This window comes from Panthera leo, chromosome D4 (assembly GCF_018350215.1).
Source record: "Panthera leo isolate Ple1 chromosome D4, P.leo_Ple1_pat1.1, whole genome shotgun sequence".
Classification (NCBI taxonomy): domain Eukaryota; kingdom Metazoa; phylum Chordata; class Mammalia; order Carnivora; family Felidae; genus Panthera; species Panthera leo.
The window spans coordinates 63279385-63856100 of NC_056691.1; the positions used below are offsets into that span (position 1 = coordinate 63279385).

A 576716-nucleotide genomic window follows, 5' to 3' on the forward strand; every position below is an offset into this window, starting at 1 on the left:
AGCCAATCTCTTCAGTGAACAGAGATGGAAAAAGTCTAAAGAAAATCTTAGCCAATTGAATACAATAACTTGTACAAGTGACAGTGACATGGGTTTATCTCAGGACTGCAAACTGAGTTTATCATGAGAAAATCAAATAATATAAGTGACTACATTATTAGATTGAAAGGGGAAAATAATGATCTCTTCGTGAATATGTATCAGACAAAACTCCTGATTCAAGACTTATTATCAACTTTTATCTAATAAAATATCTATGAAAAACCAATAGCAAGCATCACAGTTAATGGTGAAATAATGGAAAAATTTTAAGATAAAAGACAAGGGTCTCTGATATCACCGCTTGTCTTCAGTATTGTCCTACCCAGTGAATTAAATCAAGAAAGAGAATAAAAAGCATAAAGTTTAGAAATGAAGAAACAAAGTGTCCATTATTTGTAGATGATAAGATTGTCTGCTTGGAGCCCCCTCAGGCATAAGTTTCCTCTTAAGAATGTAATGGACCCTGCCTACACCCTCTCAGGTTCCCCCTCAGGAATTTGACATAAGATCTAAGTATGGCCATAGACCACCCTTCATACAATGGAAATGAGCCAACCAGGAATGGACAACCCAGCACCTAGAGCTATCCAGCTAATAAGGGTAGAACCTGAAGGAACAAGGGGGACGGGATGGGGGAGGGCTGACCAGAATCTTATAAAACAAGGACCCTTGCCTATAGTCCTGGGCATTCACTTTCGACTGTCCCTCTCTGTAAAGAGAGCTTTCCTACTATTCTTCCTTTCTAATCTTATATTCTAATACTCAAACTTTTGCCTGCTGCTCAAAAAAAAAAAAAAAGATTGCTTAGATGGAATAATTATTAGAATTAATCATAGCTTAGCGAGGTTGCAGAATATAAAATCAGTATCAAAGATCAAGCATCTTTTCAAATACCATCAAAAACCAGAAAATATGTCTTTAGAAAGTAATTTTCAAAAAAAAAAAGTAATTTTCAAGAGCATCAAACAGTATACATTACTTAGGAAAAAACTAACAAATAGGTAAGATCTCTAGGAAGAAAATTAGAAAACTATTTAAATTTAAAATTTAAAACGAAAATAGAATTAAAAATTTCATTCTTTAGTTTGTCTCATTTCAAGTGTTTATCAGCCACCTGTGAACCATACAGGCTTAGAGCCTTATGGTTACAGAAAACGAAGCGAGTTTTTTTAATTCATTGCAGAGAAGTATGACACAGTGATCAATAAAATTTTCAAGCCTAAAAATATATATAATTCTGTTTGGATAGAATCCTGTGAGGGGAATATAAAAGAATAATAAAAATATCCCAAACTTTTACATGTATTTTTCTTTAATGGATGATGGTGGGTATTTAATCACTACAGTATTTAAGATTCCATTATATGTATTTAGAGTGACTAATATTAAAACATACTGGATATTATATCCTTTGGAACTCTTCACACTTATGATGAAAAATTATATGCTAATTTAAAGTGCAAAGGTATACATAGTTTCTCAAGATTATTTTTGGGGACATGTGGCCAGAGTTTGAAAACTGCTATGCTAAGGATGCATATGTATCTCCAATAGATACGTCTATTAAATCTTTTCATCTTTCAAAAAAGAAAAACAAATGTTGAATATTATCAAAATCTGGCCATTTTTTTAAGAACTTTTTTTAAACTGCTGATGTAATGTAGATTTTAAAAATTAATTATTTTTGTATCCCTGGAATATGACTTCAGGGTCCTATGGCATTCAGTCCTGCTGTGGATATATTTGAGGTCACCTAACCAAAAGCAATTAAAAAATAACTTAAATGTATTCATGTTTCTCAAGGGACATTAATGAAGGTCAAACTCATACCTCCAGCAACACTTCATTAAATCCCCTTTTGTTTTTATCTTATACCCCACAAGTCCTGTCAAACTCTCCAGTTCACTCTCCTCCAGAACTCTCCCAGACACTGCTCTACAAAAGACTCTGCTCCAACCTCCTTCCCTTGTGCCACACCGTATTTCTTACCCACAGGAAATGACGTCAAAACCTCAGTTCCTGCTCACTAGCTGTAGGACTCTTGAGAAGGGCTGGACGACATCAGGGCTCTGTGCCTCCATTTTTCAGTAATTCTTTACAGAGAGATGTGTAGAGTCCTCTGAGAAGTGTTGTTGTTTTCTCTGGCTGCTTTTCTCAAAAGATCCTCATGGAGAATGCCTTTAAGAATAAAACCTTCTGCTTTGTTAGTGGACTGAAAGTTCCTTGGCTGTGCTCTGTTGTCCTCTAATATTATGCTGGAATATATATATATGTGTGTGTGTGTGTGTGTGTGTGTGTGTGTGTGTGTATATATATACACACACATACATGTCGCTATTATACCTCATTGTCAATGAGTAAACTTACCTCCTTGCATGTATTTATCTTATGGTTCTGGTTGAAATGTCTCAGAGAGACAAATCTGTTCTGAGTCTGTAAACAAAATCCAGTTTCTGATCCTATAGGGGTATCGTCCGAACATACGCTGTGAGAAATTAACACTGTGAGGTTGATAGTTTTATTCCCTTGATCCCTGCAATAAACCCAGACATAACCTATGTACCTGAAAAGATGCAACTAAAATTGTATTGTATGTAAAGTTTTGCATTCCGCTTTTCTCATGTACCATTACATCCTGAGCATTTTCCTATACCATTGAATATTTTTTGAGAACACAATTGTTAATGGGTCTATAATTTTCCAGAATATAGATAAGCCTTTATTTATTTAACCAATTTCTGTTTTGGAAATCTGGGTTGTTTCTAATTTCTTTGCCATAATTACAAAAGGAGATGTCCTTAAAACTTTTTATACATTTCTGATTATTTCCTTAAGATAAATTCCCACAACTGGAAATATTAGGTCAAATTAATGAATAGTGTGACTAACTGCAAGTTGTTTCCCAATATCCGTTTCTCCTTCTTATATTTGTTTTAATTTTTTATTTTTTTTATAATTTTTACTTTTGGGGGGAAAGTTCCTTTATTTTTTCTGAGAGAGAGCGAGTTAGGGGCAGGGAGAGAGAGAGAGAAAGGAGAGAGAGAGAAGTGGGGCTCACCCAAAGCAGGGCTAGTGCTCACCTAAAGTGGGGCTCAAGCTCCACTTCAGATCATACTGAACAGAGACATGACCCCAGCAGATATGACTCCAAATCCCTGGTGCTTAGCCACTTCTTTCTATTCAAGCTTGATCTATGATGGCAAGATAATTCCCAAAACAATGGCCAGTTGGAGTGATTGGCAAAAGAAATCTTTTCCTTTACATTTTGCAGCAAATCAATGTCTACGATAAATCCAGAATTTTTGTATCCTATCAGATCACTCAGTCCCTTTGATTCCTGCCATTGCCAACAAACACCCTGAAAACTGGTGTCTTCAGCCAGATAGATTTTGCTCAGAGAAGCTGTGGTCTTTTATCCCCTGGTGACCTCTTGTTGGTTTGTGGACTGCCTGCTGGGGATTCCACTTCGGAGTATCCCTGGCTTGCTGCCTCCTGAGTGCTCATCCTTGGGCTACAGAGGAAAGGCCCTAGGGGAACTGCCTGTCTCTGGAAACTTCAGCTACTCACCTCATCAGTATGAATGTCAGTTTTCTCCTCTAGTAAAGGCAGGCACTGATATATGCCCCCAACAGAACTGTGAGAATGAAGTGAAATGAAATGAAATGAAATGAAATGAAATGAAATATTGCACAGGCAAGGGCTGTATAAAGTGCAGGTATAATATGTGACAGAAGAAAAAGAACAGAAAAGAAAGAGAAATTACTGAACATTGCAAGGTAGGAATGTGATCAAAGGGCTTTCGTTTTTTACGGGCGCTTCCATTCCTCCAACAAACACCATTGCCGAGGGCCAGCTGTGTTCCAGGAACTGCTGCAAAGGATGAAGGACACCTCAGCACAGGTGCTTCCCTCATGGGGCTGCAGGGGAGGTGACCCTTGACCTCTCTGCTCATAGGATCTCCAGCTGGGACTGAGAATTGAATCAACATAAAATAGATTAACAGCAGAAAGGCATACAGACTTTTACTTGTTTTTTTTTTTTTGTTATTTTTTTTAAGCATTCAGACTTTTACATGTCCATGAAAATGAAGAACCAAGGAAACAGAGCCAAATGTTCATACACTAAATTGAACAGAAGTAGTAAATTGTGGAAACGTGGAAGACAAAGGGTTAGGGAAGTTAATGGTGGAGAAGTGACTGAGATGTAAGGGTGAGTTTAACAAGGTTGGTTTGTCAAGATTTCTCTCAGCCTAGTCTCCTGTCTCAGGTGGTAAGGATTTTTCTCTCCTCCTGTTGCAGGGAAGGTGTCTTTCACACAAAACTTTCATTTCCTGCTTTGAGGAATAAAAAGTAAGGTCAGGGTGTCCTTTTTCATCTGCTGTTTTTTAGGTGCCTTTGACTCGAAATAATCTTTGTGTCAGAGTGACATTTTTGGAGGTGACATATTCTGGTTTCCTTCAAGGCTCACACCTGAGGGGGAGAGATGGGCTTGTAACAGCCCACATAGTGCTATGTGGTAAGTACCATACCGTAAGAGAGGTATGTTCAAATCAGTAAGGGAGTCTCCAAAGCCTTTTCTTGAGAAGGGAAGTAAAATCCTGGGTAAGCCTGTGGGCAGAACAGAATGGGGAAGTGCGGTCTTCGTGCTCTATCCTCTAGGGGGAGCTCCTGCACTTTCTCTGAGGTCTGAGAAGACCATATTCTAGTAAAGATAGAGCTCCCTTCAGTAGAGCTGGGTTAAGATAAATGCTTCGGTGCCTCTTGGTCTTCTCAGATGTTTCCTATTGAATTGCTTCCCTCTTTGCTCCTCCTCGGAGCTGGTACTGTAGGAGGACTCGGAGTCCTTTTCCAACTCGAAAAATTGGCTTCCTTCCTTGGTAGACCAAACAAGAACCTGAGTGGAGTCTCCCAGGCAGGAGGGTGACTCATCTAGGCACAAGTCATACTTCCTAGCCCAACAGCTCACAAGGATAGAGGACATCAAGATTTGGGGATGATGTTCCCATAATTGTCACTTGTGCACATACTCTAGGGGGTGGCCTTTGTCAAGGTATTGAAAGGAGGTGGCAAGACAGGGTTCCAAAATTTGGGACCCAGACATACTTATCACTCACCACAATTAACAGATAAATTTAGATATTTCCATTTTATTTTTTAATTAATTTTTTCATTATCATTTCATGACTACAGGAATTTTTGATTTAAGATTCTCTTGGGAATTTTGCAAAAACTTGATTCAGAAATTTGCTATAATTTATTTATTGCAGCAACTATATTTAATAGGAAGATACTTCTCTAATTCCTAGATTGAGTCCCTTCTTTTCATCATGTATATTTTTAAAATCCATCAGTGTTTCCATTTGCATACTCTTACATAAGGAAGCCAGAAATAGTCTCTGATTGTCTCACATGGGAAGTTAAGATAGAGTCTCTCCAAGTTTGTATAACATCCAAATGAAGGGAAATATGGACAAATTATTTTTCACCTAATTTAACTTTTATTTTTTGACATAGAAAAGTTGCTTATTTAATGTATATCGCTCGATGAGTTTAGAGATAAGTATACATTCATGAAATCGTCACAATACATACCACATTCATCACCTCCGAAAGTTTCCTCCCACCCTCTTTTATTATTATTACTTTTTGTGCGTGATAACATTTAACATAAGATCTTAGCAAAGGCTTAACAGAAGATTTAACATAAAAGCTTATCAAATTGTAAAGTATACAATCGATATAGGCTCAGTGCTAACTGAAACTTTACCATTTGATTAATACCTTTCAGTTTCCCCCTCCCCCAACCCTCAGACACTGGAAGCCACCATTTTTCTCCCTGTTCTAGGAGTTTGACTATTTTAGATTCCTCATATAAATGGTATCATCTAATATTTGTTTAATGTATTTCACATCCTCTGGGTTCATCCATGCTGTCAAAACTGGCAAGACTTCCTCCTTTTCTGAGGCTAAATAATATTCCATTGTATGTGTACAACACATTATCTTTATCCATTCATCTCTCAATGGACATTTAGATTGCTTCCTTGTCTTGGCTATTGTAAATAATGCTGCAATGACTATGGGAGTGCAGATAATTCTTTTAGATTCTGATTTCAAATCTTTTGGATGTATACCCACATGTGAAATTGCTGCATCCTATGGCAGTTCTATTTTGAATTTTTTGAGGGACCTCCATACTGTTTTTCCACAGTGGCTGTACCAATTTACATTCCCGCCAAGAGTGCACAAGGGTTCCCTTTTCTCTACATCCTTGCCAATATTTATGATCTCTTATTTTTTTGATAATAGCCATTCAATAGGTGTGAGGTGATATCTTATTGTGGTTTTGATCTGCATTTCCCTGATGATTCCTGATCCAATTTACATAAGTGTAACCAAATTTACAATTTTAAAAGATAAGATGGATTCTGGATATAACCCTAGCATCAGGGCTTCTACAGATTCTGGGCAATGAGGAAACCTGTGCTAAGTGTGAAATTTGGGGTTTTGGTATGTTGCTTCTTCTTTAGAGACTGTGCCTGAGACTAGCCACAGTGCTACAGGCCACAACATGAGCACCTTGAACTTATAGAGGCAGGCCCTTGGCATCCCTTTTGGCAGCCTTGGGATTACTTGCTACAGGGACTATTCTCAGTCATACTTTCTAATATTTTTGAAACTGGAGTGAATCTTATAATAAGTGTACTTTTACTGCTTTTTTAAAAGCTAGAGATAGAGTGTATCTTTTATAATTGAGGGCATCTTCAAGTCAAAGGGACAGTATACATAACTGATTTATAGAACTTTAGATTCACAAACTGTTATAGCTAGTAGGCATTAAAGATGAGATGATCCAGCAAATTTTAAAGACTTTTTCCATTTTTTCCTAAATCTGGCCTTTTTTGAAATAAGTCTTTACTGAAACTCTAAAGAAACCGATAGATAAAAGCACAGTGAGGTAATAGGTAACCCAGCACACTCACCCTCCTCTCCACTGACCTACACTCTTGAAAAGAGCTTTTTGGTGTGCCAAGGTCCAACTTCAGCTCAGGTCATGATCTCACGGTTTGTGGGTTCGAGCCCTGCATCTGACAGACAGCTCAGAGCCTGGAGCCTGCTTCAAATTCTGTGTCTCCCTCTCTTTCTCTGCCCCTCCCCTGCTCTCTCATGCTCTCTCTCTCTCTCTCTCAAAAATAAACATTAAACATTTTTTTTAATTAAAAAAAAAAGAAAAGCACTTTTCAAGAGCAGTTTGAAGCAATGAAAAAATGCAAGCCAGTTCTTTCATTTTTGGTACAAAAACCACTATGTGAATCTTTTTCAAATAACAGTTTTATCAAGATATAATTGACATAATAAACTGCACATTTGTAAAGTGTTGATGTTTTGACATATGTATACACCCATGAAACCATCACTGTAATCAAGATACTGAACATAACCACCCCCCCTAAAACTTTCTTCATGTACCTTCCTTTCTACCCTTCCTTTCTACCTCACTCACATCTTCAAACAACGCTGATTATGCTCTTTGTCCCTTTAGGGACTCATTTTTATCTTCTAGAATTTTACATAAATTGCATCATACAATACATACTTCTGTTTGTTTGCTCTCACTTCTTTCACTTAGCATAATTATTTTGAGATTCATCCACATTCAAGTTCTGTTGCTGACTAGTATCCCACGAGATGGATGTCCCTCTGTGTTTACTCACTTGCTGCTGATGGACATTTGAGTGGTTTTCAGCTTTTAACTATTATAAAGCTCTATAAATATCCATGTACAAGTCTTCATGTGGACATTTGTTTTCATTTTTCTTGGGATAAATATCTAGGAGTGGAATGATCAGGGCTGATCAAACAGTAGGTGTATGTTTAACTTTTCAGGAAACTGCCCACTTGTATTTTGAAGTGGCTGTACCATTTTATGTTCCCAACAGCAGTTTTGAGCATCTATTTGCTCCACATCCTCACCAACACTCAGATGGTCATTGAAAAATTTTTTGTGGCCATTTTAATGGGGGCGTGGGGTATCTCATTGTGGTTTTACTTTGCATTTGCCTAATGACTAATAATGTTGAGCATCTTTCCATATGCTTATTGGCCATCTTCTGTGGTGGAGTGTCTGTACATTACTTAGAAGTCTCTTAACTGCTTCCATTTTCTGTTTTTTTTTTCTTGTAAAGTTTCTGCAGTTATGAGAATGCTTTGAGGTGTTTTGCTATTTTTTTATTCTAAAATTTCGTTGACAGAGCTATTAGATAAACAGCACAATTCGTTGGAAACAAGGAAGATGATGTTAACTAACAGCTACCTAAATAGGTACTACCTAAATAGATACTTATGACATAGAGACTCTTCACACTAATTCAGGCTGGCAGAAATGAAGGTGAATGGGGGAAATAATGGCATAAAATTGGGAGACTGGGAGAGGTTGAGAGACTGGAGCTGGCAGGGAAATACTGACTGCCCCATCCAAAGTCTCTCCTCTCACATTGCCCACATCATGGTCAAACTTCCAGTCTTTTTTCCCCCAATTGCTGTTTTTAATTATGATTATGAACTTTTTGTTATTTTACAGCAAACACGTTAAGGCGATGGGGACCCTAGCTGAGCAGCAGAAGCTAACTGCAGGCTATTTCTTATGTAAGTTTCCCAAGAACTTAGAATAGTGCACCACTTGCTCAGAAATCCATATACAGGCAAAAGAAAGTGTATCCATATGCCAGTATTAACATGTAGTGTGTTTTGTATTTTTTTCTTAAAGGACTTTGGGCCTCTTGAGTGGCTGAGTCGGTTAAGAGTCCAACTCTTGGTTTTGGCCCAGGTCATGATCTCACGGTTTGTAAGTTTGAGCCCTACATCAGGTTCTGCACTGATGGTGTGGAGCCTGCTTGGGATTCTGTCTCCCTCTCTCTCTGCCTCTCCCTCTCTCTCTCAAAAATAAATAAACATTTTTAAAGTTGCTTTCAAAAATAATAAAAAAATAAAAAAGGACTTTGTACAAAAATGCATCAATAAGCCTACAGTTTGAACTGGTCTCTCTAACAAACTTGTTTAGTAGAGTGAGGACACTGGCCTAGATTGGTTTTCTGGAGACAGTCTGTCATGGAGTGGAATAGGTGTGACCCCATGTAAAGGACTGAAGGGTTTGGGCAAAGAGGAAAGTGAAGGTAGCATTTAAGATGAGGAAGGGTAAAGAGCTAATTATGGAAGAGGGGAAGATGAGATGGAGAATTTCCAGCCAGCTCTCCTTCCTTTTAGATATTGGGTCTGTAGAGGAGGGGGCATTTTCACTGATCTCACACCCTCAGTCCACCTTTCTTACCAGCTTCTTTCAGAGGGAGGGGGAGTTGTTCAAGCACTCAAAGCACAGGGCTAATACCAATTATATTCTACTAGGCGGTAGAGTCTCTAAGCCGATGTTCCCTCGTTTGTACACAGTCCCCTTACTGCAGTGCACTGGGTCAGGGCCTGGCCATTCTCTCTTTTACCTAAGAGCTTCTGCATCAGTTGCATCTGGTCTGTTCCAGACCTTTCCATCACTCTCGAGTGATAGAAGTATGCAAGCCTTCCTTAGATTCCAGGCCTAAACAGCATAATCTCATGTGGCTTAACAAAGATGTCTACACTGGCAGATAATAGGGTACTTACTGACCAGTTAATAAAAAGGTATTTTATTTTCCATTTGGTTATTGTTTTCATGTGTACATTCCTTAATTAGGAATCACTGAAGTTGAGTGGTAGAATTTCATCCACTAAACTGAAACTCTCACTCTCCCATAGTTAATCTTAAACAAGGTCCCAATCCAAAGGGAGCCCCCCAAAAGAGCCAAAAGTGGTGTCCAAGACAGAAGGACTGAAGCTAGGGTCAAAGTGCCAGAAGTTCAGAGGGTAAATAGAAAATAGTAACAGGCTTCCCTTGAGTTCCTCTCTGGGTAGAGAGAAAACCATCATTCATCAATCCATCCACTCTTCCATCCACCCATCTGTCCATCCACCCATCCATCCATCCATCCATCCATCCATCGACTCATTAACACATTTCTGAGTTCCAGACACTGGGCTGTGACTTTATCCTATTGCAGTGAACAAGTCAGACACCTAGTGAAGGAGTTAGAAAAAAAAGGGGTGTATGTGGATTTGTCATGAAAAAGGAAAAAAGAGAGGGAATGAGAGAGATGATACGGCATTGTCCCCCCATTCTTGGGCTATGTTGAAGCTCCTAACAAAGAGAAATTATGACTAAACAATGGACCCTACTCATGAGAAAGTTTTGGGGATTCTGGGTATAAGCAGTACTGATTTGAGGATCAGGTGACAGAACAGAGCAAAGAACTGGAGAGGTCTTTGTTTCCATTTTTTTTTCCAGAACCCAGCACTGACCTGTAAAGTAGGTCTTACTACTATGCATCAAATACTGTTCCACTATTGTTCTTCTCCTCTTTCATATCTGTGGAAGACTCCTCTGTGCTTTTCAGCCCTCTTGCAGTTGAGTGGGGCCATAGTTCTGGCCATTTGCAGTCTGATATAGAGAAGAGCTGGTGAGTAACCAGTAAGCCCTTTGTTTATCTGGCATCTCTTTAAGCCTGCTTGGTTGACCAGGGAGGTTTCCTGCTCATGATAGGACAGCTACAGGACTGTGAAACCATTCTCAGCCTAAATTGTTGACTTTCTATATGGAAAATAGTTGCCCTAAAGGGTTGTCCAGATCTTTATGTATTAGGTTTTATGACAGTGAGAAATAAACCTTTGTTATGGTAAGCCCCTGAGACAGTAGTATTTGTTCTTGGTGTGGCCAAGTCTCACCTAACTTCTGGGACTGACAGTTGGGTTAGCATTACAAATAGAAAGCCTGGCACAGGCTAGCATAGCAGGGGAAAGAGAAAGGCCCTTTAGAGTTACTTTGCAGGCAGTATGGGGCACTGTGCAGGCAGGAGAGGAAACACAAGATGGATGCTGTGTGATAATTGTGGCTGGCAAATTGCTATGTGACACATATGTGCAAGGTACCTTTTTGGAGATTCTCAAGAAATATCTGAGTGAGACTTTTATGGGGTGGGGAAGGGTCTGTCAACAAAGGAAACTGTGCATTATTTACTATTAACATGACTTCATTTGTACTCACAGGCTGGTGAGACTAGGTGTCTTTAGGTATTTATCGATTGAGTTTTGGGTTATCTTTTGTTGAGGAGAGCTTGCAATTCTAGAACTGATTGTAATTCTTCACCTTTATTCCTTTCTTAAAGAGTACACTGCCAAGCATTGCTCAAATTGCTAGAAATGTCAGGACCTCCCTAGAGTTCATGTCTAACCTCTAAAGTTCATGAGACTTACCTCTAAACTTCTAGGAATGCCATGTTTTCTTGGTGAACGTAATTTGATTTCAACTTCATAGTTGTCTCTTGAAACTGAATACAGACAGGAAAATACTTTCTAATGGAGCCATATTACGATTTGCCAGTTTTAGAAATTCACTGCACAGTTCACACTATGTATCAAAATTCATGTGACCACTTTCCAAAATTATGAACTTGGAAAAAATTCAAAGCTCTTTGTGTGCCCCAAATCAATAATTCAGAACAGTTCAACAATAGGTAGAAAGCATGATCTTCAGTTGCCAAATGGTCAATCTCCCTTGTCCAATTTGAGTTTGACTACCTGTATTTCCTTGAAGCTGGCAACAATGATCTTATTGTTTACGTGGTGCTTCATGGTCAACCACTCAGATGTCCTGACATCATGTTGGAAAGAAAATGCAGTCTTATGGGCCTATAGGAATCTGACAAGCTAAGCCTCTCAAAGCTTTTGACACTCCAAGACAATTAGTCTTGTAGCAGCAACTTTTTTGAAAGGCTCCTATGACATAACTCTGTAACTATACAGTTAAATAAATCTTAATAAAATAAATCTCCATGTTGCTTCAACTTCTAAATATTATATAAAGGGGCAAAAGTAGGAAGAATATTAAAAGTCTTGGCCACTTCCTCCAGAAACAGGACAGTCACTGTTCACATTTTGCCTCTGAGTTATCCATATATGTCTTTCTGGGTAACAAAAGCCCTATTTTGTTTGAGTGATGGGCAGAGAGCACTTGAGGTCAAGAAAGATAAGCCACCACCCAAACTGTGAGGGAGTGAACTGGGATTGGGCTTGGCCCATCTCCCTTTGCCTGGGATTGGTCTAAGAGCAAGCCTGGCCGGTATCTGGCCAATGCAAAAAAAGGAGAGGTCTCAGGGAGATTTCCTGAAATTTTTCTTCCTGGAAAAGAAACAGAACTTCAAAGAAGGAAGTTTTTTTACCCCAGTCCTTTCCACCTTTGAATGTAGCCTCGTGAGGACTTAATATCTGAAGCTGCAGTAGCCATTAGGTGGCAAAAGATGGAGGACCAGAAGGACAGACAAGACTCTGGGTCCTCAATGAGACTATTGCACTGCTAAGCCTGCCTTCTCCAGGCTTCTTTTTAGGTGAGAAAATTAAACATCATTGCGTGAGGCCCTGGGAGACTGGATTCTGTTATTTGCAGCTAAATGCGTCCTTATGCCACAACTGTCTATGCACTGAAACCAACCTGCAAGATTTACAACACGCCTTCATGATGTATGAGATGTAATTCTGAATTTTGATGTGTGTCTGCCTTAGTGTGAGGACTCATGTGTAAGTGTGACAGTAGCAGTTAATTTAGCTGAAACGATTTTCTTCCTCTGGCGTTAACTGGTAAAATGAAAGATAATGAGATTTTAATCTCTTCAAAGCTTTTTCTGTTTCAAATATGGGAGTGTGTTTCTACAGCGTGGGGCACTTCAGCTAATACTTCATCGAGATTAAAAAAAGAAATCATCACAAAGAAAAATGTTTTTTCTTCTTTCTTTTCTTTTTATTGTGCCTATATGACAAGATGGATGTTAGCTGAACCTAATGTGGTTATCATTTCACAATGTATGTAAATCAAACCAGCATGCTGTATGCCTTAAACTTATACAGTGATTATATCAATTATTCTCAGTAAAGCTGGAAAAAAATTTTTAAAGTAAGAAAACAGCTTGAGTCATTTGAATGAATATTGCTAATGTGATTTAGGCATTTATTAAGATGGAGATAAAATGCTATACTTAGATTTACATATGATTACTTTGATGTAGTTCCTTGCAGAATAACACAGGAACTATGATCTTGAATGTGACAGACACACACAATTCCTTTTTTTTTTTTTTTTAAATAACTTTAAAACTTAGATGCTTTTTCACCTCTTCTAGTTCAAATGAGGGGGAAGCACTCCAAATGTACATTCCGGGAATCCTGCCTCCTTAGTCATAAACTTCATTGCAGGGAGAGCTAAATGGAAGCCAACCTTCATTTGATGAACCCCAGATGGCTACGGATACTGGATGTATTAGTGTTGGCAAGGGTATGGTTGAGAAGGACAAAAGGAATTGCCCAAACATGGTGTTAGAAAAAAATCTACACAGATTCGTTGACTTGTGTTTCAAAAGTTTGGGCTCCTGACTGTACAAGCAACCACGGTCTCAAGTCCTCGGGTCACAGCAGTGCCAGAGCTTACATCTTTTTCTGGATAAAAACAAACTGGGGTGGTGTACATTCTTTGTCTAAAATGTTGCCAGTGTATGAGTTTTGCAGAGGACTCAACTTTTACAAAGAACTCACATTTAAACAAAGCTGCACTGATACAATAAAAATACCCCAAAAGTCATGTACCAGAAAAATGATTCCTAAGTAGTCTCTTGTTCCAGACATCTAGTCTCTGGGAAGATTTACCTCTCTATTCTTGGTTTGTGTTAAATTGTGTAATGTTTTGCCAAAAGCCACTCCTATCATCCATAGCCGCTCACCCACAGAACTTGGGTTCATTGGTATAGTGAGGTGATGGTTGTGTCACTCTCTTTCCAGCCTGTTGGCCTAAAAGTCCTAGAAGAGGCTGTGGACCCACGATGGGTGGTTTTCATGTCTAGATGATTCCCAGTGGCAACACCAGGAAGATTCAGCAGTTGCAGCCTGAAGGAAAAATCCCAACCTTTGCCTAAGAGTAACACACAGGACCCCACACCACACTAGAAATAAAACCGTAACAACAACCAAAAAAAAGCAGCTATGTGTTAAAAAGTTCCTGTTCACACTTGCCATTCCCTCTGCTAGAATGCATGCAAAAAAGCTTCTTTTCACAGGGGTCAGAATTGTACATCCTAACCAACCCTCACTACCTGGACCCCTCTTTGTTTCTCTCCTAAATTGTCTTCCCTAGTTCCTTTTCTCTTCAGCCAGTATTCCTCTTTTCCGTGGGCAGTTCCACTGTGGATCCCTCTACTCTTTCTCCCTTTCTTTTTCTTTTCTTCCCTTTCTTCCTGCCTGCCTTTCTTCTCCTCTCTCTCTCTCATTCATTCATTTCCTACTATATGTCAGGTATTGTTCTAGGATCTGGGCCTACAGCAGTAAATGAAGAAGAAGACTCCTGATATTGTGAAGTTTATATCCTATGGGGGGAGGTGGGGGGGAATATCCTAAAATAAAAGGGGAATTTTGGGTCACAAGAGCTTTGAAGAGAATCAAACTGGGTAAGTGATAGATGGGCCTGGGGGCTGGAAAGCAGGGAGACTGCTTTAGATAGGATGGAGAGCCTGCTGGGAGGGATTAAAATTAGATTGAGACCTGAATTATAGGAAAGAATTAGCCAAAGGAAAAGTGTTCCAGACAGAGGATGGCCATGCAAAGGCCTTACAATAAGAACAGTGTAGCAAGTCCAAGCAAGTGAAAGCAAGGTGGTGTGGTTAGAACCTGGAGAACAAGGATGGGAGTGGCACTAAGACATGAAGTCAGACGGTTCCATCTGGCCTGGAAATTAACATAGGAGGTTTGAATTTTATTCTAAATGCAGTAAGAAGTCAGGCCCTAGCAAAGTAATGCATTATATATCCAGAACATTGACCATTCACTGTTTAGTTCCTATGCATTCTCCACAGGCTGTTCCTATGACGATTTCATGATGGTGATGCACGCATGAAGAATTTATTACAGGGGCGCCTGGCTCAGTTGGTGCAGCATGCAACTCTTGATCTCAGGGTTGTGAGTTCGAGCCCCATGTTGGATGTAGTGATTACTTAAATTCTTAAAGGGGTGCCTGGGTGGCTCAGTCAGTTAAGCATCTGACTTCAGCTCAGGTCATGATCTCACAGTTCATGAATTCAAGCTCTACACACAGTATGGAGCCTGCTTGGGACTCTCTCTCTCTCTCCCTCCCTCTCTCTCTGCCCCTCCCCCACTCATTCTCTCTCTCTCTCTCTCTCTCTCTCAAAATAAATAAACTTGAACAGGTGACAAATGCGAGATCCTCTGCTCTACTCTACATCTTTGTCTTCTCCTATCTCTTGAACATCTTAAAGCTACCCCATTCCTACACAGTTACACAATCTGATCCTTGTTTCTTTTTGAGAAATTCATCATTTGGCTTTGGATTTTCATCTGTTTTTGCCCCAAACTATTAACAGAGATGCCTTTTTTTTCTTTAAATCAGTTCACTAATCCACATTTCTGTGTAGATCATATGGGAAAAGATCAAGAAAATCTGTTAAATTCTAAGCCAAAAAATCCCCATTCATTACAGAGTGATGACTCATAACAATCCTGCAACCCAAGGACTGGAGGGACCTGGAAGCCACAGCACATTTCCACTGCAGTTCTAATACATTAAGTACTTTTTAATCACATTTCCAATCATCTTTGACATGGCCCCCAAAGGTTTTCAATATAAAATTCACCCTAAAAAGAAAAGGGCCAGTTAATGAGCATTTCTCAGCAAATTCATTGTAGTTGAGATAAAAATATCCAAATGGTCATGTGACTTAAAACTAGCCAGTTTCATATCATGCGTTACTGTAACTCACAATGCATCATGGAGTATATAAAAATCCCACAGTAATCAACTCCAATTATAATGCCTCTCTACCGAAATTAAGTTGCCAATTAAATAAATTCTACCAAATGAGGGGTGTATCCACGGTAAATTAGATTAATCCTACCATCTTATTAATTCAGTTTGTGTTCTCCAGTTGTACTGTGTATTTTTTATCCTTCTTTCCTTAAACAACAATAAAAAAGAATGCACAGTTCAAATGTTTCCACTCAAGAAATACAACAAAATCAGTTATCAATTTTTAAGCAAATGGCCCATAATTGTGAATGGTTACTTTGGGACTCCAAAATGGCGTGTGTGTGTGTGTGTATTTTCCCTATTATTCACCACATTAGAAAATCCATCCACAGAAATGAGAGGGAATGACAAAAGTCTTCTCAGGATGCCTCAGTGGAACAGCTGCTTTTATTGGAACTGATATGTCTATGCAAATACACTCAGTCGCAATAGGGAGCTTCTTAGGCCTGATCATAATTTAAACCCTGAAAGGTGAGCAGGTTCTGTTAGAGACCTTCATCCTCCCGATGACCTATGTCCTTTGTTATGGGAAGGGGACTTTAGTTCTCCTCTAGCCCCCTTGCTTGGGATTAAATGAGACTTCAGCTTCGGTGTAAAGCTGTCAACTGTCCTAATGAAGGACAACATACAAAAAATGGACTCTAGGTATGAGGGAGAGCTAGATGCGGGTGGGGACAAAATGGCAGAACGGGGCCTGCATCTGCAGAAAACGTCCAAGGACAGTAGACTCTAGTTAAGATCTATGGGGAAGGTGTCTTTGTGTAGGCAGAGAAATGAGACAAGGCAAAAATGGCTTTAGCCATCCAGGAGTCAAGGGAGGGGGTGTCTGCATGCGGTAGACAACTGAATTAGAAAGAGCAGAAATATAAACCAGCAATGATTCCCTATCTTCTGCCTGGCTAGCTTGGATTGGACTCTCCTGTCGTTGGGCACAAAACATTCATGAGGAGATCCATTTGTTAATGGAACAAATGCTAATGAATTGTAGGTTGAAGGCAGTTCTGTTCCTGAACACGGGGATAAACCAGTCACTGAGAGAAGATGAATTTAGCAGTGGAGTCTGAACATCTTGATAAGTCATCTAGTAGCTCTGCTCACTTTGGACGTTCCTGAGGGACATGTAACATCTCACGATAACAACACAACACATACTTATGCCTGTTTGTTCCCCAAGACCAATGGGACAATGAGGGTCTACCATGTTAGCTTACAGAGACATTTTTTCAGTCCAGGTTACAATCAGATTCTACAAAAGAGAATTTGACTACATAGATATTTATAAAGTGAATGTGGTTAAGAAAAAAGTGCAGGAACTCAGAGGAGCTACGTTCCCATCCTGGCTCTGCTGCTGTCCAGCCGTGTGAACCCAGAGAAGTTGTTTCGTATCCCTTGGTCTCGGTTTGTCCACGTGCAAAATGGGGTGTGGAACCCCCATGTACTGCCTCAGTGCTCTTGAGGGGTTCTCCAAATGGAAGCTTACCGGAAATTTAAAAAGGAAAAGAAGGCATGGCACCGAAACAAATGATCCACACAACACACTTGAAATCCAATGTAGACACACATCCTCACAAAGGGACTTGTTGGCCACTGGCTTGATAAATATCGTCCAAGGACATCTATGTGGAACTTTGGAGAAAAGTAATTTTCAGATGCTAGTCTTGGAATAAACTAAAGAGGAGTCTCAGACCATTTCCCATTTAAATGAACAATTATTTTTGGCTTGGTTGGAAGAGGCGCCAGATGAAAGCTGAGCTACACCTTCTTCACAAGTCACAATGCCAAGTCAGCTTTTATTCTAGTAGTTTGGTCCAGAATGACTGCTCCCCAGGTGGAAGCCCTACGCCCTACTGCCCACTTTAAACACTATCACTAATATCTTTATCCAAAATACACTTGAATTTCATATGCTTATTCTAGGAAAAGAACTAGTGTTCGTCAAGTGCCTTCTATGGGATAAGCACTTGCTAGGTGTTTTACATACATTCTGTCATTTAATCCTCAAGGCAACTTTAAAAGGTAGGTATCACCATCCCCGTTTTACAGGTGAAAAAACTAAGACTCAGAGTGGTCATAACTTGCCCAGGTTCACGTCACTAGGGCATGGCAGAGATCTGAAATAAAAATTCAGGCCTTCTGACTTCACAGTCTACATTTTTTCTTTCTCTAACACCATGATATCCAGAAGAAGAAAAAAGTGAGGGTGAATGGTTAGCCAGAAAAATAAGGGAAAAGGATACGCTATTAGTGAGCTCACCCATTTTATATCATTCGGCAATGTCCAATTTTCAAAGAATCAGAATATGACAGAAATATTCAATACTGAATCACTACTGAACATAAGAAATCTGGTTTTGATGATCCAGAAGGTGCCTGTAGATCTTGCTGTGACTTAAAGTTCTCACTAGCGGTGTTGACTAGCAGTACACTACAGATGTGTGGGGAAAAAAACACCAGGAAACAGAAACGTGATCACCTGTCTCCAAGTCGCCAGGCCCTGCAATGGATTTTACTGGCTTTTATTACACCAGGTCAAAGAAACAAATGGAACCTAGCAACATGGTCCTGCCTCTTTGGACACACGTCCATTCTCATGCCTGGAAAGAAAGAAATCAATTCAAAAGGATCTCACCTTTCACCAAATTCTACCCTTAAAATCCTAAAACAGTCCTATCTTTATGCACACTATTTTTGGCAGTCACCAGCTCTATCACAAAGCATTGCTGAAAACAGTTGGAGAATAGAACTGGTATGTAAATGCCCCCTCGGTGGGTGGGTCAGACTGCATGAGGCAGTATGGCTGTGTGGAGGGAGAGGGGTCCCGACTCAGGGCCAACATCTGATCCTGCTGGAGTTACCAAAGCCAAGGTTCTTGATGTGTATGTTCTCAGCTGCCTCAGTGCCTAGATCCCTAGCAACCTTAAACAATGAAATGACTGCAAGCAACCACGTCCAAAGAAAGAGCTCGATATCGGAATCGCCAAGAATGGCCAATTTCAGAAAGGCATTTCTTGGAACACTAGAGCAGACTGGGATGAAAGTTGTACCGGAGGCTGGAGAAGAGCCCAATGTGCTTCACGAGGTTGGGCTCCACCACGTAGGCCCGCTCCCCCTTGGCCCTCAACAGTGAGTAGAGTGCCATATCCTTGCCAAAGCCCTTGTGGCAGTACACCTGAGACAGGTAGGTGAGGGTCCGGCGGGCCGCAGGGGCAGGGAAAAGCATGGCTGGGGTGCAACACTGAGAGGCAGGGACCACGCTATACAGGGAAGGACTCAGCCGTCGCAGTTCCAGGAAATAGTGCCGGCCCACCAGCTCCACGAGACCCATGCTGTATAGGGAGAAGAAGAGCATGACAGGCCAGCTGAACCCCGGACGGCTGGCAAACCGCATGTATATCCAGGTTAGCAGGGGCCCCAGCAACATGCCCACACCGACCCACTCCAGGATCCGCATGGGCTCAGGGTTGATGTAGTGCTGGAGCCTCTCGGGGTGATAGAGCTTCAGATAGAGGGCATCTCTGAGGTGGGACTCGGAGAAGCGAGCCCGCAGAAGGTGCTCCAGGACTGGAAAGATCTGCTCTTCTGGAACAGCATCATCTTCTACCATCAGGACGTAGTCTGGGTTGTAGGTCTGCAGGGAGGACTCCAGGCAATAGACATAGTCCTGCTTCTCCTTCTCAAATGAGTTGGTTGAAGGGTCATCACCATAATCATCCTCGGTGCCCTCATAGCGGTTGGCCACGGGGACGTACTTAGACAGCAGCTTGGCATCGAAATGGCTTACACTACGCTCCACGTTGCACAGGAAGAGTTGGTGGCCCTCGCACTGGGGGCCACACTGTTGAAGAAGCCGGTGGAACTGGGACACCACCTGCAAGACGTAGTGGAAGCCAGGTTGCCTGTCGACGGTGATGATGGTGATGACCAGCCAGGGGCGGGGGTGGCCTGCCAGACGATGGGCACTGAGCCATTGGCAGAGGGCAGCTCCTCAAAATAGTGGAGGGCAGCTTCACCCTCTTTCAAACTTTGCTGCAGGAACTCTTGACTCATTTGGTTCAGATGCCAATGGCGCAGATAGAAATAAGAGTGCAGAAGGCGGTGACAGGCCAGGGGGGCCAGCAAGCCGAACGTCACCACTGTTAAGATCAAGAGCTGGACAGCAGTGCTGCCCCAGGAGAGCCGCCTCAGCCTCCGGAGGAGCATGGCAGCTGGAGGGGCTGACGTGCTCATGAGGTCAACTTCTGGTCAGGTCTGGTCCCAAGAACAAACCATCCTGGAACGCAGGCCCACCTCAGCACAGATGACACCTAAAGAAAGAGGAAGGACAGAATGGTAAAAGAGGCCTTAAAAAGCCCAGGGACAGAACTCAGCACAAATCAAACCAGAAATTCTAATCCTAGGTTGTAGCTACTAGAGACTTAGAAGGATCTTCTCCGGGACAGTATTCTTTGGTTGTACTGGTTCCTGGTCTCTGGGATTTTTTCATTATTTCTATGAGCAAGGAAACCTTGGTGTATCTAACCAAATTGCCATGCCTACAGATGCTTAGTTAGGCTTACAGTGCACCAGAAAATCACCAGGTAGGCTAGTCAGATCATTATTTCAATTCAGCAGCTACAGAGATATGCGTTCTTAAGATGGACAAAAAATCCAGACTTGACAAGAGAAGCAAGAAGAAATACATATTTAAAGCAAATTCTAAAGTAAGTGTGTAGTGAGTACTGGTTGACTGGGCATTGCAATTTTCTGAAAACAGTCTTTTCTGCGCATCCCAAATAAGAAAAGGACTGTTTGGGATTCTCTGAAGTGTCTTTGTCAAGATCTTCCATTCTTATTTCTCTAATCTCATGCAACTATACTTAAAATTGCCTATCAATTTAGTCCTGATAGTCCTCTCATTTTATTTTTTAGAGCACTACCACAGGAACCAGTACCAGTATCTTCCAGATGCAAGCGAACTCGAGGGCCCCAGCCTTTGGGAGGGAAGGAGGTGTCTGAAGGAAGTTCTATGAGCAGCTTTTCAATGAGGGCGAGAGGGGATAGGTGGTGATGCAGATGCAAGTGGCAGGTGCCCCCAGCCTGGTGTGGAAAGGATGTTGTGTGATGTGATGGCTCGGGGCGTAGGCCTGAGGTCAGGCACATGTGTGACTCCCGACTCAGCCACTCAGCCGGTGGAAACTCACATCACCTCTCCACAGCTCGGATTCCTAACCTCTAAAATGGAGATGATAATAATACCTTATCGAGTTACTATGGAAATTAAATGTGTTACAGAGCAAAATAGTGCAGAATATAAATGCCATTAAAATGTATGCATATGTGGGGTGCCCGGCTGGCTGGGTTGGAAGAGACTGTGACTCTTGGTCTCAGACTCATGAGTTTGAGTCCCATGTTGGGTGTAGAGATTCCTTAAATAAATAAAACTTTTAAAAATGTATACATACGTAGAAAGTCGAGTAATACCTTGGGAATAAGTAGGCCTAATGATCTGAGGGAAAACAGACTCATACCAAGAAACAAAATTAAAAGGATAAAGCCAGTATTACAGCATTAAGGGCAATGCAAAACTAAGCAGTGCCTAAAGACTAGACGGTAAACCTAAGCCCCTTATGTCAGAAGCATAATAAAGCGTGCACACATTTGGAAGAAACTCCCCAGCTTGTGAGTTATCTTGTGTGGTACCTGACCAGGTACCACATGAGGCTGTGTTGCAGGGCTCAGTGCTGCCATATCCGTGTTCCTCCCTTCCTGGGCACACAGAAAGACCACATTCCCTAGTCCATCATCTTCCAGGTGAGGTCATGTTGACTAGGACTTGCCAGGAAAATGTGAGCCAATGATAGGTGTGGCTTCTGGGCCAAGGTAGTTGAGAGTGGATGTGCCTTCTTGACTTTCTCATTCTCCATTTGCCAACCTACTGGACAGGTTTGGTGGATCTGGAGGAGGTGGAGCCACCAGACGGCAGGAGCCTGAGCTCCTGAATGACTGCATAGAACAGAGGTCCCTCCCACTGCTCATCTCGGAGCAGCCTCCCAGTCTAAAGGGGGCTATGTGGGAGGTAAGACGTAAACCACTGTGTCTAGTCACTAATAATTTTTGGACTCGTTTATTACAGCAGTTACCTTCCAGCCCACTAGAGTTGTGTAGAATACCACACCTCTCTCTATAGGACCATGACATAGTAATTCAAGGAAGTCCCATGTCAGCATCAGAAGCAGATTATACTGTGGGATCCCAGAGGTGAGACAGACTACCCCAGTACTAGGAAGAGATCCGGATAGTACCTGAAGAGGGAAATGGCAGGGAGAGGTTTGCATTCTATGCAACCCTGCTGGTGTGTGAATGTTCCGAGTACACAAGACTGGTTGCTTCCCCCTGGAACTGCTCAGGCCAATGGAGTTAATAAATGATGTAGGTGCACGTCCATATGGCCTCACCAGTTTCATATCACTCCTAGTAGAAGCCAAGAACTGAAGTTGGATTGGGCTTACACTCCTGCTAGGGAATGGAGTCATTCCAGTGGCTTCCTGCTCACCTTGTCCTCCCTACTCTTGCTATTACCCAAGAGAGCTGTACCCACTTAGAAGAAGGAACAAAATACAAGATAAGGCATGCAGCTTGGAGAATGCCTGGCACATCATGAGTGCAAAGATGAAAATGTGATTATGATGACTGTGCAAGCTCTGTGTTTGGTGTGAAATCACTATCCATACTCCTTCAACACTCTCTTCCAGTGACAGTTTCTGGTAAAGCAAGAATGTGACACTCTAGTCCAGATAAGTCCCAGGGGAGGGATGTTTAAAGATTGTGTGTGTGTGTGTGTGTGTGTGTGTACATGCACACAGTTATCATTTAAATATATAAATCCGGGGATGCCTGGGTGACTCAGGTGGTTAAGCATCCGACTTCGGCTCCGGTCATGATCTCGTGATTGTGAGTTTGAGCCCTGCATTGGGCTCCGTGCTGACAGCACTGGGCCTGCTTCTGACCCTCTGCCCGCCCCTGCCCCTCCCCTGCTCTCTCTCTCTCTCTCTCTCAAAAATAAAATAAACATTAAAATATAAATCTGATCATATCACTCTCCTGCTTAGAACCCTTCTGTAGCTTTCCATTGCTCTGTTAATAAAATGCAAATGTCTTATCATAGTCCACAAGACCCTGTATGATCTGGACTGTGCCCTACTCTGTCTTCTCTGTCATCTCGTTCTACCATCCCTTTCTCAAGTTGCTCAAAACTAGAGGTTGGCAATATTTTTCTGTAAAGGGCTAGACAGTAAATATTGCAGATATTGTGGGCCACATACTATCTCTGTTGCACAGTCTTCTTAGGCTTTTTCGTTTTGAAAACGCTTTAAAAATATAAAAACTATTTTTAGTGCTCCAGCCACATAAAAACAAGCTGTAAGCTAAATCTGGCCAGCAGCTCGTAGTTTACCAATTCTTATTCTAGACTAGCATAGTCCAATAGAAATATAATTCGAGTCACACATGTATTTAAAAATCTTCCTTGGGGCGTCTGGGTGGCTCAGTTGGTTAAGCGTCTGACTTTGACTCAGGTCATGATGGTGGGTTTGTGGGTTCAGGATCAGGTTTGTGGGTTTGAGCCCCACATTGGGCTCTGTGACAGCTCAGAGCCTGGAGCCTGCTTCGGATTCTGTGTCTCCTTCTCTCTCTGCCCCTCCCCCGCTCATGCTCTGTCTCTCTCTGTTTCTCAAAAATGAATAAATGTTAAAAAAAAAATTTTAAAGTACAATAAAATCTTCCAGCAGCCAGAGTAAAAAATTATAAAGAAACAGATGAAATTAATTTTAATAGTATATTTTAAACACAATACATGAAGCCAATATGAACAAATTATTAATGAGGTGTTTTATGTTCTTTTTTTTTTTTTGTACTAAGTCTTTGAAATCCAGTGTATCTTTTACATTTACAGCAGATTTCAATTCAGACTGGTCACATTTCAAGTAATCAATAGCCACATGTCACCAATTAGCAGGAAAGCTCTAGATACACTGATCTTTCAGAACATTGACTATGCTATGTTTTTACCCAACTCCTGGCCTTTGCTCCCACAGCTCCCTCACCCTGGAACATTTTAGTCCACCCCCTTCCCTGCTTCCTCATACAGATTGCTTTTTCTCATCCTTTAGTACAATCTCCTTAGGGGAGCTGTCCCTGGCCCATGCAAAGGACGACCTACCAAATTGGCACTCATATATTTTGCTAATGGGAGTATAAATCAGCACGACCTCTATAGAATTAATCTGGGACTATCTAAGAAAACCACGAATGACTTAGCAATTCCATTTCTGTGTAAGTGCCGTGTGCTAACCAATTGTGGTACCGGGGCACCTTCAGCAATTCCATTTCTAATGTTCCTTCTTAGGTATATATTCTCATATGTGAGAAATGACTTGCAGCATCATCTGTAATAGCAAAATGGTGCCAAGTGCCCATCGGTTGAGAGTGAGTCAAATACATTATGGTACATCCAAAGAATGGAATACAAAGTACCCATTAAAAGTAAGCAAACTTGGAAGAGACCGAGATGGCAACATAGAAGGCTCCTGCACTTCTCTCCTTCCATGGATGCATTAAATGTACAGCTACACCGTGAGAAATTCCCTGTGAGAGAAATCCAGAAACTAGCTGAGCAACTCGTACACATAGGGAAAATGAGATAATACCCACGTTGAATCAGGTAGGAAAGGCTGAAACACACACCAGCGATAAACCCCACCCCCAGTACAGCACCATACAATCTGGAGGGAACTCCCAATTCACAGCTTCTTTCTGAGGAGTAAAGGGTTTGGAGCACACACATATCTAGCACTACAAATTTTAGGACTCCCACCTGAAGGATGGGCGCCCAAAACATCTAGCTCTAAATGCCAACTGGGCTTTCATCCAGGGGACCAACAGGGCCATAGTAAAGAAAGAAGCGGTTCTTAGTGAGTTCATGGGCACTTGCCACTTCTGTCCCCTCCAGGGCTCATCATGGAGGAAGCAGGCAAAAAATGCCTATCCCCCAGTTTTTCCCTGGAAAGGTTTGGAGTGCATACTTTATTAAGCACCTGCCAGAGAGTCCAGCTTCTAACTTAGCACATATCTAGGAGCTGGCTGAGATTCTGTGCAGAGCCCAGGGGAGCTCATAGGCACTTCTCCCACCTTCTTCCATGGGCCCCTCCAATGATAACACCAGATCGCCAGTACCTCTCTGGAAAGCACTTGTACATAGGTCTGGTGCCCCAGCTTTTGTGGCAATAACCTGAGGGATGAGCCTCTGGATCACCTGGCTCTAATAGCCCCCCAACACTAAAAAAACTGTGGGAACCAATAAATGAACTTGGTAAAGTTGCAGGATCTGAGATCAATGTACAAACATCAGTGGCATATCTATACACTAACAAGGAGAAATTAAGAAAACAACCCCATTTACAAGAGCATCAAAGAATAAAATACTTATGAATAAATTTAACCAAAGAGGTGAAAGATCTGTATACTGAAAACTATAAGACATTATTGAAAGAACTGAAAATGACACAAATAAATGGAAAGATATTCTGTGGTCATGGAGTAGAAGAATTAATATTGTTAAAATGTCCATATTACCCAAAATGATCTACAGATTCAATGCAATATCTATTAAAATTCCAATGGCATTTTCCACAGAAATAGAAAAAACAATCCTAAAATTAGTATGGAACTACAAAAGACCTTGAATAGCCAAAGCAATTTAGTGCAAGAAGAATAAAGCTGGAGGCATCACACTTCCTGTTGTCAAACTGTATTACAAAGCTGTATCAAAAAGATATAGTACTGGCATAAACAGACATACAGACCAATGGAACAGGATAGAGATCCCAGAATTAACCTTTGCACATATGGTCAATTAATTTATGACAAACGAGCAAAGAGTATAGAATGGGTAAAGGATAATCTCTTTAATAAATGGTGCTGGGGGACAATTGGGGGTTCAGTCGGTTGAGCACCTGACTCATGTTTTCAGCTCAGGTCATGATCTCACGGTTCATGAGATCAAGCCCCGTGTCTGGTTCTTCACTGCTTGGGATTCTCTCTCCCTCGCTCTCTGCCCTTCCCCTGCGCACGTGCACACACACTCTCTCAGAATAAATAATAATAAACATTAAATAAATAAATAAATAAATGGTGCTGGGAAAAGTGGATAGCCATGCAAAAAGCTGGACCCCTATCTTAGACCACTCACAAAAATCAATTCAAAATATATTAAAGACTTGAACAGAACGCCTGAAACTGTAAACTCCTATAAGAAAACATAGGAAATAAGCTTCTTTTTAAAAAATGTTTATTTATTTTTGAGAGAGAGAGAGAGAGAGAGAGAGAGAGCATGCATGCAAGGAAGGAAGAGAGAGGGGGACAGAGGATCTGAAGCAATCTCTTTGACAGAAGAGAGCCTGATGCAGAGCTTGAACTCACAAACTGTAAGATCATTACCTGAGCCGAAGTTGGACACTTAACCGACTGAGCCAGGCACCCCAGGAATAAGCTTCTTGACACTGGTCTTGGCAATGATTTTGGATTTATCACCAAAAGCACAGGCAACAAAAGCAAAAATAAACAAGTGAGACTACATCAAGCTAAAAAGCCTTCACACAGCAAAGGAAACCATCGATAAAATGAAAAGGCAACTTATAAAATGGAAGAAAATATTTGTAAGCCACATATTAGACAAGGAGTTAGTATTCAAAATACATAAAAATTCATACAACTCAATAGCAACAGTAATAATAATAATAATAACTCACTTATTTAAAATTGAGCAAAGGAGGACCTAAATAGACATTTTTCCAAGGAAGACATATAAACAGTCAACAGGGTGCTCGGAAAGGTGCTCAACATCACCAATCATCATAGAAACAAATCAAAACCACAATAATATATCACCTCACACCTACTGAGATGTCTACCATCAACAAGGCAAGAGATAACAAATGCTAGCATGGATGTAAAGAAAGGGAACCCTTGTATACTGCTGGCTGGAACATTAACTGGTATGGCCACTATGTAAAACAATATGGAGGTTCCTCAAGAAATTAAAAATAAACTACCAAATGATCCAGCAATTCCACATCTGGATATATATCCAGAGGAAAGAAAATCATTATCTTGAAGAGGTATCTGGCATTGCAGTGTTATTCACAATAGCCAAGATATGGAAACAACCCAAATGTCCACTGATGGATTAATGGATAAAGAATATGTGGTATATCTATGAAATGGAATATTATTCAGCCTTTAAAGAAAAAAAGGAAATCCTACCATTTGTGACAACATGGATGAATATGGAGGGCATTATGCTAAGTGAAATAAGACAGAGAAAGACAAGTATTGCATGGTATCATCTAATGTGGAACCTAACACAGAATAGAAAGGTGGTTATCATGGGGTGCCTGGGTGGCTCAGTCAGTTAAGCATCTGACTTCAGCTCAGGTCATGATCTCATAGTTCGTGAGTTTGAGCCCCACATCAGTCTCTTTGCTGACAGCTCAGAGCCTGGAGCCTGCTTCAGATTTGGTGTCTCCCTCTCTCTCTGCCCCTCCCCTGCTTGAGCTCTGTCTCTCCCTCTCTCTCTCTCTCAAAAATAAATAAACATTAAAAAAAAAAGAAAGAAAGAAAGATGGTTATCAGGTGCTAAGGGGTGCGGTGTGGGGATAGGGAGAAGTTGGTCAAAGGGTATAAACTTTTACTTACAAGGTCTTTTTTTTTAAGTTTATTTATTTTGGGGGAGGGGCAGAGAGAGAGAGAGAGAGAATCTCGAGGAGTCCGATGTGGGGTCTGAACTCACGAACAGTGAGATCATGACCTGAGCCAAAATCAAGAGTCATATGCTCGAAAAAAAAAAAAAAAAGAGTCATATGCTCAACCAACTGGGCCACCCAGCGACCCCTAAGGTGAATAAGGTCTTTAAAAAAAGTACGATAAACAAGGTCTGAGGATCTAATGCATAACTTGGTAACTACAGTTGATAATACAGTATTGTATAATTGAAATTTGCTAAAAGAGAAGAACTTAAGTGTTCTCATCAAAAAAAAAAAAGTTACAAAAAGCAAACTCTTTATGCACAGATATGGAAAAACTGTAAGATATTTTTTCAGTTACAGAAGACACAGAAAGTATGTATAGCACACTACCATTTGTGTAGAAAAGGGGGGAAATATACATAAGTGTACTTGCTTGTATATAAGTCCACAAGTATTTACTTAGTGAACAAACTGATTGACAGCACACTCTTAAATCCAAGTCCTTCCAGGCCCGTGGTTTCCTGCTTTATTTTCTAGGATCTTGCTGAGGGTCCTGGTGTGGTTGTGTGGCTGCCTTCAACACTTCTGTACAAAAGAGGCTTGTATGTGGCAGGTGGATAGAAGGGGAGAAGCCTTTCTTGAAGCTGTCTATCAAGCAAGCATGATGATTTCCCTTAGATTTTGTTATTAAAGTGGGGCCAGCGAAATTAAGGAGATGTCTGTTCTATCCAAGCCACCCTGTGCTGCTGCTCTCAGGCCGTATCCTTCCCTTGCCACCCTAGGCTCCTGATTTTCTCTCTCTTCCTTCTGGCAGTTGGGTCAGGAACTGAGGCACCTGGTGCTGACATAAAGACGACCTTTAAACCCAGGCAATTTCCCCTCTAGGGTCAATAAAATCATTAACATCTCAGAAATACCTTGCTTTAAAAATATGGTAGTGAGGAGCACCTGGGTATCTCAGTTGGTTAAGCATCCAACTTTGGCTCAGGTCATGATCCCGCGGGCCGTGAGCTCGAGCCCCACGTCGGGCTCTTTGCTGACAGCTCAGAGCCTGGAGCCTGCTTCAGATTCAGTGTCTCCCTCTCTCTCTGCCCCTCCCCACTCATGCTCTCTCTCTGTCTCTCAAAAATAAATAAACATTAAAAATAAAAAAAAAAATAAATTAAAAAAGTATGGTAGCGAGACTGCTCTTCTCCTGACCTTCAGGGAAGGAATAGGACTCATTTCCGAGGACACATGGTCCCCACATACATTGATAAGCTCTTAGCTGGGGTGAGGAACAGCCCAGACCTTTAGAACTTACGATAAGGACATGCATTTCTTGCTCGCGGATCTGTGCACAGCTGTGGTTCAGCTGGGTTCAGCTCTAGACTGCAGGTCGGAATCAGGTCGTTTCATGTAATTCTTGTTCCAGGTCCAGTGTCAGAAGAAACAGCCATCTGGGCATGCTTTTTTGGTGGATGGCAGATACACAAGAATCAAAACACGAAGGTTCATTTACAGCCTCACTTAAGCATGCCACACGTTAAGTCCACTCACCATGCACTAGCTGAAGCAATGGGCAGGGAAATGTACTCCACCCACAGAGCAGAGGAAGGGAAAATGAAGGTTCAATAGAAAGCAAAAGCAGCAGGCCAATTTCTAAGCCCTCATGAAAAAAGAAAGGTTCTAGCAATTTGTTCAGAGTAGGCGACATTTCTAAAATGCTCATAAGGCATCTGGCTGCCATATCATTATACTCAGTATGAGTCAAAAGAGACTACAGTAATGACCCCTAAATCTCCGGGTTTTATAAGAAAGAGGCTTAATTCTTGCTCATGTTACTTGTCCATTACGGATAAGTTGAGACTCTGCTCCCTGTCATTTGCACTCCAGGCCCCAGGTAGATGGAACTGCCTCTTTTCTGGACATTGGTGGTTTTGTGGCAGAGGAGAAAGAAACAGTGAACCACAAGCTGGCTCTCAAAGCTACGGCTCAAAAATGACACACGTCATGTCCACCTACATTTCACTGACCAGAGCAAGTTACATAACAACTCTTAAGTTCAACACAACAGTTATGTAATTTTCTTGCAAGAAGGGGTACCGAAAGACATATGGCCAAGCCTGAAACCAATGATTAGGGAAAGATATGTCTCTCCAGTAAGGGGCAGAAAATACCTTGAACAGGGGTGCCTGGGTGGCTCAGTTGGTTGAGCATCGGACTCTTGATATCCTAGGGTCGTGGGATCAAGCCCCACATCAGACTCCAACCTGAGTGTACAGCTTGTTTAGAATTCTCTCTCTCCCTCTGTCCCTCCCTCACTTGCGCACATGCACTCTCTCCAAAAAAAAGAAAAGAAAAGAAAAGAAGAAAATATCTTGAACAATAATACAATCTGGTCCACCCATCTTGGACCATGGGAGGTGGGAACAGATCCTTTAATGATCAGATGACTGGTCTGCCTAAAATCCAACCACATGGAGGTAGGCATTCAAGACTACGTTCTGTTTGCTTTTTAAAGCATCTTCTTAAAGGATTTAACCAATTGCTGCACAGTGGGGTCGGGTGTCCAAGGCCACCTATAATTTATTTCACTTTACTGATTTGGTTTTAAGATAACTTACCTTAAAACAAAGGATTTTGAATTGGTAGTTCAAGGGAAGGAGCTCTCTACTCCCAGCCCAATCGTGGGGGTGGGGCAGAAGGAGGACCATGTCTACATTATCACCCCGATTGTCTTCTTCCAGAATTCCATAGTCACCCACAGCATCACCGACTCAGGACCATGCTCCAGTGATGTTGTGGACTGACCTGCATCTGTGAGGTGGCCTGGAAACAATGACACCATTACAGCCCAGATACTATGGCGTAATGATTCCTGAATTCTTATCTAGGCCTTACTAGTGCACTTTGAAACACAACCATTTTGTAAATTGGACTATGCCTGTTACCATGTCTGGGATGGAGGGCTCAGAAAAGATAGTAAAAGACAAAGACACCAAGAAATGAACGTGAAATAGGGCTAGAATGAATAAATGGAGTAACAATGACAAGTTACATTTTATGGCAGCTTCTGAAAATTAAGTTGAAGGGGTCACAGGGATATGTGAAGCAGTACACCAGGCTTAGCCTGAAGAGATAAGCGGTCAAGAGGACTGTTTCCCAAGTCAGCCCTCATGCATGAATGGCACCACCATACCCCCAGGCACCTTGGGTCCAAAAGACCAGTATGTTCTGACTTCTCGCTCCTAGCCAGTCACTTCCAAATCCCAGCAATGCTACCCATATGGCCTCTTGTACACCTCTCTTCTCTCCTCCCCTCCCATAGCCATGCCTTTCTACATTGCCTCACCCTCGCTACTCATCATCACCTCCAGGCTGGCTATCAGCAACAGCCTCCTAACTAGGCCTATGACTTCCAGAAAGACCAACAGATTCAAAGCCATAAGATCTGGGTGCAGGTCTGGTCCCAACACTAGCTAATTAGGTCCATTTGTAAAGAAATCATTTGATCTCTCTGAGACTATTTTGCTGCTGTCAAATAGGAAAATTAAAAATATCTCATGTATGGAGGCACTGTGAAGACAAAATGAGACAATGGCTATGAAAGCCATTTGTCAGAAAGATAGCAGAAATGATGGTAATGTGTTACATCATCAGCATCCATCTGATGCTCTGAAGCATGGGTCTGAACATGGCACTCTTTTCTGTAGAACTGTTCTAGGATTCCCCAATGACTATAGAATGAAGTCCAAATTCTTCACCATGATTCTTCAAAATCCAGCTTCAGCTATCTCTCCAGACTCTATTCTTCTCCTCGCACAGTCTACTCAACCATCAAGAATCAGCTCAGAGGCAGCTCTTGATTTTGGCTCAGGTCATGATCTCACAGTTGTGAGATTGAGCCCCAAGTTGGGGTCCACGTTGGGTGTGGAGCCTGCTTAAGATTCTCTCGCTTTCTCTCTCCCTCTGCCGCTCCCTGGCTCATGCACATGTACAGACTCTCTCTGTCTCTCTCTCTCTCTCAAGAAAAAAAAAAAAAAAAAAAAAGAACCAGCTCCAAAGGAACCTCTTCTGGGCTGCCTGGGTGGCTCAGTCAGTTATGGGTCCAACTCTTGATCTTGGCTCAGGTCATGATCTCACGATTCATGAGTTCAAGCTCCACATCGGGCTCTGTGCTGATGGCATGGAGCCTGCTTGGGATTCTGTCTCTCCTTCTTTCCGCCCCTCCTTGGCTTGTGCTCTTTCTCTCTCTCAAAATAAATAAACTTAACAAAAAAAGGGGGGGGACCTCTTCTGAAAGCCAACCCTCATCTCCCCCAACCAGAAATAATCTCTTGTTTCTCAACTGCTTGGGCCTTTTACATAAACGTTCCCCCCAGAACCTTCATTTGTCACTTTCTACCTTAGACTGTATCTATTTATAGCTACCATTTATTAAGCTCCTGCTATATATCCAAGTCCGGTAGTAGACTCTTACATCTATTTCATTTAACCAAAACAGCAACTCTCAAATAGCAGTGGAACTAATTCCATTTACATGAAAAAAAAAAATGCTACCAAGTTGAAAGCAAGAAATTAAAACAGAAGAAAAATTCCAAAGCCCATATTTTGTCCCCAATGCCTGCTGCCTTCCCATGGCTTTATTTATGGCCCCTGACTTATGCGTCAATTAGACTTATAAATCCTTTGTTAGTGGATTCAGTCTGATTTATCTTTGGTATCCCTTGTAGACTCATCACAGAACTGTATGCATGGAAGAGGCTCAATGTTTTTGAGCTAATAAATGTCCATAGTCAAGTCATTTGACCTCTGTGGGACTCAATTCCTCAGCTATAAAATTGGGAGTATCAAAAAGCCTGGCCACATAATGTGCAGAGATCAACTTATTTGTACGTGTTTGCTGAGCACTTATTACGTGCCAGACACTGTTCTAAGCATCTCAGTGATCCTCATAAGAAGCTTATGAGAGGGGTGCCTGGGTGGCTCAGTGGGTTAAACATTAGACTTCAGCTCAGGTTATGATCTCACGGTCTGTGAGTTTGAGCCCTACATCGGGCTTTGTGCTGACAGCTCAGAGCCTGGAACCTGCTTTGGATTCTGTGTCTCACTCTGTCTCTGCCCTTCCCTCTCTCACACTCTGTCTCTCAAAAATGAATGTTAAAAAAAATTTTTTTTTAAAGAAGCTTAGGAGAAGTACTATTATTCAGCCTGTTTTATACCTCAAAAAACTAAGGCAGAATTAACTTGTACCCACAGTTAACAAAGCTCTTCAGTGGGTGGCAAAACTCAAATAGTCGAACACAGGCAGTCAGGTTCCAGAACCCACATCTTCAACCAATATGCACTACTGTTTCTGCACAGATTGGAAACCCAAGAAAATCAGCTGACAAATAATTAGAAATGGTAAAAGAGTTTCAAACTGCGGTTGATAACAGAATTAATATGTAAAAATATTACACACACACACACTGCTTTCACCTAATCAGATAATAACCAACTTAATCAATGGGATAAAAGATCCCTGTCAAAATGAGGTTAAAAACCCTAAAATACCCAGGACGAAATTTTTTTAAATATGTGGAATATACACACACACTATAAAATTCTACTGAAAGATACTTAGAAAGTCTTTAGTTAAGTGGAGAAAAAAATAACGTTTTCTTAGCTGGAAAGCCTCACTAATGAAAGAGGTGATAGAGTTCTCTTTTTCTGGAACTAGTCTCTACATTTAACATAAGGTCAATTCAATTTACTTCAAGAGGGAGTGGCCTAGTTCAACAAACGGGCACTTGCAAATACATTTGTGCAACCTTTGGAAGGAAAGTTGAGCCGGGTATCTATAAAAATTTTATGTATGCATCCCCCTTGACCTAGAAGTTCTACTTCTAGGAATCTATCCTGCAGAAATCCCAACACATGCTATCAAAGATAGAAAAGGAAGGTTCATGCCAGTTTTGTTTGTAATAGTATGAAAGAGAAAGATAAAGAGGGGGGAAGAAGTGGGAGAGGGGAGGGTAGGAGAAAGCAGGAAAGGAAGAAGGAGGAACTGCAGGGAAAAAAAAGGCCCAGCAACAGGGAACATGTTTCTAGATAATTATACAAAGGGATGATAAGGAGCCATTAAAAAGGAAGAGAAAGTTTTAAACATACTAACATTAAAAAAGTCTTGGCGAGGTCTCTGCTATGGACTGAATGTGTTCTCCCAAAATTCCTGTATTAAAACCCTAATCTTCAAAGTGATGGTATTTGGATATGGGGTCTCTGGGAGGTAATTAGGTCTTTGTGGTGGAACTCTCATGCTGGGATTAGTGCCCTTATAAAAAGAGATGGGGAAGGGTGCCTGGGTGGCTCAGTCATTAAGTCTCTGACTCTTGATTTCAGCTCATCGCATGGTTTGTCAGTTTGAACCCGGAGCTGGGCTCTGAGCTGACAGTGTGGAGCCTGCGGGGATTCTCTCCCTCTCTCTCTGCCCCTCTCCCCTTTGCGTTCTTTCTCTCTCAAGAAAGAAATAAACATTATAAAAATTAAAGAAAAAAAAAAGAAATGGGAGTGTGCTTGCTTCCTCTCTCTGCTCTCTGCCAGTGAGAACAGCGAGAAAGTGGCATCCATACACCAGGAAGAGGGCCCTGAGCAGCACCCAGCTATGCTGGCATCCTGATCTCAGGTTTTCAGGCTCAGAAAGAAATGTTTCTGCTGTTTACACCACCCAGTCTATGATAACTTGTTATACCAAACTGAGCAGATTTTAAGTCTCTAAAGGGAAAAGAATGCAAATTATGTCAATGCAAATTGTAAAAAAAAAAAAAAAAAAAAAAAAATGTACATAGTATGGTCATTCTATTTTTAATATGGAATATAATTTAGTAGGAGATGAATGTATGGAAGACTCCTATTTTGCTTTCAACACTTCTGTAAGAGCACGTGCTACTTTTATGGCAATTATTAAACGTTCATTCAACAAATACTGAGTCTTGTGCACTGACTGGGATGGTGAACATGTCTGCCAGGGCCCTTATACCCTGAGGGCCGCTGTTATCAAAAATCCAAGAGAAATCCAAATAAAATTTTGTTTGCTTCTTTTGGTGGAGCAGGGAAAGGTTAGTTAACTTGATGAAAGTATTCTAAAGATTTTCTGGAATTCGTACTAATAAAAACGGCCAGGAAATGCTTACTTTTCTGGCATATATACAGAAATTGGGGGGATATATCAAAGATTAGCCCTGTGCAGTGATGACATCAATGTCATGTGATGCTTCATAATTTTTATCGTGATGGTGGTTACATTTGACAAAATTCTTCAAAATACACATTTAAATGCTGTGTTTTATTGTATGTAAACTATGCTTCAATTAAATTGATTTTTCTAAGATCCAGGAAAATAATACAGAGTAATAAGAGAGAATCTGTCTAACCAGACCTTAAAGCCTACTATAAAACTTCAGTCATTAAAATAACATGGCACTGGCACCAAAATGTACTGATAAATAAATAGACAGATGCAGAAATCCACACAGATACAAACATGTAATAATTTAATCTGCCATACTTGAAGCAATTTAAATCAGGGGTGAAAAATGGATTTACTAGCTTTGCAGCAACTGGCTAACTATGCAGGAAAAGTAAACTAGTGCTCCACTTTATAACTTAAACTAGAATAAATTTCATATTAATACTGTCAAACAAAAGCTTAAAAGTACCTGAAGAAAAATACAGAAGTATATTTATATAAACTTGGTTTAGGAAAGGACCTTAACAGCAAAGTCCATAAGCAGAACCATTGAAAAAATATATGACTAAGTAAAAAGTTAAACTTGTATATGGTCAAAGATGAAAAGCTGACATTAGGCAGATTAGGAAACACTATGCAACATAAATGACAGATTACTTTAATGTGTAATGTGCAAAGAGTGCTTAAAAGTCAGGAACAGAAAGACGCTCCAATTGAAAAGCAAAAGACTGAAAACTATAGAAAGCTTATGAAAGAAACTGAACAAGACTCAAAAAGTGGAAAAACATTTCATGCTCATGGATTGGAAGAAAAAACATTGTTGAAATGTCGACACTACCGAAAGCAATCTACATATTCAATGCAATCTCTATCAAAATAACACCAGCATTCTTCACAGAGCTAGAACAAACAATCCTAAAATTTGCATGGAACCAGAAAAGACCCCAAATAGCCAAAGTAATCCTGAAAAAGAAAACCAAAGCTGGAGGCATCACAATTCCGGACTTCAAGCTGTATTACAAAGCTGTAATCTGATCAAGACAGTATGGTACTGGCACAAAAACAGACACATAGATCAATGGAACAGAACAGAGAACCCAGAAATGGACCAACTAATCTTTGACAAAGCAGGAAAGAATATCCAATGGAATAAAGACAGTCTCTTCAGCAAGTAGTGCTGGGAAAACTGGACAGTGACATGCAGAAGAATGAACCTGGACCACTTTTTTATACCATACACAAAAATAAACCCCAAATGGATGAAAGACCCAAATAAGACAGGAAGCCATCAAAATCCTCGAGGACAAAACAGGCAAAAACCTCTTCGACGTCAGCCGCAGCAACTTCTTACTTGACATGTCTCCGGAGGCAAGGGAGACAATAGCAAAAATGAACTACTGGGACCTCATCAAGATAAAAATCTTCCGCACAGTAAAGGAAGCAATCAGCAAAACTAAAAGACAACCGACAAAATGGGAGAAGACATTTGCAAATAACATATCAGATAAAGGATTAGTATCCAAAATCTATAAAGAACTTATCAAAATCAACACCCAAAGAACAAATAATCCAGTGAAGAAATGGGCAAAAGACATGAATAGACACTTCTCCCAGGAAGACATCCAGATGGCCAACTGACACATGAAAAAATGTTCAACATCACTCATCATCAGGGAAATACAAATCGAAACCACAATGAGATACCAGCTCACACATGTCAGAAAGGGTAAAATTAACAACTCAGGCAACAAAAGGTGTTGGTGAGGATGCAGAAAAAGAGGAACTCTTTTGCACTGCTGGTGGGAATGCAAACTGGTGCAGCCACTCTGGAAAACAGGATGGAGGTTCCTCAAAAAATTAAAAATAGAACTACCCTACGACCCAGCAATTGCACTACTAGGTATTTATCCAAAGGATACAGGAGTGCTGATGCGAAGGGGCACATGCACCCCAATGCTGATAGCAGTACTATCGACAATAACAAAGTATGGAAAGAGCCTAAATGTCCATCGACTGATGAATGGATAAAGAAGATGTGGGTGTATATATATATACAATGGAATATTATTTGGCGATCAGAAAGGATGAAATCTTGACATTTGCAACATGGATGGTACTAGAGTGTATTATTCTAAGCAAAATAAGTCAAAGACAAATACAATATGATTTCACTCATATGTGGAATTTAAGATACAAAACAGATGAGCATAAGGGAAAGGAAACAAAAATAAGATAAAAACAGAGAGGGAGACAACCCATAAGTGACTCTTAAATACAGGAAATAAACTGAGGGTTGCTGGCAGGGTGTTGGGTGGGGGGATGGGGGTGATGTGCATTAAGGAGGACACTTGTTGGGATGAGCACTGGGTGTTATGTGTAAATGATGAATCACTAAATTTTACTCCTGAAATCATTATTACGTTATACATTAACTAACTTAGATTTAATTTTTTTTAAAAATTAAAAAAAAAGAAAAAGAAAAAGAAAGCAAAAGAGAGGTGTCTAGCTGGCTCAGTCAGTGGAGCCTGTGACTCCTGATCTCAGGGTTGTGAGTTCAAGCCCCACCTTGTGTGTAGAGATTACTTAAAAAACAAGTTGGAAGGGGGCAAAAGAATTAAGACAGTTCACCTACACAGATGCAAAAGGCCAGTACACAGAGGAAAAAGGTATTTACTGCCCCGGTTGGGGGGGGGGGGGGGAGAGGAGGGGGGATTCAGACATGCAAATTAAAACAAGATACTATTTTTGTCCATCTTATTGGTTTAGATGTGTGCATGCAGAGAAACCTTTAAGAAGACATCCAGAAAATCTCAACAATCTAGATGAAGTTTTGTCATCTTTATTTTCTCCTTCACATTTTTCTGTTTCCTGAATGCAATACACTTACCCTTTTTTAAAAGATTCAATATTGGTGTTAGACACACATAGTTTTCTCTTGTCGCCTCCTAAAGTACCTGGTACAGTGCACTCTAGAATGCACCCCTAAAAAAGCTATCCCCTTACCAGGTTCAGTTCTCCTGGCGAAATAAATACACGTGCACGCACACGCACACGCACACACTGAACCTGCAGGTTTTGATAACGGTCTGCATAGTGAGATCACCACTGGAGTCGCTCTGCGGTTCCCCCGGGGACAGCAAGGGACCAGCAGGGGATGCCAGGGTCACACCCACCCTGCAGGAGCTCTCGCCCCTGACTACCAAGGGCGCAGTGCGGAACCGGCAACGCCCGCGCCCAGAGGCCAGGAGGATGATGCGACTACCGGGGGGGGGTGGTCCTCTCTATTCCTCGCCGAAAGAGAATGGGAGCTGGAGACCACAGTCCCGGATCTAGTTCCTGCCGCCGACCTTGGGCAGTCCCCGCCACGTTTGGGCCTCAGTTTCCCTACTCGTCGGTCGAGGCTAACGGTTCCGATCGCGGAGGTGGCTCCCTTCAGCCGGTCTTTCCGGGAGCTGGGAGCGACGCCTTCCTCTGCCGGGTCGCCCTTCCTCGGTCTCCCACTGCGCAGAAACCCCACGCCGCAGCAGCGCGTAATCCGCGAGCCCGATTAGCCCGAGGGGCTGACGCGGGAGGAACCCTCGCCTCAAGCGCGCGGCCATTAGGCGATGCGCTCGCTCCTCGGCTGTGCGGCCCGACTAGGCTCCCAGGACCCGGGTCTTAACCTGGGTTGACACGCGCCCGGCTCGCGCCTTCCTGTCGGCCTCGCGGCGCAGCCGAGGCAGGCGAAGGGTGGAAAGATGCCCTCGCCGCGACACTCATTCATCCCTACCCTGACACCGACCCCGCCCGCGCGGAGGAAGCCCTTCTGGGGTCCCCGCAGTCCCCCGGCAGGAAGCGGCCGGAGCTCCGGGCCGGGCCGCGGCGAAGCTCGCCTGCTCAAAGCGCACGGCCGGGGGCGCAGGCCCTCCCGAGCTGCGCAAGCCCCCGCCGCTGCTCTCCCCGCGCCAGCGGCGGCCCCGGTAATCCTCATCCCCGCGCTCCGGCCGCGATGCCAGAGGGGCTGGGCATATCTAACGCAGTGCAAACCTACCCGGTGGAGGCGGTCAGCTCCGTCCTCCGCGTACGCCGAGGGCCGCCTCCAGTGTCGCCTAGGCTGGCTGGCTCATCGCCACTGAGGAGCCGTCGCCCGACCCTGAGGCCCGAGCGGAGCGGGTGTCGCGCGGTTCGTGTGCGCGCCGGAGCCTCGCCTCCTCCCGCGGCGCAGCTCCCGCGCCGGGTCCCCGCGCTCCGGCAGGCCATGTGACCTGCGAGCTGCGGAGCGACCAGCTTAGGGGGGTGGAAAAGGACGGCAAAAGGCGCCAACTGATGGGCAGAAAGGGAAAAGCAGGCTCATGGCAAAGGAAACTGAAATTCTGGAAAGATTAGGTCTCTGCGCTGTTCGCAGCCCCAGCGGGCTTGCAAGCATTTTCTCCGCTGGAGGGAACTGGTTTCACCCATAATGAAAATAAGAGCGGACACCCCACTTCCGCCCCGAATCCCACTGCACCCAGGCGTTTTAGTGAACGTTCCTCTAGATCTCACTTCACCCTGGACGTTACAGATTATCATCCCCAATTTGCAAATGACGAAAGATTTGAGAAGAATTGCCAAGTACAACCTTTCCTAATTCCAAAAGCCAGACTGTAAACGTTTATTCAAAATCAGAAAGGTTTGGCTAAACTAGATCACCTATCCAGGCATGGGATTTAGGTCTGTGGCTCTTTCCACTTAACCTGTCAGTCTTCCGGGAGTGACTTCGATGGTTCAGTACCCATCCCCAACCTTTAATTTTGGCTGATATTTATTGAAGAGCTCTTCTGACACCGTGCCAACACCGTAGATGAGAAGGAGGTAAGCCTACTTCCAGAACTTCTTTTACATGAGAAGGTTAAAAATTTTGCACAGAACATAAAAGAGAGCTGAGCAAAGGGAGAAGAGCATTATGAAAGAGATGTCTGAAAAGTGGCTATCATTACTAATGAAGGGCTTTCATGCATTGAGAGAGGTCATTTGTGAGCTTCATCTCTCAGAAATCACTTAGTTAACAGGCCACAGAGGTTTAATTAATAAAAGATCCAAAAATAACTAGGTGAGAGCTGAAGGTGATAACTTAGGGTTTACTGTGGAAGAGCCAAGTTTTCACTAAGTATATAATAAATGCCCATTTTTTTTTTCAACGTTTTTTATTTATTTTTGGGATAGAGAGAGAGACAGAGCATGAACGGGGGAGGGGCAGAGAGAGAGGGAGACACAGAATCGGAAACAGGCTCCAGGCTGCGAGCCATCAGCCCAGAGCCCGACGCGGGGCTCGAACTCACCGACCGCGAGATCGTGACCTGGCTGAAGTCGGACGCTTAACCGACTGCGCCACCCAGGCGCCCCAATAAATGCCCATTTAAGTGGTATTTGAAAATGTAATCTGTCATACATTGTAACTTTTATTTTATTCACCTATCATGAATGAAACTACCTAAAGTCTAAGCACTTCTTAAAAACAGCAGTGAGGCCTCAAGCCAACTCAGTCTCCAAACGAGAACTGCAGAATATTCTTTCCCCTCAGATAAGTCATCACTACTTGTTCAAGCAGAGGTATGTAAATCTGTTCCTGCCCTCAGGGCTACCCGAAGTCTTGCAAACAGGAAGCATGTTTCTTTTGGGAGAGGAATAGAAGCCAACATAATATTCCATCACGTGGGCACACAGATTTATTCACATTAAGGAAATGATGTCTCTCAGTGCACGAAAGCCCTTCATTAGAAAGCTATTACTTTGGGTCTCAAATGTTTTTCAGTCTCCCAGTAACCTATTTTAAGCAAAACCATTCTGAATGATGTAACGCTTGTGGTATGAGAAAATGTGCACGTTGGTTGAAGACCAATTCCGAGGAAGAGGACCCGAGGAAAGGCAAGTGGAATGATCCTGGGGAAGAAAAAGGAAAGCCAAAGAAAAGTGAAAGCCAGCTCCCAGGGTTCTCACCTCATTGTTTTATTACCTTTCTTAGTGCTTCTAATTCTGGGTCAGTTTGCCTTTGTAGGCTGAGGGTTAGCAAACTACAACTCACTGCCTGTTTTTGTGCAGTCCACAAACCAAGAATGGTTTTTTATAATACTGAATGGTTAAAAAATAAACAGAAGGACATTTTGAGACATGTGAAAATTATATGAAATCCAAATTTCAGTGTTACTGGCACGTGGTCATTCATTTACATGGGTCTATGGCTGCTATCATGAGTTGAATAGTTGTGGCAGAGACCTTACGATGCAAAAGCCTGAAATACTTAGTCTGGTTTGCAGACACCTACTCTGAAACGTCTATTCAGTGGTCACAAGGTAAGGCAGTAAAGCCAATGAATGCTCATGTGATTTCTTCTTATGTCAGCAGAGTTGGTACTAGATATTAAGTTCCCATGGAATCTTGTATCCATCTATCTGAACGCCCATCTGTCCCCCTGAGCATCCAGTCAGCCTCCATTTTACAAGCAGTATTTACTGAAGTACTGTTCTGACAGTGCCAACACCATGGATGAGAATGAGATAAGAATGAGGTGTATGTCACGCTCTCATGGAGTCTGTCATTAGGAATGCCCAGGGGGTGCCTGGGTGGCTCAGTCGATTAAGTATCCAGACTTTTGGTCTCGGCTCAGGTCTCGATCTCAGGATCGTGAGTTCAAGCCCCAACTTAGGCTCCTCGCTCAGAGTGCAGGCTGACAGTTGCACCTGTCACAGACAGGAGATTGGGAAGCTATTCCCATTTCCTGGACCAGTCGCAGACCTCCTACTTCCAGACTTCTTTTACATGAGAGGTTAACACATTTTTGTTGTTGTTATTTTGGTTTTTAAAAATTATATGTGATTAAACTTCATCCAATATGAAGAGAAACACACAATTGTTTGAAGTTGTTTCATACTCAATTTGTTAAAATCATATAGAAAGACTCTAATTTGCATGTTGAATGGTAGTTTAAAGGGTGTTTATTTTTATTTTATGTGATTATCATTAGGCATAGATAATAATAACTACATACAAGAGTAATAGGGAGCCATTTTTTCAGATTAAAACCCAAAGCGGAACAGCCATGAAGGTATTTTATGAAAGGTAATAAATCAAGAGATTCTAGGGAGAGGCAGGAAGAGTGGTAATCTAGGAAAGACTGGGTTTCTCTTTTCTCTTTAATTTTCTCTTTCATTTTCTTCTTGTTTTTATAAAATTTGGACTTGGGGGTCACAGGGAGAGATTAATCATAGTTCTCATTACGTGTCTATATAAGGACTTCTATCTATTAGCAACAATAATAAGAAATGCCCTTGAAATCACCACCCAACATGGAAACCAGAACCCTGACAACAGCTTCCATCTCTCACAATAGAAGATCCTTCTAAGAGATCCTTTTAAGGTTCACAGCTATGATTCTTACTCATCCATCCCTTTGGGTGTGTTAAAGAAAAAATTATTCAATGGCACTTATTGAAGATGGTAAGGCGTCAAGGGGAGCCATGATGATAGGTACAGGGACCCCCTGACATGGAGTCTTACAGAAGGGAATTAAGCTCAACTCTGAACATAGCATGGACAAATGGGAATTTATAGCCAAGAAACAGGATAGGGAATGGTGGATAGCAAATCACTAAGAGGAAGCATCATGTGCAAAGAGTGACTCTGGCTAAAGGTACTTGACAGGATCCATGCTAAAAATAGGCCACGATGATCAGATATCGAGGGTGGGGTTTCTTGCCAAACTAATTTAGCAAGATTCTTGCTAACACTGGATTTTACAAGGAAGTGTACAGAAGGGCTTAGGAGAAGATTGAGGAGGCTGACTTAAGTTTGGTCAAGCAAAGAATCTTTGAAAAAAAAAAAAAAGCAAAGAATCTTTGTGAGCTGTGGGGTGCCTGGGTAGCTCAGTCGGTTGGGCTTCTGACTGGCTCAGGTCATGATCTCACAGTTCCTGCGTTTGAGCCCTACATCGGGCTCTCTGCTGTCAGCCCAGAGCCTGCTTTGGATCCTCTGCCCTCCTCTCTCTCTGCCCCTCCCCTCCTCTCGTGCTCTCTCTCTCTCTCTCTCTCTCTCTCAAAAAAAAAAAAAGCATTTAAAAAAAGAATCTTTGTGAGTTGTGAGGAAAAACCTTATTGAAACTGTTACTTTACCAAAACACCATAAACATTTCATTAAAGACTCACTGCAGACCATGTCCCAAGAAGTGCCTACAACTTACCTGAACGCTTTTGGCGTCCTTCTTCATCTGCAGCGAGAAGGATCTCCAGTTGCTCACCACCCTTGACACTGGAAATTCTGTCATGGTAACCTCTAACCATCACCTAATCTTGGATTCTTCCCATTTCACAAAAGAGAAAAAGCCCAAAAAGCAGAGACCATCCAGGGTTAAGTCCCAAAGTAGACATTCTAATCTATGTTTATTACAGGTAAACTTTGATTATCCAGAACTAACATTTGGAATCTGAATAGTGAGACCCCTTACTCTGCTCACCTGATTTTGACAGCGGAGCATAGATAAAAGTCAGCATCTCTCACCTGGTAATAGTCTCCTATTCAATCTTAGGCTTTGTAATCTTTGGACTCTAAACAAACCTCCAGAGGGCTAACCCAGTGAATTTTCTAAAAACATTAACCAGATCAGGTTTCTCTCCAGTTTAACACACTCCACCAGACTGAAAGTTCAAGCTCATTTTCATGACAGTTAAAGCCATTTATGACCTAGCCTCGGACAATAGCTCCTGCCCTGGGGAGGATTACCTGTCTGGAAAATGAGTTCCCTGTGGACCTAGAGCAGTCTTGTCATACACCAGTTACTTATAATGGGTGTTTTTGGAATGAATGAATGAGGAAATGAAGGAACCGATTGTAAGTAGGTTTGGATACTACCTGTGTGTATTATCCTTTGAGGTAGCCTTGATCAGGTGGGGACTATAGTTGATCCTTGGTATCTACAAGCAATAGTTGATTAAAGAACTACAGTATGGTATTTTTGCCATGAGTCTGATTTTAAACTGTGCTTATTTTTACTGTCTGATGTCCAGTTTATTTTAGACCCAGAGTTCGTGAGTGATAATTTATTCAAATTTCTAGAGGGATGTCAGGGCGCCTGAGTGGCTCAGTTGGTTGGGTGTCCAGCCCTTGATTTCAGATCAGGTCATGATCTTGGATTCGTGAGTTCGAGCCCCACATCAGACTCTGTGCTGACTGTGTGAAGCCTGCATGGAATTCTCTCTCTCTCCCTCTTTCAGCCCCTACCCTGCTCACTTGTGTGTGTGCTCTCTCTTTCTCAAAATAAACTAAAAAAAAAAAAAAAATTCTAGAGGGATGTCAAACTAAGTTTTTATGTGATTGGCATACATTTTTTAAAATTTCCGATTTAAATATAATATACATGACACCACTTTTTTGAAACCTGAGATTTCATTTTCTTCTATTGTTGCTATAAGAATTTAGTTATGATAATGAGAGTTTGTGTTTTTTTAATGTTGGGGGGGGGGGGCTTTTCTGCCTATTAAGGAATACCTGCAGTTACATGGATTGAAAATAAGGTGAATATATTAATGTGGAAATTCTTAAAACCTATCTTTTTTTAACTCTGTAAATTTAATTTATAAATCTGTTCTGTTTATACATCTGATAGTTTTATATGTAAATAAGCAATTTTTCTTTTTAATTAGTTGATTTTAAATTACATTTGTACATTTAAATATGTTTGATTTTCTTACATGTTTTAGTTACCTGACAGTAAACACAACACTTTCATAAGCAAAAAGCTTACAAAGTATTTAAACAACTTTTGAACATCTAATACCTTCCTGTATAGAATGCCTCTAAAGTCTTGTAACATTCAATGAAGTTTCTACATTGAATCAAATTCTTCTATGTCTTTCAACTTACAATGATGACTGACTGCCAGATTCTCTTAAACATTGTAGACACACACAGATTCTCCTGAGTTAAATGAAAGTATTAATACTATGTGTTTAATTTAATTCATTTTCTCTGTAGTTAATTATAAATCTTCCCAGGACTAAAAAGCCACTCATCTAACTGAGGAGGGTTGTTTTAGCTTCTCAGGGAAGCGGAAGATACTGGGTCAAAAATTCGGGACTAGGAATCAGATGCACATCAGGGTTTGAGGACTCGGAGGTGCTTCCATGAGGATCCACGTCACTTACGTATATGCTAAGCAGTCTGTTACAGTCATGATGCCACTCTGTGTACTGGGGATTTGCTGGTGCACGCCTCTTAGAAACAATTTTCGTTGCCTAATTTGCATTACTAACTTCCATCACCTGATTGTATTAAGACTCTGCGGCAGTGCTGACAATTTATATTCCTCTCATATTTTTGTCAAACTCTTGGCTTGGTAGCAACCCCACCATGGTTCTAAAAATAGCTTGTACCTAATTGATATGTTTTCTGTTATAAAGTTGACTTATTTTATTTTATTTGTTTTTTAAATGTTTATTTATTTTTGAGAGGGAGCATGAGCCGGGGAGGGGCAGAGAGAGAGGGAGACACAGAATCCGAAGCAGGCTCCAGGCTCTGAGCTGTCAGCACAGAGCCTGATGCGAGCTCAAACTCACGAACCATGAGATCATGACCTGAGCCAAAGTCTGACACTTAATCAACTGAGCCACCCACGCACCCCAAAGTTTACTTATTTTACAAATAATTTATGCTCATTGTGAAAAATTTACAAGTACAGTCAAGTAAAAAGAAAATCAAAATTTACTGAAAGTAAAAAGTCTAAGCCAAATTAAACAGTTATGAATATCTTTATGTGTTCCCATCTCTTTCTCTCTCTCTCAATCTGTGGGGAGTGTGTGTGTGTGTGTGTGTGTGTGTGTGTGTGTGTGTAACAGGACGTTTTTGACTGTTTGAAGCCAGCAGTGACCTCACTGCAATTTTCCACCATCGTGTATTTGCATCATTGCAATGCTGAGGCTTTTATTTTGGAACTAGAGGAGAACATTTGGGTCGGAGGCAGGGTGAACAAAGACAAGGGAAAACAAAAGGGAACAGGATGACATGTGTCTCATCCTACCCACTAACCTGGGAAGAGACACTCTGATCAGAGTCAGAAATAGAACAGACTGTAGTGAAGTCAGGTCTCCATCATTTTCCCCATCGCTTTTCACTAAGGGGGCATAGGAACAACCGTAGTTGGGAACTCATTCCCCAAAATAACCAGAGGACACTCAGACTGGGACTGTTTCTGCGTTGGGGAGGGGTGGCTCAGAGATACCGTATTTGGACATACATATAAAGCAATGATATTTTAATGTTTATTTATTTTTGAGACAGAGAGAGAGCATGAGCAGAGGAGGGCAGAGAGAGAGAGGGAGACAGAATCTGAAGCAGGCTCCAGGCTCTGAGCTGTCAGGACAGAGCCCGATGCAGGGCTCGAACTCACAAGCTGTGAGATCATGACCTGAGCTGAAGTCGGACACTCAACTGACTGAGCCACCCAGGTGCCCCTAAAGCAATGATATTTTAAATTCATTCAACCCTCCGACCCATTCTTTCTGCACTATGTTAGTTTCCTATTGCTATTGTAACACATTACCACAAATCTGAAACAAACACAAATGTAATCTCTTACAATTCTGAAGGTCAGAAGTCTGTCTTCTGGACCAAAATCAAGATGTCAGCAGAGCTGGTTCTTTCTGGAGGCTTCAGGGAAGAATCTGCTTCCTGATCTTTTCCAGATTCTACAGGCTGCCCACATTCTTGGCTCATGGCCATGTATCACATCGCCTTTTCTTCCCTTCTTCCATCAGCACATCATTTTCTTCCTCCTTTAATCTTCCTGCCTCCCTCTTATTAAGAGCCCTTGTGCTTACATTCAGAGCTCACCAGGGTATTCCAGGATACTCTCCCTGTTTTAGTCCATTGGGGCTGCTGTAACAAACTGTCATAGACTGGTGGTTTAGGAATAACAAACACATTCCTCACTGTTCTGGAGTCTGGGAAGTCCAAGATCATGGTGTTGGCAAATTTGGTGTCTCGTGAGGACCAGCTTCCTCATTGATAGCCATCTTCTTACTGTAACTTCAGATGGCAGAAGGGCAAGCCAGCTCTCTGGAGTCTCTTTTGTAAGGACACTAATCCCTCTGCCCTCATGACCTAATCACCTCCCAAAGGCCTCACCTCCTAATACCATGACTTTGGGGCATTAGGGTTTCAACATATGAATTTTGGGGGCACAGAAACATTCTTATCTCCTCATCTCAAGGTCCTTAAGTTAATTACATCTGCAAAGTCTCTTTGCCATATAAAGTAACATAGTTACAGGTTCCAGGTATTAGAATGTGGATATCTTTGGGGGCCATTATTCAGCTTACTACAAATATCTACTATTTGTCAGGCACCACCATAAGTTCCAGAGAGATAGCAGTAATTAAAATAGAAAGGTCTGGGGCCCCTTGGGTGGCTCAGTCAGTTAAAAGTCTGACTCTTGATTTTGGCTGAAGTCATGATCCCAGGAGAGGTGAATAACTGACAGCAAGGAGCCTGCTTGGGATTCTCTCTCTTCCTCTCCCTCTGCCCCTCCCCTACTTGTGTTTTCTCTCTCTCTCTCAAAATAAATAAGTAAACTTAAAAAATAAAATAAAATAGAAAGCTCTGAGCCTGGATAGGGTCGGAGCTTAATGAGTATGTGGGGAGAGTAAGCAGGCCATGCAAATCTTATAAGCCATAACCACATGATTCGATTTTACTCCCAAGTGCAATGGGAAGCCAGGAGATAGCATTATTCAATTTGTGCTTTTAGGGGGAGGGTGGGTGATGCGTATGGAGGAGGGCACCTGTTGGGATGAGCACTGGGTGTTGTATGGAAACCAATTTGACAATACATTTCATATTTAAAAAAATGTGCTTTTAAAAGATCACTCTAATCGCTATAAATTGAATGAAAATTACTGGCAGGCTCCCCTTCACTATCTACCTTCTATGGCCAGCTGAGTGCTCAGGGCCATCTGACAGCTGTTAGGTGGTAGTATAGGAAGCAATCAAATGAGCCTGAGAAGAAGAGTCTGTGAGGCAGGAAGAAAAGTTGGATGCCGTGATGGCATCATTGAAACCAAGAGAAGGTTCTTCAAGGAGGGATTAATTAATTGTGTCAATGTGTTAAAGATGAGGACACAACATGGATTAGCAAAAAGGCTGGAGTCTACTATGATGCTGAATACAGCAGTCTCTCAGTAGAGTGTTGGGGGTAGAAGCCAGACTGGAGCAAGTTAAAGAGCAAATAGAATAAAGGCAAAGTCGGTATAAGGGATGAGTGGGTGAGGAGGTAAGACCAACTGAATGTTGGAGAATGGAAAGCAGCTGGAGGCAGGGGACAGTGGAGATGGGCTGGCTATAGGTTCTGCTGTGGTTCCTGACAAGACACTGAACTAGCCCCACAGCTGGCCTGTACCTCTCCCTGCGGGGACTCGGGGCTCTGGCCCAGATGTCAAGATTACACAGTGGGGCCAGAGTCTTCTGTGTGTGAGGAGGAAATAGATGGGATTGACTCCCTCTGAGCAATTACTTTCCCACCCTTCCCCTTCCAAACTCCAGGACCAGTGAGCAACAGTTTTGAAAAGTATCTCTCCCAAATGCTTTTCACCCTGGGAGGAAAAGTTGGAGCTTTGACCTGAGAAATTATTTTGAAAAGGGAATGTGATTAGCTCAGACGTATTTGGTGCCAGGGCTCTCCACTCATTTCACTGTAACCAGGAGCTGACATGAGGACTGTCCTTCTCCCTGGTATGTTGCCTGATACATACACAGGGGAAAATAAGCCCACAGGCCAAAATAACATGAGATTGGAGAAGAATAACTATTTCAATTTTTTTTTAATGTTTTATTTCTTTTTAAGACAGAGAGAGATAGAGCATGAGTGGGGATGGGGCAGAGAGAGAGGGAGACACAGAATCCGAGCCCTGGTGCGGGGTTGAACCCATGAACTGTGAGATCATGACCTGAGCTGAAGTCGGAAGCTTAGCCAACTGAGCCACCCAGGCGCCCCAGAAGAATAACTATTTCAAAAGAAAGACACGGGCTTCTGGGTGGCTCAGTTGGTTAAGTTTCTGACTTCAGCTCAGGTCATGATCTCACGGTTTGTGAGTTCAAGCCCCACGTTGGGCTCTCTGCTGTCAGCGCAGATCCTCTGATCGTCTCTGTCTATTCCTCTTCTACTTGCTCACTCTCTCTAAAAAATAAACATCAAAAAAAAAAAAAAAACAACCAAAAGAAACCACAAGGAATGTGCTGGATTATAAATTCTATCATAAGGTAACAGAGCAAATAGACCAACAATTTTAAAGTAGTAAGCATACTACTTTTAGTAAACATACTAAAAGAGATAAGAGAAGATGTTAATATCAAAGAAGAAGAAAATGTAAACAAAAATGGAATTAAGGAGAAATATTGGGTATGAAAAATAGGTGAAATAGCAGAATGGATAAAGCTGAGGAACAGCAGATTGAAGTTTTTCCAGAAAGAAATAAGAAAGGACAATAGAAAAGAGAGGTATGCTAATAAACTTTTGCCTGCTGCTCATTTTGTGTCCACCACTTCATTCTTCGAAGTGGGAGCAATGAATCCTGGGTATGGTGGTAAAAAATCCTGCAACAACATTGGGTTGGGGATCACATGAGTTCTGGGGGGACACAATTCAGTCCATAGCGCTGGGTTGTTGAAAACTGTTGGTAATAAAAATAAATAAGTAACTAAAAGGGGAGCCTGAGTGGCTCAGTCTGTTGAGCGTCTGAATCTTGATTTCAGTTCAGGTCATGATCTCACGGTTCGTGGGATTGAGCTTCTTGTTGGGCTCTGTGTTGCCTAGAATCCTGTTTGGGATTCTCTCTCTCCCTCTCTCTCTGTACCTTCCCTGCTCGTGCTCTCTTTCTCGTGCTCTCAAAATAAATTAAAAAGAAAAAAAAAAGAAAGTGTTGGGTAATGGACACTTCTTCCATCCTCCCCTCTGCAAGGGTAAAAACAGCCCATAACTTTGGAGTAAAATACAATAATCTCTTAACGAATCACCATCTGAGGGATCAAGGGAGTGCCTGTGTGCTGGGAATAGGACCACCTTTCAGCAAGACTCCACATCCATTTGCAAGAGGCAGGTGGGAGCCCAGACCTCTGTGTCTCTTAGCAAGACTCCAAAGTGACATTCTTTGAAGTCATAGTTTTGGACCTCCAGCACTGCTTATCCCTATCCTTTGGTCATCCAGTGGATGCTGTGGTGTGCTGTCAACATAATAGAGATCAAAATTATAAAAATATTAGTAATGTAAACATAGAATGTCACATGGCATAGAAACGTAGAAGACCAATTATGTGACTATAACAGACACAACGTAGCTTTTTAGGAGAGTATAAAGTGAAGGGTGGCTTCTCTGACAATTTGTGACTATATCAGCTCTCAAGCTTGCTGGCTCCCTGGACTAAAGCCACAAGCATGATCTGAAGAAATCATACAAAGAGGGCATAACATAGTAGGCTCGGAGATCTGGGGAGAAGACAGAAGTGTGGGGAAGAAGAAAGACGTGGCAATGCTGAATGTCTATGAGGGAGGGGAAAGCTGAGGACAAGAGGAAGGAACTCTTTTCTGCAGAACACTCTCAGTCAGACAGGGCTGGATAGCCTCACTCGGGGCAGTGTTCTCAAATGTGTCCCTAAGGGGGGCATAGTTAACAAAAGTAAGAACTTGCATTTCCAGAGAATTTTCCTCTGGAGATTCTGATTCACTAAGCCTAGAGCAGGGGCCATGGAACCTATATGCTTATAGTTGACAAGTGATGTCACACTAGATAAAATACTTGACTAAAAGTAAGGATAAGTAAAGGAATTATGTTTAGCACACAAATAGCCCAATCTAGAGTTCATGGAATATTTGAATGCATAGAGATAAAATAATAATCTTCTAGCGGAGCATTTAAAGGGAGCATAGACAAATGGTAACTAAAAAATCCTAAGCATCTTAATTTTGTCCTTTAGGAGAGCATTAAGCTCACCGTAAGTAGTTGGCCAGGTTTCTGAGAGTGAAATTGAAGATGTGACCAAAGAGTAATACAGTAGGGTACTCAGCAGTGAAGCTTTAGGAGAGAAACTGGGGATGAAAGCATGTCACCTGCTGCCACCTCGTGGCAGAATTGTGTAGTTAACAAAGACAGGCCATAGGACAGGATAGCAAATGCTGGTCTACTGTTCATGAGGGCCAAACTTATTCTTCTAGGACTATTCTTTTCCCTCTCGATTAAGATGTTGATCAGGAGGTTGCTGGTTATAAATAGGGAATATGTTCTTTGAGAGAGGTCTCTGCCATCCTCCACTTTATCTATTGCGTATCCCCAATTCTTTATGGTGAGGCTACCTGTTTGAATCAGGACACCTACTTCAGATGTAAAGTAAAAAGTCTTATTCTCAAGGTGTCATATGGCTGACTGGGACTTTCAGAAAAAATGGAGTTTACCAGTAGCTGGAGGATATGGTTATCTACACGATTAGAATTGAAAGGTTCTACAAAGATGTGCCCTCTTCTCAGTTTTTCTCCGAAGTGTGCGTTGAAGTGAGGAGTGTCCTCACCATTTCCCTGAGATTCTCTTAGATCTTCCCACCTCTGTGTTGGCTTCATTATTAAGCTTGTTGGCAAGAAGGCTCCAGCAGTTTCAGTTCTCACACAAAAAAATTCAGAAATAAACTGCTTTGGTTGTAGTAGTCTAAGCAATTAACCCTGATTAAACTGTCCACTGTTAAGACTAGGACTTTGTTGGGGTGCCTGGGTGGCTCAGTCGGTTAAGTGTCCAACTTTGGCTCAGGTCATGATCTTGTGGTTCACGAGTTCGAGCCCCGCATCGGGCTCTGTGCTGACAGCTCAGAGCCTGGAGCCTGCTTCCGATTCTGTGTCTCCCTCTCTCTCTGACCCTCCCCCCATTCATGCTCTGTCTCTCTCTGTCTCAAAAATAAATAAACATTAAAAAAAATTTTTTTTAATTAAGAAAAAAGACTAGGACTTTGCATGGGGAATGAGACTATTTATATTAAGACAATCTTTGGAGATGAAAGTGAAGTTAGCTTTCTCTAAAACATAGGGAATGAAGGGGGCTAAATGGATACTTGAATAAAATCCTGCTTGTGTTGTTAGGAAAGTGAGGGGGGAGATGGATTCTGGGTAGGCAACCAACAATGTTCATTTACAATCAGCGATTGATTTGTCGTAGTACGACACACAGGTGACGACACCCAAACGAAACTCAATTAGTGTGAGGGAACTGGTATTAGTGGGGATTACAGTAAACAGAACTAAAAGAGGAAGCACAACTCAGCCCTAGTCAACGTGACCACAGAGTATAAGAATGTGAAGATGCTAGAGTTTCAACATTTTCAAGAGAAGTTGATAATCTGCATTTTTATGTCAAATATCCTATTTTAAATGTTGGATTTTGTTTTTAACCACAAAGGACAGCCAATACTGCCCAAAACAAACAAAGCTTATCTGTTGACTAAATACAGCCTGTGAAACTCTAGTTTACAAGCTTTAGGCTAGAAGAACCACTGCTTGTCATTTAGTGGTTCTCTGAATGCAAGGCTTGCCAATAGAAGAGCAGCCAAAGGAGGGAGATGGGAGAATCAGTGTCATTATCTCACACAATACATTTCAGCAGGTGGGTCTGATGCCAGTAGGACCCCAGAGGGGTCCCTCAGGACCAGCCAAGAGGATCCTTGGCTTCTCGAAGGATGGAAATCAAACTCTGAGCTAGCAGGGGGTGAGAGCAGAGTTTATGAGGATATAAAGAGAGCAGAAACAGATGGAGTATCTGCATAGGAGATACCAGCAAACTCAGAAAGGAAAGGAGTATGAATCTTGTCTTTGTTTGGGGTCTGGGGGTTTTACTGGGGATTATTTATGATCTGGTGTATGTGTCCTCTTGTGGTAGAGCCCCTCCCTAAGGGATGTGGTGGAGGCCTCCTCAGAACAAAGTAAGGCAACGTGGCCCGATCAACTCCTATACACATGTACATAGCTGTGACATGACTCTGTAACTTGGACTGTGTCCTATCAGACTATATGTCACCCCATATGGGAGACAAGTAGAAATTGCATAAAAGGCTATACCCCGCTGCGCTTGGGGCTCAGTTTTTCAGGTAAGAACCCACTGAGCTCATGCTGGCATGACAAAGTTGCTTCCCGAACAGAAAAGCCTGTGTCCTGTCTCCCTGTGCGAGAATCTTGCTACACTCTCAGGCATCCAGGAACTGGTTAGAACAAGACAAGGTCCCAGGTGTTATTCCTTGGAGCTAGGGGGTCTTGGTGTTGAGATGTTTAGCTCTGGTGGTCTGGAATACGTATATCATAGCCTCTCCCAGTCATTCTCACTTGGTCCTTCCTTAGTAGTTATCTATACTAGAGAAATGCTTAACTCCTAGTCCCTTCCAAGGAGTACATATGCTATTTGCATTACAAAGCATATGTAAAATGGGATGGGATGCAGGTCCTAACAAGAATAGAAGCAGAAAATAAGCAAAAAGCAGATTTTTATGGAGTCCTTCAGTTTCCTTATCTCAGGCCCCCAAACACAGTCCTTAGGCTTCTGCTTCACCTAGTAAAATCTGAATTCTATTGGAGCCAGTTACTCCTTTCCTGACCAGGCAAACTATTCTAATAACCCGAACCGCAAACGCTTGTTTACTTTCTCATTTCGTGCACAGGTAAGACCCCATGGGTACAGGGACCAAAGTCTTCATACTACTAGAAACCCAGCATGGACTAGGTTTGACCCTTTTTTCAAAGCTGCCTAAATTCCACTGGGTCTTTTTCCCTTCCTTCCTTCCTTCCTTATTTTTTTAAAGATACTGTAAGGATAGGGCTAACCTGTAGCTTTAAGAGATAACATCTTTGTTTTAACACTATAGGTTAAGAGATAACAGCCTTATCCTATCAATCAAGGGATGGATTAGCGCTTGGTTGGATTGGGGCAAGGGCCTGTTTGAACTGTTTCCACCTGGGAACTATTTCTTTGTTTTGTTCCCAGGTGATAATAATACGATGTGGTCGCCTATAAAAACGCTGTACCACCCCCCCCCCCCCACCCCCGCACCCAGCTGTTCGAGACCGCACTCTGGTCAAGAGTGTCGCTCTGGTTTGCCTTGCCTCTCATTGCAATAAACTTTGTTGTGACTGTCACTGGTGCCCGTAGCATGCTGTTTCAGGAGTCCTGTGGATACAACATTTGGTGCATTGGCCAGGAAAGTTAAAGGTCTGAAAGAGGGCCCTTTCCTCGGATTGCTCCACTGACCCCTGGAAGGAGGCTCGGGATTGGGAGAGGTAAGGATTGGGGCGTGCCATTTGAATGACTCAAGAAGGGTCTGCTGGACACGGCTATAGACCCAGAGTCAGGGTTCCTACAGGGATGCCGGTGGATCCCATTTGGCTTGGTTTTTGTTAGAAAAGATCCTATTTTTATGTGGCTGCCGCGGCCCACTGGCCTCGAGATCTTGAACATGTGTTCTGTTCATGCCTTAATTATTTTCTTTCTGTTGATTGTGCATCCTACTTGGTTTTGCCTAATTGTTTTCTTTCTGTTGGTTGTGCATCCTACTTGGTTTTGCCTAATTGTTTTCTTTCTGTTGGTTGTGCATCCTACTTAGTTTTGCCTAATTGTTTTCTTTCTGTTGATTGTCTGGGCATCCTTCTTGGTTCTGCCTATCTTTGTCATGGGTCAAAATCAGAGTACCCCCACCTCTCAGAGTCTCATACTAGCCCATTTCCAGGACTATAGAGAGCTGCCTCAATTCTCAGCTTCCATGTCAAGAAGCCAGTCTTTCGAGCTCTCTGCGAGGTGGAATGGACCAGCTTTCAGGTTAAATGGCCTCCTTAGGGGTCCTTTGACCTTACTCTGGTACATAAGGTTCATGCTATTGTCTATTCTAGGTACAAAGATCAAATCCCATACATTGAGGCATGGAGAACCCTCACCGAAAACCCTCCAGATTGGCTAAAACCTTTCCTTCCCCCTCACCTCCCTAAAGCACAGGTTTTGCCGCTTAAAGGCCGTCCACCTGGTAAGAATATTGACGGGACCAAGCGGCCGCCCCCTTTACCATCTGCACCGGAGGAAGAAGAAGAAATTTGTAAATGGCCCTATAGTTCTTGCCCAGAGAATACGAGGCAAGCCCGAGTCGGGACACTCCCCTGAGCCTGTCTCACACCCAGTCAGGAACCTCCTTCCATCCCCCTCCTGCTACCTTACTCCTTCGGCCAGGGCCACCCCTGCAGGGTGATGTCCGACCCTTTATGATTTATGTATCCTTTTCTACTAGCGGCCTTTATAACTGGAAGCTTCAACCCCCCCCCCCCCCCCCCCCCCGTTCTCAGAAAAACCCCAAGCATTAATTTCTCTCCTTGAAACTATATTTGTGACCCATCAGCCAACTTGGGATGACTGCCAGCTCTTGCAGGCTCTCTTCACTACCGAGGAATGGGATAAGATCCGTCGTGAGGCCTGGAAATTGGTGATGGGGCCAAACGGGCATCCCACCGAGGATCCCGCCTTACTCAAGGAAGTCTTTCTTTCCTCACACCCTGAAGATTGGGATCCAAACACTCCTCACGGTAGGCGATCATTGACCCTATTTCGCCGGACTCTACTGGGAGGTCTCCGAGCGGCCGCCCACCGGCCCACAAACAAGTCTAAGGTAACTGAAGTAGTTCAAGGGACCGAGGAGAGCCCCTCAGCCTTCTTAGAAAGGCTCATGGAAGTGTACCGTACCTTTACCCCTATTGACCCTGAGGCACCTGAAAATAGAAGGGCATTAAACCTGGCCTTTGTCTCACAGGCAGCCCCAGACATTCGGAAGAAATTGCAAAGATTAGATGGGTTTGAAGGGAAAAATTTATCTGAGTTAGTTGAAATAGCCCAAAAAGTTTTTAACAATAGGGATTCTCGGGAAGAGAGACAGACAAAAAAATTGACTAGGGTGGTAGCGGCCATCCTGGATGCCCGTGAGGGAAGGGGACCCCAAACACCCAAAGAATTCTGGTCTGGGAAAAAGAAAAAAGACACAGGGTTAGAGTGCCACTAGGAAGAAACTGATGTGCATATTGCAAGCAAGAGGGACACTGGAAAAAGGATTGCCCCAATAGCCCAGCGTAAAACTCAGCCACCCCAGGTGTCTGTAATGGAAGCTGATTCCGACTGGGGCCGTGGCTCGGTGGCCCCTTCTGAGCCGTTGGTTATTGTTAATATAGGGGACCAGCCTAAGACCTTCTTGGTGGACACAGGGGCAAACTTTTCCCTTCTAAAACAAGATCCTGGCCCCACCAGGCGAGGAGCAATCCTAGTGCAAGGAGCGACTGGGTACCAAACTTGTAAATGGACCACTGAAGGACAAGTAGATTTAGGCAGTAAAACTGTTACACATTCTTTCCCAATCATGCCTGAGTGCCCCTACCCTGGATTACTGGGTAGAGACCTATTATATAAACTAACTGCTTCTTTGAGATTCACTGAAGGGGGTATGCATGTTAAAGTTGGCCAGGATGGCCCAACAATAGTAATGGTGGCTGTGCCACTTGGGGAAGAGGGCCTATTTACCCCGGTGCCCAATGAAAACGTTCACACAGTCGATCCCCTGCATAAAAGTCTCCAGGCAGACTTTCCCCAGGTATGGGCCGAGATCAATCCGCCTGGACTAGCGATTCATCAAGCCCCGATAATTGTGGAACTTAAGGCGAACGCACTTCCGGTAAGACTGAAACAATATCCTACCTCCCGGGAGGCTAGGCGGGGAATCGCTGTTCACATCAAGCGTTTGCACGACTCAGGCATTCTGACCCCATGCAAGTCGCCATGGAATACTTCCTTCTCCCTGTCTAACTCATCCGATTTTCGGCCAGTCCATGACCTGAGAGCAGTAAATTCCAGAGTAGTGGATATTCATCCCACTGTACCCAACCCGTATACTCTCCTTCGTCTGCTTCCCCCTTCTCAGGTGTATTATATAGTCCTGGACTTAAAAGACTCCTTCTTTGCCATCCTGCTGGCCCCACAGAGCCAGCCACTGTTTGCATTTGAATGGACCAATCCTGAAGAGGGAAAAGCCGGACAGCTCACCTGGAGGCGACTTCCCCAGGGATTCAAAAACTCCCCTACTCTTCTTAAGCCCTGCACCAGGATTTAGAACCATTTCGAATCTTCAAACTGCAGGTAACTCTGTTGCAGTATGTTGATGATATCTTGCTGGTGGCTCCCTCTAATTCAGAATGCCTGAGTGCCACCAAAGAACTCTTGAGTCTTCTGCAAGAACTGGGATACTGAGTATCAGCCAAAATGCAGATTTGTCGCACTGCGGTCACTCATTTAGGTTACAACATTAAAAAGGTAAGTGCTGGGGCACCTGGGTGGCTCAGTCGGTTAAGCGTCGGACTTCGGCTCAGGTCACGATCTCCCTGTCCGTGGGTTCGAGCCCCGCGTCGGGCTCTGTGCTGACTGCTCAGAGCCTGGAGCCTGTTTCAGATTCTGTGTCTCCCTCTCTCTCTGACCCTCCCCCGTTCATGCTCTGTCTCTCTCTGTCTCAAAAATAAATAAATGTTAAAAAAAAAAAAAGTAAGTGCGATCTTGGTGACTCTATTTCTCATACTAAAACTTGTAAACAATTTTGCGAGTTCCTGGAGGCAGCAGGCTACTGCAGACTATGGATACCTGGCTTTGCTGAACTGGCAGCCCCTTTGTATGCCACTCTCAAGGGGTCTCTGGAGCCCCTCACATGGGGGGAGACTCAAACTAAAGCCTTCCAAGCTTTACAAGAGGCTCTCATGACCCCACCGGCCTTGGCCTTGCCAGATCCCACTAAGCCATTCCATTTGTTTGTAGCCAAGAAAGGGCGGGTAGCCAAGGGAGTTCTGACTCCGTGCCTGGGACCTTGGCGCCGACCAGTGGCCTATTTATCCAAAAAGCTAGACCCAGTTGCCTCTGGGTGGCCCACGTGCGTTCGACAGATTGCTGCCACCGTGCTACTAGTCAAAGATGCAGATAAACTAACCCTGGGACAGACATTGTCTGTTACGGGGCCCCATGAAGTGGAGGCCTTACTGCGGGCTCCCCCAGAACGGTGGCTATCAAATGCTCGGATTACCCAGTATCAGGCATTGCTGCTTGACCAGTCCCGGATACATTTTTGTGCCCCCGCAGCCTTAAACCCAGCTACTTTGCTGCCCGAAGGACTAGGTCCCCCTCTACATTCTTGCCCAGAGACCTTAGCGACAGTTTCATCCCTCTGCTCCGATCTCACGGACGTTCCCCTACAGGATCCTGATATCAACATGTTTTCAGACGGCAGTAGTTTTGGGTTTCAAGGGCAAAGGCAAGCCGGTGCTGCAGTTACCATGACCGCGAGGTTCTATGGCAACAGACCCTTCCCCTGGGAACCTCAGCCCAGCTCGCAGGGCTCATCGTGCTAACTAAAGCCCTGAAACTTGGGTAAAAACAAGTCAGTTAATGACTTTGCAACTGTGCATGTACACGGTCCATCTATCAAGAGCGCGGCCTCCTCACAGTGGAGGGCAAGGACATCAAAAATAAAGCCGAAATTCTACACCTTCTAACAGCCATCTGGGAACCTGCGAGACTCCTGATCATTCAGGAAGTATGATACTGGGACGAAAGTGGGTTCAGGATCCTGAAGGTAAGATAATCTTACCTGTTGTACTTGGGCGACGCATGGTGTGTCTGCTCTACCAAGAGACTCATCTGGGAAAAACAAAGATGGCAGAATTGGTGCAGAAAAAGTTCAGGGTGCAAGGGCTGGGAAAAGAGATTGAGAAGACGGTTGAAAGATGTGTAAGTTGCGCCCAAGTAAATCAGGGTGCAGATAAGGTTTCAGAAGCTAAAAGAGATAGAGGAACTGAGCCAGGCTGGTTTTGGGAAGTAGATTTTACTGAAATCAAACCAGGGAAATATAGAGACAAATATCTGCTCGTTTTTGTGGACACCTTTTCTGGGTGGGTTGAGGCGTTCTCCACTAAATCAGAGACGGCTCAGGTGACAGTTAAAAAATTATTAAATGAACTAATTCCTAGATTCAGGCTGCCTCTGAGCATAGGATTGGACAATGGCCTGGCCTTCAGGGCACAGGTATCGCAGGGTCTAGCCAGAGCATTGGGAATAAGTTGGAAATTACATTGTGCGTTATAGACCCCAGAGCTTGGGTCAAGTCGAAAGGATGAATCAGACTCTAAAGGAGACCTTAACCAAATTGTCCCTTGAGACTGGCGAAAATTGGCAAAATGTTCTGCCTTTTGTGAGCGCGTAGTACTCCATTTCTCAAGGGATTGTCCCCTTACGAAATCTTATTTGGCAGACCTCCACCTATCTTGCTGAGGCTAGGGGACGACATAAAGGAACAGCTAGAACAGGACCACTTGTTGGCTTCACTCCTGGCCCTGCATCTTGTACAAAAGGAAATAACCAAGGCCTTGAAAGAAGCCTTTGCCCATCCTCCTGTACTTCCCCACCTTTTCAACCAGGAGACTTAGTTTGGGTCAAGAGGCACGAACCTAAAACCCTGGAGCCGCGCTGGAAAGGACCACACACCGTGATCCTGACTACACCAATGGCTGTGAAGATAGACGGTCCGAACCTGGATTCATCACTTTCAGGTTAAGAAAAACTGCAAGGAGGTGGAAACACCCAGGACTGATACGGGACCAGAGAACGAACAGTGATGGAAGGTCAAAAAGCACCCAGAGGATCCTTTAAAGATAAGACTGCTGCAGGAATAATTGTCTGGGTTTGTATAAAAACTTGGGAGACTGTGCAGAACTGCACCCCTTGTCTTATTGGCCATGCCTGTGACACTGTCACAGGGAAGGTGGTAACATCTAAAGCCTCGAGTACTATGCTTTGTTTCTTGTTCGACCTGTGTGACCTGGTAGAAGAAGAATGGGGGCTGCAAACCTGGGCAAGAGCTCTCAGGAACATTGGGGAGAACAATTGTGGATGAGGAAATAGGGCACTAGAGCGAAATTGGGCTAAGATGCAGATAGAAAAAATGTGAACGAGAGGGTCAATACCACGGTGCCAAATGGGGTTGTGAGATGCTAGCCCCCTGGTTAACAGGACGGGACCTTGACACCCTAATTACTCTCCTTAGAACCCCGAACCCCCAATGTGCGGGCCAAGGAACATGTAACCCAACACCAGCTCATCTATTTTCTCATCATTCTGAGATACTGGGCACACTTGGGGCCTCCGAATGTATGATGTCATTGTACCCTTGGGGTTCACGACCAATTTTAACCCTAGGGGGACCTCCAAGGGCAGGGTTGGTGCATAGTGTCTCATGCCAACAATTCCGGAGCAATTCGAGACACTGAGTTTAGTAAGGAACAATCTTAGAGCCAGGGAACATGCCAGGGAAGCCAGCAATAATTAGTATCACTCTTGGTCTGCCTGGCTCACATCGCTGCTCACCACCATAGCTGGGTCACTGCTATTGTTACTTCTCAGGTTAACTATCGGCCCATGCACTATCAATTGGTTAGTACGGTATGTCAAGAGGTGAGTTGGTGAAATAAAAATTATGATTAGGTCCAACTATGTTGGCTTAGTTCCTAATGATGAATCAAGGGATTGATTCACGGACAAGAAAAGGGAAATGTAAGGGTAGGGCTAACCTGTAGCCTTAAGAGATAACATCTTTGTTTTAACACTGTAGGTTAAGAAATAACAGCCTTATCCTATCAAGGGATGGATTAGCACTTGATTGGATTGGGGCTAGGGCCTGTTTGAACTGTTTCCACCTGGGAATTATTCCTTTGTTCTGTTCCCAGGTGATAATAATACGATGTGGTTGGCTATAAAAACAATGTACCCTGGCTGTTGGAGACTGCACTCTGGTCAAGAGTGTTGGTCCTGATCGATCGGTTTGCCTTGCCTCTCCTTGCAATAAACTGAATGTCGCTGGTGCCTGTAGCATTCTGTTTCAGGAGTCGTGTGGATGCAACAGATACAGTAATCGTTCTTGATCTCTGGACCCCTATCTGATGTCATTGGGTAGTTCATAGTTGTGTGAGGCATACAGCTTTTTATTGACAAGTTAGATTGATTACTTTTCCATCATTAAAAAGATAGGCATTTAGTTTAATTGAACGCGAAATAGTTTGTTATTGAATAAAAAAAAATCAATGTCTAATTAGCTTAAACTAGACTAATGTTGAGATCAGAAACTACTTACTGATTTTGTGTTTATCTTTTCTCTGGTCAATGTCTTGTTCCAAAGAAGCAAAAAAGCAGTAGCTGTCAACCCTGTTGCACCTCAGAATCATGGAGGTGGAAGAGGGATAGAGGAACGCTTTAAAAATTGCCCAATGCAGGCCCTAACCTAGAGGGACCAAAGTCCCAAGTAATTCTAATGTGTAGGGAGGGCTGTCTATAATGCCCTGTAAGAAAAACTACAAGCCCCGAAACTCATCAAATAGTTTGGATTTTCTACAGAACGGTTTACTTCTGCATTAATAGGCGCCGAGTAACATTTTCCTGAAGTGCCTGACGCTAATGCTTTCGCGGGGAGATTGACGGGACCGTCAGCCAATCGGCAGTCTGAACGAGTCTCGACGGTGCCAGTAAGAGGCAACAGAGCAACGCACTTTTTTTTTTTTTTTTCAGTAGAAACACTAGATCGTAGTAATAGAGGCCAACAAGCCGAAAAAGTCAGGGACACTCTCGCCAGCGACAGCGCGGAGGGCCGGGGACTGGGGAGAGTGGTGTACACCCGGAGGTCCCAGCCGCTTCGTGTTGCTACAGACGCTATTCTTACTTCCGGGCGCTCGGCGCCCTCGCGGTGCGTCACTTCCGCCCGGCCGGGTCGAAGCGACATCCTCTTTTCTTTCCCTTCTTCCTTTACCTGGCCCCGCCCCCCGGAAGCTTGTATGGGTCCTCGCCTGCGGGTCAGGGGTGAGAAGCGGTGCTGCAGAACGGACCCTGGTGAATAACTTCCCTGAGTTCCACTCCCCGGTGGCGCGAGTTGGAAGAACCTAGGTGAGATCTCGGCTAACGGCGCTGCGGGACTGTGCAGGTCTTTGGGAATCTCCGCCGTCTCTGGCTCTGGGGTTTCCCTCTCCTGGGCCTGCAATTGGGTGCGCGGGAGGCTGGGGTCCTTGTCTTGCTCCTTAGTCTCCTCTCTATCTAGGTGAGGTCCGACTCAGGTTACTGCCACCGATACCCTTTCTCCTGGAGTTTGAATTGGAAGCAGAGTAGTGTGTACTCTTGGTGATGGCAGGGCTGCTTTCTAAAGTAGCGAAGTGTCTTAGCGTTCATTTCTCCTCCGTTGAGCTCTGAAACCCTTGGAAGCAGTTTAGGTAGACAGAATATTTGTTCGCCTCCACTGTACATATGAGGAAACTGAAGCTCTTGGAGAATTCCTTGAGGGCAACGCAAGGCTCCCTAAGAGGTAGAATTGTGATTCACATTCAGATCTAGGTTCTGTAGGGTTGCACAAAATCACGAGGAGAACATTTGGGAATAGGGGAGAAACTAAATATAAAAAAGAGAGCTAGTATTTGAGTGAGTTCTTCGTGTCAGACATTATGGTAAGTTCTTTCTAGACTTATTAATGCCTTGTAAGAGGCACGGTAATTCCTGGTTTAGGAAATTGGGTCTCAGAGATGATACATGACTTATTCAATATTAATGATTTAGCAGATATTTCCCAAGTGTCTTTCAGCTCTGTGATTTTTTTTCCAGCACAATAGAATTAGTTCCTGTCCTGATCAAACTATTTTTCTGATTCTGGCATTTCAGGAAGTGAAATTTCTGGCATTTTCCCCAGTCTCTTCATCCTTTGCCCATTGTCTTATTTGTTAGTATTCTGTTTAGAAATAGGTAGTTGTGTAAATTCAGCCCTGACTCTTACTCTACAATTTACTTTTTTCTTTCCAAGAGGAGTTTGGGGATTGTATTGCTTGGTATGAAATGAATGGATTTAGGTTTAAAAAGGCTGGCTGGAAAATTGCTAGGTTTTACATTATAGATAGTCTCTTTATTGTTATTCTTTTTGTATATCTTACCTAAGTTTCTGTTGGTTTGTTTGTTTTCCCCCTCTCCAGGAAAACTGCTGTCATCTGGTGTCAAGATGTCCGGAATTGGAAATAAAAGAGCAGCTGGAGAGCCTGGCACATCCATGCCTCCGGAGAAGAAGACAGCTGTTGAAGATTCAGGGACCACAGTGGAGACAATTAAGCTCGGGGGTGTCTCTTCAACGGTATGTGGAAACAGGGCTTTGAGAGTGTGCTTCTTTTTTCTGAGTTGCAACCTGAAAGTAAGAATTTATGGAAGCCTTCTGAAAGGCTTTTTATGGAAGAGAAAACTTATGGAAGATAGATTTATGGAAGAGAAATTTATTGGAAAAGAGGGAAATAAAAGAGCCAGAAGTAGGTGACGTGATGTGGTGGTGAGTTCTGAAAAGAGATATATTAACATTCGATGTTTATTTTCAGAGGTGTGCTTCTAGTCTCTGGAGAGTGTGGTGCTTGATACAAATTGATTATATGCATTTATCAGTGGGAAAACTGTACATTCATTCTTCATTCACTGAAAAGTTCGGTGCTAGTTACTAAGAGGCAGTGTAGCAAAATCACTGAAGGGTGGTGAAGGATAGGACTCTGAGGCCAGACTACCTGGAATTGACTCAGCTTCACCACTTCCTAGCTGCATGGCCTTTTGTTATCCTCCCTGTGCCTCTTCTCCATGTCTGTAAATGTAATTCTAGTGCACACCTATTGGGTTGTTGAGAGGATAAAATGAAAGAGTCTCTGTTAAGAGTTAAAACGTTACCTCTACTTTAGTAAGTACTCTATATATGAGCTATTAATAATTATTGAGCTAGATATTATGAATATAACGGTGAATAAAGTAAGACACTGTCCTTGCTCTTAGGGAGTTGACCGTTTCATTAGATTGTTATACATCAGAAGCTTATAGTAATGTTATATGTCCATTAGACATCAGAAGCTCACTATAATAGGTTTGGATCTAGATCAGGAGTCTGTTCCGGAACTCAGCGATGGGGGTATGGTGTTAAAATGCTTTGCATTTGCATAGCTTATAAAACACATCTCTTACTTTTTTGAATTCAGGCTCAGGATAGAGAGAATAATGGGAACGTTCAGAGTAAATTGTTGATGAAGTGTCATTTCTGAGTCTGTCAGCGATTCAGGTACTCCATACTGCTGCCAGGAGGTGATTTTGTCTAAGCACTGTCTCACATCATGCATCCCAAGGACATTTGTTAATTCAATAAATATAAGTATTTGTTGTGCATCTGTGATTTGCCAGACACTACGCGTTACCCTGAGGACAGCTGTCGGACTTCAGTTTGTAAAGTGGCACAGACAAGAGAACAGTGTTCTAGTATCAGTGGGATATGTGCTGTTCATAGGGATAAATAGCCACATGCTCTAAGGGAAGCAGAGAGGATACATCCTAGTTTGGACTTTATCCACAAGGCATTGAGGAGTCATTGGAAGGTCTTAAGTGGGAGAGTAACATGCTCTGACTTAGCTTGGAGAACAGATTGTAGAGGAGCAAGGGCTAGAAGTTCAGTTAGCAGAATTGTTCCCTTGTTGCTTCTCCCTTTTCTTCCCATTTCATCTCTCTAAGTGTGGGGAACTGGGGCTTGTCTCCACTGATTCCTGCCCCAGTTGGTTGAAGGTTGCCCTTAAAGGCAATAACTCTTCCTCTGCACTTCAAGGTTGCTGTAGTGAGCCAGCTGAGATTGTGTGGAACAAAAAATGAAGACTCTAGGTGTGCTTTAAGTCGGAACACTGGTGGTGCTAATGGAGCTGTCCACCAAGGCTGTGCTGAAGTCTGGCAGGCTGACAGGACATGACATGAGACACAAAAGTGTCCACTATAGAAGGCTGTTGCAGTCATTTTGCTGAGGGATCATGGTGCCTTGGGTCACTGTAGTGTAGAGGTAGTGTTGACAGGATTTACCGATGGATTGGATGAAGTTTATGAGATCCCAGAATTTTGGAAGTACAGACTGTTCACATACTGAGCTAGGAAGTAGTATGAGAGGAGCATAGTTTTTGGGAGGCTGCGGAGGATGAATTAGGAGTTTGATTTTGGACATGCAAGTTTGGGATACTTCATAGACCTCTGAGTGGGTAGGTGGTTGGATACAGTCATCTGTAGTCTAGGGAGAGGTCTGGGCTAAAGCATTTGGGAGTCATCATTTTGTAGGAGGTATGTATGTATGTATGTATTTATTTTCATGTTTATGTATTTTTGAGAGAGAGAGACAACATAAGTGGGGAAGGGGCAGAGAGAGAGAGGGAGACACAGAATCCAAAGCAGGCCCCAGACTCCGAGCTGTCAGTACAGAGCCTGATGCGGGGCTCAAACTCACAAGTCATGAGATCATGACCTGAGCCGAAATCAGATGCTTAAGTGACTGAGCCACCCAGGCACCCCATGTAGGAGGTATTTAAATCCGTGAGACTGGAGGCTCTAGGCTCTGAAAGCAGAGCCCTGGAACACTGATATTTTCATGTCAGGGAGATGAGAAGAGACTAACCAAAGAGACAGAAAATGAAGTAGGAGGAGAACAAGAGAGTGAGGGCCCAGAAGCCAAATGAAGAAAAGTATTTCAGGAAGGAGTTACTCAGGTGCTGCTGATGGCTTGAGTAAGGGGAGCACTGGGTAAAGGGAGGACTGAGTCATTAGGTTTAGCAGTAGAAGGTTCTCAGGAGCCTCAGTGAGAATCTTGTTTGTGGAGTGATGGTGCTAGAAGCCTGAATGCAGTGAGCTTAAGAGAATAGGAGAGGAAGGAGAGGAATTAAGGAAAAGGGGACAGAGCCAATGATTTGCAGGAGTATTGATGTAAAGCAAGACAAAGAAATGGGGCATTAGCTAGAAGGAAATGTGGGATTGAGGGAAGCTTGTTTTGATTTTAAAATCGGAGCTATTAGAGCATGTTGATTGAAATGATTTGGTAGAGCGGATTAAGCTGATGGGGTAGCAGAGGAGACTGTTGCTGGTGCGATTTCCACCAATAGGGGAAAGAGCATGTGATATAATGCACAACAGGAGGGCTGGCCTTAACTAGGAGCAGGGGCAGTTGATCCGTAGCAACAAAGAGGAAGGCAGAGAGTTCAGATGTAGGTAGGTTGGTAGCTGCAGTTGTGGGAGATAGATGTGGACATTCTCTTCTGATTGCTTCTATTTTTTTTTCAGTGAAATCAGAAGCGCCTCATCTGAGAGTGAGGATGGGGGAGGAAGTGTTGAAGGTTTGAAGAGACAGGAGAAGGTATGAAGTAGTCATCTTGAAGAGGGAACGGACTAGAAAGATAGAGTATTGTTGCTGGGCAGCACTGAGGACTTACTTGACTCTGTGATCATGAGTTTAAAGTCAGCCCAGGCAGCATGGTGCTTTATGTCTTCTATTCATGTTCAGCTGCATGGTTGTAGGCCTGGAGTAGTGGAGAGTTGGATGTTACCAGGGGTGGGGTTTTTCCTAGGCAAAGATGAGGAAGGAGAAGGTTATGGGAGACATGATATTGACTGATTGTGGAATTTAATGCCAATAAAGAAGGGAGTGAGGAAGTGAGAGGAGTGAAGGACAGGAAAGTTATGGGGCAATGGATTGTAGATCCTGGGGGAGGTGAAGAATTGTGGGAGTCAGGAAACTAGAGAGCATGAGCTGGAAAAGTAGGTGGTAATTGTGGAGAAATTGAGCTTACAGAGAGCATACACATACAGATCAGGCTAAGAATAAGAATAACTGGGAGTTTGGTGGCCAAGGGAGGTAGAAGACAAGATCATTGGAGGAGAGGAGGTCAGTGACTTGATTTGAGATACAGGAAGGATCATCTATATGGGAATTGGAAATCAGTGAGGACTATGATAGGAGTAACATTGGAGAGTGATAATAAGCTAGGTGCTAAATCTTCAGGAAACGTGGGGAAGTGACCTGGGCATTTCTAGACAAGTGCAGCAAGGCAGGGTGGCAGGTGGGGCAGACCAGTGGCACGAGCTGCAGAGCTAGGAGGTTTTAGGGAGGAAGGTGGGATAATGGGCTGAAAGTGGCAGTGGAGAGCAAAGGGGTACCTACCTGCCTCTAGGCCCAGAGTGGTACTGGAGAAACTGCAGGGAAACAGTATTCTCATCCCGCTATCAGAGCAAGAAGGGGAAAGGAGTGCTCAGTGAAGAGATCGAGGATTTCATTTATTAATAGTATTAATGAACTGGTATAGTTGGGAAACTGTTGACTCTTTGGGCATGTCAAGAATATTTTAATCAAAATACAAGAGAAAATAAAAGCAAAACAAGAAATTGGTGTTCTCATAAACAGTTCTTACTTTTTGAAATATTCATTAATTCCTAGGTAAGATAAAAATGTAATCCTCTCCAATCCTGTTTCTTTGCCTGGGGTCCTCCCCCACCCTCCACCACCCCCACCTCCAGACCCCAACTTGTCCTAGGGAAGGAGCTAGGGAGAGAAATTAAAGATCCTGAGAGGGGTGTGGAATTATTGACGGAGTTCTATTTTTGCGGAAACAGAAGAGAATGGGATCCTGAGCGCAAGTTGAGGTCAGGGTGTGGAAGATAGTGGAGATAAGGGACCAACGAGGAAAACGGAGAGAATTTAAAATTCTGGGAGATCCAGATGAAAACTGGTATATGGGGATAAGGATAGGAGGTACCTGGAAAGATAGGGTTTTATTTGAGGAATTTAAGATTTCAGTTGTGGCACAGTTCCGGATAATGACAGAAGTCCAAGATGCGGCTTTTGAAATGGGTGGCTGAAGCACAGGGAGTGAGATAATCACCAGAGTTAAGGCATTCAGAATGCAGCCTGGATGCTGGAGGATTAGATGGTTGGTCCGCATGTTTACATGTCCGTGTGTGTATTGTCACTGGACATAGTGGCAGGGACTGGGACAGAGAACGACCCAGGTGCCAAGGTCTTGGATGAGTGAGGGGGCAGTGCTGAGGAGATAGATGGCAGTGTTGATCCGGGCAGAAGGTGATCTAGCTGGACAGTGGAGCCTCACAGTACTTTGTCGATATCCATGTGAAGAGAACAATGAGGTGGGTGAGGTCCAAGTTCTAGCATATTAGTGTCATTCTTCCTTCCCATCGTCATCATAGACTCTTTATTTCTTCTGTTCCTACTTCTTATCCAATTACTTGTTGTAAGATTTAAGAAATGAATAGCTTTGGTCAGAGCAAATATGACCTGGTAGAGTTTAACAGCTGGTTTGCCTAATTTCTTTGTGGAGACTAATAAGATTGGTTTCGTGGGGCAGGAGGAGCTAGACATTCGAACACTGCAAACCAAAAATCGCAAGCTGGCAGAGATGCTGGATCAACGGCAGGCCATTGAAGATGAACTCCGTGAGCACATTGAAAAACTGGAACGAAGACAGGCCACTGATGATGCCTCACTGCTGATTGTCAACCGGTACTGGAGTCAGGTAGCTACTTGTTTGTTTACTCAGATTTTCTTTTGAGCATTTTAGTTCTCCTTTGCATTCCCTTCACTTCCAAAGTTGTGCTCTTCTGTTTTCTCATGACTGTACCTCCCTTTCTTCAGTTTGATGAAAACATCCGTATCATCCTTAAACGTTACGATCTGGAGCAAGGTTTGGGAGATCTCCTCACAGAAAGAAAAGCCCTTGTTGTGCCGGAACCAGAACCAGACTCTGATAGCAATCAGGAACGGAAAGATGACCGAGAGAGAGGCGAGTGTTTGTGGTGGATTCTACCACTACATGCTCTGGGGTTTTAAAGTAGATCTTGGCTTTCAGGCTTTCCATTTGAGGAAAAAAGGATTTTGATACTTGCACTTTTATAATGCTGACAGCTGCTTTTTTTCCCCCCTGTATCCTCAGGGGAAGGGCAAGAGCCAGCTTTCTCTTTCCTCGCTACCTTGGCCAGCAGTTCCAGTGAAGAAATGGAATCTCAGCTGCAGGAGCGTGTGGAGTCCTCCCGCCGAGCCGTGTCCCAGATTGTGACTGTCTATGATAAATTACAGGAAAAAGTAGAGCTCCTGTCGCGGAAGCTAAACAGCGGAGGTGAGGCAAGAATCACGAGACTGGGAACAGGGTGGGAGGAATAAGAGCTCAACTTTGCATGCTCCTTTGTAGTTTGCAAACTTATGTATTTAATTTTAATTAAATTCCTTGGAATCTAATCTCCAGTTTTACCAGTAATACCAGTAATGCCATTGCTGCAGCAAGTTAGTATTTTACAAGTGTTTCATATTTTGAGCCGTGTGATAGTCCTGTAAGAAGCTGAGGAAAGCTTCATTCTGATACTTTCTATTAATAAAATACTTAAAAGTAGTAGAATTAATTTGATTTTTTAAGGAGTAGCTCTGTTTCTGGCTATTGATTTATTACTGATAGTAATTTAGTTTAAATATTTTAAATATTGGTAATTTAAAAAATTTTTGTTTTAGATATTGAATTAAAAAATTTTTTTTACTGTTTATTTATTTTTGAGAGAGAGAGGGAAAGAGTCAGAGTGCAAATGGGGGAGAGGCAGAGAGAGAGGGAGACACAGAATCTGAAGCAGGCTCCAGGTTCCGATCTGTCAGCACAGAGTCTGATGTGGAGCTCGAAGGCATGAACTGTGAGATCATGACCTGAGCTGAAGTCGGATGCTTAACCAACTGAGTTACCCAGGCGCCCCTAGATAGTGAACTTTCACTTCAAAGAGTCAGTTTTAATACATTCTTTTTATTGTTTTTTTTCTGTTATCTCTAATATTTTCAAAAAGAGTTGGCTTAGGTTTTAGAGTTGTTGGATGATCTCTGTGTTTAAAAAGAAAAAAGAGAATATTATATGGTTGGAAAAGGGTCCATTTGAAATAATTATGTTACTAGTCAGTGTTAATGCAGAGACTTGTACAGTATAGTAAAGTATTTGTGTAGCTAGGTTGCATCTTAAGTGCCCTGATTTTACATTTTCAGTAATAATCTTGGTCTAGTTGTAATACCTTAATTTATCTGATTATTATTTTGCTTTATTTTATTTCCTTTTTTTAATGTTTATTTTTGAGAGAGAGACAGAGCATGCAAGTGGGGGAGGGGAAGAGAGAGAGTGAGAGGGAGAATCCCAAGCATATCCCACACTGACAGTGTGGAGCCCAACATGGGGCTCAAACCCATGAACTGTGAGATCATGACCTGAGCTGAAATTAAGAGCCTGATGCTTAACTGACTGAGACACCGAGGCACTTCTGATTCTCTATTATTAAGGTGTTTATTGTTTCATTTCTGAAAGTAATGTGTTGAATGTAGTGGATGCTGAGCGATTGGGCTGGCAAATAAGAATTTTATTACTTTGTAATTTTTAAGGACACTTGGGCTAAGTTATCAACAGAATTAAAAGAGGAGGCATGTAAAAGACTTGTGAAAATTTGGGAAAGGGTTTCTTTTACTTTCCCATAAGTCTGTATGTATTATGTATTTTATTATTTGGGTAACAGTTTTAGAATACACAAATCAGAAATTATAGAAGTCCTCCTATCTCCCTTCTCAAAGGTAACCATTGTAAACAATGTGGTTCATGTCCTCCCAGACTTTTGTATTCATATATTCCATCTACTTTTGGGTTCCCAGCTAGACTTTGTCTCTTGGTGCAGTGCTTTGGCTTACTCTTCTTTGTTTCTCCAGTGTCTGTCTGGCACTGTATCTGGTAATAGTTACATACCTAATGTAAACTGAGCTGGGTGCTACTTTTTTCTCCCTTGGTTGTGGTTGAGTAGTTGGATGGTACGATTGAATCCTAATAATAGGCCACACCGGTAAACCATATATATATGCATGATGGTGCATACCATATGCGTGTTACACGCAGATAATATGCCATATGGAGAGCTTATGCCAGTGTTAAACTTGACTTTGTGAATGAATGTCAAGTAAAATAATTGCTGTATTTAAAAAGGAACTAAAATGAGTAGTATATTAAGCAGTACTTTAAAATTATTTTTGTTGGCATGCATTTTAAGGTAGAGTTTAAGTTAAAAAATAAAAACATTAATTGTAAGTGGGCTGCCTGGGTGGCTCAGTTGGTTAAGCATCCAACTCCTGGTTTTGGCTCAGGTCATGATCTCACAGTTCTTGAGTTCGAGTCTTGCATCGGGATTCACACTGGTGGTAGAGAGCCTGCTTAGGATTCTCTCTCTGCCCCTCCCTTGCCCATGCTCTGCCTCTCTCAAAATAAATTTTTAAAAAACATTAATTATAAATTACAAATTACTGAGCTATTTATAGTATAAAAAGTAATTGCCATTGATAAGCTGAACTTTCTAAGGATAAAGATCCATAAAGGATGAATTGTAGCATGAACTGTACCTTTTTGTCAGTTCATTTCTCCCCATGTTTATTTTATCCTTGATTCAAAGGAATTGCAATTGTCAGCTTGTTAATTCACTAAGTGTTTATCTAGCTCTTACTGTATTCTAGGCCTTGTTCTAAGTATGTTAGGATATTAAGAGGAGTAAATTTTAGCCTCTAGTTCTTGGGTTATGAATCAGTTCACTTTAAGAGCTTTTGGAGCATACTTTTTTTTTTTTTTTTTTTGGCCCTGCCCATGGGTATTCTTATTTACTATGTGTGGGATGGATGGGCCCTAGTGAAGTATCTAATCTTTAAAGTTCCCAAAATCATTATGGGGTGCCTGGGTGGCTCAGTTGGTTAAGCATCCGACTTCGGCTCAGGTCACGATCTCGCGGTCCGTGAGTTCGAGTCCCGCGTCGGGCTCTGGGCTGATGGCTCAGAGCCTGGAGCCTGCTTCCGATTCTGGGTCTCCCGCTCTCTCTGCCCCTCCCCCGTTCATGCTCTGTCTCTCTCTGTCTCAAAAATAAACGTTAGAAAACAAACAAACAAAAAAATTAAAGTTCCACAGGTGATTCTAGGCCTATTTCAACCAAGGCAGTCTTGGTTGAAAACCACAAAAACCACCACATGACCAGCCTGTTCTGTATGGTGTTTCTGAGTGATGCCAAGGGGTAGGGAGTAGGAGAAAGCACAATTTTTCCTCCTGTTAACTGTCTCCAAACATGTTAATTGGTATAATAAGTTCTATAAATTTATCTACTTTCTTTGTAAATTGTAGTGTACCTTTTGGCTTTTGAGCTTTAGGAGTGCCCCTAGCATAGTATTCCAGAACATGATAAGTAATTCTAGGCTCTTATCTTTATTCTTCATGATTCTATAGGTACCCATTTGAACAAGGAAATTGCTACTTTCTGTCCCCCTTCTTCCTCCCAACAGAGATGCTTCATGTTGGTGTTCACTAATAGGAATTTGTGATAGCCTTATGAGATAGAATTTTATGGCTGTTAAGTCTGACACTGATTACAGATCCCTCTATCTTGTCTACAATTCTAAAATGCAGTTTTTTAGTGATTGTGTCTTATCTGAATAGAGTTACAGAATCCCTCCATTTCTTCTCTCAATACATTTGACTTTACAGAAAGGATGGGAGTTAGGTGATCTTGGCTCTGTGTCATCCTCTACCGAAGCACAGCTTTGGCTCATTTCCTTAAGCAAGTCATCTAACCTCTGGGTTCTTAGTCATATAAAGATAATAAAAACCAGCCTACTTCTTAAAGGTTTTCAGGAAAATAAAGTGAGGGAGCGTGTTCATATTTTGGTGGGATGCACAGTTTTAAAATTGGACACTATAGATGCTAAACTAAAGGGCAGTTCTTTTCCCTCAGATAATCTGATAGTGGAGGAAGCGGTGCAGGAGCTGAATTCCTTCCTTGCTCAAGAGAATATGAGGCTACAGGAATTGACAGACCTCCTTCAGGAGAAGCATCGCACCATGTCTCAGGAGGTACTTGACCAGAAAGGACAGATGATAGTTTCTAGTGGCCTGTGGCACACATTGACTCGGAATTTTGAATGCTTCAAAGGTTCATCTGACTCTAGAAAGCCTATTTTTATATTGAAGAGCACGAAGGCAGGCCAAAGCAACCAGTTCTGAGAAATCAAGAGGAAAGATTAAGGGGAGAAAACAATTGAATACTTCTCGATTGTGCCTCTGTTAAACAGATACTACAGTGTTCGTTTTTCTTTTTTTTTTTTTTTTCCTTTTTTTAATATATGAAATTTATTGTCAAATTGGTTTCCATACAACACCCAGTGCTCATCCCAAAAGGTGCCCTCCTCAATACCCATCACCCACCCTCCCCTCCCTCCCACCCCCCATCAACCCTCAGTTTGTTCTCAGTTTTTAACAGTCTCTTATGCTTTGGCTCTCTCCCACTCTAACCTCTTTTTTTTTTTTTTTTTTTTCCTTCCCCTCCCCCATGGGTTTCTGTTACGTTTCTCAGGATCCACATAAGAGTGAAACCATATGGTATCTGTCTTTCTCTGTATGGCTTATTTCACTTAGCATCACACTCTCCAGTTCCATCCACGTTGCTACAAAGGGCCATATTTCATTCTTTCTCATTGCCATGTAGTACTCCATTGTGTATATAAACCACAATTTCTTTATCCATTCATCAGTTGATGGACGTTTAGGCTCTTTCCATAATTTGGCTATTGTTGAGAGTGCTGCTATAAACATTGGGGTACAAGTGCCCCTATGCATCAGTACTCCTGTATCCCTTGGATAAATTCCTAGCAGTGTACAGTGTTCGTTTTTAAGAAGAAATACCATCATATGAGGTTTTGTGAAACAATGCACCAAATTCCCAAATAACGAATTACCCCAAATAAAAAAGATCATGTGCAATGTTACTGAGGAATGGGTTGGTAGAAATTCATCTGAGAATGGACAGTACGAACTACTATATTGATGGTATCCTGGGAGCTTGAGAAATGTGGATTTCCCAGCCAAACTTGGGTACGCGTAGTGCCACGACCAAACTGTGTCAAGATTTGGGTATTTACTTATTTCTGTGTGCGTGTGCGTACACACACACACAGTGATTGAGGTAAAGTGATAATAGGCCTTAAAAGATTTTTCTGCCAGTCCTGATTATCATTTTGGTTTAGTTCAAAGGATATTCTGCTGAAATTTGACCTACTTTAGTTTGACCACCCAATTCTTTCGCTTATTGGTAGGTTAGTAGTTAACATCTCCCTAGTGACTAGCACTTAAGCACTTGATGAGTATTATCTCTGATGGTCAGACAACTCCTATCTTGCTCTTAAGGAACAAATTCAAGGAGGTTGGTAACTGTTCTGAGCACACAGACAAAGTAATTGAACTGTGTGATTCGGATGTAGGTCTGTTTTACTTCAGAGCCCATGTTCTTTATTATGCCCTTGTTTTGTAAACTCCATTGCCAGGGTCCATGCTGGCTGCTTGTATGAGAATCGTCTGGGAAGTTTATCGATATGTGTAGATCCTCATCAGCCTTCAAAAGGGTTAGAGTATAGCAGTGCTTATAAATTAGATTGGAGTGTAGTGGAGAAATAGAATAACTTTCTGTCATGTTTAAGGTATAAACTAGGTACAACCAAAACGAGAAGGTCCACATCTTCTGGCCCTTTACCAATCTCGTTTAGCATTACTAAGCTGGAGAGAGACAGTGCTTTGCTCAACTGAGTTGATGTCCACAGTGGCTCTTGTGGCTGGCTGCTATTACCTGCCAGTTGGGTGGGAGCCCACCTTAGGCTCTTCACTGGAACATCTGCATGTTGCCTCTCCCACGTGGCAGTTTCAGGGTAGTTGGTCTTCTTACATGCCAGCTGTCGTCTTCCAGAGAATGAATGTCCCAAGAACATAAAGCAGAACCTGCATGGCCTTTCAGATGTAGCCTCTGCATCATTTTCATTGGGTCACTAAAGTTGACCCAGATTCAGGGGGAGGAGACAGTGCCACCACCTCTTGATGGGAGGAATATCAAAGATTTTGGGGGACATGTTTTTCAACCAGTACAAAGGTTATGTGTAGATTAACGCGAGCATGTGATAGCATTGTAATTAAAGTATTAAATAGCGTTAGCTGTGGGAATGCAAGCTGGTGCAGCCACTCTGGAAAACAGTATGAAGATTCCTCAAAAAACTAAAAATAGACCTACCCTATGACCCAGTAATTGCACTGCTAGGTATTTATCCAGGGGATACAGGTGTGCTCTTTCGAAGGGACACATGCACCCCCAATGTTTACAGCAGCACTATCAACAATAGCCAAAGTATGGAAAGAGCCCAAATGTCCATCGATGGGTGAATGGATAAAGATGTGTGTATATATATATACAATACAGTATTGCTCAGCAATCAGAAAGAATGAAATCTTGCCATTTGCAACTACGTGGATGGAACTGGAGGGTATTATGCTAAGTGAAATTAGTGAGAGAAAGACAAATATCATATGACTTCACTCATATGAAGAACTTAAAGAGACAAAACAGATGAACATAAGGGAAGGGAAACAAAAATAATATAAAAACAGGGACGGGGACAAAACATAAGAGACTCATAAATATGGAGAACAAACAGGGTTACTGGAGGGGTTGGGGAGGGGGGATGGGCTAAATGGGTAGGGGCATTAAGGAATCTACTCCTGAAATCATTGTTGCACTATACGCTAACTAATTTGGATGTAAATTAAAAAAATAAAATTAATAAAAATAGCATTAGCTGGTGCAAAGTGCCCAAATAAAGAAAAACAGGTTTTTGTATCTTTAGAGTGTCTGGTTCAAGATTTCCCTGAGGTCAGCTTAAAAAAGAGAATGGACATTTTCCTTTCATTCCCTTTGGTTTATCATTTGTGGGAATGTGGAAAGGGAAAGTTGGGAGCAAAGATAGCTGTCTTCTGAATATATATTTGAATTTTTATCTCTGAAAATATTTGGTAAAATCAAAGAAGTTACTATTTGCTTCTTTAAAGATAACACATTTTCTGATGGTTTGTGGTCTATAGAAGGAACTGGTGCTTCTCAGAAGTAGAAAAATTGTTGCATCCCAAGTGGTCTTTCCCTTATGAGAGTGAGAGTTCTTAGAGACCTTTACAGTTTTCATGATTGTAACTGACCCGGAACGGTTAAAGGAATCTGTGATTTCATTTTTATACTCATGCATTGGAAAGAGGGTAAAGCATCCTCTATTTCAGTTTCGTCTATAATGATACATAAGCAGGGGTTAATTTTGTGAGATTTGGGATGTACAGTAGTGATGTAAGGCATTCCTTTCCTAACTTGGTCTTTTTTTGGCTTTATTTTTCTGAATGCCTGTCTTTGGGATGTAGTTCTCCAAGTTGCAGAGTAAAGTGGAGACAGCTGAGTCACGAGTTTCTGTCCTGGAGTCCATGATCGATGACCTGCAGTGGGATATTGACAAAATCCGAAAGAGGGAACAGCGACTCAACCGACACTTAGCAGAAGTCCTAGAACGGGCAAGTGCTCTTTCAGTCATAGTTTAGAGACTAGAATCATTTTTAAGGAGTCTACTGAGAAAGGACTGACTTCAGGGTACCTGGGTGGCTCAGTTGGCTAAGTGTCCGACTTCAGCTCAGGTCATGATCTCACATCTTGTGGGTCCGAGCCCCGCGTCGGGCTTTGTGCTGACAGCTCAGGTGCTGGAGCCTGCTTTGGCTTCTGTATCTCTGTCTCCCTCTGCCCCTCCCCTGCTTGTACTCTGTCTCTCTCAAAAATGAATGTTAAAAAAAAAAAAAAAAGGGGTTGATGGACTTGGGTAGTAATACCTGGGGACACAATGGACTCTTTTGAAAGTGCTTTGGTTATCAGACTAAAATCTTAGGGTCTCTCACTAAAGAATCTTTGTCCTTCCTATAGGTGAATTCGAAAGGTTATAAGGTCTATGGAGCGGGGAGCAGTCTCTATGGTGGCACAATCACTATCAATGCCCGGAAGGTAAAATCAGTGACTCACTCAGGTCACATTTCCTACCTAGTGTCAGGTGTTGTGCGAGGTACTTAGGGGTTTACGAGAGGCAATGGGGTTTTGCTAGAAGAATGGATCAGTGAAGGTGGAAGCTTAGGAATGGGAATGATTTAAAAATTCTTTCTTTTTTATGCTTATTTTGTGATTTTCCTCTTTTCTCCAGTTTGAGGAAATGAATGCAGAGCTTGAGGAGAACAAAGAGTTGGCTCAGAACCGTCACTGTGAGCTGGAGAAACTTCGGCAAGACTTCGAGGAGGTCACTACACAAAATGAAAAGCTGAAGGTAGGAGATGCGTCTCTGAAAGGCAGTACCATGAAACGTTTTGCTGATCAACTCACATATGTACTGGTGAGCTCTCATAATTTATGAGGGAAGAGGAAGATGTAAGTTTTGTTGGTGGGTCTACTTATTTACTTACTATTTGGACCCCCCCCTCCTTGCTCTGCAAAGGATTTCAAGCAACTTCCAAAGATATATAGACTGAATCAAAGTGCTCTAACTTAGGAATTGTTGAGAAAAATGAGGAGTAGGGTAAACTAAGGTGATGATCCAAAATGGAGTTTACAAAATGGGGCTTGTATACAAGATATATGCAAGGAGCATGTACATACTATAGTAGGGTAGGCTGCTCACGTGTTAGGAATTGCAAAATGTGGGTCACACGGTTTGCCTGTGCAATTTCTAGCCGCCAGAGCAGAGAAACGATCAGTGACCGATTCTGTTGGTTTTTGAACATGCCTGTTAAAATTTTCTCTTCCCGGGTTCTTGAGGAAAGAAAGTGAATTCTAAGAGTCTTCCTACCCCTCTTTCAGTCATAGCCACGTGTCTTTTACAATTTGACTTGTTTCTAGGTAAATATATGAATAAAGATGTTTGAAGTGAAAAAAACAGAAAAAAAACAACCTGACTTAAATTAATTGAAGTGTTTGGGTAATTCAAGCAAACCATTGCTTAAGAGAAGCCTAACTATTTTTGATACAATGTCAAAATATATCTCTCAGACTGTTAATAAAGAGAACAAGTTAATGACAGAAATTCTCAATTATGTGTTAAAAACAAACATCCTGGGTTTTCCGTGTCTCTACATCTGACAGATTTCAGAGAGCTCTTCTAGTGTCCTTGGGTGTAGGCTGACACACAGTGTAAAACACATATCAATTAAAACAATTCTTGGGTGGAGACTAGAGGTCCCTGGTGTTAACCTCCTGGACAGTTTAATTTGATGCAGATTTTACAGAACTAGAAGAGTGGAGATATAATCCAGAATCTTCATAAAGCTTGTCTCAGTCGCACAGGACATCACTATAAGGTTTTGTTTCCTGTCTAGTGTGTGGGGCACAGACGCTAGATTGTGCTTCTGACTTGTCTTCGGGCCCCTCAGGTGGAATTGCGGAGTGCGGTGGAAGAGGCGGTTAAGGAGACTCCGGAATACCGCTGTATGCAGTCACAGTTCTCCGTCCTGTACAACGAGAGCCTACAGTTGAAAGCGCACTTGGACGAGGCCCGGACTCTGCTGCATGGCACCAGGGGGACCCACCAGCGCCAAGTTGAGCTCATCGAGGTAGCAGCCCAGCTTTGTCTTTTGCGCATCAGCTTTCCTGCCTCATAAATTTTATAATTTTTCCCCCTTGCAAGCAATTACTGCTCCTCCAGCAAACATGTATAGACGGGCCATAGGTCTTTACTCTGCTAGATGGTGGGCATCCTGCCGTGAGAGATCATACAGCCTGGTGGGGAGAGTATAGTCCATTAGAATGCAGGTACAACAGAGGCATGGCCAGGAGAGGCAGTGATTAAGGAGACAGAGCATCTCATTTGACTGTGGAGACTTCCTGATTCCACTTGCCAAAGTGAACTGTGAATCTTAAGTTTGCTGATAGAAAAAAATAGGAGAAGGGCATTTCCAGCGGTGAAAAGAGCAGATTTAAAAATAGTGTAGAATGGCTAGAGCCTTATGTGAATGGGAGAGAGAAGTGGGTGGAAGCTGCCTCACTTTACAAGCCTTTCTAGCATGCGAGGGCCAACGTACAAGCCGTTACGACATGCAAGGGCAAATGTGAATGCTTTTTTTTAAGGCAGCTTATTCACGTGTTCGCTTCTGTATCTTCCACAGTCGTTAAGGTAAGGTTTGTAGTAGTTGGTCTTTTACTCTATGTCTGCCAAAAGAATCGAATTTAATATGTCTTGCCTTACATATGTTTATGTACTGTTTTATTGTTTAGTACTCCAAGTAAATGACTACGTTCTCAGAGTGAGGAGGCATGTCCTTTATTTCTTTAATATCCTGCCAGTCTGCAAATCAGTCTTTGTAGCTGCCTGGTGCTCGTTAAATATCGACTGAGTTGGAACTTTTCAGAGTAATCCCTTCTAGTAGATCCTTTTCTTCTTCTTAGATCGGTCAAAATTAAGAAACCTAGTAACAGGATATGATGTCTTCACATTTTGATAAGAATTTTTGATTGGGTCCTTTTTCTGGGTGTAGCGAGATGAGGTTAGTCTTCATAAGAAGCTGAGGACCGAAGTGATCCAGCTGGAAGATACTCTGGCCCAGGTCCGCAAGGAGTATGAAATGCTGAGGATAGAGTTTGAGCAGACCCTTGCTGCCAACGAACAAGCAGGTATAATTATTCTCGCTCCATCCTGCGGTTTGATGCAAGCGCCTTCCTTGAAAAACACAATGTGGTTCCCTGGATTTGTTGGTATGAATGGGGCTCGGGTGTCCCAAAGAACCTTAAATCAAATCACTGTAATTCATTTTGGCTCACAGCCTGGGTGTTTGTTTTTTAAGATTGGCCAGTTTTGTTTTCCTCTTCTGAGAAGGAATCTTGCTTTTGGTAATTTTCCCAGTTTCTCAGAGGTCCCTGATGGGTACTGCGCTTTCTATCCTTGTGCCTTTTTCCTTATCAGAGTTCTTCCTAACATTGCTGTTGCTGTATCTAAGGCCCCATAAACCGGGAGATGCGCCACCTCATCAGTAGCCTCCAGAATCACAATCACCAGCTGAAAGGGGAGGTCCTAAGGTATAAGCGGAAGTTGAGAGAAGCCCAGTCTGACCTGAACAAGGTAACCAGGAAGTGCAGAATGAGTGTGATTTGCTGTTGAGTTTGGAGAGCTGGGTTTTTTTTTTTTTGTTTTTTTTTAAATTTTTTTTAAATTTTTTTTTTTTTTCAACGTTTTTTATTTATTTTTGGGACAGAGAGAGACAGAGCATGAACGGGGGAGGGACAGAGAGAGAGGGAGACACAGAATCGGAAACAGGCTCCAGGCTCCGAGCCATCAGCTCGGAGCCTGACGCGGGGCTCGAACTCACGGACCGAGATCGTGACCTGGCTGAAGTCGGACGCTTAACCGACTGCGCCACCCAGGCGCCCCGGAGAGCTGGTTTTGAGTGAGGAGAGGAGTGTGGCTGCCACAGGTGATGTGCTGCTTTCTGCCTCTGTCCCCCAGACGCGCCTGCGCAGCGGCAGTGCCCTCCTGCAGTCTCAGTCTAGTACTGAGGACCCGAAGGACGAGCCCACGGAGCTGAAGCAAGATCCTGAGGACTTATCTGCCCAGTCCTCTGCATCGAAGGCATCTCAGGAGGAAGTCAACGAAATTAAGTCCAAACGGGATGAGGAAGAGCGAGAACGAGAAAGGAGGGAGAAAGAGAGGGAGCGAGAAAGAGAGCGGGAGAAGGAAAAGGAGAGAGAACGAGAGAAGCAGAAACTGAAGGAGTCAGAAAAAGAAAGAGACTCTGCTAAGGACAAAGAGAAAGGGAAACATGATGATGGAAGGAAAAAGGAAGCAGAAGTTATCAAACAATTGAAGATTGAACTCAAGTAAGAACAGAATTTGAAGTATCGGTTTCTGACTCAGAAGCTAGGGTTAGGACATCATGCATGAAATGTTGGGTTGATGGCCTGGCTTACAGATCATTGTAATATTTTGGGTGTAACTAAATGCACAGTTAATTATGATCTCAGTTCTTGATCAAGTGTACAGCCCAGGTGGCTTGCATGGGCTACCATGTAGTCAGGTTCAGTGGTCGGGTCTCCGTAAACGCTGCAGCTGTAGCCTCATTCTTCACGATTCCAAATTAAGGGGCAGTGTGTCATGACTTAAGTAATACTCATGAGAATTATTGAAACTAATTACTGGCAGCTTGCCGGCATGAATTTTAATTTAAATTATACTGGGTTGAGTTTGTATCACTGTAACTTGAGCAATATTGATCTGTTTGCCTGGCAGTTAGCTGGTTTGTGTATGTATCAGATCATTAAAGAGATTTCTTAGGAGGTTTACTCCTGCAGGCGTTGAAATGGTAAGACGAACCTTGTGGTTAATGAAACACCCAACGTAATGTCACATACCGCCCCTTCTCTTCCTGCATAACCAATACTTTATCTGGTAGATCTGGTTATTCCTTGCCTCCCAATGGTTGTGGTTGTTCCTTTACTGATACTTGGATTTGAAGGACAACTGTGCTCAAAACATTTGAACTTCTTTGGTATATAAAAATATAGGTAAGAGGCCTGATAATTTAGTAAGAGGTGGAAGTTTCAGCCTTCAGCTGATGGCTAATCAGTCCACTATCAGATCTAGTTTTCTCCCCTTTTTTTTTCCTTCCTTCCTCTTAATTGCTTTAAGGCAAATATTTTTTTTTTAAGTGTGGTATCGGAATCACCTGGATGACTTCTTTAAAATATGTTTCTGGACCTTAGAAATCTCAGTTTCTAAGAGTGGGGCACCAGAATTTTGCCTATTTAATTAGGGCCACGGCATGTATTTTATAACTTTATGTTGGAGAACGTGGTGTGAAGGGAGAAATGACTCCATTATCCAGCTTGCTTTTCTGTAGTTTCTGAGTGTATCCACAAGTCTCCTGACGGTCTGTGTGAAAGTTTTATCTTTTAGATCTGTGACGTAAGGTGTACATAGAACTGTTGTAAAATATTTTGCTCAATTCAAAATTCCCTTGCTCTGATGTCCTTTGTTTTCTCATTGCACCATCCCCCTCCCTCTATCACCCTCCTCATAGGAAGGCACAGGAGAGCCAAAAGGAGATGAAACTATTGCTAGATATGTACCGCTCTGCCCCAAAGGAACAGAGAGACAAAGTTCAGCTAATGGCAGCTGAGAAGAAGTCTAAGGCAGAGGTAATCTAGTCTGCCATTACCTGTCATTCTGGTTAAAATCTTCATTTGTGGGATTTTCCTTCACATTTCTGAAGGATATAGTTTTCTTTCTTCATCTTTAAAGTTAGTGTTTAAAACTCAGGATTTTCTTCCCTTTCAGGGACCATCTAAAATAAAATAGATTTCTGTACTCTCCACTAGGTGGTAAGGTATATCAGAATTTCTGGGAATAGGAGTAACCTTTTCAGACTTTTTTAGTACCTCTTTCCCATATAAATCATTGTTACGGTGAGTCTCTTCTCTGGTTATTTTTGGGAAGAGTGTCTTATTCTCTTAAAATTTGGGGGCCTTAAGAACAAATGGTGAGAGCCACCATCCCGAAGGAAGGTGCACGTGTGCTCCTCACCAGCGGTGCGTGTACAAGTGTGTGAAGTGTGATGGGTGCACTAGGATACCCTTTGTCTCTTTTCCCGGTTTGGCCAAGGTTTTCCCGGTTTGGGGCCCTCCATCTGTGCACGGGATTAACTGAACTTTGACATTGTATCATAGCCTCTTCTTTTTGTGTGTGCGATTCCTTACTTTCTCTAGTTGGAAGACCTGAGGCAAAGACTCCGGGATCTAGAGGATAAGGAGAAAAAGGAGAATAAGAAGATGGCTGATGAGGATGCCTTGAGGAAGATCCGGGCAGTGGAGGAGCAGATAGAGTACCTGCAGAAGAAGCTGGCCATGGCCAAGCAGGTGGGTGCACGCTCTTTAGTTAGGTTTTTCAGTAAATGTTGCTTGACGGCTAAGTTATTGACAGTGAAATTTGCGCTTTCATTCTAGTCTTTTCTTTCTGTGAATGTCTTTTACCCTACACATATGTTTGTTTTTACATTGAAGTGTTTCATTCTTCAGTTATTTCGTTTTACATATTTGTGAGGCAGGAAATTTCCTATTATTTTCAAATGGATAGCCAGTTGTTCAGACATGGTTTATTGGGGCATCTGTCCTTCCTCTGCTGATCCGGAATCAGGGATATAGTGAGTATTAATGAAAAAAATAGATATATAAATTTTTATATGCATTATGATTACAAATATCTGAAACTAAGAAAAACATGCCCGCAAATAGGTTATAAATAAGTAACCAGTATGTTAACTGTGGTTGTCCTCTGGGCCCTAGAACTGGAGAGACTTTTCCCCTACTCACCATGAATGTATATTTATTTTTAAGTCTCAAGGAATTATATTAACTTTGAGTAATAAAGATAACCAAAGATGGAAAAACCATGTATGTTCACTGTGAGGAACAGCTTCACTGTTTCTAAGAGATAGCAAAATGACAAAGTGAAGTGGTTTTAGTGGTGACTTGATTATTAAGTACCTTGAGAAGATGAACTTTATTAGAACATATATGCATTACAAAATTTTTGTAGTGTTTATTTTTGAGAGAGAGAGAGTGAATGTGAGTGGGGGAGGGGCAGAGAGAGAGGGACAGAGGATCCAAAGTGGGCTCTGCTCTGACAGCAGAGCCCGACGAGGGGCTCAAACCCACAAACCATGAGATCATGACCTGAGCTGAAGTTGGATGCTCCATTGACTGACCCACCCAGGCGCCCCCCCATATGCATTTCTTCTATGAAAAGTGGGGTTTTGGCTTTTCATAAATCTGTTGATTGCCAATTTGTCTCCATTGCTCTTTTTTAAGAAAAAAACTATCAGGAAATTGTACTGCTATAGGTTCTAGTACAAGTGGAGAGGCATACTGTGTTTTATATAGAATACCTTATCTTAAAAATGTTAATCGTGCCTAAGTTAATGTGTAAATTTAATATCCCAAGAAAAATACTAAATTTTTGGTTTTGTTTCAGTATTTTTGGTTTTATTTTGGTACTAGACAGATTATATATATGTTTATGTTTATTACTATTTTTTAAACAGTGATTTAAAAGTATGGAAAAGTAAACAAGAAAGGTCAGGAAAAGCAGTGGGGTTGATGGGTGGCAGTTCCTATCTCTATCAGATGTAAAAATATGAAGTTTCAGTAGATAAAGTACCTTGAGACTAATAGACTGTTGGAACTGAATAGAAAGTCCAGAAATAGACCAGAGTAACATGGCTATTTCATAAAAATGTGCCAAAGATACAGTTTTACGTCAGTGGGGGAAAAGAAAGACTACTAAATGTGGCAGGGCAGAAAGAAGCAAAATAATACTGGGAAAAAGTTGGATATGTACTTGAACACTGTATACTGCGGTAATTTCCAGATGGATCACAGATAAAATATCAAAGAAATTAATCCATAAGAGTTAAAACAAATTCCTTTATAAATTTGGAATGGAAGAGACCTTTTTAACTATTAATAAAAGTAAAAAATATGAAGAAAATTGATAATTTTGACTTATGAAAACCCATGAAACTTCTACGTGGCAGAAACCACTATTAACAAAGCCAACAGATATATGATAAGCAGAGAAAATATATTTCTGACTCTTAGCACAAAAGAGCTTATCTTTCTACTATATAGAAAAGTCTCCAAAAATGATAGAGAAGAAAACCCAACACCCTAGTGGAAGAATAGGCAAAAGATCTGGCTAGTTCAGAGAAAAGAATACAAATAGTTCTTCAACATCTGAAAAGATGTCCAGTCTCATTTATAATAACAAATGTAGGGGCACCTCGGTGGCTCAGTCGGTTAAGTGTCCGACTTCGGCTCAGGTCACGATCTCATGGGTTGTGAGTTCGAGCCCCGTGTCGGGCTCTGTACTGACAGCTCAGAGCCTGGAGCCTGTTTCAGATTCTGTGTCTCCCTCTCTGCCCCTCCCCCACTCGCACTCTGTCTTCCTCTGTCTCAAAAATAAATAAACATTAAAAAAAAGTTTTATAATAACAAATGTAAGTGAAAAATATTTTTAGAGACTGTTATTCACCTGTCAGATTGTTATGTGGTACTACTGGAAAGTCTCTGTAGTTAAAATCGATACAGTGGTGGAAAACTATGAGAAAATGTGAGGTTTCATCATGAGAGAAGTTCTTGTAACCAACTGCTAATTGATCAGTTTGCTAGATTGTAGTATGTATAGTTTTTGTCTACCTTTTTTTTTAAGTTTATGTATTTTGAGAGAGTGAGTGAGCATAAGCTGGGGGGGAGGGGCAGAGAGAGAGAGAGATGATCCTAAGCAGGCTTCATGTTGTCAACACAGAGCCCGATGCAGGGGTCGATCTCACAAACCATGAGATAAAGACCTGAGCTGAGATCAACAGCTGGTGGCCCAACCACATGAGCCACCCAGGCACCCCTGAAGATTTTAAGTAATCTCTGCACCCGACGTGGGGCTCAGACTCACAACTCACTGAGCCACCCGGGCACCCCTCTTTCTCCATATTTTAGGAGGAAGAGGCTCTCCTCTCTGAGATGGATGTTACAGGCCAGGCCTTTGAAGACATGCAGGAGCAGAATATCCGTTTAATGCAGCAGTTGCGGGAGAAGGATGATGCAAATTTCAAGCTCATGTCAGAACGTATTAAGTCCAATCAGATCCACAAGTTACTTAAAGAAGAGAAGGAGGAGCTGGCTGACCAGGTTTTGACTTTAAAGACTCAGGTAACTCGGCTTTCCTGAATTCTGTTGAAGTAGGGCCCTTTCTTCATGCATTAAAGAATGATTATTGTGGCATTTTTTTAATAAGAAAAAACCCAACTTAATGTACTTTGTTAGCATTCTGGTAAATAAATTATACATCCCTGCAAAGGAGTACAGTATAGCTGTTAAAACAGATGTGGATCTGCTAATATGGAAAATGTTATTATTGATTTATTTTCCTTTCCTTTTGTGTTAAAAATGTGTACATCTTTGTGTGTATGTACTGTGTATTTTATAAATTCTCTGGAAGGCTGTGTGAGGAACTATCACTGGTTACCTGACTACCTCTGGATGTTGGGATGAGGGTTCGCGGGTGTGTGATTTTACTTTTTACCCTTTGGTGTTTATTCTATTTTGTGTGTGAATTTCAAGAGAAAGACTACTTTAGAACTTCTAGCCATTCTGAAAATGATACACCTGGGCTTTTGTTTGAGCTGTAGTTTATGTGGTCTAATGTAAATCGCCAGGCATGGAGAGTTAGTATGGCCGAAGGAGATGAATATCTAGAAATATAATTTCCTTTGTTCTTGGCAATTTGGAGAAGAATATTTTCAGTGGTTTCTTAGACTCTTGCTTGAATCATCAACAGCATTTTTTTTGTTTTTTTGTTTTTTGCATGAAAAGTGAAGCTTTTGATTATTGTAGTCTTGCATGCTTTTTGAAGGGTTCATGGGTAAAGACAGTGATGGCTTGAGATTTCTAACAAACTCTTTTCGTAGGCCTAACGGCACCTAGTCAGTTAATTTTTTTTTTCGTATTTGTTAAAAATCTGATTTTTTTTTTTTTTTCCTTCAAAGGTTGATGCTCAGTTACAGGTAGTAAGGAAATTGGAAGAGAAGGAGCATCTGTTACAAAGCAACATTGGCACAGGGGAGAAGGAACTGGGTCTTAGGACTCAAGCCTTAGAGATGAATAAACGCAAGGTATGATTGCTTTACTCTGTAATCTAAAGTGATGATTGGTCTCAGGAGCAAATAAGTAGGACACTGATGAAATTACAGGTTCACTTTCTTCCTTGGACTGGGTTAATGTTTTGCCTCACTAGCAATGAAGTGATGTGATTTGTACGTCCCGCCTAGGCGATGGAGGCAGCCCAGCTTGCAGATGACCTCAAAACACAACTGGAATTGGCTCAGAAGAAGCTACATGATTTTCAGGATGAGATTGTGGAGAACAGTGTCACCAAAGAAAAGGACATGTTCAATTTCAAACGAGCCCAGGTAAGAGTGATTATACTTTCTTTACATTTCACCTTTTTAGGTGTTTCCTGAGCTCTGAAATGACCCATGTTATGAAGAGTCATTGGTCTAATGTGTGTCGTTTCCTGCTTGATTGTTAAGTTCCTTGAGTGAAGAGACCAAGTCTGCTTTCTTCACTGTCATATCCCCAGAGCCTGTCATGGTGGGATGAAATAAATATTTATTAAATGAATGAATTGGTAAATTTGTAAAGTAGCAGTGTATCAAATTAGAGGATTTTTAAATTCCATAATTTTTCTATATTTGGCATGTCAAATGATTCTAATGATGACTTACTTCCTATCCTTATCCATATATCTGTAATTATTTTAATCCAGTCTACCTTCAGCTTGAAACTAATTACCTTAAAATTGACTTATCAAGTTAGTAATTTTTTAAATTCTTAGACTGTATTTTTATGGAACTGAATTGATAATAGTTAGGTGCAACTCAGGTTTGCTAATAGATTATGGTTTTGGGCTCTGGAACAAAAGATGATGGTTTTGTGTTCTAGGTTCAGTTCTCTGCATACCTATAAGATAATTGGACAGAAAAGGACAGAAAATCCTTTCTTTCCACAGCATAAAGTTCAAGTTGAAGCAATTTTCTCTCAAAATTGGCAGGTCTTGGGGAGTGTGTCTAATGGGTATGCTGTTTTACCACAGGAGGACATCTCTAGACTTCGAAGGAAGCTGGAGACCACAAAGAAACCAGACAATGTACCCAAATGTGATGAGATCCTGATGGAGGAGATTAAGGATTACAAGGTTGGGAAAACTGCCTCAGTGATTTCTTTGTGTTTTGTCCAGGCCTGAAGTGGCCTGCTAATAGAGTGGGAGAATAAATACTGGTCTTTACATGAAGGTAACCAGAGGATGGTTTATTTTATTTATTTATTTTAAAGTTTATTATTTTAAAGTTTATTTATTTTGAGAGAGAGATTGGGGGGGGGGGTGCTGCAGAAAGAGGGAGAGGAAGAATCCCAAGCATGCCCTGTGCTGTAGGCACAGAGCCCAACATGGGGCTCGGTCTCATGAACAATGAGATCATGACCTGAGCTGAAATCAAGGGTTGGACACTCAACCGACTGAGCCACCCAGGCGCTCCAAGGAAGGTTTACTGTACGTGTGTGGGGAAGTGGCACTCTTGGCAGTGGTTAGTGGGTTTCCTGGTTGGTTGTTTGCTTACATATGACAGCCATTTAAACTTTTATAGTTGATCAGATTCTGGCTTTTTTTTTTTTTTTTTTAGGCACGCCTGACCTGTCCATGTTGCAACATGCGTAAAAAGGATGCCGTACTTACCAAGTGTTTTCACGTGTTTTGCTTTGAGTGTGTGAAGACACGCTATGACACCCGTCAGCGCAAATGTCCCAAGTGTAACGCTGCATTTGGTGCCAATGATTTCCATCGCATCTACATTGGTTGAGCCAAGCCAAGAGAAGAAGAGGGAATGGCTAGACAGGCACCTATTCAGTAACCATCAAACCTCTACCTCTTCTCACCTTGACTGTCACCTACGGGCAGTTTATCTGTCAACTACCTTTCCTTTGCAGACTGTACGTCCAGGTTCTCCTCCCTAATAGCTACATGACTTCAGGGAAAAGGACTGGTAAAGGCAAGTCTTGGGTTTTAGATGAATTAGAAACAAACCTCTTATTTGTCTTCCCCACCAGCTTGTTTCTTTCCTGCTTTTAGATTTTTTAGCATTTTCTTCTTCAGGCTTAACTGCATAAATAATCGTGGATTGTGCATTCCTCCTGAAGAAGCAAGTTGGTACTCTTGACATGGAGAAGGGAACAAAGAAGAGTGGAGACACATGGCTATTTTGGGGAGTGAGGGCGATCTTTTAGAAATAAGCTATCCATGGGCACAAACATTTCTTGATTTGGGTAGTAAACTTTTTGTAGACTCGGATTATAAAATGGTATAATTGTGCTTTTTCCTGGATGGTTTGAAGCCTTAATGAAATTATGTCCAGGATGATTTAGTTCATTTCCTATTCACTAACAAAGTAACTTGTTAAGGTCAGCTGGTTTCCATGTTGAAGTTATTTAAGTTTTGAATGTTCTACTCATTGAAAGGTCTTTAAATTTCTTGAGGCCAGAATAATTTCAAATGCAATCGCCCCTTTTATCTTATAATGAAATCAAGATTGGAGAGGATGGGGAACAGGACTGAGATGGTGAAGAGATCTTCTGGGTACTCTGGAACTTGATTACAGGGAGGTCTTGGTGAGCCATGAATTACTCTCATCTGCCTCTCTACAGGGATTCTTGTGATCCCTGTTCCCCAGAAGATTCTCTGTAATGTTTCTGTAGGACTTTATACTCCATAAGCTTCAATTAAAGCAGGATTCAATTTGCTTTAGTGTTTGTGTTTTTCTTGGGCAGTAGGTGGTTTGGGTTTGGATATTGACTGTTTATGACACTTGGCTAGGAAAGCTGGCTGCCCAGGATTGGGGGACTGCAGCCTGTGGAACATTGTGGAGGAAACCACTAGTCCCATGGGAAGCTGGGTTTAGGGGAAGGTCCTTTAGCTGGGAAGAGCAGGGAGTGCCTAGTCCCAACTAGTTTGAAGTCCTGGCAACATGGAGAGCTCTTATAGTCATTTTGAGATAATTATCGAAAATGGTGGTGGTTTTTGGACAGTCTGGCTTCTTTTTACAGACGAGGCCAATGAATGGACTTCAGGGATACCCATAAATTGTATACAAAATTTTGTTTGTGTTGTATATACATTATTCATAGCTTTTTTCAGATTCTCAAAGGAATTTTGAAACTTCACAAATCCCAAAGAAGTTCAGACTTACTGCTGTAGATCCATAAGGAACTTTTTAGACAATTTCTTTAATGCCTAAATAGAATGCCAATTTCAAAGATTATTGGAGAAGTACTGGAGTCTTCTCTTTCTTTTTTCAGGTCTTATGGGGGATGGTCTCTTTTTTTTTCTTGACTTTCCTTTGTTATCTTGGAAATTGTCTTGGTAATTTGGACCAAAGTCTGGGTTGATCTGCTTTAAGGCATGTGTCTTTACATCTTACCCTCTAACTTCTGTAGGGATCTTTTTCAAAGGTGCTCAGCCATTTCTGCTAGTTGTGGCATTCGTACATGAATTTCAGTTGGGATTCCTTATTTTCTTAATCTCAATCCAGATCCAAAGGCATATTTGTCCTTTGAGGGCCGTTCTGTGCACGTAGTACTCTATGCGTGTCACTTGAGTAATGAATGTGATTTGATATTGTGGCGATTCAGGGGGAGCTTCTGGACAATAGAGAAGTGGTCATCGGGCTTCTTTTAGACCTAACTGGGATGGTGATGCTCACTTCTTGAAGGAAGCTGTGTGCTGCTCTCATCAGTTTCATGGTCATTTGCTGGTGTGGAATGCCTTTATGCTTTGGTTTTTAATTTTGTTGAGGACTGTCAATTGATAGATAAAGCCAAGTACCAGTGAGTCTGCAGAAAAATTTCGACTACTTGTTAACCATGAAGCCTGACTTGAGACAATAAGACAGCTACATTGAGAGGATGTAGACACTGGTGGGTGGTGTGCATGTTGGATTGGTTTACACAGTAGGAAACCCCTGGTGTAGAAGTAACCTCAACATTTCCTGGATCTGTAATCGTCCCACCACAAAGAAAAATTGAGCTTTACTTTCTGGAGGTTTCTGTCCAAGTTTGGTCTCTTCCTAATGGTAGATATCAAGGTCTTATTTGTAGCATACTTCACAGATAGTAAAATAAGGACATGGAAAGAACAGTGTCTTAACGTAGTTCCCAGTCCCCAGCAGAGGGCCTGGCACACAGCACTCCAGGAAGGTCCACGTGGTAGGTTAATTCAGCTCCTTGCTTCTGCTAACAGGTCCTCTGAAGTCTGCTGAATTGGACCAATGTGTAATTCAAACCCTACTCACGTTTTTTCACCGTCCAAGTGGAAACAATTTTTCCTCATATATTGAAGTTACTCTTCAAATTTGATTTTCCTAAAATATATTACTATATTTTAAATTTCCTTTTGTAGTGATAACAAAAGGAATTATTATGAATTCTAAAACTACTACCTCTGTTCAAGATAACCCATGATAGCTAGGGTGTCTTTTGTAGGTTTAGTCTTGTTTTGAGGGAAATTATAGATAAAGTTGGAAGCAGTACATTTGCATTAATAAAATAATGCTATGCTCTGAGGATTCCAGGTTACTAAACTCTATGGAGTAGAATGATTGGAAAGATAGGATGTGGGAGCTGAAAGGAACTTTAAATAAACTATGTCCTTATTTTAAAGAGGAGGAAACCGGTCCCAGGGCCACTCAGTTTAGTAGTAATAGCAGAATCAAAATGTGGCAATCAGACCTCTGTTTTCTTTTACCCTAAGTGGAGACCTGTACAAATAAGAGTGCATGTTATCAGGAAGATAATAAATTAAAATACTTTGAGTCTCCTTAGTCTTTTTGAAGACATACACGAACCTAGTATATTTATCTTTTTTTTTTTTTTAAGTTTATTTTGAGAGAGCGAGAGTGCGCATAAGTGGGTAAAGAGCAGAGAGAGAGAGAGAGGGAGAGAGAATCCCACGCTCACAGCACAGAGTCCAGTGTGGGGCTTGATCCCATAAACCATGAGATCATGACCTGAACTGAAATCAAGAGTCGGACGCTTAGCTGACAACCACCCAGGTGCCCCAAGGAAGACAAAGTTTTAAATACGCTAACATTAAAAAAGTCTTAGCTAGGTCTCTGCTGTGGACTGAATGTGTACCCCCAAAATTCATGTATTAAAACCCTAATCCTCAATGTGATGGTATCTGGATATGGGGTTTGGGGGAGGTAATTAGGTCTTAGTGTTGAACTCTCATGCTGGGATTAGTGCCCTAACAAGAAGAGATGGGAGAGTGCTTGCTTCCTCTCTGCTTTACACACACACACACACACACACACACACACACACACACGGTAAGTGTTTTTGTCTCCATGGTACCTGATGTGCATTTATCAGAATATACGCCACATTGTTTTGCCAGTATCTCCCCACTGGACTGAGCTCTGTGGGGTCAGAATCTGCTGTTTATCTTTCTCTTTCCAGCAGCTAGCACAACATCTGGCTCAAAATACGCATCCAATGAATGACTGAATGATGCAAAACAACCTTGGGTAAGCTGGTGGTTGAATTAGATTGCCAAAGATTTGTATTTGTATGATATTCAGCTTGGTTATATTCCCAAAGAATGTGTGTGAAGAATGCATCCTGCTAGCAGGTTCATGATGGCAAGGTTGCCAGCCACGAAAAGTGTGGGGTGTGTCACAAACTGCAGAGTGCCTGAGGCTGTGGGACTGCTGCCTGATTTTCAGCTGTATTTGTACCAGTTCTCGGTTGGGCCAGAAAGCCAGAGATGCCTAAAACAGCTGTTTCTTTGAGCCTCGGGGGCTACAGTGTTGAGTTCAGTGGTGCAGTTAGTGCATCGGCTTCCTTTTCTGTGGAGCTGGGGACCAGGCTGGGGCAGGGGCTGGGGGAGCTGTGGCAGACTGAACGGGGGTTGGAGGAAGGAGAGGAGTTGTAAGGCAATGATCAGAATCCTGGCAATGGACAATGGCTGTTCTGGAATTGTACCACCTGTGTGTCAGTCTCATCCTGCCACTACTCTCACTAGCTGTGTGACCTTGGGCAACTTCCATAATGCCCTGAGTTGTAGTTTTGCCATCTGTAAAATGGAGTTTACTTTAATTTTTTTTGTGTATTTTTGAGACAGAAACAGAGCATGAGTGGGGGAGGGGCAGAGAGCCCGATGCAGGGCTTGAACCCACGCACCATGAGATCATGACCTGAGCTGAAGTCGGGTGCTTAACCAACTGAGCCACCCAGGGGCCCCATGGAGTTTATCTACTTTAGACTAGGTCTAGAGAACCTGTGCCATGGGGTTCTAACGAAGATTAAATAAGTGCTCAGTAAATGTTAGCTATGACAGTATTGTCTGTTTATAGGTAGGGAAAAGGGCAGATTATGAGAAGGTCTTCGAGCTTACAGAGCATGCCCATCTTACTCACTGCTGTGTCTCTAGCACTTGGCTGTTTAACAAGCAGAAGGCTGTTGAATTACCACATGAGGGTGGTCCGGGCAGAATTTTTTAGAGATCTCTCAATGTTGTGGAATTTCCTAGAATGTCTTTCAGACGAAGTCACTTCGATTCTACTTTGTGATGCCCGGGCTCTGAGTTTTCTCAGTATGTTTTGGGACCATGTTATCTCAACTAAGTAAATGTATAAATCACAGCATGATTGGGTCTCCTATGAGGAAGGGGCTGGTACCATGCCCGTATTTGAATCCCCAAAGATAATGCCAGCAGTACATTGGAAAATGAAGTTTCTATCTGAACATTTATTCCACAGTCATAGAAACTGAAGATGGAAAAGACCTGAGGACATCTAGTCCATCCACATGATTGTACAAGAAAAGTGGCTGGAGCAAAACAGCCTGTTCACTTCATGCTCACGAGACAGCATTTCAATTCTTCCTGGAGCGGAGCGATTGCACACACAGTACAATGAAGACACAATGCACTCTTTACAAACCTTAAGAAAATACTTCTAAATACGTTATTTTCATAAAACGATTGGGGACTAAACTGAAAAAGTGAAGGAGTCCTGGATTAGATGGGTGGTGTTGGTGGGTGAAGAAAGGAACAACTCAACAGAGCAGGTCGTGAAGCGGTTCTTTCCGTGACTACAGGATTTTCTGGTTTGCCTATCAAAAATGAGTTGGGAGGAAGAGAGGCTCTAAACTACTTTCTTTCCCCTTCATTCTTTATCCACACCTAGGACGTGCGTGTTAGCTCCAAGACTTTGTTAGACCCAGCACCAACACTGGAAGCCCCCAGCCTGGAAGACATGGCTCAGTTTTACTTGGTGGCTGCTCTGGTTGGCACAGAAGCGGAAGCTCCCAGATAGGGCTTGTGCAACAGCAGGATCCATGAATAATGGAGAGTCCCCTCCAGGCATGTTGAAGAGCTCAACTGGTTGTATCCCTGTGGCTGCCTCACTTGTCTTCCCATTCTTCCAACTCCTCTTTAATGGCTGGAAGGATCCCCTTGCCTCTCCACCTCGAGGCATCCACACTCTGAGGCCCTTATTATTATTGACAGGAACCAAAGTGTAGCCCTATCAGTTCCTGATCACCCCTGATCACCCCGTCGTACTTGACTGTGTGCTTCCTGTGCCAGAGGAATTTCCCCTTGGGACATGGGATGGGGTGTGTAACACAATCAGGCTGTCATGTTCCAGGTTTCACCACACCAGAGCTTGGATTGGAAAAGAACGGGCCTTCCTGATCTCATGAAACAGAAGCCCAGAAGAGGAGGCAAGGTAGCATCCCTGATCTTTTTTCCTTATTAAAATACCACCCTCCACCTGAAGATTTTGATCTTTGTGTTTTCTGAGCCTAAGGGGAGCTGAAAGAACAGAGGTGGAGAACAGAAAGGAGGGTTTTCAAAGGACCCTCCATTTCATGAACTCTATAAAACACAACACACTGTTTCACACATTGCAAAACACTGTTCAATTACTACCGATAAAAAACAATCATTGCTACTTAAGACAGCTTCATCTCACCACAAGCAATTACGCTGTTTCTTTTTATCCAGAAAATGGAAGCATTTTAAGCAATGCTGACAGCAGTAAGCCTGCTTTCAGCCCCTGCTGCTGCTTGCCACATCCTGGCCACCGTTTTGGCCAAGTTCCTCAGAAGATATTCGAGAAGCTGTGCACTGGCCATCTACTTTGTGGATAGGCAGGGCCGTCTGGCATGTTACCACTGCTCAGAACGCCCCAGGAGAGAAGCTTAAGGTAAACCCGTTATACAAAAATCCAAACTTACAAAACAGATACGTTAGGGGGTAATTAATTGCATTACAAAAGGATTTTTTACAAAAGAATTCACCTCTGGGTTCCTTTAAATAGCCAGCTTCTCAAGGACAGTCAGAATATGAGCTGAGTTATAAAAATGTCTATGTACATTAGGAGCATGGCTGTTACGTGAGTTGAGGTACACCTGTACATCAGCCTTCCAGGCCGCGCAGAGGTCTGGGGAGTGCAGAGCATGATGGCAAGAGTCTACAGCATCGTCAGCTGTTGCAGATGGGTGGGGATGGCTACCAGGCATAATTTTCCAAAGACAGTTGCAAACCTATTTCTGGGCCTGGGGCGAGAACATGGGAGGATAGGGCATTTCAAAGCAGAATTGTCCTTTCTGTTTCCAGGGCTCCCCGTTCTGTTTCATCTGTGAGGCTGAAGTCCAACTAGAACCTTCCCACCTCTCTCATCAGTATCTCTGTGCCTACATCCACCCCAGGGCTTTCTCGGACAATTAACTAAAGTGTTATCTAATTACAGCTTAAGGAATTATCTTTCCCTGGGGACTGGGTAGTGCTTGGCGGAAACACAGGAGAAAGTTTGTGATTGAGGAGCCTTTCCAATGATGGGCAGCTGTTACAGAGCACCGTGCTTTGGGACAGTGCTGTGAATTCATTGTGGGCGTTCCATTTGATATGAGGGCGGAGCAAAATAACTGGTAAGTAAAGAAGTCTAGTCCTGAATGGTGCCCTGGGGTGGAAGTGGCTGTATGGAAGGTCAGTCAGCAGCTGTGTGCTGCAACATAAACTCAAAAAGGCTCTTACTTCTCCCCGGGCCTGGAGCAGCCATACTTCTTGAAGTGTTTCTTGAAAAGTAATTGTTGGATCACACCTGTCCATCACCTGGGAGAGTTCGTTAAGAAGTAGGTTTCTGAGCTCACCTCCAGACTCCCCAGCTCACCCCATCTGCTGGGGGAAGGCCCTGGCAATCACGTTCTAATGGGTTCCTAGATGCTTCCTACCTCCACTAGCCCTGGGAACTGATGTTCCGTAGTTGGCCAGGACTTTCCCTTCCTGCACGCATGTCCACATCATGGCAACCAGGACATGGATGCCGGCACAGAGGGGAAGCCAGGGTACTGGTATCACTTTCTCGGGGCATTGGGTGGGGCCTGGGGGAGAAGGGAGGGACCACACCTGGTCACAGCCCCTCAGGGATGAGTGGGTGTGGGGCTGGGAGACGGACTGGGTAGTGACCAATATAGCTCTGGACAACACAGGGGACAGTCCCAAATGTTAAAGCTTGGTGTTTGCAGGGGAGGTTTGATTTTGGGATTCCTAGAGCTGAGACAAGTGCTGATTTGAAAATGGCCTGGAATGTGGTTTGCAGAGCATTTTCACTTCACCCACAGTGCCAGCTCACATGTCCCGTACAGGCAATAAGCAGGGATATTCCAGTATCATCCTAAGGCCACATCCGTGCTTTGCTTTTCTTTATAAAAGGCACACTCTAGTGGGGACGCTTAGATTGGAAGTACAGTCCTATTCATTCCTTAGCCAAAGAGCTTTTCTGGCCTGGAGCTTTTCTTCAGCATGGTGTACATTTTTAATGTACTCACCTCTTCTGTCTGTCCTGTTCCCACTCACTCACCACATCCCTCTCCCCTTTCATAGTCCTACTAAATGTGGGTCAGGATGGTGTCGGAGATCCAGGACCCTCTCAAAAACATGGCTGTTGCCTGATCCAGTCAGTCCTTGGTCTGCTGTGATGCTAATGAGTTCACTTAATGTTTTACATACCCGCCTCACTGCCCTTTCTCTGGCCCTTGTCTGGCTCTACATTCAGAATGTAGGAACAAATGTAGATGGGAGACTTGTATCAAAAGCCCCAACCCTGGATAATCCTGTTCTATACTAAGATTAAAACCAGATATGAGGAACAGTTTTATCTCCTGTTGGTGTTAGGGCAGAGAAAGGGCTAAAACCCAGAACTATGTGTGTGGCACCCGATGAAAAGGTTTTCAGGAGCTGGGGTTGCCCGGTCATTTACAGACCCTTTACCACGCAGTTTACTCTTAATTTACGATCCCTGCTCTTGAAATACCCCTACCCTGGAGAGCTAGAGAGTCAGCTTCTGAAGAGCTGTGGTTGCGTTTTAGGCTATGGGATGAGCAGACTTGACCTCTAAGAAGACTTAGACCTCACCTTCCCCATACTTGTGTCAGTAGTTACAAAAGAGCATTACAAAGTGTCTCAAGGGCTCAGAGGAATGCCAGGAACTGAGAAGGGGAGCAGCACGGTCACCTAGGACTCACAAGTCCGGTTTGTCCTTTGATACTCTTCCAGCTCCGTTTTCCTGCTCACAGCCAGCTGCAGCTCCTGCCGGATCACCTGAATCTGCTTCTCGAGCTCTGAGAGTTCCTGCATCACTGAGTTCCGAGCTCCATTTAGGGAGTCCGCCTTTCCATTGGTGGTCAGTGAGGCAGGGAGCTCTCTTCTTCTCGGAGGGAGTGGGATGTCCTGGTGGGCCTGGATGCCCAGCTGGTTTTGTCCTCCTTCGTCACTAAAGATGTATTTCCGCCGGTTGTCATGACTCAGACTGGAAGTATTCCACACACTGGAATGCTGACGGGGTCCCACATTGGACCTAGGAAACAAAGACACATCAGATTTACCTTCCATTCTGCAGCTCTTAGAGTGCTGTCCCCCGACTGTTGGCCATTTCAAACTGCAGCCGTGGAGCTGGTTATGCATTCAGAGGTGAAGCCACAAAGCCAGGGACAGATTCCTGCTGGAGTGGCACAGGGACAAAAAGAGTCAATACAGTTCTTTTTCAACTGCAGTTCAAGGTCTTAGCAAATCGGAATGGGTGTGTCAGCTGGAGGGCTGATGGACCAGGGTGTGGCATATTTTATGAAGTACCTTGGATGTCTTTCCAGTCCCTTCCTGCTGGTGAGGCTCAGAGAGCAGCAGTGCCTTGAAACATTCTCTGGCCATAAAGATGGTGCTTTAGGAAAAGTGAGAATCTGTTGGACTCGAAGCATCGATACTATCAAACGGCTCATCCTTAGTCCCACAGGACTACTCTGATGTTTACTAGAGTTTGAGGGGAATAAAAACATACAAGCTGCAGGTTTCAGCAAAAAGTTTTCCATTAGAGGGATGACTTTACATGGGCTGAGAATGACAGCTCGGGTCTGAAGCTTAAAAAGAAACCCCAAGAAAGCCTCAAATTCTTGCTGGAATAAAAGTCAATAGGAATAGATTCACAATCCTCCTATAGGCTTCCATCAAACCAACTACCCCATCTCAGAGATGGCTGTAGACAGGAAGAGTTACTGTCGGCCAGGCACAAGAGGAGGAGGATTTGGTGCCTGAAATCCACTGACAGATGCAATGAGAAGAGTTTCTTGCTTCAAGAACAGACTGGAGCCCTAAGCAGGATAGCTTCTAATTTCTTCTAGCCGGGGAGGAGGACGGTGGGGGGGAGGAGGAGGGTTATGACCACTTTTGCAATCTACCACAGGGCAAACCTAAGTAGAAACACTCTATTATAAAGTCCTTGTGTTTTTGTTCCCATCCATGTAACTGAATCAAGACTTTATTTCTGGATTCTTACTTTCCAGAAGAAGGGGAGGACCTCCAGAGGCAGGGGAACAGGGAGGGGTAATAAAGTCTTGATTCAGTTACATGGATGAGTACAGAAACACAAGGGCTTAATAGGATGATTCTGTTTCATCTTGCCCTGTGGTAGACTGCAAAAATGGTCACAATCCTTTGTTCCTCCTTTCCATCCATGTCCCTCTGTAATGTGACTTTGCAGCTCATCTTTATCAAGGGGGATTCAAGGGCAGGGGGGGAAGTCTGGCTTTCCCTCCCCCTTGAATGTAGTCTGGTTTCATGACTTGTTTTGGCAACAGAAAATAGCAGAAATGGCACGTGGCAGTTCCAAGCCTAAACTTTTAAGAAGCCTCGTGCACCTTCACTGAGGGTCCCTCTCAGACCCTGCTGCTACAGTGGGAACCAGTCCAGACTAGTCTGCTGATATAACAGATCATGTGCAGAGAGTCCCCAGTCTTCCCAGTTGACCCAGCCGAGGCCACAGACCAGCCAGCTTAGCTGCTTTTCCCCTCTCCACAAGCTGGCTGCAGACATATGAGCAAATGTAACCAAGCTCAGCCAAGTCTGGCCCAGATCAGGAAACTGCACAGCTGACCCACAGATTACTAAGCAACTTGCTGTTGTTGTAAAAAAGTTAGAGATAATTTTCTTACACAGCAAAAATTAAGAGATACAGGCCCCAAGCCATTAAAATAAATTCCAAACTACCCTGCGGTTCCTTTACATTACTCATCATCTAAGTCTCATATCAATGAGCAGGTGGCACCAGAGCTTAGCTTTCAAGGGTCCTGGGCTGTGAAACAGCTCCACCGGCTTTACACCTAGATCAGACGTGCAGTTACAATTTTACTTCCAGCCCTACGGTTCCCTTGAATTTTTCCTTCAAATCTTTTCCAACTGAATTTGAGAAATTCCAAGACCGTCTCCTCTGGTTTACAGTTTTCGTGTATCTGGGGGTGAGGAGAAAGGGGAAATGGGGGTGTATTGGAGACCCAGTGGGGTGAAGTATAAACCAAAACTTACATGAAATCCCAGGTTCAATAAACCAAAGACTAGGCGTAGTCTCTTGCAATATCTACTTTTTTTCTCTGCTTTAAATAGAAAAGGAACAACATCTACTTTCATATCATGGCCCAGAATTTCTTTAAGCCTTTCCTCAAATCCACATGTTAGTAATTTGTTCACCTATCTTTCTTTTTTAACTCAAATCTTCATTCTCCAGCAGGTAGGCACACAATCCACCATCCCCGGTCCTTGGGGCCATACTCATCTGCATTCACCCACTAATTTATTGTTTTATTCATTCAATAAATATGGGGCACACTGGAGGGACGCCAAGGTGTAGCAGACACAGGCATTTGCATAGATATTCTTCCAAGAAAAGAGGGAAAGCGTTTTCAACCCAACAGACCTAACTCTGGGACCACAGAATGATTCCTAAGGAAAACCTAGGAGAAGTGTGTCTGCAAATGCTCCTGGTATGTCTGGGCAACCACAGAAATCAGGTAAGTAGAGATAGCCCATGTGGTTTTCTCCAGAGCTTTGTATGTATATCTGGGAGTATATATAATACAGAAGAATAAGCAAAAGCTGGCTTCCATGACAAAGTCTGGTTGCCAGCATTTACAAGTGCGCTGGTAATCGACATGTGGCTCTGGGCTCCCTATGAATAGAAGATGACAGATACTGGTGTCTAATTGGAAGCCTCTACAGGGTTTAGGTTATGTTTTGTATTGAACCTTCCTCAGCCTTAGAGTGTAATGTGACCTGTGGGTGAACTGCATCTGACACTAAAAATGAGCAAAACGAGCTTCCACAGACCAATTATGTGACACTGAAGTTCAGTACTCCATGAGACCATTCCGAGGAGACGTGACAGCTGGGGGGACCTCAAACACTCACGGCATCTGAAAGGTTACGTACAGCCGGGTGTCGGGCTGTAGGGAGGCGGCACAGCAAGCGTGGGCCCAGGATAGGCCATGAGGGCGTGTTTTGTCTTAGCTCCTCAAAATAAGGGGATCCAAAAGGGAATCTGCCAAGAAAAATGGATCCATTGAGTGGAAGACACATTTGGTTCTCAACTGAGGTGAGAGAGAGGTGACTAGGGATCACATCACGGTTGGAAATGGGATCACTGGGCTTCCTGTTTCTATTGTGGCTGGTAAACAAATGCTTTGTCATGAGATACTGTCTTTGCTGCTATGCTTCTTGTGTTCCTCTGGTTAAAAAATTTGTGTTAAAAATAATTACAGAAAAAAAAGCCTATGTAACATGACATAGAACAGCTGTGACCTGATTAGTCTACAGCTTGTCGCTGACAGGGCTGCAATATGATCCAGGAATACCACAGACTGAGAGGGTGGGAGGTGCTCACTGACTGGAAAGAGGGGCTCCGAGAGATAACAGAAAGGATTCTGACAAACTAGATGCAAACTGGAGACAATGGGATGGCAGCAGGCCCAGAGGAGGTACAAACGATGAAAAAAAATGCTTTTTTACCCCTTTTTCCTTCTCCACTATTATGAGAAGTGTGAGTGGCAGATTTCAAAATTACCCAGAAAGCTGAACTTTGAGCTGAAGCTCTGCCCCAGAGCATAGAGGGGGTGCCCTGAACTGAGGCCTCTGGGCCTGAGAAAGAAGGAGGTGGGCGGCCCCAGGCAGCACGCAGCAGAGGCCAGCCAGGAGCTGGGCCAAATGCTACCGGCGTCTTCAGCCACAACAGCCATTCCCAGGCTGGATGTGGGGAAGGTGTGAAGCTTCGGTTTTCAGATGTCCTCAATGCATTTAATGCTTTTTACTTCCTATTAACGAGACGCTTTTTCTAGGGAGTTTGTAGGAAGAATGCCAGGAAATGGATTAAGCAGAACATGTCTGTTGCATATTTCAAATATTCCTAGGAGTACTGGAAAGGAGTAGGGAGCAGAAACATGCCAGAAAGGCAATACTGTGTGAAACGAATTGCCTGCAGTACTCATGAATTAAGTCTTATGTGTACTCTGTGCATGATAACAAGAGCTAAAATGGCTTTGTTTTCAGGGCTTTACATGTATTATCTCATTTAATCCTTACAGCATCTCTAGGAAGTAGGTACTGCTTTTATCACAATCACAAATGAGGACACTGAAGCACAAAGAGGTTAAATAAGTAACTTGCTCAAGGCCACATGTATAGCAAGTGTCTGTGACAGGATTTGGATCCAGACGCTTGACTTTAGAGACCACAGCCTCATTGCTAACCATGACATATATTGCCTATACTGTATTTCAGTGTCCATGTACGTACAGATATATTTTTTATTCTCTGTTCTATTTCTGTTTGAAATCACATATACTTTTACTGAGGGTGCTATCATTAACTTGGTCCTGATTTGATCTGAATTATTTATACATTATTTCCCCTTGGAGCAGGGAGTCTCAGTTACACCTCTCCACTTTTATTATCTTTTAGAAATTTTTTTAAATGTTTGAGAGAGAGAGCAAGAGAGCAATCGCACAAGTGGGAGAGGGGCAGAGAGACAGGGAGGGAGATACAGAGTACGAAGCAGACTCCAAGCTCCTCACTGTCAGCACAGAGCCTGACATGGGGCTCAAGCTCACGAACCATGAGATCATGACTTGAGCCAAAGTCGGATGCTTAACCGACTGAGCCACCCAGACACCTCAACATCTCTCCACTTTTATTTTAACCAACATAAAGACACCTGGCGCTGGTCTCTTACCTTTTTTCCACACGTTTAGTCTTGAAACGCTGCTGCTTTTCCTCTACAAATGATGTGTTGAGCGCTCTGTGTAATCTCTGGCAGAAAGAACAGATTCACACATTAGAAACACACAGTCTGGGACAAAGTACCTCCTGAGATTCAACAGTGTATCTCGTTGTTACTAATATTTTAGCCTCTTTATTTTTTAAAAACAATTTTTTTTTTCAACATCTTTTATTTATTTTTGGGACAGAGAGAGACAGAGCATGAACGGGGGAGGGGCAGAGAGAGAGAGGGAGATACAGAATCGGAAACAGGCTCCAGGCTCCGAGCCATCAGCCCAGAGCCTGACGCGGGGCTCAAACTCACAGACCGCGAGATCGTGACCTGGCTGAAGTCGGACGCTTAACCGACTGCGCCACCCAGGCGCCCCTATTTTAGCCTCTTTAAACACATTTCCAGGGATGCCCCAAAACAGATCAACAACCTTCAGCCCTAAATCTCAAAAGAACCAAATTCTAAGTTGTTACTACCTGGAGGGAAAAAAGTAATTTGATAGGTAGCTTAGAAACACTCTGGGTTGGGGGCACCAGGGTGGCTTAGTCGGTTGAGTATCCGACTTCAGCTCAGGTCCTGATCTCGTGGTTCGTGGGTTTGAGCCCCGCAACGGGCCCTGTGCTACCAGCTCAGAGCCTGCCGCCTGCTTCGGATTCTGTGTCTCCCTCTCTCTCTGCCCCTCCCCTGCTCATTCTCTGTCTCTCAAAAATAATAATAAAGATTTAAAAAAATTAAAAAAAAACGCTCTGGGTTGTAAAAAGGTATGTGACAGAAAGAAGAGCTGTCACAACGTGTGTGGCAAAAGGCCTTGTGGAATTGCTAAAGGTGAGTCAGAAACTTAAATCTGAACTGCTTGCCAGCCAAAACAAAGCAGGCAAGCATTCAGAATGAATGAAGCCAGTCACGTTAGCACACAATGAAGGTAACTTGTCTGTGGAGTTCTCCTGAGGAGACCAAATACTTTCCAGGATGAAGCAGGAACCCTGTTCTTCCAAGTGATGAAACCAATGACAGTGACTTATCAAAAAAAAGGGGGGAGGGGAGGGGATGGTGTTAACACAACGGAGAGGTTGGCATCTGGGCAGCCTGACAGCCCAATGAGGCCCAGGAGGCTGGAGGGAGCCCCAAGGGAGCCCTTGGCAGGAGATCAAGATGGCACCGTGGGCCTCTGCCTCACCGGGGTCAGCTGATGCTGCTGCCAGACCTCTCCCCTTCTGATTCTCAGTACCCTTTGGATTCTTCTACTTTGGCCCTCCGTGCCAGCTGCCTTCAGGGGGCACTGTGCAAGGGAATGTGCCTGAAGGGCTTGTTGGCCTGGCGGTTTCAGTCCTTCCGTGAATGAGTGTCCTGGTGTCTGCCTTACCCGGCCGGCCTTCGATCCTGTGTGGCTCTGCCTTGGCACCAGTGGACTTGGCACTTTGGGACCATTGAAAATGGGGACAGAATAGAGCTCAGTGGGTTCATCTAAAGGGAAACAGGGATTCGAAGCTCAGTTAATGAGTTTCAATTTTAGCTAGAATGGAGTCTGTAGGAAATAAATCTTTCACACCATCTCTTCAGATTGTTGCTATTAAGTGGAATTAGGTTAAAAACAATTCTGTTGCGGGGCGCCTGGGTGGCGCAGTCGGTTAAGCGTCCGACTTCAGCCAGGTCACGATCTCGCGGTCCGTGAGTTCGAGCCCCGCGTCAGGCTCTGGGCTGATGGCTCGGAGCCTGGAGCCTGTTTCTGATTCTGTGTCTCCCTCTCTCTCTGCCCCTCCCCCGTTCATGCTGTGTCTCTCTCTGTCCCAAAAATAAATAAAAAATGTTGAAAAAAAAAAATTTAAATAAAAAACAAAACAAAACAATTCTGTTGCTTCCAATGTGAGCAACAGTGGAGGTTTATAGGAAAGGACAGGTTGTTGTGGGATAGGCTAATTCAAGGGGAAAGTGAATTAATGGGATAGAAGAACACCATCTTCTACACTGTCTACACCACCCTAGGTCTCTTGGGAACTTGTCACCTGTCGTTCTGACTCGGGGCTCTGGACTCTCCCACCACTGAGAACTGTGACAGTTAAGAATACTGGAGCAGGACACCCGCGGCACTCACCTGGCTGGTGTGGAGCCAGTACTGCAGCCTAGATTTGTTCTTGATTCGTGGAAGCAGCAGCCTGTACACTATGTGCTCACCAATGGTGGTCAAGATGGACAGACCAAATCCGACGCACAGCAGCACGAAGAGTCCAGAGAAGTGTTTGATGCCCATTTGCAAAGTCTGTGGCAGAGTAGGAAAGGAAAGGCCATGAGTGTGATTCTCCTCCTGGCCCCAGGCTTGTTTAAAAAAACATTTTTTTTAATCTTTATTTACGTATGAGACAGAGACAGACCGTGAGCAGGGGAGGGGCAGAGAGAGAGGGACAGCTGTCAGCACAGAGCCCGACGCGGGGCTCGAACTCACGAACTATGAGATCATGACCTGAGCTGAAGTCGGACGTTCAACTGACTGAGCCACCAGGCACCCCTAGGGTTGTTTTTAGATGCAGATACTTTTTCCTTGGACCCAAGCAGAGTAGGAGAGCATCCCTCCCTGCGAGCTCGGCAGCCTTCACCATACTACACGTTGTGAGAGGAACCCAGCCAGGACCAAGGGCTCCTGAGCAGCACACTTTCCAGGGAGCTGCTCATACATAGTTCTATTTTATGAATGGTTCCTGCGTCTGGAAGGCCCCACAGTCACTACAGAGAGACTGAGAGAGCAGGAGACACCAAGAATTGAGACAATTTAATAAACTAAAGCACCGAACAGTTATCAAGGAAAGAACCTTTCTCAGGGACACAGAATAAGAAGGTTTAAGGGGAAGAGATGATGAATTCGATAATTTTGACATTTAGATCTGGCAGGAACATAGAGATCATCTAGTTCAATGTCCTCATTTTATTTTTTTTTAATTTATTGTTTTTAATGTTTATTTTTGAGAGAGAGAGAGAGAGAGAGAGAGAGAGAGAGCGTGCACACAGGGGAAGGGCAGAGAGAGGGAGACACAGAATCCAAAGCAGGCTCCAGGCTGAGCTGTCAGCACAGAGCCGATGTGGGGCTTGAACTCACAAGCTGTGAGATCATGACCTGAGCCAAAGTGGGTCACTTAAACAACTGAGCCACCCAGGCACCCCTCAATGTCCTCATTTTACAGATGAGGGACCTGGGACCAGGGAAGTGAAGTAAAATCAGGCAGGTCACAAAATTAGACAGCCAGAGAGGAGAAAAAGGAAGGACCTAATATTTACTGATTGCTTACTTTTTTGCACTGAGATAGGCATTAAAACCACAATTGACAGTTGGACTGAAGTCCTTTCAGGTTTTAAGTGGCAGAGCTGGTCTATGATTCCATGTTTGTTTAGCTGCGAAGACTGGGCTCTTTCTGCCGTACAACCAAACAGCAGCAGTTACATAACAATAGTTACAACGACTATATGGGGCAGGCACTTTGCTAAGTGATTTACATATGAGATCTAACAGAATCCTCACAAATTCTCTATGAAATGGGTATTACTTGGTCACAGACATCAATGATGACAGTCAATCCTGCAGAAAGAAAGACTTCTGACACACCGAGTGCCTACTACATGTCAGGCACTCTTGAAGTACCATGGGATGAAGACAGGAGGGTTATGTCCCTGTTTGTCTTTTTTTATTTTATTTTTTTTAATGTTTATTTTTGAGACAGAGAGAGACAGAGCATGAATGGGGGAGGGTCAGGGAGAGAGGGAGACACAGAATCTGAAACAGGTTCCAGGCTCTGAGCTGTCAGCACAGGGCCTGACGCGGGGCTCGAACTCACGGACTGTGAGATCATGACCTGAGCTGAAGTCGGACGCTTAACCGACTGAGCCACCCAGGCGCCCCACGTCCCTGCCTTTAATCAGCTTGAGTCTAGGGAGGAAGCAAATATTTATACCCCATGATACGTACGCTGATCCAGGTCTCCTCAGTTTTGTAGAGGAGGTGGCTTGTGAGATAAGATTTAAAGTAAGAGAGGTAGAACGTGGAGGCTTGGTGGGAAAGTAAGCACTCTGAAGGCGGCAGAAACGGAGAGAAAGAAGTGACCTCTGGTGCAGTGGTGGAAGAGGTTGTGAAACAGACCAATATGGCTGAGGGGGAGAGTGCAGCAGGCGTGTGTCGTGAGGGAGAAACAGGGCCCACTTAGCATGTCAGTGCTAAGGAGCCTGGTGTCATCCCTCTGCTGAGGGCTTTTGACCACCATCATTGTCATCATCAATAATTATTTAGCAGTTAATTGTGGAAGGCGTAGCTCTGAACACTTTATCACTGTAGCAGCTTGCTTACTATTCATAACAACCTATGAGGTAGGTACTTAGGAACAAAATAGCTTAGCAACTTGTCCAAGGTCACATAACTAGCAAAGGTTAGAGCTGGGGTTCAAACCCAGGCAGTCTGGCTCCAGAGCCTATACTCTTAACCATCTCACTTGACTGATGTCAGTGTCCTCCCATTTTCTCTCTCTTTTTTTTTTTTTTTTTGAGACAGAGCATGTGAGTTGGGGAGGGGCAGAGGGAGAGGGAGACAGAGAATCCTAAGTAGGCTCCACGCCCAGCATGGAGCCCAATGCAGGGCTCGATCCCATGACAATGAGATCATGACCTGAGCCCAAATCAAGAGTCAGATGCTTAACTGACTGAGCCACCCAGGCACCCCTTCTTTTTCCTCCCATTCTCTTGAGGGGTTTTCCTTTCATTCTCTCCATTTCTACCTCCAATCCTGAATAAATAGCTAGCCAGATGTGATTCAGGCATGGGTCTGCCTCCTGGGTATACCAGGAAGTCCATCTGAGGGCAGCAGAGGTAGAGCTTGGGGATTTCAGACTCCAGTGGAGTCTTTTTTCTTCCATGACAGCACCTGCAGCAATGGCTCTGTATCAATGACAGCTTCTGGGATCCCTGGAGAAGTAATGGCTCTAGGTGAGCCGGGGCACAGAGCACGCCCCATGTATAGGAGCTTGAGCACAAGGCAGGACTAGGGAGACCACCTGAGATTGAGGCAGATGCCCAGCCCTAGGGAATAAAAGAATGCTGGTCTAGGAAAGGCAAGAGGTGTATCAGGTCCCGAGAGCTACACAGGTCCCATGGATTCTCCTGGGACATCTCTGTACCAGTGGTGACCACCCATATAATGCTGACCCCCAGAAAGTAGATTATGAATGTGTCTGAAAATAGTCCTTGGGCTGGACCTGTTGTAATGTGTATGGTATGTCTATTATATAAGGATTCAATGAGTTGTTACTACTACGGTAGAAGAATAAAATGGTGGAATTCATTTCCAACTTTAACACTAACATCATCAAACATTCAGCAAAACACTCAACATACTGGCACTGCTTTCTTATAAGTTGCTGCCAAGATGAGGGAGACAAATGTAACTTATGGCGAAACATCACATCTTGCCTTTGCACGCGTGGCTTCCCCCTCTTGTGCATGACAAGAACTGGTCTCCTTTTCCTCTTATTGCCTCAATAACAAATAGGCTATATTCAGTTTATTTTACACATTTTTCTTTCAATTTCTGTTGTTTACACCCACATACATTTAATAGACTAACAGATAGTTACCGTCTATTGGGCATCTAATGTGTGTGCCAGACATCATACATGCATATTATGACCTTATGATAACCCTATTAGTATTATTATCCCCATTTCACATTCAAGGAAACTGAGTCTCATAGAGATTAACTACCTTACCCAAGATCTTACAAGCTAATAAATGAAGGAGTCTGGCTATGGATCCAGGACTGTTTGATGCTAAAGCCTGTGCTGCTTTTCAAGCGAACACCATTTACAGGTATCCCTTGTGATCTGAACTCTTAATATTTATTCCCTAGAACAACTTGCAGATATTTTAATTCGAAATCCACCATCTGAATAGAAAATCCACTATAATCTTCCTGTGAGCATCACCGAATGTGTTTAAATTGGGTCTGAGTCTGAGTGATAAGATGTCTCGCGGCAGTTGTGATATTCAGCTGTTCTCCCAGGATCATGTTGAATGAATGTGCTGTGCATTAGCTATGTGCATCTGCTCCACAGATCACGCGAAAAATTTCTTTCTAATAAAGTGGAACTTGCTCAACTTCACATTTAACATTGGCCAGAGGAAGAAGAAGAGAAGCAGTGGATATTCAACGTCAAATCTTGACAATAAATTTAAGCAATGCAGACAAAATGATGGCGGTTGCAAGTGACGGGAGTATGGACATCATTCAGAAGTGCAGTCGGCCCAGGGGTGTGTTGTCAAGAGCCGCATAAGTGACGGCAAGGCAATGCCAACAGACATGAGGTTCGTGTTTTCCTCATCCCATTGCTTCTTCTGAAGCTTCATTTGATAGCTTGCAGCCACACACATCTGGGGGCTCCAGTGCCAAAGAGAGAAGACTGTCCTAGGATTTAGCCATGGGCAAATCTCACGCATTCATGGCTTCACCTAGTCTTTCACATGCTCGGTCTAGGCCATCTGATGTCACTGAGCTACCTCTTTAATCAATAAGTAACCACTCAAAAATTTGCCTTGCTTATTTTATTTTACTAGATATTATTTGTATTTGTTATGTTTTTTTAACATTTTATTTTAGTATTTACGTTAGTATAAATTCATTGCATTGTGGAGGGAAAACATACTCCACATACTGCACCTGTGAATATCCACTAATTATGCTTTCAAGAAGCGGTATTTTAAATGCTTTATATTATGCAGAAATCGGTGATGGATTGTCATTTATAACAATCCATGCATCATGTCTAAGCTATTAAACATTTATACGTGTCTAAGACCGCTTTAGACAATTTAAAGAAATTGACTGGGGTTTTGGGTGAGGTGGGAATGCTTTGTGTCCTTTTTTGTTTTTGTTTTTCATTTTTCATTTAAAACAATGGAAAGGACTCCCACCATCTGGAAATTCACTAGCCAACATACTTCTAGGAATGGACTAGAATCAGATAAAGGGAGATGCCTGTACTGTCAAATGTCCTGAGTGGTCTCTGCCCACACCATCAGTGCTCCCAGTGATACACAGAGGCCAAGACCACCAATTTCGTTGCTGCCTAAACTGTGCTTTGCGTCTTGCTCAGATGTGGACATTTGAAACATCTGACAGCTGGTTAGATAACTGACTAGTTCTGAAACCTCCAGCAGGAAATGCACTGAAAGTATTTCATGCACCATTTGCCTTAGATGTGACTAAGTCCCGAGCCCCCAGTGCACATCTCTCAACACACGACAACTACCACTTTCTGTATCCTCTAAGGAGTTGTCTATACTTGTTTTCAAGTCCTCTGTCCTCATTCTCTTTTGGATTCACTCCAATCAGGCCTTTTGTCCCAACCTATAACCTCGATGACTCCTGTCGAAGCCATCAATAACCTCCACGTTGCCAAAGCCAGATCAGTTTTCACCTTATTCATGTATCAGGTTGGACACCATTGATTATTTCATCCTCTTTGACATATTTTCTTCACTGTTTCAAGGATACCTTTGTTCTACTTCAGTCTTGTTTACTGGTCCCTCCCCACCTTTCTGATCATAAACGTTGGCATGCCTTTGATTCTTTGGCTATGTTCACTTTCCTATCCAGACTCTTGGCTTTAAATACTACCTATATGTCAATGACTTGTACATTTACATCTTCCCCAACTCTCTACTCAGTCTCTCTACTTGGATATCTAATGGACATCTCAAACTTAACACGTTGAAATAAGCTAACTCCCCGCCCCCCCCCCCCCACCACCACACACACACTGGAAACTGCTTCTCATAGTCTTTCTCATCAAAGAATCTCCATCCTTGAAATTGCTCAGGCCAAAATCCTTAGAGTCATCTTTGACTCCTCTCTTTCTTTAGCCTTCCATACCTAGTGTGGCTGAAAATATGGTGGACCCTACCTTCAAAGTTTACCCAGAGTCTGATGGCTTTCCACCACCTCCACCAGCCACTCTGGTCTATGCCACCATCATCTCTTACCTAGCCTAATGAAATAGGCTTCTATTTGATTCCCTGACCCCCTCAATCTGTCTTCTGCACAGGATTCAGCTTAACCTCCTCAAAATACCATGTCATTCAATGACTGGTGACAGTATTCCATCTCATATAGAGTAAACATCAGAGTCCTTACAATGGTCTACACGACCTTTCATGATTTAGGCCCACACTTCCTGACTTCATATCCTTCTCTCACTTGTTCATTCTGCTTAGCTACTTGGGCTTTCTCATGCTTCTTTAAGTCTATGGAGCAGGTGAGGGTCTTCATTTTCTGTTCTCTCTGCCTATAACTCTTTAGCCAGCAATCAATACTGTTCCTTCCCCACATTTTCTGCAAGTCTCTACTCAAATGTCATTTATCAGTAAAGTCTACCCTAACCGTGTGGTTAAAAAGACAAATCTTGGGGCCTCTGGGTGGCTCAGCGGGTTATGCATCTGACTTCGGCTCAGGTAATGATCTCGCGGTTCGTGAATTGGAGCCTTGCGTCGGGCTCTCTGCTGACAGCTCCAAGCCTTGAGCCTGTTGCGGATTCTGTGTCTCTCTCTCCCTCTCTGCCCCTCCCCTGCTCACACTCTGTCTCTCAAAAATGAATAAACATTAAAAAATTTTATTTTTTTAAAAAGACAAATCCTGCCCTTCTCCCCTTTCTTTCCTGGATACAACCTATCCCCCTCGCTGTTCTTTTTCCCTACTGAGATAATATGTATTAGTTTATTGCCTATTTCACTCCTCAAGTAGAATGTAAGCTCTAAGAGGCCAGGGATTTTGCCCATTTTGTTCTGAGCATACACTAATTGCCTAGAGCAGTGCCTAGCATTTGCTAGGTGTTCAATTAATATTTTTTGAATGAATGGATGAAAGTGTATGAAAGCTGGAATCTTTTTTTTTTTTTTTGATAATGTAAATGTACACAAAATTTTACCCCAAATACTTTCGTATATCTCAGGAGATTTTTAGAATAATTCTGTGAAGGGAAAGATAGAGATGGATATTCTCAATTGATAGATAAGAAAACAGGCCCAGAGACCTTGGAAAACTTGCCATCCTGACTTCTAATGCCAGTGTTCATCATTCATCACTCTGGGGACCTCACTGGGGGGAAATATATTTACAATTAAAAAAGTAAAAAATTGGAGACAGAATGTAATAATTTTAGCTGGCTTGTGTATATTGTACTGATTTTATTCCCTTCATGTAGTTTTGGTGGGTCTACCAATCACAGATTCCCTGTTCTTTGGCCCCCTAATGCCAAGCATGTGACCCAAGGTAAAACCAATTTGCATTTGAAGCAGAGACTTTTGGCATCGAAAGTGGGTGAGGCTGAGTCATTTCCAATGTCAGTGCCTCAAAGGCATAGGCCCCTATTTCCTGCCACTAATATCCCTTGAATCCCATGGCTCCAGAGGCATCATCAGTTACTCTCTTTCTTACTCCAAAACATCGAGTTCCCCGCTATTCTTTTGATAATCTCTTCTTTTCCCCTTGCTTTAAATTAATCTGTTGCTTGCAACCAAAGAATCTGAGCTGACAGACTGCTTAAAGGATTAAGCTCCTCTAGCTCTGAGGTACAAATACAACCTCTCTTGATATAGACTTTATTTCTCATGCAGAACCCTGAAATGAATGGGTGAGCCTGTTCTAGGCTGATTTCTCTGACAGGGTGAGGCTTTGCTTTTCTCTGCCTCCAAAAGCTCAGTGTATAGTAGGTGCTCAATAAATAGCTTATTAAATACAGTATATATCTGAAAAGAAACTTAGTGATTACTCTCATGATTTCCAACACCTTGTAAATATGCTTCTTTCAGAGCAAAATAACTGCAAGAACCAGGGGAGATCATTTCATATTTCAGTGATTTAGTGCTTTAAACTTTGCATGGTCTCCTCTTTGAGTCTGCAAAATCCAATCCTGGTATTCACAATAATTTTCGTTGTTCTTAAAAATTTTTTTTTTAATTTATTTTTTGAGAGAGAGACAGAGAGAGCAAGCAGGGGAGGGAGAGCGAGAATCCCAAGCAGGCTCCACACTGTCAGCACAGAGCTAGCCTAGATGTGGGGCTTGAATTCGCAAACCATGAGATCATGACCTAAGCTGCAACCAAGAGTCGGACGCTTAACAGACTGAGCCACTCAAGTGCCCCTTTCGATTTTCTTTCATAAGAACAGCCCCTACTCCTGTTCTTATTAAAGAAAAACAAAAGGGGTGCCTGGGTGGCTCAGTCGGTTGAATGTCTGACTTAAGCTCAGGTTATGATCTCACGGCTCGTGGATTTGAGCCCCGTGTCAGGCTCTGTGCTGACAGTGGAGCCTGCTTCAGATTCTGTGTTTCCCTCTCTCTCTGCCCCTCCCCACTCACACTCTCTCTCAAAAATAAACATTAAAAAAAAAAAAAAAAAGAATAGGAGTAGGTGGGGGGAATAATGGTTTTTAGTGAGAGGTAAAGAAAAGAAAGGCTGTGGAGCTTCTGAAATATGGATGACTCCTAGATACTTGGAAGCAAGATGAGTAGGAAGAAAATGCTGTTTCTAATTTAGAAAACCTGATTTATATATATATTTTTGCCACCCACTCTTTTGACAAGAACAGCAGCTCAATAAATTTGGCAGATTCGTTGTTGCGTCTATACATACTACCCTCTGAGGGTAGTCTGAGCTGTCAGCACAAAGCCTGACACGGGGCTCAAACCCACAGACCGCAAGATCATGACCTGAGCCCAACTGGGCTGCTTAACTGACTGAGCCACCCAGTAGCCCCTACCTCTGTCTTCTTTAACCTGGAATCTGCTTAATGGCTCTGTCACCATGGCACTGCCCATGCTGCTGAAGAAATTCTCTCTCTCTCTGTTGCTTACATTTCCCAAGCCCCTGTTCCTTCTAGGCTTTGACAACCATTTTTTAGCCTTGGACCTGGTGCTCAATTTGCCACATTAGCTCCATTGTGCAGTCTTTTGAAAATCTAAATTTATTATTAAAACAACTCAGAAAAATATTTCTAAAACTTAGAGATGATTAACCATAATCCTTTTCCCACACAAATACTTTCTTGTTTAAAACAATATTTTAGGGGCACCTGGGTGGCCCAGTTGGTTGAGTGTCCGACTTCCAGTCAGGTCATGATCTCTCAGTTAGTGAGTTCAAGCCCCACATCAGGCTCACTGCTATCAGCCTGTCAGTGAAGTGCGCTGCTTTGGACCCTCTGTCCCCCTCTCTCTATCCCTCTGCCTCTAGCACTATCCCAAAAATAAATACAAATTTTTTTTTTTTTATTTTTCAGTAATCTCTACACCCAACATGGGGCTTGTGAGAAATAAGCCACTGACCCAATCAAAGGAGGGACACGGATACTAGCAGCACAGTGAAGTGAGGCTTTAATCAACGTTCTTGCAAGAGTGCATCTGACGGGCAGGCACACTTGGGGCAGTTACAGCAGACAATCTATCTCCTAGCTTGCAAGTCCCTCCCCTGGCTCCTCATTGGCTGAGTACTACAGAGGTTACAGCCTTATGCAGACATCACCTATGTCCTATGCCTACTAAGGCAAAAAGTAGTCTGATTGGAACAAATGTACATTCCCTGAGGTGATGCAGAGACTTTTGGTCCCTCTCCCCTTTGTTCTTTGGTTCATGCTTATCGCAAAGGCCATGAAAATAAGCCTAGTGAAGCAGAGGGGGGAAGAAGAACCAGGAAGTGAAGGGCTCAAGGGTCTGGGACTCCATTATGGGGGAGGGAGAGCTTCATATATATATATTTCCAATAGGTTGTAAACCTACTGTTAATTAGACAGCACAGCTTTTGTTTGCTTTTTCTGAAAATGAATCATCTCCCTTCCTTCTCACAGGGCTCAAACTCACAAACCCAAGGTCAAGAGTCTCATGCTTTACCAACTGAGCCAGCCAGATGACCCTACAAATACTTTCTTTCAATTCTTCATTTTCTCTTCTGAACTGCATATGAACCATACACATATGTATTTTCCAGAGTTATGTAACCATAACATATAACAATCATCCTTTTTAAAAAACAATACAATTTTTAAAAAATGTGAGTTTAGTCATTTTATTAATTTTAATGACTCTATATTATCACCTATTATTTATCATAATTGACTTAACTAATCTCAAACTGTCAAGTGTTTGATTTTCTTTAATATTATTCATTATACATACACGATAAATATTGCTGCAACAAAAAATAATTTGTGTATAGCATTTAAAAATTGTTTTTGCTTCTCTGACATACATATTGCAATGGGTGATGTTAACAGGTTAGAGAGTATAACCATTCTGATGCCTTGTAGTGTGTGAAACAGCCCTCACAAAATGTGAAGAAAATCATTCCCAGGGCTGCCACAATGCACAGATTGCTCACATTCTTGCCAAGCCTGTTTCTTTCTTTTTTTTTTTTTTTAAGTTTATTTATTTTTGAGAGTGAGAGAGAGACAGAGTGTGAGTGGGGGAGGGGCAGAAAAAGGGAGAGCTGTCAGCATAGAGCCTGATGTGGGGCTCGAGCCCACAGACTGTGAGATCAAGAGCTGAGCCAAAATTAGATGCTCAACCGACTGAGCCACCCAGGCACCCCAAGCCTGTTTCATAATTAATCATTTTTTCCTGTTTTAAATGTTCTGATTTGTATTTATTTAGTGAGGCTATTTTTTGATGTTTGTTTTTCCTATCTCCTTTTGTATGAATACTATATTTGTATCCTTTGCCAATTATAGATTTCAGACAAGGTGAGGCTTTTTACTGGAAAAAGCTATTAACCTCTTTCCAAACATGTTATTTATGTTTCTCTAATTTTTAAGTTTTACTGTTAGCTTTGTTAGATTTTATTATACAGAAGTTTGAAATTTTATATGGTACATTTATTTTGACTATTATAAATTCTTCTATTGTTTCTGTTGTTACAAGAGTATCAGTTGGGATAAATGTTTTATGAGCAGTTGCTTTATTTCTGAAAAATAACGGGCACTTTAATCCATCCTGAGCTTTTGTACTAAAGAGTGGAACACGTTATTTTCTCTTTGTTGAGACTTTCCATTTCAGCTCCTTGCTTCAGAGGTGCCTTAGTCAATGAAAGCTCACACTCATCTTGGGGTGGCATGCATTCCTTTATGATATGGGCTTTGATTTAAAATTTTCAGATTTTAAAAATATTGGAAAATAAAAAAATTGTGAGGACGGGGACGCATGGGTGGCTCAGTCAGTTAAGTGTCCAAGTCTTGATTTTGGCTCAGGTCATGATCTCATGGCTCGTGAGATCGAGCCCCACGTCAGCCTCTGCGCTAACAATGTGGAGACTGTTTGGGATTCTCTCTTTCCCTCTTTCTCTGCCTCCCTCCTGCTCGCATGCCTGTGAGCTCTCTCTCTCTCTCTCAAAATAAATAAACAAACATTAAAAATTTGTGAGGACAAACATCATGTAAAGCGAACAACAAAAAAATTCACTGGTGGGTCAGAGTAAGCCTCTGAACTATCAGGTTGTATGCAGCTTTCTGGCTGCTGGTGTCCCTTCAGTGTTCTGTTTTTTCATTGTGAATCAGCTAATGCCTTTAAAGCTGACACATGATTTGCTGCTCTTCACACAGTCATCAGCCTTTGGGATAGCTACAGTAGCAAATATGAAAGGAGAGGGGTCCAGTTCTGATTCTCAGTCTAGTGGCCTGACTTTTATGATGTCACCTTGTCCTTAAAAACACCCAAACCTCTTCCTTTTTGAGGCATGCAAAATAGACAAAACACAGTAGCTGTACCAATGGCCTCCTACATGCTAACAGAGAGAATCAATAGCATAGAGAAGTGAAGAATAGAATTTGTAACTAAACAACACAAAAATTTCCTGAGCATTTTCCCTGAGAATGTGTCTAAAGCATGATAGACTTAAGAGGATAAACCAACAGTGCTAAGGCTGTATTTTCTCCTGTGTTTAAAAAAAAGAGGTGTTTAGTGGTTTGGGATTACAACATATGGTAGAGAGCAGAGACAATTCATTAATATAGGGTTCCTAACAACATATTGTTACTGACCTGTACAGCTGCGGAGTATATTGGTTGCTGTTATCAGTTTAATCTAAATACTGTCACTTATTTTTCAAAATGAGATGAAGGTAGAAGATAACTTAAGACTGTCTTGCTTAAATGACATGTCAGATAAAGGGCTAGTATCCAAAATCTAGAAAGAACTTATCAAACTCAACACCCAAAAAAATGAATAATCCAGTGAAGAAATGGGCAAAAGACATGAATAGACACTTCTCCAAAGAAGACATCTAGATGGCTGACACATGAAAAAATGCTCCACATCACTCATCATCAGGGAAATACAAATTAAAACCACAATGAGATACCACCTCACAGCTGTCAGAATGGCAAACATTAACAACTCAGGCAACAACAGATGTTGGCAAGGATGGGGAGAAAGAGGATCTCTTTTGCATTGCTGGTGGGAATGCAAACTGGTGCAGCCACTCTGGAAAACAGTATGGAGGTTCCTCAAAAGATTAAAAATAGAACTACCCTATGACCCAGCAATTGCACTACTAGGTATATATCCAAGGGATACAGGTGTGCTGTTTTGAAGGGGCACATGCACCCCAATGTTTATAGCAGCGCTACTGACAATAGCCAGAGTATGGAAAGAGCCCATATGTCCATCGGCAGATGAATGGATAAAGAAGATGTGGTATATGTGTATACACACACACACACACACACACACACACACACACACACACACACACACAATGGAGTATTACTTGACAATCAAAAAGAATGAAATCTTGCCATTTGCAACTATATAGATGGAACTGGAGGATATTATGCTAAGCGAAATTAGTCAGAGAAAGACAAATATCATATGACTTCACTCATATGAGGACTTTAAGAGACAAAACAGATGAACATAAGGGAAGGGAAACAAAAATAATATAAAAACAGGGAGATAAAACCTAAAAGACTCCTAAATATAGAGAACAAAGAGGGTTGCTGGAGGGGTTGTGGGAGGGGGGATAGCCTAAATGGGTAAGGGGCATTAAGGAATCTACTCCTGAAATCATTGTTGCACCATGTGCTAACTTAGATGTAAATTAAACAATAAATTAAGACACTTTTTTAATCTTTTCTAAAAAAAAAAAAAAAAAAAAAAGGACTGCCTTGCCTAACTCTCCCCACCCACCACCCGCAATGTGCAGAATGAAAGTGGAGGGGGCTGCTTGCTTCTTGACAGTTCATACCTTTGGTGAAAACTGAGGCTTGATTACATTAATAAGACTATCAGAGGGGCGCCTGGGTGGCTCAGTCGGTTAAGTGTCCGACTTCGGCTCAGGTCATGACCTTGTTGTTCGTGGGTTCGAGCCCTGCATCGGGCTCTGTGTTGACAGCTCAGAGCCTGGAGCCTGCTTCAGACTCTGTTTCTCCCTCTCTCTGTCCCTCCCCCACTTGCTCTCTGTCTGTCTCTCAAAGATAAATAAATGTTAAAAAAAATCAAAAACAAAAAAAGACTATCAGAAATAATCTGAAGTGGGTAAATATAAGAACTATAAAAAATAGGTGGCAATGCGGTGAGGTGGAAAAAGCTCAGTGTTTGGGGTCAGAAAGCCTGGTTTAGGTTCTTGCTTTGCTGTTCACCAGCTGGGAGACCTTGGAGAAGATTCTAGATCTCTCTACAGCATCATCTGTTAAACTGAATGATGGCACCTACTTCACAGTGTTGTTATGACTAAATGATATAATAAATGTAACAATACCTGGGACAGGGGTTCAATAAGTGTTAACTACCATTATCACTCCAAGAAGTTGTACAGAACTAGATTTGTTGGCAACCGACAATTAACAGAAAAATCAGAGTATTCTAACTTGGAAATGAATGTGATCTTTCTTCCCAAATATCCATACAACCAAACACCTATACAGTCAGATCTTTCCAATTGCTGAAGCTAGGAACAGGCTCTTAGTTCAAGGTCATTGCCATAAAGCCCTGACTGATTGAGCAATTAGCTTGTTAATTCTCGCCAGTCCAAAAGCTGAAATATTTTTCCTCTTCTTGTTAAATTTAAACATGTAATCCAACATGTTTCAAACCCTTGGTCATAATTTAAAATTTCTGTATTTTAATGTGCACATTGCAGAGTACATAAATAATGTCTCCGAGAGGCCTTCTTGGCTAACACTACCATGCTCGCTTTCCTCATGCAAAGTTTCCTCCACAAAAATCAAATAGGTTGGGCTTGAATGAGAGTCTTTTATTTTTTAAAAAACATTTTAATAGACTATTTGAAGAACAGGCTTACAGAAATGTGTAGAAAGTATAAAACGTTTGCATATATGCATATATCCCTTCTTGCCTACACAGCTTCAGTTAGTAAGCTCTTCAAGGGGTACATTTCTTTCAAGTGATGGACCAACTTGATAGGTTTATTGTTAACTAAATTGCATCATTTACATTAGGCCCACTCTTTGTGTCGTGCCTTTTATGGACTTTTCCAAAATGGGCAATGTCATATATTCATCATTAGAGTATCATACAGAACAGTTTTGCACTCCTAAATATGCCCTGTGCTCCACCCGTCCATCTTCCTCTCCTTCGGGGCTTCTGGCAACCTCTGACCTGATCTTTTTATCAGAATGAGGGTCTTTCATTTTAACTTTCTCCAGTCAAGAAGTCTTTGTTCCTTCTGCAAATGAGAGGGTGGGAAGGACTATGACATTGCTTCCTTTCTGGATTACACAAATGTTCAGTTAATTTTAGAGTGGTGTGGCTGAGTACTAAGTAAGGGTTCAAAAAGAACCAATAGGCCTCCTGTTTCATATATATATATATATATATATATATATATATATATATATATATACACACACACACATATACATATATATATATGTATGTATGTATACACACACACACACACACACACATATATGAATGGAAGGGAATTAGAATGAACCCATTGTGTTCTAGGCACTTTACATGTTTTATTTATTTTTATTTATTTTTTTAGTAGGCTCTACACCTACTCACAATGCCTAGATCAAGAATCGTATGGTCTACTGACCGAGACAACCATGTTTTATCTTTTCGAATCCTCTAAATAACCATAGGAGGGATCCTTGTTTTAATTAGGAGAAATGACACTGAGAGGTTAAGTAACTTGCTCATGCTCACACAGCTAATAAGTGACTGTCATAAAAACCCAGTTGTAAATGAATCCAAACCCACTTGTGTCTGAACCTTTGAATGATGTTATCCTGCAACAGGGGTATGACTCATAACACTACAGGGTTGGTACCATTTACTAATCATTAATACATTAGGACCGTACAGGAATTAAGGGGACAAAGAGTCCTATCTTTTGTGGTTCCAAGATAATCTACTAAATAAAAAGTAGGAGAGCCTTTGGCAGATGGGTGCCCTGACAGTAAAATTGTGGACTTATTTTTCTTTTGTTTTTTCAAGACGAGCTACTGTCTTCTTCAAAACATAGGAGTAATAATATCTTTCAAATAGATCTTCCTCATCCTGAGCAACATCACCTGAGTTTTGTCCAGTGTAGGGAGAGTATGTCTCATTGTCCTGGTGTTTTGAGACCAGGGGGAGTGTCCACTCTGAGGAAGAGGATTGGTGGGAAGTGGCAGATGCTGGGACCAAGGACAGCATGTTTTCTGAGAACTGACAGTAAGTGGGGCCTTGGAGAGCTGGTAACATCTGGGATACAGGCAGTGGTAGATTTACTGGTACTATGGTTCTCCAAACAGAAAAAAACAAAAACCTTTTGCTCCTTTCTGTGGTATACTAGTTCCACCACAACCAATTTCAAACTATCGACATGACATCACTGAACACAGGGGTAGGAAGAGATGCATACACACTGATCCAGTGTGAACAGGCTCTGGTACACCCTTTTGCTGCAGATTTATTAGGGTGTGAGGAATGAAAAGTCCTCCCTTCTCTCAGTTTCCCTGCCAGGCCCCAGGTCTTATGTTTAAAGCTAAGTTTTAGTCAGTGCAGACAGCATTCCCCCTGCCTGCTGCAGAGATATGTTTGCCCATCTCTTCATCTTTTGAGTACCAGGAGCAACACCACTTCAGCATCCCAGGGGAAGCCCGCTGCAGCTGAGATCTTCACTGACTCTGCCTTGTGGGAAGAACGACTCTGAATCTGTCCCCTTCCCTTTAATTGGGGGTTGGCGGGTGGTGGTGAGTTTTGGAGGTGAGAGCTTTCTAAGAAGGTCCCTGCCCTGTCTGTCTGGAAGCAACCTTAACCAAACTTAATATTGTGGGCGGGTAGCCCATCCTGAAAGACTGACCACCACTGAGGCTGATAGTTGGGCTGGGCATTCAGTCCAGGCTTAGTATTTCTTGCAAGAGCCCTGAGACCAGCCTCTGGGCAGGAGCTGGAACAATGAGACAGGAGGAGCCCTTCAGACATGCTCAGAGATTTCTGGATGAAGATGGGAAGGGGGCTGCAGCCTGGGAAAGGGAAGGATGGGCTTTCCCTGTCCAGAGAGAGCTGCCTAAAAGGCGCTCAGCCAAGAGAAATATATTTATTCCTGTTGCCACAATAGGAAGTTAACAATCTGTCAAAGAATACCTGGATACCACAGATAAATGAAAGCAGTTCACCTAACACCTGACTGAAATTGTGCAGTTTTCTCCCCTATGTACAAGCATGAGAAGTAGAGGCAAAGAAGCGTATATATTCTTATTTTTGAAGTTTTCAACTTCTTCTTGACTCTTTATAGTTTGGTTTCTGGATCAAAGCAAAGAAAAAGACGTTTATAAAAGCCATTTGTTTTTCTTTCCCCACCACGCTCCTCTGGGGTGTTACCCTGAATCACTGAGAGAAGAATTAATAACACTGAGCTGGTCATGAGGTTCACGTTAGACAATGTGGCTTCACAAAGAGAAACACTTCCAAATAAGTCAAGAGAGACAGGTGCTGGGTTGCCTGGAGCTGATCTTGAAAGAGACAGGTTAAGTGAGAGTTGGTGGGTGGTGCTCTTAAAAAAAGGCTCACACAATTACCACCAACTTCTTGTGGACCTCCAGGTTTCCAACCACCGCACTGAATTCCTCGAAGGATATTCTCCCGTCGCCATCCCTGTCCAGGATGATGATGGTTTTGTCCACGATCTGCTGTAACTGCCAGTCTTGCAGGTTGTTCCCCACCATCATCTTCAGCACCTGGAACAGCTCCCCGTTGGAAATGTAGCCGTCTTTATCCATGTCGTAGATGCTGAAGGCAAACCTCAACTTCTGCTCCTCGTCCCCCCTGACGCTGAACTGGGAGGTCCCCACGACGAACTCCTCAAAGTCCACCTCTCCATTGCCGTTGGTGTCGAAGATGTCGATCACTCGCTGCACCAACGGGTTCTGCCGCAGCTCGGGCAGGGACAAGAACTCGTCCACGCTCAGAGAGCCCGAACAGTCCAAGTCCAGCTTCTTAAACCTCTTGCTCAGCCTTTTAATTTCATCGTGGTTGAAGTGGGAGCACATCTCCGTTGGGTAACTAGCTTCATTTCCCATCGTGGATGCAGGCACCCGTTCGCAGGGGCGGTGGGCGCGGGCGGGTTCAGGCTGGACAGTTGCGCGGTGGGAGGGCTCGGCTGGCTTGGAGGGCTCGCGGGACACCCACGACCAGACGGAACAGGGAGGGAGCGGGGAGGGGACACGGAGCAGAGGGGGAGAAGCCAGGAGGATGGGTAGGAGAGAGTGGAGGGTGGAGCAGGGTGGGGATAGGTATGGGGGTTTGGGGGGGGGGTGGTGGATGGATGCCCAGCACAGCAAGGCTGAGAGGATGCCACGCCCTCCTTCCTTCCCTCCACCACTGGTGGTTTTCTCCCTAGCCCCCTTGCTAGTATTTTATCTTCTCACTTTCTCTCTTTTCCTTAGAAAGTAAATTCCAATGGGGCAGTATCCCCAGCACAGGGCCTGACATGCAGTATGTACTTAATAAACATACATATCAAATAAATGAGTGAGCAGCAGTCAAGGGCTCTTTATGCAAGCCTCGTGTAAGGTCTAAATGAGATGATACATCAAAGTCTTGGTGGTTATACATACTTCCTAAATTCTCCAGGGGAGGGGAAGCCACAATTGACATCCTTCCTACGGTGGTCACTGACCTGTTTCAGGACATGGGGTTCAGGGTCTTTGTAAGAGACCACCCAGATGTCACACGTAATTTCTCACATGGATCACTTATAGGCAGTAACATATTCCTGAGGAGTACACACAATGCTGAACTCAGGGCATTTTTCAAGAAGACACAGTTCCCAAGAATACAGCCTTGGTCGTTCTATTACTTGGAATCCGTCATCTTGGCCTTCATCTTTGTTGAACTGGTGCCTGGTGGCTCTCCTGCTTTGGGAATGGTTGTAATGTGCCCAGAGAAGCCTTTTGCAGGTTTTGAGAGTGACAGTGGCCCTTACACTGTCTCTTTTCCTTTTGCTTAAACTGGATTTGTCCTTTCTGTTAAAGATTAATCTCACACGCTGCCTCTCCCTCCCCACATTCCTTTTTCCTTTAGGAGCACATCAGTTATCCCCAATGCATAAGAAATAAACATGATTCCAGAGCAAATTTGATTCAAAGGGACTAGGGGGAACCCCAGGCCACTAAATCAAACTGAAGGGGGCAAACATTCACTTAAAAAATGTTAGCATCTCCTTTGTGCTTTAAGTAAAGCCAAAATAACACTCTAGAGGCAAGCATGCTTAAACTGGCACAAACAAAGCCATGGGATGGATACCTCACCACAATATCTAGACAGCTTAAGGAAAAGAAAGAAAAGGTCTGTAGGCTAAAATATTTAACTTACTAAATTATTATCCCAACTGATTGAATTAACTACATCTGAAAGAAACATGATAGGGTGGAAAAAAAAAAAATCTAAGACAGAACAACCCAGCATCAGATCTGAAAACTGCCCACTTAGTAGCAATAAATCCTTACACCCTGAAAAACATCAGTTTTCCCATCTGTAAAATGGGGCTAATAATACATTTTGTACAGCTGGATGAGGATTAAAGCTGATATTACCCAAAATGATAAAACATTATCGTTATTATTATTATTATTATTATTATTATTACTAATTTCAGTACTATTTAGCCTGCAGGTAGAGATGAGGTCTTAAAGAACAGCGGCGGCCTGGGCACTCATGTGTATGGATGTCATTTGATGAGCACCCTTGTGCGCCTTTTACAGTATGCTACTCACTGCTCTCACACTTTATCAGCAGCAACTTTGGCTTCTCTGGTTCAGCACACTCCTTGAGGACTGCCTGCAGACCTCCTATCGCAGGCTAGAGGAACACAGCGACCGACCTCACTGGCCCATCAAGCACCCTTACAGAGCCCTCACCAACTTTCCCCTGGTGGGCATCACTTGGAAAGGAGTTATTCGTGTGGGAAACTTTTAGTAAGCATATTCCTCTATTTCTCTATGTGTCTTATTAGGAAGTAGTGAGGGGTCGTGGAGAGAGCATAAGAATTCAATAGACCAAGTTCCAGTCTTTGTTCTGCCCCGATTAGCTGTAAGCCCTTAGAGGAGCCATTACTGTCCCAGCCTCCGTGTCCTAAACTGTACAACGGTAATTGTAACTGCCTTCTCCATTGCATGTGGTTATTCTGAGAGGAAGATGATGGAGTGCATGTAGAAACGTTACATAAGAGAAGTATTGTCACAAGAGTTACCTGACGGTCAAACAGACGGTATCAGGAAGATGGTACCACTTCACTAAAATAATTCAGTGTGCACCCAAGAAGTGCCCTACCTGCCTTGCAGAGGATGTAACCTCATGCTGGATCTTAGGTTTTAGTCAATGCGCAGTTGAGTTCCCCACTGCTCCACTGTCCTCGAGCATTATTATGGGGCTCAGTGCCATGGTTTCAATTTTCTCTGGCTGTTATCCTCAGTCATTTTCACTGTTACTCTTTCTGTTTATTACTGTGGAGGGATCTGGACTGTCAGACATTCATTGCAGTAAGTAAATTAAAAGGGTTGACTGATTGTTTTGGAAGAAATCAGGAGCCTGATGGCACTTCCATTTCAGCAAGCCATTTTTTTCCCCCCTCAAACGTTCAGGTAAAGAACTATGAGATGGTTGTGTGCAAAAATAACTGACATTGGGAAATAAAACCAACAGAAATGGAAGTGAGGAGTCCTGTGGCTCACTTAAACCTTCATCTTCCAAGTTAGTCAGGAGAATGGGTTTCTGAGCAGTATCACACAGCCATTCTGGGAGCTTCACAGGTGGTTGTTGACCTTGACCTAGAAGCCTTCACCTATCTGTGATGTTGCCAGTCACCATACTGGCCCATCCTTACAGACTGTGGAACCACTCAGCCCTGAGGTTAAAACCTTTTCTGAGCATCAGATTTCTCATCTGCAAAAAGCAGGAATAATATAATGGTGTCACGGTGTTATTTTAGGTTTAGGTGAGAGAACATCTACAATAATAAAGCCATCTAAATTAGCACACCAAAACACAGTAGGTACTCAATACCTTTTGTACCCTATCTCCTTTCTTTTCCCTTTCTTCCTTCTTTATTTGCTTTTTCCAAAGCAGATGTTTGGCCCTGGCTATAGGTGTTTATTTTTCACAAAGATGTGACAAACCTTTTTTCAAGTATATATCAAACACCTACTGTGTGCCAGGCCCTGTGCCAGCTAATGGGTCTTTAGTTGGTAAACAAGATACAGTCCCTTGGGAAATATACAGCTTTGCTATTGAGAAATCTACACTTTAATAAATAATGTGACTGCAAGGATGTAGCACTATCTGGTCAGTCTTTTATGTTTATCATGTGTATTCAAAAGGATCAAGGGTACTGTTTGATTTTCTTTGGTAATTCTGGCATGGTGTTTAATATGGGCAATGGTTTTCAATCACCATTTTGCTATTTAACAACTCTGTGATCTTGGGCAGAATTACTTATTTGAATCACTGCCCATCTCTAAAACAAGGACAATGATTGCTAACTCATAGCGTCATTTTCAGGATTAAATGAGATAGAACACATAAGGAATTAGGCTCAAGGTCTAGCATATAGTAGGCACAAAAATTATAGGTGCTATAATTATTGCCTGCATTAGGTTTGCCTGGAAAATTTTTTTTTTTTTTTTTTTTAATTTTTTATTTTTGGGACAGAGAGAGACAGAGCATGAACGGGGGAGGGTCAGAGAGAGAGGGAGACACAGAATCGGAAACAGGCTCCAGGCTCCGAGCCATCAGCCCAGAGCCCGACGCGGGGCTCGAACTCACAGACCGCAAGATCGTGACCTGGCTGAAGTCGGACGCTTAACCGACTGCGCCACCCAGGCGCCCCTGCCTGGAAAATTTTAATAGATTATTTACAGAAATGTAAACGCAGCTATACTCATCATTTGTTTTCTCCATGAATGTTTATTGAACACCTACTATATGACAGGCATACAATAGTGATCTAAAGCAGATAATTTTCCAACTGTCTCTGTCCCCATAGAGCTTATAGTTTTGCAGGGAATATGGACATTAACCAAATTACCATGACCAGAAATGTTAAAGGGGTGCCTGCAGTGAGTGTTCCAGGTAAGAGGTAACACAGTAGGAATTTGTGGTGCCACAGGAGTTTACACAATGGGAATTTGATCTGGTCAGAAAGATAAACTAAACCTTTATTGGGGAAGTGATGGTCGAGCTGAAATGTCAAGGATTAGAAGAAATTAACTGGATGTTCTAGGCAGGGATGAGTGTTCCAGGAAGGAACTACATGTACAAAGGCCCTGGGGCAGGAGGAGCATATCAAGTAGGAGACCTTAAAAAAGGCCACTGTGGCCAGAACAGGGAGGTCAAAGGAGAGCATGGTATTAGATGAAGTGAAGAAATGTCTGACTATTCCCTAGACACTGAAGAAAATGCAACATTTATTCAATCATTCCTTACAGGGCATCACGTATCCAATCATGTTTCAACATGTAGAGCATTGAGAGCATTCAGGGATGGTCCCTACTCAAAGCTTACTGACTGCTGAGTGAACTGAGGCATTACAGTTATACTTCATTATAACACAAGATGGAAAAGATGTCATTAGAGGTATAAGGGCCAAGAGCTATAAGAATTCAGAGAATTGAGAAATTGTTGGGAAATTCCTAGCATTCTTGCTGGGAACAAATGGAGGAAGACTTTTCTTTGTAAGAAGTGTTGTTTGATTCTGATGAAGGCAAGGGGGAAAGGTACCCTAACCACACGAGTGCGAAAGGGAGGAGTGGAGTTAGTAGCAACCCACGCAGTGTGGCTGAAGTACTTGAATAAAATATCAAAGTGAAATGGACAGAACCAGATCAACAAGAGTTCTGAATGTTTGGCCAAGACATCTGGTTTCTATAGGATGCAGAAAGAGTAGCTGAAAGCACAGAAGAATGACTGAATCAGAATTTTGTTTTAGAAAGATTAATATCGCACTGTGAAGGGTGAGCTGAACAGGGAAGAGACCGGCAGCTGGGAGAGCAGCTAGCAACCAAGGACCACTACATGTGCTTGTCTGGAAAATGAGAGCTTGTGCTAGGCTCTCGGCTCAACAGCTCAACAGCTAGGCTGAAAGAGGCGCTGGAGATGAAAGGCGAGGTGTATTTGTCTGCTCGGCTGTCACAGCAAAGTATCACAAACCGGGGGCTTAAGCAGAAGTTGATGGTCGCCCAGTTCTGGAGACTAGAAGTCTGAAGTCAAGATGTCAGCAGGACTATGTTCCCTCTGAGAGCCATAGAGGACTCCTCCTTTGCTTATTCTGAGCATCTGCCATTTTAATGGCAATCTTTGGCATCCCTTGGTTTGCAGCTGCATAAATCCAATTCTGCCTCACGGTCATGGTGTTCTCGCTGTGTCTATCTCTACAGAGGAACCGTCTTCTTATAAGGGCATGGGTCATGCTGGATTAAGGAGCCATGCTTCTACAGTATGACCACATCTCAATTTAACTAACCGTGTCTGCAGTGACCCTATTTCCAAACCAGGACTTGTTCTGAGGTACCAGGGGATTAGTTCTTTAGGACCTCAACATGTCTTTTTGGGGGACACAATTCAACCCATTATCACCAGGCCTGAAGTCTTACTAGATAGAAGGATGAAAGGAGGGAGCAGAGGCAAGGCTCCAGATGTGATTGTATGGGCTTCTCTGGCTGACTAGTCCTGTGCTAAGATGTTGCAGGAAGCCATCTATAATGTGTGATAAGAGGGGCACATTTATGGGTCCCTGGGCCAACGATGCTGCCTTATCATCTAGCATGTCCTGAAATCCCACCAATTCCTACAGCTGTATGGGGATAAAGTGTCTTCAGAGGCATTGGATATGACAGAGGAAATGTGAAGGCAATTTGTCACATTGTTAGACTTGGGAACAAAAGTGAGGAACAAAAGATGGCTTTTCTGATAGTTGGCGACACTTCACATCATAGCCACTAGATGGCAATCTTCACACATTTCCAAGCTTTCTGTTTTTTTTCCAAGCCAGAATCTTTAGAGCGTGGAAGCAAATACTTACTAGCACAGGGAATAATTAGGGAGGAGTCTCATTTCATGTGATTCGCCTATAGATTTCAGTGTGTGGAAATCTTAAAAAGTGGAAGGAAGACTCTCTCACAGTAGTCTTAACCAGTTTGAGCACTATTCATACCTTTTGGTTGCATAGGAAATAACTATTCATAAATATTCATGAGTCTATGGAACGTAACCAGGGGAAAAGCAAAAACTGTTAACGGTATTTGGTCCCAGCTATAATTTATGCCCAAGCATCTCTGGTATATAAAGGAGGAGACCCTTATTCTAAGCGCTCTGTTTACTTGGTCATTAGCAAGGGTGAAGAGGGCACTCGCTAGAATTAGTTTTTCCTTGTAGTAAAATTCAAAACTTTTGTCATATATTGTAAGCAGAGAGCAACAGAGAAACAGCCCTACCTTTGTGAAGATGTGGCGTGAGAGGAAAACAACACGGGAGAATGGTAGGTCTCCAGCCTGTCCGCCCAGCAACCGCACTTTGAAAAACCACTGACCACATTTAAAGAAAAAGAGTTCCTGCTGTTGGTTTAAACATCTGATTTCAGTGCATCTTAATGATCTGCATAAACTACCTTCAGGTTTCCCCACTCAAGTCTAGAAGCTGGTTTTGAAGAAAGGAATACTATGATATAATAGCTGGTTAATCCAGCACTTACAAGGTAGAAAATTCCAGAATCATGTCTTTCTCAAGTCCTCCAGTAAAACAGTCTTCAGTTTTATAACGTATGTAACTAATACATAAGAGTCTTTATGTTGGGGTTGTAAGATGCTTGTAATTATGCTTATACTTCCTGACACTGCTTTTTTGGAGATGGGTCCAAAAGGGAGGGTGCACCAACTGTAATTTCTTGCATGTGCTTGTTATTTACCACATATTTTTTCTTCTGCACACGTAGCTCTATACTTAGGGAAAGAGGAGCGAACATTTATTAAGCTAAGTATTCTTCTGAAAATAGCTCATTAAATATATTCCATTACTTATAAGTAGATTCTACTACTATCTATCCCCAGTTTGGGGGTAAGGATCTGAAGTTTTAGAAGTCGCATGGCTTGCATGGATACACAGTGATGGAGCAGGGCATCAAACCTCAGTATGTCTACTTTTGGAGCTGAAAGTCTTTTAGTTATTTCAGACTGCCTTCCATAGGGAGATTTTATTTTATTTTTTTTTTATTTTATTTTTTTTTTCCATAGGGAGATTTTAAAAGATGCCCCTGCTCTCCTGGGGGTAACAGGGGGGCTATGAGGCAGAACACAAGGAAAGGTGGCCATCTGTGATTTCAGAATCCCTGAGGAGGGCACCACTAAAAGGGCATAAAGTCGTGTCCATCCAGCATGATTGGGTGCAGTGTCTCTGGAGGATGGGGCCAAATTGCATTGCTTTCCCAGGCCTCAGTGCCTTGCTCATGCTCAGACTGGAAGGTTCCTCCCGCTACAAGGGTTACCTCCTCCAGGAAGCCTTCTCAGATTCCTTCTTCCTCTTCCATGAGTGATTCACAGGCTTGCCTGTGCTACCTCTCTCTTATATCTCCCGCTGCTGCCGCCCCTGTGACGGTGTGGGGTAGGGGGTTTGTTCGCAGATCTGTCTCCCTGCCTCTGGCTTCTGTATTCATCTCTGCATCAGCTGCACCTCGTGCAGGGCTGGCACACAGGAGTTCCGTACATGTTTGCTGATGAATGGCTGGCTGGCTGGGTGGATGAATGAATCCGTTCTGGTAGCAGAGTAAAAGAAAGTGAGGCCTTTCGGAGACTGGCCTCCCTTTCTTCATGTGCAATCCCACTCCACATCATAAAAGGACACACGTAGAGCTTTGTGCTTCTTCAGGTTTCCAGAAAGCACTACCTGGATAGGTTCCATCTGACCTTATGCTTGGCTTAAATATTAAACTTAATTACTTAGGCTATTCCAAGGGAAGCGCTCAGCTGTCAAGGTGGCTCCCGACATACACGGGTTTTCAATTTAAAGCAATCTACAGTCATTAACTCTCCTTGCCTCACCATAACTTTCATCAGATTGAACAGCAGTGACATTTTAAATTGAAAAAGGAAGGGGTAGGGATGAGAGGGGCAGGAGGCTGTTGAGATGTGACCTAGTTGTCAAGAGCAGAACAGACTGCATGGAAACTCACCCCTCCCCCACCCCCATACTATTTCCTTTGGGTTTTTAAAGATAAACTGGAAAGAAAATTGACCAGTATTAAAGCTTCTTCTTCTTCTTTTTAATGTTTATTTATTTATTTTGACACAGAGAGAGAGAGAGAGAGACAGAGAAAGAGAGAGAGAGAGATAGAGAGCATGACCAGGGGAGGGGCAGAGAGAGATGGAGAGAGAGAATCCCAAGCAGGCTCTGCACTATCAGCACAGAGCCTGGTTGATGTGTGTGTGACTATGAGATCATGACCTGAGCTGAAATCAAGAGTTGGGACATTTGGGGTGCCTGGGTGGCTCAGTTGGGTAAGCATCTCTGACTCTTGGTTTCAGCTCGGGTCGGGATCTCACGGTTCGTGAGTTCAAGCCCCACATCGGGCTCCACGCTGACACAGTGGAGCCTGCTTGGGAATCTCTCTCTCCCCCTCTCTCTGCCTCTCGCCTTCTCACTTTCTCTGTCTCTCTTGAAATAAATAAATAAACATAAACAAATAATAAAAAAAAAAAGAGTTGGGATGCTTAACCGACCGAGCCACCCAGGTACCCCGGCATTGAAGCTTCTTGATGTGACCCATGCGATTTTTTTGGGTTTCAGTGTTCTAGTTGACTAACCCTTTCCTCTTCCCCCACCCCCAAAATTAATAGAAGGAAGAATGTATCTATCATGAGAAAACCCTGTCTCCAAAGTTTTACATGGGATGCACGTTTTGGTGGTCTGGGGTAGTGGTCAGAGATAGAGAGCCCAGACTGGAGGCCAGTCAGTTCCCTGTCCTTCTTCCAGGACCCATCTCTTCAGCTAGTTAAGTCAGGATCCCTCTAAATGTATCAGCTTGAGAAGCACAGCATTCTCTAAGCTGCACAAGCTACGCAGCTCAATCTTAAGGTGAGGAAACAAGCTTAAGAGAACCTAAGTGATTTCCTTATTAGATGATGTTCAGGATTGGGAAGGCCAGGGATGGAGAAATTTCAGGGATGTAGTGAAAGTCAAGTTGAGGATGAGCTCAGGATGGAATGGTGGCAAGTTTCTTATGGCGCACTTTCCTTGGTATTCAGAAACACCGAAAAGTACAATGATTTGCTTTTAGACTGCTCCAAAATTTACTTCTCCTTTTCCTTACACCATGTAATCAAGGCCTCTGAATTCCTGAGATGGAACTCCTTTCATGGCAATGTCCAACTTCCTGCTTAGTATGTATTTGTTTCCCACATATAACAACACAAGGAGACACCTGGATTCAGAGGCAGAAAACCTTATAACAATCCGGGAAGATAGGGCTTTGACCGAGGTTGAGACACGTTAAGTAACTTTTCCAGACATAAAGCTGCTTCCTTGTAGTAATGGCAGAGCTAAGATGGTCTGGCTCCCAAGACCAGTGTTGTTCCAGTGGACCTGGTTGTACTCTCTCCTTTCTGACCAGGGCAAGGCATGAGCTGTCTGCCTGCAGGCTGGATCTCCGTGTTCTGGTACAGAAGCTACACATTCTCAGATGGTCAGGCTGCAGGCACTTTCCCCTAGCTATTCCATCCCCATCTTTGTCTGCTACCAGGGGCTGTGCCGTACATTCTTTTGGCCTTCCAGAACACTCTCCACCTTTTCCCACTGGGCTTTGTGCCCTGAGGAGGTCCTCTGTGGACCACATTGACAGGCTCCCTTGACCTAAGGCAGTGGTGGAAAATGAGAAGGTGGGAGGAAACTAAGGTCAGGTATTTATTCTCTGGCCATCTTCCAGCCAGGTCACCATTGGTTGGCTATGTCCCTCACCAAAGGCTATAGCTCCTGTTAGAAAACCCCCTTTGATCCCTTACTCCTGAGTTCTAGGAATGGCTCTCTCCATTTTTTCCCTTGAGCCTAGATGTGGTAATGACTCCTTCACTTCACCTGCTCTGGGACACTGCTATTTCTGTTGGTTTCCTTAACCCATACAATTGCAAATGTCTTCTTGAAAACTCTTCTCGGACTGATTGAGAGTGCTATCCATTCTCTGCCAAGATCACTATTTCCTCTTCCTTCTTTATTGTTTCCAGTTGGTTAAAAGGTAAAACCAATTATTTACTCAATCCATTATTTAAAAGAGACTTTTTTGGGGAGGGCACCTGGGTGGCTCAGTTGGTTGAGCATCCCACTTCGGCTCAGGTCATGATCTCACAGCAGCTTGTGAGTTGGAGGCCCGCGTCGGGCTCTGTGCTGACAGCTCAGAGCCTGGAGCCTGCTTCGGATTCTGTGTCTCCCTCTCTCTCTGCCCCTAACCCACTCACATTCTGTCTCTGTCTCTCTCAAAAATAAATACACATTAAAAAAAACATTTTTTTTAAATAAAAGAGACTTTTTTTTTTTTTTTTTTTAATAAAAAGGTATCATTGGGTGCCTGAGTCTCAGGTAAGCATCTGACTTTGGCTCAGGTCATGATTTCGTGGTTCATGAGTTTGAGCCCCACATCAGGTTCTGTGAGAATCCACTTTGGATCTTCTGTCCCCCTCTCTCTCTGCTCTTCCCCCGCTGAATCTCAAAAGAAAAAAAGGTATCATTATACACCTTAATAATTTCTTGGAGAATTTTGGGAGTTTGCTAAACTGTGATCTGCTGACTTCCTTTTCCTAGTTTGCAAATAACAGATTTTACAAAACTGTTGCCCTGGAACTCTAAGTTCACTCGGTGACTTTACCAAAAAAATTACATTTTTTTCCTGAGTCAAAGGAAAACGGAGGAATTTAAAGTCTGCCATACGTTTTCCCCAGTGGAACTCATGGACAATAAGTTTACTGTGAGCGTAGGCACAACTGTGCTAGGAGCATCATGAAGAAACATCTGAGGTCATTTAAAGTTCCTTTGAGAATTGCCGGAGTCTGGTCGGCAGAATTGGACGTGCGATTTTCTAGGTGACTCTGGGGGACCAGATAAAGCCCTGAAGTTAAAAAAAAAAATGAGTTTATCCTCCAGAGAGACTGCAGCTAGACAGCTCTGGGGTTGTCAAGCGATGGGAGGTGAATAGATCAAAGTCCTCACAGGGGATGAAATACTAATGTCCAATTACCAGAGATAAGAAGAAAATGCAGCTTTCATATAGTGTTACTCGGTGACCATATCACTTATTAGCCAAAGTAGGTTATTTTTTGGAGTGAAAGGGTGTTTAATTACTCTGTGGCAACATATGTAGACTAGGACTGGATGTGGAAAATGAAGAGTCGGGCCAGAGATAAACGAAGGAATGTCCTCCTCAAGGGCACCTGTCGGGAGAGGTACCCTGCAGCACTCCTCCCCCTGGGTGGTGAAGGAGGTGGGACACGTTCATTAAACCGCTATTTTATTTACTCCACCCAAGAAGCCCCTGAAGAGATGAAGAAGCTAAGATTGAGCTGAGTTAGTCATTTGCCCCAAGCAAGCTGATGGTAGATGCAGGCTTCTAATCTGGCTTGTCCCATTTCAGGGCTGGTCCTGGTTTCTACACTAGCACAGCCCAGCAATGTACGGCATTTGAGGCAAAAGGTATGGGAAGCAAAGCACTTACGTAAATGCTTCCTTCTTCTGACCTTTTCTGAAAGCTTGGGGAAAAAAAAGCAGGTGGAAATTCATGGATTGAGCCAAGGGAAATCCAGCAGGCAGAGGGCCTTCACAGAGGAGCCCAAGCTCAGCCAATGAGATAAAGACTGGTTTCATTTAATTATATTCTGCCTTTGGGTTTGGTGAGGGAGACATTCTGAAATTCTGTCATAGGTTGTTCAAGACAAATGTGCCGGCTGGTGTACAAGGATACGCACTGCTGTTTAAAAATAATTTTTTTTTAACGTTTATTTATTTTTGAGACAGAGAGAGACAGAGCATGAACAGGGGAGGGGCAGAGAGAGAGGGAGACACAGAATCTGAAACAGGCTCCAGGCTCTGAGCGGTCAGCACAGAGTCCGACGCGGGGCTTGAACTCACGGGCCGCGAGATCATGACCTGAGCCAAAGTCGGACGCTTAACCGACCAAGCCACCCAGGCGCCCCCGCACTGCTGTTTAAATGCACACAGGTGAGCATCATCATATGGCAGTTTGCTACTGCACAGACCAGGATGCACCATACTGCAGAGCACCGTTCCTGGGAAAGAACAGCTCCATGCGTGTTCAGAAGATTCCCCGAGGCTGGGGGTGGCCTGCTTACCTCTACACACACAGAATATTCTTTTTTTTTTCTTGTCTGAGGTTCCAACTAATGATACACTTCCCTTCCATTCTTCTCAGTCCTACCTCTCTCCTCCTTCCAAATTCAGCTGACCAGGAGAGAGGGCCCAGGGTGGTCTTAACTATAACTTGATCCTGATGTCAGTCTCTTATCCAACTGCTTCTAATTCACTACATCCAGAATTTCCCAAACAGTTCTCTCCTGAATTTGACCTGTTAAAAACCATGGCTGGAAAAAAAAATGTAGTGTATTTTGTATGCATGACCTGAACAGTTTATGGCTTCTAATGACTATTTGTTATTCAAAACTTATCTTCTTACTTGTCCACATGTAATTTGGTTTTGTTCAAAATTGCTGCTAAATTCATAAAAATCCTTGAACATTTATAGTGAAACCTCAAAATCCTTAACAACATAAGTGATCTTGTGGCTACCATATTTGGGCATAGTTCAGTATTTTACAAGCACTATCTACCTTAATTTTCACCATAATCCTATAAAGTAGATATTATCATCCCCAATTTGCAGAAGCTGAGGCTCAGAATGGCCAACTAACATGTCCTGTATCACATAGCCAATAGGGTTCAAATCCAGAACGGTCTCTGAAGCCCATGTTTTGAACCATTATGCTGTACTGTAAAGAATATTAATATTATCTCAGGATGATCCACTGGATCAAAGCTAGGAGGGCGCTTGCAGATGATAAAACCCAAACACCTCATTGTACAGATAAGAAGTGGTTGGGATGAGAGAGGAAGCAACTTTTCCATTTATGGAGTGGGTATGGAATAGGTGAGTGATTGCTTATTTGGCATCCATTCTCCCGTGTCCCTCTTCCTAAGGGAATGCTGCTTTCGTTTAGGTATTCTCTATGTGACCATGTATTTCAAGGGAAGCCGTCCCATCATCAGTCCTAGGGGATGAGTCATGGTTGGTCTAATCCATCATGATGATTTCATTCTCCCTGCACTGATTGTATATTAATATTTCCATCATTTGCTACTTGTGTCAGGTTTCTTTTTTTTATTTTTAGTTAGTTTATTTATTTATTTATTTTGAGAGAGAGAAGAGAGCAGGGGAAGGGGAGGAGAGAGAGAGAGAGAGAGAGAGAGAGAGAATCTTAAGCAGGTTCTGCAACGCCAGTACAGAGCCTGACATGGGGCTCGAACTCAGGAACTGTGAGATCGTGACCTGAGCTGAAATCAAGAGTTGGATGCTGAACTGACTGAGCCACCCAGGTGCCCCTGTGTCAGGTGTCTTTCCATAAATGATCTCCTCTTCTCAGAACAAAACAGCAAGGCAGGTGTTATCATATTCATTCATGGATGAGGAAACTGAGACTTAATAGCAGCTAAGTCATTCAGTTGTTAATTGGTAGAGTCAGGATACAAGTCCAGAAATATATGGCTTCAAGTTTATCATGCTTTGTGGTAGCTCTTTTCATACTGGAATAAATAGATTTATGTTAGTCTCCAGAAGGATGTTCCCCTCTATGTGCCTGGTGGAGTTAGGTTCTGAGTCTGCAGAGTCCTGTACCTCCAGTGGAGGTTTGTCCAGTGGAGTCAGATGGTCCCTCCAGCTGATATCTCAGTCTGATGGTCCTCTGAAATGGCAACAGCCTAGAGGTGTTCATGTGATCAAGCAGGTTCAGATCATTCCATATGGCTGGCTTTGGGGACATGACTGAGAGGCTCCTTTTGCCTTGTCTAATGTCTTTTTTGTCAACTTTGAATCACTTGGAAGTTTGGCATGAGTTAACCACGGTCACAGCAAATGGTAGAAAACACCAAGTGAACTGCTGCTTTGCACAATTTAAGTAACTGGTTTTTATTCTTTCTCATCTGACTTAATTCAGCTACCAGTATCAGCCCAATTTTACTTCATTTAGAAAATGCCATGCAAACCTCTCCAAATAACGATAAAAATGCCTGCCTAACAGGGTTGTAGTGAGAACCAATGAATTAATGTCCCCAGTACAGCTTTTGTCACATAGTAAAAAAACAGAACATGCTAGTTCCCTAGTTCCCCATTTTCCTCTTTGCTTCCTTTAAATCTTTGTTCTATGACTATCTTCTCAGTGAGATATAATATGAGGTTAAAAAGGAAGATATGACTCAGATTGGCACAGGGATTATAGGCAGGCTCTGGAGAAGCAAGATTTCAGCTGGGAATTTATAATGAGAAGGCATTAGCTGGTAAATGCCAGGCGTAAGACTTTTGGGGAAGGAGGATGTAATAGCATGTGCTGAGATTCCAAGGCACAGAAGCCACTGGTGTATCTCTATCTCAAATGGCCACTGTGGTGGGGCTGTAATGAGCCAGGGGAAAGTGGCATGAGACGAGGCTGAAGCTGTAGGCAGGATCAAGTCCCACAGGGCACTGTAGGCCATGTTCTGCATTTCAGATTGTTCCCTAATTAACACGGGAGGCCAATGCAGGCTTCTAAGTTGAAGAGTGATCTGCCACATGGAGAATAAATTGGAGAAAGGCAGACATGAAAACAGACATCAGTTAGGAGGCTTTTGCAGTGGCCCAGATGAGGGATGATGGCTTGAACTAGAGCCATGACAGCAAAGATGGCAATAAACGGGCATACTTGAGACATATTTTATAGAAGGAAAAAATATGGCTTGTTGATGGATACGGAAGGTGAGATGTGGGAGGCATTAAGGATCCTTGGCAGTTTCTGGAATGGACAGAAGCGCCATTACCCAAGATGTGAAGCACAGGAGGAAAAGCAGATTTAGGAGAGAAGATCAAGGGTTCAGTTTTTGACAAGTTAAATGTGAGATGCCTGTAGGATATCCAAGTGGGGATGTCAAACGGGAAGGTAGACATATGGTTCTGGAGCTCAGAAGAGTCTGTGTAGAAATACAAATTTGGGAGTTGTTGACAAATAGAGGCTATATGAATCCATTATTGTTGTTGGCTATAGTTTTTTTTTTTTTTTTTTTTTTGGAAATGTCTGGCTGACCTTGTACTGATTTATTTGGCTTCTCTTTTAAATACCTGAACCCATGGTTCTTGTTATATCTTTTAGTCTCCTATCTTAATTATCCACTTTGATGGTTTCTTTCCCATTACATTGTAAAAGCAGAGCACTGCAATAGAAAGATGTAGATTCTATTTGTTTGCCTTGGGCAAATCACTTAGGACCTTTGGGTATTAGTTTCCATCTGTAAAAGAAAGGTATTGGCTGTTTTCAGTTTAAAAAATCTATGATCCAGTATTGAAGAATTACTGGGTAAAGTATGTCTATTTTTGTAAACCCACAAAGGATTCATCTTTGGACTATCGGGAAAATAGCTTTGATTGGATCTTGAAGGACAGTCTGAAGTCCACATCGTGACCAACAATTAACACTTAAACTGAACACTGTTTTGTTTTTATGTTTATTTTTGAGAGAGAGAGAGAGAGAGAGAGAGAGAATGGGGGAAGAACAGAGAGAGAGGGAGACACAGAATCTGAAACAGGCTCCAGGCTCTGAGCTGTCAGCACAGAGCCTGATGCAGGGCACGAACTCACGGACCGCGAGATCATGACCTGAGCCGAAGTCGGACGCTCAACCGACTGAGCCACCCAGATGCCCCTAAACCAAACATAGTTAATGAGAATCTCAGATACTATTGCTGTAATTTGAACAGCATTTCTTCTGCACTTGAGAATATTGCATAGAGAAGAAAATGGAAATTCAGACATTTACTCATCAAAATAGCATCACATTCAAATATAAGACAAACTTGTGTTATTGCAAATTCCTATAGGAATGGGCACTCTTCAAGTGAAGGTAGGAGTCATTCAAATATCATGGTGAGTTCTAGTAGATGTAATGGCCTGGTTTGTACCACAAGACACATGTAACAGTGCATTTCGTCACATCCTTCAAAGTAAGGCTTTATGAAGCATCAACATTATCAGCACTTTTTCCCTTACCTCAGTGACAGCAAAGCTTCTCTTTCCACAGGGAACCACCTTGTACCATTTGTCATGCAGCACATCCATGAACCCATGAGACTTGTACTGACTGATTAGCTCGGATATATTGGAAGTCAGTGGAGAGTTGGGTGGAAGACCAATGCCATATCCTAGAAGAAAATATAATCTCAGATCAGCTTTTCGCCTGAGAGGTGCCTAAGAGGTTGCCACCACAATTGTGTGATGTTGCCATCAGACCTGGTAACAAGGGTAGGGTGAGCTTTCACTATCTTTCCTTCAAAGGACTCAGAGATGTCCAAGGTATGATTACCTTGGATCTGCTGCCTTTCTGAGAAGGAGAGGAGACTGGAAAGGAGAGGAATGGGCTGCACACTGTGTTCTAGCGGCACATTGTATTCCAAGGCCTTCTGCCCCTCCCTTCAAGGTAATTTTTTTTAATGTTTATTTATTTTTGAGAGAGAGAACAGGAGAGGGGCAAAGAGAGAGGGAGACACAGAATCCAAAGCAGGATCCAGGCTCTGAGCTGTCAGAGCCTGACGTGGGGCTCGAACTCACGAACTGTGAGATCATGACCTGAGACGAAGTCAGACGTTTAACTGACTGAGCCACTCAGGCACCCCTACCCTTCAAGGTAATTTTGAGAAGCTATCTTTGAGGCCTTTACCAGGGCTAGGATTCCCTATCCACCTCTCCTAAACCCCTCCTCTGAACCTTGAACACACAAAACTGGATTAATTACTATCTCTTGTTTATGGCATTTTCTTATCATTGGTCACTTTTGTTAGTTTATTAATAATGAGACCATGTAAGCATAGAATATAGCATGAGCATTGAAACATCCACAAAAACATGTCAAAAAAAAAAAAAAAGAGAGAGAGAGAGAGAGAGTCTGGTAATACCAAGTGTTGGAGAAGATGTAGGTCAGTAAAATGTAGGTCACTTACATGTTGCTTCTGTAAATACAAACTGATATAACCATTTTGGAAAATAGTTTGCTATTATTTTGTATAGTTAAACATTTACATGCTCTAACATGAGCAATTTTAAGTACATTCCTAAAGAGCTCCTCCACAACCACATGGGAATATGTACCAGAATGTTCCTAGAGGCACTGTATGTAATAGCAAAAACTGAAAACAACCCAAATGTTTTTAAAAAATATTTATTTATTTTTGAGACAGAGGCAGAGTGCTCAAGATGGGGAGAGGAGCAGAGAGACAGAGGGAGCCAGAGGATAGATGTGGGGCTCCAACTCACAAACAGTGAGATCATGACCTGAAGGGAAGTCAGACACCTAACCAACTGAGCCACTCAGGTGCCCCCCAAATTTTCTTTGACAAGAGAATGAGTAAATAAATTGTGGAATGTTTACACAATTGTAGTATTGTACAGTGTGAAACATATAAACTAGAACTACATGGGATAATATGGATGATTTCTAGCAATACTGAATAAGAAAGATCAGTCCCAGAAGATTCCAGCATGATTCCATTGTGTAAATGTAAACACATTCACAACAAAACAGTCTATTTTAGGAATTCGTATGTATGTGGCAAAAGTATAGTTAGAAGAAAATCAAGGAAATGATAAGCCAAATATCCAGGACAGTGGTTATTTAAGGCAAGAGAGGCAGGGGGAAAGACTAAGGAGGAGCAAAAAGGTGGATGTAATGTGTTGTCAGAGTTTTATTTATCAGCATGGACTCTGTATTCTCACTCTGTGCGGCTTTACTTCCCTTCCAAACTATTAATTCACTGTTCTTTTCTTTGATGAACCATGTGAAAAAGCTAATTAACTACATTTTGTCTTTAACTATTGGACAGCATGGTCAAAAAAAGATGTTTTGCCCTCAGGATGATTGAGGAAGATAAATTAAAGGTACAGCTAGCTCTTTTTTCACCGATAAAGACTAAAATGCTGTCAAGAATTCAAAGATGCTTCATGAAAACAAACGCTCGCTATAATTATTCCATCCTACAATTTATTTCCAAGGACATTAGCTTTTGTTGTTGTTTTTTTATTGTGGATACACAAATCCTTTTTTAAAAAAATGAGGCTTGAGATACGTTTATAACCAATAAAAGACAAAAAAAAAATAATGCAGAAAAAATTTTTGAGTTTTAAAGAGCTGTATGGTGTTTTTCCCCTGATAATTTTGTTTGTTCCCTAACAATGGCAAGTCAAGGAAATGATGACAATGTCAAGAGCATGATTAGAATTTTCCATCCAAAAAGCTATTTTGAGTGCCTACTTTGTGCCTAGTAGTTTTGGTTTGAAAGCAAGACTGACAAGAAAAGACTTTAAATAGGCAGCCTGTTCTTCTGCTGATGTTATCATTAAATAACATTTTTTATAATAGGTAACTATAAGGAAGTAAGCAGTTTTCTTTAGAAACTTTTATTATAATGAATGCAATTGACAACTCAGTCGTACATTCACTCATTCAGCCCTTATTTACATGTCAGACACAATAACGGTCAAGTGTCTAATAACATTCAATGACTGACTGACTCATGCAATCTTTCATTCACTCATTCATTCACTGAACAAATATTTGAGTGAATAAGCACTGTGTTCAGTGGTCAGGATTCAGCAGTGAGCAAGGCAGATATAGTCCCTGCGGTCATTGAGTATGTACCTTAACAGGGAGATAGTTTTCACTGCACCATGTAATGATTACACCATTACAAGTGAGATAAACGCCATGAGAGAGAACTGGGGCATATACAACATATAGCAGGAGGAATTGGAACTGTCTGGTAGAAATGGCTTGATGGTCAGGGCAAGTAGGCCAGATTTGCCGAATATTACTGTATTTTCCCTGAGGCAGTAATTTTCCATGACAATTTCTAATGTGAATTGAGAGATGACTATATACCATGTTCTCTAATAAACTTTTTACGTACCTTACCCCATTTTGCACTTCATGCACTAGATGAATACTGTAGACTATGGTATACAGTTCAGTAAAATCACTCTGGAATTTAGTAACAAGAACTAGAACATATTAAGCCCTACTGTGTACCAGATAATATTCCATATGTGTCTAGCCCTTATATGAACTTACGGCACAATACGTATTACTTAGAGACTTAAAGATTGAGTAAGTAAACTGCCCGAGGTCACAGAGCTCATAGTTGTCAAAGCTAGCATTTGAAAGTAGGTCTGTTTGAGTCCAAAACCAATGCTCTTTCCATTGTGTCCAGGACAGCATGTGAGCAAGACAAGAGAATACATGGCTTATTTCCTCTTCAACACAGGCCCTATCACTATAGTCATATTGATGTCAACTCCCCAAACCAGACAATTCAGTAAAAAAACACAATCATCTAAACTGGTGGTTTGTTTTTAGCAGACACAAGTATATATTATTCATAAGCAGATTTTGTTTATAAACTTTTCAATAAATTGTGTAAATATAGCATAAGCACAGCCCTAATAGGTATGTGATTGTACCTATATGAGGGAATTAATTAGCAAGGACACTCCCTGACTATATTGTTTCTCCTAAAAATCTTCTCAAAGCCAACAACTGCAGCCTAGGTTAGTGTAATAATGGCAGAACTGTTTTCAGTTCTCATTTGATAAGCATTTGTTGCACACCTATTCATCTGTTCATTAATTCCACAAACGTGTTGAATGCTTATTCTGTGCCGGATATTCTGCCAAGGGCTGTGGAGACTTCCAAGTTAAGTCAGACACTAATTCTATCCTCATGAAGCTCATGGTGGTAAGGGGGAGAGGAGACAGACATAAATAAGTACATAATGTGGTAGAAAGTTATAGGACTTTTCTGGAAGACAAGGTAGATGATGCATAAATTCAACAAGGTAAAATATAAAAACCAGATGCGATGAGGAGGATGGATGAAACTCTATGGAGTTCAGAGGAATGCGATCTTGCTACCAGATGAGAAGGGTAAGAGGAGGCATCTTAGACTGATTCTTGATAGTGGCATTTGGGGTAGATGAAACAAAATACATGATGTAAAATTTAAAAAGCTGAAATTAATACTTACGATGAATCTACATATTTTAAGAATAGTTTTTTGGCACTACAACAGAAGTATTAAAAACGCCTTGGGGAAAAAGCTATGTTGAATTTGCAGAGAGACATTTATAAAAAATTATTACATAGGAAATAATAAATATTAAATCACCCTATTCCATCATGTCAATTTGCAATTGACTGCTAAAAATAGATTACTGTCCTTTTTAATTTTCTATTTTAATATGTATATTGAGTATTGGCATTTAAATGATTATTGGCATTAATCATAATTATGAACCAATTAAAACAAACTATGCATACAGAACAAAGGGAGAAATAGGAAAAAAGTTAGTGGTGATTAGAAGAGGTGTTTGTTAAAAGACATAAAAATCCACTTTATTCAGAAACATAAAATAGTAAAACCTTGAAGGTTTCATTTCTGTCCTTCTTTTTATCAGTTGCTTTTCAAATTTGATTGTGTTCATTGGTCAAAGAATTCTGATTTTTAAATTGCTGACTCAACCTAGCAGCCTGAGTTGCTTTCATTATCATTAGAAACGTGGCTTTGCAATAAAGACGAGGTTGACTATTTTGTGGTTGATGGATGAAGCAAAATGGAATCCTTCAACCCTAAAGATGAAGGCATCAGGCACCCTGGAAATTGGATACAGCTTAATAGCCCAAGAGAACAATTTTCAGATCTTTTCCCCATGGATAAATCAGCTTTACTCAGCTAAGAGTAGTAGAAATATATTTTGGCTAGCAAATGTATAGTTAGAAATCCATAGACTAAAAGAATCTTCCTGAAATATAGTTGGGAAATAGGTATTTTGAAAATGAGATCTTAGATAGGGTTAAAAAGACTTCAGGAAGAAAGGTTAATTCATTTTTGCTGTCTGTCCTTGGAATACTGTATTTAGCTACGCTGGGGCAATGGCCATTGAGAACACATTGTAATAGCCCCAGGTATAAGGAAGACTCTAAAAATAGGTTTCTCTTACCCCCAGAACATCAAAGTGGAGAGAGAAGTGTGTGGGAGAAGTTGAGATATGTGAAGGCTATCTATCCGGAATAATTTTATAGGGAATTGGTCTCAATCTATGAATTCAATATACCGGATGATAATAATTTATTGGGCACTATTTGCTTGTCCATGCTTTACCTGTATTATTTTACTTAACCTTCACAATAGCCCCACTCTAGATGTACTATTCATAAACCCATCATGCAGATGAGGAGCCTGGAGAACAGATGAAATGACCAAACCAATGGGGCACAGTTAGTAACAGCAGCTCTGCTCTAACCCAAGCGCTCAGACTCCGGCACTGTATTACGTATCAGCGGAAAGCAAGTAAAGGAACAAACTCAAAAACAGGCAAAGGTCTTTGGCAGAAAGGTCACAAATCATTACTGTGCGGTTCCATTACTCTTTCTTCTCATTTGACCTTTATTGTCAGCTAACTCCAACGCATAAATTTGGGACATGTATTCATTTATCTCAACACTTTCTTCTTTTCCAGAGCACACTATATGTCTTTGTGTCCCTGATGTGTGGTATTTAATATGACGAAAGGCTTTCCACATGCTTCTGAATTCTTAATAGTTTTGGTTTGCTGTGCTGAGTCCTCAGGAAAAGGTTTCAAAATCAAAGTGAACCCACTGGCTCACATTTGCCTCAGTTTTACCTTTTAAGCCTAAATAAATGCAGAATGGTGAAGCTGGGAGGGGGAATCAGTAGTCACAAGCAGTTGGTGTGATATCAATACTATATAAAGTGAAGGTACATTCAACATGAAGCAATCCAAGGACTGTTTTCCCTCTTAAGTTCTCAAAGCCATTTAAGCACTTGGGAAAGTAGGTGCAGACTCTAAGGATCCTTTGATGAACTACATCAGTAAGTGAATTAAGTACTTATTTCAGATTTAACCTAATGAGTTACATCATAGGTAATACATCGTCTATTACATACCTGCTATAACACAGTTGATACAGATACATATATATAAAACATTTCTGTAAGCTAAAAGGGTATTGGTCATAAATTGCTTTCATGACATTTTAATATAACTATAAGGTCTGATTAATTAATAAGTCCACATCTTTATAAGTTCAAGAAACATATATGTTCTTAAAGCATATAATATTTTTTAAAATTGCATTGAGAGAAATATTCCCTAAAAAGTTAGGAGATTAATTTTTTTTTAAAGCAGCAATCAAGACTTTTACTAGTATCTTGATCACACCATTTTTTGTAACTTAGAAGTAGCCTCCCTTTGTGTTTTACCAAGTTCTGTTTGTAAGCTGTGAACTTGTTGGCAGGGGCAGTACTGAATTAAATTTTCTGATTTGCACCTCATCCAGACTAAACCAGCAATGTTTTTTTTTTTTTCCTTTTAAAATAAACCAACAATGATGAGAATGTTTTCTATTCAAATCTGTAGTCTTTCTGTTCTCTTGCAGAGAGAGCTCTTCATGCGCCATTTTGTCCTCATCCCCTTTGAAAACAATGTGGTATGTGCAGATGATGGGAACTGTAAGACACTAAGTCTCAGGAGCACAGATGGAAATGTAAACAGGAAACCAGTGGGGAGTTAATTGTGTGGCATCTGGCACTGGGGTCTAGCAGAGGCAAAAAGCCATCTCACCACTGTCTTTTGACAAGATAGGGTTGCACCCTGAAGACAAAGGTGGAGAATGGAGTCCCTCATTCTTATGCCCGCTACAAATGATTCATTGTTAGTAGCTGCTAAAGGCAGAAGGGACCTCAATTACCCAGTGCATCTAGGACAGAAAAAAAAAATCTAACATCCCTTCCATATCCCCAGATGCCACAAAAAATGGGATTTTTTTCCATTGTTACGTCAAAATGGGTTTATATAATAAATGTTCTTTTGGTTTCTTGCTTTTCTTTTTCTTTTTTTCTTTTCTTTTCTTTTCTTTTTTTTTTTTTTTTCAGACTTTGCTATTTCAGATTGTAGTTTTAAGAGAAGACAACTACCACTAAATCTCTCTCTTCTTGAGTTCTATCCCTGGTTCAGGTGGAGGTCATTTTGCTTGGAGAAAAGATTGATTTCTCTTAGGAGAAGCTTGAAGAAACAGCATCAGCTCTTACATTCTCATTCATCACAAAAACAAAGACTGAAGTAAAAAATTTGCTGATACGTTTAGGGAAGACAGAAACCAACTGTGGCTGGGAAATTGGAATCAGAATAGTTTTGATACACTAGTTAACATATAGGAAAGAAGAGTTTTCTGGAAATAGAGCTTGTGCACCCCCATGGGACTGTTTCAAGTCAAAGTGTTTTCTGACAAGTGAGCATGGCGGTCTTGAGAGCCAGCCTGTACTGTCAGAGAAGGGAAGCTGGGAATTGGGAGATGTGAAATTTGCTGGTTCAAACTATCAGCTCCATGTATCAACTGCTGTCCAGAATGAAAGGAGAGACTGACAAAGCAATCCTTCTTTGGTTCTGAAGTTTGACTGATTGGTTGATCACGTTGGGAGCCAAAATTTGCTGCCAGTGGGGAGAAAGGCAAACCTGAGGTCCCAAACAAGGTTTTGTTTAGGACTCTTAAAGGTTCCTAAGGTACAGAAGGAGATTTCTTTTTCTATTGTTTTCCCAGCTAGTGGAAAAGCATGTGTTTAGGAACCAGGAGGTTTAGACGATTATTCCAGGATAATCATCTAATTGTGTGATTATGTAAAAATGATGTAATGTCCCTGGATTTTCTTGTGGATAAAACAAGTAGATTAGAGTAAATCAACACTGAGGTCCTTCCAGTTGTAGAATGCAATCATTCTAGTTTTGTGCCGGATTCATTAAAGGATTTGGTCATAAGAAAAAACAGGTTAAATGAAAATTGTTACACTGTCAGCTTGCCACCCCTCTCAGATAATCTGAAGCAACATCATTTGGGTAACAGCAATGTTTTTTGTTGTTGTTTTTTTAGTAATTGGGCGAATAAATTTTTGTGGGGTAGGTGAAAAATAAATTCCTAAGTTCAGCAACTTAATAGCTAAGTACTTATGAGCTGAAAATGAAAACAAGGGAAGATGAATAGCATTTTGCCTCTGACTTTTGCGTTTCTGACTTGCGAGGTTGGCAAACTGAGCACATCCTGTGTTAAAGGGAATCGAGAGTGACTGGCTAATACCTTCTATAGCAAATGGCTTCCCCACTGTTAGAAGTTTGCAGTCAGCATCTATTGACACTTCATAATCCAGAAGGGCTTTGTCCATGATGAAGGCGTCTAGTTTCTCTGGATCATTCCTATATTTAAGACCAAGAGAAGAAAAGAGAAAAATGATTCATTAATGGACAGAAAGGTTGACAGCTGGTTTTTGTTTAGGGGACAGAAACCTGGACACAAAGGGCAGCCCAATCTAGGTAGCTGCTGACTCAGCCTGTTGACAACTCCCTGACCCGTAGAGAACAGAGCAGGGGAAACAGATACTCTTCTAAGACAGCATGACATCTTTCCAATGGTTTATCTACCATTTCCTTTTATTACTACTAAATCCAACAACAAAGCCAGAGCGACTGTGAATTAAAGGGAAAGGTTCATTTCTCTCTCTTTTTTAAATTAATTTATTTACTTTGAGAAAGAGAGAGAGCACAAGCAGGGGAGGGGAAGAGAGAGAAAGAGGGAGAAAGAATCCCTAGCAGGCTCTGCACTGTTAGCGTGGAGCCTTACACAGGACTCGAACTCATGAACCTTGAGACCATGAGCTGAGCCAAAACTAAGAGCTGGACTCTTAACTGACTGACCACCCAGGTGCCCCACGGTTCATTTCTCTTACATTAACTGAATGACTCCTTTGTGTGAGACATGGTATTTATTATTCTCTGCACCCTATATCACTCATAATGACTCTGAAGTGGTTGGTATTATCCCATTCTAGCAGATGACAAGGCTCAGAGAGTCAAAGTCCAGGTTGCATGCAGGTTGATCCAGGTTACATAGCTAGCAAGTGTTGGAACCAGGTGGTCTCATTGATCAATATATGGAAAATTTTATTTCTTTCTGTTATGATCACTATCATATTCTTCAGAGATCAGACATCATTTCATATTTAGGAATACATATTAAGGAAATACAAATATGAGATCTGGCACTCCTAGGGAAAAGATGGTTGAGGTCTCTTTAAAGCCCATGAGCTAGCATTCAATAAATAGGGAGGGGAAGCACAGGTAATAGATCTCAGTGATCTGCTTTATTAATATATCTCCAGAGAATCACGTTTCACTCCCATCCTAGGAGGTGGTTCAGGCAAGAATCATTTAAGGTAGGTGTCCCTGGCCTGTACCAGTGAATCAGACGTGGACTGGGCTCAAGACGCCAACAGATACCTTGTGCATTCTTCATGTGTTCTCCCCATTTTTTGAATGTAGGCACAGAGATGGTGCAGAGGAAGAGGAAGATGTTTGAGCATTGGATGAGTTCCCATTTAGAAAGGAGGCAAGGAAGGAGGAGTTTCCAAAGTAACTATTTACAGTGTATGCAATGACTCTTGTTTTCAGTCACCTCAAATCCTTTTTGGAAAGTTATAGGACATACATCCATTTGAGAAAGGCTTTCCGACCCTCAGGGCTGTCCAACCATTTTGGCAAAGAGAACAACCCTTCTCTATTCCATCTGGGCTCATCATTCCTCTCTTAGAGCCAAAGATGAGTCTATTGGAATTCGGTATAGTGGAGTGGCCTCAAACTCAGAATAGAACATGGCTAGGGCCCATCAAAAATCTAAAAGCAAAAGACACCCATAGACCCCTCTAAGATTCATCAGTGGGAAGGAAGTACATATTTACATGGACACAGAGTAAACAGATCAACTTCCCTTCTTAATGCCAATGACCACTGCTTCCTCTTTTTACTCTTCCAGGAAGTGAACAGCTTATTCAAAATGCATTCCCTTTTCCAGGGGTATTGGATTTAAGTCGCAATGAGGACTGTCTTTAACATTAACCAAAATAAAAAAACATCTCTCAGCTCCACAGCTGTGGGAAGCTTCAGGAAGGGTTGAGGATGTGAACTGTCTCCTAGGAGCTGATGATGAGGAACCTTAATGGAATCTTGGCAATAAAATAAAAATCAAGCTGAAAGATGTTTCTCCAATAAAAGTTTTACTGCCACAGAAACAGAATGTACCTTGGGAGCTACACAGCAACAAGTTACCATTTACCAACACTCTGCAAATATTTGAGGTAGCAATAACAATAGAAAAAAATTGGGGTTCAGTTTTTCTAACCAGTAATTGCTGAGGTCCAGTCTCAGTGGTATCCTTAAATAATTACTCTTGATTTTGGACTGCAAAGTGGAGTTAGTTATGACAGGTGTCTATGGCACAGGAAGGCAAGAAGCAATTAGCTCACAGACTCCCATGGGGCCCTGAATCACTGTGAGGATGTGGCTGGGTGTGATCCAGGTATAAGCAGCTTCTAGACTGGCTGAATCATCCTTACAGTTGGCAGGGCCCTTGGTTGTTTTTCCCATTATAGAATCCTGCTGTCTTTTTGAGAGTTCACTTAATAATACCCACACCACAAAATAATACATACACGACAATAATACATATACTATAGGTGACTCTAGAGGTTGTGTTCTGCAGGTCAGGGCTCTGGGATATTGGGGTGGGGGCGGTAATACAAGGACTGTGATTTCTTGGAGTCGTGGCCGAGAGCATACCCAGTGACTGGGCCAAAAGTGGAGAGAGAAGCCCAAAGATAAGGAGTCAGAGGGCATTAATGGTAAATTCTGCCTGTATAACAATTTCACCTACCTCCATCGGCGAACCACCTGGGGGGGGAGCTTATTAAAATGCAGTTTCTGAGATGGGATCTGACTGTCTGCATTTCTCACAAACTCCTAAGTGCTAACTGGAACATGGATGTTGCTGGAACATGGACTATTCTTTGAATATCAAGGACCTGCTTTTCTGTTATGGTTCCTAGACTGGCCTGCAGCAGTGATTGGATTCTAGGCACCTGGTTCTAATCCAGACTCTGCCACTTGCTAGTTAGATTACCATGGACAAGTTGCTTCTTTAAGGTCTCAGTGTCTTCATCTGTGCCTGCTTTTCATTTATTTATTTATTTATTTATTTATTCATTCATTCATTCATTTAACATCCAAATTAGTTAGCATATAGTGCAACAATGATTTGCTATATATAATCTATATATATATAGATTATATTATATATAATTATATACATTATCTATATATAATATAGATATATTATATATAGATTATTATATATATATAGCTATATATAATCTATGAGTAGATTCCTTAATGCCCCTTACCCATTTAGCCCATCCCCCACCCACCCCCTCCAGTAACCCTCTGTTTGTGCTCTATTTAACAGTCTCTTATGTTCTGTCCCCCTCCCTGTTTTTATATTATTTTTGCTTCCTTTATGTTCATCTGTTTTGTATCTTAAAGTCCTCATATGAGTGAAGTCATATGATATTTATCTTTCTCTGATTGACTAATTTCACTTAGCATAATACCCTCTAGTTCCATCCACGTAGTTGCAAATGGCAAGATTTCATTCTTTTTTTTTTTAAATTTTTTTAATGTCTTTTTATTTATTTTTTGAAGGAGAGAGAGACAGACCATGAGCAGGGGAGGAGCAGAGAGAGAGGGAGACACAGAATTAGGAGCAGGCTCTAAGCTCTATGCTGTCAGCATGGAGCCCAACACGGGGCTCGAACCCACAAAACTGTGAGATCATGACCTGAGCTGAAGTCGGATGCTCAACTGACTGAGCCACCCAGGTGCCCCAAGATTTCATTCTTTTTGATTGCCAAGTAATACTCCATTGTATATATATACCACATCTTCTTTATCTATTCATCCATTGATGGACATTTGGTCTCTTTCCATACTTTGGATATTGTTGACAGCGCTGCTATAAACATTGGGGTGTATGTACCCCTTCGAAACAGGACCTGTATCCCTTGGATAAATACCTAGTAGTGCAACTGTGGGGTCGTAGGGTAGTTCTATTTTTAGTTTTTTGAGAAACCTCCATACTGTTTTCCAGAGTGGCTGTACCAGCTTGCATTCCCACCAGCAGTGCAAAAGAGATCCTCTTTCTCCACATTTTTGCAACATCTGTTGTTGCCTGAGTTGTTAACGTTAGCCATTTTGACAGGTATGAGGTGGCATCTCATTGTGGTTTCGATTTGTATTTCCGTGACGATGAGTGATGTTGAGCATTTTTTCATGTGTCAGTTGTGTACCTGCTTTTCTAACGAGTTCATCTCTCCAGACTAGAGTGGAGACAACTCTGAGCACCAGGGCCTTCTCAGGTGAAGCTTCCAGAATAAATGAATAGCTTGAGTCAAGTGGACCTGGGGACTGCCACAGTAGTGGCTCATCTTGCTCTTTCACACTGCCAAAAGAGCCCAGTTTGTCAGATTACTACCTAGCTGGGAGCCACTGCCATCTCCCTGACATCTTACTCTCTCAGCCATGAATTTGCTTGAAGTACAGAAGAGTACTGAAGAAGGGCTGGAAGGCAAAGGAGCACTACACTCTGTGTTACAGATGGACTCTAACATTTTAGTGTTCTTGCAAAACTGATAGTGCCATTTCCTAGTGCTTACACACCCTACAGAATGTTATAAATCTGAGAACCTAAGGCTTCCTCTCTAGACTCTGTAAAATGTCTGTAAGTAGTTTTAGGGGCCTGTCACCAGAGTTCTTGAGAAACATAAAGCCCTTATGTCCCATGAAGCTATTTATTTATTTCTCTTCTTTTTTTAAAAAATTAATTTATTCTGGGGGGGGGGGGGAGAAAGAGAGAGAATGAGCAGGGGAGGGGCAGAGGATCTGAGGTGGGCTCTGCACTGACAGCAGAAAGCCTGATGTGGGGCTTGAACTCACAAACTCTAAGATCATGACCTGAGCTAAAGTCAGATGCTTAATTGACTGAGCCACCCAGGTGCCCCTATTTCCCTTCTTCCTTAAAAGAGAATTTGAAGTGGCAAGTCCTTTCATCCATTGGGAGGATTACTGTGGTTGACCATAGATAAACCAGTTTCCTGGGCAGCACAATTTTAGGGGTGGGAGGCTTGAATGTATGTCATTGTCCTGAGACCATCAGGCACAAGGGAGATGGGACTGCTCACCCTCATGCTGTGGTGCCTATCAGGAGCCATTCATCCCCTTCTCCCAGGCAGACTACATGAGCGAATCCCTAACTGCACCATCCTCCTTTGCATTCAGCTTCGTTGAATTACAGGCTCTGATAATCTGCCATGGCAATGTGATTGCTCTTGATTGCTTCTCATAAATTCTGATGAGAAGAATGCAGGCATGGGAATCATTGCCTTTTATCTTATTTCCTTTCTACAGGAAATCTCGAAGATAAATTCCATTTCCTTATGGCCAAAGGAGACAGTCCATGGGCTTAGAGATTCACCGTGCAGGAAAGGGTTGCCTTGGGACACTTTATCCTCTGGCCACATTCCCTGACTGTTTGATCATTTCAGCACCATTGTTTCCTCGGTGATGTCAAGCCAACATTTACTTCCCCCACCATCTGCTACGCTAATGACCCCACTGGCACTTTGAGCAAAGCTACCGCCAACTGGGGACTATGCAGGTAACTAGTAATCTAGGTCACATAATTAAATGCACACTATTCCATACTGCCTTCTCAATCTCACACAGTGTGAGGCATTACTGAACACACAGTGGGTATATTTAGCTGTCATTTTAAAAAACCAACACATACTATATATATTGGTAGCTAAGACTTCTCTTTCAGTGAGAACTTTTTGAACCCAAGAGGTTGACACTCACTTCAAAAACTCCACTCCATCAGGGGTAGCTGGGACGTTGTACCTTCTCATATACTCATGCATCTCTGGGAAGCTTTGCCTCACATAATCTTCAGCACTGCTTTCCCGGACAGTTCCAAAGCGGAAGCCTTGAGAGGGATGATGTAGCTATGAGGGAGGAAAAAAAAAAGATATTTAATATCAATTATTCTTAGAATTGTTTTCAAAATTTTCTTCTTCCATCATTCTTTGGGACCTAACAGTGATTTAGAATTTTCCAAACACACATCGTCATTAACATGTACATAGAAATGTGCAGATACGTACCTGCTCTTTCATATCCTAGCTTTCACATAAGTAATTGTTCCAACTTCAGAAGCAAATGTATGGAAACAACGGACATAAAACAATTTTTTACTTTATGTTGAGAACCTATCAAAATTCTTCAGACACTGTATAAACTGGCATGTGGAGTCAGCCTATTACAAATTGCATATCAGACAAAGGTATAAAGATAATAAATTAAAGGTTGTGCTCCTTGGTTAGAACTACACAAAGGCCAAGATAAAACCTTGCATCTTGAGGGGTGCCTGGGTGGCTCAGTTGGTTAAGCATCTGACTTTGGCTCAGGTCAAGATCTCACGGTTCGTGGGTTCAAGCCTTGCGTTGGGCTCTGTGCTGGCAGCTCAGAGCCCAGAGGATGCTTCGGATTCTGTGTCTCCCTCTCTCTCTGGCCATCTCCTGCTCATGCTCTGTCTCTCTCTCAAAAATAAATAAATGTTAAAAAAAATTTTAACAACAACAACAACAACAACAACAAAAAACCCTTGGATCTTGAGATTGAAATATGCCCGATCCAAAGCAGTGAATACATCTGTTTATCTGTTTTATGCTATATTTTAGGTTTGTTGAATTTATATTTAGTATAATTATGAAATTATCTCTTTCCTTTAAATAACTGTATTTTTCAGTGCTGAATCATGCTGTATACTTGCTCAAATGGAATGGGATGTGGGACAGTTAGGAGCCACAGAGGAGAAGGGGAGCAGGGGTAGACACACTATTATAGTTCTCACACTAATACAGTGCACAACCTTGCAGTGGGGAGAAGTACCCGGGAGCTCTGCAGAGGCTTTCTGTCACCAAGGATAATAAAGATACAGCACGTGCAACACTATTTTTCATGAAAGTTGTACAGAAGTATTAATGTAGCATCTAAATTTAAGATTATTTCCAATATAAGATTGAACTGGGATTGGGCCACGTTATAAAAATAGTTGAATATCCTGTAGTCAGCAGTATTTTAGAGATGATACTTCTCCACAACTGTTAAATTATAGTTCCCGTACTTTTTGTTCTGCTTCATGTTAACATATTTGATATTATTGATTCTGACATGAAGTCCTGGGACGGGAATCCATGGTTGGGCTTCATGAAGTTTATAAAACTCCTGAAATTGTAGGCAGCATTTTATTTTATTTTTTTTAATAATTTTTTTAATGTTTATTTATTTTTGAGAAACAGAGAGACAAAGCACTAGCGGGTGAGGGGTAGAGAGAGAGGAAGACACAGAATCTGAAGCAGGATCTGGGCTCTGAGCTGTCAGCACAGAGCCCAATATGGGGCTCGAACCCACGAGCCGTGAGGTCATGACCTGAGCCAGAGTTGATTGCTTTACTGACTGAACCACCCAGGTGCCCCAGGCAGCATTTTATTTAAATAGGTAATTTTCTTTGATGAAGAAAATAATACAGTTTCTTTTTTTTTTAAGTTTATTTTGAGAGAGCCAGAGAAAGAGAAAGAGAGAGAACACAAGCAGGGAAGGGGTAGAGAGAGAGAATCCCAAGCAGGCTCCACATTGTCAGTACAGAGGCCCACAAGGGCTTGAACTCATGAACCATGAGATCATGACTTGAGCCAAAATAAAGAGATGGACAGTTAACCAACTGAGCCACCCAGGCACCCCTCTTTTTTTTTTTTTTTTACAGTTTTATTTATTTTTTAATAAATTAGGTTTTCAAGTTGTCAATAATGCCAAAAGGTTAAGGACTCACTAAATATGGTAACAACTTATATTTAAGATGAATTAGTTTTGTAACATGATAAAAATCTAACAATATGGCAATAAAATAAATAATAAACAAATTACATGGCCATCCTTATAGGATATTATGCAATGTATAATCATGTTTTAAAGCATATATATATATATATATATATATATATATATATATATGGAGAGAGAGATCATGAGCTGGGAGAGGGGCAGAGGGAGAGATAGAGATTGAGATCGAGATTAAGAAGGAAAGAGAGAGAGAGAGAGAGAGAGAGAGAGAGAGAGAGAGAGAGAATCTTAAGCAGGCTCCATGCTCATGGAGTTTGGGATGGGGCTCAATCCAATGACCCTGGGATCATGAGCTGAGCCAAAATCAAGAGTTGGATATTCAACCGACTGAATTGCCTTTGAACCACCCAGATGCCCTTGAAGCATATTTAATAAAACAATACAAATGCTCATATGACAAATGGAGAAAAAGCTTTTGTATGGTATGATCAAATTAAATATCTATATAGTTACTTTAAATGTTGTGATCCTCAACATATATCATATATGTTACACACACACATACACACACACACTTTGGAAGAAAATGTATCAAGATACTAACAATGGTCGTCCCATTGCTGGTGAAATTACAGGGGTACTTATTTATTTATAGACTTACAGAAGTATGCCTCATGTCTATAACTAGAAAAAAGTTTATTTTATGATCAGTGAAACAAATTCCTCACTAATTTATTCAACATTTATTGAGGGCCTACTTTGTATGACTTTCAAAGTTATTGGGGCCACAGAGGTAAAAACCTGCAATCATTCCCACATAGGGGAATGTGGTGGTTTATGTTATATTTTGCAGATCCCACTGTTGAGTAGGTGATAAAGCATAAGGCATGTGTTTAATGTAACTGTCCACACACTAAACAAATTCTAATGTTCTCTGCCAGCATAACCTTAACGAGGCACCAACAATAACAGTAGCTAATATTTACTGAATATTTATTATGTGCCAAACATGTTTTACATGCATTATCTTGTTTATTCCTCATAGCAGCTTCATGAAGGGGGCACTATTATTACTTCCTTAAAATTTTTTTTTAACATATTCATTTTTTAGAGAGAGAGAGAGAGAGAGAGAGTGGAGGAGGGGCAGAGAGAGGGAGACAATAGAATCTGAAACCCAGTTCTCTGAGCTGTCAGCACAGAGCCTGACTCAGGACTCAAACTCACAAACCGTGAGATCATGACCTGTGCTGAAGTTGGATGCTTAACCAACTGAGCCACCAAGGCGCCCCTATTACTTCCTTTTTAAAGATCAGTGAAATGAAGCTTAGAGAAGCAAAGTAACTGGCATAAGATCACACAGTTACAAGCAGAAGGGACTGAGTTAGAACCCAAGCCTGTCTGATTCCGAAGCCCATGCTTAACCGACTGAGCCACCCAGGCGCCCCCCCCTTTTTTTAAAATTTTTTTTTTAACATTTATTTTTGAGACAGAGAGAGAGCATGAACAGGGGAGGGTCAGAGAAAGAGGGAGACACAGAATCTGAAACAGGGTCCAGGCTCTAAGCTGTCAGCACAGAGCCCAACGTGGGGCTCGAACCCATGGACCACGAGATCACAACCTGAGCCAAAGTCGGATGCTTAACCGACTGCCGAAGCCCATGCTATTATTAACCTGCCTTGTGGCTCATGGCAGCAACTGGAGAGAAGATGCTTATTACAATAAATTCACTAGTCTTTTAAAATATTTGCAGGGCACCTAAGCATCTGACTCTTGATTTCGGCTCAGGTCATAATCTCACACTTCGTGAGTTTAAACCCCGTGTCAGGCTCCTAGCTGACAGCACGGAGCCTGCTTGGTATTTTCTCTCTCCCTGCACCTCCCCCACTTGCATGCATGCTCTCTTTCTCAAAATAAATCAATACACATTTAAAATATTCTCCTTAAGCCTTAGGCCCCTCTTGGCATTCTCACAGTTGCAAACTGCAGCCCTGTAGCTTGAGCAAGGCAAAGCTAACAGCATTCTGTCTGCTCAACACCTACTCATTTTTTAAGGCCCAGACCAAGTCTTTCTATCTGAAATCTTTGGTCTTAACTAGCTTCACCGTCCTATCTAGAACAAAACCATAAACAGTTTACTCTTTATCTGTGCTGGTATAGCACCTTGCATGTATATAATATGTAGTCTAGCTGTTTATTTAACCATCTTCCACTCTTCTTGTGCATTACTTCCTTTGGTTCTCCCAAGAAACTTATGAGGTATTTTTATTTTCTTCCTTTTATAGATGAAGACACTACTGATTAGATAGTTTGTCATTTGCCCAAGGTCATAGAGCTAGTAAATTTCAGACATGGATTTGAACGTAGGCAGTATGATGGAAAACAGTGACTTTTTGAACAATGTGAACACTGCTTCTGATACTATGACTCTTGTATGGCAAGAGTGTGGTCATTACAAAACTTGTGACTTAAGTGCCTGGCGGTGAGCTAAGGGCTCTAAATATTTTTAATTCTCACAATAATTCTGCAAGATTGATGTGATTTTCTTATTTTACAGATTAAGATGCTGAGGTTTGGGCAGTTAAAGTGACAATCTAATTCTCACAGCTAGCAATTAGCATGACTCAGCCCATGTTCTTTCCCCCCTGACGTGCAGACTGAGTTTCATTCATTTGCATATCACGGTGACCTATATGACACTTGGCACCCAACAGGTGTGCTATACGTTTGTCAAATTAACTTGCTCTATCACTTCTCTATTTCTCTCCACCTGCCTGACATCTCAGTTCATTCACTTCCCTAACTAGGGAAGTTCATTCACTTCCCTAACTTGCTGCATGCACTACACCCTCCTTCTGTAAGCCCTCACAGTACACAGAATTTTCTTTGCTAGAATCTATCACAGATCACTTCTTAAATTAAATTGCGTGACAGTTTAGTGTCTAGATTTTCAGCTTCTTCACTGGACTGGAAGCTGTGTGTGATAAACGTGTGATTAACCACTGTATTCCAATGACTTTCATTGTACAGTTGCTCAATTAAAATGCTTGACCAATGATTGATAACTCTTCTTTGAACCCAGAGTGAAGTGAGGGCTTTGTCGTCGTACTTAGCACAAGAGGGGCTAACAATCTAGCTTACAACTCCAGCTTTCAAAATGAACCCTCCTTTTAAGAGGTAAAGGGATGTTAGGTCAGTAATTCAATACTTTTGTCTTATATATGAAAAGAATCCCTTTCAGAAGTCCATTTTCGCCCATCACTCCGTGTGACAAAACTTTTATGGCCTACAAACTGTTTCTAGACAAACTGAACGCATCAGTGCTTCTTTCCTTCCCATGTTGTGGGAAAGAGTCACAAACCAGCAGATCCAAGCTCATATTCCAGCGGAGAACTAGCCCTTTGTGTTTCTTCTTTTCCATGCCTTTTGGGTTGCCTTTTGTTAATGGGCTCCCGAATCTGCCTCACGGGGCTCTAATGCCTATGAAAGGAAAGTTCCTTCAACATTAACACAAATAACCAGACTGCAATGGGAGGAAGCATTTTATTAGCCCAACAGGGGCCCTACTCTACTTTGGAGATGTTTTACAAACACTGCCACCTCTCTGGGCCAAGCCACCATCATTTCTGCCCCCTGCATACTTCCTCTCTTCCCCTGCAGTCCAGTCAGAGTAATCTTAGAGCCCAAAGATGATCATATTACTCACTTGCTTATTAACACCTATTCAGTGGCTCTCCATTGCCCTTGGGATAAACTGGCCTCCTCATGAGAACTCCGAGATTCTGCATAACCTTTCTCTGCCTTCTCTTCTCCAGTTTCATGTCCTCACTCTCTTCCTGGTCCTCTAAGCTTTAGTCAGTTCTCTCAGTTCTTCCAACATATACTTTTTGCTTGATCAGAGCTCTTGTCCATAGTCTTCACTCTGCCCAGAATGCTCTTTCTCCTCAACCCAACCTTTCCTTTGTGTAGCTAACTCTTAAACATTGCTTCCCCACAGAAGCTTTCACTGACCCTTAGTCTAGATTAGGCCACCTGTAACACTCTCCCACTATACCCTGCCATAGTACTGATAAAACTTGGAATTATTTGTTCAATGTCTGCTTTTCCTATTAGCTTGTAAGTTCCCACAAGGGCAGGGCCCATGCCTATCTCATTTGTATGGTCACAAGTCGTCAACAAATGTTAGCTACTATTACTGTCATCATCATTATCATCATCACATCATGGTTATGCAACAAACATAGTGCTTGGCACACAGCAGATGCCTGACAAAGATTGGTGTCATAAATCACCATTATTAATCTAACATTCCCTTAGGTTAGACACATTACAAACTTGATACTTTTGTCACATTTCATGTTGTCTTTCCCCATAAAAATTATTTTTTTTCCTTTTAATTCTTATCTTAATTCTTCTGGAACAATATATTCTTTTTAAATTTCTCCATGTGCGATTCTAATGGGAAAACACAATGGGCTATTCAGCAGTCACAGAATAATGGAATCAGAAAAGGGATCTAAGAATGGATGCAACCGATGGGCCAGCACAGTCCATCCTGTGTGTCCATGTGGTGTGTAATTCAAACAGCCAGGGATGTCAGAAAGCCCGCATCAAGGAGGGAAGATAGCTGAGCTGTGTTACAGCCATCACTGGGAAGTCCCAGAGAGAGAAAAATTTCTTTAAAGTTTCAGCTAAATATCTTGCCAGCTCTTCCAGTTCTGTTTATACTTGTTTCAACCTCTTCAGGCCTGGGGAAATATCAAAGGTTAAACTATCCATCTGTATGTGACCTATTCAGCATTAATGGAACTCTATGCAGAGCACCTGCATGGAGAATAATCAGATATGCGTTTTGGAGAAAGCAGAGAAGTGCTCAAAACAAAATGGAAGCGAACTCAAGGAATAATCAAGGGGCTATGTTCAAGAAGATATGATGCTTTAGATTTAAAAACAGTCTTAATGGTGGGTATTTTCATTTAAGGTCTACATTTGTATTCTTCTGAGACTGTACTTTAATAAATGGCAGGTAGTCACTAGACTTGGTTTAATGTCCTTTGGAATTGAGTGGAGAGGGGAATTCTTAACCTGCCCGGTGGAATGGAATAAACTAGTTATTGAGACCATAGCTCCTCCCCATGCCATAATTCTATCCACTTAAAACCTGTGGCCTCTATAATATGGAGTGATCTCAGAGTTCAGAGGGGCTTTAAAAGTCACCTACTGTAATCATCCATTGATTTCTGAATCCTTTACAGCAAAGCTAAGCACACCACCTGGAATTTCTTTAAGATGTAGATTCTGATTCACTATGTCTAGGTTGGAGCATGAGAGCTTGCATTTCTTTTTCTTTTTTAATTTTTTTTAACATTTATTTATTTTTGAGAGAGGGAGAGTATAGGCGTGCGCGCACACACACACACACACACACACACACACACACGAGCGGGGGAAGGGCAGAGAGAGAGAGAGAGGGAGACAGAAGCCAAAGCAGGCTCCAGGCTCCGAGCTGTCAGCACAGAGCCTGACACGGGGCTTGAACTCACAAACTGAGATCATGACCTGAGCCGAAGTCAGACGCTTAACTGACTGAGCCACCTAGGTACCCCTACCCTTCAAGGTAATTTTGAGAAGTCATGAGATCATGGCCTGAGCTGTGATCAAGAGTCAGACGCTTAACCAACTGAGCCACCCAGGCACCCCAAGAGTCTGCATTTCTAACAAGATCCCAGTTGATGCTGACCCTTGGTTCATGGACCACAGTTGGAGTAGCAAGGCTTTATTTATAAAATCACTATTAAGTGCCTATTAAGTCTCTGCTTGGAAGTTTTCAGAGAAAAGGAAATCACTCCTCTTGAAGCCTATCTTCTGTATAGGAGAGATGACTCTATGCCCCACCTAATCAAACTACCCATTCGAATATAATAATAATAATAATAATAATAATAATAATAACAGTGAATATTTTCATATACTTACTGTATGCTAATACATTTAAATGTAATGAGATTGCTACTTTTATTATTTATTATTACCTCTGAAGGGTTAAGATTCAGGGAGATTGTGCATATTGTGTAAGACCAGCAGAAAGTGATAAATTAAGATTTGAATCTGACTCTGTATGACTTGCAGCTCTCACCCTGTCTAGTACTACATTCTGCTTTTATAGACTTGTGTTATTGTCCAAGTTTTAATTTTAAATAACACATGGAGTTAAAGCTTAACTTTAAATAACACATGCTACAATTTCAAAGTCCTTTTGGTTATTATAGGTGTGGCCATATAATTTATATTGCAAACTGGACACTTCTTCAAAAGAGGTCACTACTGATTGTTACAAAGGAAGAGCACACCCACCAAGACTCCTCCCAGCAAACAGGGATATGTGTTCACGGAGTTATTACTCATGCTCAGAACATCAGAATACAGAAAACTGAGGCTGGAAACAATGTTCCCGAGCCCCGCTCAGTCTCTCTCTAATGTGAATTACTGAGTACACTTTATGTTGTAATTCTTTTTTTCCATGTTAATCCTATTTTCTTCTACGAAAGCTGGGCTCTCCATTTAAATGTAAGGATTTTACTTCCTCTCTTGATTTTTAGTCCGAAGCCGTCTATGTTAGGTCAGCTAATCTCTAATCAACATCATTCTCTGACATCATGTTTAATTTATATGAGGTTTAGTCCAGGTCCTTCTGACAACCTGAGTCATTGCATCCAAACCCTAACTAGAGGTTAGCAAACTATGCTGCATGGCCTAATTCCGGCCTGCTACTTGCTTTTGTAAATCAAGTTTTATTGGAACAAAAGCCATGCCCTTCATTTACATATTGTCTATAGCTACTCTTGTTCTACAACAGTGGAGTTGAGTAGGTGTGAAAGAGACTATGGTTTCACAAAGCCTCACATATTACTATCTGGCCCAAACAGAAAATGTTTGCCAGCCCAGGGTATAGATAATATTGATCTATTTCATTGATTCCCATACTTGAAACTTTACTCCATTCTAAAACCCCATCGATCATTTAAGGGATGCCACATTCACAGGTGAATGAACAGAAGTGGGGCTGATAAATCTCTGCAGGCTTCCTGGCGCTGCACAGATTTAGGCTTTAGTTGGACAGCACATCTCACTTCGAGCTGCTTGGAGTATCAATGTCCCAACAGCACGTTCCCGGCAACTACAAGTCCTCTGTGTCTTTTTAGGGCCAGTAATCGAAAAGCTCTGGTCACAGAATTTCAAATTGAAGCATTCGTATGATGCTGGGACTAATTCTGAATTAAATCTTAAATTCCAGGGCAGGTGCCATTAAAGCCGTCTGCACAGGCCTGAAGTTATGAGAATTGGCCAGTGACACACCCGATCACTCTCGTGGAGATGTTTCCTTCATTTCATTCTCTTCTTTGCCACGTGCCTCCAGTCCTCATCCTTTTGATGCAGACTTCATGTATCTGCTGTTTCATCAAAGCTGCAGGTATTTATGAGTTCTATATTATTCCCTTCATTATTTTAATAATGGTAACAGCTGACCCTTATTGGGTATTTCCTTCATTCCAGGCATTGTGCCAAAATCTTAAATTCATCACCTCATGTAATCCTCACAGTGTCTTTTTGTGCTACATATAACCATTATCCCCATTTTAAAGATGAGGGAGGGGGTGGGGGAGTGGGAGGATGGGTGGAGACTGAAACTTAAAGCGGTTTAGCAACTTGCCCCAGGCCATATAACCAGAAAATGGCAGACCAAGGAACTGAATCCAGAGAACCTGTGCTCTTCATCTCTAGTTTATACTGCCTTCAGGAAAGATTCGTCTTCTCTGAGAAGCTATAGATATGATAGGCACTCCTCAAGACTTGTTCAGTTTAATGTGAACAAGTGCCAGTTTAAAGACATAAGACCGAGAGCCTATACGCTTTAGGTTTTTAAACAAGGTATTTATCACGGTCATAACAACAGCAGCAAAAACAGCAACATTTGAACTATGCTGTTTACAAAACTCATTCATGCATATTATTCCATTCACAAGGTGCAAGCAGTATGATGTTTCTGTGTTCTATTCATAAAAGGCAAAAAATAAGCTAGATGGTTTGGCCAAGCTCCCAAAAACAAGCACGTTCATCCTGTATCCCACGGGGCCCAAATGCTTGTGCTCAGTATCTAGCAGTCTTGGGGTGGCTGTAGAAGGACCGAACCCTGATCCTTCCCCTGCTTGCCAGCATCCCCACATCTTCACACACACCTCTGCTGCCACAGCGGCCATCTTAATGCTCCTGTCACTGTAACGTGAGTTACAGGTGGGGCCTAGGGACTGAACTTGAAAAGAGATGCCAAAGTCGGGAAGGCTATAAAACTATGGAGTCCAGCCTGGAGGACATGCTACAGATCATTTAGTCCATTTACTTATTTTTATAGCTAACAATATAGGTAGCTTCTATTTATTATGCACTCTCTGTATGTCAAGCATTATGCTAAAACTTTAACATGCTTTATATATTTTAAGCCTCATAACAACCCCATGAGGTATTTATTATCATCTCCAAATTTCATACAAGAAACTAAGACTTGCATTTAAATAAATTGTCCAAGATCACTCAGCCAATAAGCATACAGGAGGATTCTGAACGTAGACTCCAGAGTCTTTGTATTTAAACATTCCTGATGTGTACCATAGGAAGATTTAGGCTCATAATGAGAAAATGAAGGGACTTGCTCCAGGTCCCACAAATAAGGTAAAGGTAAGCTTGAAAAACCCTAACTCAGGCTCACATATAATCCTGTTAAATAAATAATCCCCTTCCCAAATGAATGTGGTTGATAAAAGTAATTGTTATTTCTTCTTTTTGGTGTGTCATGTTCAGTAACACTTCCCCATCTACTATTTATGAAACTGTAAGTTCCCAGACTTTATTTCCTTCTTTAAACAATTAAATTTGTTCAGCAACACGCATGAAATGGCATTGCAGTACTCATTTACTAGGCCTCTGGAAGTCTGTGGTATATTTCTGGGTCATGTACAGTAAGACAAGGGAGGGCCTATTATCATGGCTTTTATGGTATCCAGCCTTTGAACACTAGAGAAAGTAACCCCAAGAATAATAGGATTTCTATAGGGGAATTATTGCTGTTGTGCTACAAATGTTCTACCTATGTCTTTTGTTTCCTGTTCCCTTTCCTTCATATGAGTCACACTTTGTTGGTCTTTTCTGGCCCTGGTCTCAATGTCTTATGTATTCATCTGGAACTGCCTATCCTATTTTTTTGTTTGTTTTGTGTGTGTGTTTTGTTTTGACATTAGTTGATTTATTTCATTTGTTTTCACCCCCCCCCCCTTTTTTTTTTTATACTTTGACATTTGTATTTAAATTCCAGTTAGGGGGCGCCTCAGTGGCTTAGTCAGTTAAGCATACGACTTCTGCTCAGGTCATGATCTCGTGGTCCGTGAGTTCAAGCCCCGCATCAGGCTCTGTGCTGACAGCTCAGAGCCTGGAGCTTGCTTCAGATTCTGTGTCTCCCTCTCTCTCTGCCCCTACTCTGCGTGCGCTCTGTCTCTCTCTCAAAAAAAGAATAAATAAGTAAATAAATAAATAAATATTATAAACAAAATAAATTCCAATTAGTTAACATATAGTGTAATTATATTAGTTTCAGGAGCACAATTTAGCGATTCATCACTTACATATAACACCCAGTACTCATCACAAGTGCCCTCCTTAATACCCATCACCCATTTCATGCATCCCAGCCTATACTATTCAGTTCACTGAGATCCTTCTGATTGTCTTATTCAAAATCCCCTTCAAACCCCATTTTACACTCAGTGATCTTGTGGAGCTAAGTCCATTTCTCCCTCATATGCCAGATGAATGATTTCACTACTGGTACTACCACACTAGTGGTGTTTCCAAATGAAGAAGTAATCATAATTACTGGAATAATCATAAACACGATGGCAGTGATGATGATGACAATGACAATGATGATATAGCTCACCATGTGCCGGGAATTGTTTCAACGCTTTAGACATACCAACTTTTTAAATCTTTACAACAGTCCTAAGAGACTGATTCTTTCAATCTCTCCATTTTATAGAAGAGAATCCTGAAGCACAGAGCCACTGACTTGTCTGTGCTTATGGAGCCAATGAATGACGGAGGTGGGCGGTCTGTGTGGCTCCATTTATGCTCTTGACCACTGTGGTTTTAGCAGCTATCCCCTTAACTGCTGTGACTCAGTTCCCTTATCTGCAAAATGGTTAATTGAAAGAGTTCAGCTATTGTACACAGAGCTCAACAGCTGATTATGGGAGCTTAATTAGCTCTTAACAATCTGCTAATACCCATAGCTATCATTTACTGTGCTGATTATATATATATATATATATATATATATATATATATGCCCACATGCATCATCTCATTTCAGCCTTCCTATACCCCTATGAGGTAGCTTCTGTTAATAACTCCGGTTCATGGATGGAGAATGAAGCTCAGAGCTATGAAATCACTTTCTTCAGCCCATAGTGCTGGAGTCGGTTGGTATGCATACTGATCAGCTGACACTAGAACCCAACTACATGTAAGATATTGTCTTAATGGGATTTTCAAAGGTTAAATATGATCATAATGCAATAAGTCTAGAACCATAATTCCTCCAAAGATGTGATTCTACTGTAAGTGGCAGAACTGGGGCATGAACTGGGTCGGCCGAGGCCAGAACCAACGCCTCTGATGGAAAAGGGGAGGATTTCTTTAAGCCCGTGGCATCAGAATAACCCTGGCTTTTTGTTTATGTAATTGAGTGGCTATCCAGCCAAACTTCAAGGTGAAAAATGACCTTTGGACTGTGGAACTCAAACTTCTCACTTGAGTCATTGCCCATCACCAGTACTGTACCCTGCAGACTGAGCAGGCAGGCAGGTCCTTGCTGAAACTGGAGTCAGCAATTCTGGGCTGATTAAATGCAAATGAATGAAAACAGCAATGAATTTATCTCCAGGCTATGTGATGTAAGCTTTTTGGCACAACTCCACCCAAATCCTTGTGCATAGGAACTTGTTTTAATGCCAGTTTTTATTTAATTATAAAATTCAGAAGATTGAAATATTAAAGTATGTCCAGTTTGGTCTTCATTCAGGGTGGGTTGGGTGTAAAACTACAGTAGGAGGTTTAGCGGAAAGGTCAGTAATCCCACAGCATGGACCCCAGGAAACCAGCCTCTTGGAGAAGCTGCCAAAGGAAAACATCAAACAAAAAGACACGCTCTGAGTAACACTAAAAAGAGAAATCCTTTCCTTTTGCTTCATTTTTTTTTTTCCCTAGGCTAGTTCTCGGGGATGACTTGGGCTGTATCCAATAATTTTATTTGCCATGGTTGAATACGCAATCCGTCTTTGCTCTGGAGCTCAAGGGAGTTGGGGATTGAGCCCTTATGATGGAGGGGCCCTCAAAGATTCAAGCATCTATTCTGACTAAATGTATCCAGGAGAAGATGCCTCTCCTCCCACCAGGGCGGCTTGCCTATACCATGGCTCCCAGCTTTTCTTCCCACTTGAGACCAACTTCCAGTTTATGACTGAGCTGGTGTTTGCTTATCTTTCTTTTCTGTTCAGCACATTTGCTCCTGTTAAATGAATCACAAAGTAGCGTTTTGCTTTTTGAGCTAAGCATCAGAGGGCAGCAGTCAGCTGAGATAAAAAGGCATTTTCTTTTTCCTTCTTCTGCAAATTTGAGAAAATTTTCATGTAGCAGTAAAAAAAAAACAAAAAAAAACTAAAACAAACCAAAAAAAAAAACAAAAAACATGCAACGATTCATAAAGTTTGCAGTTGAGAAAAATGAGGATCAGCAAGATTAAGCAATTTGGCCAAGAGTATGAACAGCTAGGTGGAGTTATGTCATACACACATTTAACACAGTAAACTTGTGTGGTGCCTCTGGAATTGAACCTGAATGTAGGTTCTGATTCCACTACTTTAAGTAATCCTCACAGCAAACAAATTAGGAGAATGAAATGAATTTATAATTCATAGGCAGAAACTGGCTTGGTGCAAACTGGAAGAACAGATCCATGAAGTGTCTCTAGTGACTAGACAGTAGAAGTAAATGCTTAGTAAGTGTCTGATGAATTAATATACCCATAGTGCAGAGAATGAAAAAACAAAAGCTGACTCAGAATTGAAAATAAATTTATGATAATTAATCTACACTGAGTTTAAAAAACATACATTCTGGGGGCACCTGTGTGGCTCAGTCGGTTGAGCATCTGACTCTTGATTTAGGCTCAGATCACAACCTTGAGGTTCAGGAGATACGGAGCCCCACATCAGGCTCTGTGCTGACAGTGAGGAGTCTGCTTTGGATTCTCCCTCTCCTCTCTCTGCCCCTCCCCTACTCATGCTGCTCTCTCTCAAAATAAATAAACTTTTTACAGAAAATAAGCATATGGGTGTGCCTGGGTGGCTCAGTTGGTTAGGGGTCTGACTTAGTTTCAGGTCATGATATCATGGTTTGTGGGTTTGAGCCCCACATCAGGCTCTGTGCTGACAGCTCAGACCTGGAGGCTGCTTTGGATTCTGTGTCTCCCTCTCTCTCTGCTCCTCTGCTGCTCATGCTCTCTCTCTCGCTCTTAAAAATAAATATTAAAAAAATTTTTAAAAAGTAAAAATAAAAGCATACATTCTAAAACAAGTTAAATATGTTTCATCAGTTTACTTTTTTTTTTTTCAAAAATTTTTTTAACATTTATTTATTTTTGAGACAGAGAGAGACAGAGCGTGAACAGGGGAGGGTCAGAGAAAGAGGGAGACAGAATCTGAAACAGGCTCCAGGCTCTGAGCTGTCAGCACAGGGCCCAACGCGGGGCTCGAACTCACGGACCGTGAGATCATGACCTGAGCTGAAGTCGGACGCTTAACCGACTGAGCCACCCAGGCGCCCCACGTCCCTGCCTTTAATCAGCTTGAGTCTAGGGAGGAAGCAAACATTTATACCCCATGATACGTACGCTGATCCAGGTCTCCTCAGTTTTGTAGAGGAGGTGGCTTGTGAGATAAGATTTAAAGTAAGAGAGGTAGAACGTGGAGGCTTGGTGGGAAAGTAAGCACTCTGAAGGCGGCAGAAACGGAGAGAAAGAAGTGACCTCTGGTGCAGTGGTGGAAGAGGTTGTGAAACAGACCAATATGGCTGAGGGGGAGAGTGCAGCAGGCGTGTGTCGTGAGGGAGAAACAGGGCCCACTTAGCATGTCAGTGCTAAGGAGCCTGGTGTCATCCCTCTGCTGAGGGCTTTTGACCACCATCATTGTCATCATCAATAATTATTTAGCAGTTAATTGTGGAAGGCGTAGCTCTGAACACTTTATCACTGTAGCAGCTTGCTTACTATTCATAACAACCTATGAGGTAGGTACTTAGGAACAAAATAGCTTAGCAACTTGTCCAAGGTCACATAACTAGCAAAGGTTAGAGCTGGGGTTCAAACCCAGGCAGTCTGGCTCCAGAGCCTATACTCTTAACCATCTCACTTGACTGATGTCAGTGTCCTCCCATTTTCTCTCTCTTTTTTTTTTTTTTTTTTGAGACAGAGCATGTGAGTTGGGGAGGGGCAGAGGGAGAGGGAGACAGAGAATCCTAAGTAGGCTCCACGCCCAGCATGGAGCCCAATGCAGGGCTTGATCCCATGACAATGAGATCATGACCTGAGCCCAAATCAAGAGTCAGATGCTTAACCGACTGAGCCACCCAGGCACCCCTTCTTTTTCCTCCCATTCTCTTGAGGGGTTTTCCTTTCTTTCATTCTCTCCATTTCTACCTCCAATCCTGAATAAATAGAGAGACAGAGCGTGAACAGGGGAGGGTCAGAGAAAGAGGGAGACAGAATCTGAAACAGGCTCCAGGCTCTGAGCTGTCAGCACAGAGCCCGATGCGGGGCTCGAACCCATGGACTGTGAGATCATGACCTGAGCCGAAGTCAGATGCTTAACCGACTGAGCCACCCAGGCACCCCTGTTTCATCAGTTTAAAAGTAATTGTAAGTGGAGGGGCGCCAGGATGGCTCAGTCGGTTAAGGAGCCGACTTCAGCTCAGGTCAAGACCTCGCGGTCCATGAGTTCGAGCCCCGCATCAGGCTCTGTGCTGACAGCTTGGAGCATGGAGCCTGCTTTGGATTCTGTGTCTGCCTCTCTCTCTAGCTCTCTGCTGTTTGTGCTCTGTCTCTGTCTTTCAAAAATGAGTAAATGTTAAAAAAATTTTTTTCAAAAAGTAATTGTAAGTGGAAGCTATTTGATTATTTTAAAATTCATCATCTGTTATATCAGTATACATTAAAAAATAATGAACTATTTGTAGCTAAAAATATTGATTTAAAAAAACTGTTTACTTATCAAACCCTGAATTAATACTTCCTCTTTAAAAAAAAAATTTTTTTTTTTGGTTCATATTCTGACTGGTAATATTCAGATGAGCGGGCTTATTTGCAAATGGACCATTTCTTTCCAGAATTATAGAATGCTAGATCTAAGGTTATATTAGAACCATTTGATTCATAATCCTTAATTTGCAGATGAAGAGACTAGAGTTAACCAAAGTTAAATGAATATTCAACAGACTTGACTATGGCAAAGTTGAGAGAAGAACCAAGTTTCCTGGACTCTTGAGAATCCATGAGTCATACAAATAAAAATAAAGTGTGCATACACAGATATTTCAGAATGAAAAGTGAACAGAAACAACCCTGGATATCTGGATTAATGTTTAAACTGTTGAAATGGATATTATGGAAATACTTAACTAGTTTCACTTTATGAAAAAATTTCAAACACATATTCATTTGTTTAATGCTAAAGGTAATACATGAATCTATTCTCACTGTAAAATGCAAACAGAACTTTCATAGCATAAAACATTATAGTATCTCTTTTTCCTCCCTGATTCTATTGCCTCCTCTAGAAGTAGCTGTTGCAGATATTTTAGTGGTTATCATGAGTATTCTTGTGCTTACCTTGAGCTCTAAGGGGCTGAATTTGGTATTTAGATGTCTTTTTTTTTTTAACTTTTTAAATATTTTATTTATTTTTAATAGAGAAAGACAGAGCACAAGTGGGGAAGGGGCAGAGAGAGAAGGAGACACAGAATCCAAAGCAGGCTCCAGTCTCCGAGCTGTCAGCACAGAGCCCGACGCGGGGCTCGAACTCACAAACTGCGAGATCATGACCTGAGTGGAAGTCCGACGCTTAACTGACTGAGCCACCCAGGCGCCCCTAGATGTCTTTTTTTGATTACAGCCTAGAAAATTTATAAGCTTTGTTTGAGACCATTGTTTTGTTTAAGGAAAATGAAATAGAAATTCCAGTTTAAAGGTGTGGCTAGCTGGTATGTGAACCACAGAGAGACACGAATCTCTTAGATTTCCACAGTAACTTTGTCTATTTATTCTCAGCCAAAGAACTTCAAAAACACCTTCTATACATATCCTCCCCCAAACCCTGGGATGTCAGGAGGGAGGAGCTGTTGTGTTCTCCATTTACTGAATAGGAAACCAAACTCTAAAGACATTACATGTGTATAGTCTACTAATTTAATTAATGGCTCCAATTCTTCCCTCTGCCACGTCACCGTGAGTGCCCTCCCTCTTTGACTTTGGTTCCGGCCAGAGAACTTAATTTTGGTCACTGAAATGTTAGCAGAAATGATGTAAGCACAGTCTTGGTAAGTGCTCGGACCTTCTGCTTTGTGCTGTAGCCATCTGCTGTCGCCATGAGCAGGACATACTTGGGTTAGTCTGCTGGAGGATAAGACACGTGGAGCAGAGCCAAGTAACCTACCTGAAGCAACCCCAGATCAGCCCACAGCCAGCTGACCTCTAAATACGTAAGTGAGCCCAGACTAGGTCTGCTAAACCTGGCAAACTTGAGAGCCGCATAAATGCTTTTTGTTGTATGCCACTGATGTTTTGTGGTTTATTATATGGTATTATCATAGCAATAGGTAACTGATAGAGCGGTAACAACTACAAATGAGAATCCAGAAATTTAAGATCTTCTGTCTCTACGCCTAGTGCTCATGTTATCTGGGCCAATTTTGCCTTTGTGCCTTTGCACACATTACTTCTGCCTGGAATTCCATTCCTCCTGGTCTTCCTAGAAAATCCAGATTAGGCACATCTTTTAAAAGCCTCTCTGATCTTCCTAAGAAAGAGTCAACTATCCTCGTGGGAGCCACTTCTCCCTTCGACATATTTTTATTATTTTACTAATCACGGTGTGGCACTAGTTGTTTACTTAAATGTATTTCTTTTTTTAAAAGTGTTTTATTTACTTATTTTGAGAGAGGGAGAGTGCATGTGTGCCAGAGCATGTGAGTGGGGGAGGGGCAGAGATAGAGAATCCCAAGCAAGCTCTGCGCTGTCAATGCAGAGCCCAACATGGGCTCGATGCCACAAACTGTAAGATCATGCCCTGAGCTGAATTCAAGAGTCAGATGCTGAACTGACTGAGCCCCCCAGGTGCCCTTACTTGAATGTATTTCTTAAGGGAATATGAGTTTCCTTGAACTTCTTTAGGACCGCCATAGTGCCTCATTATCATTTTAGGAATTCTATTAGTTGGTAGAAAGAACATGTAAGAAGAAATGAATGATTTCTTTTTTAAAAATTTTTAATATTTTTATTTTAGAGAGGGAGATACTGTGTCTGTGAGTGGGGGAGAGGGGCAGAGGGAAAGAGATAGAGAGAATCTCCATGTTAATGTGATCTCACAACCCTGGGATCATGAGCAGAGCCCAAACCAAGAGTTGGACGCTCAACAGACTGAGCCACCCAGGCACCTCAAATGATTTTTTTTTTTTAATTTTTTTAACGTTTATTTTGGAGAGACAGACAGCGTGAGAAGGGGAGGGGCAGAGAGAGACACACACACAGAATCTGAAGTGGGCTCCAGGCACTGAGCCATCATCACAGAGCCTAATGTGGGGCTCGAACCCATGAATCATAAGATCATGACCTGAGCCCAAGTTGGATGCTCAACTGACTGAGCCACCCAGGCACCCCCACCCCAAATGATTTCTTGCTAAAAGCTTTCAAAAATAGGGACGCCTGGGTGGCTCAGTCAGTTAAGGGTCCAATTTCAGCTCAGGTCATGATCTCATAGTTCGTGAGTTCAGAGCCCCTCATCAGGTTCTGGGCTAACAGCTCAGAGCCTGGAGCCTGCTTTGGGTTCTGTGTCTCCCTCTCTCTCTGCTTCTCTCCCACTCGCGCTCTGTCTCTCTCTCTCTTTCAAAAATAAATAATAAACACTAAAAAATAAAAAAAAAAATTAAGGCTTTCTAGCATATTTCTGATTTAGTCTTTCCTACCATCTGAGTTAGGGCCCCTGGGTCAGGTGAACAAAGAATTCTTTGATTCAGCACATTTATATCATATATACCGTGTACCAGTTGATGATCACCATGAATAACATAGAAAATGTCTCTACTCCTATAGAAAAAAAAATAACAAAAAGCAAACCAGATAATTACAGATTAGTGATAAATTGAAGAGAACAAGAGAAAAAATGGTATAATGAGACAGAAAGTCAGGTGGGGAGGCCACTTCTCATAGGGCGGTCAGAGAAAGGGATATCCTCACTGGGTACTTGATGGTGAACACATTCCCTTCCCTAATTTAATGCAGTGTTGTTGTTTTTTTAAGTTTATTTATTTATTTTGAGAGAGAACAAGCAAGTGAGCGAGTACGGGAAGGGCAGAGCGAGAAGGATGGAGGAGAATCCCAAGCAGGCTCCACATTGTCAGTGCAGAGCCCAATGCGGGGCTTGAACTCTCCAACTGTGAGATCATGACCTGAGAAGACATCGAGCCTGACATGTAACCGACTGAGCTACCCAGGTGCCCCTTACTGCAGTGTTTTAATCTCGACTTGATTACACATTTTCTGAGGACAAAAATTATATGCACTGTTCTTTATATTTTACTCTAGGCATGGAGAATAACTTGCTGGCTGATTTATTAATCTGATAACGAGAGGGCACAATAAGTTCATCGTCTGCGTGCACGTGCGTGTGTGTTCCTTTCAGATTTTAAAATTTATGCTATTTGCTTGGAGGGTTATTATAAGTCTGTAAATTCTACAAATAAATTTCATATTCCTTGGTAATACTTCTGGGCTTCTTCTGAGATTTCCTATTTAAAAATGGTCACTGGCTTTGCTTTAAAGATGTATGTCAAAGCATAAATCTTGAGTGCCATGAATGTTGGCTGTAATTCTGCCTGGAGAAATCAAGGATGCATTTGGTCTTGGCTCATTGTTAGATGTCTGAGAAAAGTACTAGAGTGGATCCTCAGCCTTTATGTTAGATATAATTTGTCCTTCATTCACCTGGTCATTTACAACTCTGGGATTATGGTCATCTATAGCTCTGGAGAATTTAGATTTAACAAATTATCACAGAACATTTTCAGAGGCCAGCATTGTGTTCAGGGATTTATATGCATTATCTCATAACTGCCTAAGGACAGTGCTATGAGTAGGAATTATTTTCATTTCTATTCCTTAGGTAAGGAATTTGAGGCTTAGAGTTTAAGTACCTGGCCTAGGATCACAAAGCCCAGTTACACAGCAGAGATAAGGTTTAAACGCACATTTTCTGACTTGAAACAGAATTTAGAGATTTTTCACTTTTTTTTTTTTTTTTTTTTTAAGCAAACATTTATCAAGTGCCACACTCTGCACTGGAAATACATAGATAATCAAAATGGCATGGGACAATTCTCATCAGATACTTTTATGTCACCCTATGATCCTCAGAAAAGAGACACCAAAAGAAACAGGAATGGGTTTGAGGTATTCTCTGTAGCAATTTGTCTATTTAGAAGAGCAACTTTTGCACTGAATTCCCCGGAGAGCCAATAGATGCCAACGTTTCTTCTCCCACTCAAGGCACTGTCCCTTAGTGATGGAATTGACCACTGGTGCGTTGATTATGGACACCAGGCAGTAAATGCTCTACAATGCCCAGGGGCTGGAATTTTTTTTTCCTCCAACCTCCTTGGACCAGGGCACTTGGGGTTTGGGAAGAAGGTTGGTTAGCTTTCATATTTCCCTTCACTGCAAACTAGTCAAGTAAACATGTCTTTTACTGAGGCTTGATTTTCTATCAGTATTTAGTTTTTATGTATTCAAACTTTCTTCTAATATGCATAATTGCTGAAAGAAAAAGCTGTAGAACAGCCATGAATTATGGCTTTTAGGGGAATGAACATTGCAGTTAATGTTGCAAGACAGCTTCCATTATAATCCCGTTTTCACATCCTTGTGATTTCTTAGGGGGGAGGAAGAATTTTCCTTTGAGCTAAAATTTTCCATGGTTTGACTCAGCCCAAGGTGATTTTAAAAAATGAAACATTTGTACAAACGTTTCCATTTATTCTTGAGTTATTGTATTTGGAAAATGCTGTTCATTTTTACTCCAAGTATTATTAATACACAAAAAATTCCAGGTATGAATGGCTATTAAAACTTCAGTCATTATATGACACTTGTCTTGGATGTCGGCTAGATTCTTTCTTTATAAAACTATATTATACCATTTACTGCAAAATGGTTAAAATATTTGTTTTCAGAGTTTTATTGTAATGCTTGGTTGACACACAGCTTTTCAGAGAGAAAATAAATATTTAGGTTACTTTCACTATTTTTTAATTTACGAAGAACTCTAAAGTAACAAAATACATTTAAAATAATTTTTATGCTTCTTGAATTACATTAATCAAGCTTCCAATTTTTTAGCCCAGGTCTGTTTTAAGGGTGCTTCTTGTAAATGTCACATTGTTGAGACTTTTTCTAAAAATGTCACTTTCTTAGTGAAACCAACTTTCAGGGAGAATTACCAATAGTTACCATAAAACCCAAACCAGTTCTTCCTGTATCTAAGGATATCTACTTAGAACGTGGGGCATGTGTTTAAGTATTTTGTCCTGTTGGTTTGTGTCTTTAATTTGTGTTTTCCTTCCACCTATTATTTGATATTCTGAAACATAATCTTCATTGTGTCTACTTTTCATTTAAATGTGTATGACTTTAGATCACTTGTTTATATTTAACTATGCTAAAACTCTACTGTCAGTGTACCTCCTCACAAGATGAGGAAACATGTATACATAAAGTGTGATAACAAATGCAAATTATATTATCACTGAAAATAATAATAGAATTTAATTGTTTGAAATGATACTGAAATACTACTGAGAGGTGACCTGTGCAGTCAGTAAGTCTTGGGCCTTTCCCATTTGGTGGCGATCTTTATATTCTCCAAGTGAATCACATGTGACATCTTCACTAGGTAACTGTTTCACATTAAATGACCTCTTGGTCGTCTCTCTTAGAATCTTGTACTTATTGTTCCATTCAACACAACCTTTTATTTATTTATTTTTAAATTCCAATTCCAATGTAGTTAACATACAGTGTTATATTAGTTTCAGGCAATACAGACTTTATGATCTTATCTGATTTTGTCATCCTAATTACTTACCCATTGAATATTGTCTCCCTAGTCTTTGCATCTTATTCTTTCCTTTTGTGACTGGAAATGAGGCATTTTATAAAAAATGGCCTGGTGTTGGGGCGCCTGGGTGGCTCAGTTGGTTAAGCATCTGACTTCGGCTCCGGTCATGATCTCGCTGTTCGTGAGTTTAAGCCCCACATCGCGGTCTATGCTGACAGCTCAGAGCCTGGAGCCTGCTTCTGATTCTGTGTCTCCCTCTCTCTCTCTCTGCTCCTCCCCTGCTCATGATCTGTCTCTCTCTCTCTCAAAAATAAACATTAAATTTTTTTTTTAAAGTGGCCTAGTATTTTCTCATTGCAAATTCTGCTCTGGTGCACAAGCCTGTACATATATACATCCATACACACATATAAAATGTACATATATGCTATATTATATCTACTGTATACTTGTCATATACACATATATCACATACACATGTTATTACATTATACAGTATATCCACATAATATTTGTAATAGGTGTGTATATTCTGAGAAACGTGTATATACATTTTACTATACTGTATTCTTTTTCTTTTTTTAGCAAATATATGTGACATATAACATTGTGTAAATTTAAGGTGCACAACGTCTTACTTTGATACACTTATATATTGTAATGAATGCCGGTTGTAGTGATTTTTATCACATTGCATAGTTATAGTACAATATTGTTATCTATACCATTATACTGTGCATTAGATCTCTATGGCTTATTTATTGCTTGTTGCAAGTTGGCATGCTTGAACAACATCAATTTTATCCCCCTAGATCCCTATCCTCTAGTAACTACCATTTTAGTCTGTTTTTTACAAGCTTGACTTTTTTAGATACCACATATAAGTGATATCATTCAGTACTTGTCTTTCTCTCCTGACTTATCTCAATTAGCACAATGTGCTGAAGGTATTATTTTCTGATTCCATTTCACTTTTTCCTCTAGCATATCAACCTAGTTGTTCCTACCATTTGGAGGGAGGTCAGATCACTGTATCTTACTCTCAATATTTGCTTGTTAAAGCTTCCCCATCTTCCTACCCTTTATAATTCTGACTCATCATACAGAGTTTAGTTCTGCTTACTTCCTGAAGGAGGCCTTCTCTGACAGTGTCCCTCTTACCCCACTTGGTCAGGCTCCTGTTAATACATTGGCATAACATTCTATTCGTCATTATAACATTAAAAAATTTTTAATGATTTATTTTTGAGAGAGACAGAGATAGAGAGAGAGGAGAGGGGAGGGGGACAGGGGATCCAAGATGGGCTCCACGCTGACCTCAGCAAACCCGATGCAGGGCTCAAACTCACAAACCACCAGATCATGACCTGAGCCAAAGTTGGATGCTCAACCGACTGAGCCACCCAGGCGCCCCTCATTATTATAACATTTATCTCAGTTATGGTTATTTAATGTCTGATTCCTCTGCTAAAATGAAAGCGCTTTGAGGGCAGGATTAGGGATCAGACTTGTCAGTTGCTGTAACCCCAGCCCTTGTGTTAGAGTGGCAGACATATGGTGACTTATACATATTTATGGAATGGATGGATGAATGAATTGCCTGCCCAACATTCTCATTTTAAAAAATAATTTCTATATTTGAAGTCATTAGTCAATATGACTAGGCATTTAATATAGTTTTTCCTATAATTGCTATAGAGAACAGGCTAGTTATGGTACTCAGTGGCTGAAAGCATTTCAACAACTCTTGCCCATGGGGAGCTATAATTTCACCTTATGATATCATAAACCACTCAAGGATTTCATGTAGTTACCAGAACCTTGGGCTAAAATTATAACCCTGAAAGCCCCTGCTGCCTATTAGTCATTTGGTACATGACACAAAGCAAAATATATTGTGCATTCTTGGACTTCAGGTTGGCTCTCAGTATATTGGCTGCTTGATTTTATATTTGACCTGTAAAATATTCAGCTTCCTGAAAGTTTAAACCATCTGAAAACCTAAGGTAATTCACAAGTACTAGATCTATATCAAGCAGTAAATAAATATATTATGAATTTCTTATTTGTTCTGATAATTACTTTCCTCAAATTGCGGAGCAAACCTTTGGGAGCTGCGAGTATTCCTTCCCTTGTATGCTTAATAAGTTTTTGAATATGGCTTATATGAGGTAGCACATTGTACTGAAATGATGACGGGTCTGAAATTAGGGGGCTTGGGTTTAGGTAGCAGCTTGAACTTTGGAAACAAGTCACTTAACTTTTCTGAGCCTTGGTCCTCTCCCTGTTTTACTTATTTACTAATTTTTTGCTTTAATGTTTATCCATTTTTGAGAGAGAGACACAGAGACAGAGAGCAAGCAGGGGAAGGGCAGAGAGAGAGAGGGAGACACAGAATCCAAAGCAGGCTCCAGGCTCCAAGCTGTCAGCACAGAGCCCGATGCAGGGCTCGAACCCACGAACCACGAGATTGTGACCTGAGCCAAAGTCGGACATTTAACCGACTGAGCCACTCAGGTGCCCTGGTCTTTTCTCCATTTAAATGTCTTTTCTGCTGCAGAGATGCAGGAGATAAACTGAGGTGCTGGACTGCAGCATCTGGGAAGCAATGGATTGCTTTACAAATGGTTCACGTCGTTCTTATCTGTCATATTAGTGAAGCAAAATGGTCATTTTCTACCAGCGTGTAAAAGTGAAAAGAAAATTGCTGGATCAGGATAAAAGCTTGAATTCCCTACATGTAATACTTCTTCTCTCAGTACTCAGTTGTAGCCAAGAACCTGTTACCTGCCTGCAGTTAACATGATGCGAAAACAGGGCCAGCACCCTTCATTCCTCCTGATGAGCTGGAAACCATGGCTTGTCAAGTGATTCACAAGATGTGAAGCGCAGGGTGAGAAATGGTTTAATAATGGTTCAAAGAAGAAGCTGACTGACTGGTTCCTATCTCCAAAGAGGAAAGAGCAAGAGTAAAAAGGCTTAAGAAGCAACATGAAGAACTTCGCACTGAGGGTAGAGTGGTGACAGAGACCAGGGATTCTTCTCTGAAATTCTTTTTTTTTTTTTTTAATTTTTTAACGTTTATTTATTTTTTGAGACAGAGAGAGACAGAGCATGAACGGGGGAGGGGCAGAAAGAGAGGGAGACACAGAATTGGAAGCAGGCTCCAGGCTCTGAGCCATCAGCCCAGAGCCCGACGCCAGGCTCCAACTCACGGACCGTGAGATCATGACCTGAGCTGAAGTCGGATGCCCAACCGACTGAGCCACCCAGGCGCCCCTTCTCTGAAATTCTTTAGGTGGTGGACTGCTGTGTTGCTGGTTTGCCTAGAAGGCACGAAGTAGTATAGATCCGTTTGATGGTGAGGCAGGTGGATAATGGACAGAACGGTATAGGTCCACTATCCAAGATGTTTACCAGCTGGGCTAAAGTTGTAGTTGGTGAGCTGGGGCTCTAAGTGAAAGCATCTCTCAGGTGTTGGGAGAGGACTGGAGCTAGAAATCACTGGAACTCTGAAACTGTCAATAAGGCATGATGCTAATTATAAGATGCCTGTGGAGCTTAGTCCTGGAACATGTCACTGCTGGAGGTGAAAGGTAAGAGTGGAACCACCAGCAAAGTAACCGGATGCTGGGGCAAGTGGGAACTGACTTGGCGATGCTTCTCCAATTGTCCTACAGAAATGAAACAGCCAGGGTCTCATTAATATGCAGATTCTGGTTCAGTAGGACTGGTGTAGGGCCTGAGATCCAGCCTGAAATTCTGCTTTTCTAACAAGTCCCTGGAGATACTAAAACAGCTGGTCCTTGGACCCCACTTCTGGGGAGAAAGGATCTAGACAGGACATCTTAAATTCTCCCTGAATGAGAATGAGATTGGTTTCTGAGCTTCAGGGGCCAAAGTAAGGAAGAAGCCTGTGTCTGAACATGAGGCAAAAGTGTCCTCAACTCTGAGAAGTCGAGAGCGAGGGGGAGCTGGATCTTGGAGGCAAGCTATGCTGGCTGCCTCCTTTGGGCTCTTGCACAGATTTGATGGTTGGTGTCTTCTCCCTAAAATTCATCAAATGGTCCAATGATACATATTTTCCTTGCTGTTTATGTAAGCAGAACTATCTAGTCTAAATTAATAACCCATACAGGAAACTAACAGAAGTCTCCCTTCTTTCATGGAGCATTTGTCTTATCTTGAAATGTATGCAGTATATATAGGAGCCACCTGGAGGAAAATTTCCTAATACAAAGAAATGGCTGTTGGAAGAATTTCAGGACCTGTGCCAGGAAGAAAGAGCTGAGGCGTCCCTGATACCACTGTATTCTAGTGGCCAGCAACCCTTGTACATAGATGCCAATTCAGTAAAACTAAAAATGTTAGTAACATGTTTTTACAGATGGACTGTCTTATTTGATTTTTTAATGTTTACTTATTTTTGAGAGAGATAGAGAGCGAGCAGGGGAGGGGAAGAGAGAGAGGGAGACACAAAATCCGAAGCAGGCTCCAGGCTCTGAGCTGGCAGCACAGAGCCCGACATGGGGCCTGAATCAGCGAGCCGTGAGATCACAACCTGAGCTGAAGTCGGACGGTCAACTGACTGAACCACCCATGCATCCCACGAGTATTTCATTTTATATGCTTGTTTTGTATAATCTACTTTTTTTTTACTTGACTACATATCTAGCTCATTTTGTTTTCTATACAGCAACATTATATTTCAGGGAAAGAATGTACCCTGCTTTAGCCAATCTCTTAATGGCTAGAAATGATTTCTAGACTTTCAATAGTATAAACAATATCCAGTTTTTTTTTTAAAGATTTTATTTTTTTAGGGGCACCTGGGTGGTTCGGTCAGTTAATTGTCTGACTGTTGATTTTGGTTTAGTTCATATTCTTATGTTTTATGAGTTTGGGCCTGGCATTGGGCTCTGTGCTATCATTGCAAAGGCTGCTTAGGGTTCTCTCTCTCCTCTCTCTGCCTCTCTCTCCTCTCTCTCTCCTCTCTCTCATGTTCTCTCTTTCTTTCAAAATAAATAAATAAGCTTAAAAAAAGATTTTATTTTTTTAAGTAATCTCTACGTAGACCCAATGTGGGGCTTGAACCCACGACCCCCAGATCAAGAGTCTCACGCTCCACTGACTGAGTCAGCCAGGCGCCCCTCAGTAGTATAAACAATATCTTGATGATTTAGTCTCTCTTCTCTCTGAACAAAATTTATGTGAGTTGAGTAGTGCTCAGGGAGAGTGGAGTAACAGTTTGAGAGATTTCCCAGAGATTAATTAGCACCAGGGTTCATACCTGGACACTATAGCTTCGTTTGGAGACTCTGAACTGTAGCCAAGAGGAGAGAAGGTGCCATTTTATAGGAGTGGTGGCAGGGGAGAAGGGCGGCATCTGCGACTGTGACAGTGTGCCACAGTGGTGCTGGGGAGAAGACACTCTGCAGATAAATAACCCCTCCTTAGTCTATGAGGTGCCCGGAAGGGCATATTCCTGCTGCAACACTTCCCTGGGTAGGGTGTTAGTGATGATGATGGGGAGGGTGGGGTGGAAGTTAATCTTTCCCGGACCTGTGTCTCTCACTTCTTCATCCCATACATACTGTGCGCACAAATTCAAATGTCACAGCCTCAGCAGGGGTCTCTGCCTTTGAATCACCTTTGTGTGTGAGCAGCTTTCCCAGACTAAGTCCAGGGGTGGGGAAAGGGCTACTTCAAATACATCAGGTTGGAAAGAACATTCTTACTACACGTGTAAATGAAATACTGAGTAGGAATAATCAGTCAGATTTTGTTGGATATGAATCCTGCCTCTACCATTCATTAGCTATATGGCCTTGGACACGTTTCCTAATTTCTTTTAGCCCCATTTCCTCATCTGTATGGATGCAGTAAAATTTAAATGAGAAAAATCCATGTAAAGCAGTTAGCACAGTCCCTGGAACATGGCTGGTATCCAATAAATGTTATTATCATTATTACTTGTTGATATTGTTTTCAGTTCCTGTCCCTGAAACTGTATCAGTGGTCTTATTATGAAGCTAACACGTACATACATATGAAAGTTCATACGTATGACCCTCAGGGTTGATCATCATTTTAAATACGTAAATCATGGGAGATAAATATATTTATATGCATACATTCACTTATATTCTTATTTGCCAGTAGATTCACCTCCATTAATTTTATATCTTCAGATCACACATGAAAAAGCCTCTAATTCAAACATAATTTAAGGAGACGTTGACAGGTCTTGTTTTGGCTGGCATGAGAATTTTCTGTCATTTGGCATTTTTTAAGCAGGAGCTTCCTAATAAACTGCCATGATAAGTGCAGTTCTTGAGTTTGAAAAATAATGGATTCTGAGAAACAAAACATCTTTCTGAACTCAAACTATAAATAACACAATTTATGTTATATACATTATATATGATGTATACATTGCACATATACACACCTACCTAATATATACATACATACATTATATACACAGTATATGTAATATATATACAATATATTTTATATATGTGTGTGTGTGTGTGTGTGTGTACACACACACACACACACACACACACACACACACATATATGTATCTGTGCATTTGGCTGGAGCAGGCTTGTACGCAGTTGCAGTTGGGAAAGTGAACCCTAACTTGGCTGAATTTCCCAGACAGAGTTCACAATGGAGCTGAGCTCACAGTTAAGCCTCCTGACATGCCACTGGATGGATACCAAGGGTGGTTAGATCATGCTAGCTCCTGATCTGATTAAGGATCAAAATGTGAAATTGATGCTAAATCATAAACATACAGGCCCTCATCTTAATTCACAATGTGAGGAGCTAAAATGTGTATTTTAGACATAAAAGAAGCCCCTCAGGGGTTGCCTGCAACTTCTTAGGACACACAGAGATATTTATTAAGCATGAAAATGAGATTCTTCACAGGGCAAACCCTCAAACCTAAGATGCATCGAACTTTTATCTATCCAACACCAGGACTTTGTCCTCTGAATCATCCTACATTATCTCCTATTGGGGCTTTCCTTTTATTCATTCCATAGCATCTAATATGAGAGTGGTTCAAGTGCTTGTAAGACCAAGATGTGGCCAAGACGTGTCCAGCAGGACAGAGGCAGAGGGTGGGAGCCCCTCTCACCTGCATTTGGAGGGTGTGGCCACAAGATGTCCACATTATGTCCAAAAATGACTTGGAGTAACTTAGCTCTCCCTAATTACAAATGTATGTGTCCATTTAACATGTGTTTAATGTAAATTTATGTGTATGAACACAGAGTTGGTAGATATCTGTACTAATTGTTTATAATTAAGATGTGAATAGTCATGATGTCCTATGATATATTTATTGGTACGGAAGTATCTATGCATACAGATAGTGCTTGCTAGGCAGGCTAATAATGTAAACAAAGTTATAAGCCAATTTTCCCCTAATTTAAGAGAAACATTTGTAAAAATTTGGCACATTCTCTGTATTCAAATGAAGGAAGTGATCTTAGACATTCATGAATGCAAACCCAGCAGGGTGTCGAGTTGAAGACACTTTGCTGCTGTTAGTATGAATTACTGTATCTATTTGAAAGTAACAAAGCAGCAATTATTTTTAAAAATTCTATAAAGAGGCTTTCTCAAAAATATTTTGGAAGTAGGTGAGGAAATAAACAGATGACATGCTCATTTGTTCAGTTTTCTATTTATCAATCTGAATTAGTAAAATCTTTTTGGTGTTCCAAAGTTTTTTATATTGAAGAACAGGAAGGGAAGGGAAATAACCCAATTTTTCAACTCTGAATAGGTGTCAGGTACCGTATGTCTGATCTTTACTGGAACACTAAATGTTTCTAACCCAACTCCATAATCTGCCACCAGGGACCCAGAACCACCCAGGGGAGGGCCATGTGACCTGGCCTGGCTCATGCTCTCATTCGAGGATCCAACATCCCTGAGCCTTGGCTCCAGTACAGGCATCATGATCTTAGGTTTTCTTTGCTTTGATGATCTGATTAAACCAATCTCATGGCTCAAACACTCCAGGTCACTCTTGGATACAACTTGGAGCTCACTTGGGTATACTTTCTAACTGCAAGTGAGAGGTCCTCCTACCCTCTGCCTCTCTATTCTCCTGGACACATGTTGATCACTTCTGCTTGGCCTCATAACAAGTCCATGATTTACCCAACACTTAATGAGTGATTGCTATAGACTTAGACTCTAAGGATATAGGTGCTTTATTTTATTTTATTTTATTTTATTTTATTTTATTATTTATTTATTTTTTCCAATATATGAAGTTTATTGTCAAATTGGTTTCCATAGGTGCTTTATTTTATATAGATCTGGTCACCACTCTGATGGAGTTTATAACTTAGTGGTAGATGGAATCAGAACTTCAGCTAGATATTTCACATCCATTTTCTCTTGTAATCTTTCCAAATGAGGTCGCAGAGGCCATGGCAAGTGACTTGCCAAACTTCACACAGCTAACCTATGATTGAGGCATACTTCAAACCTGGATCTGTCCAACACTAGAATTTTGCCCTTTGGGTCATATGGTACATTGCCACTTACTGTGGCTTTCCTTCTATTTGTTCCATAGCATCTAGTAGGAGAATGGTTTTATTTAAAAATTTTAAATTTTATTTTAGACAGGGAGAGAGCACAAGTGGGGGACAGAGGCAGAGAGAGGGAAGCGGGGAGGGAGGGAGAGAGACAGAGAGAGACAGAGAGAGACAGAGAGAATCTTAAGCAGGCTCCATGCTCAGTGTGAAGTCCAATGAGGGGCTCAATCCCACAACCCTGGGACCATGACCTGAGCTGAAATCAAGAGTCAGATTGAGCCAACTGAGCCACCGAGGCAACCCAGGAGAATGGTTTTGAATGGTCTTTTTGAATGATGCTTCTCCCTACAGAAGGCTATAGCCCTATTCCAATGATGCTGACATTTTCCATTCATTTATTAATCGAACAACATTTACTGAATATATGGTGAGAATCCAGTGGTAAGCAAGACACAATAGGACAATTAACAAGTAAACAAATAGATGACATGACAGTTTCAGATTGTGCCAAGTCCTATGAATAAACTGAGTGGGAATAAAAATTTGCTTCAGAAAGTCTCTGTGGAAAGCACAGCATCTTTATAGTTTTTATGTTTATTTATTTTTTAGAGAGACAGAAAGAGCAGGGTAGGGGCAGAGAGAAAGAGAAAGAGAGAAAGAGAGAAAGAGAGAAAGAGAGAGAGAGAGAGAGAGAGAGAGAGAGAGAATCCCAAGCAGGCTGTCAGTGCAGAGTCCAATGCAGGGCTCGATTTCACTAACCCAACCGTGAGATTGTGACCTATGCTGAAATCAAGAGTTGGGCACTTAACCAACTGAGCCACCCAGGTGCCCCAGCATCTTTAAAATGTAAACATTTTACTACACGAGTGCCACTGATTGAGGACCTCACTCTGCCTGGATTCAAAAGTCTGCAGACAGCAGCAGTGAATGTGAATCAAACATCGCTGCTGCAAGTATGGTCTCATGTCTAAATTATTCTCATTCTTGGCTTATTATGTACTTTCTCATTACATAAATAAGCCATGAACACTGTAGAAAATATGGAGGGAAATACTAAAATATTTCCTGTAATTACACTGCTCAGATATCAGTGCTGTTAATACTGTATTATATTCCCTTCTGGTCACTTCTCTTTATAGTTTTATGTATGCATATTAAAAAATTAGAAATATAGTATATGGTTTTATATCCCAGCTTTTCACTTACTCATATTTTGATTTTTTCACATTTAATTATTATAATTTTTTTTAGTTGAAGTGTGGTTGACATATATTATTATATTAGTTTCAGGTGTACGATTGTCTAACATTCTAAAAGCTCTTCAGAATCATCTCTACCGGCTACATTTTTATAGCACAGAGGAATATTATAATGTATTCCTTGTGTTATTGTTAGACATTTACATGGTTTCCTAGTTTTTGCTATTTTGGGTAAGAGTGCAGTGAATCTTTGTAATAAATTACTGTCCATATATTAAGTTATTTCCTTTGGATGGATTCCTAGAAGTGGAAGGAAGTGAAGGGTGAAGGGGCATAAACCCTTTTAAGGCTCTTGATACAAATGGCCAAGTTGATTTATGAGCCTATTGTACCAACCTACCCTCCCAATAGCAGTATGTGCTGGTGCTGGTCTTAATGTATTTCAACCAAGACTGAAAACTATCAGTGAAAGATTCCTAATATGATAGATAAAAATATCATCTCATTACTGTTTCAGTGAGCATTTCTTCGATTATAAGTAATATTTTACTTTTTTTATATTTGTTGGTCATTGTATTTCTTTTTTGAATTGCTGTTAACATTCTTTCTTTTTTTTTTCTCGTTTTTTTTTTTTTTTTTTTGGTGGGGCCTGAACTCATGACCCTGACATCAAGACCTGAGATGAGATCAAGAGTTGGACGTGTAAACAACTGAGCCAGCCAGGCGCCCCTGAATTGCTGTTAATACTCTTATTTATTATCTGGTTTTGACATTACTTAATGTATACCTTGCTCTCTTCCTGAAAAGATTTAAAGCAGCTTAAAGGTCACACAAAATACAAGACAGCATAAATTAAAATAGGATGAAGTACGGGAAAAAAAAAAACAATTTGAAGCCAGGAATGATGCTTTTTAAGATGCATAACGCAATGTAAGTAAATCTGCTATTAGTGGGCAAGCAATTGCCTCCAAACCTTCCAGAAGTTAGCTCAGAAAGAGAACCTTGCCATTTACCCAGTTCACAGTGAATGAGAAAGAGAGAGAGAGAGACAGAGAACTAATTGTTCAAGATAAATGTAATTAATATTGGTATTAAAATCTGACAAAACTTTTAACTATTCTTATTTTGTGCCTCCTAGCTGTCAGACACAATGCGAATTGTTTTACTTAGATTATTTTAATTTTCATGACTACTCAGTGGGAGCGGGTGCTGGATTAACGTCGTTTACAATAGCGCCTGGCATATCACAGTGGTCAATGAGTATTAAATTTTCTGTTATTATTACTAAGATTAAGTATTTCAATATCTAGAAGAACAAATCCCTTGAATCTTCTTTTTTTAGATTAAATTCAATATATATGAAAGAAATCTATTCAAAGTCCGGACCCCTCCACTCCTTCCAGACAAGACAAAACTCACAGGTGTCTGTACTTGGCCCTAGCTCCTTGTTTTCCTAGGTCATGGTGCCCTTCATTCTCAGAAAATAGAACCCAAATACAAAACATAATCTTCTCTAGCCTGACCACAGCCCACATCCTGGACCAGTCCCTGGATGGAGCCTTTTGAGAACCCCACCACCTCTTGCTCCACCTGGCCAAGAGCTGCCCCCCTCCCTACATGGGCAAGCTCTAACCCTCTCACAGACTTCACACCCCCTTAAAAGGCCCAGCCTGGGGGCACTCTTTTTTTTCTTTTTAAACGATTAGTCATCTTTGAGAGAGACAGAGAGGGAGAGAGACACAGAATCCGAAGCAGGCTCCAGGCTCTGCGCTGTCAGCAAGAGCCTGATGCAGGGCTCGAACTCATGAACCGCAAGATCATGACCTGAGCCGAAGTCGGACGCTTAACTGACTGAGCCACCCAGGTGCTTAAAGGGGCCGACTCTTGATTTCAGCTCAGGTAATGATCTCACGGTTGTGAGATTGAGCCCCCAGTGGGACTCCACACTGGGAGTGGAGCCTGCTTGGGATTCTCTCTCTCCCTCTTTCTCTGCCTCTCCACCACTGGCGGGTGTGCAGGAACACACTCTCTTAAAAAAAAAAAAAAGGCTCAGTCTCACAGAAACTTGGGGCAACATTTCTCTAGATATCTGGCTCCTCTCCTCCCTTGGAGAGGGAATAAACTCTGCCCTGCTTGTTGTTCTACTCTTTGTCATGCATGTCACTGGCCACCCTAACAATATGTATTTTAGAAGATTCAGCAACAAACAAGTCAACAAAAATGTCTTTTGGGGATTTTAATTGGATTTGCTTTACAACCTATTAACTAATCAAGCAGAAATTTACCACATCAAATATTCAGTCTTCCAATTCAGTAATATGGCAGTTTGCTTATTAATTTATAATTTATTAAAACAACCTTACTGAGATACATACAATTCACATACCATACAATTCACCCATTTAGAGTGTATAATTGGATAGGTTTTAGTATGTGCAAGATAGGTGCAACCATCAGCACGTTCTATTTTTTATCCAAACCATGTTGTGTTTTGTACATTAGAAAGTGTTTTAATGCAATTCTCACAGAGAACACTTCCCTGATCTATTATGGGTTTCTGCTGCCAGAGTGAATGGGATGTGTCTCTTATGTTTTCTAGCTGGAAGTACATGGAACCCGTGGGAAGTGCAGCTCTTCTCAGACTATAGCGTTCTCAGAATTTTCTTCTTTTAAGAGGTTTTCTCTCTAGAAGGACCGTCCCCTCTACCTATTTCTTGTCCTACTCTTGTCCCCCTTTTCCTGGCTTTCCAATCTCGTAGCTCATGACAGAGTAGTCACGACTGTGGTTCTCTCCCTCTGATCTTGGGGCTTCTCCACACGCTGCCATGTCACCCTGAGGTGCTCTTCTCCTAATACCCTCTCTGGCTCCTTGTTAGCTCATTTACATCCTTCAGATCTCAGCCAGACTGGAGGCTGAGATTCCCCATTCAGATCAGGTCTCCTGTGAGGCTCTCAGATTCTATTGTATTTTATTTTGCAGTAACTTAACACGGTTTACATCACTAGCTGATTTATGTGCTCCCTTGATTGATGTCTTTCTTTCCCACTAAACTCCATGTTGCAAAGGCAGCGTCTGTTTTCTCGCTACTAAATTCCCAGCCACCTAGCCTGGTGCCTGGAACAGAAGTTACTGTTACTAGCTGAATTAGAGAAAGAACGAATGAATGGTTTGGTGTGGCTCAGTTTTCTTTCCCGTCGTCTCAAACTCCATTTTCAGTCTTGTTTGCCTTGGAGTTCTGGCATCCCTCCTTTGTTCAAGGCCAGCTTTTATTACATGAATTCATATGTTTTATTGGGCAGGCACATGCTGTTATATGAAGATCAATAAAGGTGGTTTTTATTATTTTGGGAAATGCTCATCATTTCCTACTAGGACTTCGAGAGTGTCCTTTACTTTAATATTTCTGGTTAAAGTTTGCTCTTGCCTTCACAGCAGGTCTATTTAATTATTAATATTTACTTGAATGTTCACCAGGCCAGGACTGTATTTCCTAAGCAGCACCATCATCTGCCTGTACAAAAATGACACTAGCCTCTTATTTCCTCTATGGAGCTGACTTTTTGTTTTTTTAAGACACACGGAGTTAAGGGGGCATTGTATGTGAGAAGCTGGAAAAGAGCTAGAAGGTCCATTAAAATCAGCAAATAGTTCATTTCAAATGTTTATGTATCCTTTCAACTGGACCCATTCAACTCTGTGAGGGGAGGCTTCATTTATTAGTGTGCTTTGTGATTTGTGAAGGGATTTTCTCATCTTGTCTCGTATCTCTGCAGATCGAATGTCAATGGCTGGAAGGTTCTAAGAACGTCTAATTCTGCACCTTAGATCATAGGCCCAGATGAAGACTTTGCTGGATAAAAATAATACTGTGGTTTCTATCCACCTGTCAATCATCTCAAAATGCTAAGAGGAAATAACTGGATGATGAGGCAATGGGTATTTGCTTCCATCTGTCTGCCTTACTCTATTTTCTGCATTGCCTATAATGAATAGTGCTAGTTTTATGTTGGAGAAATACCCATGTAAGCTCTATTAAATGTATCACTCATAAATTCTAGCTTTCATGGTCCCATGCTTCAAGAGCCCACCCGCTTTGAAGCATGGAGCTTGCTTCCCAGAAGAGTTGGTGGGAGGCTGGGAGAAGCTACATATATTACTTTTAGTGTAAAATAAATTATTCTGGCAAAAACAGTTAAGTGAAGATAGAACCATCCTTTTGAATTTCATTTGCACAGCAGTTCAGTCCCTCTTCCTTGGGGTTAGCTATGGGAGCAACCAGCAACAAGATGATTTCTTCCCTCCAACCCCAGTCAGAAAAAAAAAGAAGTATTCTAACCTGCCCCGGCTACTGTAACACATAGTGAATCATAAACTGGTCTGTTCTGCCCAGCATTTTGCTTTTAATTTTACTTGATTCAAATAGTTCATTGAAGCCAGTGAATCTCAATTCTGAGATGGTGATAAAATATTTACGCTCTTAACAGTTTTATTAATTGTGATAAATGTATAGCCAGCATGTTAAACAATTATGACCACGAAGAAATATGGTGCCATTACATTCGCTCTAAGTTATCTAATATCATGGAAACAAATACTTATGTGGCCAGGGCTCAATTTACTGATGGGTTGTATATAAATACAGATCACAAATCTCACTTTTTAAGTCAATAGGTTTTCATCCAAACACTTTTATAAGTGGTGTTTGGATTCCAAGATGGACATTTTTTTGTTTAAAAAAAAAGATGTAGTCAAAATTTGGGGCGAGAAATAGAAACCACTTACAAAACACCACTGTTATTATAATTTAAAACGTTATAATGCAAGGGAATGGTAAGAGGAAAAGGAAAGAAGAGATGGAACTTTGGGGAGTCCCTTTTTCAGATCTGGGGGCTTACACGGCCTCTAAGAGCTGAAGACATCTATTCCTAGGAGCATGTTTCTTCATAAGGTGCTTCTATAAGAGTCTGAGAGGTAGAATTCTCAAAATGTTCAGGCACACAACTATAACAGGGAGGCATGGGGAGATTATCCTGAGGTAACTAAAGAAGAGTTGGAGAAGGAAAAGAGCATTCATGTGGAGGCACACTGAAATCTGTCTGAGGTGAATTAACTGAGCCAGAAGATTGCAACTGGGATGAAAATGGCAGCAAGGTATAATGTGGGCTGTCCTAACATCTAGCAAATGAGGAGCACAAAAGGAGATGAAAAGAAGTAAGATAGTGAGTTGGGGGTGGAAGAATCTTCAGAGGGTGATCAATACACCATACAGCAGACACACAAATGTCCCAAGAAAACTCAGACTTCTTTGTAAATGACACGTTTTCACTTATCTGAACTAAAAGTCACTTCTATGTGACTTTTATGTAGATGACATGTTTTCACTTATCTGAACTAAAATGCCACCAAGTGAATTGGAAAAGTGAAAATGGAGTCTGGAAAAATACCAGGAAAAAGCAAACCATATAAACCCAGTTTCATCAGACATAAAACACACCCACGCACACACTAATAATTCTCACGGTTTGGACTGGGTGCTGGTTGGCCCTTGTCCTCTCTGATAACACTAGCAAGAAGCTAGACATGGCAGGTAGGATAATATCAATCTTCACCTCAAAAAAGTAAAAATTCAAGCTACAGAAAGAGGGGTCTGTGTGACTTCATTACAGGGCACCTTATCCCCTTATTTTCTACCTTGTCTCTCCTCAATTCCTCTTCTCCAACAGCTTGGGATTCCTTTATGCCTGTTGCTTTCCTTCAAATAGCAATTTTTCTCCCTACCACCTTCCCCCTTGGGAATCTCATACTCTCTTACGGCTTTAATACACAGGATCACCTTCTGGCCAGGAGTCCCACCAGCTTTCAATCTCACTCCTGAACTTGGGCTTCCAAATGCCGGCTGCATGTTGCCTGAATGTCCAAAACAGATTTTAAAATGCCACGTATGAAACTGAACTGATCACTGTATTTTCTAGTCCACGACTTGCCTTTTCTGCTTCCTTGAATGGTACTGCCATGTCAGACACTCAGACCTGCAACTTTGAAGGAGACTCTGTTGCCTCTCACACTCAGTTAACTGTCAAGTCCTAGTGACTTGATCACCACCATATTTCTTGTATCTGTCTTCTATCAGTGACTATAGCTACAACTTCAACTCTATTCATTGTCTTTCTCTTCTAATCTTATTTACATGCTGCTGCCAGAGCAACCATCCTCCTAAATGGATACTGTTCCACTCTACTATTCTATTGTTCAAGAACGTCAGTGAATGGGGAGCCTGGGTGGCTCGTTCGGTTGAGCGTCCGACTTTGGCTCAGGTCATGATCTCACAGCTTGGGAGTTAGAGCCCTACGTTGGGCTCTGAGATTTGCTTCAGATTATGTCTCTCTTTCTCTGCCCCTCCCCTGCTTGCTCACTGTCTCTCTCTCTCTCAAATATAAATAAACATTAAAAAAAAATTTTTTTTTTAAATGTCAGTAGATCTCTACTGTCAGGTGAAGTTCACCTGTCTTAGCTTGATGTGATGTCAGAGATCTTCTGTTATCTCAAGTGAACTTAATTTTTATTATTATTTTTTAATGTTTATTTTATTCTGAGGAGGGAAGGGCAGAAAGAGATGGGGGCAGAGGATCCGAAGTGGGCTCCACACTGACAGCAATGAGCCCGATGCAGGCAGGGCTTGAACTCATAAACCGTGAGATCACTACCTGAGCCGAAGTTGGACGCTCAACCGACTGAGCCACTCAGGCGCCACTGAACTTAACTTTTAGACAAGGACTTCACCTCCTTCGTTTCGTGGAACATATGCTATGGTAAATTGAACTCCTCAGTATATCCTGATTGTGCCTTGTACTTTCCACCTCAAAGTAGTTCATTCTGTTGCTTTGCTTGGAATGACCATTCCTATGTCCTTGGCACCATACATGTCCAACTTCCAAGTGTTTTTCAAGAATAAGCACACATTTTTATCTTGTTAATTAAGCTTTCCTTTGGTATACTAAAGTGGAAGGTGATCACCCTTTCCTTGAACTTTGACAGTACTTCATGTTTTTAAACTTCAGCATGTTTACAACTTTCTAAGTTGTTTTCTCCTATACCGGTCTTATTTACTTCTGAATTTCTTGACATCATTTAGTACAAGAAAAAGATAAGTCCCCTAAAGAGCTTAGCATCGGTAGGACGAAAAGTGCCCGTGAGTAACTGCAATACACTTAAGAATGAATGCTGATGACTGAAAGGGCATGAAAATGATTTTAATCATATCTCTCTGTGGGAGGGTGAAGACATTCTATCATTTGCATAATACCACATATCTGGATGAAAACTAAACAATTCTGTCACTAATGTCATTCGCCCAAAGTCCAGAATGTCAAGTACTGCTTAGTTAAATAACCTGGGTATCTTCATGTGACCAAAACCTATAAATGAGAGACTTTGCAACATAGAAACAACACTAGGGAAGAAACACATATTACTGGGGGGAACTTTCGTGGAAATTCATTTATTATCTCAAATTGAAAGCATTTTAGATTTAGGCTTGTCTCACTGCATTAAGAACTTACTAGCTATAACACAAAGTCGGCTTTGTCTAGTTCTGCTCACTTTGTCTTGGGGGTGGGGTTAGATTTATAAAAACTTCACCTTTTATTCTGGTGGAGTTGGGGATGGAATGAGTGTCTCTTTTTGCTTAAAGAAATTGTTTTACTGCCGTGTACAGTTTATCTTCGTGTTTTTTTATTTAATCCCCTAAAATAATCACTGCTTCAGGCTTCTCGCACACAGGATCCATGACTTCATTCTGATAATCCTTGGTTTTGATTAATGAAACTTTAGTCAGTATTGTCTTCACCTTTTTACGTTAGATAATGGTCTGGAATCTTCATGACAGCCATATATTAATTTGTTTTTTGTACTAGATTGGATTGAATGGTTCCCACTCTGAGTTTGTAATTTAAGCATCACATTGGCAAGATTCATGTAAAAAATCTAGGTAAGCCTCTAACAAGACAATGAATCTTTGGGAGATCTACAGGTCTAGTCAGGCAAAGAATAAACAGAGGCTGCTAATACCACTGCAAAGCACAAATGCTGAAGCATCATGAAAATCTCTCTTAAGGGTGACACATTTACTTATGCTACAGACTTATTGGTGTTCACTAAATTCCAGCTCCTAACCTAAAACCCTGAGTGTGAATTAAAAGGCAATGCAGTTCCTTGCCTAATCAGTAAGCCATTGTTTGTTGAACCTTCTCATGAGGTTCATGTCACTTACCAGGAGGTTTGCAGTGTATGGGTCAAGTTTCTCATGTACATTTGTTTGCAGAACAGACCATATATCTTAGTACAAACCATTTATGAGAATTCTCTAAAGCTGCCACCAGCCCTCTGGGCCACTCCATCATTTGATAAAGACAGTTACAAATGTCTTATATGTTGGTGATCTATGAAATTAATTTTAAATGTTTAATGGAGGGGCGCCTGGGTGGCTCAGTCGCTTAAGCATCTGATTTGGCTCAGGTCATGATCTCACGGTTCATGAGTTCGAGCCCTGCGTTGGGCTCTGTGCTGACAGCTTATCCTGGAGCCTGCTTTGTTTTTTTTGTTTTTTTAATTTCTCTCTGATTTTATTTTTTAAATATAATTTATTGTCAAATTGGTTTCCCTACAACACCCAGTGCTTATCCCAACAAGTGCCCTTCTCCCTGCCCACAGCCTGCTTTGGATTCTGTGTCTCCATCTCTCTCTGCCCCTGCCCCACTCACACTCCAACTCTCCCTCAAAAATAAATAAAACACTAAAAAAACTAAAAAAAATAGATGTTTAATATAAATTTATAGTAAAGGTTCAATACCTTGAGACTTGGTGTGAAAGGAGTATCTGAAAAGGCATGAGTATTTCCCAATTTGAAATGCTCAGCTGAGCTCAAGTTGTTTTAAATACAGTGTATCCCAGGAACGCCCACTGAATTACAACTTTCTCTAATCTCTCCTAGGTGGGTCGTGCACATTGGAACACTCTTGTCCTGGATCTGAATTCCGTTCCCTGTCAGGACTGTAGTGCTCCCTTGGGTCTTACTCCAATTTCCTTCAACCCTGACAACCACCTCCTCACTACGAGTCAGGTTGGACTAGGTTCTCCATACTCCTAGTCACTGGAAGGGGTCCTGTTTTAATCCAGAGAGAACACAAATATGGCTCTCCTTGAGTATCACCACTGCTTTACCTATTTGCCTGAACTCCATCCATCTCCTCCCTTCAACCCTTAGGGTCAGGTAGATATCTAGGATATCAAAGGCAGCCTAGAATAGATATACTTCTTTGAATGTCCTTGGACATTATAATGTGACTGTTGGCATCATCCCCTCAGCCAAGGTGGCCAGCTGTACAGCTTTCCGTATTGTGTAAAGACACCCTGTTCATAACTAATCTTGCCACTTCAGTTAGTTTAGTACTCCTTATTCTATGCCCATTGATTTCTGTCGTGTCTGACTAAATGTTAATTAATTTTAACTCTCTTTGATTCTAACTTTTCTTTACAATTTAAAACACAGATCCTACTATTTATTTTCATTAATTCCCAAGAGAAGTAATAAATCAGTTTTTGCAGTCTGCGTTGGGTAAAAATACTTTGTAAGTCTATTCTTTGATGGACATTCTGTCAGATGCACAAATAACACAAGAGAAACTTACTAATAGACGCTCTTACAAAAAGACCTTCTCTAGCACAAACACCCCAGAACCCCCTCACTTTTTTTGTCTCATTCAGTAAAACAATAAAATATTTAATTTAGTTCTTGGTCTCTATAGATGGCTGAGAGAATATTCTTGTGTTAGATGAAAGAACACAGACATACCACAGCTTAAGACACAATATATGGAGTTATAATGGGTGATAAAGAAAGCTAGAGTAAAAAGGAGTATTACCTTAGGATCGTGTATTCCAGAAAGCTCTTCATAGATCTTCTCGCCTACCATGACAGCAGCCAAGTTCGCCGTGTATGTAGAGAGGCAAAACATACAGAAAATGGCCCAAAGGTTCATTAGAAACCTGCCAGTCCAGCATTTGGGGGGTTTGATGGCTGCTGTTCTACCAAACAAGAGGGCATAACAGACATTCAAGGCTGAAGAGAAGGAGAAGACTTTACTTCTATTTCGCCCCTTGGGAGTCATACCAAAGGGGCTCTTCCATTCATACAGAGTGAGGAAGATGGCAGTGATGTGCAGAGCCACAAAAATCCCCAGCCACATTGTCCAGTGGAGTGGCCACATGAAGGCTCCAATGGGAGCCGCTGTGTCTCGGGTCCTCACTAAGATGCCCAAGCTGGTGGAAAAGAAAGGGCTAGTAAAATCGATCACCTGGCTTCGTGCAGTATTGATGCTGAAGGAAGTGACTGCCAGGTGGGCTGACCCACTCAGAAGATCACCCACCAGCCCAGTCCAGTGCCCATTTTTCCAGGCTCCATACTTGCCATCCCCAACAATATAGAGGTCAAAGTCAAAGTTCATGTCTTCCGCTAGCTTTTCCAGCAGATCAATGCAATATCCATAGCAGCACTTCTTGAATTTGATGGGCACTGTATCATTACTGCTATGGAGGCTGCTAAAAAGGCCGTCCAATACAGAAGAGTCATTAGTCAAGGGGTTTAGACAGAGTTGGCCAGCAGGACACAAGCCTTCATCATCTACCTCCCGCGTGAAGACAAATGGATGCTCGATCAGGGTAACCACTCTCAGGTGTAGTTTACTTGGATGTTGGAAGTGGGTTTTGTGCCTCTGGGCCTGCTCTGGCCATATTCCATAGTCCATGACAATCTTCCCCCCTTGCCATCTGCCCAGGCGGGTCCACATTGGCTTTCCCATGGGGTCATGTTGCAGATTCCAGATGAAAAAGTTGTTTTCTGAGCTGATGATAGTGGAACCTTTTACTCTGATGGAACCACTGAGGCCTCTGAAAGTGGTGTTAGCTAGAAACCTGGCAGAGAGGAGCAAAGGCAAAAAGTAAGGAAGAGAGGTGAGGCCAAAGACAGGAAACAGTGCTCATCTTTGCTTCCCTATCTTAATAAAAAGAAACTCTAAATTTTTTAAAGGCATTGCCTGTAACTTCTTCTGGAATTAATAAATTGGACTCCTTCTAAGAAAAGAGTCCTATTTCACTGAGCAAATGAGATCTCACCCTCAGGTTCTAACATCTGGGTTAGGTGCTTGGCTCTTGGTCTTACTCCAGATACCTTTATTCTCAGTTAAGGGATGTGTTAATTGTTTCCCGTTGTAAACTGTTTATTCTATATTCTTACAACTTTCTAAGCTATGGAGGTTCTCAGCATCTTTAACATGTTTCATTTCTACTCTTCACTATATTCTGTTGCAATGAAATCAGCTCACCAAATTTTTTTTGGTGCAGGGAATGAGTTTTAATAAGTATGCTTATACTTTTATAATTACTTAAAAACTGCATCCGTAATTCCAGAAAACAGCCAAATTATACTTTCAATACTTCTCTTTTCAGAGTGGAACACATTTGTCCCCATGAGGCCAGTCAAAGCAGCAGGCATGTTGGATATCATCCATGGAACAAAGTGAAAGATGATAAATAGACTTGCAGATCTCAGGATAGCCTCAGGCTGCTCTCCCTCTAAGTCATTAGAGAAAAACAATTGGCTCTGGCTCTGGAGAGAGCTTCTCTGCCCAAGTCAAAGAAAGGAAAATTACCAAGTGAATGATATCCTGATTCCTAACCCTGAAACCAGACACTGTCAAGTATGTTCTGATATGGGCAAGACAGGAAAATGCTTGGTCACAGTCTGGGAAGATAAGGCACTACAAGGTAACATACAAGCTTGGGCACTTTTGTACTCTTAATTATGGCCTGTGACAGAAGAAAAGCCTAGACTTTAACGTCAGACACATAATCTCTGTTTGAATTTTGGTCCAGCCACCTTCTAGCATTGTCCTTGGAGACCAATTTACTAAACTCTTAAGATTCAGTTTTGTCTTCAGCAAAATGGGGAAAATAGTACTTCCTCCACTACAAGAGTTGGAAATAATGCATGTAAAATATATACCACACCTTTTTACACAAGGCGAATGTTTTGGATAGGGTAGCTATTATTTAATGTCATTCAAGTTTTTTCAATCAAGGCTGTCCCCAGGTCACTTTTCCCTATCATCTAATAGGATTTCTCTTGTTGGAGACACAAAGTACTGCATTATGAGAAACTCATAGAGGTTACCCAAGACCTATGTTAAACTAAAAGGAATTACAATGAAACGTGGAATATAACATAGAGGTTTTTTTGAGGAATCAGAGGATACAAGTCTAGGTTCTCGGCAAAACACATTCATCCATTACCTGCCACCAGCATTACTCAGTAATTGACAAATGCAAACACAAGTAGTAAGAAGTTATGCTGCCACAGAAGGGGCATAGAAAAATCAGAAAGTGTGAAGAATGTACTAATTTTCATTAGAGATATAAATGTAAATCACATTTTGAGATTGCTACTATCACTAAATGCAATGAAACTGCTCATTTTGGTAGGCTGCATGTAATGGTTAATTATTCATGTTAGCACTCCCCGGTGGGACTCTACCAGTTAGAATAAATTCTATTTTGCAACAAGTAATGAAGTCTCAGTTATCCTAGATTTTAAAATAGTTTTATGTTTCTTCAGAGAAGTAGGAACCAAATCATTAAAATATACAAATCAATCAATCGATAATTACCTAGGTACTATAAAGGGTGACTACAATTGTGTTTTTAATGAGCAATCTACTATTAGCTGTGTACACACACACACACACACACACACACACACACACGTGCACACACACACATACATGCTGACAGCCTAGGGAACAAAATGGTTTGTAGTAAATAGGTTAATTTCATCTGGTCAATTTGTTGATCAGGAAAGTAAATCTGGAGTTGTAGGAGACGCCCTTTACTATTTTAAGAATATCTGGGGCTTAATGAGTATAGATTTTTAGCTGGATGGACCCTTGAAGGACTGCCACTGAAAAAATACGTACTTAAATCATCTCCGAAAAGAAATCTTTCAGAGATTATGTAACTCTCATTGCAGTAAAAAGTATGTTTCATCAATATGTTAAGTCACATTCAATATGGCCGTAACTGAAGGGCAATGCTCAGTTGTCTCCGAGGCATTCATTTCTCACAGAAAGACTAATCAATCTGCATCTAAATGTCTTCAATTTTCCCAGGCCAGAAAACCCAGTGCCTGCTTCATTATGCAACTGACACCAAGAAATTGGGTCTCAGAGAATCCCCATTTACAGATCATCTGTCTATTTTATTTCCGTTTAATGGAGAAGGCAAATTAAAATAATCTCACTGATAGCTTTTAGTTATAGTCACCCTCACTATGTATTCTTTGTAATGTAATAAGAGTGTGTAGCAAAGTTTCAGTGCCTCCCTATACTAGTTAAAAAAATTAAAAGGGTGAAATCTTACTCTTGCTTAAATCAGTTTCTATCGTGTTCCTTTTTATTCTGCCCTACATTCTTCTTGGATGAACAAGAAAAAGAAAAATCGGGAATAACTTTATTGGCAAGAGAAACTGATAAAAGCACTGTTCTTAACATTAGAGTTACAGAGATGAAAGGCACACTCATTCTCAAGGACCTTAAAGTCTACCAATGGGGAGAAAGAAAGGCAAACAGGCAATGCTCAACCAGTATAATGAGTGTCATGTTAGAGGTAAATCTGGGTGCCATTGGAACAGAGAGCAAAGGCACTTGCACATTCTACTGTAGAGATGATAGGAAATCTTAGGGGAGGAGGTGCCAGAGTTGAGTCTGTAAGAAAGAATAGTTAGCCAGGAAGAGAAGCTGGGGACTGATGCTATTCACTCAGGGAGATGTGTGTGCAAAAGCCACAGAGTGCAAGCTGCGTGATGATAAGTGGTGTGAAATAAGGCTGGAGATGAAGGTGGGAAATGAATTTCAAAAGGTCTGAGGTTATGATGAAGGTAATGGGGAGCCGTTGCAGAGATTTTATCTGGGGAAGGGCATGACCATCAGATTTGATTTTAAAAAGTTTTTTTTTTTTTTTTTCCCAGTCAGCTATATAGGCAATGATCTGTAAGAAGGAGGGGGCTGAGCACACTTTCATTATGTGGGAATAATGCTCCTTCCCTCTTTCTCTTGCTTCTCTCTCTGCTAGCTTCATAAGGGGCTTAAGGTGGCAAAAGCTAAGGTAATAGCAGTGTAAGTGGAGAAGAGATGGCAGAGGCAGGAGATATATATTCTTCAAAAAGAAAAGTAGTGATTTTAAGGCACCAAATGTATAGCGTTGCATTTAGCACACAAACCACACCAAGAATGTGTGAAACTCAGTTTGATGGAAGGTCACATATATAAGTCCTGGAGTATTTAGCTGAATAGCAGCTCAGTGTAAGCCCATATAGCAATGTGGGTATTAAAAAAGAGAAATGTGATCTTAAATTCTTCCAACAGAAATTTAGAGCCTGAGTCACAGGGACCAATAATATCACCACACTCTGTGTTGATCACACTACTGCTCTAGCCTAGAAATGAATTCTAAATAAAACTTCCGGCTTCCAGAATGTTCTGAGGAAAGGTAGGGAGGTGGAAAATATAACAACGGGTAGAAGGCGGAACAATCTAATTAGAGACCAGGGTAGAAAAATATGAGAAAATAATGTAGGAAAAGCAGACTGCAACTAGACTGTAGAGGTTTTCCATGTCCATTTTATGAGATTGGGTTTTATTTAATAGGAAAAGGGGACCCGTGAAGACTTCTGAGCAGAGTAATGGATATAACCAGAGGTCTGCATTGTTAATATTGATCTAGAGACAGGTACACTGTGCATATAGAAAGGAAGAGATGGTGACCAGGAGACCACTTAGAAGAATATTACAATAGCTTTGTCATGTATGGTAAGGGCTTGGATCTCACTCTGAGTAAGAACCTAGTTTAGCACCATGCCTTTCGTGTGGGCTGTTTAACAAAGCAGTCAGGTATCCATGTTTTTTTATCAGTACACCTCCCAAGACACCACTCTGCTTGAAAGAATGAAGCTCATTAGTGAATTTGCATTGAGGTAACTTATCACTTTAGTAAAAGCTCCCAATTATCTCACTAATTAAGAATATGTGTTGAGTTGTACAGGAACCGAGATAAAATGTGTACTTTGCAAATTATGTAAAAACTGTTTTTGAGACAGTTCACGGTGTAAGCAAGATCAGTGTCAACTACATTTAAGATACATTTTAGAAGGCACATTTGCACACAAGACTTGACATGCTAACTAAAGGATTTCTTATTCATGAAAACAAATGAACAAAGATACTAAAAACAACACCTCCCCCATTCACTCATGGATTCATCAACAGTACTATGTGCCAGGCACTGTGCTAGGTGCTAGGTAGGGAATATAGTAGTGAGCAAAACAGATGTAAATCTATGTAGCTTATAGTCTACTGAAAGAGACAGAGTAAATGTGATAAGTAGGTACTGTGTATGGGATATTAGAGCTGCTAAGGGCAAAGGAGGAAAAATAAAGCAGAGTAAGGAGAGAAGATGTGCCTGGGGCGACCATAGTGGGGTGAAATTTTAAATGAGAGAGGCCAACAAAGGCCTCTCAGAGAAAGAAGTATTTGAGTAAAGAAGTAAAGAGTAAAGAAAGGGAAGGAGCTAACCGGGAGGAGGAGATCCAGGTAGAGCATTCCCTGTAGAGGGAGCACCAGGTGCAGCTTTCTTGAAGTGGGGTCGTATCTGATGTGTGAGGAACACAGAGGGGAGTGAGGGGGCATGAAAGTTTAAGACAAAGTCAGAGAAAATTTATGGGTAGTGAGAGCTGGGGAAAACACATGTTGTAGGTCACTGTAAAGACTTTGTTTCTTCTCTGCATGAGACGGAAAGCCAGTGGTGGGTTTTGAGCTGAAAAGCAATTTGACATGACTTCCATTTTAACAGGATCACCACAGTGCTTTGTTGACAAAGAACTGAAAAAAGACAAGAGCAGCAGCAGAAGGACCAGTTAAGGAGCTGTTTCCAACACCCATACAAAAGGTGATGATGGCTTAGCTGGAGGTGGTAGCAGTGAAGGTGTGAAGAATTAGTCAGATTTTTGAAGGGGGGGGAAGGGATGACAGGATTTGCTGATGGCTCAGATATGGTTGCTAGGAAAAGGAGAGGAAAGGATGACACCAAAGTTTTTGCCCCAAACAAGTGGAGGCCTGGAGTTTCCGCTGAGAGAAAACTGTCAGGAGAACCAGGTTTGAGGTAGGTGAGAACCACCAGTTCAGTTTGCTTAGGTTAAGTTAGAGAAAACTTACAGAAATTGAAGTGTAGATGTCAGGTAGTTGGTTAGAGATGGTGTGGAGCTCAGGAATGAGGTGGGACTGGAGCTACAAAATTGGAAGCCTTCCCTCTGGACACGATATTTTTGCAGATGAGAAGTCCGAGGAGTAAATCTGGGGCTCTCTAACACTCGAAGGTGGTGCCGTTGAGGAAGGACTAGCAAAGGGAACTGAGAAGTAACCAGAGAAATAAGAGAAGAGCAGGCTGTTTTGGGTGCTTGAAGCCAAGTAAAAAAGATGTTTCAAGGAGGGGCAGTGATCAAGTGTGTCAAATGCTTCTACATTCCTTAATAATAGAATGTTAACTGCAGTGTTTATCTAATTACATTATTCACGTACTATTTTTACTTTTTAAAAAGTTGTTCTAAAATTTACCGAAGTTAAAGAAAAATCTCTCACCAAAAATAATGTCATGTTCTTATAGATTTTAAGATCTGCTGCCCCCTGACTTCTCATTCATAGCATGTAGTTTTACCAGTAATGTTTTTATATTTATCATAAATCTGGATCTTTTCTTGCTTTTGAACTAGTCCTGGAATAACCCCATTGTTTCCAGTCTTCATTTTCACCCCATAGGAACCAAACCATTGTTTAAATACATCTTCCTCCTCCTGTGTCTTCTTCCTTGGCCCAGTTGTTTATAGGTCATATGTTTATTTCTACTTTGATCTTTTCTTCACTCAACTTACCTTTGTATATCTACTGCCCTCCTTTGTTTTGTATTTCTTTTTTAAATTAAAAAAAAGTTTATTTATTTTTGAAGGAGAGAGAGACAGAGTGTGAGTGGAGGGGGGGTGGGGGGGAAGAGAGAGGGAGACCCAGAATCTGAAGCAGGCTCCAGGCTCTGAGCTGTCAGCACAGAGCCTGACTTGGGGCTCGAACTCAGACCGCGAGATCGTGACCTGAGCTGAAGTTGGATGCTTAACCGATTGAGCCACCCAGGCACCCCTGTTTTTTATTTCTTTTTAAATTGTCCTCTTATCTTTGTTCCTCCCCCACCATTGCCACCTTCCATTAATCTTATTTGTACATAAGGAAATCTATTTTGCTCTGTAGAGCCATAAAATTTATTTTTCCCTTTGGGAACTTTCTTTGTATCGTTAAAAAGATCTGTATCCTCATTCTTGTATGTCTTGAAAAATGAGCTGAATCTCTTTTTCCATGATCATCTCATCATATTTAATATTCCGCCCCTGAGGAATGAGAGATTTGTTCATCCTCCACAAAGCTTCATAACATTTTTTAGCCTGTAAGAACTTCATTTTGACTTTTTGCCTTTGCCTGTATTACTGTTGGTGATATTCTCTCCAACTTCCCTCCCACCAACACCACCTAATTCTTGTCAGGTTGACTTGTTCCTATGCAGTGAATCTAAATATTTATTTTGTGGTCACTTTTAATTTAGCTCCAGAGCTATTGACTACACCAGAAGCTCAATAAAGCCCTTTGAGTAAGAAAGAAGGGAATACTTCTTTTTATATTTATTTATTTTTGAGAGAGAGCACGCACAAGAGCGGGGAGGAGCAGAGAAAGTGGGGGAGGACAGAGGATCCAAAGCGGGCTCCATGCTGACAGCAGAGAGCCTGATGTGGGGCTCGAACTCACAAACTATGAGATCATGACCTGAGCTGAAGTTGGAGGCTTAACAACTGAGCCACCCAGGTGCCCCACAAATGAATATTCTTAAAGTTTCTGGGGGCACCTGGGTGGCGTAGTCGGTTAAGCGTCCGACTTCAGCCAGGTCACGATCTCGCGGTCCGTGAGTTCGAGCCCCGCGTCAGGCTCTGGGCTGATGGCTCGGAGCCTGGAGCCTGTTTCCGATTCTGTGTCTCCCTCTCTCTCTGCCCCTCCCCCGTTCATGCTCTGTCTCTCTCTGTCCCAAAAATAAAAAAAAAAAAAAAAAAAAAAGTTGAAAGTTTCTGTTCTTCTTTTACTGGGGGTGGGGGACAAAAGGAGAGTTGGGAAGAGATCTACTAATGTTCAGAAATCCCATCTTTTCTCCATGTGACTCATTATCTACAATCATGTTAACTGCCAATCAAAACTCACATTCTCCAAAGTTCCAGACTTTGACATTTGTCACAAATTCGTACTCACAGTTTTTTTTTTTCCCTGTTCTTTATCATTGAAGGGCCCCAAACTATTCTTTCTTTGGATAGTCTTATGTCTTTTAGAGAATTTACACCCAGTTCTGATCTTTTACAACCACTATAGAGATCCAGTTGTCTGAATTATTAGCTATTTATATTTGATGTTTCTATTTTAATCCATGTGTGTGATTTTTCATAATTCTTCAAGACTTTTTTCTATTCCTCCTTATTCTCTAAATTATCCTCATTTTGTGTCTCTTCCCCAGGCTCTAGATGGTTTCCCCTTCCTCCATGTTTCTTAGTTTCTGGCATGTGGGTTAATCCATGGTTATCTCATTATTTCTTTTTGTTCTTTCTCTTATTATTTAAAAAAAAATTTTTTTTAATGTTTATTTATTTTTGAGAGAGACAGAGACAGAATGTGAGTGGGTTGGGGCAGAGAGAGAGGGATGCATAGAATCCAAAGCAGGCTCCAGGCTCCGAGCTGTCAGCACAGAGCCTGATGTGGGGCTCAAACTCACGAGCTGTGAGATCATGACCTGAGCCGAAGTCGGACACTCAACCGACTGAGCCACCCAAGTGCCCCTTTCTCTCTCTTTTTTTTTTTCTGAATTTTCTCTTCTTTCTCTCTTTCCCTCTCTTCCTGTCGGTGGACTTTGTATAACAGAATTGTCAATATTCTGTCATGTTAAAAGGAGATCTTATGTTCAATCAGCTCTTGACCATCCTCAGTTAATCACTGAGTTAACAGTAATAGTTAATTACTATTTTGTTGTTGCTGTTGTTGCCACTCTAGGCCCCCTCCCATTCCCTCTGAAATCCATCTATTTGCTTCCCTTTATTATTTTCAATGTTTCTTTTACCATCTAGCCACCCCTCCCCCCATCCCCGTTTTTTTCAATAGTGCCGGAGACCCGTTTCCTAATTGTATGGCCAGCTATTATTAGTTCAGCTTTCACTTTGTGGCCTCTTTCATTGCAGCAGACCCTTGCCTGATGACATGAATTTGTCACCTTAGCCACAGAGTTACCCAAGGTACAATTCTATCAGAGGACATTGCTTTCATTTTGTTCTCCATGCATGGGACAGCACTCCAAATTAAACATTAAATGTAGACAATTTCTTGAGCTGTATGTGAAAGATGCCTTAACTGTTCTTTCTAATCCTTCTTAGTGATCCTAAAGTGCAAGTATTTGGCAGATGATTACCTCCATCTTTGACTTTTCTAGCCCTAAGCCTGTGAGGGTGTGGATTTTGACATTCTCCGCATTCCAGAAAGCAGTCTCTTCCACAGAGTGACTGGTAGGAATAAGTAAATCCTTTCTTCCTACTGCTCTGCTTCCTAACACTGCAGGCTGTCAAGCTGAAAGAGACTTCAGTGTTCATCTAAGCACCCAGAGTACTGAGTCATCTTTGAATCTGCCTGGCCAGAGTTACTGCTTAGTAATGTTTGTGGGGTAAATGCAATTAGACCCATGTCTTCTGCTCGGATCGGACATGAGAGCTCTTCATCACTTTGCCAAAAGAATAGGGCTCAGCCAGCCAGGAAGTATTTGTATCTGCAATTTACAAATTGTTCAAAGAATTAAAATTCTAATACGTTTTCCCCCGAATGATGGACAGTATCAAAAATAGAAATTGGTTCAATGGGAAACCTCTCTGAGGATAAGGAATTTAAAAGGAATTAGAAATTGCTAAATTTCCTTTAACAGAGGGCCCCACATATTTTAATTGATCACATCAACTTACAAAGCTCACCTTTTAAAATAAATTTCTATCAGTTAAGGGACAAGAGCAACAGGAATTTAGTAACATATTAAATATACATATGTACCAACATGAATCATGTGGGTCTATGCTTTGCCAACATCAGCAAAACTCAGTTACTTACAAGTGAAACTGCAGAGTGGAAGGACAGTTCCTGTCCTTCTTGGCTTTTTTCCCAAGAGGAGGAAAATAGTAACCTATGTGATTGTGTTAATATACATTCTGGGCTGTGTTACTATTGGTGTGAATAGTACACCTCAAAAAATCAGACACATGGATATAACTCTCCCTTTTCTTGTTTTCGTGAGCCACAAGCGACAGGCTGGCACCTTTTGCTTTCTGTGTTTTTCTCTCACATTTGTGTTAGAGCTGTTCCACCCTCTTAAGCTGTTTTCCTTTCCTTCTGCATTTTCGTATGGACCTTGACTCTTCTCCATAATTGTGGTCTGTGCCCAGCCCTTGGACTGCTCCTGGTTGCTTTGTGTAATACCCCAAATGAATTCATTCTAGCTCTCCGGATCTGGCTCCAGCACTAACCCAGGTGCTGATATCCCTTCAGTAATAGCATAGCCCTGGCATTGGCACATCATGCAGTATTTACCAGTCATTCATCCATCCAGAGATTGAAGATTTGGAGACTGAAGTGGCCTGAGAGATAGATCTGGAATTCAGAGTGGAGCTGCAGTATTGCCCTCTATACTTTCATACCTCTTCTTGACATATTTCCAAATTTTATAGTAGATGCATACAAAGGAAAAAGTCAACAAAGAGCACAATATCCTCTTTGGCAAATAAAAGCTTGGAAGCTCTCCTCATTTGGAAAAATTCCATAGTTTAAAACTTGCTGGATGCTGGACTAAGCAAATTTGAGTTGTTTTTATCAAAATAGGGTCCTGAGGGAATACCTCTTTTCTAATGTTCCTTATTTGAGGCTTCCATGACTTAGTGAAAATTTCAGACTCAGCTCTTGGCATGATTTAAGTGACACAGAGAGAGCGGCAAGTTCAAAGGATTTCAGTGAAGTTAGTTCAGTGGCAGGGGTTCCTACTGGAAACATCTGGAAACACAGACCTTAAGCGCAGGTCCCTAAGATTCATGACACCAAGGCATGTGCTTTCTAGAAGTACTGACACCTTGGATGCTCTAGCAGACAGCGCTAACTTAGGAGTAACAGTTGGACACACTAGGTCACCACACAGCAATGGATTCTGCTTGAAGATACAAGGAACCAGAGTTACCAGCATCCAACCCCTGGCTCCTATGCTGAATGCAACTGCATCTTCTCTAAGTACAACTGAAACATATAGGCTAACTAGTTTGGCCCAGTAGGGTCCTTCGGACAAGAATGCTTATACAAGAGTAGTCATGCCTCCTGATTTATATAGCTTTTGACTGAAAGAATATGAATTACAAAGTAATGGAATCCCAATTAAGGAAGGTTTATATCAATTCTGAATTGAGAATTTGGATTTAGATGAACTGGTTTAAACCTTCCCTTATAAAGTACTAGCTGAATGACCCTAGGTATACCACTTGACTTTTCAAGGTGGGAATCCTTATTGTTATGGAAATTAAAGTTTCCAAAGATTAAATAACTTCGCTAGGGTCATGGTGCCAGCAAATTATTGTAAACATGGGTAAGAATATTCAAAATTAGAATTCTATCCTGCAGCCTCAAGTTCTTCTGGACTTGTTTTCACATCCAGGAGTAAAATGGGGCCCATCAATTTATACCTTGGGATTTTTTAATAGAGATTGTTTTAGTCTTTTTTTTCTGAAGTTTCCTAGTGCCTCACAATACCTGGCACATAGTAGGCTGTACACAATATGTGCAGAATCAATAAGTAAAGCAACATTTGTTATTAATGAAAGCCTAGTGAATCTTGGTATTGTCTTGGTATTGCTCGACTATGCAAGTATAAAGATGAACACAGCTTGGACGAGTCTCTAGCATGCTGGACCATTCTTCAAGGACAAATGAAGAGAGGGCCTAACAATGCCAGCTAATGCAAGAGAATAATCACTAGTAGAATGGGTGTTGTCTCACGAATGATAAACAGCTCAGTCAAAGAAAGTGGATTAAAAAATACATGGGGCGGGGGGGCACCTGGATGGCTCAGTTGATTCAGCGTCTGACTATTGATTTTGGCTCAGGTCAGGATCTCACAGTTCGTGGTATCGAGGCCTGTGTCGGGCTGTGTGCTCACAGTGCAGAGCCTGCTTGGGATTCTCTCTCCCTCTCTCTCTGTCCCTCCCCTGCTAGTGCGCTCTCTGTTTCTCTCAAAAATAAATAAACAAACTTACAAAAAATACGGATAATTAGAGGAGCATATCCTCTCTTAGTGAGAGAACAGAAGGGGGATTGTAAGCTTCCTGAGATCAAGGTCCCGGTTTTCTACTCTTTATGTCTCCAGCATTAGCCAAGGGCCTCGCCTGATATTCACAACAAATGTTTTTGAATGTACAAATGAATTAATCATGGCTACCTGATAGAGAACTGACCTGCAGAAGCTGTTCAAAGAATAAAGGCAAGATTCTATGGCCTGTTTAGAAGCTAGAGTAACTATCAGGACTATAATTAGTAAGCCAAAGGGTCAGGGACTTCTTGGGCCAAGAGAATGAGGGGTCTGTCAGTGACTAGACTTGGAATTCTTAAAGACCCAGTAACAGTCTTTGTTCGTGCTAAGACTAACCCAAGGGAGCTCTTTCTCTAACAACAATAGATTCATTAGCATGCAGGGCCCAAAGAGAAGCACGGGCAAAAGCCTAACCCTAGGAACAGCAGGTCAAACTACTCACTTTCACTAGAGTCTGGTGTTTACAGTGCAATAAGGAGTAAAGGTGGGAAATGCTAAAACTATTTTTGAGAAATAAAAACAATTTTGCTATTGTAATGGTCTAAAAAATTGCTTTCTAGGTTTTTATGCTGTATTACTTTATTTGGTTAATTTGTTACCTGCCATTCAGGTGACATCCAGTATGCATACAAAATGCAAACTTCTTAGCTTGGTATAAAAGCCCTGTGTGGCATGCTATCAAATTAACTACTTTTGCACAACCATGTTGAATCCCTTTCATATTCAATGTATGCTCCAACAGTACCAAATTTCTCTTTTAGGTCTTGGTTCATTTACATATGCCATTTCCTATGCCTATGAATTTGTTCCAAACCAGAAAATGACTTGTTTATCGTAAGATCCGATTCCAGTGTTTCCCCCTCAGTCTTTGTCTATATGGACACATCTCTATTTTTAAGAATCACGTATCCTTTTGTTTTATAATCATTTCCCTACTTTTCAACCTCATGCACTAGGCTGTCAGCTTGAAAACGGCAGGAGGCATGTCTTCATTCTGTCTACCTCACCCTAGTTTAACAAAGAGTTATTGGCCGCACAAAAACACCGGCACATATGCACTTAGGAAGTTATTACTGAATAATATACTAGATATCATCACCTCAAATAATTAACATTTAATAAAACAACTTGCAAATAAATGTTAAAGATTACACTATGAACTTAGTCCCCAAGTGGTTTTGTCTACATTTACATATTATTATTATTATTTTATGAGAGAGAGAGAGAGAGAGAGAGAAAGCGAGCACACTGTGAGCAGGGTAGAGGGGTGGAGGGAGAGTGGGAGAATCTCAAGCAGGTTCAGGCTCCACACTCAGCAAGGAGCTTGATGCGGGGCTCGATCCCATGATCCTGGGATCCTTGACACGAGCCAAAAATCAAGAGTCAGACAATCAGCTGACTGAGCCACCAGGCGCCCCTACATTTAATTATGATGGGCATTTGCTCTGGCATGTGGGGACCCTGGAAGAATAAAATCCCTTATACCTGTAATTACATCTATGTGCTCTGTCATGAGAACTGTTTTTTCTAGTCTAAAAGCCTATGCTCAAAAGTCCATGTTTTGGGGTGATTTCATTAACATTTTAAAACGCTAACAATTCTGTCAGCCCAAACTAAAAATGGCTGTGTGAGAAATGAGAGCTTGCATAACTGACACTCGCTATTCATGGCTCATTATCCTTGGGACTTTTCATTAAGCCGTGAAGAAGTGGGGTCAGCCTCACAAAATTTAGGAACAATTAAGAAAATTACTATATGCAGATGTGACTTATGGACTGAGGATAACGAACTTCCTAAAAGACTGTATTCAACAAAATAAATAAGACTGATGGAAATTCCACAGATGTTTTATGGCTTCAGGCAGCTTTTCAGTTATGCATTATAAAGACTCCTTCCAGAGATTAGCCCACTTCTCTTGAACCTTTCCTGAACACTTTGAAACTTTCTCTTTGACTGTACTCCTCAGGGAGTCTAAGAAGTCCTAGCCCTATTTCCTGAAGTTCTTGGAGTTCGCTCTCAAACACATCCGTGGATATGAAAATACTGCCACTGACCCTCATACATTGTGAATTGCTGCCAGGCACCAAACTTTACATTCTTCTCTTAAACTTTCAAATTTTGTGGGATAAACATGTAGAAACAGCCACAAGGGCAAAAGTTATCCAAGACCCTCACATTTCATCAAAAAGATAAAACAAAAAACAAAAAACAAAAAACAAAAACCCATGTTTTCAATTTAGACAAAATTTTGTCTACCAGCACCTATTTTTCTTCTACAGCAGCAGATAATGTAGGATGTAAATATAATAAGAAATTTCCTTTCCTTCTTTCTGTTCCAATAAATGTCTATTAAGTGGCTGCTATGTGCTAGGCATTAAACTACGCTGAATAATAGTGTCTCAACAGAATTTCTACTTTAGCTCAGAAGTCAGGCACATGGACAAATAATGATGATGGAATGGGCTAAGTACCATCATCTAATTTCATGTACAAAGTACCATGGGATCCTTGTGAAAGGAGGCATATAACTTTAATATAAATTAAACCTTGAGGAGCCAGAAAGACCAGTTTGATCTTGATAAAATGAACCCCTAGGGTATATACAACCCAAGTCAACAAATATTTCTCCTTGTAGTTTGTAAACGTTTTTAAGATCCAAACAGAATCATTTTCCTTGTGCTCTCCATTGTACATGAGACAGAAAGACACTAAATAACTTAATGTAGGTTTCATAGGGTTTTTTTCTTATCTGCTGTTTATGATTATCCTTCCAAAATGATGACTATTCAAAATCATAAATAAAGGTTTTGCTTATATTTTGTTATGAAGGAGAATTTTCTTATCCCAGTTAAAATCCTGGGCCTCAATTATGTGTTAGTTCAAAAATAGTAGATTAAATCTTAGTAGTGGCTGCAAAATAAAATATGCAAGACTTTAATCTTGTGGAAATTAAAATACAACATGGGGAAAATAGAAAGTTCAGGTGATGACAGAATATCTAATTTTATCATCAGTAGATTCCTAATAAATGACTTTTGAATTATTTTATTGTTTTAACAACATTCTTTAGGGAGTGTATAGGCTGTGGGTAAACTGCCAATACATGGCATTTGGCATGTTGCCTTGTACATAATAGGTGCTCAGTCCATATATATAGGATTCAATGTAAAATGCTTACGACCTCCTCACATCTTATCACATAGTCATGTCTTCTTAAAAGGCAAGACACTAGGGATGCCTGGGTGGCTCAGTATGTTAAGCGGCCGACTTCGGCTCAGGTCACGATCTCGCGGTCCGTGGGTTCGAGCCCCGCGTCGGGCTCTGTGCTGACAGCTCGGAGCCTGGAGCCTGTTTTGGATTCTGTGTCGCCCTCTCTCTGACCCTCCCCTGTTCATGCTCTGTCTCTCCCTGTCTCAAAAATAAATAAAACGTTAAAAAAAAAAATTAAAAAAAAAAAAAAAAGGCAAGACACTATACAATGGTCTTTTGTTTCTCAATATAGTAAGATGTCCTTGTTCCAAGGTCTGCCTGCTCAGTCAGAAGAGCATGCAACTCTTGATCTCAGCGTCGTGAGTTCAAGCCCCACAATGGGTGTTGACATTACTAAAAGTAAATAAACTTTAAAAATGGGACAAGCCTAGAGCTAAGACCTCACCTCCAAAATAGTCAAAAATTCTCTGATTTGGTCTCTCTGATCACAGGTGGTCCTTTTCAGGAAAAAAAATCTAGGTCCCTATAAAATATCTTCTAAGGATATTCTCCTTTTCCCAAGTATCATGAAAACTAGTTCCAAATGATGGGTTATTCTTTAAATTAAATGGACTTTTTCATTCTATCTTCGAACCAGATTGAGAAACTGGAGAAGAAAGGTACCTAATTAAAAAGAATATGTGTGTGTGTGTGTGTGTGTGTGTGTGTGTGTGTGGTGTGCGCGTGCATGTATGTATTTAAATAAAACCCTTGTGGAACCCTAGTGCTGACTATCTATCTATATATCTATCTATCAATCACAAGGACCCCATGGATAGTAGGATCTATTGTTATGCCCATTTTACATAAATGGATATAAGACATAGGAAACTAAGCCTCAGAGAAGTTAAGTAACTTGACCAAGTCACACAAACAGTAAGTGGCAGAGCCAAATTTCAAGCTCAGAGAGTCTGGCTCCAGGGTCCATGTCTTTAACTACTACTCTATACTGCCTTAAGCATCACAGCCTGGGAGGAAAATGAAAAATCCATTTCCTGCTTGACTAATTTTTTTCTCTATATAGATTCAGAGAGATTTGTCCAAGTCTGTTGATATGAGAAAGAGTGGGCAGGAACAGAAACATTTGTTGTGTTTCTGCTATGAGCCGAGCAGGGTTAGGTACTTTTCATATATAGTTTCATACCTTAATGATCATAGGTCAAGCTATTCAATATAATCCTAGCTTATTAATTAGAAAACTGAGGGTCAGAGTTTTAAAATAACTTGCCAAGAACAAATAGCTAGTAAGCAACTAAGCCAGGGTTTAAAAGCAGGACTGTGTGTTCCCTATTGTACACCACTGCTTTCAAATCTACAGATCAAATTCCAGATGACAGATCATGGGATACTAGCCTATGTAACCAGAAAGCCTCTCAGAAATATTATTAGAGTTTAAAGCTACTCAAAATCAAGATTTCTACAAAGGAGATAGATAGGGAAATTCTGCTTCTTGTCAAAACCCTATGAATGGGAATATAACACAGGCCTCGCATCCTACCTTGATAAATATTGTCCTGAAGTGAGATTTGCAGTTTCCACATCCATGCAGTTCATCGTGCTGGGAATAAGAGCAAGTTCTGGCTGGATCATGGTGGCTGTGGCTACAGCTCTTGCGACCAGCTCCATGGCATCTTGTACATAGTACTCAAAGATGGACTGTGTTGTTTTTCCATGAGCAATGAGCCCTAGGGGCAGACCTTCTGTCCTCAGTTCCTCGACGTTTTGAGAATCCCCTAGCACCCAACGAAGCTCAGGGGGAATTACTCCAAACTGGGTGGTAATTTCAAAAATCCGTCGGATACTTTCCATGTCACAGCCAAACATCACCATTGTGGGCGTGGTGTTCTTAATACTCTCAAGCTGGACCTGCAGGAAGCTCAAGAGGTCCTCGGTGGAGGAGAGGTTGGTGGTGATGTTGATGATAGACCCGAGGTGGAACTTGGAATTATTCTGGGTAAGGATGAGGAAGTCGGTGATGTTCCAGTCTTCCTGGCACAGCAACAAGCTAAAATTGTACCAGTTGTTCATGGTCAGGACTGAGACAGTGACATCAGCGTCAGAACTTAATGAATTTTCTAAACTCAGCTGTAGGTGAAGGGGATTCTGTATTTAAAGATATGAAAAAGAAGAATTAGAAAGCATTGGCCAAAGATGATAACACAGGGTACGTTTGCTTTCTTAAGAGGCTTAATCCTTTATTTTTCCCTGAGATATTCAAATGCTTCTGGGATAAAATTCCCATCATCTGGAAAATTATGTTTCCTATCTAATGGAATTATTGATTCCTGACAAATGATTTCCTTGCTAAGGGTACCAGAGGGTAAATGATTTCTGATGTAAATGTCAGGGCTGATGCAACCGGTCTTACATTTTTATCAGGCTTGCCTACCTCCTTATAGTTTGTCCCCTTCATGTACTCCATTTCTAACTATGGCTGTTATTAACTTATTGGTTAAATTCTCCTCTCAAGTGAAATTTAATTATTTTAAATAATAAGAAATAAGAAATTATGTTTACTTTCCTTTAAAACGAATAGCAGGGAAATCTCAAAACAGTGCAGGCACTTGTATAAAGGTGGTGTGGAAATGGATACATCCATTTCCTAAACTTTTAGCCTCTGAGGATGGCATTTTTCAATATATATGGTGTTATAGTCTGAATGTTTGTGTTCCCCCCAAAGTCATGTTGAAATGCTAGTGCTCAATGTGATGGTATGAGGAGGTGAGAACATGGGGCCTATAGGAAGTGATGAAGTCATGAGGGCAGAATCATCATGAATGAGATTAATGCCCAAGATGCTTGAGAGAGCGCATTGGCCCCTTCTACGTGTGAGTACACAGTGAGAAGTTGGCAGGCTGTGACCTAGAAGAGGGCCCTTACTCGATCATACTTGCACCCTGATCTCAGACTTCCAATCTCTAGAACTGTGAGAAATCAATTTCTGTTGCTTACAAGCCACACACTCTGTGGTATTTTGTTATAGCAGCCCGGATGGATTAAGACATTTGGTATAATTAGCCATATATACATTGGATAGTTGTACTGAAGGTTTGATTACCTTTGTGTCTACTGAGACTGTATTTTTGCTGTGAAATGTGAAATGTGTGCCATTTAAACACATTTATGCAACTTCCATCATGATTTCACTTACTTATGAAACTCACCAAATCAATGAAGGAAGAGTATCTTATTTGAAAAGTCACAAATTAATATTACAGGTGAAGTGGAAATAGTCCTCCACTGAATAAATTTAATTGTTCTTCCTGAGAGCAGACATTTGACTTACTTAATCCTTCAACATTGGCATCCTGAGAATGTTTAGCACAATACCTTACACATATTAGGTACGCAATAAATATTGGCTGAATTGAACTCAACACGTTCCCACTGGAAACTATTAGACTACTGGACTATTTCTGAGAATTTGGCAAACATTCAGGCAAATAATATATGTAGAGAAATGAGGAGGGCTTTCTCAATAAAGCATCAAACGCTGAACAAAAGGGACGTATGGCCTCCCCTTACCCACCTAAAAAACGTGTCACGAGAAATAGGATTTGAGCTGAAGTTTTAATTCTATGAGGGACCGAAAGAAGTTTGATATGAGTGGACTAAGGAGTGGACTATGGGAGGAATACTATGGCCAAAGGCTCTAAATGAGAACAATCATGCTGGTAGGTAGGATGAAATTTTAAAATTTAGTCTACGAATTTAACTTCTGTCCTTCAAATTAAGCTTTTAAGCAGGGTTTGTAATGATAAAAGCAGAACTCTTAGAGGATCATCTATGAGCAACACTCAACAGTGAGAGAGAAAACAAGCCCCTCAGGATCTTGGTTAGCTGCTAAGTGTTTGGAAGCCAGTGTTGGTAATGGTAAGAAGGGCATGAGAAAACGTGTTGTTTTTTTTTTTTTTAATTAAAATTTAGTGACAAAATCAAATGTGACAGGCAAAAAAGGGAGAGGTGTTAGAAACCGGGAGACAATATCCAGTAGGTAGCTCCAGGTTTCCAGGCTTGAGATGCCATACAAGATCTTGAGATGAGAACAATGGAAGATTCCTCACTCCTACTACTGATTAAAATAAGTTCCTCCAGAGAGTTTTTCTTGTCCTCTTCTGGTTTTCTTCCTTTCTATTTCCTCCTCCATTTTAACCCTCTTCCAGAAGCAAAGAGGAATGGAAGGCAAACTCTACATTTAGCTGGCAGGAACAAATTCTTCCCAACTATCTTCTTGGCATTGGCTCCCTACTCTGTTGCCAGCTTTCTTTCTAAAACATAAATATGACCATATCATTCTTCTGCACCATAACCTCTGAGTCACCCAGAGAACAAATCTCAAAATCAGTAGTATGGCTTAGGAGCCCAATCCTAGTCTTTAACTTCACCTTCAACACTCCAAACATGCACACCAAGATGAGTCATAGTGGACAATTTATTTTTCTTGTATCAGAGTAGGCATTTTCACACCTACACAAATTGGGTATGCTGATCTTTCAACATCTCCAGGATGTTTTCGTCTGTATTCATATTCATCCTTCAAAACTCAGCTCTTCCATGCAGATTTCCAGAAACTAGTTCATGTAGCATTTACTACTATTTCTGCTGCTGCTAAACTTCAAATTTTTTTTGTATTTAAAAAAAATTAAAAATTGAAATATAGTCGACAAAACTGCTGATCTTTTTTTTTTCCACAATATTTTGGCATGTTGATTTCCTGTAATGGTGAATTGAGATTTTGTTCATTTGATTGTTCCTCTAACTCCTGACCAAGCAGAAGTAATCATCTCATGTCTGTGTAATGGTCTAATTTTGGTCGTCCTTCTAATACAGAACTCTTCACACCATAACATAGTTATTTGATTAACTGTTTATCTCTCACACTAGACTGGAAGCTTCTTTAGGATAAGGAACAAATCGCAGCCATCTCTTATCACATGGCTCTTAGTTAATCAGAGATAGTATTTGTCAACCGTGGTTTTCTTTTGCTCACCTCAAGTCCTAGACTATGGTCATAATCTCTGCACTGAAAGACTAAGAAAAAGGCCATTTCTAGCAGAACTTCAAGAACTAATATTGCCCCTAGTTGGAACAAAGTCCCATCCATACACTTCCTCAGGAGGGATTCATTACATTGGTACGTTAAGGAGCAAGCTTTAATGGAGGCAGGGATGGAAGTGAAATTAACTAATCATATTGAGCATTTAGCACCAGACACAAACAAATGCACTTGGCATGAGAAGGACATGGTAATAAAATGAAGGACAACCTCCCCACCCCACCTTGGATAATTATTAATCCATATAATCACACTCATCTCTACAAACAATTCTATTAAGAAATTCCAGTTGTTGAAGTTAATCTTTTAACAGACTTGAGGAACACCATGCTTCAAACAAATATTTATGAAATAATAGTGTGGAAACATCTTGTGATATTATCTTTATCTAGCCACCTCAGATGCAGCATCTCCCAATTTCTCTCCATATAATAAAAGCACAGGTGCATGCAAGTGTGTGCGTGCGCGTGCGCGCGCGCACACACACACACACACACACACACACACAGATATGAAAACTTAGGACACTAAAATTCAAGCCTAATCGTAAAACTTCCATCAAAATCCTGGACAAAATATAAAAAAGACTCATCAAACCAAATTGAGAATCAAAGTCTATGTCTTACCTATAGTTTGCTGTTTGCAAAAGAGCAAACCCATGGCCTGAAAGAAGATACACTTTTTTAATGATTTTATTTATTTTTTTAATGTTTATTTATTATTGAGAGACAGAGAAACACAGAGCGTGAGCAGGGGAGGGGTAGAGAGAGGGGGAGACACAGAATCTGAAGTAGGCTCCAGGCTCTGAGCTGTCAGCACAGAGCCCGACACGGGGCTTGAACTCACAAACCATGAGATCATGACCTGAGCTGAAGCTGGTCACCCAACCAACCGAGCCACCCAGGCGCCCCAAGAAGATGTACTTAAAGAAAAATAATTTGTGCATTGCTTACCTCCTAAATCAGAGATTCAATAACAAAACAGCCTAAGAATTAGGAAGCATCTCTCAACCATGCAGACAGAGTAAAGCAGCCTCTTAAGTGCATTTAATTTATATAAATTTTTAAAATAAAGACTCAATAGGGGAAGGTAGGGAGAGAGAAAATATGTTAAATAGTACTGATAATTCTGACTCCCCTAAATGAGTGTACTCTTTATTATATATGACATTATAGATATCATTACACATTGTAATATATGTATATTATTGCCCATAGTTGTGTACACAAAACCCTATATGCCAAACTAAACAGATAATTTAAGGGGCTTTCAAATATAATTTTCCTACATGTTGAATTGAATCTTTATTTCTACCTACGATGACATGCCACTTCGCTCCATTGATTTTTAAAATTTTATTCCCATCATAATCTGTTTCTACATTACTTTGGAGGCTTAAATTCCCAAAAGTATAGGGCAAAAATGGTCATGTTGAAATGCACTCATGGAATGAAATCTCAACAAGTCAAGTGCAGAGCTGGAGGGAGAGAGGAGTTGCCAAGATGGCAATGCAGTTGCCTGTGTCAGAGGACTGCAAGAATGTCCAGGAATCATTCAATGGTGTAAGGAAAGATTGCTTCACTGGCTATGATCAGACTCGATTTAAATATTAAAGTCATTAAATAGTAAAATAAGTAAAATATTAAAATTCCACAGAAAGTAAAATCAGGCAAGAATGGTAAGAAAATTTGGAAACAGAAAAATGATAGAGCGGTCTTGCCTTAAAAGATAATTGAAATACACCAGAAAGTACAATTTTTATAAAACAATAATTAAAACAAGGAAGTACAAACAAAAGGATTAACAGGTAAATAAGTAGAACAGATGTGTTGATGTATGTAAAGAACTACATTAATTTAATAGGCTGTATTAGTATATTATAGATTGCAAATCATAAAGGAATATGTAAGAAATAAATACAAGATTAGGAGTTGAGAAAATAGATCACTACTGGAAATACTTTCATTTAAATTCCTAATTCTACCATATATTAAAAATCAACTCCAGACCATTTAAAAGTACAATGAGAAATCATTAAAAGATTGGTACATAGGTTTCAGAAATCATAATGATGAAAAAATACAGTAAACTGAACATTACAATATATCTTATTTCTAGCATTAAATACCTATCATAAACAAACAAAAAAACCCAAAGGGAACATAATAAATAAGAAAATATGTGCAACAAATCTGAATAGACAAAGAGTTAATGGTTACAAAATATGAAGAACATTTACTGATCCATCAGGAAATAGAATCCTCAACTGAGCACTCATTCAATCAAGGAAAACAATTTTAAGCTTCTACTGTGAGCCATGCCCCTGCAAGAAATTTCCCATTGCCTGCATAGGGGGTGAGGGATAGACTATACATAGGTATGTAGACAAATAAACACTAGTTATAAATGATCAAAATTACTGTAAATGAAAGTAGTAGGGAGTGGCAAGAGTGGGAAAGGGGGAAGAGGGTCCGAAGAAAAGTGTACTAATCATGATTCATAGGGTAGGTGGACGCAAGTATCCATACTATACAAGCACTCTGCAATTGGGAATTTAGCAAAAATAAGGAATGTATATAAAATGACTAATCACTATATATAGGTAAACATATATAATGATTTATAAAACCACAGACATTTAACTAAAATTGTGGCCTCATTTTGACCATCTGTTCTCCTTCGACTAGGTACTATCTCTCTAGTCCCAGACAAATGGTTGGAGCCATCACAAGCTTCTGTGTTCCCTCTGATTCTTTACTCTCCTGTTTTGTAGTGTCTGCAATATTTTCCCTTAAGTCCTACATGATGAGGGAGCATGAGGCAGGCTGAGGGGCAAAAAAAGCACAAGCTAGCATCCCACCCCCACCCCAAGTGGGATCTATGTGTGTCCTTGGACACTCCCAGATACTCCAGAACAAGGAAAGGGGTTTAACAGTGCTTGCCATGGTAATGTGGGTAACTAAGGCAAATGAAAAATTAAATTCCCTTACTGCCTACAGCCCATTGACAAGTCCTTGAAACTGGCAGAGTGACCTCTCTCTAGGAGCTCAGCTGCCTAGATGATGACACTTTGCTAGAGGCAAAAGAGAACCTTAGCTTAACAGTATCCCAACCTCGAGAATCCTGTAAGTCTACTTCCTTTATCTCAACTGCCCCAAGACATATGCTGGCAATCATACTCCAAGTTTATAGCTCTCTGATATACATTTAAAGGGTCTCATGACTAAGGTTTTATTAAATGGTAATAAATGGCATTTCCCCTAGCAACAGCTAGCCCCTCAAGGTCCTGGAAACCTCGCTTCCAAAATTCCTTAGAGACTTACTCCATCCCTGACCCCCTCTCAACCTGAGGGCATATAATAAGTTACCCATTTGGACCCCAGTGCAGTTCCTCCTGCCCATGCGTCCTGTCCCCATGCTTTAATAAAATCACTTTTTTGCACCAAAGACGTCTTCAAGAATTCTTTCTTGGTAGTTGGCTCTGGACCACCCGACCATCACCCCAAAACTTCATCACTAAACACTCCTTGCTGGCTTGGCTACTGCCTTCTTCAGTCAACTGAGCTTTTCTCTCCTTTTCTGAGGCAATAAGTATAACAGTTAGGGTTTAGTAATCCTGGCAAACTACTTTTGGGCTGCCTGGCTGGCTCAGTTGATACAGCATGCACCTCTTGATCTCAGGGTTGTGAGTTCAAGCCCCATGCTGGGTATAGAGATTATGTAAGGAAATTAAAAAAAAAAACAAAACAAAAGTACGGTTAAAAAAAAACCAAACTACTCTTAAATTCTGGCTCCATCATTTATGAGACGAGTGGCCTTCTGCAAGTCACTTAGTGTTTCTGAGTCATAAATTCCTCATCTCTAAAACGAAGATCATTTTACCTCTTCCCTTACAGATTCATTGGGAGAATTAAATGTGAGAAGGTGATAATGCATGCAAAGTGCCTGGCACAGAGCAAGGGCCTAGTAAGTGAGAGCTGTTAGAATTTGCTTAGAGTGAAGTCATTGTGATGGACGTGCTTTTTTTTAAAGTGACTGCAATGTAATTTTTGTCTTTGCTATTGTTCTTTTCCCTTTCATCTACTTACACACAACAGCCCCTGCAATAGGTATCTTTTGCAAACACCAGTTACACTAACTCGCTAGCGGGAAAACAGCAGCTCTGTCTCAGGCTGGAGGAGGCTATTTATTTGGGAGACATTATGTTCACAGCAGAGTACCGGCCTCCCCCCCTCCCCCAACCCTTCTTTCTTTGGTACTGGTTCTAGTGTCACTTCTACAGGTTAAGGAATTTTTTGGCACCAACTGCTGGAAATCCCCCATCAATCTTTGTTCTTCCCGAGAGCACAGATTCAGCTATTTTCTGGATCAGCAAAAGTTTCAAAAACAGCATTGGCTGCAGTAAAGAGCTTGCCAGCTGCTTTGAGACGTTCCCTGACAGAAGAAAAGAGGAAACGAAGCCAGGTTTGCTTTGAGAGTGAAGAAAAGGTGAAATTCTCTCAGCTCTTTCCTGGGCAAGCAAACCATTTAGTTTTGCCTTCTAGGCCAAAGCTCGGAAATCTCAAATGAGCATAATACTTCGACTACTTTTAACAGAGATGAAATTCCCTTCCTTTCGTAAGTCTGTTGATGACTGAAAGTGTTCAAGGGGCTCAGAACTGGCGTTCTCCCCTGCTCTCGTTTCTCTGCAGCCAAAGAGGCTGCTGGAGGTTTGTGGTTTCTCATTATCTCACACCTCATTTGGCCTATATTATACAGAAGGTTTTTTTTTTTTTTTTTCCCGAAAATTAAAGCTTATTCCTTTAGAAGCCTAGGCTTTTAAATAAATTAACTGTTTTTTTTACTGTTGCATTAGGGATTCAGGCAAACAAAAGGCATAGTTCCTGCCCAGAAATTGTAATCTAATAATAATACAAATGAAGAGCTAATCTCTACCAATGGCCATAGTGCTGTATGCAGATTGTCTCATTTTATCCTCACAACGGCCTCACGAGGTGAATACAATGATTAGCCTTTTTAAATAAACTACAAAAATGAGGCTCAGAAAGAGTAATTTTTCCAAGGTTGCTCAGTTACTAAGAAATAGAAACCTGGATCCAAAACCCAACTTTGTAGGATGGGAAAGCCTGTGCTTTTGGCTTTTCTATACTGCTTCTTCCACTTGAGAAGAATATCATATGAAGAAGAGCACTGACATTTATGGATCTAATATTTATAGTTCTGTTTGTTTGCAAGTAATCCTAAAGGCTCAAGGAATCAAGTCACTTTTAAGATGTGTCATGGCATGGGTTAGAATGACGTGTCCTGTGTGGCAGGCACTTGGAGGCCAGTGGGGGTGCTGGCCTGCTGTCCCGGACACACATGGCTTCCTAGCAGTTTTCTTCATTCGTCCTTCCATTTGTAGCAACTCTTGTGAGATGACAACACTTGTATTTCTTCATTAACAGAAATTTAACAAGCTAGTTATATAATTAGTGACATCAGTTTTGTGTTTGGTAGAATAAGAAAAGTTTGGAAAGCCTAACAAATTTTTCATTTAGAGTCTACTGAATTTCAGGGTTGAAACTATAATCTATAATGGTGGTCAACTATCATGTATGGGGATGTCAGTAATGATCTTAGAACACCTCCCTCAGGATTTTTGAGTGATATATAAAACAATATATAACAAAGTAGTAAAATACAATGAATGCTTCAGAAAGCAGGATTTTGGATGTATGGTGCAGTTGGCATAATATTTATTGCCCATCAGGCTAGGTGCGGTCTATTTCACTGCAGCAGTATGGGGAAGACTAGAATTCACCTCCTGGAATAGAGATGACACTGGTAGGCTGACCTCGTCGTAGGAGGAAGTGTTGGTATGTGTAACATTGTCTTCAAAAACAACTGGCTGATTTATTCATCCAACAATACACATTGAAAGCCTATCATATGCCAGGCCACTGACAGAGTGATACATGTCTTCAAGCAGAAGAAACACTGGAAGTATGCATATTATACCCTTTGAACCAATTCAATCCTTCTTCATCCCACACCGTTTTCCAAAAACGGAAGTCAGGGGCATAGCAGGTTGGTTTGTGGTGGCCACTCAAATTTCCTACACTGAGCTTTTGATCACACATGTTTTTCTCATTCTAGTTCCATTTAATTATTGATACCCAATTTGTTGATCCAGGTTCCACCCCATTTATGCCTTTTGTCCTAGATGATTATAATTTGTTTCTCTCACCTGACCCTCTGTAATCTTGAAAGCCTTTGGCTCCCACTCACTCTCTGAGCACTGCTCTCCTAGACTGCTCACGTAAGTTTACCCTCCCCAGGTGCAACCTCTGGTGCTTAAAACTGTCATTTGGTATACTTGGGGAAGGGAGGGCTTCAATCAAAAGGATGTGGCTATGGAAGATACAGTCATATAGTGCTCAGGAATGTCCCAACACAGGAAAGGGTGAACCAAGGACAGGTAGACATTGGAAATGTGGGCATCTGACATCAGGAAAGACTATCAGCAAGCAACAAGGTCCAAAGCCTTGGTCTGGGGTTCAGAAGGTCACTGCAATTCCCAGGAGAGTCCAGAGGAGAACATGGTGGCTCTATTTGGCGTAACTCAGATCTTTGAACTGTGGTTCACTTACCATTTGTGTGTGACAGACTTTGTGAAAATCATTTAGCCTCATGGAGCTTCATTTTCCTTTCTGTGTCATTAAAATGATAATACCTACCTTGCAAAGTTTGTGAGGATTAAATAACATAATATATATAAAGCATCAGCACACAGTAAATAATAAGTGATAGTTTATAATAATGCTGCTGCTGCAGCATTAGGAACATTACACTAAGAGAATCTAAGTATAACGGCCAGCTAGACTGGTGGTAAATTTGGTTTATTTAACAAACAATTGAATACCTATTTCATGCCAGTAATTGGGTGCTGACTATTGAGACTACAGTACTGAATAAGACCAATATTGTCTTTTCTTTCATGAACTTTAAAGTCTACCAGGTACTATCATCACCACCAGGACACAAACTGATAGTCTGAAACAAAGCAGGAGATGAGATGAGAAATAGGTCCCAAAGTTTAAGCCAGACTAAGAAGAATGGTGACTTGGTTTTTGAGTTTTAAATTGTGAGGCAAATATCATCACGGCTTTCTTGCCTGCATTTTGGACAAGACCTGGACACTGGGGAAAGACCAAGTCTACAGATGGAGTCAAGGGACCATGGATGAATGGGAAGAGAAGAGGAGGGAGGCTAGAATGACACAGAACATGATGATTAGGGAGGCTTTACCACAAGCCTCATGTGTAGGAAATATCTGGTAAATATCAGCCTTATTATTATTAATTATTATTATTATTAGCATTGTGAATAAAATTAGCACACTTCCTTGAGCTGGCGTAGTTAATCCTTCCTTGATGACTCACACATTCTGATGTCAGCACTAGTCATTGTACCAGGCTACAGGACCATGATGTGTTTGGGGGCTATGGCATCAGTGGGTGTCCATGTTGACTGAACCACAGGAGCTGAGCTTACGGCAATGCAGGAACTCTTGAGTCTTTTCAGAAAGTGTATTTTCTCTCTTTCCTGCCACAGTGTAAGGCTATCTATTATCCCTTTTCACTGTGTCGGTGTGCCCATCTTCATCAACTTCTTGCAGCCCCCTTTCAGATACTTTGACAGAGAAAAAGAGGATAACTCTCATGTCACAATTTTATCTAAAATAAGAATATAAAATATATCAATACCATCCTATAAGCAAAATGGATCAGCTTTAGCAGTATTGAAGAGGCTGTGGACTGTTTTGAGATCAAGACTGTGCTGGGGATTGTGGTTTCCATTTCTTCAAGTGTAACAAGAGACTAACAGTCAACCAACTACTTCAGGGCAGCGGGGGCCTCATGATGTTATGTATGTGAAGGTGCTTTTATGGAGCACTATGAAAATACAAGACACAATGTGTTCGCATATCTGTTTCCTGGACAGTAGGAGGTGGCAGGATCTTATAACCTAGAGAGAGGTAAAGGAAGCATTTCTGGAGTAGGATATTTTTTGTTGGTTTGTTTTCATGTCTTCGACTATACAGACATTAATATAACATATTTACCATAACAGGAAGTGGGAAGCCTTCCAGAGACTGAGCTTTGAGTAATTCTGTGTGATCTCTGGAATAGGATATTAAAGCTAGATTTAATTGTCATATTCTATGCCAACTTTTTAAAGTTCATATTATAAAACGACAAGATTATTTGTTATACTTTAAGAACTTATGGAATAAAGATGTTAATTTAAGATTAATTTTAGTTACTGTTTCACCACCCAGTTTTGGTCAAATTAAGTAATATTTGAATGAATGTACACATTTATATGTATCAGCAGGCAGATGATTTATAAGATAATTAAAATTTATTGAAGTGTTCAAACTATTGTTATAGACACTCTCAGTGACAAACTCTGGCATATTTTCTTATAATGGGAACTATTGAAATGTGCACCAGATAATTAAACTGTCTAGCATGCAAGTTAAATTTCCTATGGAAATTTGATTACTTTATGTCAATGCAGCTTGAAACTATTATTAAGAGATGGCTTATGTCACATGCTAATTTGCTTCATTACAGTAAGAATGAAAACTCAGCTAAATGTTGATTATTTCTATTTTTAAATACCCTCCAGGACTGACACCACAGTTGGCATAAGCTTTTTTTCTCAGTTCCTTCAGCCAGTCTTTTTTTTTTTTTTTTTAACTGATACAAGTATATGTTTTACACATTTAAACTATGGTTCAGCTAATTGTGATGTAATATGGCTTTTATATGTACCGGGTTTAGCATCCTGGATTAATTTCATAATTATAAAATCAGTTTACTTGCACACAACAGCTTCTCATTTCATATGGAAATTTAAAAAAATTTGTATAGCCTCACATTCATTGCTGCTACCAGACTCTGATCGGTTTAACACTATAAAGAGTATTAGCAGGCCATAAAGCAGTATCTCAGTGTTCCCATTTTAGTACCTTATTTCAAAACCTGTGATCCACTAATTATGATTAAGCTTTGCTGCAATGACATTTTATTTCACTTGCATTGCTAGGTACACATTAGCATAATTAATTCTTCATACCTTTCAAATCCTGTTTCAAAGTAAGAAGGCATTGGGAATATTGATTTTAGTTCATAAAGTCCCTAGTCACAGAGGCAGTACCTTCTTATGAATTAGTGATCAAATTCAGGGGCTCTTTAAGCAGTTCTGGTGACCTCAGGTCCAGGTCAATGAATCCTGAATGAATGGGTCTATGTTCTTTCAGGATGGTCCATGTGAGCATAGTCGATGATTACGAAATGAAAAAAGACCTAGTTGGTTAGTTATCAAATTTAAGATTTGGATTGCCTCTGTCCCTGTTGTGAACTCACTTGTCAAATTATTGTCAGTATTCATTCAAGCCCATTAATAATCAGATAGGACAGGACTATTAAGTTTGAATGAACTACCAAAAGCCAATTAGTGTACTTATGATTTTATCATCTTGTTTAGAAAGGACCTAAAGTTTACCTGACCCAAACTCCTGTACAGTTTAAAGAATGCCATGAATTAAGAGGTAAGAATGAGTTAAAGGCATTTCTCAAATTAGGAATGTTACTAGTTTGTTTAATTGAGGTGGTCTGTCTTCCTTGTGATCTTAAATGAATATGACTACATTTTAATATTTATGAATACCTGCTTGTGTTTAATTTTATTCTTGAATTTTAAAGGAAACATTTAGGCTCAGTCCAAACTTCCACACTCTAATTTCTCTCTGTAGTCCTCAACCCACAAGTAACTGCCCTTTATAAGAGAGGTATAAAGAGTGCATTGATTTATGAATTCAATAATTTTTCTTCCCCACTGTGACAAACATATATAATCACATCATATCTTGAGAGCACAGAAACATTAATTACTAATATATTTAGTGCTAAAAAGAATCAAATCAAATGCAATTAATTTTCTGGGTTTCCAACTGATTTACTATATGAACCCTGGAATTGTGTCTTTCTGGAACTATTTACTGTCCCTATATTGTCACTCCATTAACATTTTTTTAGCCTCTATTGGCATTATTTTCTTTGAAACTCTTGCATGCCACACCAAAAGCTTTTAGGCTTTAAAATGGGAAGAACTTCCAAAGCCCATCATTGTTTTCTAAGTCAGATGTGTAGCACAGACCCAAAAAGAGAACAGGGACCATGAGAGGCCCTTATTTTTTCCAGAAAAAAGGGAATTGATAACTGTGGCTTTATAATATAGACCAGCAGTCAAAATGCTAAATTCACAATGTTGATGATTTTCTCTTTCTGTGTGTGCCCTGGATGATCCTGGAGAGCTCTAATATCCTATCTCTTGCCTCCCTTCCCAGATTACACAGGATCCATCAGAGCAGACAGCGACATCTCTATGTGTTCTAGCCCTCATGCTTATCTCCTCTGAAGCACAACAGTGGTGTCATCTTGTCCTGCTTATTCAATTGTCCAAACATATCAGTTTCCTTTTATCTTGGAAGCCCATTCCCCAAAACTTGGAAACCACCAAGTGCTCCAGCTGTGTTGCCTCCACATGCGTGGGTGGGTCATTCTCTCTGCCCAGAACACTCTTTACTTCTCTTTTGGCTTCACAAACTTACAGTCAGCTTTCCTGCAGTTACATTGCTAACTTGCCTCACACTCAAGTGGTATTACTTGTCTAACTTTTATATGCTTCCCTTCCACACTCTGTACATCCCCCCAATCATTTATTACATGGCATAGTTAATATTCCTTTCCTCATCTCTCTCCTTCCCTGGACTATTTGGGGGCTAGATATGTTGTCTCTTGTAGTAAAATCCTGAGCAACAGTGCCCAGAAAATAAGACATTCACAGTGAAGATGTGTTGGTTGAATGAATAAATACTGATGTGTAGTTTAGATTTAGACAGAGATACCTGACCTTTAGCTGAGATGTGGGTCTATTTTCTATGAGTCATTTTCCTTCCTATTTGACTAATAGGGTTTCTCTCTAGAGGCAAGAGTAATTATGATCTGCCTTCCCATAAAATCTTATCCTTCCAGATGACACAAATTTCCTCTGATGTCAATCACAAAACTGGCACCTGAATGCTGATAGGATTGACAGAATTGCTCAAGTGCTTATGTGCCCAAGGCACTGTTTAGAAATACAAGTGCATCATGACATGTGCAAACTGAATGTGTGTCACTCATATTCTTTACATTAAAGATGGTTGCAGGGACATATTTACTGTGCCTTATAAATTATTCATGATTGACTTTGTTTAAATGTTCAACACCGATGCATTTAAAACAGAGTTGAATATACAAAGGTATCAGTATGGAGGCAATTGTTCGGTTACTCATCTGTTATTTAAAGTGAAGTACCGTATGACACAAAAACAGACACATAGACCAATGGAATAAAATAGAAACCTCAGAACTAGACCCACAAACGTATGGCCAACTAATCTTTGACAAAGCAGGAAAGAACATCCAATGGAAAAAAGACAGTCTCTTTAACAAATGGTGCTGGGAGAACTGGACAGCAACATGCAGAAGGTTGAAACTAGACCACTTTCTCACACCATTCACAAAAATAAACTCAAAATGGATAAAGGACCTGAATGTGAGACAGGAAACCATCAAAACCCTAGAGGAGAAAGCAGGAAAAGACCTCTCTGACCTCAGCCGTAGCAATCTCTTACTCGGCACATCCCCAAAGGCAAGGGAATTAAAAGCAAAAGTGAATTACTGGGACCTTATGAAGATAAAAAGCTTCTGCACAGCAAAGGAAACAACCAACAAAACTAAAAGGCAACCAACGGAATGGGAAAAGATATTTGCAAATGACATATCGGACAAAGGGCTAGTATCCAAAATCTATAAAGAGCTCACCAAACTCCACACCCGAAAAACAAATAACCCAGTGAAGAAATGGGCAGAAAACATGAATAGACACTTCTCTAAAGAAGACATCCGGATGGCCAACAGGCACATGAAAAGATGCTCAACGTCGCTCCTTATCAGGGAAATACAAATCAAAACCACACTCAGATATCACCTCACGCCAGCCAGAGTGGCCAAAATGAACAAACCAGGAGACTATAGATGCTGGAGAGGATGTGGAGAAACGGGAACCCTCTTGCACTGTTGGTAGGAATGTAAATTGGTGCAGCCACTCTGGAAAACAGTGTGGAGGTTCCTCAGAAAATTAAAAATAGACCTACCCTATGACCCAGCAGTAGCACTGCTAGGAATTTACCCAAGGGATACAGGAATACTGATGCATAGGGGCACTTGTACCCCAATGTGTATAGCAGCACTCTGAACAATAGCCAAATTATGGAAAGAGCCTAAATGGCCATCAACTGATGAATGGATAAAGAAATTGTGGTTTATATACACAATGGAGTACTACATGGCAATGAGAAAGAATGAAATATGGCCCTTTGTAGCAACGTGGATGGAACTGGAGAGTGTGATGCTAAGTGAAATAAGCCATACAGAGAAAGACAGATACCATATGTTTTCACTCTTAGGTGGATCCTGAGAAACTTAACAGAAACCCATGAGGGAGGGAAGGAAAAAAAAAAAGGTTAGAATGGGAGAGAGCCAAAGCATAAGAGACTCTTAAAAACTGAGAACAAACTGAGGGTTGATGGGGGGTGGGAGGGAGGGGAGGGTGGGTGATGGGTATTGAGGAGGGCACCTTTTGGGATGAGCACTGGGTGTTGTATGGAAACCAATTTGACAATAAATTTCATATATTGAAAAACATAAAATAAAATAAAAAATAAAAAGGGAAAAAAAAATAAAGTGAAGTACCGTAACAGAACTGCAGAAATGACTCTGAAATCTCAGTGATCAACTGAGAATGTGACCAACTGAGAATGGTACTCTAACAAAGTAAATGGAAAGGATAGTATAAAGAAGACTAAGGAAAAGAAGAGGACAGATAAAGGAAGATGACAGAAGTTTTATCAGGATTTTGAAACTTAAACATACCTGTTATTACTATGCACAACTGAAAATATCTTAGCATTTAGCATAAAAAAGCAAGTAATCAGGCTTCTATTTACTTGAATTCAGAGACACAGCTATACATGGCATAAAGGATGGAGAGAGGGGAAAGTGGACAACCAAATTACAGTACAATTCTTGCTGCTCCTTGTTTATGCAAAGTGAGAGCACTTCCCCCAGACGGCTGATTCCTTCTCAACATTCAGGCTCAAATTTCTAGGCTCTCTATTTAACATTAGCAGCCTTCCCACTGTATTGCCCACCATCAAATCCACCACCTTCGTAGAACACAACTTCCTCTTCTTGAGCACTGGTCAGTGATGGAAATTATGTTATTTGTTGATGCGTTTGTTGAACATTCACTCACCATGAAACTGAAAGTTTCTAGAGAATCCAGACACTATATCTCAGGGCGTAGAATAATGTTTAATGGCATTTGTTGGCTGACTGATGCTGACTCAAGACGTCTCCTTATCACATATTAAAATTTGTCTTTAAAAAAAATGTATTTATTTATTTTTGTTTTTGGGTTTCTTTTTTGGTATTTATTTATTTATTTTTGAAAGAGAGTGAGAGTGAGTGTAGGGGAGGGGCAAAGAATCTGGGAGATAGAGAATCCTAAGCAGTCTCTGCACTGTCAGCAGAGAGCCCAACATGGGACTCGAACTCACCAACTGTGAGATCATGACCTGAGCCAATATCAAGAGTTGGTCGCTCAACTGACTGAGCAACCCAGGCGCCCTAAAACTTGTCTTTCTACTAAAAACCTTCAAAAGCTGATTTTTTGACTGATAAGACATATCCTAGAAATTGTCCCTGTGGAATTAATTTGGGGTGGGTGACCTATAGAAATCTGTGTTTCTTTGCTACCTCTGTCTCCATCCAAGCCCATCTGGTGCTCCCTTTGCCTCCACATCCACCTCCATCCCTGTCTCTGTTGTTGATCTTGATCTCTATCTTGTCTCTAACTTTCTTTATCTTAACATTTACCTCTTTTGTGGCCCTATCTCTAGTTTTCTCTCATTTAACCACAGGGAAAGGCCTTTCTTTAAAAGGAGCATCCTAATGGGAAGTGACTGTATTTACTGAACATTAGAAACAATTATCATTGTATTCAAACAGTTTGCTGCTTTGGCTATTGTCCGAAAAAGATGAGACCTTTTAGATATTATTTTTAAAAACTCATTATGGCATAGCTCTTTACTGCAAAATTGGTTAACTGTGGATGAAATCATGTTTCCTAAAATATTCTCATACAGTATTTGCTGATAAAATAGGGCTCATTCATTCACTACGTTAATGTAATGTTATGGAGGCAAAATTTAATCCTTTGGTATTTGAGGTCATATTCACTTCCAGAGAATCTCATATTTCTACACTATATATGTGTGTGTGTATATATATATATATATATATATATATATATATATATATATTCAGAGAGAGAGTGCAAGCAGGGACAAGGCAGAGAGAGCGGGAGAGAGAGAAACTTATGCAGGCTATGCACTGTCATGGTGGAGCTCTATCTGGGGATCGAACTCATGAGCTGTGAGATCATGACCTGAGCAGAGACCAAGAGTCGGATGCTTGACTGACTCAACCATCCAGGAGCCCCTTAGATACATATTTATTCAGAAAATATTTGTTGAAAATCGCTACTATGTGCCAGGCACTGTAACATAAGTTGGAAATGTAATGGGAATGAACAAAACATACATGCCCTCTGTCTTTACGGAGCTTAGAGTCTTAGAGGGAGGCAGATATTAATAAAATAAAACATGGGCACCTGGGTGACTCGGTTAAGCATCCAACTTCAGCTCAGGTCATGATCTCAGGGTTCGTGAGTTTGAGCCCCCCACCAGGTAAGCTCGAGCCCCACTTTGGGCTCTGTGCTCATAGAGCCTGCGTGGGATTCTCTCTCTCTCTCCCTCTCTCTCTCAAAATTAAATAAATAAATAAATAGTTTAAGAATAATAAAAAATGTTAATAGGTATATTTACTAGATGAATGTTTACTGTGTGCCAGGCAGTGTTCTAAGGGTTTTACAACTTCTTTAAAATTTTTTTTTAATGTTTATTTATTTTTGAGAGAGAGACAGAGAGAGAGAGAGAGAGACAGAGTGTGAGTTGGGAAGGGGCAGAGAGAGAGGGAGACACAGAATCTGAAGCAGGTTCCAGACTCCAAGGTGTCAGCACAGAGACCGACACAGGGCTTAAACCCACCAATGGTGAGATCATGATCTGAGCCCAAGTCAGACGCTTAACCAACTAAGCCAACCAGGTGCCCCTAAGTGTTTAACAACTATTAATTCATTCAATCCTTAAAACAATTCTATGATGTAGGAACTACTAATGTGACCATTTTAGAGAGAAAGAAACTTAGGACATACAACTGGTAAGAAGCCAAGAAGGGATTCAAAATGAGTCTCTAGAAGTCATCCTTTTAAATACATTGCACTGCCTGGTGTGACTTGTTAAAAAAAAATGAGAGGTGAGATTCATTCCAAGTAAATTTATAATTATAATGATAAATTCCATGAATCTAAAGTAAAGAGTATGGAGAAATATTCTAGAGTGACCTAGTCTGGGGAATCAGGCAAGATTTTCTTAGAGAAAAGGTGTTAGAATTGAGATGGGAAGGATTTAATTAATTTATATTTAATTTCCTTCAACTCAGTTCTGCCCAACCTAATCCTACTAGAACCTCCATTTCAAAGGATTACAGAGGCTGCTCGTTGACAATTTGGTAGCTACTTCATCCTTCTGACCTTTCCACTTCCTGCAAAATAATCAATCTCTGCTGTTGCTTAACATAATGCAAAGTCAGAACAAATGAATATGGGTCAGATGCACGTAAAAACTCCCTGGGTGGCCATGGTCTGTCTCAGGATGAATATGAATTCAGGATGAATGTGATACCTTCAATAATAACCCTAAGAAGTAAATAATATTAACTATGATTCTTTTGTAACCCATTCTAGCCAGTTGTAGATAAAGCTACAGTTTGGAGAGGAATTATTTAAGAACAACACAATCAGATTATGCAATCAGGGAGGTGGAAGGACTGACATTATTGCATTTAATTCATGACACATTATGTAGTAACCCATTTCAGGGAAATGGAGCCTCTCCTTTTAATGCAGGTCATTAGGAAAACAGTCCTCACTGTCCATGTGGCAGAACACTAGAATGTGGTGCCAGAGGAGGTCATCACACGTTCTTTTTAAGCAACAGCTCATTTAATTCCCAGATAGGCCAGGAAGCTTCAATTTGTTCCTTGGACACAAATTTCATTCTTCAGCCCAGCACTTATCTAAAAATGTAGCACGTTGCACACAAGGGAGACCAAGAGAAAGAACAAGAATGAATGTGTTGCCAAATGACCAAATTTTATAGTCTCTCAAGTCTGAGAGGATTGATCTCCTTTTTTTTTTTTCCACTTGCAGATGAAATTTACAGATTTCAGAAAAGAAATCACAGACTTGTAATGAGATGGTGAAACTAAATCAGCAAATGAGAAGCAAGAAACATCCCAACAGCAATTATTCAACAGCCACTGAAATTTGCAAAAGATGCCAGTATCTCCCAGGAGAACAAACAATCATGATGTTGAAATGTCAACTGTGGAAATAGTATGTTAAAAATGCAGTGGAAAATTTCCCAGCAGTATATTTTGTCTTATGGAGTGTAGCATCTTGCACAATAGTCCATAAGTAGCCCCAGGGTTGTAGCTACATCAGCAGAAACCTCTGTTTCTCTGTCCATGCTAATAGTTAATGAACTGAACTGGGAACACGCTTGCTAGCCTAATTTATTATCACCAATAACTGTCTACATTTAATAAGGTTAAACAACAGAACTCAATCCAAATCCCATATATACCCATCTGACCACTCCTCTTTATGGCTGGTTTACTGTGAGATCCTGCGTATCTTTGGCACAGTAGAGAGGCCTCCCTTTTGGTTGCCCTTGTGATGCCTTCTTCATATGTGTTTTAAAATATCCCAGATTGGCAGCTTCTCAGATATAAGATATAGGTATAAATGGAGTTCATATTATTTTAAAAATAGACTAATTATTAATACACTTTCCTCTCTAGGTTAAGTAAGCATTGTTTTTGTTTTTAGATTTCTACAGATGCTCCCAGCACTAACAGAGACATTTTGAACATTGCATAATATGCCTACAGTTTTAAGATAATATCCAGTGCAATTGTTCTTATTCTTAACTCTAGCAGACAATCTATCCTAAGGATTTTAGATCAGTAGACAGTGAACTTTTACTCCTCTCTCGGAATGCTAGGTACGTCCAGCCAAGGGTGATGTTCTACTCTTCTCAAGTTGAATATTTCTGCAGAGGAGGAGAGTGGAAAGGAGCATGAAGTAAGAAGTTGCTCTTTTGATAGTTCTTTGGCAAGACCTTCCCTTTAATGTCACCAATTGTATCTTGCTGAATATCTGGTGAAGAAAAGAGGCAGTTTCTCAATGCAAAAGGTTTGGGTGGGGGTGGTGCTGAGAGGTACTGAATATGTAATAGATTCAGATAAAAAGAGAATGAGAACAACCCGGCCATTTGGATGACGAGTGTAAAATGAGTTCGCTAATGAGGATAAAATATTTTTCATTCTAAAGGGTCCTGAGGCCATGTCAGTGATTGAGTGCTAAGAGTAGTCAATAGATCACTAAGTGACTAATGCAATCGCATTTTAAGACTTGAATAGCTAATTGGATTTTATGATTTTCACAGTTAACATTACTTACTATGGGCAATGGGTTGTCCAATGGTTGGGGGAGATGGGCATTATATGCCCTTTAAATATCTTTTCAAACAAGATAATATGGTTTTTGTGATGGCTTTATGGATAGAACTGATTAAAGCGTATTTTGCTCCACTGACAATGGGGATCTATGTGATAGTATTGCTGAGCCACAGTGTGGGAGTAGAATGCTCTGTATGAAAGGAGAGATGGGGTAAGGGGGGGTTAGCCCCCAATTAGCTCAAGGTCAAGATATTAATAAGGCCTAGGAATTATCTATGTGATACCTACTATGATAGGGTTCTACTTATATAATTATAGTTAATAATGAGTGAGCAATTTTGATTTAGAGATCCAGAATTTATCATCTGCTTAAAGCATAAATCTTCAGAAATAATGGGATAATGATTTGTCTTATGCACTTCTATGGCTAACCTGACATCTTTATACCAGATGAGTGAGCATCCAGCTCCAAAATTATAAGGTCTACACCAATGTCTCCCAAATGCTTATTAAAAGTCCTCAAAGTAACTTTGCAGACTCTCACATAAAATTTTGCAGTAAATCTCCAACATATGAATATGTCATAGAACGTATTTTATGAATCCCATATAATAGTAGAAAGCTCAAGATTAAAATTTTAACTTGTAAATGTTTTCATAAACCTTTGAAAAAAACTCAAAATGACCATAACACACAGGCAATTCCAAAATGCTCCACTGACCCTTGGCAATGGATCTACACTTTTAACTGTATGTTCTTATTTTCCCAGCCACAACCTGTGTTGCAACTCTTTAAGTATTTTTTTCTCTTTTGAAACTGATTTTTCCTGAGAAGATGGGTTGCTTAAGATACCTAGAAGCTGAACATGAATAAGGGAAGCTAATGATAAATATGTTAGCATGTACTCAAGGTCAAATAGGTCTCAGAAAATTCAAACAATCTTTTCCAGAAAGAAATAAGATTATTTATCCATCTCAGCAGCTTCAGGTGATAGTAAATAACATTTTAAGATGCCAAAGGGGTCATCTAAAGGCAGTTTTAAAGAATATAGCATTTATTGAAACAGAGTACACCTTTCTGCTCATAGGATCTTTGGTGGAATATCCCTGGTTTTGGTGAGAGAGCAGAGCCTGGTGATTAGTCTCAAGAGAGGAGTCAGGACTTTGGATTTTGAAGTTGGTGCCATAGTAGCTCATACACTCAATACTAAGTTCTCAGAAGCAGACTCTCTTAATCCACAGTGATTTAGAGGACAGAGGACTGGACTTAAAATCAGCAAATTTCTTTTTAATACTTGCTTTTTAAAACTACCTGAGGTTCGGTTTCTTAATAACTTTATTTGTAATTTGGGGGAGTAACTCTTTCCTCCCAGAATTGTTGTAGGCTGTTATGTGTACATGAGGTTATGTGTACTGAAATTACTTTGTAAATTGTAAAATCCTCATGAAATGAGAGTGTTTGTCTTATTATACACAAACCAAAAAAGGTCCATGCCCTGTACCCAAGACCTAAGGGGAATGAGCCACTCTACCCTAAATTCACATTGCACTTATTAAAATACTTCTTTCAGTTATGATAGAGTCTAAGAGAAAATATAGGAATGGTACTTCTATAATCTATCAATATGATGGTGTAAAGAAAGGACCTTTGAAAAAGTGTTACTTGCATATCCCAAACTTAAACTTACTCTATACACAATTTTACTATCATTCCTTTAAATTGTTTTTCATGAAAATCCTTTATTTTAGAGGATTCTGAATGAATTCCAGTAATTTGGGAGGCCAGAAGAGCTATAAAGAGATTAGATTTGAAGTATTGGCAGTATTAGTCCAGTCTTTAAAAACTGGAAAAATATTGGGGTGCCTGGTTGGCTCAGTCGGTTAGATGTTGGACTTCGGCACAGGTCATGATCTCGTGGTTCGTGAATTCAAGGCCCGCAAGAGGCTCTGTGCTGACAGCTCAGAGCCAGAAGCCTGCTTTAGATTCTGTGTCTCCCTCTTTCTCTGTCCCTCCCCAACTCATGCTCTGTCTGTCTTTCTCTAAAAAATACATAAACATTAAACAAATAAAAAAAACTGGAGAAGTATTTATAGGTAAACAAAAACGGGAGTCTGGGCAGAGTAGGGGTGGGTGAGTAGAAACTAGGGAGCTAACATATTTAAGGATCTAAATCCCAACTGCCAAAAAATCTTGAATAACAGATAATAGTGACTTTGTATTCCTACCAAATTTCCTACGTCAGAGAATGCTTCTTATTTTTTTTGAGTCTCAAACAGAAATACAAATTAAGATAAATATTCATTTATTGTTGCATGGAGAATGCCAAAATATGTGCAAATATTAGCAATCTTTTGCAGATATTAGTGGGTATATTAAGGTTTGAAGGTGACTGATGTCCTAAGTCTATTCTCAAAAGCAGTAATTTATTATCTAAAGAGAGATCTCTACTAGTCTAGAGATCTATAATAGGTTAATTCTTTCCAATTTCTACCCTCTTCCATAGATCCATATTATAACTCAGAGATTTCTATTTACGGCAAAAATGTATAATCAGTTTATCCAACTTGCTTTTCTAATGGAGAGGCTACTGAGGACAGTCAACCGTTGGTGATGAGGTACCCGAGAGAGGAATTTTGCCAAGTAATTACAGTGACATTACAAGGCATAAAGTCAATTGGCAACCAGGCCTTGTTCCAGGCAATCTGAAAGACAAAGTACATGGCCAAAGCAAATAATTCACATTAATATATTTTCCTAAACTTCGTATTGTCTGATTCAACTATCTGTTTAGTTCAGATGAATTGGAAAATTGCCCAGTCTCCACAGCTCTCAGCAGTTAGGCACACATGCCTAACATAACAAGTTAAATAATAAGTTAAATGTTGTGAAATAATAATTTTATTGAGAATAAAACAAAATCAAACAATGTTGAGCAAAGAGACATTAATTACTCACAAACACATCTCAGAGTTGGAAGAAATCATAGCATCAATGCCATACACAACAGAAGGCAGAGCTGCACAGAAACTTTGGAGCTACAAAGAACAAACCTGACTCCTAGCTATGGCTTTCGAGTTGAGTGACCTTGAGCAAGTAAGGTCCTTAAATAAGTGACCTTAACTGAGTAACTCCTAATTTCTTCACCAATAACATGGGGGCAAAAAATATTAGCTACCTGAGAAGATTTAGTAAGGATTAAATATGAAAATGCATGATGCCTAGTACATAGTAATGGTACAATGAATGCTGGCAATCAATACTACTATTTCTTTGATACTTTGAATGGCCCACTGTGTGCATATGGCTATTGTCTCTCTAAACCCACCTCTCCCTTCTCTGCGTTGGGATGGGAGAGCTAGTACTCTTGTAAACATCACACTTCTGCTTTGCCAGGAGGATCCTGGTAGGCTCTGCCATGACCAGGGACTTGCTTACTCCTGTCTGTTCTCTCTTTACTTCCTGGGGATTTTTTGTCTGCTTCTGGTTCTTTTCAGCATCCCTGCAGCAGTTCCTTTTCAGGGCAGCATTAAACCTAGGGCAGCTTTTCTAACACTTGCAGAAACACCTTATCCTGCACCCTCAGAGATACCAGCACCAACAGGCCAGTTTGCGGTTTGGATTTGGGCCCCTTAGGTCCCTAGTTAGAGTTCAGAGATACCGTCACCAACTGAATAGTCCCACTTTTCTAAGATATCTGAGTTTCAGCTTCACAGGTCTTTTCCTCTAATATTTTAGTATTAGTATCTGCAGCCTCCCCCTATTGTTTCCTCAGCTTTGGGATGGTAACGCTCCAAGATTTGCTATCTTCAGACCATGGAGTTCTCTTATTATCCTTCCAGTTACCTAACAACTTTGTGCCTACTTCATTATTCGTTATATTAAAATTTCTCTTTGAATACTTGTGGTTTCTATGTACTGAGTGGCCCTCACTGATACACTCAGTTCTATTACAATTTATTTAATCACTTGGACAGCTTTGAAAGATCTTGCTTTTGAGCTAAACTTTCCTCCTTGTGACTAGCACCCACGGGGGCCTTTTGAACCCCACAAGACAACTTTCTTCCTGAATGTCACTAGCTCATCCAGTGTTGGCATGTTTCAAACCAGGTTACTGCTCAAAAGTCACAGAACTAGAAAGAAGAAGAAATGAGGTAGACAAGGCACCAGTAGGAAATGGCATGAAGGCATGGATAGAAATAAAATGATTGATTGTCTGTTCAAGCCAAAACCACAGTGATGGATAACCATTCTAGAACTTACTCATAAAATTCCAATTAAATGCACAAACTGATCTGATGCAGCATTTCTCAACTTTACACTAAAATGTCAAATAAGACATAAAAATATGAAAGCTCACAGCTCTAAAAACTTCAATTAGCAATTAACTTATTGCTAGAAAAGGATGTTGCACAAACTGCAAGCTGGTGGAACCAGAAAAAATATTAAATGGATATTATGTCTCTAAATAATAGTAGATAATATTTCTTGAACATTTAATATTACTAGGCATTTCTTAACACTTTCTATAGGTTATTTCATTTAATCTTTTTAAAACTCAGTGGGAAAGATCTTATTATCCTTATCTCAAAAATGAGGAAACTAAAGCATGGAGAGGTTAAGTGACTTGCCTAGTTGCATTTAGCTAATGTAAGCAGCAGGATGGGATTCAAATTTGGGTAATCTGGGCCCTCTAGCTCTTAACTGGTACACTGACTATAATATCTTTTCTTCTACCACATAGTTCAATTAGAAGAGTCACGATGGCCCCTCTACTGTATGTGTCTTGCGTTTTGAGGCAGTCAGAATGAAATTCAATCATTTCCTTCTTCTGATTAGTGGGTGGGCACCTGGAAATAGCTGGGATTTTTTTTTTTTTTTTTTTTTTTTACACATTCACAAGCCTATGTTTCCTAAGGTTTTGAGTCAGGAGATCTAGGATGGAGCCTAAGTGTGAATTTTGAAAAGGCTGCCTAGGTTGAGGAATTGATTAAGAGCCACTGGTTCATATCATCAAAAAGCAATTCAGCAGGGGACAAGCAGATTCCAGCTGGTTCAGCAGAGTCAGACCACATGCTAATGGCTGCTAAAAACTGGGATTTGTCTTACATGTTATACACAGCAACTTCACATCCACCTGTATTTATTAGACAGAGATTCAGCCAGACCATAACTAAATTCAAAGTAAGGCAATTAGCAATCTAAGCAGCTAGTCTATTGGCAAACAGAGGGTATAGATAGATTTCTTATTGTTCTACAGTAAGAACTCTCCTACTCAACAAAAACACAAAAGCAACATGGGCCCTATGCAAATGCTATAGAATAGGCAAAGAAAAGGATGTTTATTAAAAAAAAAATGAAAAATTAGAAAAACAAACACAAAATCCAACATTTAAACATTAGCAAGATAACATGACTTTTATGAAACATGAGTAATTCACAAGAGAGGACATGTTGAGATGAATAATAGGATGGAATGAAAAAGAACAGTGTTATATGTAAAGAAACAGGGAAACTAAAAGTCCAACAACAAAACCCAAGATTTCAAATATGCTTTGGAAGTATAAAAGGTAAAATAAATATTGCAAAGGATTGAATTAGTGATATGGAACACAAAATATAGAAAATCAGGATACAGAAAAGGATCAAGAACTATAAAATGAAAAAAATGGCAGGGAGGCTATGTCTCAGTTCCTGATTTATCCCTATTGTCCTGTGTAATTATTAACCCCTTTCACTTTCAAAATTGTCCTGGTTTGAATATAAGCTATTTGGTCACCTAAATATGGGGGATAAACCTAAGAATTATGGTTTACCTAAGAAAGAAACCATAACCACAAGACCCGAAGGACTAATCAAAGACTTACCTGAAGAAAAATTTTCTGCTTAAAAAAAATAAATCTTGATCTGATGGATTTACTTCATTCTTGGCATAATTAATAAAAATGAATTAGACATAGCTGCCAAAGGGTTTTAATTAAAAAAACTATCAAGCACTCAGGAGGAAAGAAAAGGGAAAAAAAGTAGCCTTCCAAAGGATAATTATAAATATCATGGGTTTCTCGTTTTTGCTACAGTAAATGCTCAAAGACAATAAAAGGATATCTAACTGAATTTGTTTGGGAATTTTATGTCTTGTTACCCGGTCTTTTATGTGTAAGAGAAATAACAAAGACATGCTGAGATATATAGGTGTGTAGAAAATATGCCATTCATATACCCCAACTAAGTAGCCTTTATTTTCCTCTTCTAGGAATCGATGCTACAATGTGGACAAAACGTCTATGAACTAAGATATTTTTATTTTTTCATTTTTTTCAACATCTATTCATTTTTGAGAGACAGAAAGAAACAGAGCATGAGTGGGGGAGGGCCAGAGACAGATGAAGACACAGAATCTGAAGCAGGCTCCAGGCTCTGAGCCAGCAGCACAGAGTCTGACGTGGGGCTCAAATTCATGAACCACGAGATCATGACCTGAGCCGAAGTTGGAAGCTTAACTGACTGAGCCACCCAGACGCCCGTGAACTAAGATTTTTAATGTGGAAAATTTTATGACAAAAATTGTAAAAAACTTAAATGTTAAGATTCTAGACATATCCAAAAGCATAGGATAATGTGCAGTTAATGAAATAATAGTGACCATGGATTTCCCATGATATGGGGAAACACTAGGAATGTCACATCAAATGAAAGAATCTGAAAAGAAATTCTCCATGTTTAAAGCAAAAGTTTTATGTCACAAAACTAGGAGAAACATCTCAGCAAATTAAGAGTGAGTGTCTCTGGATAGCAAGATTAAGACGTTTTTTCCTAGACTTTCATATTTTCTTGATTTTATAATTAGAAGAAAATCGATAAAACAGGTAGAGAAATATGACTTGTTTGAAGTTTGTGGAGACATAAGATTCTTGACTTAATGGGAGTGAGAATACAAAATGGATTGTACATTTATCATTCAGAAGTGCATTAATTCTTTCCTTAAATAAATATTTAAGTGACTACAATGTGCAAAGGACTTCAATAGGCCCTTGGATGGTAATGGCAAGTAAAACAGAAAACACTGACCTCACAGAGATAAAAATGTACACAAGAGGATAAAAACTGGAAGGAAATAGATGTGAAGGTGATGAATTTATTAGTCTTTAAAACTGTGAATACATTTTTTTAACATTACCATTACACTGTTTTCATATTAAAACGTTCTTTATTTTTTTAAACATGTCTTTATTCTGAGAAAGAGTGAGCAGAGAAGGGGCAGAGAGAGAGGAAGAGAGAGAATCCCAGGGGATTCCACACTGTTACATTGTCACACACTGTCACACTGTGTGGAGCCTGATGTGGGACTCGAACACACAAACCATGAGATCATGACCTGACCCAAGTCGGACAGTTAACTGACTAAGCTACCCAGGCGTCCCTCAAATTATTATTTTAAAAAATTATTATTATTATTTTTTAAAGTCAACGAATAACAGAGTGCTATAAAGTGAAGGCAATCTTCCTAGACCACAGTGTTATCAGCTCTCTCAGAATTACCCAGAATTCTTCAGGCCATTCGTTTAGTAATTTCCTTTCCACAGGATTTAGAATCACTGAACCCATGGTAGAGGGAAGAATCCCAGGGATGAGATGCAAGGGCATATCTGCATTCTGAAATGACATTTCTTATGAGGGACTGGAATCACTTTGTCATCACTACTTTGTTAATTATCTCATTACAGAAGTATTATCAGTTATCCCTAAAACAAAAACAAGAATATCAAGGGAATTTGTCAGCTTTTTGCCATGAGCTTGCTCTTCTTTAGTGTCTGTTGAATTTTAATGGGAGGGAAGAGTGGCTTAAGGAACAGGAAAATAAGAGCAGTAGCATATTCTTTTTTTTTTTTTAATTGGGTGCCTACTTTGTTTCAGATGATATTGCTAACCCACTTGATATAAACTATTCTTCCTAATCAATACCTCAGACACTATGAGTAGTTATCATTATCTCATTATCTCTATTTTATGAGTGAGGTTTCTAAGAGTTCATTTATGACCACACCTGGAATTGATTACATTCATTATCTTTTAGTGCCTTTTTTTCTCTCTTGTTCTCTTGCTTTTAAATGAGGTTAGCCACCTCTCCTTTACGATATGTATTTTATTTTAGTTCTTTCTAGCTGCACCTTAAAGCTACACTACTTACAGTGACAGGCCTATGTCACCTCCTATTGCTTAGCCAGTCACTGAAGATTTCTGGTTAATACTTGTCTATGACAAATGCCTTGACATTTCCCAGTCCAGAAGTGTCAAACAGGTGACCCTCCAGCCCTAGTGGGCCTGCGGATTATATTTTAAAATGTGAGTTACTTAATATATTTGATGGGAGGAATCCTTTCACAATGTATACATCTATCAAATCATCATGATGTATGCTTTCAATATCTTACAGTTTTACTTGTCAATTACACCTCAGTAAAGCTGAAAAAAAAATGAGTTCCTTGTCAACATTTAAGGAAATGTTTATATTAACAAAAATTCACAGCCTGGCTTCCTTTGAAAATTCCAAGTATCTGGCAACATCCCCATGGGTGAATAGCTGGTTGCAGCTGAGTGATGGTAGCTGCCTCCTTTAGAAAGGTCACTCTTCAGTTGCCTACAGTTTTTACTATTCCCTACTGTATTATCTGGGATTATTTTTCACATTTCCATTACCTTCCTGGCCCCTATAAGGCATCTGAGCTTGAGACCTCTGCCCCAGGTCATTGATTCTCAAACTGTACTATAAATAAATGAATCACCCAGGGGGAGTTTCTTTAAAAACAAACAAACAAACAAACAAACAAACAAACCCACAGCATATATGAGGCCATAGCATATAATTTAGTGGAGCTCAGTGAGGTCGATCTACACTTCAGATCTACACTTTAAAAATTACCTTGGGCTTGGGCAGGGGGCAAGATGGTGGAACAGCACGGAAGTTGTTTTGCATCTCTCATCCCTGAAATACATCTAGATCAACACTAAACCATCCTGCACATCTAGAAAACTGATTTGAGGATTAACAAAACAATCTGCATGACCTGAACCAGAGAACTCAGCAGGTATGTGGTATGGAGAGGTGAACTGGGGGAGAAAGCCATGGAGGGCAGGGAGGGGTTTTTGCTTGAGGAGGGAAGATGGAGACAGGGGGAGAGTACAGAAAGCATCGCCCCCCTCCCCACCTGAAAGCAGCTGGAGAGAAAATAAAGAGTACACAAGGGACTGAACAAAAAAGGGAGAAAGGAGAAAGGAGCAGGCTTAAATTCCATTAAGACTCTATACACAGGGGGAGTGCAGAGTCTAAACTCCGCAGCTTGACACCTGGTGGTACCCTGGTGGGAAGGGCGAATCCCCAGGAGTAGAGAGCGAGGTCCTCAGGGTCCTCGGGCCACATGGGGAGAGGCGGTTCCCTGTTGGGAGGACATTTGGTAGAGGCTGTGCAGCCACCTCGCAGGCAAAGGTCCCAGTGGACCCCAGAGAACAACCACATTCACTGGTGCTGGAACAAGGACATTAAGGGAGAAGCCTGGCGCTAGATGTGTTGTGATTTTCCATAATCCCTGAAACGCTGCTGCTACATGATCGCATGAACTTTTTCTGGGGTGGGCTGGCACCCAGCAGCAGTCTTTGGGCATTGGCAGCAGCGTGGTCTCCCGAACATTCCTGGAGGTGGGCCAGCAACTGTCCATTGCTCAGTGAGACCCTCCCCCAGAAGGTCTAAGTGGGTCAAAGCCACTCAGAAGTGAGGGGTTGGGAAACGCAGCTGCATCTGAGATAAAACTCAGGAGGGAGGTGCCGCCTGGCAACCTGATGGCTTGGTCATGGACAGTGTAAAAGCAGGGAGTGGACGGGAGCTGGAGACAAAGGAGAGGTGTGCGATTGCTGGTCAGGGAGAGCACAGAGTTCTGATACTAGACACTGGGTAGCAGGGGACGCCATTTTAACCCCTCCCGCCCATGCGCATACACACCTACAGGTGCCACAACAATCCAGGCGCTAAGTAGCACCACTGAGTGTAGAACGGTGCTGTTACACTAAGCCCTGCCCAACTGGGCCAACCTCGCTCTTCGGGAACAACACAAGTCTCTCCGCCTGCTTAGTTTACAGACTATAAAGTGCTTCATAGTTTGACTTCTAGGGGAAACCGACGTAAGTTCAATCATACTTCAGTCTGTTTACTGCTCCATTTTTTTTCTTATTATTGAATACAGAAAGAGAAAAAATTTACTTTTATTTTCCATATCTATTAAAAATATTTTTATTTTTTCTACTATATTTTTTACTTTTTTGTAAATTTTTCAAATCCTATTTTTTTACTTCCATCATTTTTTATTCCATTTCATTGTATTTATTTTTTCAAATTATCATTTGTCTTTCTTTTCTTTTCTTCTCTTTTCTAACTTCTCCTTTTTTCTCTAATCTATCAAGCTACTTTCAACAACCAGACCAGAACACACCTAGGATCTAGCATCCTTTATTTGAGGATGTGTGTATTTTTGTGTGGTTTTTAATTTTTTAATTTTTTTACCTTATTAATTCCTTTTCTCCCTTCAAAATGATGAAACGAAGGAATTCACCCCAAAGAAAGAACAGGAAGAAATGACAGCCAAGATACCAACACAGATACAAGCAAGTTGCTGAACCAGAATTTAGAATCACGATAATAAGAATACTAGCTGGGGTTGAAAACAGATTAGAATCCCTTTCTGTGGAGATAAAAGATAGTCAGGATGAAATAAAAAATGTTGTAACTGAGCTGCAATCTCGAACAGATGCCACAGCAGCAAGGATGGATGAGACAGAACAACAAATCAGCGATATAGAGGACAAGCTTATGGAGAACAATGAAGCAGAAAATGATGGAGACTAAGGCAAAAGAGCACGATTTAAGAATTAGAGAAATCAGTGACTCATTGAAAAGGAACAACATCAGAATCATAGGGGTTCCAGAAGATGAAGAGAGAGAAAAGAGGTAGAAGGGTTATGTGAGCAAATCATAGCAGAAAACTTTCCTAACCTGGGGAAAGACACAGACATCAAAATCCAGGAAGCACAGAGGACTCCCATTAGATTCAACAAAAACCGAACATCAACAAGGCATATCATAGTCAAATTCACAAATACTCAGGCAAGGAAAGAATTATGAAAGCAGCAAGGGGAAAAAAAATCCTTAACCTACAAGGGAAGACAGATCAGGTTTGCAGCAGACCTATCCACAGAAACTTGGCAGGCAAGAAAGGAGTGGCAGGATATACTCAATGTGCTGAATTGGAAAAATAGGCAGTCAAGAATTCTTTATCCAGCAAGGCTGTCATTCAAAATAGAAGGAGAGCTTAAAAGTTTCCCAGTCAAACAAAAATTAAAGGAGTTCGTGATCACTACACCAGCCCTGCAAGAAATTTTAAGGGGGACTCTCAGAGGGGAGAAAAGACAAAAAAAAAAAAAAAAGACCAAAAGCAAGAAAAAGTAGAGAGGACAAGAGAACACAACCAGAAACTCCAACTCTACAGGCAACATAATGGCAATAAATTCATTTCTTTCAGTACTCACTCTAAACGTCAATGGACTCAGTGGTCTAATCAAAAGACATAGGGTAACAGAATGGATAAGAAAAACAAGATCCCTCTATATGTTGTTTATAAGAAACCCGTTTTAGACCTAAAGACGCCTTCAGATTGAAAGTAAGGGGATGGAGAACCATCTAACATGTTAATGGTCACCAAAAGAAAGCCAGAGTAGCTATACTTATATTAGACAATCTAGACTTTAAAATAAAAACTGTAACAAGACAGAAAGAAGGGCATTATATCATAATTAAGGGGTCTATCCACCAAATAGATCTAACAATTGTAAACACTTAGGCTTCAAATGTGGAAACATCCAGGGGCGCCTGGGTGGCTCAGTTGGTTAAGTGGCCGACTTCGGCTCAGGTCATGATCTCACGGTCCGTGAGTTCGGGCCCCGCGTCGGGCTCTGTGCTGACAGCTCAGAGCCTGGAGCCTGCTTCTGTTTCTGTGCCTCCCCCTCTCTCTGCCCCTCCCCCATTTGCGGTCTCTCTCTGCCTTTCAAAAATGAATAAATGTTAAAAAAAAATTTTTTTTTTAAATGTGGAAACATCCAAATATATAAATCAATTAATCACAAACATAAAAAAAAACTCATTGATAATAATACCATAATAGTATGGGACTTCAACACCCCACTTACAGCAATGGACAGATGATCTAAACAGAAAATCATGGAAACAATGGCTTTGAATGACACACTGGACCCGATGGACTTAACAGATATATTCAGAACATTTCATCCTAAGGCACTGGAATACACATTCTTCTTGAGTGCACATGGAACGTTCTCCAGAATAGATCACATACTGGGACACAAATCATCCCTCAACAAGTACAAGAAGATCGAGATCATACTGGGCATATTTTCAGACCACAACACTATGAAACTCAAATTCAACCACAAGAAAAAAAGTGGAAAGACAACAAATACTTGGAGACTAAAGAACATCCTACTAAAGAATGAATGGGCTAACCAAGAAGTTAAAAAGGAAATTAAAAAGTACATAGAAGTCAATGAAAATGATAACACTACAGCCCAAAACCTCTGGGATGCAGCAAGGGCTGTCAGAAGAGGGAAGTGTATAGTAATCCAGGCCTTCCTAAAGAAGGAAGAAAGGTCACAGATATACAACCTAACCTTACACCTTAAAGACCTGGAAAAAGAACAGCAAATAAAACCCCAAACCAGCAGAAGACAGGAAATAATAAAGATTAGAGTAGAAATCAATGCTATCGAAACCAAAAAAACAGTAGAACAGATCAAGGAAACCAGAAGCTGGTTCTTTGAAAGAATTAACAAAATTGATAAACCACTAGCCAGTTTGATCAAAAAGAAAAAGGAAAGGACCAAATAAATAAAATCAAGAATGAAACAGGAGAGACCACAACCCACACAGCAGAAATAAAAACAATAATAAGAATATTATGAGCAATTATACACCAATAAAATGGGCAATCTGGAAGAAATGGACAAATTCCTAGAAACATATAAACTACCAAAACTGAAACAGGAAGCAATATAAAATTTGAATAGACCCATAACCAGTAAAGAATTAGTAATTAGTAATCAAAAATCTCCAAAAAAACAAGAGTCTGGGGCCAGATGGCTTTCCAGGGAATTCTACCAAACATTTAAGGAAGATTTAACACCTATTCTCTTGAAGGTGTTCCAAAAAATAGAAATGGAAGGAAAACTTCCAAACTCTTTCCATGAAGCCAGCATTACCTTGATTCCAAAACCAGACAAACACCCACTAAAAAGGAGAATTATAGACCAATTTCCCTGATGAACACAGATGCAAAAATCCTCAACAAGACACTAGCCCACTGGATCCAACAATACATCAAAAAAAGTATCCACCAAGACTAAGTGGGATTTATACCTGGGAGGCAGGGACACAAAACAATCAATGTAATACATCACATCAATAAAAGGAAGGACAAGAACCATATGATCCTCTCAGTAGGTGCAGAGAAAGCATTTAACAAAATACAGCATCCTTTCTTGGTAAAAACCCTCAAGAATGTAGGGATAGAAGGATCATACCTCAAGATCATAAAAGTCATATAGGAAAGACCCACCACTAATATCATCCTCAATGGGGAAAAACTGAGAGCTTTCCCCCTAAGGTCAGGAACCAGACAGGGATGTCCACTCTTGCCACTGTTATTCAACATAGTATTGGAAGTCTTAGCCTCTGCAATCAGGCAACATAAAGAAATGAAAGGCATCCAAATTGTCCAAGAGGAGGTCAAACTTTCAGTCTTCACAGATGACATGATACTCTATATGGAAAACCCAAAAGATTCCACCAAAATACTGCTAGAACTGATCCATGAATTCAGCAAAGTTGCAGGAAATAAAAATCAATGCACAGAAATTGGTTGCATTCCTATACACCAATAATGAAGCAACAGAAAGAGAAATCAATTGCACCAAAACCCATAAAATATGTAGGAATAAATCTAACCAAAGAGGTGAAAAATCTATACACTGAAAACTATAGAAACTTTAAGAAAGAAATTGAAGAAGACACAAAAGAATGGAAAAAGAAATACATGAGCATGATTCCATGCTCCTGGATAGGAAGAACAAATATCGTTAAAATATCGATACTACCCAAAACAATCTACATATTCAATGCAATCCCTATCAAAATAACACCAGCATTCTTCAGAGAGCTAGAACAAATAATCCTAAAATTTGTATGGAACCAGAAAAGACCCCCAATAGCCAAAGCAATCTTGAAAAAGAAAACCAAACCAGGAGGCATCACAATCCCGGACTTCAAGCTATACTACAAGCTGTAATCATCAAGACAGTATGGTACTGGCACAAGAACAGACACTCAGATCAATGGAACAGAATAGAGAACCCAAAAATGGACCCACAAACTATGGCCAACTAATCTTTGATAAAGCAGGGAAGACTATCCAACAGAATAAAGACAGTCTCTTCAGCAAATGGTGCTGGGAAAACTGGACAGTGACATACAGGAAAATGAACCTGGACCACTTTCTTTCACCATTCACAAAAATAAACTCAAAATGGATGAAAGACCTAAATGTAAGACAGGAAGCCATCAGAATGCTCGAGGAGAAAGCAGGCAAAAGCCTCTTCGACCCCGCCTGCAGCAACTTCTTACTCAACATGTCTCTGGAGGCAAAGGAAACCAAAGCAAAAACGAACTATTGGGACCTCATCAAAATAAAAAGCTTCTGCACAGCAAAGGAAACAATCAGCAACAGTAAAAGGCAACCAACGGAATGGGAGAAGATATTTGCAAATGAAATATCAGATAAAGGTTAGTATCCAAAATCTACAGAGAACTTATCAAACTCAACACCCAAAAAACAAATAATCCAGTGAAGAAATGGGTAAAAGAGATGAATAGACACTTCTCCAAAGACATCCAGATGGCAAACACACAAATGAAAAAATGCTCAACATCATTCATCATCAGGGAAATACAAATCAAAACCACATTGAGATACCACCTCACACCTGTCAGAATGGCTAACATTAACGATTCAGGCAACAACAGATGTTGGCGAGGATGTGGAGAAAGAGGATCTCTTTTGCACTGCTGGTGGGAACGCAAACTGGTGCAGCCACTCTGGGAAACAGTATGGAGGTTCCTCAAAAAATTAAAAATAGAACTACCCTATGACCCCACAATTGCACTACTAGGTATTTATCCAAGGGATACATAGTATGCTTATTTGAAGGGACACATGCACCCCAATGTTTATAGCAGTGCTATCAACAATAGCCAAAGTATGGAAAGAGCCCAAATGTCCATCGATGGATGAATGGATAAAGAGGATGTGGTATATATATACAATGGGGTATTACTCGGCAATCAAAAAGAATGAAATCCTGCCATTTGCAACTACATGCATGGAACTAGAGGGTATTATGCTAAGCAAAGTTAGTCAGTGAGAGAAAGACAAATATCGTATGACTTCACTCATATGAGGACTTTAAGATACAAAACAGATGAACATAAGGGAAGGGAAGCAAAAATAATATAAAAACAGGGAGGGAAACAAAACATAAGAGACTCTTAAATATAGAGAATAAACAGAGGGTTGCTGAAGAGGTTGTGGGAAGGGGTATGGCTAAATGGGTAAGGGGCATTAAGGAATCTACTCCTGAAATCATTGTTGGAGCATATGCTAACTAACTTGGATGTAAATTATAAAAAATAAATAAATTATGGAAAGTAAGAAAAAATTTCCTTGGGCTTTTGTTTCAGGTGGTGCCTGGTCACAATGTGAAAATCACTTTAGTGGGGGTACTCTTAGGATAATGGTGTCCCAAAATATGATACTCTGAATCACCTGTGGACACAATCACCTGTGAAGTTGTTGGTTTTTAGACAGATTTCTGTGCTCCAAACCCAGGGGAATAAGTTGGGCTCTCATGTTTGGGAATCTACATTTTGAAAAGTTATCTGGGTATTGCTAACACACAGATGGCCACCACTCCAGAGGTCTGAAAGCCTAAGGAGTTATACTTAATGAAAGAAACTGAGCCAGGAATAGAACTGGTTAGTCTTAGTCAGAACTGAACTCTTGTCTGATTTCCTGATTATTTTGTTTGACAAGGGATGACAGGATGAAATACAATTCTAGAGTTTTCTCTTCTTAACTGGTGATTATTTCCAGTAACTTTACTTTTCATCAGCTCTGACTTTCTTTAATTTTACATGTCAAGAATCTTTGTCTATACAATATAGTGTAATTGGCTGAAGGGGGGATTAAAATTTGGGAAAGCAGTGGCTCACAGACATGAGAACAATGTCATTTTCCTGTCACTTGTGATCTCTAGGAAATTGAAAACCGATTTGGGGACAATGAAAGATATATAAAAAATTTAATAGGGTAGTAGAAACAGGTTTTCTACTTCTTACAAAATCAATTTCCCCAAGGCCTTACTCCTCCAGCTTTGTTCTACATAACAGTAAATTCTGGGTGGTCATGAACTCTATCCACCACAGTGAATGAGCATCCTTTTTCATAAGGTGGTACACTTTCTTAGGTTCACATCATCCCATCTGAACAGTCAGTGGGTTTCCCATAGGGATTACTGTACTTAGTTCTGTTACACTGGAAGGGATGGATATGTACCATTCATTCACTTTAGTCAACAGTCACTGAACATCTATTATGAGCCATGCACTATATTAGAAGCTTAGGGTTTAATTCAATGGAGGACAGAGACACATGTTAATAAATAATTACCCTGCTGTTTGATAGATCTAGAAAAGAAGGATGTCCCACAAAAGTGGAATTGGCTAACTGTGGCAGGGAGAGGACGGGCAGTCAACGGTGCATATGTGATATTTGAGCAAAGGTTTGAAGGTTGAATAGGAGTTTCAGGCAGACACAAGGGGAAAGATCATTCCAAAGAGTGAGAGTAGCATGTGCCAAGGCTTGGAACAGCATTGTGCATTTAGGCACTGTTGAGCAGAGTGCAAGGGCAAAGGGTTAGTATCAAGAAGAAATGAGAAGAGGGGCAACGGGGTGGCTCAGTTGGTTAAATATCTGACACTTCGTTTCAGCTCAGGTCATGATCTCACAGTTTGTGAGTTGGAGCCCCATGTCAGGCTCTGTGATGATAGCACAGAGCCTGGAGCCTGCTTCGGACTCTGTGTCCCTCTCTCTTCCTCTGCCCCTTCCCCAGATTCTGTGTCCCTCTCTCTTTCTGCCGCCTTCCCTGCTCGCACTCTGTCTCTCTCTCAAAAATAAAGAAACATTTGAAAAAATTTTTTGAAAAAGAAGCTAATCAAGGCTCAGATAATGAAGGGTCTTGAATGCCGCACTAAGCTGCTTAGAATTCAACCTATAGGTGAGAGGCTGGCAGAGTGTAGGCGGTTCATGAGAGGATCTTGATCAGGGACTTGACATTAAGTAACACTGAATCACACAGTGAGAATGTTAATCCCTTCTCAATTAGTATTTAATCCTTCTGCTAAATCTAGGAGAAAGCCTCCGTTTGGTGTCAATATGCCTTCAACACTTCCCTAACACCTGGAAATTTTCCCTTTTGAAGAAGGGCTCAGGCACAGCTACCTACCCAGCTGGAACGATTTTATTTTCATGCTGTACTTATTTCATTGTGTACTTATTTCTTAAGAATCTTTTTTTTTTTAATGTTTATTTTTGAGAGAGAGAAAGAGAGAGCACAAGCTAGGGATGGGCAGAGAAAGAGGGAGACAGAGGACTGAAAGCGGGCTCTGCACTGATAGCAGAGAGCCCAATGCGGGGCTCGGATTCCTGAACTGTGAGATCATGACCTGAGTTGAAGTGGGACGCTTAACCAACTGAGCCACCCATGTGTCCCTTTTGTGTACTTATTTCTATTTATGGAAAGGGGGACCGGTTTTTCACTAATGCGATGATAAAAAATGTTTTTTAATACACTTATTTAAGTAAAAAGAGTGATTTTAAAAATTAATGGCAACAGGTGATGCAGAGATATAGCAAAACTTATGAAGGCAGTACACAATCCCTGAAATGGGAAACTAGGCTGTAGTTTTTAGGGAGGAGCGACCAGGTTTAAGCAGGCCAGTGAACTGTTTCTTTTTCTGACAGTCGCTTGGAGAATGTAACTGAAGAGCCAAAACTGGAGGCAGAGAAGTCAGCTAGGAGGACAGTGAAATACTGTAGGCATGGATGGTGTGGCCAAGGGTAAGCCTGCTGGTTTATTCCTGATCTTTCCCAGCATTACTTTGCATAAAGAGGATCCTAAGGGCTCTCCTGGCCTGGGGTGGGGGTGGGGCGGTGAATCCAGAACTGGTTCTGACCTAAGGAAAGGAAAAGATTTTTAAGTGGCTGCTGTCCAGCAAGTGCTAAAGGCAGACTTGGAGTGAACGCTAGAATGAGGTTTGATTATTTTCCAGGATCTCACTCCATTATGAAATATTATTTAGAAACTGATGAAATCTTAAATCTGAACTAATGTGTTTTTATGAATATTAGCAGGCAATCTGAGCTTTAATATTTGATTTCCAAAGTGTCTCTCATTCCAACCTTGTCCTGGCTGTAGCTTTCCTATCCTGTCAGATCCTCAAAGCCCTTTCTTCCCCTCCTCAGGCCTGAGACGAGCAGCTAGGATGAGCACTTTTTTGTTTATTTATTTATTTCAAGAGGAAGAGAGAGAGAGAGAGAGAGAGAGAGAGAGAGAGAGAGAGAGAGAGAGACAGCGAATGAGGGAAGGTCAGAGGAACAGGAGAGAGAGAATCCCAGCACAAGGCTCGAGCCCATGAACCGTGAGATGGTGACCTGAGCCGAAATCAGATGCTTAACTGACTGAGCCACCCAGATGCCCTGAGCACTTTTTAAAGTCTCCATTTGGAAAGTGTGAAACCACCCTGCCCTCCTTTCCTCCCTTTCCAGCTGCTGGTGACCATTGAAGTTACAGTGGGATTACTGTGGTTCAGTGTAGGAGGGCAGGACAAGGGTGGGCTATTCCTATGGCCAAATTAGCACTGGAGAAGATATGTCCTGGCTTTCCAAAAGCAGAACTACAAGCGTCTTCGTGATGAAACAGATGCTTCAGTAAGACTGCTTCTCATCTGTTTTTTAAATTTGAATTTACAAAGTGTTTTTATGTATATTGATTTGCTGCAACCCATATCGATTCTTTAAAACAGTATAGTAAGTACACAACCAATACCTGCTTAATGAGGGACTATTTATTTATAATTTATAATATTAAAAAACTGAGACTCAGGAGACGTTTTCCAAGACTGTACAGATGACTCTGGAATGATAATTTAAAGTCAGGTCTTCTGGTTGGCCTCCTCACTCCATATCCCCTTGGTCTCAAACAAAAAGAGCCTGTAACAGATAGTGTTCAGCGTCTGCAGAAACACTATTACCAGAATTCTCTTATAGCATGGGTCAAACAGGCTTTTGTGGCCTGGCCTGAGGTCTTAACAGCCACAGATAACATTGTTTCAATGGAAAAATCAATTCTGAATAGGAGCTTAATTCATCTGCAAATCATGACAACTTGGGTATATACCTGTCTTTCTATATAGATATATAATAGAGAAATGCTTTTTAATATAATAATTTACATCTATTGATTTTTTTTTATGTCACACACACATTTCTATTCCTAGAGATTTTATGCTTTCTGGGCACCTGTATCCCAAAAGAATGTCATGAATTGGAAAGAGTTATTTGCACGTGTTTGTGAAAGGTCTTGAGGACCAGATTCTGTAAGTTTGCTCATCATTAACCTGTGTTTCTCTGGCTTCAGGGGAGGCATGTCAGAATCTTGAGAATGAGGGATGGAATACTCTTGAACTATACTCACAAAACTTGGAGAATCTGATACGTTCTCTTAAGCTCAGTGTACCCTGCTCCAATTTTGTGAATTACTCTTGTAGTGCATCATTGTGATTAAGGTGTGTGTTTCATCCCTCAGGAGTGTTGGGACATGGAAAAAGGATGATGATATTGCAATAGTAAGATGGACGTTGAGCAGGGAGTTGGCATGAAGCTTAGTGTGTTATACTTGAATAAAAAATGAAGAATGAAGAGGCACCTGGGTGGCTCAGTTGGTTGAGCGCCTGACTCTTAATTTTGGCTCAGGTCGTGATCTCATGGGTTGTGAGTTCGAGCCCTGCAACAGGCCCATACTGACAGTGCAGAGTCTGGTTGGGATTCTCTCTCTCTCTCTGCCCCTCCCTCACTTGCTCACACACACACACACACACACACACACACACACACACACACACAGACACACACTCTCTCTCTCTCTCAAAAATAAATAAACTTAAAAAAATTTAAAATAAAGAATGAATAAATGAATGCAAGTTGCTTTGCTTTCAGAAGATTGTAGAATGGCTTGGGGGAAAGAAAGTAGAGATCTAGAGGCTACTCAAGAATATTGGTGGGAGCAGCTAATGTCTTGTGAAAAGAAGGAAGGATGAAGGTATGGAAAGTATTCAAAGGAAGGCAACAGAACCTGATGAGAAGAAGAGAGAGAGGTCCAAGATGGTATGAGAATTCTTGTTTATAGGTAAGAGGGGGCACAACCTTAGGTATCTTTAGATATTTTGAGTTTAAGGTGAGAATGAGATAGAACTGGAAATTCCAGTTAGAAATTCCTGGTATTGCCCTATGCCAGGAGACAAATTCAGGGGTGTCCAAACCTTGGGAAATACCCATGTATATGAGTACCCCAGATCTGGGTACTGCCTCACTAGTTATACCTTCTTTGAAACTGTGCCCACTCACAAATGTCATAAAGGATAGTACCTAAGGATAGCCCATTTTTTCATTTATTCAACAAACATTTCTTGCTCTGCTCTTTCCTACCTCAGGAGCTTTGTACTTTTGTTCTCTCTGCTTACAATGCTCTTCCCTTAGAAATTTGCATGATTCACTTCTTACTTCATTCTATGTTCAGATGTCACCTCTTCAGAAAGGCCTTGGTGAAGAACCATAGTCATTCTCTAATTCTTTACCCTGCTCAGATGATTAGAGCTGTAAATCCTACTGAGTTCACGCTACATTTAATCATCATAGTAAATCAGAACCACATTCATGCAGAAGTCATGGCAGGGCAGAGGAAGAAGCTGGTATCCAGAGAGAAGGATGGAGCAGATGTGAAGAAAGGAGCCAAGAGAAGAAGAGCTTTTGGGCCCCAGAAGACAGGCAGAGTAGCTGCCCTACCACTTTCCAGCAGCTCCTGCAATTTTCTTCCTTGTCATTTTCCTGCAGTTTTCAGCATAAACTCCTCACTTTTGAGCTCCACAGAATGAGTTTCTGCTTCTTACAACTGCATGCCCTTTGACAGCAATAGAATGTCCAATGGAACTTTCTATGAAGACAGAAAATGTTGTGTATCTGTGCTGTCAAATACAGTAGCCACTACCCACATGTGGCCACTGAGTACTTGAAATGGGGTGAGAGCATCTGAGATAGTTCTAAATTTTATATCATTTTAATTAATTTAAATGTATTTAAATGTTTTCATACAGAGCTAGTAGCTATCATTTTAGCACAGCCTTAGGATTGTTACTACAAGTGGTCAAAGACAGCAAGTATAATCAGTGAAAGATAATGAAAGAGCCGGAAAAAAAAAAAGACACACACAATAAACCCCAACCATGATGATGTCCTAGAACTCAAGCAGTGGATGTTCCATAGCACCAAAAACTACAAGAAGGACCAGGCTGGTAAAGTCTCATTAGTTAAAGTGTTACTGATTTTTTTGGGGGAAATACCTGGATTCAAACAACAGGGGTCAAACAAATGAAACAATCTATTCCAAGGCAAATTATATAGCCATTAAAAATAATGAAAAAAATATTAATGACACAGGAAGATGTTTATAATATACATTTTAAAAATCATAAAATAGCATGGATCCCAATTTTACCACACATACATATGTCTAAATCTCTGGGTTGTAGGTTTATGGGTGATTTTTATTTTATTCTTTAGTATTTTTTTATTTTTGGAATTATCCACAAAGGACATAAAATTTTTATAGTTGGACATAAAGGAGCAAATGATATGCTTAACACAATAAAATTGCTACATCTTTTCAAGTTGCTTTATAAACCAAAGTGATAGTAAATACAGTTACTACAACAATTAGCCACTGCCTTCCTAGAGTTGGTAAGAGTCATTCACATTTGCCTCCCAACCCCTCGAAACATACACTTTCAAGATAGTCTTACTTTAAGGTTTATAACTGCAATTATAGGTACGGTGGCCAAAGAACAGAGATTGTTGGATCTTCTTAGAAGGCAAAAGAAGGTCCTTTCTGTGGTGGATTAACCTAGATTTCCCACAGACTTAAAAGGCTGGGACATGGACTAAAAGCTCTTTGGAATCCTTTTCCTGCCTTGTCAGGCTGGATTTCTAGGATGCTTTACCTAAAAGCTGTATTTTAGGGAACACTAGATGGCTCTCTGTGCCTGCAACCAGATGAAGGCACACTGGATTGATTCAGACATGGATTTATCATTCATTTTCAGGTATACACTGAAGCTTTTCTTTGTGTGTATAACACAGTGTGTGACGTGACTCAAATGAATTTCTTGTATAGTATCAAAACAATAACAGCTCTCTGTCTGAACCTATTAAATTCATAATATATAGAAGCAAATTCTTTGTTTAATGGAATCCCTATTTAAACACCTCCGGTTGGGACTGAACAAATGGAATTCTGCAACAGGCAGATTGTGATTCTGTTAGATGAAGACATGCTGAGCAGCTCACTTTGTTTATCAGATAAAATTTCTTTATTTTTAATCTGGAGAGTATTAACCCCACTTTTGTTTGGCTTTGGGTTGGGGCCTTCAATACAAAAAACAGCAAGAGACTGCATGTAGGTTGTGTGGCCCTGAAAGTGCTTGACACTGGAAGTTCTGCTAATGACCATCCCAAACTGAGAAGAGAGTAGTGGCAACCCATTTCCAAGTCATTCTTAGGAATGGCACTGAAAGATCCAGACCAAGCCATTGTTTGGAACTGTACAGACACGGCCACTTGTAGAATGTTGAATATATAAAGCTAGGTTGCACATACAAAGGAAAATACCACCTTTTAATATAGAAATACCATCAATTCAGAGTGCCCAAGTTTCTTTTTTTTTTTTTTTTAACGTTTATTGATTTTTGAGACAGAGAGACACAGAGCATGAACAGGGGAGGGGCAGAGAGAGGGAGACACAGAATTTGAAACAGGCTCCAGGCTCCGAGCTGTCAGCACAGGGCCCGACGCGGGGCTCGAACTCACGGACCGCGAGATCATGACCTGAGCGAAGTCGGCCGCTCAAACGACTGAGCCACCCAGGCGCCCCTGGAGTGCCCAAGTTTCAAAAGGCCCTATCAACTCTGACTTTTTGGAAAGTTAACAAAAAAAAATTTTTCCCCTCTCCTGTCCTTTTGTCCAGCCCATTTGGACTGACAGTAAGGCTTTCTTTAACTGTACCCAATGGTTTAGAAAAATTTTAAACCATTAGCCTTGAGAGAATAAAATATATCAAAATGTTACTCAAGGTTATCTGTGGACACCCATGTGAAGCAGTGCACATGTATTCATGACTTTTATAATCAGAACAGCAATATGCATTTAAAAAGTCCCTCAAAGTTGTATGCATCAGTTTTGATTCATCAGCATTCAATAAACCACAGTTTGCCTTATGGGTATCTTTTTTTGGGTAAGCCTTAGTATATATAATAGTGCTATTGTCCCTAAACTTTTGAGCTAATACATGCCACAAATCAGTTACTTTAGTACAGATAAATCCTGTATGAAATGGGAAACTTCTGAACCTTCAATCCATGTCAAGTGAGACTCTGCCCTTTCTCACAACCTCATTTTCCTCTAGAAGTCTAAAATATCAATTGGCTCATGGTTCTACTATTTCTTAAGTTTAATTTCTGGGAGCCTCCTATGAGAAATTAGGTTAGTGGATAAAGGCAAGAGTTATGAATTCCTCACGTACACCAACTAATAGAAATAGAGCATTATTTTTTATCTCTGACATAACCAATCCAAAGATCCAGTCATTGAGAACCAATACAAAGGAGCAACTAGTTGAAACTAGACCTCAAAGTTCACCTCATTGCTGACCAACTTTACATATACCTAAGCTGAGAACGCACTTCAGTGAATTGGACCCCTAAGTGGGGTTTCAAAACAGTAGATTGCTTTGCTTTGCTTAGGGTTGGTCCACTGGAACTGGATCTCCTAAGCTTGACTATCACGTGCATATTGAAAATGCATTTGGAGGTACTCTGGAGAGCAACCCAGGATATTTGAGGACTTACTCTGATAATTTTAGTTTTTTATTAAACTTGCCATGCCAACCCTTTGTATTAAAAGAACGATCACCGACATAGTAAGAACACACAGTGCTCTAGGTACCGTGCTTAGAACTTCGCATACATGCTGTTGTCTTCGCCATAACTTTCTGAGATAGTCGTATTTCATGGATCAAGAAATTGAGGCATATTTCCCAAGGTAAAATGTCTAGAAAGTTGTAAAGCTAAGATTCAGACATAGGTCTGTGCTTCTCAGAAACCTTTTTCCTTAACTCTTACTTTGTATTTCTTTCATTTATGTTATTATTGTCTCACTTGCAAAACAAAGGTACACTATTTGTCCTGCTTACCTTACAAAGTAATTGTGAGAATAAAATGAAAAAAAAAAAAGATGGGAAAGGACTTTGATAAATGTAAACATGCTCTACAATTTACTTTTTCCTAAAATCTATATTTTCATATTGAAGTATTGAAAGCATTGGTGAGGAAAGGTGAAGGTAACTTGTCTTTTCTTCTCTTAATATTTTTAATCATGTAGGTAATACATACTTTAAAAAAAACTGGAGCACAGATAGGGAAGCATAGATCATCCAGTTACAATCACATTTATCATTTTTATAAATAAAATTCTAGACTTCATCGTTTATAGGATCAAGGTCACACTTTACATACATTATAAAATATTTTTCTCTATATATGTCAATATATTTTCATTTGAATGGGTATATAGAACTCCACTGTAAAACTATATCATGATTCATTTAATTCAATTCCCATTATTGGTTATTTAGTGTGAAATATGCTTTTAACAATCAAACCTGAAGTATATATTGCTCTCTTTTATCCTCTTTCTGAGGTAATTCAAAAGCAGTGATGGATCCAGTCTGTTCTTGGATTGTAGGCTAACAAATACACTGAATGTAGAAGAAGCTATTAGTCTGTTTTTCTTCTTGGTGACTCCTTACTTCCTATAATGCATAGCTTTCTCTAGCACCCTGTATGTTTTCTATACATTGTTCTCTACTTCACAAGGCTGTTAGGAGGATTCTGTGAGCACATTTGTGAAGACTTGAAAAGCATAAATGCTACAAAAATATATATGATTTAGTTTGTTCCTAAATGTATGACTCAAAGACTAACAATTGGGCATAATTCAGCCTGACTAAAAATGAAGTCGTCCTGCTTAATTCTTTACTACTTGAACTTCTGAAGGCTCATCTCTACCAGTAGACCATCGCTGGCTAAACCAGATACTAGTCTTTCAGTATCAGTATTTACTCCAGTTGACGCAATACCAGTCCAGGTCCGTGTGATCAACCTGCTCCCTCAATGCAGAAGATCACAGTGTCCTCTGAAAGTGACTGAATCATGCCCATTCAGAAGGAGACCTGAAAATCCGGCTGAGGTGTTAGGTTGGGTGAAGGGGAGGGAAGAAGCAAGAGTGGGGGCGGACAGCTAGCTTACTCTTTGCTCACCTTTTCCCTATTGCTCTTTTCTCCCACTACCCCATAAAGAAAAGATCTGAGAAAGACAAATCAGTGGCTTAAAGATTTCCATTAGTTTGTTATTCATGCATTCTCTCCAAAAGCAACATGGCAGATGCTGAGATGTTCTTTCCTCCTTCTTGCCTACTTTTATAGATGTAGCGCCTCATTTCTGGTGCTCTACACTTCCTCTAATTTTCTGTGTATGTGAGTGGCAGAAGCTAGAGTAGGCAGGAGAAGAGACGATGAGGTGCTCATCTCTACATTTAGTGATGCCACCAAATTGAGCAATACCTTGCTATAAGAGCCCCCACATAATTATCTAGGGCCGTGGTACTCAAAGTAGCTGGTTTGCAAACTCTTTGTAATCTATCCATGATGAGATAAGGAGCTTGTGCCAGAATGGAGCAACACACTGCTGTTCTCATCAAGAAAGACTTGCTGTGAAAATAATGTCAGATGAGCCAACCAGTGTGCTTACTGATATAGTAGGTGGAGTGGGTTAACTGTATGGCCATAGTCTCATAAACAATCTATTATTGTAAGTTTGCTCACAGGAAAAACTTATGACCAATGTGAGAGACCAACATTTCTGAAAAACCTTGAGCATCTTATTGAGGCTTCTAAGGCAATACCTAAGGCTCTAGAAACTGCGTTAGATGTGCGAAAGGTAAAAATTTGCCATCAGTATAGAAATAGTACCTATGGCGTGTCCTCTATTTTGGGGCAAGTGTGCAACATACTTAAAAGTTTTTTCTTTTCCCCCTTTTTTGGGGGAGGACTAAACCTACTTACTATTTTTTTTCTCTAAAGAGGAAGAAAATGAGGGAGTAGACAGTAAGGTGGAGAATGAAGACATGTTACACTGTGAATCACATCCCAATTTGATCAGTAACTACTAATGAGAATTAGTGAAGAATTAAGACTTGGATGATTCTTATCAGATCATAACCAACACCTCTCTACCAGTCATTGGGCTAATACTATAAATTTTCCCAAAGTACTTCATTTTCTTATTTGATTTATAAAACAACTGTGTCAGATTGGTAAGTACCTTCTTTTGACTGATAAGCATGGAGCTCAGCAACACATTTTCATTTTCATTTGAATGGGTATATAGAACTTGGGCACTTGCCCAAGATTACATGGCCAGTAAAAGGCAGAAGTAGACTGAGAGTCTTGACTATTATTTAATATACCTTCCATTATATTGTGCCCTTTAACCAACATTATTGGAATTTGACTGGAGGTATTCATGAAATAAGATCTAATGGCACAAAATCCATGGTGGATTGCACAACACCAAAAGATAAAACATTAAGGGACATTGAAATTGGTCTTCAGATGATTCAGATACTCAGTTCAGTTGATTCATCATAAATTAACTCCAAGATGAGTCAAAGAAGGTCAAAACCAAATATTCTCTATGATTATACTGCGGAAGACACAAAGAAAAGTGGGTGAGACAGATTAATTGCCCAATGAATGTATCTGCTAGTCTGTTCTGATGTATTTATCTGAAAAAAAAATTTAAGTACTATTAAAAAAATCCCCAAATTAAAAATAAAAACTTCCAAATTAGTCCCAAGTCTCTGTTCCTCAAGAGGAATCTGTAAAAGATCACTTCTAAGAAAAGTTTTGTATCACTTGACATTTAATTTGAAATCATTTATCTTCAAGTCAGCAACAATTAGGTGCTACTATCAGCCATTCATCATGAATTGCAGAAGAATATATTTCCCTCAGAGGACAGACAGCAGTGCTTTGCATGAAGCAAGTCAAGGAAAACCAATACAGTTGAGAGAAAATCTGTTAAAAATAAACGTCCTTTACTTGTCCCCTAATAATGCACCTAAGTTATATATAGTAGTACCCCTCCCTTATCTGTGGGGCATACATTCCAAGAGCCCCAGTGAATATCTGAAACCAGGGATAGCACCTATACTATGAATACTGTGGTTTTTTTCCTGTACATACATACCTATGATAAAATTTAATTTATAAATTAGGCACATTAAGAGATTAACAATAGCTAATAATAAAACAATTATAACAGTATGCTATAATAAAAGTTATGTGAATGTGGTCTCTCTCTCAAAACATCTTATTGTACTAAATTCACTTTTTTGTGATGATGTGAAATGATAAAATGCCTATGTAATAATATGAAGTGAGGAGAAAGACATAGGCGTTGTGATGCAGTGAGGCTACTATTGACCTTTTGACACTAAGTCAGGGGAGGAGAGATCTGCTTCCAGACCATGATTGACAGTGGAAAGCAAAACCTTGGGTAAAGAGGCACTACAGGTATCTCTCACTTTCTGAAACTCTACATTATCCCACTTTGTTTTCATGAAAGTGAAAATCCTCTTCTGATTTTTTTTCCATTATGGAAAACAGGTGCTAATGTAGGTCTTTCCTTAAAGCGAAGTGACATTACATGAACTTTTGGAAAGTGGAGAATACCCTTCACTTTCTGCCATTTTGGCTTACAAAAGGGTTCACAGGAATGTTTTACTTTCAGATAGTAAAGTATACTTTCAGATAGAGGGAAAACCTGCACCTTAGTGGTATCATTGTTCTGGTCCCTGTATCATACAAAAGTGGCACTATGCTAGCCAAATTCTAATAAATAAGCTTCTGTACTTAGCACTGTGTTGTCAGAGAAAGGGGAACATCTGAAATACCTGTATTTCCATGGGACTAAACAGCATATATGACTGATTACAGCATGTATGACTCATGAGACAGGCAAACTGCAGTTGTTATGTTCAACTGGAGTTGAAAATAGTGACACAGTCACTTTTTAATTGCATGAGAGTTTGGATCTAAGCAAATTATATCACTCCATTAACCCTACCTAAGGGAACCAATATGGAATTAACAGGAGATAAACATTTTAGAAAGAAATATGTATCTGTCACTACCTGAGCAGGTGAATTTCAAGAAGTTAACTTTAGAGAAACTATACAAAAACCCTAAAAGAAAAAGTAGTTTGGGGATGAAGAGGAAGAAAGAACAATTATAGGAACTTTATATATAACTTAAATGTAAATGTAACTGGATCCATATGCAACATCATTATTTGAAGGTCATGGGAACAGAATTTAGAAGAAATTATCATTTTAATATAAGGAATTAGCCTCAAGTGGAGATTTGAGTGTGTAGTAAAGTCAATTTTTTGGATGGAAACGTGCTTTGACCCTATCCTATGTGTAATGCTGTCTGAAGCTTTTATTTATGTGGTGATGATACATATGGCTTCCAAAGTGGATAGTTTATTATCTTACTCATAATGGATTTCCCACACTGAATAAAGTTGGTTCCTTACAAGCTGATGATCCAATGTGTTTGTTTCCATAAATAGTTAATTGAAATAAAACTATTATGCTTTTCTCAGGGTTTTAATCATTTTAGGGGTATCTCTTTCCATTCATGAGCTGTGGTAGAATACTATCAAAACTATTATTTATTAATTAAAGGTTTCATATGAAAGAAACTAGCAGTACAAAAGAAAGTGAGAGAAATAATTGCTGCGACTGCTCCAAGCAATTTTGACTTGTCTGAATAAGAGACACAATTTTATTCTACTTGGTTGTGTAGACAATTCCACTTTCTGCTAGCATCCTTTATTCAGTCCCTGGCCCAATCAATGTATTAGGTCACTGGGCAGTAGAATTCACTGAGAATGGTGGCTAAATTAAGTCCATTTTATTTAATGCCTAAAATGACTCTGACATTGTTTTATATTTTGAAAGTTGTCTTGTGTGTGTGTGTTTAAATCACGTCAGTGTATGGGTCTACTTTTTAGGAGAAGCAAGGGAAAGAAAGATCAGTTATTTTTGCTGAAAGCAGATTATGGTCCTCTCCTAAAATTACGTATTATAGTGACTTGGCATTGAGTTGGACATTCTTAATATAGAACATTGTAGAATGACATTTAAATGATATACTAAAAACAAGACAAGTTAGATATGTTTGAATATAAAATACAAAGACAAATGAAAGAAAACGTCACTTGGGCAAACAAGATCTGAGTTAATAGAATAATCTCTCCCTTTCAAGATGTGTACCATGAAAATAACAGTGACAAATGTGATTTAAAATACATTTCTGATTTGAAATACAGAAGTAAATGTGCTTGGCAGAGTGTTCATTTTATTGTCAGCTTGTAAGGGTTGTCCCTGGAAGACTGTTCCCACAGTGGTCCTAAAGCTTTGAAGTTGTCCAATTCTAGACGCTGCTTCATGGTTTCTCTGGTCCCCTTGTACTGTGCTATATCTGCACAAACCCATCATGGAACACAATCTCCTTCCTAACTGACAACCACTAATTTGGGGAAAATTCTTGCTATTTATGATTTGCCAAACAATCTACAAATGGAAATGGAGTCTGGAGACTGAACACTATTGGCAACTTATGAAGTATTAATAAAGAAGCAATGATGAGAAGCAAGCGATGCTGACTCTCGCATTTCGTTCAATCTGATTCTGCATATATATTAATAATGATGCACCCTATGGATGCAACTTCATGTTTATAACACTTTGGCCATTGGCAGCCTGGTGCACCTGTGTTTTCCATGCCTTCCCATCTGCTGCCTATAGTCATTCAGATTCAGGTGACGGAAATGTTTTAGATAAAAGTTAATTAGCCTGCACTCTGCAGATCAAATCTCTATAGTTCAGCATTAAATAGCAATATTCTGGGCAACTGCTGAAAGTAACGGGTGCCCGGCCTTCCTAAGATTAAAAATGTAAGATCCATTTTTCTAGAAAAAGAAACCTTTAGTGCTCTCTTGATATTTTATGCATAGATTCTATCAAACTTTTCACTTGTATTTGGCCTTACTCATTTGAGCTTTTACCTCTGTTTATATATATCAAAAGTGGAGGAAGAGAGATTAGAAATTTTTTTTTCAGCCAAAGGGATAGTAAAATGATATACAGTCAGAAATTCTCCAGTGTCTGAACTCTTTTATCAACACACTGACCAAAACTTTCCTTAGTTTCTCAATCTTTAACATGAGGCCAACAACAATTACCTACTTGTTTCATAAATACTTTGTGCAAGGCTAAATTTAGCTTGATATTTTCATAAAAGTAATGAGCAAAATGCAGAAAACTCCTATTGCTGAAAGGACTCTGCCCTCAGGTCCTCAATATCACTATCTTCAACAGTAAGTTCACAAATAGCTTCTTTTCTTGAAAATATATTCAATTTTTTAACCCCTAAGAAATGGAATCATTAGATTTTTTTTTTTATTATTACTAGATAATTGAGACAGAAATGGCTCAACACAGCAACTGCATACAACCAGTCTCTGAGCCCACATCACACAGAAAGAAGATAGGGGAAAACAAACAAACAAACCAAAAACCACCAATCCCAAATGCGTTCCTCCCATCCATTCAGATATTTTTAATGAATTCCAATGCCTAAGCCTAATTAACCACACATCTTTACCGGTTGCTTCCGTAGTAGTTGCAGATTTTCTACTGACTGACTCAAAGGAATTCTGAGGGAGGTTTTCTTCCTTCCACCCCCGCCCAAGCCTCAGGCACACCTTCCACAGGAATCGGAGCAGATGCTGCGTTTCCCGCCATGTGCTCTCAATTCCTCTAGGGAATGAAAGGCTCTAGCTTTGCCTGAGATCTTCCATCCCCACCCCACCCCCCACCCCCGCGCTAGTCTTTAGAACCTCTATTGCTCTCCACGATCCAGAACTTTGAGTTCTAACTTCCCTCCAGCATCCACTAGGGTTGCTCAGCTGGTCAAAACAGGAGGATTTTTTTCGCTTATTCCCCCCACTTCCTTTCTTCCATCTGCTACCCCTACCTCTCATTTTCTTTCCATCCGCACTTAAACTGTCTTATTTTACTTTTACTGAGGTCCTTCTACCAACCATCTACGGATATGGTCCGACCCCTATAACATTATGAAAGTTGTAAAGCCCCAAGTCCCTCCTCCCCTCCACAAGGTCCCGGCCCCCAAGCGGCGTCCCCACTCCTCTCACCTGACTCTCCCGCGGAAACTCGTGGCGCACGATGCTGATCACTGGAATGTGCAGGACAGAGCTGACCAAGTCGAGCTCCATCATCTCGCCCTGGCTCTGGGGGAAGGCGAGCAGCGCCGACACCCCTTGCACGACCACGGTGTGGCACACGCTCTGCAGAAAGGAGAAAGGGTCACTGCTCCACGGCGAGCTTGGGGAGGAGAAGGGCAAGAGCGGCAGATCGCCCAGGCCCGCCTCGATGGCCATCACTACTTCCAAAGACAGGTTGTAGGGCAGCAGCCCTTCCACGCGGTTCAGGTTGTCCACGGCGAAGAGGAGGGCGTCCCGAGGCCACAGGGTCTCCGCCGCGGCGCCCTCCCCCGGCTTCCGGGCGCGCGGCGGGCCCCGGCCGTGCAGGGCGCTCCCCAACCAGCGTGCGCCCGGCGAGGGCGCCGGGGGTCGCCAAGTCCCTGGCTCGGGCTCATCCCGCTGGGCGCCTGCTCGGCTGCCGTCCAGAGCGCGGCTGGCGGCGCGGGGGGCCGTGGTCCAGGGCTGCAAGTGCACCGCGCCCACCCTCACCGCGTGCCCGATGCGCTTGAGGATCTGGCAGGGCTGCGGGTGCGAGGAGGATCCGGGCACCCCGGCCAGCACCAGAGCGCAGGGCGGCGGCAGCAGCAGACAGACCCTGCTCAGCAGCCACCACAAACTCAGTCTCCTCATTACTGAGACCCGCAGGGAGAAAGCGCGCCCCCTCGTGCGCCCGGCTCGCCCCCTGCAGCCGCTGCCTCACGTCTCCGCCCCCAGGTCCCGCCGGCGGCTCACTCCTCCCGGCAAAGCGCTCCCAGGAGCCGAAGCGGTCCCGGGGCCATCCAAGTGGGAGCCTAGCGCGCCCAGGTCCCTCCGCCGCGCATCCTCCGCCCGCCAGGTCCCTGCGCGGAGCCAGGCAGGCGGGCGGGCCGGCGCCGGTCACCCGCGGCTTGGACGCCCGTTCTCTGCCCGCCCCATCTGCAGGGCGGCTCGGGCACTGCGTCCGGCCACGCGGGGAGGTTGGGCTGAGAGGCGGCCCGAGTTCCTAGGGGCCAACGCGACCCAGGAGGCGATGCGCTCACTTGGATTCTTTTCTTTCCCTTTTCTGCCCGGGCGAGACCCCCTTATTTCCTTGGGGTCGCTCAGGAGAAGGCGTTCACGCCCGGGGTGCGAAAAACAAGCCAAATCGTCCTTGCTCCGCCGTCGGCCACCCTCCGGCGGGGCCCCCCAGCGCTGGCTTCATCTTTCTTCCTGTCTCGCTACTTCCTCCCTTCCTTGCTCCGCTCCCCTTTCCGCCCAGTGGCCGCCGCCGCCTGCTTCCTCGGCGGAACGACGCGACTGGCCAGCAAAGGGTGGTTCTGCTCGGAGCGCAAAGTTCTCCCCGCCTCAGCCGGCGCCTCCCTGTTGCTGAGCCCTGGCGCCAGCCTGTCGCTTGGCTGCGCCAAACGCCCGCTGATGGGGAGATTCCCGGGTGGCGCTTCCCGCGCCCCCGGAAAGTCCGCTCCCCGCAACCGCGACGCGTCTCGGTTTGCGAAATTCCTTGCGACCCCAGAGGGCGAGGTCTCGGAGCCGCGGAGAATGCCGAATTCGGAGTTGTGCCTGAGGAATCCGAAATCCAGTGGTTCGCTGGGATAGGTTCTGAGAAGCTGCAACTTGAACGAGCTTCTTCTCTTCGATGTGTCGCTTTAAAGATTTTTCTAGTAAGGGCACGAAAGCCAGAATCATTTACACATTTAATCTCCGCTTCCTTCTCTCGGGCACGTGGGCCTTTGCGGTTTTGAAGGGTTCCCTACGTTTTGGGGTTCTCGGAATTAAAAAGTGAATTGGAAGCAATGATTTGATCCAGAAATTAAAGAGATTCAAAATACTTTTAGAGTTTCAAGCACAGTCAACAGTAGTTTCTAGTTTAGACCAAGAGCCCATCCAGATCACCGTTTCTAGTAAGTTCTTTCATTTGTATGGTAATACAGTGGAGTCAGTGGGTTATGATTTGGTCTCTTCCTCCAGGAACTGAATCATCTGAAATTAGAAGCAAAAGAGAGGGGTAAGGGCACGACTGTGGTTTCCACGCGTACAGTACATTTATTTTATGCCTTGGTATCTTTTAGAAGGAGGGTAGGAGACACATCCTTGGGCGGGGGAGCAAGGCTGGGGACCAACAGTTCTGAATTTCAATACCACTTCAAGAGAACCATGACCTTGGCAATTTATTTCACCTCACCTTGCCCTGCTGTTTGGAGCTGCTAAATTGTTATGCAAATACAGCTAGCTTTTAGCTCTGGAGGGCTGTTTTGATTCATGAGCTAAAGTTTCCATCAGGCTTTAAATCCTTGGGATGAAGAGGCTCTAGCTAAATAAAATTCCCAACAAGGATAAAAAGTGCATGCCGTTTCCCTCAATACAGACCTTTAAAGGCATCTCAGTGCAAAACCTATCTGATAACCAAAATGGCTGCTGCAAGGCTGGGGTGCCAGAGAAGAAAAGAGTGAGAGTCATCATAAAGGATAAACCACAAGGGACAGGGGCCCTCCTGAGGCCCTAGAGTGCGTCCCCTGCATGGGTCCTGGAGACTCTTTCTTGTTTCAGAAGAGTCCATCAGTTGGGATCTGAATAAGAAAAGTATAGAATTTCCTGCCCCGTGCACTGCCGGAAAACTGGGAATCTCTTAGTTGTGTAGTGAGAAGATGTGTTTGTGTATATGTGCACTGAGGAGTGTAACAGACCGTGCGCTAAAGTGGTTACCTTAGTATGTACTTCGCATTACATACATGTTTAGATGGTGATGAAGAATAGATGGGTCTGATTGTTAATTTGATCTTAAGAGTCACTGGCATTCTTAGGCCTCTCAAGTCCATGACCACCTTGAGGGAACAGATGAACTGCTTGTTCACAGAAGAAGGGAAGATTCCCAAGGCTCCCAGGAAAGAGCTGTACCAGCTCAGGATAAACCACAGCTACATCTTGCAAATACGGAGTGAACAGTGAAGAACAGCCCTTCCTTCCAGGGCTTCTTTTTTTGTTTCTTTCTGGGCTTTTCAATGATGATACACTGGTTCCCTTTCTATTTTCTTTTGCTGCTTGGTTCTTTTCTTATTAGTATTTTTAAAAACTTTTTTTTTAAAGGTTATTTATTTTGAGAGAGAGAGAGTGTGTGTGTGCATGCAAGCAAGGGAAGGGCCGAGAGAGAGAGGGAGGGAGAGAGAGAATCCCAAGCAGGCTTTGCACTGTCAGCACAAAGCCCCATGGGGGGCTCCATCTCATGAACCATGAGACCACGGCCTGTGCTGAATTAAGAGTTGGCTGCTCAACAGACTGAGCCACCCAGGCCTGCTGCTTGGTTCTTTTTATCCATATCACTGTAATCTGAACATCTATGGCATGATTCTTTTCTCTCCTTTCCTCACATTTGCCTTTTTTCTTTTCCTTCTCCTCTTTTTTCATGGTTCAATGATTCATAATGTTGAAAGCTCTTCTAGAGTCAAACATCAGTTCAAACAACCATTTATGAAGCTCCTACTCTGTGCCAGACATTGCTGCAGAACTCTGCCGGAGGTAGATGAATAAACTCTAGATCAGAGAAGTTGAGGGTTTTCCCCCCGCAAAGTCACATATTTAATGAGTGAACAAAATGCTGACATTGAATTTATAGTCTAGTGGGAGAGACAGACAGTAAAACATATAAAGAAGTAAATGTGAGATATGTCATTTGATGCAAAGGAGAAAAGTAAACCAGCAAAGAGGAAGAATTAAGAGGAGAATGGACTTTAATTTTAGATAGGGGAACCAGGGTAAACCCCTCTGAGAAGATAACTTTTGAATAAAAACTTAAAGGAGGTGAGGTTAAAGGAGGTGAGGGGATGATTCATATAAACATTCAAGACAAGAATTTCCAAGTAGAGGAACCAGCAAGTGCAAAGACCCTGAAGAAGGAGTTATTTCTGGTATGTGTGAGGAATAGCAAGGAGCTCAGAGTTGTTGGAGCAACATGCTCCGGGGTTAAGAGTGGTGACAGGTCAGGCCAGAGAGGCAATGAGAAGGTGGCAGATAATACAAGCCAGTGAAGAATTTGGGTTTCTATTCTCAAGGGGATGAGAAGGTATGGGGGCAGGTGTTAAGCAGAAGGGTGACAGGACTTATGTTTTAACAGGACTACTCTAGCCGTTCTTTTGATAATAGATGAAACGTGGGCAAGGGTAGAAGTCAGGAGACCAGATATAAGGCTGTTGGCAATAATGCGTATGAGAGATAACATTACTGTCAAATCAGAAAACCATCTTACCAGATTAGTGTTATTATTCCCATCCTATAGAACAGGAAATTGTATTTGAGAAAAGTTGAATTATTTGCACAAAGTCATTGCATAGTTAGTGAGTGGCAGCATGGATTCAAGATTCTAAGTTCACCCCAGCTGCATTATTGGTAGCAAGAATCAGCCAAATTTCAAAATTGGCTCACCCAGAGAAGATGAAGCTCTTTTTATTACCAGATTCTAAATGAGAACTACTGATCTAAGAACCCATGTTGGAGAGTCAAATAAACAAAAACAAATCCAAATGCTCACAATTTAAAATGTGCTTTTGTGCACATCTGTGCTTTCTGGTACCAGCAACGGGTAAACTAGAAGCGGAGATATTCTGGAAGTAGCCCAGGAAAGGCTGTGGTGAAGGATGCTGTGGGAGTCAGAAACTTGGATTCTATTTTCAGCACCGTTTCCCTATGGGTGTGACATTTAACCTCCTGAAGCGTAGATTCCTCCTTTGTACTGGGGCTGTGGTGACAGCTCTTGGCGTTGTCTACATGGCAGCGTGTGGACTCCTGTGAACCCTTTGAAGTTCCATGGGAGTGGGCGGCTTTTTGTAGGGCTTTCAGTTCAGTCACATTTTTATAAAGGTTTGGAAAATGACCTTTTTTTCTTTCTTTTTGCCTATACCCTGACAAATTTTCAAGTTCTACCCATATTTAGCTTTGTTTTTGTGGATGGAAATAATATCAAATGACATGTTCCTATCTCTGGGTCAGCCTTGTATGCAATATTAGCAATTGTAGGGGTTTTTAAAAAATCAATATTCAGATGAAAAACATGCTCACCTCTAGCTAATAATACCCCTAAGCCCAAATTGTGGCCCTCTCCCACATCAACTTCTTTGTCTCTTTCACCAGGGACCCTGTTGTTATGAGCATCCTTCTGGGTAAAAACAAGCAAACAAAACAAATGAACAAACATACCCAAACCAGAAACAGAATCATAAATGTAGAGAACGAAGTGGTCGTTGCCAGAAGGGAGGGGGCTGGGGGGATAGGCAAAATAAATGAAGGGGATGAAGAGGCGCAAACTTCCAGTCTGTTTATAAAATAAATAAGTCACGGGGATGAAAAGTACAGCATTGGGAATATAGGCAACAACACCATAACAACATTGTGTGGTGACAGACGGTAGCTACACTTGTGGTGAGTATTGTGTAATGTATAGAATACTGTGGAATCACCATGTTGTGCACCTGAAACTAATAAAACATTGTATATCAACTATACTTAATAATAAAAATTTAAAAAATATGTGTGGGGTTGGTAGAGAAGTGATGGTAACAGAATTTGAGGAGGGAATGAATCATGAAAAAATTGGATCAAGTTCCAATTCTTAGAAGAGGCAGATCCTAACGGCTCATCTATTTAAAGCCTAATTATTCTTTTTTTTATGTCCCCCCAAATTAAAAAAAGGCTATATTCACTTGGTACCTTGTAACACTGTTCTCTATTCTACTAACTAGGCATTAATTTTGGCAATAGTCATCCTCTTCAAAAAATGTAAGTATGGGATCCCCTCATCATTATGGGATTATTAGGATAAATTATTTTACCCTGATTGTTGCAAAATGAATATCCTGTTGGGAATTTTTTTTGATGGGGGAGGAGGAGTTCATTTCACATTATAAGGGGATTTGGGGACATAAGAAAGGACCAGGTAGGATTTCACTAGTTGTTTTAGGCAACCCAAGGAACTGGAATAAGAGGGAAAAAAAGCATCAGGAGCTAGGAAAATGGGGTGAAGAAAAGGAAGCAAAAAATTAGTTTGTCTTATCTCTTTCAAGCAGTGCTCAGGCATTGCCATGACACTGGAAAATATAAAGGGGAATGTCTCCTCTCTTGTACCACATGATCACCTACACCCAGGAAACCAAATTCAGGCCAGGACTATTACCTATCTATAAATTATGTACTTCCAATAGTTGTTTGGCTTTCAGCTATGAAAAAGAACACTGTGGTGTCTTCAGTCTAGTTATTGTCAGGGGAGTAAGTTATCAGTTGTGACAAGTGTGTGGCCTTTTCAACATCCACCAGGATTATTAGCTGAGTGTTTGGATTTTCTGATTCTTCTCCTAAAGGACACACTACAGGAAACTCAAAGAGGACTTGGAAAGGCCAATATGGCAGTCTCTCTCAGTCTCTCTCTCTCTCTCTCTCTCTCTTGCTCGCTCGCTCTCGGTCACTCTCTCTCTCTCTCTCTTTTTGTAATAATCATCCCAATTTAGTGTTTATCCAAATGAGTTTTAGAATAAAACTTGGCCCATCACAGACTGCAACATTTTTAAGGGCCTTTTTTGGTGCCCCATTGCTGCACAAATTTTACAGCTGTAGCCAAAGAATTAGGGACTTTTGTAAAGACTACTTTCTTCATATTTCTTATGCTTTGTGTCTGTAAAAGCATTTTGTTTAAGAAAAAACAGTTTTTGTTTCTTTAGAAAGAGGCTTTCAGGAAGGCTTTTCACAAGAAGATAAGAATTATGAAATCTTTATCATCCTAGAGCTTATTATCTTGAGTGACTTCTACATGCCAGACACGTTGATTACATGATCTCCTAAAAATGTAAATAGATGGTATTATCCTTATTTTATAGATGATGAAACTTGTACTTGGTGAAGTTGAGTCATTTGCTAAGAACTGGGAAGCAAAATCAGATTTGATCTTCTGACTCTGAAGTCCATAATCTTCATTGCCATTTCCAAGTGTGAATGGAAGCATAATGATCAGGCCTGGCTGACTCTGGGACCACTATCTAGCTAATGTACAAGGATGAACATAATCATAAAGTTACTTGACTCTCACTGTCTGAGTATATTAGTGCAAACTCTAAAAGTCTTAATACTTAAGGAGATCTTAGGAAATGGTTTCCTTACTGTTTAATACTACACATAAACAGGCATGAATCATTATGATTTTCCATTTTCTTATTGGCCACAAACTTTCCAGCAGATGTTTTTTTTTTGTTTTGTTTTTGTCTATTTCATATGTGAAATGACTTTTACCTTGGCTACAGTTTTAAATGTCATTGGAAATATTATCTTATAATTAATTCTCTTCCTTAGGATCTCTTTTTAGCAGCCTACACTACACTCAGGATCTCAAGGAATATGTTAATATATGAAAATCTATGTGATGTGAGATGGCGCTTCTGGAATGTCCTCATTGGGAGAAGTTCAATTCACAGGGAACCTTTATTCTCTCTAAGGCAGACGGGAGCGTCCTCTTCACATACTGTAATTGGCGAGACTTCTATCTTGCTCAAAGGATTGAAGACTTTGCATGGTATAAGGTAGATCACTCAAAAATGAGTTTGGATATACTTCATATTGTGACATGTGACCTTTTGCTAAACAGAACGGTTCTCCATGCCATTTCTAGGTGTTAGAATTGATGCAGACCGAAAAAAAATCTCATGATTATGCTGAAGGAGAACCTTATGAGAACTGAACCTCTCTTTGAAATGAGGGCTAATCATCTAGAAATTGTTATTCTCTTCCAGAATTTGAAATCCCCTCAGTATACACTGTACCTTTTCTTTTGGGGTTCCATCACCAGATTAAAAAAAAAGCCAGTTGGCCCCTACCCCCAACAGTACTATCACTGCGGGGTACACTATGGAAAGCAGACTGAGCAAGACTGAGACAATAGCAGCAATGATTAGCTCGTGATCACATGGAACCCTACCAAGAACTCAATGGGAAAACATTACATTCATTAAGAATGCTGGTACAATGACACTGATTAGGATGAGGCAGGATAAAAATAATAACTACTGTACTCTGGAATGGGATGACACCTCTTTGTTTGAAGAGCTTAATGCTTTCTTGCAGAATTTTTCTTTTAATTCTCTCTCAAGTAGAAGAGATTAGACATATTAATATATTTATATAGTTTTAAATCAATTATGAATAGCTGATGCCTGAGGCGGAGAGTCAATAAATGATAGCCCAAGGTTCCACAGCTTAAGGCAGACATAGAACTAAAACCCCATTTCTTTTGCAGTAATCAAAATGGGGAGGCAGCATATACTACTATGACCACAGATGGTGGAGCTGGTGCTATGTAGGCTGGTGTTTATCCTCTAATCTGCTCCTGGGCAGAAAGACCTCTGCTCGGTTCTGATTCTGACGTTTGATGCCATTAAGGTGAGGGCTCAGCTTTTCTGATAATGAAAGCACTTGCAGCCCATTTGTTTATAATGGCCATATCTGCCTTAATCTTCATTCATGTTTAACTGGGAGATTTGCAGTTTCCTCCCACCTTAGTATGGCTTCTTCCTGAAGTCCTTCATCTGGCTGGTGGCACAGTCATGTTTCTGTGGAGTTTCGAAATGGTTTTCAGCAAAAGCAATCTTCTTTTCTATTGTACCAGCTATTCAATCTTCCTCTTTAAGTCTCCCTACTAGCTCCCTGCTGCTTTCTAAATCAAGCAGTGAGTTTCCTGGTTTATCAGCCTCTCCATCATGGGGTTTAAATTTGCTATTACAGATTTTTTTTTTTTTTTTTTTTTTTTTTTTTACTGGTATCTTCCCCAGTGCCACAATACATCATCCTCATTCCAGAAGTGGGTGGCCAGAAACCTCTTCCCGGCAGCATCCACGGTTAGTGCTGCTGGCCTCTGTATGTGTATGGGATGGCTAGCGGAGGTTGCCTATAGCTTGTTCCCTTTGGCATCCAGTTTTCAGTTGACTACAATGTCTATAGGTTGCCATGCATTATTTCATTCTGCTTCTGCTAATGCCAGCAAGTCTTTGCCTACATGGTCAAGGGATATGGCTTAAGGAAATGAAACTAGCTGATAAAATCTTTGACTATATTTATCACAAGATCAGAAAATATGATGATAGTGAGATTACACTGAATCCTATGATTACAGCAGGAAAGGCTTTAGCAATGCATTCACATATAATATAATGTAAAATGTAACATATGTATAATAAAAATATAATTTAGCAAGATGTACAAGTTAAGTCATTAGTCTCAATTCTGTCTTTCCCTATAGTAGTAGTATGGCCTCATTCTAAGGAGGAGTGCATTTACCTAGGCTTTGACTTAGGGCTTGGATAACTCATTGCTTTGATCAATGGATCAGTGGAAGTTTAGTGGACAGGATGCAAACGAAGGCTTGAAATGTGCTTGCCCAGCTGAACTTGTTTTCTTGGGCTCCTACCTTTTGCCCATAGAAGAACATTCGTTGGATGGCTGCTGTTCCAAAGACCATGAGAGGTTTGTAAAACAGACCCAGGCCCAGCTGCAGGTGGAAGCCAAGTCCAACTGACCTCAGCCTAGGTCAGCTGAACCCCAGTGAACAAGAGTCTGGAGAGTGACAAATACATGCTATGTTCTGCATTGCTGAGATTTTCTTGGTATCTGTTTTGCAGCAAAGTGACTGACACATATGTATAAATCTGTGGGAAACACTTTAATTAGATGCATCTTGTTTGCTTTTAAGAGAAATATCCCAAAGGTAAAGCAGAGATTTATGGGTTAAGAAGAAAAAAACCCTCAAGTGTCTCCAGAGTAGATTCTGAGGATAGTTCACATTCAGTCTAAGCACTTATATTTATTTCTACATCCTCACGTGGTGAAAATTCACCTCTTTGCATGATCCAACACAACAAAGGTCTTAAGCCATCATGAAATTGAACATACTCAGCATGTCCTTATAAAAAAGCATTCCACGTATTCATATAGTGCCTAGTATAAGTGGCATCGAGGTTAAAATGAACACATCCAGTCACAAAATAATCTTAAAATAACAAATATTTTATTTGCATTTTTTTCAAATAGCATGAAGATATACATAGACTGCATAATATTTTAAATTTTTCTTCATCTTTCTCATTCATTTCCTTTCTTCACTGTAAGTGCTTCCACATTTCTTTCATCCTAAATTGTCCCTAAAATCTGCCAGCCTTTCTTTATTTGAAGATTTCCTCAGTGCTAGCATGTTTCTCTGCCTCTAGCTTTCTTCCTCATTCTGCATAACAAACCCCAAAAGAACCAGGCCTAATCCAGTTGTCAGGGGACTGAAGAGTTCAAACCAGAATCTTACTCAGTAGCCAGAGTTAGTTAAAGCCTAATGCTCATAGTTTAATAACTGTTGACACATCACATGTCATGGCTGTCTCTGTGTTAGGGACATGATACTATAGAATGCAGAAACAAATGAAAAGGTCCCTGCTTTGGGATCTCACTAGTGTTGGAAAATTTTGTCATTCCAACAAAGAGTTAAAAACATTTGAGGAATAAAGCTTGAAATGGAAGATATTTCTTGAGTTGCAGTTGGGTTCTTTGTAAGGACATCAAACATAAGGAATCAACAGAAGAATGACAGATAAAAGAAAATATAATATATGCCAGAAATCATGAAGCTAAACTAATAGGATATAATAAAGCCTAAATATTAGGCTAACTGATGTATACACACATATAAATCTATATTTTGTATTTGTCACACTAACTATAGGTGTTTCCAAATTTTATCATCTCCAAAGAGGTGGCATCTTGGGTTGTAAAAATGTCACTTTACTTCTGTATAACTAAAATTTAATTTAACTCTCAAAGTTACATTTCTACTGATGGTGAAAAACTTAAATTGGCCAATTTAAGGAAAATTAATTATGAAGAAGGAAAAATATATCAAAATATAATTCTTTTCCATAGGTGTAAAAAACTGGGCAATGCTATTATTAAGCGACTGCTTCTTGGAACCTTGCATATTAACGTTGAGAAAACTCACTCTTTACCTGATGTATGTCAGTTAAAGAGCTAAGTATAATCACATGGGAAAATTAAAATATATAGATCAAAGTACTTAAGGCCATGTTGTTGATGCTTTGAAGAAACAGGAATACTTTTATGCTGGTTGCAACATCAGGTTGTCAACACATATGGGGGAATCACACAACTTTTCATTCTTTTTGATAAAATGATCTGCTTTATGGAAATTCAGACCAAAAACACAAACAAGAGAAAAAACACAGAAGGAAGGAAAAAAGGAAGAAAAACCAGAAGTATAAGTAGAAAGGTATTTTGCAGCACAACTGAAACATTGTGGAAACCTGGAAAGCAACATAAATATTTAACAATAGGGGAATGAATATGTTTTTTTTAAAATTTTTTAACGTTTATTTATTTTTGAGACAGAGAGAGACAGAGCATGAACAGGGAAGGGTCAGAGAGAGAGGGAGACACAGAATCTGAAGCAGGCTCCAGGCTCTGAGCTGTCAGCACAGAGCCCGACGTGGGGCTCGAACTCACGGACCGCGAGATCATGACCTGAGCTGAAGTCGGACACTTAACCAACTGAGCCACCCAGGCACCCCTGAATATGTTTTTTAAGGCATGTTAATTCTATGTTATTTCATTTATCAGTAAAAATGATGAACATAAAAATTTTAGCATTTGGTAAATTACCTACAAATATGAAAAAAAAGTAAGGATTGTACACACTTGAATTATAATTTTGTATATAGAACCTCCATTTCCACATTGGAAAGAATTATTAATAGAAAATAATGGTTATCATTTTTTAAAAATTAGCATCTCATTTACACACTTTAATGTAAAAAAGTGCTATGCAAATTAAAGTTATAACTAATTTAGCAAGTAATTACCCACTAACCTCTCATATTTGAAACATATTTGGGAACCAGAAAATAGGCAAGTACATTTCTAAGGAGCCAAAAAACAAAAACCAAAAAATATTGGAGCGCGGATGCTCTTGAAGTTCACACATTTTATTTATAGAGAAACACTTCCAACTTTTCCTGAAAGCATTCTAATGAGCCTGATTCCTATACCAGTGCAGATTTGAAGAGATAATCAGAAGCCAGGGAACAAATGTCAGGAAATTAATGATAATAATAAGAGCCACACAGTATTTCATGCTATTGATAAAATGCATTCACATGCAGTTCATTTGATTTATACAAAAACTTTGAGATACTATTTTTTCATTGTGTCTGTCTTATAGACGAGCACATGTCTGTCCATGAGCACATGACTTAAGCTCAGGTGTCCTAAACTGAAATTCCTAATTCTCTTTTCTTCACTGCATCCTCTGTCCTGCAATCGTGTGAAGTGACATCTGATCATCTGCCACCTTGGAATGTCAGCATAGCAGCTTCCTCATCACTCAGATTGAAGTAAGTCTCCTGATTTATCTGCTTTGTGACAATTTTAAGCTTCAGCATCTTCATTTGTAAAATGGGGAAAGCACTTACAAGGTTTGTATGATGACTAAATGAGAAGAGCCAGGTGAAGTGCTTGGTAGAGTGTCCAGCTAGTGGTATGGAAAATTTTAAATGCCCACAGTAAGCATGTACTTAAAGTTAGGACACAGTACGGAATTAACTGAATAGACAGATTACTGTGTATCCATTTTGGGATTTGGCATTATTTTAAGGTGAAATATCTTCAAGGGTCATACAATTGTATAGATGTTGGTTTCTCTTCTTTTGGAACATGCCCGTGCTTCTGAATCTTCACACTTCTCTTGGCCTTCATGGTATTCATTCTAATCATGGAATTAAAAAAATTAGGAACACTGAGCTTTTTCATATACAGGTGCCAATTTTCATTCCAGAACATCTTAATGAATGGAAATATGTAGAATTCTACTTGGTGCTGCTTTATTTCATGGGTTGTAGAAAGAAGGCAAGGTCCTGAATAAATGGACATTAAAAGCTTCCACCATAAGCAAAGACTTCCGTGATCTATGGAAACCTGATTCAAATGATACTCCTTTGAAGTGAGCTTGAGGCATCATGTTATCCTTTCTCATGTTGTCTTTTGGCTTTATGAGGTACTTAATATTTTCTGAAGTCCTTTGGCCAAATGAATCGATATTTTCTAGATTCATTTGAACCCATGAAAGGACTGGTCGGGGAAACAGTTTTGGTGCTGGTAATTTTTCAACACACACACACACACACACACACACACACACACCCCACATAGCACTGGCATTTATATTCTTAAATGCATTGCATTGCATTTTTGGCATGCCTTTGTTTTAGTAAGTGAAACTTTGCACCCAGGAAAATAGGTTTGATTGTACAAAAAGGTAATGGAATCCACACTTCCTTGGATGATATATATGAACTTAACTCTTTGGTATCTCCCCCAACTTGCTTATGATACCAAATAAATGTGCAATAACAGGTGGCAGACTTTCCTACCTCTAGTACACCAGGTACTAGCTGTATTTCCCAACATTTTACTTGCTTTCTAGCAAGTATAGACATATCACATACATGGACTGATGCATAAAAAATTGGTAGGGGTTACTAGAGGTTTTCAGCTTTGGTTCTTCACACCCTCCACCCCTGGTCTGCAAGAGGATAAAAGTGATTCATAACAAAAACAAAATAGTAGAATGACAGCAAAACAAAAATCCCCACCCACAAACAAGACAAAGAATCACCTGCTAGAAGCTGCTGGAAGCAGGACCTACAAATGTAGACAATCTCTCTAAAATGCCAATCCTGGGGCGCCTGGGTGGCTCAGTCGGTTAAGCGGCCGACTTTGGCTCAGGTCATGATCTCGCGGTCCGTGAGTTCAAGCCCCGCATCAGGCTCTTTGCTGACGGCTCAGAGCCTGGAGCCTGTTTCAGATTCTGTGTCTCCCTCTCTCTGACCCTCCCCCATTCATGCTCTGTCTCTCTCTGTCTCAAAAATAAATAAACGTTAAAAAAATTTTTTTTTAAATAAAATGCCAATCCTAAGAAATCAATCAATCAATCAATCAATCAATAAATAAAAAATAAATAAAATGCCAATCCTTATACACATATGAGCTTATGTCTGTGGCCAAATAGACTCAGCCACAGCCGGGAACTAATCTTAGGTTGAAATGTTCTAGTACATATTTCTTTGTGTTAAGATGACATAAGTGTCCATCTTAACACAAATGGGAGGTGATGAGAAGTGTTTCTGGTGATTTTGGAAAATTCATAAAGAGAAAGTTAACCCTAGTGGTGCACAGAGTGACGTGAATTGGTCAATCATCAGCCCCAGGACCTAACATCTGAGTAGGAAAGAAGTCTCAAATTTTGAGTGGAGTAACCTTTCTGAACTTCTGCATTGTATACCATAAAAACTCAGCACCACCAAAACTCTGAAAAGTGTAGGGCTTCAGTATATATGCAAACGGTTGTTACTTAACTCAAAAGTCTTTGAAAGCATCTCTGCATTGCAATTGAGTGCAATAGGGAGGCACAGATCACTTTATTCTCAATTAGATTCAATCACCACATATCTATACATTTGGATTGCGTGGGCTGTTTCCCTTTAAGAATTGCATATAATAAATTATATTTAATATTATGCACTTGTCTTTTACTTGTTACAACAAAATTTGCTAAAGCATTTGCTGGAAATAAGGTTGAAGATTTTCTCTACTATCTAATTTAGTTGTGCTTATATAAAATTACCTGTGAGTAACTCTTTTAGAAATAATTTATAGAAAAATCTTGGTTTCCCTTTAAGAACTGTAATTATTTCCCCCTTTCTAGAAATAAGAAAAATAATTGGTTCTAATTACCCCTTTCACTGTCTTTACCAGAAGGCTCAGTACTGATTTAGAGATTCAGGTAAAGCAAGCATACTGACATTATTATTATTATTTTTTTTGCCTTTTCAAAAAAATGTTTATTTTGAGAGAGAGAGACAGAGAGACAGAGACAGAGAGAGACAGAGAGACAGAGTGTGAGCAGGGTAGGGGCAGAGAGACAGGGAGACACAGAATCCTAAGCAGGCTCCAGGCTCTACGCTGTCAGCACAGAGCCCAATGTGTGGCTGGAACTGGGAGATGGTGACCTGAATTGAAGTCCGACCCATAACCAACTGAGCCATCCAGGGACCCTGCCTTTTTTGTTTTAATTTCATGATTTTGCGTTTGACATCCATTTATATCCCACTGTTGCATTTCATGGTTTTTGCTTGCCAGTTGTCTCAAATCCTTTGTGTGAAAAAATAGATAAAAATTCGATCATCCAATCAATGAATCAATGAATCAATCCCAACATGTTCTGTGTATTCTGTTTGAATTTAGAGAGAAGTGTGCAAATGACACATTATGCATTTATCTAAATTTATTACATTTGATAAGGGAAACACTCACCCCGAATGCAAACAAAGAACTTCTAGATGTTAGACTCTTATAAATGAGAGCACTTCAGAGGTCATCTATTTATAATTTCACTCTCTTAGCTTTTGCATTCTTGTTGAGGCCATATTTTCTAAAGATTTTTAATAGTGTTTTTATTTATTTATTTTTATTATGTTTTTATTTTTAAGTCCATTATAATTAACACACAGTGTTGTATTAGTTTCAGGTGTACAACATAGTGATTCAATAATCCCACACATCACCCAGTACTCATCGCAAGTGCACTCCCTAATCCCCATCACCTATTAACCCATCCTCTCCCCCCACCCCTCTGGTCACCATCAGTTTCTTCTCTATAGTTAATAATCTGTTTCTTGGTTTGTTTCTGAAGATTTTTTAATGCTTAGTGTATAATTCTTCCATGTAAAAACTCTGTGATAACCAAACATTTTAAAAATACACTCATTTAAATTAAGGCGAAATGCTCAATACCGATAATGCACATTGCAGCACATTGGATACTTTTAACTAAAAGAGAAAGTATCTTGATAGCTTTTTATTTTTCTCATAATTTATATATTTATAAAAATATCCTAAAGTTCATTCCAACCACCTGTTTCTAAATTACTTCTATGCATCTGAATGCTGTAGGTAAGAGTTACCTGCTATTTAAAAACAGCGTCTAATTTGTGTCTTTGTAAACTTTTCTAAGATCTGGAAAAAGAAAAGGTAAAGCAATTTATTTTATCATTATTTACATTTTGTCCTGAGCTTAAAATGTAGTATATTTTAAAAATTTAGAAACTTGGTAAATAGTTAATCCCAAACGCAGGGGCCTGTATACCTTTAGCTGTAAAGAATAACGGAAGCTGTAGAGAATACAGTCAGTTAACTACATCCCACCCCCCTAACACCCTGTCAACTTGCAGATAATATGGAAAGATTGTTTAGCAGCTCTGGACAAATTAACTGAGGAATTGGGAACATCTGAATCATAAAAGGAGCTGCCAATGAAAATAAAACCGCTAGTTCTGGCTGGTTCTGTGTAGGAATGGGCAGTCATCACAGCTGGGGTTGCTGGACTGTACTGAGAGAAGAAGCTTCTGTAAGTTGTTGGGGTAGAATCCTGCCCTTGGAATCATCCACTTTCTGGATTCAGTGAGCCTCTTCCCAGGCACTGTTTTGTGGAAACACTTCCTTCTAAAGGTCATGTGTAGATGGTTGTGACATTCCCTTTCCCTGATAAGGAAAGGGAAAAAAGTTTCACTTACTTATTTTGGGTAAACTAAAAGCACTCCTTCTGTGGGGGAGAGTGTCTGTGGATACTTAGAGAAGTTATCTTTAGATGTGAGAAACTTAGTCCAATGTGCTGCTGTGACAAGATACCACAGACTGGATAGTTTGTGTACAACAGAGATTCATTTCTCATGGTTCTGGAGGCTGGAAGTCCAAGAACAGCCTGGTGGTTAGGTGAGGACCCTCTTCTGGGTGGCAGATTTCCCCTTGTATCTTTACATGGTGGAAGAGTCTAAGGAGCCCTGTGAGGTCTCTTTTATAAGGGCACCCATCCCATTCATGAGACCTCCACCCTCATGACCGAATCACCTCCCAAAAGTTCCTCCTACTAATAACATCACCTTTGGGGGTGAGGATTTCAACATATGAATCTGGGGGATGAGGATACACAAACATTCAACCTTAGCAACCCCTCTGCAAAACGTCCTTCTGTTTCTCCATTTAAATGTATACCAGTACCAAAAATAGCCTGAGCGATACCCACATATGGAGGACCATGGGCATCAATTTCTTCATGAGCAAATGTCTGCCGCATTTCCTCTGAGGACTGTAGTCTTGGAATGACAGCTTGTGTTTGCTCTTTTCTTTCTCTTATGTTTGCGCTTTGTTAGTATCACTTCAGCACATCACATGTTCAGTTAGCCAATTAGTGTAAAACTGCCTTATTGTCATATGAGCAAGTGTTTGGATATAGATAAGATATACATACATATATAGGCTTTTTATTTTCAAAATAACATCAATCCGAGCTCACTCAAAAGTTGATATTCCAATCAGACTTGATCAATTGTCAGGTGAAATAATACCACTTCCTGGAGCATGGCAAGTGAACCCCATAATTCTTTTGTAAGAACTAGGAGTGAATGTTTGTATCCTTATGCTCAGGCATTGAAGAATCAGGAACATTTCTTTTTCCCATTTTTTTCCCTGGTTAATTCCATTAACCTATACATAACTCTTTGCATAACTTGTCAAGGTTGGAGACTGTTTGGCCCAGGTCAGAAAAGCTCAACTCACAGGGCACTTACTTGTTGGGTGAGCACTGGATGTTGTATGTAAGCCAATTTGACAATAAATTACAAAGAAAGAAAGAAAGAAAGAAAGAAAGAAAGAAAGAAAGAAAGAAAGAAAGAAAGAAAGAAAGAAAGAAAAAGAAAATCTCAACTCAGCCAATCCAGAGCATATAAAATTGTAGCCTCACTTGGGCTCCAGCAGGGGTAAAGTGAGATGGAGACTCTGTTTTTACAGTATGATTGAGGGAAATTGCAAGATTATTATAAACTTTGTATTAATAACTTGAGTTTTTTAAGCTACAAACATAAGAATTAATATTTCCTTGTGCATAAGCTAAATTGAGATTACTTTGAGGATGATGCTCCTATTTAGGCACCAAAATTAAGAGATGAATGTAAGGACATTTTAAATTGGATTCAAGTTTATATTTCCTTGAAAACTAGTTTTGGCATGTTTTAATGTTTTTATTATAATAGATAAATTGACTCCGTACTTGTTAAGTAATTTTATATACCTTTGTCATCAGCTTGTCAACGAGAGTTTATGACAAATTCAATATGGAAACAGGTGGGTAGAGAAAAGTATGTATCAGGAAAAGTGTTTGGGTAGGAATGTAACAAAGAAAGATGATTCCAGAAAGAGTGGGTCCATCACGGGAGAGTTCCACTCTCCTGGGTCTATAAGAGATCTGGGATACAATTCTCTGTGTGAAACCAAGCACTCATGGAGCATCCCATGGCTTCAGGAAGCTGTGAGGTACTGGGAGTCTTTTATTGTTTTAGGCTAGGTTTTCTGGAAACAGACTCTCACATGAAGATCTGAAATATTGATCTGAAAGATCTGCAAGAAATATTGGAGTATGTGCTCAGGAACTGCACCAAAGGGGATGAGGGAAGCAAGATTGTGCAGAGGGAGAAGGTGATGCAGTTGTGACAGAAGTCTCAGGAGATGCCACAGGAAGCTCTGGAGCATGGCTAGTCTTTCAGGTTTGTCCCAAATTGAGGCAAGGGGACAGGGCCTTTGTTCCCTCTCCCCCTCCCTTCCCTTATCAACCAGACATTGAAAGAGAACTGCTCCGAAAGGGTGTGAATCTCGGTGACGTTTCTTACTTTAGACTGGGTCATGAGGTAACATTCCTCGTAGCTGGGTTCATGAGGTCTTTGTTCTGAAGGGGGATTAGGCAGCCTAACCACAGCATTCCCTGTGGTTACCGTGCTCTGTTGAATGCATAGCATGCAATTGTTATGTTATTATTGATTAGACCTAGCATTTATTGAGACGTCTTTATGTATTGGACACTGTGCTTAATACTTCATGAAGCTGGCCACTTTAAGCATGACCATGCTGTGAGGCAATATACAGCACTGGTTACAAATACAGGCTTTGCAGTATTTGCAAAGCTGCTTCCCAGCTGCACAGACCAGAACAAGATCCTTAGGTTCGTAGATGCTATCTCACAGGGTGTCTGGGAATGTTAAGTGAACTTAACTGTATAAAGCATTTAGAATGGTGCCTGTCATATAATTTATACTGAAGAAAGGTTACTTAGAACTATTGTCTAACCCATTTTACAGATGAAGAAGCTGAGGCTTGGAGAGTAAATGCTCAGGCACATGAGCTCAGGCAACTTGACTACTGCATCCATTCTCTTACCTTTATTGAACATTTTGTGTAATGAAGTACTAAGCATACTTGACAGGTAGAGGTCCAGGAAATCTAATAGATTATGTTCTCCATGCCTTCTGGATGAGAGGGTCAAACCAAGTGAAGGTTAACTTCACAAAATAATATGGGTTCTCCAGACATTGCAGAAAGATTCTAACTTTAAAGAGAACATAATCATTTATTTGTTTATTCACTCATTATTCAACAGTATTGTTTTGAGCTGGGCCATTGTTCCAGCTATTCTGCTGGATTCTCTGGTAAAGTCATTAGTAGGACAGTCATTGTCCCTGCCCTTGGGGACTTACAGTCAAATAAGAAAAGTGTGTTAAATATTATAAAACATAAATATAAACTATGTGGATATGAGAGAGAGAGAGAGCTTCAGATTTAGTTAATATTTAAGTACTTAGTACAGTTATGGCAAAAACTGCCACTCATATCATTATACCCTACACGAATCATTAATGACTATGCTATTTCCCCCAACCCTTGATGTAGCCTCACGGCATATAGTAGAAGCACATTACATGTGTTCAAAAGAAAAAAAAAAGTAAAAATTTAGTAGTACAGGTGAGCCATTGCATTCAATGGCTATATGCCTGGAGAGAGCATGAAATGGGAAGCATTACTTTGCTATTCAGTCAGCTGGCTTCAGTTTCCATTTACTTCTTATAATATGAACACTTTATTGAGCTGGGCATGATTCTTATGTTAAAGACACTTACTTTTCAAAAACATGGCCTCTAAACATAAACTAACTATTTCATCTGTGCTCAAATGAAGAAACAGCAATCTGTTCCAGTCCTGGAGGAAAAATTTCTGGTGTTGCATTTATGGGTCCCCATAGCAGTATAGAATACGTCCATGTATGGTACTTGATCTGTGATTAAAGGAACTTTTAGTGGTAGCTTTGATTATATGCAATTTTTGCCTTATATGCTGACGTTAGAACTTAACCCCTGAATAAGATGTGACTCTGTATAGCACTGTCTTTAAGCAAATGGACTCTGGAGTCTGGTGAATTTGGATTCAAAGCATGGTTTCCACATACCTAACTGTGTGATATTGGGGAATTCAATTAACTTCTCTATGCTTCATTTTCCTCCTCTGTAAAATGGGGATAACTCTATAATATAGAATTGTTATGAGGAGTAAGTGAAAACATCTGAAACAGCACAATGTTTTATTGAGCAATAGTGGTCTATTAAGAAAAATCCTTGTCAAAGAGAGAGTTCTTGAGAGGCAGAGTTGGCACGACAGCGGAAAGTTATTTTGTGCTGATATGTTTAGCAGGAGCCAATGAAACATGGAAGAAAGTAGTGTATAAAGCAGTGATTAAGTTTAATTTTGGAGTTAGTGCTGAGCTTGAAACCCCACTTACTACACTTACAAGCATTGTAGCTTTGGGCAAGTTATTTGATTTCTCCAAGCTGTTCATCTGTAAAATGATGCAACTAATAATTCCTAACTCGCAGGGTTGTTGGAAGGATTAAATGAAATGATCCATATAATGCACTTAGCTGAGTTCTTGGCACATAGTATGCACTCCAAAGTGTTAGCTGTTATTATTACGGAAAATTTTTACACATATTAGCTTTTTAATCCCCACAGTTATTTATTGTACAAATGTAAGAAAGGAAGTTCAATGATTTGCCTAGGTGGGAAGTGGTGATACTTGTCTCAGTCACGGAGTTTTGACTCCAGTTACAGGGCCTTTTCCACAACCTGCTTCCCTCCTCCCACTCTCCCTGCCCCCCTCACACCTCGCTCTCCCCTCCCCAACAAAATATGGGCAAGATGCTGTTACAATGTATGCTGTTGATATAAATTTATAATAGCACACACCTGATGCTCAAAATTAATACTATCACTAAAATCACTCATGGAAATCTCTGCAAGGTTTCAATAACATACATATATGTCAAACTGTGAATGGTCACCATACCAGAATGAGTCTCCAGAAATAACTCAGAGGATATGTCAAACTTAAATATTCAGACAGAATTTTAAGAAGAAAATGAAAGATACCTTTCTGCAAATACAAAGCATAGACTAAAATCTGCAGGAGAAGGGCATGGAAGCAAACTCTTCATTGCAGTTGTCTTAGTTTAGGAAGAATTCTCCATGATTTCAACTTCATGGTTTAGGAAAGCAAATATAATCTCTTGCTGTCTCATTAATGTCATTTTTTTTTTGCTAGTTATAGAAGCCTCTTTACATTTTTAAAATCCATTTTAATGTTAAGATTATCAATGGGGAGCGGAGTTAATGTTGGATGTATGTTGGTTAGATACTATATAAAAGTGATTTATGTCTTTGACTGCAGTTTGACGAGCAGATCCTCAGTGTGATATGCTTGCTGCATATCATGTCTATGGCACAAAGCAACAATATACACATTCAAGATCATGGTGGTTTTAGTCTAGTTAACCTAGATCATAGTAATTGTTCATCTGGTTTCAGTGCTGAATCTTTTTGTCCTATGTGTGTGAGCCTGTCTAACATCCACTGACTCATAAAAGTGAGGCATATAGTTCAAGGAAGAGTGAAGTAATTGTCTCATTTCCTCTTTAATTTCTCCCTGTTCTCATTCCGACTCAATTCCTGTCCAGTTTCTGGGACTGGGCTGAGTCCTTTCCACTCTTCACATTGTGTCAGAGGAGCTCCTAACTTTCATGTCATTCTTAAAGATTTCGACATGGATGTTTTACTAGTGCTCCCTGCTTTGAATGCCCTCCAATAGGACACCCTATCCTAGTTGGCTTTTTGCTCCTGACACATGCACCTACCTGCACTTCAGGAAGAGAATTATAACCGAAATAGCCAGATGGCAGCATCAGGTAGCCTTCTCAGATGCCTCTTCCTCTCTTGGAAGATTTCATAATTATTGCTTACCACCTGATTCCCCACTCACATAATGAGAAATTCTCATTATGCATATGTAAATATATGTAAATATATATGTATAATGTAACTCTTGAATTGCTCTTCAAATCACCATTTTCCACACACATTCTATTCAACTGTACATGTGCAATGAGTTATTTGCACAATCTTCTTCTTGGAGCAACTACTATAGACCAGGCATTATTCCAAGCACTTTATATACATCAAATTCACATAATCCTCAATACAATCTATCAGGAGGGCACCTGGGTGGTTCAGTTGGTTAAGCGTCTGACTTCGGCTCAGGTCATGATCTCACGGTCCGTGAGTTCAAGCCCCGCATCGGGCTCTGTGCTGACAGCTCAGAGCCTGGAGCCCGTTTCAGATTCTGTGTCTCCCTCTCTCTCTGCCCCTCCCCTGTTCATGCTCAGTCTCTCTCTGTCTCAATAAATAAACATTAAAAAATAAATAAATAAACATTAAATTAATTAAACATTAAATAAATAAACATTAAAAAAATTTAAAAAAACCAATCTATCAGGTAGGTAAGATTTCTCCATTTTACAGATGAGATAACTAAGCTGTAGAGAAGTTAAGTAATTTGTCAAAGGTTACCGAAATACCATTAAGTAAAACTTACACAGGATTCTGAACTTTAGAATTTATGTTATTTCATGTTAGTACATTAAATCCACTCAATTAATAGTCATTAATTCTGTTTATCCACAAGTAGTTCTGGGTTAAAACATTCAGTAATAATGTGAGATATGTTTGTCCAGGGTTTCTCATTTCCCTATTAAAGTACCTTTCCCTCAAAGCTCAGCTCTTTGAATTGTCTTATCAGGAGAAAACAGTCCTAATAGAAGACATATAGTAACAAGTAATGGGATTTCGAAGACGTGCAAATGCCCCATAAACACATGAAAGGATACTCAGCCTCACTAGGAATCAGGAAAATACAGATACAAATAATAAGATATTTTCACCTAACACGTTGGCAAATTTTAATCACGATAATCACGGGGGTATAAGGGACTGGGAAGTCCCATTTCTGCTGTGCTGCTGGGTATATAAATTGGTATATAGCCTTTTTGGATGGTAGTTTGGCAGCATCTCATAAAGATTTAAATATGTGTAATCTTCAAGGTAGCAATCCCACTTTTAGGTATGTACCTTAGACAACTATTCAGATGTGGGTATGGTAAATAGAAGTATGTTTACCACAGCATTATTGGTAAGAACAAAATCCATCAATTGGTAATTAGTTGAATACGTGGTGGTGCTCACATTCATAGAACACCATGTCTGTGGCAATTCTGAAGAATCAGGTAGATATATATGTACTGACATTTGAAAAGCTCTAGGATATATTATTAGGCCAAAAAGAAACTTTTACAAAAATAAATAAAGTCACCAGTTAACCTAAAAAGGAAATGTAAAATTACATATCTCTACATGAACACGTGTGCCATATGCTTTGAAACCAAATACAGTAGCAGCTGTCTTGGAGAAAACATCTGCAAAGTGGAGACACTATTCTTTGAAGTTTTTATACCTACATACACAAAAACATTCATGGCTTTTTGTGTGTGTAAATTTTAAAAATAAAATAAATGTACAGTATGTCTTTGTAGAGAGAATTTGTGTCTTTCATGCTATCCTTCCCTGTTTTATTTGCTTTTTAAATGATGGCTACAGACGAGGGCTATTCTTTGATCTTTTTCTATATTCTCAGAAGAGGCTATTCTACCATCAAGGCAGATTAACGACAAAGGCTTCCTGGTGTCTGTACATCACTTTCAAGGCAGGTGGACTTAAATTATAGTGGGGTGGTACTACAACAAACCCTGCAATCCCAGGATTTAGAATGATCAAATTCTCAGTATTAGTCAAACATTATATGGAGTTATGAAATACAGTGTAGTATATTTTGAATTTTTGGAAAAGCAATACAATAGATATTCTACCATTAATTTGGGTAGTGGCCCCTGGGCTTATTATTTAATTGACTGGACTATTACCCTAAATGCTCCTGAATAAATTCAGTAGAGTTGTTTATTCATAGCACATCTTCCCAGTTGTGAAGATCCTGTTGTTGTAAAGAATTTTTTCTTTAAATTGGTATACAGGCAGGTACCCAATAAAGACATTCTTTGTACTTTTCAGAAGCAGTAATTTGACAACAAATACGTAGACAATGTATTCACATTATTTATCTGTATAAGCTTTAAAATAACCCAATGTGTTCAAACCCAGGGCATTTACAGTATTTGTTTTCCTATCTATAGTCATTGAACTTTGTTTTCTTTCTCATTTAGATTGATAAGATTTGGCCCAACACCCAAGTCTCTGGGTGCACATGTTAACACGATTTGGAGGCAATAGAGTGCTTAGAAACCATGGTGATTTGTGCTGTTAATACAGATTTTTAAAGTAATAACAACTCTTGAACTTAAGTTCCACTCTGGCAAAAGCTTGATTAAAAAGAAAGCATTTGCAGCTTGAAAATCAACTTATTATTTGTGCTCTAAGGATAATGAAAAGAAGCACTCAGCATAACCAACCAATAATCTTCCAGATTTAATGGAATGCAATGAGAGTGAACAACAGTTATGAAGTGCATCACATTCCTAGAAATTTAAACACAACAGTCATTGTTCTCCCCAAACTATACCTTGTTTGATCATTTCCTCTATGTTATTGTTCCTATCATATATTAACAGGATCATTTTCAAAGACAATCAAGGGAATAAAAATGATTTTGAAGCCCCCACTAGGAGACACCTAATTTTAGCCCTGATTCAATTATAATGTGAGTCAAATAATTTGCTCTTTGTACATAATTTCTGTTGCAGCTTTTAAAACACAACGTGAAAAACCTCTAAGTGCTTGGCTTGGTTCTTCATTATAGTGGCATATTTTTAGCCCAGAGACAATTAAAATTAAAGAAATAATGGCAGCTAACATTTATTGAGTGCTTACTACATGCCTATTACTTTCACTGATGGAATATGTATGTATATATACTAATATAATATAATATAATATAATATAATAATTATATGTATACATACACATAGCAACTGACTTTTTGGTACTGGCCTCTCTAACTTGACAAAGACTTTCTTCCTGAGAATTCTTCCTCTCAGTTTCAGACTAAATTATATCTTTTTCCTGGATGGGTCCCAGATCCTCCAGCAAACACTCCGGTTATCTACCGGGAGGCATGATGATAACAATTATACATGGTCACTGCCTTGTGAATACTTACTTAGATGCTGCATATTAAGTAGGACATAGAAAGCTATTGCATGCTTATCACTGCTTATAGGCATAGATTTTTAGTTGTTTGTCTTTCTTGTTAGACAATAAACTTCTTGAGTTCAGAGACCATTCTATGTTGCCCAGTGTTGCATATCAGATTCCTAGCATAGTGCTTGGCTCAAAAAATATTTATTGAATTAATGGTCTAGTGGAAGAAATAGAGATATAAACATAATAATAAATGGTACAGGAACAAGAAGGAGAGATGATGCTGAAAGATGATGTTTGAAGACCACAGTATTATCCTTCTCTCTGAAATATGATAGCAATATGGTGGAATTCTGTTGTTATATCTTAAATTTGATGATGGTAATAGTATTTAGGGTATAATAATACCTGAATCATAATATGTGGCTTTTAACTTTTTTAGGTGATTTCAGGACCCACGTCTCATATTATAATCATAATTTTTCGGAAGGAAGTAAAGGGGGCCTTGCCCTCATTTGTAAATGAGGAAATTGAGGGAGCAATGTTCTTTCATTTTTATTTTATTTTTTTCCAAGCTTTATTTAGATACACTTGACATCTATAACATTATGTAAGTTTAAGATGTACAATATGTTGATTTAATAGACTTATATATTGTGAAATGATTACTACAGTAGGAAGAGGTAATGCCTTTCCACCTCACATAATTACCATTTCTTTTTTTGTGGTGAGAAAGTTTAAGATCTACTCTGTCAGGTACTTTTGAGTATATAACACAGTATTGTTAATTATCGTTTCCATGCAGCACATTATATTTCCAGAACTTATTCATCTTAACTGGAAGTTTATGCCTTTTGACCAACATCTTCCTCGCACTCCCCAACCCCTCATAGTTACCATTCTCTTCTGTCTCAGCTTGGCTTTTTTACATTCCACATATAAGCAAGATCATATAACATTTGTTTTTCTCTGACTGATTTCACTTAGCATAATGCCCTCAATGTCTATCCATGTTGTCCTAAATGGAAGGATTTTTTTCTCCTCATGACTGAATAGTATTCTATTGTGTGTGTGTATATACACAGTGGTATCTCTATGTGTCTATCTATCTATCTATCTATCTATCTATCTATCATCTATCTATCACATTTCCTTTATCCATTCATCTGTAGAGAGACACTTAAGTCATTTGTCTATCTTGGCTATTGTGAATAATGCTTCAGTGGAACAAGAAGTGGAACATGAAGTGCGCATATCTCTTTGAGATCCTGATTTCATTTCCTTTGGATATATGCAGAAAATTGGGATAGCTGAATGATATGGTAGCTCCATTTTTAATTTTTTGAGGAATATGGTTATACCAATTAACATTCCCACCAATAGTCCTTTTTCTCCACATCCTTGCCAACGTTTGTAATCTCCTGTATTTTTGATGATAGCCATTCTAACAGTTGTGAGGTGATATCCTTTAACCCTTATCAGATATATAATTTGCACATATTTATTCCCAATCCATAGGTTGCCTTTTCATTTTGTTGATTGTTTCCTTTGCTGTGGGGAAGCTTCTTAGTTTGATGCACTCTAACATATTTAGTTTTTGCTTTTATTGCTTGCACTTTGGGTGCCATATTTTAAAAATCATTGCCAACACCATTGCCAAGCAGTTTTTTTCTCTATGTTTTCTTCTAGGAGTTTTATGGTTTCAGGACCTATGTTTAAGTCCTTATTCCATTTTTAGTTCATTTTTGGGAGTGAAGTATGATAGGGGTACAATTTCAATCTTCTGCATGTGATTATCCAGTTTCCTCAATGTTAGTTATTAAAGAAACTATCCTTTTTCCATTGAGTATTCTTGGCTTCCTTGTTAAATATTATTTGATTTTACATCGGAAGGTTTATTTCTGGGCTCCTGATTTGGTTCCATTAGCCTGTGTCTATTTTTATGCCAGTACCATACTGTTTTAATTACCATAGCTTTGTAGTATAGTTTGAAATCACGAAGGGCAGCAATATTTTTGACATCAGATTCCATGCTTTTTGGACATAGCTGATGGGATTAAAGGATGATACTGATCCAAGTTCAAGTAATCAATAAGCTGGTCTGATGCAAAAAGACAAATTGAGCCTATCAGATTCTATCTCTAGAGAATACTGAGAAAACATGGCAGAATCACACAGAACAAAATTTACAAGGGAGAACCTATGGGTAATAGACACAATGGCACAGCTGGTAAAGAAGCTGGGAGATAAAAGCATGGAGAGAGTAGCCATGTTATATAAATGGATGAGCTTTTGAGGGGAGAGGCATAATGTTCCTAGAGCTGCCATGAACTGAACACAAGTCTCTAGTTTCTTTGGTTCCTGAGACCTAGATGTCCACATTTTAAAAGCCACTCCTATTGCCTGCAGGAACTTGGATGAATTGCTGTTCTTTTTTTATTTTATTTTATTTTATTTTATTAAAAAAATTTTTTTTTAACGTTTATTTATTTTTGAAACAGAGAGAGACAGAGCATGAACAGGGGAGGGGCAGAGAGAGAGGGAGACACAGAATCTGAAACAGGCTGCAGGCTCTGAGCGGTCAGCACAGAGCCCAACGCGGGGCTCGAACTCACAGGCCGTGAGATCATGACCTGAGCCGAGGTCGGACGCTTAACCAACCAAGCCACCCAGGCGCCCCAGAACTGCTGTTCTTTATAACCCTAGAGTGTAGTACAATACAGTGCTTAAGCATGGTGCAGAGGTTTGATGGTCAGCTCAGAGGCACTACCAGTGCCAGGCTGACCTCAGGCCCAGCAGAACCAGAAACACTGATGGAAGTCCTCAGTATAGGACTCAGGCAAAGAATAAAATGGCAGGTGACTCATTACTCAAATTGAGATATAGGGTTGAACTTGTGACCATGGGTATGCCAGCAGTGAGATCATATTACCTGTCAGTGGACCAGCGAGTCTCTGTTCTGGGGCATCCTTTTTCTTCCAAGCCAGGAACAACAGTGGCTTCTGAACCTAGGGCAATACTGAGATGGTTGCAGGAATTGACATGGATCCAGTTGTTATCTCTCCTGTCTCACTTCATCCTCTGCCCTGACTCATTATACTTTCTAGCCATATTGGCCTTTTTCAGCAAGTTTTGCTCAATTTTTCCCCCAAAGATCTTATTTTCTCCTCATTACTAGTGTCTACTCATTTTTTAGGTACTGGGTTAATATTCCCTTCCTCTGAATGCCTTCCTTTACTAATAATTCCCCAATACACCACATCACTACTTTATCTTAGAGCCCTTAACAAAATTTGTAATCTTTACTTGCATTTTTATATGTTAAATGTATGTTTTCCCTCTAGACGTTACATTTCACAAAAGTAGGGCCTATGTTTGCCATAGTAATGTATGTATCCTTAACACCTAACCTTACTGGCACAGAATTAATCTTTAATAATATCTGATGAATGAATAAATAAATATGTGGGAATTAAAGTGATATAGGAATAGCTGAACAGTCCATTATTGAATCACTTATTTATTTTCGTTCAATACAAGATCATTATGGTCACCTAATGAAAATGTTATTCTTGGGGCGCCTGGGTGGCGCAGTCGGTTAAGCGTCCGACTTCAGCCAGGTCACGATCTCGCGGTCTGTGAGTTCGAGCCCCGCGTCAGGCTCTGGGCTGATGGCTCGGAGCCTGGAGCCTGTTTCCGATTCTGTGTCTCCCTCTCTCTCTGCCCCTCCCCTGTTCATGCTCTGTCTCTCTCTGTCCCAAAAATAAATAAAAAGCGTTGAAAAAAAAAAAATTAAAAAAAAAAAATAAAAAAAAAAAGAAAATGTTATTCTTACTACAAAACTGTATTGCATTTTTAGTGATTTTAGTCTCTCTGAATACCTTTTTTAAAGCTCATAATCAAAGTAATGTCTTTTCTTGGGTGAATTTTCTTGGTGACTGACATCTACTGCATGATTCTATTAATGACTTAAAAGTTGCGTTTTAAATAATTTTTCCAAAAAGCTTCCTATAACATACAATGTCATTTGTAAATAATGTCACCCTTTCCTTGAAAAATTCTACATTTCCCGATTTTTGTTGGAGACGGAGTATCATGAGCAGGAGTGACTCAGAAGTTTTTCTTCTTTTAGAATGTGCATTTAATTCTGATAGTCTAGTTTATGCTGGCCCTGTAGAATTCAGCATGTCAAGAACAATTTTATCTGTTTTTCATATCAGATTCTATAGCAAATTCACAGTTGGATCTAGCAGAAGGGAAGACAGGGATGTCAAAGAAACAGATGTTGGCATTGTAAAAAGCAGATGCTCTATGCTTAATTTTACATGCCAAAAAAATTCTATTATTAAAATTCAACATCTGTCTTTTTAGAGGAGTTACTCACTCTCAACCAGGTTGAAACTAAGCCCTAATATTTAATTACAGGAATTTTTTTTTCCATTCAGAATGTTATACATTTGAAAATCAAGTCAATAAACCACATGCAAACTTCTCCCAAATATTAGAAGGCCTTTGTAGCGAAGTATGTAAGTAGCTTCAGACGTGAACATTTTCTTATACGAATTGCATCTAATTTCTGTCTCCTGAACACTCCCTGCTCCCTTGAAGAACCTGGCAATGACAGGGATGCTAGTATGAGACTACCCATTAGAAGGAAGCATGAAAAGGCAGCTTTGGTTTTTGAGGAACTGAAGTCTGAGCCCAGGAGTGTTCCTGGGGAGACTTTTGATCAGTAATGAAGGAAGACCTATCTAAGCTTGTGCTTTGAAATCCTGCATCCTTGATAAGGTCAAAGATACAGAGCTAGCTGCCCTAGGAACCTAATTAAAGCCCTGCCTATCTGAGAGAAATTAAACATTGGCAGGAAGGAATGTACCAGCAGCTGTCAGGAAGCCATTTCTTCAAGGACAGCCGCACCTTGACAGCACTTTAAAAGTGTTTTCCTCATCTGCTCTGTGAACTCCTAAAAAATCAGTCCTTTCATCTCTGATTTGACAGCTGGCCCTGAACAACTTAGTGAGCTGGGGCTGCTTTTTCCATGTAGGGAACTATGTTCATGCAAAGGCCTTCTCATTTGTGGCAACTCAAAGTTGCATGATTGGACAACGAGGCAACGGATGGCCCATTCATTAGGAGAAAGGTGAAGGGGGAGCATCATGTTAATCAAGAAACCTGTGTTTCCACTGCAGTGCATGTTTAAACAGACTTTTAGAGCTTCAGTGCAGCTTTTCACTTGTTTTTTATGGGAGAGGGTTGCAGAGGTTTAACCTCACCTAAACTAGCTGGCAGAAGGGTACTTGGGCACTCAGCATGTGTTGATTTGTTTTCAGACAGCCTGAAGGCTTAGAGGAAAGGGTGTAATTCCTTCTAAGTTTCCATAATATTTCCCAATGTGGCTTCTTGCGAGTCCACTGTGACTCCCATCAGGGAACTTCAGGAGGAAATTGCTTGTCATCTGTGGGTTCAGTATCTAGATATCGGTGCCTGTAAGAAGTATTAGAGTTTGACAGTAGCTTGAGGATGAGAAACCCCCAAGGGAGTATTCTGAGGACAAAAGAGAGAAATCAAAAACTTGTTAGGTAAGTCAGAGAAAAATATATTTCTTCTACCAGAAACCGTCAAACGTACACTTCACTTCTTGCTGAAATGAAGACTGAATTTGAGAGTTGAGCAGCATGAACTTTATAAATATGCAAGATAGTGATGTACTTGAAAGAAATCCACAGGGTAATGATTATAGTGGGGAGACTTCTCTCTCAAGACTATTGGGAAAGTTTAAGAAGACATCGGTAGCTGTCCAGGGTAGTGTCTATTACATAGCATTGAGATCAGCATTGGAGGCAACAAACAAAAACCAAACATAAAAACATTTATTATATATAGCCATTTCTTTTAGCACTTGATATTTTAAAGCTCTCCTTTTAACTTGTATGTACTGAATTTTAGGATAAATTTGCTCTAGCATGTTGGCTTTATATAGAAATGACTGTGACCTCTTTAAAAGTGCAACTGATTCTTTCATCCAGCTTCAACATGGGAAGCTGGAGTAAATTGAGACAGAGTGACAGTAGCAACATTTTCTCTAGTATATAAAGAAAAACAACACAGACACCAGAAACATACATTATTCTCTGATCCTTCCAAAGGACTGTGGGCCTTAACAATGTGCTCTGATTCCCTCGGAAGCAATGGGATTTCTGGAGGAAAAAGTACTCAGATCTTCCTGGGTAAATGACAAGAGGTTTCACAGAGGTGCCAATATTTTGGCTGAGATCTAAAGGATGAGAAAAGTGTGCTGAAGTTGTAAAATAGAGATGTGTGGGCAAGCGTGGTATGCTCAGGAACCTACAAATTCTGCTCCTCCCTTTGTTCCCTATAATTCACTCCTTACCCAGCACCCAAAGTGCCCCTTTTAAAACAAAAATCTGTTATATCACTCCCTTGCTGGTACCCTCTTTTGGCTTTACAATGCCAAATCTCTTATTTGTCCCAGTAGACTCTATCCCTGCCTGAGGCTCTTCAAAGACATCAGCCTTCTTTCTGTTTCTTGAACCTGCTGACCTCCTTTCCCCTCAGTCTTTGTCTTTGTTCCCTCTCCTAGAAAATTCTCTCCAAATGCTCAAAAGTTGACTTCTTATTATTCAGGCCTTTCCTGCCCACCTTTCCAATCTAGTTACTCTGTAACAGTTTCTGATTTATCTTATTCATAGCATTTATCTCTCTTTGAGTATATTAATTTTGCCACTTACTATCTCAATAAAGAAATATAATAAGCACCATGAGAATAGGGACATGATCTGGCTTCATTAAATTTCTTGTTAAGACAGAATTTTCACACGTGGGTAGGTGCTCCACAAATGCTTAGTGAATGGCTAAGTAAAGAATGAAGAAATGGGTATTTTCGTAAAGTTGAAAAATAGTGGGAGTTTCAGAAAATAAAGCTGAGAGGTAGATAGACACTGGATAATTAGGGAAGTATGCTGTGTTAGGAACTTTGAACTTTATTCTGAAAAAGACAGAATAAAGAAAAAGAAGGGTTGGATAATTTTGAGGATAGCAAGTCGGTTATAGCTGGAGGAGAAGGAGAAGGGAAAGAGCAGAAGGGGATGAAAGAAGTGTATTCATTTCCCAGGGCTGCCATACCAAAGTACCACCAAGTTGTTTTAAGGGTGGCTTAAAACAACATAAATGTATTCTCTCATGGTTCTGGAGACTAGAAGTCTGAAATATAAGGGCTGGCCGGTTGATTCCTTCTGGAGCTTCTGTTTTATGCCTCTCTCCTAACTTCTGGTGGTTGCCAGCAATTCTTGACATTTCTTGGTTTGTAGACGTACCACTCCAGTCTCTGCCTCCCATGCCTTTCTCTCTTCCCTTCCCACCCCTTTTGTGTCTCTATCTCTGTTTCTCTTCCTGAGGACATCAGTCATTGATTAGGGCTCACCCTAATCCAGTATGACCTTCTCCTAACTATGTCTCCTAACTATGTCCTAACTATGGAAATAAAAGACTTTATTTCCAAATAAGGTCAGATTCTGAGGTTCCAGGTAGACAATGAATTTTGGGGGAATACTATACAACCCAATATAGGAAATAACAAGGAACAAAATAATGCAGGTCTCTGTGACATATTTGGCTTTTACTCTGAGGGAGATGGGAAGCCATAGGAGGGTTTTGAGCCAAGAAGTGATATGATCCAAATTAGCTTTTAAAAGGATTGGTTTGGATGCTGCCTTTAGAATGGACTGTAGGGGGCAGGGGTGGGAAGAGGGGGACTAGCTGGAAAACCATGTCCTCCTATTATTACTAAAATAATTCAGATGCCAGAAGATGATGTTTTGGATTTGAGTTGGACCAAAGGAATGGAAAGTGATTATATTCTGGACGTTTTGAAGTTGTAAAGACAACAGGATATTCCAATGGATTGGAGGTGACATGGGAGCAATAGGAGTAAAGATTACTCAAAATGTTTGACCACAGTCACTGAGGAAAGAAGTTGCCATCAACCAAAATGAGAAAGGCTGTGGGCAGGACAGGTTTACAGGAAATATTGGATTATCCATTTTTGATATAATTTCAGATGCCAATTAGATATAGAAGTGAATATGTCATACAGTAACTGGCTACGTAAGTCTCAGTGCAATGAAGATGACTTGGATGGAGACATGAGAGTAAGAGTCATGAATACACAGATGGTATTTAAATCCGTAGGATTGGATGAGTGCCAATAGAAAAAATGGGGAGAGAAAAGAGGCTCAAAAACCGAATCTTAGGCCACTGCACCAAGATCAGAGATTGGAAAGAAAGTGAGAAGGAGCAGCTCATAAGAGAATATGAAAATCAGGTGAGTGAAGTGTCCTATTACCCAAATGAAGAAAATGTTTGAAGGAGGAGGGAGAGATCAACTCTGTCAAATGTGAAGAGGAACATAAGGGAGACCAAACATTGAACACTGAATTTAGTAATGGGGAAGTTACTAGTGATCTTAATAAAAGCCCCTTTAGTGGGTGGTGGAGGTGAATGCCAGACAGGAAAGCCATGAAAAAACAGGAGGAAAGGAATTGAATAAAATGGAGAATTTGGTGTGAAGTTTTGCAGTAGAGCAATGGTTATCAATTGGGGCAATTCTCCTGAGGGGAAATTTGGTAATGTCTGGAGATATTTTTAATTGCCAGAACTGGGGCCATGGGTACTACTGGCAACTGGGTGATAGAGGACAAGAGTTCTTCTAACATTTTACAATATACAGGACAGCCTTCACCAATGCATCCAGACTATTCTCCACCCTTCCTCACTAAAACTTGGCTTTGGAACTATTGCCATCTATCTCTAACACCCTCATCTCTTTTTTAAACATTTTTAAAAAATGTATTTATTTTGAAAGAGAGAGAGAATGTGAGTGGGGAGGAGCAGAGAGACAGGGAGAGAAGGAGAATCCCAAGCAGGCTCCACACTCTCAGCGTGGAGCTCGACATGGGGCTTGAACTCATGAGAACTGTGAGATCATGACCTGAGCTGAAATCAAGAGTCAGAAGCTTAACTGACTGAGCCACTCAGGCGCCCCATCTAACATCCACTATCTCTTTATGAGGCAGTCATCTAACATCCTCTAGATCATTATCCTTCGTTTTTAGAAAGTTTAACTCTTGGTTCACTGTCACTCTAACAATTCCCATTCTAAATGTTACTGATTTCAATACCCACATAGAAAATCCATCCAACATTCTTGGCCTCTCAGTTCCTTGAATTTCAACAATAGAAGAGAAATACTAATACTGTAAGGCAGGGTTCTCTACAAGCTAGGGGCCATGGGCCAAATCGAGTACACTGCCTCTTTCAAATGGCCTATGAGCTAAGAATAATTTTAATACTTTACAAGCATAAAAAAAGGCAGAATATTATTTTGTGATGTGAAAATTTCATGAAATTCAAATTTCGGCATCCATAAGTGAAGTTTTTTTGGAATACATCCAAGCCCATTTGTTTTTGGGTTGTCTATAGCTGCTTTAACACCACAGTGGCACAATTGAGTCATTGAGACAGGTACAGTATGGCCCCCACAGCCTAAAATATTTACTATTTGGTTTTTTGTGGAAAAAAAATTATAGACCGCAGCTGTAAAGCAACACCTTTTGGGTTTACTCAATACAGGGAGCTAAGGAGTAAAATTGCTAAGGAAGGAATAATAGTTCCTTTGTAATTCATGAGCATATGTGTTTATTTTTCCCAAGTTACTTCTTTTTTTAAATAATTTTTAAATTTGAGTATAGTTGACATGCACTGTTACATTGGTTTCAGGTGTACAACATAGTGATTTAACTTCTCTATATGTTTACTATGCTCACCATAAGTACAGTTACCATCTGTCACCATGCAGTGCTATTCCAATATCATTGAGTATATTCCCAATGCTGTGCCTTTTAGTACTGTGAGTTATTCATTCCATAACTGGAAGCCTGTATCTCCCACTCTCCTTTACCCATTTTGCCCATCCTTTCCACCCCCTCTTTCTGCTGGTAACCATCAGTTTGTTCTCTGGATTTATAGGTCTGGTTTTGCTTTTTGTTTGCTTATTCTTTGTTTTTCTTTCTTTTTTAATTCCACATATGAGTGAAATCATACAGTATTTGTCTTTCTCTGTCTGACTTGTTTCACTTAGCATAATACCCTCTTGGTCCACCTTTGTTGTTGCAAATGGCAAGATCTCATCCTTTTTTATGGCCCCACCATTATTTCTTGTTCAAACACACCTCAGATTCTCTTTGGCACTGATGATCAATATTTCCATGATACAAATCACATTATTTTTAATGCTCTGCCCTTCTTGGTATATGTTACTGGATTACCTTTGCCATATGGCAACCATCAGAGCTCAGAAATTTCTAACTATGTTGCTTCTCTCATTTTCATTTGTCGTTTTTTAAAGGCAGAATATGTCCAAGTTCCATATTCTGTAGTTCTCCATTTACTCTGCAGAAGCATGTCACATGAGGAGGAAATAAAGTCTATCGCTGATATACATTAGAGCAACTTGCTTTATTTCTGGGAGTTAAAACCATTTTGTCAAATAACTTAAAATAACCTTGCTCCTTTGGCAGAAATTGGACTTCCAGCAGCTGATGGTAAAACTGTTATCTGGAGGAGGGAATGATCTGTACATTTATTGTATAACATTCACAATCATCAGCCCTGTTGCAAATGTGCCCCAAATCATTTTCCATAGTATATTTTAAAATCTTTCACTCAGCCTAGTGAGCTTTCTAAGTCAATCTGTGTGGGGAAACTTAAATTAGAGAAATTAAATAACCTCTTTTTTCCCCACTTATTTTGACTTCCCATTAAACAATAACAGCAGTAATTTAATAAGCTACTCTGGTACAGAGCAGAGACCCTGGAGGGATTCTGAATCACTGATGTTTAATGGGGACTCCACATTCTTCTGCACTTTGACTTAGGATCACATGAGAAAATCTGGCTGGAAGAGGTTTGTTTCAGGGATGAATTAGAAGTAATTAAGCAGTGGAGCAAAGAGAGCATATGAAGGAGGAGCCAAGGACAGGATGAATTTGCAGGAAGGATAGCAACACTGCAGATTCAAGTTAAGAGAGGTAAACAAAGGTATTTTGGGGACAAAGAAAAAAAAATAACCACATAGCTGTTCACAGGAAGGAGTTTAGGTAAAAGCCACATATATGGTGTTGGCTGTGGTGAATATTTTGAGTTTTTTGAGTCTGTCTAATTTAAATGAGATTTATTCCCACTAATGAACACACTATTTGGGGAAATGCTGTAATAAAGAGCAAATTCTAATGAGATCTCTGGCAAAAAGTTAGGACTCTCCTGGCACAACTGGAGAGGGAGAAGGGGGGACAGGAATCCATCTGGCAAAATCCCAGTAAGAATTTTCTCACGTTGTAACTGTCTTTTCCATTTCTTTATACAAACTAGTTAGCCACATCTAGACGAGTGGTTCACAATTCTGATTGAATGGCAACCTGCACATCACTTGTGGAACTGGCATGCATATATAACCAGTATCTACCCCAGGACACTTAGGTCCACATTTTTGGTTGGGGGGAGGCCCAGGCAATATCGTCATTTAAAAAAGCTCCCTAGGTAATTTATCTAATTCAATCTCAGTACTATTCATTTTGGGCTGGTAATTCTTTGCTGTGGGGGCAGTAGGGGCTGTCCTGTGCATCTTAGGGTGTTCAACAGCATCCCTCGCCTGTAATCATTAGAGGCCTATAACACTCTTTTGCCCATCAAGTTGTGGCAACTGAAAATCTGTCCAAGCATCAGCAAATTCCCCTTGGGGGCGGGGGGCAAAATTGCCTCCACTTGAGAACCACTGATGTAGATCAAAGGAAACCAGGAATAATGAGATAGGTGCTCTGACCTGCCTTGAAATTCCTTTATGGAAGATGTGATACCTTAAATAAAATATTTCAATAAATCCAGTTCCATTGAAAATTGGTGCAGGCACCATGGAAAACAGCATGGAGTTTCCAAAAAAAAAAAAAAAAAAAGAAAAAAGAAAAGAAAAAAAAAAAGGAACTACCATATGATCCAGCAATAAGGAAATGAAATCCGTGTCTAGAAGACATATTGCACTCCCATATTCATTGCAGCATTATTCACAATAGCCAAGACACAGAAACAACATAAATATTCATCAGTGGATGAATGGGTAAAGGAAATGTGGTATATATGCAGTGGAGTATTAGTCAGTCATGAGAAAGAAAAAAATCCTGCCATTTGCAAAAACAACATGGATGAACTTTGAGGGCATTATACTAAGTGAAATAAGTTAGAGAAACACAAAGACCATATAGTCTCACTTATATGTGATATCTAAAAAAGCCAAACGTACAGGAACAGAGAGTAAAATAGTGGTTTCCAGTCGATGGAGGGTAGGGGGAAATGTAGAGATAATGGTCAAAGGGTACAAACTTCTAGCTATAAGATGAATACTTTCTGGGGATCTGATGTACAGCATAGTGACTATAGTTAATAATACTATATTAAATACTTGAAACTTGCAGAGATTAGATCGTAAATGTTCTTAACACACACAGGTGGCAATTATGTGAAGTGGTAGAGTATTAACTAACCTTATATTGGCAATCATTTTGCTATATATATGTGTATCAAATCATCACATTGTACATCTTGAATTTACACAATTTTATATGTCAATTGCACCTCAACAAAGCTGGAAAATTTTTTTAAAATTCAGATACACTGAATACTATGGATAGTAGGGGGCCTGAACTTTCTCTTCATATTTTTATATTAATTTGTACCCACAAAGATGGCTCCTTGACTTGAAGATATCCCTTAGACTTGACTTATTTGTTTTCTTTTTTAATTTTTAAATGTTTATTTTTTTGAGAGAGAGAGCATGCAAGGGAGGTGCAGAGAGTGAGAGAGGGGCAGAGAATGGGAGAGACAGAGGATTTCAAGCAGGCTCTGCACTGACAGCAGAGAGCCTAATGCAGGGCTTGATCCCAGGAACTGTGAGATCATGACTTGAGCTGAAGTAGGACGCTTAACTGACTGAGCCTCTCAGGTGCCCCAGGCTTTGATCATTTGAAGTAACAGGGTAGGTCGGGGTATGTATATTTGGGAAAAAATTAATATTAAATTTAACATCAAGCATTCTATTTTATTTATAGTGTTATATATATATGTGCGGTATTAATACAGAACAAGAATTTCTAGTTATCTAACCCATGAATCAATGGATCAATTCTGATATACTTCAAAAAGAAAGTACAGCAGAGACTGATCAATATGGGGATGGAAGACAAAATCCCACACCCCACAAGGGTTTTAGGAAGCAAAATGGGACATCATCATAATGATGAAGAGTAAGTGCCAACTACTGGCCCAAACGCTTAATATATTTTATCTTTTTAAAACATTCACAAGTAATTCCATGGAGAATAATACCATCTCCTGCTAAGAACTATGTCCATATTTAAACCAGTATGTTCTGCTTGGAAGACACTGTGGTATAATGGGAAGGAAATCTTTTAAGTTAGAACTAGATTTGAATCCCAAGTGCATCAATTGCTAAATGTTTGCTCTTGGGTTGTTTACTCATTTTGAGCCTGTGATACCTTATTTTTAGATCAAACATCATGGCTGCTATGTGTGAGAATTAGAAACCATGCAATACATTGCATAAATGTCTGGCAAGAGTTGACATACAATATCACATTAGATTCCTCTCTTTTTCCTTTTTATTAAGTACTGACTGTTCTAGGTACATTTTTCTCATTTAATCCTTGCAACAGTTGTGTGAGTTAAGTATTATTACTTTATTTTACACTCGAGGAAACCAAGCCTTAGAGGAATTAAATAACCTTTGTGAAGACAAGTGCTAAATTACAGAGTCAGAATTTGAACCCAAGCAAACACCAGAGTGAGAAAACTGTGTTAGAAAACTATTTGCCTATTAGGTTGTATCCCTAAGTCCCCTTTAAACAGGTATGTGGATACTTTTTGTTTGGATGTTGTACTGCTGATCACCACAGGATCCTATGCAGAGAAAAATGGAAACAAGTATGGGAATTAAAGACATTTCAAAATTACATCCATTTATCAGTTATTGACTTTAGATATTAACAGGGCTGAGTTTTTCATAGTCTTTTTCTTTTTTCTTTTCTTTTCTTTCTTTTTTTTTTTTTTTTACTTATTTTTTGGTTTGTCTAGTGGAAATCCCCCAGATCCACATTCTTATAAAGTTTTTTCTTGAGAAGGGTGAGAAGAACTTTCCAATTTCCCCCCATTTCTCCTTTCCACAAAATTTCTTGTTGGTTTTCAAAGGAGAGAATAAGTATGAAATCACAGCAATTAAGAACAGAATTCATGCCCAGTCAAAGTCCCACTTTTTCTTAATTTTTGCAAAAGGCAGACTTAGCAGGTGGGAGACTAAGTTCAGATCATTGATCCAATTAATCTAAGTCTTAAGAATAAATCAAGATATTGTGTAAAGAGAGAGTAACTCCCAAACTGATAATCATATCTCACTATGATTAGAGTTTATTAATTGGATATCACAAACAAAAGGCAAGACATCTAAAAAGTCTCACAAAAATCCCCAAACAAACCCCAAATGAGAGCAACTTTCCAGAAACTGCAAAGAAGCAAGCAGATAAAAAAATAAAATGAAGAGAAAAGAGAAAATATGCCAGATTTTCATAGATTCTCTCTCTACTCTTCTATTAACTACAATCAGGAAAACTGATAAGATGGTGCAGTATTTCTTTTCGATGATCTGGACAATCCAATCAGTTTGCACCAATCCAATCTGCACCTCCTTGACTTGGTCCAACTGTAGTGATTACCATTGAACCATGGGCATCCTCAATTTTCTCACTTTTACTGGCAGTCTAAATCTCAGTGTAAGTTCAGGTATTTGTATTTGTTTTGATACACTCTGCCTGGACATTTTGAAAATAATACCATGGGAAATAATTAAAATAGATTCAATTAGTAATAGAAACTAGAGTATATGTGGTGGTATAATCTCTTAAAAATATCTTAAAAATAATGAAAGTAATTTCAATAGGTTTTTAAAAAGGAAAATTTCTACATATCTACACATCTTTCTCAATTTTTTTCAGAAAGTGAACGTAACAAAAATTAATCATAATTACCTTTTAGGAGAAGAACTAAAAGGGTAGGGTGGTTTTGGATGAGAGGAACAGAGAAGAAATGCTTAATTAAAAAAATTTAATTTCAATTTATTTTAGAGACAGAAAAACAGAGCACAAGTAGGGGAGGGGCAGAGAGAGCCCAAGGCAGAATCTGAAGCAGGCTGCAGGCTCTGAGCTGTCAGCACAGAGCCCATCGTGGGGCTTGAACCCACGAACCATGAGATCATGACCTGAGCTCAAGTCAGACACTCAACCAACTGAGCCACCCAGGTGCCCCAGAAATGCTTAATTTTTTAAACATTTCTTTATTGCTTGAATTTTTTGCCCACATATATGTTTTTTTATGGGGATGTTTTTTCTTTAAAATTTTCTGTATTAAAATAACTATGAAATATTGATATTGTTCTAGGATTAAGCACAGGCTTTAAAAATCTTACATTTGCATGTGAAAAAAACCTGTCTGAACTTTACTTGGATGAATCCATAGAATGTCTTAAGTTTAATTCTTTGTATGGTGTATCTATGGAAACAATAGAGTATTTTATAAAAACTACCATATCAACTGGAGAAACATCTGATGAGTTATTTGGCACAGTGATTGCACACCTGGCCCTTGCCCCTTTGTCTTAATCTTGTTCATTTTCAGTTAACTGACAGCTTTATTAAAGTATTCTTACTACCTTTGTGTTTTGCACTACTGAAGCTGGAGTTCATGTTATCCATTGATGTGCTAGCCATCTTATCAGCAAATTTGCTTTGCTCCGAGATGAGTAAACATCATCATTAAATTTGCTATTTGGCCCGTGTGGCAGGACTTCAAGCTCAAGAATGTCACACTGGAACCCATGCTTTTATAAGATACTTTATATCTATGGAAATGGCTTCCTGATATTCACAGTAGGAAAAGCCCATGGTAACATTAAGACACAGTTTTATCAATTCTTTTCCAAAGTCTTTGGGTCCATGAAACAAGAATTTTTCCACAGTTGCTTAGAAATGATCTGGCTGTGATGTATGAAGGTTAAGAGATTGGGCTTTGGGATTAGACACACGTTGGCTCTGTTCTCTACTTACCACTTGAGGGCCATTTAACCTTGAACAATTTATTTAACCTCTCTGAACCTGAGATTCTTCATCTATAAAATGCTGATAATATTACCTTACTTTATAGTGTTGAACTGAAATTAAATGGACAATTAATTTAAAGTGCTTAGTGCTCAATTATTATTGCTATTAATATTTTCATTGTTCCACACTTTCCCCATATTTATGAAAACTTAATTCATACAATAAGATTTGCCTAAAAGTATAATCCAAATGGCTTAAAATTCTGATGCTAATGATGATGATGATGATAATAATAATAATAAAATAGCTAACATTCACTGAACTCTTTTCAAGCACTTTTCTTTCATTATCTTATTAAATTTTCTATAACATTGGACTTCTTCTGGCTAAAATGGGCTAGCAAGAACATGATTTACTCTTCTGTCTGAAATAACTAAAAAATATCACACAGTATATGAACAGTTTTCAAGACACTGTACATGAAGCAATGGAGGAGAGATATCCCTGAGAGATGGGAAAAAATAGAGGTGAGCTCTCCAATTTTCCTAGTTTACTGACTTGAGAGTATTTCCATGCCATAGTATAGGGAAGGGGAAATCCAGATCTACCCCAGGGGACTTCTTGAAGACAAAGATGAAAGTCTGAAGAGATCAAGGTAGCTGGAATTCATGGGACAGAGTATTAGACAGGAGGGGGAGTTACAGAGAACTTGAGATCAGCAGAGTACCCCCCCCCCCCCCCCGCCCCCAACCTCACCCCGGGTATTCAGCAGCGTAGTGATCAGCATATGCATATGAAGAAACCACTGAGGCATGGGGGAAAGAAAAATCTAAATGGATTGGAGGGAACAGTACCTAGCACTCACACAGGGCCAGAAATAGTGCCTGTTCCTGTTATCCAGGCTTGAAGCCTCATAATTCATGAGCATTAGAATATTCAGAAGGGTCTTTCCCCAGTAATGGAGAGTCATTAACCCTAGACTAAATTCTGCTCTGGTTCTGCCTGACAAATGTTAAAAGCAATGCCCAAAAGGATCAAACTGCTTTTAAGCACATTCTGGAACAAAGTTCAAGAGTATTTATTGACATAAAGAAATCCAACACCAGATGAGATAAAATTCACAAACTCTGACATCCAAAAAAACACTATCAGGAACATAGCATGAAAGTACAATTCATAATAAGGAGAAAAACCAGAAAAGCCAGAAAAACTGGCTAGGAACTGCCTCAGATGTTAGAATTAGCAGACATTGATGTTTAAACAGTTATTGTTACTGCATTTTATATGTTCAGAAACTAAATGAAAGACTGAACGTGTTAAGTAGAGATGTGAAATATATTTTTAAAGATCCAGATTGAAATTCTATAGATAGAAACTACAATGCCTGAGATGAAAGTTCACTGGATGGAATTAATGATAGACACTGCAGGTAAAAAAGACTAGTGAATTTCAAGACACAGAGGTAGAAAATATCCAAAATGAAGCACAAAGGGGAAAAAGGAATAAGTAATGATGATGATGATGATGATGATGATGATAAATTAAGAATGCATTAGTGAGCTGTGTAACTACTGTAAATGACCTACTATGTGTGTAATCAGAGTTCCTAAGATGAGAGAGGCAGGCAAATATTTGAAGAAATAAAGGCTGAAAAGTTTCCAATTGGATGATGCCACAAATGTAAGAAGCTCAGTGAACCCCAAGCACAAGAAATGTGAAGAGAATTATATCAAAATATGTCACAAATACATTTCCCAAAACCAATGACAAAGAGAAAATCTTAAGAGCTGCCAGAAAACAAGACACATTATGTATTGAGAAACACAGATAAGGATGGCAGCAGATTTCACACTGGAAGTGATGCAAGTGAGAAGACAGTGGAGTAACATCCTCAATGGTCTGACAGGAAAAAAAAAACTTGCCAACCTAGAATTCTATACCCAGTATAAATATCTTTCAAAGAAAAAAGACTATTCTACTATACCAAATGTAAGTGTGAAGCTAAACAAAGGAATATTTTAAACACCCCCGTTAAGGGCGGAAATTATCAGGATAAAAAAGCAAAACCCAACTATATATGTTACCTACATTAAATGTACAAATGGATTAAAAGTAAAAAGATAGAAAATGAGAAACAAGCAGACAATAACCACAAGGAAGGTGAAGTGACTACATTAATGTCAAGTCAAAGTAAATTTCAGAATATTTTTATAACACTACTATGAGGGAGGGTAGTGTAGTAGGGTTCTCCAGAGGAACAGAACCAATAAGATGTAAAATCTATCTATCTATCTATCTATCTATCTATCCTAAAAGAGATTTCTTCTTATGAATTGCTGATATAATTGTGAGGGCTGGCAATTCCAAAATCTGTAGATAGGCTGGCAAGCTGGAGACTGAGGGGAAAATTGGTGTTGTAGTCTTGAGTCTGAAAATAGTCAGGAGGCTGAATTCCTTTCTTCTTAGGAGATCTATCGTTTATTTTAAGGCTTACAACTGACTGTATAAGGCCCACCCATATTATGAAGGGTAATCTGCTTGACTCAAAGTTTGTGTTAATCATTTCTTAAAAATACTTCACAGCGAAATCTAGACTGGTATATGAACAAATAAGTAGGTACCACAGTGTAGCTAAGTTGACACATAAAATTAACCATCACAGGTGGATAATATTTTTAGCCTAATTTATCTTATTTTTTCAAGTTTATTTATTTATTTTGAGAGAGACAGAGACAGTGTGAGTGGGGGAGGGGAGAGAGGGGGCAGGGGAGCGAGCTGGCAGCACAGAGCCTGACGTGGGGCTTGAACTCACAAAACCATTAGATCATGACCTGAGCCCAAACCAAGAGTCCAATGCTCATCCAGGTGCCCCCCTAATTTTTTTTTTTATTGAAGTATAATTAACAGACAGTGTTATACTAGTTTCAGGTATACAACAATTGATTCAACAATTCTATACATTACACAGTGCTCATCATGTTTACCATCTGTCACCAAATATTATTACAATCTTATTATAATATACAATCTATATTCCCTATGCAATCCAAGCATCCATTGATGGATAAATGGATAAAGAAGATGTGGCATATATACAGAATGGAATATTAATCAACCATAAAAAAGAATAAGACCTTGCCTTTGTGGCAACATGGATGGACCTAGAGGGTATTGTGCTAAGTGAAATAAATTGGACAAAGAAAGACAAATACAATATGAAATAAAGTGGAATTTAGCCTCACTTTATTGATGAAAAAAGCTATGGCTTTAAGATTAGATAACTTGCTCCTAGACACAAGGCTAATAAGTAACAGAACATATTCAACTCAGGGAGGCTGCCTCTAGAAAGTATACTCAATCAATATGCTAAACTCATAATTGTAAACATTACAATATAGAACTATCTCCTCCTTTGATACAAACTCTATTTGACATTTTTGTTGAATCTCTGTATATTACACATTTGAGGGATGACTGGTATTTCTTAGATTAAATTTGTTAAGTGAGATTAGATTCTTCTACACATAAAGCTTATTTAAGGATTATTCTGTACTTAACCCATGGATGAATGCAGCGTAAAGGTGAACTCATGCTGAGAAAAATGTATTACATTCATTATGTGTCTATTATGAGCAGACACATTTTACATGTATATTATTTAATCTTAAAACATAGTAGGTGTTCTATAAACGTTATTTCCATTATAACACCAAATATTATGAGTAAATGGTCCATTTAGGAGAAGTATTCCTTTTTAAATATTGTACTGAAAGATTTCTCTTGTGTATTTAATTTCATTAATAAAAATTAAATATGCTTGATGTGTACAACATGATCATCTGAGACATATACACATTGAAACGATTACTGTAGTCAAGCTAATTGACATATCTTCTCACCAAGGTTCTGTACCTTTTCAATTTATTTTTTGGTGATAAGGCCATCTGAAATCTATTCTCTTAGAAAATTTCCAGTATTCAATATAGTATTATCAACTGTAGTCAACATGTTCTATATTAGATCTCTAGGTTACAGTAGATTGTATTCATCCTATATAACTACAACTTTGTACCCTTTGACCAACTTCCTATTTCTCCTACTTCTCCACCTCTCCTTACCACCATTCTACTCTCTGCTTTTATGTACTTCACTTTTTTTATATTTCACATATAAGTGAGATTATTCAATTATTGTATTTTTGTGCCTGGCTTATTTCACTTAGCGTATATCCTTCACGTTCATCCATGTTGCTGCAAGTGGCAGGATCTCCTTTTTTCAAGGCTGAATAATATTCTATTGTATATTATATACACATTATATATATATATCACATATATATCATATATATCAATATACACATATCTATATCTATATCTATATCTATCTATCTATATCTCACAATTTCTTTATCCTTTCATCTGGACACTTCCCTTGTGTATTTTGTTTGATTTGCTTTGTTTTTATTTGAATGATAAAATAAACAATGAAGTATTTCCAAACATATTTCATACAAATTTGAACTACAAGAACGACATTTTGTTTTTCTCTCAACCACAGTTGCACAGATTTCCAACTGTGCTGTGGAATTCATGCAGCTCAGTCAGTCTAATGCATCTTTATATCTTTTATGGTATTGAGGCCCAAATAGTTAAACAGCAAACTTCTGGAGCTAATTCATGCAAAGAAAATGTTGAATAATGAGTTATACAGGAAGAATAGTGGTGACCTTATTTATTAATGTGTTACCCATCTTCAACTCAGAGCCAAATTTGAAGATCTTCTTCCTGCCAAAAAGAAGTGGGATAGCCCCCTGTCCATCACATAGTAGCGCAGAATACTGATTCTGCAGAACATAGGAAGCTAGCCAGAAAATAAAGAAACAGAGAAAAGATCTGTTCAGCTATGCAAGTGAAAGCAGAAATAATTCCTCTGGAGAAAAGTAATTGGTTGCAGACATTTATTAGAAAGTATTGGAAGGTTCATAAGAATTCTCATACTTAAAGTTATCAGATAGACAATGAGGCTGACAATTTTCTGCAATTAGTAATAGGTATTGGATACAAGGAAACAATCATCCCATTATAGACTAGGTTGGGTCAGTAATGGGGTAAGACCAGAACCAGCCAAAAATGAGTGAAGGAGCAAAATCCAGAGTAGGATAGATTAGACAATGTGGTCTTAGTCAAACCAGGTTAAGAGTCTGCCCAGTTCATTAGGTAAAATGTACAAGGCAATCAGCTTCATTTAATTTAATCACTCACTAAATATTTTCTGAGCACTGACTGGCTGTGCCAGCCCCTGGACTACAGGCTGGAGAGAAATTGAACAAAGTAGATATGGGCCTTGCCTTTTTGTAGATTATAAGAAAACGAAGAAGGAAGATTGTGAAAATAATCAAAATAGGGTGTCTGGGTGATTCAGTCTGTTGAGGGTCTGACTCTTTGATTTTGGCTCAGGTCATGATCTCGCAGTTTATGAGATTGAGTCCGGTGTTGGGCTGTGTGTTGACAGCATGGAGCTTGCTTGGGATTCTCTCTCTTCTCTTCTCTCTATCCCCGCCCCTCTCAAAATAAATAAATAAAAGAAAAAAAAGAAAATAGTCCAAATATAAATGTAAAATCACAACTGTGAAAAGTCCTCCCATTATGGGGCTTCCAGTTCTGCAGTCCCCTCTGCCCAGGAACACGTTTCCCTCTTTCACCCTTTTCAAGTGGTTGCTCAAATCTTGTCTTCCAAATGAAGCCCTTCTTGATCACCCTGTTAATATTACAGCCGCCACCCCACACCCATCACTGGTGCTTCCAATCCCTGTATCCTACACTTTTTTTTTCCATAGAGTTTATCATCTCTTAACATACTAATTTACACACTTATTGATACTGTCTCTCTACTGCTAAGATGTAAGCCTCTTGAAGGCAGGCACCTCTTTGTTTTACTCATTGGGGTCATATCCCGAGTAGCTAGAACAGTACCTGACACATAGGAGATGATTGGTATTAAGTGAGTGAATAAATGAGGTTATGAGAGTCTCTCAAAACTGTGGTCAAAGTGATTATAAATTGTTATAATGGACCTAACTCCATTGTAAAATGTATATTATTTTTATATAATTGACTCAGATTTTTCTGTTTTCTCAAGTAATTTCTTCATTCTTCACAGAGCTAGAACAATCCTAAAATTTGTGTGGAACCACAAAAGACTCATAATAGCCAAAGCAATCCTAAAAAAGAAAAACAAAACTGGAAGTACCACAATTCTGGATTTCAAACTATATTACAAAGCTGTAGTCATCAAGAAAGTATTGTACTGGCACAAAAACAGATATGTAGATCAAGAGAACAGAATAGAAAACCCAGAAATGGACCCACAACCATATGGTCAACTAATCTTTGATAAAGTGGGAAAGAATATCCAGTGGAAAAAAGACAGTCTCTTCAGCAAATGGTGTTGGGAAGACTGGACAGCTACCTGCAGAAGAATGAAACTGGACCACTTTCCTACACCATACACAAAAATAAATTCAAAATGGTTGAAAGACCTAAATGTGAGACAGGAAGCAATCACAATCCTAGAGGAGAAAGCAGGCATCGGCATCTTTGACCTCAGTCAGAGCAACTCCTTATTAGACATATTGCTGAAGGCAAGGGTTTTAAACAAAAGCAAGCATGAACTATTGGGACTTCATCAAGAAAGGGAAACCCTCTTGCACTGATGCTCTTGCACTGATGGCGGGAATACAAACTGGTGCAGCCACTCTGGAGAACAGTATGGAGGTTCCTCAAAAAACTAAAAATAGAACTGCCCTACAATCAAGCAATTGCACTATTAGGTATATACCCAAAGGATACAAAAATACAGATTTGAAGGGGTACATGCACCTCAATGTTCATAGCAGCCTTATCAATTATAGCCAAAGTATGGAGAGAACCCAAATGTCTATCGACTGATGAATAAATAAAGAACATGTGGTATATATACACAATGGAATATTACTCAGCCATCAAAAAGAATAAAATCTTGCCATTTGCAACCACATGGATGGTGCTAGAATGTATTATGCTAAGTGAAATAAGTCAATCAGAAAAGATGAATACCATATTATTTGACTCATATGTGGAATTTAAGAAACAAAACAGATCAACATATGGGAAGGGGGGTGGGAATAGAAGAGAGGGAAACAAACCACAAGAGATAGATTTTTTAAATAAAAAATAAAATAAAAATATAATTTCTTTATGAAGTCCCAAGGATTGTTGAAAGAAAAAAAGAAAAGAAGGCAACAAGCCTTCTTGCTCTTCATTTCAATTCTGAGACTCAGATTGTGCCAACTGGGAAAATGACATCCTTGCAGAATGTTGCCTTAATGTGGTTTATTTTTATGTGATCTATTTGTGTACACATTTAGCATTATATACCAAGACATGTGTGACATGGGTTAGTACGCATTATTGTCATGATATATCACAGTACTTCCCTGGCTTCTGATCTCTCAAAACTTTTCCATTCTTCATCTTTAAGCATATATATTTTTATTGCAGTGCTTACTTACTTGATCCTCTCCATGATTATTTTCATAAAAACTGTAATTTATGTAACATTTCCATGGTTTACAGAGAGGAATATTTGAGCTTATAATTGGGCTGCAGGATCTAGGTTACATGGCTACAATCTCTAAAAGGGATCTTCAACACATAGTGAAGCACTGATTATGTGCTAGCATCTGGAGACTTAAAAATGAGAGGACACAGAAGATCTTCCAGGAGTTGCTTGGGTCTATTCGCCTTGGAACTGAGTCATTAGGGATGGTTCACTGCAGCCTGAATTCTGGGCCAATCATGTGTAAGCATTGTCATAATTTAAGGAGCCCAGTGGAGCTAACATTTTCTTGCTAATGGTGTCCTCCCCCCCCCCCCCACCTTTCTCTAATGGCCTCCTCAGGACTTACCAGAATTCTCTGTAGAAACCAAATCTATGTGTAACCAGCTGTATTTATTCATAAATCAGGGGATTCATTGACATGGGTTCATTAGAAACCTGTCTTACACCCTCAGACGATTAATAAGGAAGTCTTCTAGTCTTAGATGTAAACGGAGTTGTAATTGTTCTGAGAAGGGTTTTAGGTTTAGTAGTTCAGCATGGTTGGGGCATGTGGGGGTGGGTGGTACTAGCAGAATGGAAGATGAGGCTGGGGAGGTAATGGGGAGCCAGATCAGAAGAGATTCTACACTGAGGAGTCTGAACTTTATCCTGAGGGCAGAAGGGCTCTGTTGAAGTGCTTTTATTTATTTATCTATCTATCTATCTATCTATCTATCTATCTATTTATTTATTTATTTAAAATGAGGAGAATGGTATAATCAGATTTGCATATGTGGAGAATCACTATGGATGCAGCGTAAAGAAAGGACTGGCAGTATGGCAGGATGAGATCCAGGACAATCTACTTGAGGGAGGGTGATGACCTGGGATGAGAAAAATGGCAATGGAAATAGTCTTGAGGTGGGGTAGGCAGGGGAACTGGAGAAGGAACAACAAAAGATGAAACCCATATTTCTGGTTGGAGCACTTACATGTCATTCTGAGGACAAGCAGCTCGTTTGGGAAAAAGATAATGAATTCATCTGTGGATATACTGAATTTCACTACCTGTGGGCCATCAAAAAATATTACCTGTTTTAATAGTTAGGTATGTGTCTCTGGAACTCAAGAGAAATACTTGGATGGAAGTAAAGCTTTAGTATTTATTAGCACTTATTTACCGGGGGAAAGTGTGGGATGAGAAGAAAAGAGAGACAATACTGTGGCCTTCTACTACAGGGGTATGCAAAGAATAAGATCCTGTAAATGACACTGAGATGGAGTTGCCAGAGAGTAAGAAGAAAACCACATCCAAAAGTGATGGACCCATTATAGCTTCTATTATCTATGTGGATCCTGAAGTTTCCCAGGACAAGAGAGGAGTGGAGATGAAGACAGTTACTGCCAAGGTCTTTCATGAGGGAGAAGGATCAGGTGAGAGCAGATGATGTGACTGATGGTGACTAGGAGGGGAGAGTGTGACTGGATGACAGGATGGCATATCCTTCATGGGGGTTAGGAACAGAGTTGTGGATAGGAGAGAAGGAAGGTTCCTCAAAAGAAGGTTCCTCTCCTCCTCAAGGTTTTGAGGGGAATGCTTACAGACTGAATATTTGGGTTCCCCAGAATTCAAATGCTGAAACTTAATCCCCAATGTGACAGTATTAGGAGGTGGGCCCTTTGGGTGGTGATTAGGTCATGAGGGTGGAGTCTCATGAATGCAATTAGGGCCTTTATTAAGGACACACCAGAGGGCTCCCTCACTTCTTCTTTCATGTGAACATACTGACAGACACCATCTATGAATCAGGAAGCAGTCCTTGCAGGAGAATTGTCGACACTTTGATCTTGGACTTAGCCTCCAAAATGGTGAGAAATAGATTTCTATTGTTTACAAGCCATCCAGTCTATAGGAATCTGTTATAGCAGCCTGAAATGGCTGAAACAAAAAGTTTAACTTATGGCATAAGAGGAATGAAGGCAATAGTGAAAAGGCTGCAGAGAGAGAGGGATTTCATAACTCAGGATTCTAGAGGACACAGTGAAAAGGTTTGGGACAGAGGGGAGCAATGGTGGCTGCTGTATTAAGGGGAGCATAGGGTATTATGGGCTGGTGATATGGTTAAAGATAGCAAACAGAAGGACTTCTTTAGGTGTTTATAGAGATAGCAGAGATTTGAGGTAGGTGGGTTTAACTGTCAGGTCTTGGAAGTCATCTTTGGCCAAAAGATGACTCTAGCTTCTGATGGATGAGTAGATCTTGAAGCAGAATAAGCTAGCCAAGGTCTGGTTTGATGTCATGTGTTATTTGAGTGACTGAACTTTCTGCAGAGTGGCCAAGCATACTGGGTTCTATGTGCTAACTAAGCTTTGTTCTATATGAAATACTCTTAACCCCCATTTTCCGATCATAATTTGAGACCTGAAGTCTCTTTTGTCCCCAAATCATAGTTCTATTCCTCCTTTTAAATGCTCCTATAGCATTAGATAATTTCCTGATCATAGCACTGGCCAAAATATATTATTGGCAATTTATATATCTATATCCCCCATTAGGCCATACTCTTTAAAGGACAAGGAATTTCTGACCTATTGATGTATCTTCAGAAACTTGGCTTAGCAAGTGAAATATTTACCTATTCATGGCTAGTATATTCTGTGGTTTTTGTACCTTTTGTCTGAGGAACTGATGTACCTGTGCTCAGGGGAGGTGCCCTACTTTAGGGTGGAGTTTTTCTGTCTTCAGTATCTAGGGGGATGTGTGGTGCAGAGGGCTTGTCATCAGCTCACACTCATTATGGCCAAAAGAGGGCAGCAGAGAGTCACAGACCAGAGGTGATTTGAAGTGGTGCAGAGAAGGGTGTGAGAGAATACAAAATCAGGAGAGTTTTGGAAGCCAGGGATAAGGTGGTACTCCTTACAGAAGTTAGGACAATGTGGGGAAGTCTAGCAGGGAGAGCACTGGGAAATCCCCAGGTCTAAAGAGGATATTTTAAAAGACTCAAAACTAGGGATTAAGCAGGAAGTATTTCCTAGTTGGTTAGAAGGCAATTTGTAATGATTGTGTTTTACGACTAAGAACATCCTTTCAAACCCAGACAAGACTCTGAAAGTGAGGCCTGTTAGTCATAGGAAGGAGTGGAGGGATGGAGAGGCTTCACTGGGTACAGGGAAGCCACAGATGTCCAAGAGAGATGCTTCAAGTAAATGCTCTCAGAGGCAGAGCAGGTCCATCTGTTCTGAATGGTCCAGAGGGAGAAAAATAGGGGCTAATGAGTAGGAATGAAAGGGAGACTGATTTCAGTTTAAAATGAGAACTTTCTTCTCTAGCCTTGTCTCATGCCACTCTCCCTCTCTGTCTGCCATGCCAGAGCCATACTGGTTCCCTTTCAGTTTCGGAAGACCACCAAGAAGTTTCAGGTTGTATTTTCATCATCCCAAATTAGATCTTAACTGTTAACTTCCTAAGAGAGTCCCTTTCTGACAATCCTCTGCCATTCTCTGTCATAGCATCAGTCTCACTCCTTTTTGAACACCCATAACTACTTCCCATTATGCAATCACTTATTTCACTCTTGCTTATTGTCTGTGTTCTCCTGTGGGGGCAAGGGACATGTGTGTTTTACTCCCCCATTTTATACCCAGCATCTAGTATAATACTGATGGTAGGTATTGTACTGATTGTAAGTAGTTTGATATGAACATTTGCTGGGCAAATACACTGAATAGGTTGCCTTTGGAGGGAGGGAGTTGCCCATGATGGAAGGTATTCGATATGAACTGGAAATACTGCAGGCCAAGATGTTGTATACAGGATTCAAGGATCAGATGGAGTTTTACATGAAAATGACATTTGAAGTTCCGTTCTGTCACTCTGTTCTATTACTCTAAGAAATGAAGAGTGTAAAATTAATGACTCTGAAATGAAGGCAATAATGAGTCCATTGCTCATCAATACGAAAAGGAAAGAAAATAAATGTGGCTGATTAGAGAGTAATGAAGATGTTGCCAAACCATTAATAAAAACGTAATTTGTAAGAAATCTGGACCTTAAGCAAATCAGATAAGTTCCTAAGGAAATATTTAGGGATTAATATGAAGACAGATCTATTGTAACTACCTATTTTTGTTGTATCTTTAATAACTAGCACAGTAACTGGCATATAGTAAATGAACAATAAATATTTGCTGAATAAATAAACAGGAGAACTCTTAGAAACCATACCATAGTACTCTTTCATAAATCTATCTAGCTGTATACCTTGCTTGGTATGATTTTCCCATTTACAGCTTAACACCTTCCAATAGGTAATATACTTATGACATGTCATTAACTGAAGATAAGATGATGCCTCCAAGAAAAGAGTCATGATCATCACTGCTAAGTGCTGATGTAGGACCAAATTATTGCTAACAACACTTTCAGTATTCTGAAATTGACTGTGAGTTGCTGTTATGTTTTTGTCGAAACTGACATTGAAATAAATGCAATAGCAACTAATGCTCATTAAGATAGTAGACATGATTTGGATTTTCCAAGTTTTTTTTTTTTTTTTTTTTTAGCACACTTATATCACTGAATATAAAATATTAATACTAATGAAGTGTATACTTACTTTCATATTAACAATTGTGGTGGACAGACTTTAAGGCAGCCTCCATGACCCCCAACTTTTGGGGGTCCTTGTGTTTGTGTGATTTGGGGGTCCTTGTGTGATTCCTGCCCCTTGAATGTGGGTGGATCTGTAACTTGCCTCTCACTAACAAATAGAATAGGGCAAAGGTAATGGGATGTCATGCCTCTGATTGTTACAGTATATAAGACACCATCTTGTTAGCAGACTTGCTCTAGGCTCTATTAGTACCAAACTACTTAATAACCAGAACTCTTAGATGTTTCTTTTGACTTGGGGGGGCGGGGTGCCATTATTTCACAAGACACTAAGGGTGTTGTGAAGTGAGAAAATTTGGAAACTTCACATGGAATGCTTAGATAACAACTGTTCACAATGACCCTTTAGGATTTGTAGCTCTACTAATGTACTTTTTAAACAAATTAAGCTGGTCATTTGGAGATTATAAGGTGTGTTGTTGACCAAGTGTCTGGGGATGCTATTAAAAATATCACCACTGGCAGCAAAAGTAAAAGTTGACAACTGGGACTACATCAATCTTAAAAACTTTTGTGCATCACAGGACTCATCAACAGAGTGAAAAAGCAACCTACAGAGTGGGAGAAAATATTTACATATATATCTGATAAAGAGTTAATATCCAAATACACCAAGAACTCTTATAACACAAAAACAAAAAAATCAGATATATAATTATAATTGTATATAATTATCTATATATGTGTGTGTATATATATTTATTATAAATATATACCTTCTAGGAAATTGGGTTGAAAATTGCTAGTCTGCCTTCTAGCTGTAGATTTTGAGAATAGAACTCAACTGCCATGTAAATAATAAAGTGATGAAAGCTGAAAGCAAAATGCAAACCCTCTAATGACAAGAATTGAACTGAACTAATTTTACCTTGTTTGAAGATGACTAAAGAGAAAAATATAAACCTATTGAATGAATAAAGCAGAACAACAGAAAGGGAACAACATTCTGAAGACTCAGTCAAAAGGTATACTCCTGAAAATTCATTCTGTGGGACACAGATGATTGTTTGGTGTTTTCAATATGATGCAAGAATACATGGTCGAGAAAAAAAGGAAGTCATAATTGGAAAACAAGTTTAGATAAAAATGGAGATTGAGGAAATAAGAAATGTTTATCTTGGATTTAAAACTAAAATGCATTGTTAAAAAAAAGGCAGGAGCTCCTGGATGACTTAGTCGGTTAAACATCTGACTTTGGCTCAGGTCATGGTCTCACAGTTTGTGGGTTCGATCCCTGCGTGGGGCTCTGGGCTGATAGTGCGGAGGCTGAAGCCTGCTTCGGATTCTGTATGTGTCTCTCTCTCTGCCCCTCCCACTTGCACTCTGTCTCTCTCTCAAAAAACAGATAAGCATTTAAAAAAACCCTAAAAAAATAAAAAAACAAACAAACTAAAATTAGTTATTGACAGGAAAACCAAGAAAAACAATATGAAAAAAATCACATCAGTGATGGCTAGATAAAACAGAGACACTCTACCCAAGGCAGACATGAAGAAAAAGTAACAACAATGAGAACCAATGCCATGAGAGGAGAGGAGAGGAAACAAAGTTCAAACTAGAATATGTAAGTCATTCAGATAAATATCAACATACCTAAGTTTCATATTTGAAGGTAAGAACCATGGAGCTTTCTGCTCACTTTTTTACCCAGTGCCTTTCAGAATTCAATAATCATTTGTTGAAGAAAAAGGAATAACTTAGAAAAACTAGCTATTTGAAAATTATTAAAGAAAAAACATTTCTAATAGACAGCAAACTTTGTGTGCCACAGAGAATATACTTTCTTTTTAAAATTCCATACAACATGTACAAAAATAGTCTTAAAATTTTTTTTTTTAATGTTTACTTTTGAGAAAGAAAGTGTGAGTAGGGGAGGGACAGAGAGTAAGGAGACAGAATGTGAAGCAGGCTCTATGTTGTCAGAGCAAAGCCTGATGCGGGGCTCAAACCCACAAACCGTGAGAGCATGATCTGAGCCGAAGTCAGATCCTGAACCAACTGAGCCACCCAGATGCCCCTGTGCAAAAATATTCTTAAATCAAGCTACAAAAAGCATGAATTAATCTTCAAAACTAGGAAAAGTAAGGCCATAGGCCTTGATCGAAATGTGTAAAATTTGAAATTAATGAAAGTTCATATATCCTCTATACAAATCCAAACCTATCTACGTGGGAAATGAAAAAAAAAAAAAAAAAAAAGACATTCTCAATAAGCATTGGGCCAGAATTAAAATCAAGTGATGGCTAAAGACAACTTATAATAAGAACAGTTGTAGAGAAATTCTTTAAGTGACATACAAAGCTATAATAATTTAAAAAGTATAGTATTGGCCTGAGGATAATCAGATAGGTCAATGGATCCAAATGAAGCCTAGCTACAGATCACAGAATATGTAAAAAATGTGTTGTATGACAGAAAAGTAAACATAATAGTCATCCAATAACATCTGTTGAATGGATGAATTGCTAGCTTTTCAAATAAGTAGGATTATTAAACAAATACTATTTTAACAATTGATAAAGACTTTGGAAATAAGATGAAGTAAGTTCTCTGTTTCAGATTCCATATCAGAATAAACTCAGTATGAATAGAGTTAAGAGAAAAAATGAAACCATAGAAATATGGAAAAAAATAATGTTGAATATGTTTCTAATTTTAGGGTAGGAAAGTATTCTCCAAACATAAAATCAAAGAAAAAAGCATTATAATGGATTTTACTAAAAATATCTGAACAATAAATATATATGCCTACTAAAGTTCACATAGCAAACTGGTGTTAAGTCTCTTGGATAGTTTGTGAAAGAGAGTTTAATATCTTTAATATAAAAAACAGTGATAGAAATCAATACAAGAACTACAAATACCCCAATAGAGAAACAGGTCAAAAAAGCAAATAATTCACAAGGAGGAAGCTAGCCAATAAAATACGGAAAAAATGTTCAATTCCAAGAATAACCAAAGTAAAATAAGTAGAAACATGCTACCAGTTTTACATTTGGAAATTTGCATGCTTTGAAAAATGGTAATGCCTAGTTTGGGCTAGGGTGCAATTACGACTACCCTGGAGGGAAATGTCGCAGTATGCCAGAGAAGAGCCTTGCACTTAAAAAATGTGTCATTATTTATTTATTTTTGAGAGACTGAGAGAGAGAGAGAGAGAGAGAAAGAGAGAGAGAGAGAATGAGCAAGGGAGGGGCAGAGAGAGACAGTGAGGAGGGAGAGAGAGAATCCCAAACAGGCTCCATGCTGTCAGCACAGAGCCTGCAGTGGGGCTCGAACTCATGAACCACAAGATCATTACCTGAGCCAGAATCAAGAGTTGGATGCTTAATTGACTGAGCCACCCAGGCGCCCCCATGCTTGCGCTTTATGACTGGGTAATTTTTCCTCTAGAAATATATTCTTAGAACATCTAAAGAGATCAACCAAAGGATTTATATACAGGAATCTTTGTTGAGGCATGATTTATAATATTGAAATATTCAAAACAGACTCAATGTCTTCCCATAAAGAGTTGAATGAAATATTGTACAATTATCAAAGTCACGTTTAATGATATTTAATAACATATTTAAGTTCTTAAGATACATTGTTACATGGAAAATGTTAGTTATAAAATTATTTAAAGATGTCCAACTTTAAATAACAACTTTCTATTCCTTTTATGGAAAAAAAGACCGAAAGATATTATTAGTGAATATCTTTGATCTTTGTAGGAGTCATCGGAGAAATTGCATATAATTTTTATTTTGCTATATTTTCTAAATTTAGTAAAATATAAACATATTACTTATATATGTAGAAAGCCAGGAAATTGTACCAAACAAAAAAGGCATGTGTCTTTCAAATAAAACCTTTGAGTTTAAAAATAAACTTATGAGAATGGCACCTGGGTGGCTCAGTCAATTAATTATCTGACTCTTGACTTCAGCTCAGATCATGATCTCATGGTTTGAGAGTTCAAACCCTGTGATGGGCTCCAGGCTAAGAGCACAGAGCCTGCTTGGGTTTCATGCTCTCCCTCTCTCTCTCTCCTACTCTCTCTCCTTCTCTCTCTACCTCCCACTTGCATGCACATGTGAATGCACGCACACGTGTGCATGCACACACACACTCTCTTTCTCTCTCTCTCAAAATAAACAAATCAATAAAAAAATAAAGTTATGAGACATAGTGATGGTAGTTTGAAGATGTTTAGTGAAAACACTGTGTCAAAATTGGTGAAGAACCATCAGTTGAGAATCTTACTGGCCATAACTGCCTAATACCTTTCCAATAGGTTGTTGTTTTGCAGGGCACTATGGTTATTCTTCAACTGTTCCTCAAAACCTCCCACTTTTGGTGTCTTAGAGAATCTTGGACAGTCAGAAATGGAAGGAAAGATCATTTGGTTTGATTATTTTCATTTCACATATGGGAACACAGGGACATTATATGATCTCTTTACTGAAACAAAGCCAGAAGTCAGTGGTAGCCTTTTATTCATCCCTTCTTCTATAATATGCTATGTACATATACCTAAAGATAATTCTGCAAACTTGTCTGAAAGCTTTTACAGTTTAATTATTTTAGATAGAGAGGTGAATTCCTTGTTGTTAGAAAGGAATATTAGGCATTTTGTCTAATGGTCTATGTGAAAATTGTAAGTGTGTAAACATGTGGCACACCCACTTATTTAAGACCTCTACACAAGATTTGCTGATCTACCTGAGCATAGGTCTTTGGGTCCCTGAACCCAATACCAATGTGTGTGTGTGTGTGTGTGTGTGTATTAGGAGTGGGCAGTGGGGGCTTTTTTATGCCAACAAACAATTCTCAGACACCAGATGGGTGTCCTACAATTTATCTCAATTGTGACACTATCGACCCAGCAGAGAGCATCAGATAAAGGGTTCAAGTTCCACAAGACCAGTCCCTCCTCTCACATCCATTTCAGATGCCAGCAGCAACTAGGTTCTTACCTGAATTTCTAACCCATTTGTTATAAATTAGAGGTTTCATGACTCCTTCCATGGGTTTGATTAATTTAATAGAGAGGCTCAACTCAGAGAAATATTTTACTTACTGGATCACCAGTTTATTATAAAAGGATATAATCCAGGAATAGCCAGAATGAAGAGATGTATAGGGCAAGGTACGGGGAAATGATTTGTGGCTTTCATGTCCTCTCGAAGAGCACCATTTCTCCAAATCTCCATGTGTTCACCAACTTAGAATACATCTGAACTCAGTCCTTTTGCATTTTTATGGAGGCTTCTTACATAGGTGTGACTGATTAATCCCTAGCCATTGGTGATTGATCCATTTGGTTTGGTCCCCTGGCAACTGGCCTCCAGCCTTAGGTACTTTCCAAAAGTCACCTCAGTAACACAACAAAAGACATCTTTATCCCTCTAATCACTTAGGAAATTCCAAGGCTTTCAGAGTTTTGCACCAGACACGGGGATGAAGACCAAATACATATTTCTATTATAAATCACAGTATTGCAATAGGCTTTTATTTGCGGCACAGGAGTGGGGTGGACTATTAGATCTTTAATATTGTACGAATTGCAGAGAATTCCCAGTCTTTAGATGTAATTTCCAACTATAAAATTTTAAGTGCACTCCTCATCAATTCTTTATTTAACCCCTTATTTCTTTTAATTAGAAATTGAGGAGTTTAATTTTCCTGTGATACAAGCTTTGAAACATTCTTGTTGAAGCTATCTTTGGTCCAGAATGGTTTCTGTCTCTTCTGTTGTGGTTTAACAGGACTTTACAGGCCATGATAGCTTTTGATTGAATGACAATGGCTTCTAGGTTGAGTAATGGAGAATGTTTTGCATATTATGCAAAAGATATTGGCTTCATATTCCTTCCTATTTTATGTTATTAAATATCACCTCCAGCCTTAGAAACACTGGCATTTAGGGGTGCCTGTGTGGCTCAGCCGGTTGAGCTGACTTCGGCTTAGGTCATGATCTAGTGTTTGTGGGTTCAAGCCCTGTGTCGGGCCCTGTGCTGACAGCTCAGAGCCTGGATCCTGCTTCTGATTCTGTGTCTCCCTCTCCCTCTGCCCCTCCCCTACTTGTGCTCTGTCTGTCTCTCAAAAAATAAATTGTTAAAGAAAAATTTAGAAATATTGGCATTTAACTTAAATTATGCATGTGTAAAAAATGACTTCTTTCTTAAATTATTAAATTTACATTACTCACTATGTATAAACTACATATATCCCCTAACTGCTAATGTGGTGAGCATCTTTTAGTAAATATACCAAATGAAAGTATTAAGAAAGCAAACAAATGAAATTCATATGCAATTCAGTGAGCAAGGTGTGTTGATTTCCCAGGTTCATGGCAGTGCAACACCCACCAGGGATTGTGGGTGCAGCTTAGGAGAGCCATTTAGAGATTCGGTCCAGTGGTTGACTTATCACGTTCCAGGGTCTAGTCTTCAGCCTTGCAAGGCCAGAAATTTGATCTTGTCAGAACTCTGAGACAATTAGACCCTAGGAAATTGCTTCATTTCAATAAAGAGAGAGAGAGAGATGTATAAACTAGAATATCAATTTACTCACTTGTAATGAAAAATATAACTGTAGCTAGGATTGAATTACTCTTGTTAGCAGATCAGCATTTTCTTTCCCTGTAGGCAACAGACAAAGGCTACAACATTTAATCAGAAGTCTCATTTGATGAAAATAGATTTGTTTAATTTTAGGGAGTGCCTCTCTTAAATTAAGGAGAGACTAAATGAAGACTATAAAGATAGTTTTACCCTTTAGAGGATAGATACCTATTGAATCTACTGGCCTATAGTCTCCATCCCTTGAATATGCAATCACTGTACTTTATAACTAGTCCCTCTCTTTCTGTAGGCTATTATGTCTACCTTCTATTTTCCATATTGTATGTTTTAAGCCTTGATGTTCCATATTCTAGCACTAGATATAGTTATACAGTCTCATTTCTACACTGGTCACACAAATTAATGCCTAAGTAAATACTCTGAACTTAAGCTTTTGAGATATTTCAGATATAAAGATATAAACTTGCTACAAAAACAAATTATGTTTTCCAGATCAAACTAGTTCTCAAATATGGTCATATCTATATTTTAAGGTTTTCTTGCACTGCATTTTAAGTCTCTTGCCACTATTTCTGGAAGTCCCTGGAAGGTGTTGCACTCCTAAGGATGCTGATGCCCATGATGGAAGTGTTGCACTTCTGGGGATGCCCATCAATGTGGATCCTGCAGTTACCCCTGCCTGATGTCTCTGGCACTACTTCCTGCCCTGAGAAAGCAATCTTCTGCTCGCTGCATGTATCAGCCTTCACTGCAGGCAGCTCTGTGCCCCATTGCTGCAGGAGCTGTGGCTAATAAGCCACGGTGTCACAGAAGCAGAAGCAAAAATAATGGGGTTAAAATATATTGTGACAATGGCCAACACCAAAGTAAGGAACTTCTGGGTAAAGTCAGACCCTGAGAAAATGGGTCACAAGGGGTCACGAAAATAGGTGACAACCAAAAGGGATTGCCTTAGAAAAGAAGAGGATTTTGGAAGCAGATAGAAAAACAGAAAAGAAAGAAGGGAGAGAATGGAGGTTTAGGTGTCATTGTAGGAGACCGGAGCAGACAAGGCGTTAGCGCCAGGACGCCTGTAAGTGAATTAGGAAAAAAGTACCTGCCCTCTCCTTCTTGCAGAGGGAACCCCTCCACAGGGTGCATGACTTCAAGAGAACCAGGACTGGATTGTTCTGTTTTCACACTCTTGGCCAAGTGCATTGACACAGGGCACAAGTTACACAGTGGTAAAAGAACAGATGACATTTAACAAAATATCGAAAAATGATATAATTAAGGGAAACTGGATGTTTTTTAGAATATGCACTTTTTTGGTGCCTTTCACTAAGTTATTTAATCTGGTAGCAAGAAATTCTTCTGAGTTGCTGGTAAAAAAAAAAAAAAGGAAGAGATGTGGGTTTTTAATACTACACATAGATTAGATTAGTGTCGGCTTTCTAGTTTATGTTGTGTTAATCTAGTGAGTCCTCTCCCAAGTGAATCATACTAGGAGGGCCTACTCAGGGAATACCATCTTACAGCATTTCATGCTCTGGTAGGCTCTATTTTCATAACTGTGGTTTCCTCTCTCTCTCTCTCTCAACTCGGAATATGCTGGTCAACCACATCCAAGAGGCTGTTAAACGAAGTGAGCAATGCCTGACTGTGTAGCAGTATACATAGACAGTATTGCTTTTCCAATATTTGTGGCTAGTGCAATGTTTAGGTCATAATTAAATTGTTTTGCCTTGAAAACTACCTAAAATGGAGCTTCCAGACTATTTTCCTCTAGTTTTCAGTTCCCTATAGGATGGAGTGCTTTAGATTTCATTCCACCAAGAAATAGGATAAGTGTCCTAGGAAAATACAGCAAACTTCTTGATTCGGTCACTTCCTTAACATTTTCCAGCATGTGTATCTGTATATTTTGTATATTTATGCATGAATATATATGTGCATGTATGCATATGCATATAGTATAAACACGTATATAAATGCATATGTATGTATATATGCCATATTTGCTATATGGACTTCAGAAATTTAAACAATATGAAGTTTCTTACCTCTCAATAGGTGGTTGGTGCCTTATAGGGAATTAGTATCAGTGCTTTATAAATTCAAACTGTGAACACTTTCATTTGAGGTGAAATCCAGAGTGTGCTAGAGGTATGATACAATGGGGAGTCCCTGGAGGGAACATGGTAATGTAAGGATTTTAATATAGATGCATGAAAATAATAGAGTTGTAAACCTTGGCAGAAAAGCAACTGCTTCACTTTTCTAGAAAACTTATTTTCTGGACTTATCTCAAATTAATTTCTAAAATTGCTATGGTCACTCTTAGGCTGCCTGTACTCCCCTACACATCCCTTTCTCCCAACTTTTCTCCAACTGAATCTTCCTGCTTTTCAGATCTGGACTGTATCTCCTTTCTTTTCTTTGAAATTTGGGTTATCCTCCACTCCACACCTTGGGTATATGCTCTCCCAGGATATGGCTGTGAAGTGGAACTGTCTCCCTAGGCTTCCTAGTAGTCCTATCCATTCAACTTCCTTTCCTGTCACAGACCAGGATGAGAACTCAAAATGGCTGGTTTTAATGTCTTAGCTGCTGATTATACAGGAAAAGGGAAAATAAAAGAGTAACACATGTGAAGAAAATACACATTTTTTGCAATCTTAAAAAGTACCTACAAGCCTACTTCTTCATTCAGAGATGGCACCTGGTGGACTAGACGAGCACCTGCTATCTTATTCCCAAGCACTGAGCTACTCGCAGCAGCTTGCCTTCCTGCCACTGGCTATGATCATTTTTTGGCAAACTCTCCCTTGGACATCAACAACAATGATGATGATGACAACAAAAATATAAGGATAGAAGCCATTATTTGTTGATGTAATCAAATGAGTTTTACTGCGAATAAATTGGTATCTTAACCTCTTTGGACTTAGGCAATAATAGACATGCTTTTCCATGTATTGATTTGTTCCTGTTTCTTCCTTTTCTTCCTACTTCTGGAGTTGGGCTTCAGGAGTAGTCACTTTTGTTTTGAATAGAACAGTTGAAACAATCTGAGCATCTGGATTTGAAATCCCTGGAAACATCTTTTAAGATCCATGAGCTAAAGTTCTGATTTTGCGATTTCCTGCTTGATCCCATTTTGTCTTCTCAATACATTAAAATTTTTTTAAGGTTTATTTATTTTTGAGAGAGAGAGAGACAGAGCGGGAGCAGGGGAGGGGCAGAGGGAGAGGGAGACACAGAATCGGAAGCAGGCTCCAGGCTCTAAGCTGTTAGCACAGAGCCTGATGTGAGGCTTGAACTCATGGAAAGCAAGATTATGACCTGAGCCGAAGTTGGACGCTTAACCAACTGAGCCACCTGTGTGCCCCTCAATACATTTAAAAAATATATAGTAATCAGATTTGAGCTCTAAGTTGCTTATTTCTGTAGCACTGAATTACTTGAATTCTATAGCCAACACTGAAATAAAATACTGACATTTTCCTCACTCTTGATCAGGCCATTAAATTTCATTCTACTAGGCTTGTACTAATCTACATCATTCACTAACACTTTATGAAAGTACAACTTTTGTTACATAATCTTCAGCCATAAAATATCATTTGAAAAATTTTTAATATTTCATTATTAATAAGGGTAATTTTTCTTCATAAGAATTGTGACTTTATAAAAAATTACAATCATTATAGAACAGTATTTAAAGTATAAAATGTTCTTTTTCTATTTCTCTCTTCCAAGAAATTAAAATAAATGCTAGACACTTAACAACCACATCATCATTGTGAATCAAACAAGAGGTATTATTCCCTTGTATTAAATAACTTATGAAAATTATCACAGAGAATAAATTAAAACATAATGAAAATCAGAAAAGGTAATAATGAGGTTCACTGTATGGTTTCCCAAAATCCAGAGAGAGAAAGGTCAGTGAGTCACAATGGTAGAAGGAATCACATAATCCGATCTCCTACTGCGTTGGAGAGAAAACCATAAGGAGAGTTTAAATGACTTTCCTAAGGCTTGTTGGTGGCACATAAGCTTGCAGCACCCATTTCTTCTAACCTCCAGTCTTTAAAAAAAATTTTTTTTAATGTTTATTATTTTTGAGAGAGAGAGAGAGAGAGAGCAAGAAGGGGAGGAGCAGAGAGAGGAGACACAGAATTAGAAGCAGGCTCCCAGGCTCTGAGCTGTCAGCACAGAGCCTGACATGGGGCTGGAACCCACAGACTACAAGATTATGACCTGAGCTGAAGTCAGCTGCTTAACCTACTGAGCCACCCAGGTGCCCCTTCTAACATCAGTCTTCAGATAGCTTATTAACTGTTGTAATCATGCTGGTTGTAATCATTATTCCACTAAATTTTTGGCATCTTTTTCAACCTCATCATTATTACCATGAAATGTATCTGGTGATAATGAACTGCTGTCTCTTAAAAAAATACTTCATTATTCTACATTATAAAAATTCTTAGAGGAAATCTTGTTTCCTTTAGGCCTTGTCTGATTTTAATATACATGAATGCTTGTTATTACAATTAATGAAGAGTCTTGATGGAAAACATCTTAGGGTCATGCTGTTGCCCATGTTATTCCACAGTGTAGCTGCTCCTGCTGGCTCATTTTATGCGAATGCTATTATTGGAGAGAGGGATGAATTGTTTATTGCCATTTTGCACATAGGAAAAGATTCTTAGTGGTTGTATTAGTCAGGGTTCTCCAGAGAAACAGAACCGATAGTATACTTATAGATATTAAAGAGGAGATTTAATGTGGGAATTGGTTCACATGGCTATGGGAGCCAAAAAGTCCCATGATCTGACATCTGCAAGCTAGAGAACTAGGAAAGCCAGTGGTATAATTCAGTCCTGGAATCTTAAAGCCAAGAGCCAGGAGCTCTGATGTCCAAGAGCAGGAGAAGATGGACATCCCAGTTTAAGAAAAGAAAATTTGCCTTTCCTACACTTTTTTGTTTTATTTGGTTTCTCAGTAGATTGGATGATGCCAGCCCACAATGGTGAGAGCAGATCTACTTACTCAATCTACTGATTCAAATGCTAATCTTTCCAGAAATACCTTCACAGACACACCCAGGGACAATGTTTTACCAGTATCTGGGCATCTCTTAGCCCACTCAAGTTGACACGTAAAATCAACCATCATAGTGGTTACGTTTTTTATTTTCAGAAACTGACATTGATTGAGTTTAACTCTGAACTCAAAATTCTAGTGTCTATGTTGTCCTATTGTTGAAAAATAATCTACCATTGAATCCACCCTTATCTCACATTTTGTATAGCAGTTTGGTTTGCCTGTCACTATCAATCAATGTTTCCATATCTGTAACAATTCAACCAATGTCATTCTAAGTCAGAAGGAAACAGCATTATCCTCAGGCATTACTGCAATGTGTTTCAAAAAGTATAGACCTGTTTAAAGGTGATGCGAAGCATTCTTCACATTTATAGCTACTTAATTGTTGCTTTAGTAGTGAAGTTAGCCTTGACTATAAACTGGATCCTTTTGAGAGGCTTATTTACGAGGAAGATAAGTTCCCCCTTTCAAGGATTCTGAGGTGCCAGTATACTTTGATGTGGCTTTGAGTTGCTCCCAACTGAAGATCGAAAACTCAACATTAAAGAAAGAATTTCAGTTTTTACTGGAATGTGGAAGTTGATGACCATACATTTTAGCACTGTAGAGTTTTTCCATTACCTTTCTCTATAGAGAGTGTTGTCAATGGGAACTTAACAACATGGATCATCTGGTGCTTCCTTCTAAAACTCAAACACTGCTAAAAGAGAATGGCATGTTTGGAGTGTTCACAGGAAATTATTACTTTACTTTTTTCTTCCCTTCTTCCATTTCTGGAGGGTGACCCAGACATGGGAAAGGGGGCAACCTGACGTAGTCATAAACAAAAATGTTTACAAAATCTTACATTCCTTAGAACAGTTACCCTTCCTAGGTCTGATATAGTTTTTGAATTAAAAAGCTATAGAGGACAGAGAGATGACATCAACCCAGTTATCTCTGAGTATAGTGAAGAAAATCTGTATTTGTTAATGGAAAAGTGATTACCTCATTGAACCCAACATTTGTGTTGGCTATTACACTGAATGAAGGCATTAGTTCACCAATTAGCTTTTGGCAGTTCACTCTAGTTGATTTTCAACTCTGAGGGCAGAGCAAATAAATATAAGGAAAATATTCATATATATTAGCTGGAGTGAAGAGTTTGAAAATAAAAAATAAATGTATTTCTTTTTTTCTTTTCTTAAGAAAGCACAGTTGGAAATTCTCTCTTACCTTTCATTCAATCCCAGATCAATTTTTATTTCCCCTTTTCATCTTAATTTCTTTAACAGAGAACTTCGTTAAGCTGACCTCATGTTCTTTAAGCTTTGTTAATCAAGGAGTACACTACTATCTGCATGAGCACTGTGTCAGGCACTAGGAGAAATACAAAGGCATAGAACATGTAGAATAAGGAGTTTCCATCTGGAAGAAGGTGATGATATAGCTGGAGGGACAAACAATATACATCAGAAGTTCAATAATAATTCAATAATTAAAAACAATGGAGATTAATGTGAACTAATCTCAGTGTGAAGAACTCAGGATTTGCATTTATCTAGCTAAACAAAGGAGTAAGTAATCTGATCGACATCCTAACTTTTGTTTTTGGAATACCTGAAGTATCATAGTAATTTGAAATCATTCTGTCTTTCCAGAGGAAAAAAATTCAGCTTCTATGACTATAAATGAATAGGCCAGACATGTTACTGGAAAGAACATATTTGGAGTCAGAAGACCTGAGCTTCTGGCTCATTCACATGGCTGATTCCCTTTGGGCAATTATCTAAACTTCTCAAGTCTTGGTCTCCTTACATATCAAATAATGAAAATAACAGTACATACTTGTGGTAGGTTGATTTCATTCATGACCACAATTAATGGCATTTCTGTAGCAACATCTTTTCCCTTACACTGTAACTCTGGGGTCAGGCATGTGACTTCCTTTGGCCAATGATTCAGTAGTAAATAATGCCATCTGAGGCTTGAAAAAGAATTGCTTTTTCTCTTGCTCTGCTGTCTTTATCATGAGAACATGACAAAACTAGGGGATGAGGAATGTGAACCAGTCAAGACAGCCCACTTTGACCAGCTAGGGCCCGAGGCATGTGGGAGAACCGAGCTAAGGTCATCAAAGCTGTCAACGTGACCTGCAACTAATTTCAGATGCATACATGAGCCCTCTTTGAACTCAGCTGAACTGTGCAGCAAATGCCACCAACTCATGAGCAAAGATAAATGATTTATGCAACTCAGCTTTTGTGATGGTTTGTTACACAGCAGTAGCTAACTGATAAAAATACTTCATTGTTACTGTGGGAATTAGATAAGACAGTGCATGAATGAGTTTTGCAAAGTGTGAAGTAATATACAAATATGAGTTAAAAATCCTTAAGATGTGGGTTATTGGAGATGAAGACACAGAAGAGTGACAAGACACAGATTTTACTTATTTCTAGCATTTACCTAAGGGTTCAAGTTATTATGTCAATATTTTTTTATTGTTCAAAATGATATATATTTATTGTGGTCACCTATTTATCTGTACAGATGGCTTAGAAGTTCTTAACATTTATAAATCATTATTTTAAAAAAAGAAACAGTAGAGATAAATCCAATGCTAAAAACTAGATAGGGAAGAAGGTGACCAGATTGTGTTCACTGAAATGGTTTAAGTATTGAAAATTTTCATTAGTGAGCAGGAAAGATTTTCTTCCTTAGCAAGTTATTAATAGTTTGGCTTGATCAAGGTCAAGGCTGAGAAAAATCCAAGAAGAAAATTATGCATTTGATATTATTTAATACTAACTCATGGAATATTTTTACACTGCTGAATTTTTTAAAAAATTAGATGCTATAAAGATAACTAAAAAAATGAACCCTCTATTTCTGAGTAGACTGCTTTAAAGATAATATTCAAAAATAGGCCCTTTGGATTTTGGAGCACATTTTTCTAATATCAACAATGATATGTTCTGAGGGTAACCTACCCAATTTAATAGTAATAATTTAGCAAATATTCATTGGGAATCTTCCATGGGCCTGGCTCTATTCTAGGGGATAGAAATATATTAGTGCATAAAACAGGCAAATATTCCTCTTTTCTTGGAACTTACATTATATTAGGGGGGACAAAAAGACACATAACTAAATATATAGCATAGCATCTGGCAGTAAGTTCTATGGAGAAAAACAAATCAGGAAGAGGGACATGGAGTGCACCGGTACGGCTGCAATTCTAATAGGTGGTTTTCATTGCAGTGGTTGAAGAAATGTACCAGGAGTTGTGAACACAGACAAAGAAAAGAAAACCAAAACAAAACCAAACTCCAAACCAAAAACCATGCTTTGTGGCTGATGGAGGATTATTTTGGGTGGTTTGACACCTCTTTTCCTGTTCTATTCTCTGTGGCCAGAGTTTTCATTCTGGATTTGTTGAGATAAAAAAATAGAGATGAGATGGGAATAAGTGAGGAGGACACAATGGCTGAGGGAGAAGTGGAAGAAAGATGAGAGGGAAATAAGAGGCAAAGGCCACTAATCCTCCTTCCTGAGATGCTGCTCACATCAAGGTAAATCACAGGACATGGAACTTAGAATTTTCTATCTTATCATATATTTGTATGTCAACGTTTTTTCCCTCTTTCAGAGTATACATTTCTCTAAGGTGGGAAATATGTATATGCTGGGGGTGAAAATAAAGGGGATTACTAGTGTGCTAGACTAAAAATCTCAAAATGTCTTAAGAAGGTTATCTCCTGTGAGGCGACAGAACCCTGGATAGTGGGTGCCTGTTGACTATTAAACGTTCTCACTGCAAAGAAGAACTAATCATTAAGGGATGTGATAGAGATGTTAGCTAATGCTATGGTGGTAATCATATTGCAATATAGTCGTGTATCAAATCAATATGTTGTACACTTTAAACTTATGCCTTGGTATATGTAAATTTTATATATATATATATATATATATATATATATATACACACACACACACACATATATGTATATATATGTATATATGTATACATATATATTTAAAAAATTTAATGCTTTATTATTTATGAGAGAGAGAGAGAGAGACAGAGAGACAGAGAGAGAGACAGAGAGAGAGAGAGAGACAGAGTGCAAGTGGGTGAGGGGCAGAGAGAGATGAAGACACAGAATACAAAGTAGCTCCTAGCTCTGAGCCATCAGAACAGAGCCTGACACAGGGCTTGAACTCACAAACTGTGAGATCATGACCTGAGCTGAAGTCAGACGCTTAACCAACTGAGCCACCCAAGGGCCCCTGTAAATTATATTTTTACAAAAAGAGTGAATGTTCTGTCAGTTTCATAAGTCTTGGGCTGAGAAACAGGTGCATTCTGCAGTATTCTGTTCATTAAAACAATCACAGAGTGCACACAGGAAGGGTCATAGATCCCCATTATCCATGGTTAAATTAAAATGTTGAATGAAAAGGGGTACCTGGGTGGCTGAGTTGGTTAAGTGACCAACTTTGGCTCAGGTCATGATCTCACCATTTGTGAGTTTGAGCCCTGCGTAGGGCCCTGTGCTGACAGCTCAGAGCCTTGGAGCCTGCTTTGGATTCTCTGTCTCTGTCTCTCTCGGTCTCTGCCCTACTCACACTCTGTCTCTCTCTCTCAAAAATAAATAAACATTAATTTTTTTTAAGTGTTTAGTGAAAAAAATATGTTATTCATACTAGACTGTAAAAAATCTTTGAATTTTAAGACACTGGTTTACTATTTCTAATAGTTCTAAGGCTGTCATTGTAAAAGTTAATTTGTTGAATTGAACAATGATTTTACATTGCTTAATTTCTGAGGGGAAGTGTGAAAGATGTCTTCTAAAAGTTGAGAGAGAATAAACTATGTAGGACCTTTCCTATGTTGATTGTTTTACTCTAAGCAGTTCTTGTTACTACCCAGAGCTATTTTCCTTTCATTGCAGATATGCTTGACTGACCAACTGGACACCAGCTATAAAATCAGTGGGGGAGAAATTGCTTTAGTAGATTCAAAGCCAGGAAAGAATGTTTCCTCCATCATGAACCTCTAAGCTGCAGGTACTGAGGGCTGCTGCTTGTTGGAGATTCCTGAACAAATCTGAGAGCCCATAAAGACAAGACAGGCTTAAGGCCAAGCTCCAGGGTAGAACTTTCAGAAGAATTTTAAAAGAGACTCATGTAGTGTTGATTTTAACTCAATGTTATGTTTAGGTATGAAAAAAACATTCATCATTAATTTACTGATAAAATTGTGCTCAGTGCTCAACAATCTTATGAGGCTCATGGAGAACTTACTTTTCATTTTTGTCTGTATTGGTTAATAGTGTTTAGAGAAGGGCATGCAGAGATTACAAACACTTTTTAAGAACAAAAGTTGATAAATGTGATGAAAACAAAATGTGATTGACAGCTCATTGCTGCCTAGAGAACAGACTGACTCATTATTCTCTGTACAGTGTAGTAATTCTTTCTGTATCTAGAAGGTCAGAAGTTTTCAGAGTAGAAATGGGTCCCTACATTTGCAGACAAGATAAAGAAAGTCCTGTTCCCAGGAACTTAAAGGGAAATTTGCATTTTTAAGTTTTTCTAATTGGATCAGTAATTACAGTGATGAAGGAAGAAGCAAGGAATTAGTCACTTTCTAGAAACTTTTTTTTGAGAGAGAGATACACAGGGAGACAGAGAATCCCAAGCAGGCTCTGTGCTGTCAGCACAGAGCCCAATGTGGGGCTTGATCTCATGAACCGTGAGATCATGACTTGAGCTGAAATCAAGAGTCGAATGCTTAACTGACTGAGCCACCCAGGCGCCCCCTGGAAACTTAAAAAAAAATCAGCAATGCAACTTAAAGAATGGACAAGTTGGCACTTTAGAGGCAACTTAGAGGCCAGCCTTTAATGTATGGACAAGTTGGTTCATGTCAGAAGTCTGATAAAAAGTGTAATTGCGAGGCTGTGGTAGTGTCTTTGGGATGGCCTCCATTAGAAGTCTAGAAAACTTAACCTTAAGAGAGTCGAAAATCTAAAAAGGAGAGGAATTGACACCTAACTTTAACAGTAGAGATTCCTTCCCTGTCTACTGGCCTTCCCTGCCAACTATGAAGTGCATATCTCCCAGCTTTGGCTTGGTAATACAGTGGTCGGGATGTGGCAGGCTACAGTTCCTTTTTGTCAGCTGGCTCCTAGTGGACACTGTTAAGATGGGGAACTAGAGAGAAATGGGAAGGCTGAGGATGGAAAAGGAGACTGCTCCTACTTTTTTGTCTCCTGATCCCATCAGGGTCCCCCCAATGGCCCTACTAGTAGTAGCAGGTGGCTCCAGGTTTCATTTTCTTTTTTCTATTTCCTGCACCAGCCTCATTGAATCTTTCCAGATCACTAACACTCACCAGCTGTGTCCCTCCCCATAAGTCTGAGTATCAGCTCTGCACAGGTCCTCTTCTGAACTCCTGAGGTACCAGGGCTAGCACTGGTACCTCTTTCTTAGAGATGAGTGCCAAGTTCTTTAGGACCTTTCTTCCACACTTCTAAGTTCTTAGCTCCCTAGGGCTGTACTTGCTTGTTGCATTTACCATTTCTGTAATACCTATTTTTTTTGTCTTTCATTAATTCTTTATATTAAATATCTATTAAAGTCACTGATAAATGTGACCGTGACTGATACATGTACTTTGCAGGACTATTTACAGTAGCCCCAGTGCTACTTTAATTTCACCATGGGAGTGCATAGCCTGAAACCCTCTATCTATTCCACACGGAGATACAATAATAATGTCGATCCACAGGTCTTGCCATAGCACAGCTGACAATCAGCTAAGCATGCTAAAAAAGGGAAACATGTTGGATTCTGCAGAGAGGTCATTATTTAACTTGTTTAGAACTTCTGGGCCCTGCCAAATCTCCATGGGCAAGCATTTTCTCTCCTCAAATTCTCTTTATAATCCTTTCATCCCCCACCCCTACCCCCAACTGTGAACGTTATCCCATGGTGTTCTGCTTTACGCATATGTCCCTGAGAATTCCATTTTGTCCTTGATTGGTACACTGATTGGTACTCTTTCTTCTTTTTAAGGGGTGGGTGAAGTGAAGTCAGAAGCAGGGGTAAGGATGAATTTTCTGGGGGATTAGAGTATGGTGCCATTAAGAAGACATGAATCAGGGGGGCGCCTGGGTGGCTCAGTCAGTTAAGCATCCGACTTCGGCTCAGGTCATGATATTGTGGTTCGTGAGTTCGAGCCCCACATTGGGCTCTTTGCCGACATCTCAGAGCCTGGAGCCTGCTTCAGATTCTGTGTCTCCCTTTCTCTCTGTCCCTCCCCTGCTTGTGGGCTCTCTCTTTCACACACACACACACACACACACACACACACACACACACACACAAATTAACATTAAAAAAAAAAAGAAGATGGGGTGCCTGGGTGGCTCAGTCGGTTGAGCGCCGACTTCAGCTCAGGTCACGATCTCGCGGTCCGTGAGTTCGAGCCCCGCATCGGGCCCCTGTGCTGACAGCTCAGAGCCCGAAGCCTGTTTCAGATTCTGTGTCTCCCTCTCTCTGACCCTCCCCCATTCATGCTCTGTCTCTCTCTGTCTCAAAAATAAATAAACGTTAAAAAAATTTTTTTAAAAAAAATTAAAAAAAAAAAAAAGAAGACATGAATCAGGATGTCCAGAACACAGATTAAGGATACCTAATCCATAGAGTATGTATCAAGAAATTCTTCCTACAGAAGGCACATCTGAAAATGAATCTTGAAGGATGAACTGGAGTTAACAGGATGAGAAGGGAGGAGCAGATAGGTTCCTGGAACTAGATAAGATGTACCTAAATATCTGGGTAAAAGGAGAAAATGGGAACATTTTGGCATATTATTACATAGCAGATGGGAAAGTAGAAAATAAAATGAGCTTTCCTGCCATATCTATTTTCCTAGCCCAGAAAGACTTGTTGGGAACTGAATACTAAGAAAGCATCAGGATATTCAGAATTTTAATTGACTTTAATCAAAGCATATGCTTTGTATTATAGTACCCACTAATTGTTTGGAGGTAGATGTATCTTATTTTCCCCCGATTAGAAGAAGTTGAGACAGTGTTAAATGCTATTTTGTGTCCATCCACCACCACCTTACAAAAGTACACATAAAAACTTAACAGATGCATGTGGCATAAATAAATGAAAAAGAATAAATGAAACCTCTAAAATAACATTACGTGTCATGAAAATGGGTCACTGAGACCAGTAGTCTATCTTGGAGAACACCATGTTTTTTCCCTTTTATGACGTTGATCTCAAAAAGTAAGGAATAAATCTACAATTCCCAGGGTTTCCCTATAATACCTTCTTAACAAAATATGAATTTAGGTCATGATTGGGTCAGGAATGATTTTCCAAATACAACTGGAGGACAGTTTTTTTCTGGCTGTCATATAGGGGTTTGATTTATGGTAAAATAAAGAAAATTTTTGCCATTTGGGGGATGTTTGGCTTCGAGCATGCTTCGTAGTTGTACTCTTATATTAATTCAGAGACCCTTCCTTGAAGGCAGTGGTTACCTTCTACTGTATGAACTGAAGGAGATATGTCCCCTTTCTCTTTTTATCTCAGTAAAATCAGACAGTAAAGCTATGACATGCACTTGGCCAACAGGTGTTATCTGGTAGGACTTCCAATCTTGAGACAGTGATGGCACAATTCAGTGAGACTGTTAGAGTTGTGTGACCTTCCCTGGTTTTCTTCTGCATAGTTCTCTAGAACTCACTTGGTACCTGTCAAGTTTACAAGCCTGGTCCTCCAGTCTTTTGATATCATTCCAATAAATTCTTTTTGCTTCAGACTATATGTGTCATTTTCTTTTGTTTGCAACCAAATGCCCAGGTGATATAGATGGTGTTGCTAAAATTGTAAGAAAACATATCACTCTTTATCCTCACTCAAAACGGATTGCTTTAAAGAGCAAATAAAGTGAAATTTTGACCCACAAAAGAGCATTTCTGTTCTAAATATCAACCATTTGCAAACAAGTTTCTCACTGGATACAAAGGTTTTTGACAGGTATTGTAAATGTCTTCGAGTGACACACACATTTTTGGATAGAGATTTCAGGGTTTCCCCAGTGAATGTGATGAGTTGTCCAGATGGTGCCCTGATAGCCACTCAGCAGAGTCCTTTAACGATAACAATTAACAGCTAATTACATTTAATGCCTTGAAAGGAGTCCAGTAGCATTCATCTGATCAGAATCCATCCCTGGGTAGATCCAGAAGAGAGAAAAGACTTCCAGCATAGCCATCTGGATGCTCTTTTTTTCCATTGCTCTTGCCATTGAAGAGGCTTTAGTGATGTCCATGACTCCTTATGGAGTACATATTCTGCTTCTGGAAGCTGCTTAAAGGTGGGCCTTGCTGAATTAAATTGGCTTTTATCCTATCAAAGGCAAGAATCAAGTTGGATGCAAATCCTCTGTTTGGATGGAGAGGACAAGAAAGAAAGCTTGGAAAACCTGCACCAGACCTTTGTGGTGGCTCTAGGAGTCAGGACATATGAACAACCATGCCAAAAAAAGTTGGAACGAAATGCCTCAATTTATGAATTCAAAGAAATGTACGTTGCTTTTCCTCATATTTTCTCCCTCAGCATTATTTCTCTTTGTATGGTATGTACAGAAAATTAGCATTATTATACAACTTAATAAATTTGTAGATTCTCAGTTTAGAATTCATGACAATTCTGATAGAAACTGGCATGGAGCATACATTTTTCAAAATATGTTATTTACTTTCTCATTAAAGTGATAGCCTGTCCACCTGACAGGTGTAACTAATGCTAAGTTCTTCTTCAGTGGGAGACTACTGGACATGATGTAGCAATCTTCCATCTAGCAACTATATCTTGATGTCACTGTTTACAAAGTCCAGGATATACAGGCAGGGACCAGGACTTGCCTTTGTACATTGTGAGGTACAGGGAAGGGATTAATAAACAAGGAGGAATGAATTGTCTGCTGGACACTTTTAATATTGAAGAGCTTCCAGTAATTGTCACACTTCTGCCCTTACTTCAGTCAGGTACACAGGGTTCCTTTTAGTCTCTAATCATCCTGTCAGTGATTACACATCTGTGGTCTTGGGGGCTGCACATATCCAACAGGAGGGAGAGAACAACATGAGCAGAGAATACCACTCACTGCCTTGGGCCCAGAGCCTCTTTACTGTTTCTACTCATGAATGCTACTGCTTCAGATTCTTGAAGCTGTTGGGATTCTGAACCTGCTATGACCTTCAAGATTCTATTGATATCTCCAGTCTTTCCTAAAACTGTGGACTTAACCCCTTCTTGCTCTCTGCTGACTTCAGACTTCTGTTTTATGAGTCCCAGTTTGCAGGACATCTTGGATTCCTGACTGGCCGCCTCTCCTGACTTCAGATTCGTATTTGTTCAACTCTGGTTAGAATTCAAAACTTCTCATTTTGCTTCTGTCTGATGATTGCTACCCTCTTCAATGCTTGGGCCTGACTTCACGCTTTCATTTAGTTATTCTACAGTTTTCCTAATAATTCTTCATTGCTCTATTCCAAAGTTATCTAAGTTGGCTACCTGAGGATGAATGTTCAATATACAGTAAAATCCAAGGTGACTGCAACCACAGGAGGTCTGGGATGATGTTTCTGAGCAATAAAAACATAATAAAAATTTCTGCCTCTTAGAGATTGAACTTTTTTCCATGTTGGGTTCATACCGTGTTTGAATCTGGGAAGTACACTATTTAACACAATTCAGACCCTTTCCTATTCCTCACCCAATGGATGTAGTAAGGGGAAGACCCTAAAGAACTTGGTAGGAGTGGCAAAAAGTCAGAGCAGTGCTTTAGCCTCACTGGGTAGCGAGGACAGCCTTTCTCTGACTAGTAATTTCTCAAATATGGCTGTGCTTTTGACTTCAGGGCTGGAGATCTTGCTAAAGTACAGTTTTGTAGGTTCACCTAGAATATTTTATGGAAATACGAATATTTAACAAATTCTCCAATTGATTCTGATGCACAGGGCCAAAACATTAGTATTTGAGAACCACTGCTTTTGGTAACTGGGGATAACAATTATGAAGATCATAATTGAGAAAAAGAAAAATCTTAAAAGACATAGTTGATAAAGACTATATTTTAATTAAGTCTGAGAAAAGAGCAATTGAGAGGAGATAGAATTCTCTGCAATTATTATGCAAGTTCTTGACACAAGAAGTTGAACAACCTCCAAAATTTTAGAGTTTGAAACATGGTAAAAGAGGATTGGTGAATCATTGTGGTGAAATAAAAATAGAAGATAAAGTAAAGTAGAAGAGACACATTTCCCTTATCAACACCTGGCCGATGGTTTCACCAGTTGCGACTAGAGATGGATTGTGAGTTAATGTTAGATCACAGTGTTTTGTAGTTTATGTTTATTGTGACATCTTTATAGTTCTTTTCTCATTGCAGGTGTTTTATTGTTCTCACTTAATGATGTCATTTCATCATAATTGCTTTTTTTCTAAAAAAATGAAGTCCCAAAGTAAACTATCACTCAGCTATTTTTATAAATGGGCAAGTTATCAGTGGGTAGGTCTTGAATGGCATCAGTAATTTGATGTCTAGAGTATGAAAAGTAGAAAAGCAGCTCTTCTTACAAAATTCTAACTTAATAAGACTTGTTCCTATCTGAGAATGATCAGGGATGATATAAAAATATGAAACAACTGCCATGCTCCTTTTATCCTCTAAGTTAAATATCCATGTATATGTCTAAAACCATGTAACTATTTACCTAGTGACATAAATCATTCAACCAATTTAATACTTTTCAAATCAGTTGTTGATTTGTTTAGAAATTTGAGAGCATGATCTTTTATCTGTCATGTCACAGACTAAATGTTTCTCCTGGCTGAGTCATGATTTGATTTTGGGAAGCACATACGCTATTTCAGTGACTTCTTCATTAAATGGATAGTGAATACATTCCTGGTACTTGTACTTTTAGCATTTTGAAGGCAGCTGGCTGCCCTCCCTGTATGTGAGGAGAGTCTGAATTTCAACCAGTCAGGATAATGTTGCCACAAGGGCTACCAGCTGCTCTGCCAACTTGCTTCTGCAAATGTTGGGCTCCCTCCAGACAGCAGGTGGGCCTAAGAACCTGACCCTGCACTGTTGCTTCCACCAGCTTTGTCCACTCAACATCCACCAGGTGTTGCCCATGTTGGCACTAGCAAGATTCACAGGTTCAATTTCCTGCCTCTGCTGTTGCTGAACAACATTTTTAGGTGGAGTTTATCCACATAACCCATATAAAAGAATTTCATAACTGCATGCTTAGCATGGCTATACTGATATAGACTGGTTGAAAAGTTCAGGGCTGGTATGGTGGCTTGATAGTCTTTAGGAATCTCAGTTCCTCCTCTTCTTTTCTGATGCTCTGTCATACTCGGCATTCGGTCTTACAGTTCAAAACAGTGACTCAAGCTCCAGTCATCATGCCATATTCCAGCCAGCAGGAAGGTAGGAGAATGGAGGGAAGAAAGGTATGGCACCTTTTTAAACAAAGACTTCCTTGAAGACCCATGCAACATTTTTCTTTACACTTCTTTGTCTAATATTTAGCTACAGCATCACATGTAGGAGCAAGCAAGCCTAGAAAATCTAGTCTGTCAACTGAGAGGCTATGTTTCTATCCCATAATCAAGATGATGGCTAAAGACTGGCTGCTGAAGCAAACTTGCATCCTGCCACAGCATGTTTTAATTTATTCCCTTGTTTCCTTAAGGATGAGAGCAAAAGCCCAAAAACAAAGAAACAGATGGAAAATATAGAATGCCTATTCAAATTATCATCTGAAGGTATTTTGATTCAGGCTTAGGAACTTCTGAAAACACTTGCCAGGAACAACTTTCTTTTATCAGTATACTAAGAGATCTTCATCTTCTGGTCCTGCCTTCCCGGAAATCCTTGACTTGGACTTGGATGCTGATTAAAACAATGAAAATATTTTTTGTGTGTGTTGTTTAAAGGCTTTAGGGGAAGAAAACAGAGATTGGCAGCTCTGGATATTGCTGACTATGTCTTGGGTGCTGGAGAGAAACAAACTGAGAGCAGCCCTGAGTTCATAGTTGATGCTGTCCCACCACTCAGCTACATCCAGTTGAGAAGATTTTATAAGAAGAAACTACATCTTCCCAAGAACTCAAGTCTGAGGGGGAAAAAATAAAAAACCAAACTCACATACATGAGAATGGTAAACATTTTCAAGCGGTCCCTTTTTTGATATGTTTTAATTGCCTCCTGTTCACGCTGTTGGTGAGGGAAAGATTCCCATCCCGGGGTGATGGAGTTGGCTAAACACATGACACCTGACACTGGACAAATGAGTTTGACAGCAGTTTACTAGTCACACAAGCCTATGGTCTGGTAGGAGCGGATATGGTATGCCATCGAGGGCCATACAGAGCAAACAGGCTGTGTAGTAGTAAGAGGGTGAGATGCTCCTTGGTTCCTTTGGGAGGATGTGACTGGCTTGTTTGAATCATTCTGTAGGTTGGCAGGAAACTGAAACTCCCTACCCAGGGATGAGCAGGAACTGTGCTGGTTCCTTTGATAAGAAGAACTGTTTGGCTAGAGGACCTTATCTCAGGGAGTGGAGTTGAGAGGGGACTTTGTAGTCCATTAGACCATTCACAGCCCTTCTGATTTTGCCAGATGTCAAGGCAGCATGTAATATTGAGCCTTAATTTTAGGCCTTACACCACATGTTGCAGATTTCCCTGGGCTGGGGGTTCCTTCTGCTCCTTATTGGAGACTTAAGCCTTTGTAATTTTACCTTCCATTTGCTCAAGTGCAGGGAATAGTCAATGCTCGACTGAAATTCCTTTTCTTTGAAAAGTGATATTTTTTCAGAAAAAATACTTATAGGTTCATAGCCTTGATACTACAAGTAAAGAGAAAATATATTGCTTCTTTCTTTCTCCTCTGCAGAGGACGTGTCATCAATAGGACAGCCCCTGCCATGCAGTTTGCAGAACCATAGTAGTATGGGTCTCTGCCAGAGGAAAGGAGGGTAGACTGGGTTAGGGAATCTGACATAGGTCTGTAGCTGGTCCACAATGGGGATAGTCAGATAACTACGATATCCATCCATCTTCAAAGCTAGAATAATATCTTCAAATCTTTCTCTGGCTATGAACCTCTGCTTCCATTATCACATTTTCTCTATGACTCTTCTACCTGCCTCATGCAAGGACTCCTATGATTACATTAGACAAAGCTGTGCAATTCAGGATAATCTCCTCACATCAAAACGCTTAATTTAATCATAGCTGCAAAGTCCCCTTTTGTCATGTAACATAACATATTCACAGGTTCCAGAGATTAGGGTATGGACTATGGGGAGGCCATCATTCTGCTTATCATACAAGGATAGGAAATAAATAAATAAATAAATAAATGCATACATACATACATACATACATACATAAATACGTAAGTAAAAATTTGTGTTTACTAATTAGACAAAAATATCTATTGTCTCTTTCTATGCATGATCTCTTGAAGCTATCTATTTCTAACTTTTCATTCCCATCGAACCATGCTTCACTTTGCCACTTTTGTATTTTTGCTAAGTGTTCACTTCATCTAACAATTACTTGCTGTATCCTTTTCTGCTTTCCAAAATTTGCTAATTCATTGTCAAATTACATTTCATCTTGTGGGTAAACTGAGGTGAACAATATTTAGACTATTTTCTTCCCTGTCCTATGAGACTTCTTTTGAGTTTTTATTGTTTAGTTCAGTTAGTTTTCAGTATTAGGCTTTTCCACAAACATGGCAGGTGATTCGACTGAGTTTGTTCATTACAAACCATAGAGGAAATTCATCCAAGTGGCCCATTTTATTGAAAGAAAGAAAGAAAGAAAGGAAGGAAGGAAGGAAGAAAGAAAGAAAGCTAAAAGAGAGAAAGCAAAAGAAAAACTCCAACCAAATAAATTTCCAAATCAGGCACTTCTGTACAATCTAAGCCCTAAATAATTTTCAGTTGCTCTGTCTCTTTCCTCTCCTCTAGTCAACAAGAATATTTTCATTAAAAAAAAATGAAAGAATCCAAAAGGACAGTTAGCTACATCATTTTAGAAAGGAGAATCTAGAGTTCAGAGAGATGTCATGATGAGGTCACCAAATTATTAGATGGCAATGTAATAGTATGTGAAACCCAGACTCTGGAGTCATTTTTGTAACAAAGGTCTTGCTATTACACCACACTGCCTGAAGTCTAAATCACAGAAAATCAAACCTCTGTATATCCATCAAGGAACTGCTTATTTCAAAGCTTTGTGAAAAGAAGAGAATTTATAATATCTCTATTTTTTTTTTTTTTTTTTTTTACTTTCTAATCAGTTGTTCTGGTATAAATATAAGGCACAGTATCTAAAAATAGGGAGTGGAAACAAAGTTAAACCTTTCACTATCTAGTGAGCTTGTGTCCTGTACAAAGGGGCTGGTGAAAGTAATTTGACACCGTTCTTCCTCCTTCCCACCAAAATAAAGTAACAAACTGCGTATTTACTATTGAAAGAGGCAGAAGTTTAGGAGATTTATCAGAACAGACATTTCAGGTTGGTTGGACTCTTTGACGTTCCTTATCTGCCCCTGAAATCCAATGGTGCCTGGGTTCATGGGTCAGTCTGGTCCCTTCCACAAAGTGAAGTCAGATAAAAGGTCAGAAGATGAGTCTTTGTTGGTTGGCTGAGACGTGGATATTATTCCTCTCACTCATTAAAAAGATTTTACCAGATCCAATTTCATAGTGCTTTTAAAACTGCTAGTATGAGGTTCAGATAACGTCAAGCCTTTAATTACAACATGTATGAGAAAGGGGCAGTAAAGTCAGGGGTTGGGTGAAAACAGGCTTAGTGGGAAGTCTAGGGTTGGCTGCCTTCTTTTTGAAGCAGCAGAAAGGCAACAAACAGCTTAAAGAGGGAGGCATAAGAGACCATGAATTCACAATTTGTTATTGGCGAATACCATCCAGGACATCTATCTGATCACAGACTGCATCTAACAGCTTTTTACCTTTATCTCTCTAATAACATACCCATTTTCTCTTGGTCTGGAATATGGAATATGGGCAGTGCCTGGTGACTAGGTTTCAGGTACAAGGAAAAAGCATAGAATGTTAATACATGTAGACCCTGAAACATGACTCTTGAATTATTATAGTGTGTTCCAGTCTTCACAGAAAAGACAGATTTCACACTATGTCACTTACTGTGAATGTACCAACACTGCAGAGTTCAAAAGTACAAATGTTACAGCCAGAAACAATGGGTTTCTTGGAAATGTATTTGGGAAATCTTTTAAGATTATAGCTGTCTAAAACTCTGCCTACAAGGAATTTTCACAAAGGCTCTGTCACACCCTGTAAAAGACTAGCTCGTCATAAATGGGGGAACAAGTGTTCTGATAAAGGGTGATTACATTTCAGTATTCAATGTGAGAACAGGAATAAACAGGTAAGGAACTAGCAAATCTTCTAGGACAGGGCTTTATTGCTACAAATACCTACCCTAGGCTAACTTCAACCTGAATCACTGTGGCAAATGACTGCAGAAAGTCAAAAGGAACAAAAACTTACTGAACAATTGGACACTTATAACTAACACAATATTTTAACCGATGAGAGGCTTAAGGGTGATGAAGTGTAATTGTGACAGCTTGACAACTTTGCTAACTCAAAAATTCTAGTCAGTAAAATGCAGACCCACTCTATGAAATGAAAACACGAGGCAATTCCACCGTGAAAGATATAGTAGGCCAACAATAAAGTGATAACTTGTAGTGAGAAATGGGAAGCTGAAGGACACTTGGAAAAATCCATGACTCTGGGAGTCAGGAAAATCTAGGAAGGAAAGAAAAAAGGGACATAGTGATCACCTAACGTAATTTAAATGTGGCCTGTGCTTTGCAGGGTATGAACCTATCACAAACCCTATGGAACTAAGAAGGGGGTCCAGTGCTTGTAGAAACAGGAACTGATAATGCATTTGAAATCAAGCTGAGATCAAATTTGTGGTTCTTTTAAACACTCTGTCCATGTGGAAGAATTCTAAATTATTTCAAGGTTAAACAAGCAAGCAAGTGTAACCAAAGCCTTGCTTGCCTAGTAAGAAAAAGGAATTAAATCAATGGTGCTAGGGACTGTTTCTGCCTTATTATTCTTATCTATACTCTATATGTCAAAGAAAGAGTGATACAGAAAATATTTTTTGAATAAGCAGAAGGAATTTGATTCTTGTAAACTGAAATCGATTAGGAATTCTTAATGTTTATATATATTAGACACACCTAAAACTGTATGTGGGCATTGTATATAACTCTGGTAATAATTTCTAATTGGTGGTGGTTGTGTGTGCATATGTTATTATAATTATATATTGTATACATAATTGATATAATTGGAGTTTTGAGTGGGAGAGACTATGCTTATTAAAAATCGTCATCTGGGGGCCCCTGGGTGACTCAGTCGGTTGGGTGTCCAACTTCGGCTCAGGTCATGAGCTCACAGTTTGTGGGTTAAAGCCTTGCACTGGGCTCTGTGCTGACAGCTCAGAGCCTGGAGCCTGCTTCAGATTCTGTGTTTCCCTCTCTGTCTGCCCTTCCCCTACTTGCTCTCTCTCTCTGTTTCTCAAAAAAGAATAAACATTAAAAAAATCATCATCTGAGTTCACAGAATTAGAACAAATAATACTGAAATTTGTACATAACCACAGAAGACTCCAAATAGTCAAAGCAATCTTGAGAATGAAGAACAAAGCTGGAGGCATCCAACCCCAAATCTCAAGATATATTACAAAGCTGGAGGCATCCAACCCCAAATTTCAAGATATATTACAAAGCTGTAGTAATCAAAACAGTATGGTACAGATACAAAAATAGACACATAAATCAATGGAACAGAATAGAAAGCCCAGAAGTAAGCCCACAATTATACACTCAATTAATCTATGACAAAGGAGGTAAGAATATACAATGGGGAAAAGACAGTCTCTTCAACAAATGGCGTTGAAAAACTGCCCAGCTACATGCAAAAGAATAAAACTGGACCACTTCTTTACATCATAGAAAACAATAAACTCACAGTGCGTTAAATATCTACATGTGAAATATGAAACCATAAAACTACTAGAAGAAAACATAGGTAGTAATTTCTTTGACATCAGCTGTAGAAACATTTCTCTAGATATGTCTCTTCAGGAAAAGAAAACAAAAACAAAAATAAACTATTAGGACTACACCAAAATAAAAAGCTTCTGCAAAGTGAAGGAAACAATCAACAAAACAAAAAGGCAACCTACTGAAAGGGAGACCATATTTGCAAATGATATATCCCATAAATTGTTAGTATCTGAAATATATAAAGAACTTTACAACTCGACACCAAAAAAAACCGAAACCAAAACCAAAACCAAAAACAAATAGTCCTATTAAAGAGTTCCAGACAGGGGCGCCTGGGTGGCTCAGTCGGTTAAGCGGCCGACTTCAGCTCAGGTCATGATCTCGCGGTCCCTGAGTTCGAGCCCTGCGTCGGGCTCTGTGCTGACAGCTCAGAGCCTGGAGCCTGTTTCAGATTCTGTGTCTCCCTCTCTCTGACCCTCCCCCGTTCATGCTCTGTCTCTCTCTGTCTCAAAAATAAATAAACGTTAAAAAAAAAAAAATTAAAAAAAAAAAAAAAAGAGTTCCAGACAGAGGACCTGAATGGATATTTTTCCAAAGAAGACATACAAATGGTCAACAGACATGTGAAAGATGCTCAACATAACTAATCATCAGGGAAATGCAAATCAAAACCACAGTGAGATATCACCTCACACCTGTCAGAATGGTTAGAATCAAAACGACAAGAAGTAACAAGTGTTGGCGAGGATGTGAAGATAAAGGAAGGCTTGTGCACTCTTTGTGGGAATGCAAACTGATAAAGCCACTGTGGATAACAGTATGGAGGTTCCTCAAAAAATTAAAAATATAATTACCATTTGATCTAGTACTTCTACTACTGGGTATTTATGCAAAGACCAAAAAAATACTAATTTGAAAAGATATATGCACCTATGTTTATTCCAGTGTTGTTTATAGTAGCCGAGATATGGAAGCAACCCCAGTATCCACCAATAGATGAATGGATAAAGACGATATGGTGTGGACGATATTCCACACACAATGGAATATTGCCCAGCCATTTAAAAGAATGAGATCTTGCCATTTGTGATAATATGGATGGATATAGAGGGTATAATGCTAAGTGAAATGTCAGTCAGAGAAAGACAAATACCATATGGTTTCACTCATATGTGGAATTTAAGAAACAAAAGAAAGAAAGAAATAGAAAAAAAGAGACAAACAAACAAAAGACCAAACTTAACTACAGAGAACAAACTAGTGGGTGCCAGAGGGGATTTGGTGGTGGGGGGTGAGGGGGGATAGGTGAAATAGATAAAGGGGATTAAGAGTACACTTATCATGATGAGCACTGAGTAATGTATAGAAATGTCGAATCATATTGTACACCTGAAACTAATATAACACTGTATATTAATTATACTTCAATTAAAAAATTGTCAAAAAATCATGTGAAGAAAGATAAAAATGTGTATATATAAATGTATTATTTGAAGAGCTAAGACAAAATTGTCATTATGCTGGTGGAGGATTGAGATGGAATTTGAAGAATTTAGTACCACTTGGTCAATAAAAAATTATTTTCTTTGAAGATTTAAGCAATGAAAAACTAATTAATACCAGCCTTCCATCTTGGTTGCCTTCCATCGTGTGGCTCCTTATAGAAGTTATTCTTGGTCACATTTTATATTATGAACTTCCTTCTAATATTTCAAATTTGAGTTAAATTAGTACAAATACAAGCTGGGTTAAGCAACTGACAAATGACTATTTGCTTTGTCTCCATTAAATTTGTAATGGATTAAGGCATATTAGATAAAATTAGGCCAAAGACCAAAGAACGGCTCTAGCCTGCTTCAAATCACTGCTTCTCCTCTTTGTACAGTTTTAAAAAGCTATAAAGACATAATGAACTATCTCTACATCATCAACTGGGTTTGTGGCCCAAATCCACTAATGCAGAAAACTGGGCTAGAGCATGGGCTTTTCAGCTTCTGCTGGCAGGACCCCTCCCTAGTCCAAAGCAGACTGGATCTCACTACCTCCTGGCAAGTTGGAGAAAGGATAGAAGAAAGAGAGAAGTGACAGGGCAGTTTTCAGGGAAGGCAAGCTCTTAGGGAACCCTACGTTTCCAGCAGTGGGAGAATGGGGCTTTAACTGTACATGCATGAGACCTTTTAATATACAGTTATTTCTGCTAGCAATGATAGTCGGATCATTCTCTTTGTTTCTGATCAGAGTCATAACATTCTTCTTTCCAACATGTGCAGGACAGAGTAAGGAGGAGAAAGAATTTAAGCGAGGAAGAAGTCTGGAGCATGTCTCGTTCTTAGTGGCTTACAGTGTTGATTAACTACAAATAATTACAAATTAATTTTTATTAAATATAGTCACAAATTCCAATTAAATATTGCCACAGTCACAGAAATATATACATTCGCAACAACACGCAGAATTAGGAATATGTGGCTCTCTACCAGATACCAGGAAAGATTTCCAGTTATATTAGCATCATGGGCACTAGGGCACAATATAGTCAGACAAAGCATGAGTGATTTCCATTCTCCTCGTTGAATGCATCTATCACAAAGATATAAGATCTTAGACAACAAAATGTCAGAGGTAGCTGGGGCCAATTCACCCTACTATTACATCAATCTTTCCAGTGAGCTTCTCTTTTTATATCCGTTGAGGGTCTAAAATTCTTAATAATTTAACATTGGTTGGGGCAAAAAAGAAGTGTAAATGATATTTTTCATTTTGAGACTGATGGTGTTAGTTACAAAGTGTGGCCATGGCAGGTTGCTCTTTGTTAGCACTGGGTTATTTTCTGCCACCGATTGTGCAGGAATATGTGTCCATCTACACATCTGGCTGACCAGGTACAGGAATGGTAGTCCCCTTCTTGATCCAGCTGAGACACTACGTAAGTGATTGCTAAGTGCTAGAATGCACCAAGGAGATGTGCAGATCGGCTGGGGTTTCCAGATTAACACCATCTGAGATGGAGATTTTAAGGGCAAACAGGTGAATAGTAGGGAATCATGAAGACCTCCTGCCCCCATCCCCACTATGGGCAAATATTATGTCTGATTTCAAAGATGAGTACATAGGAAAATAATATATACCAGCATGAGATCTATGAACAGATTTTGTGGCACGAAAGGAAAAGAACATTCAAGATGACTGTGCAAACATGACAATAACACATTGTAGTACACGGAAGTAAATTTTAAAGCTATTGTTTCATAATTTCAATAATCCAAAACTTGAAGGCTATGAAACAAAAAGAACATAGAGGAAATAAGGCAAGAGGCCGAGATGAGAACAGAGCAGACAAGGTAATTAAATATTAAAATGACAGTAAAAACTGCCATATGAGAAGCAAAAGGTGCATTGACTATAATCCAGATAAAAACCGACACCACAGAGAAGGGAATCAGTGATGTGAGACACACATTTGAGAAACTGCTCCAGGATACAGCATGAAAGAATTAAGATACGAAGATGATGACAGGAAAGACGGCATGTGAAAGATTCAGGAGAACCGACATTGCAGATAAATGAATGAGATAACAGCACCCACGGTAAAAAATCAGCAACCAAAGCTGCAATTGTAGAAAACTTCCTAGAAGTTTTCTTTCCTAAAAGAAAAGTGCTGAGTTTGCAGAATGAAGAGTCTCCCTGAGAAGCAGGCAGCGCTAATGAAATGAAGCCAATACTTAGGTGCATCCTGCTGAGAGGTCGGAGTTTCAAAGGATGAAGAAAAAATATCTTACAAACATCCAAGTAGGAAAAATCAGATTATTTGTGTTGAAAAAAATTAAGTGGGTCTAGGATGTCGCCACTGCTAGATGGCAATGCTAGAAGTAATATTTAAAGTGGTGAGGGAGACAATGACAATATTGTGACTAAAGATGCCACATGCGGGGAAATTGCCTTTCTTGCACAGTGACAACAAAAAGACATTGTATAATATGCACAAATCATGAGATGTAGTACGTAAGTTCCATCCCTGATGATATTGCTCAGAGATATTCTCTGACAAAAAGATGAATCTGAATAAAGAGCCACTGAGAATGGTGAAATTATATCGTAGGAGCACTGGCAGGGAGTAGTAACATCAGTTCAATGAATAATGCAAGTAATTATAATGATTACAATCATAATCAAAATATAAATTTCAAAGCAAATTTTAAAGGGATGATTAATAGTATAAATTATTAAAATGTAATAATAAAAACCTGGGTATAAAATTCTAGAGTAGGCAGTGAGTGGGGGCAGTTGGTAGAAATAAACACATTAACATTAGAAGGGTATTGATTTTTGTATGCATTTTTGTATCTAGCCATCCTGATGATGATCTTACAAAGTTCATTTGCTTGTGTTTTTAACATACACAACCATTTCATCTGTAACTGTCCATAAAATCTACTCCTTTACAATGGTTTTGTCCCTTATTTCTGCTTTTCATTTCTCCCCAGGTTTGGCAGAAATAAACACAAAAACCCTCTGTTGCCACGGAAAGGAACAAGCAAGTCCTGCATTTCAGAACTTCCAGTTACCAAGATTGGCTTATTCTTTCCTTTAGCAAGATTGACTGGGTTGTTCAGTCCAGTCAGCCTCTTATAATTATCACTGGCGGCTGTTTCAGGCCTGAAGGATCCAGAGCAGATTCCTAATGATTGATTTCCTAGGACTGCCAAGGTGTTCAGATGCAGTCAGCTTTAGACTGCTCTCTGTGTGGCAAAAATATTCTCTTTGATCGTTAATTAGTTCTTTGATCTGTATTAACAATGTCAGTCTAGTGAGTGTCAATGTCATTTCGGGAATGCAACTCTATTCTTTCACATACACACTTGTTGGTAATTTTAGAAGCATATAATGGTCACTGTTATCCTGGTCTGTGAGTGACACATGGTCCTAATTAGGAACCGGACTGTGTATTCAAAACAGCAGAAAGAAAACTCAGGATGGTTCCCTCAAGGCAATTTTGCATTGGAGGCAAGCTGCCTTCCTAGTTCCAGCCTGTCCTCTCTGATCAGAGGATCTCACAGCCTCTGCCCAGCTGGGCTTACACTGTGCCTCTTCTCCATTCATGGCATTTAGGCCTCTTCTGTCCAGAGATGGCGGTTGTTGTCTCCTCCAAACCCAGACTTATTATGGTCACCAAGCTTTCTCCCTTCATCGATTGTATGATTTCCCCATTTTCCCCCACTATTCAGGTCCTCGTGTTTGGAACCACTTAGCTTCTAATCTGCAGCGTTGGTCCTGCCCAATAATTCCTACAACTAACTCTGCTTAGAGACAGGAAGTACGTCATTCTATCTCCAGAAGTGTCCGTCTTGCTGTTGGTCTGTTCCTTACATGTGCCCAAGTTCTCTTAATTGGGGTCCTGTTTTGATGTCATGTTCCTCAGGTCCTGGGATGCTAGCATGCTCTCTCTCAGGCTTTTCTCAAGGTCAGAGCCTATTCTGCTGGTAGCTGAACCCTGACTTTCCTGACACTGACTGATGCCAGGTATCTGTGCTTTGCTAACCTACTGAGATACACTGCTTTTTCACTTTCAAGCTTTTTTGTTTAATGCACATATGGATTAGGGCCTGGCATTATAGTGTACTTTGCTCTTCTTGAGTATTTTGTTCTTTTTCTTATAGCACGGCTCTTATGTGTAGCTTTTTAAGGTCTCAAGTGAATGCCCTTGATGCTTAGCAAGGTCTGTCAACTCTGTTTGGGTGAGAACTCAACATTTCCCACCACTGTACAATATTCTGACCTCTCAGTTCAGTTTTACCCCAGAGCCACTATTTTCCGTTAGTGTGGAATTTTGTTCTGCACATGTGCAGCCCAGCCCCCTCCAAGGATCTATGGGGACACCAGACCTGCCTCTTCTAGCACTGGCCCTTCTTGTGGCCTGCTCAGCAAAGTCTACCCATCTTTAGCACTCCACTTTCCAATCTGTCTCTTCAGCTCAACGAGACCATTGCTTTCTGCTTGGGCCTCAACTCCCTGCTTCAGGAAGGGAAAATGCTCTCTGATAGAAAGCCAGGGCAAAAGGGGGATTCACCCCTAGTGCTTTCCTTCTCTCAAGAATTACAATCCTCATGGTAGTCTAATGCTTGAAAGCAGTTGTGTCACATATTTGTCCAGCTATATGGTTGTTTTTTATGACAAGGTGAGTCTGAAGCCAGTTACTCTGCCATGACCAGAAGCACAGAATTTGGGTTTTTGTTTTTATTGATAACGTAGAAAAGTTTCTATCAGTTTCACAACTTGTTATTGGTTATGTTATGTACATTTTTAGTAGCTGTCAAATTTGGGAAAATTCTATATCAAGTCTCCTTTATATATGAGCTAAATGTAACCACTAAATATCCCTTTAGTTGGAGCTCCAAAGTGGCCACAGCTGATCTAATATCACCAGATAAAAGGCAAAGTAGGGGGAAAGTCAGAGCAGAGAGACAGGGTCTTAATGACTACTTTTAAAATGTCTAACTTGCGAAAATTTTACAAAAATAGAGGAGCATGTGAATACTGTGCTGGGGATTTGCCTAGGCTTTGGATGGTTTTTGTGCAAAAAAGAGCCCTTCAGCCCTTTGATTGCATTCGCTTCATAGTATATCAGCTTCTTCTGACCAAGGATGTCTGCCTTTACTACTTGCCATTTTTGTGGAGGCCACCCCCTGGCCACATCCTGAATCTTAAACTTCCCTGACTCAAAAGACCAATTATTTTTTCTGGATTTTTGACATACCGTTTTTAGCCATCTCCTTCTCCCAAATAACCATATTCAGCTTCTGATTTCTCTTTATAATAGCAATCCAGGCAGATATTAAGCTGTCACCCATGGGTGTCTAGCCTTGCCTGATGAATTTATTCTCTGATTTGACTTCTTCATGTTGATCTCTGAGAGTCCAGATGTCTCAGAAAAGGTCCCACAATTTCTGGGACCCACAGATCTTAAAAGTAAAAGAAATTATGTTGGAGCCCACAGAGTATTTTAATTAAAATAGTATGTATTTCAAAAATAGAGATTGTACATCCTGGCAAACACTCCTTTACAAATACTAAGTTATTTTGGCATATCTTTTTGATACCTATTTGTGAAATGAGCTAGTTATTCAAACTTATTTAAGAAATTGAGGGGCACCTGAGTGGCTCAGTTGGTTAAGCATCTGACTCTTGGTTTCAGCTCAGGTCATGATCTCACTGTCCATGGGTTCGAGCCCCACAGCAGGCTCTGTGCTGACAGCACAAAGCCTGCTTGGGATTCTCTTTCTCCCTCTCTCCCTGGGTCCTCCCCTCTCTCATTCTGTCTCTCCCTCAAAATAAATATATAAACTTAAAAAAAATAATTGGATATAATCTCTGGGATTAAAACCCTAAAATGGTGGGAGAAAGTGGGAAGACATAGAGTAAGAAAATCCTAAGCTCACCTCTTCCCACAGATACAGCTAGATAGTACACACGTCAGTGTAAATAAGCCAGAAAATGACAGGAGGACTGCCAGAACAAACTCTCCACAGGTAAATGTGGAGAGAGGCCACACTGAAGAGGGTAGGTAGAGCAGAGATGGGGTTGAAAGTCCAACAGACCTGAGGGGCTGTCAAAGGAAGGGAGGGACACAGTGGATGTAGAGAGAGAAGAGAAGCAGATCCTCAAGCCACATACCCCAACCAAGGGTATCCTACATGGACATCAGGAAGACAAATGCCCACAACGTTTGGCTTTGAAAACCAGAGAGATGCAACAATCAGTGGGGCTTAATACCAGCAACTAGTATTGCTTAATCCAGGCTTAATACCTGGAGCTTTAAAAATCAGCATGCTTGGCTCTGGGAGAGCTGGGACTACAATAGGAAACTGAGTCCCCACCTTTAAAGAGATAGAAAAACCAACAGTCCCAAAGAGATACAGCATAAAAGTGGCAGTTGGGAAAACACCTGGGGTATATGGAAGGGAGATTTGTTTACTAATCTAGGAGCATGTATTGGAGGGGCAGGGATTATTGGGAGACTTTCACAGGAACAAAGGAGCTACCATTTCCCATTCCCCATCCCCAGCATAAACACACACCCACCTGCCAAAAGCAGTGTTGCACCCACACTCTCCAGCTAACTTGCTAACAGTGTGCCTCACCTCCTTGCACTTCTGCAGGTTGCCCTCTACATCGTGGCCTTGGCTCCAAGTCTCCTTCCACCACAGACCTCTGCAAACCTTGCTACAACTGTATGCCCCAATCTGCATTCTTCTGCAGAAATGCCCTCTTCTCTATAGGAGTTTTCTCCAGCAGCTGCAGGTCTCCTCCCACCTCGCTGGCACCACAAACCCTGCCCTCATGTTCTCCTGTGGAAATGTCCCCTGCATCCCAGCCTGGGCAGGAGTTTTCCTGGGAAGCTATAGCTCCCTTCCCACAGCAGACCAGTGCTGCCCTGTTGTGCTCTCCTGAGGACTTGCCCCCTCCAATACACCCTTGGCCTGAGCATATCCAAAGCCATGCCACAAGCGTGGCAGTGTGCAATAAACTTTGGCAGGGCCGGAACACTCCAAAGTGATCCTTGCCCCAAGGACAGGGGAAGGTAATCACACATGCTTGTTTGACTGGACCTAGCAATGGGCTCAGGGCAGGGATCTGGTGTGACTGCAAGCCCTGTCCACCAATGAAAGCTTCTCAAGGGATGACACAGGGAAAACACCTTGCAGTTTGATGCTACTGCATCTCTGGCACACCTGATATGACTCAACTCAAGCCCAAGGTGGCCCTTGACTGGCCCACTAACAACACGGGGACCGAACCCTGCCCACAACAGGCAAAGAGAGCCATTGCATACAACTGGATTGAAGGAGAACATGGCTCAGCCATAACAGTATGGCACATGCAATACACATAGGAGACACCTACGAAGTGCCAGGTTCTGGTGAACAGAGGACATTGCAATGCGGGGGCACTACAGGATGCTTCTTTAAAAGGTCACTACTTTCAAGGGCAGGAGACATAGCTGACTTTACCAATACACAGAAATAGATACAGATGGTAGACAAAATGAGGAGACAGAGGAAATAGCCCCAAATGAAAGAATAGGACAAAATCACAGCAAGAGAGCTAAACAAAATCAAGATAAGTAATATGCTTGATAGAGAATTTAAAGTTACAGCCATAAGTATATTCACCAGACAAGAAAAGAGTAGAGGACCTCAGTGAGATCCTCAACAAAGATACAGAAACATAAAAAAAGAACCAATCAGAGATGAAGAACTCAATAACTGAGATTAAAAATACACTAGATGGAATAAAGATAGACTAGAGGAAGCAGAAGAACAATTAGCGACCTGGAGGACAGAGTAATGGAAAGTGACCAAACTGAACAGAAGAGAGAAAAAAATAATAATAATAAATGAAAATAGACTAAGGGGACTTAGTGGCTCCATCAAGCATAACAACATTCACATTATAGGGATCTCAGAAGGAGAGCAGAGAGAAGAGGAGGCAGAAAATGTACCTGGGGAAATAATAGCTGAAAACTTCTCAAATCTGGGAAAAGAAACAGAAATCCAGATCTAGGGGGCATAGAGAGCCCTCAAGAAAGTCAACCCAAGGAGGTACACACCAAGACATCTAGTAATTAAAATGTGAAAAAGTAGTGATAAAGAAAGAATTTTAAAGCAGAAAGAGAAAAGAAAACAGTTATGTACAAGAGAAATCCCATAAGGTTATCAGGGAATTTTTCAGCTAAAACTTTGTAGGGCAGAAGGGAGTGGCATGATATATTCAAGTGCTGAAAGAAAAAAATCTGCAGCAAGGCTAGCATTCAGATCAGAAGGAGAGAAAAAGTTTTCCAGACCAAAAAAAAAAAAAAAAAGTTAAAGGAATTCATCACCATGACACCAGCCCTATAAGAAATGTAAAGGGGGCTCTTTGAGTAGAAAGGAAAGACCATAATAGTAAGAAAAGTAGGAAGCATGAAAGCAGTAAAATTAAGTTATATCTATAAATATCAGCCAAGGGATTCACAAAAAGAAGGATGTTAAGTATGACACCATATACCTAAAACATGGCGGGAAGTGTAGTAGAGAATTGATTCAAACTTAAACAACCATCAACTTAATATAGACTGCTCCCTCTATAAGAAAGACATTATGTATAAGCCTAATAATAACCACCATCAAAAACTGTAAATACATATGCAAAAAATAGAAAAAGTAATTCAAGTATATCACTAAAGAAAGCCATCAAACAATGAGAAGAGAACAAGAGAAGAAAGGAACAGAGAAGAACTACAAAAACAACCATAAAAAAAGTAACAAAATGATAATAAGTATATTCTTATCAATAATTACTTGAATGTAAATGTACTAAATGCTCCAATCAAAAGATAGGGTGACAGAATGGCCCATCTATATGCTGCCTACAACAGACTAATTTCAGATTTAAAGACACCTGCAGATTGAAAGTGAAGGGAGAGAAAAGCATTTATCATGCAAATGGAAATGTAAAAAAAGTTGGGGTAGCTGGGGCGCCTGGGTGGCGCAGTCGGTTGGGCGTCCAACTTCAGCCAGGTCACGATCTCGCGGTCCGTGAGTTCGAGCCCCGCGTCAGGCTCTGGGCTGATGGCTCAGAGCCTGGAGCCTGTTTCCGATTCTGTGTCTCCCTCTCTCTCTGCCCCTCCCCCGTTCATGCTCTGTCTCTCTCTGTCCCAAAAATAAATAAATGTTGAAAAAAAAAAAAATTTTCAAAAAAAAAAGTTGGGGTAGCAATACTTACAATAGACAAAATAGACTTTAAAACAAAGACTGTAACAAGAGACAAAGAAACAGTCATAAAGGGGACAATTGTAAATATTTATGCATCCATCACAGAAGCACCCAAATACATAAAGGAGCTAATAACAAACCTAAAAAAAGTAATCAATAGTAATACAAAAATAGTATGGGACCTTAACACCCTACTTACATCAATGGATAGATCATCCAAACAGAAAATCAACAAGGAAATGGTGGCTTTGAATGACACATTGGAGCAGATGGATTTAGCAGATATATTCAGAACAGCTTAAAATAGCAGAATACATATTCTTTTAAATGGACAGGGAATATTTTCCAGAATAGATCACATATTAGGCCACAAGCAAGTCTCAATAAATTGAAAAAGATTGAAGTAAAACCATGCATCTTTTCTGACCACAACACTATGAAACTAGAAATGAACCACAAGAAAAAATCCAGAAAACGCAGAAATATGTGCAGGTTAAGTAACATGCCACTAAACAATGAATGGGTCAACCAAGGAATCAAATTGGAAATAAAAAAAATACATGAATACAAATGAAAGTGAAAGCACATCAGTCCAAAATCTTTGGGATGCAGCAAAAGCAGTTCTAAAAGGGAAGTTTATAACAACACAGACCTACATCAAGAAGTAGGAAAGATCTCCAACAACCATAAGATTACACCTAAAGGAGCTAGAAAAAACAAACAAAACCCCAAACCAGTGAAGAAAGTAATAAATATTAGAGTGGAAATAAGCAAAATAGAAACTAAAAAAACCCAATAGAACTGATCAGTGAAACCAGGAACTGATTCTTTGAAAAAAAATCAATAAGATTAATAAACCTCTAGCCAGACTTACCAAGAAAAAAAGAAAGAAGACTTAAATCAATAAAATCACAAATGAGAAGAGAAATAACAACCAACACCACCGAATACACACCATTATAAGAGAATATTATGAAAAACTATACGTCAACAAACTGGACAACCTACAAGAAATGGACAAATTCCTGCAGACATACAAACTACCAAAACTGAAACAAGAAGAAATAGAAAACTTGAATAGACTGATAACCAGCAAAGAAGTGGAATCAGTAATAAAAAAAAACTCCTGACAAACAAAAGTCTAGGAGCAGACAGCTTTGTAGGTGAATTCTACTAAACATTTATTTATTATTATTTTTAAATGTTTATTTGGTTTTGAGAGGGAGAGAGAGAGAGAGCGGAGGAGGGGCAGAGAGAGATAGAGAGAGAGAGAGAGAGAGACAGAATCTGAAGCAGGATCCAGGTTCTGAGCTGTCAGCACAGAGCCTGACGTGGGCCTCAAACTCATGAACTGTGAGATCATGACCTGAGCCGAAGTCAGATGAGCAAAGTCAGTCATGACTGAGCCACACAGTCTCCCTCTACCAAACATTTAAAGAAGAGTTAATACCTATTCTTTTCAAACTATTCCAAAAAATTGAAGAGGAAGGAAAGTTTCCAAATTTATCCTATGAGGTCAACATTACCCTGATACCAAAGCCACATAAAGACATGACAAAAAAAGAGAACTACAGTCCAATATCTCTGATGAACATAGATGCAAAAATCCTCAACAAGATACTAGCAAACTGAATCCAACAATATATTAAAAAAATCATTCATCATGATCAAGTGGGATTTATTCCCAGGATGCAAGTGTGGTTTAATAGTTGCAAATCAATCAATGTGATACATCACATCAACGAGAGAGAGTATAAAAACCATATGATCATTTCAACAGATGCAGAAAAAGTATCTGACAAAGTACAACATCCATTCATGATAAAACCCTCAACAAGGTAGATCTAGAGGGAACATATGTCAACATAATAAAGGCCATATATGAAAAACTCACAGCTAATGTCATCTTCAATGGGGAAAAACAGAGCTTTTCCTCTATGGTCAGGAACAAGACAAGGATGCCTATTCTCACCACTTTTATTTAACATAGTCCCAGAAGTCCTAGCTACACTAATCAGACAGCAAAAAGAAATAAAAGGCATCTAAACAGGTAAAGAGGAAGTAAAACTTTCACTATTTTCAGTTGACATGATACTCTATATAGGAAACCAGGAAGACTCCACCAAAAAACTGAAAGAACTGATAATGAATTCAGCAGGATACAAAATTTGTAGGACACAAAATCAATGTACAGAAATCCACTGCATTTCTATACATTAATAATGAAGTAGTAGTAAGAGAAATTAAGAAAACAATCCCATTTACAATTGCACCAAAAGTAATGAAATACCTAGGAATAAACTTAACCAAGGAGGTGAAAGATCTGTACTCTGAAAGCTATAAAACACTAATGAAAGAAACTGAAGATGACACAAACAAATGGAAAGATATTCATATTCATGGATTGAAAAAACATTGTTTAAAATGCTTATACTACCCAAAGCAATCTACATAATTAATACAATCTCTATCAAGATACCAACAGCATTTTTCATAGACCTGGAACAAACTAAAATCCTAAAATTTGTATGGAGTCACAAAGGAACCCAAAGAGCCAAAGCATTGTTGAAAAAGAACACAAGTGGAGGTATCATAATCTCAGATATCAAGATTTACTATAAAGTTGTAGTAATCAAAACAGTAGGTACTGCAACAAAAATAGAAACATAGATTAATAGAACAGAGAGCCCAGAAAGATTATATGTCCAATTAATCTTTGACAAAGGTTGCAAAATATGCAACAGGAAAAAGACAGTCTTTTTAACATATGTTGTTGGGAAAACTGGACAGGTATATACAAAAGAATGAAACTGGACCATTTTCTCATACCATATACAAAAATAAACTTGAAAAGGTTTAAAGACCTAAATGTGAGACCTGAAACCATCAAAATCCTAGAAGGGAGCCTAGAGAGTCAGTGATTTCTGACATTTTTCTAGATATGTCTCCTGAGGCAAGAGAAACAAAACCAAAAATAAACTATTGGGACCACATCAAAATAAAAAGCTTCTGCACAGTAAAGGAAAAACAACTTAACTAAAGACAGCCTACTAAATTGGAGAATTATTTGCAAGTGATATATCCCATAAAGTGATAGTATCTAAAATATATAAAGAACTTATATAACTCAACACCAAATCACAAATAATCCAATTAAAAATGGACACACAAAAACAGACATTTCTCTAAAGAAGACATATAGATGGTCAACAGACAGTTGAAAAGATGCTCAACATCACTAATCATCGGGAAAATGCAAATCAAAACCACAATGAGGTATTACCTCACACCTGTTAGAATATTTATAATCAAAAACAGAAGAAACAAGAAATGTTGGGAAGGATATGGAGAAAAAGGAATGCTTTTGCACTGTTGGTGGGAATGCAAACTGGTACAGCCACTGTGGAAAACAATATGGACCTTCCTCAAAAAATTAAAAATAGAATTACCATATGATCCATTAATTCCACTACTGGGTATTTACCCAAAGAATAAAAAAATACTAATTCAAAAATATATGCACCCCTATGTTTATTGCAGCATTATTTACAATAGCCAAATTATGGAAGCAATCCATGCGTCCATCAATAGATGAATGGATAAGGAAGATAGGGTATATATATATATATATATATATATATATATATATATATATATACATACATATATATATATATATATATATATATACAATGGAATATTATTAAGCCATAAAAAAGAAGGAAAGCTTGCTATTTGCAGCAACATGGATGGATCTAGAGGGTATAATGCTAAGTGAAATAAGTCAGAGAAAGACAAATACCATATGATTTCCCCTACATGTGAATTTAAGAAACAAAACAACACAGAAAAAAAGAGACAAACTAAAAATCACACTCTTAACTATAGAGAACAAACTAATGGTTATTAGAGGGGAGGTAGCTGGGGAGAAGGGTGAAGTAGGTAAAGGGGATTAAGAGTACACTTGTCATGATAAGCACTGAGTAATGTATAGAATTGTTGAATCACTGCATTGTACACCTGAAACTATTATAACACTGTATGTTAAGTACTGGAATTAAAATAAAAAATCTAAAGATGGTATATGTTGAAATTAAAAAGTATCTTCTTCATTCATCATTTAGTACAAAGATTGTCATACAGAGATATTTTTCAAATTGAGAAGACACTATATGTACACACACATAAGGATTTTCTTATATACACTGTAAAGTCAATATGGTATACATCTCACACAGATTTTCATTTCCTTGGATTACCTAATACAAGCCTTCTTAGATAAAGATAAAAATATAAGCTGTGTTGTATTCTACCTGTATTCCTAGACTTAGGAATTCTTCCTTTAACAGTGTAAAGAACTTGAAAGATCATTTAATTAGAAAGATACTAACTAGGGGTGTCTGGTTGGCTCAGTTGGTTGAGCATCTGACTCTTGATTTCAGGGTTGTGGGATTGAGTCCCATGTCAGCCTCTATGCTGAACATAGAGCCTGCTTGGGATTCTCTTACTCCTCTCTCTCTGCCCCTCTCCCCTACTCGTGCTCTCTCTCTCTCTAAACAAAAGCAAAACAAAAACAACAAAAGAAGGAAAGATACTAATTAGTAGATAACCCATTACATATATAAGAAAGATAGGTCAGAGTAACTTACATATAGTTTTAGTTCCCTGATAGAAATTCAGATTTATGGTGATTATTTCTAAATATATAGGTAAACCTTTCATGTATTACACTTGTTTATACATCAGAAAAAGTCTCTGGGGAGGCGCATGAGAAGCTAATTAGAACAGTAGGAAATCTCTTTATTTCAGTAAACATATTTAAAATAATTTTAAAAGAGGAAAATGAAAATTTTACATTCCAAAAGGAATTGACCTAGATAAGGCATTTTAGCATAGTAATTTACACTAATGAAAAGATAATTTTTATTCTCCAGTCTTTATCTCTACAATCCATGAAAGCTTTGAGAAATAATGTGGCTTTGATCATGCTTGTTGGAATGAACCTTTCTTATTTATGTCATACTATCCATTGTCCACTTTGCAAAGACCCCATCTCTCATTTTTGTCATGTGATTCAGGGGGGATTACCTCTACCACTGGCCATTTTGAGTTTTGTCTTCTGTCACTTGCAACTAAAAGACTTAATAAGACTTAATTTTGTTCCTTTTGTGGTAATAGGTGATATTCCCTTATATATATACTTACATATCTGGATAAAAAGGAAATGTTGGAAAATACTGTATCAATATGCTTCTGAAAGGCACAACTTGGCAGGAAAATCATATCTTTTTATAAGAGAGTGAGGTTTCATTATAACATTCACAATACATCCCTGGCTCAACAAAGCATCTATTTTACTCATATTCCATAATTTTGTCAAGCTTATATAAAAGCTCAGATCCACAAAATTTTGGTGCTTAACATACACGTTTAAATTAAAACACATAAGGAATGTACCTTCATGCTTCCTCAAACTCTCACAGATCTTAAACGATCATTCATGCTGATTCTGCTTTATAATTGAAAAGTGCTTATGTCATGTCTCAATTTAAGCATCTCGAGAACAAGTATTTTAGCTTAGCACTTACTGTGCTCCTCAGTGACTCCAAGAAACTCCTAGTTGAATTGTATATATGCTTTCTGTTACTGACATAAAAAGGGGTACATGTATTTTATCTTTTCATAAGGTTTTATTAGTATAGGCTAGCAATTTTCTCAGTAGACAATGAGTCCTTTCTTTTAACTACTGACAGAAAAATGACCTAAGATCAACTGTTTTGAAACCAAAATGATCATTTTTTTGGATATTCTTTTACAATTATTTGGCTAAATGGCAACAATTCTGTATGTCAGATCAAGTGATTCCATTACTTAAAAGTACATTTTGCAACTCATATATCTTGAAGGGATCATCAGAAAATTTCATTGCTAAAATTAGATATTCTTTGCTTAATAAATTTAATGAGCAACATGAATAAAGGAATCAAATGCATGAATGGCCCTTCTACTGCTAAGCGTTTCCAAAGAGTTCTCTAAGTGCTGTGTCAGGAGCTCTTCATTTGTCAAATCTGCTCCAATCTGGTTTCTGCCTCCAACATTTTTCCCAAAGCATTCTTGTTAGGACCTCTGACATATCCATGTTGTGAAATCTAGTCTATGCTTTCTGTCTTCCTTTTACTTTGACACTGAGGATCCTCCTACAACATCCTTCTCTCATTTGGTAACATCTGTCTTTCGTAGTTTTCTTCCTATCCCTTTGTTCTTCTCTGCCTTTCTTATTGATTCCTCCTGTCTGTACTGAGCTTTAAGCGTTTGAGCTTTTCAGTGTTTGGTAATAGACCCTGCCCCCACCCCCAGCCCCGCCTCCCAAAGGCCTTATTCAGTAGTAGATCTTATATATGTCCACCATCTATACACTGGTGACTTATGATTTATACCTCTGAATCCAACCTTTTCTTAGACCTCCAATACATACATGACTGCCCATTGGACATCTCCATTTGGATGTTTTAGAAACATCCCATATTTAGCATTATCTTGGGATTCTGTTCTATCCATAGTCTTCTTCATGTCAGTAAATGGTACATCCTTTCTCCTCAGCTGCTTATTCTTGAGACCTGGGAAAAATTCTTAGTTCTTTCTTCTTGCAACCCCCTCGCTTCCAATCTATTAATAAGTCCTGCATACTTTACTCACAAATTACATCTCCTATTTTTCCACTCTCCACATGCACTACCAGCACTTCAATTTAAGCCATATAAATATACTCTTACTTGGAACTACTTCAAGAGTCTCCCAAGTTTCCCTTTTGTAATACTCTGTTTACTGACCCCTTCCCTGCAATCTATTGTTCTTGTAGCCTCCAGCATGATCTTTCAAAAATAAATTTTGCTATTTGTCTGCTTGAAAATATTTCAATAGATTTCCGTTGCACTTTGACTTAAATCCAAACTTCATATATTGGCCTAAAAGGCCTGGTATGGAATGACCCCTGCTTATTTCTAGAATTTTAATTTACATCTTTATGTTCTGGTGATATTGCCTTTTTTTTTTAAATTTTATTTTTTATTTTTTAAAATTTATATCCAAATTAGTTAGCATATAGTGCAACAATGATTTCAGGAGTAGATTCCTTACTGCCCCTTACCCATTTAGCCCATCCCACCTCCCACAACCCCTCCAGTAACCCTCAGTTTGTTCTCCATATTTATGAGTCTCTTCTGCTTTGTCCCCTGCCCTGTTTCTATATTATTTTTGTTTCCCTTCCCTTATGTTCATCTGTTTTGTCTCTTAAAGTCCTCATATGAGTGAAGTCATATGATTTCTGTCTTTCTCTGACTGACTAATTTCACTTAGCATAATGCCCTCCAGCTCCATCCACATAGTTGCAGATGGCAAGATTTCATTCTTTTTGATTGCCAAGAAGTACTCCATTGTGTGTGTGTGTATATATATATATATATATATATATATATATATACACACACACACCACATTTTCTTTATCTATTCATCCATTGATGGACATTTGGGCTCTTTCCATACTTTGGCTATTGTTGATAGTGCTGCTATAAACATGGGGGTTCATGTGTCCCTTCGAAACAGCACATCTGTATCCTATGGATAAATGCCTAGTAGTGCAATTGCTGGGTCTTAGGGTAGTTCTATTTTTAGTTTTTTGAGCAACCTCCACACTGTTTTCCAGAGTGGCTGCACCAGCTTGCATTCCCATGGTGATATTGCCTTTTACTTTCACTCCCATTTTCTTCTTTAAAGTTCTAAGTTCTAAAGTTCACCCACTTCAGAATATTTTTTCATTCTATTCTTTCTTTATGAAATGCTCTTTCTCTGGAATTTCACATGGCTGGCTCCTTCTCAGTGGCTGGCTCCTTAATTATCACTTCCTAAGAGTGATATGAAGATTAAGTACACTTTCTAAACAGGTTCCTTCTCCACCTTATTCTCTATCATAGTATTGCGTTTGATTCTTTCATTGCATTTTGTATTTAATAATTTTAATTTATTAGTGGGGTTTGCTTGCTTATTATTTTATCTCCCCACTACATTGTAAACTCCATTAAGTTTTGCTCAGTGTCTCACAGATAATAAGTATTTTAAATATTCTAAAATATGTATTGTATAAACAGATGAATAGGTGATGTTTTCACCATCTGGCACATGTGTATGCAGTGTAAGCATCTCTTTTCTGAACAGCGCATTAAGTAACTCTCAAGTGATCTTCACTGACATGCAGATCTGATTGTTTGAATAGGTGTTTGGCAAGAATTATCTGGTGTGTGAACAGTAATGTGAGGTTTTGTCTCCCTATATAACCAGCCTAAATGACCAAAATAGAGAGAGAGGCTGGCCAAGTACATTAGATATGGACACTTATGAAAAAAAAATATGGAAGTATGTGGTGTGAAAACTGCATTCTTGACCTGGTTTTCTTTTCTATAAAATAAATGATATTTAGTATGATTTCAGCTACTGATCGGTTCCATATTTAAAGTAGAGTTATTAATACCTGTCTCTACTCATCTTTGAGGCCACTGGTGAAAATAACTGAAATATATGATGGCTCTTTGAGGAAAGGCACTGTGTAACACTAAGCATGTCCTAGTGTAATAGCAAGTAAATGAAAGTTCATCCTCTGCCTGCTCTACATTCACTATTGAAGGTATGTTTTATGAAAATTTAAATGATATCTACCCTTATGGTTTTTAAACATTTAACTCTCTAAATACACATTGAATACGTGCTGTGTAGAAGGCAACATATCAGGGCCCAAGTAGCATGACAAGGTTTGTATCTTTAAGGTGTCTGTGATCTAATACAGGAAATAACACATGCAAAAATAACTATCTTAAAAGAATAGTATGTGATAAATACTAATAAAAATATCAGAAACAACTGTAGAAACCTACAAGAAGGTGGGATAGGAGTGGGGGTTGAAAGGTTTCCAACTATATTACTTTCCTCTTCTCTAGTGGAGACAATAAAGCCATTCATCATATTTTCCTCGACCTAGAATAGCTTGGCACATTGCAAAGCCTTAGTAAATATTTGTTGAAGGAATAATGTGATGAAAGAATAAACTGGAGTTTCTACCAGACAGAGGGAAACATTGGTTCCTGTGGAAATCTCACACTTTATTACAGTCTATACTCCTTTGAGTCTTGTTTCCCAGTTAAGCCTCTTTTCTTCTTTTTTAGTTTATCATCTCAGCTGAACAAGATCTATGAAAAATCTTGGTGTCATGAGCCAAAATCAATGTTGAAAAAATAACATTTTCCACTTTAAATATCTAAATCAAAGCTTAAAGTGAAAGCATATTTTTGCATTTTTTTCTTTAGACTTTTAGCTCTTTATATATATATGTATAATATATGTAAATAAATATAATATATATGTATGTATGTATATAATATATATAATATATATAATATATGTGTATATAATATATATGAATATTTTAATTCTTGTCCTTAGGAACTATAAAGACTACACATGATTTGGAAATGAGACTGTACCAAACAATGGCCAAAGAAGGCCACTCCATGCCTTGTCTTTGGTCTGGTCACTTAGAAATATAATGTCATCAGCTACAATTATGGTTGCTTGTCCTCTCACATTATTTTTATCTGTATTCACCAGAGTCTACTTTCCCTTCTGCATAAATTTGGGGCTCCCTTTTCACAGACTGATAACGCCAAATCTCTGAGACCTGGTCAGAGTACTGAAATTCTGTGCCAATTCTGTGTCTTAACCGACATCACCCACTTGGTATGTTTCACTTTCCCTCGATCGCCGCATCTCATTCATTACTAGAGAAAACATTGGCTGGGTTTTTCCCTTCCACCTGTCTCATGATGAGATCCTGACTCACTCACCCAAGTAGCTGTGAATGATTCAGAGATCTTTGAGAACCAAACTGCTAGCTATTTTAGATTCATGTCTTACAAACTGATGAATACATGTCTTCGAAACACAGCTTCTCTTTGCTTTTCCTATATAGTTTTTTAGTCTTTCCCTGATGCTCTAGCCTGAACAGCTTTGCGTGAGGCCTGGACTTTTAGCTTTTATGTTCTTTTCCCTCTCCCTACAGCTTGATTTACTTTGCTAGTCTTCTTCAATTTTATCTCTGTTTCTTAGTATATTAAATTACTTAAAGATACAAATGTATTTTTTTTTTTTTTGGTCTTTATTAGTCCCTTTTTCTTTTTGAGGGTTGATTTCAGTAGCCAGTTAAGTCTATACTAAAATTACGTTTTGGCTAGAATGTCAAAAGAAGTTAAAAAGATAAATGACTGACTTGACCTATTCTTTACTTTGACTATGAAATCGTCATTAAATTGTAACAATAGTTTTATCAGTGGAACTCAGTTTTATCCCCTGTGAACCCCCAAGAAAGAACTTTCAGATGGAAAGACAACCTATAAAACAGACAAACATGGCACCACTTGGGTGGAAAGTAGTGGGAGAGCTCGGATCCTTGAGCCTCTGACCTCCCTCTGCTGTCGTCATAGTTGGTGATGTACTTCCACAGAACCCTACGCTTTCTCTCAACAGTTTGAAAACCATTGCATTTTATCACTGATCAGCTATTCAGATGCCCTATGGGCTTATCATGGGGAACCCAATATACTGTAGAGTTGGAAAAGAACAGAAGACTTCCAGGGATTTTATTCCAGAGGCAAGCCTCAGAGATGATTTAACTATTTCTGTAACTGATCCCCTCTTTTCTATTTTCTAGAAAATAGAATTTGAAATTTAGGTCATGACAGAAGTATCATGCTCTACAGCATGATAAAACTATGATAGAGTATTTTGCTCTACAGATTATGAAAGCTATAGAACTTGAGAAATTATCTAACAGTAATATTTAATAGCTTCTAACTCACTTGTTATTGACCATCAACATTGATGTATTGATATTTTTATATTCAGAGGTTTTTCACAGTATATTTCTATTTCTTACCTCCCAGCTGGTTACAATTCATGTTTAGTTGCTACACAAAATACAGTTGTGAGATAAACAAATTTAAAGTTCATAATTAAATATTGAAAATGTTCAAAGTGGCAAAGACACAAATAGCCCTAAGACATAGGTTTTTTCAAGAACTCGGCTCATATTTTGCATCAAATAATGAAAGCTCCTGGCTGTGGCTGAGATGGATGAATATTTACCTCTATCCTGGCATCGACACTTTAACTCCAATTTTTTTTAACTTAATAATTTACTTTGGAATAAGACATTTTGATGACCTTATTTTTTCTAAGTCAGAGCGCTTCCAGAAAAATATAACCCTGAGAAGAATGTATAAAAAATAGACCTTTGCAAAATATGTATTTTTCAACCTATTTATGTAGTGAGATTAATCAAAAATAATTCTTTATCAACGCTGTGCAGAATATGTTACCTATCACTTTTTCAAGGTTATTTTTATTTTTAAAAATCAATATTTCACTTAGTGAAAATGTTATGGAATGAGAAAGGATAATTAGCATAAATAGATTACTTCTGCAATGCAATCCAAAGTACACAAAATCTCCCCATAATCAACAATCTTTCATTTTAGGGAAAGTGGTTGTTTGAATTAACTAACTGTAAAGCATAAGGCATACCCCCTGAGCAACACATGAAGACATCAATTAATACTTGCATATCAGCTATGTAAAAGGCCCACAATAAGACCCAACCAAGATATAGTTTCTGTTCCTAAGGGATTTATATTCTAGAAGATAGATGAGACAAGACTTATAAGAATTTACTTTGTCTTGGTGACAATATTAAGAGAGATGCCCAGCTAATTACTGGGCATATGTGCTTTTGAGCCCAACCAGGCAGGCACAGTTAGGGCAGGTGCTGGGGGCTTCGGGCAATTCCAAGGAGTATGTTCCTATTCCCAGAGGTAGTATCAATCCAAAGCCCAGCCTTGACAATTATTCTTGAGATTCAGGCTTGGGTCCTTGCACAAAGAAGCCACAGGAAAGCTGGTACCAAAAAGGAGAAGGCCATGTTCCAGCTAATCGTAACTCTGCCACCAAATGGGTGGCACAGTTTGATTTGCTGAATGCCTCTGAAGCAGCTACAGAGCAGAAAAATCCAAATCTCTCCAGGCAGCTCACTTTACAGGGGCTACTGGGAAAGTGTCTATTGCTATTGCTGTCTGTAAGGAGATGATACTCTGTTTTCTGCATAAGGTTGAATCATTGTTGGAAAATCAAACAAAATGAGAGATGCTGTTACATTGCCATTCCTGAAAGAAGAGTCTAAAAAAAAATTATATTGTACAGATTGTTTTATTGTGACATTTACTTGTAACAGCAGAAATATGTTGTTAAAAAAACCCCAAAATTCAGCCAGGGTGTTTTGGTACATTATGATTCATAACCTCAGGGCACTCCTGGGCTGCCAACACAATGATAATTATAAGAACCACCTAGTAACAAGGGAAAGTGCTCTTGAATTACATTATATGAATAAAATAGGAATATACAGATCATATGTTTTTTTTTAAACTATGTTGAGAAAGTTGATTGCCAATAAGAGGCAGATAAAAAGGAATGTAAACAAAGAAGTACTGAACTTAAAGTCAGAAAATCTGGAGTTATCACCTGGATTTGTCATTTATGAACTGCCTTTGGACAAACTAATCAGTCATCTTGAACCCCCAAATTGCAAATGGGCATAATGATGTCAACCTCGTTCACAGGCTGAATCAGCCAGGGTAAAGTGTCAATCATCTGTGCAGTGCAGTTAGGAGGGTGGGCTCAGGACCAGGCGGTCTGCTCAAACTCTGCTGCCACCACATATGGTTTAAGGAACTACTGGCAAGTTAATTACATGATGCCCCAGTTTCCTTACTGGTAAATGGGATGCTTGGTTCTGGGGTGAAAAGCATGGGTGTTGGAGCCAAATGCTTGAGTTTGAATTGATTATTTACTGCCTTCTGTGAGTTACTTAACTTCTCTGGGCCTCTGTCCCCTCATGTGTAAATAAGGATAAAACAGTATCTACTTCATGAGCTGTTGTTTAGATGACATGATTTAATTTGTTTAAGTGTTTCTGGGACAGTGCCTGGCACACAGTAAGCACTTAATAAATGTTAGCTATTATTATTCAGAAAAGAATGGGAAACGCTTGAATTAAAGCTGATTTTTGAATTTGAATAGGAGCTGAAAGGGAACCCAGATAAAACAATTAGTACGTTACTACAGTAGGAACATGGGGAGAATTTGGTCCTTGTTTCAGACTTTTTTTATTGCTGCTGCAATTTTTGTTTATATAATAAATCATAATCTAAGATGGGGAAAAAGTAACAAATCTGCCCTACATACCATTCCCTGGGGCACTGCTTACCCAGTGGCTGACTGATAAACTAATTTGTGTTGTCGTATTAATGGCTACTGATGGATTAATATGTTACTCCTCCAAGGTAACATATTTGAATTTAAACAGACACCTTATGCTGAGGCTGCCTGATGCCGGAATATCAGAGCCTTGGCACAGGCTGATGTGAGGAAAGTTTTGATTCAAAGGAAAGTTTGGGCACTGCTGCAGTCACCAAGTCATGGTATTTGAGAATCGCACCAAGGACAGCTCAATTCTGCAGGGCCCTGAGGCTGCCCACAGCCATTTCTTGTCTGATCAACGAAGCTGAAGGGAGACAAGAGAGCATTGTTCTAACACGTAAAAACGGAACTACTGCCCAGACTTCCTGGATTTGCCACTGCAGAAATCATACCCACCCTTTTTGCCCTAATTGCCTCTCTCCCCCTTCCGTATCCCCAAGAGAAAAGCCTCTTGCACAGAGTGACCCAAACTAAATTGCTCTGTCCACAAAATAAATATCACCCACTCCTTCGTGTCTACAAAGTTATGTCACAAATATTTAAATGATCAAAGGATGCTAGCTTAAGTACTCATTGAACTGATTACTGGAAATCAGTTTCCTGAAAGCATCCTGAATGTGTTCCACAACAAACAAATATTTATGGAGTGCCAGACATGGGGGACTGAGAGAGAAAAACAAATCTGATTTCTTATTTATTTGTTTGTTTGTTTGTTTATTTACTTATTGAAAGAGAGAGCATGAGTCAGGGAGGGGCAGAGAGAGAGGGAGCTCTCTGCTGTCAGTGCAGAGCCCAGCATAAGGCTTGAACCCATGAACTGTGAGATCGTGACCTGAGCCAAAACCAAGAGCTGGACGCTTAACTGACTGAGCCACCCAGACACCCCGAGAAAATCCGATTTCTTACACAGAGTTTTCATTCTGACAGGAGTTATTTCGGGAGTTTCTGAAAGCGGACTTGTTTGTGCCCATCATGAATTGGTTGCAGCCACCTGCATCCAGCAAACATGCTGGCTGTCCTTTCTTGTTCTGTATTCTGTTTCCTCACAGCTGTCACCCACTAATATTGTGGCTCAGAGAACCTACAATGTTGCCAGTTGCCTCACCTGGGAACCCCAGTGTACTTGCTAAGGACGTCCATTCCAGTTGCTTTTAAGATAATCCAGTCCTGAGGGGACCAGACTTGTTCTGAGTCCCATGCAAACTGATGAAGGAGGAAGATCTATTTGCTCCTTGACTATGACCTCCCTGAATAATCAGTGCCTTTAAAGCAGCTCTCCTTGTTTCTAGGTCTCATCTAAATGGATGAATACAATTCTGGCCAACCCTCTTGACTAAAACCTCATAAAGACAGGTCTGTGACAGTCAGTGTTCCACCCTTCCAATAATAGATAGTAAACTCAGGCCTAGGAGCCCCCTGGGGACTTCTTCTTTCCCTTGTCATTCTCCTCTCACTGCTTCTCTCTGAAGCAAACGCCTACATTCTCCAGTTACAAAGCAAAAATTTCCCATATATCTTAGTAAGGAATGACATGCTGAAAGGAATAATGTGGTCATGATGTCTTCAGTCACCCTAAATGTCTGTTATATCCTTAAAGAAACATGAAGGACTGGAGGTGAGAAAAACGAGGTCACTTCCACTAAGAGAACCCCAGCTCTGGCACTCAGGCAAAGGCTAAGTCTAGGGGTAGAAATGACAACTCCTCATTTCTGCCACAGGCCCACAGTGGCAACTGCTGGTGACACCATTGGGTGCTGGGAGCCTGTCCGTGCAAGGGAAGCATCTGTAAGCTTCCTGTCAAATGAATGAAAACTTTAGCACAATCCTGCAGGAAGTAACTTTCATTTTAAATGCTTTGAATGTTATTTATTTTTGAGAGAGAGAGAGAGAGAGAGAGAGAGTGTGTGTGTGAACACGAGCAAAATAGGGGCAGAGAGAGAGGGAGACAGAGTATCTGAAGCAGGCTCTGCACTGACAGCAGCGAGCCTGATGTGGGTCTCGAAGTCACAAACCATGAGATCATGACCTTAGCCGAAGTCGGAGGCCTAGCTGACTATTTTCAGGTGCCCCATTTTCAGTGTTTTAGGGAGCATGGTGATTCTGGGTCTTCTCTTTGGCTCTCAGCCCCAAACTCATGTTTTGGGCTATCAAGGCTGGGTCAGAAAATAATCTCAGGGACAGGCACTGTTCTGGGCCTAAAATCCTCTCCCCTCTTTGTCCAGTTTCTATCACTGGCCTGTGTGCCATTACAGCTCTATTCTGAGGATAAAGCCTTGTAAGGGAGACTTCAAAGTTCTCATAAACTGATCTTTTGACACTAGCTCCAGCAATCCTTTAGAAACATTGGGTGAAGGGGTGCCTGGGTGGCTCTGTTGGTTGAGCATCCAACTTGGGCTCAGGTCATGATCTCATCGTTCATGAGTTCAAGGCCCACATCGGGCTCTGTGCTGACAGCTTGGAGCCTAAAGCCTGCTTCAGATTCTGTGTCTCCCTCTCTGTCCCTCCCCTGCACATTCTCTCTCTCTCTCTCTCAAAAATAAATAAACATTTAAAAAGTTAAAAAAGAAAAAAGAAACATGGAGCAAATTCTACACTGGGACCTTTGGAGTAGTGGTGTTGAAACAATCATGTCAATCTAGTAAGGAGCTCTCTGACTCCATAAACACTCTCTCAGCCTGCTCTCTCTCCCCTCTATATATACCCCAAGCTAATTCTGTTAGAAGGGATGTCTTAAGAACTTTAGCCCTGAAGGAAATCACAGCTAATTACATGGTAAGAAGAAGGACTAGTACTTTGTAAATCTACTGGTTTGAAGAAAGAGGTTGATGAGGACACTGAAGGGGAAGCATAGAGTTCTTTTCTCTAAAATGTAGAAATGCTGGGGATAAATATTTATTATTTTTTTTAGCAGGCAGGGAAAGATTCAAGATTTCAAATTAAACTTTTTTATATGCCATTCTAGCAGGGGCAATTACCTTGACCGACATGACATTTAACGTATTTTAGGATGGATATGTTTGCCTTTCCTTTAAATATTTTCTCTCAGATTGAACAGATAGACAATCTTGGTAGTTCTAGTGAGCTGCATAAACATTTGCAGTTCTGAATTTAGAGGTAAACTTCATCCATTATAAAGAAAATCATTCCAATTAGCATAATGTCCTAGAAATTTCGCCTCAGGAATATACTCCACCTTTACTGATTTATCAACCTCTCAACATATTTTTGTGTTGTACTGGGAGTGCTCCCCCATGCTGGCATCGTTGTCTTTAGTTTATTTTATTTATTTCTACATGGCCTAAATAAATGCAGGATGTGCACATTTATTTAAAGAATACTCATTTTCATAAAAATGGGAAAAAGACAAAAATATTCAGGGCTATTCCTTTCTAGTTCTTGTATAGTTTAAACAATGCATTCTTTAGGTAGACTGCCTTGTTACTATGGCATTTGTAAATTCTGGAATTTTCCTGTGTGATGTACCTTCCCACTACTCTGTAATGGGTGGAGAATATTAGAAGAAATTCTTTTAGATAGGCAGGGAAAAAGAGAAAAAAGAAAAAAAAGACGAAGAAACCAGTAACAATAGCCAGTTATTCTGCTGTTTGAAACCAAGAGGAAGCCTGAAATCTTTAGAAGCAAAATCATATGCTTTTAAGAAATATTGTAAAATGTTTTTGCTTTCATCTCTAAAAGGTATCCATCTACAAGTTTTTCACTGCATATGACCCTGTTCATTTCTACTTTGCATTTAAGCCTTTGTTCATAGCTGTGGAAAATCAAGTCAAAATCAAAGGCTCTCAGGAGAGGACAGGAAAGATGAACGTGTGATATGTCAGGACAGCCACACCAAGAAACTTGGTGGTTCTGTTAATGAGCCACACGCTCTTACATCTCCCTGTCTTTCTACGGTGCTGCTTCCTCTCATGCACTACGTGTTTTTGCTGTTGTTTTCTAGACAATTCCTGCTTTTTTCCAAGACTCATCTCAGGCATTGGTTTACCGGAAAGTTTTTCCTGGCCTCCCCAGTCTGGCTAGGAGTCCTCCTCTGGGCTCTCCAGTGCCCTGTGCTTCCTCCATCGCAGCAGATTTCTGTGTTCTATGATGGCATCTGTTACCTTTCTGTTAGAGAGGCCCTTCTGTTATGATGGTCTGGCTGCTTTTCATCTCTGAGATGCCAGGCCTGGACCAGCGTCTGTCATGCATGATTTGAGTGGATTCAATGAATGTGGGCAAATGACCTCTTGATCTTAAAAGGGAGGAAGGAACAGAGTTAGGGCCGCACCTTTGAGTTCTGGAACATTTTTGTTGTTTTTGTTATGGTAACAGATCATAACAAAAAACTCTTTAGCTACTGTTTAGCATCTTTCCATGTTTAATACATAAATGCTGGGAATGAGAGGTCTCTTGATTTTCTCTTTTCCCGTTAAGGCTCAGGCATAGGGGAATGTTTGAGATAGTTCAGAGTGACATAGAGCAAAGAGCACAGTGTCGTCAGGAGGTGAGCTGGTGGGGTGTGAGTGGGAGCCTCAGAGACCTCTGAGGTTCTTGCGTGGAACTGATGCGAAGCTGGGGGAGCAATAGGCCTGTGTGGCTGGACAAGGGAGGCCCTGGAGAAGGCTGGTATGGGCTGCAGCGAGGGTTGGGTGGAAGGAGGCCCTGTGAGGCTGGCTCGCTCAGTGATAGAGAGCAGGTCCCACCAAACTGAAAGAATCCAGGTCGAGAGTTCTACCAGCAGTTGCAGATGCAAGAAGGTGAGCCCCCGTCAGAGTGTGAGAGCCAGCGCAAGCCCGAGGACAAGCATGAGGTCAGTGGTCCCTTTTACTACCTCTCTCCAGCCCTGCCAGCCTGGTCATTCACACCAAACCTCCTCCTGTAGACTACATATCATCCTGGGGAAAGAAACTGGGAAGTGGAAACTGTCTGAGAAATCAAATATATTTACTTAGAATATACTTAAAATTACCTAAACAGGCTCTTTATAATATTAGTTTAGACTAAAGTTTAAATTGGATAGGAATAAAAGTTATTAGCATTATACTTTTTACTAACAGCTTGGGGCTTTAGATAAACATCAACTTAGTTAAAAAAGTATACATCTCTCCAAATCCAACTTAGGGTATCAGTGAATTTTGTAAACTTGTTGCGCATTTATCCTTAATTTAATTGAAAGCTGTTACAATGATGCAGGACTTCTCTTTTGCTATCTAAAACCTAATTTGGTGCCCTACAGGTAATTTCTGCTCCATGAACACTGATTTGATATTCGACATTAGGTAACACAGACTATACATGTAACAAAACAACCTAATATTTCCTGAAGGTCTTATTCGTTTGCTTGCAAATGGAGTGATCAGATCCATATGAGCTTTGTGCAGTTATGGTTACCAACATCTTCCCTGTACACCTGAGAGAGTGAAGGTAAAAGAAATATGGTAGCATCTTTAAAGTCTACAAAACTTTTGCTTACACCAACAAAGTAATGAGTAGAATGGTGTCAGTTACCTCGATTATTCAGAAAAGCTGTTATTTTGGTCAATTTATACATAATTTCCTCTTAAAAAACATGCACGTTTGCCTAAATGGGCAACAGCTGTCTTCGTCCCACCTGTGCCCCATTGAAAATTTCATGGACTTATTATACCAGTGCAATTTCCCCTAGACAATGCATATTCCTATTTTTTTACTGAAATTCTCCAAAAGCAAAATGAAGAGTAAATGGGAGAAGGGAGAATAAATGTGTTTTCAGGAGACCTAAGTTAAATTATTCTGCTCATCATTTCCTTCCTCATTTACAAAAGCAAAGCGAAATAGAAAATTGAAGCAATTATGATTGAGGCTCTCTGTCTCGGGCCCTCATGTCTTCCCAAAATGATATGACCAGAATTCTTTGTTTAGAATCCTTTAGGCTTCTGTGATTTCTCTAAGCTCTGTCAGAAGCACAGTTTTGACTTCTCTAGATGCAAAGCCTCTAACTGAGAACTACAGTATTTCATTTGAAATTCTGGATGAGAAGGGGTGAAAAGGTCTTGGTTTCAACACCTTGTGTGTTTCTGGATTACTTCTCAGGAATAAACTTTTCAGAGCTCTTTAAAGGGTTCTTGAATTCTAGGATCCAGGGCTGTGCATGAGCTGGTACCATGCAACTCAGGAAAACGCTGAACGGTCAGTATAGACTCTGATCCCAAATACTATTGTCTATTTATATCATGCTTTGGAATTTATAAAACGCTTTGTCCTGTTAGTCACACCTATCTTCCAGCTCTGTATGTGATTCAATCTCCCCTCCTGCTAACTTCCCAGGAGCTGTGTCTTCTATACTTTTAGAAGTGCTCCAAATTAGAGCATATCTTTTCCTTTGGTATCTTCATGTTTTCACATATCCTGTTTCCCCATCAATTATGCGCCATGTGAACTATTCCTGATCTTTCAAGACTCATTTCAGGAATCATCTTTTCCATGATGTTTTCCTGACCTTGCCTTCCCTACCTGCCCACTCTGGAGAAATGGGACACATTTCTTCCTTTTCTCTCCCCTAGTATTCAATAACTCCTATGGCATCAACCCGTCACACTGGGTGTGCACGTGTTTACTTTTCTGTACCTCCACTCTAGACACTGGATTCCTTCAGGGAAATAGTTTCACCTCATTCATATCTGCATGCCAATATCCAGCAACAGTGCCTGGTACATGGTAGATTGTATCATGAAGGATTTTTTTTTTGAAGTAATATATGAGATAGGCAGGATAAATCTTCACATCCTTACTTTCACACTAAGAATTGGAGACGTGACAACATAAAAGATGTCCACACAGGTATAAAGCTGACAAAGGGAGAAGTGAGAACTTGGATTCTAGTAACCTGACTCCAAGGAGAATGGTTTTTCCACCTGGGGTGTTTGCCCATTGGAGGAAGTCATGTCTTTCCTGATTCCATTTTTCTGAAAGTAAAAGAGGTATACCTTTTCACAGATCTCTGCTAATTAGACACTACAAATGGGAAACAGCACATGCAGAGGTTAAGAGCATCGATTCCGGAGCTAAAATGCCTGTGCTCAAATCTCAGCTCTCTCAGCTCCTGCCAGTTGTCTAACTTTTCTGTGCAGCACATGCAAAATGAAGATAATAGTATTCATCTCCCATAGAGTCAGAAAAGTTAAAGAAGTTAATTATGTAAATCATTAGAACAGCACCCAGCATATCAAGTGCTCTGTGCATTTGCTATCATTTTAGTACCATATATATATATATATATATATATATATATATATATATATATAGTACCATATATATATATAGTACCATATATATATATAGTACCATATATATATATAGTACCATATATATATATAGTACCATATATATATATATATAGTACCATATATATATATATATGGTACTAAAAATGGGAAAATAATGAATTCCTTGGTAAATGTGAAGTTTGGCAGGTGAAATATTTCAAATCAAGGAGCAAAGTAATAAAAGTATCCTTAGTGGTGAAAAGATTGAGAATCATTGGATGTGCTGTTTGTCCTTTTGGCTGAACTTTAAAGATCATCAAGAAAAATCAAATACTTCAGGCAGTATACAAACAGAAAATGTCTCCTTTCCAGGGAGGCTACTGATGGAGAGGTACAAGCAGATTTTCTAGTTGCTGGGAGCAATTTGGGAAAGAAATAATATAAGCAGACATCATTTCAAGTAAATACTCCCTTTACAATAGTCACCGAAAAGCTATTAAACATGCCTCCGGATCAAAATTTACAACAGAACCACAGATAAGATTCACAGCATTTTGGTTTGGAAGGGGCCTCCTGTGGTTGCACAGGGGATATCTAGAGAACTCTCATTTTGCAGCACTATGTCTTATTTAAGTGATATTACGCATGCTAAGGACTGCTTTGAAATGCAGTAGAAATAAAGCATAAGGGTGATACAATAAAATTCAAATAAACTGCAATAATATGCCAGTTTCGGGACTCACCAGTACATCTTGGAGTCGCACTGGTAAAATAACATGTCTGGATTAGACAATTAAGTCAAGGTCCTCATTAGAGAATGTGGAAATACATAAAGGGAGTGCTAATATTGAATGACACTAAATGGGGCGTTACTAAGTCCTGTTGTGTGTTTGTGGAATCCCTGAGTGAAAAATAATAATAAAGCAAGTATCCCTAGGATCAAGAAAGAAATTGAGAATGCCTATTGCTGACAGTTAAAAGGCAGCATGGACGAAGAGAAACAGCATCTGACTTAAGTCAGAAAATTTGGTTCTTGTCTCAGTTCTGTTTGTTCTTAGCAACACGATTTTAAAAGTTAGGTGATCTCTGAATTCTGGTCTGTAAATTGGGGGTTATAACACCTGTCAGATGAAGCAATGGATGTGAGAGCACTTCTGAAACTTTGAAGTGTCAACTTCAAGTTGCTCCCAAAGACAATTTTTAAAGCAAACTCCATAACTACATATTTCCCATACACAGAGCCTACATTTCTTATTTCAAGGAAGATTGAAAATGGGCTGCTTATTTGCATAAAAGGGATAAAGTTAAAAAAAAAAAAGTAATGGAGCTAGGAACAAAATGGTTAGTGTTTAACAAGTGAGCAAAAACAATTGTCTTTTGTTTTTCCTTAAAATGTATCCTGGGAGGCTATATAATTGAAAATTTCTGATTCTCAAATGAGCACAGACCATAATTTTTGAAGAGGCTTTGCTTAGCATGAGTTCTTGGGATTGCTCTCTTCAGACCTTAAGGGAAAATTGAATGGAGGGCTTAGGGTTCCATTAGGAGGCAATTTTCCTCTGGCTGAGTAACTCAGGATCATACCAGCTGTGACAGGAAAAACCTTGCCAACCACCCCCGCGGCATGGTGAGAGGATAACCTGAGCTGTGGGGATTGTTTTCAAGTCACTGTGCCCCTAACTCAGGCAGGAATGGGGCCAACAAACATGCAATCTGAGTGAGACGGTAGTTATTTTTTATCCAGAAGCAGTAAGACTGAATCCCTAACTCACGAGTTCTGTTGGACAGATGGTATGTTGGGGGGTGGGGTGGGGTAAGAAATGGTCGACAGGTCCTTAATGTAAACTACAGATTTTGCTAATTCAGAGTATTACCAATGCAGAATGCATGAGTAATTAACCACATGGGTTTACCGCATTTTCATAAACTCTGAAACTTTTGGAAAGATAGTGGGCTAAAAGCAAATTTGTAAACTTTCACATATTAATTTAATAAATTGACCAAAGAGATAGGAAAGAAAATGCCTGCAGTACTGAAACTAAAGATACTGCCAATTACAAACATTTCAAGACCGTTTGTCAGATATAATTGTTTAGAACACTTTCAAAGATGATGCCTAGATGCAGAGCACAACTTACCTTTCTTGGTGAATGCAGTTGGCTCCCTGCCCTTCACTGAGTGTGTGCAACTTTCCTCCGGTTGCCGTCAGCCTTGGTTGCTATGGACTCAGCCTGTCCATCCAAATCTCTCCAGACTTTTCAGGATAGCCAGCAACCAAAGACTGATCAGTACAGGGGCAAAAGACTGGGCCTCTTGCCTAAAGTTGGAATCAGTTCTGAGGTGCAGCTTTTGCTCCAAAGATTCCTAAGGGAATAAAATTAAAGTTACTCTCCAGCTGAGAGACCATATCTTGCTTAGCTTTCTTCCTTTCTCTCTCCTGCTTTCCTCATTTTTTTTTCCCTGAAAACATACACTAAAATGCTTTATAATCCCCTTGTAAGTCTCTGCTTCTAGGGAACTAGATGTTTCAAAGATAGCTTATGAGTTCATTGTGGAAAGCAGGTGGAAAAATTTCTGGAAAATTCTACCAATATCTCCTAATTGGGACGGTACAGGCATCGGAGATATGAATAGGCTATGGGGAGGATTGAGAAAATCCATTTGGGGGTTTTCCCCCCTTGACCTAGATCTATTAGATTCCAAGGTAACAATGACTCAGTCAAAATAATTTGTTTTCGTCTGAAATGTTTTTTCCAATAGCAATGTTCTGATTTGAGAAGGAAACCCACCATAGTATTTATCTATTGTTGCAAAACGAATCATCACAAATGTAGTGACATTAAACAATGTACATTCTGTGGGCCAGGAATCTGAGCATGGCTCACCTGGGTCTTCTGCTTCCGGGTCTTTCACAAACATCAATCAAGGTTTTGTCTAGTCCTATACGGTCTCACCTGCGGCTCGACTGGAGAAGGATCCATTTCCAAGCTCATGTGGTTGTAACAATATTCAGTTCCTTGCAGACTCCCAGACTGAGGCCCTCAGCTCTTCACTGTCAGTTCCTTGCCACATTGGCCTCTCTAGATGACAGCGCACTTCATCGAAGGCAGTGGGAGTCTGTTAACAAGAGAAAAGTTACACTCTAATATAATGTAATCACATGCATGACACCCCTTCGTTTTTGCAAGTCATGGATCCTATTAGAAGCAAGTCATGGATCCTACTCACAGTCAAGGGAAGAGGATGATGCTGGGCAAAAATACCAGGAGATAGGGGCCATTAGGGGCCCTATTTAGAGTCTGCTTGCTGTCACATCTACTAATTCAGATTGAAGTCTGGAAACAAGGATGAGTCATTGGAAGGATAGGGGAATATCTACTTAAATAGTCATTTAATATTTTAATTTTTATCTTAGAGAGGGAGAGAGAGAGAGAGAGAGAGAGAGAGAATGAGTGGGGGAGAGAGACAGAGAGGGAGAGAGCGAGAGAGAATCCCAAGCAGACTCCACACTGTGGAACCTGATGCAGGGCTTAATATCACTATCCCAGGATCATGGCCTGAGCAGAAATCAAGAGTTGGATGCTCAGTTGCTTGAGCCATCCAGGCACCCCTCATTTAACATTTTTATGTCATTAATAGTAAAAGTATTAATTAAGAAGAAAACATGTAGTTTTATCACATAGAAAGAAATCTGATGGGGTTCCACACCCACACCCTTGACTGTATGGCCAGCTGAATTAGAAGTGAAAGAGAACCAAGTGCCCCCCCCCCCCCCCCCCCCCCCCCAATTCTCCAAACCTAGCTGAGTTGGCCTTTATGCAATGGATTTCAACAGATGTAGAGAAAGTACTTTTTGGAAAGATAATATTTTGGCTATACCTTCCTATAGTATTAACTTCTTTCCCATGCTCTTAAAATCACTGAATGATTTAAGGTGACAACATTAACATACAGGATCATCCTCTAGCTTACTTTCTAGGAGTATACTTTTCAAGATGTTAGGAAAAAAACCAAGAAAGTTGAGCCAACAGAAACCCTCCTGCTCTCAACCCATTATACTAAACTGGCAACCCTTATTCTATGCATACAGTGGGATTAACACACTCTAAACCAGTGTGAAAAATTTAGTTGAAGAGCATATATTTAAAGACTTACCCAAGAAAACAAAATCAAATTTTAGGTGCTATCTATTTTGGACTAATATTCAGTATAACATGGGGTCTGAAATGAACATGAGTGTTATGTTAAATAATGAGCCATAGAGATTCTTGTTAAAGAAGTAGATTTAATAAAAGTAATATTACTAAAAAAAAAAAGTAATATTACTATTAAAGCCTTCCAAGTAGTAAAGAGAAAAATCATCACTGCAGAAAATGGGATCATTAAGACATAGTTGAGAAAATTACCTACAACATGAACCAAAGAAAAGCTATAAGATTTTTATAAAGGTTATAACAAAAAAGATTAAAGAGGGGCACCTGGGTGGCTCAGTTGGCTAAGTGTCCAACTCTTGACTTGGGCTCAGGTCATGATCTCGCAGTTTGTGCGATTGAGCCCCATGTTGAGTTCTGTGCTGACAGCGCTGAGCCTGCTTGGGATTCTCTCTCTCTCTCCCTCTCCCTGCTTCTCCCCTCGCTCATGTGTGTGCACTCTATTTCTCTCTCTCTCTCTCTCTCTCTCTCTCTCGCTCTCTCTCTCAAAAGAAAAAAAAAAGATTAAAGAGAAGAATGAGATATTGGTGTTTCAATGTGCATATACTTTGTGTTCCTAGGAAAGGGAATAGAATAGAGAAGAAATGAAAATAAAACACAGTAGAAATTAAATATAAAAGAAATGTCCTGAATTGAGGGTAGACCTTAATCTCTCTACCTACAGGGTTCTCCATGTGTCAGGCAAAATTAATGAAAAGCAACCAACACTGAGCTCTCTTCTGATGAGGTTACTATATTTCAAAAACTAAAAAGGATTGTACAAGTATGTAGAAGGGGCAGAAACACATTTTATAAAAGGGAAAACAAACTTATGGTTGCTTCTCAGTCACAAAAGATATTAGAAAGAGTAGAACAAGACTTCAAAACAAATTAAAAACTTCTATTTCAGAGAGTTTTTCTTCAATGTAAAAGCAATAGAAGTTATCACTATAACTTCAAGCATGGAAAGAAAAAACGTTCTGAAGACACTCTAACCTAGGGGGAAATAAAAATAATGAATTTATAAGTGTGTGGGGGGAATATAATAAACAGTTATTAGCTTTGAATCCATTGCAGCCAAAAACTACATCTAAATATGTGGCCTTACAGACATGTACAAAGATCTGCATACTAGTAGGTTCACATGCTATTTTATTTTTATTTATTTTATTTGTTTTTTATTTGAGAGAGAGAGAGAGAGAGAGAGAGAGAGAGAGAATCTTAAGCAGGCTCCATGTGGGGCTGGATCCTGGGAGCATGACTTGAGCTGAAACCAAGACTTAGATGCTCAACAGACTGAGTCACCCAGGCACCCATCGCATGCTATTTAAAATCATAACCTATTGTGTACATATCTATTTCCCACTCTGTCATTATTCGTTTAAATTTATACAGTTATAAGATCAATTGTATACCATTGTAGTCTCTTGATTTCATCTTTATTTTAAAGTCTGTATTCTGATTCATTGGCAGTTTTGTTATAATCCATTCTCCATTATGTGCTTCAGATATAGTACCTCACATGTACTCATTTATTTATGCGTTTTGCATTTATGCAGGTGAGAAAATTTATACCTTGCCTAGGTATAAGATTCTTACATTGCAGTCTTTTAAAAGTCTGTAGATACTAGTTCACTAAATTCTGGCTTCTGGTTTTTCAGACGAGAAGTCCAATTGTTTTTTTACTTTGTTGGTAATTTCTCCTTTTTGCAAAAGAGGGTTTATCTTTGGAAAGAGAATTTGTTGCCAGGATATATATGTCTAGGTACATGTTTTTTTATAGTCAGTACTGGAAGTCAGTGATACCTTTCAATCTGAAGCTTCAAAAATTTCTTAAACTCAAGGAAATAAAATTTTTGTCTGTTAGTTGCTATTTTAGCTTTCCATTTATATGTTGGGTTTTTGGATTTGTCATCTGCATTAGTTTCCAAGAGCTTCTGTAAGAAAGTTCCACAAACTGGGTGGCTTAAAACAATAGATATTATTCTACAATAGATCTGGAAATTAGAAGTCCAAAATGAAAGTATCATTTCATGTACCTCTTCCAACTTCTGGTGGTTCCTGGCAATTCTTGATGGTTTTGGGCTTGTGGTAGCCTAACTCCAATTTGCCTCCTTATTCACATGGCCTTCTTCCTTGAGCCTTCCCTGTGTCTTCAAATATCTCATTCCTTTCAAGGATATCAAGTCACCATATTTACAGTCAACCCTAATCCAGCATGACTTCATTTCAACTTGCTTACATCTATAAAAACCCTATTTCTAAATAAGGTCACATTCACAGGTATGGGGTTGGGACTTCAAGATCTTTCTGGAGGACACAATTCAACCCACAACATCATCTATGTCTCTAACTTCATGATATCCAACTCTTTGTGAGATATTTATACTTTATATACTTATACTTTATATTCATGGACACATATTTGGGGGCACCTGGCTGGTTCAGTCAGTAGAGCATGCCACTCTTGATCTCAGGGTCATGAGTTCAAGCCCCACATTGGGCACAGAGATTACCTAAAAAATAAAAAAGTCAAGGACATATATTTCAACAGCTAACATCACCTCTAATTAATCTATTAAAATCTAACATTAAAAAATGTTTTTGTTGACAAAAATATTTTTATTTTTCTAGAAGCTGCCTATTCTGGGTGTTCTGCTTGGCTGAAGCCTTATAGATGTGTCTTTTTTTCTTCATCTGCTCATGTCTCATCTTTTGGGCATGGGGCTCCTTGCCTGTCTTATGTGGAGTCTACTCTTATGGGGAGACAGGAACTGCAGCATTTCCCTGAGGGCCAATGATAAAGCAGTAAATAATCTGTCAATATCCCATTCGGGTCCCAAAGGGAAAACTTTTCTCCTGCTCTTGTCTCCTCAATTGCAATGTCTAGGGCAGGGGTCTTCAATCTTTGTGCACATGGGAATTACCTTAGGAGTATTATTCCCAGTTAGGCATTGGGTAGTAATGGCTAGTCTCCATCCTTGGTTTATTTGGTCTGGATTTCTAGTCCTTGGGCTAGATGCAGAACTTTTTATTCTTTCATGTAAAGGTGAATCCTTTGGCCATCTTATTGAAATGTAGATGCTGGCTCCAGAAGTCTGGAATAAGACCAGATTCACCATTTCTAACAAATTCCCAGGTGTTCCCACTGTTGGTGCTGCTGCAAATAGCTAGAGCACTGGTTCTCAGACTTGGCTGTGCTTTGAGATCACATAGTGAACCTCAAAAATACTAATGATTCTATCCCACCCCTGGAGACTCTGATTTAATTGGTAGGCCATGTGGTCTGGGCAATGGGAGTTTTACAAGCTTCCCAGATGTTTCTAATTTGGAGAAGCACTGAGCTGGATAAAATTTTACCAGCCTCATGGCCAGGGTCAACTCAGTTGCCTTATTTAGTTTCCATGCAGTTCCTCAGGAATTCCTCTCCCTTTAGGGATCCTTGGCTGGCAGGGGATGCACATCTCTTCATGTTACCAGGTGTTGTACTTCATGTGCCTGGGCTTTTTGGTGCCATCCCTGGCTCATCTCCATCCTGCGGGGCATAGGTTGCAGATCTGTTTTCTCCAACCAGACCCCAGCAGAGCCCAAGAACTTATTTATAATGTCCAGGCTTCTCTGGCATTTTCTGCACTCAAGAGGCTGATAGATTGTAACTGGGATGGCAGGGCAGTATGTTTAAGTGGTTCTCTTTTCCAACTGTAACTCTTTAATTTTCAAGAATTCTTTCTTATTCTCTGACTTGTTTAATGTAATGTTTTATTTTAGAGAAGTGATATCGTCCTAAACGTTGTTGAGAACTCTAACTTGAAGGTCTTTCTTTCTTTGTAATTTCTTATTTCTCTTACTTTTTCCAAAGGTTATTTTTGTTTTTAAATCTTGGTATTTCTCTTGGATCTTGTAGCCTTTCTGGAAATGTCTCATTTGCTTATGTTTAGAATTAGGTGACAATAAGTCCAACTGCATGATCTATGCTGCTAATTATGGTTTATTGACTGCCAGACTTTCTTTGGGGTAAGTGGCAGAACTGGGTATTAGGTCAGAGTATGTCCATATAATAGAATGAGGAAGTGTTTATCTTATGGCGCCAACCATAAGCCTTAGCTGCCTTAGGTTTTTCCAGGTGTTGTTTGGGGTTGAGCATAAAGTTTCAGGCCACTAGAGGCAGGCAAGGGAGGGGGACAAATTGGACCATAAATTTCTCCAGAGTTCATCTGCCATTTTTAGCCCTTTTTACTATTTCTTCCTTTTGCCATACTTGTACTTGCTGGGTGGATCAACTTCTTTCTTTACTGATGTTCATAGCACATGAGTTCCAGACTGTGGCTTCCTTTGATATGCCTCATCTACTGAGATTCTTCCATTTACCTCCCATTGTTTATTGCTGGCTATTCTCTTTTCCTACTTGTAGGCTTATACCTTTTAAACATTCCCTTCGTATCATGAAAGAGTCTGAGAGAGAGAGGAAGATTTGCCTCCTTGCATCAGAAACAGTATAACATCATTTTAATGAAGGCAGGATATTCTATTTTGCCGATGTATCATATTTTAAAAATTTATTTAGTAAGTATTCTGTAGTTGAGACTCAGTTTTCCTCAAAATTTTATTACTATAGACAATTGTGCAATGAACAACCTTAGGTAAAACTCTTGGTGCAAACACTTTAGATAAAATCCCACAAATATAATTGTAGGTTAATTTATGTGCATTTAAAATGTGTTATGCCTATGTTCTCTTAATATGGTTTGTTTCAATTTATGGTGTCTATTATGCAGCACTCTCTCCAACAATGGGTAAAATAATTACTTCCTTAATCTTTCTTGGTTGTATAAGTTAAAGATCTTATCTCATTTCAATATTACCCCTTTGAAAAGACTAACCACCTTCAGAAAATAGCATTTCTCTTGTGCAAACCATTTCCTCTCTGTAATTTTACCCTATTATATCATCATCATCACATTCAACTAATCTGAATTTATCGGTCCCTCCTACTCCTTTATAAGCTCCATGAGGTCAGGGGCATTGTCTTCACCGCTGTACTCCCTGAATATAGGAAACTTTCCCCATGTCTTCACACAGTTTTTCCTCTGTGTATATGGATGTCTCTCTTCTCTTCTTATAAAGACACCAGTCATGTGGATTAGGTCCCACTAAAGTGACCTCATTTTAACTGAATTACTACTCTAAATACACTATATCCTAGATTATGATGCATAGGAGGTACACAGTAAGTATTTTTTTTAAGGAATATGGGGGAAAGTATATTCTGGAAAGCATTTTTGATAGGTATCTTAACCAATTATAAATGACTCAGTTTTTAAGTACTTAACTTTTGCTTTAATTTTCATAGCCAAAACAACTCTACAACCTGGACCATATATATATATATATATATATATATACACACACACACAAAGTAAGGGAAACTTCCTTTCTGTCTGTGAATCCAAGAATTTATACTTATAACACTGATTTCATTGCAAGAATATTCATACTTAACTGCCTTTTGTCTTTATTTTAGGCTCTTTCACCCCATACTGATCCTAGGACTTGTTTTCCTGTGATTTTAATGGTAGGAAATGGAACTACCGATTCCATACAGATGTCGAAGAACCAGCCTTGCAGACAGCTGGAAGAAACAGGTGTACAGAAATCCAGGGACTATTAACATATCTAATTGAATAAGTGTTGGTAGTTACAAAAGTAATTAAGAATAAAAGAAAGCTGTGTGAAGTTCCTAACAAAAACATTGCTGGTAATCACTGCCAACTTAAAACTCATTTTGTGAAGCTTTCTGAAAAAAATAGGAGCATTTTATATTGAATATTACCTTTTGTCTTGTAATTTACATAGGTATCTTTAATGAACAGCTCGTTTATAGTTCCACTGAGTCTTTCCTGTGTTGCAGGCATCTTTGAAACAGCAGTATCAGCAATTTAGAGTCGGCAGGCTTCCTCTTGAATATTTATAGAAAGATTTCAAAAGTATACTTGCCAATTTTCTTTAAGTTGTCTTTTTAAAATTACCATGTTTTCTCCTATACTAGAAACATTCTTCCTTTACAATAAGAAAATGGGATATTTTCCATCATGGCTTCTTTGTTATTAGGATTTTCAGATTGAATTTCACGAATGGTTCCATATAACATTTTATGGCTATTTTTATAATTATAACAGAAACACATAATTATTGTTAAAAAAAAAAAAAGCAAAGGAAATCATTCATTTAGACAGAAAATAAATCACTCCCACATGGAGAGCATGTGTTTTTTATATAAAGTCCAACCAGATGTATTAGTTTGCTGGGGCTGCCCTAACAAAATACCATGGGCTGTGTGGCTTAAACAACAAAAATGAATTTTCTTGCAGTTCTAGAGACTAGTAGAGTAAGATCAAGGTGTTGGCAAGGTAGAAGGTTTCCTTTTGAGGCCTCTTCTATTTTTTCCCTGTGTCTTTACATGGTCTTCCCTGTGAATATAATCTCTTCTTATCAGTATGTCCTAATTTCTTCTTATAAAAATACCGGTCATATTAGATAGGCCCCACCTTAATTATTACAGAACCAGGCTGGATCGCTGGCGGAGAAACCAAGGGGCACTCAGAGATCTTGGTGGATCAGAGGTTTATTTACATGGATGGGCTCAGAGAAGATAGTCTCTCCCAAGGTCTGAGCCCCGAACGCAAGCGGGAGGGGTAATTTAAGGTGTTGTCCCTTCTGCATTCGTGACAATTTAGCACGGAGCATGTAGAACAGGGAGAACCCGGAAGAGGAGTCTCTAAGCTAGGGACTAGAGCTTATGTTAGTCCTGAAGGCCATCTTATGGTGCATAACTTATTTTCCCAACATAATGATCTCCATTTAATTTAATTATTTCTTTAATGATCCTATTCCCAAATACAGTCACATTTTGAGGTACCGGGGTTTAGGGAAGATAAATTCAGCCCATAACTTCATGCTTTTAAAAAATGTGTGGTGTGAATGTATGAAATGGTTTGTTGTATGAAATGGTTTGTTACTGAAATACAATAGACTGCACGTGAATAGTATATATAATGATATATAAGCTCTGACATTTATACATGCCTGTGAAACTTACCACAATAATCAAGATAAGACATTTGTCAGTCCCGACAAGTAATATCCAGCCACTAGAAATCCCTTTAAGGGTGCCAGACTGTATGGGAGGAAAAACTTTCCCTTCTTCTCTTCTAGGTTCTCTGACTGGTCTAATAATTATATTATTATTTAAGCAGGATAAACATTAATTTTATACATATGAGAGCCTCACAAAGATAGGACACTCAAAGGCAGCCAGGCAATTGAGGCTTATATACCCTCCTGAACTAAGGAAAGTTACAGAGCTCTGGGGCTCCAAAGAGGAGGAAGGCAATTCGCAGGAAGCTGAGAAGAGGAAACGTTTGATAAACAAATGTTTGCAGTGTCATGCAGAAAAGTTTCTTAGATGAAAAGTTATTTCTGGTAATGACACTCTTCCTGATGTAGGCCTCTTTCTAAATTCTTTTAGGCAGTTAAGACAAGAGGTAAAAAGCTTTTCTTGAGTCTTAATTGCCTTCAGCTCCACATGCCAAAGTGGCATATTTTGGGGTAGCACGTTCTGCTATCCTTCACCCTGAAGACTTTAAGCAAGTAACAAAATACCTTTGTGCCTCATTCTTCTTCTTTTTTTTTTTTTAGGATTTTTTTATTGCTGTGTTTTCAAATCTCACAATGATGGACCTGGATGGGGAATCTTTATTTCCTGTGCTGGTATCTTCATTTCATCTTGAAGACACAGGAATTCAGCATTGAGAAATTCTGATTATTTACTTAGTAATTTGTTTTTCTTCTCTAGGTTTTCTGTAATCTGTTTTTGAAAATCCTATTACTTGGGTAGAGATACTGATATTTTTGGTTTGGTATGTCTTCAAATTGGCTCTTATATTTTTCATTTCTTTCCATTCTTGGTGAGGTTTTCCTAATCTTATTTCCCAACTTGACTATTGAAATTTTTATTTTATTAATATTATTTTATAATTTCCCAAGAGGTCTTTCTGGTTTCTTTTACTGTTATTTTTTCCATGGCAGCCTGTTCATGATTTATGGATATCATATTGTCTGGGCTATTCCTTAGAATACTAATTATAATATTTTAAATTGCTTTTTTCTTCCTTGATTTATCTCTATATACTCTGGGGTCATCTCCTCCTCTGTTGTTTGTTTTGGTCCTTCTTTTTTATGCCATACATTGTTTTCCCTCAAAAGTATGCTGATTCTCAGCCATTTATTTTCAATAACAAAATTCTCCCTAGACACTTTATTAATTAATTTCTTAAAGTTCTTTCTTTGAAAGAACTCTGCTTTCATCCCTTTATCTTGATTGAGGTAAATGCCAGAACCATATGCCTGATTATCTACTATATGCTGGTGAGGAGGAATTAAAGATGGTGGAAAGGAAGTTCTATACATGTTATACAGACTGTGAGTTAATTTTCTTCCTAGTCCCACTTCTAACTCCTGCTCTACATTGTATTGAGAATGTCAAGATAATCTTTCTAGGGCTTTGTTGGTTGAATAAATGCTTCTTTGCTGCATTCTCTTCAAATCTTTTTGAAGTTAGAGCATTCTTTCCTCTGCTTCGTTAGTTAATGTTCCAACACCCATCTTCCAGAAATTTGTTCAAATCTACCTTCTGCTAATGCTCCCCTTTCTTTTATGGTCTTGGCGTGATCTCAGTTTACCATCTTGAACTCTATACAGAGGAGCAATACTGCACAATTTTAAAATATTCTGAAGTTCAGTGATACATGCCAAGTTTCTCATTCACATGTTAAATAGTTCCACTTTGCCATCCTGTAAGAATGTCTTCTTACAGATGCTCTGCCAGGTAGAAGTAATATTTAATTACCTCCAATATTTAGTTGTGAACTTCCTTGTCACAGGGAGCAGATACACTTCTAAACCATTCAGAAGACGATTCTATAGGGTATGGATGTTTTAGAAAACTGATCCTAGTTCCACTTTTCTTCCTGATACTGCTTGTCCTCTAGTCAGTATTCCACTTTCTTGAATTTTTCCCCCTAAAAACATGTTTGCAAAGAGATTTAAGTTGTGGCTCTTGGGGAAAAAAATGCTTCAATCTTTGGCCAAACTCGAGTACAGGAATTGATCATTCAATGAGTAAATACTTACTTCAATCCTCAATGCAGAATCCTAGGAGTTATGGAGAATATTATACTATACATATCTAGCAGGAGGTCAGGATCTCATTGGGTAGACAGTGTAGAGGCATGGAAACATGCACATGATATAATCCATGGTATAAAATGCATCAGGTATGTGCCACAGTTAAACACTTCAGTCTGATAAGGAAAGATTTGCCATGGTTTTGTGATTAGAGAGGACTTTGGTCTCTCCTCCTTAGAATATAAGCTCCACAAGGGCATGGGCCTTATCTCCACTGGTTACCATGAATTCTTTAAGCCTAGAACAGTGCCCGACATTTGCTATACAGTCAATAAATTTATGTTGAAGTAATGAGTAATATAAAGTTTATGTTTCCATTTAAAGGAATCAGACAACTTGAACAGATGGAGAGAAGGTAGGAGAATATCACACGTACAAAATAACACCCTGACAAACTAATAAAGGTAGAAATAACCAACATGAATTTGCAAAAGAGAATTTACCACCCTGAATCAAGAGTTCATTTGGGAAGTTAGTGACAGGTTAAGTTATGCAGTAGCTGGTCTAAGTAGTATGTGATGGTTTTTCTAAAACAGGGAAAATAATCTGGATTTTATCTCACTAGCTTTAGTGAGACATTAAAGATCATTGAAAAAAAATTAATTCAATATAAGCAGTCATTTTACAATTCATTTTGCATATTTTAAGTCTGCAAAAGGATGCCATAGTAAGTAAAGTTTCTAAAATGGCCTTCAAAGATTCCTTCCTTAATCCCTGAAACCTGTAAATATAATGAGATATCATCCTTGTTATTACATTATGTTATATGGCACAATTGACCTTAAGATAGGGCTACTACCCAGGTGGGCCTGAGCTAATTACACAGGTCTTTTTTATTTTTATTTTTTAAAATTTATATCCAAGTTAGCTAGCATATAGTGTAATAATGATTTCAGGAGTAGAATCCGGTGATTAATCCCCTACATATGATACCCAGTGCTCATAACAAGTGTGCCTCTTAATGCCCCTTGCCCATTTAGCCCATCCTCCCCCAACCCATCCTGCAACCCTCAGTTTGTTCTCTGTATTTAAGTGTCTCTTATGGTTTGTCCCCCTCCATGTTTTTATATTAGTTTTGTTTCCCTTCCTTTATGTTCATCTGCTTTGTATCTTAAATTCCACATTTGGGTGAAGTCATATGATATTTGTCTGACTGACTACTTTCACTTAGCATAATATACTCCAGTTCCATCCACGTTTTTGCAAATGGCAAGATTTCATTTTTTTGATTGCTGAGTAATATACCATTATATATATATTTTTATACACATACCACATCTTCTTTATCCATTCATCAGCCGATGGACATTTGGGCTGTTTCCATACTTTGGCTATTGTCAATAGCGCTGCTATAAACATTGGGGTGCATGTACCCCTTTGAAACAGCATACCTGTATCCTTTGGATAAATACCTAGTAGTGCAATTGTCATAGGGTAGTTCTATTTTTAATTTTTTGAAGAACTTCCATACTGTTTTCCAGAGTGGCTGCACCAGTTTGCAATCTCACCAGCCGTGCAAAAGGGTTCCTCTTTCTCTGCATCCTCGCCAACATCTGTTGTTGCCTGAGTTGTTAATTTTGGTCATTCTGACAGCATGAGGTGGTATCTTATTGTGGTTTTGATTTGCATTTCCCTGATGATGAGTGATGGTGAGCATTTTTTCATGTGACTGTTAGCTATCTGGGTGTCTTCTTTGGAAAATTGTCTATTTATGTCTTTTGCCCATTTCTTCACTGGACTGTTTGGTTTTTGGGTGTTGAGTTTGATAAGTTCTTTATAGATTTTGGATACTAACCCTTTATCTGATATGTCATTTGCAGATATCTTCTCCCATTGTGTTGGCTGCCTTTTAGTTTTGCTGATTAATCACATGGGTCTTTAAAAGCACAGTTTCCTCTAGCTGGTGTCAGAAGAGGAAGTCAGAAAGATCTGAAGCATGTGAAGGACTCACTGTGCTGTTGCTTGTTTTGAAGATGGAGAGGATGAAGTGAGAAAATGTGGGTAACTCCAGAGAGCTAAAGGAGAATTCCTGACTGACAGCTAGCAAGGAAATGGTGACCTCAGTCCTTTAACTGCAAAGAACTGGATTCTGCTAATAACTTGAATATCTTGGAAATGGATTACTTCCGGAGGCTTCTGGTAAGAGCTCAGCTGGCCAACATCTTGATTTTGACCTGTGAAATGCTAAGTGGAGGACCCTGCTGGACCCACCAAGACTTCTGACCTACAGAACTGTGAGATAATTAATGGGTATTATCCTGAGTTGCTTAACTTTGTGATAATTTGTTGTGCAAAATAAAAAGTGCTTATAGCAAGATTGGAGGAGGATGAGACTGGAGTCAGATAGACCAAGTTATCTGTGTATGTCCTCTATACTTGTTTACCTACTAGCAAGGGTGATATGACTTGAAGGTCCTTAGTAATTAAAAGGGGATAGTTGCATATTTTATTGTATTCCAAACATCCATCATACATCACTGTCACAGTCACTGATTAAATAAAAATGCCTTATCTATGAATAATGGTATGTCAGATTTAGTTTTGTTGAAGGTATTTACTGCTTCTCCCAGTAGGAAGGTTATCTTTCTTTGATCTATATGATAGAAGAGTAGACCTTGTAACTGTTTGAAAATGAAATATGAACAGAAGTGGCACATACCTCTTTCCACCAGAAGCTTTCAGAGCCATTGCATGGTTCTGCCCACCTTTCTCTTCCTCTTTTCACGAGGCCTGGATGTGTGGATTGGGCTTCCCCTTCAGCCTGGGTCCTGGAGTGAACATGTTGTGAGGCAGAACTAAAGCTAACCTGTGATGGACATGAAGGGTGAACAAGAAATCATGTTTGTTATTGTAAGCCAATGAGAATTTTGGATCACTTATTCCCACAATATGTCTTGCCTAAACTGACCAAGTCAATTCTTGGTATACCAAGTAGAGACCTGCTGTAACAAAAACTGAGTTGGTATTGGCTTTTAGGTGAGCAGTAGATCATGAAGAACTTGTTACTGAAGCTAGAAAAATGGAGCCCTAGTTCTGCAGTGGTGAGATATTCAATATAAGGTTTGCTACAATAACTTGGAAGGCAGAATACCAAATGACCTCAAGGCCTTAGGCAGAGATGTAGGAAACAGTGTGTCAGTAGTGCTTCCTGGTTACTATGGCTGAATTTAACGGACCATTAATGATGGTTTTCAACCTGGGCTATAAAATAGAATCAACTGTGAATAAAAAAGACTGATTAAAACTCAGCCTTTTGGTAAGGACATAGGCATAAATATAGCTTTTCCATCCATTACTATATACTTATTATTATATATAACGTATATTATGCGCACACACACATATATACATGTATCCACATATGACACACACACTTAATTTTTTTTTACATTTATTTATTTTCGAGAAACAGAGAGAGACAGAGCATGACCAGAGGAGAGGCAGAGAGAGGAGACACAGAATCAGAAGCAGGCTCCAGGCTCCGAGCTATCAGCACGGAGCCCGACGTGGGGCTTGAACCCATGAACCGTGAAATCATGACCTGAGCCGAAGTCAGACGCCCAACTGACTGAGCCACCCAGGCACCCCTGACACACACACACATCCACATATATAAATATACACACATATGACCTACTCTCAGAAAATTTCATGTATAACACTATATTATTTAATTATAGTCACCATGCTGTACTGGAAATTATTTATCCTGCATATCTGGTATTTTGTACCCTTTGAGTAGTATCTCCCTGTTTCCCTCAGTCCTCAGCCTCTGGTTACCACTACTGTACTCTCTGTTTCTAAGAGTTCAACTTTTTTAGATTCTACACATAAGTCAGATCATGCAGTATTTGTCTTTCTGTGTCTGGCTTATTTCACTCGCATAAGGTCATCCATGTTCATCCATGTTGTAGCAAATGACAATATTTCTTTCTTTCTTATTATTCTATATATGTATATACCACAGTTTTTCTCTATCTACCACTTATCTGTTGATGAACATTTGAACATATGATATTTTGGCTATCATAATCATATCATAATTGCTATCATAGTGAATGTGGGGGTAAAGATACCTCTTTGAGAGACAGATTTTATTTCCTTGGGTATAGAACTGAGAGTAAGATTGCTGGATCATGTGGTAGTTTTATTTAAAAAATTTTAAGGAACTGCCATGCTGTTTTCCATAATGGTCAGGAAGGACAATGAATTGCAGGCTACTGTAGGAAGCAGAATTGAGACCTAGTTAAGCAGCATTCCCCACCCAGGTAGGGGACTTTCTGGTATCTGTTCAGCAGGGTTTCAAAACTGCTATGAACAGTGAGTAACGTTAAGTCTTCTCCTTCCCAAAAGGAAGTGTTTATTGTGGTTTCTAGGACTTTTTACCTTCATTGTATGTTGGGTGTGTAGGATACAAACAAGTTGTTTTTTCCAGATCACAGATCTCTGGATCAAGAGAAGAAACAACCAGTTCTAATGAAAAGATTATCATGAAATCTTGAACTCTGAGTATGATGCTATGATTGAATGGAACTTTGGGACTTTGATCCCTTGAATAGGCTTATCCTGGTGACTAGATATGGTCCATTGAATGTAAACAGAAGTGATGTAAGCAATTTCAAAGCAGAAACTTTAGAAGTCATTGCATGGTCTCACAATGTTTTCCTTTCCATTTATCATGAAACTGGTAGTCCCAAACTGAGCAGGGGTGTGCTCTTTTAATCTGTATCCAAAGAAGTTATAAAGCAGAATTATGCCATTTCACAGTGGACATGTAACAAGAGCTAGAAATAAATACAACTTTCTGAGATTTTAAATGATTCTTCTCCCTCCCCCTTTTCCTTCTTTTTAAAAAAAATTTTTTTTAAACGTTTATTTATTTTTGAGACAGAGAGAGACAGAGCATGAACAGGGGAGGGTCAGAGAGAGAGGGAGACACAGAATCTGAAACAGTCTCCAGGCTCTGAGCTGTCAGCACAGAGCCCGAGGCGGGGCTTGAACTCACGACCGACCGTGAGATCATGACCTGAGCCGAAGTCGGACGCCCAACCGACCAAACCACCCAGGCGCACCCCCCCCTTCTCCTTCTTAACATTAGCAGTACTGCAGCAGTAGCAGCTGAAGCTGACTGATATGAATGGTGATCATTTTACATAAATAAAAATAATTAAATACCACCGTAGACATAAACTAAAAATATAAAAATTCTGCTGAGCAGAATGAGGCCTTTCATTTAAAAAGGTCAAGTTTTCATTTTTTAAAAATAAGAGCTGATGAAATTGACCTCAGGCTTATCTCCCATCAAAGAGTATTTAATAGATGAAAGAATCTCTGGGGTACCCAGAACATAGGTTGGAAGAGATAAAATACTATTTCAATAGGTCAGGAAGATGAGAAAATTGGGAGAATGAAGCAGCATTTAGGAAGTGGAGTGCCTGAGTTTTATCACTGTAGAGTACTTTTCATACATTTCTGTGTGAGAGAGATTACTGACCAACTGCAATTAGCACCTAGGATGGAACTTACCTGAATTCACAGTTCTATTCCTAATCATTAAACAGAATAATTTAAAAAATCTGAGTGAAATTTATAAAACACAAAGAATTTTCATCTCTTCAAAAAAGAAAAAAAACAAATAAAAACCTTTAGTTTTCTTTTCTATAAGAAGATTGCCCTCATATCAGTGCAGTGAACTTAGATTTTGCACAAAAGTAGGGTAAATTGACCCCCATGTATAAAGTAGCACTTTGGACAGGCACACAGTCGATGGGCTGGAGGCCATATTTCATAGCAGACATGTATATGTTACTACCCAGTGTCAACCAAACTGTGAGGTTTAGGGGCATAGTCCACAAGACTGCCCTCACTTCTGACACCAGCTGCACATTTGGAAGTTTTCTCAAACACTCTTAGGTCAGATAACCTTCTAGAAGGTCTCACAGAACTTACTGAAGTCTATTATAGTCATGGTTACGGTTTATTACAGGGAAGGGATACAGATAAAATGAAAACTAATGAAAATGAGGTGATGGATGTGTTAACTAACTTCATTGTGGTGATCATTTTGCAATATATATGTATATCAAACCATTATGTTGTACCCCTCAAGTTTGTACAATGTCATATGTCAATTACATCTCACTGAGGCTGGAGGAAAATTCCGCTAAAGGAAGAGACACACAGGATAGAGTCTGGGAGGGTTATGAAGAAGCTTCCATTGTCCTCTCCCATGGAGTTAGGAAGTATCACCTTCTTTGCCTCAATATGTGGCATATGCATGAAGTTTTGCCAACCAGGAAAGCTATCTTAAGCTTTAGTCCATAGCTTTTATTTGGGTGTCATTATATAGGCATGATTGATTGCCTGGAGATTGGTTGAACTCAGTCTCCAGGTTGACTGATACAGAATAAGCCAAAGCCCCTACCTTATATCATATGGTTGGTCTTTTTGGCATATCTAACACCACCCCCCACCCCCACCACTTTAAGACTATTGGTTGTGGCCACACCCTAAAATACAGTGTGGCCAGCCCTTACCTAAACAAAGACACTCCTATCAAGTATGATACTAACTACCTTCCAGAACTCAAAGGAAAAAGCCAGTATCTCCCTTTGGGCAAAGTCAACTTCTTTAGTACATACTTGCCTATAAGAAAAGATACTGTTTTATTTCAGGGAGACAGAAAACAATGTGTGGTACTTCCAACATGCCTGAGAGAAGGCAAGGAGAAAGGTGTGAGGATGAGCTTGCTCTCAATAAGGATAACTTGAAGTCAGTAAACAGGAGACTGTGCATGGCTGGCATGCAATACAAAGGTATCTTGGGATCCTTTGCCTCACAATGTTCACTGCATATACCATTTCCCCAAACCCCCTCCTGAACTAGATGCCTGACCCCTGGCCTCATTTTTCCCATTTAGGGTCCAAATGGGAACTTTGGGGATCTGGAATATGTCATCCAATATATCCGGTATCCTTTCAAGCTCTTTGTCTCACTCACATTTATGAACGTGCCTTCTCATTTGTTTATATATAAAACTTTGGAGAGAGCAGATCAAGGATGTACTTGTGGTTTGCATTGAAATTTATTTATATGCAAACTTTGGGGATATTTGTTTAATGGATATTTCTTATTCCATCTTCTTTGTAATAATAGCAGGAGAGAAAATAGAAAAAGTGTTTGTATTCCTAGGGACTGTTTCAGGCCTGCCCCAGCCCATTACCAAAGATTCACAGCCATGGGTATATGACCCTGAAATTTTTCATAATTTTGTTCTTTACGAAAAGACCTTGGGACTATACTCTTGTGTTTCCTTCGGATTTTAGTGGCAGCCAAAGGCATAAACAAGATTCCTGCATGTTATAACTCTACCTTGGTCTCATTTATTGTTTGCACTAGTGGAATCATAAAATAGCTTTAGATAGATTTATTAAACCCACTCAGCTCTCTAAAAATTGCCTTAATTTGCACTTTAAAAAACCCCTCTAGCTATTCATCAGAGATCACAAAAGTTGAAAGATAACCAATGTGTTTGATTTTGCCTAATTTGCTATCATAATAATAAAGAATGTTGACATAAGGAAATTCCTAATATACCCAAAACAAATCCCTTTAGAATCTTCAAATTCATTGCATATTCATTGAATACCTTTGTCCTAGAAAAGAATAACCTCTATTATCACAAGACTACATAAATGTATATACTAGGCCAGGTAATATTTGGCTTGAAGTATCTTGCCTAGACGTTTATATCTGAGGATATTCAGAAGGCTTCCATCACATAGAAGCTTGCAGGGCTATCATAACAGTGTGAATTAAGACGGTTTCACTGTATTGTTACATAACCATTACACTCACAAAATTTAATGTTCATGATAAAATCCAATGGTGATAGGAGATTAGGCAGTATACTTACTGCTGGTGGTACTGTTAGAGGATTTAGTCTTTCTATAAAACAATTAAGTATTATCCCAAAAGGGTTAAAGTTGTCCATATCCTTTGACCAAGAATTTACCCCAAAGAAAAAAGAAATACAATTCTAAGTCATTCACTGAATTGCAGAGTTTTTTTTTAATATTGAAAAATTGGAAATAACACAAATTTCACTTAAAGAGAATAGTTAAACCATAACACATAAGCATCATAGGACTCCAAACAGTAAGAAGGTATTTGAAGATAGCTTGCATTGCTTCCCAAATTTGACTGTGTATCATAATAACCTGTCCTGGCCTCATACATCTTCATTCCTTGTCTGATACACCTTTTTTTAAAAACTTCCTTGCCTGATACATCTTCTCCACAGATGGTGTATTTATCTGGAACTCATGGCATAGAGGTGGCAAATAGGATGGGGGCCATTGGCAATATTTGCCCTTCTAAGTTTTGTGAGGAACTGCACATAAGTGATAATTTGTTTAGTCTATAAGGCTGCTCACTACACTTGAGCCCGTAATTATTTTCACATAAATGCATGTCCCTGCTATACTACATCAGTATGAGGAGAATCCTTTCATTATGCTTTATGACATGGTGATGAGAGGGCAGTGGGTTCCTGGGTAGAGCCAGAGTTGGTCATACTGGCTGTCTACTCTATATAGCCTCCTTCCTCCACCCCAAGGTAGTTAATAGAACTTAGCCTAGAAAGTGTGAACTCAGTGTCTTTTCGTTTTTTATCTTCAAAGAGGTTAGATAACAAAGGAAGAGGTGTTAAGAGCCCATATTTAAATGCATTCCAGAATTGAGACCACAGAACTAGACCATTTTCTTTCAGATTCTCTATAAGAAGTCATAACTATATGATAGGTGGAGCTACAGGCCTTCCCCCTTCCCCTTATCAATGTCTGTGGCTAATGGCAGTGGCATTATTGATGATATGGTTTACTCAGTACTATCTGACAGATACATTGGTCTTTGATCAGTGAATTTCCCAGTTGAAAAAAGTCTGACTCATTCTTTGCAGTCTTATCCTTATTTCATGTATCCATATATCTGTGCAAGACAGAGAACTAGAAAGTATCCAGGTCTGAGGTGATTATATCAGGGAGAGTCCCTAGGCACTGGGTAGATACTGAATTAGCTGACCCTTTATGGTATGATTTTTTTTAATTGTCATTTGAATCATCTGCCACTGGAGGGCACTATTAGAATAGCTGTGGAAAAAAGGTAGCTCTGGAATGAAACGTTAGCCATCAATGGCCACTGGGCAAAGATTGGAGTAGATGAGGAGACAAAGGTTAGTGTAAGTAAGGCTAGGGAGGTTGGCATTAGAAGCTTTAAGCACATTCTCTTCCCACACTTAATAAAATGTGCAGGTTTCAATCCATTGAACCCTAGTGGAGGTGAGTTGAGCTATGTTGGCTTTAGATACACTGCTGAGTATGCATCACAGCATTAGTTCACAGGGGAGTTCTTGAAATCTTCAACTTCTCGAGCATAGTAGCTCTAGTCTATCTCTTAAGTGATGCTGGAAGGTGGGGTGTTGAGGGAACAGAATTCTAAATTAGGCTGGGGTCTCAGGAGCTGGATCTCATCATCATGGGAGCAGGCTGAGAGCTCCATGACAAGGGGGGCTGCTGTGAGAGCCAGGCAGGGCAGTCTTCCTTAAGATGCAAGAATAGTTCCAATGGGTGGGTGAAGAATGAGAACTTGAATCAAAGTGAAGGGTCTGCAACAAGGGTCAGGCCAAAAGGAGTGGTAGTCCTTGAGAGCCCTTCAAGGAGTCCTTGAAGCCAGAGTTTGAAGAGAACTGTGTTACTGCAGTGACTTCTATCTAAACAAGCTTACATTCTTGGTGAGAAGTCAAATGCAAGAGGGTTTTTTTGTTTTTTGTTTCTTTTCAAGCTAGAAAGGAAGAAAACTATATGGATATTTTCAGGTTTAAAGCATTTTCTGTACTGCTCAGGGTACAGACTTGAATTTACCTTTGGTGCAAATTATGCCTTTGTTTCAAAGGAACCAAAGAGATATTTTGGGTATGCAAAAGTGGAATGGAGACATCCAGACTTGCAGATTTTGTGATGTGAAGGAAGTAAACTACTTTGTGGTAACATAATGATGGTCCACATGATAGATGGGATTACATAGCTGTGGCTGAATCCTTGAGAGAATTATGTCTACTTTAAATATGGATCTAGAATGAACTATGCCTGCAACCTGCTGTTTCATCATATGAACAGAGATCCTAAAACAAGGATATGTAGCAAGCTTAATCTTTACCTTGAATTATAGAAAAGAATGAGGCTTAGTTTATATAAGCTCAAACTAGACTGGCATGTTATCCCAATGGGCATTATCCCTGTGTGCATTCAGCCTTTCTTGATGTTGGATTACTGGGTTCTAGTATAGCTCAGGATCACAGGGATGACTTTCACCCACGTGGGTGGGAAGTCCTTCCAGGTTAACTTTTTCTTTGAAGGTAATTCATTGTGTAATCCTTAAAAAAAACTGATCCTGGGATAGAAAACAAGAATGGGGGTGAAGGTGGGATAGAATGAGGGTAATCTGGCCTCTCCGTGTCATGGAGACTGTCTGGGATGGTCTGGGCCCATGTGATGCTGTCCAAACCTAAGGACAGATCTGGTCCTAGGAAGTTTTAGGAAGATATATATCTAGTAGTGGTTATAAGTTACTCTTTGGGTTCTACTTCTCTTTCATGTCTCAAACTTTCAGTAAAGTTCATTAAGATTTCAGCCAGTGTTAGCAGTGCTATTCATGCTTGGGGCAAACAGTATTAAGGAGAATAGTAGACACTGAAGGGAGATGGTAATCCTAGTCCATCAGTCCATGATCTGCAGCAGGACAGGAGTCAAGGCAGTAGGTGACAACAGGATGTATCTGTGGAATATTTAATTGCCCTCCAGGGATTCTTGGTCATATATGGACAACCTGTTGGGGGCTTCTCGCAGTTAAGCAGGAGGGGGCTTTAAGTCATTGCAACTGAAATAGTTAAACCCATCAATGACTTCACACTGGAGTTAAAATAAAATTCAAATCCTAATCAAAGTTTACAAGGCCCTTCACATCTGCCTTTCAGGTTTATCCTTTTATTATGTTTCATAATAAAATTGGATTCTTTCCTTTGTTTGATCAAGCCAATCCTATTCTAGCTTTGGGGAGTGGGTCACGCTGTTCTCTCTGTACAGGAGGCTCTTTCACCAGCTCAGTTTTCTGTTCCTCACACTTCAGACCTCAGAGTAACTGGCAGCTTCTAAAAAGTGGTCTTCCCTGACAACAGTAGTTTTCTCCCTCACAGCACCTTGTTCACTTAATTCACTGTACCTCACAATGATAAATACATATTTGTTCATTAGTTATCTATATTCCCCACCAGACCAAAAATCCATGAAGGCAGGGTGATGACTACTATTTAAACAAGCACCACCTAATGGGGTCCTAACGACAGTTCTTTGATCAGTATAGGCTCTTGATACAAAATTTTGACTAAGTGAATAGTGTGCTTACTAATGAAAATGTGACTTTATTTTAGTTGTCAGACTGGCCATGGCCAAGGGACAATTAGGTTACATAAAGTTTATTTTCAGAAGCTTTTATAAGCCTTACATTCCCATACATTCCCACAGTTTGCAATGATGGCACACACTCTTACGAGAGACCTGCCTACCCATTTGTCACATGCCTAATGGCATATAAAGGTAAGTCCCATCTTCTTAGCACTCTCAAAGCAATTGCCTGGGATTCTGCTTACTTTCCTTCTGTTCTGCTGTGGCTGCACTTTTGTTTCTTCCTGTTTTTAGTCTTGGGCTTGGGCTTCATCAACAAACTTTGAGTCCACTTGTGACCCTAGCTTTGGTGTTTGCTTCTGGTTCTCTCAATTTCAACTGTTAGTACTCTCTAAAGACTTTGTACTCTGCCTCTGTTTCTATTTATGGCTCTCTTAGGTTTAGCTAGGAGTCAGGATCTGACCTCTAGCACATTCTTGTCTGATCCCTGTTTGATCACTAAACATATTGATTGCTCAGCTGAGAAAGGCCAGAGTGTTTCTTGCTCAAGAGTTGTAGTGTCTTCAGCAAGTAGGTGTCCATCATAATTATGTCCTAGGTATCGCTGTTAGGATCATAATGCTGTATGCTTCCTCACACTGTCTCTTTCTTTCTTGATCATCACTCTCACCCACACTAGATAGTCCCCGCATTTCTGAGCTTGGATAAATCACCACACAATGGGGCAGGGGTTCTGGCTTCCTGAGATGTCTCAGGGACTGGGTAATTGAACCTAAAAGTGCAGGAAGTTAGTTCTCCACAGTAAGACCAATGTGAAATGTGAGACAAAAAGGAGCTAAGCAAAATTCTTCTGTAGGCTACTCCCTAAGACTTTGTCTTTGAAACCCTTCTGGAGAATTCCTGGATGTTGAGTGGACATGTCTGTTGAATGATCTGTGGGGTCCTTTTGTAGGGTATTGTGAAGGGAAAGAGGTGTGATAACACATTGCAAAACACATGGTATCATATTATACCCCCTTTTCCTTGCTTCACTTCCTCTTTTTTCTTATTCATGCCACCGTGTGCTTCCACTTCCCAAGTAAAGTATTAGCACCTTAATCCTTTTTTCGTTCATATTAAACTGGGGAGTATGTTCAGAATGGGTCAGCAGGGCAGAAATTCATGTGGAAAGTAACTAGAATGAATATATGAAGTTAAATGGAGTAGCAGATTCTGAAGTATGACTCAAGGGAAATGGTCTAGATGAATTTTAAATAAAGGCCTTTTTATACTTCTCGAATGTATTCCAGTGGGAATTGTAATAAGAATATGTGATTCAGGGGTGCCTGGATGCCTCAGTTGGTTAAGCATCTCACTCTTGATTTCCGGCTCAGGTCATGATCTCACAGTTCATAAGTTTGGGCTCTGTGCTGACAGCTCAGAGCCTGGAGCCTGCTTCAGATTCTGTGTCTCCCTCTCTCTCTGCCCCTCCCCTGCTTACACTTTGACACTCTCCCTCTCTCTCTCCCTCTCTCTCTCTCACTCAAAAATAAAATTAAAAAAAAAAAACATTGAAAAGAATATGTGATTCAGATATCAACTTTTTAAATAAAATGTAATATGTAAAATAATATATGTATATAACATTTTAATAGAATCTTACACTAATTTGAGTTAATCAGCAATTTAAAGAGCTTTTTTAAATAAAAATAAGCATCTTTTTTATTATATAGGATTTCTTTTAAATAAAGCTGTCATACAAATGTTGGCTATCAACTATTTATGTTCAGAGATAGCACTTCTTTTTTGTGGGGGAGGGGTGGGGAAATCTCTAATTCCAGGATGTGTGTCTTACACAGTGCAACTATTTCAACTTATTAATGAAAACATCTAAGTCTCGGTTTTTCTGTATTGGCAAGAGAAGGGTAATAAAAGATCCTTTTGTGAAGGCCAAGTTCTATCATCCAAATAGGTCTCCCCTGAATATTAGTAGATATAAGTCTATTTTTGGTGCAAGCAATGATTGACCTCTATTATTCTACTCACTGTGCCTAAAACATCTTATCTGTAAAAGCATAATCAAAATAATTGCCTCTGTCTCTAGAGTTCTGTGGAAATTAGATAATGTCAGCAAAAGTGCTTTTAGCTGCTACAGTGGTATTATGACCTTTATTCTCCACTTAGAATTAGTCTTAAAATAGTTCCATGATAACCTCTCATTAAAGTCTTTGAGTCTGTTTCAAGCCAATGATATGGAAGGACAGTAGCTATAGACCACATTAAATAACTAATAGGTAATGTTTGGGGACAGGAAAAGGAAAAGAAAAAGGGACCTGCAGAAGAAAGTCGTCAAACTTTTGACATAAAAGTTGGCTAGGGTGTGATAAAAGTTACCCTCCAAATACATTAGACTGCCTACCTGCCTGCCTTTCTTCCCTCCCTCCCTTCCTTCCCTCCTTCTCTTCTTTCCTCCTCTCTCCCTCCCTCCAAACCTCATTCCTCCCTCCCTTCCACTTAACAAATATTTATCATGGATCAAATTACTTATATTTGATGGTTACCAGCCTTTCCTCCCTCCTTTTGCACTTGAAAGGAGATTCTGGGTTGGCTCCCTCAGTCTCCTGCTCTCTAAGAAGCTTCCTTTTCTGCCCTATCAGTTATTTGGTGGTTTAGTATCAGAATGCTAGGGAAAGGAGAGGCCTAGAGGTGCTCTGGGGAAGGGACTGAGGGATGGCTTTTTCCAGGGTAGTTTGGGGGTCTGAGAAATAAGAAAGTAGTCAAGATGAGTGAAGAGAGTGTTAAAAAAGGAGAAACTTTTTTTAAAAAAGGAATTATTCCCGTATGTCTATTTTAATGAGTAAAAGATGAAGTAAAGAGTTTGAGGTATTATAAAATTACTTTTTGGTTCAGAGATTCTAAGTTCTTTTAGGATGTTCCTAAAATGAGTCAGATGCCAGGGAAACAAAGTACAAATAGGAATAGCAAAGAGGAGCAGGCAGATAAACAATGAGGAGCATTAATTGTTAAAGTTGCTGTAGCAGACATACATACAGGATACCTGGGGGGCAATGGGGAAGGAGTCACCATTTCTATAGGGAAAGGGACAATTAAGGGGCCATCACAAGACCAGTTTTAAAAAGAAAAACACAAAAACCTTTTCCTCATTGTCAGAAAAAAAGCAGACACTTCAATTATCTTTTAAAATATATATTTTTTTAGTGTTGATTTATTTTTGAGAGAGTGAGATACAGAGCGTGAGCAGAGAAGGGGCAGAGAGAGAGGGAGACACAGAATCCTATCTGCACAGAGCCCAGCGCAGGGCTCCAACCCACGAACTGTGAGATCAAGACCTGAGCCAAAGTCAGACGCTTAACCGGCTGAGCCTCCCAGGCATCCCGACACTTCAATGATATTAATTATTGTGATTAAAATATTTCATTCCACCCACTTCTTTAGGTGGTTGGATAATGAGTCCTGAAGGGTCATTTAAAAAAAATAATTTGCTTTGAGCAAGCCCAGTTTCCTACTATCTCACAGCATCTGCACAGTGTGAAATTATTTTAAAAATGAGTCACTTGATTTTGGTTGTAGTCATCCTCTATTGGAATACAGGGAAGATGATACCTCTCCGTTCATGGGTAGACTTTCCACAGTTTCTTAAGGTGCATGTTAATTATCAGCCAACACTAGAGGCTGACCTAGAAGAGGCTGGAAATCCACTTGTCAGGATACGGTGGAGCATACACAAATGTCAGAGAGCAAGTTGGATTAGAGAAGCACTCAGGTAAATATCCAAGTCATAGGTTTATGATTTTATGAATATTTTTACACCAGCAGTTATTTATTTTACTTAAAAAAATTATTTTTGAGAGAGAGAGAGAGAGAGGCAGAGAGACAGGGAGACAGAGGATCTGTGCTATCAGCACAGAGCCCAATGCAGAGCTCTAACTCACGAACCGGGAGACCATGATCTGAACCAAAACAAAGAGCCAGATGCTTCACCAACTTCCTAACCACTAACAACCACCAACCGCATTACAGGGCAGGTTGCTTTCACTTCTCTGTGCCGTTTTCTTAACTATGAAGTACAGATAGTAACAGTGCCTACCTCCTGGGTTTGTTACGAGCTTAAATTAGTCAATAGATGTAAAGCATTTAGAATACCTGGCTCATTGTATATGTTATGTAAGTATTGGCTATCATTAGTAGGGATTAAGAACATAGGCTCTTGAGCCAAACTGGGTTTTTCCTATTTCTATTTCTTAGTAAATGTAAATGGAAGTCTGAGGGATAATGCTGGTCCACATAATACCTCTTCCCCCAAGTCCCCCACCATAGTATTTATTTGTTGCTTTTAAGTGGCAGTAATTGAAACCTAATGCCCTTAGTTTTGACCCAAGGTCCCTCCTTATTATGTGACTATTAGGCTCATTGTTAAATGCAAAAGTGCTGTGTGACCTTGGGCAAACCACCTAACTTTTCTTTAAACTCAAATTTCTTATTCCTCAGTTAAAATTTTGATAACAAATTCACCAAAGTTTTAAATAATCTAAAGTCTGTATGTCACTGAATATATATTGTAGTGCATAAAACCACCATCTCTCCCAGAATTCTTCCTGTTAAAAAGAGCCTGATTTTCTCTTTTACTTTGAAAAGCTAATATGACCTTGATCCTCAACCCATTCATTTCATTCATGCCATTGAACATTGTGGAAGCTCTTTGGTACACAGAATAATTCATTGCCCTTGAGGAGCTGAGATTGTGGGAGGAAGCATCCAGGTAACAAGGCCCATTATAATTCAGCATGGAAAATGCCATAGCAGATGAGGAACAAATCGTTAAGGGAGATTGTGTTTTCTTGTCACACAAACATGTACAATACAGATGAGGTAATTGTACCTTGAGATTCTCCGCTAAAAGTCTATATTTAAATATAGACTTCAGAGGCAGACAGAAAGTTATTTGAATCACTGGCTCATCATTAGCTGGTATTGGCAAAGCCAGTTTTATACTCTGTTAAGTCTCAGTTTCCTTTTTTTAAAAAATATTTATTTATTTTGAGAGAGAGAGAGAGAGAATGAGTAGGGGAGGGGCAGAGAGAGAGAAAGGGAGAGAGAGAGTCTGAAGCAGTCTCCACACCGAGGCAGGACTCAAACCCATGCACCGAACCCACGCACAGCACAGCACCCATGCACCCTGAGATCATGACCTGAGCGAAAATCAAAAGTAGGTGGGTTCACTGACTGAGCCACCTAGACCCGCCCCCCCATTTTTAAATCAAGGTAGTTGACACTTAGCAGAGTTCTTATAAGATGACATATAGACGAAAAGTATCTAGCAGAGTAGCAGATCTCCAAGCAGAGATTTTGGTTCTTGTCTATTTATTTATTCAATAAATATTTATTGAGCACCCACTAGCTTTTGGAAGTAAATAGGGGAATAAGTTACAGAATGTCCTCCTTGCAGAGCTTACATTACATAGTGGGAAAATCAGGTAATATACAAACAAGCTAATAAATAATCCAAATAATTGCAGGCTGCGATAAGAGCCATGAAGTTAATAAAGAAGGTTATAGGAGAGAAAGGAAAGGGGTGGGCAGAGTGGAGCAAGTACCTTTAGATAGGTTGGCCAGGGAAGGTCTCTCAGAGGACAGGAATTTAAGCCAATACCTGAAAAATGAGAAGGGATGATCCATGGTTGGGAAAAGGAAGATCATTCCAGGCAAAGAACAGAAAATTCCTTTTCTTCCTTTCCTTCTTCCTCTCCTTCCTGTGTTTTTTTTTTTTTTTTTTTTTTCATCTTCTTTGTAGGGGTGGGGGTCACCATTAATGTTTGAAGCCTTCTCATTCCTGGGCTGTTTTATTATATATAACAGACTCAGAGACCAGCTTGTAGTTGTTAAAAGTAAGATTAACTGTATACAGGGTGTGCTTTAGAAATCTACCATTGAGATGAATTTTTAAAAAATGATTATACAGATTATTTTGTGATTCTGAGTAAAGCTACAGTTAGTCTACTAGTTAGTGTTTCTCAAGTTTTTTTAAATTATTTATTCCTTAAACCTCATGTTTTATAAGGCTTATCTACCCCCAAACTGCTCTTATTAAGTGTTAATAAGCTTATCTTTCTATTTGTAGTTCATAAAAACCATCAGTACCAATCAGTTTCTGGTTGAATCAGATCCTTAATAAAGTAAAGTCCAATTGAAGGCAGGATTTTCATTGTCTTTGTATTACTGAGGCTAAGCACATAGTTTTAAAAGGCTTTTGTTTTACAAAAAACAGCTCAGGGCACCTGGATGGCTCAGTTGGTTAAGCGGTTAAGCGTCAGACTTTGGCTTAGGTCATGATCTCATAGTTCATGAGTTAGAGCCCCATGTCGGGCTCTCTGCTGACAGCTCAGAGCCTGGAGCCTGCTTCGGATTCTGTGTCTCCCTCTCTCTCTGACCCTCCCCTGCGTGCACTCTATTCTTTCTCTCTCTCTCTCAAAAATAAATAAACATTAAAAAAAAAATTAAAAAAAAAACAGCTCAAGGACACTTTTTACTACACACGAAGACTTAGAGGTCTGAAGTCCCTTACAGAAGACCCACTAGTTTTGGAGAACTGGAGTGCTCAATTTAGGCACCCAGAATCAAAATACTCTTATTTTTGGCTTTTAATCTTTCCTCAAAGAGATCTGTGTATATGATTTTGGATAATTCTTTTAAAATATTTTGCATATCAGTTATCCATATTAGACATTCAAGTTTGAATGTAAGGGGGCCAATTTGGCATTTGCTGTAAGGAAGGTCCTATACTATTCCTTTGTACATAATGATTTAAGCTTGCCTTCTCTTTCTACTAGGTTATAAATCCTTGAAGGCACACACCATGTCTGTTTTTTATTATTACTATGTCCCAAACATACATAAGAGTAGTTCAAAATATTTTACGATTCAAAAAAGTAGGTTATTTATTAGGCTCTGGCCTGGGTCTTTTGTGATAAACCCGAGTCTTCACTTGAGGTCTTCTGCCCGGGATGCATCCTTTCTTAATTTTATTTTCTGAACAATCCTTTTAAGCACCCTCATGCAAAATAGGTCAAGTTGCATGCACTCTCTGGTTCCATTTATCTTGAAGTTTTTCATTGCTTTCAGTTTGGAAGTCTAGCTTTTCTTGACCTTCAATGAAACATTCATTATGTGAGCATTTTAATATTTAATATTTTATCTCTTAAGTTTTTTTTTCATTTGCTTTACATTTTATTGGAGGCTTATGGGGAAAACGAAAAGGTTGAAACAAAGGTATAGCCTGGTTGATAGCAGGTGCCCTAAATAAGAGTCTTCCTTTTCCATATCAGCTCCTTAGAAAATCTTCTTAACTTCTTAGTACGGATGTCTGTCTCGCTAAAGGACCCACTTGGTCAAATGCACTGAATTGCGGGGAAGGCAGACAAATATCCCTGCCTCTAGATGTCTTAGCTGACTTCCACTCAATCGAATTTCTAGATTAACCTAGACTATCCCATCCACCTGTAATATGCACTGATGGATACTCCAGATAGCAGGCTGTATGCTCACCACTACCACCCCCATCATTTAGGCTGTTGACTGATCATGATGAAATTGTGTTTGTTCACAAACCTATTTACTCTGGTTGTTTTGTTATTTTAATTCCATAATATAATTAATGGACAATATATGAATGCACAAGGAAAAGTACAGGTTTTATTAAAAACAAATTATCGCGGTAATGGCATCATGGGTATATGCATATGTCCAAACTCATCAAAATGTACACATAACATATGAGCAATTTTTGGTATGTTAAGTATACCTCAATAAAGGTTAAAAATCCTTAAAATATTTTAAAAAAATAAATTAAAGATTTGGAAAGATTTAATAAAGTCAGCTCCCTAAAAAATCAGGTGTGGACAACACGGGTGTAAATATTGGAAAATTACAGAAAACTTTTCTTTAGTTCAAAAGTATCATTAAGTTCTTCATTCGCTTTAAAGAATGCAGAAATTGTAAATGATGCATTGTTTGTGCAATTCAGCAAAATATGGCAATGGAACTTCATCACTGGACCAAACAGACTTTTAAATTTTTTTTTTTAACGTTTATTTATTTTTGGGACAGAGAGAGACAGAGCATGAACGGGGGAGGGGCAGAGAGAGAGGGAGACACAGAATTGGAAGCAGGCTCCAGGCTCTGAGCCATCAGCCCAGAGCCCGACGCGGGGCTTGAACTCATGGACCGCGAGATCGTGACCTGAGCTGAAGTCGGACGCTTAACCGACTGAGCCACCCAGGCGCCCCCCAAACAGACTTTTAAACAAAACTTTGGCCCGGAAACTGTAAAAGATAGCAAAAAGTCTCCTTGACATTAGTCTTGGCAATGATATTTTGGATATGACACCAAAAACACAAGCAGCAAAAGCAAAAATAGTAAGTGTGATTACATCAAGCTAAAAAGCTTATGCACAGAAAAATAAACAACAAAATGAAAAGGCAAATCACAGAATAGAAGAAAATACTTGCAAATCATATGTCTGATAAGGGGTTAATATCTAGAATATATCAAGAGCTCCTAGAACTCAACAGCAAAAAACCCCAATCTGATTTAAAAAAAAGAAGACATACAAATGACCAACAGATATATGAAAAGGAACTCAACATCACTAATGATCAAGGAAATGCATATCAAAACCACACTGAGATATCACCTTGTACCTGTCAGAATGACTATCATCAAAAAGACAAGTGATCACAAGTATTTGGTGAGAATGTAGAGAAAAGAGAACCCCTGTGCACTGTGGTGGGAATATACATTGGTATAGCTGCTACAGAAAACAGTATGGTGGTTTCTCCAAAAATTAAAAATAGAACTTCAATATGATCCAGCAACCCCATGTCTGGGTGTATATCTGAAGGACATTAAATTATTATTTTGAAGAGATATCTGTCCTCCAATGTTCATAACAGCCAAGACATGGAAACAATCTAAGTGTCTGTCTACAGATGAATGAATATAGAGGATGTGGTATATACATACAATGGAATATTATTCAGCCATAAAAAGAAGGAAATCCTATTATTGGCAACAATATGAATGGACCTTGAGGGCATTACACTAAGTGAAATAAGTCAGAGAGAGAAAGACAAATACTGTGTGGTTCTACTTACAGGTGGAGTCCAAAAATGCTGAAATCATACAAACAGAGAGTAGAATGGTACTAACCAGGAGCTAGGCGTTCAGGGAAATGGTGAGAGGTTGATCAAAAGGTACAAACCTCCAGTTATAAGACAAATAAATTCTGGGGATCTAATGCACAGCATGGTGATGATAGCTAATAATTCTGCTTCATATACTTTAAAGCTGCTAGGACAGATCGTAAATGTTCTCACCAGAAAAAGAAAAGGTAATTGTGTGACATGATGGAAGTACTAATCATTTTGCAATATATAAGTGTATCAGATAAACACTTCACACCTTAAATTTACACAATGTTATATGCCAATTATATCTCAATAAAGCTAGAAAAACATCAAGGGGAACAGATGAATATTTATGTAGTTTATGTTAAGCTAAAATATGAGTACAGCATTTTAAAATGATTTTAAATGACTGTTTAACTAACTCTAACTGGGTAGTATAAGAGAGTTCTACTCTACCAGTGTCTGAGAATTCAGAGTCACGGGTTCAGAGTCAGAGAATAATAACATTTAACTGAGGTTGAAGCTACCAGAACAGTGCTGTTTTCTCATTTAGAACTAGATATTCATTCATTCATTCATTCATTCATTCATTCATTCATTCTTATCTGACAAGAATTCATTAAAGGCAAAAATCAGAAAAAAATAAAAAATAAAATAAGAAGGCAAAATAGCACTTGCAAATTAAACACAAACTTTTCTACTTAATCTCCATGTTAAAAAGGAAAGTCAAAAAGTTACAGACTACTTAGAAATGAGAAAAAGAAAAGCTGAATGTACAAATGTGATACGCAACCCCCAAAATATTCAGAATGAAATGTATGGCCTTTAAAACACGTATTAGAAAAAAAGAAAAGAAAAGAACTTAGTTAAATAACATCCAACTAAAGCAAAAATGGAAAACAACTAAAGCAACTAGGAAGAAACCATAAGGGTATAAGCAGCAGCACCTATTTCGATAATTTTTTAAAAAACAACCAATCCTATCATGCAACCACCATACACTGTCTTTGAGAACTCCAACACACTGGCATGTGAACTGTGTGTTTCCTACAATAGTGCTGCAGTACTGATCATCTCAAATCTTCAGTGTAATCTACATTAAGCACTTCTTTCTCCTCCTGAGTTTGCAGGTCAGCTGGTATGGCCTGTTTCACACTGGGGGTGGTTTGGGATGGTTCTGCTCCACATGTCTTTGACACTCCTCCTGAGCCCAGTGGACTAGTAAGAGGGCAATGGCAGAGTGTAAGAAGGAACATATAAGTAAGTGTGAGAGGACATTTTAAACTCTTGCTTGTGGCCTGTGAACTAACATCCTCTTTGGTCAAAGTAAGTCAAATAGCTAAGGCTAAAGTCAAGGTGAAGAGATATGTGTCCTTCACATATGAAGCAGGATGGACTGCAAAGTTATGTGTTGAGGATGTGAATAATGGGAGGATGAAGAATTGGGGCCTGAAATTTAATTTACAACATCTTGTATAAGCTCAAGCACAAGTATTTCCATGTGTAAATGTGATATAATTGGGGACAGAGGAGTACAAATACATACGCGTTTTTAAATAAAGGAATAGTAACATAAAAATATACATTTATTGACTATGTAACTTTACCATAATTGCCTCAATCCATATTCTGTTTTCTCAGTATATGGCTTTCAGATTTTTAAAAATTAAGATTTAGAAGAAAAAAAAATGGGAGAATACGCTAACAATCCTCAGCTGATGATGTATTTCTTTATCTGGGTACTGATAACACACTTTGTAAATATATGCATAAAGCTATACATTATGTGCATTTTTTTTCTCTCTGGATACTATAATTTTTGTTAAATAAAGAGATTCTGGGAAGATGGCAATGACAAAGATAGTATGTCTTTTCCATCTCTCCAGAAAAACTGACAGGGCAAATAGATAGCAAAACACAATATCTATAGATGACATTTACAACCAAACTAGGTGAAAAGGCATCCCCATCAATCCCCATATTCAAGCAGTTGGTTACAGTCCCGTGGGCAGGGGTGGGAGGGTGGGGGGGGGGCATGACAACAGTGTTTGATAAAAGATCAGCAGACCTCAAAAGAGCCAACATGCATTGAGTGAACACCACAGATGACTGATCGGAGACAGCAGCGAACACTGGCGGTTGGCCCTCGCCAGTATGTATCAGTGGAGGGACCGGCAGTAAGAAGACCTGGGGGACACGGAGCATCCAGATGCCAGTCACTCGCAAAACTGATCTGCAAAGGCTTCCTTCTGGGACAAGGTCCCACTCTGGGGAGCAGTGATGCAAAGTGAAGCCAAAATTGAGCAGGACAGAGATGAACAAGAGAGAAGATCCAGATCAAAGTTGGGGAGGGAAAGGACCAGGATGTCACAGAAAAGCCAGTCATCATATTGCTGAACACTGTACAAAAACATCAGAAGCAGAACTTCTGGAAAGATAAAAAAGATTTCCTGAACTTAGCTTTATTATAGAGTTCAGAAATACTAGTTTCACCTAAAAATGAAAAAAAGAAAGGCATAGATATCAAATCCTATGCAAAGTTATTACAAGAATAAAAGAATAAAGTACAGAATAATATCCCTACAGACAAGGAGACCATGCCAGAAAGACATGCCCACAAAATAGATCGAAACTATAACCTACTGTGTTAAAATGAACTAAGACATTAATAAAATAATATAAACACGGAAGAACGACAAAAATTGGAACTAGACTGAGGAATGAGATCACAGAACTCAAGAAAGAATTAGAAGCAATAGAAAAATATTTCAGAAATGAATGCTAAAGTTGAGAGAACACAAAAACAACAGCAACAACAAATTAATGCCTTCAGACAAATAAAAAGTAAACACAGGAAAATTTAAAATACCCATAAAAATTGAAGGGAAAGGTAAAAAGATTTAAGAGGAGGGGCGTTGGGTGGCTCAGTTGGTTGAGCGTCGGACTTTGGCTCAGGTCATGACCTCACAGTTCGTGAGTTTGAGCCCTGCATCAGGCTTCCTGTTGTCAGTGTAGAGTCCTCTTGGGATCCTCTGTCCCATGCTCTCTCTGCCTCTCCACAGCTCACTCTCTCTCTCAAAAATGAATAAACATTTATTTTAAAAAATGTTTAAGAGGAAAATAGGCAAGATACTGAGAATAGACACAAGAAATTAAAATATAAACAAAATCACAGAAGAAAACCAAAGTATGAAAATAGAATACATACTAAAACCTGTGGCATAAAACATCCCAAAGATTAAACAACAAAAAAAAATTAACTATATATTGAGAAAAATATGTGTGTGTGCCTGGGAATATTGACTTTTAATGATCAGCACCAAAGCATATTCTAATAATATTGTTGAACCTTAAAAAAAAATAATAAAAGAAGAGAGAATATGCTTTGGGACCACCTAGAAAAAAAGAGCATGTGACTTACAAGGGAAAAATAGATTTAGATAATCATTTTCTTAAACAACTTTTTTAAGTTTGTATTACAGTAAAAATACAAAAAAAATGTGGCTAGAACATTTGGTTTGAAATCATAGTTTCTGACATGTACAAATGATATTCTCTTAACTGGATTAGAAACTCAGTTTTTTCAGCTATAAAATGCAAATAATGATCATATACAACGTGCAGAATTATTAAGAGCATTAATGAGATAATATATACAAATGTTTCTGAAAGTGTGATCCATTGTAAGAATTTATTAAAGATATATTTTGAAATAATGTTGTTTAATGAACACTTCTTCAAATCACTCAGATCTAATTTGTCCACTCAGGTGTAAGAAAGAAATGAGAAAGAAGCTAAAGTAAAGGGGATCGCACACTGCAGTCTTTCCATAAATTTAACTAACAGATGTGATAACAAAGGCCAATGTGGTGATCCTGAATATCTTTTGGTAAGTTGCCAATGTCCTATTTGTATCTGACTGACTCTGGATGATGGCTGAATTCCCATCCGGCCTGGGTATTTAAAGGGACCTCTTTCTGTTTAGCAATCTTTAGCTCTCTTTTATCCTGGAAGCAAAATAGAGGTGATCTTTCCAGGACATTTCTGAATAGCATATGCATCATGAGTGGAATCATACCCTTGCTGGGTAATTAATTAATCTCATTAGTTAACCAGATGAACCCAAACCTTTACAAGCAACCCCTGAATAAGATCTCAGAGCACCACAAAATCAGGGCATCTGTATCATCACACTTTGACAAGGTCAATAGCTACTTTGCTATTAAATCCTACTTTTTAACTATCAAGAAACAATTGAAGAGGAACTTCTGAGTCCTTATTACTTTATTTCTAAACACAAACTGAAGGCTATCTGAAATTGGAAGACACTATTTCTAAGAGGCAATACGACTGTCATTGTCAAGTGACTTATATAGGTTTATCTTAAAGGACATATTTAAAGGAGAAAATATGAAGCTTGTTTTCACTGTAATTTTAGGTACTTGAGTACAGTACATCATGCTGTTTTGCTGCTATGTTAATAAAAAAAGTGAATATATAAGATACTCTGACAATGGGCACCTTTTTAATGCGATAGTAGTTTTTATAGTCAGGCATTTATGCCAAGTACAAAAGCCTTTGGTCCTAGGTAATAAAAGGACAATATTTTTGTAATCAAGCCAGCAATCCTTTCAGGATGAAAGTAGGCCTTCTTGCTGGACAAATATGAATGATAAACATCTTTGACCATTAATTGGATTTTTGAAATCAATGCCAAAAAAAATGTAATTGATACTACAAGGTTGCTTGTTTCACAAAGTCCTATCACTTTTCATTATATTAGAAATCTATTCATAGTCTGGACTTGCCACAATACACAGTGTATAAAATTATATTATTTCAAGTTGTTTTATGTCTGGAGTCAGGATATGGATCGATGTAAACTGGTTCTAGCCCTGGCCATTGGGTTTTACTGCAGTTCAAATCAGGGAGTAAGATACATTGTAGCGTTCCAGCCTCAAAATCAGTGTAGGGGCAGTGTAAGTTCAATCAAGAAGTCCTCTTAAAATTTGGGGTCAAGATAAGAAGTTCACTCTCTGAACCACCATAGAGAGGATGAATTTATGGGTCTAGAGACATGGCCCATTCTACAAATGGCGTTCTAAGTTTTTTGTAATTGCAGATCACCACAGCTGTTTTTAAGCACACAATCCATCCCTGCTGAATTCCTAACCTGCCCATGAGTGGTAGTAGCCTGCTTTCTTTTTCCTTTAAACCCAAGTGGCTCCTTGGGAGAGGGTTGCTACTCCTTATCATCTAGGTTCTATCAACCACAAGATGCAGAATGACGGGTTCCCATCTTGCTACCAGTCTAAGTCCTTATCTTCCGATCTTGGATCTTCTGCTCCCTAGGGTGATACTTGGAATATTCACTACATTTAGAAAAATTATCTCCCTGCTGATGGGGAATGATAATAATTTGTGGCCTCTCCACAGAACTATTCCAGTGCAAAACAATAATATAACTATTAAAATATTACCCAAATTTTGAGTTATTAGATTAAAAGCAAGCACACCATTTCTATGGTTCTTTCTCAGGGACAGGTTGAGGTAAGACCTGACAGTTTTTCCTGCAGTATTCCAGGTCTATAGTCCACATATGTGTGGGAAATTTACATTTTCATGAGAAAATTCAACTGTCTGTAGGCACAACATAAAGTAAAGACATAACTATTTTGCCAAAGATAGGTTAATAGACGGTGGCCCAGGTTGCTGGGCTGCAGAAGAGCACAGAAAAGCTCAGTGAAACAAATTTCTGGGTCTCATAGAGAGTCTGGTTTGGTGGGTTTTCTTTGAAGCTCAAGAATATGCCTATTTTTTAAAAGGCCACAGGTGGTTCTAAAGCAAGCCAGGTTTGGCAAACACTAAGTTGATGGTCTTTCACATTGTCATACAGAGCCAGCTTCACAAACATACCATTTCAGATGACACTTCTTGGGGATTTTCTTAGTACAAATGATTGGGCTGCAAAAAAACTGAACTTAAAGCTCTTTCTTCTACAAAGTAGAGAATTTCTTAGTTTGAACTTTGAATTGATTTTGGGGATGGGTGCTTTTATACTCCTTACCAAATTAAAAATTTTTTCCAAGACTCTGGCTCTAAAGTCACTGTATTTCTTTTCTAGCCACTTCTTTCCAATTCTTTCATGAAAACCATTTCACAATTACATGGACTAAGAAAGATAGCTCGGTTTGGATGAAAGTGGTTCCTTCCACTCCTTGCATCACATGATATTAGACATATGCTACTATTGAAACTACTTGATTTAAACATCAGTGTGATGTGCATTTCAATTATTGTTTCTGTTGTGGCTTTTAAAAAATCTGTCAAACTTGAAGATTTTATCCTGGTTTTAGCCAATTAAAGTTAATGAGATTGGAAAGGCAGGAAATGTGTATTTAAAATAATAAGTCATGAGGAAAACACTTAATCAAAACTGACTTAGGAAAATGGACAAAGGACTTGAATAGTCCGTTCACAAAAGGAGACCTACAAATGGCCAATGGATATATGAAAAGATGCTCAATGTTACTCATCAGGGAAATGCAAATCAAAACCACAATGAGATATCAACTCATATCTGTTAGGATGGTATCACAACAACAACAAAAACGTAAGTGTTAGCAAGAATGTGGAGAAAAGGGAACCTTTGTATACTGTTGGTGGGAATGTAAAATGGTGTAGCTGTCATGGAAAACAGTGTAGAGGTTCCTCAAAAAATTAAAATTATATCCAACAGAATTGAAATCAGGATTGAGAGGAAATCGCTGCACTTCCATGTTCATTGCAGTATTTTTCACAATAGCCAAGTTGTAGAAGCAACCTAAATAAATGTTCATCAACAGATGAATGGATGAAGATAATGTGGTATAAACATACAATGAAATATCATTCAGCCTTAAAAATGAATGAAATCCTGCCAAACACAAGAGCATGGACAAACACCAAGGATGTTGTGCTAAGTGAAACGAACCAGACAAAAGACAAATACTACCTGACATCACTTGTAGGAGGATTCTAAAATAGTCAAACTCATAGAAGCATAGACTAGAATGGTGGTTTCCAGGAGCTGGACATGGGGGAAGTATTAGTCAAAGGCTACAAAGTTTAAGTTATACAAGATGAATATATCCTAAAGATCTAATGTGTAATGTAGTGCCTATAGTTAACACTGTATTGTGTAACCAAACATTTGCCAAGACAGTGGAGTTGATGTTGTATTCTTAAAACAAAACAAGCAAACAACCAAACAAAAACAACTCAGGAGGAAAACTTTGGAGGTGATGGATATGTTTATTACCTTGACTGTGGTGATGGCTTCACAGGTATATGCATACCTCCAAACTTATCAAATTGTATATATGAAATATGTTTAGTTTTTTGAATATCAATTATACCTTAATAAAGATATTTAAAGCACATTGCATGTACTTTACTTATTGCATGCGCATTTATTTTTACTAGGCTGAGAAATAGACAACTTTGTTTTCAAGGCTACTTGTAGCTTTCAATAATGGTATTATTATAAGACTTACAACTTTATGGCAAATCTTTAAAATATAAAAGTATTTTACTTAGATTACTTCAATAAATAGATAGGATCAATTTATTTTTATAAATGGACTCAATTTTGGAATGAGAAAAATCTATATTCTAATCTCTGTTCCGCTACGGACTTTTGTGATGCTGGAGAAGTCATGATTCCCTGAACTTCATTCATTCTTTGAACAAGCTTTTGAATGATTACCACACATGCCAGATCCTGTTCTAGGCACATCAGACACTTTAATTTTCATGTGTAAAATGTGAAGATATAATTAGATTGTATTCAAGATCCCCATCAGCTTTAAAATGATGAATCTAGGATAAAATTCACACTTTCTCTTCATAAGGATTAAAGAGGCAGCTTGAATTTCCTCTGGAGAGCTGAATTGCAAAATCAGATATCTGGGAAAGGATGTGAAAGAAAGTGATAACTCCCTTAGAATTGCTAAAGGTCCTCTGATGATTGTAATGGAAAATGAGTCAAATGGTGTTTGGAGCTTGAGGGAGTGGTTTGGTGGGCAAGGTGTACCCCAGGGCTCAATCTCACATTGAACAACAACAATTGCTGTGAGTTGTCACAGCAACAAGAGCAGTGGCAGCTGCAGCTGTGATGCTGAATATATTGAATACACAGGACCTGGAGAAGTAGAGCCAGAATGAGTAAAGACACACACACACACAGACACACACACACACAGACACACACACACAGACACACACACACACACACCTGAAGAATGGGCAAGCCAGATGAGTGTAATCTTTCTCTTTGGATGATGCTCAAGGCCCGTAGAAGAGACCCTTCCAAGTGCGAAGGTCCTATTTGTCAGCAGCATTCACTTCTCCAGGTATGCTTTCCAAGACCCAAGTGACTGTCCCTCTAGAATGGACTGCTATTTAGAAATATGCCATGTGGTCCCAGAACCTTCTACTCCTCATCTGAGGGTGAGCCCAAAGCTGTCCTCTTACTGGAAATTTGTGACATTCTGGAAGGCACAAGGCACCACATTTTTATGAGCACCATATTGGATAGCATTCAGTTTGGCCAAAGCTAATCCTTTGCTCTTCTTTGTCCCTAAGCAATAACCCTGGGCTGGCTTCTGGCTCAGACTACAAAGATGGGGAGAAATCATTTAAGAAAGGAAAGATCTAGTGATCTCAGGAGATGCTACAGATATGCATCTTATTAAGTATGCAAATTTCTGGGTGAGTACCCACCTGAAACTCAAACTAGCATAGGGGAATTATAGTCAGGGGGACCTTGCATGTAAGATATTTAAAAAGATCCGACTTATTATCATTTAACCCAAGACCCGAGATAGTTATGATGAAGGAAGATTATCGTAGGCAGAGGAAATGGCAAGGTCAAATAGGTACAAACCTGGATGGTCAAAGAACGGAAAGCTGGTTGATGTGGACAGAGTTAGGGAGCAAGGAAAAACCTGGTATGAGATAAGGGTGTGGTAACCTGGATGAGTCTGTTAGCAATGGACATGGAATGAAGTGGATACATTTATACTATAAAGGGAAAAGTGATGGATTGATTACAAGGGTGAGGAAAGGAGGGAAATAAAGGCTAGTACTTACAGTATTGGCTTGACCAACTGGGTAGATGGTAGTGCCATTTATTGAAATAAGGAAAAATGAAAAGAGAAACAAGTTAAGGTGTTGATAACCAAGAATTCTGTTTTGGACTATTATCATAAATCAGTGGAAGAGAATAAAGTCTCAAAATAATTATAATTATGAATAGGGAATTTAAAAGTTACAAATATAATATTTCCGTACTGTAAGTAGAGGGTGGGAATGGAAAATTTTGATACGATTGGCTATATATTAGAAAACAAATTAAGCTAGAGTATTGCCTCATATTACATAAAAGTTAATTCCAAATGAATCAAGAATTTAAAAAATAGTGCTTGGACAACCAAATTTATCTGTATAGAAAAAATAAACTTTAACTCTTATCTCATGCCATACACACTGATTAACTCAGAACGGATCAGAGATCTAACCAGGAGATCTTAAACTATTAAATATTTAGAAGAAAACATAAAATCTTTATGACACTGGCTAGGCAAATATTTCTTAAACATGTCACAAAAGGCAAAAGTGTAAAAATTGATAAAATGTTTTGATAAAAATAAAAATCTGGGGCGCCTGGGTGGCTCAGTCGGTTGAGCGTCTGACTTCGGCTCAGGTCATGATCTCACGGCTCTGGGAGTTCAAGCCCCACATCGGGCTCTGTGCTGACGGCTCAGAGCCTGGAGACTGATTCAGATTCTGTGTCTCCCTCTCTCTCTGCCCCTAACCCACTCCCATTCTGTCTCTGTCTCTCTGAAAAATAAATAAACATTAAAAAAAATTAAAAAAAATAAAAACTTTTGTTTTTTGAAAGGTGCAGTTAAGAAAATGAAAAGATTGGCCATAGATTGAAAGAAAATATTTGTAAAACATATTTCTGACAGAGGACTTGCATCCAGAATATGTAAGGAACAGGTACAACTTAATAAGAAAATAACCCAGTTTCTTCAAAAAGGGGAAGTGACTTAGACACTTCATCTATAAATGATAAAAAAGCACATAAACAGATGCTCAGCATCACTAGTTACCATGAAATTCGATTAAAACCACATTGAGAGATCACTGTACACCATTTGAATAGCTAAAATTAAAAAGTGTGACAACACCAAGTGCTGGGGAGAATGTGGAAAGCCAAAACCTACATTTCTGTTGTGAATGCAAAATGGCACAGCTACTTTGGAAGACCCTTAAGGCAGTATTTTATAAAGTAAAATATACACTACCATATAACCCACAAATCTCACAACTAGATATTTACACAAAAGAAATTCAATAGGTTATGTCCATACAAAGTTTTTTACTCAAAGACTTTTACATTTGAGTAAACAATAATCATACAGTCTATAATAATACTATACTAATGTAGTAACAACATTATGCGTAATAGCCCCAAATTAGTAGTAATGTCAAATATCCATTAATTGGTAGATAGATAACCAAGTTGTGAACTATCCACACTATGGAATATTACTCAGCAATAAAAATGAATTAAACTTTAATATACGTGAAAATAAGGATGCATCTCAAACATATAAGTGAGAGAAGACAAACATACAGGACTACATACTTCATGAGTCGATTAGTGCAATATTCTAGAAAGGTAAAGCTATAGAAAGAGGAGGCAGACTAGTAGTTGCCTGTGGCCAAAGATCACGAGAGGGCATCAGCTGCGAAGTGGTATGAGAAAACATTTTAGGATGGTGGATCTGCTCAACAGCTTGATTTAAAAAATTTTTTTTTAAATTTATTTATTTATTTTGAGAGAGACAGAGACAGTGCAAGTGGGGGAGGGGCAGAGAGAGAGGGAGAGAGGGAAAATCCCAAGATGCAAGGCTCGATCTCATGGAACCGTGAGATCATGACCTGAGCCCAAATCAAGAGTCAGACATTTAACTCACTGAACCACCCTGGTGCCCCAAAGCTTGATTTTGGTGAAGGTTATGTGACTATAAACCATTATGAAAATTCATCAAGCTATATGCTTAAAATGAGTGAATTTTGTCCTACGTAAATTATACCTCAATAAGACAAAAAAGTAAAACAAAAATAATTTAACACTAATATCATTAGAAGAAAATTTAGGAGACTTTATAATCTCAGGGTGAGGGATAGCTTCCTAAACAAAAGAGTAAAAGATAGACATACTTGACGACATAAAAATTTTAAAAATACGTAATACAGCTTGGGGCCAACCAGAAATGGTAAACCGCCAAAGAATATTTGCAACATATATGCCTGACAAAGAGTAAAGACCTGTAATTAGTAATGAGATACTATAACTTGTTTTACATGAAAAAGAAAACACAACAGAAAAACAGCCAGTGTGTACAAAGGCTAGAGAGAGGGTACAATGCCCAAATGGCCAAGAAATTTCTGAAGAAATGTCTAACCTTACTAGTAGTGAAGATAATGAAAATTAGGGTGAGACCGTTTTCATCCATGAGACTGAAAAATTAAAAGGAGCAAAGATAGGAGCCCTGGTGAGGGTGTAGGGAAGTGGGCCACCTCACATCTCATTTAATCCAGAAACCCCACTTTGGGGCTCTAGCTTGTTGAAATAAATGCTCCAGTATATGAGGATTCATGTACAACAGTATGTATTGAAAAACTGTTGGATGGGGCGCCTGGGTGGCGCAGTCGGTTAAGCGTCCGACTTCAGCCAGGTCACCATCTCGCGGTCCGTGAGTTCGAGCCCCGCGTCAGGCTCTGGGCTGATGGCTTGGAGCCTGGAGCCTGTTTCCGATTCTGTGTCTCCCTCTCTCTCTGCCCCTCCCCCGTTCATGCTCTGTCTCTCTCTGTCCCAAAAATAAAAAACGTTGAAAAAAAAAAATTAAAAAAAAAAAAGAAAAACTGTTGGAAATTGAAATAAAGAAAAACTGGAAATAATTTGACAGGGGAAAATGGCTGCAGAAATTCTGATGCATCCAGGCTATGGATTACCCCGTGGGTATTTAAAAATAAGTTAGAGATTTATTTACTAAGCTGTAAGTGATATTCACGATGTATTTTAAGTAAGAAAATCAAGTAGCATAATATGATTTTATTTTTGTAAAAATTACCACAACCAAAACCCTACACAGGTACATACACTATGTCTAACCTTTCAGTGAAAGGATATCAGCACATTGTTAATGTTGGTAACCTCAGGAGGGGGAATGAGATTAGGAAGAGATTGTGAACTTCTTCTTCACATACTTTTGCATGTCTTTATCATTGTAGTTATATCGTCAGATGCAATAAGTTAGTATGACTTTTGTAACATAATTTTAAAAGTAATAAAGAAAATCTAAACAAACACATACCATATTCTTTAATTTCAAGATACTGTATATTGTGGGATGGCTACCAATCTGGGTCAAAGTTTTGTAGAAAGACAGAGTACTCTCACAGCAAATGTAGATATCAACTGTAAGGTGCATCCCAATTTCAGAAGCATCACAAAGGCAAAACTGAGCTTAGTGGGACAGGAAAACCTTTTTGCAGAAAAAATAGTGCCCTTTGCTCCACTTCCTATTCTGAGGATGGAGAATCTGTTAACTACCATATATTTCCTAAGTGCTTGCACATGTGAGCATGCATGTGTGTGTGTGACACACACACACACACACACACACACACACACACACACCTAACCTTTATCCTCAGGTTATTGGCCTTTTGCATACTTGAAAACAATTTTAAATGATGGGTGTGAAAGCTATCTACCTATTCAATGCAATCCCAATCAAAATTGCACCAGCATTCTTCTCGAAGACAGAACAACCAATCCTAAAATTCATATGGAACCACAAAAGGCCCCAAATAGCCCAAGTAATTTTGAAGAAGAAGACCAAAGCAGGAGGCATCACAATCCCAGACTTTAGCCTCTACTACAAAGCTGTCATCATCAAGACAGCATGGTATTGGCACAAAAACAGACACATAGACCAATGGAATAGAATAGAAACCCCAGAACTAGACCCACAAACGTATGGCCAACTCATCTTTGACAAAGCAGGAAAGAACATCCAATGGAAAAAAGACAGTCTCTTTAACAAATGGTGCTGGGAGAACTGGACAGCAACATGCAGAAGGTTGAAACTAGACCACTTTCTCACACCATTCACAAAAATAAACTCAAAATGGATAAAGGACCTGAATGTGAGACAGGAAACTATCAAAACCCTAGAGGAGAAAGCAGGAAAAGACCTCTCTGACCTCAGCCGTAGCAATCTCTTACTCGACACATCCCCAAAGGCAAGGGAATTAAAAGCAAAAATGAATTACTGGGACCTTATGAAGATAAAAAGCTTCTGCACAGCAAAGGACACAACCAACAAAACTAAAAGGCAACCAACGGAATGGGAAAAGATATTTGCAAATGATATATCAGACAAAGGGCTAGTATCCAAAATCTATAAAGAGCTCACCAAACTCCACACCTGAAAAACAAATAACCCAGTGAAGAAATGGGCAGAAAACATGAATAGACACTTCTCTAAAGAAGACATCCAGATGGCCAACAGGCACATGAAAAGATGCTCAACGTCGCTCCTCATCAGGGAAATACAGATCAAAACCACACTCAGATATCACCTCACACCAGTCAGAGTGGCCAAAATGAACAAATCAGGAGACTATAGATGCTGGCGAGGATGTGGAGAAACGGGAACCCTCTTGCACTGTTGGTGGGAATGCAAACTGGTGCAGCCACTCTGGAAAACAGTGTGGAGGTTCCTCAAAAAATTAAAAATACAACTACCCTATGACCCAGCAATAGTACTGCTAGGAATTTACCCAAGGGATACAGGAGTACTGATGCATAGGGGCACTTGTACCCCAATGTTTATAGCAGCACTCTCAACAATAGCCAAATTATGGAAAGAGCCTACATGTCCATCAACTGATGAATGGATAAAGAAATTGTGGTTTATATACACAATGGAGTACTACATGGCAATGAGAAAGAACGAAATAGGGCCCTTTGTAGCAACTTGGATGGAACTGGAGAGTGTGATGCTAAGTGAAATAAGCCATACAGAGAAAGACAGATACCATATGGTTTCACTCTTATGTGGATCCTGAGAAACTTAACAGAAACCCATGGGGGAGGGGAAGGAAAAAAAAAAAAGAGGTTAGAGTGGAAGAGAGCCAAAGCATAAGAGACTCTTAAAAACTGAGAACAAACTGAGGGTTGATGGGGGGTGGGAGGGAGGGGTGGGTAGGTGATGGGTATTGAGGAGGGCACCTTTTGGTTGAATTTTTTTAATTTTTTTTTAATGTTTATTTATTTTTGAGACAGAGAGAGACAGAGCATGAACGGGGGAGGAGCAGAGAGAGAGGGAGACACAGAATCGGAAGCAGGCTCCAGGCTCCGGGCCATCAGCCCAGAGCCCGACTCGGGGCTCGAACTCACTGACCGTGAGATTGTGACCTGAGCCGAAGTCGGACACTCAACCGACTGAGCCAACCAGGCGGAGGAGGGCACCTTTTGGGATGAGCACTGGGTGTTGTATGGAAACCAATTTGACAATAAATTTCGTATATTGAAAAAAAAAATAAATGATGGGTGTGGTGATGCAAATTTGGAGGATCAGATACAGATAGGTTTTTCTGGTTAAGAAAAGGAAAGTAATGGAAGACAGAAGCAGTCACGGAGGTTGAAGGAGCCTGCAAAGGGAAGAGAAATTTGAAGAGATTTGGAAGCCAGTACAGTGGGGAAGAAAACAGTCTTGGAAGAGATGTCCAGTGAAGATCCTTACATCAAAGTAAAAATGCTATATTTTGCCACATATACACCCATGCCTATGTCTTCTATGTAACCTTTAGTAGAGCCTATGTAGCTCACTAACACCTTGGAAAGTGATTTGCATTTCAGTAATGAGTGTTGTTTCAAGACAGATGTAAATTGAAATCCGAGACTGGACATGGGAAGCCATACACACATGGATTATATGAATTCAGGAGGCCTCCCCTGCTTGTGCTCTCTCTCTCTCAATAAATAAATAGGAGTGCCCGAGTGGCTCAGTTGGTTAAGCGTCTCACTTTGGCTCAGGTCATGATCTCATGAGTTTGAGTCCTACATCAGGCTCTGTGCAGACAGCTCAGAGCCTGGAGCCTGCTTCGGATTCTGTGTCTCCTCGTTCTTGGCCCCTCCCCTGCTCACACTTTGTCTCCCACTCTCTCAAAAATAAATAAACATAAAAAAATAAAAAATGAATAAAAATAAATAAAAAGGGGCACCTGGGTGGCTCAGCTGGTTAAGCATCCAACTCTTGATTTAGGCTATGTTATGATCTCATGGTCACAAGATTGAGCGCCTGCTTGAGATTCTCTCTCCTTCTCTCCTCACCCTCCCCCTAAAAAAATTTAAAAAAGTATAATAAAAAATAAAGAGAATTCAGGAGATACAGATCTTACTGCTACTACATTAGCTTTTGTTGTTTGGGAAATGGGGACTTTCAGACAAATCATATGTCCTTAGTGTACAAAAATTATGAAAATTTAATGCACAAATAATTGTCACATGAAGAATTATATGCAGAACTTAAATTGTGGACTAAAGCAGGAGGTGGGAGGAAGGATTTACAAACACTTGAATACAGTAACCAGTCTTGACTCCCAACTTGAATTGCAAAGGCTAAAACTATAATTGAATAATTTAAAGAGTATCTGTTTTCACTGGTAAGTCTCATTTTATGTAGCAATACCACAGGCACCTGTGGTAACAAAATCAATTTAAACAAAACCAATCTAACATCAGTGAGGTCACATTTCCTAAGACCCTGGTAATAAACAGTCAAAATGATAGTTTTTTTAATTAAAAAAAATTTTCTCTTAATGTTTATTTATTTATTTATTTATTTTTTTTTTTTATTTTTTTTTATTTTATTTTTTTTTTTAATATATGAAATTTACTGTCAAATTGGTTTCCATACAACACCCAGTGCTCATCCCAAAAGGTGCCCTCCTCAATACCCGTCACCCACCCTGCCCTCCCTCCCACCCTGCCCTCCCTCCCACCCCCCATCAACCCTCAGTTTGTTCTCAGTTTTTAACAGTCTCTTATGCTTTGGCTCTCTCCCACTCTAACCTCTTTTTTTTTTTTTTTTTTTTTCCTTCCCCTCCCCCATGGGTTTCTGTTATGTTTCTCAGGATCCACATAAGAGTGAAACCATATGGTATCTGTCTTTCTCTGTATGGCTTATTTCACTTAGCATCACACTCTCCAGTTCCATCCATGTTGCTACAAAAGGCCATATTTCATTCTTTCTCATTGCCACGTAGTATTCCATTGTGTATATAAACCACAATTTCTTTATCCATTCATCAGTTGATGGACATTTAGGCTCTTTCCATAATTTGGCTATTGTTGAGAGTGCCGCTATAAACATTGGGGTACAGGTGCCCCTATGCATCAGTACTCCTGTATCCCTTGGATAAATTCCTAGCAGTGCTATTGCTGGGTCATAGGGTAGGTCTATTTTTAATTTTCTGAGGAACCTCCACACTGCTTTCCAGAGCGGCTGCACCAATTTGCATTCCCACCAACAGTGCAAGAGGGTTCCTGTTTCTCCACATCCTCTCCAGCATCTATAGTCTCCTGATTTCTTCATTTTGGCCACTCTGACTGGCGTGAGGTGGTATCTGAGTGTGGTTTTGATTTGTATTTCCCTGATAAGGAGCGACGTTGAACATCTTTTCATGTGCCTGTTGGCCATCCGGATGTCTTCTTTAGAGAAGTGTCTATTCATGTTTTCTGCCCATTTCTTCACTGGGTTATTTGTTTTTCGGGTGTGGAGTTTGATGAGCTCTTTATAGATTTTGGATACTAGCCCTTTGTCCGATGTGTCATTTGCAAATATCTTTTCCCATTCCGTTGGTTGCCTTTTAGTTTTGTTGGTTGTTTCCTTTGCTGTGCAGAAGCTTTTTATCTTCATAAGGTCCCAGTAATTCACTTTTGCTTTTAATTCCCTTGCCTTTGGGGATGTGCCGAGTAAGAGATTGCTACGGCTGAGGTCAGAGAGGTCTTTTCCTGCTTTCTCCTCTAAGGTTTTGATGGTTTCCTGTCTCACATTCAGGTCCTTTATCCATTTTGAGTTTATTTTTGTGAATGGTGTGAGAAAGTGGTCTAGTTTCAACCTTCTGCATGTTGCTGTCCAGTTCTCCCAGCACCATTTGTTAAAGAGACTGTCTTTTTTCCATTGGATGTTCTTTCCTGCTTTGTCAAAGATGAGTTGGCCATACATTTGTGGGTCTAGTTCTGGGGTTTCTATTCTATTCCATTGGTCTATGTGTCTGTTTTTATGCCAATACCATGCTGTCTTGATGATGACAGCTTTGTAGTAGAGGCTAAAGTCTGGGATTGTGATGCCTCCTGCTTTGGTCTTCTTCTTCAAAATTACTTTGGCTATTCGGGGCCTTTTGTGGTTCCATATGAATTTTAGGATTGCTTGTTCTAGTTTCGAGAAGAATGCTGGTGCAATTTTGATTGGGATTGCATTGAATGTGTAGATAGCTTTGGGTAGTATTGACATTTTGACAATATTTATTCTTCCAATCCATGAGCAGGGAATGTCTTTCCATTTCTTTATATCTTCTTCAATTACCTGCATAAGCTTTCTATAGTTTTCAGCATACAGATCTTTTACATCTTTGGTTAGATTTATTCCTAGGTATTTTATGCTTCTTGGTGCAATTGTGAATGGGATCAGTTTCTTCATTTGTCTTTCTGTTGCTTCATTGTTAGTGTATAAGAATGCAACTGATTTCTGCACATTGATTTTGTATCCTGCAACTTTGCTGAATTCATGTATTAGTTCTAGCAGACTTTTGGTGGAGTCTATCGGATTTTCCATGTATAATATCATGTCATCTGCAAAAAGCTAAAGCTTGACTTCATCTTTGCCAATTTTGATGCCTTTGATTTCCTTTTGTTGTCTGATTGCTGATGCTAGAACTTCCAGCACTATATTAAATAGCAGCGGTGACAGTGGGCATCCCTGTCGTGTTCCTGATCTCAGGGAAAAAGCTCTCAGTTTTTCCCCGTTGAGGATGATGTTAGCTGTGGGCTTTTCATAAATGGCCTTTATGATCTTTAAGTATGTTCCTTCTATCCCGACTTTCTCAAGGGTTTTTATTAAGAAAGGGTGCTGGATTTTGTCAAAGGCCTTTTCTGCATCGATTGACAGGATCATATGGTTCTTCTCTTTTTTTTTGTTAATGTGATGTATCACGTTGATCGATTTGCGAATGTTGAACCAGCCCTGCATCCCAGGAATGAATCCCACTTGATCATGGTGAATAATTCTTTTTATATGCTGTTGAATTCGATTTGCTAGTATCTTATTAAGAATTTTTGCATCCATATTCATCAGGGATATTGGCCTGTAGTTCTCTTTTTTTACTGGGTCTCTGTCTGGTTTAGGAATCAAAGTAATACTGGCTTCATAGAATGAGTCTGGAAGTTTTCCTTCCCTTTCTATTTCTTGGAATAGCTTGAGAAGGATAGGTATTATCTCTGCTTTAAATGTCTGGTAGAACTCCCCTGGGAAGCCATCTGGTCCTGGACTCTTATTTGTTGGGAGATTTTTGATAACCGATTCAATTTCTTCGCTGGTTATGGGTCTGTTCAAGCTTTCTATTTCCTCCTGATTGAGTTTTGGAAGAGTGTGGGTGTTTAGAAATTTGTCCATTTCTTCCAGGTTGTCCAATTTGCTGGCATATAATTTTTCATAGTATTCCCTGATAATTGTTTGTATCTCTGAGGGATTGGTTGTAATCATTCCATTTTCATTCATGATTTTATCTATTTGGGTCATCTCCCTTTTCTTTTTGAGAAGCGTGGCTAGAGGTTTGTCAATTTTGTTTATTTTTTCAAAAAACCAACTCTTGGTTTCGTTTATCTGCTCTACAGTTTTTTTAGATTCTATATTGTTTATTTCTGCTCTGATCTTTATGATTTCTCTTCTTCTGCTGGGTTTAGGCTGCCTTTGCTGTTCTGCTTCTATTTCCTTTAGGTGTGCTGTTAGATTTTGTATTTGGGATTTTTCTTGTTTCTTGAGATAGGCCTGGATTGCAATGTATTTTCCTCTCAGGACTGCCTTCGCTGCATCCCAAAGCGTTTGGATTGTTGTATTTTCATTTTCGTTTGTTTCCATATATGTTTTAATTTCTTCTCTAATTGCCTGGTTGACCCACTCATTCGTTAGTAGGGTGTTCTTTAACCTCCATGCTTTTGGAGGTTTTCCAGACTTTTTCCTGTGGTTGATTTCAAGCTTCATAGCATTGTGGTCTGAAAGTATGCATGGTATAATTTCAATTCTTGTAAACTTATGAAGGGCTGTTTTGTGACCCAGTATATGATCTATCTTGGAGAATGTTCCATGTGCACTCGAGAAGAAAGTATATTCTGTTGCTTTGGGATGCAGAGTTCTAAATATATCTGTCAAGTCCATCTGATCCAATGTATCATTCAGGGCCCTTGTTTCTTTATTGACTGTGTGTCTAGATGATCTATCCATTTCTGTAAGTGGGGTGTTAAAGTCCCCTGCAATGACCACATTCTTATCAATAAGGTTGCTTATGTTTATGAGTAATTGTTTTATATATCTGGGGGCTCGGGTATTTGGCGCATAGACATTTATAATAGTTAGCTCTTCCTGATGGATAGACCCTGTGATTATTATATAATGCCCTTCTTCATCTCTTGTTACAGCCTTTAATTTAAAGTCTAGTTTGTCTGATATAAGTATGGCTACTCCAGCTTTCTTTTGGCTTCCAGGAGCATGATAAATAGTTCTCCATCCCCTCACTCTCAATCTAAAGGTGTCCTCAGATCTAAAATGAGTCTCTTGTAGACAGCAAATAGATGGGTCTTGTTTTTTTATCCATTCTGATACCCTATGTCTTTTAGTTGGCGCATTTAATCCATTTACATTCAGTGTTATTATAGAAAGATACGGGTTTAGAGTCATTGTGATGTCTGTATGTTTTATGCTTGTAGTGATGTCTCTGGTACTTTGTCTCACAGGATCCCCCTTAGGATCTCTTGTAGGGCTGGTTTCGTGGTGACAAATTCCTTCAGTTTTTGTTTGTTTGGGAAGACCTTTATCTCTCCTTCTATTCTAAATGACAGACTTGCTGGATAAAGGATTCTCGGCTGCATATTTTTCCTGTTTAGCACACTGTAGATATCGTGCCAAGCCTTTCTGGCCTGCCAAGTTTCAAAGGAGAGATCAGTCACGAGTCTTATAGGTCTCCCTTTATATGTGAGGGCACGTTTATCCCTTGCTGCTTTCAGAATTTTCTCTTTATCCTTGTATTTTGCCAGTTTCACTATGATATGTCGTGCAGAAGATCGATTCAAGTTACGTCTGAAGGGAGTTCTCTGTGCCTCTTGGATTTCAATGCCTTTTTCCTTCCCCAGTTCAGGGAAGTTCTCAGCTATAATTTGTTCAAGTACCCCTTCAGCACCCTTCCCTCTCTCTTCCTCCTCTGGGATACCAATTATGCGTATATTATTTTTTTTTAGTGTATCACTTAGTTCTCTAATTTTCCCCTCATACTCCTGGATTTTTTTATCTCTCTTTCTTTCAGCTTCCTCTTTCTCCATAACTTTATCTTCTAATTCACCTATTCTCTCCTCTGCCTCTTCAAGCCGAGCCATCGTGGATTCCATTTTGTTTTGCAATTCGTTTAAAGCGTTTTTCAACTCCTCGTGACTGTTCCTTAGTCCCTCGATCTTTGTGGCAAGAGATTCTCTGCTGTCCTGTATACTGTTTTCAAGCCCAGCGATTAATTTTATGACTATTATTCTAAATTCACTTTCTGTTATATTATTTAAATCCTTTTTGATCAGTTCATTAGCTGTTGTTATTTCCTGGAGATTCTTCTGAGGGGAATTCTTCCGTTTGGTCATTTTGGAGAGTCCCTGGCGTGGTGAGGACCTGCAGGGCACTTCCCCTGTGCTGTGGTGTATAACTGGAGTTAGTGGGCGGGGCCGCAGTCCGACCCGATGTCTGCCCCCAGCCCACTGCTGGGGCCACAGTCAGACTGGTGTGTGCCTTCTCTTCCCCTCTCCTAGGGGCGGGATTCACTGTGGGGTGGCGTGTCCCGTCTGGGCTACTCGCACACTGCCAGGCTTGTGTTGCTGGGGATCTGGCGTATTAGCTGGGGTGGGTAGGCAAGGTGCACGGGGGCTGGAGGGGCAGGCTTAGCTCGCTTCTCCTTAGGTGATCCACTTCAGGAGGAGCCCTGTGGCAGCGGGAGGGAGTCAGATCCGCTGCCGGAGGTTTGGCTCCGCAGAAGCACAGAGTTGGGTGTTTGCGCGGAGCGAGCAAGTTCCCTGGCAGGAACTGGTTCCCTTTGGGATTTTGGCTGGGGGATGGGCGGGGGAGATGGCGCTGGCGCCTTTGTTCCCCGCCAAGCTGAGCTCTGCCGTCCGGGGGCTCAGCAGCTCTCCGTCCCTTTGTCCTCCAGCCTTCCCGCTTTCCGAGCAGAGCTGTTAACTTCTGACCTCCCAGACGCTAAGTCGCGCTTGCTGTCGGAACACAGTCCGTCCGTCCCCTCCGCTTTTGCCAGCCAGACTCGGGGGCTCTGCTTGGCCGGCGAGCCGCCCCTCCGCCCCGGCTCCCTCCCGCCAGTCCGTGGAGCGCGCACCGCTTCGCCGCCCTTCCTACCCTCTTCCGTGGGCCTCTGGTCTGCGCTTGACTCCGGAGACTCCCTTCTGCTAATCCTCTGGCGGTTTTCTGTGTTCTTTAGGCAGGTGTAGGTGGAATCTAAGTGATCGGCAGGACGCGCTGTGAGCCCCGCGTCCTCCTACGCCGCCATCTTCCGGAACCTCAATGTTTATTTATTTTTGAGAGAGAGCTCACAAGCAGGGGAGAGGCAGAAAGAGAGAAGGAGATACAGACTCTGAAGCAGGCTTCAGGCTCCCAGCCGTCAGCACAGAGTCCAATGCGGGGCTCAAACCCACAGAGTGTGAGATCATGACTTGAGCCAAAGTCAGACACTCAACTGACTGAGCCACCCAGGCACCCCTAATCTGTTTATATTTTCAAGGGCTTAAATTGACCATTAAAGTTTGACTTTCAGTTTAATTTTTCAAATGGCTTTTTTTCTACTGTTTATTCTTCTAATAATAGAAAGGAAATGCAGGAAATGAGAAAATGTAAAATATGCCAGAATGCCAAAAAAGAAGAAAGCACTTTTGGTATATTTTATTCTGGTCTCTTCTTTATGCATGTTAAAGCATAAAAATATAATTTGTTTCAATTTAAAGGTATAATGAAAAATGTAAAATACAATTTTTTAAATTAAATAAAAACATACTTATTCTACAAATACTTATGAAGTACTTACTATGGTACCAGAAAAAAAAAATTCAATATCAGAAATAAATTATCTAGATGAGGAAGAACAAAGGCCAAAGTTGTCAATGTAGATTATTCTTACCAAAGGGTAAAATTATTTATGCCTGTTCATTTTCCATGCACCATTTAATAAAAAATTTTTGTGTTTATGGGTACCTAATTATTTTCATTTGCATTTGATATTTTCTTAGAGTGTAGGTGAGGGTGGAAAGGAATATATTTTAAAATGTTTAATATTTAGTGATGCTGTAACTTTCATTTGACTTTTTTTGAATATTTCCTCATATATTTATTTATTCATAGATTCATCCATGTTGGTATGTGTGGCTATACCTCATACATATAGAGTTCCACATGTAGAGTTGCTACATAGAATTGCATTGTTTTGATATACTCCAATTTATTTAACCTTTCTATTGTAAATGGACACTGGAGTTCTTTCCAGTTTTTGTCCAAAGCAAACTATGGAGCTGTGAATATTCTTAGGAGCATGCATCTTGGCACATATGCAAGCATTTCTCTAATACTTAGGCATGAAGTTTCTGGCTGCAATTTCATTAGAAAATGTTACCTTGTCTTTCAAGATTGTTATACTAATTTCTACTCCCGCCAGCATTGGATTAGACTTGTGATTGTTCCAATATTACCAACATTTACTTATATAAGATGTTCTAATTTTTAGCCAATCTGTGCAGTTGTATCTAATTGTGATTTTAATTTTAATTTTCCTGGTTGTCAATGAGCTGAATAACTACATAAACTTATTTTGTAAATTTTGTCATTTGAGTTTCTTTCTTGTTCAGTGGTGCCTGTTCAACTCTTTTTGACTCATTTTTCTAATGTATTGTCTGTACTTTTCTTCTTGATTTTTGTAATTAAATTAAAAATTTTAAGATTATGTAGATTCACATGCAACTGTAAGAAATAATAATACAGAGAAATCCCATTAATCAGCTTCCTCCAATGGTAACATGTTGCATAACTACTGACTAATACTACAATCAGGAAAGTGACATTGATAAAATCCACAGATACTCGGATTTCCCACTTTATACGTACTGATGTGTGTGTGTGTGTGTGTGTGTGTGTGCGCGCGCGCGCGCGCGCATGTGTGCATATACTTAGTGCTCTCCGGTTTTATCACGTGTGTTTGTGTATCTGTTGCCACAGTGAAGATGCTGAACAGTTCTATCTCTACAAGGATCCCTACTATTGCCCTTTTGTAACCACACTCATCTTCTGACTCACCCTCCCCCCACACCTACTCTGAAAACCACTACTTTGTTCTCCAGCTCTACAATTTTGTCTTCTCAAGGATGTTGTATATATGGAATAGTACAGCATGTAACGTCTCTATTGGCTAAGCCTAAATCCCTGGAAAGTCATACAAATTGTTGCCTGATCGTTTCTATTTTATTCTTTTTCTTTTTCAAGTGCTTATTTTTGAGAAAGAGAAAGAAAGCGTGAGCAGGGTAGGGGCAGGGAGGAGTACAGAGGATCTGAAGCGGGCTCTTCTGCATACAGCAGAGGCCAATGTGGGGCTGGAACTCACAGATCATGACCTGAGCATAGTCAGATGCTTAACTGAACCCAGGTGGCTCCCCTCTCCAACAGCGGTTCTTGTAATGTAAATGTACCCGTGGGTCTGTGGCATTCCTTTCTGAATTTTCTCCTTTGTGACTTACCATTATATTTTTTCCAATAGCATCACTAGGAACTATTGTCAGTTTATATAAACTTCCCTCCTCATCCTTGTGGTAAAGTGAGTATATTTTTATACTTTAGCCTAAGTCATGACCCTGAGATACTGCTACACGTATGTGTGTATTAAGTTCTGTTAGTGGTCTGAAAGACTGAAATTCTAAGCTGGATTTTGTGCATGCTCTATAAGGCCAAGTCATTCAAGTATACTTTTGGCATACAAATTTGAAAAAAGCATTTAGGAACCTCTCAAAATGGGATAAGGTTACCAAATTAAATTAACTGCTATCCTCAAGTTTGTTTTTAAAAATCCCTCTACTCATTCTTCAAAGATTTCAATCCATCAAACTATAGCTTTCAGTTGATTGCCTTGCTCTGAACATAGATTCCATGATTTTTATTTGCATTTGCTTTTTTGGTTGCTAGTTTGTTGCTTTAGAATACCTATGAGGAAAGCAGTACCAAGTACAAACATTCATCTCTTAAAATTCTCTAGTTCCCTAGCTCTTCATGAATGGCATTGACTTTATTTCTTAGCTCATTAAGACATCTCTAATTTGTTTCCCCGATTCTAGCGTTAGTATAGTGCCTGACTCCATGGAGGTGTGTTGAAAGAATGAATTAAATTTGTAGGTTTTTTGTTTATTGCTTAACTAGAAGTTGGAGTTGCAAAAACAGTGTGCTTCAAAACAAATGCTGCTTCTTGCTATTGGCGGGTTAATAAGCAACCCTCAATCCCTAAAACCAAAGATTAGAAATTGAAATGGAAATTAAGGGAGATGACAAAAAAGCTTCCAAAGAACACACAGGTACCAGCTTTTACAACTTCAAGAGAACAAAGGTGCCAACCTCCTTATTAGACTCCTGATTTAAAAGTCTAATTTCTCTTTTATCATATCTACACACTTACATATCAACACACCATTAGTCACAGGGTACATATGCAAAGGTGCTTTGGAAAGCTAGGTAGGGACTTGGGGACAGAATTCCTTCAGTGCGTTCTAATGAGCTAACAGCTGTGACACAGATCATCGACTGCAGGAGCTTGAAGTTCCCTCAGGGATCATCTTCTCAACCCCCTTAATTATAAAGATGAAAAAAAAAATAGAGATTGAAAGAAGGTTTTTGACTTCTCCAAGGTTACCTGCTTGGTAGTAGCACAACCAAGTTCAGATCTCAGATGGGTTAAGCCATGTCAGTATTGATCTATTTGACACAAATCAGGGAATGTTAACCTGGAAAATGCTTTGCCTAGTCAATCAGCAAATTTGTATCAGTCATCCACTCTGCACTGGGCAACGTGCTGGGAATTATGTGCACAGAGGTGGATAAAATATGGTCTTACTGTGCAGCTTGCTAGTTTCTGGAGAGTTGGACACGTAACAAGATGCATTTCTGTGGACTGTGTTAAGTGCTACAATGGAGACATGGATAAAATGCTGAGAAATCACTGAGGAGGGACTCACCAAACTGTTTATTGCAATGATTTTGCCATGTTCCCTCCAAGTTACTGAACACTTCTTTCAGGGCAGCTGTGGTGAGAGGGAATATGTCACATAACTTACTCTGGACTTGACAGAAGTGGCCTGATTGTCCACAGTGTTTCTAGTGCTATTCCAGTGCAAAGACCTGTGTGTTAGTGATTACTTTTTGTTTGATAAGAAGCACTGAAAGAATAATCCCTAAAAGCAGGTTCTGATACACATCCAGAGGTGCAGAACTATTTAGATATTTGACAAAGGAAAAGGTTATAGGGAAAATATATTTCACCTTCATAAAATGGCAAGTGGAGGATTCCCAATTTTCCTTCCCAGGATGCAATGTCCTACATCTTTAATTTGCCTATTATACATATATTTGCCTATGATATGCATATATTAAGTTATATATATATGTATACACACACACACACACATATGTATATAAATATCTACATATTTATGTGAACAGAGCTCACATAAAAGAACTATGCCCTGCTGCTCCTCCTTTCCCTAGCTTCCTCTTCCTCCTCACAAACAGATGCAGACAGATTGAGCCAGACATAATCCTCTTTAGTTTTATCTGCCCCAGGATCACACTGCAAAACATTCGTTCTTGCACTTCCACTTTGCCTCCTTTTTATTCTCCAACTGTGGACATTTTAGAGCCCTGTGTCTAAATTTCAGCAGCATCTGTGGTGGAAAGTTCTAAGCACCTTGACAGCATCCCATCTCAGCCATGTCTGTGCCTCTCCAAAGCCTTGGGAGGTTTGCTCAACTTGTACATCGCTAGTCCAGAAGTACGGGTAGGTTAATGCCTCAAGGAAACCCTGCAACCGGGGCAGAGGTTTAATACCTACTCAGGAGCCACAGGCTGTACTAGTCTGATCAGATGAGATGCAGTCAGTTCTTGCCTTGGCTGTTTTTGCACTTACGTGGTGCTAGACACTATTTTAAATGGTTGAGTACGAAACCGTTCCTGTGCTGACAGTTCCTTTTGTTGGATGGAAAATAATACCTACATCGATCCGTATGTACAACTTTATCTTGGAAGGCAATGTTGAGGACGGCAACTTAGAACAACAACAACACCAACAAAAGGACAGAAAACCACAAAAGGGTCAAGAGTGCACCAAAAGAACAAATTGAGAAATATCTACATGTCTGCATCCATTCATACCCATATGCCCTTTCATAGTTACTATTTTTTAACAGATTAATAATTTTAGGTAGTTTGGTGAGCTTTATTAATCTTTATGCATATTTTTCTATTTTATTAAAAATGCTTGAGTCTATTTTCTTAATTTTACTATACCCAGTTATGGATGTCCTGAATTTGCAATGTTTTTGAATTCTAATAATTTATATGAAGGTCAAATGAATTGCATTTTATCCACCAATTCAGTTTGACTGGTTATCTTCAGTGATTTTAGATACTTTCACCATTTTATGACCTACATGATGCTGGCTACATGACAGCCCTATTTCTTGTTGGCATCTTACAATTCATTTTCTTTCACATTATTGAAGTATTTGTCAGGACTTTCAATTGCAAGTTCTGGAACTCAAATTATAACCATAAGCTAAAAATAAGCAATACTAAGCCCCACAGAAGTATTTATGTTTCTTCTTGTGTGTTATGTTCATCTACCATGAAAGTGTGGTGTGCTCATGTATTCACAATCCCACTGAGGAAGGGATGTGGAAAATAAAACAACATGCCTACCTCACTGTGTAATCCAAGCCCAGTGTAATTTTCTTCCAGGAGTCTGCACTGAGATTATATATGCTCTGTACTGTGGATTCAAGTCTTACAGCACAGAGATATCAAATGGGGCTGATTACCACTCTTGAAGTTACAACAGTTGTTTCATATTAAAACTGCTTAAATGTAAGCACAAAATTAAAAAAAATACGTAAAAATATAGTCTAATATGGAAAGCTGGCCTTGTTGCTTAAAAATTAACTTGAGGGCACCTGGGTGGCTCAGTCATTAAGCATTTGACTTCGGTTCAGGTCATGATCTCACAGTTCATGAGTTCGAGTCCCATATTGGGTGAGCTCATGCCCCGCATCAGATGAGCACAAGCCCCACTTCGAGTGAAACACGAGCCCCAGGTGAGCTTTCCTTCTCTCTCTCTCTCTCTCTCTGCCCCTTGTGGGATTCTCCCTCTCTCTCTCTCTCTCTCTCACCCTTGCTCACTTGTGCCCACTGTCTCTCTCAAAAAAAAAAATTAACTTGAAATTCACGAAATCAAAATAATTTAGAAGATACACATTTACCAACTTGACAAAATCGCATTAAAGCACATAAAGTTTAAAAAGTACTACTGTTCACTGAAAAAGAAAATCAAACTAAGTTGTTTAATGATAATTGACATACAACTGTAGGAAAGCTGACCATTTCATTAGGGAATGACTGATAAAATAAAGAACACTTAACTGGCTAAAGTACCTTTAAAATTATTTAGAAATTCAAAACAAGAAGGAATTTCTTATTTCTCCCCAAATTCTGAAGAATGGGAAAATGTTTAAATTATAGAAGTCATTTCGTAACTGTCTCATGTTACTTTAACATTACAATTATATAAAAACCAGTGATGAGGAAAATTTACTTTTAACTCACTTAACATTTTGACCAATTTCATTTTAACCACTCCATTGGCAGTCATTGAACACAAGCATAAGGCTTAAAATTGGAGAATGGTAGTGATAATGTACATTAAAATTTTCTAGAGTATTAAAACTTAGCATTCATCTGGTTTAGCTTTTGTCTATTGCTGTTTGATGGGACAATACAACTCTCTATTACAAATCTTTTTTGTCACCTTGTGCGGAGCTACTGTAGTTGTGGTTGGCTTGTCTATCCCCTTGTTCTCTTTTTGTTTTTCTAATTTCATAGAGAGTTTATGTGGAATATTTTTTCGGCCATATATTTGGAGTGACATCTAGGGATTATAATACAAATGCAGTCATTTCTTGGGTGGGAAAGTTGAACCTAGTCCATACCATTTTTGTCTCAGCCTGGTATGTTTTTCACTAAATCCAATAGCTTTAGTGTTGTCTTCAGAAAATTTCAGAAATACTGTATAAAAATAATTTCCCCCTATAATTGTGAAAAATCACATTTAGTTTCTTCAAATTTCTCAAGCTTTTGTTATTTCAACATATTTTAGTAATTCAGGCCTCTGCTTCTGGGAACATGGTACAGTCATTCCTTTTCTCTTAAACCAAAAAACCAAAAAAAAAAAAAAAAAAGAGTACCCAACAGAACCGTGTTCTCTCTAGCCAGAGGACCATGAAAGTGCTGGCCTAGAAAGAGAAAAAATATTTAGATAATAACCACTGTACTCTAGAAAAAAAAATGCATAAAAAATTGGGCCCCATCTCTAGTCATGACAACAAATGCTGAGTGGGAAGCTTAGACTTACAGCTTGTGAAGTTATAATAAGGTGCCTCGGGGTACCTAGGTGGCTCAGTCGGTTAAGCTCCAACTTCAGCTCAGGTCATGATCTTGTGGTTCATGGGTTTGAGCCCTGTGTCAGGCTCTGTGCTGACAGCTCAGAGCCCAGAGCCTGCTTCAGATTCTGTGTCTCCCTCTCTCTGCCCCCCCCCCGCACCCCCCCCCCCCCCGCGTGCGCGCGCTCTTTCTCTCTCTCTCTCTCTCAAATGAATAAATGTTAAAAATATTTTTAAAAATATAAGAAGGCACTTCAACACCTCACCAACAAAGAAATAGAAAGTCTCAGCAAGGAAAAGATATAAAGAACGAAATGAAAAACTGAGAGTTGAAAATACATCAAAATATACAGATCACTGGAGGGACTCAACAGCAGCATAGAGGGTGCAGGGATCAGTGACCTGGAAGACAGAACAACAGAAATTATCCAATCTGAAAAACAGAACAGAGTCTCAGACGTGTGAGACCATAACAAAAGTTATAACACAGGTATCATCAGAGTCCTTCAAGGAGAGAAGAAATCGGGCAAGGCTGCAAAGTACTTCAGGAAATAATGGCTGAACAAATTACGGAAAGAGCCCAAATGTCGATTGACTGATGAATGGATAAAGAAGATGTGGTATATGTATATTCAATGGAATACTACTTGAAGATCAAAAAGAATGAAATCTTGCCATTTGCAACAATGTGGATGGTACTAGAGTTTGCTTACACTAAGCAAAGTAAGTCAGGCAGAGAAAGATAATTATATGATTTCACCCATATGTGGAGTTTAAGAAACACAACAGATGAACATAGGGGAAGGGAAGGAAAAATAAGATAAAACCAGAGGATGAGGGAAACCATAAGAGACTCTTCAAAACAGAGAATAAGCTGGGGTTGCTCAAGGGGAGGTGGGCAGGGGGACGGGCTAATACATAAGAGATGGGCATTAAGGAGGCCGTTTATTGGGATGAGCACTGGGTGTTGTATGTAAGTGATGAATCACTGGGTTCTAGTCCTGAAACCAATACTACACTGTATGTCAACTTGAATTTAAATAAATAAATAAATAAATAAATAAATAAATGAATGAAACTGTATTGAAATTAAAAAAAAAAGGCTGAGTGGGGAGCTTAGACTTCTAGCTTGTGAAGTTATAATAAGGCACTTTGGGGTGGGATAATATAATATGTGGTCCTTTTTGATTGGCTTTTTTCATTTAGCCTGATGTTTTCAAGAAAGAATGGCTATAAACTTCCCAAATTTGGCAAGATATCTAAACAAATGGGATAAATCTAAAGAAATCTTTGCCAAGACACATTATAATTAAACTTCTGAAAACTAAAAACAAAGAAAAAATATTGAAAGTAATATGGAAAGAAAACAATTCCCTATTTATAGAAAGACAATGAGAAAGACAGGCAGTTTTGATAATCCAGACTCAAAATGCTGATGGTCTGGCTTAAAGCCACTTGGCCAGTGGGCTTATCTACAGATGTCCAGATATTTATAACTCTATGAAGATTAAAAATCTTAGAGTTTGTTTATAATCCTAGATAAGATATAAATGAAAAGAAATAGGATTCTAGAATTCAAGGTATAACTAAATATTAAATATTAATATTAAGGGGCGCCTGGGTGGCTCAGTCGGTTAAGCGGCCGACTTCAGCTCAGGTCACGATCTCGCGGTCTGTGAGTTCGAGCCCCGCGTCGGGCTCTGGGCTGATGGCTCAGAGCCTGGAGCCTGCTTCCGATTCTGTGTCTCCCGGTCTCTCTCTGACCCTCCCCCGTTCATGCTCTGTCTCTCTCTGTCTCAAAAATAAATAAACGTTAAAAAAAAATTTAAAAAAATATTAATATTGAAATATGGGTTCTGACCTTTTTCTGTGTTTTAGTCATGTGCATTCTTTACCTCAGAGAGCTACTGAGAGCAAAGGGCAGGGCTCAAAGTAGTGAAACTTTTTGTATTGACAGATAACTTGTATCTTGATTACCAGTCCTTTCTGATGTGGCTTTGTCTCTTTTACATATGTAGTATGAAATACTTTTCTTAGAAATGTCCTTTGAAGATGATAGACAATAATAGGATATACTCACATGTCTTTTTTCTCCAACTAGCATTGACATTTATGTTCTCATCTCTACTAATTCATTTAGTAGCAATAGTTTCACTAGACTGTGAGTGTCTCAAGGACAGTGACTTGACCTTGAATTCCTTAGTGTAGTAGACAATGTGTGGGACATAGCCAGTACTCATGTTTGCAGAAAGCATGTATGAATAAATAAATGCTGGAATACATGAATGGGCTATTTGTGTAACTAGTTACACATTTGTCCACAGAGCAAAACAAAACTCTCATAAAATAGAGCCTTTTTTATATTTTAAAAATTTCAGAAATAGTATGCATATTCTTATTGGTTTGCTTTTCTAGATAATTGTGCTTTTCTAGACAATTGCTGGCATTTTGTATAGCCAGTGGTCACAAACAAATTTAAATAGTTCCGAGAAGCTACTGAAACAGGTATAAGTGAAAGAGGTATTTTATAATTTGTCAAGAAGCAAGGATTAGCATCTTCTTTTAAATTTTTAGATAAGAAAGACACATAATTATGTAATTAGACATTAGCCTAATTATGATATCTACAGCATGTGACTAAACTTAATTTAAATATAAAAACTTAGCCAAAGTATTTGACCTTATTTTCCATTATTTCATTATAGAATTATGGAATTTGTCAGTTTTCCTGGCTAACCACATAGATAAAATTATTTCATAATAGTTTTGAAATTCTTTAAAACTTTTAAAGTGTCAGAGCCTAGCATTAAAATATTTAAAAAATTCACTGTTGTACATTAATATGTATGTGTGTATGTGTCGTATAGATTTATAAAGATCGATTTCATACACCTTACAGTTCCCCCATGTGAAGTGCACAATGCAATAGTTTTGTGTTTTTTTGTATATTCACAGAGTTGATCATCTTAACCATTTAATCTTAGAATATTTTCATCACTCCGCAAGGAAACCTCATGCTCATTAGTGGTTGCACCTCATTCCTCTTTTTCCCCAGCCCTGTCAAACACCAATCTACTATCCATATTAATGGATTTGCCTATTCTGGACATTTCATACAAATGGGATAATATAATGTGTGGTCCTTTTTGACTGGCTTTTTTCATTTAGCATGATGTTTTCAAGGTTCATCCATGTTGTAGTGTGTGTCAGGATTCTATTTTGTACTTACACCCTAAAGAACAATATATTTTAGTCTAGTTAAGCCAATTAAATGATGAAAATTTCAAAGAATAGTCACTCTCAGGTGGAATCATCATATTTTTATGTTTTTGAGGATAAAACTGTATTTCTCTCATTTTTAATATATACTTTGAAGATAATGTTGCCTTACAAATGCTGAATGGATGACTGATTAAATGAATAGATATGAAAAAGGAGTCAATTCTAAAGTTGTCCAGTTGCCACTAGATTTCATAACATTAGACAGAGGCATGAGCCGATGAGTTTCCTAAAATACGCAATCAATAGTAACTATACTAATGAGCCAAAAACATAATCAGCAACATTACAGAAGTGAAGTTATAACTAAGTAGTTTATAGACCAGGGGTGGCTAAGAAGTGACTCTTCCATTTCTAAGACCATGTATACTTAATAAATAAACTGAAGAACTTGTCAATCAAGGAAGAGTAAAAACAAATAGGAATAAATGAAAAATTACCCAAACACACCAGCAACTGTACTAATGTCTACTTTTAAGAACAGCCTGCCAGAAAACCAATTTGTCTTGATGAATACTGTGAGAACAACCAGAATTTTCACAGTGAGGCTCCTGTACCTGTATGACCATTATATTTTTCCATTTCCACACTCTAAGGGAACATAGAGGGCAGAGCCAGCTGTGTGAAATAGTGGAACCACTGGGAGGCCAGAGAAATGCAATTCAGATAAAGTGAAAAAACCTTCCAAACAGTGCCAAGGATCTTTTTAAGCAGACGTCTAATATAACAATGATGCCTTGAAAGGAGAATAAAGGCAGATGTATGTTTTTAAGGAATCAGAGGTCTCTATAAAATGAAAGTCTTGAAAGAAAGTCCTGCTGGTTACAAATATTCTGCAATTTTGCACAGATGTATTTCTGGTTTGTCTGAGCACTGGAATGTCAGATGGGCTTGAGAGGACTTCATCTCAGCTTTGTGGATGATTCTGCTGCCTTTTGTTATTTGCTTGGGGAGCACAAGCTGAAGGGTGCAGTTAAGTTTAAAGGCCACGAATTTGTTTGTCTGGTTGGTGATCTTTGGCAAAAAATGCTTTTCAAATATAGTTTGTAAACCAAAAATACTACGAAGGAGGGAAAGAGAACTACATTGAATAACTGTTCCTACCCTGGCAGAATGGTTGTTAATTGGAAAATATTAAATGTAAATCTTTAAAATAATCTACCTTTGGACTAATCACTTTAGAATTATCTAAAGTTAAGAGAATGTAAATAGAGCCATAGGTTTAGCATGACTTTTATGGAGTAAATACAAATAGATTCGAAATAGCTAAGTAAATACAAATAGATTCAAAATAGCTATTTACTATAGTATTTTTTATTTATAAATGGCTGATTGTAGGTATAAGAACCCAATTATAAAGTGAAATTTATGACTGGTAAACTGAACAGATGAATCTTAAAACCTTAAGATATTATTATTGCAATCATTGAAAAAGAGTAGACTGTATGCAGAAATCTATCTCTTCACTTCCCATCAAGGAAATGTGTCTTTTTAAACAACCCTAAATAGGATGTTCATTTTCTGTATTTTTGTGTAACTCAATGAAGTAGAATTATTGGTTACCTGTAATGTTCTAGGTTGTGTGATAAATGTGGTACATTCAAAGTGCCTACAAACAAGATCAGATTGGAAATTAAATGAGGAGGGTACAGGTGAGCAAAGAAGCAAAGAGGTTCTCTTCCCAGTTCCTGTAATAGTTCCTGTATATGACAAGGGCTCAATAAATAACTGATGAATGAGTGAAGGAATGAATGCAAAAGTGAATGAGTAGAAGTTCAATTGGCTTAAAGTGTGATGGTTCTTCCCAGCCAGTACTCTATTCAGCTGGTCATGTCTTTCTTTTTTGTTTTGTTTTGTTTTTGGAAGCAGGCTCCACACCCAGCGTGGAGCCTGACGTGGGGCTCAAACTCACAACCCTGAGATCAAGACCTGAGTTGAGATCGAGTTGGACACTTAACCAACTGAGCCATACCAGCATCCCTCACCTGGTCATGTCTGATAAACACAAACCTGGAAAAAATAAAAGCAACAACAACACAACAATAAAAAAATGACTATGATGCAGTACCTACATGCACAACATGTAGGGAAGACAGACATCTTAATAAATTATTCCACTGTATGATTGCTGCAATGTAAATATACACAAGGAACAGAGTTCCTGGAGAATGGAACAATTTCTAATTCAGGGGTGTTGGCCAGGGAAATTTTACTGGAGGAAGTTATATTTGAACTGAGGTTTAAAATGGTAACAACCTGGCTGCCACACAGAAAAGGAAGGAAGGCTAGAAGATATCCCAGGAAGTGGCCTTCCATATGCAAAAGCAAGAAACATGAAACATTATGCTATGTTCTGGGATAAAAGGAATTATAATAATTGCTGAGATCACCTTTTTAAATAAAAATAAGAAAAGCTTCATATAAGACAATCATTAATTGACACTTTTCAAGAAAGCAGTATGGGCTAGCTAGGCTATGTCACTAGGATTACATCTTATAAAAACAGGTTTTCTTGAATGGATTCGATTGGATATTTCGGCACATGAACAAAGACATTTTTTATTGTAATTAAAAACAAGACTCTAAGAGTCTAGCTTTTATTATTTTTTAAACCTAGAGCTTAGAATGCAAGATTCATGATGCTTTTCAAATCCTTCTTTTGTCATGTAACAGCTGTGTGACCATGGGCAAGTCACTAACCTCTGTTAAGCATCTGTGAACTAAATATGTCAATCACAGTCCTGCTTTGCCCATGCCCCATCTAAGGCAGCTACCCAGCTCATGGACTCTTTGCATTGTACTATGTGACATTTCAACTTCATTCGTTTGCCCACTTACCCTTCTCTGCAGGAAGCATTCCAATTATTCCTATGAGCTATGGATGGGTAAGAGAGTGCATACCTGCATTATTCATCTCATACATAAACAAAAGGGGACATTGAAGGGGCAGAAAATAGTCACACAGCATTTTCTCTTTTCCCAAATAGAATTAAAACATTTATATTAATCACTTCAGGCTGCCATCACAAAATACTGTAGACTGGGTGGCTTAAACAATAGGAATTTATTTCCTCACAATTCTGGAGGCTGGATATCTGATATCAGGGCCCCAGAGAGCTTGCTTCCTGGCTTGTTGATGGCTGCCTTCTCGCTCTTCCTTCCTTCTCGCTCTTCCTTCTTTCCTTCCTTCTTTCCTTCCTCCTTTTCTTCTTCTTTTTTTAAATGTTTATTTATTTATTTTGAGAGAGAGAAATGGAATGAGCGGGGGTGGGGCAGAGAAAGCAGAAGAGAGAGAATCCCAAGCAGGCTCCGTCCTATCAGTGCACAATGCAACATGAGGCTCAAACTCACAGACCATAAGATCGTGACCTGAGCTGAAATCGAGTCAGATTCTTTTCTTAAAAAAAAAAAATTAGGGGCGCCTGGGTGGCTTGGTCGGTTGAGCGTCCGACTTCAGCTCAGGTCATGATCTCACGGTCCATGAGTTCAAGCCCCGCGTCGGGCTCTGTGCTGACAGCTCAGAGCCTGGAGCTTCAGATTCTGTGTCTCCCTCTCTCTCTGCCCCTCCCCTGTTCATGCTCTCTCTCTCTGTCTCAAAAACAAATAAACGTTAAAATTTAAAAAAAAAAAAAAAAAAAAAAAAAAAAAAAAAAAAAAAAAAAAAAAAATTAATGTTTATTTATTTTTGACAGAGATATACAGAGCATGAGCATGAGAGGGGCAGAGAGAGAGGGAGGCGCAGAATCCGAAGCAGGCTCCAGGCTCTGAGCTGTCAGCAGAGCCCAACGCTTGGCTTGAACTCACAGACCGCGAGATCATGACCTGAGCCAAAGTCGGACGCTCGACCGATTGAACCACCCAGGCGCCCCAAGAGTCAGATTCTTAAGGGCACCCAGCCATCTCTGTCCTTCCTCTTCTTATAAACCAATTCATCCCATCAGGAGGTCCCCACCCTCATGACCTAATCTAACCCTAATTACCTTCCAAAGGCCCATCTCCAAATACCATAACGCTGGGAATTACAGCTTGCACCTATGAATTTTAGGGGGACACACACATTCACGTCCTTCACAACATTTCCTTTGATTTTCATTGTAGAAAGTTTATGTACTAATTCTTAGAGTAATCTTGTAACAGAGAGACCATGTACTTTGGGATCCGAGAGATAAAAATTAAACTATAGCCCCGTTAATATCTACCTTTGTGGTATGGACAAATTATTTCCCTTCTGAAATTTTTTTGAATCTGTTAAATGAACCATAGCGCTGCTCTTTTATTTTGCTTCCATATATTGAGTATTTGCTATGTGCATTGCCTTCTGCTAAGAATATTATCACCATTACCTACTTAAATCCTCAAAACAACATTATGACACACTGCACTCTTACTTACAGAGGAAGACACTGAAAAACAGAGAGGTTAAGGAATTTGACTGTCATTTGGCTGGTGAATGGATATGAACACAAAGAAGCTGACTCTAAAGCCTGTGTCTCTACCACGATACTTGCTGCCACAACAGTTTTAAAGATTGCGATGAAGATGAAAAGAGATAACGTATACAGTGAATTATGATCTTGACAAAGCATCAGTACTTGACTAATGTCAATCCCTTTTCCCCTCCATTCTTTTCTGATACTTAATTTTAGGGCCCCATAGAGTGGAAATAGGTTCATGAGCAATGTGTTTTACTACAAAAAAAAAATCATACAACAGCAAAAAGATTTTAATGGACCATGGAACTCATTTATATGAGATTTTAAAAATATGATTTCCCTTTGGTCTCCAAAAATGAGTTTAAATAAAGTCTTTAAAGATTTCAGAAATTAATTTTCTTTATGCCAATTTTTTGAAGAGCTGCCGGAGTGATTTTCTAGAAAATGTCAGTGACTTCTCCGTTATTCTCTCAGAGTGCTTGACTGCTACTCAGAGACACCCACAGATGCTGGTAAAGCTAAGTCTTGTGGCTGCCAGATTCTCTGGGGGAGAAAAAGAGCTTTGCTACGTGAGATGCATTTAATATAAAATAGCTATGAAAGAATAAGAAAAGAATGTGTTGCTTCACTGACAGTTTGACTTTTCAGATTTTAAGTTTCTGTAGTAACTAAAAAGGAATGAAATATTAATGCTCTGAAACCTTTGTGAGTCAGCCATCTTTATATTCTTTCTAAATTAAAATAGAGCTATGTCCGTGTAATAAAACATAGCTTAGCCCTTTATTGCCGTGTGAGGGACTGATGTGTTTCTCATTTGACTCAGATGTATAGTCACACATTAAGTGAAGTTGCCATTTTTTTGTTGTTGTTGTTACTTGCAGGAATGCGGTATAACATGAGCTATAACAGAGAATGACTTCCTCTCTTTGTTCTTCCAGGGTTTATCCACTCTATGGGTTAGCTTTGACCAAGATCCAAGTTTGGAATAAAAATATATTTAAATATGCTCTCAAAGCAATTTTTTTTTCTCAAATAATGGGTTAGAAATCTTAGGAACACAAGGAGAATAATAAGGTGACTTTGGATGATGGTTTTATGCAGCTTTGATCATGCCTGGTAGTGAAATGTGGACAGGTAAATTGATTAAGCCAGTCTTCTACCCTTTCCATCCTCCTCTCTGTAAAAACCCTTAGCCAGTAATAGCAGACTTTACATTGTGAGGGAGATTGAAACTATAGAGATTTAAATTCTGTGCCATGCAAATACAGTTGCAAGTTAAATTAAAAGTAGTTATATCTTAATTTCAGTATAAAAAGTAGAAGATAGAAAAAAAAAACTCTTAGGGAGCCCTTAGGAGGTACAGTTGGAAATGATTTGAAAGCTATTTTGTCCAAAGGAAATTAGTCAATCCAGTTTTCTCCAAAAAGACTACAGCTTATGTCCAGTGGCCTCTAGTGAGAGTTTAGCGTTAGCTTTTGACTTTGGGTAGTTCATAGCACTCCCAGGACTGGTCTGAGCATGAATGGTGGGACCAAAAGATGAGGTCGAATCTATCCAACAGTCAGTCAGTTCAATAGTTATAAAAGTTCTCTAAGGATCTGGACCAAAAGCCAATGCACTAAATTCCAAAGAAAATGTTTTACTTCTTGGAAACAAGTCATTAAATAAAAAATGACAAGCCACCAGGAAGTCAAAGACTTTTTCTTCATAACATTTGCTGAATGATTTCACCTCTGACAGTCACTTGTACAAGATTTGAACATAAAATTCATTGATGAAATAAGAATGTACTGAGCATCCACCATGAGCAACCACCATGTCAGGTTCTTTGTTAGCATAAAAGCTGGATATGCTGGGTTGGCTAATGTTGTGGTAGTTAAAAGATATTGCTGAGAAATTTAATATTTCTTAAGAATGACAGAGGACTACAATATATAACATTTACTGGCCTTTTTACTCTGTGTTAGGCACTGGGTTAAACCTACAACTTGGAATTACTTCTCAGTGAGAATTACCATAGTATAAGGTAGCATAAATTAGAGTTTTCTGAGTTTATCTCATTTAATGCTTGCTACAAACCCAAGGTGAATATTATTTCAAATTAACAGGTAAAGGAATGAGCTTAAGAGTTCAAGATATATACTTATGGTCACACAATTAATCATGCTGGAGAAGACTTGTAATTCCAGGGCCATTTTCTTAATAGCTTTCCTTTGCTTTGTGATTAGGGGTAGTTTCAGAATTTAGTGAGAGCAAAGGTGTTTATAATGTTCTCAGAATGAATTCTTGGATTTCTGCTTAGTCTTTCTGACAAAGAATTTCCTTCCTCAAGCTTGAATCATTGGTTGGGTCACAATTAAAACTAGGTAAGACTATTGTATCTTTAAAATCACAGAGACCCATATTCCCTTCTCTCTTTAGGGCTTCCAGTTTTAGGCACTGAGGCCAAGATGGCCAAATGCTTGCCATTCCTGCTTGGGTTCCATGTAGCAGAACTGATAAACCAAGTTAAGGACATTTTTAAGGCCTGGTCACCTTGCTTGCTCTATGTAGGCATTCTTGAGAATATTCTTCATTGTTTATTTAGGAAGGGGGAGTGTTGAAAGGTGAGAATTAGAGAGCAAGGCTTGTATCCAGAATCAACTTTTAATGCATTTGGAATATTAGTTGCTTGCATAGATTTTGGCAGTTATTACATGGTAGTGTGACTTGAGTTCTGTTTTGGTTGCTTATGTAAGCCTTCTTGGAAACCTCCTGTGTGAAGGTAAGAGTGGCTTGGGTTGGCACTGGTTTGGGATATGTCTGGATTCAATGCCTTCAAAATGCTACCATAACCTCATCCAAAGAGATATTGACCCTTTGTATGGTACATTGAAATGTATTTTCAAAATCTGTCATTTGTCTTTTTAAACTGTCTTTAGAATATCTTCTGCCATAGAGAAACTTCTTGGGCAATGGCAGTCAAATTTGTTAGTCTTGTCCTATATTATTTCTGACTTTAGTAATATGTTAAGAAATGTCTTTCTCACTGCAAAACTTAAAAATATATTCTATGTTATCATTTTTAAAAGTTTTTAAAGAAAATTAATTATTGCTGTGTCTGGTATTTATTTTTGCATGGTATATGGTAGGGACCTCATTAATTGTTATCTTCCCCTTTATTTGTTCCAAAGTCATTGATTAATATTAATAGGTTTGAAATTCCAACTGTAATAAATCCATTAACTTGTCTTTTAAATTCTTAAGCACTCCAATATAATGTGTTTGTTTTATTATTTTATTTTATTTTATTTTATTTTATTTTATTTTATTTAAAAACGTTTTTAAAAGTGTATTTATTTATTTTGAGAGAGAGAAAGAACATGCACAAGCAGGGGAGGGGGAGAGAGAGAGAAGGAAAGACAGAGGGAAAGAGAGAATCCCAAGCTGATGCAGGGCTTGAACTCACAAACCCCAAGGTCATGACATGAGCTGAAATCAAGAGTCAGACACTTAACTGAGCCACCCAGGCTCCCCCATAATTTGCTTGCTTTAAACAATCACATTTCTTTATAAAAATGTGCAAAATGTGTATGTGCTCTTTTTTAAGCATTGTAAATAATAATATTTGATGTATAATTGAACATATTTACCTTTTCTTTATTGATTCTCAAATGTGAATGTTTTTTACAGCCACACTGATCATGCTAGCCATTCGTATTGAGAGATATTCTAAGAGATGAGTTAAGGGGTAACTATGAACTTGGGGAAGTGAGACCCCAGTGCTACCTCCACATAGCACAGACAATGCCAAGTCATACTTTTGTGCAAAGACAATGACCTCTGTCCTATTGAATTTTAATAGGAGGAAAATATCACCAATTCCAAGAATGCCAATTCTGGTTAGGACCATGATCATAGGTCTAAAGCAATTTGATATCAGCATTAGATAGATGAGCAAATTGAGGCCTGGTGAGAAAAAAAAAAATCTATGCCTAAAATTCAGATAAGCCATATGATAAGTATAATGATGGTATCAGCAATGATTTAAATATGTCTGATGTTAGAGGCCCTAGGTTAGGCATCATTTAAATTCTTAAAATAACCACAATACCATTTTCATCTTTTTATGTGAGAAAACTGAGATTCAAAAAACTCAAGTAACTTATTTCATACAATCAGTCAGTGGTGCAGCTGGGAGCTGGGATTTATACCTAGATTGGTGCAATCTAAAGTCTGGGCTAATTTTCAGTTTGCTAACTCATCCCTTCTTTCCTTTTACATCTATGCCCAGTGACTAAGGATAGCAAGCTGAATATGGTAATCAAAGAAATGTCTTCCACTGAGAATATCTATGTTCAAAGACTGCCAATCCTATCAATTAAGCTTTGTCTTTCTGCTACACTGCAGGAAAGTCATAGAGAAGAAATATTTGCTGAGTGACTATTTCTGTTTAAGAGAGATGGAGTTAGAGATGAAAGATTTTTGCAACTATTTTAAAGACATCTTTATACAACTACGTACACTCATCTCTAATTATACCTATCTTAATGATTTTGCCATGTATTTGCAGTTTATAAATTCTGTCAGGAAAGTTCACCTTCTGCAAGGCAAACACCATCCTTTAAAATTTAATAAAATAGAAATATTTTAGAGCAACAACTTCACTTAAAGGAACAGTTTGAAATGTGCTGGGTATGGCTCCTGGGCTCACTTAATTTATAGGGAGCCTGTTTCAATTTTCTCTAGCTTGCACCCTCATGGTTCAACTAAATTAAATAAGCTTAAAAAATTGAAAAGAGGAATGGGGGATATTTACTGGTAAAAATGGAAAAAAAAAGTAGAAATAGCCCCACTTGCCCTCATCCTAATTTCCTGCTTTGGTCTAAAGGTAAAAGAAGTTGCTAGAGATAGAGGTGATGTTTCTATCTCTCTTGGACCCATACTGATTTTCGGTCCCTATCTTAGGTTGCTTGGTTTGATTTTACTGAGAAAACTCAGAGGTGTGCATTGGGTTTTAAATCATCTAAACAAAAAAGCTATGCAATGTGACCACTTCTCCTTTTTTTCATTGTGCTTCTTCTCCCTCCAGATGGTATCCATCAAAATAGGGGTAGGTCTTTTTTTTTTTTTTTTTAATTTTTTAATGTTTATTTTTTTTTTTTTAAGAGAGAGACAGACAGACAGAATGTGGGTGGAGGAGGGGCAGAGAGAGAAGGAGACACAGAATTCAAAGCAGGTTCCAGGCTGTGAGTTCTCAGCACAGAGCCCGGCACGGGGCTAGAACTCACAAAGCACGAGATCATGACCTGAGCCGAAGTCAGACACTGAGCCACCCAGGAGTCCCTAAAATAGGGATAGGTCTTAACTAGACTCTTTGCCCAAGGCTATCACATCAGAAATGGAAGGTGGGGTAGAGTGGCAGGATCTGTGGGTTTAATACTTGGCAATTTTAGAAATTAAGACATGCCTTTGGCTAGATTGTGATAACTAGTAAAATTACGCCCAATACATTAATCACATAAACGTTACATAAAATGTAAACATGATTACTGTTTGTTTAAGCCCTAAACAAAACCTTAGTTTGTACTTCTACTTTTTAAAGAACATAAATAATATTTGAATGTTGTTAAAATAACAATATGTTGGAAAATGTCCAAAACTTTACTCTTTATCCCAATTTACATTAAACATTCACAATCAGAGCTTTAAGAAATAACCTCTGCAAAATAAAAGACGTATCTGTGCAGGAGGAATGAATGGCTTTTACTGGAAGGGGAAGATCCTTCACAAAAACCAAGCAAATCCAATGGATTCCTCAGCCATTGAATAAGGAGATAAAGTGATAGTAATATCCTATGCTAGACAAAAAAACGAGATGAAAAATGTATCATTTGTTGTAAACTATTCTCAATATTTGGCTTTTCAAAAAAAGGAAAAATGCAGCCCAGAGCCAACACATTTCATCATTTGAGTTTCATTATAAAAATGACAAAAACTTACTGGCTTGGAAATATTAAAGGCAACATGATGGGATGTAGGATCCTGTTAATAGCTGTCAAATCCAGAGAAATTTCAAGCAAGGGAAGAGGGGAGGTACCAAATGGAAAGTTTCTGAGGCTTTTAAAAAATAAGTCTTTACAAAACAGTTCCCAGTGGTTCTCTCTAGGGTAAAACCTATTCTACATCTGGAACATTTTCCACTCACCTTGTGAGTCTTAGCAATTATTATACCTTAAAAAAGCCTTACTACACTAACAGTGGTAGTTAGGGAATGTATGCTAAAGAAGACGGGGCCCAAAATGACAATGCTTATAAATCCATGCTTTGTTTCAATAAAAGGATTCAACACAACAACATTATTAAAGTAAGGATACACATACCTGCCAAAGGCTGTCTGGCAGCAAGGGGTCCCGAGAAGCCAGATGTGACTTCCAACTGCCTTCCTCTGTAAGAGCCGTACTGGAAACACTTTCTCTCTTGGACCAGAAAGCACTGACATGTGCACAGAATACCTTGGAACCAAGGATCTCCAAATGGAGTCTTAGCCAGGATTTCTCATAGCCTGTTGGTCAGGTAGGCATATTCTTATTATATAACCAGCCATAATAACAAAGCACCCCACACCCACCCCGTGGCTGCAGGGGTCTCACTAAGATCAACTGTAAATCACCAATTTCACTTTTATCAATAAACAAAGCTGACAAGGTGGTATGAATGGCCCTGAAACTCCTCAGACTCATGGTTACAAAGCAATACTATAAATCAACATCTTTCATGCTTTGGTCAGGGACTGTGCCTTGCAGGTACTTTAGCAGAACAATTCAGGTCAATTCCAGACTTGCTGGGGCTTGAACTCTTGCAAATAGCTATGGACTTACTTGCCCACAGGAGCATTTCAGGAAATCACAGCAAAATGTTGATTTCTTGTTAGATAATTGGGATGTTATTATTTCACTAGACTTGTCTTAGGATTGCCAATATCCTAATTGTCTAAAACCACAACTGTTTTAAGAGTTGTGTTATGGGAAGGATATTGTTTTTGCCTTTTAACATCGAAGGTGAGCTAAATCCTGCAGTTCTTTTAGAAAGTAGCATCAGGGGCGCCTGGGTGGCGCAGTCGGTTAAGCGTCCGACTTCAGCCAGGTCACGATCTCGCGGTCCGTGAGTTCGAGCCCCGCGTCAGGCTCTGGGCTGACAGCTTGGAGCCTGGAGCCTCTTTCCGATTCTGTGTCTCCTTCTCTCTCTGCCCCTCCCCCGTTCATGCTCTGTCTCTCTCTGTCCCAAAAATAAAAAAAAAAAAAAAAAAAAAAAAAAGAAAGTAGCATCATTTTAACCCTGTGAAATTTATACATTGCTATTCTTCAGGAGGCTGATATTCTTTCAGACAGTACGTAGCAGAATCTTGATGACTTAAGTGAAGGTGAATGTATTACTAGTTTGTTCATTTGGGTGCTGTGCCAGTTATAAATTTATTGCCTCTTAGCTCCAGATCTACCCTTCATTGCCCTGTTTATAATACTGGAACATTTCTTTCTCACCAGCTGGCACAATGCTAATCTTTGTTACTAAAAGTCTCTAGAGGGACACTGGAGGAGGAAGGGGCTTCTCTTCCTAGGTCTGCCGTGCTTTGCTTCTGCTTGTAAAGGGCTAGGCCTGCCTGTAGGACATCCAGTGAAGATCACTGTATCTCCTTGATGAGTTCTGCAGGTGGTTTTGTGAATTTCAGAGACACTACAGCTACCTTCCTAGAAGCAAGGTCGGTGGCACCTCAGCTTTTGGGAATGTTCTGTGGGTACCACAGTTGGTTTCTACAGGGGGAATTCCAAGGGCACCCCAGCTTGCTTTCTGGAGCCCTCCTAGTGATGGTCTTTTGGTGAGTTCTCTGAGGCAGCTCCCTAGTAGCTTTCTGTTAAGGCCAATTGGTGCTCCGACTGGCTTCTCAACAAGCTCAACAGCAACCCTAACATGCAGCTGCCTGGATAATTTTGTGGGCACTCTGCTAGATGATTCTGTTTCTACCCCTGGCTTGCTGACTTTGAACAAGCTCTAGCCCAGGACAATGCAGAAATATGCTCTGTTATCCAGTAGGCTGCAACCTTACCTTCTTCAATGATGGCTGAATCCCACCCTAAGGAGTAACTTCATTCCTCCATTTCCAAGTTTGTTCCTTTCTTGGGTATATTTCCTCAGCCCTAGAGTATTTTGGGGATTTTTTCTTTATTGTCTCTTAATTTCTTGTAAAAGGTTAATAGCTCCTTATATGAAAGCTTCCCTGTTCAAATTACTATGTGGCTTCTGGCACATGTGTGCACAACTGATACAGAAATAGAAAAACTGACATGACTGGTAGCAGCTTGGGAGGTTTTATTGTTCTCGTGAAGTCACAGAGCCCCATTGAAAATGGCAATGAGATACTTCAGCTGAACTTAACTCAAAGAACTACATCTTGGCCCCAAATTATATAACTAATAAGAAAAAAATCTCTTTAAAATGTTTCGATTTACCCCTCTTCACAATGTAAGCTTTCATATAGATTGATAGAGGGTGGAAGAGGGACATTAATTACGGACTTCAGAGGAGTCAGTGGCTCCCTCTCTGTCTCTCTGCGCATGTATATATTATATATTCATTGAATAACCAAGGGCATATGGGTGTATGTATATGTATATGTATATGTATATGTATATGTATATGTATATGTATATAGCCTGTATCTTCTTGTATTGCCAGCATGACTAGATCAGGTGAATATTAAAATTTTGGAGAGCTGTAATATCATCTAGAAGAAAGGTAAAAAGCTTTATAAGAAAATAAGAGAAATCAGATTATCACCAGGTAATCCAATTTAAAAAGAGAAGAGAGCTGTCTATAGCATGGCTTAGTACAAAATAGTGGAGATTGAAAGCTTTTTTCTGAATAGCAATAGGAGACAAAATTTTAGTCAGATCAGTTTGACAGTTTTGATCCAATTGATGAGTCTCCCTTCAAAGACTTTGTACTGTAATGAAATGTAATTATGAGGAAGGAAGAAATGGATACAAATACTTGGTCATTGTCTCAAACAGCCAATATTGAAACAGCTTCAAACTGTGAGCCTGGCAGGTACCTAACTGACTTCTCTGGTGACGAGGGCCTGCCTATATGATACCTCCAGCATAGTGACCCTGCCTTCTGTAGGTAAAACTTATTCTTCACCCAGATTTTTCTTTTTCTTTCTTTCTTTCTTTCTTTCTTTCTTTCTTTCTTTCTTTCTTTCTTTCTTTTTTTTTTTTTTTTTTTGCCTTACGCTACAGAATAGGACTTCTTAGGCTGCTGCTTCTGACCATCAAAAAAGAAATAGTTCTCAGGCTAAAACTATGCAGAAATAATCACTCCTAATTATTGGAACATTAAAGTGCAGTTCTGATGCACCATTAGGGTTTTCCCAAGAGCTTAATTTTACTCATTTTTTTCCCCCTCTGGAGAAAGAGCAATCAGGGAGTCAGCCGTCAGCAAACCATTAAGAACATGGTCCCCAAAGAAACACTGGAGCAGAGAAAAAAAATTCTTATCCTACACTCCTCACAAAATGAGACATCTATTGTAAAGATATTTTGCCTAATTAAGAGGGTGAAACCATTCAAAATATAGCCTTCTGCCCCCACTCCCTTTGTCTGTTATTCTTTTCTCCTTCTCACAGATTGAGATGAAAGGCACTTTTCTTTTCTCAGAGGAAGCCCCACTGGCTCCCACCTTGGATTTCACCATTCCTCAGCCATATGGCCATTGGTGGTCATGCTTATCTACACTGCCTTCATTATTTTCATGCTGTCTAGCTTTTGCATTTGTATGCTTATTTTTACATACATCTATGAAAAGTTTTTTTCTGACTCTGTGGTTTCCTCGTTTGTCTTCCATTAGCAGAATTTCCCAATGACCATGCCGCTGGACACTGCTGCCCGGCAGAAAATCTAATCACTACTTATTTTTGATGGATTGGGGATAGAAAGTCAGTTCCATGCTCTGATCTCAAGTATTTCCTCTTCTGAGGAATCAGAGTTGCCTGCATTTACCAAGCAGGGATTATGCAGGCTCTGTGCTCAGTTCCACCTTAAATTTATAGACACCACCCAGGCAGAGAATGGAGGAACCAGGCAGGGGATGGAAGCTTAACTCCCTGGGAATGAGGGCTGCCTGCTTTCTTCTGTGGGGCAGGAAGATGGGAGTGAAAACTAAGTTTCCTGATCACACCATGCCAACAGTGTGATTTTCCCATTGTGTTTGCCTGGATTTGGCAGCAGTTTCCAAAAACAAAGGTTTCTCTTATTAGGCCATCCTTTTCTAGGCCCTTGGCCTAGGGGAATAGGCTTTTCTCGAAGCCTTTGTTTTGGTGGGGGGTTGTGGAGTTTGTCTTCTTTCCACCTTTCAGGGTCTTCTTATGTTTGTTTTGTTGTATCTATGGATCTTATTTTATTATTATTATTATACTTTTAATGTTTATTATTTTTGAGAGAGAGAGAGAGAGAGAGAGCGTGAGCACGAGTGGGGTAGGGGCAGAGAGGGAGACACAGAAACTGAAGCAGGCTCCAGGCTCTGAGCTGTCAGCACAGAGCTGGACATGGGGCTTGAACTCGTGAACCATGAGATCATGACCTGAGCCGAAGTCGGACACTTAACTGACTGAGCCACCTAGGCGCCCCATGTTGTATCTATGGATTTTAGCTGTCAGAGAGAACACCTAGGAGGAATGGCACTACTCTATCTTTGCTGGAAATAGAAGTCTTCATTCACTTTAATTCTATTGAAGTTGGGATTACCGTGTCCCAGTTTTCCAGGGGCACTCTGATTTACTTCTATTCACCTGGCACAGGTTTTGAGTGCTTTGCTTTACTTTCAAAAGTATCCCAGTTTGAAAACAAACTATACTATCACTCAAATATACTGCTCATCTCTTTCCACATTTTCTGCAGGAAATATAAACACAATCTTTACTTCAAATATATTCTTCATAAGTGGCTTTTAACAAAGCTTCAATGCTATTCTTATATCTCCTGTACAGATGTTTCCAAACAGACATTTCACTGTACTTTGGTACTTTCCCCCAAATATGGCTTCCTTTTGGACCTCCCAATTCTGTGGATGCTGTACTACTGTCTCAGTTAGTGGAAGTTTGGAATCATTTTTGACTCTTTCCTCATTTCTACTTCCAATTCCAATCAGCCTAAAAGTACTGTTGAGTCACTTCTGGAAATAGCTTAAGCATCATTGTTCTGATGTCTTCTTCAGTCATTTTGCCACAGTATTTTAGATTATGTTATTAAAATGATCCTGTAATTTTGTTAAATTTCCAGTGGGTCCAAACTCTTTAAGGATAATTAATTTTTTATTTATATATTTTCATCCAATTGGAAATCCAAAATTTATTAAAAGAATTTATACAATAGAAAGATGAAAGGGAACAGGTTGCCTTTTATAACCCTACAGCATAGGTCCTGACTTAACTTTAACATCTACTGAGATGTAGTGGTTTCATGGTCTTAATACTGAGGCAAATAATAGTTATATTTGGGGATCACACTCAAATTGCAGTTATACCTGGGAATCCCACTAAATTTAAATTTGGTAGTCTCCACAGTCTCAGGGGATCATAAAAGGTCCTTTCCTTAGCCATAAGGATAATTTTTTAACCTCTGCTTGCTACCTGCCTTTTCAAGATCAATTCCTTCTGTTCTCTAATACAAACCTTCTGTTCCAGCCAGACACATTCATTGCCTTCTTTTCCTTAGACTAACATAATAGCGAATTAATCAGAGTATTTCAGTAGCAAAAACCAGAATTCCAATTTAAAATTTGCATGGGGGAAATCAAGGAAATTTAACAGATCACATGATGAAAAAAAAATCAAGGGTAGCTTTTCAGACACAGGTGGATCCAGGTCTTTAAGTGATTAAAAAATATCTGTTTTGGCTCCACTTTCTTCTTTGTGGGTTTTGTTTACATTCTCTCTTCATGGAGAACACTGGCCACCAGGCAGTTATACACTCCCAGCTTAGCATTTCCTACAGAAGGAGAATTCTTTCTTCTCAGAAATTTTAGCAAAATATTTAGCAAAAAATTTCTTCTCAATAATTTCCATGTTATGGAATGACTTGGTTATGGTTGTCCCAGGAATTGGAGATGAAGTGATCTCAAACCAGCCTGAACCACATGATCTGAAGGCAACACAGAATGGAGGCTCTATGATCAGGTAAGGCAGAAAGTGAAACAACCAATTTTCACTACCAATAATAGATTGTAGGTTCCTGTTTTTCTACCACATAAGTATAGTGCCTGCCACATAATATGTTCTCAATCGATGTTTGATGAAGGACAGTTTTTTCCATATCCAGGCTTTTGTTATCACTGTGCCTCCCTCTTAAAATGCCTCTCTACTCTTTTATATTTCAAATCCACACTTGAGTCTTGCCTTTCTTACGTTACATTTGCTAACCACTGCAGCTATTATCGAACTCTTAAGACTTTTTTTTCTGCTTTAACAGTCAGGCAATTGCCTACTGAATTTTATTATTATTTATATGTTTTACATATCTGTATCAATTCCCAGCAATTACGTTTAAAAGTAACTGAAAGGTAGAAAATGATCTTATTCTCAAATGATATTTCCCATGGTATTTAGCATTTTATTTTTCAGTTTGGATACAATAAAAAAATGTATGAAAGTGAAGCCATGATTACATCAAGTCAACAAAATGAAGTTTATTTTATAGTGCTTAAAGATTAAGATTAATAGATATTAAACTGGTATACAAATATTAAAGCATCAAAACCATAAAGCAAAACCAATAATATGTGGGCAAATGCAAAATTGCTGATGGAGGTTTTAACACTTTTGTTAAAGTTTCAAGTCAATTCGTATATTACATTAAAGTTGGTTACTTGATAAATTCCTAATATTTGCTCTTCATACAATAAAATAGGTTTTTTTTTCATTGTGGAATAACTATCATATCTTTGATGCATTTATCTAACATGTGTTTAAGGAACTTATCTCTATGTTGGATCTCCATTCTCTAACTTCCCTAGTTGTTATCTTTCCTGCCACAAATTTTTTGAATTGTGTTCTGAACACAAAACAGACAGATATTTTTTTCTATACTCTGAGTGCTAGGTTCTCTGTCATTTATTGTGTAGGTCTTACTTTTCTTATTCATCTCTCCAATAATTAAGAATATGGATATTTATGCAAACACACGAAGTGTACAGATCATGTCCCTTCCACTGAATAGAATAGGAATAAACCTACAATAAAGCAATTAGTACAATATGTTCTTCTAATGGAAATTCTTAAGCTATAGCTTTGGACATAAATACAAGAATAGCACAATGTAAAACAACGTAAAAGAAATTAAGATTCTTTTTTACTTCTAAATCTTTGAATTGCTGCCTTTTTTTGTACTGAGTATTTTTTATGATTCCATTAAATTTTTTTTTTAATGTTTATTTATTATTGAGAGACAGAGAGAGACAGCATGAGCAGGGAGAGGCCGAGAGACAGGGAAACACAGAATCGGAAGCAGGCTCCAGGCTCCGAGCTGTCAGCACAGAGCCTGTTGCGGGGCTCAAACTCACAAAGTGAGAGATCATGACCTGAGCTGAAGTTGGACGCTTAACCGACGGAGCCACCCAGGCGCCCCTTATGATTCCATTTAATTTCTATGCTTGGCTTTTTACTTATAATTCTGTTTTTTTAGTTCAATGCTTGCTTTATGTTTACAGTACAGTCTATCTTTAAGTGATATAATACAACTTCACAAGTAACATAAGAATCTATGATAGTATACTTCTATATCCCCACTTCTGGACTTTATGACATTTTCATCTTGCATTCATTTTCACCTATTTAATTGAGTATCTGTCTTTCTGGTTACCTCAAAGCTGTTTCTTTTGTCTTTGGGAATATTAATATTCTGAGAGTTCTGGTAGGAAGAATAGGATATAAAAATTTTTTCTTTTCTTTATCATCTTAGAATTCAAGGTGCATGGCATAAATAGATATAATTCAAGGCATATTGGTATTAGGAGGTATCTACTAAAAAACACCGCAAGAGTTGAGTGAGAGAAATCAGAAAAGTTTTCATAATCAAGATTGTAGTTGCCCTGTGTCTAGGGGTGAATGGGACACCAGTAAATGCTTTTAAAGCAGAGAGATGCATGAAACATGAATAGAGTGAGCACCAGCCTTGGAATCAAGCATGTTTATGATTCCGGTTACAGTAATTGAAAACCATGTGATATTGGCCAAGTTTTTTAACCTTTGAGCCTCATTTTATAATTTTTTAAAAAATTGGAAAATAATATCTATCTTTCAGAATTGCTGTGAAAAGTAATAATGATATATTTAAGGCATCCAAAATAGTATTGGTCATATATGCACTTAATAAAGATTAGTATTTGTATGGTCAGTTATGCTCCAGCAAGCTTAATCTTGATGCAACATATGGGATTATTTAGTGGGAGAATAGGTCACAAAATGACACAAAAATGAATAAGAAATAGAAAAGGGGTAGAGAATTAGAACGCCCAGAGGCAGTTTTAGTTTATTGTTGAGTTCTCACTGAGTTCTACTATAGATGTAACAGTTTAGGTTCAATCAGGAGATAGAAAGCAGATGGTATGATAAGCAGGAAAAATTTAATAAAAACAAGTATTAAATATGAGAAAAGAGTAACTATGAGACACAAGGAAACTCTATATGGTATATTAGAGCTGAAGTAGAGTACCCAAGGAAGCACAGACTTGGAAGGGGTTCAGATCTAGCTGGAGAAAGTGTGATTTAGTCCACCAGTTAACAGAGAAGTTGGCTGGTTTGGCCAGGCTGGAGCCAGGCTGGGGTTGCTGGGCAGGCAGTAGGCAACACTACAGAGTGCAGATGGGGGAGCAGCTGGTCAGCGGTGGTGTAAGTGTGATCGTGGGGGCAAAGTGGCCTTCAAAGTATACTTTGAAGCACACGCGTAACGCGCGTACAGGTACACGTGGGTGTGCGTATACGTGTCCCGTTGAAGCCGTTGAGGTTGAAGTATATGTCCTGTGACCATTGACTGAATTGCACCTTGTTTGCCTGCTTGTGGAGACTTAGCATAGAGAATAAGCCCAGCGACAAGTTATTTGACTGCGTCCAGACCTTTGCCATCACCTTCTCAGAAACGTGAAACATCGGAATCGTACTACTATTTGCAGTCATAGCTACAGCTTTCACAGGCTATGTTCTACCATGAGGCCAGATATTCTTCCCTGTAGGGGTGTCTTATGTCAATTAGGCCAAGAGACCCCAAGACTATGTCCACTACTTGGTAGCTCTGTTTTCTGTGGGTTTTCTCAAGGCTGAGGCTATGAGGTCATAGAGGGACTATGGCTTAGTCTACGGTTGGGGGAGTTTTCCACTGGATATTTTCATATTCACAACATAGAACTCCAGCCCACAATGAAAAATGTAGGGGAGGCTCTTCCTCTTGCAGTGTTCCTCAAGCACCTCTACATGAGTTTGGCATCATGCCCACTTAAAGGAGAAGTTTGGAGTTCTCTTAGAAGCTGAAGGGTATCCATGTGGATTGACAACTGTTAGTCTCTTTAGTACATATTTAATGTAATTCTATATGGGAAACAATCCATTTGCTTTTCAACATATTCTTTTATTTGACTTATATTCAGAAAATTTCTGCCTGCCCATCAAAAGTTAAATTATTTAAGCAGAGGACCCCACTGCTTATCACAGAACATATACTGAAGAGTACATTCAGAGCAGAGAGGCAGTAAATTGATACTTGACAAATGGCCACATGGGATTACAATGCTGAACAAAACAGGATTTTGGATTAGACTTTGTGGTTGAGGACAGTCCTGAGCAGGCTTTAGGGTAAACAGCTATCCCTATGCGTTGCTACATTTTTTACTACTGTGAAGAAAAGGCAAAGCAAATGAAAATAGTATCAATATAAAGAAAAATTTCTTAGGAGGACTTTTTGTTTTTAATTCTAGAAAGTTATTATAATCTTGGAAGCTAAGATGTTTTAAAAAGATCTCTTATTTTTTTCTCTGTTTTGGTAACTTTCTAAATCATGTTAAACAACATTTCTTGCTCTGGGAGAAAAAATTAGTTTTTCTTATACTAAATTTCCATCTTGCCCAAAGGGCATAACGCTGATTAGATTTTAACCAGGATAGGCCTATATTCTCCCTGGGTGAATCTTGTACTTCTCTCCACTCCCACATCCTAAATCTAGGACTACTTTTTAATCTTTGGGTTTTATCCGATTTTAAGATGTAAAAGTAAAAATGTTACTTTAAAACTGTTCAGAGATTTGGTTGTTTAGATGTATCTTTTGGGGGTATGGAAATCAGGCTTTCACACATTTCTGAGAAAGGTGTTCCAGGCTTATTAAACAAGTCACTTGAAGACAGTCGGGTTTATAATCAGACTTCAAGTCTGAGCAAAGGCCTTGCTATTTTTAGGGTCCTTCACTCCATTTCAGTGACAGAGATGGAAGCTGAGGGAGGTCCTGTAGGAGGATCAGGAGCTGCTCTATGCAGAGGTGAGCTCCCAGAAGCCTGAAACAACTCAAGCAATTTTGTATAAATACAAGGACATGTCTGGAAGCAGGCTAGGGAGCTATTTATTTCCAATTCAGGCACAGATCTTATATCTTGAAGCATGAGTTCTTTTTTTTTCTGGTATATGTTAGGAATGATTTACAAGTGTTAGGCATGATATAACGTTGTTAATAAAGTTGAGCGTCTTCTTGAGCTGTCGTTCACATTTCCATGTTCTCTGGATGTTGTTCCAACAAAGAGATGCAGGTAGTTTTTTTTTTTGCCAGGCCAGAAACATTGAGGCTTATTAATAAAGCTGAAGGCTTATATCCCTGAAAACTCCAGAGCTCAAATTGGATTAAGTCTTGATGATGTCATATATGTGCAATTAAAAATAAATTGGAACCATGATATATGGGACAGATAGATTCAGACCTTTCCAATTCAAGAAGAAGTCAATGCAGACAGAAGGTTTTTTGGGACTCATTTATGTTTGGATCGCAGTGCCATTAGAATCGAACAGTATAGGAATAGCACACTGGTATACATTTAACTCACCTCACTCCTGATTTTGTAACTTGGAATTTTCATTCTTGAGTGGATGTTTGCAAATCCTCATTTCCTCATAAGGCTAAACTGTGGCTTTGTGAGAAAAACTTTTCTTCCTAGAATCTTGCTCAAATGTTCTAGCCCTGATCTTTTGCCTTATGACTGACTGATTCTCTGCCCACAGTTCACTTCATTTTAATGGTCAAGCTGGAGTTGCCTGCATTTCTCCCAGACAGCCATACCCCCAAGTGCCTCAGCAGATAGCCCAATAGACTGAATGCTCCCAGACATCAGGAGCCACTCTATTTTGGTCCTAGATTCAAGGGAATGAGTGGCAATAAATGAATTTTTTTTCACTGGTCCATTATCAAGGCGTAAGCTGATCTTTCCCATTATTTCAAACCTCAGGAGGAAAAAAAAGCTTTCTATTTCAAAAGAGAAAAGGAATAGGTAGAGAATAGAGAGTGCAGATAAAAGAGAATTACTAACCTCAGGCTTCTGAGATTTGACCTCCTCTTCAGCTGTTGCTTCAATAGCCGGTTACATTGTTAGAGCCATCTCTCCTTGAAGATGAATCCACTATTCAAGGGCGTGTTGCTCGGTATCTAGCAAAACACCAAGGACAGGACAGGCATGGAACAAATTCAGAAACACACTGGTGCTAGTGTTCATTAAATTACATATATTTGCTTCTAAAGTTTTGCTTTTGATCCCAGAGTAAAAAGAGTTGTCTAATAGCTCCCCAAAGTGTGTGATGTGGATGATGGCTCAGTCCCTAAGAGCCAGGTAAATTAGTTTTGGTCGGTGTACTGCCATAAAGCTCATGATAGATATCAGAAACATCTTCACATCATATTTTGGGGGAAGGTCGTGGTGTTTGCTAAAGTGCCTCCCCTGTATTTTCTGAAGGTAAAATACTTTGGAGTTCTCTTAGAAGCTGAAGGGTATCCATGTGGATTGCAACTGTTAGTCTCCTTGGTACATATCTGAATGTAATGCTATATGGGAAACAATCCATTTTCTTTTCAACATATTCTTTTATTTGACTGATAGTCAGAAAATTTCTGCCTGTCCATCAAAAGTTAAATACAGATTTGTAAATAGTATGTGTTTAGCATTTTCCTGTAAGTTATAGCAGAACGGCAAAATGCCTTTTCTTTCTAAAGAGTCTTGCAAATTTATTAAACAAAAAATTGATACAGGGATATAGTAGAAAATAATAGCCAAATGATAGCCATTCACAATTAGCAACCTCGAGTTTCAGTGGGATGTGACATGTCAGCAGAATCTCCAGAGGCCCCATTAGTCAGTGTTGACATGAAGTCAATGATTCTTTCCCCACACCCTCAAGTATACTTGCGTTATCTCTCAAAAATGACTTTCCCTGTATTGTTTAGGAATATGCTTACATTTCTTCCCTCTGAAGATTGTATGTTAATATTTTTTCCTCTCCTCTAACATTGGTCCATCTCTAGACTTCCTATCATACAGCAAAGCTTCCTAGAAAAGTAAACGCTGAGCTACGTTCATTTTATCCCTGTTATTTTTAAAAATTTCCTATAAATGTTGCGATGTTATATTTGATACATATATAAGAATATATGAGACCTATATGCAAGTTACAAACCCATCAACTACGTAAGAAGCAGAATGTTATCAATATCATTTTATTTTCTAAAGTATATACTTTACTTTGACTTTCATTGTAAGGTGACCATTATTCAGGATTCTGTTTGACATTCTTTGTCTTTTTTTTATATGCATACATTCATACATACATGTTATAGACATACATAAATATGATGTGTTTAGTTTCATTTATTTCTTAATTTTTTTAATGTTTATTTAATTTTGAAGGAGAGAGAGAAACAGAGTCTGAGCAGGGGAGGGGCAGAGAGAGAGGGAGACACAGAATCTGAAATGGGCTCCAGGCTCTGAGCTGTCAGCACAGAGCCCAACGTTGGGCTCGAACTCACAAATCACAAGATCATGACCTGAAGTTGGATGCTTAACTGACTGAGTCACCTGGGAGCCCTTAGTTCTTACTTTTATGAAAAGATTATATACTATGCACAATCTTCTGAGACTTGCTTCTGTGACTGAGATTCATCCATGATGTTGCATATAACTATATTCTATTTTGTTGCTGAATATAGCAGGTTTTATACCTATTCTTCTGCCAATGGACATTTGAGTTGCTTCCATTTTTTTTCCTCCATGATTAACACCACTACTATGTACATTCTACATATAGAAATTTTGTCTATGATATAAACCTAGGAATGAATGGCCTGATTTTAACTCACTTATTAGCTTACTACTATTCCCCCCAACTCCTCACCCCCAGCCAAAGCTGATCCCGCTAAAGTTGGTAGTGAGTTTCTAATTACAATATGTTGTGAACATTTTTATGCATTCCTTATTATTGATATATCATTTACCCTCACTCTTCCTCTTGATATTCTCTCTCCTGTCTTGTCTTTGATGCCATTTGTTCTTGATTCTTCTCTGGCTTCTTGGCTGTTTGTTTCAGGAATCTTAAAAGGCCTCTCAATTTAGAGAACTGTTTAATGGTTGGCATCTATTCTGGATATTTATTGTATAATAAACTACTTCAAAAATGGAATGGCATATATATCCATATCCATTATATATAATATAATAAATATATAATATATAAATACATAAAATATATTTTTATTATATGATATACATGTATGCAGTTGAGTGTGTGTGTGTTGGGGTCAAAAATTCAGGCAGTACTTGGCTGGGCAATTTTTCTGTAGCACATTGATTGGTGTCACTTGGGTAGCTGGTTGGGTCTGATAGTCCCCACTTTTTTCACTCAAATACCTGACACCTTGGTGGGGACAGTGGAAGACTGACTCCGCTGGACCTCTCCTTCAGGGCCTCTCCCTGTCATCTCTCCAGCAAAGGGATGGACTTCTTAAATGGCAGTCAGGGTTTAAAGAGACTAAGGTATAACCTGCCAATCAGTGGCAGTTAATTTTATGTGTCAGCCCGACTGGGCTAAGGGATCCCCAGATATCTGGTGAAACATTACTTCTGGGCCTTGAGGGTGTTTGAGGGTGTTTCTGGAAGAGATGAGCATTTGAATCCGGAGACTGAGTGAAGAAGATCTGCCCACACAGCGCAGGTGAGTATCCTCCAATGTTCTTAGGGCCAGGATAGAACAAAAACACAAAGGAAGGGTAAATTTACTCCGTGGGGCATCCGTCTTCTCCCGTCCTCAGATACTAGTGCTTCTCATTCTCAGGCCTTCATACTCAGACTGGGACTTACAACATTGGCTCCTCTGGTTCTCAGGCCTTGGGTCTGCATTGGAGCTACACCACTGGATATCCTGGGCCTCCATCTTGCAGATGGCAGACAGGGACTTTTCAGTGTCCATAATAGTGTGAGCCAATTCTTCATAATAAATCTCTTTAAATTTTTGTATCTTATTGTTTCTATTTCTCTGGAGAAACCTGACTAATACGCCATCCACTTAAAGATTAGGCCAGGAATTGGCTTTGTGTTACTTCTCTGGTACTCTATTGGTCAAAACTACCTAATGGGTAAAATATGTTTTCTCATTATTGCTTTAATTTATACGTTCTATTATTGTGAGCTTCCTTTAATGTGCCTATTTACTATTTGCTTTCCTTCTTCAGACACTTGGCTGTTTTAATAATTTATTTTTTGATTCGGTGTTTTTCTTAAATAATCTGTGAGGTATCTTTTCCTATTACGGACATTAATTCCTTGCCTATTACAAGTTTTACAAATATTTTCTCCCTACTTGCAATAACTTTCACTTGCTTTATGGTATATTTTGATATACAGAATATAAAAAAATAGTGTAGTCAAATTTGTTCATTTTCCTCCTTTATAGCTTTTGAGTTTGCTGCCTTGTTTAGGAAGAATTATCTAAAGATTTGTGGCAATACAGTTTGCTAATAGCAGTACAAAATAAACACACCTTCCATAATGTTCTGTAAAGTAAATAAAATAATCATAAACATGTCACCATATTGGATTCAGTTTAGAATAGCTCTATTATAATGATATATGGGCACTAACTTGAAGGATTGATTAGCACAACAAGAAGCACAAGCCTTTATATGAACGGAGCTTTGAAAGAGATATTGTTATTTCCTGGGACTTTATTTAAGCCAGATTCCTGGCAGCCGTGTGTCTTTTCCCCTGTGTTTAGGTGATGTGCAGCCAAGAGGAAAAGTCCATCCCCACCCTTCTCAGCTCATTTAATGGAGGCAGATACTTTTCTCCAGCACTATGGGAGCAGTGATATTTGTGCAGAGAGGTCCATTCAAAGGCCTGTGTTCCCTCCTCCTCTGTCCTAACTCCACACTAACTTTGGATATTCTCGATTTCGTCCTTATTGCAGTCTACCCTTCCCCCAGTTGCCTGTTTCAGGTCAGCAGCTGGAGCCTTTTGTTTGTGCTACTGCTGAGCTTATACCTTGGGCTAGAATCAGTCTTTCTGTCTCTAGGCTGTAGCCCCTGTAAGTGGTGGTCCCTGCTGGTAGCCCAAGGTTTTGGCTTTCTTCAAGTTCACTCTGATCTCCTGCCCTTTATCTGAGGGAGCACAAAAAGTGAATGGGAGGCCAGTTTAGAGTTACTGACAAATGCAATTACCTATGGTTACCTCTTCTTCTGTTGAAAAACTAGACTAGTTCTCAGGAGTCTGAAATGGAGACTAATTCACTGGGAAGGGATGCTGAAGCGATTTTCTTTTACAAAACTCTCTTTGTGGTCATGACCAACTGAACATGTTCACTGACTATCCCTTTCTGCAACCTCTCACGTGTCTGGGACACAAGATGATTTTTTTTTTCTCTTTTAAGGATTATCAGTGAGGCCAGCTATAGAGAGTCCTCCAGGTATGATGGTAGGAGTCAAGTCAACCTGGGACCCAGTCTCAGCTCTGCCACTTATGAAGTCAGGTCATTTAACTTATTTTAACACCTGGGAAATATTAACATAAATCTTATCTTGCAGGACTGTCATCAGAATTATTGATAATGTATGAAAATCATCTAGAACAGGTCTTGATCTACTGTCAAATGCTCAATAAAATGGCAAGTTTAATGTACTGTATTTCTTTAGAGTATCTTTATCTGTACATAGGGACCTGGCTATACTTCTTGATAGTTTTTGTCAAAGGCTCTGCCCAATGAAAAGAGACCTCTAGTATACATCAGCACCATCTCAGGATTCCCAGAGAGGAAATACGTCCAAAAAGTTTCAAACAGTGTTTTAGGGCTACATTAATTTTTACACTCTGCATTCCATATTCTTCTCATTGGTCTGTATCTATCTATCTATCTATCTATCTATCTATCTATCTATCTATCTATATCTAGCATCTATAAAAATATATGTGCTTTAAATTAACAAAGATAAATTAATTTTAATTTATTCCACCATATAAATTGTACATTTGCCTGCATTAGACATCAGAAAAATGAGTTTCCAGGATTTTGAAGACTACCTTCTGATTCAATTACTGATTTATGGGTGAGATTTTAGGAGAGGGAGAAATAATCACTTGAACTTTAAAAGTCTAGGCCCTCATCTTTTGGGCTTGAAATTCCCAATCAAATTTTGATACAGAATCCTTTTCCCAAATAGTATTAGACCAAATGTGAAGAGAGAAAAATTTTCAAGAGGTAATTTATTAAAAATTATATTAACATAGCTCATTTCCTTGTAAGATGCTTATGTCCCTTTGTCCAAGATCACTTCCCAAGTGTTGCTCCCCAAAAGTTCAGAAGTCAAATAAACAATATTCTTTCTATCTTTTGTCTGAGCCCTCCACAGAAGAATGCCTCGACTCTCTCTCTATTCTTCTGAGGAAACACCTCTAGAATGTTACAGGAAAGATACTCTGCTAGTTTCCCGTTATCCTTACACTTTGGCCTCTACAAGGCTGATCATTTTATTTTAATTGCTTGATCCTTAACTGTAATTAGTACTACCAGCTGTGCCCTCTCCCGGGCTTTCTTGCCACAGTGAAGCCCATATGAACACTAATTAGAGATACTGGGATTGATCACATTATCTCTTACATAGTTTCTGCCATTGACACGATCAGTTGTTGCATATAAATGTCCCATTACACACAAGTAGAGACAGAGGGCTGATGAATATGGCTCGCTCTGCTCTCTGTTGTTATAGGATACAAATTCCTGGACTGAATAATCTGACAAGTCCTAACATGCTCAGCAAAGAACATGACCTGGGACTGATGTGTCTCATTTTACATTTCCTAGCATTTATGCATAGTTGATGCCATTATTTTCTCCCAATGTTGCATGAATGTCACATATCCTTACTAATTGTTAAATTGCTTAGTATCACACTGCAGTTTTTTTCTTGGGGGGGGGGTTCCCAATCTTCAGGGTGACTCGATGTTTAAACTGGAAGGTTTTCTAATAGGTTAACAGGGAAATAATGTAAAAAAAAAACCTCATAATTCTAAATTGTTTTTGATTATTGTTTTGCCATTCTCACTTCTAAGTTTACCTTTTATAATTCCTTACTTCTATTTCCAAAGGTTTCTTTTGTTCTGATCCTAACTTTTAAGTTTGTAATTGTCGGAGGAGGTAATATAGAGACGATGTGACCACTGGCTGACCTGTGACCTGGATCTGGGAGGCTCCTCACAGCCTCCCCTGTCCTTGGAATGTATGTTCTACCCACTGTTCCCACAGTGGGAGCCATTTTCAAGAAGGCAGCCTTGAGAGAGCAATGTGCTGTTGGGACCATATGGACTAGGTATGTGACTGAAACCCATTAAGCCTCTATGTAAACTTTTAAGTTTCTGGTGGTGCAGAGATCTATTCATCTTGTGGCTGCCTAAGATATGCCTCATAAGTAAGTTCTCCTGCTTTTTAAACTGGCCACCTACCAATCTGGAGTGACCTGCCTCTTTCTTGACTCTTCCCTTGCCCTCCATGTATAGGGGCCAGTTGGCAAACCAACAGTGAGTGACCGATTTTGTCTAGTAAGTAATATGTCTAAGGCAGGCTCCTCCTCTGAGTACATATATTAACGGTTTTTTAGTTTTAGCCCTTTCTCACTGTTGTCAGAAGACATAGTCCTTATTTTTGCTCATTTGGAATTTACCCAGATTTTCCTTGTGGTTTAACATATTATAATTTTTATATGTGTCTCATGTTTAATTGAAAAAAAGAGCATATTTTCCCTGCAGTTTATATATATATTCTTTTTTTAATGTTTACTTATTTTGAGGGTGGGGGAGGGGCAGAGAGCGAGGGAGACAGAGGATCCAAAATGGGCTCCATGCTGATAGCCGAGAGTCCTAGGTGGGGCTCTAACTCACAGACCATGAGATCCAGTTGCCCCTAGATATTTTATATTAGCTACATAAACCTTATTAATTATATTTATCTATTTAATCTACCAAAAGTTAACATTTCCACTATAGTTATGCCTCTCTTTTGTATAGCACATTTCATTTTTTAACTTTCAAAAATGTTCTCTTTTCTTTTTCTTTTTTTACTTGGGGGTGGGGAGAATCTTAAGCAAGCTCCATGCTCAGTATGGAGCCCAATGTGGGGCTTAATCCCATGACCCTGGAATCATGAGCTGAGCTGAATTCAAGGGTCAGATGTTTAACCAACTGAATCACCCAGGTGCCCCCATATGTTCTCTTTTTAAGTTTATTTATTTTGAGAGATGGGAGAGGAGGCTGAGGGGAAGAGAGAGAGAGGGAGAGAGAGAGAATCCCAAGCAGGCTCTACACTGTCAGCACAGAGCCTGATGCAGGGCTCAAACCCACAAATCGTGAGATCATGCCATTGTCAGATTCTTAACGGACTGAATCACTCAGACACCCCAGCATGTGTTTTTTACGAGAAATTTTCTCATATAACTGAAGTACAGTTATCAAAATCAACAATTGTAACAGTGACACAACACTATTATCTAATTTGAAGTCCATGTTCATATTTCATCAGTTGCTTCAGTAATGCCCTTTATAACCACCTTTGTCCTGGATAAGCGTGCAGTCCAGGATCATGTCTTGTACTTAGTTGTCATGTCTCTTTAGTCTCCTTGGTCTGCTGAAGCAGTTTCACAGCCTTTCTCTGTTGTTCTCCATCTTGACATTTATGAAGAATACAAGCCCCTGTGTGTGTGTGTGTGTGTGTGTGTGTGTGTGTTTGGGTGTTTATATTTTCTCATGATTAAATTCAGGCTATACATTTTGGCATGGATATCAGAAATGATATTTACTGTATCCTCAGTGCATCATATTCATGAGCTACGTGATGTTGTCTTAATATTGGTGATGTCAGTTTTGTTTACTTGGGTAAAATGGTAATTGCCAGATTTCTCCATTGTACCTTTATTACACTTCCCTTTGTAGTTGATAAATAGTTTGTGGGAGAGATTTTTTGAGACTATGTAAATATTCTGTTTCTCATCAAACTTTTCCTCACTAATTTTTCTAGACATTGATAGTTTTTTCCCTCCATTATTTCTTCTATATTTATTACTTGGCATTCTACTTCTTGCTCAATTACCTTAATTCTTTGAATAAAATATACAGAAGGGATGCTAAAGAGAGAGGAATGGGGTAAAAAGGAGACACAGGACTGAAAAAAAATTGGTTTTAAAGGTTTCCCTGCTAGTCACAACTAGGTAATAAGATATAAGTGCATGCAAACTTTTCAAAATTTTGACAATCTTCACACTGGGACTATAGTTTCTTAATCTTTCCACTGAAGAAACTTGGAGCCCCATTTGACTTTTAATCTCTCCATTTATTCCCAAAGGTAAAGCGAAGTGCTGTAACAAACCAACTTTGAGATTTTAGTTGTCTCAAGTAGGTGGCTTTGCATTTCTGGGAACGTGCAACGGGGTGGCATCCATGTCCCCAGGATTTACCCCACATGAGAATGGTAGCCAATTTTAATTTCTCACAATTCTTTCCAGTGTTTTGGGGTCTTGCATTTAGACCCACTATTGAACAACCTAGAAAATTCTTAGTTTGAGATTTAAGCTTCCAGCCTGCAAAGGCTGCTGATAATATTCATTGTAATGTGTCCTCTGTATATGGAGTGACTTACTTCTGCACTGGTCAAAACATGGTGGTGTAGCTCCTCCCCATGTGTACCTACCAAGTTCCAGTCTCTTGGTTTACAGAGGGTAAACTATAATAATAGAATCAACGTCCTCTGTTGGCTGGAGGCTCCCATTCTAAACTATAGCAATAGAGTGTTTTCTGGTTTGTTTTTCCACAAAAAGAAAGGTATAAATAAATTCAGGAAATAAAAGGTTAATCAAAGAGAACTGAGGCAGTAAATTATTATAAAAATGACTACAGTGCCATCGTATTCCTAAAGTGACAGTGAAAACTAAATACATAAATGTCAAAATTGGGATTGATTTTATCATTCTTAGTATAATTTATTTATCAGAGGCTGATCTTTATTATCCAATAATACTCAAGATGTCCTTTGCTTGGCAAGACACCAGAAGATCTGTAATTTTTATTTAGGACACTTAGGTTACATGGAAGCAAACTGCTTGTGTGCACGTGTGTGTGTGTGTGTGTGTGTGTGTGTGTGTGTGTATGAACATGTAAGTGCTTAGGTGAGGGATGTGTACGAGTGGGTATACAGAGTGATATTGCATTTAAAAGATTTTTTTAGATGTTGATTCATGCAGTAAGAACAGAAATAATATTGAACATAGCCTCTCTTAAAATGGGTCTATAAACATAATTTAATTATGTATCTTAGAACTTAAGCAGTTCCTGCTGTCATAATTAGGGTTTGGCAATTGAAACAAGGGAAATGAATCTGTGGCATAAAAATGTGGCACAAAAATACATTGGTTGTTACTATGTTTCATGAAATGGTAAAAGGGGAAAATTTGCTTTTATTGTTAAACATTATACTATAGCTATGTAGTGCTCTGAATTAAAGGCTTCATGCCTGTAGTTTTCATTGGACACCAGTAGATGGCAGATTGATTTACTTTATCATTTGGCCAGCTGTATTCTATTTCTCTTCTAGTGAAAGGGGAATTAAAAAATCTCAGATTTATCAGCTATTGAATGTTCTGTTCACAGGGTATTGCATTACTCACTTTGTAAAATTTAGTTTTCACAAACGGTTTGAATATAGTGATTGAGTTCTGCTTGGGAAAATTAAAACAGATCATGTGTGTGCCCGTAAGATACCTCTTTAAACAGATCATGGTTAGGGGTGTTCTTGGGGGCTAGGTTCAGCTGAAAGTTTGTTTTTTTTTAACCAAAGAGTAATTTATGTAAGTTTCCAAGCAGAGAAAATAAACGGAGTTGAAATCAACAGAATAGCTGAAGTCCAAGGCTAAGAAAAATTGGACAAGGTGTCCAAATGGAAGCTAAGTAACTAAGTATAAACAGTTAAGCAGATTGTCAGAAGTCAAGGACATTAAAGACTTGGATCTTGGCCCCTTCCCACCTTCAAAGCCAGTAATGATCTGTTAAATCTTTCTCACAGTATATCACTCTGATTCTGACTCCCTGCTTTCCTGTTTGATTTATAAGGATCCTTGTGATAACATTGAACTCCCCTGAATAATCCAAGATAGTCTCCCCTTCTCATATCAGCTGATTAGCAACCTTAATTACTTTTATTGCATTTGAAACCTTACTTTATTGCATTTGAACCCCTTTGCTATGTAATGAAACATATCCCCAGGTTCTGAGAATCAGGACATGGACATCTGTGGAACTGTTATTCTGCCTACCATAGACGTTGATATGTTTCTCACATAGCTGGGTGGAAATGAGGATGTTTTCTTTTTTTTTTTTTCCAACATATGAAATTTATTGTCAAATTGGTTTCCATACAACACCCAGTGCTCATCCCAAAAGGTGCCCTCCTCAATACCCATCACCCACCCTCCCCTCCCTCCCACCCCCCATCAACCCTCAGTTTGTTCTCAGTTTTTAAGAGTCTCTTATGCTTTGGCTCTCTCCCATTCTAACCTTTTTTTTTTTTTCCTTCCCCTCCCCCATGGGTTTCTGTTAAGTTTCTCAGGATCCACATAAGAGTGAAAACATATGGTATCTGTCTTTCTCTGTATGGCTTATTTCACTTAGCATCACACTCTCCAGTTCCATCCAAGTTGCTACAAAGGGCCATATTTCATTCTTTCTCATTGTCATGTAGTACTCCATTGTGTATATAAACCACAATTTCTTTATCCATTCATCAGTTGATGGACATTTAGGCTCTTTCCATAATTTGGCTATTGTTGAGAGTGCTGCTATAAACATTGGGGTACAAGTGCCCCTATGCATCAGTACTCCTGTATCCCTTGGGTAAATTCCTAGCAGTGCTATTGCTGGGTCATAGGGTAGGTCTATTTTTAATTTTCTGAGGAACCTCCACACTGTTTTCCAGAGTGGCTGCACCAGTTTGCATTTCCACCAACAGTGCAAGAGGGTTCCCGTTTCTCCACATCCTCGCCAGCATCTATAGTCTCCTGATTTGTTCATTTTGGCCACTCGGACTGGCGTGAGGTGATATCTGAGTGTGGTTTTGATTTGTATTTCCCTGATAAGGAGCGACGTTGAGCATCTTTTCATGTGCCTGTTGGCCATCTGGATGTCTTCTTTAGAGAAGTGTCTATTCATGTTTTCTGCCCATTTCTTCACTGGGTTATTTGTTTTTCAGGTGTGGAGTTTGGTGAGCTCTTTATAGATTTTGGATACTAGCCCTTTGTCTGATATATCATTTGCAAATATCTTTTCCCATTCCGTTGGTTGCCTTTTAGTTTTGTTGGTTGTTTCCTTTGCTGTGCAGAAGCTTTTTCTCTTCATAAGGTCCCAGTAATTCATTTTTGCTTTTCATTCCCTTGCCTTTGGGGATGTGTCGTGTAAGAGATTGCTACGGCTGAGGTCCGAGAGGTCTTTGCCTGCTTTCTCCTCTAGGGTTTTGATGGTTTCCTGTCTCACATTCAGGTCCTTTATCCATTTTGAGTTTATTCTTGTGAATGGTGTGAGAAAGTGGTCTAGTTGCAACCTTCTGCATGTTGCTGTCCCGTTCTCCCAGCACCATTTGTTAAAGAGACTGTCTTTTTTCCATTGGATGTTCTTTCCTGCTTTGTCAAAGATGAGTTGGCCATACGTTTGTGGGTCTAGTTCTGGGGTTTCTATTCTATTCCATTGGTCTATGTGTCTGTTTTTGTGCCAGAGGATGTTTTCTTAAAATAGTGTTATAAACTGAATGCTTGTATCCCTCCAAAATTCACGTGTTAAAATTTTACTCCCTGATGTGGTGGTATTAAATGTGGGGCATTTGGGGAGTAATTAGGTCATAAGGGTGAAGCTTTCACAAATTGGATTAGTGCTCTTGTAAGAGGGACTTTAGAGAGCTCTCTAGCTGAATCCAAAACCTGGAAGAGGACTCTCACTAGAACCAAACCATGCTAACACCCTGATTTTGGACTTTGAGCCTTCACAACGGTGAGAAATGTATCTGTAGTTTATAGTTACCCAGTCTCCTGTACTTTGTTAAAGCAGCCCTCATAATTAAGACAAATAGTAAAAGTAAACCAGGTTGGATCAAATAAACATAGAATTCTGTGTTTTTGTCTGGCTCATATAAACTGCAGGCTAATTATCTGCACAGTGATAACAACTAGAGGTGAGGAAGAACTGGGTTGGGATCCGAAATGTTTAAATGGCAGGCAAAAAATTTGTGTTGCTCTTTCAAGTACAAAGCATTCTTCCTTCCTTCCTCCCTCTCTCCCTCCCTCTTTCTTTCTTTCTTTCTTTCTTTCTTTCTTTCTTTCTTTCTTTCTTTCTCTTTCCTTCCTTCCTTCCTTCCTTCCTCCCTCCCTCTCTCCCTCTTTCTCTTTCTTTCTTTCTCCTTCCTTCCTTCCTTCCTTCCTTCCTTCCTTCCTTCCTTCCTTTTGAGAGAGCATAAGTGGGGAAGAGGGGCAGAGGGAGAGGGAGGGAGAGGGAGAGAGAGAGAGAGAGAGAGAGAGAGAGAGAATCCCAAGCAGGCTTGGAGTCCAACTTGGGGCTCAATCTGTGGGATCATGACCTGAGCCGAAATCAAGAGTCAGATGGTCAGCCGACTGAGCCACCCAGGAACCCCTATAATATTTCTATATCCTGGCCATATGTTTCCCTTGAAACCGAACAGATTAAGAATCATAGCTTTGCTCATAGTTTTTTTTTTTTAATATTCAAATGAAGTGAGAGGCTTTTTGTGCCATTTTGGTGTTGGCATTTAGAGCCTCAACTCTGATTTTGCTAATATATTCATTTAGGTTGCTGTGTCATTCATAAAATCCTAATAGCTAAGAAATCTTATCAAGTAATATTCTTGTAAATTAATAGACAATCAAGGATTCTCATGGCTCATGGACTTCCTCTATTTCAGTGGTTCTCAAACCTGCCTCCACATTAAAATTACCTGGGGAGTTTTAAGAAATACTGTACATGGATTCCACTCCATCCCAATTAAGTTAAACTCCTTGGGGGTGGAGCCTGAATTCAGAATAATCTGAAAGCTCCCCAGATATTCTCAATGTGCAGTCACAGTTAAGAACTATGCTGTCTAGTTTTCTCCCTTATTTTTCATTCTTCTCTTGTCTGCCTTTCTTTCTCTCTATTGTGGGCTTGGCTGAAAGATTACTCTTTCCATGTAATAGAGAGAGTTAATTGGAAGCCTCTGTTTTTATTGAAGCTGCCAGGCCATATTTCCTGTAGAAAACCAAACTGGCTTGTTCCTGACAGCAACTGCTTTACTTGTTTCTCAGAATCAACAGATAAATAAAGGGACAAACATATCCAAGCAGATAGCAATAGAGGTTTGTCTATAGGCACGAGGCAGTTTTAAGTTGCTCAAGTGTTTTATATTGTTGATGATAATGTTTTTAACAAAGAGATGTTGAGTTATGATTACCATAAACCACTGGCACGTTTGCCATGTTGAGTTAGAAGTACATGTGCAATGTGAGTCATTTGCATTTATCTCTTTATCACTCGAAACTGGCCGGATTTAAACTACTTAGAACTGACTTCATAACAGATTACCATTATGTACCATGCCTGGACATGAATAATGTTAAAGACGCTGTGAGGTGTCACAAAAATTAAGTACCTCTTGTGTCATGGCATCTCTGAATGCTATTTTATTTGCAGAGCTTTGTATTCTGCAAATATCTGGTAGATACTGTACAGGGACGAAATAGTATTTTATTACAGACAATTCTGAATGAGTATAACATCATATTACAGATTGGGAAGGAAAAGACATTAATGTCTTTATCTCACACGTCTGCAGCCAACAGCGTAACTGTACTTTGCCACTCCAGAAGATTTTTGTCTGTCCTTCTTTGTGTGATAATGGTTTGGGTGAGTTAAAAAATATATTTTGGGGCGCCTGGGTGGCTCAGTCTTTTAAGCGTCAGAGTTCGGCTCAAGTCATGATCTCACGGTTCGTGAGTTCGAGCCTCAGGTGGGGCTCTGTGCTCACGGCTCAGAGCCTGGAGCCTCCTTTGCATTCTGTGTCTCTGTCTCTCTCTGTCTCTCCCCCTCTCACTTTCTCTCCCTCTCTCTGTCTCAAAAATAAATAATAAACATTAAAAAATTTATAAAAAATGTATTTTGAATATATTATTATGCCAAATTAAACACTATATACAAATCTTCCTGGCTTAAGGCTTGTTGACATAAAGGGTTTCTCTTTACTATTACAGCAGAGTTACCAGAGTGAGCGCCTAAGCTGCATACGTATGATAAATCTGTCCAAGTCAAGGCTTGTCCTGAGTGCTCACTGCATCAGCTGACTGAGAACTGATTTATATGTTTAACTACATAATCTTGTTGGAAGGTCACCTGACTGGATTCTGATGGGAGGTGGACTTCCAGGACATCAAAGCTACAGTGATAGAAGGGTCTTCCCTTCATTGGAAGGTCCTCAAAGGGGGAAGGGACTCAGCCTGTGGAAAGGGAAGATGGAGGTGCATAATACGAGATGGGGCACCTGTGTCTGATACATGCTGTTCTGAGACACTGAGGTTGTCTTCCAGCTTCCACACTGGTGTCAAAACAAAAATTGCACTGATAAATTTACACAGGCAAGGAAGACTTTATTTAAGACTATTGCAATAGGGATGAAAGCTTGAACTCAACCACACTGAAACAAAAGGTATGAGGGTGTTAAGCACTGGGGTGAGCCGGTGGACGGGCACTGGTGGACATTAGGGGATCGGTCAATCAGTGAGATGTGTTGAGCACACTGAGTTATTCCTGAGTTTGCAAATGCTTTTCTCTGCTATTAAACCATCTGTGTGTGCTAACTGGCACCCACCCAAGTTAGGCTCCCATTCTCCCACAGAGACTGGAGATTTGAAGCTATCTCCTTCGACGTTTCAAACATTTCAAAGAGATGGTTCCCAGGTCCTTGAGAAAGACATTTCTTGGGTTGTAAAACTGGCAAGAGGCTGGGAGATTTACATACATTTCAGGGTAGAAGAGAAATAATTCACAATCGAGAGTTTTCTAAAGTAACTGCTCTAAGAAAAGGGAGGGCAGGGGCACACGGTCAGGAAGAAAACTGTGCAAAGTTTAGTCAAGCTGAGGAAAATGTTAGGCCATCTTTGCCACTGGACTAGTGCTAAAGTCTCAAGGAGAGGTGACCTCAATAAAGACTGACTGAAACAGAAAGTGATGACATGAAAGTTTCTGTAATAAAACAGAGACCCAGGGCAGTGCTGAGAGAGGAAGGGCATTTCTCCATGTCGTGTCTGCACAGTAATTGTTGAAGCAGAAAGGAGGCAAGTCTCTGTCAGGGCCAGTGAAGAGTCAGGGTCTGTGGAAGATCAGTGGGGAGTAATGGAGAGCTGACAACAAGAACCCTTCTTACAGGTGTACCTTTCTGGGAGTAGTTGGGACGTTTGGTCTCCGTTTGGGTAGTGTGATGACCTTGGTGGCAAACACAGGAAAATCACTGGAAGTAATGGAAGATGGCAACTACTTCTCTTGGGAACATGTGAGCACATCATGAGCCACTCTGGGATCAGAGGGAAGTATTTGGAAGTGGCTACCGTTTCAGGGACATTGTTGGGAGAACTGATCCTAGAATTTTGCCTTATATTTCTTCTGATTCTGCAGTACCTTTCAGATTGATGCAGTTTTGGAAGCAGTGTATCGTACTGAAAAGTAATATACTTGTGTTTTTCAAATCAAAGTTCCAATTTCACTTTTGCCACTTATCTACGTGATCTTAAACAAGTTGTTTAAATTCCTTGTGCTTGAATTATATTTTTTCTTCTGTGAAATAAAAACAAAAATACTTGCACTATTAGTGTAAGGATCAAATGCATAAAAAGCATAAAGCCCAGTGACTGGTACCTGATGTGCCTGTCACAAATGTAAGTCTCCTTCCTACATTACATTCCTCCCAATGTATAGAAAGGATAATGTACCAAACACATCAAATTACAAATACATTTCAAGGCAGAAGATAAAAAACACTCAAGAATGTAACTGATATTGAAATTGACTAAATTATTAGCTTTCCTGAGATGGTCTCTATGCACAGAAAGTTTAAAGACTTGAGAAAGTCTTCTAATTATGAATGCTTGAAACCCTTGGCCTCAATTATTTGGTTAATTCAGATTAAAAAGATATATATTTTCTTAGCATAATGGTTTCAATTCTTTTTTCTATTTTGCATGTTTAGACATAGCTAGCGAGTCAGAAGAACTGGAATAAAAGGACTGCAATTTGCAACTAGAACGTAACTAAATTAGGTCTAGTAACAAATTCTGACAAGGGGAATTACATCATGCAATAAAGCACTAATATGTTTGCAAGAAATCTCTAACTTTTCTCATACTTTAGAAGTATAAAGAGGGGCGCCTGGGTGGCTTAGTCCGTTAAGTGTCCAACATCGGCTCAGGTCATGATCTCACAGTTCGTGAGTTCAAGCCCTGCATCCGGCTCTGTGCTGACAGCTCGGAGCCTGGAGCCTGCTTTGGATTCTGTCTCTCCCTCTCTCTCTCTGCCCCTCCCCCACTCACACTCTGTCTCTCTCTCTCTCTCTCTCTCTCTCTCAAAAATAAATAAACATTAAAAAAAAGTATAAAGATACTATCTTGTCTTGAATACTACCTTTTATTTTATCATAACTAGCCGATGGAGCACATATGAAAATATGTAATCTAAATACATGATTTACAAAGACTTTATGCCATTAAAAATAACATTAATAAAAAGTTATATGAAAAAGGAGGGATAATTTTTGTGCCTCTCTGCAGTTGTATATGTATATGTGGGGCTGTGGAGTATGAATTGTATCAATTTTACTGAGTCTCTTTGATCTATGTAGTATGTATTTGAATTTTTTTCCTGTCTCTGGCTTTGTTTAGCACCTGTTTCAGTGCAAGTATTTTTGCGAATTTCTCCAGGTAATTGGTTTCATGGGATTATATTTTTTCCCAGCACCCCTAGAAACATCTTAAATACCAGTATCTCGTATCTTTTATCACAAAGCTATAGGAAGATTGATTATCAAAAAAAACTATGTTGAACCTTATGTAGGTGTGCTACTGTGCCTTGAGCATTTCTTCTTTCTAACATCTGTCTCTGAAAGCCCATTTGCCTCTGTTGTATCTGTTGATATTCTATATCCTTGTTTTGTGGCAGAATAATGGCCCCCAGAGACCTCCACACTCTAATCCCTCAAAACTGTGATAATGTTACCTTCCACGGTAATAGGGACTTTGGAACTATCAGAAGGCATAAGGACCTTGAGTTAGGGAGATTAGCTTGGATTATCCAGATGGATCCAATCTAATCATACAAATCCTACACAGCAGAAAACATTTCTGGGCTGTGGTCAGAGAGGTGATCCCTGGAGAAAGGTCAGAGGGAAGCAACATTTATGGTTTTGAAGAGAGAAAAAAAAAGGGATTTGGAAGATCAAACTGAGGACTATAGGCGACCTCTAGAAGTTGAAAAAGACAAGGAAAAGATTTTTCTCCAGAACCTCCAGAAAGGAATGTAGACCTTCTGACATCTTGATTTTAGCCCAGTGAGATTTCTTGCATTGTGTTCAGCCTCTAAAGTTGGTAGTAATTTGCCAGCATCAAAAGAAAACTTGTACACCTGGGGTCCCCTATACAGCCATGGGATAAGCTAGATGATAGGAATGGCATGGGGAGGGCCATTCTGCTTTACGGTATAAGAACTGCCACTTTCCTGGAATTTTACTGAAGATACTAACTTGAACAGCTTTCAAGAAACCCATTCTGGACACATCTTTAGCAGGGTATGTTGATCCCTTCTTTCCCAGAACCAGTCGTTGTGTACAACAGGCTGTGTATAGAACCTTTCGAAACAGAACCACTTCAACCGTACTGCTGTCTTTACACCTAAGAATCTACAGATCGTGTCGTTATCACCAGCTACTTAACCTGCTCACTCACACTGTGATTTTTTATTGCTGAACTGTTCCTAATTTAGCTGATGGAAAGAACCTAGTTTGCACCTTCTCTCTCTATCCTTGGGGACTTTAGTATTTCTCTTATTGCCTCTTGAGGTCATTTCTTCAAACCAGTCCACAAAACCCTTCTATGACTCCAACAAGGACTATGAGGAGGGGAGGTATCTCTGCTATTAGTTGACTATAGATGTGAAGGCTTCTTTTATTGTTCTAATCTACCTTTCTATCTGTGATACGGATGCTTTTGTTGTTTCCTTTTCCCCGTAGTTGACCTTCCCCGTTCCTATCACATCAATCTTTGCCTTCACATGTTTATAATAGAGAACTAAAGAATGAATTTATGTTCGTGTATATATGTGCATGTGTATGTGCCCACATGTGTTTAATAGCAATTCAGATAGATTTTGCTATTCAATTTCACATACTACACATACACATGTATGTTAACCTGAAACAAGTTAAAAAATAAATATTTAACATTCGGTAATTTCACTTTTCATTTTTCTCTGTAGGCCTATTGGTCTTGTGGTCTTGATGGGACTGAGTCTATAAGCTGCTAACATTCTGAAGGTCTTTTGTTAGTCAGGATTATAGAAGTAAGTCCTTTCTGAAATTACACCAAGTGTCCTGGTTGCCAGTGCTTGTGTTTGGTTCATATTAGGACAAATGTCCTTTATTTGACTCATGCCTATCCCATCTTCTACCCATTAAATAATTCGCTGAATAAATACATATTTTTTGAAAATTATATGCCACACATCTTTGAAACAATGTAGATAAACATATTTATCCTAATCAAAAGTACAGTAAAAATAGCATGGTATGAAGTTGAGTCAATATATGCTTATGGCCAGTCTTTGATTTATCAAACCTTTTCACTATTTAAGATGTACCTGAGTTTCCCCAGTCTTGACTATCTCCCACTCTTGTTCCCACCTCTCCATTATTCCTCCTCTACTATCTTTATTACACATATCCTAAAATAAATAAAATGTTTATCATAGATACACATTGTTTTAAACAAAAACTAAATATTCTTGCAGTGATAACACTGTATGTCACCTAGAATGAGCATCTCTTCCCCCATTCAGGGAACTGGAAGAAGACTTGTAGCAGGTGAGATACAGATACTATTTTGGGGACAAAACTCATACTATAATAAGAAATTTGGAGCAAGTGAAAATAATTTAGAAGGAGCTGTTGGAAAGAGCAGATGGTAGCCCTGGGGGGTGTTGTGACTTTTAACATAAATAGTTCTATGAGGCAAGCATCCAAAGTAACCAAGCCCAATTTCTTGTGAATTGCACTCCAGAAACAGAAAAATACAAGAGTGATAATAGTCCGTGTTACTTACAGACAATTCAAAAATAGCTATTCTTTTCTGTTCTAAGTTGATTATGGTATGAACATAGACTAGGAAAGGGCAAAACATGACCATTAAAGTCTCTTGTTGTGGTACTTATGTTTTTATTTTTTGCATTATAATCCGGTGGTGCCAGCTGTATTTAACTGCTTGCCATATATTCCACTTAAATAAATTATGCTTTCTTGAGTGCTAACTACTCATGGACATGTTCTGATAACTCTGGGGTGAATTTACCCACTTCGGTGAACACAGTAATAAGCCAGACTCTCTATGCCATGTTCCAGTAGAATTAAGATACCAAGTGCATGGCATTCCAAATCTTTGGAAGCAGCAAAATGCAGTCAACGAAATGCTGTTCTCTAATTTGAAGATAACCTAAAAAAGTGAAGATTTTTTGGGATCATTATATATAGGCACATAAAATCACTGTGTGTCTATCCAAATACATATATATAAAATATATATGTATACATACACACACACACACACACACACACATATATATATATATATATATATATATATACATATACATACACCCAAATATATATATTATCTGTATTATATGTATATCCAAATATATATGGGTTTGTAATGATAAAAGGCTTTCTGGTTGTATCCTTTTTTCCCCAGCCTTACTAAGGATTATAAGTGGAGAAAATAGACTTCAGGATTATTCTAGTGTTGGGGTTTTGTTAGGGTTATGCAATAATGCATTTAGGATTTATAAAATATTTTTTTCAGATGATCAAGCATCAAGCCTACACCACCAATGGAAGATAACCCAAGATGGATGTGACATAATGGTAGAAAATGATAACAAAAATGGTTTAGAAATCTTGGTGAGGTCAAAGTAAGATTAAGAATGAAAGTCATAGCGTAGACAAAGTACCAAAGAGTAAATAGTATTAGAATCACTATGGAAATTCAATATTTCAAAGATGGGACCATTTTATTTTATTTTTTTGGTTTATTTATTTTTTTAATTTTTATTTCAAAATGTTTATTTATTTTTGAGAGGGAGAGAGAGAGACAGAGGACCAGCAGGGGAGGGGCACAGAAAGACTGGGAGACACAGAATCTGAAGCAGGCTCCAGGCTCTGAGCTGTCCGCACAGAGCCCGACGCGGGGCTCTAACCCACATTGTGAGATCATGACCTGAGCCCAGGTCAGATGTTCTACTGACTGAGCCAACCAGGCGCCCCTTTATTTTTTGTTTTGTTTTTAAAGATAGGACCATTGTAATTAATGACAAGGATGCACAACTAAACTGAAGAGGAAGTGCAGATCATTAGAGTAGAAGTTAAAGAATAACCAGGTCTGTGTATATTCATATGGACTTTGAAATCACTCAGAATTATGTTAGAATTGGGATAGATACATGGAATTAATTATGGTATATAAATTCTTAAAAAAATGTGGCGTGATCATGAGATTTGTAAGTATCAGGGACAAGGAGGGACCAGTGTTGCTCAATTACATTCCAAGGAGCTGGGATTTACATGAGAGTAGAGTATAACTATAGCAAACAGGTTTGGAAAAAAGGGAATCCTATTTCGTTTTCTGACTCGGAGGTCCATGCAGAGTTCGAGAATGGTTAAATTTCATTGGAGATATCTGGAAAAACTGGGTGTTTCATGGAGAGCCTAGTCTTAGTTAAGGACAGCAAATAAATACATTAAATATGGACAAGGATTCCACAATGTATGGAATGAAGGAGGAGTACCACTGAGCAGGGTGGGGATGAGAAGAGGGGAGAGGAAAAATGTAGACAAGGATTTGCAGTTTGGGAGGTTACCTTCGATAGGCAATGGAAAAAGTGTTATTAATTATCTTGCTGTTTTAAACATAACCCTGAAAAAGATGATACTTGAGGCCACAGGAACGAGCAGAAGCCCGGTGACTGATGGCTGGCAGTGAGGTCTGGATTGCAGGTGTAGCAGGGCAAAGCTGTAACAGACCTTGGGTGGCTAAAGCTTCTGTCTACAGGCACTGAAGCTGTTGTAGGAACAGATGTCGAATAGCTGGAGAGGCAGCAAGGAAAGTACAGTAATAACTCCAGGTGGTAAGAGACCTTCTATGTTTCACTCCATGTACATACATTTCATGAGTATGCACAGGGATATATTTTTATTTATATGTTAACTTTGAATTGCCTTATACCTCATTAAATGTGCATTTATAGTATTCTGGTTGTTTTCTGGTTATCTAATTTTCACATTATAAAGGTAGAAATGTTCTAATGTTTCAGAGGCTGTGAACAGTGGTTAATAAAAATAAATATTGGAAAAGCGAAAATGTACACTGGTAGTTTAATCCGTACCACATAAAGAGCTTGATTTGCTCGAATTTATTTTCTGTTGGGTGGAATATTCTAGTTTTGGTTTTAGCTTTTGTATGTAACCAACAAACTTCTAAAGCGAAATTAATAGTCACTGCTCAAGGAGTTTTACGGCCTCCTTCAAACAGGGACCTGCCCTGCCCTGACTTTTTAATAGGGCATCATGATAATTGGTAGAATGGTGTGGTGGCGGGTTTACCCAGCTGGTCACCTGCACAGAGAACAGCTTTCCTATTAAAGTGAATCCATCCATGAAGGACCTTTGAATGTGTTGCTTCTGCAGAGTGGGTGCTCTGCTGATGCATTCTGCTCAAACCCCAAATGAAGAAACGCTTGGGTTATTTTTGATTCAAAGCAAGCAAGAGGGTGATAAGCAACTGCCTGTTCAATTGGAGCATATGCTCACTGAGTTCTAATTCTCCTTTTGCTTTGGGACCAGATGCTGCATCCCAGTAATTCCCAAACCTGGCTGATCTTCAGAATCATCCAGGGAGCTTTTAAAAATGCTGCTATCAGAAATTTCAATTTATTATATCTTGGCTGGAGTATAGAAGTCCACATTTGAAATAATGCAGATAAATATTTCAGGTTTGGAGAGCACTGCTCCATATCAGTGGTTCAACTGTTGGTAAGGGATGGAGGGGGAAGAAAATTCTGCATGTAATTCAGTTACATCCCCCACTCTCAGGTATCCCCCATAGATACCTGATGGGTATGCTTTGGGATAGCATTGTCTACAGAAAGTACAAAAGATTAAACGGTAAAATGCTTGACTCTTTGCAAGACACGTAATTGGAGCCACTGACTCCCTTGTCACATATATTCTTCATACGATTAAAGGCACCACTTCCTTCCTGGTTAACTTGCTCTCAAGTCACATGTACTGGGCTTTAAGCCAAATTCTCTTCATCAGGAAAATCTCAACACTTTAAGCTGATCTCACTTCAAAGGTATTACAGTGTGTAAAAATTGGATTGACTGTTTACCAAATAGAGCTGTCTGTAAGGGCAATATTCCGGTGTGAGAGGTCTGGGGCTACAATTAGAAGGTTCTTTAATAAACTCAAGAGTATGCTGGGCTAGGAGAGGAAACATAAGTGGGAATATGGAGAGAAAGGTCTTAGAACAAAGATACAGAGTGGAGTGGCTGGGTTTCAGTTCAACACTTGGTAACAGATGCACCAAAGGTGAGAGAAAGTCAGTAACAGGATGACCAGAAATGAACCAGGATACCTCAGAGTGAGGAGGTTGCAAGAACTAATACTGCTTGCACATATTTCAGAATTATTTTTATATACTGCTCAGTGGATTTCTTGGAGTAGATGGAGGATTTATGAATGACTGGATAGTGCATTATAGAGGGTGAAGATTCCTGCCATGCACTCCAATTATGTATTTCACCACTCATTCCTTTCCCCGTAAAATGATCACATGGAAATATTAGGTATCCTTTACAATGGATATCTGTTGTTTTTATCTTCTCAGCATTGATCACCTTCCACATATTAATGGCATTCTGATCTCTGAGGAATTACCCGCTTTCTGGAGATATTTTACTTTAATGGTAACAGTGATGGATATGTTACCAGTTAGACCCAACGAGACTCAATCTTGGTCAACTGTTGAAATAGTTATGAGGGGCATACATACTTTCCCCTGGAGCTTCTAGAAGTATTGAGTATAAGCCTGGAATGTCTGGCAGCTATCTTGCTGGGACAAATGCCTATTATAAAAGGTAGCCACTCTAGGGAAAATAGGCCCAGTAAGTTTAGGTCATGATCTAGCCATTCCTCGAGGTGATATTAACTGAACTTTTCAGAGATGTGAGGCAAAAACATCTCTCTTTTAGTCAGGTCCATTTAAATCAGGCTTTCTAATGCTTTTGAATAAAAAAGTCATATTTAATATTTTCTAAAGGAGAAAGTTATTTACTTGCTGAAAACTATGTTGCCTACGGTTCAAATTTAATGCGCAAGAAAATAAGCCTTTGGTAAAAATGCTGATAATAATCATTTGTTGAGAGAGTAGAGCCTAAAGTAAGGCTGTTTAAAATAATTGTGAGAAGTAGTGCCAAAATATTCCTGAAATTTCCAAATTTCAAGGGAACAGAGGATAGAAGTGGGGAGAGGGAGAGAGGATTGAGAAAGAGAGAGTCTTACAGAAATTTGGAATTGACTGATAAGAAAAAGCTAAAAACACACATAGAAATTTGAAACCATGAGACTTGAGGGATGATTTACTCTTCTACAGTTTAATGTCTATTTCTTTTAGTTCTTGCCTCTCATATTTAGAGATAGAGTCGGGGACATATATAATACTCTCTAAGTAGTAACTGGCTTTCAGCTAAAATGGACAAGTAGATGAGAAAAAGTAAAAATGTCGTGGTAGCACTGAGAGGTAAGCTGATTGATTGTCAATTATTGTTGAACTAGCATGAAAACTTTTACTCATTTTATTATTAGCTTAATATGGTAATAGTTGTCTTAATTCTTCTTCAGATCCTGGGTAAGCTTCATGGGATCACTAAGTGAGAATATTTCTGGGTTAGTCCACAGTTAGAGAGTGTTTGCACAAGGCCAAGCCAACACAGTAGGAGGGAGAGATTGACTGGTGGACGATAAGGTTTGTGGCTCGATTAAACTCAGTTAATCCATTCTTCATCCTATTTGACCTATAGCTAAATTAATAACTTGTAACAAGAGTCTCAGCTTGAGGCCATACCATGTTCATTTCTGGGCTTCAGACATATCTGTACATGTCTGGGGTATTGGTTAAAAGCTTAAAAGATGCTTATTGAGTTGCAAGACTGGTAACCAGTTTATGAGAGAATTCATCTTAAGTATGACTCAATGAATGTGGTGGTTTGGGGGAAGAGAGATTTTGAGTCAACTCTGCTGGGGTCACTAGGTCTACTCTTCACTCTCTGACCATGGATATCTATTAGAAGCACATAGGAATGCATTGCACAAGCTAGAAAATCTATTATACAAAGCTGTCAATAGAAGAGTAGGCTGCATGCGTCACAGCGTTAGTATCTTTGTCAAGAAGTATATAACAAACAGGAAAGAAGCAATCACATCCACTTCACCACAACCTACAGAGCACCGGGCAGTTTCAGTGGTATAAAGAGTACAGTGCCTCTGTGGCAGGTATGTGCCATATGTGTAGGGGACAATAATGATGTCCTGACATGGCACAGAATATGGAACTCAGCAGTAGTAGTGGTTGTTTAGCAAAGTTAGAGTAACTTACTGGAAGCGATGTCTCTGTCTAGAGTAGTGGTGGTGGCTAGGGGGCGTGGCTGAACCTAGCAAGAAACAAAGCAGTGTCCATCATGGACATCCATGTTAGGGCGGAATGGCAGGACATGGTGGGAGTGGAGGTAGCATCCAGTGTATGGACTGGTTCTATACTGAATCCAACTGAAACAAGAGTGATACTCACATTGTCAGAGTGGGAAGGGGAGAGTGGAGCCCAGTGATTTTACCAGAAGAAGAATCAGTGATGCCGAGGGAATGTCACATGGTAGACATTGTCTACATGCCACATGATAGAGCCATTCATTTGTGACTCCCTGACTAGTCAGTTGTTTTTCTCAGACTGTTGGGACCCTGCATTACAACATAGGAACAAAAGGCAGTGGAAATGGCTTACAGGCAGAAACAGAAGATACACACACACACGTGCAAACACACACAAACACACACTAATATTTATAGGGTTAATTTTGGTTTCTAACCTGCAGTCCCATTGCAAAGTAAATTTTAGTTTCTATGAGTATAGAAAGGCAAAATACTTCCCCTCCATAAAAATTAAGAGCTGGTTTTAAAATCATTTAGACAAGAGTTGTCAGCAATATGGGCATCAGTCGTCAGTTACATAGGCTCCAGCAACTCTGAAAAAAGCTGTTCCTTTCATTCCCTATTTTCCTAGAGCAATGAATCCACATAAGGCCATTTTGACATTGTAGAGACAAGTCTATTAAAATATGAATTTATGGTTACTTTGTCTCTTATGTTGGTCCATTTAGCATAATAGTTGCAATTGACCTAAATAGCAGAAAGTACGTTTTATTCTAAGTGTTTGAAATTAAAATAGATTGAATGATTTTCTTGTATATATCATTGTTGAAGTTTTTGTTACACTCTGAATTAATACAAATAGCAGTAATAACACAACTGGATGCACCTGGCATGTATTATTGGACTTATCCCAAGTCGTGTTTTCATAATTGGGCATTTCTATCCATGTAACTGAAACTCGGTAATGTTTTTAATGTTTTAAAATTAGAATGTTTTAAAAATCAAACTTGCAGAAATATAATCAATAATGGAAGCAAGTCAACGGGTGGTGGCAGCCTGTAAAATAAGGATTTACCACCTTTTTGAAATGTGTTTTGGCCACATATATCAAAACCCATAAAATGTGGATATCCTTTGATGCAACAATTCCCCTTCTAAGATTTATGCGAAAGATAAAATTAAAGATGTACATAAATATTTAGCCAAATTCTGTTCATTACAACATTATTTACCTAGTAAGAAAGTAGAAGTAACTTAAATACCTAATAAGAGGGATGTGTAGTTATAAAATATTGTATATCCAAACACTAAAAGATTAGGTGCATTTGAAATTAACTTCTTGTATATTTTTATTTTACAGTGAAGTGCAAATACGGGAAACCCCATGAAATATGTACAGCTTAACGAGTTTTTGTAGGTTGACTGCCTCTGTAAACAGCCACCACAGGAATTCTTCATGTGCCCCATCTCAATCAAAAGCCCTCCATCTCCATAAATAACCACTATTCTGACTTTTATAGCAATCACCTTCTTATATCTTTATTGGTTTTATCACTCAGATGTTCATAGCTGTTTAAAACAAACAAAAATACAAAGGAATTTTGACACATCTTGTAAGTCTCTTACAATCTGTAGGTTTCCTTTTGTGCCTTGTGTTTTCTTTTCCTTACAATGTATATGTTGAAGATCCTGAGAGCATTTTGATCTGCAGAGTTTTCTGGCTGGATTTTGTAGGTTGCGTATTATTGGTACACTTTAATTTGTTCTTCTGTCCTCTGTATCAGCTTGATCCAGAGGCTTTTTAAAATTAATCTCTGATTCCTTTTGCAAATCTATCAGGAGTGATGTACTCCTTCATTGATACGTGCATGGCGTCAGATAATTTCAAATTTTATAATGCTTGAAGCTGCTGCTGATCACCTTTAGATCTATTAAGTATCTGGAGTTGTAAATTAGTCACATTCTAATTCTATCAATATTTAAAAAAAATTACTAAGTGGAAAAATCATTATAAAGACATAATTTACCTTATCTGATGTGGGAAACAAAGGCAAAAGAAAAAATTAAATTTCCTTACAACTTACAGCCCCATTGACAAGCTTTGAGACAGGCAGAGTGGCCTTCCTCCAGGAGGTCAGCTGCTTCAATGCTGACACTTTGCTAAGGGCAAAAGGCAATCTTAGCCTAACATTATCCTGACCTCCTGGATCCTGTAAGTCTATTTTAACATATAAAAATTCCTTCAGAAACTTCCTTTAACTCTAACCCCCAAATGTTAGCAATCATCCTTCGAGCATATGGCTCACTGCTACACAGCGGAAGGGTCTCATGACTAAGTTTTTACTAAACAGTAAAAATGACCTTTTCCTAACAAAAGCTAGCCCTGTCAGGGTCCTGGAAACCTTGCTTCCAAGATTCCTTAGAGACTTATGCTATCCTTACCTCCCTCCCAACTTGAAGATATATAATCAGTCATGCGACCTGTCCCTGTGCTTTAACAAAACCACCTTTTTATTTATACCAAAGACGTCTCAAGAATTCTTTCTTGGCCATTGGCACCAAACCCCAGCATTTCCACAACATCATCTGCTCTTTATTTGGTAACCAAGGGATACTATTCCTAGACTTCTAATCACAGGCAGGACTGTTTCCCTACATTTGGCAGTTTTCAAGATTACTATACATTCTCCCTTATACTTTTATTTAGTCCTAGTTCTAAGAGGAACTATCAGTCCTTATGTCAATGTCTCTCTAGTCATTTTGATTATTTGAAGCTGTTTCCCTAGCAGATTGTTCAGGAAGCTCTCATAAGAAAAATAATTTACTAGTTCTTATATGTTGATAACAGTTTGTACACTTTATAGAAAGTTAGTTTTGATGGCTATAAATCCTTGGCTCTTATTTTCTTTCCTTGAGTCTCTTAAATGTTTTTGCTTTTTTTTTATTGACATAAAACATTGTGTTGAAAAGTCAAATAATTTAATTTTCTTTCCCAGTATGTCATGTACTGTTTTTTCCTAGATTTCCGAGGACATTTTTGTTTCTTTTTTTCTAAATCTAAGAATTTTACCAGAATAGGTCTTGTTCATCATTCTGGACTGATGCTCTGAAGTACACGGTATACTCAGCAAATCACTTTTTATTTTAGAAATTGTTTGAAATTACAATTTTTAGAGGTTGCTATTTCTTTGCATGAAATTGACTTTTTTAAAACTGATTTTCTTAGTCAAGAACTTCTATCTTAAATATTTGCCACTTTATTTTTTTTGATTTTAATGTTTATTTACTTTTGAGAGAGAGAGAGAGAGAGAGAGAGAGAGGCAGCGTGCAAGCGGGGGAGGGGAAGAGAGAGGGAGACACAGAATCTGAAGCAGGCCCCAGTCTCTGAGCTGTCAGCACAGAGCCTGATGTGGGGCTTGAACTCATGAACTGTGAGATCATGACCTGAGCCGAAGTTGGACACTTAACCATCTGAGCCACCCAGATGCCCCCCACCCTTTAAAAATTTTTTTTTAATGTTTAAATATTTGCCACTTTCTCTCAAAACATTTCTACCTTTTTTCTTTCTGATTTAAATATGTCTTCTTTTTTACTTTAATATTTTTCTTAAATGGGTATTCAGTCCTGTGTTTCTTCTTGTTTGAGTTCATTTTCTGATTTTTTTCCTTTTCTTTATAATTCTATCTTAAATTCTGAACATTTCTGAGGTTTTCCAATTCTGATTGCTGTTGTAATTTCATCTCTTGTATTATTTATTTTCTTTTTTTAAAAAAAATTTTTTTTAACGTTTATTTATTTTTGAGACAGAGAGAGACACAGCATGAACGGGGGAGGGGCAGAGAGAGAGGGAGACACAGAATCGGAAGCAGGCTCCAGGCTCTGAGCCGTCAGCCCAGAGCCTGACGTGGGGCTTGAACTCGCGGACCGCAAGATCATGACCTGAGCTGAAGTCGGACGCTTAACCGACTGAGCCACCCAGGCGCCCCTCTTGTATTATTTTCTTAATGCCATGAAAGAGAAGGTTACTTTTTAAAAAAAATTAAAAAAAATTTTGTATTTATTTATTTTTGAGAGAACGAGAAAGACAGAGCATGATCAGAGGAAAGGCAGAGAGAGACACACACACACAGAATGCAAAGCAGGCTCCAGACTCTGAGCTGTCAGCATAGAGCCCGACGCGGGGCTCTAACTCACAAACCAGAGATTATGACCTGAGCTGAAGTCAGATGCTTAATTGACTGAGCCACCCAGAGTTCCTGAGAAGGTTGCATTTTAATCTACCTTGTAGTCAGGTCTTATTTGGTCTATAGGGATGTTATCCTGATCCTTATTTTCTTTTTTCTTACATCAACTTGGCATGGGATTTGGCTTTGATACTTTTTCTCTTGTTTATTTTTATGTAAATTTAGTTTTTGAGCCTAAATTTTATGCCAATTTAGTTGTCCCAAACCACAGGGTAATGTTTTTAACTTCACAGATCTTCCTTTTCTACTGTTTTCGTGTCATGTTCCAAACTATGGAAATTTTATCATTTTTGTGCTCAATTCTAATTGTACTCCCAGCACCTGCTCCTCAGTGTGAACACCTGCCATGGGAGGGATCCTGGGAGGGTTGGACCCCAGAGTATAGGGGCTCTCTGGGTTGTGGGATTAATGTGCCTCCTGTTTCAATATCGTGCATGCTCTCTCTCTCTCTCTCTCTCTCTCTCTCTCTCTCTCTCTCTCATTTTGCCTACAATATATTTTTATTGTGAATAACAGAACTTTGCTTTTAAATACAAGTATAGAGCAGAGTAATTTTGGGAGAAATCTCAGATCTTTCAACTTCAGTAGATTCACTCTGTCATTCATAAAACAGATATTAACCAAATCCCTACTACATTCTGATTACTTGGACTTTACCTGTAAACAAAACAGCTATGGCACTTAAGGATCTATCACAGGCTGGTAGGAGCCAAGCTCTTCACAATCCTATCTCTTAGGTCTATGCAGCCATTCCAACAGAATGTTTTCTGGCTGGTAAGCTTGAGTTTTTTTCACATATGAAAATCACTGTTGCTTTATTTATCTATTTTTCTTAAAGTCATTTCTGGCACATATTACTTAGTATCCTTTGATGATGTTTTCCTCATTTCAGGCTCTTCTGAAATAGCTTCCCTCACTGTTATCTTCCCTCTTCAGGTTCTGTTGATATTTCTTATTTAACTTTGGATTTAACTCCTTAAAGTTATTTGGGAAATAGTTTCCCTAGAAGCAGATTGCCTAAAAAAAGTTGTTTCATTTTTCTGTAAGAAAAGTTTATATTTTTGAAGTTGTCTTAAACTACAATATTACACCTCATTTTTTAATTGTTGTTTTTAATAGCTCCCTGTACTGTTTGTCTGGAATCCAGGAGATTAATGTTTGGTGGGTTGATTTATTCTGTAATAAACTGGAGAAATTCTTATGCTCTAATGTATATTCCCCAGAGATTTAATTGATTCTTCAAAATAAAGCATAAAACAGTAGTTTCTGTTTAAAGAATCAGATGTAGGGCTTATCTGGGTAATTATAAAATAGTTTATGAAACAAAGATGATCTTGTAAAACCAACATAAGGCTATAAATTTTCCTTTATGGTGGAAGTTCTTTTTCACAGATGAAAAGAGACAGACTGACAACAATGATAAATCACTTTATCCACTTTACATCTTGACTTTAAAACTGATGAAAGATGAAAACAAACTTGGGTGTGGAAAATGCTCTGCTAGTTTATACTTTAAGAAAAGAGAGATGTTTTTATGAACCAAATAATATTTAACCTGGAAAAATACATAGTGTGCTAGAGTCCTTCAGGAATCATTTGGAAGGAAATAATGAGATGGCTTTATTAATAGCTAGGTATTATAGAACTAATCTTTAGTTATTTATAGTAACTTGAGGTCACAGATTACAAGATTTAAAACAATCAGTTGCCAATTTTCTATGTAAAGAGTTAAAAGTGCTTTCTGTAACCCCTATATATCCCAAAACTATTTCTTTTGTGACATCTACCTAACAAATATAAGCTTCTGGCCTAAAGCACCCATGTTTTTCTGACTAACCTTGAAACCAAGGATTATATTCTATAACTTACTTAACATGTTTCTTTCCCTGGCCAAACTTGAGCTCACAGAATGCACTTTTCTATGTTTTCTTACAATAGCCTATTTCTGAGAACAAATAGAATATTTGCCTTGCATCTTGTCCATACAACCTATTTGAGTATCTGTAACATGTAAACTCCATGTTAACTGCAGCAAATGAAGTTTTCTCTTTTCTCAGTTGCTTTCTTGTGGTCTCACATTAAGGCCACCAATATCAAGAACATATTTATCTTCTGATTGCTCTTATGCTAGGCATACATAGAAAATCTAAAATGAAAATCTAAAATGAAAATCTAAATCTGGAATAAAATAATCTAAAGATATTTGACAGAAAGAAAAAATATCACTGAATCTAAAAAAAATTGGATAAAGGCTTAGAGACTTCACCAAAGGAGGCTATATGGAAGGCAACTTAGTATATTTCACTACCATCAGCCTCTAGAGACATGTAAATTGAAACTGTGCCATGATGAGACACATCTATTAAAATGGCTAAAATTGGGGTGCCTGGGTGGCTCAGTTGGTTAAACGTCTGACTTCGGCTCAGGTCATGATCTCAGGGTTTATGGGTTCAAGCCCAGTGTTGGCTCTGTCCTGACAGCTCAGAGCCTGGAGCCTGCTTCAGATTCTGTGTCTCCCTCTCTCTCTCTGTCCCTCCCCGGCTCTCTAAAATAAATCAACATTAAAATTTTTTTAATGGCTAAAATTTAAAGTACTGACAATGCCAAATGCTAGCAAGTTTGTAGACCAAACATAAGTCTCATGCATTGCTGGTGAGTATGCAAAATGTTATAGCTACTCTAGAAAGCAATTTGGCATTTTCTCATGAAATTAAATACATACTTAGCATGTGTCCTAGAAACCCTACTCCTAAATGTTTACTCTAGAGAAATAAAAACTTACTTTCACACAAAAAATCCATACACAAATGTTTTTAACAACTCCATTAATAATTTTCAGAACTGGAAACAATTCCAGTGGCATCAATAGGTGAATGACAGATGGTGGCACAGCATACAATACAACTCAGCAATAAAAAGAATGGAAATATTGACACATACAACAATTTGGGTGAATCTCAAAGACATTCAGCAATGTGAAAGAAACCAGTCTCAAAGACGTACGTGCTGTATGATTCTATTTATATAACATTATGGAAAAGACAAAATTATGGTAACAGAGGACAGGTGGGTGGTTGCCAGGATTGCGAAGTTGCTGTGACTACAAAGGGATAGTATGAGAGCTTTTTGGCTTTTGGAATTGTTCTGTATCCCGACTGTAGTGGTAGTTGCACGAATCTATGCATATATTAAAAGTCATAGGACTGTATGTAAAAAAGTAAATTTAATTATGTTGTAATTTAAAAAATAAAGAATAAATTATAAACCTTTAAATTTCAATATCTTTAGGTCAACTATTTCCTTTGAATAGTATGAACCTTCCTAAAAGTGTCCTATAGCAATTTACCAGGATGACTTTATACTGGGAAGAGGGAGACAACTAGACCTTTTAGAGACTATTGTATGTCAACTTATAATATCCTCTTATTATTTGAGATCCAGAAATCCTCTATGCTTCATGAGTCATAGCAGGACTCCTTGGAGGTCGGAGGATAGTTTGTGTCTCCCAGGGTTGTGTGGGACAAAGAACCACACTATGACTACCTCCCCATTCTCAAAATATGATTTCACACACACACACACACACACACACACACACACACACACACTAACCAAGAATTCATACATTGATTCCTGACCGATGGAGATGGAGCAAGGACTTTTTATTCCACAAAGTTACTATCTTCACTGATCATGAAATAACAAGGGCCAACCCCCTTGGTACCCTTCAGCTCCAATTTTCATCTCCTTGGCCACACAAGATAGCTATGCCATTATCTCTAATTGGTATATGACCTGAGGGAAAACTGATGGAGAAGCTCAGTGTCACTACCTCAGTATGTTTCCTTTCCCCTAGCCTCCCCTCTGGATCTTGGATCATCAGGTCTTCAAGATGATGGATGGTTGTTCTACATTGCAATGCTACCAAAGAGCTGTCTTTGTTATTGGTAGTGGTGGTATTTAATTTTAATTAAAAAAAATCTAACTCTTGTAACTGTTCCTGGAAGGCTGGGTGAGGAATTTTCAATTGACAATATATTTGCTTTTTGTTAGAAAAGGAAGTAGTAGTGCATCTGTTCTTATCTGTTGATTAGCAGAAGTTGCTGTATGAGTATCACATGCCCTAAATCCACTGAGCATTGGCTGGGTTACCTCCCCACACTGTGACTGCCATCTTACCAGCTCTGTAGGCTCTTCCAGCTCTTGCCAAAATTTGCCTTCAGGCTGCCAGTTTTGAGTGAGGCCAGACTAAGAAAAATATTACAGCAGGTCCAGGCTGTGCTACAAGCTGCCCTGTCACTTGGGTCCTTATGACTCAACATACCCAAATACACTGGAAAGGTCTGTGGCAAACAGAGATGCTGCATGGAGCCTCTGGCAATCACCAGTAAGATCCCTAGGGTTTTGGAATAAGTCATGACATTTTCCGAAGACAACATATTCTCCATTTGAAAGCCGCTTCTAAAGACTGAATTCATGATGTTGGACACCAAATAACAATTTGAGTTAAACTAATCATCTTGAAATATATCTTACTAAGTCATTGAACCATATAGTTTATATGCACTGGAGCATGTGTCTGCATATCATTGTAAAATAGAAATACTTCATAGGAGTCAGTGGCAAGTCCAGGAGGTTCCAGGCAATGGCACAAGCAGATGCGTCTTCCTATGGTACCTGCTCCCATTGCCTTACTGCCTCTCCTTCAACCCACATTTCCTGAGGAATCCATTATCATATTTCAATGGGTAGGAAAAAAAAATGATAGATTTGTATGCTTTACAAGCATCTGCCAGAAGTATATGGTCGATGCTTTACATCTTTGCTCCAGAATTGCCCCAGAAGAGTTGATTCCCTGTGGGATATCTCTGGATGTTACATTTGGTTATCTACTTCCTGTATAAAGTACTACTGCCTGAGTTATGCATTACCCTGCTTCATGGGCAAATGCTAATGGTTTAGTTGACTAATGAGAAACTTGCAAATGTATAAAGAGAGAAAAATTAAGGACAAGAAGGTTTTAAGAAGTATGCGAATGAACCTCTTGGATTAGGCATCTTTCCGACCTACATAAATGGCACCAGAGTGCATTTATTATTAGGTGAAACTCTAAATAACACGACAGGTTATTCTTGAATGTCAGCTTCCTCCCCTGACCTCAGCCTTCTGATGCTTGCTCAATTAATCTATACACGAAGTGGTTAGTCTCAGAGATTAAGGCTGCAGCAGTTGTTGTCAGTGCCCTGCCGATACGCCTTGGGCCCTACCTTTTCAATGTGTTTAGATGCATTTACACTGCCAACATCTGCGTCCACACTTAAACAGTTTTTCTGCCCTTTCTTTTCATGCATCAGACCGAAACTTCCTGGGACTTGATACCACTAGGAGTAGACTGCAATTGACGTCTAATGGAATTGATGTATAAATACTTCAGCTCCCATATATTAAATGGATTGGTTTTGAGATGGGTGTTTCACACTTTTTCTCAGTTTCCCCTTGAAATAAGTCTCATTTGCTCATTGTGCTAACTGACTTAATAACTCAGTCCTTATTGGCTATCTTGTTTCCCCTGTATCACTTTACCATTCCACTGCTTGTTTTTTCTGTATCTCCTAGATAAACCACTGGCATTATGACCATTTTATCAGTATCTGTTTCCAGTGGAACTAAAGCAGTTTTGGCTGCTACTACTACTGATAGCCTAAACTTCCATCAGCAGAGGCTGAGGCTTAATCTACATACAACATGTCACTGTTTCCTGTGGATGCCAATGAGTTCCCTCACAAATGATAGTTACATTAGACACTGTCCATCGTGGAAGGGATGGTGATGTTATACAGAGTAGAAACATATTCTTGGTATATATTAGCTATCTAAACATAAACCTTTTACTGGCACCATATTTAGGACCTTATAGAATGTGTTATTCATTGACATGGTATCTCATACAATAATGACTCTGACTAAGGGCATACTCTGGAATTACAGAAGTGGCTCACAATTATAGAATTCATTGGAGTAAGAGGATATTAGATTGATATGGGTTGTTTAAGATTTAGTTATGGCATCAGCTGGGACATAATATCATGAGAGATATGGATGCTATCTTCAAAGGCTCAGTAATGTCTTAGAACAGTGACCAACTACCTCATAGCTAGAACACACAGGTTGGAAACCAAGTAGTGAAAATATCTAAACAAGGTTTTTGGTACCTGCCTCAATACCTTTCAGTATTGGTGAGGATAAAGGTCCTTGTGTCCAAAGGAGGAACCAGCAGACATAGTCATGGTTCTACTTAACTACAAACTGAGGATACCATCTTCCAATTTGGGTTCCTAATTCTTTTGAACCAATGCTTAAAGGCTTCAGTGAGATTGATTCTAATTACCAAGTGGAAATGTGCTTCTAATATATAACGGGAGCAAGGAAGACTATTTCTAGCTAACAGAAGATTCATTGAGACACCTTCTAGTATTCTCTTTCTGAGTTGCCTTGATCAGTGGAAAACTAGAGATAGATACTGGGAGAGATTAACAATTACATGGACTGGGGAGTAGAAGTACATAGTTATGATTAACTTCACCTTTACCATGAGTTACAGAAGCAGTGGCTAAAAAACATGTTTTATGTTAATGATGTTTCTTCCCTCTATGCACTTTTCCTGCATTACCTTATATAAAGAAACAAGGCTGGCAGCTAATATTTTTGGTTTCAGATGGGAATCTGGGCACATTGAAATGATCTCACAGTAACAGAGTAGCTAGCTGATGGGAATTTTTGTGCCTTCTATTTTGAGAACACAAAATTCTATTTGGAAAAAGAACAATACATCAATGTTAGGGGCAAATATGGTAATGATACACTGAATATTGTCTGCTGTTTTCCTTAAATTATTTACACATTTGGCAATTGATTTTTTAATGTTTATTTTGAGGCAGAGAAAGAGAGAAAAAAAGAGAGCATGTATGGCAGAGAGGGAGAGAGACAGAATCCCAAGCAGGTTCCACACTCAGTGCAGAGCCCAACATGGGGCTTGATCTCATGACTGTGAGATCATGATGTGAGCTGAAATCAACAGTCAGATGCTTAACCAACTGAGCCACCCAGGTGCCCCTGCAATTGATTTTTTAAAACTTCTCATGTACCCAATTTGAATGTGCATCAATTTCCTGCTTCAACTGTATTAGATACAGAGGAAGATACAACTGTATTACTTTCAGAGGAAGATTATGTGTAAACTATGCAAAATGTTAAACTCTCATTAAGATTAAATACTGCTTATGGTACTAGTTCAATATTTTTAAAACATTTAAAAAAGTTATTATCATCACAGTTTTAAAGCCCTCCTTTTTTTTTTTTTTAAGTAGGCTTCACACCCAGCATGGAACCCAACGTGTGGCTTGAGCTCATGACCCTGAGATCAAGACCTGAGCTGAGATCAAGTCAGATGCGTAAGCCACCCAGGTGCCCCTGTAACCCCCTTTTCCATAGAAGATTTTTTATTGAGTTCTATCACAACTGAGATTGTTTTATTTTTGTATGAATTCCTTCTGTGTCTTTTATCTTCTGCTAAATTGCAGATTAGTTAAGGACAGATTTTATGTTTCATTTGGATGCTCATAAAGCATATAATCCAGTATTATATACCTGGTAATCACAAAATAAAAATTTATGGCATAAACTGCATTATCCTCAAAGTATAATAAGTAGAATGAGGCATATCAGAGGGATAAACCTTGGAACAGTGAGCTTGACAGTTCCTTCCTTCAGTGTAGAATGCTTTGGTTTAAATTTTTTAAAAAAATATTTATTTAATTTTGACAGAGACGGAGAGAGAGGCAGAGTGTGAGTGGAGGAGGGGTAGAGAGAGGGGGACACATAGAATCCAAAGCAGGCTCCAGGCTCTGAGCTGTCAGCACAGAGCCCAACATGGGGCTCCAACCCACGAACCCATGAGATCATGACCTGAGCTAAAATTGGATGCCTAACTGACTGAGCCACCTAGGTGCCCCAGAATACTTTAGTTTTGAATAAAAGAACCATGTTAGGGAATACCTCCATTGTTCAGAGACACTGACACACTGATGTCGAGTATCTTTGTCAAGTGATGTGAACGTTTACAGCCTCTAGTAGTCAGGAAGAAGTCTGAAAAATGATGACTGTATTTTACTCAGAAAACTTATTTAGATATTCAGTGAAAGAATGAAGAGTTCAGTATAGGGGAAGTTTTTGCATGGTTTGAGGAGTTTCTTTATCTTTATTTAGTCATATCTTTTTCTTACAAGACCCAGAGTAAGATAAATACACCCAAGTAGAATGAACTGTCACAAGCCACTTCAAGCTTGGTTCTATTTCATTTTGACATAATCCCACTAGGCTTTAGACTCTTCCTTATTTTCTGGAACTATATACTAAATTGGTATTACACTTTCCTAGCCCAGAGCTAGAATCAACTATGCTCCAAGGACTTCTTTACTAGGAAATAGCGCTACTTGGATATCAATGTTGCTAGACCTCCTTTCAGTGAGAAAAAGTGTATATATAAATCATATGTATTCATGAATTTATACCAATAGCTCCATTTTAAATCCAATATCATAGATTTCTCCTCATCTTACATTTCTTACTGATAACTTTTCTCTCTCACTGAAAATCCAGGCTTCCCAATTTTATCAATGTATTTACTCATTTGCTCAATCCTGTGATACTGATAAAACAACTACAAAATTACTATACCAATACCTCTAGCCACAACAAACTATTAATTAAAGTCAAAGAACTCTTTGAGTTATTTTTATCCTTAAAATATATTCCAATTAGGGTGTACAGTCAGAGTAAATAGGCGTGTGTTACTATGTTGTGGTAGGTGGCTTAATAACTTACTATGTTGTGTTGTTACAATTTGACAACAGACAAGCTTTTTTATTTGTATTCTAAAATATTTTGGATTTGTTCTTTTGATTATTTTGACTTAGTGTTTAGAATTTGTGAAAGAGTAACGTGTTTTCAAAAGTGAAAACTATATAAAAGATATTCTTAGAGAAGTCTTACCCTTCCCTCACTCATCCCCTGAAGGTGATCATTTCCCTAAGTCTTTAATCTTTTATCTGTTTCTTTTAGTTAAAAGAAATAAACAAATAGGTATATATAGCTTTTCCCCTTTTAAAAATTGAGATATAATTGACATTTAACATTATATCAGCTTTAGGTATACAACATAATAATCTGCTATTTGTATAAAAGTTGGCATATTATTTATTACTTTAAAAATCTAGGCTGCATTAGTTATCTATGAACCCTTTTTTATTTTTAATACTCTCCTAATATGATTCTTCCTTCTCCAGAAATTTTCTTGTGACTTTTTTTATCTTATTTATATTTGTCATTTTTTCATTCACTTCTATTCTTCACTAGGAGATGTTTTGCATGGATTTCCTGCATCTATTGGGGGTGAAAATGTATAGTTTCTTCTTTAGTCTTTCAGTTCATTGAAAACGTTAATACATGTTATAATGTGAAAACTTCCCTTGACCCTTGAGACAAACCATAGGTAGTCATGGAAGTTTTTTTTTTTTTTTTAATTTATTTTTTAATTTTTTTAATATATGAAATTTATTGTCAAATTGGTTTCCATACAACACCCAGTGCTCATCCCAAAAGATGCCCTCTTCAATGCCCATCACCTAACCTCCTCTCCCTCCCACCCCCCATCAACCCTCAGTTTGTTCTCAGTTTTTAAGAGTCTCTTATGATTTGGCTCTCTCCCACTCTAACCTCTTTTTTTCCTTCCCCTCCCCCACGGGTTTCTGTTAAGTTTCTCAGGATCCACATAAGAGTGAAAACATATGGTATCTGCCTTTCTCTGTATGGCTCATTTCACTTAGCATCACACTCTCCAGTTCCATCCATGTTGCTACAAAGGGCCATATTTCATTCTTTCTCATTGCCATGTAGTACTCCATTGTGTATATAAACCACAATTTCTTTATCCATTCATCAGTTGATGGACATTTAGGCTTTTCCACAATTTGGCTATTGTTGAGAGTGCTGCTATAAACATTGGGGTACAGGTGCCACTATGAATCAGTACTCCTATATCCCTTGGGTAAATTCCTAGCAGTGCTACTGCTGGGTATTAGGGTAGGTCTATTTTTAATGTTTTGAGGAACCTACACACTGTTTTCCAGAGTGGCTGCACCAGTTTGCATTCCCACCAACAGTGCAAGAAGGTTCCCGTTTCTCCACATCCTGTCCAGCATCTATAGTCTCCTGATCTGTTCATTTTGGCCACTCTGACTGGCATGAGGTGACATCTTGAATGTGGTTTTGATTTGTATTTCCCTGATGAGGAGCGATGTTGAGTATCTCTTCATGTGCCTGTTGGCCATCTGGATGTCTTCTCTAATTCTTCACTGGGTTATTTGTTTTTCGGGTGTGGAGTTTGGTGAGCTCTTTATAGATTTTGGATACTAGCCCTTTGTCCGATATGTTATTTGCAAATATCTTTTCCCATTCCATTGGTTGCCTTTTAGTTTTGTTTCCTTTGCTGTGCAGAAGCTTTTTATCTTCATGAGGTCCCAATAGTTCATTTTTGCTCTTAATTCTCTTGCCTTTGGGGATGTGTCAAGTAAGAAATTGCTATGGCTGAGGTCAGAGATGTCTTTTCCTGCTTTCTCCTCTAGGGTTTTGATGGTTTCCTGTCTCACATTCAGGTCCTTCATCCATTTTGAGTTTATTTTTGTGAATGGTGTGAGAAAGTGGTCTAGTTTCAATCTTCTGCATGTTGCTGTCCAGTTCTCCCAGCACCATTTGTTAAAGAGACTGTCTTTTTTCCATTGGATGTTCTTTCCTGCTTTGTCAAAGATTAGTTGGCCATACGTTTGTGGGTCTAGTTCTGGGGTTTCTATAATATTCCATTGGTCTATGTGTCTGTTTTTGTGCCAATACCATGCTGTCTTGATAATTACAGCTTTGTAGTAGAGGCTAAAGTCTGGGATTGTGATGCCTCCTGCTTTGGTCTTCTTCAAAATTACTTGGGCTATTTGGGGCCTTTTGTGGTTCCATATGAATTTTAGGATTGCTTGTTCTAGCTTCGAGAAGAATGCTGGTGCAATTTTGATTGGGATTGCATTGAATGTGTAGATAGCTTTGGGTAGTATTGACATTTTGACAATATTTATTCTTCCAATCCATGAGCACGGAATGTTTTTCCATTTCTTTATATCTTCTTCAATTTCCTTCATAAGCTTTCTATAGTTTTCAGCATACAGATCTTTTACATCTTTGGTTAGGTTTATTCCTAGGTATTTTATGCTTCTTGGTGCAATTGTGAATGGGATCAGTTTCTTTATTTGTCTTTCTGTCGCTTCATTGTTAGTGTATAAGAATGCAACAGATTTCTGTACATTGATTTTGTATCCTGCAACTTTGCTGAATTCATGTTTCAGTTCTAGCAGACTTTTGGTGGAGTCTATCGGATTTTCCATGTATAAGATCATGTCATCTGCAAAAAGTGAAAGCTTGACTTCATCTTTGCCAATTTTGATGCCTTTGATTTCCTTTTGTTGTCTGATTGCTGATGCTAGAACTTCCAACACTATGTTAAACAACAGTGGTGAGAGTGGACATCCCTGTCATTTTCCTGATCCCAGGGAAAAAGCTCTCAGTTCTCCTCATTGAGAATGATGTTAGCTGTGGGCTTTTCATAAATGGCTTTTATGATGTTTAAGTATGTTCCCTCTATCCTGACTTTCTTGAGGGTTTTTATTAAGAAACAAAGGAAAGAAAACAACCAACAAAACTAAAAGGCAACCAACGGAATGGGAAAAGATATTTGCAAATGACATATCGGACAAAGGGCTAGTATCCAAAATCTATAAAGAGCTCACCAAACTCCACACCTGAAAAACAAATAACCCAGTGAAGAAATGGGCAGAAAACATGAATAGACACTTCTCTAAAGAAGACATCTGGATGACCAACAGGCACATGAAAAGATGCTCAACATCGCTCCTCATCAGGGAGATACAAATCAAAACCACACTCAGATATCACCTCACGCCAGTCAGAGTGGCCAAAATGAACAAATCAAGAGACTATAGATGCTGGCGAGGATGTGGAGAAACGGGAACCCGCTTGCACTGTTGGTGGGAATGCAAACTGGTGCAGCCACTCTGGAAAACAGTGTGTAGGTTCCTCAAAACATTAAAAATAGACCTACCCTAATACCCAGCAGTAGCACTGCTAGGAATTTACCCAAGGGATACAGGAGTACTGATTCACAGGGGCACCTGTACCCCAATGTTTATAGCAGCACTCTCAACAATAGCCAAATTGTGGAAAGAGCCTAAATGTCCATCAACTGATGAATGGATAAAGAAATTGTGGTTTATATACACAATGGAGTACTACATGGCAATGAGAAAGAATGAAATATGGCCCTTTGTAGCAACATGGATGGAACTGGAGAGTGTGATGCTAAGTGAAATAAGCCATACAGAGAAAGGCAGATACCATATGTTTTCACTCTTATGTGGATCCTGAGAAACTTAACAGAAACCCGTGGGGGAGGGGAAGGAAAAAAAAAAAGAGGTTAGAGTGGGAGAGAGCCAAAGCATAAGAGACTCTTAAAAACTGAGAACAACCTGAAGGTTGATGGGGGGTGGGAGGGCGGGGAGGGTGGGTGATGGGTATTGAGGAGGGCACCTTTTGGGATGAGCACTGGGTGTTATATGGAAACCAATTTGACAATAAATTTCATATATTTAACAAAAATTAAAAAAATAAATCTTTTATCATTAGAGGTTAATTCATATTTCTTTTATGTAATTAAAATTTTATATAAAGTTATCTATTTTATCTGATTTCAAACTTACTAGATTAAAGTTTATATACTATTGTCATATAAAAGATTACCTACTATCTTTTGGTTAGGTTCTCTCTCTAATTACGGCATCCTTATTTTTACTTCATCTACTGATATTTGTCTATTTAATTTGATTTAAAAAAACATTTCCTATTGTTCCTTTGTTTTCTGTTTCATTAGGTCCCGCTATCACCTTCATTGTTTTCTATCTTCTTTTTCCTTAGGGGGCTTACTTGTTAATTTTCTCACTTTCTGAGTGAACCACTCATTTATTTCTAATATTTGTTTCTAATATTAAACTCTTAGGTTATTGCCTTCTTTTTAACTTGCCATTTTATTTGCACCCTCAAGTTATGATATATATTGGTTATATTACTATCTCATTCTAAATATTATTCAGTTTCCATTATAATTTCTCTTCTGATACTTGAATTGTTTAGGGATGTGTGCATGTGTGTACATATATGTGTTTCCGTTTGCTTTTCCAAATGTAAGAGTTACTTTTTCCCATATTATTTTGTCCTTGATTTGTAATTTCATTGCAGTATGGTCAAAGGAAATGTTCTGTGATATCAGCTCCTCCCTTCTAATTCTGGCATCCTGTTCATTTTTATCTGATGATTTCCTTTATTTCAAGATTAGCTTTGTATTGACAATTAATTACATACTTTTTATTGAATTTCTATATTGAGGGAATGGGTGCACTCATCAGTATAATTTGTCATATCTCAGTGACATGACCCCAATATTTTATGAATGGAAAAAATACCCTATTTGTTATAGAACTTAACAGATTTCATTTCAAATACTTGTACATTAAATCATTAATTTCTTTTAAAAAATCTGAAAGGTTGATATTATCGCCTTTTTTTATTATCACCTTTTTAAAATTTATTATCACATTTTTTATTAACCAGATTTTTATTATATTTATTATCACCTTTTTATTATTGCAGATTCTGGAATAATAAGTAATTGTTCCATGGTCATGTAATTAGGAGACTTAGTCTCCCATCCTAACCAGGCCCAACCCTGCTTAGCTTCCAAGATCAGAAGAGATCGGGTGCATTCTGGGTGGTTTGGCTGTAGACTTGGGAGGTTTAGTAGTTAAATCTATATCTGCTAACTTTCTAAAGCACTATCTACTATTTTTCAATTACTACAACTTGGACCCCTGACTCCTAGTCCAATGCAATGTACTATAAACTTTATTGATTTATAAATAATTAGAACATACATAAATGCAAATATAGCCTAGAAAAGACAAAAATAATGAGATTGTTGTATGGTTGGAAAACTCTTTTTTACTAATGAGTAAATAAGCATAGAGAAATAGTTCTGAAAGAAAAAACCGCAAAATAATAAGAAATCAGCTTATAACATGTTTAAAAATAAATTTCTTAGGATTTAACGTAATTGGAAAAATTTCAAAGCAATTGTTTGTAAATTCTTGAAAAACAATTGCCTATACTGTAATTTTTGCTCTCTGCAGTAATGGCAGCTGATGGTGTAAGTCAATAGAGGAGTATATTAAAATTATTTAACTTTAGTTTCAAGTTTCACTCTGCTATTGTGTTGTGCTGATTACACATTTTAAAAAACAATTAGAAAGATTCTTTAAAAAAAGTTTTTTTAATGTTTACTTATTTTTGAGAGAGAGAGAGAGAGAGAGAGAGAGAGAGAGAGAGGAAGGGGCAGAGAGAGAGGGAGACACAGAATCCAAAGCAGGTTCCAGGCTCTGAGCTGTCAGCACAGAGCCAGACACGGGACTCAAACTCATGATCCATGAGATCATGACCTGAGCTAAAGCTGGACGCTTAACCGACTGAGCCACCTAGGCCCCCCTGAAAGATTCTGTTTTGACTGTAGCTAACACTGGATATGAAGGTAAATATGGGAAGTTGGTATTTACAGTTGTTTACTTGCCCTAGTCCTCTCTGCTCCAAACACATTCTTTCCCCCAGGTTTCAGTGTCTATATTTTTAAAGAAGGTTCTTCTTATAACCTTAATGCAAAGTGAGACTTGCCTAATTAGTCTCAGGCATAGAGTAAGACTATAATAAATAAAGCTGATAGTTTTCTACTTTCTTTGTGCTCATGTATCTTTCTTTTCTAGTTCAGATATGCATGCATTGTTCAAGAATATGTTCTTGGTTCTATACCCAACTATTATTCAATAAGTGAAAATGCTGCTGATGGCCAATTTCTGTCTGTATCAAAATGTGGTGTTGTACTGTGATGCTTTCAGCAGGTTCTGTGTGGCGGTCAGTAAGCAAAGTTTGAACCATGCCAATTTCAAGTCTGTTATCTGAGCATCTGAGAATAATGCCCCCAAACCTGGTGAACCCAACTAAGCTAAGAGCTCTGTAGTTACTCTTGACAGCCCTTACCTGTGGCTATGTCTTGTTGGATGGCTTTGTAATTTTATGGCATTTTGTGGTCTATAACGATTTCCCATTTAGCCCTGGTACAGGTAGTCTTATTGCATTTTAAACTTCTCATTTGTGAAATACTCTTAACTATTAATCAGGAAATGTCAAAATCTGTACCTTTTGAGCTAGCTTTCAAGTTTCTGACATATCCTATTTGAAATTTTCACTTTGATTTGAGAAGGCACCTCAAATTCAACATGTCTAAATCTGATCATTTAGTCTACCCTAGGCCATCAACAATGTTGCTCAGGCCAGAGGCATGCAAGCTGTCTTTGAGTTATCCCTCTCTACTACTCAGTGCCTACTTTCATTACAAGAATATAATGTCCAGAGGGTCAAGAACTACATCTGAATTATTTACTATTGCATCCTAGTGTCATAAAAATTGCCTGGCCTTTAGTTAGATGTTCTGAAAACAATTATAGAATAAATTATTAGTAACACTGACTCTATAGTGAGACAATCTTAGGTCAAATCCTGCTTTTGTGCCTTACCAACAAATCAACAGAGTTGATTAACATTTCCTACCCATTTTCTGGTCTCTAAAATGAGTCAAAATATTATCTACCTTATAGGCTTGTAGTAATGATTACGTTTCATACTGCATCTTAAATGTTTGGCATCGGGTAAGCACTCAAAATCACAAACTTTGAGGACCCCTTCTGTATGTGGTCTGCATTATTTCCATGGCTTAATTACCTAAACTACTGAAAAATTCTTCAATTCCCATTGGCCCTTTAGTGAAAGTCTAGTGCATTAATTTTTTTCTAGTCATCTGGAAAGGCAAATATCTATACATTAACATGGAAAGTTGGTGTAAATAAATATGTTCCTTTCAAGTATTTGGCTTGAAGCTGGTATTTCATCTTATAGAGTTATACTCCTGGTTGGGAAATAAAATACTGTTTCTTCCCTACTCGTATAAAACAATATGTATTTTTCATGTGAGAGTGTAGTATTTGTTCATATTCTAAAATAAAATAAAATAAAAGGCATGAGAAAAGCATTTATTATGTCAGAAATTCTCTTTGATTCATGGGTCACACATTCAAATGTAGGATATTTTATTTTTTATTTTTTCTTAAAATAATGTAAATGTAAGGTATTTTAAAATAATTATTCAATCACATTTAGATTAAATGGTTTCCAATCCTACATCATATTACAAAATGATATTAAGCTAACTTCTCTATAATTTTAATTGTAGGCCACATTTTCAATTCACTTTGAAAACAAAAATTCATTTTTTTGTATATTAAATCTCTGGATTTCATTCTAATCTTATGAGTGGGCATAATATCTCTGCTGCATGCATAAGTGGAATTTTAATTTATTATCATGAGTTAAAGTTTTTCTTTTCCATTATGTTTTCCAGGAAACAACTGAAATAAAAGGGAACAGAAGTAGATAGTTAACATATAACTTCAATTCTAGAACAGAGGGTGGGCTATACACCCTCTGGCTATACACCCTGGTGGGCTATACACCCTGCTGGCTATTAGATCACATTGTATGTTAGTTTACTGGTTTTTGAAACTAAGAAAAATTAAAATACTTTAAAGGCATTTTAAACTAGTAAAGAGCTAATTTCAGGATATTTTACTTATTTTATTTAATTATTTTTTTGAGAGAGAGTGGTAGAGAGAGCATGAGTGAGCAAGCAGGGGAGGAGCAGAGGGAGAGGAAGGGAGATAATCTTAATCAGGCTCCTTGCTCAGCATGGAGTGTGATGAGGGGCTTGATGCTACCACCATGTGATCATGACCTGAGCTAAAGAGTTAGACGCTTAACTGACTGAGCCACCCAGCATGCACAGGTTATTTTAAAACATATAGTAGAAATCTCCTTTATTGAAGCCTGCTTTCATTTTAATGTATGGATAAGGTTTTTCAATGAATCCACCCATTGTATATCCCACTGTAAGCACAAAGAATAAAATAAGCTGCTATGAGGTCCTACACATAAAATTAAGCTGTGAACAGCTGGACTAGTAAAATATAAAATTTATAAGATCAGTCATATGCTGCCATTTTCAGATCCATGGAACACTCAAGAAATAATTGGCTGAATGGGTTCCAGCAACCTATTGTGTATATGTATTGGCTACTTTTTTTCTGAGGTCCTATTAATCATATCAGAAAAGAATAAAAATGGTACAAACTTACAAAAATAAAGAGTGCAAGAGGAAGATAAAAAGTAGGTGGAAAATGCTTAAAATTATTGCTAATTTTGGAAAGTATACATTGATAAAGCAGAGTAGAGGAAGTTACAGCCTGTTGTTCTAATGAAGATGAATGTAGCAAGAGGAATTTTCCACTTTCTTGAATGAATTCACTATGGGCACCAAATAAAATGGAGAATGGAAATAAGTCATGAGAAACTGATAGGAGGATTAATTCCACTTATGCATGCAGCAGAGATATTATGCCCACTCATAAGAGTAGAATGAAATCCATAGATTTAATATACAAAAAAAAAATGAATTTTTGTTTTCTTTCTTTTTTTTTTAATGTTTTTATTTTTGAGACAGAGAGAGACAGAGCATGAATGGGGGAGGGTCAGAGAGAGGGAGACACAGAATCCGAAACAGGCTCCGGGCTCTGAGCTGTCAGCACAGGGACCCGATGCGGGGCTCGAACTCACGGACCGTGAGATCGTGACCCGAGCGGAAGTCGTCGCTCAACCGACTGAGCCACCCAGGCGCCCCTGAATTTTTGTTTTCAAAGTGAATTGAAAATGTGACCTGGAAAGAATCAACAGAGCTTGTATGAAGGACCTCTACATTCTGGAATTTATAGGTCTATTAAGAAGTTACTGGATCTATGCCTGTGTATCTAAGATCAACACATATAACCAATCTATAAAAAGCTCATCTTCATATTTTTTTTGTTTTTCTTAAATATGAGTGATCATGGATCACCAAATGTCTTGTAATGTGAAAGAGATATATGCACAAGCAAATGACTGTGGAGGAAACAGAAAACCCTCAGAAAGATTCATGAAATATTCCATCTATGAAACAAGAACAATACACTATAAAAAAGAAACAATGATAGTATTCACCAACTTATAAGTATTCTGGCCAGATGTACAGAAAGGAGAGAAACTTATCATAATTATAGCATACTCTTTAATAACTGAAATTAAGACCACAGACAGTGGCATTTACCATAAGATTAGATTCAGATAGGATTAATGATTTGGAATACTGGTTGATAAAAAAAAAATTCTGATCAAAGCTGGGGAAAATATGATGGAGAATAAAGAAATAAGTATAGGAAATATATAAATTTCCATATAAAGTCTAACATATATGTGTTATTAGAGTCCTACAAGAGAGAGAATGGACAGGACAGAAGCAGCTTTTGAATAAATAAGAGCTTAAAATATTTATAAAGTGATGAAAAACAAAAATTACTATTCACTGCAAGTAAACTGAATACAAAGAAAAACATACCTTGGCATATCATAGTACACTTCCTGAAAATAAGATCACACACACACACAAATTCCTAAAGCATACTGAAAAACTGGGGTATTAACTTCAAAAGGAAAATAAAATTGAAAACTAATTTCTTACTAGGGCCATGGAAACCAGAAGATAATTGAATGATGTGTTTAAAATGGTGAAATAAACTAACAGCCTGAAGCTTCTAACAAGAAAAAAATAACCTTAAAAATAAAGACAAAATAAAATATTTTTAGGTAATCAAACATTAAGCAGTAGACCTGGCACCCCTGCTCCCCAAATTCTTACAAAATAAAATTCTAATGGGAATAGAATATGATCCCCAATGGAAGGATAGAAAGGAAAGGAAGAATAAAGATTAATGGAAAGAGTAAATGTGTTGGTAAATCAAAATGCTTATTGACTATAAGACAATGATTATAATTTCTTTTGAAATTTAAATTAATGAAGAATAAAATTAATGGCAACAATAGCTTAAGAGGTAGGAGGAAGATATTGAGGAAATGTCTTATAAATGTCTTGCTCTCTCTAGGAAGTGGTAATAGTGCTCATATATAATAGAATCTAGTCAAGCATCTATGTTTAGCTCTCTGGGGCAGATACTATTGGTGGAATGTATAACTCATAAGCTACTAGAATTAATAGTAGTATTAATTTAAAAATTTGATAAATAAGAGAAAATAGGAGAGAAAGAGATAACAGAGGAAAGATGGGACAAATAGTAAGATGGTAGGAAATTCCAAGTACATCAGCAGTATCTTTATCAGTAAATTGAATATATGTTCATTAAAAAACTGAATTAAATTATATGTTGCTAATACTTTATGTTGCTCATAACAATTTGTCTATAATCACATACAAAGTTCAAAAACAGAATTCAAAACAATAGTTGATATAACTGTTTTGATGTCAGGGAAGTAAAGAAGATTTAAGGGATGGTAGGTAATAAGTATGTGGACTCCTGATTTCATCTTTCTTCCTGTTTGCTCTCTGGAATTGAAGGAGATGAACTCGGACTTGTGTTTCTTCTGTTATCACAGTCTCCTGTATAAAAATAGCCAACTTCTTGACCAAGGTCTTTCTACTGTGGGCAAATCACTATGATTTTAGTCTTCCATGATTTCTTTATATACAGAGCTATATAAAATTTAGGAGATTCTATCTCTCTGATGCTGTGTATTGTTTTATTTTGGATCTTACAAGCTATTTATTATTTTTCTGTCTTTGAATTTCTGCTGTGCCAACTCTTATCCCTCATTACAAGAAAATTAGGTACTATCTTCCAATTAAAGAAAATTATAAGCATCAAAATTATTAGGAGAAAAGGAAAATGATATTTTTAATAAATTACAGTTTACAGGATTTTCTACTCTGTATATTTATACCTAATATTTTATATTTATGATCCGAAGTCTTATTAAACATAAGACAAAAAGGGTTATGTAACTGTATCATTTCTCTCACACTCTCATACCCAAATAAAGCAAAGACACTCTTTTTAGTCCAACCTCAACCTAGATCTGAAGAAGTTGACTTAACAAGTTTTGACATATGGTGAAATCATTTTGCCGCTATGAGCCTGTCAATTGTGAAAATTTAAATTCATCACTTTTTTTTTTGGTCAGAAGGAAGTCTATCCTGAAAATGAAATTGGTTCTCTCATTGTCTCTTTACAAACTCTCACACCTCAACTCCTGTGTCCTCAAATGGACCTTGAACGTCAATAAAGTAGGGTTGGGTGAAAAGGCTCATGACCTGCAAGTAGACCAGTCAAGCCATGATCTTGAAGGTAGAAATAGTCCTTTACATCTACTAAGTGGCATCCTCAGGTGAATTCCACTTGCTATACTCCTTGTTCAATTGACCATTTACACTGTGTGATCTCAAACAAGATTGCAAATTTGCCTGTACCGAAGTTGATTTATTTGTTATATTTGAAGATTACTGTCATGCTAACACTTTTTGTGTGGTAAAGATAAAGAAGACAGTATAAATAAATCATTCCTTTATTTTTTAAATTTTTATTTTTTATTTTGAGAGAGAGAGGGAGAGAGAGCAGAGGAAGGACAGAGAGACAGGGAGACAGAGAGAATCTCAAGCAGGCTCTGCACTGATGCAAAGCTTGAACTCATGAATTGCGAGATCATGACTTGAGCCAAAACCAAGAGTCAGACACTTAACAGACTGAGCCATCCAGGTGCCCCTATAAAATTATTTCTTAATTTTGAAGTCCATTATATTTATTGTTAGTGTAATAATACATGAATAATGAATTGGGCTTTAGGTGAAAATGATACATAACTTGGGTTTTTATTATTCACAATAACAATCTTTTACCTCCTAATTTCCTTTCCTCTCAAACACTGAAACTACCTTATTAACAAAGACAAATTAAAAATTTTTTTAACGTTTATTCATTTTTGGAGAGACAGAGAGAGACAGAGCATGAGTGGGGAAGGGGCAGAGAGAGGGAGAATCTGAAGCAGGCTCCAGGCTCTGAGCTGTCAGCACAGAGCTCGATGTGGGACTCGAACTCACGAACTGCAACATCATGACCTGAGTCAAAGTCAGATGCTCAACCGACTGAGCCACCCCACCCAGATGCCCCTACAAAAACAAATTTAAACTCCTACTCGACCCACCCCATCAAAAAATAGTTAAATTAAAACACCAAAGCAATGTACAGAAAAAAAGATTGATATGAAGAGTATATGCCTAACACCTCTCTGTTTTCTCTATTTAAGGCTAATTACATGTTATATACAATGAAAGGTATTTTGCATGCATTATCTTATTTAATCCTTATAGAAACTTGTGGGGTGAAACACAGAACTCCCATTTTTTGGTTAAATGTTTAATTTTTTATTTGAAAGGGCGGGAGGGGCAGAAAGAGACAGAGAGAGAATCCCAAGCACGTTCCATGCCATCAGCACAGAGCCTGACACGGGGCTTGATCTCACGACTGTGAGATCATGACCTGAGCTGAAATCAAGAGTCAGATGTTTAACTGACTGACTGAGCCAACCGGGAGTCCCCCAACCCCCATTTTTAAAGGTGAAGTAAATTATGACTCCAAAAGGTTAAATATTGACCAAGATCACTCAGGTCATAAATGGCAGAGCTGGTTATTGATCTCAGTTTTGTCTGACTTTAAAACCCATGTGTGTCAGGTAATAGTTTCCTCTGAATACCCATTTTTCTCTTTTTTCTTAGTAATATAGCCTCTGGTTTTAGTTGGGCACATGGATGCCCAATGTAAAGAGTACATTTTCTGGCTGGTTAGGTTACTAAGGTCTGGTGTGTGGGATGTCAACAAGTGTCCTGTGCAACTACATTATAGCTAACTTTAAGAGAAAGGGCATCTCCTACTTCTTCCTTTTATTCCTACTGGTTAAAATATGCTAATTACATGTTATATACAATGAAAGGTATTGTATATATAATATATACAATATCATGGCTACAGCTTAAATAATAATATATAATATAGAAGAGAATAATGTATAATATAATAATAATATATACAATGAAAGGTATTGCATATATGATATTATATACAATATCATGGCTACAGCTTAAATAATGATCATATCCATGATGTAAAAATCACCTTGAACATGGTTGGGCACTCATGGTGGTGAGTCATAGGAATGATAGGGAACCACCCTCTAATTCTTGGAGTACTTACAGGTCTTTGCATGAAGAAGAATAAACCTCTATCTTATTTAGGTTATTCCTACTTGGGATTTTCAATCACTTACATTTAACCTAATCCAAACTGATAGACCAGATTCATTCTATTTCATCAAACCACTGACTCAAAGCACTGAATCCACTTGCAAATTCTCATTGCATTAATGAAGATGGAGACCATGCATGTTAATAGTACAACATGCCAAGACTTTATGCCTTAATCTATTTCAGGATGCTCAACTGATTCAAATTCTGCCACGCTAGGATCTGAAGAGCAGAACAATAGATGTTTCAAGTCAGTTTTAAGGGAAATTATATAGGCTTCTGAAGTTTTGTTAGTTGGAATTAAGCCAGAGTACAAGCAAAAACAGGTGGGCAAAACCCCAAAACACCAGGAAAGCTCCCCTCAAAGGAGGAACTTCTTCCTTTGAAATGTAACCTGAGAGGTGCTGTCAGACACTGACAATCTTTGAAGATTATTACAGACAAACTTTGGCTATCCATTTTCATAAGAATTGTTATTAACATTTATTGGGGAGAAAGAAATGTACATTACTGAAAATATAATTTAAGACTCAATATGGTAGAAAGAATAGCTGTCTGGAACCAGATAGATCTAGGTTTGAAAGTCAACTTTCCTAATTAACAATAAAGCACTAGATATTTCCCTTAATCTACCTGTAAAAGAAAAAATAATCTCCCAGATTTACTAGGTGGGTTAATGGATATAAAATATTTATAAGTATGCAACATATGGCTTGTATTAAAAAATATGAGTCATCTAATTAGATGTTTCCTCATCGAATTCTCGATACTTTAGAACATACAAAGGTAGTTGTCATGATTTGGGTTGCCCTGAAATCAGAGCTTGAAATGGTTTGGGTGCAATTTATTTGGGAGGTGATTCCCAGGAGTGAAACTGAGAGTGGGGAGTGTGAGATAATAGAAAAAAGCCAAATAAATGTGATATTGAGCTGACTCTCACCAGAATTGCTGCTGGGATTCAGCCCTTCTGGGGTTCCACTGAAAAATCAGATAGGCTTTGCCTCTAAATGATCCCAAACAAAAATAGGAAGGCTGAGAAAGTATCCACTCACTTTGGTACCTCACTGGTTGCTTCTTGCCCCTGGAGGAACTAACTGTCCCACACTCTGGGCCATGACTACATAAGAATTAATTGGCTTTTGATGACTCTGGAGAAAGCTCCAAGGCAGATTGGCAGATGGGCACTGTGAGGTGCTCCTGAAGTGGAGTGCTGGTAATGTGCATAGACTTTTTACTTCAGCTGCACTGAGATCTGATGAACCGAGAGGATTTGGCCAGGGTATCTTCAGGGTCTGCAGAGTAGGGAGTGTGTGTGTGTGTGTGTGTGTGTGTGTGTGTGTGTGTGGTGAAAGTGTCTGTGCGTTGCTATCAACAACTATAATACCTAAATGTGACATTGAACAGAATAAAAAGGCAGGCTGACAAAAATGTCAGATTTTTCTGAGTTTCCTGCATTTAATACCATCTCAGTGTAGCAACACTGTTTTTTTTCATATTGATCAGAAAGAAGTTCTGTTGACTAGTGTTGTTAAGAAATGTCTAGCCTCTGGGAAAGAGAATAATGAAAGGATTCCTAGCTACGACAACTTTTGAAATCATTGCTTTAATGCTAACTACGTGCTAATAATTGTTTTTAAAAGAACTGGGTGATCTTCTCAATCTTTCTGCAAATAAGACTTTTCCAAAAATAAATGTCACTGTGAAACTGTTCCCTTTATATTTAATAATGGAACAGAAATGAAAGCCAGTATAGTTTTATTCTGCCAAAAAGTAGTAACAAATAACAGTAGGCTTCAGTATATATATCTTTAAAAATTACCCAAGCAGAAGATATAAGCTATTGTAGTCACCTTTAGTAAATAACCTGGTCTTAAATATCTTTGGCAATTTACTGGCAATAATAAAGGCATAATGTGACGTTTAATCTCTTCAATGTATCTGTAGTTTCAGTGAAATTTTTTTGTTTTTTCTGTTTTTTTTTTGGGGAGGGGGTTGTTATCTTTTGAAGAGGTCTGTTTTATTATTTACACTCCACCTGCTTTAAAAAGTAAATTTAAATTCGGGGCGCCTGGGTGGCGCAGTCGGTTGGGCGTCCGACTTCAGCCAGGTCACGATCTCGCGGTCCGTGAGTTCGAGCCCCGCGTCAGGCTCTGGGCTGATGGCTCAGAGCCTGGAGCCTGTTTCCGATTCTGTGTCTCCCTCTCTCTCTGCCCCTCCCCCATTCATGCTCTGTCTCTCTCTGTCCCAAAAATAAATAAACGTTGAAAAAAAAAAAAAAAAAAACTTTAAAAAAAAAAAGTAAATTTAAATTCACTAAAAAAAGGGAGAAAGGCATACTTAAAAGAAAACAATAAATAAAATTCACCTTAGAGGACAATGATTAAAAGGAAGTGATGAAAGAATAAACACACTAGGGTACCTACGTTAAAGGAAAATCATTCATACTTCCTCATAATTAAGACAATAAAGAAAACATTGAGTTATAGACCATTTAATAAATAATTATATCTCTTTTTCCTACATGTTTTCTTGCCCAACACATATCTAAATTGAAATACCATAAAGCTAAATTTCCTAAGAAACTGGAATGCATTTTTTAAATGGGCAAGATCCTAAAAGAATTGTTGATTTATAATATTTATGGAAGTTATACAACATGTTTAGTTTTGATGATTTAGATATATGTTTTAAGATACATCAATAAACGGAATCCATTCAAAAGGTGACAGTAAAGTTGGAAAGCTATTTTTGATGAAAACAGATGAGCAGATATAGTCTCTTGTCTGCAATTTCATTTTAGGTCAATCCAGTGAAGATACAACACTAAACAAATTAGCCCAAATCCACAGAGAATGAGCAATATAAGAGGGTCCCTCTATGCTGAACTGGTTAGTCATTGTTTGGATCATGATATTACATTGAAAGGAGTATGAACAAAATTGAAAGCTTCCAAAGAAGAGAGAATAGGACTAAAAGTTGATTCAAGTAAACATTTTTTTTTTTTTTTGGTCTCATATTCCACTTCCAGTCCACCAGGAAAAACAGTTTGCTTTACATTTAAAACATCCAGAATCTAACCAGTTCTTACCTCCTCCAATATTACCATTCTGTTTCAAGCTACCAGCACCTTCTGCCTTAGTTAATTTAATAACCTCCTAAGAGGTCTCTCTTCTTTCACTTTTGTTCTCTTAAGTGTTATCCTTAACCCAGAGAAATCCTTTTAAAACTTAGGTAGACCATGTCACTCTTCTGCATAAAAACCTCTAATAGCTACCCATTTTACCTCTAGTAAAAGCCATAATCCTTAAAATGCCCTGTAAAGACTCCACGTGATTTGGGACCTCTCTGATTTACTCTACTGCACTAGCTCCTCCTTATTGGGTTTCAGGCAAACCCTCACCCTGGGGCTTCTGCTTGGCTGGGCCCCTATAGTGTACACGCTAACTTTCTTTCCCCTTTAAAGCCCTTCACAAATCTCACCTTCTCAGTGGGGCTCTTCTGAATAAGCTGTTTAAAACTGCAACTTGGGGGTGCCTGGGTGGCTCAGTCGGTTAAGTGTCCGACTTCGGCTCGGGTCATGATCTTGCGGCTTGTGGGTTCGAGCCCCGCGTCTGGCTCTGTGCTGACAGCTAGAGCCTAGAGCCTGCTTCGGATTCTGTGTCTCCCCTTTCTCTGCCCCTCCCCCGCTCACACTCTTTCTCTCAAGAATAAATAAGCATTAAAATTGCAACTTGCCTTTCTCCCTTCTGTAATTCTTGATCCTCCATTCTGAATTCTTTTAAAGAGCTAGAATACTTAAGAGTAATTGACGAAATAGCCACAAGTGTTTAAAATGTGAAATTTGATAAGTTGTGACAAATTCACATACATATGAAACTATTATCACAATCAAGAAAATGAATGTATCGTCAATACCAAAGTTTCCTTGTACCCCCTTATATTCCTCACTTCTACCCCACCCCACCCTCCAAACCCATGCATAGGCAATGGGTTTGATTGCTTTCTATCTATAGTAATATAGACTAGTTTGCATTTTCTAGAATTGTATACAAATAGAATCATATGGTATTCCCCCCCTTTTTAATGTTTATTATTTTGAGAGAGAGAAAGAGAGAGAGAGAGAGAGAGCGCAAGCAGGGGAGGGGCAGAGAGAGAGGGAGACACAGAATCTGAAGCAGGCTCCAAGCTCTGAGCTGTCAGCACAGAGCTGGATGAGGGGCTCAAACTCACAAACTGTGAGATCATGACCTGAGCCAAAGTCAGACACTTAACCCACTGAGCCACCCAGGCGCCCCTGATATGCATTCTTTTGGTCCAGCGTCTTTTGCCACATTGGTGTACCTCAGTAGTTTATTCTTTCTTATTGATGAATAGTATCCCTTTGAATATTATCATTATTTGTAAATTTACTTACATTTTGACAAAAATTTAAAGTGTCTCCAGTTTTGGGCTATTCCAAACAGAACATTGTATAGAAGCCTTTTATGAGCATATGCTTTCATGTCCCTTGGGAAAATACCTAGAAGTGGGATGGCTGGATCATATGGTTGATCTATGTTTAACTTTTTAACAAACTACCCAACAGTTTTTCAAAAACACTTGTATCATTTTGCATTCCCACCAGCAGTGTATGGCAGTTCTCGTTTCTCCACATCCTTGCAAATACTTGGCATGATCAATCATTTTAATTTTAGCATCTTTTCATGGGCTTATTTGCCATCTGTGTATTTTCCTTGATGGTGTCTGTTGAAATCTTTTGCCAACTTTTTTATTAGGTGGTTTGTTTTTTATTAATGAGTTTTTGGGTCTATTATACATTCTATATACTATTACCTTATCAGATAGATATCAGATTTCCAAATATATTCTCCTAGTTTGGGCTTGTCTTTTATTCTTTTATTTGTATCTTTCAAGCAGAAGTTTTAATTTTGATGAAGTCCAATTTCTCATTTATATTCTTGGATTGGATTGTGCTTTTCTTGTCATATCTAAAAAAAATCTTTGCCTCCCTCAAGTCACAAATATTTTCCCATTTGGTTTTATAAGCTTTATAAGCTTTTATAAGCTTTACACTTAGATCCATGAACCACTTTGAGTGAATTTTTATATATGGTGTGAGGTATGGATCAAAGTGGGGTTTTTTTTGGATAGGAATGTGCAATTGTGTCATAGTTTATTGAAAAAAGAACTATATTTTCTCCTCTCAATTGCCTTTGCGTCTCTGTTGAAAAAGTTATCTACGTGTGAATGTATTTCTAGGCTCTATTTGGTATGACTGATCTATTTTTCTATCTCACTAATAAAAGCACATTATCTTGTTTATTGCAGCTTTATAATAAGCCTTGAAATCAGGCAGTTATTAGTCTTTTCCCCCTACTCTTTCTATTTGTTTTGGCTTTTTAGGTCCTTTGCTTTTCTATATGAATTTTTATATCAGCTTTTAAATTTCCCCAAAAAAGCCTGCTGGGATTTCGATTAGGATTGTACTAACTTTATAGATCAATTTGGGAGAACTTACATCTTAACAATTGACTTTGACTTTGTAGGCCTCTTTTCATTTCTCTCAAAAATGTTTTGTAATTTTTCAATGTACAGTTGTCACATTGTTATACTTATCCTTAAGAATGTTATAATTTTTGACACTCTTTTGAATGCTACTTTCTATGAATTTGAATCCAATTGTTCATCACATACACACACACACACACACACACACACATATTTGACTTCGGTATGTTGATCCGATATTTCACAACTGTGCTAAACTCAGTGGTTTTGTTCCATCAGATTTTCTTCAAGAATTATCATATTGTCTGTTAATGAAGTCAGTTTTACCTCTTCCTTTCCAATACTTATTTCACTCTCTTGCATTACTGTACTGGCCAGAACCTCCAATGAAACGTAGAAAAGAAGGAGTGGGAGTGGACATCCTTGTCTTGCTCCTGATCTTAGAGGAAAACAAACAGTCTTTCATATTTAGTGTGATGTTAGCTACAGGTTTTTCCTAAAATGTATGTATCCTATACTTTAGTAATCCTGTCTACCTTATTCCTCACTGTTTTTCTCTTTGCAGTTACTGGCTCATTACTATCCTTGTTCCCCATGCCAGCAGCCCTTTCACTGTAGCCTTCCAATTTCCTACTTCTAATATACAAGGTGTCAAGAAACTAACATATAGATAAGTGCTACATGCCAAGTATTGTGCTGGGTGCTCTTAAATCTCATTTAGTAAACATCATAACTCTGTCAGGTTATATTTTCATCATTTTATAAGGGAGGGAGGCTCATGGAGGTGACATGACAAATGCACAGTCACTGTGTTGTATAAATATGATTCAGTCTATACTAGTAACATTGAATATATAGATAGGATATATAGTGTAGGATATATAGCATACGCTAGATTCCTCTTCGTGAGGCTTTCATGAGCTAGTAAATGAATCTGGAGACTTTGCTCTTTCCACTATGCTTCACTGCCTCCTAAGTTTGCTTGGGACTCTAGAACACCACACGTATTTGAATGACATATAGCAATATAAGCAAGTAGGTGCTGAGTGAGGGCTTGAGTTCTGCTCCACTGAGGAAAATATATAAATTTCAGTATTTGGGTTTTTTAACCAGCTTCATTGCCTTGTGGTCCCTTTACTTTTATACAAGTTCTCATTTGCATTTCAAATTGGAAAATCTATCTGCTCACAATCTTGGAATAAACAGGCTGTGCTGTGCTTGCTTTCTCATTCTGTTTCCAAAAGAATTATTTATGGAATTATAATAGAACAAGAAAAACACATCCTTGGGGTAAATATCCAAAGTGTAGGGATACTCAGTTTTGATATAGCTATTCTCTATGCTTATCTCTCAGTTTTAGAGTGTATTGCTGGTTTTGCAATTTTAGAGAACTGACTAAAACTGGTGCTTTCCAGCAATTTCCAACAAACACACCAGAACTTGGACTCCTTTATCTCTTCTCTGTAGAAATTCTTTCCATTTGCATAGTTGGCTGATGCAATGAGCTTTCTGTCTAAATGAAATGATAAGGCCTCAGAGGAAGTTGTCGTGCTTTTCGAGTAGGGATTAATATCAGATCATGCAGCTGCTACTCAGCAAACAAGAGATGTGTGTGTTCTAATAAACAACCAGTATAATGCTCTTCTGGGGTGATGCTGTTAGGGTGATTCCAAGTTGATTATGGATATTTGCATAGCAAATTCCACCTAACATTTAACTTACATACATCATCTGCAGAAGCTAGCACAGAGGCTTGATGGCCTGCAACTTTCCCGTTATTCTTTCTGTCAAATGCTGTTCCTCCTCTTGGTTCTTTCACCTTGGCAGTGGAACACTTAATATTTCGAATTATTTTTTCAAATTATTTTATCTTTATTTTCAGGGCATTTCTACTTCTATTATAACAGAATAATGAAGTTATTTTTTAAGACCTCCAGTGACTAATACCCATCACATCCCAAATCATCCAGATTGAGATTCCTAGAGAAACAAAGTCACGAGTTTATTAAAAAAAATATTCAATGACTTTCAATTACCGATTTCAATTACAAACTTACATTACTAGGTACTGTTAAATATCCCTCCCAATTGTATGATCAAGCTTTATAGTTTAATTTCTGACTGTATCCACTTCTACTCTTCAGATACCACTACAACCACATCAGACTATAAAATATCTACTATTATTATTTTTGTTTAAGTTTACTTATTTTGAGACAGAGAGAGAGAGAGAGAGAGAGCGAGTGAGCATGAGTGGGGGAGGGATGGAGGGGAGGGGGGAGAGGATCCCAAGCAGGCTCTGAGCTGTCAGAGCCACATGTGGGGCTCGAGCTCATGAACAGTGAGATTATGACCTGAGCTGAAATCAAGAGTTGGACGCTTAACCAACTGAGCCACCCAGGTGTCCCACTACTATTATTTTTTATATGCTGCCTAGAAAACACTATATCCTTCTTTGCCACCTGGAAATCTCCACCTTCCTTCCTTCCAAAATCTACTCAAGATTGTGCACTTTGTATAATGAATAAACTTGTGTTTTAGAACATGAAAAATTCAACTCAGTCCAATTTTAGTTTATGTAATTTTTGGAAAATTATTTAATCTCTCTGAGAGTCTCTCTCAGAGACTTACTCTGCCTTCCTGTAAAAAAGTAGGGTATGGTTCTAAGATTTAGATCCTTGTTACACGAGGTGTTATCCAAGTACTATCAGCATTGGCATCACCTGGAAACGTGTCAGAACTAGAGCATCTCAGGATCCACCTGATATCTATTGAATCAGAATATGCATTAAAATTAAAAAATATATATTTATTTATTTTTGAGAGATAGACAGAGCGTGAGCAGGGGAGGGGTAGAGAGAGACACACACAGAATCCGAAGCAGGATCCAGGCTCTGAGCTGTCAGCACAGAGTCCAATGTGGGGCTGAACTCACAAACTGTGAGATCATGACCTGAGCCGAAGTTGGAAGCTCAACCAACTGTGCCATCCAGGCGCCCCTGGAATATGCATTTTAACACAATCTCCAGGTAATCTGTAGGCACATTAATTTCAGAGAAATTGTGCCATAACTATTCCAGCACTATTCTCTACACCAGAATATCCATTCAGCAAATACTAGTTTCTCCTCCCATTAAGCTGTTCATCCATAATACTTTGAATATACTTGAATATTATATTATTATGTAACAATTATTTGTATATTTGTGTTTCTCATTTATTAGATTATCAGCTTCTTAGTGGTAAAGATCTTTATATCCCAAAGCCTTGACTTTATGTTGATATATGGTAAATGTTTTTAAAATTTTTTTTAATGTTTATTTATTTTTGAGAGAGAGAGAGTGAGAGAGAGAGAGAGAGAGAGAGAGCGAGCATGAGCCAGGGAGGGGCAGAGAGAGAGAGACACACACACAGAATCTGAAGCAGGCTCCAGGCTCTAAGCTGTCAGTACAGAGCCTGACGTGGGGCTGGAACCCACGAACTGTGAGATCATGACCTGAGCCAAAGTTGGACTCTTAACTGACTGAGCCACCCAGATGCCCCTATAGTAAATGTTTAATAAACATTTATTGACCAGGTGATTAATGAATGTGCAACATTCAGAAATGTATAATGAAGGTAAAAATGGTGTTTCTCAAAACTGAAATTCTAAACACCATAATAAAAATTCTAATCGATTAAGGTAATGGTAATATGCAATCTTTGGATTGTATACATGAGCTCACTTGTTGATCCTCACCTTAGAATTCACTCATCTATGGGGCGCCTGGGCAGCTCAGTTGGTTGAGCATCCCACTCTTGATTTTGGCTCAGGTCATGATCCCAAGGTTGTGGAATGGAGCCCCACGCTGGGTGTGGAGTCTGCTTGAGATTCTCTCTCTCCCTCACTCTCTGCCCCTCCCCCACTGGTGTGCACACGTGCTCTTTCCCTCTTTCTCTAGGGACGCTGACCCTTTCAAGGGTGCAACTATATTTTTCTCCTATGCAATGCCACTCCTATCATACATTGGACTTATTTGGACTGGTCCACAGATACCACTATTTTGGCTGCAACTCAGTTGCCTTTAGACTCCTGAACCTACTGGGTCACTGGATACAACTGGAATTACTGTGTATTCTAATTCAAAGGACACTGCCAGTGGTTCATTTGGAGTATTGCCTTTTCTTCCCTTAGTTATTATCACTGCCTCCAGTGGACACTACTCATCTCTCTCTCTAAGCACCAAAACCTTTTCCACAGGATTTAAGAAGGTTTATATCAACTAGGGTCCTGGAAGAAAACAAATATGTAATTTGACATATTTTGCATAAATTGCATAATTTGAAGAGAGTTAAATAAAGGGATGATTTACAAAGGTGGGCAGGGAGCAAAGTCAAGAGGGTGAAGGTGGGTATGGGGAGAAAATACATGATATCTAGCCTAGCATCAAACCAGGGGACACCATTCATGATAAGGAGGGGGATTACCCACCCCTCCCCATATTATAGCATTTTTTATCAGATTTTCTTAACCATGACACAACCAAAAGTTATCCAGACATTGCCAAATGTGCCCAGAGGGGCTGAATCATGCTTGGTTGAGAACCATTTGTTAGATGAAAGAACTGAAACATTGAAAATATTCAGGTTTAATTTGTTAAAAAATTAACTGCTGGTGATCCTATCCATTATTTCACCCAGTGAACTTATATGCTGAAGGAAGCATGAGTAAGAGATATTAACAGATCTTTATTGGGTATATTTTCTCATGACTTTCATTGTTTGGCCTCTTTCCTGTGATACTAAAGTTAAAAAATCTATTTTTTTTCATGAATAATAGGCTTTAATTCATCTGGTGATCAAAACAGCAGTCTGTTCCCATGCTGAAAGAAAAACTGGGTGTGTTGATCTTATTGAGTGATGATGTCTTCTGAAGATATACCCAAAGGTAATTCTAGCTCTATTAAACTTTTACCTTACCTTTGGTCTCTGTATAAGACTTCACTCTACTCTGGTGATATTGATGCCCCAGTGCTCCATGGAATGTTCAGTGCAATGGCCTCCTCAATTTCAATTTATGGCTCTCTCTCACTAAAAAATAATAATGGCTTTTCCTCTCCAACAACCAAAGAACTCATATTCAGTCAATGGGTGTAAGATTTGGATTTTCACTGAGGCATATTTTCAGAAAATTCTTCAGTTCCCCATAGAAATGAATTTGTAGTTCATTGAACTAGTTCAAATATATGCTTAAGCAATAGCAGCGGATATAATTCAGACTCACATTATATTTTCTAGCTATATGGCTATTTTGTGTCTTTAGGTATACTTATGGTATACACAATTATAAATTATTTGAACAGAAAAAAGAAATTGTTTTTCCCTTGATAGTCCCCCAAAATAAATCAATTCCAGGAGGGACCCACTTTTACAATAATGCAGAAGGGGAGAAACTCGCCCAAACTCATTCTCTGGTGCAACATCCTGACTTTAGGTTTTATGTTAAAAAGCTACAAGTAGTAAAAATCAAATCACAACATAAATTATGCACAATTTTTTGAAAAATTGTAAAGCTTTATGCAAGTATAATCGTTCCGGTAACATTCAGTTGGTAAAAGAAGTAGAATAAACAGTTTCTGTCGTGATTTGAAAAGTTGCTCCCAGCGCTTACATTCTGAAGTCCTTGTGATATTTCAACAATCATTGGGAAATAGCTGTTTAAGTGTTATTGATGATACTTTCAGGGGTTACTTGAGAGGCTCAGGAATGTGTTCCAGTATAGATGGCTACTGGGGAAGAAAGTATGTTAGATAGGAATAGGGAAGTGAGGCGAGAGCCAGAGTGAAAAAGGGCAAGAGGTGAATGTACTAAACTTTCCTTGATCGGCAATAAACCAACATTGCCTAAAGTTTGTCCCTGGGTAAAACTGTTTCTAAAGGAAAAAAAAAAACATATATATATATATATATATATATATATATATATATATATATATATATATTTGAACAATCTAGCAAAAAATCCTATTTGCCTTGATAAAAAGACTAGAAAGCAGAGATATGTGAAATGAGATCGGTTCATCAGGACATAAAGATAAGCTTTTGTATTTATCTTTCAAGCAACCTGTGGATTATATTTTTCTGTGTGCCACCAAATCATATTTTTTCCCCAGCTTATCTCCCTAGTCTACAAATGGCTATCTTTTCCTCTCTACTATGAATAATTTCTAGCAGAAGTTTTCATTCTGAGGAGGGCACGATTTATTTGCTAAAATAAACAAAATAATTAAAAATTAACGATATTCTAAAAGATTTATCTCCTCTGTGTGGAGAGTTATTCTTCATTGGAAACATATTTATTGGTGAACCATTGTGTGAAAACTGTACCAGAATCTGGGAGTTAAAAATCAATGATACTGTCCTGTGTGTCAATAATATACCTGAAATCCTCTTTCCCTAGGTGTCTCCATGGCTTTTCACTCTCATCAAGTCCTTCAGGTAGTTACTCAAATACAAATTTCTCAGTAAGGGCTCTCCTTGTTCCCTCATCTAAGATTTCAGCCATCCTCCTACACACCCAAACCCCCTTTCTTGCTTTTTTCCTCCCTCAGCAATTATTACCATCTACCCTACTTTACTTACTGGTCTTATTAATTATCTCTCATATAAGAATATAAGATCTATAAGATATGTATTTGCCATTTTAAAAATTAGTTCTGTAGTCCAGGCACGTAGACTAGTATCTAACACATAATTGGTACGGAATAAATAAATGTTGAATCATGGGGAAATTGTAGAACTACCATTATAGCCCTACTTGGACACCCTTTTTTTTCTGGCAATGAAAATGTGATTCACTCTTGAGTTGACCATCTAAACAGTATTCTTTTTTAAGTATCAATGTTAATTTGCAATCCTAGGGAAGGGATTCTGCACCATTTTAATCCTAGAGTTTACCTCAGCAGCCAGAACACTAAAATAAAGTGGCATAAGAAATGCATGCATGGGAAATAAATGAAATCCTTTTCTTGCTGAAGGAGAGTGGGGGGGGGGGGGAGGGGGCAAATGAGATCTCACTGACATTTCCTATGGATTAGGCAGTATTAGCCTCTAAAACTCTTAGACAGGTTGGTTTAGGGAACTGGCTTTGGGAAATTGAGCAAATGAAGTGCTGCAATGTGAAAATTAGATAAAGTATGACCTGCTTGGCTCCCTGCCATTGAATTTGTGTAGTCTCCACAACTCCAACTACATCATTCTGTCCACAACGTCAACTTTTCACTGGATTTTGGAAATAATCTCCGCGAGGAGCTGGAGTTGTCTAGAATGACATTGTACCCTCTCAGCACGGAGTCATTTTGTTCCCTGGTCTCAGGGGTATCTAGACCTTGCCAAGTGTCCTGGATCATTTTTTATTCTGTTGGGTTAATAAACACTCCTGTCCCCCCTTCTTACTGCCTAATCACCCCCGTTTTTGTATTTTATTTTCTTTCTTGCTACCTATCAGAGTAGCCTATTGGTGGGTCTACTTTGCTCACCTTGAAACCTGAGTCATAGTATATTTGAAAATCTACATAAAATACTTTTTCAGTAAAATAGATATCTAAAATAGCCTTAAGAAAAAGTAAATCTCAAGAAACTAATGTGTCGTAAGCAAGTTGAAAACAGAGCTAAAATTCTACCCCGTCAAGAGTTCTAAGCACACAGACATTTTTAAGAGTACTGTGATAGGCAGCTGCTAGAGGCCTCCCAATGGTTCTTGCCTCTTGGAATTCATGCCTCCTCTTACTGTATAGGGCTGGCCTGTGTAATCATACATAACATGATGGCATGTTAAATGCCATGTTATGCAAACTGCTTCGGCAGTCCTATGGTAAGGTCCATCTGGCAAGGAACTGAGGCCTTTTGCCAATAGTCAGCACAAAATTCCTAGCCATGTTAGTGAGAGATCGTGGAAGCAGATCTTTCTTTCCTAGTCAAACCTTCAGATGATTTGGGCTCCAGCCAACAACTTGATCGCAACTGTATGAAAAACTGTAAGCCAGAATCACCCATCTGAGCTATTTCTGAATTTCTTGCCCAAAGATACCATGTAATATAATAAATATTTATTGTTGGTGTTAAGTCACAAAATATTACAGTAATTTTTAGCATGGCAATAGATAATACAAGTATATTCTACCATATTTTCAGAGAACACAATATGTTTCTGTGGCATATCTTATAGTACTGATTTGATTCTCACAACCACTCTTTCAGAAAACCATGCAAAATATTCCAATGAGTTTTTAAAGAAAATAACCCCAAACCTCAGAGACATAAGATGATTCACTTAAGGTTATACAATCAACAAATGGTAAGGTTGAGTTGATCTGGGCCTAAAGATTCCATAGGCAATGTTTTTTCTACAGACTGTCTCTTTGGTATGCTGTCAAAGTTTTAGTTTTTAAAATCCCTTAAATAATGTCTAGGCCTCTTTTGCAAATCATAGCTGCTTTGGTTCCACAATTCTTGATTTTTCTCTTCTCTTTGCTTCTCTTTCCTGTCTTCTCTTCTCTTCTCCTTTCTTCCTCCCCTTTCCCTTTATTTTGTTCTTTCCTCTTCCTTTCTTCTCCTTCTCCTTCTCCTTCTCCTTCTCCTTCTCCTTCTCCTTCTCCTTCTCTCTGTCTTTCAGTAACCAAGAGTGGTACTAAAATTTGTATCAGTGGCATAAAAGAAATGTCCATATTCATTTTGCATCCAGGTGGAGAAAGAGGGCGTCTTATCTAATGTACAACCACTATTCCATTGTCCCAGTCATTTTCCTCAGCTATACTCCTGGCAACTCTATGTTTGGACCTATGTAAAAGGAAAGAGAATGTGGAGGAAAGTTCTGCTTATTAACTGTCCCCCACCACTATGTGGTCTCTCATCACAATGCCCTGTTATCCTGGACACTGAACTAGTTGCATAGAGCTTAGAGTCATCTGCATTCATACAGAGACTCAGACAACTATCATTTTGAATCATGCCTAGGGAAAGCATTCCTAGCACTTATTCAAATATCTTTAGAGGAATATCTAAGTTTCCTCCAACATTCACAGCCTGGTGAACAGAGGCCTGCAGAATCTATGAGCAACTTAGCCAGTGTCACAATGAGTATGATGTATGACCAAAGGAAAAAATTTATGAACCTAAGCCAAAATAACAGTAGAAACAAAATCTCACAGAAACAATGACCAAAACAAGGGAATTTTTACTGTTTTCTAGATAAGGAGGTATTTGTTATTATAATTAAAACGTATTTATAATTTTGATGTCTAGGGTAACTGACCTGTTTATTATCTGTAGTTTTATTTGTATTGATATATTAATAAATTACTCTCAAATAATTACTTCTTTGAAATCAATATTTATATTTTCATGAATTTAATCCATTTCATTTTGCCTCTATAAACTCATAAAGTTATTCTAACTTATAATAAAAATGATGGATAAGAGCCTTGTTAGCTATTACTGAAAAATCATCAAACACCCAGAAGACATATTTCTTCATTATTTTATGATGGAAAAAATGAATACTGCTTTTGTTTCTTTTTTAATTTCAAAATATTTTCTTCTACAGAAGGGCTGTAATCTTATTTTTCAGGGCAATACCCATTCTTAAAACTTCTACATTTGGAGTCCAATTTATCCCTTAATGGACTGACTTGTCACCAAGTATGCTAGGCCAGCAAGATATAAATATATATATTTATAAATATAATACATAAAATAACAAATACATAATATATTATACATTTATATATATAATATACATAATATATTATACATATATATATTTATATGTGTAAAAATAACATATATATATATATATATGTATTTATACATATAAAAATATATAAATAAAAGCCCGCAAACAGCAGTCACCCTGTTTGTGGGCTTATATTTTAAACTTTCAATCCATAGAGAAATAATAATAAAAAAATCATTATGATTCAAGGTAGGCTAAATATAAAATGAGAACATAGTGATAGTCTTGGAGGAGTGTTTGTTGCCCTTTGCACTTTACTTTTAATCCTAGAGGGGATCAAGATCACTTTTCTCCAGTGACTACCTCAGCAACTCCCAGCAACTGCTCTTCATAATGTAAAGGGTTAAGAACTTTCTACAACCATTACATGACAAAGAATTGATAGATAAACCAGAGACTAAGTATATTTTTTCTGAACTTACTAAAATTGCTTGTTTATTTTTTGAAAAACCTGAATTTGCAGAATGTACTTGGCCTGGACTAAACTTGCTTGCCCTTAAATCACCTGTTTCTAGAAAGCCAGGGTTGTTAACTAATCTCTGCCTCAACCTACCCTGCCCATGTTCCTCTCCTGTTTCTCTTTTCTCCTGACCTACTAATGTGCCTATAACATAGAAAAACTATAACTACAACGAAACCCTTTGCTAACAGACAGAAGATATTCTTACTTTTGGACTGACCGTCCTGCTGCAAGCAAATAAAGCTTTCTCTTTCTCATATGTTATCTGAGAGTTTAATCTAGAGCCCATGAAAAGAGCTCCTTTGCCAAAGTTCTGTTCTGTTCTGTGACTACTTCCTTTGCACATTTCACAATTCTCTTCTCAGGCTTGTTTGTTTTCTTTTACTTCACTGCCCTTTGTTATTGTATGGCTTTATAGCATTGGTGGTTTCATTGTCATGGATCACTTTTGTAGCCACATTAATAGAATCCTAGTCTTCACCAGGATTTAATTTACAAAGCTACTACCTTGCTCTTGGGGAAAACTGTTATCTTTTCGTTCAGGCTTCACCTTCTTACTCTACAAGCACTATTTCAGGATTGCAACATTTGGTAGGGCAAAGTTGAATACTCCATTTTATCTGCTTCTTTTTGAAAACAAATTCAGAGATTTGTGAAATAAATCCCTTCCGCGTTCTTCTCCCTTTTTTTCTTGAATATATCATGGGAATATTATACCTATCTTTCTTCTTGAAATGATGAACATACTAGCGACTTATATCAAAAGCCAACTCCTCTATTTACACTTCAGACCTAAATCCTTTTGATTTCTCAAGGCTCTTTCCCCTGAAATGATCCCTTCTATTTTCTGTCCTCAATTTCTCCCTTTCTATAGGAACTTTCCTATCTACAGCTAAAAAAGCTTTCACAATGTCTGTCTTAAATAACAATGATAAAACTCATAAAAACTACAGTCTAACAAAATATCATCTAATCTTGACCCTAATTCCTTTCCAATTACTATCACATTTCTCTGCTGCACCTCCTAAAAGAAACAACTTGAAGGAATTATCGCTAGTCATTAGTTTTATTTCTTCAATTCTTTTTTCAACCTGTTCCAGTAAGGATTTGATCATGACTACTCTTCTCAAACTGCTGTTGTCAAGGTCATCCATGACCTCTGTAGTTACCAAACCCAATGTTTGTTTCCCTTTCATATCTTAAATTCCAGCAATATTAGACATAACTGACCATTCTTCCTTTTTGAATCAACTTTTCTCTGGACTTCTATTATACTTCTCTCTTCTAGCTTTCCTCTCACCACAAAGGCCATTCCCCATTATGATTGTTTGGCTTCCTTTTTTCTGCTGTCCACATAAATGTTAGAATAATACAAGCTTTTATACGAGTCCCTCTTCGCTATTTTTCTTTTTATCCATGTAATCTCCTCAGGAGATTTCATCCAGTCCCATGGGTTTAAAGACTATCTATATTTCAATGATTTACAATGCACATCCAGTTTTCTCCTTGGAACTCCAGACTCCTATATTCAACTTTCTGCTTGGGCTTTCCGTTTGAGATGAAAAGTGCATAATTAACATGGTCAAAATACAATTCTTGTTACAGCCCCACTCCAACCTGTTTTATCCCCTATTCTTTCTTGCAGCTGTGAACTCTACAAGCATATACTCATGTGCTTCAAAAGAAAATAAATCTTCATCTCCTTTCCTTCTTTAAACTTTATATCCAATTCATCAGTAGGTCTTGCTGACTCTATCTCCAAATAATATTCAATCTCATCTACTTCTGTCCAGCTCCTCTCATATGCTCTGGACCTGGTCTACTCTTGCACCAAAGACTATGATAGACTTCTAACTGGTATCTCTGTTTTCAATTTTCAAATGGGCTTTCACAGAGCAACCAGATGGTACTTAGAAGAAGTAAATCAGCTAATTCCTAATTCCTTTCAAATGCATTTCAAATTCTTTAACTTGGTTTATAAAGCCTTTGCCTTTTCTTGTAATCTAATTTCATATGGTTCAGCCCCTCACTGAATATACTTCAACAACACTGGTCTTCTTTGTATATCTGATCTTGTTTCTAGTACAAAGCTTTTTTTGCATTAAGTATTCCCTCTGCCTGGAATAACTTTTTCCATTGTCCTTTGAATGGCTAAGTCCTTGCTCTCATTTAAATATCAGGTCTTTAGAGAAAACAACTCAATCACAATTACATGACTGCATTTTCAGTATCTGTAGAGAACTTATGATTATATAATATTTTATTATTTATTGCATGGATAGCCAATATTTCTATGACAAGCCTGACAGCCTTGTATCTCTCGTTGATTGTGCTATACTTAGTAACCTAAAATAGTAGGTAATTAATAAGTGTTGAATAAGTTATCATACTGTGAATCTGGGCTTCTCTGTAAATCAGCTGAACAACATAAGCTAGATATATAGCTTGGAGCCACTATGTATCAAAACTACAGGATTATTTTGCCTTAATAAACTTGAAGTTCCTGGGGAAAAAAATCTCTGAATTTGGTTCTGAAGAATGAATAAGGTTCATTTAGACAGTGTTCTAAATTAACCTTTTTTCCACTACAATATGCTCATATTTGAAAGCATTGGAAAAGTTAAAATTAGTAAAAAAAATACTGTACTTCAAATAATTTTAAAGACCTGTTCTTTGGGTTAAAACCAGTTAATTTTCACTTTTTAAATAAAGAATTGGATCTTTAAAAATAAAATCAAAACAGCAAAGTGTATGACAATCTCTCAACTAATGTACAACCTATCAATATTTTTTTTAATATATAAAATTTATTGTCAAATTGGTTTCCATACAACACCCAGTGCTCATCCCAAAAGATGCCCTCTTTAACAACCTATCAATATTTTTTTATTAGATTGACTAGCTGGTGATGGCATAATTTTCAAGTTCCTTCTTTGTCTTTTTCTTAAAAGGTTAATAAAAAAAAACCCCATAGCAGATACAAATCTAAAAAAATAAAATCAAAGTACATGAAATTAAAACACATGACATGTATTTACAACTACTTTACCAGAATGTAGGTTAGAAGGTATACATTGTGTTGTTTGGAATATTAAATTTTACTGGTTTGTATGCTCTAGGGAACTACAGCTTTAGCATACTTAAAGTGCAAAAGCATTTAAACAAAACATAATGCCCAGAAGGGAATGGCAGTGTATTAGGCAATTTAAAGAAACAAAAGAAACATTTTCATTTAACCTATGCTAATGTGTACTTTAGAAACTATATGCATCTTTTTCTTTTTTTTTAATATGAAATTCATTGTCAAATTGGTTTCCATACAACACCCAGTGCTCATCCCAACTCAATGCCCATCACACACTTTCCCCTCCCTCCTACCCCCAATCAACCCTCAGTTAAGTCTCAGTTTTTAAGTCTCTTATGATTTGCCTCCTTCCCTCTCTGTAACTTTTTTTTCCCATTCCCCTCCCCCATAGTCTTCTGTTAAGTTTCTCAGGATCCACGTAAGAGTGAAAACATATGGTATCTGTCTTTCTCTGTATGACTTATTTCACTTAGCATAACACTCTCCAGTTCCATCCACGTTGCTACAAATGGCCATATTTCATTCTTTCTCATTGTCACGTAGTACTCCATTGTATATATAAACCACAACTTCTTTATCCATTCATTGATGGACATTTAGGCTCCTTCCATAATTTGGTTATTGTTGAAAGTGCTGCTATAAACATTGGGGTACAAGTGCCCCTATGCATCACTCCTGTATCCCTTAGGTAAATTCCTAGCAGTGCTATTGCTGGGTCATAGGGTAGGTCTATTTTTAATTTTCTGAGGAACCTCCACACTGTTTTCCAGAGTGGCTGCACCAGTTTGCATTCCCACCAACAGTGCAAGCAGGTTCCCGTTTCTCCACATCCTCGCCAGCATCTATAGTCTCCTGATTTGTTCATTTTAGCCACTCTGACTGGCGTGAGGTGATATCTGAGTGTGGTTTTGATTTGTATTTCCCTGATGAGGAGTGACATGGAACATCTTTTCATGTGCCTGTCGGCCACCTGGACGTCTTCTTTAGAGAAGCGTCTATTCATGTCTTCTGCCCATTTCTTCACTGGATTATTTGTTTTTCAGGTGTGGAGTTTGGTGACTTCTTTATAGATTTTGGATACTAGCCCTTTGTCTGATTGTCATTTGCAAATATCTTTTCCCATTCCATCGTTTGCCTGTTAGTTTTGTTAACTGTTTCCTTTGCAGTACAGAAGTTTTTATCTTGATGAGGTCCCAATAGTTCAATTTTGCTTTTAATGCCCTTGCTTTTGGAGATGTGTCAAGTAAGAAATTGCTGTGGCTGAGGTCAGAAACCCTTTCTCCTCTAGGGTTTTGATGGTTTCTTGTCTCACATTCAGGTCCTTCATCCATTTTGAGTTTATTTTTGTGAATGGTGTAAGAAAGTGGTCTAGTTTCATTCTTCTGCATGTTGCTGTCCAGTTCTCCCAGCACCATTTGGTAAAGAGACTGTCTTTTTTCCATTGGATATTCTTTCCTGCTATATGCATCTTTTTCTAAAGAAACACTAGTTTTGTTGGAGTGAAATCATATTGAATGTAATTCGGTACACTAGTTTTAATTATTCACTTCCTATGTTCCAAGCATGTGCTTCTTTCAGCCAGATATACATTAAAATTATAATAACAAATGAAATCCAGTAATAGGCCCAGGAACAAGAGAACAGAATCAATTCCAAACCTTTCTATTTCTGTGTAACATAATGTAAAGTTTTTCTCAGGTGCCATGATTATGAGCCTCATAATCATGTGTTATTTACATAAACACTTTATTTTATGGCAAAACTATAACTGAAAGCAGTAACAACTAGATGAATCTTTGAAAATTTTTGAAAACTTCTAGTTAGAGTGGAAAACAATCCTTACAGTTAACAAAATTATGGTGAATCAGAGAAGGCACCAGACATTAGACTGGGCAATTTACTGCTTCAAACTCAACTTCCTTTGGCATTTTGAAAAAAAATAATTTTTCCCTCGGAAATAGTTTTTCCCATGTGATACTTTATGTATTTTGCCTATTCAGTGTTGTCTGATGCAGAAAAACAATGTTATTTTTGACAAATTAATGTTCTATTAAGTCAAGAGTTTCATAATAATCTACAACATAAGAATATAGGTCCTTGCAAATCCAGAAAGGAATACACTTAGATTTTTACATTTTGTGGTTGGAACCCAGTAAATGAGTAAGAAATAGATTCAGCATTCAGTTATCTTCATTCCTTTGTCAAAAGACTTCTGAGCAATTTGATGGAGAGATTAAAAGATTTGAAAAAAGCAACACAAATATGTAGAGCTTTTGAATCTAGATATGTCATGGTGGGAGAAACCTAGAGTCAGATGTGAATGTTAATATTCAGAGTAAAAAGAGGAGATATTAATGAGGCAACTAGCACCTTTTTTATAAATAAAAAATGCAAAACTAAGATAAAGAATGACCAGAAGTGATGACAAGCATTGAAGACAGTCAGAAGATAAAATGCTAAACAAGAAATATTTAGAAAATAAGCCTTATCCCACTTAAATCAGTGGCTAGGCACTGAATTGGTATTATGCTTATAGATTTTTTAAACAAATAACTGTCTGTCTAATTATGAAAGTAATACTTCAGTGCAGAGACTTCTGAAAACGTAAAAGCATAAATAAGAAAATAAAAATCATCCATATTCCTTCTACTCAAAAGACAACCATATAGCAAATTTATATTCTTCTAATCCTTTTTCAGTGGTCACACAGAATTTTATTGGTGAAGGGACAACTTTTGGATAATATTTTATATGTTTTGTATTTAAATTATTTTTATTATTTCATAGGTAATATGTTTTTATTGTATGAGATTTTAAAACTGTAAAATTGGTATATATAAGAAATTAAGAACAAACCATAAACCTACCATGCAGTGAATCCATTGTCATTGTTAATAAGTTGGTTTATAGTCTTATATTCTTTTCCCAGTTACTTTTCCAGCCTTGTCTATCCCCTCTCCCTACACTTAATTTTAATTCTCTGTACATGGATCTCACCATTGTTATTGGCTCATTGTTCCTGGCTTTTGGCTCAGTAGGGTGCCCCTGCAGGGTTATTATAGGGCCTTCCTCCTTCTCCCCACTCTCCATGCACACCATTTTCCTGGCTAATTTATTTATAATTTGGCTCAGAAATTCCTCTCTCCCTGTCCCTGTCACCAGCAAATCTTCCTTGACTTCATTTGCTCTCATTGCAAGTAAGCGATCGGTGCTAGTGTTCCCAGAAGATTCAGTATAAGCCTCCATCACTTCATTTATAAGAAATCATACTTATTGTATTTATACATCTTTGTCTACCTCTAGACCATGGCTTTTGTATCCCTAGTACCTGTCACAATATATAGCACATATTAGATGCTCGAATACTGTTAGTTATTATACAAAAAAGTCTTTTCTACCTTTTTTCTTTGATGTTTTGGAACTTCCATTTAATTTTTATCAGTGTATACCTGTTTTTATAAAAATATTCATTTCCTCCTATTTGAGGATATGTATGTATGTGTGTGAACACAATACATCTACGTTTAGTATATATATTAGTACGATTGGTATACATAGTAGTTTCCTAGGGCTGCTATAAAAATTACCACAAACTTGTGGCTTAAAACAACAGGAAGTCATTCTCTCACAGTTCTAGAGGTTAGAAATCCAAAATCAAGGTGTTGGCACAGCCATATTCCCACCAAAGGCTCAAGGGAAAAGTTCTTGCCTCTTCCCAGCTTCTGATAGTTGCCTGTGGTCTTTCGCATTTCTTGGCTTACAGCTCCATCACCATGTTTCCATCATCACATGACCTTCTTCCCTCTGTGTCTATGTCCAAATCTCCCTTTCCTTCTCTTAGAAAAATACCAGTCATTGGCTTTAGGATCTACTCTAATCTTGCATGTTGTCATCTTAACGTAATTACCTCTACAAAGACTGTATTTTCAAATAAGGTCACACTCACATGTACTAGGGATTAGGGCTTGAACTGTCTTTTGGGGGGGGGGCACCATTTAACTCACTACAGTACATGGTACCACAAATGCTCTATCATTCATATTGACATATTGTCACCTTGTAATTGTTAGGAAAATCAACGTTAGAGTCATTTAAAGTTAATAAATAGAAAAACAGCATCTGCTAAAATGAGTTTGAGATTCATTCATCTGTACTCCTTTTTATTGGTTTGTAATTTTAACAAATGTTTCCATTACTAAAGTCCCTGGGCATGTCCTTGTAAACTAAATATCATAATACAAAAATTTAGAAGGCTAATAAATCTCTTACAGATGACCGAAAGATGAACCTTATGCTTAGCAGAGTAACACTGAATATAATGAGGTTTTACCAGCTCTCCCATTAATTGAACATACTTCCTAAACTTAATTCTTTGACCTATGTTCTACAATATTATTGTTTCAGATATTATTACTATAGATTTAGTTGGTTTCTCCTCCCAAGAGTTTAGAGTGCTTACACATGTTAAAGTAAGTGAAATTCATTTTTGGAAAGTAGTATGTGAATGGATAATTTACATTATTTAAAAGATATATAAACTAAGACCTAACTCTTGAGGGATTTTTCAAATATGAGGCTTGTCACAGTTACAGACCTGAAAAATTTAGATCCACATGGAAAGGTGAAGGCCAAATATAGCAAAGGTGAATGCTATAATTTAAAATGGAATAAGTGCAATAAAATTAAATTAGATATGAGAATAATATAATGAAATATAAACAAGTGCTGTGGGAACACAAAAAAGAAGTGGATCTTCTGAACAATATATTGTCACTTGGGCTTACGCCGATTCACGGACAAACTGCTGCTCAGAAAAAAAAATCATTCATTCAATGTGCATTTTCTTGAGTACTATGTAGCAGACTCTGTAATGGCTGCACCTATTTTCTATGATGAATTTTGTATCTCTAGGGCACTGACGGTGCTTATTTTTCTTTCAGCATAACCGTAGCCAGCACAGTAGTGGTGGAGAGAGAACTGAGTCTGTATGAGAGAGCTTGGACTCATGGATCATGACTAATGATCAAAAGGAACCCCCCCCCCCCACACCCCCTGCCCCCGCCGCATTCATAGAACTCTTTTTCATTCACATTTAAATAGTTCAAACATTCAGACTGCCTAAGAAAAATGGTCAGAGGACACATAGTATATGAGGAGAGGCAAGAATGACATGGAAAAATGTTAATCCTCAAGCGAATACATTCATAAAAATTTAAATAAACATGGAAGAATTCCCCTATCAAAATCCTTGTGTTTTTCTTTCAATATAAACCCCAACTAGTGGTTAGGGATGACAGTTCAACAAGCACTCTAAAAAATATTTGTATGGTTGTCAATTTGAAAGCAACTTAGAAATATCTATCAACAATATTTTCAATGCTTTCTTAACCAATTTATTTCATAAAATTGTCACAAAACCTGATTTATACAGCACAAGGGACAAAAATTATGGACTACATAATTATGGACTACAGATCCTTAAGTATTTTTGAGTCACACATTTTCTTGAGAACCTTGTGAAAAACATATTCTTGCCAGAAGAAAGCACAATCACACTAAAATTTGCCGTAAATTTCAAATATCAATTGTTCCCCTGAAGCATAAATCTGGATTGATTTTATTTCTCTCTCTTTTCTCTTTCTCTATTTCTCTCTATCTCCCAGTGAGGTAAGTTGGGGGCAATGCAAAATTAAAATTAAAATTCCGAGAAATCAAGTGAACAGTTCATTAAGAATTGCCTACAATGACCAAGAAAGGTTATTCCAGGAAGCTGAAACTTGGGAAGTTTGTTAATAAAATTCATCCCATCAAAAGGACCAAGAACATAAATAAACAACCCCGAACCAATAAAATACCTGTGATAATGCCTGGAATCTGAGAGGGAGAAGAGACACTTGAGCTGACTGATTCAAAGTAACACTCCCTTTGACATCAATGATTCAGGAAGGGGTGGTGAGTAAAATTTGCATACATATTGACAAAAGTACACAAATGGGCATATTCACGTAATCTGAATTTCAATGAGCAAATTCAAATAAGATATGGTGTAAGCAAATGATGGGCTGATAATTAATACACACATCTGATTTTTTAAAACCACATATCTAAGAAACTAAAGAATACAGACTAAGAACTTCTGACATTTAAATAAGAATTTTTTTCCTTGAATGATACTGTTAAAATTAGTAACTTGATACTGAGAAACAAAAAATAGAAATCTATGGATGTTTACTGAACTTTTAATGATAGTTTAAATGCTGGGTAGCCAAAACTATGTTTTCTCTGTGTCTTATTTTACAGCCATTGTGTACTCAAAGTCATTTCCCATTTATATATCATGGTTATTTATTCATTTTTTCATTGGGTTTGTATGTTTTTCATATTTTTAATTTTATTTCATATTTTTAATAATTTCGTATTTAATATTTTTAATTTTTTATGAAAATAAAATTTTTAAAATAATTTTTTAAAAATTAAAAATTAAAAAAAAATTTTATGAAATAAGAATATTTCATATTTTAAATTTTATTTCATATTTTTAATAATAATTTTTCATAGTTTAATAATTTCATAATTTTAATTTCATATTTTTAATTTATTTTGCCACATACTTTTGATTTTCAAGATTCTTATTCTGATAATAAACTGGTATGTTTCACACTCTGATTTTAGTGGGGTATAGACATGCCAGTTTTATTACTGTCTCCAGTTTACTGCCTTCAAATATACTCTCTCGGATGTCCCTTCTTTCCAGTTGTTTTTAAGTACTAAGAATTTTATTTCTAAGTGAGTTTAAAATTTCATTCTTGTACTGAAATTGGGTTTTCTCCTGTACCATTGCTTCCCAGTCTAGCTCAGATCTAAAGTATGACCTGAGAGACCTAAACTTGAAAGAAGATAATTTGTTCTGTTATTCCCCCCCCCCCCCCCCCCCCCCACCCTTTCTTCCACACACTGTTGTTTTTATTTTTGGCTTCTATGGGCTCAGGTAAAGGGGACATAGAACTATATGAAAGAGACCAGAGGCGTGTTATCTGGTGGCACTCTTGAAGTCTGTATAAATGTGTTCCAAGGGACAGGCATCCAAATGCTAAATAGTTACACAAGTATATTCTTCAGGAAAGCTTATTAGAACTATTCGTCCCTGTGCCCATTGTTTCATTCCTTGTTATTCATGGAATAGCTGCTTGTGAATCGTGTTTAGTTATTTTAATTTAGCCCAACGTTTCTTCCTTTATGGGTGCAGAAACTGACAAATGGTTACATGGTCAATTATTATTACATATTCACTTGGCTCATGGGAAACCCACAAAAACGATCTTTCCAGGTCAAACTGTGAAAGTTCAGGCTCTGTCTTTCTAACCTGATGTCTCTCTGACTCTGTTCCTTATGCCTCAATGCAAATAAAAACATGGTGTCGATCAGCCACTGTTCTAAACAAGCAGTTTTCTGTTCAAGGCATGAACTGCTGATTTCTTCTTCTCCTAGGGAACCTTATTTTGTACTCTAGTTGTTCTCTTGACTTTCCTATCTCTTGGTCTAAGAGGACAGTAAGTTTTCCTTAGGATGATGTTACTGACTCTTATATGTTACCTATTTCAAAACACCTATTTTAAATAGTTTTCTCTCTCTCTTTTTCATAAAATGGCTTAAAAGATTATTTTATTTTTTTTTAAGTTTATTTATTTATTTTGAGGGAGAGAGAGTGAGCACAAGAGGGGGAGAGTCAGAGAGGAGAGACAGAATCCCAAGCAGGCTCCGCACCATCAGTGCAGAGCATGATGTGGGGCTCAAACCCACAAACCGTGAGATCATGATCTGAGCCAAGATCAAGATTAGTACGTTTAACCAACTGTGCCACCCAGGTGACCCTCATAAATGGTTTAAAGACCATTTGATAAATGGTTTAAAGTCATAGTTTAACAATCAATTTGAGCATTTCTTAGTGAATCCTAGAAAATACACCATTTAACTTTCTGGTACCTGTCTCTAGAATATGGGAGAAATTAGAGTTTGTTAAACTCGGTTTTGGATTTCTACCTATAATTCTGAGACAATACAAAATGTTCCTTTTATACCATTTTTGCAGAAAATCATACCTTTTGTCTTTTATAGAATTTGAAATTACTTGTAACAACTTGTTAGAAGCTCTCAGTCCCTGTATACAGCAAGATGGCCATCATTGTCCTCTGCAATCTAAACCACCTCTTGGACTGATGATTCCTTATGGTCTGAAAGGGACAGCCTCAGGCCATGTGACACTATTCACCTCAAGGCTACAACTGATTGAATCAAAGTGAATCAATCCATCTTTGGGCTGAGAAAAACAGATCCATCATTTGGGCTGAGAAAAACAGATTCTTTTTCTTAACACTTTAAATGAAAAGATAGTGAAACCAAGTCAATCTGCTGTATGATGTATGATGTAATGACCACATAAATGTAAAGGAAATACCCAATCAATGCACAGGAAAGCCATTGAGATTTAGTGTGTCTGTAGAGGGAGGTAGAAAGATTTCTTCACGGAGATGAACACAAAAATAGGTTGTCAGGATAAGTACAGTTTTTAAAATGCAGAATGTGAAAAATGCATTCAGCCAGCATTACTAAAATGTTTCCTGGAGAAAGAAATAGTTATGCTAATTGGGGGAACTGGACATGTGCTGGTGTGAAGTTTACACGATTTAATTTAGAACATCCTTTAAAATAAAGGTGGCTACTCCCTCTTTGATCTTTGTGCTGCTTGCATAATAACGAAGCAGAATCCTGGAGTGCTCTTAAGATGGCCCTAGTTAATGAGGTTCACGGTTTATAAAGATTCCTTAATGCCAGTGAAAATATTGGAAACAGTAACCTAAAACTTGATTTTTCAAAATTACTGCCCCAATTATTTTAATTCTATACTAATTTCTAATTCTAAGTGTTAGGTTGTTTATCTAATACTTTCCCTCTGGTTAATAATCAGCCATTTGGAAAGAAGAGCATTAGCATTAAGTTTATTGAAAAATATTGGCACAAGAGCCTTCGAAGAATCATATAATGGAAAACTATTATCTGTCCCTTTTTGGTGCTGAATAATGCAGAAATATGTACAACTAAAGCCATGAGTAAAAATTTAGTCTTGGTTGAATCCACTATAATTTGATCAACTTTTAAATTAAATAAAAAAGTTATCTAATCTTGTATAATGATACAATGACATAAAATGATATACAAAAATGAAGTTGGGGTTGAAATAAATTAGCCACTATTGTCTTCTAAAGGTAGTCTGTTGTATTAGGAATCAAAGTTCTAGAATTCATTTCAATGTACCTTTAGTCATTTATTTATTTATTTTAAGATTTTTTTTTTTTTAATGTTTGTTTATTTTTGAGAGAGAGAGAAAGAGAGAGAGAGAGAGAGCGAGAGAGAGCACAAACTGGGTAGGGGCAGAGAGAGAGAAGGAGACATAGAATCCAGAGCAGGCTCCAGGCTCTAGGCTCCATCCAAGCTGTCAGCACAGAGCCCAACTGGGGCTCCAACTCACAAACTGTGAGATTATGACCTGAGCCGAAGTCTGTCACCCAACCGACTGAGCCACCCAAGTGCCCCTTGATGTACCTTTATAAGACTGTTTCATTAAATAAAATATATTTTAAATTTTCTTTTTTTAAAAAAATTATTAGGTCAGCTCTGCTATTTAGAGATTGGTAGTCATCAGGACACCCTTACGAGAAAATTACTTTCCTTGGATTCCTAAGGGAATTGAGTTTACAGGGAGAACTAACGACCCTAAAATGGAGAGATGGGTAAATACAGAGAATCACTACTGAGATCCACTTACTTAGAGCAGAAGCCATTGAGCCATAAATAGATAGGAACATTTATTTGGTAATTTTGATGAATTGTGGAGACCAGGAGCAGATATGCCTAAGTGTGAGAAACTCTGAGGGCTATAGTCTTATTCTTAAGGGATACCCCACCATGGTTCCCTCCTGCCCCCCCCCCCCCCCGCCCCACCATCCCAAACCAGGTCCCCTACAAGCTCCTGATTCTCACAGCAAAGATCTCAGAAAGATCCTTCCTTCTAGCTCATCAGAATCAGACTCGATATAATACAGATGTTGGAATTATCAGACGTGTGATTTAAAGAAATAGGGACTAATATGCTAAGGGCTCTACTGAAAAAAATGCATAAAAAGATAGGCAGTATACCCAGTAAATCTCTAAAAAGAAATGAAAAAGGATGCTAGAAATAAAATAAACATTGTAATAGAAATAAGATAGGATCTGTTCATTTAAAATTTTTTTTAATGTTTATTTATTTTTGAGAGAGAGAGACACGCACACACACAGAGCATGAGTGGGGTATGGGTCAGAAAGAGAGGGAGACATAGAATCTGAAGCAGGCTCCAGGCTCCAAGCTGTGAGCACAGAGCCCAACGCAGGGCTCAAACTCACAAACCACAAGATCATGACCTGAGCCAAAGTCAGATGCTTAACCTACTGAGCCACCCAGGCACCCCATGTTCATTTAAAGATAGGACAATAGAGAATTCCAAAGGAAAAGAGTGAAAAAAAACCCCAGAACTAACACCTAAAAACTGGGATAATGTAAAAAATGTTGAACATGCATATATTTGGAATATACAAATGTGAAGAAGGAGAAAGCAGCACAGGAAATAAAGTGTTATAGGCCAGAAGCTTTCCAAAATTAATAATGGCCAATACTGAGTGAGCACTGGTGATGTCTGAAAGTGTTGAATCACTATATTGTACACCTGAAACTAATATAACACTGTCTGCTAACTATATTAGAAAAACATAATGACTAACAAACCACAGATCCAGGATGCTAAGAGAATACCAAAACAGCAACAATAACAAACAAAAATACACACTGAGGCATATCATATTTGAACTATAGAAAACTAAAAACAAAGAAAAAAAGTCTTTGAAAACTTAAAGAGAAAAAATCTTACCTATTGAGAGAAGAAAAGATAAGAATTACAGTACCTTCTCATCAGAATCCATGAAGGCAAAAAGAGAATGAAGTAAAATATTTAAAGTGTTGAAAGAAGAAAAATAACTACCAACATAGACTTTTCTATTGAAATTATCTTTCAAAAGTAGGGGAGAAATAAAGACTTTCTCAGAAAAACAAAAAGCCAGGGAATTCAACACCAGCAGACCTGCCTTAAAAAAATGGTAAAAGAAGTTCTTCAGGCAGGAGGAAAATGATATAGATCAGAAAACTGGATCTACATAAAGAAATTAAGAGCACTAGAGAAGAAATAAATGAATGTAAAATGAAATTTTTTATTTTTCTTATTCTTAATTTATCTAAATATAACTCTTTGAATAAATAACAGTAGAAATGTATACAGTAACTATAGCATTTGGGATTTTTTTTAAGTTTACTTATGCATTTTGAGAGAGACAGAGAAAGTGTGAGGGGCAAGAGAGAGGGAGACAGAGAATCCCAAGTAAACTCCATGAGGTTGGCATGCCGAGCCCAATGCAGAGCTTGAACTCACAAAACCATGAGATCATGACCTGAGCCAAAATCAAAAGTCAGATGCTTAATTGACTGAGCCACCCAGGTGCCCCTAGCATTTGGATAAGTGAAATGAGTGACAGCAATATCAGGGAATGGAAATACTCTTTTATAAGGTGCGTGCACTACACATGGGTTGGTATAGTGTTATTTGATGGTGGGCATAGAGTAGTCTAAAAATGTTTATTATAAACTCTTGTCAGAGCAGAACAATAACAACAAAATAACAAAAACAAAAACAAGATCTACTGTCCATGAGAACTGATTTTAAATACAAAGACCCAGATAGTTAAGGGTAGAGATAGAGAAAGATGTATCATGCCAACACCAATCAATAGAAAGCTGGAGTATCTATATTAATTTCAGACAAAGCAGTCTTAAGAATAAGCAGGATTAAAAGGGATGGATAAAAAAGGGCATTGCATAAGGGTAAATCGTTCATTTCTCCAAGAAGGCATAATGATTCTAAACAGGTATGCATCTAACATCAGTGTGTCAAAATACATGAGGCAAAACTAATAAAACTGAAAGGAGAAAGAGACTAATTATCTATTATATTTGAGGCATTCAATACTCCTCTATCAGTAATTGATATATCAAGTGGGCAAAAATCAATGAGGATGTAGACAACCTGAGCAGTACAGTCAATCACTTTATCTAATTGACATTTATAAAATACTCTGTGTACAAAACAGCAGAATACACATTTTTCTCAAGTTCTTGTAGAAAATTTCCTAGGATAGACTACATTTTTTGCCATTAAACATACTTTAATACATAAAATTACGTGTGTGTGTGTGTGTGTGTGTGTGTATGCATATACACACAGTATATATAATACATACATACTATATATACATATATATAGTATATCTTCACAGTTCATGGACTCCATGTAAAAATTAATAATAGAAAGACAGCTGGAAAATATCCAAATCTCTTGGTATTATACATCACATTTCTAAATAACTCAAAGGTCAATGAAAAAGTTTCAAGAGGAATTCATGAAATTAAAAGAAAATAAAAATACAACTTAACAAAATTTGTGGGATGCAGCTAAAGCAGTGCTTAGAGGAAAATTTATATCATAAATTAGAAAGAAGAAAGATCTAGTATCTATAACCTAAGCTTCTCTTTTTTTATAACCTAAGGTTCTACATTATGAAATTTTAAGGAAGGGAAAATTAAGCTACAATAAACAGAAGAAATAACTAATAAAAATTAGAGAAAAAAAGAAAGTATCAGGGACATATTTTTAAATACATTTTTAAATGTTTATTTTATTTATTTTTGAGAGAGAGAGGGAGAGAATGAGCAAACAGAGAAGGGAAAGAGAGAGAGGATCCCAAGCAGGCTCCAGGCTGTCAGTGCAGAACCCAACATGGGGTTCAAACTCATGAACCGTGAGATCATGACCCAAGGCGAAATCAAGATTTGGACGCTTAACTGACTGAGCCACCCAGGTGCCCCCAGATTTTTTTCTGATAAATCTTACCAAGCATTTAAAGAAGAAGTTGTAATTAATTCTCCATAATCTTTCATAGAAAATAGAAACAGAAATTTTAATTAGATTTAATTAAGCCAGCAGTATCTTAATATCAAATCCAAATAAAAACATAAGAAAATTATGTACCAATATCTCTCCAAAAATAGAAGCAAAATATTAACAAACAGAATTCAACGCTATGTAGAAAGAAGAATATATCATGATTAAGTGGGGTTCACTACAGAACTACAAAGCTTCTTGCATAATCATAAATCAATCAATGTAATTCATCATAATAGACTGAATAAGAAAAGCAACATAATCATATCAATAGGTTCAGGGAAAAATATTAAGGAAAATTGAACATCATTCATGATAATATTATCAAAAACCTCAGAAATACAGAACTTCCTTAACCTAATAAAGAAAATGTCAAAATCTATAGCTAACACCTTACTTAATGATGACATCATGTCCACTTACCCTCTATGTCTGTCAGCAAGGTGAGGATATCCTTTTTCACCACTCCTATAAAACATCATAGTGGAAGAACTATCTAATTGCAAGAAGAAACGTAATAATTATACAGATTGTAAGAGAAGAACGAAAAGTGCCTTTATTTGCAGATGACATGACTGTCTATGTAGAAAATCCTAAAGACTACAAAAAAAACCCCTCCAAACCTTCTGGAATTAATAAACAAGTATAGCAAGATTGTGGGATACAATGTTAATACACAAAGATCAGTTGCTGTTTTATAAGCCAGAAATGAACACTGGAAAATTGAAATAAAAAAATGTTTATAATAGTACCCAAAATAAAGTACTTTTATATAAACCCAAATAAATATGTGTAGGATCTACATGCAGAAAACTACAAAACAAAATGATTAAAAAAAAAGAACTAAATAAATGGAGAGCTATTCCATGTTCAGGGACTGGAAGATTCAATACTGTCTGTATAACAATTCTTTGCAATCTAATCTGTAGATTCAGCACAATCTCAACCAAAACTCCAGAACTATTTTGTAGACATATACAGACTGATTCTGAAATTTATATAGAAAGACAAAGGTCTTAGAATAGCAATATGGTACTGAAAAACAAAGTTAGAGTACTCATAATACCTAATTTCAAGGTTTCCTAAAAGGCTACATTAACTACAACAGTGTGGTATTGGTGAAATAACATGAACACAGATCAATGGAAGTGAATTGACAGAAACCAAACCACACTAAATAATAAATTGTTGACAAATGCACAAAGGCAGATCAATGGAGAAACAGTCTTTAAATAATTAATGTTGAAACAATGTAGGTCTATATGCATAAAAAAGGGACCTAGACACAGGCCCTACATGTTACACAAAAATTAGCTCTAGGGGCACCTGGGTGGCTCAGTCTGTTAAGTATCCGACTTCAGCTTAGATCATGATCTCACAGTTTGTGGGTTTGAGCCCCACATCAGGCTTTGTGTTGACAGCTCACAGCCTGGAGCCTGCTTCAGATTCTGTGTCCCCTTCTCTCTCTGCCCCTCCCCACTTGTGCTCTGTGTCTCTCTGTCTCTCAAAAATAAATAGTAAAAAAAAAAAAAAATTAGCTCTAAATGGACCATAGACTAAAATGCAAAGTGCAAATGTATATAATTTCAAAAAAAAGTTGGAGGAAACCTAGGTAATTTGGGTTTCATGATGAGTTTTTAGTTATAACACCAAAAGCATGCTCCATGAGAGAAAAAAAAATTGACAAACTGCTTGTTATTAAATTTAAAAACTTCTACTTTGCAAAAGCCACTGTTAAAAGAATAAAAAGACAAGCTATAGACTGTTGTCTTTTGCCATTTGTGTTTAGGAAAATGCGAATTAAGAATCAATAATACACATCTATTAGAATGATTAAAATCTAAAAAACAAAACAAACAAACAAAAACTCCTGATGATATCAATGGCTGATAAGGCTTCAGAGCAAATAGTACTCTATTCACGCTGGTGGGAATACAAAAGGGGACAGCTGCTCTGGATGACAGTTTGACAGTTTCTTAAAAATGTACACATAATCTTATTTATACTCCTGTTATAGTACTCCTAGGTACTTACCCGCCTGATATGAAAAACTGCATGTGAATGTTTACAAAACCTTTACTCATACGCAGCAAAAACTGGAAGCAACCAAGGCGCCATTCAATAGGTAAATGGGTAAACAAAATGTGTACATTCATACAATGGAATTCTATTCAGCTATAATAAAGAAGGAGCTATCAAGCCACACAAAAGCATTGCTAAATCTTAAATGCATTTTGCTAAGTGAAAGAAGCCAGTCTGAAAATGCTACACGTTGTATGATCCCATTTCATGACATTCTGAAAAAGCAAAACTATACGGATGGTAGGTAAATCAGCGACTGTCAGGTATTTGGGAAGGAAGGAGGGTTGAATCATGAAGTACAGAGGATCTTTTAGGGTGATAAAACTATTCTGTATGATACACTACTGGTGGATTCATCACACTATGCATTTGCCAAAATCCCTTGAACTTTAGAGCACAAAAGGCTAAACTTAATACCTACAAATTTAAAACATGTACAAGGTTAGGTTATACCAGGAAGAGATGTAAACTGTGACAAAATGATCCAACTGTATTATAAATTTGTGAAACAATCTCATTGAAGGGGGTGGGAAAAAAACATGCTGATCAAAACAATTTTGGAAATGAGTATAGACTAAGCCTAATGCAAAAGAAATTGTACATGAGTCTTACAGTCCAGTTGCTAAAATTATTTTCCATGGGCTAACAATGTTGAAACCTCTTTATGTGTATGCTGGAATCAACCAAATGAGTAACTGGATGGTGGACTGGGGAAGCCAGGTTTCTCACTGTTGAACAAGGTGGTTACAAAGAAGCAAGGGAAGAAACTTGAATGATCCACTTGGTAATAGGTTAGAACTGAAGACATCAAATCATATTTAGCTAAAGTAGATAAAAAAAGAATATATATATATAATATTCACACATTATCTATAAATACTTATAGATATGTGTAAATAGAGAAAGGAGTGGAAGTTAAAATCAGAACTGTATCACATATAATATGCTCCTGTCGAATGGAGGCAATGCCTAAGATTGGACTTTGGTAAACAAAGTCATGTATTATTTTTAGAAAACTTAAGATGAGAAATGTTTAACCGGATGGTTATCTGATAGATCTTGATGTTTATGTCTGACAATTATAGTCAAGATTTTTATAGTCAGAGTGAGCATATGAGTTAAATAAGTTCCTTTGCAGAATGAGGTTTGAACAAGGTATATTCTTATTTGGGCATGGTTTATGTTACATGAGTAGTAGTATAAAATTAATTAGTAGGAGCAAATTAATAAAAATAGTGAGATATAGGATATTAAGCAATTATTTGAGAACTTATTTAATATCTGTATCCTATTAGATTAAGAGCTCCATATGTCAGGTTTTTTTTTTAACCACCACATCCTTAGAAACTAGTACATGGCCTGATAATTAGAAGGTACTCAATAATATTTGTCAGATAACTGAGTAAACATTATGGGTGTTTGTTAAGAAAAACTGAATTGGTGTATGGTAACAAACAGTCCCCAAATCTCACTGAAACAAAACCTTCACTTAATGCTCATGATGAGTCCACTGCTGATTTGGCAACTCTCAAGGCCAGTTGTCATCCATGTAATGTTTCAGCAATTCAGGTTGTTTAAGAACTGTAGATCCATCACCTCAAATATGAGACCTTCTCTGTGATTAATATAGCAGGAGAAATGAGAAACTGAGAATTGCCCAGGGGCTTTTCATTGCTTTAGCCCAGAAGGAACACATGTTATTTCAGCTCACAGAACTAGTCAGAATTGGTCAGAACTAGTCACATGTTTCCCCTTAACTGCAAGTGGGATTAGGAAATTTAGGAAAGGAAATTGAAGAGTTGGTTGGCATCACTGCCTCTTTCTCCATAATTATTCAATAAAAGTTAGTTGAATGAACAAATGAATGAATGAAGATAATGAAGACAGAATAACTGAAGCTTAGTCTGTCATTTAGCCCAGTGTCTGGCATTTTACATTATAAAATAAATGCCTACTATCTTTTCCTCTTTTATTTAATTACTGTAAGTAATTGGTTGTTTCCTATTAAGATTGGTGTCTAGGTTATGCAATCTTACATTTTTCTAGGTTCTACATTTTTTATTTCTTTTTACTTTATAAGTACATCTTGATACATCTTTCACCAATATGTAACTGTCTTTAAAGACCCAATCTGCATGAATCATCTGCTTTAATGATGTTCACTTTTATCCTTCTTCATTCAAAGTCCATTATGAAATTTAATGACATAGGAACCAAACAGCATATGGGTTTCTTTGATGATCACATTTATAAGAGAAATTCTAGTGTATAATTTCATTCTTCAGGTTTCAGATCAGTTTAAAAGGAGACTTTGAAATGTGGCTTCTTAAAGTCTTTGAATATAAACCAATTTGCATTTCTAGACAGAAAGTACCTGAAACATTTATTCCTTTAAAAATTAAATATTTGTAATGAAATCAAGTATGTTTCCTAAGGAGAAATAAAAAGAAGTATTATAGAGAAGGGCAGAGAGAGCAGGTAAGATTTGTACACGTTGCAAAATGAAAGAAATGCTAATTGGGCTGCTAGAACCAAAGTGAAGTCAGATCCTTAGCTACACTTCCTTTTTTTGGATATTATACCCAGCATGTCAGTAAAGGCAAATCCAGTATTTACTTCCAAGTCTGGGGTCCCTGAATCATTGTGGTAATGTTTATTTTCAATATTTCAAAGATTTCGATGGTTATAATAATCCCTTTCCTCCAAAAGTATATAAGCCAACTAAATGAAATAATTTGCTTTTGAAAGTAGTGTAGTGACATGGTTATGTCACTTATGATGAGGCAAACAAAATAGTATATTAAACCATAGTGACTGAATTCCAAATCCTGGTTCAATTACTTATGATCTGGGGAACCTTGGGCTAATTATTTTTTCTGATCTTTATTGTTTATTTATAAAAGCAAGATCCTAACAATCACACATCACAGTTTTGGGGATTAGTGACATAACATATCATAGGTCCAACATACCTGTCTCTGTCAGCTTAGGCCGCTATAACAAAAACCATAGACTGGATGGTTTAAACAACAGACATTTACTTCTCATAGTCAAGACCTAATCTAAACCCAATTACCTCCCTATACTCTACTCCAAATACCACTACATTAGGGACTAGGGGTTAGGGCTTCCACATGTGATTTTTTGGGGGTGGGCACAAACATTCAGTCTATAACAATATCCTAAGGGCTGACTTCATAAACTTTCAGTTGGAAAAAATAAAATTATAGCTAATCAGTATAAACTATAATATTAAAGAGTTCAAAAGTCTGTAAATCCAACTACTATAGGACCCAGTAGTTATGAAAAGCAGTTTTCTAGTCCCATAGGAAAAGTACTAATTCAGTTGGACAAACCAAAACAGTAATTCATGACTTTCTCCAAACTAACACTGTGAAACTAGAAAATTCAAAAAGGACATAAAATATTTTTAATATTTTTGTTATACAATATTATTAAAATATGTTTAACTTTATAATAAAACATTTTGACTTATTTATTGAGCTTTGCATATATACTTAGGCACACTGTGTACAGGTGTATGTTATGTTAATACCCTTGAAACAAATTACCTATAGGGATATTCTGACATATAGTAGGTGCTGAATGGGCATTTGTTTCTCAAGGATTTCTTAATGATTTAATAATTTATGGTGCAGCAGTTAATAAATATATTTTATTTAATTAGATACAAAGAAAGAATATGTGACATAATCCAGTTCACATTCACAGAAACTGATTGTAGAAGAACCTCTTGTTTTGGTCTTCCCTTTCCTGGGCCCTGGTGAGAGTGTGGGTTGCAGCACAGTGCTGGTGGAGCGAAGGGTTTTGGATCTATGAAAAAAGTCAGGGAAGGGATGCCTAGAAGTAGGTGTATTAGATTCCTGGGGCTGCCATAACAAAATACGTCAAACTGGGTAGAGAAAGGGGAATTCATTATCTCACAGTTCTGGAGACCAGAGGTCCAAAATCAAGCTGTTGGCAGGGCCACATTCCCTATAAGACACTAGGGAGGGACCTATTCTAGGGCTCACTTCTAGCTTCTGGTCATGATAGGTATTCCTTAGTATGTAGACTGTTTTCTCCCTGTGTCTATTCACATCAACTCTTTGTGTCTCTTTTACATGACTTGTTTTAAAAAAAAATCATAAAGATACCAGTCATATCAGTTTAGGGGCCCACGCTACCCTAGTATGATGTCTTCTTAACTTTAACTACCTTGGTAATGACCAGATAAAGGATATGAAGTCACATTCTGAGGTACTCGGGGTTAGGATTTCAGCATATGAATTTTTTTGAATCTTTAAAAAAAAAAATATATATATATATATATATATTCAAGTATAATTAACATACAGTGTTATATTAGTTTGAATTATAAATATAATGATTCAAAAGATAAATTTTTAGGGGACATAATTCAATCCATTACAGTGGGTTTACAGTAAGAAGGTTTAAAAATTACAGGCAATGATTTATAGCTGGAACCATCTTTATCAGACACAGAACACAGTCTTCTTATTTTTCCAACAAGAAAACAATGACAGGGGCGCCTGGGTGGCACAGTCGGTTAAGCGTCCGACTTCAGCCAGGTCACGATCTCGCGGTCCGTGAGTTCGAGCCCCGCGTCAGGCTCTGGGCTGATGGCTGGGAGCCTGGAGCCTGTTTCCGATTCTGTGTCTCCCTCTCTCTCTGCCCCTCCCCCGTTCATGCTCTGTCTCTCTCTGTCCCAAAAATAAATAAAAAACGTTGGAAAAAAAAAATTAAAAAAAAAAGAAAACAATGACAATGTGATGAAGAAACTTGCTGGAAGTCATTTTGTTTATTTCAGAATTAGTACAAAATTAAGACCTCCCTAATCTAGGGTCTTTTCTATTACAGAACACTAGGATTGTTGATGTGCATGTGTAAGTCCTGTATAGGATCTCATCAGGGAATTCTAAAAGGGTTATTGTTCATCTGGAAGTAACAAACTCAATAGTACCAACCATGACAGGGCACAAAACAGAAGGAGCTGAAATAAATAAAAATCATAAATTTTTTCCTGTACTATATCTTACATCCCTCATGATGTGGAGCATGGTCAGGAAGAGGTATTAATAATGGACAGAAGAGAAATAAATGGATGTTGTTGGACAGCCAAAGAAATTGCCCTTCACACAGGACCATATATAGTCTCATTTCTATCTTCTACTCAGAGGCCAGGACTCTCAGGACTTTCTCTAACAGTTATGATTACTATGATAACCTAGGTTTTGGATCCATTATGCCGTTCAAGAACATCTTCTATGAATGCATAATAATGTTTCTACTTATCCCTAAGCTGCTTTATTTTTCTAATGAAAAGATCAAATTTTATTTAATGTTAATATGACCATTACCATTGTGTCTGTTAGTAGTTGTAACAACTACATTAATGTAACAAGACATTAAATCTCATTTTTTTTAAGGCAGATGACAATGAAAAAGAATGCACCCTTTTAGATAAGGTTTTTAGATAAATAAATTGTTCCTTTGACATAAAACACACCTTTTTCTTTATCCTACCGTTATTATTATTAATATCTTATTATTATTACTATTATTATTGTATCTATCAGGATATCCTTAGATAATCTAGCTTTCAGGCCAGGTACGACACCTGATTAATAAAGACATGGAAACACTTCACCTGGGAAATGAACACCTTTATCAGATTTATTCACATTTATCCTTTCTCTCCTGTCAATGTGTGCTTAGATATTTACATCTTTTTTTAATGAGCAATGCTGTAATGAACATTTTGTACATGATACTTTTTGAATGTTTACCCAAATATATGTATGAGTGGAAAATGTATGAGTGGAAGTTTTGGTCACAGGGCATCGAAACACTCAGCTTTGCAAGAAAAAGCTAAATTATTTTCCAAAGCCTTTGAATTAATTTATACTGTTAACAGTAACTCTTCTTCCGTCTCTTGATAGGTTCAGAATTCCTAATGTTTTTCTATCAAAATTGGTGTAAATGATGTCTCAATGCTGTCTGGATATTCATTTCTTTGTTAGTGAAGTTGAGCATCTCTTCATGTAATTGTTAACCCTTTGTGTGTCCTCTTAGGATATAAAATTTTTTTAAGCTTCCATAGATGCTCCCTGCTTTTCCACCTGCGTTCTCAGTTGGGCATTGAAGGATTTTAGTTCCTTCCTTCCTTCTTTCCTTCCTTCCTTCCTTCCTTCCTTCCTCCACTTATTCCCTCCATCCACCCCTTCTTCCCTTCCTTCCTTTCTTTCTCCCCACTCCCTCTCTTTTTTGCTCTCTTTAATGTATATAATATCTAGGCTACCAGATGACCCTAAAACTTTATAATTACTATCATTACCACAGCAATTAAGTGCCACAGCCACTCGATCTCCCAATATCTGGCTCTGCACCTGAAATTTATCCTATGCTGCTAACAGTTATAGCTGCCAGTTTTGATGCCATTTAATGCCAGAGATTACTAATATTACTCCTACCCCCACCTGAAGGTGGGTATTTTCAGAGGTTTGCCTTCTGTTTTCTGAGGTGACTCCTGGTGCCACTTATTATATTAGTCAGGATCCCAGTAAGAAACAAATAGCACAAACAGGATGTTTAGAGCAGATTTTAATAAAGGAACAATTTAACTGGTGTGGGCGGGCTGAGGTAAATAAAAAAGGAATGAAGAACCACCCTCAGGTTAGCAAAAAGTGGAGAACCATTATCACTTCCAGTTTGAATGGGTAAACTGAATGAACCCAGAGAGAGTGACTGTAGCACAGGGAGGAAGGCAAAGTTACAGGCCATCTGGCTTTTGGTTAAAGGCTCAACCAGCACCGAGACCTTGTAGACAGAGAGCCAAGGATCAGATCTCATTCTCCATTTGCCTTCTGATCTCTTGCTACAGTCTCCCATTGGCTGAACTCAACTGAAAGCCAAAGGCAATGAGTCCATATGAGTCATACTTCCAGGGAACAGAGAAGGATAGAGAATGAGTAAATATCCTTTGAAGGGGAAACTCAAAAATATTCATAATGCAACTTAAAGAAACAATATATTCAAGCACTAGGAATGATGGTGGATGAGAGAAATATATTCTTAGATAAGGAACTATATATATATATATATATATATATATATATATATATATACACACATACATACACACATATATGTTAAAAACAGGTAACAAAGTAGCACTTTATAATTAAAGTGAATATAGACGAATGGATTAGAGATAGCTAGAGAACAAATGGTAATATTAGAAAGGGAGGAGCTAGAGAAAATATCTCCAAATGAGAAAAAAAGAGAAAGCAAAATTGATAAGACTATATCAGATGCACTGAGCAGTGATTTTCACTGTGTGTTGAGATGAATTACAGAAAAGTACCTTAAAAAAATACAAACAGGAAAATAAATCCTTCTAGCTGTCAAGTCCATCTCTTCAGACCTTGCATTGTTTATTCATGGCATTACAGACAGAGAGCAAGAGCGAGAGTCAGAGAGGGATGGAGAGGTCAAATATAATTACTTTCAGGAAAAGGAAAGAGGATTGTCAAGAATTCTAGAAAAGCTCTTCAGAATAGAGATAGAGCATGTGGAGAAGGAACTCCATCATGGTTCCTAAGGAACTGGGGAGAGTTTGGGAAGTCTTCAAATTTTGTATGTCACCTTAGCAGACCTCTCGAACTATACAGCCTGCTGAGGATTATGTGTTACATCCAGGTAATCAAATCTGTAGTTGTGTTAGCTTCTGTCTTTCCATAAAAATGTAAAGAAAAACTAAACTTCATGTAGAGAGAAACTGCAAACAAAAGGCTTAGTGTTTATCTTTAGGAGCAGGAAAAAAAAAGGATATACTTAAAGAGTGCATTTCACTTACAGGAGCTGACTTAGAGATTTCAGAACAATGAAGGATCAAATTGGCGGTGGCAGCTACTGGAAGAAAGGCAAGGAGCCTGAAATGGGGTCTATAGTCTATGACAAGGGAGCAAGACGAGAACAATGGGAGATTCAGCACAAACAGCTTCTTTTACTCACCTTTCCTCTAACACATTTTCTCTTTAGTGTTTTCTGGAAGTCACTTAAATATTTCTCTAGGATCAGTTTATTTCCTGATGCCCTTTAGCAAAAACCTTTTTCTTTTCTCTTTTGAAGCTTGATAATTTTTAGATTAAGAAGCTGCTTTCATTCCACAATACGAATTTCATATTTTTTAACTAAGTTTGTAAAGTACATGCTCTTATTTATTTCCCTAGCACTGTTTGCACCTCCATTCTTTCATTGATTTTCAGGAGAAGCTGTATGTGAGTCATTTCATTATTTCTCTCCCTTTTGGCACTAAGCCTTAAGAACTGTTTTTGCATTCATCTAAAAGGGAAGCTTCACACTTCATTTACTAACTACACATTAAAAAGAAGTTTTCATTTTCTACTGCTGAATACAGACCAATACAAATCTTCCATTAGGAGTGAGAATCTTTTCCTTAATACCCAGGAACATCCATAAAGGTTTCTACAAATGTTCTAATATTAAAAACAGAGGGATTTTCATCTTGAAAATAAGAAAAATTTTCTTCTTTCTTCCTGTTTACTTTCAAAATCAGGCAGATTTATTTCCTTGTTGATTATAATTGCTAAGCTCATCCAGTTCAAGCATAAGTGCCAAAAAACAGTTTCTGCACTTCATTCTCTCTCTTTCCTTCCTCTCCCCCTGCTTACACACACACACACACACACACACACACACACACACACACATCCCTCATGGCTAAATGAACACAGTGCAGAGACAAACTAGAAGGTGATGTCTTTACAGGATAGTAAGCAGGAAAGAAGGATAAGGCTTCTTTGTGCTCTCAATAAAACTCTATTTATATAAAGTACAGCCTCTTTTCTTGGCTGAAGAGAAAAGTTAGACACACAGCATGAATATTTCACTTTTTGATCCCTTGCCAGTTTTTCCTTCCTACAATCCTCTTGGGTAAGAATGGGGACAACACTCCCTCTTACTCAAAGTATTTGCTCCTCATTTATGTAAAATTTTGAGTCTTGCTCTTGACATGGGTATTAGCGACGTATTGCTGCATAATACTATCACCTCAAACCCAGCAGCTTAAAACAACACATATTTATTAACCTTACAGTTTGTGTGGGTCAGGAGTTCAGGCATAGACTACTTGGGTCCTTTGAATGCCTGCAGTCAAGGTGTCAGCCAAGGCTTTGTCTTATCTGAGGGGTGACTGGCTCACTCAGGTTGTTGGCATAATTCAAAGCATTACAGCTGTAAAAGTGAGTGCTTTAGTTTTTTGCTGGCTGTGGGATAAAGGCTGCCTTCAGCTCTTATAGACCACCCACATTTTCGTTCCACATCAAGTTTCCCAACATTGCCACTTGCTTCCTCAGAGCCCGTAAAGGAGAGACAGAAGCCAGCAAATTGGATGCCACAGTCCTATGTAATGTGATTACATATTCACTTACATGTAATCGCATACATCCCATCACTTCACATACTCTGTTTTCTAGAAGCAAGTCACAGGTCATGCTGACACTCAAGCGCAGAACAGCAGAAGGAGGGGACCATGTATACACATTTAATAAAATATTAGAATATTTTAACAAAAGCATAATCTCTACATTTTGTGATTTTAAGTTAAAAATAATGTTAGGAGTCTAAGCACTTATTTGCTACGTGCATGTTACTAAAATTAGCCCATTCTCTCTTGACTAGAGAACAGGGCTCCAGATTTGAAAATTAAAGATTTATGTTTTATGAACCAAATGCTTTTTTCATGAAACATTTTTGGTACTACAAATCTCAATTCAGTTGCATCTAATTTAGGCCATGTGAAGAGTTCAAGTCAATGGAATGTTGACAGAAGCAATGTATGCCACTTACAGGCCTTGGGGAAAAATAATTTTCTACATATTCAATCTACTTTATTTTCTTCTATAGATGACAGCATCAAAAGATAAACAGAATGTGGGTCCTGAATAACTGCACTGAGTAAAGCACTCTTATCCACCCATGCCAAATGTACACCATATTGCACTGTGGAATCAATAGACCCTCACTGTGCAGAGGATGCTAAGATGGGTTTGGGTATTGTTTCTTAAAATAGCTAGCCCACCCTCACTGACACAGAAGTAAAACTTATTATTCTTAAATATGCGAGAAGATAATCCAACAGCATTTCAAATGATAAGGAGTTTTAATTAATGTCAAGGATAAATTATTTAGTTTTCTAGGTCAGGGAATTATTATAGACAATGTAGCACTTTAAAATATTGATTCATCTATGTTTCTCCCCTCCACCCCCCCCCCCACCTTTGGCTAAATACAACAGAGTAAAAAAAACTTTTTAAAAATAGTGAAGAAGAAAAATATTTTCACCATTTGCTAGGTTTGAGAAGTAAGATACAGAAATATTTTTTTCATGTTTAGAAAAGGTGACCAGGGATAAATAACTTTACTCAGTCAAATGCACTATGTTGCCCAGACAAATGTTCTAAGACCTTTTCATACAGGAGTCCTATATAGGTAATAAAATTGAAAGTAGAACTTTTTTCCATGTTTCCTATTTATATGCCCTTTCAATGAGATCAGACTACCATTAATTACCCAGAAGATACTGTTCCTATTATGTGCACAGGGACTTACTCAACAACATGTCAGATTTCACTGTCAGTGCATTATTTTTTTTTCTCTGATAGACTACATTTCCTTTTCTTTATTTTATCCTATTCGTTCTGGCTTTTTCACCTCCCCAAGCTTCCGTTCCCCTTTGCCCAGTGATAAATAAATCTTCTTTTTTTAAAGGAACTAGCAAAGCTTAACTAGAACATACCTTCAGATATTCTTCATTCTAAGTAAATACAATATACTGTAGACATAACTTCCATGAATTATATAAATTATGAATTCATAATTAATTACTTAATTTTATTCATAGCTATGGAATTTTCATCCTATTAACTTTAAATCTGGGGCTAAAAGGCACACCTCAAAAATATTTGAAGTGATGGTAACTTTTGTTTTCCTTTTTTTTCCTTTTTTTTTTTTTTTTGAGAGAGAGAGAGAGGGCACAAGTGAGCGAGGGGCAGAGAGAAAGAAACCCAAGAGTGGCAGAGAGAGAGAGAGAGAGAGAGAGAAGTGGGGCTCACCAGAAGTGGGGCTTGTGTTCACCCAAAGCGGGGCTCATGCTCACCCAATGTGGGACTCGAAGTCCTGAACTGTGAGATCATGAGCTGAGCCAAAGTCAGAGAGTTAACGACTGAGCCACCCAGGTGCCCTTTCTTTTTCTTTTAATGCCATTTACTTAATTTATTTAACTTGTTGGAGGCATGAGTATTCCAAATCTGTTGGGTGTTTTTGTTTTTTATTAAAGTACAGTTGACATGAGATGGTAACTTGCTTAAAAAATAATGTACCCATGAGAACCGTTATCTTTCTTGTCCTTGATGATGTAGAGAGCAGTGTAACTCTCATACCTGTGGGGAAGTAAAGGGCAAGTCCCCAGAGAATTAAGAGATTCCTTTAAAGGAACCACTCATAGAGAATTCAGGGGTAACTGGCATACTACTCACTTTAACTTCAGAATGATGGCCTCAATGTTATATGGAACCAAAGTGAAGCAGTTTGGGAAATATTCAGATAAATTAAACACTTGGTGTGTCCCCTGGAATTTGTCACCCATGTAGATTTGCTTCCCACCTGGATGATTCTGAAAGCAGAAGTCTTGATAAAGCACCTTGCAAGGGCAAAGCAATGGAAAGGGAATAGGATAACTTTGTTATAGCAAAAATACATGAGCTTCACTTCTATAAAAATAACAGTAAGTGTTATTATGTCATTTTACAATTATCAGGTAAGTTAAAAGAAATGAGTAGAGCATGGAAGAACCTGTGTAATTGTTAATGAATACCTGGAGTTCATTATACTAATTTGTGTACTTTGTACATTTGGACTTCCCCAAAAAGAAACAGTTTTTAGAGAAGAGTCACTCATCAGCTATATGAGAAACTGAGTTTAATGAGTTAAGCACAGTTACAGGAAGTCTAGCTGGTGATAGAAGTTAGGTGCTAGATGAGAGTGAATTGGCTCGCTCTCTATGAGAGAGAATAGTGGTAGAGGTAGTGAGGGATGAATGGATTTGTGATGTATGTAGAAATTAGAGTCAATAGCATTTGATAATAAAGTCTAAGGCATGTGATTGAAAGCAAAATGTTATGGCTCCACATCTAAATTTTCTCTTGATTTCTAGTACTTAAAACTGAACTGATTAGTCTAGCAATATTTTCTCTTGGATTGTGGTTCACTGCTTAAGGAATTAGAATATAAAAACAGACAGGTAAGCCTAGCTTAACAACTGAAAATGTTTCATAAAATTGAAATTGCCCGATTTCAAAGGAGGGATGTGACCTTTCCAAATACAAATTGAGTCTACTGCTCTCCTTAGCATTATTCATGTGTGGCTCTCAGATCATTGCCAATCATCACCATTAAATATTAAATACCAACATAATAACTGTATAATCATTCATAAACATTTCAGAGACTAATATGTAATTTTTGTTTGCTATATTTCAGGATAATAGAACTTCAGTTTAGATAATAATTCTTATCAGCTCATTGACAGAAGTCACATTGTGGGGCAGTTAGTGGCTTAGTCAGTTAAGGTCTTGATTTTAGCTCAAGTCATGATCTCATGGTTTGTGAGCTTGAGCCCTGCAACGAGCCCTGCATCATTATCCGCATGGACAGCATAGAGCCTACTTGGGATTTACTCTCCCTCTCCCTCTGCCCCTCCCTCCATCTCTCTCTCTCTCTCTCTGATTCGAAATAAATAAATAAATAAATAAATAAATAAATATTTTTTTTAAAAAGTTATGAACTGTGAGATCATGACCTGAGCCGAAATCAAGAGCTGGACTCTCAACCAACCAAGCCACCCAGGCACCCCAATATATAAACATTTAAAAAACAAGAGAGTAGTCACATTGTGACCTTAACAACATTAAGCAGTTGAGTAAAGATAAGTGAGAAACCTGAGGATATGATGTGGATATTTCTCCTGGGCTGAGGAAGCATAAATTCAAAGTGTGATAACTAAAGGGGTGTATGAACTCTAGTTCCATCTCAAGACATTCAGCCTACTGTTAGGGATTTAGCAGAAGTAGTGATGTTAAGCAATTCTTGGATTACATTAGAGTAGCAGCATAAGGACTCTTTGCAATCAGAATATTGGGAGTAGGATCACAACCAGAAACTAGAATTACTGTAGTTCAAATCATTCTTTCTTTGGGGAAAAAAACCTGGGCTATATCAGGTAACTTTCTTTCTTTCTTTCTTTCTTTCTTTCTTTCTTTCTTTCTTTCTTTCCTTTCCTTTCCTTTCCTTTCCTTTCCTTTCCTTTCTTTCCTTTCCTTTCCTTTCCTTTCTTTCCTTTCTTCTTTTCTTGTTTCAGGAATAGAATTTAGTGATTCATCACATACATATAACACTATATCAGTTTTAAAGGTAGGGCTCCAATTTATGTATTAGGCCCTTGATTTGATATTGGGAAATCAAAGTTTGAGCACAAAGACAACTCCTTAAGGCTTTCATGGACTCCACAACCAAAATTAGCCCCATCCCACATTCTTTCTTTAATATCACTGTTATTTCATTTTATTCATAGCTTATATTATAATTTGCAATGATCTCATCTATTTTACTTCCTTATTACCTGTCTCTTTCCCTTAGAATATAAGCCTCACAAGTGGAAAGACCTTACTCACCTTGTCTATCCTTATATCACAATCATCTAGAATTATTTTTGCTGCAACACAGGTATTCTATGAATATTTATTGAAGTAGTGTTTTTGTTGAAAGACAGAGACAGAGAGAGCCTGTGGGGGAGGGACAGAGAGAGAGTGGGGGAGAGAGAGAATTGCAAGCAGGCTGTGTGCTGTCAGTGCAGAGCCCGATGAAGGGCTTGAACTCACTAACTGCAAGATCGTGACCTGAGCCAATACCAAGAGTCAGATGCTTAACCAACTGAGCCACTCAGGCACTCCATGAAGTAATGTTAATACAAAGCTAAGACCTAGAGGACAGGAAATGGTTAGTAGTGGGATGGCAATCACTCTCTACCTTTGGAAGGCATACAGGAAAACCAACCAATTAACCAAACTACGTGGCCAAATCTCCTTGAAAATATGCTATTGTTAGATCTTTTGACAAACACACTACTGTTACTTGCTAGTGGGAGAGTGCATGTATGAAATGCTTCTAGGAAGATGTACTTGGTCTATCTTGGTTTGTCTATACTATATAATCCTGGAATCTCTGGATTTATGGGACATAGCTTCCTCAAATACGTCACATAATTCTCTAATTATTAGGGAAAAAAAGGGAGATGTTTCAAGACCAAAATAGCTCCCTTTCATGTAAGTGACTTGGCTGCATTACATTACTTTGAAAACTATTATGTTACATCTGAGTCAGAGAGCAATCTAATGGGGCAAGAAAGGACCAGGATTGCAGCAGCACTGGTGACCCTGTATCCTATTCTGCTTTGCTCATGCCTGGTGATTATTCTTGAAACAATTAGTAAAGCTTAGTAAAGAATAATGTCGCAGATTCTTAGAATCTACTCTAAAAGTCAACCATTTGTGCTAACTCACCTAGGGAGTTGGTCAATACAGTAAGAGTAAGGGGAAAGTTGATCTGAGACTACTTATAAGTTTAGTACATATAAAGATTAGGGGATAGGTGGGAGTCGGTTTACCTGCTGAAAAAAGAGCCTTTATGGGGCGCCTGGGTGGCTTGGTCGGTTAAGCGTCCGACTTCAGCTCAGGTCATGATCTCACGGCCTGTGAGTTCGAGCCCCGCATTGGGCTCTGTGCTGACTGCTCAGAGCCTGCAGCCTGTTTCAGATTCTGTGTCTCCCTCTCTCTCTGCCCCTCCCCTGTTCATGCTCTGTCTCTCTCTGTCTCAAAAATAAATAAATGTTGAAAAAAAAATTAAAAAAAAAAGAAAAAAGAGCCTTTATGTGAAGAATCTTCTAATGTTACTTAAAATTATTCCTGCATACCTTCCTTTCTACAGTCTAATTTAATTTCAAAATATTAATTAAATTAGCTTCATAATTATGTTATAAATTGGATATTGTTCAATTTGAGTTTATATAACTGACAAGCAGAAAGCAAAGAGAGTAGGTAATAAACCCATGAGTAGGTCTCTGAGGATCAATATCTTGTATAAGCACGAATTTCATCTTTTTTTAGGAAAACAATTCATAGAATTTGCAGTATGAAATGTCACGCATGAAGTATAAAACTGTATACTCTCATAGCATAGATTTGTCTTCAAACAATTTTCCTTAAACCTGCATTGGTCATCAAACTGATATTTGTTTTTGCAAATAATAATTAGGAATATGATCTATACTTATCTATTACAATGTACTTTCACAAATATTACCTCATTTGATTATTACTATAATTCTCGTATAGCAAATACTGTCCAGATTTTATGGATTAAAACACTGGATTTGTGGGTCCAGGTATTTTGATTCCAAATGCAGGACTATTTCTAGTTTATCAGCATTCCAGGTCAACCCTTCTTAACTTTGAGAGGAGTGCACATGAATGCTTTTGAAATCTTCATACTCTGGTTCAGAAATAATTCTAAATACATAAAATGTGTTATGCAATAATTTATTCATAGATGTACTATTTATAATAATAAAAAATGAAAGTAACCTAAATGTAAAAATGACACAGATATATGATATATTGCACTCATTAAGATGATGTCTATAAGAGTTGTAAAGCAGAGGATAAATTATATGCATATAATGGTGAAAGAACTAAGTAGAAAGCATGTGTGTGTGTGTGTGTGTGTGTGTGTGTGTGTGTGTATGTGTGCGTGTGAATTAAGTTAAAATAGGCATAGAAAAAAGTATGGCAGAAAATATAATTAAACATTAAGCGGACTTATCTCTTAGTTGTAATCTAAATTTTTATGCTCATACTTTTTGAATTTTCAAACGTTGTAAGTATAATAATTTCATAATTTAAAAAATATAGTGTATTGGGGTGCCTGGGTGGCTTAGTCAGTTAAACGTCCAACTTTGGCTCAAGTCATGATTTCCCAGTACGTGAGTTCGAGCCCTGCATCAGGTTCTGTGCTGACAGCTCAGAGCCTGGAGGCTGCTTTGAATTCTGTGTCTTCCTCTCTCTCTGCTCTTTTCCCACTCATGCTCTGTCTCTTTCTCCTTTAAAACTAATTAAAACATTAAAAAAATTAAAAAATATATAGTGTATGAAAATATGTAGGAATTTTACATTAGCATGCACACTATGAATTATGGAAATTTCTACCTTTTCATCTTCATCAAATAATAGACTATCAACTAAATGAACTACAGAGGAATGTGAACTCATATCAATCCAATGATAACATCAGAGATTTTTTTGTCTTGTTCACCAGGACATATACTTGTATTATAATAGTTAACTTTAAAAGTAAGCTATTGAGTGGTGTTCCAAATAATAACTAGAAATGGTATAAAGTGGGATAAAAGTATGTTGAATCTGGCATTTAAAAAATATGGCTTATTAGCAATAAAACAACAGGTCGATGAAGGATACAAGCATATGCCTGTAGGCAGCAAAGTTTAAGCCAAATACATAAATCCTTATGAAGCCTTAACAGAGAGTAATAGAAAAGAGCTGAAGGAAGAGAATCATAAAAGATGAGGCTGGCATGATATGTTTCAAATCAGTCTATTACAGTATAGCACACGGAAAATGGAAATAGAAAGCCAAGGAAAAAAAGACAGTTAAAAACTAGACAAAGGAAGAAAAAAGAAAGTAGTTGGTACCCAACTATACAAGCTTAAACATAAGAGGGTTCCAATCCTTATGGAAGTTACTTCTGTAAGTGACTATCCCCCTTCCTCAGGAACAACTCCAGGGAAAGATTATCACTCAAAGGCAGCCCTTTCCAGTTATGAAATAATCCTAACTATTGCAAGAGTTTTTCATTTTAGTTTTGTAAACTCTCCACATAAGTTCTTGTTCTCCACAGTAATATTACATAGACTATGTATAACCCTTTTAGTTTTCCCCTGTAGCTCTCTTGATATTTAAGGAAAGCCAATATCTTTCTCTCAGGTTTTTGTGTTAAAAATTTCCAGTTCAGTGAAGTAGATCTCATACGTGCTTTTGACATCCCCACTACTCCATTCTCTTCCATCTTAATGTTCTCAGGATTATCAGTCTTTCTGAAAATGCGGTCTCTTGCTTTGGGCAAAAAATTCTCACATGAATTTAGCAACTTGAGATCGAAAGGGACTATAATTTCTTTCAATCTTGACACTTTATTTTTATTATAGTGTAGTAGCACAGCCTGTTAGCATTTGGAGAGCCATTCAACATGGGTTACCTACACAACCCTCCCCTGCCATATAGCATCCCTGCCTTTTGCACTCTTGACACAGCTAATTTGTCTCTCTCCACGTTTTATGTTTGTGGTAAACATAAACTTTTCTTTGTTAATTTGATCTTCTGTATCATTGCATGACGCATTTTATGTTCTGCATGTGAGAATCCTTGTGGCTCCTCAGTCTGTTTTTCAATGACGTGGCCTCCTGTCCATTTAAGCTCTCATATCAGCTCCCCAATTGGTATGTATTGTTCTCTATTTCAAAGAAGTGACAGATATGACTTCCGGTAGAAAGGAATAAAAATAATACCCTTTTAGAAGTCACTATCTTGTTCCACTGATTATCAAGTGACTTTTGTTTTGTGCATATGATTCTGGTCACTCCTGAGTAAACTAGTTATGTTTTAATCTTGTCTACAAGAGTATCCTGAGAGATTTTTTCAAATGACTTCCTAAATTTCAGATATACTACATACACCGTATTTCCTGTGTACTATTCTAGTAGTCCTCTCAGAAAAGGAAAGGAGGCTAGTCTATTATGACTTGTGTAGGTGAATTTATGCACAATATGTCTTTCTAAAACCTCTATTACATTTCATTTAGAGATTTTTTTTATACACATATGAGACTAACACATTAGCCTCACTTCCCTCTGCTTTAAAAAAAAAATCAAGAGTACTTTTGGCAGCCATTATTTTGACATTTCTCCTAGTCTTCAAAATTATCATGAGCAGTAACAACTGTTATTTATAAAATTATAAACATAGTGTTTACCCCTTATCCATGGGGGATACATTCCAAGATTCCTCCCTGGATACCTGAAACTGTGGAGTGAACCAAACCCCATAAATACTATTTTTTCCTGTACATACATACATACCCATGATAAAGTTTAATTTGTAAGTTAGGCATGGTAAGATTAACAACAATAAGTAATAATAGAACACTTATAACAACATACTGTAATAAAAGTTAGGTAAATGTGGTCTCTCTCTCAAAATACGTTATTGTACTGCACTCACCCTTCTTGTGATGATATGAGATGATAACATGTGCCCGTGCGATGAGATGAAGGGAGGTGACGGACTTAGTACGTTGTAACAGAAAGTGATGCTACCTCAGGAGTATCTGCTTTCAGACCACAGTTGACCTCAGTAGGGCAACAGAAACCACGGAAAGCAAAACCCAGATAAGGGTGGACTGCTACGTTTACTTAATTCTCAAAATCATCCTTGGCAATACATCTTATTTTTCTTCTTCTTCGTATTTTATTTTATAACTGAGGACAGTAAACTCAGAAAGTTAGCTTGGCAAAAGACACCTAGCAGATCATTAGGAGAAATAGAAAACTTTTACCTGGTCCTCCAATCTCAGATCCAGGGCATTTTTCATCTCAAGATAGCTTTCACTGGTCATCAAATAACCTTATCCACAAGTTTCTAAAGCATGTAGGAAGGTACACATCGTCTTTTTTTGTACATACTGGATTTTAGGTTTTCAGGTTTTTCATCTGAAGGCCATATCCCTGAAAAAGAAGAGAGGTGGAAAATATGGATATTAGGTGTTTTATTCCTATTCATTTTTCTACTTGTCACCATGAACCAACCACAAACATTGGCTATGCCTTGTGGTCTGCACTCCAAACATAGGTGTAAAAAAAATTGTTATTTATGGTATTTTCCACAATCCTTTTTCCAATACATCATAAACTATTAGGTATAACTTGTAGAGGTTGGTGTCACTCTTTATCTACTCTGGGCCATTATTTTCACATATGGTATATGTTATATTCTTTGGTAATTCTCCTTTTGAGAATATTATCTTAAGTATATTTTTGCACATTCATGTAAAATGTGCAATGATGATACTGTTTTATTGATCATCACAACATCCACAATGTCCAGTAATCAGAGAGTAGAAAATACCATGTAGCCTTAAAAAAAAAAGATTTGTCTGTATGTGCAAATAGGAGAAAATCTCTAAGATACATTAGTAAGTGTGAAAAGTAGGATAATACTACAATGGTAGCTAATCTTTATTGAGTATTTTTTTTATTATGTGGCACTATTCTAAGTGTTTCCTATGAATTTACACGTTTTATCTTAAGAACAGCCCTATGAAGTAACTACTATCTTATCATCCACACATTTTTTTATAAATACGGAAAATGAAACACAGAGCAATTAATTTTCCCATGGATACATAGCTGGCAAGGGGCAGAGTTTGGATTTCTACCCAAACCAACTGTGTTGCCCTGAGTCAGTACTTAAAATCACACATAACCCTACCTTCTAATAGCTACTGAACAGTACATTCAGTGAGCTTTTACTTGTGGCAACATAATGTAACAAAGTAACAACATAAAATGACAAATGTTATTTGCATGTATATATATACATACATATATACATATATTTAGATAGATAGTTGTCTAGATAAATATCTAGATATCCCCACACATCTTCTGTAAGAAAGTATAAGAAACTCTTGTTAATGGTTATCTTTAGAAGTGAATCTGGCAGTCTAGAAAGGCACAAAAATTTATTTTTTCTTGTTAGAAAAAATGGTGAGAAATGATTTTTTGAGCTGTTTGAGTATTTTACTATGTTCATATAAGTCTTATTACTAATGACAACAAAGAGGATTTGTTTGTGACACATTGCTTTGCAAATTTTTCAATGTATTTTATCTAGTAACTACTCTGAAATATCAGAATACAATAAAACCTTGGAATAAAGAATACAGCAATTCATTCCGGAAATATCCTTATAATCCAAAGCAATTGTATATCAAAGTGAACTTAAAGAACCATTGGCTCAATTGTGATCATGTGATGTTTGATGTCATGTACTATCTGCATTGCAAGACATGGCTTGTTTATCAAGTTAAAATTTATTAGAAATGTTTGCTCGTCTTGCAGAACACTTGCAGAACAAGTTACTCACAATCCAATGTTTTACTGTAATTTCTGGTGTAACAGTGAGATATATACAGCTTTCTCATGAAATCTTTATGTTTGCTTAGAGTATTTAGCATTTTTTCCAATCTCAGATACATGTATGAATATCTCTAGCCTTTCTTACCTCTTTAAACCCAAAGGATAAAATTAAATATTCACTTTCTCCAAACTTTCATTTACTTACATTTTACAAATAATTTTTTTTTTGCTCAGAATTGAATCCTAAGCAGAATGTATCTTGTTTATTTACCTATTCTTTTCCCAAGAGATTAAACTGTAAGCAGAATAAGTAATTATAAAATAGTTTTCTTAAGCAGAATAAAATACCCACGTATTCGGAATTTTCACAAATTTCTCACACTATATCAGTTTTATAACTGATATTAAAATACATCACAAACTTTTCCATTTTGCCAGATTTGAAGAACAATTTTTCAGTGATATTCCTTTAGCTGCTCTTTAACCTTAATCACATCCTCTCGTGGTGCTCTTTGTGATCTAGGGTATTGACTTCCTTACAAGTTTACCTTCTTGATATTCAGTGGCACTTTGCCTCACTCCTTAAGTACTCCATCCTCTTTTAGTAAGACGTTACCTTCTTATTCTGCTTTCCAACCATATGTCTCATGTCACCAAGTCATAATGATACTCAAATTAATAAGATTATATATATGTGTATATACGTGTATATATGGATGTACATATCATAAAGTAAAGAAATGGGTATCATTTCTAGTGTTTGCAAAGATGCAGTGAAATAGGTATGCTTATGCACTGTTGATTGTAAATTGGTGAAAAATATGTAGAGTAATTTTTGTGAGGTTACCTGTCAGTAGTGAATTAATATCATTCCTATGTTGCTTGAGAGAAACCCCGCTCCCAGCTTCAAGCCCATCATTCTGATTCCTCAAGGAATGGTTCATAAAGTTGGATCATGTTCTTCTACACTAGTTAATGTATCTTTTTTCTTTTCCAAGTTTGTTGAATTGGAAGAAATATTAAGAGTCATCGATCATTCAATTCTTCCAGTTTTCTGAAAAATTCTTCTATCACTTGCCCTACAAAGGCAGAGTAGAGCCTGAAAACCAAGAAACTTGCCTAAGTTTGATGAGACCCTAAGCTCTGTGTGTGTGTGGTGAGGGGGTTGGGGGGGGAGAAGGGGTAAGACTCTTTGGTTGACTGTATAGCACCCAGAGAGAGCAGCTATTACCAAAATTAGCATAGAGGGCATTTGAATTCCAACTATTGAGCAATTTCAGAGAAATTAAAAGTCCACTGAATTGCTAAATTATCCTTGACACATGAAAGTCATCATGTTGAAACACACTAAGGAGGCTAAGATAGAGCATTAACTGGCAAATGAGGAGGGAAAATAAAGTCTTTCTAAGATCAAGTCAATACAAGCCTATTTGCTATAGCTATTTTGGAGTGTCTCTACTAATCTTTAGAAAGAAGAATCAGAAGTTAATTAAACATATCTATACTTAAATGTTAATTAGATAAGTTATTATATCTACAATTTTGCCAGTATATATCACTATTGCTCTGCCTATGTCCACGTCCTAACCATTTAGTAAACCATATCTAGTTTACTCCTAATATGGTATCAGTGAGTCTCATTTAGTCACTTTTACCTTTAGAAATTTCCAAATTCCAGAATACTGATTTACGAATGCTACCAAGATTCTATCTCTCTTTTTTAAAAAATGTTTATTTACTTTTGAGAGAGAGGGAGACAGAGCATGAGCAGGAAGAGGGCAGAGAATAAAGAAGACACAGAATCCAAAGCAGGCTCCAGGTTCTGAGCTGTCAGCACAGAGCTCAATATGGGGCTCAAACTCACAAACTGTGAGATCATTACCTGAGCTAAAGTCAGATGCTTAACCCACTGAGCCACACAGGCACCCCTGAATGCTACCAAGATTCTTTAACCTAGTACAGACAGAGCAGAGCTAGTGCTTCTCAGGATAAAAAATCCTATTCTCCCAAAGGAAAGAGTTCCTTGGGCATAGTTGCAGGCCATGAATAAGTAACCACAAGAAATTTCAAAACTCATCTCAATCAATCAGAAACAGATCCCATGCTTTTGGAAGCCCATCAACAACAAGGTCACAACAGTAACATGGCTTCCCAAGCTGAAAGTCATTTAGGTTTAGGACAATATTGCTTCTCAAAGGCCACTAGTCCCTGAACTTGCTACTTCAACCCTATAAAAAATCAGTACTTGCAGTGTTGGAGAGACTTGCTTTGCAAGTGCAACTCTCTCTGGCTTAGCAAGCATTATGTTCAGCTTCTCTTTGTTTCAGATTTTGAAAGATAGTCTCTTTGCTTGATATTGCCATTACAAAATAAGGTCTAAAAAAGGCTAGTTCAAAGCAAGCTAAAGCATA

The 576716-nt window shown here is 39.1% G+C and overlaps 4 protein-coding genes and 3 long non-coding RNA genes across 12 annotated transcripts; 2 read left to right on the forward strand and 5 right to left on the reverse strand.

Annotated features, from left to right (window-relative positions):
• Positions 1-16353: 16353 nt before the first annotated feature.
• PGAP4 (post-GPI attachment to proteins GalNAc transferase 4) lies at positions 16354-39258 on the reverse strand. The gene is given in 3 exon segments (XM_042913827.1): positions 16354-19923; positions 19926-20288; positions 39008-39258. Coding segments are annotated over 2 exon segments (1209 nt in total). The 5' UTR covers positions 20212-20288; positions 39008-39258; the 3' UTR covers positions 16354-19000.
• A 1135-nt stretch (positions 39259-40393) lies between these two features.
• LOC122205457 lies at positions 40394-43603 on the reverse strand. Its single transcript, XR_006196059.1, has 3 exons — positions 43442-43603; positions 43169-43284; positions 40394-40875 (listed from the first exon to the last, which is right to left on the reverse strand). It is a non-coding gene; the product is annotated as an uncharacterized LOC122205457 (long non-coding RNA).
• An 18245-nt stretch (positions 43604-61848) lies between these two features.
• On the forward strand, positions 61849-91231 carry RNF20 (ring finger protein 20). Of its 5 annotated transcripts, XM_042912836.1 has the most exons (21): positions 62286-62536; positions 63053-63207; positions 66183-66255; positions 68258-68425; positions 68545-68692; positions 68843-69025; positions 72681-72799; positions 76169-76315; positions 76716-76793; positions 76987-77106; positions 78206-78385; positions 79307-79442; positions 79766-79887; positions 80272-80642; positions 81842-81959; positions 82527-82676; positions 85311-85523; positions 86360-86485; positions 86642-86782; positions 87466-87567; positions 88052-91231. In XM_042912836.1, exons 1-21 carry the CDS (start codon positions 62534-62536, stop codon positions 88226-88228), a joined length of 3030 nt encoding a protein of 1009 aa, XP_042768770.1. In that variant the 5' UTR covers positions 62286-62533; the 3' UTR covers positions 88229-91231. The 5 variants fall into 5 exon arrangements, with proteins under 5 accessions (XP_042768771.1, XP_042768774.1, XP_042768773.1 ...); XM_042912837.1 differs by lacking the exons at positions 62286-62536; positions 66183-66255 and adding an exon at positions 61849-61985; XM_042912840.1 differs by lacking the exons at positions 62286-62536; positions 66183-66255 and adding an exon at positions 62009-62022.
• A 4111-nt stretch (positions 91232-95342) lies between these two features.
• Positions 95343-265394, reverse strand: GRIN3A (glutamate ionotropic receptor NMDA type subunit 3A). The gene is made up of 9 exons (XM_042912479.1): positions 264462-265394; positions 211206-211810; positions 193825-194872; positions 151609-151754; positions 145949-146064; positions 137804-137955; positions 104106-104270; positions 101975-102051; positions 95343-97282 (listed from the first exon to the last, which is right to left on the reverse strand). The coding sequence occupies exons 1-9, from the start codon at positions 265158-265160 to the stop codon at positions 96940-96942; spliced, it is 3351 nt and encodes a 1116-aa protein (XP_042768413.1). The 5' UTR covers positions 265161-265394; the 3' UTR covers positions 95343-96939.
• Positions 120555-121713, reverse strand: PPP3R2 (protein phosphatase 3 regulatory subunit B, beta). The gene has a single exon (XM_042912480.1). The coding sequence runs from the start codon at positions 121551-121553 to the stop codon at positions 121041-121043; it is 513 nt and encodes a 170-aa protein (XP_042768414.1). The 5' UTR covers positions 121554-121713; the 3' UTR covers positions 120555-121040.
• An 11001-nt stretch (positions 265395-276395) lies between the features above and the next one.
• Positions 276396-382787, reverse strand: LOC122204794. Of its 2 annotated transcripts, none has more exons than XR_006195786.1 (4): positions 382569-382787; positions 381822-382047; positions 292930-293005; positions 276396-277290 (listed from the first exon to the last, which is right to left on the reverse strand). It is a non-coding gene; the product is annotated as an uncharacterized LOC122204794 (long non-coding RNA). The 2 variants fall into 2 exon arrangements; XR_006195785.1 differs by having other exon boundaries at positions 292930-293016.
• LOC122204795 lies at positions 366941-368647 on the forward strand. The gene is made up of 3 exons (XR_006195787.1): positions 366941-367026; positions 367632-367763; positions 368576-368647. It is a non-coding gene; the product is annotated as an uncharacterized LOC122204795 (long non-coding RNA).
• Positions 382788-576716: the final 193929 nt, after the last annotated feature.

Excerpts from the sequence above, each read along its gene's own strand:
- GRIN3A (XM_042912479.1), bottom strand. The coding sequence starts at position 265,160 with ATGAGGAGACTGAGTTTGTGGTGGCTGCTGAGCAGGGTCTGTCTGCTG. Across the intron at positions 211,811-264,461 it reads AGTTTCCGCGGGAGAGTCAG|AATCCCCTTCACCTACAGCT; the intron begins GTGAGAGGAGTG and ends CTTTAAATACAG. Across the intron at positions 104,271-137,803 it reads GAAGCTTTGCTGTCACTGAG|ACTTTGCAAATGGGCATCAA; the intron begins GTAAGGGAAAAA and ends ACTCTGCCACAG.
- RNF20 (XM_042912836.1), top strand. Across the intron at positions 68,426-68,544 it reads TCAACCGGTACTGGAGTCAG|TTTGATGAAAACATCCGTAT; the intron begins GTAGCTACTTGT and ends CCCTTTCTTCAG. Across the intron at positions 78,386-79,306 it reads GCCAAGTTGAGCTCATCGAG|CGAGATGAGGTTAGTCTTCA; the intron begins GTAGCAGCCCAG and ends TTCTGGGTGTAG.
- PPP3R2 (XM_042912480.1), bottom strand. The coding sequence starts at position 121,553 with ATGGGAAATGAAGCTAGTTACCCAACGGAGATGTGCTCCCACTTCAAC.